This window comes from Hyla sarda, chromosome 4, assembly GCF_029499605.1.
Source record: "Hyla sarda isolate aHylSar1 chromosome 4, aHylSar1.hap1, whole genome shotgun sequence".
In the NCBI taxonomy this organism is placed as follows: domain Eukaryota; kingdom Metazoa; phylum Chordata; class Amphibia; order Anura; family Hylidae; genus Hyla; species Hyla sarda.
Window position 1 is genome coordinate 380580838 of NC_079192.1, and position 410788 is coordinate 380991625.

The 410788-nt window shown below is 45.9% G+C and overlaps 1 protein-coding gene, 1 long non-coding RNA gene and 1 other non-coding gene across 8 annotated transcripts; 1 reads left to right on the forward strand and 2 right to left on the reverse strand.

Moving 5' to 3' along the window:
- Positions 1 to 569: 569 nt before the first annotated feature.
- Positions 570 to 129773, reverse strand: TCOF1 (treacle ribosome biogenesis factor 1). Of its 6 annotated transcripts, none has more exons than XM_056516937.1 (29): positions 129538 to 129773; positions 125926 to 125981; positions 123608 to 123702; positions 123159 to 123226; positions 113470 to 113647; positions 111699 to 111763; positions 110057 to 110191; positions 98785 to 98895; positions 98059 to 98265; positions 95657 to 95803; positions 89948 to 90085; positions 84067 to 84225; positions 83834 to 83971; positions 83559 to 83735; positions 82754 to 82915; positions 81339 to 81485; positions 73815 to 73949; positions 70776 to 70973; positions 70218 to 70403; positions 69925 to 70119; positions 64841 to 65026; positions 57270 to 57419; positions 57113 to 57167; positions 55488 to 55561; positions 55231 to 55399; positions 39117 to 39512; positions 12794 to 12909; positions 7106 to 7259; positions 570 to 1097 (listed from the first exon to the last, which is right to left on the reverse strand). In XM_056516937.1, the coding sequence occupies exons 1-28, from the start codon at positions 129634 to 129636 to the stop codon at positions 7125 to 7127; spliced, it is 4077 nt and encodes a 1358-aa protein (XP_056372912.1). In that variant the 5' UTR covers positions 129637 to 129773; the 3' UTR covers positions 570 to 1097; positions 7106 to 7124. The 6 variants fall into 6 exon arrangements, with proteins under 6 accessions (XP_056372912.1, XP_056372911.1, XP_056372914.1 ...); XM_056516936.1 differs by having other exon boundaries at positions 81339 to 81482; positions 83834 to 83974; XM_056516939.1 differs by having other exon boundaries at positions 69925 to 70116; positions 83834 to 83974.
- Positions 121409 to 121565, reverse strand: LOC130268180 (small nucleolar RNA snR34). The gene has a single exon (XR_008843534.1). It is a non-coding gene; the product is annotated as a small nucleolar RNA snR34 (small nucleolar RNA).
- On the forward strand, positions 129232 to 246322 carry LOC130267346 (uncharacterized). The gene is made up of 3 exons (XR_008843151.1): positions 129232 to 129326; positions 129559 to 129745; positions 246183 to 246322. It is a non-coding gene; the product is annotated as an uncharacterized LOC130267346 (long non-coding RNA).
- Positions 246323 to 410788: the final 164466 nt, after the last annotated feature.

A 410788-nucleotide genomic window follows, 5' to 3' on the forward strand; every position in this document is an offset into this window, starting at 1 on the left:
ATTCCACCCTTAGGCCAGGTTCATATGGCAGAATTTCTGCACTGAATTCTGCATGAAAATTCTGCCTGAATTTCTAGCCAATTCACTTCAATGGAATTTCTGCTGTGTAAATAGGAAAGTGGAATCCCATTGAAGCCTATTGGCTATAAATCTATGCAGACTTTTCATGCAGAATTCAGTTCAGAAATGTTGCCATGTGACTGCGGCATTAGACATCTTATCCCCTATCCTTTGGATAGGTGGTAAAATGTTTGATTGCGGGGGTCCCGAGACAGAGACATGTCGTCACACCCCCTCTGTTCCCAGCACAGAATGTGGGTGCTGCACAGAGATCGCAGAGGGGTCCCAGCGGCCGGACCCCCACGATCATACATCTTATCCCCTATCCTTTGGCTAGGGAATAAGATGTCTAAGGGTGGAATACCCCTTTAACACAGTAAGCTGCTGTAGTGGTGTCTAAAGCCAGAAAATGTATTGATTCACTTCTATCTGATACAGAGATCCAATCCCCTGCTCATCAAAATTCTCCACTGAACAAACAGAAAGAAAAAAAAAAGTTGACTGTTAGGAAGCCATACAACACAATAAGATACCCACTTTTATTTCACTTCTATTGGAACCATAATCAGTACAAACTAGGGGCCAAGCTGGCCATGGCATGACCATTATCAATAAACCACAGGTTCCAAGCACAAACAGAAATAAAATAAAAATCACTGTTAATTCACTAATATAAAGCCTCTTAAAAGTATAAAAATATTTTACAAAAATTCACAAAAAAAAAAAAAAATATATATGTTCAGTTCACATCATGCAGGAGAACTACTTCCCAGCATCATTGTCATTGATCAGTTTCATAAATATGGGCATCAGGATACAGGTCACGTCACAGCCTGTAAAGTTCTATGTCCATGACAGCCCTGACCTGTACGGGCATTAACTTCTCTGTAGAAACCAGGGCAATACATCATACCTTACATAAAAGGTATAAAAAAATAATAAAATAAGCTTTTCTTCTTGTTACCCTAACATGAGGATGTAGACAAAATATACATATAAAACATAATGGCTTGTAAGTCCTTTCGTCAAATAATGTTCTGAAAGAGATGAAAAAAAGAGAATTAGATATTTCTATCCCATGAAGACATAACAGTACATGTATGTATTAGAGGACTTTTCAGTACACCCTCAGGCTAAGATTCTACTTTTTTTTTTATAATGTCAAGAAAAATCAATGAGAAATCGCCAAGTTCTTTTTCCACTCGACGTTTTTCAGTTCATTGGCGGTTTTGCCAAATCGTAGCATGTTGAGCCAAAAAAGTAATGGAGATCCCAATTTTAATAACATTTCATAGGGTACCATTAAAGAAAAAAAAAAAAAAAAAAGATACGGTAGTTATGGAAAAGGTTGTATTTAATTAAATTTATCTTTAACAACAACATTTTTATTAATTAAACAGGGATCAATTTGTGTGTGCGGGCAGGGCACTAAAAATTTAGCCGGCAATAATAAAAATGTAGTGTGTGTGTTTTTCACTTTTTCTTTATTTTATTTTTTAGGTATTACTACTACTCCCAGCATGGAACACTCTGTCCCATGATGGGAGTAGTAGTACATGTACTAATTGACAGATCGCCCAGGGTTCCCTTCTGACACCCGCTGTGATCCTCCTGTATAACGTATAGATGCGGCCGGCCGCTCTTCTATGGTCCCCTGCACTGACCTATATATACACCTATTCATATTTCCTGTAGAGCTGTGATTGGCCAGATGGTTCCAGCCAATCACAACTCTCTGTGGGAAATATGGATAGGTGTATATATATACACATCAATGCAGGGACCATAGAAGAGCGGCCGCCACATCTATTACATTATACCTCCTGGAGTGGCATTCGCTGTGTTCTTTCCTTAACTGCAGGTACTACAGCGCCCAACATGGAGCAGTGTGCGCTCCGTGTTGGGAGTAGTAGTACCTGCAGGTAAGAACAGATCACAGCAGGTATCACTCCTGACACCCACTCTATGGAGCGGCTCTATACAGCACTCGAATGCCTGCTCTGTACTCCGGCCAGTGATGTGAATAGAACATCACTCATTCATATTTCCCTCTGAGAGCTGTGATTGGCTGTAACCATCCGGCAATCACCACTCTGTGCGGAAAATATGAATGAATATGAATGAGTTATCATATCACTGGCCGGAGTACAGAGTAGAGATTTGAGCGCTGTATAGAGCCGCTCCACATCTCTGCTATAGACAAGACGATCACATCGGGCGATATGTCTATTAGTACAGTTACTACTACTCCCATCTGTTCCATGCTGGGTGTAGTAGTACTACCTAAAAAGTGTCAAAAAGGAGAAAAAAAGTGAACCACACTTTATTAAAAAAAAAATTTATTTAGTTGGAGAAAAATGTATTTAACAAATTTTATATTTTTTATATCACTACTGCATCTTTTTTTTTTGGTACCAAACAAATTTTGAGTACTAAAAAAAAAAAAAAAAAAAAGGGGGGCAAAAATGCAACTTCCACACAAATAAAAAAAAGCCAGAAAAAACGCCAGACTGAGGAAATTGCACTGGCGTTTTTTAAGGAGTTTCTTCTTGTGTTTGAAAAAACACAGGACAAAAAAACAAGTACAAACTTAGCCTAAGAGGTTCTTTGAGGACATGACTATACCACCACTAAACAGGGCAACAACCTATAAAATTTAAGTTTGTGGCCCCAATACTTAAACGCCATGTGAGCATGCCCGTACTTGTTACACAAAGATCGTGCCATAGATTTCACCAATTACTATGTTATTATTAAAATCCAAAAGGTAAATCAAAGAAGTATAAAAAAAAATTATATATGACAGTTCACACCATCAAAATGTGCAGTTTTCCCCACTGCATGATATTCTGCAATTTTAGCACAATATGATTGTGAATAGATTTTCTGCACCTTAACCAATCCACAGAATGAGCACAAGGCCGAAGCCTAAAATAAGCCCCGGACAGCTACACGACTGTCAGGGTCTGCTGACCCTCTACATAGTAATGCGGCAGGCATCAGGGCTCCCAACCATGCTTCTATGGACCTTGCTTTGTGCATGCGGTCATGATGGAACAAAAATAGGTCAAACTGTTCCTACAAAGTTGGTAGCATACAATTATCCATAATGTCTTGGTATGCTGAAACATTATAGGGGTACTACGCCCCTAGACATCTTCTCCCCTATCCAAAGGATAGGGGATGTCAGATCGCCGCGGTCCTGCTGCTGGGGACTCCGGGGATCGCCGCTGCGGCACCCCGCTATCATTACTGCACAGAGCGAGTTCGCTGTGCGTAATGACAGGAGATACAGGGGATGGAGCAGTGTGACGTCATTGCTCCGCCCCTCGTGACATCACCGCCTGCCCTCTTAATGCAAGTCTATGGCAGGGGACGTGACGACCGCCACGCCTCCTCCCATAGACTTGTATTGAGGGGGCGGGCTGTGACGTCACAAGGGGCCCATCTGACACTTAGCATTGTGCTTGGTGATGTAAGGCTTGTACATTCAGCTGCTCGGCCATGGAAACCCATACCATGAAGCACAGTACTAGTGCCAATAGCAGATGAGGTTTGGCACTGTGCCAGAATGATTTTTTTTTATAAAGATGCCCAGTCTGTCTCTTCGAAAAGAAACAAACCATTACCTATCTCCAGGGCTCCCCTGATTCCTTCAGTATGGCCACTAATACTAAGCTACCCTGTGCCATCATCTTACTGATGCCAGGGCTTAATGGGTCAACGAGCAGCTCAGTGAAATGCTGGCCTGGGTTTCCTGTCCGTGAATGTGAATAATTGATCAACTGGTGATCAATACATCACATTGCCACCCAGCTAAACACTTGCTAAAATGAGACAGCAGAGTGGCCAAATATGCTGAGCAGCACAGTGACACATTGGCCAACCCAGGAAACGGAAAGGAGGCCTTCACACCAAAACTGGAGGCATCGGGGAGGAGTAAAAGGCTTTTTTTTTTTTTTTTTTTAAATAAAAGACAGACTGGGCATCTTTTCTCTATAAAGTAAATCATATAGGGGGAGATTTATTAAAATCTGTCCAGAGGAAAAGTCCCTTAGTTGCCCATAGCAACCAATCAGATCTTTTCTTTAATTTTTGAATAAGCCTCTAAAAATAAGAGATCTGATTCATTGCTATGGGCAACTCAGCAACTTTTCCTCTTTTGATAAATCTCCTCCATAGGCAATAGATATAAATTGAGCACTCACCGCTTCAAGTCTGAATCCTTTTTGTGAATTATACATCTAGTATAAAAGGCATAGCAGGGAGATCAGGAAAGAGCAGAAAGTGTGGTCTGCCACATGTTCTGGCCTCCAGCATGGATTCAGAAGACTCAAAGCGGTGAGTGCTCCATCTATATCTATTGTCTATATGATTTGCTGTTACACCGCCTTTACTGTGGGATGAATGTTGAACACACCTAGGAGTCTTTTTACTGGCGTTACCTGAATTATCCAGCTTTAAACATTTCCTACCCGTCCACCTGTGAATATTGCGGTGCCTGAGTTTAGGGGCACGTACTCTATGTTCTTTATTTAAAATACAACCCTTCCGCAGGACATTTATGCACTATAAGTGACCTCTCTAACTTTACATGGCTTAAACTTTATGATCGAGCTGCTGTGATTCCTAATACTTCTCAATAATACCACTCAGATGATGGTAGAAAGTGGTGTCATATTAGGCTAAGTTTCTACTTTGTTTTTTGTCCTGCGTTTTTTTGGTTTGAATGAAAAAAAAAAAAAAAAAGCCAGTGCAATTTCCTGCGTTTGGCGTTTTTTCATTTGTGTGAAAATGTTTGGCCCCTTTGGCGCTTTTTCTTGGTACCCAAATTTTGTTGGGTACAAAAAAAAAAAAAAAAAAAAAAAAAAAAAAAAAAAAAAAAAAAAAAAGGAGGATGCAATAGTGCTGGAAAATTTTTTCACAAAATTTTAATTTTTCATAACAACATTTCAATTTCTAATAACATGCGTGTGGGTTTCACTTTTTTTTCTCTTTTTTGATATTTTATAGGTACTACTACTACTCCCAGCATGGAACAAACTGTTCCATGATGGGAGTAGTAGTATCTGTACTAATAGACATATCGCCCCGGGTGTCAGTACTGACACCCGCTGTGATCCTCCTGTATAATCTATTGATGCAGCCGCTCTTCTATGGTCCCCTGCACGGCCGTATATATACAAGTCTTCATATTTCCCACAGAGAGTTGTGATTGGCTGGAACCATCTGGCCAATCACAACTCTGCAGGAAATATGAATGTGTGTATATATACGTCAGTGCAGGGGACCATAGAAGAGCGGCCGGCCGCATCTATACATTATACAGGAGGATTGCAACGGAACTCGGGGCGATCTGTCAATTAGTACAGGATCTACTACTCCCATCATCAAACAGTGTGTGTTCCATGCTGGGAGTAGTAGTACCACCTTAAAAATAAAGAATAAAAAGTGAAAAACACATACACACTAAATTTTTATTATTGTTGGCTATATTTTTAGTGCCCTGCACGCCCACATAAATTGATCCCTGTTTAAAAAGTAAAAATTTTGTTATAAAAAAATAAAAAAGATACATTTAGTTATACAATTTTTTCCATCACTACTGTATCTTTTTGTTATTTTTTTAATGGTACCCTACGAAATTTTATTAAAAAAGGCATCACCATCACTTTTTTGGATCGCTAAAGTAAAAAAAAAATATATAAAAACCGCCTTGAAAAACGTTAAAACCCACATGGTGTTTTTCTTGGCTAGACTTCTATGGGAGAAAAAAGCCACGATTTCAGGGGAAAAAAAACCCCAGTGGCTCAACAAGCTGAGATTTTGCAAAACCGCCAAGAGCTGAAAAATGCCCAAAAAAGAGTGAAAAGACGCCAAAAGGATAAAAAAAAAAACGCCAAACTGAAAAACGCCAAGTGGAAAAAGAATTTTGCGATTCCTCATTGATTTAAAACTAACATATGGCCGCAGCGTTTTTTTGGCCGAAAAAACGCCATGCTGCAGAATTGGAGTTTTTCCGAAAAAAAGAAAAGAAAAATAGAACAAGTAGAAACTTCGCCTTATAGTACCATGCTGGACTTCAGTGATTTTATATTATATATAAAAAGTAGTGTTCTACACTCCACACCTACTCCGTTCCCCAGCAGCTTCCATTCCCAGCCACAGTGGTGTCCTGCCCCAGTTAATGATTGACTTAGTGGGAAAGTGCCTGTGGGGTCTACATGTCACCGGAACAAGGAAGTAGCACAGATGAGTAACAACAAGGAGTGTGAGAACAGGATCAGGGTAAGTATCACTTCAGGCCCTTTTACACGGCCGATATCCCTGTCTGACATTCCATGGGCAGGAACAAGCTGGCTCTAGGACTGCTCAGAAATGTGCCGTCTTTACCAATGGCAAATGTATTTGTGAAAGGATTCAGCCACGGAAATACTGCCTTGTGTATGGTGCAGAAGAACATTGAAAACAATGGGAGACTGCAGCAACAAAATGTCTGAGCAAATTTTTTTTTTGTCAGATTCTGCTCTGTGAATGAGCCCTTATTTATAAACTACCCCCAGTCATATAGGGTGGGTCCCAATACTCTTGTCTCTATAGTGCATGGATGCCCATAGCTGCTCACCAATATTGTAAACCAAAACTTACACCTTTTTACCTTTTCTGTAGCACTGAAAACACAATGGCCCTTATTTACTAAGAGTGGAGTCTATTTTTCTTTGTGGGTTTTAATTCCCTACAATAAATTTTCCACGGTATTTACCAAGGTTTCCCTACATTTTGCCTTTTTTTTTTTTTTTTTTTTAAACACATGCTCTGATCTGTCTGGTTTTCCTCAGCTTAAATCCAGTATATTTTCTGTAGAAACCTTAGTAAATATGTTTTTTTTTTTTTTTTGAGAAAGTCAGGTCCACGCCCACTTTTCCCGGCAACCACACCCCTTTTTCTGGTTTTCTGGCACAAATAGAATCTGGCGCACAACACAACAAAACAGGTCGGGTTTACAGTAGTAAATCAGGGCCAATATATTAAAGTCAGTACTTACCTCAGTTTATATGAGAACTTCAGACAGTCTTTTTGTCAACTTTTACCTTCTTCTGTAGAAAAAAAAGCCATTGCTTTATAAAGTTAGATTTTATTAACAGATTCACTCCAGCTTTCTGTCTATTCTTAACAGAGAAGCGGCACAATGCAGAGTTCTATAGAAAAAAACAAACAAACATGTCCTAGCAATGATATTTCAAGAGAAATACACTTACTAAAACCTCGTCAACTGGTTCTTTGTAATGGAAGGAACAGACGTTTTAGACATGCTGCAGAATTTCTGTTGCAGAAAATGAGCCAATGGCATAAGAGGATCCAACTTTTAGGGGAAATATTAGAGAAGGTGTTCTACTTCCCCCTTCCAGCTGGATCCACTTCTGCCTTCGGCTACAGAAAATCTGCACCAAATCTGCAATGTGTTTTCCTACCCTAACAGGGACCTTTGATGCAGTTTTTTCAGTATCATGCAGTGGATGAGTACTATACAGCAGATGGCACACAGGCAGATCATGCAGAGGATAAGACCCAAACACGCAGACGAAGCAGAGCAGTAGATTAGTACCACACATGCAAACCATGCAGTGGAGTACCACCATTAATGCAGACCATGCAGTGGAGTACCACCATTAATGCAGACCATGCAGTGGAGTACCACCATTAATGCAGACCATGCAGTGGAGTACCACCATTAATGCAGACCATGCAGTGGAGTACCACCATTAATGCAGACCATGCAGTGGAGTACCACCATTAATGCAGACCATGCAGTGGAGTACCACCATTAATGCAGACCATGCAGTGGAGTACCACCATTAATGCAGACCATGCAGTGGAGTACCACCATTAATGCAGACCATGCAGTGGAGTACCACCATTAATGCAGACCATGCAGTGGAGTACCACCATTAATGCAGACCATGCAGAAGAAGAGATTTTACAGAACTCAAAACTACATTGTGGAAGGTTATTGTGGATATTCTATAATAACTTCAACAGGAAAGACAAAACCAATAATAAAATCTGCACTAAAGCCAGATATTGATACTTCCCCCCCCCCCCCAAAAGATGTATTTTTTTTAATTTAAATTTTCAGTACATTATTAAAAAGGGTACTCTGCTGCTCAGTATTTGAAAAACTGTTCCGAACGCTGGGGGCGGCAGCTTGTGAAGTCATGGCCCGCCCCCTCAATGCAAGTCTATGGGAGGGGGCGTGGACCGCCCCCTACCATAGACTTTCATTGAGGGGGCGGCGCCATGATGTCACGAGCTTCCAGCGTTCGGAACAGTCAGCCATCTTGTCTGAGTGTTTTTTAACAGTATTGAAAGATAAGTATAGGCAGCTGACCACATTAAGTGAGAGAGTTTTGTAAGCATGCTCTGTGACCTGTAGAGAGGTCATTGTGGATTGAGGGGGTAGGCTGAGCTCTAAGCATATTTTGTAAAGCAGCTAGAATAAAAATGGCAAGACTTTAGTTTTCCATTCTACAGTCTGTATTATAGAATAATAAACAGGTGTCTCTGCTTACTTAACAACATATAAAAATAAAACTCTGGGCCCTGACATCACAATTTCTGACAGAAAGAGGATCGAAGCCAGGGACCAGAGTGGGACACCAGAAGCACCACTAGAGGCAAGTTTTTAGTTTTTTTATATGCTGTTAAGAAGGCAAAGTTCTAAACCCATCCGCCGGATAACCTCTTAAAGAGACTTTAGATTGAGGAAGCTTAGTGGAGAGCCAATAGCATTTACTGTCAGAATCTCTAATAGTAACAATGTGCTCCCTTATTGACAATGCTGTCTAATGTACATTTTGCTCGGTGGATGCAATCCTCAAAGTCATTCAAAAGGTCCATATTGCCATGACAGATGTGTGCAGGCAAGCAGAGTAATAAACTAAATGGGAGGACTACAGTGCCCAGAATAAATTATTTAGTTTAGAAAATATAAACAGCTTGGGGGGGCAACCTAATATCTATGTTTACATATGTCAAGGGGAAAACCATAGATCCCACCCCCCCTCCAATATCTATTCATACCCAGGACTGATTCAGGAGTTTATTTTAATCACCAGACTTGAAGTAAGGAAACCATTTTTACCCCTAAATTAAGGAAAATTGGCTTCTATCTCGTGGGATGTTTCTACTTCTTTTGGATCAACACTACAGGGCAATAGGCTGAACATTTAACTAGGTTGTCACATTAACCGTCAGAGCGGTGACAAGTTCATTTCAGTGTTCTCACTGCTGTTTATTTAGCCCCTTTATGGTGCACAGCTATTTCTTATTATCTACATTTCAAATGGCAAGTACAGAGCTGGGCGTTTACTAGTAGTACACAGAGGTTTTCTTTCTTTCTTTCTTTCCCTTACGTCTCTGGCCAATTATAGCACAGAACATACTCCTCTCTGCTACACCATGACCTAGTGTTGGTGAAAAGTGTCCTGAACAGGCCAGCACTACACTAAACTGATGATCTTCACAGTACACTACTATCACACTACATAACGCTTTGCTGGTACTGTTTAACACTTCAGATTTTCTGCATAAAAACCTGCAGCAGAAAGTCTTCAGCATATCTCTCCTTGTTTGAGCTATACATATGGAGTGTATTCGGGTGGGCGGAGCATTCCAATTTTGTAAATAGCCTGGGGCACATGGTACAGTTGACCCACCACTGCACTATAAAAGTTAGCCTATATACAGTGATCCCTCAACTTACAATGGCCTCAACATACAATAGTTTCAACATACAATGGTCTTTTCTGGACCATTGTAACTTGAAACCAGACTCAACATACAATGTTACAGACAGTTCAGATCTGCGAAATGTGTCAATGGCTGGAAGAACCGACCAATCAGAATGGGCATTCACTAGCAAAACACCTGTGTTACTGTCTGGTAGTGCCTCCTACAGTACAGGGAGGTACTACATGTTCTGTACTCTTTACCTGTGCCAGGGTTAGATGCTCCTTTGGACACCAGGAGAGGGCGGCTCCATTTTACTTTAGGACACTGTACTGTACAGGACCCTGAAGAAGCTCCTGTCCTCTATATAGACAGTGATTACAGCTCCCAGCAGATCTTTCTTACTTTTATATGGAAGGATTTGCTTTATCTATATTTGTTATCTACTTATTTTTCTTTAATCCTCACTTTTTCCTATTTTTTTTTAATAACATTTTGGGGCTTCAGAACCAATTACCAGGTTTCCATAGAGTTATGGTCTCAACATACGATTTCAACTTACAATGGTTGTCCTGGAACCAATGTATATTGTAACTTGAGGGACCACTGTATATCATTATGGCCAGTTCATAGACTGTAAATTTATGTATATTTTATATATATATTATATATATATATATATATATATTATATATATATATATATATATATATATATATATTTTTTTTTTTTTATATACATATTCTTTTACATATGCATTTATATTCTTATATTTCTATTGGCCAACTGGATTTCTTTAAAATTCAAAACGATTATTTTTCCAAAAAATTTTATTTTTATTTTCATTCTTTTAATTTTTTATCTTTATTTTTATATTTTACTTTTATTTTTATTCTTATTTTTATTTTTACTAATATACCAGTGTGGTTTCCTTTTATGTTTATCAATCTTATTTATACTTTTTATACTATACATATTTATATATTTCCGTGCATGTGCATGTCTATATATACACATTTCATATATAATAGAGATCTAACTTCATACACCGTTATTCTACCCTTCTGCATAATCAATAGAGGTGATCATATAGCTTCCAATTCAATATTAACTACACACTTTCTATATCTTTCCCTATTTCTTCCTATTTTTCTTTCCTTCATGAGATGATCCAGTACCTTGTTTTGCATATATCCTGAAACCCCCAGGTTTTCCAGGCACCAACACTATATATAACCGCATTAGACATATGACATTCAACTATATTTCTACTGAGGAAAATGCCCGAGGCATTGAAACGCGTCTAGAATCTAGCCATAGACTTGCATATACCTTAATTCATCTGAATCCATCTTCAATATAGCGCTATTGAACAATCTCCCTGCAACAGCTGGAAGTCCCTAGTTTCGGGACCACTCTGCACTACGCGCGCACAGCGCTCAGTTCACACGAGGCACGCCGCACCTACCCTCACCGCTGCCACTACATCGCCACTGCTGCTGCTGCTGCATTTCCATTTTCTGCCACCACTGCTGTCTCCCCGGACCAACTCACGATCCACGGCATACCTGAAAGGCCGGTGCCATCCGTGCCAGCCGAGGACCAAAGGAGAAGGAGATCCGCACAGACATCGGACATCGCCGGAGGTTGACAACTCCACACCAGCCCGTCCAGCCAGTTACCATAGACGGCGTCAGGAGCGGTGAGTGGTGCTGTGCATCAGACCTCGTATCCATTCAGTATACTAAGTGATCTGAAGTAATAACTTGAAGTAATAACTTGCTACATTGTACCACCAATGACTATTTGTAAGATTGGTACATCGGAACTCTGCTGAACTCTTACTACCTAGCTATTGGAATTACAAAGACTGTTACATTTTGAATTCGGAACTTTCCAGCTATTGAATAAATACAGAACTCTGCTATTTTTATAGCGCAATATTGACTATTCGATACATCACCCATTTAGATGCAAGTTTTCTCATTTTTATTAATGTAATTTTATTAATTTTTAATAGAATTTTTATTTTTATTGTCGCTGACTTCTATGTCCCATGCTAGGGCCCTGCAGGGACAGCGATTATCAGTGATTAATATATTTGTGAACATATATTTATTTATATCAGGATCACTCCTTTTTCCATCTCTTTCTCCCTTTTTTCTATTTACATCCAATATACCCTGAGGACTGGTTCACAGTTGATTCTTCAACTTTACTATTTAATTCAGTTCATAGACTGATTTGGATTTTAGAACGTTTTAAGCTATTTTTTTTGCTCTAATTTTACCTGCATTATGAAGGCATACGTACCCTCACTATATCAGCTGTTTGTTGGATTGTTCTGAAATCTTCCACAATCATTTTACCCTTCAAATAGCAGGAAATCTCAAAATACATGGTCAGATTAAAGCTTCTCAGGTAACCAATACTTCTGAACTAAGGGGAGATGAACATGTTGATTTCTGTGGGATTAAAGTGTCCCATCGAGGTTACTCCCACCTAAATGGTCCACGCAACTCCATACTGGATGGTCAGGTTGCTAAAGAAACTGTAATGACACCCAATATGTTTGGTGCACAGGTCCTATTTTAGTTTAAGATGATCGCAGGGAGTCCGACAGCTGGGACCCTCTACAATCACCCATATGGGGCCCTTACTCTGCCCTGGCTGAGCTCCTGTGTGTGTACAAGCTGACATGTGTGCAAAATGTCAAACAGGCCCCTTTATCTCTATAGGAGAGACGGAGACACCGAACACTGACCTGCTGGGTACATAAAGCGCTCTAGCATGTCCAGGGCACCGTACTGGAGATCGCAGGGTGGGGGGGGGGTGCTGGGTGGCAGTGGTTGGACCCCCCCTGCAATCACACATTTATTCCCTATACTGCAAATAGGGGATACATTTTTTACCACTGGACTTCTTTAATGGAACTCCAGTACTTACCTCATTCTAACCCAACCACCCAGGTTACTATATATTCACATGTATAGCACATACTTGCCTTTTTCTTGGGTTTTGACTGAAGACTGACTCCAGAATCTGTTGACTCTGCAACCGGAGTGACCAGACTTTGTGAGAGCTTCTTGCTTTTCTTTTTCTTTTCTTTGTCTTCCTTTTCTGTAGGGACAATAAGATATATTGTAACCTCACTGGTTTCATTTCGCCTGGTCTATACAAATAAAACTATGTATTAACAACTTGTTTTTCAATCTGCAGCTCTCCAGCTGTTACAAAACTATAACTCCCATCATGCTGGAAGTTGTAGTTTTGCAACAGCTGGAGAGTCAGATAGTGTTGAGAGTAGAGATGAGTGAACATACAGTAAATTCGATTCGTCACAAACTTCTCGGCTCGGTGGTTGCTGACTTTAGCCTGCATAATTGAGTTCAGCTTTCAGGTGCTCCGGTGGACTGGAAAAAGATGGATACAGTCCTAGGAGACTCTTTCCTGAAGTCAGCAACCACCGAGCCGAGAAGTTCGTAACAAATTGAATTTACTCTAAGTTTGCTCATCTCTAGTTGAGAGTGAATATTCGAAAAGCAAATTTTTACCGCGAATATCAGCACTTCGCAATTTCGCGAATATTAAGAATATAGCACTATATGTTCGTAATGACGAATATTCGTTTTTTTATTCACAGTACACATCACAACAATGATGTGTACTGTGTAAAAGTGTAAAAAAAAAAAAAAAAAAAAGTGATCATACCCTCCCTGCTTCTAGCTTGTGGTCCAAAGAAGGCTCCAATATTATTTACTGCGTGGGTCAGTTGTAACGAGAATATTCTGTATATGCGAATATGGAAATATCGGCACTTCCAGGGGATACTGATCCCTCCTTTCTTTTAAGTGAAAGATATAATCGCACATGCACACTATGCCAATTACATTACGAATTTTCATTTGGAAAAAAAAAAAGCAACAAACATGGAGAACATAGGACGAAATATCGCGAGTTCCAATATGGCCCCTGATGCTCATCACTAGTCACAGATTGCAAAACACTGCAGTACATCTTTTGCCTATTGATTACAGTGTGAAAATTGATATGCTCCATTTTACCTGTGGGGGGTGCTGCAAGTATTTTGAACACTGATACCCTATGGACTACGCTGACCACGTGGTGTTCTGCTGTTGGATCTCGCAGTGATCAGCTTATCTTCAGGGGACGGTCCAAGGCAGACAACTAATTTGACAAACTAATGTAAATGAAATATGGAAGAATTTCTCCTAAGCATGAGATAGCTGCTGTGAAAAAGGAGAAGGTAAAACCTGACTGACTGCTATAGAGAATCCAGCTTTCACTTTAGGCCACAGTAATAGGTGTCAGATTTAACAGTTTTTGGATTAGGCCAAATTGCATAACAATTCTCCATGGCAATCCCGCAACCTTTTTCACATGCAACAGAAAATACCCACACAGAATACTGCTAATGCTGTGCAAAAATAAAAAAATATAAATAAATCTTAAAGGGGTACTCCACTGCCACAGCATTCGGAAGATTTAGTTACAAACGCTGGGTGTGGGGTCGTGAGGTCATGGTCACGCCCCCTCAATGCAAGTCTATGGGAGGGGGCGTACGCCCCCTACCATAGACTTGCACTGAGGGAGCATGGCCATGACGTCACGACCCCGCAGCCAACATTCAGTGTTCGGAACTAAAAGGGGTACTCCACTGCCCCAGCTTTCAGAACATTAAGTGCAAAAGTAAGCAGCATGCTATTAATTTGCTGCAGATTCCACATAAAAAGCTAAGCATTAGCTCCATGCGACAACTATGGTGTTAAAGGGGTACTCCCGTGAAAAACTTTTTTTTAAATGAACTGGTGCCAGAAAGTTAAACAGATTTGTAAATTCCTTCTATTAAAAAATATTTACCCTTCCAGTACTTTTTAGGGGCTATATACTACAGAGGAAATGTTTTTATTTTTAGATTTCTCTGATGTCATGACCACAGTGCGCTCTGCTGACCTCTGCTGTCCATTTTAGGAACTGTCCAGAGCAGCATATGTTTGCTATGGGGATTTTTTCCTGCACTGGACAGTTCCTAAAATGGACAGATGTCAGCAGAGAGCCCCTAAAAAGTACTGGAAGGATTAAGATTTTTTTAATAGAAGTAATTTACAAATCTGTAACTTTCTGGCACCAGTTGATTTAAAAAAAAAGTTTTCCACAGGAGTACCCCTTTAACTAAAGTTGAGCGAACTTACAGTAAATGAGGCCAAATCTGAACCTGACTGCTTGGTTGTGGATTGCTTTAGTCTGTATAAATTACCGAATATTTCAAAGTGCTCTTGTGGCAGGTAAAGTGTCAGATCTCCTAGGACTGTATCCATCTTTTTCCAGGCACACGGATGACTTTGAAGGCAGGACTAATCTAATCAGAGCAATCAATGGTGGAGCAGTCGGGTTTGGTCGAATTTACTGTAAGTTTGCTCTAGTGTTAACCTTTGTGCAGATCCACAGCAGAATCCCAGCCAAAATTCTTCACACCAACCCAAGGTGAGAGACACCACACTGAATTATCACAAAGCTATACACATTTACCATGATCCCCATTTCTGGTGGTTAGGCAGCTCCCCAACTTACTGCCTGGAAAATCTTTCTAATAAAGTACAGTGACCCCCCCGACCTACGATGGTCCTGACATACGATAATTTCAATATGCGATGGCCTCTCACAACATACGATGCTTTTGTATGTCGGGGCCATCGCATAAACGGCTATCCGGCAGCGCAGACTGCTTCAGCTGCTGCCGGATAGCCGTTTACGGTGCCCCGTGTGGTCCACTGACGATCACTTACCTGTCCCCGGGGCTCCGTAGCGTACTCCTCGGGATCCCCTGCATCGCCGCGCACGCCGTACAGTCATCCAATTGGAGTGGCGTGCGTAGTGACGTGATGGCGGTGATGAGGAACGACGATCCCAGGCAACAGAGACGTTCCGGAGCGGCGGGGACACCCCAGGGACGCGGCGGCAGCGATGGACGGTGACATCCAGGGCAGCGGTGACAGGAGAGTACAACGTCCTATATTTAACATTGCACGGATTACCATCGTATGTTGAGGGACCACTGTATTAATTAAAAATGGGAGGCATTACATATGTTGGCGGTATATATAAAATATTGCATTATCTGGTAGGGGTGTGAATCGCCAAGAATTTGGCGATTCGATTCGAATCGCGATACCAGTGCGGCGATTCGATATATCGCGATATATCGCGATACCGTCTAGGTGACGATACATCGCGATATATCGCCCACCTGGGAGCATTCATAGATCCCAATAGACGCCGCTGTCAGCTTTGACAGCGGCGATCTAGTACTCCGGTGCTCACTTTTTTTTATGTTATCCCGTCCGGGCTGCAAAATAAAATAAAACGCACTTTATCTTACCTGCCAACGAGCCCGCGGAGCTCCGGTACAGGTGTCCGGTCCCCGGGCTGTATTCTTCTTACTTCCTGTTAGTCCGGCACGTCACATGGAGCTTCAGCCTATCACCAGCGGAGGCGGGACATCGCTGCGGCCAGTGATAGGCTGAAGCTCCATGTGACGTGCCGGACTAACAGGAAGTAAGAAGAATACAGCCCGGGGACCGAACACCTGTACCGGACTGTACCGGAGCTCCGCGGGCTCGTTGGCAGGTAAGAAAAGTGCGTTTTATTAAAAATTCCACATCCCTAAAAGAATCGATTCAAAAATATTTTGAATCGATTCTGTATCGGCAAATGAAAAATCGCGATTATCGCGAGAATCGATTTTTTCTTACATCCCTATTATCTGGTATATTCCACCGTATGCGGGTCCTGGCAGCAGATGTGTTTCAACCCTTGGGAATGCTGTGCTCTGGAGGCTTCTGCATCCCTTGTCCCACGTCCCCTATGTGGCCTTATCTTGGGTTGGGTTGTTGCATTATGTTCTACTCTGTGACTAGGTTTCTGTTGGTGGATCCAGCATTAGAATCTCTTTCCACTGCATTCAGGGTCATGGAAGCTTGTGCTTGGTGCTACGCTGTGTGAAGTCACTTCCGCAGTACAGAGGAACAGTTATTGGGTATGACCTGCCTAGAGCTGGTAGTACTTGTGAATATAAGCTATTGCTCCCCATTATTAACCATATATATGGACATTTATCAACGGGTTTAGTCAGGTTTTCTTTACCATAATTGTCGCAACTGCGACTACGCGATTTTTCGTGCGACATTTTGACTGGAAAGCGAGAAAAGCAAGTTTTCCAAAAATTAACTACGTAGTAATAATTTTAAAATGGAGTACGGGTAGTCAGGAATTTATTAACTGCGACAGTCGCAACTGCGCAAAAAAAAGTCGCAACAGGGTTAAAAATTGACTGAATTTACTCCAGCTCAAACATGGAGCAGAAAAAGCTACTACCAAAGTAAAAATGGAAAAATTGCTTACGTGAAAGAAAATTATCAAAAGGCTGAAACCAGTTGATAAATAAGTCACACATAAGCAAAAAAAAAGTAAGGAAAAAATTACTAAAAAAAAGGAATACATAAGAAAACATTGATAAATGGCCCTCAGTCTTTATGGAGCCTATAGTGAATACAAGCTATTGCTTTGTCAGCCATATAGATTATGTAGAGGCTGTAAAGCTTGTAGCTATTGCTCACTGTTCGCTATATGGCCTGCATACAGCCTGTAGGGCTCATGAATAAGTTATTGCTCTGTCGTCGGCCATATAGACTGCACGGAGCTTGTAGTGTTCATGGATACAAGCTATGGTCTGTACAGAGACCGTAATGATTGTAAACACAGGTTATTGCTTCCTATTGGAAGACCTTTAGACTACATAGAGCCTGTACGGCTGGCTTGGGAATCTATATATATATAAAACTCAATGTGTATGTGTGTGTGTGTGTGTGTGTGTATGTATATGTGTATGTGTGTGTGTATGTTCCAGCATCCCGCCCAAACGGTTAAAGATATTAACATTAAACTTGGCACACGTTACTTATATGTCAACAACAAACATAGGATAGGCAATTTAACCCTTACTGACACCCATTTGCCAGGGGGGGGGCGGTTTATGTTTAAAGTCCCATACAAGTCTATGGGATATATGTGTCACTGCATAACTTCCAAACGGCTGGAGATATTTTGATAATACTTGGTCACGTTACTTATATGTCCACTTAAAATATAGGATAGTTAATTTAACCCTTAACTACCCCCTTTGTGAGGGTTGGGGTTTTTGTTTAACCTCTTCAGGACATAGGGCGTATGGATACGCCCTGCATCCCGAGTCCTTAAGGACCGAGGGCGTATCCATACGCCCGTGGGAATTCCGGCCCCCACCGCTAGCCGGTTGGGGACCGGAGCCGGATGCCTGCTGAAATCGTTCAGCAGGCATCCCGGCATATCGCCCAGGGGGGTCATTATGCCCCCCCATGTCGGCGATCACCGCACATCGCTGGACAATTCAGTCCAGCGATCTGCGGCGATTCCGGGTCAATCGGGTCTCCAGTGACCCGATGACCCGGAATTACCGGCTGTTCGGGGCCGTCTCTGACGGCCCCGAACAGCCAGAGCCTGCAGGGGTGAGGTGGCACTGGTGCCACCTCACGATCGCCCTGATTCGTCGGCCGGATTACCGGCCGACCAATCAGGGCGCCTGCTGCGGGTGTCACTCCCGCACCCGCTCCGCCCCTCTTCCGGAGGACGTGAGCGGGTGCGGGACGTGCACCCCGGGTGCTGGGGACCCCGATCCCCGGCGCCCCTGTTGGGATCGGGGCCCCAGGAGCAGCTGCGGCGGCGGAGATGACGAGGGACTGACCTGCAGCGTCTGGATCGTTGCAGGTGAGTGACAGCCTCCTGCTGTTGCTTAGCAACAGCTCCCAGCATGCAAAAAGGGCATGCTGGGAGCTGTAGTTATGCAACAGCAGGAGGCAGACCACCACAACTCCCAGCATTCCCTTATGGGCATGCTGGGACTTATGGTTTTGCAACAGCTGGAGGCACATTCTTTCTATGGAAAAGTGTACCTTCAGCTGTTGTATAACTACAACTCCCAGCTTGCACAAACAGCTAAAGTGCATGCTGGGAGTTGTAGTGGTGCATCTGCTGGTTGCATAACTACAACTCCCAGCATGCCCGTTGGCTGTCGGTGACTGCTGAGAGTTGTAGTTTTGCAACAGCTGAAGGCACACTGGTTGTGAAACTCAGTTTTTTTTTTACCTAACTCAGTGTTTCACGACCGGTGTGCCTCCAGCTGTTGCAAACTACAACTCTCAGCAGTCACCGTACACCATGCACCGTACATGCTGGGAGTTGTAGTTTTGCAACAGCTGGAGGCACACTGGTTGTGAAACACTGAGTTAGGTCACAAACTCAGTGATACATAACCAGTGTGCCTACAGTTGTTGCAAAACTGCAACTCTCAGCAGTCACCGACAGCCAACGGGCATGCTGGGAGTTGTAGTTATGCAACAGCTGGATGTCCCCCCCCCCCCCCCCCCCCAATGTGAACGTACAGGGTACACTCACATGGGCGGAGGATTACAGTAAGTATCTGGCTGCAAATTTGAGCTGCCGCAAACTTTCTGCTGCAGCTCAAATTGCCAGCGAGAAACTACTGTGAACCCCCCGCCCGTGCGACTGTACCCTAAAAACACTACACTACCCTAACACAAAAAATAAAATAAAAAGTAAAAAACACTACATATACACATACCCCTACACAGCCCCCCTCCCCTCCCCAATAAAAATGAAAAACGTCTGGTACGCCACTGTTTCCAGAACGGAGCCTCCAGCTGTTGCAAAACAACTCCCAGTATTGTCGGACAGCCGTTGACTGTCCAGGCATGCTGGGAGTTTTGCAACAGCTGGAGGCACCCTGTTTGGGAATCACTGGTGTAGAATACCCCTATGTCCACCCCTATGCAATCACTAATTTAGGCCTCAAATGGGCATGGCGCTCTCACTTTGGAGCCCTGTCGTATTTCAAGGCAACAGTTTAGGGTCACATATGGGGTATCGCCGTACTCGGGAGAAATTGTGTTACAAATTTTGGGGGGTATTTTCTGCTTTTACCCTTTTTAAAAATGTAAAATTTTTGGGAAAACAAGCATTTTAGGTAAAAAAAAAATTTTTTTTTTACATATGCAAAAGTCGTGAAACACCTGTGGGGTATAAAGGTTCACTTAACCCCTTGTTACGTTCCCCGAGGGGTCTAGTTTCCAAAATGGTATGCCATGTGGGTTTTTTTTTGCTGTCCTGGCACCATAGGGGCTTCCTAAATGCGGCATGCCCCCAGAGCAAAATTTGCGTTCAAAAAGCCAAATGTGACTCCTTCTCTTCCGAGACCTGTAGTGCGCCAGCAGAGCACTTCTCACCCCCATATGGGGTGTTTTCTGAATCGGGAGAAATTGGGCTTCAAATTTTTAGGGGTATTTTCTGCTATTACCCTTTTTAAAAATAAATTTTTTTTGGGAAAACAAGCATTTTAGGTAAAATTTTTTTTTTTTTTTACATTTGCAAAAGTCGTGAAACACCTGTGGGGTATTAAGGTTCACTTTATCCCATGTTACATTCCCCGAGGGGTCTAGTTTCCAAAATGGTATGCCATGTGTTTTTTTTTTGCTGTTCTGGCACCATAAGGGCTTCCTAAAGGTAACATGCCCCCCAAAAACCATTTCAGAAAAACGTACTCTCCAAAATCCCCTTGTCGCTCCTTCCCTTCTGAGCCCTCTACTGCGCCCGCAGAACACTTTACATAGACATATGAGGTATGTCCTTACTCGAGAGAAATTGGGCTACAAATACAAGTAAAAATGTTGTCCTTTTACCCCTTGTAAAAATTCAAAAATTGGGTCTACAAGAACATGTGAGTGTAAAAAATGAAGATTGTGAATTTTCTCCTTCACTTTGCTGCTATTCGTGTGAAACACCTAAAGGGTTAAAACGCTGACTGAATGTCATTTTGAATACTTTGGGGGGTGTAGTTTTTATAATGGTGTCATTTATGGGGTATTTCTAATATGAAGACCCTTCAAATCCACTTCAAACCTGAACTGGTCCCTGAAAAATACTGAGTTTGAAAATTTTGTGAAAAATCGGAAAATTGCTGCTGACCGTTGAAGCCCTCTGGGGTCTTCCAAAAGTAAAAACACGTCAATTTTATGATGCAAACATAAAGTAGACATATTGTATATGTGAACCAAAAAAAAAAAATGTATTCGTAATATCCATTTTCCTTACAAGCAGAGAGCTTCAAAGTTAGAAAAATGCAAAATTTTCAAATTTTTCATCAAATTTACGGATTTTTCACCAAGAAAGGATGCAAGTATCGACAAAAATTTACCACTATGTTAAAGTAGAATATGTCACGAAAAAACAATCTCGGAATCAGAATGATAACTAAAAGCATTCCAGAGTTAATGTTTAAAGTGACAGTGGTCAGATGTGCAAAAAACGCTCCGGTCCTTAAGGCCAAAATGGGCTCCGTCCTGAAGGGGTTAAAGTCCCATGCAAATCAATGGGAAATGCATGTTCCCACATAACTTCCGTACGGCTGGTGATATTTCAATACCTGGTACACATATTACAGGGCGGGATAGGAGGACGGGATATGACAATATATGGAGGACGGGATATGACAATATATGGAGGACGGGATATGACAATATATGGAGGACGGGATATGACAATATATGGGGACGGGATATGACAATATATGGGGACGGGATATGAAGTCAAAAGCTTTCTCCTTTGTTTATTTTCCTCCCCAACAAGGATTAGGAAGGAAAAACCGGGCAACGCCGGGTACTCAGCTAGTATAAGCTATTGATGCCTGTTATCAGCCAGTTCATGTTATGCTGACAGTGTTGATGCCTTCCCTACGCTTACTGCTCTATGGTGATCTATGGTGCTGGTAAGTATGTGTACTTTGACTGCATTCTCTTCTGCTATTGTGGAGTTACTTCCATTATATTTAGAGCCCTGGGGCAGGGCTTCTTGTTTTTGTAGCGGGACTTTGCACAAAATGTATTCTGCTTTAGTGTTACCGCTACACCTTTTTCTCTGGTGGTTCTGTGGTTATAGGTCATCACTATGAGGTACTAATATTTGCTTCTTTTACAAAAGGTCATGCTCTTTAGGCAGAGCCTCTATGTAAAGGATAGATAGGTCTAAGAATAGGCATGTAACATGTCAGCATTCATGAACATTTGCTTGTCATAGTCCAGCACAAAATTACGAGAAGGTTTCCTTGGTCTTTAAAGGCCGCAAATCCAGACTTCTGAGCAGCACAAATCTTCAAAACACATAAGAAGCCTAAAATCTACATCTTTTGGCTTTAGTATTTGAAAGCTCAAGCAAAACACTCAGATTGTCAAAAGCATTTCTCCTATCACTGTTCATATGAAGCTCAAGTAGTTTACATATGTACAAAATCATCTGCCTGATGTCATTTATGTCCTAAGAGAAGACTTTAGTATTCACCACGACAGATGATCTTCTAGAACAGTGGTCTTCAACCTGCGGACCTCCATATGTTGCAAAACTACAACTCCCAGCATGCCCGGACAGCCAACGTCACTGTGCTGAGAAGTCATAGTTTTCTCCTGTGTGTTCTCCAGTTTAGGGGGAAGATCCGTCACCTAATGCCACATATCTACCTCAGGAACCCAAGGATCAGTTTTGTTGTCTAAGTGGTGCCCATCTTCCACAGTTCTGAGCTCTCCAGTCCCAAAGACCCTTATGAAGAGGCTGTTGGGGTAGTAGCAGCCCTGTCTCCAGTTCATTTGGTGCTGTTCTTGATGACTGGATGTTTACAAGGAGAAATTGTCCTTTAACGTACCGGTACGTCCTTGGTCCTGCTACCGTGATATAACGCGGGGTTACACGGTAATCCCGCATCATATCACGGCGGGCCCGGGGTCATAGTGAAGCCGGGACCCGCCTCTAATAGTGCGCAGCGCCGATCGCGGCGCCGCGCACTATTAACCCTATAGCCGCACGGCTAAAAGTGAAAGTAAAAGCTGCCTGTTAACTCAGTGGGCTGTTCGGGATAGCCGCGGCGAAATCACGGCATCCCGAACAGCTTACAGGACAGTGGGAGGGCCCCTACCTGCCTCCTCGCTGTCCGATCGCCGAATGACTGCTCAGTGCCTGAGATCCAGGCATGAGCAGTCAAGCGGCAGAATCATCGATCACTGGTTTCCTATGAGAAACCAATGATCAATGATAAAGATCAGTGTGTGCAGTGTTATAGGTCCCTATAGAAGCTATAACACTGCAAAAAAAAAGTGAAAAAAAAAAAAGTGAATGAATATCATTTAACCCCTCCCCTATTAAAAGTTTGAATCACCCCCCTTTTCCCATAAAAAAAAAAAAAGTGTAAATAAAAATAAACATATATGGTATCACCGCGTGCGGAAATGTTGGAATGATAAAAATATATCGTTAATTAAACCGCTCGGTCAATGGCTTGCGCGCAAAAAAATTCCAAAGTACAAAATAGTGCATTTTTGGTCACTTTTTATATCATTTAAAAATGAATAAAAAGCGATCAAGAAGTCCTATCAATCCAGAAGTACAACAAAATCAAACCTATATAAGTAGGGTATCATTTTAATCTTATGGACCTACAGAATATAGTTAAGGTGTCATTTTTACCAAAAAATGTATTACGTAGAAACGGAAGCCCCCAAAATGTACAAAACAGCGTTTTTTCTTCAATTTTGTCGCACAATGATTTTTTTTTTCCGTTTCACCGTTGATTTTTGGGCAAAATGACTGACGTCATTACAAAGTAGAATTGGTGGCGCAGAAAATAAGCAATCATATGGATTTTTAGGTGCAAAATTGAAAGAGTTATGATTTTTTAAAGGCAAGGAGCAAAAAACGAAAATATAAAAACGGAAAACTCTATTTTTTTTAGAGTACCCTTTTTAAGGTGTTTGAAGATAAACCATGAAGCTTTCCTCTTAACCCCTTAAGGACCGGGGGGGTCCTTAAGGGGTTAAGAGGAAAGCTTCATGGTTTATCTTCAAACACCTTAAAAAGGGTACTCTAAAAAAAATAAATGAAATTTTTTTTTTTCCACCAATCAGTTGGTGCCAAAAAGTTATAGATTTGTAAATGACTTCTATTTTAAAATGCTAATCCTTCCAGTACTTTATCAGCTGCTGTACACTTCAGAGGAAATTCCTTTCTTTTTGAATTTATTTCCTGTCTGACCACAGCGCTTTATGCTGACACCTCTGTCCATGTCAGGAACTGTCCAGAGCCGGAGTAAATCCCCATAGCAAACCTATCCTGCTCTGGACAGTTCCTGGCATGGACAGAGGTGTCAGCAGTGAGCACTGAGGTCAGACAAAAGAAATTAAATAAAAGAACCTCCTGTTGAGCATACAGCAGCTGATAAGTACTGGAAGGGTTAAAGGGGAACTCAGATAGTCAACTTTTGTGGTTCTGTTTACTTACGGTTTCTGTGTGATTGCACTTTGTTTATTTGTGCGTTTATTGCTCGTTTGGCCCTTCTTGTCCCCCAGTTTGCCATTGTCCATATCAATGGATTTCCTGTTCTTTGCCATTACGCGGACTACTTGTCCCAGTAGTCACTAGGGTAGATATTTTCAGCTTTACTTCCGGACGCGATATTCGTGAATGCCAACCACTTTTTTTTTTTTTTTAAACACATCCGATTCCCACCCTCCCCATTTCCCTGTTCCGCCTACCAAACTTGTTTGTTCGGCGTCTATCTGAGCCTCTGAACGTGTGGGAAGATAACATGCCGACAACAGGGGCAGGGGAAAAAAAGACTTGCGCCAATTCATGAACGTCAGCACTGACGATTTAACAACATGGTGTCGACACACAAACCGCGGTGGACAACTGTCATGCCGAACAAGCAAAACTACAGAACATCCGCCAGGAAAAAGAGATAAGCGAAACACACACACAAGCATGGGATATTTTTAACAGAAGAATGTTAGTGAATTACTTTAGCTGCATTGTGTCAGCCTAAGAAAACACATTTTTGAGTACCAGAGTTCCCCTTTAAGATTTTTAAACAGAAGTAATTTACAAGTCTGTATAACTTTCTGACACCAGATGATTTAACAAAAAATAAATAAATAAATAATTCCACCGGAGTACCCCTTTAACCTCTTAAGGACGCAGGGCGTATGGATACGCCCTGCATTCCGAGTCCTTAAGGACGCAGGGCGTATCCATACGCCCGTGGGAAATCCGGTCCCCACCGCTAGCCGGTTGGGGACCGGAGCCGGATGCCTGCTGAAATCATTCAGCAGGCATCCCGGCACATCGCCCAGGGGGGTCCTGAGACCCCCCCATGTCGGCGATCGGAGAAAATCGCATGTCAATTCAGACATGCGATTTTCTCCAATTCCGGGCTGATCGGGTCTCTGGTGACCCGATCACCCGGAAAATAGGGCTGATCGGAGTTGTCAGCAACAACCCCGATCAACCCAAAGGATTGGAGTGAGATCGCAAAGCTGCGATCTACTCCTATCCCCTGCCATTACTCAGAACGGAGTTCTGACCAATGGCAGCGCAGGACAGGGGGTTGCCATGGCAACCCCCCGTTCTGCCCGCCCCTGGATGTCAAGGGGCTCTGGAAAGAAGATGGAGGCCGTACCTGCAGGAGAAGATGCCTGGGGACCTGGGATATTCGCTGGAGCCTGCAGGATCCTGATCAGGTAGGGAATCCACAGTGGGGGGGGGGGGGGGATTGAAAGTGAAAGTAAATCGATCTTTACTGTGGCAACCACTAGGGGGGCCAAACTGCAACTCCCAGCATGCCCAGAGAGCCAAAGGCTGTCTGGGCATGCTGGGAGTTGTAGTTTTGCAACATCTGGAGGGTCACAGTTTGGAGACCACTGTTACAGGGGTGCCCAAACAGTAGCCCTCCAGATGTTGCCAAACTACAACTCTCAGCATGCCTCGACTGCCCAGGCATGCTGGGAGTTGTAGTTCTGTAACATCTGTCCCTTCAGATTTAGCAATTTTCATGACATTTTTGAAAATTGCTGCTCTACTTTGAAGCTCTCTAATTTTTTCAAAAAGCAAAAATATGTCCATTTTATGATGCCAACATAAAGGAGACATATTGTATTTGTGAATAAAAATAACATTTATTTGTAATATCCATTTTCCTTACAATTAGAGAGCTTCAAAGTTAGAAAAATGCAACATTTTCAAAATTTTCATGAAATTTTGGGATTTTTCACCAAAAAAGGATGCAAGTAGCGCCGAAAATTTACCACCAAAATAAAGTAGAATATGTCACGAAAAAACAATCTCAGAATCAGAATATTCGGTAAAAGCATTTTCGCGTTATTAATTTGTAAAGTGACGGTGGTCAGAATTGCGAAAAAGGGCTCAGTCCTTAAGGTGAAAAAGGGCTGTGTCCTTAAGGGGTTAATGATACCACCGAAATTAACACGACCATCCACTGCCAGGTCATTCACTGAGAACTACGGATTGAGTGTCTATTCTACCGTGTCTTGGGCAAAGAGCTACTTCAGAGATCTGCAGCATAACCACAGATCCTGGTCAGAATCTACTAGCTTCTTGTTAATAGAAAGGCTCTTATATTTGGGCATGATTGACTAGATCACCACAAAGGGAATACATTTACCTTTTTTTAAATTAATTTATTTTTTACACATTTTTTTAGGGTATACAAAGTGACCAAAAATATGCAATTCTGGGCCTATACGCCATTGCCCGTGCAGTTTACCGATTATGTTTTTATAGTTGGGACATTTAGGTACGCAGTGATACCACATGTTTATTTTGTTTACATTTTTTTTAAATGGGAAAAAGGGAGGCGATCCAGACTTTTATTAGGGAAGGGGTTAAATCCCATTTATTACTTTTTTCTTAATTTATATTTTTACATTTACACTAATTTTTTTGTCCCATAGGGTACTATTACATACAATCATTGGATTGCATACACTGAACAACGCTATGCAATGCTATGCCATAGCACTGATCAATGTTATCTGTGCTCTATTGTTCGAGTCTGCCATGGCTGACTGGAACATAGGAGCTCCGATCGAAAGGTGAGAAGGCAGGTAAGGACCACAGTGGTCCCTATCAGCACCGATGAGCAGCTGAGATTTTTTTTCTATTTTAGTTATTCGCCGCAATAAGGGATCGTGGTTGCTGGGACCATCCTGTTATAATGCATGCTAAGCTCCTGAGCTGTGCGTCCTTAAGAGTTAAAGGAAATCATTCCTATACAATCAATATATAAAAATAACCAAAAACATAAGTAATGCCACATGCAGAAATGTCTAAACTATAAAAATATACGGGGACATTTATCATTGTTGCTTTAGTAAGCAAATTATGTAGGCATTTTTCTTGCTTTGGTTTTTTCTTATGTGTGACACATTTATCATACTATCACAGGGGGTTGATAAATTTGGCTTGCATAAGCAAAAACCAATAAATCACTTTTGAATTCCCTTTTTTTTTTTTAGCACACACAAGCAAAAATCACTAAATGACTCCAGAACAGCACTTTGTAACCCCCACTTCCTCTCCTCTGTAAAAGAAAAAAAAAAAGTGTGAGAATATATAACATATAATATAATTAATAAAACATTTTCCTATTACCCCTTGTGAAAATGAAAAATTTGGGATAACACCAGTATTTTAGTGAAAAAAAATAAAAACATTTTTACAACAACATGCTGGTGTAGACCCCAACTTTTTCATGAGGGGTTAAAGGAGAAAAAGCTCCCCAAAATGTGTTAGCCAATTTCTCCTGAGTATGGAAATACCCCATAGGTAACCCTAAACTGTTGCCTTGAAATATGACAGGGCTCCGAAGTGAGAGAGCGCCATGTCCATTTGAGGACTAACTTAGGGATTTGAATAGGGACGGCCCCGGATGCAAAAATTACACTTGTCTCCAATACCAAAATTACGCTACGGCAGTGTTTCCCAAACAGCTGGTGGCTCCATTTTGGAAACCGTGTAGTGCAAGACATTTTTTATTTTTATTTGAGGGGGAGACTGAAGGGGTATGTGTATATGTAGTGGTTTTTTTTCCTTCCAGCTGTTGCAAAACTACAGCTACTAGCATGCCCTTTGGCTGACTGTGCATGCTGGGGGCTGTAGTTTTGCCACAGCTGGAGGCACATTGGTTGCAAACACAGAGTTTGTTACTTAACTCAGTGTATTGCAACCAGTGTGCCTCCAGCTGTTGCAAAACTACAACTCCCAGCATGTATGGTCTATCAGTGCATGTTGAAAGTAGTAGTTTGCAACAGCTGGAGGCACACTGGTTGTGAAATACTGAGTAGTGTACACTGTCTAACCAGTGTGCCTTCAGCTGTTGCAAAAACTACAACTCAGCATGCAGCGACAGCTGAAGGGCATGCTGGGACTTGTAGTTATGCAACAGCTGGAGGCATAATACTAACACTCGCAGCATGCCCTTTAGCTGTTCGTGCATGCTAGGGGTTGTAGTTATGCAACACCTGTAAGCAGACAGGTTGTAAAACACTGAGTTTGTTACTTAACTCAGTGTTTCCCAACCAGTGTGCCTCCGGTTGTTGCAAAACTACAACTCCCAGCATGCCCAGACAGTTGGGCATGCTTGGAGTTGAAGCCTTTGGCTGTCTGGGCATTCTGGGAGTTGTAGTTTGGCAACTCCTAGAAGGCAGCAGTGAAGATCACTTACCACTGATCTTCATTGCTGCCTCCACCGATGCCTCAGCCACCGCCTCCTTACTGCCGCCGGTCCCTCGCCGTTCCAGCACCCGCCACCATCTTCACCCTTCACCCCACTCTGCCCGGGCATCCAGGGCCGGGCAGAGCGGGGATCTCAACTTTAACACCCCCCCCCGAACTGCCATTGTCGGTTAGTCCTGACCGACCAATGGCAGAGGATAGGAGGCTCCTATCCTTTAGGATGATCGTGGCTGTCTCAGAGCACCGATCATTCCCTATTTTCCGGGCTATTGGGTCATCAGAGACCCAATCAGCTTGGAATCGCCGCAAATCGACGATCAATTCAGATTGCCGACATGGGGGGACTCAGGGCCTCCCCAGGGGTTTGCATGGGATGCCTGCTGAATGATTACAAGTACCAGGGAACAAGGGCATACCTGTACGCCCTTAGTCCCCAACAGGTTAAGGCAGAAAAAGAAAAAAAAAAAGAAAAAAAAAAAAAAAAAAAACACACATTGGCGGCCTTATATAGGTTTTATTTTGTTTTACTTTACAAACAAAATATAAAAATAAAATTATATTTTTTATATACATACACACACACATCCCTATATACACTTCTCATTCAGAGTTTTCTTTGTTTTTATGACTAAATATTGTAGATTCACACTGAAGGCATCAAAACTATGAATTAACACATGTGGAATTATAGACATAACAAAAAAGTGTGAAACAACTGAAAATATGTCATATTCTAGGTGGAAAGTGTCCAAGTGCAGTCACAAAAAACCATCAAGAGCTACAAAGAAACTGGCTCACATGCGGACCGCCCCAGGAAAGGAAGACCACCTCTGCTGCGGAGAATAAATTCATCCGAGTCACCAGCCTCAAATCGCAGGGTAACAGCAGCTCAGATTAGAGACCAGGTCAATGCTGCACAGAGTTCTAGCAGTAGACACATCTCTAGAACAACTGTTAAGAGGAGACTGTGTGAGGCCTTCATTGTAGAATATCTGCTAGGAAACCACTGCTAAGGACAGGCAACAAGCAGAAGAGACTTGTTTGGGCTACAGAACACAAGGAATGGACATTAGACCAGTGGAAATCTGTGCTTTGGTCTGACGAGTCCAAATTTGAGATCTTTGGTTCCAACCACTGCGTCTTTGTGCGACGCAGAAAAGGTGAACGGATGGACTCTACATGCCTGGTTCCCACTGTGAAGCATGGAGGAGGAGGTGTGATGGTGTGGGGGTGCTTTGCTGGTGACACTGTTGGGGATTTATTAAAAATTGAAGGCATACTGAACCAGCATGGATACCACAGCATCCTGCAGCGGCATGCTATTCCATCCAGTTTGCGTTTAGTTGGACCATCATTTATTTCTCAACAGGACAATGACCCCAAACACACCTCCAGGCTGTGTAAGGGCTATCTGACCAAGAAGGAGAGTGATGGGGTGCTACACCAGATGACCTGGCCTCCACAGTCACCAGACCTGAACCCAATGAAGGCAAAAGGGCCAACAAGTGCTAAGCATCTCTGGGAGCTCCTTCAAGACTGTTGGAAAACCATTTCAGGTGACTACCTCTTGAAGCTCATCAAGAGAATGAGTGTGCAAAGCAGTAATAAAAGCAAAAGGTGGCTAGAACCTAGAATGACATATTTTCAGTTTCACACTTTTTTGTTATGTATATAATTCCACATGTGTTAATTCATAGTTTTGATGCCTTCAGTGTGAATCTACAATTTTCATAGTCCTGAAAATAAAGAAAACTCTGAATGAGAAGGTGTCCAAACTTTTGGTCTGTACTGTGTGTGTGTGTGATATAGATATATAGATAGATAGATAATATATATATATATATATATATATATATATATATATATATATATATATTATCTATCTATATATCTATATCACACACACACACACACAGTACAGACCAAAAGTTTGGACACCTTCTCATTCAGAGTTTTCTTTATTTTCAGGACTATGAAAATTGTAGATTCACACTGAAGGCATCAAAACTATGAATTAACACATGTGGAATTATATACATAACAAAAAAGTGTGAAACTGAAAATATGTCATTCTAGGTTCTAGCCACCTTTTGCTTTTATTACTGCTTTGCACACTCATTCTCTTGATGAGCTTCAAGAGGTAGTCACCTGAAATGGTTTTCCAACAGTCTTGAAGGAGTTCCCAGAGATGCTTAGCACTTGTTGGCCCTTTTTGCCTTCACTCTGTGGTCCAGCTCACCCCAAACCATCTCAATTGGGTTCAGGTCCAGTGACTGTGGAGGCCAGGTCATCTGGCACAGCACCTCATCACTCTCCTTGGTCAGATAGCCCTTACACAGCCTGGAGGTGTGTTTGGGGTCTTTGTCCTGTTGAAAAATAAATGATGGTCCAACTAAACGCAAACCGGATGGAATAGCATGCCGATACAAGATGCTGTGGTATCCATGCTGGTTCAGTATGCCTTCAATTTTGAATAAATCCCCAACAGTGTCACCAGCAAAGCACCCCCACACCATCACACCACCTCCTCCACACCAGCACACCTGTGAAGTAAAACCATTTCAGGTGACTACCTCTTGTATCTCAACAAGAGAATGCCAAGAGTGTGCAAAGCAGTAATCAAAGCAACTGGCTACTTTGAAGAACCTAGAATATGACATTTTCAGTTTCACACTTTTTTGTTATGTATACAATTCTGAAATTATTCAGCAGGCATCCCGTGCCAATGCCCAGGGGGGTCCTGAGAATTCACGGTCATACGGGCCTCCAGTGACCCTGAAGGGATAGGAGTGAGGTGGCAGGGGTGCCACCTCTCCAATCCCTGCTACTGGTCGATCAGAAGCGAGCGACCACTAGCAGATTTCGCGACAGCGATGACTAGCAGTTGCCTAGCAAAATCTGGAGGGCTAACAGTTTGAGACCACTATACAGTGGTCGCTAAACTGTAGCCCTCCAGATGTTGCAAAACTACAACTCCCAGCATGCCCAGGACAGCAAACAGCATGCTGGGAGTTGTAGTTGCGTACCTCCAGCTGTTACATAACTACATCTCCCAGCATACCCTTCAGTTGAAGGCACAATGGTTAGAAAATACTGAGTTGAGTAACAGAACCTAACTGAAGGTTTTCCAACCAGTGTGCCTCCAGCTGTTGCAAAAGTACAACTCCCAGCATGTACAGTCTGTCAGTACATGCTGGGAGTTGTAGTTTGGCCCTATGCAATCCCTAACTTTGTCCTCAAATGTGCATGGCGCTCTCTAACTTCGGAGCCCTGTCTTATTTCAAGGAAGCACAACAAGAAAAATGGAGTCACTTTATAGAAATATACAAAATCCAAAGTTTATTAAATCACATATATAAAAACACATTGGAGGCATAACACACTCAATGGGGGATAGAAAACAAAAACACCAAGGTGTCACACTGTACCCGGTTCATTAAAAGTAGTAACATATGATAAATATTATATATTATATATACACACACATATACACAATAAAGAGCTACAAAAAAGAAAAAACAGCCCTATAGTAATTAGTACATACTTAGATAATGCACGGTCCCGGGGAACAGGATGACACCACCCCAACGCAGCGTTTCGGACAAGCCTTTGGCTTGTCCGAAACGCTGCGTTGGGGTGGTGTCATCCTGTTCCCCGGGACCGTGCATTATCTAAGTATGTACTAATTACTATAGGGCTGTTTTTCTTTTTTGTAGCTCTTTATTGTGTATATATATCATATGTTACTACTTTTAATGAACTGGGTACAGTGTGACACCTTGGTGTTTTTGTTTTCTATCCCCCATTGAGTGTGTTATGCCTCCAATGTGTTTTTATATATGTGATTTAATAAACTTTGGATTTTGTATATTTCTATAAAGTGACTCCATTTTTCTTGTTGTGCTATTATGTATGGGAGTTCATACTAGCTGTAGTGGTTTGGGTTTACTTCTGCACCTTGAGTGCATTACTATTAGTAATTGTATTAATATATATATATATATATATATATATATATTTTTTTTTTTTTTCAGTCAATATATTTTGACGCTTTATAGTAACCCTATCCTTTTTGTGTTTTTTGTATTCATGCTTATTTCAAGGAAGCAGTTTAGGGCCACATATGGGGTATTTCCGTACTAAGGAGAAAAAGCCCCCCAAAATTTGTAGTGCAATTTCTTCCTTTACCCCTTATGAAAAGGAAAAGTTGGGGGCTACACCAGCCTGTTAGTGTAAAAAAATTTTACACTAACATTCTGGTGTTGCCCCATACTTTTTTTTCCCCGTTTACCTCTTGTGAAAATAAAGACCCCCAAAATGTGTAACTCAATTTCTCCTTAGTACGGAAATACCCCATATGTGAGCCTATCGATTAATGGAATAATGGAGATGTATGGATCCTTTTCATGGATTATTGTATCATGTCATGAAGATTGGGATAATAAAGATACACTGAGGGTATCTAGTTTGGGCATAATTGGATTATGCACTATGGATAAGTGAGGAACTCCTGATTCTCTCGGAAATTATTAAAGATCTTCACTTAAGAGATATTGGAGACTAATGCATGTGGAAATTGGAACTCTGGCTTAAAAGCTGCTATTTCGGGACTGTTCATATAGAAATAATCATCACTTTTGAGAATATATGTATAGGATTTTGCTGAAATGTAATGACTGGTGTGTAATTCTATTCCCATACTCTTCTGGTGGATACTCTTTTGGATTCACATCCTTCTTGAGCACTAATTGATATGATGTAAATGTGGATATAATTGGTTACGTTTGGTGAAAGTTAAATAAAATGTGAATCTAGGCTTTACATAAGTGTCTTTGCTAAAGGAGGAGGTGCCTGTGGTCCAATGCAATGTTTGAGTGAACAGTTTGAATGAATATGGACCAGTGAAACCTGGGATGTAGGGTGTTCCAATAAATCAAATAGTATTAAGTATATTAAGTTGATGTGGATGTCTTGTGGCGATCCACACTATATGGTGATCTGACAGATCATTTAGGGATTATGTGTGTTATTTTATAGAGCAACTAAGGGTGATGAAGTTATTAATGCATGAAGAAGATTTATTAATAAACAAAGGGTGATTTAGTTTATGGTATTAGGATTATGAAGGTGAACTAATGATGAAAGGATTTTATATATGTGAGACTATAGGCTAACTAATTCTCTAGATCAATAAAGGGTGACATTTTCCTTCACTTTTATTTAGTAAATATATGATATTAGATAGGATGTCTGGTATGGTAACAAAATATGATATTGAGCACAACGTACAAATGATATGATACTAGGTATTATGGTAATGTGAATACTATATGGTCGATATATTTGATATTGTTTATGTGGAATATATGGCTGTTATATAGGGTACATAGAATTTTTCTATATTTTTCTTGTAATATACAGGATATATGCCAATTATATGCGGGGTAAATAAGGTTTCGTATATGCGCGAGGTATGGTTTCTTTTATAGTATAAGTAGAAGTTAAGATAAATTGTTTTGCTGTATAGGGTACGAGGTTTGTGCACATATGGGTTGTGAATTTGGTATTGAAGGACATAACTGAGGACGCAGGCGCACTGGGAGACTAATGTGCAGGCACTGGTATAAGAAAGTGTAACATAGCGCATGAGATATGAGAGCGCATGCGCTGATGAATGGTGATGGGTTCGGAGGAGCAGTATGTGTCGAATGAGAAAAGCGCATGTGTGCGGATGCAGAGACAGAAAGGCAGTGAATCTGTGTACACCCGGAAGGACAAGTGGGCGCCTGTTGGCATCCTAGCAAGCATGTGTGTATGTCTCCACAGACTAAGGCGATAGAGCTCGCCGAAACGCGTCACTTGTGATCCACGTTTGGTGTCCGTGTGTTCTTATACAATAAAACGGCTTCCTTGCTTTGGACCTGCAGTGCTGGACTTTCCTTTCTTGCCAAGTTTGCATTTGTACGTGGAGTCCACACGTTTCCGTGCACTGAGACGGGGAGTGGTGAGCTGGACACTGCGTGAGTGTGTGTTCTATGTCTCCACAGACCACCAGGTACCTCCTCCTCATGCTTATTTTAAATTGTGTGTATATAAGACAGGAACTGTGAAACATGGCACAACACCCCTGAGGAAGTTGCCGACAGGCAACGGAATGCGTGGGGTCTAGAGGGGCACCCCGTGAGGCTATTCTTCATCTGTTGTCCATAGCCTGCTTACTCAGTGTTATGGATATTAGCTGTATACAGGTTGTATTATTATGGTGTTTTTGCCTACAGGTATATTATATATATTTTATTTAAATGGGGAAAGTGGTTCTATGTAATTTATATTGTCTTCGTAATTGTTTGGTTACATATATTAGGCTATTTGGACTACTGCAATATTTATGTATTGATTAAGGGGAGGGGGGTGTCCTGGGAGTAGTTCCCTCCTATTTTAGGGGGGTTGCCCCCGTTGTGTACTGGCCTTTTTAGATTCTTTTGCTTGTTGTACTGTTTATGTGGAAATCTCAATAAAATTCTTTTCGTTGTATATGAATAATGGGTGTGCACTTAATAGAACATCATCTTTCTTGTGTTGTAGTGTCCAGACTGTCACATGTGCTCAATGGGAACCTGCTTTCATCTGTGAAGAGCACAGGGCGCCAGTATCAAATTTGCCAATCTTGGTGTCCTCTGGCAAATGCCAAACATCCTGCATGGTGTTGGGCTGTAAGCCCAACTCCCACCTGTGGACATCGGGCCCTCATAACACCCTCATGGAGTTGGTTTCTGACAATTTGAGTGCACATTTGTGGCCTGCTGGAGGTCATTTTGCTTTGCTCTGGCAGTGCTCCTCCTTGCACAAAGGCAGAGGTAGCGGTCCTGCTGCTGGGTGGTTGCCCTCCTACGGCCTCCTCCGCGTCTCCTGGTAGCGCCACTATGCTTTGGACACTACTCTGACAGACACAGCAAAATTTCTTGCCACAGCTCGCATTGATGTGCCATCCTGGATGAGCAGCACTACCTGTGCCACTTGTATGGGTTGTAGACTGTCTCATGCTAACACTAGAGTGAAAGCACCGCCAGCATTAAAAAGTGACCACAACATCAGCCAGGAAGCATAGGAACTGAGAATTGGTCTGTGGTCACCACCTGCAGAACCACTCCTTTATTGGGGGGGGGGGTGTCTTGCAAATTGCCTATAATTTCCAATTTTTGTGTGTTCCATTTGCACAACAGCATGTGAAATTGATTGTCAGTGTTGCTTCCTTAGTGGAAAGTGTGATTTCACAGAAGTGAAACTGACTTTGAGTTACATTGTGTTGTTTAAGTATTCCCTTTATTAATCTTTTTTGAGCAGTGTAGTTTAGCAACAGCTGGAGGCTCAGTGTTAGTTAAACCGCCCATAAACCAGTGTTTCCAAAAGGGAGGATACCATAAATGTACTAACCAATTTTTTGTGTATTTTCATCTTATAATTTCAGATCCGTGTATGGAGAGGACTTCTTTGGATTCGGTAGACTTTGTCGATGACCATTTTTAATTTTTTTTATATTAATAAAATGTTTAACGAGGGCTTATGGGGGAGTGTTTTTGGAATAAGTTTTTATTGTTGTGTTTTTTTTCTAATTCACGTTACAGGCTTAGTAGTGGAAGCGGTCTTAAAGACTGAATAGGGTTAGACCCAAAACAGCTAGCGCTAACTGGCAATTACTACCCCGGTACCCACCGCCACAGGGGTGTCGGGAAGAGCTGGTACAAACAGGCCTGAAGCATCAAAAATGGCGCTCCTGGGCCTAAGCGGTAACAGATTGACATTAATTAGGCTGGGGAGAACCAGTAACAATGGTCCTCGCTCACCCTGGTAACGTCAGGGTGTTGCTGCTTGGTTGGTATTTGGCCGAGAACGAAATTATGCTGAACCCCCACACCTATTTTGCATATTAAAAAACCCTGCATAGCGTTCCCCCTATTTTTAATTCTCAGCCAAATGCCAACCAAGCAGCAACAGCCTATCATTGCCAGGGTGGGTGAGAACCATTGGTTCTAGCCCTCCCCAGCCTAAATAACACCAGCCTGTTACCGACTAGGCCCAGGAGTTCCATTTTTGATGCTCCCAGCCTGTTGGTACCAGTTCTTCCCAGCAGCCCGGTAGCGGTGGGTACCGTGGTAATAATTGGTGGTTAGCTCTAGCTGTTTTTGTGGCTAACACTAAGCCCAGCTTAGTAAAAGGACTGTCTATCAGACAGCTTCCACTACTAAGCCTGTAAAGTAAATAAAAACACAACAACACTTTTTAAAAACTTTACTTCCAAAAAACACTCCCCCACAAGCCCTCGTTGACCATTTAATTCATTTTGAAACAAGAAAAAGAAAAAAATAATAAAAAGTCAGTCATCGACATAGTCCACCAATTCTGAAGAAGTCCTCTGCATACACTGATCTGAAATGAGAAGAGGAAAAAAAAAAAACGGAAAATTAATTAGTACATTTATGGTACCCTCCCTTATGAAAAATGCCCATAAACCAGCGTTTCCAAACAGGGAGCCTCCAGCTGTTGCTAAACCACAACTCCCATCAGGGTAGTTGCGGGCGGGTGTCTGGGTTGCTGAGCCGGCCGGCTCCCAGAAATACTATACTACACTGTAATTTCATATTTCCCAGGCGGTGGCGTGATTGGCCTGTTGGTATCTTGGCATCGCCCGGAAAATATGAACTATACTACAGTGTAGTTTAGTATTTCTGGGAGCCAGCCAGCTCCGCTGCCCCGGCCCCTCATTTCCCTGGCCCCCCTCTGCTCATGTTCCCCGCCTGTCCTAAGCGCACAGAGCCCCGCCCTCACTTCCTCTGCACAAAGACACACGCATAAGCTGCAGGGACAAGACAGTAATTTTTCCATGTTCAATGCCTTTCGATAATTGTACTGTCTTTAATCTTATTTACCCACATAAGACAGTTTTACTGTAAAGTGCACTGCGTAGAAACTAAAGACCCCAAAAGTTGCAACGTTTTAGTTTTCAATTCCCCCCCATAAATAATCTTTGTTGCACCATACATTTATGGTAAAATGAAAGGTGCCATTACAAAGTACAATTGGCCATGCAAAAAAAAAAAAAAAAAAAAAAAAAAAAAAAACAAGCCCCAATATGGATCTGTGGATTGAAAAATAAAATATATAGCTCTTAAATGGGCAGAGTCAGATTCTAAAACTTTTTATATGTTGTACATCTTGGCCAAACCTTATCCTTTCTAATATACTTCACAAGATTATGTTATTTCATTTTCATAAAAATCATGGCTTATACAGAACAAAAAAAACAAAAAAATAAATAAATAAAAACACTAGGGGGTCCCCAAACCATCCAGAACATAACGCTGTCTGGCTCTAGCATCATCTTTGTCCTAGCTGAAGCACACAATCTGGGATTTAAGTGAGGGACTAGCACTCCTCTGTGCTCACTCCTGTCCTATGAGACAGAGGAGGGGTTATAGAGCAGCCTGCAGTGATTGGATGAAGAGACCCTACACAGCAGACTCAGGGCAGATGTGAATGCATGGTGAGTGAGGCGGGCTCAGTGCTTGCCTCGGACATACCCCTTCCAGAGCAGTGTATGTCAGAATGAGTGAGCAGCATAACCGAGGGATTTGAGAGTCAAATCAATACAGAAGTTACATAAAAAAGGGAAATCACCTACTAAGCATATATAAAAGTCTTTTTTCCGTGACAGGTACGCTTTAAAAAGGTGAGGTGAAAAAAAAAAAAAGGCACAAAAAAAATTCCACAAAAACGAAGTCCATGGTGTGGTAAATTAAATCAAACAATCCATCATACAGCTAGAGTTGACATTATAAAGAGATGCCTAGCTAAACACAAACAGTATGAGAAATGTTATCAAGTGTAAATAGCATAACATGGTGAAGCAGCATTATACATAATCATGGTCCTAATTAATTACTTTCACTCCACATGTCAGAAGTTTAGGTCTCACTTCTAAGATCTATTGCGTTGGTGAGTTAAAAACCTATGAAGTGTGTGGCTGGCAATGCAATTTACTATGCAGCAACTCGCAATAGCAGCGGGTCTTAAAGGGGTACTCCAGCTCAAAGACATTTTATCCCCTATCCAAAGGATAGTGGATAAAAAGTCTGATCTCGAGGGTCCCGTGTAACGTCACGATACTCCGGCCCCGTAGTCGTGACCCTTCAGACATGGAGTGATCATCGCTCTGTGCGGCAGAAACAGGTGGGTGCTGCATAAGAGAATGAGGGGGTTCCCAGCAGTGGGACCCCCACTATCAGACATCTTCTCCCCTATCCTTTGGATAGGGGATAAGATGTCTTCGGGCCGGAGAACCCCTTTAAGTCTGAGACCTGGTACAAATGTAAACTTCTGACAAAAGTTCTTTAAATAACTGTTGCTTTTAGAATATACATCCCTTTATCCTAATGACCATATTTATCATGGACAAACTCCTCTGAGGTAGGCAGAGTGGGGGAGAGTCCAATGGGAAGCAAAGTCGTCTTAGTTGCAGAAACCTTGCCCCATCTTTCCTTAGGTCGTGCATAGAAAAAGAAAAAAAAAAAAAAAAAAAAAAACTGCTTTTTCTAAGCTTTCACAACTCCATTAATACATGCACTTACTTTTCTTTTCCTTGTCATGTTTCTTTTTCTCCTTTTTGGAGGATTTAGGATTAGCTGCCTCTCCTAATGCAGCTGCATTTGCTTCTCTCTCTTTCTTTTCCTTCTTAGCCTTTTTATCCTTCTTTTTGGAGTCTTCATCCTCAGAAGGACTCTTGCGCTTTTTGCTGCTCTTTTTTGCAGACAACTTGCTGAGGTCTGAGATAGCTGGGGATATTGTATTAAGGTTCTCGTCTCCTGTGAATGGACTATCAGGGACTAAAGTGGAGGGAGCAGGAGGTGGGGGACTCTTTTGTACCGTCTCCGCTGAAGCAGTCTTTTTAGAGTTTTTTTTTGTTTTTTTGGGACTCCTTCCTTCTAAGAGAGCTAAAATATTCTCTTCTTCGGACTCCAGCAGGCCTTGGAAAGATAAAAAAAAAAAGAAGAGCTTTAGGACACAATATGAAAACCAGTCCAAGTTCTGATGCTTAGATACCAAGAAGGGCACAAGGCTGTTCTGTACATGTACACTTCGGCTGCTGTGCATCTTTCAGTCAAACCTTCTGGCATAACTCCAATACTCCCCCGTCCAAAAACAAAAAGTTCTTGACCTCATCATAGTCTGGTTTCCGCACCCTAATCTCCACAGAAATAACCATAACCAAAGACTAAACATTCTCCTGATTGCCAAATCTAAAGGCAATTTTTCTCTACTGATTGTCCTCATACTCTCAGTATGACACTGTAGACCAGGACCTTCCCATCTGTAGTCACCGCTCCATCAGTCTTAAATGGGCAATGTCATTAACTTTTGTGTAAATAAAAATGTTGATATATTAGTTTAAAAAATTCTCTTTTCTATGTGCAATTCCAGTTTGAAAAGCCAGGTCACTAGGGGTCTCCCTACTTGTCCAGACAGCAGAAGTCCAAAAATGCAGTCTGGACTCCCTATAGCTCGCTCTCTGCCTGTATATGAAACAGAGAGTGAGCTCCGTGCACGGGCGCACGTGGCGTGCCCAATTTACATATCCCTGCCTTCCAACACACTGAAACCACAGCGTGCGTGCGCGACTCCGTGTAGTGCACGGGATAGAGAGGCGGCATCGATGAGAAGAGATGAAGGGCAGGCAGAAGTGAGCCACGGCAGGCTTCAGATGACGTTGCTCCTGCTGGGCCACACCCCCTTCCTCGCTCAAAGACATCCGAGAGTGAGCAGGCATATAGGTCTGCAAAAAGCAAGATTGGGGGCAGAACTTCTGGGAAGTAACTCGCTTTCTTTGCGTTATGCTAGACTCAGACTTTCACTTCCTATATTCAGTCCCTCTCACATCTTTGCCACATGCACTTAAAAACATCTCCAGAATCCACCCTTTTCTCACAGTTGTAACCGCTAAAACGCTTGTTGCTCGGATTCATTCTCATCTTGACTATTGTAACTCTTTACTAATATGCCTTCCCTTCTCTTAACCCTCCCCTCTCCAGACCATTCTTAATGCCACAGTAAAATACATCTTCCTCTCCAGCCTTTACACTGATGCCTCCCCCTGTATCAGTCACTACACTGGTTACAAATTCAGTCCAGAATACAGTACAAAATCCTCATCCTCACCAACAAAGCTCTCCACAGTGCTGCACCTCCCTACCTCTCCTCCCTCATCTCTGTCTACCATCCAACACGTTCTCTCCGCTCTGCTAAGGATCTAAAACTACAGTAACATCTTCTATAATCTGAACCTCACTGCTGTCTCTAAGACTTTGCTCCTGATGCACATTTCTCTAAAATACAGTTCCCTGGATCCCCAGATTTATACCCAACATTCAGTTTTTAACTGTGCCTAAAGACAACTCTTGCAGGCCTATAACATTCCCCAACTGGTCTCCGCTACTATCATTCGACAGTGTGTCTCTATTCTCTATGCACCTTAAAAGAGGTATTCCAGGCAAAACCTTGTTTTATATCTATCAACTGGCTCCAGAAAGTTAAACAGATTTGTAAATTACTTCTATTAAAAAATCTTAATCTTTCCAATAGTTATTCGCTTCTGAAGTTTTCTGTCTAACTGCTCAATGATGATGTCACGTCCCGGGAGCTGTGCATGATGGGAGAATATCCCCATAGGAACTGCACAGCTCCCGGGACATGAGTCATCAGAGAGCAGTTAGACAGAAAACAACAACTCAACTTCAGAAGCTTATAACTATTGGAAGGATTAAGATTTTTTAATAGAAGTAGTTTACATATCTGTTTAACTTTCCGGAGCCAGTCGATATATAAAAAAAAAAAATATTGGCCTGGAATATCCCTTTATACTCTTTGTTTGCTTGTGACTGGTTCAATCACCTTTATGTAACGTATCTTAGGCTGCTTTCACACTATGAAGTTCACCCGTTAATAATTATTTTTCAAACATACGCTTATTAACTCTTGTTAAACAACCCAATTAAAGTCAATGTTTTTTTTTTTCATTTACCTGTTATCACCCGTTACAGCCAGTCATGACTAACGGACGTTAGCCGGGAGAAATAACATGACATGCACTAATTTTTCGCCCGTCACAAAAAAATGGTAAATTAACGGACGTTATTTTTAACATTGAAGTCTATGGCCAATGGACTTTAGTAAATACACCCGTTAATGCCCGTTTTGGGGGGGAAGACATATAGCCTATGTATCTAGCTCCCCCTCCCCCCCCCCCTCCCCAGCAACGCATTAGATATGACCCCTGCCGGCGCATTAATAAATATATACCCCCTGCCGGCGCATTCAATATATACCCTCCCCCCAGCGCATAAAATTTATACCCCCCGCCGGCGCATTCAATTTATACCCCCACCAGCGCATTTATAATGTAGCCTCGCAGCGCTTCTATATACATATGCCACTGCAGCGCTATATGTGAATAGCATTCTAGCAGCAGCAGCCGCCGCCCGATGCTGCTGATAGAAATACTTTTCATACATAGCGCAGTGCCGGCATATGTATATAGAAGCGCTGTGGGGGGGGGGGGCAGATAATGCTATATATCTGTCCCCCAGTGCTTCTATATACATATATCCCTGCTGCGCTATTAATAAAAAGTATTTCTATTAGCAGCGCATAGTGCCGGCAGCCGTCTCCTGACACTATGGTCGCTGCTGATAGAAATACTTTTCATTAATAGTGCTGCAGGGGTATATGTATATAGAAACACTGTGGGGGCAGATAACGCTATATGTCTGCACCCCCCCCCCCCAGCGCTTCTATATACATATACCCCTGCAGCACTATGAATGAAAAGTATTTCTATTAGCAGCGCCGCATAGTGTCAGGAGCCGGCTGCCGGATAATAGAAATATTTTAATAATAGCGCAGCAGGGATATATGTATATAGAAGCACTGGGGGACAGACCGAGTTATCTGATGTTCGGCCATACATGAGGAATAACTGGTCTTAACGGATTAATATTTATTCAGCCGTTAGCACCCGTTATTTCATCCGTTATTAAACGTCCAATTTTTACACAGAAAACAGACTTTTAATAACTGGTGAACTTCAGAGTGTGAAAGCAGCCTTAGTTATAAAACATGGCTGGGCCATTGTATATTCAAGCACTTACTATATTTTGTCTCAATCCCATTCCTCCTAGACTATAAGCTCTTGCGAGCAGGGTCCTCACTTCCCTTATCTAGTTTTGTCCTTATTTTTACCTTCAAAACTTTAACATACTGCATACATCGTGGTGTTTTATAAAAATATTTTTATTAGGCCACCACCACCACCTAATACCTTTTCCCTGCAGCAGGAGTCATGAATGGAAGGTCACAGCTCCTACTGGTAAGGGGAGGGACCCAAAACAATGAACTAATTATTCTTGCACAGATTTTCTTGAAATTGACTAAAAGGTGCACTAGTGGGAGCACACTTTGCACCATGTAGTAGGCAAGATTTGGCACCAACAGCAAATTCTATTAAAAACACTAATAAAAAGGAAGGCTCATTCCCAAAACGATTAACACATAGACCAAGTCAGCCAGTGATACACCTACACCCAAGGTGAACAATAAATGTAACAATAAATAATGCAGAAAGTGGCGCTTAACTTGTTGGGGCGTGGCCTGGCGGTTGAGATGAGCGGTCGCACACTGTAGGTGCTCCCGCTCAGAACCTGCAATTTACCCATCCTGAACAGAATCCTGGAGTCCCGGACCCCACTAACTCACCTTAGGACCCGAGCTATGGCCCCTAAAGTGGACCCCAACAAGAATAAAGACCACAGGGCGGTAGATAAGCTGCAAGATATCACCCACACTGAAAAGCAATATGGTGCCGGGCAGGCTGGAGCGCGCGCTTCTACCTCAGGTACAGAAATACATGGCGCCTCCTCACTGGAATGGCGCACGGACGCGCCAGAGTTAATGCTACCAGGGGTGAGCGATACCCTCCTCCTTGACATACAGAAATGCAAGACCTCACTCACTGGGAAGATGGAGGAGATCAAGGTGGAAGTATGCCTCCTGCAGCAGGACATGCAGAACCTCCGCGACAGAGGGGCAGAGACAGAACACTGCATCTCCACACTTGAAGACTTTGTGGCCCACCTTCCTGCCTCTCTCCGCACAGTGCAGGACCAGCTGGAACTCGCCAGGCAGAAATATGACGATCTCGAGAACCGACTTTGTCGGAACAATATCCGGGTGATAGGCCTACCCGAACACGCTGAGGGCCAGAAACCCAGGACAGGGCTGGATTAAAGACCTCTTTCCGGAGGTATCATTTTCTAAGGCATTTGCGGTGGAGCGCGCTCACAGAGTACCCTCTAAACCACCGGTACCTGGGGCATCCCCGCACCCGTTGCTGGTGCGCCTCCTTAACTGCAACAATAGGGACTTGATCCTACATTCAGCTAGGAGATTACCTGAGATTATGGTCAACAGTAACAAGGTCTCCATTTTCCCAGATTTTTCATCAGATCTTTTTCTGTACACCCCAGGAAGATCTTCACTGCTGTCCTGGACTGCTGACCCCTTGGGTCAGTGCACCCCTATTTTGCCCGTGCTCTTAGCGATCCTGCTTCGGATGTGGGACTGTTATGCCCCCTGAGGGGCCAGGTACTGTGACCCTCTTCTGGAAGCCCCCACCGTTGCCCTGTAGTGCACCCCTCAGGAACCGTTTTTCCTAACATGGAGGACGCTGCCCCCCCACCCCCCTCTCCGTGAATCCCTTCCGCTGTACTCACTGACCCACTTTGATGCTTTACAGAATCCATCCCACCACACACTGCCCTGCAGCCGACCTGGATGTCCCCCCCCCCCCCCATCCTGTATCTCCATGCCTATTGTACCCCCCTGCGCCATGCTTCCCCACTCTTCTCCCCTTTTCCCCCCTGACATCTCCCCGTTGGTTGCTGGCCATTGCATGTCTTGGGGGACCCCTGGAGGACATTGTTGTCCACATACACTTTATAAAGGGGATTAAGGTGGGGTTGTGGGAGTGCCTTGGGGAGCTTTGCTCCTGTCTATACCCCAAAATGCTGCTGATCTCCATGTCTACCCTGCTAGTTGCTCCCTGCGTTTATTCCAGGGCTGTGGAGTCGGACAAAATTTTGGGTACCTGGAGTCGGCAAACAATGCACCGACTCAGACTAAATTTAGAATGGAACAAAAAATAAAGCAAGTTTAAATGTCCCAATTCACAAAAAGTTATAATTAATGACTTCTCTACTGTAAGAAAAAAGACCAATGCATGCAGTGCCTCACGTAACCGCAAAAGGAACATGTTAAGTGACCGTGAAGAAGCATGCTTTTCATGTGCTTCACTATATGGCACGCAATGCACAATTGGGAGCGGCAATACTTATACTTTCCATAGAGTTGTGTTCTGCTGTTACAGGGAACCCATGGGTAACCTAGCCTCTCACTGATAAGGGATTAAGTAAATATGTTTTTTGCAGGACTAGAGACACTTGTATAAGTGAAGGGAATGGAGGGTCAATAGTTCAAGGCTAAAGCTGTAAACCATTGGAAAACTGCTGCCATTCAGCTAAGGCTATAAAAACTTGTAAACTCCGATTGTTAGCTTAAACGTTAAACATGACTATGGGATTCTACTAGGGAAATCATGTTTTACAATAAATGCCCCTTCCTGGATCCTCCCACTGCCCTATCTTCAGCAGCAGATCAGCACACAAAAAGGAGAAGGCAGCAGCTTCTGCCCAACTACCTCTCTCTGCTAGAAGAGCTTAGAAGAACTTGGTGGGACAGCTTCTTGGATTCAACTGTAAGTGTTTATAAATACATTCGTTTATTAATACAGAGGAGTCGGAAGTACAAAAAACTGTGGAGTCGGAACCTTTTTCTACCAACTCCACAGCCCTGGTTTATTCCTCCCTTTCCCTCCACCCTCTTCCAACATTCTCCCCTTGTGGTGTGTTCCCCACTCTGGACTGATACTGCAAAAAAAAAAAAAAAAAACCTCTGCCGTCCCCCTTCTTTCTGTCTGCGGTACCACCCCCTCCCTCCCTCCTCCTCTCACTTTAGCGGCTCCTTATTCTTTTCATCATGCCTCCCCTCTCCCTCCACTCCCACTTCCCCTCCCTTTTCTCATCCCGTCTCCTTTCTCCTTCTCCCGGCCTCCTGTTTCACCCATGCCATTACTTGTCTCTTTCATTCTCCCCCTGACTTTCTGCTACCTCTGTTGATACTCATTGTGTTGGTCCTTTCTTTATGCTTATAGGCCCATGTCTCATTTGTACGACTATTGGGGCTCTCCAATTTTCCATGTAACTGCAGGTTCTCCCCACTAGATGGAGCTGAAGCTCTTCGGATGCTTCTTCAGCAGACTTACTGTTCTTTCTCTATCCATTTGTTTTGTCCCCCCAGTTGTTAGGGGGTTTTGTACTGTCTCATTTCCCGGTCTCATAGCCACCTGTCTACTCTATGTATCTGTTCTCGTTTGTCACTGTGTGTTGTTCGGATGGGCACTGACGTTTTTATATTTCGACTCCCACTATGGCAGATCTTAGAGTGATGTCCTGGAACATCAGAGGAGCCCATACCCCACATAAACGTGCTATGATATTTGCCCACATCAGAAGGTACCGCCCGCATATTGTTGCATTACAGGAAACACATCTTACGCCCGATAGGGCACACCATTTATTTAAGCCATGGGTTCAAAGGTCCCAGCACTCCTTCCATACATGATTCTCTATAAGGGTTACTGTTCGTATCAGTCAGTTGGTTAGAAGGGAGCAAATTGTGGTCCGCAATGCCGTTCTATCTTTATCCATGCATATGTCAATAATGTCTTGGTTGTATTTTTGCTCATTTATAACCCACCCCTGGCATCACTGGATATTTTACATAAAGTGGTCAACTTTTGCTGCTGGTTACCCATCTGCCCATATTTTATGTATGGGAGATTTTAACCCCTTAAGGACCAGGCCACTTTACACCTTAGGACCAGAGCGTTTTTTGAACATCTGACCACTGTCACTTTAAACATTAATAACTCTGGAATGCTGTTAGTTATCATTCTGATTCTGAGACTGTTTTTTCGTGACATATTCTACTTTAACATGGTGGTAAATTTTTGTGGTAACTTGCACTCTCCCTTGGTGAAAAATCCCAAAATTTGATGAAAAAATTTAATATTTTGCATTTTTCTAACTTTGAAGCTCTCTGCTTGTAAGGAAAATGGATATTCCCCAAAAATTTTTTTTGATTCACATTTACAATATGTCTACTTTATGATTTACTTTTGGAAGACACCAGAGGGCTTCAAAGTTCAGCAGCAATTTTCCACAAAATTTTCAAACTCACTATTTTTCCAGGGACCAGTTCAGGTTTGAAGTGGATTTGAAGGGTCTTCACATTAGAAATACCCCATAAAAGACCCCATTATAAAAATTGCACCCCCCAAAGTATTCAAAATGAAATTCGGTAAGTGTTTTAACCCTTTAGGTGTTTCACAGGAAGAGCAGCACAGTGAAGGAGAAAATTCACAATCTTCATTTTTTACACTCGCATGTTCTTGTAGACCCAATTTTTTTAATTTTTACAAGGGGTAAAATGAGAAAGTTTATACTTTCCTTTGTAGCCCAATTTCTCTAGAGTAAGCACATACCTCATATGTCTATGTAAAGTGTTCGGCGGGCGCAGTAGAGGGCTCAGAAGGGAAAGAGCGATAAGGGGATTTTGGAGAGTACGTTTTTCTGAAATGGTTTTTGGGGGGCATGTTGCATTTAGGAAGCCCCTGTGGTGACAGAACAGCAAAAAAAACAAAAACCCACATGGCATACTATTTTGGAAACTAGACCCCTTGAGGAACGTAACAAGGAATTAAGTGAGCCTTAATACCCCCACAGGTGTTTCACAACTTTTGCATATGTAAAAAAAAAAAAAAAAAAAAAAAAAAATTCTCACTAAAATGTGTTTCCCCCCAAATTTCAAATTTTTGCAAGGGTTAATAGCAGAAAATGCCCCCAAAATTTGTAACCCCATCTCTTCTGAGTATGGAGGTACCCCATAAGTTGACCTGAAGTGCACTACGGGTGAACTACAATGCTCAGAAGAGAAGGAGTCATATTTGGCTTTTTGAGAGCAAACTTTGGTGCCAGAACAGCAACCCCCCCCCCCCCCCACATGGCATACCATTTTGGAAACTAGACCCCTTGAGGAACGTAACAAGGCATAAAGTGAGCCTTTATACCCCACAGGGGTTCACGACTTTTGCATATGTAAAAAAAAAAAAAAAAAAAAAAAAAAAAAAAATGTTTACTAAAATGTGTGTTTACCCCAAAATTTTTTACATTTTTGCAAGGGTTAATAGCAGAAAATACCCCCCAAAATTTGTAACCCCATTTCTTCTGAGTATGGAAATACCCCATGTGTGGACGTCAAGTGCCCTGCGGTCGAACTACAATGCTCAGAAGAGGAGGAGCGCCATTGAGCTTTTGAAGAGGGAATTTGTTTGGAATGGTAGTCAAGGGCCATGTGCGTTTACAAAGCCCCCCGTGGTGCCAGAACAGTGGACCCCCCCACATGTGACCCCATTTTGGAAACTAAACCCCTCACAGAATTTAATAAGGGGTGCAGTGAGTATTTACACCCCACTGGCATTTGACAGATCTTTGGAACAGTGGGCTGAGCAAATGAAAAATAAAATCTGTCAGACACCTGTGAGGTGTAAATGCTCACTGTACCCCTTATTACATTACGTGAGGGGTGTAGTTTCCAAAATTGGGTCACATGTTGGGGGGTCCATTGTTCTGGAACCATGGGGGGCTTTGTAAACACACGTGGCCTTCAATTCCGGACACATTTTCTCTTCAAAATCCCAATGGCGCTCCCTCTCTTCTGAGCATTGTAGTTCGCCCGCCGAGCACTTTACATCCACATTTGGGGTATTTTCTTACTCAGAAGAAATGGGGTTACAAATTTTGGGGGGCTTTTTTCCTATTTTCCCTTGTGAAAATGAAAAATTTAGGGTAACACCAGCATTTTAGTGAAAATACATTTATTTTTTCTCATTTTCCCCATCCAACTTTAACGAAAATTTGTCAAACACCTGTGGGGTGTTAAGGCTCATTATACCCCTTGTTACATTCCGTGAGGGGTGTAGTTTCCAAAATGGGGTCACATGTCGGTATTTATTTTTTTGCGTTTATGTCAGAACCGCTGTAAAATTAGCCACCCCTGTACAAATCACCAATTTAGGCTTCAAATGTACATAGTGCGCTCTCACTCTTGAGCCTTGTTATTCGCCCGCAGATCATTGTGCGCCCACATCTGGGGTATTTCCGTACTCAGGAGAAATTGCGTTACAAATTTTGGGGGTCTTTTTATCCTTTTACCTCTTGTGAAAATAAAAAGTAAAAGGGCAACACCAGCATGTTAGTGTGAAAATTTTTTATTTTTTTTTTACACTTACAGGCTGGTGTAGACCCCAACTTTTCCTTTTCATAAGGGGTAAAAGGAGAAAAAGCCCCCCAAAATTTGTAGTGTAATTTCTCCTAAGTACGGAAATACCCCACATGTGGCCCTAAACCGTTTCCTTGAAATACGACAGGGCTCCGAAGAGAGCGCCATGCGCATTTGAGGACTAAATTAGGGATTGCATAGGGGTGGACATTGGGAATCACTGGCGTAGAATACCCCTAACAGGGTGCCTCCAGCTGTTGCTAAACTCCCAGCATGCCTGGACAGTCAGTGGCTGTCCAGAAGTGCTGGGAGGAGTTGTTTTGCAACAGCTGGAGGCTCCGTTTTGGAAACCCTGCCGTACAATACGTTTTTTTATTTTTATTGTGTGTGGGGGGGAGACAGTGTAAGGGGGTGTATATGTAGAATTTTACCCTTTATTATGTGTTTGTAGTGTAGTGTTTCAGGGTAAATTCGCACTGGCAGAAGTTTACAGCGAGTTCCCTGCTAGGAGATTGCGCTGCGGCGAATAATTTGCCACAGCTCATACTTGAAGCAGAAAACTTACTGTAAGCCTGCCCGTGTGAATGTACCCTGGGGGGGGGGGCAAACCTCCAGCTGTTTCAAAACTACAACTCCCAGCATGTACTGATCACCGAAGGGCATGCTGGGAGATGTAGTTATGCAACAGCTGGAGGGATCACAACTACAACGCCCAGCATGCTGGGATTTACAGTTCTGCAACATCTGGAGAGCTACAGTATATAGACCACAGCAAACTGTGGCCCTCCAGATGCTGCAAAACTACAAATCCCAGCATGCTAGGAGTTTTAGTTTTGCAAGATCTGAAGGGCTATAGTTCAGAGACTACCATATAGTGGTCTCAAGCTGTACTCCTCCAGCTGTTGCAAAACTACAACTCCCAGCATGCCCAAACAGCTGTCTGGCATGCTGGGAGTTGTAGTTTTGCAACATCTGGAGTGCTACAGTATAGAGGCCACTATATAGTGGTCTCGGACTGCAGCCCTCCAGATGTTGCTAGGCAACTTACCGACTTCCGTCAGATCCAGGGAGCCTGCTGCACGACATCGCCGCCCACCGATCTCCGACACCAATCGTCGCCCGCAGCCTCAGCAGATCGGTAAGTGGACTCCGGCGCCGGTCCTCTGTCATATCCCTGTCCTGCCCCGCCTATTGTGGGTGGGCAGGAGGGGAAAACGAAAGTTAACCCCCCCCCGCCCCCGATCTGCTATTGGTGGTCGCGTCTAGACCACCAATGGCAGGGATGGCAACCCTGCCACCTCACTCCTATCTCTTCAGGGGGACTGTGGGTGTCTTAAACACCCGCGATCCCCCTTATATTCCGGGTCACCATAGACCCGTAATCGCAAAAATCGCAAGTGTGAATTCACTTGCGATTTGCGCCGATCGCCGACATGGGGGGGGGGTCTGATGACCCCCCTGGGCATTTGCGCGGGGTGACTGCTGATTGATATCAATTCCCATGGACGTACGAGTACGTGCCTGGTCTTTAAGACCAAGGGTGCAGGGAAGTACTTATACGTGCTTGGTCCTTAAGGGGTTAACTTAGTTCCAAACCGGTCTATGGACAGTCATAGTACTAGAGGCATTCCCCAGTCCCTGCCGGCTGTGTTGGGGCCCACCCCTCTGTCAATTTTTAACAGAGGTGGGATGGACGGATATCTTTAGATCTAGGTACCCTGTGCTTAAGCCATACTCTTGCCATACACTGGGAAGGAACGCGTTGTCCAGAACTGACCTTGCTTGTGGTAACTTGCTCCTTTTGCCTCGGAGCTCATACTAGACTTCCGAGACCTGAGCTGTATCTGATCATTCCCCACTGGTGCTTGCTATCTCCATGGCCAATTCTGGCACTCTGCATAGGTGGAAGATACATCCATTCTGGCTTGACCAGATTGGACCTAATTACCGGATCCCAGATCAGCTTCAGATTTTCCTCCAGGCTAATTTACCCGGGGGTCCCCTGCGCTGGTGTGGGAAACGCTGAAGGCCTATCGGAGTGGCTGCTTGAGATGTAATATAGCTTATATTAAGAATTCTACATCTCTGAGGGAGGAAACATTTGCTCTGAGCAGTACAGAACTGGAGGCTTGCTATGTAGCGGACCCATCTGAGGCTAACAGGGTGGCATGGCTTAGAGAGCGGCGTCAATATATGTTGCACCTTCATGAGAAGGCCAACAGGAAATTATTCGTTACCAAACCGTTCTACTTTGAACATGGGAACCAATCTAGTAAATTGTTAGCCCATATTGTCCGGCAGAACTCTTCTCCTGCCCCAATACTTAAACTTAAAGCCTCGGATGGGTCTTTACCGATTGGCAATGAGGACATGGCTCTTATTTTCTCCTCTTTTTAAACTTGCCTTTACTCCTCACAGGTGCAGTACGATGAGTCCCAGCTGAACTTCTACCTGGACGGCATTACATTTCCATCACTTTCTTCAGAGGCTCTCTAGATGCTCCCATCACGTTGCAGGAGATCATAGATGCCATAGCTGATATGACCAAGGGTAAGTCTCCTGGCCCTGATGGCCTTCTGTTGAAGATTTACCTGAGGTTTTCAGATGTGCTTCTCCCTCCCTTATTGGCTATGTATCTGACAGCGTTTGCTGATGGCACCCTGCCGGACTCTCTGTATGAGGAGACCATAGTTGTCCTCTTGAAACCGGATAAAGATCCCTTGGAGTGTGGCTCCTCTAGGTAGATATCTCTACTAAATTTAGACTACAAAAATACATACCAAAATTCTGTCCAACCGGCTGAACCGTTGTATTCTTAAGATTAGTCACAATGATGAGACTGGCTTTATTCCTGGTAAATCCACCTCAGATAACATCCGCCGTGTTCAAACTGCCGTCAAGGTGGGAGAAGCTCTAGAGGGGGATTGGGCCTTAGCATCCTTACATGCAGCCAAGGCATTTGATTCGGGGGAATGGGGTTATCTTTTAGTGGTCCTCCATAGATTTGGCCCTAACTTCCGGAAGTGGGTCTCTATCCTCTATAGGCACCCCCGGGCTCAGGTTCTTGTGAACAGGATCTGTTCTCTACTGTTTGCCCTGAGTCAAGGCACGAGACAGGGGTGCCCCCGGTCCCCGCTCTTGTTTGCGGTGGCAGTAGAGCCTCTTGCTTGGCATGTCCGGCAGGACCCTGACTTCCGTGGTATGTCTATGGGCAGTAGGGAGGAACGCATAGGATTATATTCGGACGACATGATGCTCTCTCCAATCCCATCAACATGCTGCCCTATGTTAAAGATCTCATGGATAGATTTGGCTACTTTTCTGGTCTCTATTAATTGGTCCAAGTCGGTGGTGATGCCGCTTTTGAGAAGTAATTTTCCACCTGTCCTGTGTGGTCTCCCAGTTGTTGCAAAGTTCAAGTATCTAGGGGTGTATATCAATAGGGACCTACTACTAGATCTGAATACTAATATCCTTGCCCTTATCCCATACATCAAAACCCAAATTTCGAATCTGGGCGACATTGCCGCTCTCACTCAGTGGCCGTATCAATCTCATTAAACTTATCATCATACTGTTCCGATTCCTAAATATTTCTTTGACACACTCCACTCCCTCCTCTCCCCATTTATCTGGGGTCCAAATAGGCCCAAAATTCGTCTTACTACCGCGCTGCGCCCTAAACTAGAGGCTGTCTATCGTTACCAGATTTTTTCTTGTATTATTTGGCCGGCCAACTGAGATATCCGTTCATGGATTATGGATGACACAATGCCAGATGCTGAGCAAAATTTAGGCAGATTTGTTCCGCACCTGACTCTGAGTCTTCTACTGGAGAGCCCTACCCTAGGGGGGGTCACACCCTCTTGCCTCTCCACAAACTGGCTATCCGTGTTTGGCGGGCGGCTAAACTGGTCCATGGGTATACGGATATACCCTCAGATACTCCGCCGTGACAACCCGAATTTAACACACCTGGGTCAGGACCTGGACCAGATATTCTGACAGAGTGTAGGGGTGTGTTTCTTAGAACAGGTATACCGGGATAACATAATGTGCTCATTTGACCAACTGCAATCTAGTCATGCTTTACCCAGACACAGCTTCTTTAGATATTTACAATTACGTCACGCTCTAAATGCTAAATTCCTGGTGGGAGGTCAGCCTATCTCAGCGTTCCCGCTTATTGGGATTTTAGGTTTTGCAGTTGCTTTCATTAGAAAAATTTCAGTATTTCATACTGAAAAAGCCAGTCAAAAGACTGCCTCCCTGCCTCCTGGGATACATGCCAGCCTGGCTGTGTCCACTTGTTATCACCTACGTCATGGACCCACTTCATGATTGACAGGTCTGCAGATCTAAAGCTGCTGCGATCGGCTCCCTCACTGTCTGCGTTTACTTCAGTCTCCTGTGTGAGGAGAAGGGGGGAGGGGCAGGAGTACACTGCTGCCTGTGAGCAGATGATAAAAGAAGCTGGTGACTGTAAATAGAAAGTGTCTCTAAGTATATATGTGTGTGTGGATATATATGTGTGTGTAAATCTGTGTTGTCTAGGTAATGTGCATGTGTATGAATAAATGAAGTCCGTGTGTGTGTGCCTCCAGCTGTTGCAAAACTACAACTTCCGGCATGCCTGCACTGCCAAATGATGTGTAAGAATGCTGGGAATTGTAGTTTTGCAACAGTAGGAAGAACACAGCCTGCAGCAACACTGCTGTAAATCTGAGTTTTACCAATCATATTCCTCCAGCTCCCAACCAGGTTGCCTCCAGGTGTTGCAAAACTACCACTCCCAGCATGCCTAGACAGCCAAAGGCTGTCCAGGCATGTTAGGATTTGTAGTTTTGCAACATCTGGAGGCACCCTGGTTTGGGAAACACTGGTCTAGAGCATGTGAGGTTTGCTATGGGAATTTGCTCCTACTCTGGACAGTTCCTGAGACACAGGTGTAAGCAGAGAGCATTGTTGTCTGAAAAAAGAACAACTAAACTTCAGCAGCTGATAAGTACTGGAAGGATTAAGATTTTTAAATAGAAGTCATTTACAAATCTATTTCACTTTCAGGAGTCAGTTAATATGAAAAAAAAATAGTTTTTAACTGGAATACCTTTTTAAGGTCTAGATAGATCTAAAGATAAAAATATGTTCGAGTATAACTTAAAACTTTTAGTACAGTCCATGAAACAATGAAAAAAGTCAAAATACAACAGATTCTATTCATCACCACAATGCCAAAGATCTTGACACCAAACCAAAACCCATTTCACTATAACCTGCCTCTTGCAACAGAATAATCCACTAATTATTTACAAGCATGCTTAGCCAAGAGAACTGCCAATCTAAACACCAATTTTCCCTTTGGCCAACTTCACCTTGTAGAACATCCCAACCTGAAGCCATTTTGCAGCATTGATCTGTGGACGATGGTTATCAGTAAGATTCTAAGACTATGTTCAGACAGCGAAATATCCGCACTCCCAGGACTGTGGCGGAATTCTATGTTCTCAAAGCAAAGAATTCTACTCAAATTCAAAAGCCCCATTGACTTCAGCGGGATTCTGCTGCGGATAATCAGCTGTGTGAATGTGACAGCCAATTACTATGAAAGTCAATGGGCAGATAATTTCAGCGGAATTTCTGGCACAATTTTACAGTGAAGTTCTGCAGTCTCAAATTTTGGCTGCTTTTAGATAGCAAAAGAAAGCTTAATGCATACTATTTATACATTGAATTTAAAGGGGTACTCCGGTGCTTAGACATCTTATCCCCTATCCAAAGGATAGGGGATAAGATGCCTGATCGCGGGAGTCCCGCCGCTGGGTACCCCCGTGATCTTGCACGCGGAATCCAGTTTATAATCAGTCGCCGGAGCGTGTTCGTTCCGGGTCTGATTACCGACGACCACAGGGCCGAAGGAGTGTGACGTCACGCTCCACCCCTCAATGCAAGCCTATGGGAGGGGGTGTGATTGCTGTCACGCCCCCTCCCATAGGCTTGCATTGAGGGGCGGAGCGTGACGTCACACACCGTCGGCCCTGTGGTCGCTCCGGGGACTGATTACACATGGGGGCCGGGTGTAAAATCACGGGGGTCCCCAGCGGCGGGACTCCCATGATCAGGCATCTTATCCCCTATCCTTTGGAGGAATACCCCTTTAATACACTCTGCAGTAAACTCCTGCCCATTTCTTTTATGCAATAAGACGTTAGTAGATTCCTTTTATCCTATTTTACCAACCTCCTGGTGTGGCGGGAGTGGATGGAGTTGTCTTTGTTTTAGGTTGTGCTTGAACTTTGGATTTCTTTTTACTTGGCTTTGCAATGCTCTCGCTAGCTGGTGTAAGCTTGTCTTCCATTCGCTTTCGTTTTGTTGAAGATTTTACAGGTGTTTGGGCTTTGAGAAGACTCTACAATAATTGGTGGAGAAAGGTAGAAAATTACTAGGTGCACTGCACACTATAGAGATAAATGGAAGCAATGTATATCTTCACATACCTGAGATACTTCTGTCTCACTTGCACTTGTATCATCTGAAGAGTCTTTTTCAGGAGCAGCTGATTTACTTGGTACTAGAAGACAAAAATGTAACACCTTTTATTTGGGTAGTTAGGTCAAAAATATTGCTGATTTCTTTAGAACTCAGCTCAAAAAGCCCCTAAAAAGATATTTAAAAGTATGGAAATATTCTATCTGCGGTCACTCTCCGGCCATGTTCACATAGCTCATTTTCATAATGGGTCATGATTTTTTTTTTTCCATAAAATTCCATGTTTGCGTCGAAAAAAACCCACCAAGCCATTTTCAATTGTAAATCTATGGGAGGCAGTTTGCAGGCAGAATAGACACTGGTAAGTGAGGTTAACATTACATATGTCTGGTATCTTTTCCCTCTGGCGCTGTAGAAAATGTGATGGTGGGAAACTGATGCTAGAATTGATCCCATTTATTTGAATGGGACAGTTCACATGCATTTGGCATCTCAGTTTGGATGCCAGATGGTTCGACTTGCTGGAGTGGCATCGAACAGGGGGAACACATCTTGCTGCGTTCCCCCGTCCAGCATTCAGAAATAATGGACACCAGATGCTACACAACAGAGTTTTATTGGGTTTAATAGTATAGACCAATGTTTGCCAAACAATGTACCTTCATTTGTTGCAAAACTACTGTATATACTCGAGTATAAGCCGACCCGAATATAAGCCGAGGCCCCTAATTTCACCCCAAAAACCCAGGAAAAGTTATTGATTCGACTATAAGCCTAGGGCAGGAAATACATCATCCCCTCCGTCATCATCCAGACCTCCATCATTAAACACCCTCATCACCCTATCACCCCCCCCCCCTTCATCATTATCCTGTCATCACCGCCTGTCATCATCCCCGTCATCATCCTACACCCCCTTCATCATCACCAACGGTCATCACCCCCCCCCCCATCATCATCACCGCCTGTCATCATCCCCCCACCCCCCCCCATCATCATCACCGCCTGTCATCATCCCACACCCCCTTCATCACCACTGCCTATCATCCCACACCCCCTTCATCACCACCGCCTGTCATCATTCCCCATCGCCTGTCAATGTCTGAACAGTGGTCTTCAACCTGCGGACCTCCAGATGTTTCAAAACTACAACTCCCAGCATGCCTGGACAGCCGATGGCTGTCCGGGCATGCTGGGAGTTGTAGTTTTGAAACATCTGGAGGTCCGCAGGTTGAAGACCACTGCGGCCTTTGTTATCATCCAGCCAGGGGGGCCTTTGGCTGTCCAGGCATGCTGGGAGTTGTAGTTTTAAAACAGCTGGAGGCACACTGGTTAGGAAACACTGTATAAGCTGCCTCTAGTGGTGACTGCATGTAACTGCTTTTTTCCTCTTCCCGTTTTCTGTGATGTTCTGTTAGTACAGGAAACATTAAGAAGCAGAAAGCAGCAAGGACCAGCACCATTAGAATAGCAACAGGAGATGCTGTATTTATTTTCACTGCACCCTAGGGTATTTTTTTTTTTTTTTATTAAATAAACTCCCTGCCTAGAACACACTGCCCCTTTTTTTAACATTCTTCACAATATTTAAAACTAGGAAAAGTTCTGTGGATTATTAGTAACTATTACTTACCAGCTCTAGAGACGTTGCTATTAAATTTCCCATCAGTATTGTTTGCCACTTTCCCCTGCAGAATAAGTAAAACATAGAAGAAAATTTTAAAGGCTTCTGGTACAAGTACATACCTAGTACAATACTCTGAAATATTCTTCTATGCATTACAACGTACCTTAACAGTTTCTTCTTCGCTGTCTGAAGAGACATCCGAGCTCTCATCTGAAAGTGGCTTAGGAAAAACCGGGGTCTTGGCCGGGGACGCAGACTTTAACGTTGCAGCAGGTAAAGGTTTCCCTTGCTCTTTGTCAGCAGCTTTTGCCTTCTGATAGTAAAAATATACAGAGTACTAAGTAACTTTGTGATAAAAGGCAAATTTAATAAAAAAAAAAAAAAAAAAAAAAAAAAAAAAAACTGAACGTAAAGCAAACAAAGGAAAAAAAAAAATATATATATATTATATATATATATATATATATATATATATATATATATATATATATATATATATATATATATATATATATATATATATATATATATATATATATATATATATATATGATACGATTAACTGTTTTACAAGACCGAAGTATGAGGCAGCACTACTGAGATTCTAATCACTTTACATGTTGGTGTGTCTGGTGCAATGCAGCCATCAATAATTACTGTGACTTTACATCACCAAATATCAATGTTTTATGCGTTGGCACCAGTAGAAATGAAAACACACAGGGGGAGATTTATCAAAGGATTTAGACTGGTTTTTCCTGTCTAAATTTGTCTCACAGAAAGCCGCAGTCTAAATATGTGCGACTTTTCTGCGACTTTTGCTGTAGAGGATTTTTAGAACATGATGCATGCAAGTCTATTTTAGACGGAAATGCATTGGAAAATGCATTGGTGCTGAATTTATCAAGTGCAACTTTTGTGCGACAAGTCGCATCTGCCCAAAATACACTGAAATGTCAGACCATGTTGGAGCAGGTCTAAATGCAGTTTAAGCTGTAGACCCTGAAGTCTGAGCACAGAATTTATCAAGGGCTGTGAGACCTTTGATAAATTAGGAGCACAATAGACAGGAGACTACCACATACTCTGGTCTATAAGCATACCCAGAATAGACTAGATTAGGAAATGTCCCCCACAGTCTCCACAATAATACTGGTCTTGCAAATCCCGCACCATCGCGGCAGCCTCAACATAAGTCCGACTCAGTGACTCCCAGTTAGAGGCTGCTGCTCCTACCAGTTCTGTCTCCTCCCCCCCCACCATGCAGCCATTTTGTGAAGCCCACGCTCCGCCTGCCCTGGAGGATAGTCTGTTCATCTTGAAGACTATATCCATCATCTTCTGCCGTCGGGCCTGGTAGGTCAGAGGGGGCTCATGTGACTGGCACGCGCACACACTGCCACCAATGTTACTCACAATTCACACACACACACACACACACACACACACACACACACACAATGCGCTGCGCTGTGGCCCCGGCCAGGTATGCAAGTGACTGCATCTGTTGTTGATCCTCCCAGCCAGGGCCTCTGTCTCACAGCTATTCACATGGGGTAAATGCACTGCAGAGCATTGCACCCCAGTGCCTTCTACAGACACTGGGGTGCAATGCTCTGCAGTCTGGACATAGCCACCAAGTGCATAGCAGTGTGTGTACATTCCTATACAGGTGGGGGTATGTGAAGACTTGCACTTGCAAAGCATTGCACCCTAGGGTCTGTACATCCCTATGTTAGCAGGAGGGATTAGACAAACATTTTAGTGGGAGTGGGCGGGATTGGACACAAATGTTGCTGGAGCGGGCAGGAGTGGAGCAAACACTGTGCGCGGGGGATTAGTAAAAAAAAATCATCAGGAGCTGGTGGGAGTGGTTTGCCGGAAGCTGACCTCCGTACCCCGCGGCTGGCACACCCTCTCCATGTATCTCTATGGGGTACATGGAGGGGCGTGTCAGTTGGCACTCCGTTTGGGGTACAGCACTCCCCTCTTCCAGCCAACTGCTGGGAACCCGTGGGGGGTCTCAGCGTTCAGACCCCCTGCGATCTATAACCTTTCCCCTATCCTTTGCATAGGGGATAAGTTATATTTCACCAGACAACTCCTTTAACCCCTTAAGGACCAGGCCATTTTACACCTTAGGACCAGAGCGTTTTTTGCACATCTGACCACTGTCACTTTAAACATTAATAACTCTGGAATGCTTTTAGTTATCATTCTGATTCCGAGATTGTTTTATCGTGACATATTCTACTTTAACAGTGGTAAAATTTTGTGGCAACTTGCAAATTTTGCATTTTTCTAACTTTGAAGCTTGTAAGGAAAATGGATATTCAAAATAAAAAAAATTTTGGATCACATATACAATATGTCTACTTTATGTTTGCATCATAAAATTGATGAGTTTTTACTTTTGGAAGACACCAGAGGGCTTCAAAGTTCAGCAGCAATTTTCAAATTTTTCAAACTCACTATTTTTCAGTGACCAGTTCAGTTTTGAAGTGGATTTGAAGGGTCTTCATATTAGAAATACCCCATAAATGACCCCATTCTAAAAACTACACCCCCCAAAGTATTCAAAATGACATTCAGTAAGTGTTTTAACCCTTTAGGTGTTTCACAGGAATAGCAGCAAAGTGAAGGAGAAAATTCAAAATCTTCATTTTTTACACTCGCATGTTCTTGTAGACCCAATTTTTGTAAGGGGTAAAAGGAGAAAATGTTTACTGGTATTTGTAGCCCAATTTATCTTGAGTATGCACGTAAAGTGTTCGGCGGGTGCAGTAGAGGGCTCAGAAGCGAAGGAGCGACAAGGGGATTTTGGAGAGAACATTTTTCGGAAATGGTTTTTGGGGGGCATGTCCCCTTTAGGAAACCCCTAGGGTGCCAAAACAGCAAAAAAAAAAAAAAACACATGGCATACCATTTTGGAAACTAGACCCCTCGGGGAACGTAACAAGGAATTAAGTGAGCCTTAATACCCCACATGTCTTTCATGACTTCTGCAAATGTAAAATGTTTTTTTTTTTTTTTTAAATAAAATGCTTGTTTTGCCAAAAATTTTACATTTTTTACAAAGGGTTAAAGCAGAAAATACCCCCCCAAAATTTGAAGCCCAATTTCTCCCGATTCAGAAAACACCACCTATATGGGGGGTGAAAAGTGCTCTGCTGGCGCACTGCAGGTCTCAGAAGAGGAGTAGTCACATTTGACTTTTTGGAAGCAAATTTTGCTCTGGGGGCATGCCGCATTTAGGAAGCCCCCTATGGTGCCAGGACAGCAAAAAAAAAAAAACCACATGGCATTATATTTTGGAAACTAGACCCCTTGGGGAATGTAAGAAGGAGTAAAAATAACCTTAATATCCCACAGGGATTTCATGACTTTTGCATATGTAAAAAATATTTTTTTTCCACTAAAATGTGGGTTTCCCCAAAAATTTCACATTTTACAAGGGTTAATAGTAGAAAAGACCCCCCAAAATTTGTAACCCCATCTCTTCTGAGTATGGAGGCACCCCATAAGTGGACGTCAAGTGCACTGCAGGAGCGCCACAATGCTCAGAAGAGAAGGAATCACATTTTCAAACTTTGCTGGGGGGGGGGGGGGGGGGGCATGTCGCATTTAGGAAGCCCCTATGGTGCCAGGACAGCATGCCATACCATTTTGGAAACTAGACCCCTTGAGGAATGTAACAAGGGGTAAAGTAAGCCTTAATACCCCACAGGGGTTTCACCACTTTTGCATATGTAAAAAAAAAAAAAATTCTCTCACTAAAGTGTGTGTTTCCCCCCAAATTTTACATTTTTACAAGGGTTAATAGCAGAAAAGACACCCCAAAATTTGTAAATACATTTCTTTGGAGTAAGGACATACCTTATTTTTTGATTTAGGCTTGGCGGTTGCACAGCAGGTCTTGCTTGAGTGGGAGCACAGTCAGGGACCTTGAGCTTGATATGGAGCCAGGATGTGGGACCCCCCCTCAAGGAGCTCTAATAGGGGGGGAGCACTGAGCCCTAAAATAGGGGAACACTATGGGGGACAACGGGCCATAACTGGGGTAGACAGGTGGGGTACAGAGGCCCGTAATATGGGGTACAATGGTCCAGAAAATTATAACATAATATAACAGGATATGTTTCCAGAATGATCACCCAGAGCATAGCCAAAACTAAAAAACATATGCCCGCCCCAAACCCTATGCTCAGAGTCCTCATTCTGGGAATGTGATGTGTGTGGCAGTCCCTAACCTGTTGCCTCAAATGCGCACCCGCTCAGGTGGAGAGAGAGCGCTGCGCATTTGAGGCAACATAAGTCCCCGATGATAGTGACTCAGTGACCTATGACCCATTTTTCAAAAAACACCCACAGAGGTCTAATCAGGTTTTGTTTTTTTCTCAGTTTTTTGGGGGCAATTTAGTGATTTTATGGGGGTTAAATTTTGGAATGTACTCTGGACTTGGTACATTGGTCAAATTATGGAAAATTCAAATGAAAAGGGAAAATTTAGTGCTCCATGGAAGTGTGATACTCCCTGAAGCAGCCTATGCAGAGGCCCGGATTATCTGGGCAAGTGTCGCATTGATATGTGGTGTCCTTGCGCATCCCCTTCCTGAAAAACACACTGCATTTTTTCTGGGTTCGTCCCTTCTTTCCAGTGGGGGGGGGTGAGGGAAATCACACCTGGAAAATGCTGGCCGGGGACGATCCTGGCACCTATAACTCCAGACCCTTGGGAAGTCCGGCCTGATCTTTCCCGGTCGCTAAAGATCAGGAACCTTAGGACGACTTCTTGGTACTGGAGGAAGGTCCCTGTGTTGCCAGCGTACTGGGATAGTACAAAAGCGTTGTACATGGCAACCTGTACCATGTAGACCTCAACTTTTTTGTACCATGCCCGTGTTTTCCGCATGGCGTTTTATGGCTTGAGGACTTGATCTGAGAGATCAACTCCCCCCATATACCGATTGTAGTCCAGAATACAATCGGGTTTGAGGACCGGTCCCACGGTAACTCACACAGGGACAGGGGTGCTGCCATTCCCATGAATAGTGGCGAGTATAAGGACATCCCTCTTATCCTTATACTTCAACAACAGGTTATCATGGGTCAGGGCACGGGACTCACCCTTGGGAATAGGTGTCTTGACCAAATTTAGAGGGAGGCGCCTCTGGTTTTTCCGCACGGTCCCACAAGCGGACGTGGATCTGGCAGAAAGGGATTTGAACAGAGGGATGCTGGTATAAAAGTTATCCACGTATACGTGGGTGCACAAGGTCCCAAACGAGTTTCCCGCTAACACCCAGAGTGGGGGGACATTCTGGGGGTTCAATACGGGAATCTCGTCCCTCATATACTCTAAACTTGCAAGTGTACCCGGAGGTACTCTCGCAGAGTTTATAGAGCTCCACACCGCGCCCGCTTCGAGAGAATATACTGGCGGAAGATGAGTCTCCCATTAAAACTGATGAGACACTTCTCTACCGAGAGGTCCCTGAGCGGTACGTAGGCCTCCAAAAATTTGGCCCCAAAGTGATCGATGACCGGCCTCACTTTGTAAAGCCGGTCATGGGCGGGATCACCTTGGGGCGGACATGCCGCATTATCTGCATAATGCAGGCATTTCCGAATAGCCTCAAACCGCCTCCGTGCCATTGCCGTACTGTAAAGCGGGGTCTGATAGAGGACGTCCCCGCTCCAGTAATGATGAGCACTTTGTTTTTGACCAGGCCCATATGCAGCGAGAGGCCCCAAAATGTCCTCATTTCCGCTGCATCAATGGCGTACCATTCATTGGGCCTGGCCAAAAAGGAATCGGGGTGGTGGGCAATGAACTGCTGGGCATACAAGTTCGTTTGCTCCACCATTAGATTGACCAGGCCGTCACAAAAAAAACTTTAAAAAGTCCAGATCAGTGAAGCCAGCATGGTCAATCCGGATTCCTGAGTCGCCAACAAACTCAAGAATCCGTGGCTGATAATCCTCTGGGGGGCTCCAGACAGGGTCATTGGAAGGGTGCTCCGGTGCACTTGTCTGGGGGGGCCGGACTCCTATTATGAGCGGCATTGCCACTTGTACTAGTGTCGGCCACTGGGTCACTCATGTGTATGTGGTGCTTGGTGTACTACTTTATATAACAGTGCGTTATAATTGGGGGGGGGGGGGGAACCGCTGTGGCCAAAGAAAAAAAAAAAAAAGGTGGTGCACGCAGCTCCCTGAACCCCTAATAGGACCTGGGATAAAGGATCAGAACCTAAGAGGACCCTGGGGGACCTATTAGAGGGTCGGGGGGGGGGGGGGGGGGGTTATATAAAAAAAAAAAAAAAAAAAAAAAAGGGAGGTGGCGCACGCAGCTCCCTGAACCCCTAATAGGACCCTTGGGGACCTATTGGGGGGGGGGTACTTTTTTTTCCCACTTGTAACTTTATTACTCCTACCTGTCCCTATACACTGCTCTCCCTATTGTAACACTCCTGAGGGGGCTTCTCCTCACTGCGGCACCCGCTGACTGAACGCAGAGAGTGGGTACAACAGTGGGAAGGAGCCGTTAACCCCTCCTCTGCCGCTCTGCTATTGGCTGGACGATCGCCAGCCAATAGCAGCGTTGCTGGGGCGGTGACAGTACTGTCACCGCTCCCCAGCAACAGTAGGTGATTGGCGGTGTATTGTACACCGCCGATCACCATTTATTTCCAGGTCATCACTGACCCGAATGACCGGAATCACCGCATATCGCCCGCGCGATTTCACGGAAAATCTACGGAGATCGCCGACATGTGGGGGTCCCGGGACCCCCCACGGCGTTTGCCTGGGACGCCTGCTGAATGATTTCAGCAGGCGTCCGGTTTCGCAACCTGCCCGGCAGGATGCGAAATTCGCTGGGACGTATGAGTACGTCCCTGGTCCTTAAGACCCAGGGACGTACTCATACGTCCGTGGTCCTTAAGGGGTTAAGATTACATTTTTTATAGAAGTAATTACAAATCTAACTTTCTGCAACCAGTTGATTTGAATTTTTTTTTTCCATCGGAGTACCCCTTTAAGCACTGTCCAATTTAGCAGTGTAGTCCTGGTAGATCAGAAGATTAAACAAGTTCAATCTCCAAGCAGAATTAAAATCCTCCTTGGAAGTTTCGCTAGGGACATGTGAACTAGGCAAAAAACTCCGTCAAAATGAGAGAGGCTGCTGTAAGCGTATTTACAGTATACAATAGAGTAACCAATACAGTTACAATGGAGCCTACCTCCTGCACTCAGATCAAGTGGTGAACTGGGGACTGAAGAGCAGTTGATTGTTTCTTACAGCCATATCTAGAGATCAATAGAGGTCTCAGCGCAGAGACCCTGACCAGTTAAAACTTGACATGTTTGTGTGACAAATGCATTAACAAAATCAGTAATGCCAAGGGGTAGCCTTAATTTATCACCTTGCCCACAGCCACACCGTGTGGGGCTCTCTTCATACACACTAAGCACTTTACTTAATAGCTGTATAAATAGACAAATAAGGAGCTCCCCCTAGAGGTTGTTTAGGAATTAAGCAATTCTAACATGTAACCACTACTGTAGTACTGTGATTGAGGGGCTTCTGCCACTGCTTCAGCTTTTGGGGCACTACAGCTAAACACATTTTATTCCCCTAAGAACCAGGTTGAAATACAACAATGCAAAATGCAGCATTAGGTATGTCTAATATGTTCCACATTGTAAATGTTCTCCAGAATGAAAATCTACCTTAGGTGGAAGGTCATCCTCACTATCTGAAGACTCACTGGAACTTTCCCAATGCATCTCCTTCAATCCAGCAGGGGTTTTAGTCGGGCTTGTCACCTTTGTCGTGGGCTGAGATGAGCTCAGAGTCTTTATCCCCTTGTCAGACAGCTTTCCCCGTGGTGTTTTAGGGTTAGCTGGTGCTTCTTCCTTTAATAGTCCAAAGAAAATAAATAATGACTAAATAAATGGAATAGGAATTTTTTTTTTTATGTTCCAAAAAGCTTGAGAACTTTATTTTATTTAATTTTTTATTATTCATTATGCCCAGGCTGCCGGAGTTAAAAAAGGAAATTTTTTTGTACTCAGTAAAATCTCTCTCTCGTAGCCTTCAATGGTGGACACCTATACTGATGGGTATATGCTCTTGCCACTAGGAGGCGCTAGCACTAGGGAAGAAGAATAAAAATAAAATAAAATAAAAAATCGGCTCCTCCCTGGCAGGATATACCCGCCCATCTGGAAGTGAGGCAATTCGTTTTGTCACAAAACAGTAGGAGAAGCCAACAAAGAAATATGCTCAAAAGGACCCTAGAAAAGAATACCGGATACAAAAACCCAATAGCTGGCCCAAAAAATGAAGAAATGGGTGAGTGCGGTGTCCCCCCCCCAATGAAGGCTACAGGAAAAATTTTACGGCGAGTACAAAAAAAATCTCCTTTTCTCAGTCGCTCTTCATTGGGGGGTACACCTGATGGGACGTACCAAAGCAGTCCCCTAGGACCTAGGAATAGTGAAAGAGAATCAGTCCCGAGACCGAACCCACTCGTCTGTAATGCCTGCAGACGAGACTCCAGGCCAAAGAAAAGCGAGGCCTAGAAACAAAGCTCCCCGGAAGATCCCCCATCCATGGAGATGGACTGGGACACCAAAGGAAGGAACTGTCCTTTGCAGAGACTCTAAACCTACAGCCGGAACCATCCCAGAAGGAGGTAGGAAATCAACTCTAAGGAACACAGAACCAGACAGAGGGCTAGCCAGGCTGGGAAACAAAAATGGAAAATGGCACAACAAGAAGAACCCCATCCAGAGTCAACCGATTCAAGAGACCATAGCAGAAGAAGCCCAAGAGAGCAGTGTATGCCTGAGCAGAAGGAGAGCACAGAAGGTGGATGCCCAAACATCACCAGAGGGGGAAAAAAAAAAAAAAAAAAAAAAAAGGACAAACTGGCTCTAGAGAGGCCTGGTGCGGAAGAGCGAAGATCTGAACATCTGCAGAACCAAAACCCCTATCCAGGAGCCCACCACGAGCACCTGGGAGGTGACATAGCTCAACTGGTGTAATCCAGACAACCGAAACGCCCATCATCTCAGAGAACATGGACCCTGAAGGAGAAGATGGAAGGGAATAATGGCCAAGAAGGAGCAGAATGTCCAGAAAAGGGGCATCCCAACACCGGAGCGACAGACATGGGAGCTGGAGGTTCCTGAGTCACCTGGAAGACTGGCACAGAAGAATTAACAGGCAAGAAAGGAGTGGAAGACCCTGAAAAGTAGTATCCCGGAACACCTGAGCGGCTGACATGGGAATTGGAGGTGCCCAAGTCTCCTTGAAGACTTACACCGCAAAACGCTCCAGGTGACAAACATCCGTACCGAAAGACCGCCCCATATATTAGATTGTGGAGAAATCTGGGCAAGACTGCTACAAATGCCCAAGACCTCAATCATCACTAAGGCCCAAAGAACCAGGAGGGCCGGCCTAGAAAAGAAGGCATGCCACAGCATCCCAGGATAGTGTCCAAGACAAGGAGACCAAACGGTCCTGGGCCCCATTGGTCCAGAGCACTCCGAAGCAACAACCCGTCAGGACAATAACAAAGGGGGAACAAAAAGGGAACCCGGCTGGGACTCCCAGGCTCTGGGCACAGAAAGGTTACTCTAGAAAACTGTGGTGTCAGTGTAGCACAACTGACACTGTCAAAGGGAAGGTGGAACACACCCTACCAGGGAGATTGTGCCTAGGGGGGAGGAGAGCAATGGCAGGACCCAAACGAAAGACTGTGGTTAGACCAGCTGTCACCGAGCCACACATGATAGCAGAAACCCCTCCAACAGAGGGGAGCGCCAAGGCTGCCTTAGCAGCAGTAGATAACCAAGAAACAGGAAGAGAGCCAGGCTGCAATAGTGGGCAGTAAGCACACAGGCAGAGGCAGCGAAAAGCTCTTCTGAATGCTCTCAGCGAAAAACAAGGGCCCAGCCAGCTATCCCACCTATAAAAGTGGGAAGAGAGATGGCTCCATCTTGGTAGTAGAAAGCGACCAGCGAAATAGTCCCCCTAGTGGAGGGGAAAACAAGGGGTGGCCAGGCTGGTCGTGTGTAAGGCAACCGAGCAGGTGCCTGAGCCACCCTGCATAAGAATCCATGAAGATACTAGGGATCGACCAATATCGTTTTTTTAGGGCCGATACCGATAATCGGTGGAGGATAGGGCCGATAGCCGATAACTTATACCGATATTCCGGTATAAGTTATCGGCTATTTATCCCCCCGCGACGCCGCTGTAGATCATTGATTTAAAGCGGGCGCTTTAAATCAATGCACTGCAGTGGCTTTTGCGGTGCCATAGGCCGCCGCCGCCACCACCCGCTTCTCTCCCCCTACCTGTCAGTGTGGTCCGGACCATCTCTCTCTCTGGTGGCTGTCATGGTGGACGAAGAAGAAAAAAAACATTTAATATATGGTCCCCAGACTGGAAACCTAGCAAGATTAAACCGGTAAAAAGCAGACATTACAACAAAAGGCTGCAATAGCTGTCTGCCTCCACAAGGGGAAGCCAAACAAAGGACCAGAAAGTAGGGGCTGCAATCTATTGAATGGCCACAAGAGGGGGGTAAGAACATGGACTGAGAAACAAAATATTTTTATTTTTTGTAAATTAAAAGAGTGCAGGAAGCATTGCGCCGTGCAGGGACCCTGATGCCGGAACTTGCCGGACCCCGGGAGAGAAGGGCCGAGAACTGCAGACTGAGCGCTCCCGACCCATGCAGTGGGCCCAATCACTGCCGAGCAGGGAGCGTGTAGCGAGGAGATGCCGGAGCCATATGGCAGGCCCCGTGGTCCAGGTGCTCGGCCTCCCGTCGCCCTGGGAACAAGGTGAGGGAGAGGGGTGGAGCATGTGAGGCGCATAATGGTGCAGATGAAAGGAAAGTGAAAGTGCAGGCAGTGAAAAAGGTGGCTGGCAGAGGAGCAGTGCCGGCTGTCTATATATGTACAGCACCACTGTTCAGTGAGAGAATGAGCTGCCGCACCGCCCACTGAGCCCCCACACCCGAGCGCCCCAATAAAAACTGTCAGGAATATCCCCCCGACAACAACCCCCCAACAATCCTTAGGATTAACCTGTGTCAGGGTGTAAAAGCGGGAGGGGATGAGGATTGCTGCAGGCATGGTGTTGCCAGTAACGTGACCCGGAGGCCATGAGGTTGGCCAGGCACAGCCACGTGTAATGGCGGCTGAGGAGATGGCGCTGGGGAAAAGGGACCCCAGGATGTAGAAACCCTAGCAGAGTACAGAAGGGGATGCTAGACATACTCACCAACAGACTCCATCTTCTCGCACTCACACAGGCATCTTCAACCAGCTTATGGCCACGCTGCATCATACCAGGTTAAGATAGCGGGGGCGAGCAGGAGCAGTGGGGGACCCGGACACAGGGTACAACCTCCAGGCGCTGGCCATTGGCAAAAAAGGGGTTGACGGCCCATACGGTTAAGTTCCGTGCTTCTTTGTCGCATATGGGAGAATAGGTAGCGTCATGCTCCTGAACCCTCACCTGAAAAAGGGAGAAAAAAAAAAAAAACTTAACAGCCCTTACTAGAAAATTTAAAAAAGACCAGGTCTGGAGAGCACCAGACCTGTGTCTTGCCTCCTACTGACACTAGCTAAAACTGATTACCTCACTACCAGTGGGTGGGTATATCCTGCCAGGGAGGAGCCAACTTTTTTCCCCTAGTGTCAGCACCTCCTAGTGACAAGAGCATATACCCATCAGTATAGGTGTCCACCAATAACGAGCGACCGAGAAATAATAAGTTTTAATTTAAACTTTCCCATCGCCTACAATATCACTGTCCCATCCTCTGGTGTGGGGGTCTTCCTAGATTTTGGTGCCCAACACATCACACTGCGTTGAGCTTATCACCGTCCGCAGTAATGTAACTGCCTGGGCACCAGGAAGAAGGCCGAGCCTGTTACATGACACTGCCACTTAGCCCATCACAGGCTGAGGTGTGAGATCGATGGTATTGGCGAAAAGCTCAGCGCAGTGTGACATGTAAGGCACCAAAAGCCAGAAGAGGACCAGGGCAGGAGAAAAGGACCGCTATATTTGGAACACTGGAGGAACGGTGGAAGGCAAGTTAAAGCTTATTTTATATAGGCAGCATGAGACAGAGGCAACTGCCTAAAGGTACCTTCACACTGCCATTCACATTAGTCATTCACAACGGAAACTACTGGGTCCTGACAGACCCCATTCACTTGAATGCATGCACTACTTTTTCTCCGCTAAAATCCAGTCATTCTGACAGAGTTGCCGACGGAGCTCCAAATAGCAGAGTTCAATGGCAGTGTGAAAGTACCCTTATTCATTCATTAGGATTCGAAAATGCCAAAGAGAACGTCATCCAGTTTCATAGGCTGGAATTTCTAGCTGCACAGACATTGGCAACAAATCTGCTTCATGTGAATACACATCATTTATTTGTTCATTGCTAGGTTTACTGTTGCTTTAGATGCAAATCAAAAGACACCTAGGAGACCATGAGTTGCCATTCCTTGGTCGTACCATAGATACTTTTGCACATGTGGAGTTACTTTAGCAGGACCCACTTTATTCTTTGAGAGCAATAGGAGTTTTACCTTTACATGCAGATTTGATTTTTCCCACCCTAAATGATGCTATCGTATTGGCTAAGGTGCCTTTTCCTTTCTATGGCATAAGCAGGAGTTGGAGCTGAAGTTCCCACCTACAATTGTTATACCATATGTTAAGCCTGTAATCACAAAACCAATGATTCCAGATTCCACCATTCATACCCTCATACCTGTTTAGTTTCCTCCCCATCATGTACAGATTTGCTCTCTGAGACACGCGCTTGCACATTCTTTACAACCTTTGGACTCTTTGTAGGCAACACTGCTTTACCCTTGGCTGGACTGTCGAACAACGGTGTGGACGTCAAAATGGGAGTAGGCGTAGACACTTTGTGTTTCGCCAAAGCAATCACATCTTTTTTCTTCTAAAAATATAACCATGTTTGGGAAATCATCCTTGACAAACATTAAAATTTACAGCATATATCAGCTACTAATGTGACATTAAAGCAAAGCAAGATACCAGAGTTTTTACAGGCTCCTCTTCACTATCCGATGAGTCGCTGCTGTCCGAGCTCTCCACCGCTGCAGCCGGCTGTGTGACTGCGACAGCCTTGACAGGACTTTCTGCCTTGGTTTTTGCTGCACTTCCTGATTGCTGGGACAGTTTTGCTGCATTTTCACTAGACTTCACAGAACCCTTTGATGCCTACCATTAGAACAAGTTTGAACATTACCGAAAGGGAATATTTAGCACCTTTAGCACCATGTATTAAAAAAAATTAAATAATATTTTGCTTTTGTGTCTACAGCTCCCATATCTCCATGGTAAAAGACTGCAAACAAATCCTGCGTAGTCTGACCCCTGCCATTATACATCCTCCTTTGTTTCTAACTTCTAGTCAACCAACCAAGTGTATCTTCAAGAGAAGCAATAATTGAAGACTGTGGCACAGAATATTAAAGTTACCGTTCATTGTGATGTGTTCTGCAAAGACTGTCCTAAGAAAAATAAACTAGTAACTGAATGGTTAGCTAACAACATGAGATATTTTCTAACCCAAGAACACAAATACTGCACCTGGGCTGGTGAGAGATCCTCATCTGAAGAGTTGCTGGACTCTGAAATGTCAATTGAAGGCTTTGGGGCAGCTTTAATCTTGCCTGACGCTGGAGTAATCGACTTCTTTTTGGTGGGGCTCAGTAGTGCCGCTGATTGAGTTGCTGCAGTCTTAACTGATGCAATTGCTGCTACTTTTGTTTTCTGTGCTTGTACAGTCTAGAAAAAAAAGGGAAAGGTGGGGGGGGGAGGAACAGTTAAGTTTTTGAAAAATAAATAAATCACCTTTTTCTGGCATTTCAGCATTGACTGTCTATGCTCAGGATAGGCCACTATAACCAGATTGATGGGGATCAGTCACCAATCATAAAACAAGATCTCAGTTGGTACAAAAGTGTGCAACATTTCACACTTATGTCAGTCATAGGGGGGGGGGGGGGGGGGGGAATTGTCTGTCAGTCTAATTTATTAAAATCTAAGCTAGCATATATTGTAGCCAAAATCTTCACCAGCTTGGGGCATGAGATGGGGTACAGGCGCAGCAAAGTCCGATTCAACAGGCTGTAGACTCTTAATAAATCAGTCGTATCCAACAGCTGCCCAAACCTTACAAATAGGAGATTTTTTTGTACTCCCCATAAAATATTTTGCAGCCTTCATTAGGGGACAAACAGACCATGGGAATATACTCTTGCCACTAAGAGGCTCTGACACTAGGAAAAAATATAAAAGTCGGCTCCTCCCTGGCAGGATATACCCGCCCACTGAAAGTGAGGTAATCAGTTTTGTCACAAAGCAGTAGGAGAAGCCAACCAAGAGACAAGTCTGAAACACCCAAGAACTGGAAAAGGCTATCCGGACAAGAATGAAGAAATGGGTTGGTGCTGTGTCACCCAATGAAGGCTATGAAAAAGATTTTATGGGAAGTGCAAAAAAAAAAAAAAAAAAAAAAATTAAAAAAGAAAAAAAAAAAAAATCCTTTTCTCGGTCGCACTTCATTGGGGGACACAGAGACCATGGGACGTACCAAAGCAGTCCCTGGGGTGGGAAGAACACCACCAGAGGAGGGGAGTCAGTCCAGAGACCGAACCCCATCCGGCCGTAAGACACACGGATGAGGCTAAGAGGCTGGGCTAAGAGGCAACAGAGGCCTGGAACTGAGCGTTCGGCAGTTCTCACCGTTCATGAAGATGGACTATGATGCAAAGGAAGGGACAGTCCGTAGAATAGACTCTAAACCAGGGGTCCTCAAACTACGACCACATGCGGCCCGCCGAGGACATTTATCCGGCCCGCCGCTGCCTGGGACATCCGTGTCCCGAAAGAGGTTTTCAGGACACAGGGATGCGCTTTACTTTAAAAACGCAGGGGCCGCCGGGCAGGTGGCGCACGCAGGGACATCACCCATAGCAACGGAGTGCGGAGGAGCGGGGCAGCGATGAGGACATGCACTGGCCAGCTAGGTAAGTTTCCAGCGGCACATCAGCTTCGGTGCTCTGACCACCGCTCCTTCGGTACCGGGACTTACTGCTATCTCCGGACCGGAGGAGCAGTGGTTGGAGCACTGAAGTGGGGCAGAACACAGGCATACAGCCTCCAGCCATACACTGTATGGCTGGAGGCTGTATGTCTGTGGGGGGAACATTATACTGCACCTAATTGGGGGCGGACATTATACTGCACCTAATTAGGGGGGGGGGGACATTATACTGCACCTAATTAGGGGGGGGGGGGGGGACGACATTATACTGCACCTAATGTGGGGGGGGGGGGGACTGTGCTGCCAACCCTAATGTGGGGGGGGGGGAGGGGGACGACTGTGCTGCCAACCCTAATGTGGGGGGGGGGGAAACTGTGCTGCCAACCCTAATGTGGGGGGGGGGGGGGAACTGTGCTGCCAACCCTAATGTGGGGGGGGGGGGGGAACTGTGCTGCCAACCCTAATGTGGGGGGGGGGGGGGGAACTGTCCTGCCAACCCTAATGTGTGTGGGGGGGGGGGAGAAACTGTCCTGCCAACCCTAATGTGGGGGGGGGGGGAACTGTCCTTCTCCGGGGGTCCTCTTCTCCACTCCGGGCAGGCTCCGGCCTAGTAACGCAGCATAGACGCCGCTGCGCAGTGACGCCCGTGCGCAGCGACGCACCTGACGTCACGGCGTAGCGGCGTCTATGCAGCGTACTAGGCCGGAGCCTGCCCGGAGTGGAGAAGAGCACCCCCGGAGAAGGACAGCCCGGACCGGTTCACCATCCACCCGGAATGCCGCCGGACACTACAGGAAGGATGGATGGCCCGGACCACCCCCATTACGGGTAAGTTTAATTTTCTATTGACTCGGAGGGTGGGGGAGGGGCCCGACCGGTATAGCGGTATGGGCAAAAATCCATACCGTGAGAAAAAAATAAAAAAAAAACGGTATCCGGTTCATACCGGTATACCGCCAAGCACTACGGCGATCGCGGTGCGGCGGGGGCTTGGCTGTCTGTCGCGTTGCGAGCTGGGCATTATCGGCAAGGTAATTGCCGATACCGATAATGCCCAAAATCGTGATTATCGGCCGATAACATCGGCCATACCTGTAATCGGTCGATCCCTACTACAGTCAGCTATTTGAGGCGGGGACAATACAAATTTGAAGTTATGTATTGTTATTTGATGTTTCATGCCAGCTTTGGAGAAATTTATCTGGTTTGCATTGGCTTTCAATACCAATAAAAACGTGTTTATAGATTTTAAAAAGTTGAAATAAAAACCAAAAAACAATACTTCAAATGTAAGTTTCAGCCACCTTGATAAAAATGTTTGTGCGCCCTGGAGCGGAAAAAAATAAAAAAATAAAATGCAGCACTGTCAAAAGTTAACGACAAACTTCATAATTTTGTGCCTACAGCTCCTACATAGGCCTAACTGTTTTCATGGTAACAGAATAAAGACCACATGCTGTAGTCTGATCTGGCCTGTCTGAAGTATGTTACACAATGTAAACAGATTTTCTAAAGGAGTGGTGGGCACAAAGCTATAATGTAATTGAAAAAAAAAATTGTGTGTGTGAGACTTCACATACCACTTTTTCATCTGAATCCGAAGAGTCGCTGCTTTCAGAGTCGGCATCTGAATCTGGAACCAGTACAGTGGCTGCTGCAGGTGGTTTTACTGCCGGGGTGCCCAATGGAGCTGAAGCATTTACAGCAGGACTAGGCTATAAAGATAATAAAAAATATATATGTACTAAAACACAATACCCAGTGATAGAGGACCAACTGCTTTGAGCTCAGTTTACTATTACAAAGAGGCAAGAGAAAAGAGCCATGTCCTCCAAGCTCCACTTTTGCTTTTGTCAGAGGTAATTGTGGACCTCCACTGTTGCCCGTTTGCTACATATCTATGATATTTTAGGTCACTGAAAAGATACCCATGCTAGGAAAAAGATTTTTTAACCTACTGTAAAATCTCTCGAAGGATCCATTGGGGGACACAGACCGTGGGTGTATCTTGCTGTCTCTAGGAGGTGTGACACTATGGTAATAAAAAAAAAAAAAAAGTCAGCTCCTCCCAGCAGGATATACCCGCCTTCCGGCTCTGAGCTAATCAGTTTAAGTTCTAGAGCAATAGGAGGAGACCAATAGGTCAAGGAAAACCCAAAAACTGTCCGAGAACCCGAAGGAAAAACATAACTGAACACACCCTCGGACAGAGAACCAACGGGAAACAAACCCAAACAAAGGGCGGGAGCTGTGTCCCCCAATGGATCCTTTGAGAAAGATTTTACGGTAGGTGTTAAAAAATCTCCTTTTCTCTATCGGCTCCATTGGGGGCTCCAGAACGCGGGACGTACCAAAGCCGTCCCTTGGGTGGGCAGATAAGTAATCAGGCAGACGGCCGATCCACTGCCGTCTGCAACACTTTACGTCCCAGACTAGCATCAGCCGATGCAAAAGTATGAACTCTGTAGAACCTCGAGAAAGTGTGCAAAGACGACCAGGTAGCCGCCTTGCAAATCTGCGAGGCCGAGGCTCTATTCTGGAGAGCCCAGGATGCCCCGACAGAACGAGTTGAATGAGCCACAACCCTGAAAGGAGGAATCTTCCCCTTGCAGCGATAGGCTTCCGAAATGGCGGACCTAATCCACCTAGAATTAGTGGCCTTGGAAGCAGGTTGTCTCTTGCGACGACCTTCCATAAGGACAAAAAAGGAATAACACTGACGAAACGAAGAAGTGATGGAGAGAAGCCCTAACAGCCGGACTACATCCAGCTTGTGTAGCAAGCGCTCCCTAGGATGAGAGGGAGTAGGACAAAAAGGACGGGAGGACAATGTCCTCATTGAGATGAAAGGCAGAGACCACCTTGGGCAAAAAGGAACGATCTGGCCGGAAAACGACCTTGTCCTGATGGATCACCAGAAACGGAGAACAGCAGGAAAGAACTGCCAGTTCAGACACCCTCTGGATGGAGGTGATAGCCACAAGAAACGCCACTTTCCAAGAAAGGAGGCAGTGAGAAACCTCTCTAAGGGGTTCAAAGGGTGCACCCTGGAGGGCACTCAGAACCAAATTTAAGTCCCAAGGGGGAGAAGGAGACCAATAAGGAGGAACAGCGTGCGCCACTCCTTGCAGGAAAGTCCGGACATGAGAATTAGAGCCAGGGGCCGCTGGAAAAGAACAGTAAGGGCCAAAACCTGACCTTTAACCCCTTAAGGACACATGACGTACTGGAACGTCATGTGTCCACTCCCGATCTATAACGCGGGGCCACGGCCGGGACCCGTGGCTAATAGCGCGCGGCATTGATCGCTGTGCCGCGCGCTATTAACCCTTTAGACGCGGCGTTCAAAGTTGAACGCCGCGTCTAAAGTGAAACCGAAAGCATGCCGGCTAGCTCAGTGGGCTGTTCGGGATAGCCGCGGTGAAATCGCGGCATCCCGAACAGCTGACAGGACAGCGGGAGGGCCCCTACCTGCCTCCTCGCTGTCCGATCGCCGAATGACTGCTCAGTGCCTGAGATCCAGGCATGAGCAGTCATGCGGCAGAATCATCGATCACTGGTTTCTTATGAGAAACCAGTGATCAATGTAAAAGATCAGTGTGTGCAGTGTTATAGGTCCCTATGGGACCTATAACACTGCAAAAAAAAAGTGCAAAAAAAAAGTGAATAAACATCATTTAACCCCTTCCCTATTAAAAGTTTGAATCACCCCCCTTTTCCCATAAAAGAAAAAACAGTGTAAATAAAAATAAAAATAAACATAAATGGTATCGCCGCGTGCGGAAATGTCCGAATTATAAAAATATATCGTTAATTAAACCGCACGGTCAATGGCGTGCGCGCAAAAAAATTCCAAAGTCCAAAATAGTGCATTTTTGGTCACTTTTTATATCATGAAAAAATGAATAAAAAGCGATCAATAAGTCCTATCAATGCAAAAATGGTACCGTTAAAAACTTCAGATCACGGCGCAAAAAATGAGCCCTCATACCGCCCCATACACGGAAAAATAAAAAAGTTATAGGGGTCAGAAGATGACAATTTTAAACGTATTAATTTTCCTGCATGTAGTTATGATTTTTTCCAGAAGTCCGACAAAATCAAACCTATATAAGTAGGGTATCATTTTAATCGTATGGACCTACAGAATACATATCAGGTGTCATTTTTACCGAAAAATGTACTACGTAGAAACGGAAGCCCCCAAAAGTTACAAAACAGCGTTTTTTTTTAAAATTTTGTCGCACAATGATTTTTTTTCCCGCTTCACCATAGATTTTTGGGCAAAATGACTGACGTCATTACAAAGTAGAATTGGTGGCGCAAAAAATAAGCCATCATATGGATTTTTAGGTGTAAATTTGAAAGAGTTATGATTTTTTAAAGGCAAGGAGCAAAAAACGAAAATGCAAAAACGGAAAAACCTCCGGTCCTTAAGGGGTTAATGGAACCGAGAGACATTCCCAGTTCCAGCCCCGGCTGTAAAAAAGGAGATAAGACGGGGAACTGAGAAGGTCACCGGGGAGAAGTCCTGAGCTTCACACCAACTAAAATAAGGCTGCCAAGTACGGTGGTAAATTCTTGCGGTGGAGGGCTTACGAGCCTTGAGCATGGTGTGAATGACTTGTGAGGAGAATCCGCGGGCCCTCAAAACCGCCATCTCAACCGCCATGCCATCAAATGCAGAGACTGTAAATTAGGGTGGCAAAGAGGACCCCGAGAGAGTAGATCCGGGCGGAGCAGAAGGCGCAGAGGAACGTCGTCCAGGAGCCTGACTAAGTCGGCGTACCACGACCTTCGGGGCCAACCTGGAGCTACCAGAATGGCGGGAACGACCTCTGCCTTGAGCTTCCTCAGCACCCTGGGAAGGAGCGGAAGAGGAGGGAACAGATAAGGCAGGGCGAAGGAATCACTAGGGCATTCACGGCCAAGGCCTGAGGGTCCCGGGACTGACACAAACTGAAGAATTTTCCGATTGTGCCGGGACGCGAAGAGGTCCACGTCTGGAACGCCCCAGAGGTAACAGAGCTGCGTGAAGACCTCCGGATGAAGAGACCACTCGCCGGGGTCGGGAGAGGACCGACTGAGGAAGTCTTCTTCCCAATTGAGCACTCCTGGAATGTGGATCACCGAGATGGCCGGAACCTGGCTCTCCGCCCAGGAAAGAATTTTGGTCACCTCGGCCATGGCTGCCGAGCTGCGGGGGCCACCCTGTTGATTTATGTACGCCACGGCCGTGGCGTTGTCTGACTGAACGCGGACAGGAAAGGGACTGAAGACGGGATTCCAATAAGTTTATCGGAAGAAGGGTCTCCTGGGGAGACCAGACACCCTGGACCGTCCAATCCCTGACACGCCGCCACAGCCTAACAGGCTGGCATCCGTAGTAACCACTTGCCAATGAAGGGGAAGGAAGGACCGCCCCTGGATAAGAAGGGGCGAGCGGAGCCACCAGAGCAGAGACTGACGGACCCTGGGAGGTAGAATAATCTGGCGATGGAGGGACAGGGGTGACCTGTTCCATCGAGAGAGAATCGCCAGTTGGAGAGGGCGGTAATGGAACTGAGCAAAGGGCATGGCCTCCATAGCTGCCACCATCCGACCCAGGACTTCCATAAAAGTGCGGATGGAGACTGATACCTGAGTCCGCAGGGAGCGGACCCCCTCCCGGAGCGCCAGACATTTGTCCGGCGGAACATAAATTCGGGCAGAGGCCGTGTCGAATCGAAACCCCAGAAAGGTTAGAGACTGGGTAGGCCAGAGGACTGACTTGTCCCGATTGACCAGCCAGCCGAAACGAGTCAGAGTGTGGAGAGTGACGTCAAGATTCTCCCGAGTCTGGGTTTTGTTTGGAGCCTTGATGAGAAGGTTGTCCAGATAGGGTATCACCGAGATGCCTCTCGACCGTAAAAGGCCCATCACTGGCGCAAGGACCTTCGTAAAGACCCGAGGAGCCGTGGCTAGACCGAAGGGGAGAGCTACAAATTGAAAGTGCCCCTCTGGAACCACAAAGCGGAGGTATCGATGATGGCCCGAAAATATTGGCACATGGAGGTAGGCATCCTTGATGTCCACTGAGGATAGGAACTCCCCCTGTTCCAGGGACGCCACCACCAAGCGAAGAGATTCTATCCGGAAGCGGCGGATGAGAAGACGACGGTTGAGACGCTGGAGGTCTAGGATTGGTCGTACAGAACAGTCCTTCTTGGGGACCACAAAGATTTGAATAGAAACCCCCGAAAACGTTCCTCTAGGGGGACGGGAACAATCACCCCCTGAAGAAGCAGGGACTGGAGAGCCGCACGAAATAGCTTGGCCAGGGGAGGGACCGGGGGGCCCGGGATCGAAAAAAGCGATCTCTCGGGAGGGAGGCAAATTTGATTCGGTAACCGTTCGACACCACGTCTCTGACCCAAGAGTCCTGAATGTGTGAGGTCCAGATGTCTCGGAAACACAAAAGACGACCTCCCACCTGCAAAGAAACCGCGGGTTCAGGCCTTACTTCATGAGTCCGACTTCCATGACTACGAGCCCGGAACGAGGGAGCCTTCTAGCCCCTCAAGGGCGCCTGCCCGGACCCTTTGTAGGAGCCAGAGGCCCGAAAGGACCGAAAGGAAAAAGACTTCCTTTGGGAAGTACAGCGAGCCTTATTTTGAGGTAACAATGAACTCTTACCTCCTGTTGCCTCAGAGATATCTCAACAAGGCGTTTGCCAAAAAGACGGCAACCCGTAAAGGGAAGCTCAGTGAGAGACCTTTTAGAAGCGGCATCCGCATTCCAAGCTTTAAGCCACAGAGCGGCGGAGGGCTGCTAGGTGACCCACAGCAAAAGCAGAACAGCGGGCTGCCTGCATGGAAGCTGCGCACAGAAAGTCCCCAGCCTTAGCGCAATGGAAAGCCAGAGCAGATAAATCCTCTGGAGGGGATCCCGCTAAAATATCCTGATGGAGCTGTCGACACCACTCTGACAGGGCCTTGGACACCCTTGTCGAGGCGAAGATGGGAAGAGGAGAAGAGCCAGCTGCTTCAGTAGCGAACTTCGCTAAAGATTCTACCTTTTTGTCCGTGGGAGCCTTGAAGGCAGCGGCATCTGCCAGAGGCAGTGTAGTCGCCTTTGGGATCCGGGAGATTGGTGGGTCCACAGAGGGAGGGGAAGCCACCTTAGCGACAAAGTCCTTGTCAAATGGATAACGTTCTCTAATTTTCTTGACTCCCGGGAATCACTTGTCCGGATGCTTCCATGCGGATTCCAGAATGTCGTCTAAGTCAGCGTGAGAGCTGAACCTTTGAGGTGCTGGCTTAGTACGATGAAAGGATACTCCCGGAATGACATCCGAAGATCCTGGGTCCTCCAAGTGAAAGGCGTCTCTTATGGTTGTCACCAATGAGTTCACCATAGCAATTGAGTCCGAGCGGTCCTCTGGGTCAGATGCCGGTTCGGAAGCCTCATCCACTAGTTCACCAGGGGAATGTGAATGAGTAGAGGCAGTCCTGGTGGGGTGGGGGGGTGCGATCCAGACCGGGTACGCGGCTCTGGCGTGGCAGAGTGGCGACTCCGAGAACGTCCTCTGGGGGAGTGACCTTTGTGCCCAGATAGGGGGGGGACCCGCAAGGGTCTATCCATAGACTCGATGGAAGAGTCAGACGAGGCACCCCTAGCACGCTTGTGAGAGCGTGAAGTATAAGGTGACGAAGAGCGGGCCCTCTCAGAGGTCCTGCGCAGGGATGAACCCTTCAAAGCGGACACCATTTTGCGGGAGGCCTCAGCCACCAAACAGGAGACTTGGGTCAAGTCAGCCATATACTGGGTCAGGGAAGAAACCCAGGCTGGAGGAGCGGCTGAACCCACTGGGACCGAAGGGGCATCAGGGGGCACCAGAGGGTCTGGGGGAGCAGAGGAGCAGGCAGAGGAGCAGGCAGAGCAAGCGGGCTCAGTGGAGCCAGGCATCTTGGTATTGCAGTGCTTACAGGTATAGTAAGTCACTGAATTCCCAAGTTTCTGTTTATAGGGATGAACCGCCCTGGGTACGGACATAATGGGGTACAAAAAAGAGAAGACAGGCACTTTCTCACTCAGATCTGTGTCCCCTGTCAGCTGCAGTGAGGAGAACTTGCTCCGTGCAGCCAGCTAGACTGAAAAGGCCAGCCAATAGGGAGGGGCGTGCCTGAAACAAGGCACGTAGTAACTGACCCCTACACACAGAAAATCGTGCCCACAGCGCTGATTGGGCGCTGCTTCGTGCCCACGAGAGCTCCCCCAGCTAGCACAAAGCCTAGCTGTATATGCGCTCGGGGGAATGGCCAGAGCAGCCAGAGCGCCGGCAGAGGCTGAGAGCGCTCGAGCCGAAGAAGCGCCGCGAATGACAGCCGCATATAAGGCGCTGAGTAGTGGCCAAAACACACACACAAAATAAAGGATTTTATAACACATGTCTTATAAAAACATGCCCCCTTAGTGTAATTGCTCCCCCAGTATAGTGCAGCCCCTGTAAAACAAGCCCCAAAAAATGGGTGGGCCAAAACAGGGGGTCTCCAGAGGTTGCGAGGCTGTACCAGTGTAAAAAGAAGTTTCCTCAGTCAGAAGAACTTACCTAATGAAGTCTTCAGTGAAGTCTTCAGTCAGCTTATGGTCCCTGCATCACGCCTGGCTGCTATGCGCGAGCGAGGCGAGCAGAGACATAGGGGGACCCGGACCCAAGAGATACCACCCAGGCGCTGACTGTTGGCGAGAGGGGGTTAACAGCGCATATACGCCATGTCTGTGCCCCCTTACTCGCAATGGGGAAACAGTGAACCGCAGTTCCTGAGTCCCGACCTGAAAACAGAAAGAAAAGGGAATTTAAAAAACTAACATGTCCCTATACTAGGAAAATAGAAAAAACAGAAGACCTGGTCTGGGCAACCCAGACCAGTCCAACTCCTTCAGACACGAAGCTTAAACTTACTAGCTCAGAGCCTGAAGGCGGGTATATCCTGCTGGGAGGAGCTGACTTTTTGTTGCCATAGTGTCACACCTCCTAGAGACAGCAAGATACACCCACGGTCTGTGTCCCCCAATGGAGCAGATAGAGAAAACAGTTCAGTATGTTCCCAACTAAGAGTTACCTCATCATCACTATCGGAGTCCTCGCTGCTCTCTTCAACCACCTTCTTGGCAGGAGTTGTTGCTGCTGCTGGACTGGCCTGGGACACCGGGGTCGCATGTGTAGATTTAGTTATGGACTTTGCTGGATGTATTGGGGTTGTCACCTGCTGGCAAGTCAGAACAGATGATCATCAGTTGCACACCTGCTCATGTTAAAAGGGCATGTGTGGCCAACAAATGATCCAGCAATCACTCGTGTGGCCCTCTCACTGCATGAACGTTGAAGCTTTGTAATACAAAAGTTGATCTACAAGCCCCTGGTTGACAGTGCATTGCCCAGTATAATATGGCCTTAATACTGAAATCCCAGATCAGGAAATTAAACATAGCCCCAGAGGATGGGGAGGTCGTTTTCATAGAAAGTATCATGCACAGATCTTTCTTTAGAGATAGCAGTATGGGGTCTAGTGAGGCAAACAGAACATACCTTGGAGGTATATTTAACATTTAGCTTGGGCTCTATTCAGACTAAGTATATACACATACACATTTTAAATAGCTTTTCATGGCATATATGTTAAATGCCATAATATCCTATGCTGGATGGATCCTTCAAACAGTTGCCAAAGGCTATGTTCACACAGTATCTGGAGTATTGAAAATATGTTCATTTTATAAGCAATATGAACCCCGATTTTTTTTGGGTGTTTTATGCAAATCAGGTCTTTAAGCACACAGTTTTTGGGGTGTATTTTGATACATAAAATGGTATGAAACATGCATGGCATTTACCATCCATAGGCTTTTATGCCATCTGGTACCGAACAACGCATGACCTGGAGCTTATGGGTGACTATGCCACCGTTAGGCATCTCAATTCTTTGTGTACACACTAAAAGTAATGTGAGAAGGGCTCAAGTATTCAGCTACTGGTAAAGGCCCCATTACAAGAAGATTAAAAAGCCCGGCTGCAAACTATTGCTCAAAAGCTTTGTCTTATTATTCGACAACTTTTTGTTCAGATATATCGCCCTGATTTACTAAGAATGGAGTGTAGTTTTCTTTGTGTTTTTTTCCTTCAAACATATTTTTCCACAGTATTTACTAAGTGTTCCCTACATTTTCCTTTGGCACAAATTCTGGCGCAGACAGAATATCTGGCGCACAACGCAACAAAACGGGTCGGGTTTACTATAGTAACTCAGGGCTATATTTAGCTTACTGCAGCATCTCTTAACTTTGTTCTCCCTTGCAGCAAATGATCATTCAGCTGTGGGTTTTCCTTCTGATAACCGTAGATACAGGACAGCTGTCTTTCAGACTTCGGAATACACACACAGTTAATACCAGATTCATATAACATTGAGCAGCCACTGTGTTGATCAAAACTAGATAGTTGCAATATGGCAAATCCTGTGCTGTGAGGTATTAATACCTTAGCGTGTGACTCGTCACTATCTGAATCCTCCGTTTCTGAGCTGTCACGTGTGGGCAGTGGGGTTCTGGCTTTTTCACCAGCTGCATTTGCGTTCACAGGTTGTTTGGGTCTCGTGGACGGAGTATTCACACCCGACTTTGGAAGAGAACTTGCAATTTTCTGGTAAAAATAAGTAAAGAAATAGCTGTCCAAGGTGAAATGTATCACATACCTAAAAAGGATCTGATAGACCAGTGTTCCCAGCTGTTGCAAAACTACAACTCCCGAACATCCAACGCTTTGGCTGTACGTGCATGCTGGGAGTTGTAGTTTTGCAACAGCTGGAGGCACAAGGTTTTGGAAAACACTGTGCTAAACATGAGAAGGGCTGTCTTAAAGGTTCCCGAGACCTTCGACTAACATGTCAAGTGATGTGTAGGGTGATATTTATATATTCCAGTTGTATATATGACGGACTGTCCTAATGGAACAATTCCCTTAAAGGGGTACTAAAGGAGATTGGACACTTATCTCCAATCCTTTTGAAAGGGGATTCATTTTCCTAATCTCCTGCACCGTGCGGGGGTGGGGGGTGGAACAGCCAAAGAGCTGTACTCTTGTATCTCCGGCTCTCCCATTGAGATGCATAGATGGGATGTGTCGAGCACCTCTTTGTGCGGTGGTCAACACAGCTCTGGGCACAGGGAGAGCTGGGGTGCGCAGCAGTCGGACCCCGTGAACTGATACTTATCCCCTATCCTTTGGATAGGGGATAAACTTTCCTAAACTCCTTTAAAATGATAAAAATGGGCATTGTCAAAACCTTTTCCCCCTGATCCTCATCACTATCAGAGTCCTCTGTTTCTGAAGAGTCATCGGCGGTTGTTGGCGCTTTTTGCAAGGTTGCTGCCTTTTTAGCAGCTGCTGAGCTCGGCACGGATTGTTTCACAGGAGTGGATGGAGGTTTCGCACTGTATGCTGGAAGCTGACTGCTGGGTTTCTGGAAAACACAAAACATATGTTTTAGAGAGCTTGATACATTTCTATTTCATACAGAGCTGCACACATTAAGCAGCCATGAAAGTGTATAGCACATACCGTGGCCTCCGGCTCCTCATCACTGTCTGAGTCATCTGTTTCAGAGGTGTCATCTGCAGGTGCTGTTTGCAATGGAGTTGAAGTCTTTCCAATTGCGGAGGCTGTTTTCTTATCAGATGCTTGTGGCTGACTGCCAGTCTTCTAGTAAAACGCAAATGTTTATGGATAAATGGTTACCTTTAGTGATACTAAGCATTTCCCATTCAGACAGGGCCACACACTTATTTGCCTACCGTTAATGCCTTGGCACCCAGCTCTTCATCACTATCAGAGTCATCTGTTTCTGAAGAGTCATCTACTGGTATATTCTGTGGAGTTGCAGCCGCTTTCTCCTTAGCGCTTGAAGTTGGAGTTTTCACATTTGATGCCGGGAGAGGCTTGGCAGCTTTTTGCTGAAATAAATCACATATACCTAGATAAGAACGAGCTGGGATAGGATTGTGTATTGCTAAGACCTTAGTATCTGCCTCATTATATAAATGGAAATACTATTTTCTAACACGATAACGTCACTTTGAAATATTGACATGTCGGTGTGAAATGTCAAACACTCCTTATGCAGGCTCCATCGCTTTTCCACAGTGCGCTCCTGCCCTCACCCTTAGAGAGATAGCAGTGCTGAAGAGAAGTGATGGCCGACTGAACCCATTACCGGCTGAAACAGCACCCAGGTCTCAGCCGGTAATTGCCTGAACGGGCTGTCACTTCTTTACAACAAGAGCGCATCTCCGGGGCAGGAGCGCACTGTAATGAAGCGTGCTGCCCAGTCTTTCATCCATCCTACTCAGCTGGTAATCACGTCTTATGTGCATGGTCTGGAGCAGCTTTAATTTACCACTGTGAAGACACCAACAAATGGTACTGCACAGTGGAGTTGAAAAAGGAGATTTTTTAACACTTACCGTAAAATCTCTCTCTCAAAGGATCCATTGGGGAACACAGACCGTGGGTGTATCTTGCTGTCTCTAGGAGGTGTGACACTATAGTGATAAAAAAAAAAAGTCGGCTCCTTCCAGCAGGATACACCCGCCTTCAGGCTCTGAGCTAGTCAGTTTAAGTTCCAGAGCAATAGGAGGAGACCAATAGGTCAAGGAAAAACCCCAAACTGTCCGAGAACCAGAAGAAAAAACATAACTGAACACACCCTCGGACAGAGAACCAAGGAAAAACCCCAAAAAGGGCGGGAGCTGTGTCCCCCAATGAATCCTTCGAGAAAGAGATTTTACGGTAAGTGTTAAAAAAACTCCTTTTCTCTATCGGCTCCATTGGGGGACACAGACAGTGGGACGTACCAAAGCCGTCCCTTGGGTGGGCAGATAAGTAATCAGGCAGACGGCTGATCCACTGTCGCCTGCAAAACCTTACGCCCCAGGGTAGCATAAGCTGATGCGAAAGTATGAACCCGATAAAACCTTGAGAAAGTGTGCAAAGACGACCAGGTAGCAGTCTTGCAAATCTGCGAGGCCGAGGCTCTATTCTGGAGAGCCCAGGATGTCCCAACAGAACGTGTGGAATGAGCCACAACCCTGAAAGGAGGAATCTTCCCCTTACAGCGATAGGCTTCCGAAATGGCAGACCGAATCAACTTACAAATGGTGGCCTTGGAAGCAGGTTGTCCCTTGCAACGACCTTCCGTAAGGATGAAAAAGGAATCACACTGACGAAACGAAGAAGTGATGGAGAGATAAGACCGAACAGCCCGAACCACGTCCAGCTTGTGCAGTAAGCGCTCCCTAGGATGAGAAGGAGCCGGGCAAAATGACGGGAGGACAATATCCTCATTGAAATGAAAGGCCGAGACCACCTTAGGTAAAAAAGGTCTGACTGGAAAACAACCTTGTCCTGGTGGATCACCAGAAACGGAGAACGGCAGGAAAGAGCAGCCAATTCAGACACCCTCCGGATGGAGGTGATAGCCACCAGAAACGCCACTTTCCAAGAAAGGAGGCGGAGAGACACCTCTCTAAGGGGCTCAAAGGGTGCAACCTGGAGGGCACTCAGGACCAAATTCGATCTTCCGATTGTGCCGGAACATGAAGAGGTCCAAAATTGGATGCACAGAACCGTCCTTCTTGGGGACCACAAAAAGATTTGAATAGAAACCCCGAAAACGTTCCCCTGGAAGAACAGGAACGATAACCCCCTGGAGAAGCAGAGACTGGAGAGCCGCTCGAAACTGCTTCGCCAGAGGAGGAGACTGGGGGGCCCGGGATTGAAAAAAGCGATCCCTCGGAAGGAATGCAAATTCGATCCGGTAACCGTTGGACACCACGTCCCAGACCCAATAGTCTTGAATGTGAGAGGTGCAAATGTCTCGAAAAAGTAAGAGACGACCTCCCACCCGAGAAGAAACTGCGGGTGGGAGCCTCACTTCATGCAGAAGTGGGCTTGCGGTTGCCTGATTTGGGCGCAAAACGCCCGGACCGGTTGGAGTCCGACTTCCAAGACGGGCGAGCCCGGAACAAGGAAGCCTTCTTGTCCCGCGAGGGCGCCTGCCCGGATTCCTTGTTGGAGCTGGAGGTCTGAAAGGAAAAGGCCTTCCTTTGGGAAGTAGGGCGAGCCTTATTTTGAGGTAACAAGGAACTCTTACCTCCCGTTGCCTCGGAGATAATTTCATCAAGGCGTTTGTCAAAAAGACGGCCACCCGTAAAGGGAAGCTCGGTGAGAGATCTTTTGGAAGCGGCATCCGCATTCCAAGCCTTAAGCCACATAGAGCGGCGGAGAGCCGCTAGATGACCCACTGCATAGGCAGAACAACAGGCTGCCTGCATGGAAGCTGCGCACAGAAAATCCCTGGTTTTAGAGCATTGGAGAGCCAAAGCAGATAGCGGGATCCCCCCCGGAGGATCTAAGATATCCTGACGGAGCTTTTGGCACCACTCCGACCGGCCCTTGGACACCCATGTGGAGGCGAAGATGGGAAGAAGAGAAGAGCCAGCAGCTTCAGTGGCAAACTTCGCTAAGGTTTCCACCTTCTTGTCCGTGGGATCCTTGAAGGCAGCGGCATCTGCCAGAGGCAGTGTAGTCGCCTTATTGATCCGGGAAACTGGTGGGTCCACTGAGGGAGGAGAAACCACCTTAGTGACAAAGACCTTTTCAAATGGATAACGATCTTGAATTGTCTTGATTCCCGGGAACCTCTTGTCTGGATGCTTCCATGCGGTTTCCAGAATGTCGTCAAAGTCAGCGTGAGAGCTGAACTTCTGAGGTGCTGGCTTAGCATGATGAAATGATACTCCTGGATTGACATACGAAGATCCTGGGTCCTCTAACTGAAAGGTGTCTCTTAAGGCTGTAACCAAATAGTTAACCGTTGCAACGGAGTCCGGGCAGTCCTCTGAGTCAGATGCCGGCGCGGAAGCCTCGTCCACCAGGGGAATGAGAATGATTAGAGGCAGTCCTGGAGGGGGGCGACTGACAGAACGCGGCTCTGGCGTGGCAGAGCCGTGACTCCGAGAACGTCCTCTGGAGGAGGGACCCACGAGGGGAACACTCATTGGAAGAGTCAGACGAGGCGCCCCTAGGACGCTTGTGAGAGCGTGAAGTATGTGGAGACGAGGAGCGAGCCCTTCCAGAGGTCCTGCGCCGGGAAGACCCCTTCAAGGCAGACACCACTTCCCGGGAGGCCTCAGCTACCGAGCGGGAGACTTTGTTCAAGTCAGACATATACTGGGTCAGGGAAGAAACCCAGGCTGGGGGAGCGGCTGGATCCACCGGGACCAAAGGGGCATCAGGGGGTACCAGGGGGAGCTGTGGAGCAGGCAGGACAAGTGGGCTCAGCAGAGCCAGACATTTTGGTATTACAGTGCTTACAGACATAGTAAGTCACAAGTTCCAGGTCTCTGTTTAGAGAGAGGAACAGCTCTGTGTACGGACATAATGTGGGAAAAGGGAGATAGGAACTTTCTCACCCTAGTTTGTGTCCCCTGTCAGCTGCAGTGAGGAGACTCGCTCTGTGGGGAGAGAGAAAGAAAGAGAGAGAAAGAGAGAGAGAGAAAGAGAGAGAAAGAAAGAGAGAGAAAGAGAGAGAAAGAAAGAGAGAGAGAAAGAAAGAGAGAGAAAGAGAGAGAAAGAAAGAGAGAGAAAGAAAGAGAGAGAAAGAGAGAGAAAGAGAGAGAGAGAGAGAGAGAGAGAGAGAGAGAGAGAGAGAAACAGGCCAGCCAATAGGAAGAGAGGGGCGTGTCTGAGGCAAGGCACTAAGTAAATGACCCCTTCCTACTGAAAATTGCGCCCACGGCGCTGATTGGAGGCTGCTTAGCGCCTCTGAGCGCTCCCAGCCCTGTGGGCGGAGCTACAGACCGGCCAAAGAGAACTGTCATGGCACCCGCTCCTTGTCCTGAGTGCACCTGTCGGCCCGTTAGTGCGCTCAGGGGAATAGGGCGGGCGGCCAGCGCCGGCAGAGACTGCCGGTGAAAAGTAGTAAGCCGGCGCTGACGCGCCCGGCTCATAGCAGTGCCGCGGCTGTCAGCCGCTTATAAGGCGTTGCCGACAAAGTGAAAGTAAGCCGGCGCTGAGAGCGTCTGGCCCGGGACAGCGCCGCGGCTGACAGCCGTGTATAAGGCGCTGTTTAGAAGTAATATCAATCACACACACAAAGTGAAGTGGAGGAATAAGGCGCTGTGGGCGCGCACGCGCACACGCGCGCACACACACACACACACGTGAAGTGCCCCTATATGATGTCCCTTCAGGTGCCACTGCTCCCCTAAAAATAAAGTGCAGCCCCTGTAAGCTAGCCCCAAAAACTGAAGGTGGGCCAAAACAGGGGGGTCTCCAGCTGCTGCGAGTCTGTACCTGTGGAGAAAAAAAAGGGAGAAGTACTTACCTCAGTCAGAAGAACTCACCTACTGGAGTCTTCAGTGAAGTCTTCAGTCAGCATTAGTTACCTGCATCCCGCCTGGCTGCTATGCGCGAGCGAGGTGAGCAGGGAAATAGGGGGACCCGGACCCGTGAGGTACCACCCAAGCGCTGACCATTGGCGAGGGGGGGGGGGGGGTAACAGCGCATATACGCAATGTCTGTGCCCCCTCACTCGCAATGGGGAAACGGGGAACCACAATCCCTGAGTCCCCAGCTGAAAACAGAAAAGAAAAGGAATAAAAAACTAGCACGTCCCTAACTAGGAGAACAAAAAAAAATTAGAAGACCTGGTCTGGAGCCACCCAGACCACGTCCACCTCCTGACACTAAGCTTAAACTGACTAGCTCAGAGCCTGAAGGCGGGTGTATCCTGCTGGGAGGAGCTGACTTTTTTTATCACCATAGTGTCACACCTCCTAAAAACAGCAAGATATACCCACTGTCTGTGTCCCCCAATGGAGCGATAGAGAAAAACTTCTACCACTACTGCGATCTCTGCTCCGTACAATGCAAGGAGATTGTCGGCCACCGCACAAAGCTGCAGCCAACATGCCTCATCCATGCATCACTACAGGAGAGCTGGCGATACGGCACATGGAGGGGGCATGACTATACAGTCGCTCCTTGCAAGAGAAGAGCCGGTGTTCTGAACACAAATGTTCAAAACACCAGGACGTTTGGAAGAAGATCACGGGGTCCACGATCAGACACTTATTTCCCCATCATGTGGATAGGGGATAAGAGGTTATGTACCATAGTTGCTTTTTATGGGGTTATCAAGCTTTTTATTTATGCTGCTCCGGCTGCCGCAAGAAAAACAAACTTTAACTTACCTCCCGCCACGCTGATATCTGTCTACCGTCCTTCAGCCGTGGTCTTTGTCTGCATTTTAGGAACCAAACAAGTCAGACTGTGCTGAGGCACCAGGAAGAAGGCTAAGACCGTTACATTACACCCAGCTCAGCTTATCAGACGGGAGATCGCTGCGGCTGGCGATAAGCTCAGTGCAGTGCAGTCTGACGTGTCGGGCCCCAGAATGCAGAAAAAGACTGAGGCCCAAGGATAGGAGAGATATCGGCACACTGGGGGAGCAACAAAAGTAAGTAAAAAATTCTAAATTAAAAGTTCTGAATTTAAGCCCATAGACTTATACCGGCTAAGGTACCAATACAAATCCGTAGGCATATACCTCTGAAAAAAAGAAATGTCTAAGTACAGAAATGTGAATGAGCACTTAAGTAAACCCAATTTTACCTCTGGTGTCTTAGCCTCTGGCTCGCTATCAGAGGAGTCCGTGCTCTCAGAGTCTTCCGCTGTGGGTGGCACAACTGCGTTTGGCTTAGAAGCCACAGCCTTTACACCTTTCTTTGGTGATGCAGGTTTCTTCTGATTCTGCAGCAAAAAAATAAATAAAAATGAATAAGATTAATAATTCTGCTGACAGCATTAACCTGCACTCAATGTGTAGAGACAGGCAAGATACCCAAAGTAACTAGTACACAAATGCTTTGTGAGAGACATCTAAAACCTGTTAGTCATATTGTATCACAGCAACACACACGGCACTGTTACCTCTGGCTCCTTCTCACTATCTGAGGAGTCACTGGTTTCAGACACTTGTGCCTTGGCAGGACTCTGGGTTTTGGCTACCGAAGGATTGTTCTCAGACATAGTGGTAACGGCTGTATCTGCATTTGCACCGTTACCATCACTCATTGCTGGTTTGGCCAGTGACACAGTCACGACCTCAGTCAATGGTGGGTCTACTTGGTCTTTTGAAACTGCAACCTCCGGCACTGGCATTTTCTTCTCCAATAAGACAATGTGAAAATAATTAGTAAGCGTAAGCAAAATACGTAAAGGAGGAGACATCATTGATGCAAAGTGGAGGAGCTGCCAACAGCAAGAAGACTGCATGATTTATTTCAGCCTCTCAAAAATAAGATGGAATAAGATTTAATACTATGCATGACTGCTCCACTTTTACTTTGCATCAGTTTTGATAAATCTTCTCATGGTAAGAGGACTTACATGCTGCATAGTCTTTTACTGACTTTTGACATTTGTTCCAGAATTAATGATAATGCAATAAAATCCCATGTAGTCCTACCAATTCCTCCTCCAGTCTGCAGCTGCACTGGTCATTTGAAATCAATAGCATTCAAGTTTTTGGGGGATTTGCTTAGGACTAGCAAAAGCACATTCAAGTTCTGGCAAAAATATTTTATATGCTTATCGTAAAATGTCTCTCGGAGGATCCATTGGGGGACACAGAGACCGTGGGAAGTACCAAAGCAGTCCCCGGGTTGGGAAAAATACCCAAAAGAGAATCAGGCAGAAGACTGAGCCGCTGCCACCTGCAACACCTTGCGACCCAAAACGGCATCCGTGTACTTGATAGAACTTGGTGAATATATGCGAGGACAACCCGGTGGCCGCCTTGCAGACTTAAGGCCGAAGCCCTATGGCGTAGCGCCCAAGAAGCCCCAACGCAACGCGTGGAATGTGCAGTGAACCGAAAAGGTGGGACCTTCCCTTTACGCAGATACGATTCAGAGATGGCGGAACGGATCCACCACGAGATGGTCGCCTTGGAAGCCGGAAGACCCTTGCAAGGACCCTCCGGAATCACAAAGGCGGCGTCACCCTGACGGAAAAAGGAGGTGACGGAAAGAGATCCGGAACGCTCGAACCACATCCAGATCCAGACTCAGTTTGATGGAGCCGGATAAAATGAAGGGAGAACGATCTCATTCATGGAAAGGAGGAAACCACCTTGGGAAAGAAATAGGAAGGTGGCCGAAAGACATCCTTGTCCTAATGAAGGACCAAGAAGGGTGAGCGACAATAGAGCAGCCAGCTCGGAGACCCTCCCAATGGAGGTAATGGCAATGAGGAAAGCGACCTTCCAAAGAAAGAACGCTAAGTGAAGCATCCCGGAGAGGTTCAGACGGAGCCTCCCTAAAAGGCGCCAAGCACCAGGTTGAGATCCCAAGCAGGGTGGGAGACCGGTATGGCAGAGCCGCATGGGCCATACCCTGCAGGAAGGTGTGGATATGAGGGTTGGAAGCTAACTGCCGCTGAAAGAGAATAGAAAGAGCCGGCACTTGACCCTTAAACTATTAAGGACCAAGACCATTTTAACCTTAAGGACCAGGCCAATTTTATTTTTGCGTTTTCGTCTTTTCCTCCTCGCCTTCTAAAATCCATAACTTTTATATTTCCATCTACAGACCCATACAAGGGCTTGTTTTTTGCGTGACAAATTGTACTTTGTAATGAGACCTCATTTTACGATAAAATGTACTGCGAACCCCAAAAAAAAATTTTAGGGAAGAAATTTTTTATGAAAAACACAAAAAACATTTTGCTAATTTTGGGGGGTTTCATTTTCACACTGTACAATTTAAGGTAAAAATGACATGTGTTCTTTATTTTGTGGGTCAATACCATTAAAATGATACCCATGGCTGGATACTTTTATATTTTTGTACCGTAAAAAAAAAAAAAAAAAAAAAAAAAAAAAAAAAAACAGTACTAAATTAGTAATCTAAAATTGCCCTATTTTGACCACCTATAACTTTCATTTTTCCATATATAGGACGGTATGAGGGCTCATTTTTTGCGCCATCAGCTGTACTTTTTATCGATACCACATTTGCATATATAAAACTTTTAGATAATTTTTTACAAATTTTTTTGGAATAAAAATGACAAAAAAAGCTGCATTTTTTGACTTTTTTACGTTTACGCCTTTCACCGTACGGGATCATTAACATTATATTTTGATATTTCGGACAATTACGCAAATATGTTTTAAAAAAAAATTAAGCTTTTTTGGGATAAAATGGGAAAAACTGACAATTTTCATTTTATTGGGGAGGGGATTTTTCCTTTTTTTTTTTTTTTTTTTTTTTTTACCACACACACTTTTTATGTCTCCATAGGGGACCAGTAGTGGCAATCAAATGATTGCTATAGATATTCAGTGCTATGCACAGAGTATAGCATTAATCAGTATTATTGGTCATCTTCTGCTCTGCTCGATCTTAGACCCGAGGAGAAGACCCGAGGAGAAGACCCGAGGAGAAGACCCGAGGAGAAGACCCGAGGAGAAGAACGGAGGCAGGTGAGGGAACCTCCGCCCGCCATCACAGATTATCTGATCGCTGCGGCAGCGCTGCATGCGCATTGCTGCAGATGCCGTGATCTGTACTGATCACGGCATTGAGGGGTTAATGGTGGACATCCGCGCGATCTCGGATGTCGGCCATTAACGGCGGGTCACCGGCTGCAGATAGCAATCGGAACCTGCCGTGTATGACGTGAGCACCGGAAAGACTGAGCCTCACACTACCGGAAATAAGCCCGCCAAGTGTGGGCGTAAATCCTAGCGTAGGAAGGCTTCCGAGCCCGAAGCATGGTGCGAATCACCCTGTAAGTAAACCCCCCGAGCTCTCAAAACCGCAATTTCAACCGACACGCTGTCAAATGCAGAGACAGTAAATTGGGGCGGCAGAGAGGACGCTGGGAGAGCAGGTCGGGGCAAACTGGAAGACGCAGAGGTATGTCGGCGATCAGCCAAAATAAGTCGGCGTACCACGCGCGCCTGGGGCCACCAGAATGGCGGTAACAATCAGTCTTTATTTTCCTCAGAACCATGGGCAGAAGAGGCGGAAAGAGGTAAGGAAGACTGAGGGATGACAAGTGCGAACACTGCCAGAGCATCTCGTGACTTGGCGGCAAAGCAAGGAACCTGTCTGTTGTGGTGAGACGCGAAGATGTCAACGTCCGGGGTCCCCAAAGATCGCAGATCTGTGCAAATGCCCCCGGATGTAGAGATCACTCACGGGGGCTGCAGAGAAGCGGCTGAATGGAATGTGGATCGCGGAAAGAAGCGGCTGAATGGAATGTGGATCGCGGAGAGAGCGGGAACCAGAGTCTCTGCCAAGAGCAGAATCTTGAAGACCTCCTCCATTGCTGAGCCGCTGTGCGTGCCACCCTGGCAATTGATATATGCCACCGCCCTGGCATTGTCTGACTGGATTCTAACAGGACAACCATGTAGGAGAATCTCCCCATTGGTGAGGCAGAGGTAAGAAACTCCCCTTGATCCATGGACTCTACCAACGAGCGGAGGAACTCCATGCGAAAGTGGCGTAGCCGCAAGTGGCAGTTGAGCAACTTGAAGTCCAGAATGGGGCAAGCAGAGCCCCCTTTCTTGTAGATTCCAAACAGATTTGAGTAGAACCCCGAAAAACTCCCCTGGAGGAACTGGCACAATCACCCCCTGAGCAAGGAGGGTACTCAAAGCGACCTGAAAGGTAGATGCCAAAGAAGGGGAATGAGGACGACGGGATCAGACGGGATCTCCAGGCATTTTGGTCTTGCAGCCCACACATGGGAGGAGGTTCATTTCTTGGGTCGGACATGGAGCTAGTGAACAGGGAGAAAGCAAATAAAATGGAGCAATCTCACTTGGGTCCTGTGTACCGCAGACAGAGCTGAGACTGGAGCTAAAGAGGGAGGCAGCAGCTGAAGTCAGATGGCAGAGGATGGAAGGGGAGGTGTGAGCTGCACAGACCCAGGAAGTGACCTCCACACCAGGACAGACCCCATTGGAGGAGGAGAGGGTGGAGTACAGCAGATGAGCAGATCAGGCTGAGACAGCAGGACGAGCAGGGAACATAGGAGAACTCCAGACATGTGTCTGCATCCTACTGACACTAAGCTAAAACGGATTAGCTCAGTCAGTAAGCGGGGTATATCCTGCCAGGAGGGGCAAACTTTTTTTGTATGCTTAGTGTCAGCAAGATATATCCACGGTCTCTGCGTTCACGAATGGAGACGACCAAGAAAAATGAGTAGCACAGCTTAAAGATGAATAGGTCAGTAGTTTGGGTAGCTTCAATGCATAAATCATTCAGGTCTTGTCCATTGGTGTTAGACCTTTTGCTATACATTTCTAGACTGGCGAGCTAATGCCTCCACGTATCAGGAAGGGATTTATGTACTTTGCGGGTGTGGCAAGCTGGACTTTGGGGGGTATAGTACAGTATACAAAAAACATTTTTGTCTGGCTAATAAAACCAAGGATGAACCAAGAGAGACACAACAATAGTGTCTGACTGGCATAGGCTGGTTTGAGTGGCATTCGGGCCGCTCTGCCAGTGGGTCGTTCCCCCCCCCGTGGGCACTGGTGCCGCGGCGGTGATGGTCGCCGCCCAGTGCTACGCCATTTTATACTAGGGACGTTAGGGACCCACTCTAAATAGGTGGCCTTGACGTGGCGAGTGGGCTTGTACTTTTTGATCAAAAATGTATACTAAACCTGTTAGTTTTTGATATTATGCTGAGAAGCAATTAGATTATACAAGATTGTAGATGTGCGACCATGTCTGTTTCTTCTACCTGAATTAACAATAGTGTCCTTTACTAACATAGCATCCAACTCAGACATGCATTCTCTGTTCAGTTCTCTGCCTCTTCTGCACTGTTCTCCTGCTTCCCTTTTGATAGTTTATAGATGTCAAGGCCCCAGGGGCCTTATCTCAGACCTTTACACAAACCTACTCAACGCAAAGATGAAGGGAGACCCTCTACCAGTAGAATCTAGGTGGCATGAGCTTATTCCGGGTCTGACAAATGAGAAGAAAGGGCTTTGCCCTATTTTTTGTCTATGTTCCCCAGCTATTAACAATAGACTTATACAGCTCTACATGTTTCACCAATCCGGTCCGTTTGGTTAAGATGAGAAGGTGACCATTTGCGGAATGCCATACATGTAGGGCTCCAGGGTCTGACTATTTGCATATGATGTGGTCCTGTCCCACTATCCATGCCTTTTGGCCAACTGTTGTACAATTTCTGAGCAGTCTTGTTTTTCTTTTGACATATAAAACCCCTTGTGTTATACCTTACACTTTTTGTGCTTACTAATTGTTATTACCATCAATATCATACCTGTTTTACGGGTTCCTCCTCACTTTCTGTCTCGCTACTTGAGCTGTCGTCTGCCTTCGGCTGCAGAACACTAGGTACGGTTTTCACTTTTTGCTTTGATGCCTGAACACTACTTGGAGTTACAGGTTTGAGAGTTGATGGCACCAACTGCAAATAAATTAAGAATTAATATACAATCTGGCAAAATTAAAAAGACAAGCAATAGATGATAGAACAATTTGGAAGCCCAGTTGGTGGGACCCTTTCTTCTCCCAAAAAGAGTCCAACATCTTTCCCATGCATCAGAGCTCTTTAAGGAATGAGAGCTACAGAAATTCCTAAAGGGCCAGGGAGTTGTAGAAACTTGGAATTTTCAAAACCTACAACCGGATTTTTGTGTTTCCCACATGGAAAAAATCTTTTTTCTTGTGAAGTTCATTGAGGGACACTGACGAAAGGAGATTTTTTTTTACTACTCACCGTAAAAGCTCACTCGTAGCCTTCATCAGGGGACACAGAGAACATGGGTATATGCACTTGCCACTAGGAGGCACTGACACTAGGAAAAAGTCAGCTCCTCCCTGGCAGGATATACCCACCCACTGGAAGTGAGGTAATCAGTTTTGTCACAAAGCAGTAGGAGAAGCCAACCAAGAGAAAAGTCCTAAGGACCCAAGAAAGGAATCCCGGAGAAACACTCAAGAACCGGAAAAGGCTATCTGACCCAGAAAAGTTCCAGAAAAGGACCCAGCAGATATTAATCTGATAAAAAACGATAATACGGGCTAAAAACTGTAATAGCTATGAGCTGCCACAGAGGGAGCCACAAAACACAATACCATTAACAGCCGCTAGAGGGCATTTTTCAGTCAAAGAGAGCAGAGAAGACAATTTTTAAATTTATTTTTAAATGAACCTCGCGCAGGACGCAGGGCGCCCCACAAGGCATTAACCCTTGAGCCCAAGCCTGGACAAGGGAAGGAGAGGGGTGGAGCTAAACTTCATCAGAGAGGCGCAAAATTGCGCCAATCCTTGCCAGTCAGGACAGGAGAAGAGAGGAACTGTGGGTGTCCTGTGAAACTCCCTGGGAAAGGGGCCCACCCTCCAGGAAAGGTTCCGCAGGCTGTGACAAGCACGACCGGTGCCTAAGCAGTAAAGTCGCAGCACAGCTGCACTAAGCCAGCAGCTGGGTACAGCCAGCGGTGACTGTGCGCAGGGAGCCGACAACTAAACAGGAGCGGTGATGCAGTGTGCTGTGGGAGCGCTTGCCACTCAGATCTTTGGGGGGGAGGGTGACAGCAGTGCCCGGCTAGACAGGCTTCTGCTGAGCCTGAACAACTAGTGCAGCGCCCTAAGGCTGTAGGGCTCGCTGCGGGAGGAGGGGCGGAGCTAAGCTCCGTTCATGGGCTTTTCTTGTCTGGTGCTCCCAAGACAGCGCTGACAGGAGGGGGGGAGGGGGGGGGAGGTTAAGAGTCCTCCTTCAGTCTCCAGACTCCCTCTACGAGCACGGGGAGAAGGGGCAGAGCTACCTGTTGCCATTATGGGTCCCAAGCCAGAGAAGATCCGACCAGCTGAAGTAAAAATTAGCGGCCGGAGAAAGTACAGGGAGCCGCTGCAAAAGCTGGCAGCTTCCCTGAGACAAACGACTGCCATAGCTGTGAGTCCACTGGCAGGCAGCCGGGCGGAGGGGATGATATACTCACCCAGACGGCTTCAACCAGCTTATGGCCATGCTGCATCAATCCAGGCTAAGATAGCTGGGCGAGCAGGGCAGTGGGGGACCCAGACCCAGGGTACAACCAGGGCGAGAAGGGGTAAACAGTACATACTCTGCCTGTGCCCCTTTGTCGCAAATGGGGGAACAGGTAGCGCCATGCTCCTGAACCCCCACCTGCAAATGAGAAACAAAAAGGGAGAGAAAAAAAGCCAAACTAAACAGCCCTTACAAGAAAATAATTAAAAAAAAAAAAAAAAAAGGGTTTGGGGAGCTCCCAGACCTGTGCCTTGCCTCCTACTGACACTAGCTAAAACTGATTACCTCACTTCCAGTGGGTGGGAATATCCTGCAAGGGAGGAGCTGACTTTTTTCCCCTAGTGTCAGCACCTCCGGCAAGAGCATATACCCATGGTCTCTGTGTCCCCCAATGAAGAGCGACTAAGAAATGTGGGTTTACGCTGCTGCCACTAGGAGGCGGCACTAAGGGGGAGAAAAGTGTTAGCTCCTCTCGCACAGTCTATGGTCCACCTGCAGTTGTCAACCACGGTTTTAGGTCCGGTAGACCGGTTCACTCCGGTCGGCTCATTGAAATTAATTACATACCGGCCGCATACAACAGGGATACGGGAGCGCAAGATTTTAGCTCCCCCCTGCCGTATGCACTCGTATGGGGAAAAACGTGATGTGAACCCAGCCTAACAATTACCTCATCGTCACTGTCCGATTCATCGCTGCTCTCATCTACCACAGTCTTGACTGGCGTTTTCCCTACTGAAGAGCTGCCTTGGGATGCTGGGGCCACATCTGTAGCTTTGGTTATGGACTTCCCTTTTGCAGCTTTCGCTTGTGCTGCTGTAGTCTTGGCCGATGGTGTGGCGGCTTTTACCTTAGGAGTTGCTGGGGTTGGTGCCTTCTGTGAAGATCAAAATAGGCAAACAGGCGTATTACAGCATCATACAACTTCCTGTTGTACAGTCAGAAAAGTGCACCCAAAGAAGTCTGTGGGGCTCTACAGTGCCTCTGTGTGCATGATACTCAGGCTACAGCTACACAGCTAGTTTGGTCACACAAACATCACAATTCTGTATTGCAAGATCACAAGTTTGTAAATGATCAAATGGGAACAGTGCTAAAATAGACACACAATTTGCATGCATTTAATCTCCATGCAAATAAAACGACTGTGTATCACCAGCCTTACTGCATCGCATGTACAGTATGTATCCCATTCACTATACCTGTCCAGAGGAAAAGTTGCTGAGTTGTCCATTGCAACCAGATTGCTTCTTCAATTTTTGAAAAGGCCTCAGAAATGAAAGAAGCGATCTGATTGGTTGCTATGGGCAACTCAGCAACTTTTCCTCTGGACAGGTTTGATAAATCTCCCCCTACACATGTCCACAACCCAGAAAGTATGTGCATTGATTTTTACCTGTTTTACCGCCGGCTCCTCCTCACTCTCCGTTTCACTACTTTCTGAGCTATCTGCCTTGGGTTGTGTCAAAGCAGAAGGAGGTTTGGATTTTTCCTTAGATGCCACTGGCTACAATGAGAAATACAAAAAAAATATTAAGATAAAAATACAAACTGATATTCGTGATCTAGTATATATTTTTGGGGGAGATTGAACAAAGCGTGTGCAGAGGAATAGTGGAGCAGTTGCCTATAGCAACCAGATCCCAGCTTCTATTTTTAAAAGGTCTTTTAAAAAAAAAAAAATTTAAACAAACTTTTTTTTAAACTATTTTATAGATTTTAAAAATTTCCATAAAAAAGGAAAATAGAACAGATACAACAAAAAGACCTATCAAAAATATGTGCATACAAAAAAATTAATAATTAAGTATGTGTGACCATAAATATGATGACATATCTGAACACTGATAATATAAAATTCTTACCAGTATCTAACATTTAGTATTTACCATTATGTTCATGGCAAATAAAAAATCTCCTTAACACTTACCATAAAATCTCTCTCTCAAAGGATCCATTGGGGGACACAGACAGTGGTATATCTTGCTGTCTCTAGGAGGTGTGACACTGTGGTAATAAAAAAAAGTCAGCTCCTCCCAGCAGGATATACCAGCCTTCAGGCTCTGAGCTAGTCAGTTTAAGTTCCAGAGCAATAGGAGGAGACCAATAGGTCAAGGAAAACACATGAACTGTCCGAGAATCAGAAGAAAAGTTATAACTGAACACACCATCGGACAGAGAACCAAGAAAAAACCCAAAAAGGGGGCGGGAGCTGGGTCCCCCAATGGATCCTTCGAGAAAGATTTTACGGTAAGTGTTAAAAAATTTCCTTTTCTCTATCGGCTCCATTGGGGACACAGACCGTGGGACGTACCAAAGCCTTCCCTTGGGTGGGCAGATAAGTAATCAGGCAGACGGCTGATCCACTGCCGCCTGCAACACCTTATGCCCCAGGTTAGCATCAGCCGATGTGAAAGTATGAACCCGGTAAAACTTCGAGAAAGTGTGCAAAGACGACCAGGTAGCTGCCTTGCAAATCTGGGAGGCCGAGGCTCTATTCTGGAGAGCCCAGGATGCCCCAACAGAACGTGTGGAATGAGCCACAACCCTGAAAGGAGGAATCTTGCCCTTACAGCGATAGGCTTCCGCAATGGCGGACCGAATCCACCGAGAAATGGTGGCCTTGGAAGCAGGTTGTCCCTTGCGACGACCTTCCGTAAGGATGTCAAGGGAATCACACTGACGAAAAGAAGAAGTGATGGAGAGATAAAACCGAACAGCCCAAAACTACAACCAGCTTGTGTAGTAAACGCTCCTTAGGATGAGAAGGAGCCTGACAAAAGGACAGGAGGACAAAGTCCTCATTGAGATGAAAGACCGAGACCACCTTAGGCAAAAAGGAAGGAACTGGCCGGAAAACCACCTGTTATGTTGGATCGCCAGAAATGGAGAACGGCAGGAAAGAACTGCCAGTTCAGACACCCTCTGGATGGAGGTGATAGCAACAAGAAACGCCACTTTCCAAGAAATGAGGCCGAGAGACACCTCTCTAAGGGGCTCAAAGGGTTCACCCTGGAGGGCACTCAGAACCAAGTTCAAGTCCCAAGGGGGAGAAGGTGACCGATAAGGAGGAGCAGCGTGCGCCACTCCTTGCATGAAGGTCCGGACATGAGAATAGAAACCAGGGGCCGAAACCTGACCTTAAAGGGAACTGAGAGACAACCCCAGTTCCAAACCCGACTGAAAAAAAAAAAAAGGAGATAAGACGGGGAACCGAGAAGGTCACCGGGGAGAAGTCCTGAGCTTCTCACCAACGAAAATAAAAACCGCCAAGTACGGTGGTAAATTCGTGCGGAGGAGGGCTTACAAGTCTAGAGCATGGTGTGAATGACTTGGGAAGAGAACCCGCAGGCCCTCAAAACCGCGGTCTCAACCGCCACGCCAACCAATGCAGCGACTGTAAATTGGGGTGGCAAGAGGACCCTGAGAGAGTAGGACCGGGCGGAGCGGAAGGCGATGAGGAGCGCCGTCCAGGAGCCTGACTACGTCAGCGTACCACGACCTTCGGAGCCAATCTGGGGCTACCAGAAAGGCGAAGGACGTCCTCTGCCTTGAGCTTCCTCAGCACCCTAGGAAGGAGCGGAAGAGGAGGCAACAGATAAGGTAGGGCGAACCCTGCCCAAGGAATCACTAGGGCGTCCACGTCCAGACCGCGAAGACCTCCGGATGAAGAGACCACTTGCCAGGATCGGATGAAGACCGACTGAGGAAGTCCGCTTCCCAGTTGAACACTCCCGGAATGTGTGTCGATAATGTACGCCACGGCCGTGGCGTAGTCCGACTGAATGCGGACAGGACGAGACTGAAGACGGGACTCCCAATGAAGAAGACAAAGAAGAATCGCCCGTTATGCCAATATGTTTATCAGAAAAAAGGGGGTCTCCAGGGGAGACCAGAGTCCCTGGACTGTCCAATCCCTGAACATGCCGCCCCAGGCCGACAGGCTGACAACCGGTGTAAGAACCCACCAGAGAAGGGGAAGAAAGGACCGCCCTTGGAGAAGGGGGGATCGGAGCCACCAGAGCAAAGACTGACGGACCCTGCGAGGGAGAACAATCTGACGATCGAGGGACAGAGGAAACCTGTTCCATCGAGAGAGAATCGCCAGTTGAAGGGGGCAGTAATGAAGCTGGGCAAATGGTACGGCCTCCATTGTTGCCACCACCCGACCCAGGACGTCCATACTGTGCAGATGGAGACTGACACCTGGGTCCGAAGGGGGCGGACCCCCGACCAGAGCGCCAGATGTTTGTCCGGCGGAAGACAAATGCGGGCAGAGGCTGTCGAATCGAAGTCCCATGAAGGTTAGAGAATGGGTAGGACAGAAGACTGACTTGTCCCAGTTGACCATGCACCCGAAGCGAGTCAGAGAGTGGAGAGTGACGTCCAGATCCTCCAGAGTCTGGGCGCTGGTCGGAGCCTTGATGAGAGGGTCAGATAGGATATCACCGAGAATCCCCTCGACCAAACAGGCCCAACACTGGCGCAAGGATCTTTGTAAGGATCCAAGGAGCCGTGGCCAAACCAAAGGGGAGGGCCACGAATTGAAAGTGCCCCTCCGGGACCGCAAGCGGAGGTACCGATGATGGCCCGGAAATATTGGCACGTGGAGGTAGGCATCCTTGATGTCCACCGATGAAGGTAACTCCCCTTGTTACAGGGACGCCAAAACCGAACAGAGAGATTCCATTCTGAAGTGGTGGATGAGAATGTGACGGTTGGATTGGTACGAAAAACGCGATCACTCGTAAGGGAGGCAAATTCGATCCAGTAACCATTGGACACCACATCCCTGACCCCAGAGTCCTGAATGTGGGAAGTCCAGATGTCTCAGAAAACAAGAGACTACCTCCCACCCGAAAGAAAACACGGGTGGGGGCCTCACTTCAGCAGAAGAGGGCTTGCGGTTGCCCGATTTGTGCGCAAAACGGTCGGACCGGTTGGAGTCCGACTTGCAAGCCGGGCGTTCCCGGCAGGAGGGAGCCTTCTTGTCCCGCGAGGGCGCCTGCCCGGACCATTAGCTGGAACCAGAGGTCCGAAATGACCGAAAGGAAAAAGGACTTCCATTGGGAAGAAGGGCGAGCCTTATTTTGAGGTAAGAAGGTACTCTTACCTCTAGTTGCCACGGAGATAACCTCATCGAGGCGGTCGGCCAAAAGACGGTCACCCATAAAGGGAAGCTCAGAGAGACCTTTGGAAGCGGCATAGGCATTCCAAGCTTTAAGCCACATAAAGCCGCGGAGAGCCGCTAGGTGACCCACAGCCAAGGCAGAACAACGGGCTGACTACGTGGAAGCTGCGCACAGAAAGTCCCAAGCTTTAGAGCATTGGAGAGCCATAGCAGAGAGATCCTCTGGTGGGGGGATCCCGCTAAGATATCCTGGTGGGGAACGCCCACGTTTATCTGAAAACTCAATTGAAGAGTCAGACGAGGCACCCCTATTACGCTGCTTGTAAGAGCGTGAAGCATGAACGAAGAAACGCAGGGAAGACCACTTCAGGGTGGACACCACTACCCGGAAGGCCTCAGACACCGAACGGGAGACTAGGGGGTCTGGGGGAGCAGTGGAGCAGGCAGGTCAAGGGGGCTCTGCAGAGCCAGACATCTTGTATTACAGTGCTACAACATAATAAATTACTGATGTTCCAGGTTTCTGACTAGAGAGAGGAACAGCTCTGGGAGCGGACATAATGGTGGAAAGAGATGGAGAGAGGGACTAGCCTTCTCACCCTGGTCTGTGTCCCCTGTCAGCTGCAGTGAGAAATCACTCCGTGCTGCTAAGGAGACTGAAAAAGACCAGCCAATAGAAAGGGAGGGGCGTGCCCGAAGTAAGGCACCCCCCCCCCCCCCAACGTTGTGAAAAATCGCACCTACGGCGCTGATTGGGGGCTGCTTCGCACCCCTGGAAGCTCCCAGCCCAGTGGGCGGAGCTATGACCGGCCAAGAAGGACTGTAATGGCGCCCGCTCCTTGTCCCGAGCGCCATGTCCAGTCCGCATAGCGTTCGGGGGAACAGAGCGGGAGGCCTAAACGCCGGCTGACAAAAGTGAAAGTAAGCCGGCGCATAAGCGCCGTGGCTGTAAGCTGCGGATAAGGCGCTGAGGGAAAATGAAAGTAAGCCAGCGCTGGAAGCGCCCGGCCTAAACAGCGCAGCGGCAGACAGCCGCATATAAGGTGCTGAAGTATTGCAACACACACACACACACACTAAAATAAAGTGCCCCCAGAAGTAAAGTGCCCTGTAATATATGCCCGCTTAGCCACTGCCAACCCAATAAAAAGATGCAGCCCCTGTAAAATGCAGCCCCATAAAACCAAAAACAGGAGGTCTCCAGAGGTTGCAAGGTATGGACAATAAAAATAAAAAAAAGGGGGGGAGAAGTACTTGCCTCAGTCAGAAGAACTTACCTAATGGAGTCTTCAGCCAGCTTATGGTCCCCCACATCACGCCTAGCTGCTATGCGCGAGCGAGGAGAGCGGAGACATGGGGTGACCCGGACCCATGAGGTACCACCCAGGCGCTGACTGTTGGCGAGGGGGGGGGGGGTTAACAGCGCATATACGCAATGTCTGTGCCCCCTCACTCGCAATGGGGAAACAGTGAACCGCAGTTCCTGAGTCCTCACCTGAAAACGGAAAAGAAAGGGGATAGAAAACTAACACGTCCCTATACTAGGAAAATAAAAAACAGAAGACCTGGACTGGAGAATCCAGCCCATGTCCACCTCCTCAGACACCAAGCTTAAACTGACTAGCTCAGAGCCTGAAGGCAGGTATATTCTGCTGGGAGGAGCTGACTTTTTTTTTTATTACCATAGTATCACACCTCCTAGAGACAGCAAGATACACCACTGTGTGTCCCCCAATGGAGCAGATAGAGAAATGTAGATTCATAGGGTAAAAGATATTACATGGTCAAGTTAAGTATGTCAAAAAGGAGAGAAAAAAAAATTAAAGGAATAAGCAATAAAATAAAATAAAAAAAATTAAGAAAAGACAAACATAAGTAATTAGATTAAAGACTCATATGTCATATGCTTCCCATCTGCCAAATTTGATGAAATTTGGGTAAGGTGTTTTCAATTGTGGCGGAGAGATATTCCATTCTCCTTATCTCCCATATTCTATCTAGTAGAGCACTGAGTGGAGGGGGTGAAGTATTTTTACACCAGCATGCTATTACGCATTTAGCTGCTGTCAACATATGCAGAAGTACAGTGGGGATCAAAAGTTTTGGCACCCCAGGTAAAAAAATTTGTATTAATGTGCATAAATAAGCCAAGGAAAGATTGAAAACTCTCAAAAAGGCATCAAATTACAGATTAGACATTCTTATATGTCAAGTGTTAGATTTTATTTCCATCATTTACAGAGGGCTTCAAAGTTCAGCAGCAATTTTCCACAAAATTTTCAAACTCACTATTTTTCAGGGACCAGTTCAGGTTTGAAGTGGATTTGAAGGGTCTTCATATTAGAAATACCCCATAAATGACCCCATTATAAAAACTGCACCCCCCAAAGTATTCAAAATGATATGACATTCAGTCAGCATTTTAACCCTTTAAGTGTTTCACAGGAATAGCAGCAAAGTGAAGGAGAAAATTCACAATCTTCATTTTTTACATTTGCTTGTTCTTGTAGACCCAATTTTTTAATTTTTACAAGGGGTAAAAGGAGAAAATGTATACCTAAATTTGTAGCCCAATTTCTCTCGAGTAAGGACATACCTCATATGTCTATGTAAAGTGTTCGTGTGCGCAGTAGAGGGCTCAGAAGCTACAAGGGGATTTTGGAGAGTACGTTTTTCTGATATGTTTAATGTGGGGCATGTTCCATTTAGGAAGCCCCTATGGTGCCAAAGCAGCAGCAAAGAAAAAAAAAAAAAAAAACACATGCCATACCATTTTGGAAACTAGACCCCTTGAGGAACGTAACAAGGAATAAAGTGAGCCTTAATACCCCACAGGTGTTTCACGACTTTTGCATATGTAAAAAAAAAAAATTTTTTTCCACTAAAATGTGTTTCCCCCCCAAATATCACATTTTTGCAAGGGTTAATAGCAGAAAAGACCCCCTAAAATGTGTAACCCCATCTCTTCTGAGTATGGAGGTTCCCCATATAAATTGACCTGAAGTGCACTACGGGCGAACTACAATGCTCAGAAGAGAAGGAGTCCTATTTGGCTTTTTGAGAGCAAATTTTGCTCAGGGGCAAGTCGCATTTAGGAAGCCCCTATGGTGCCAGGACAGCAAAATAACCCCCACATGGCATACTATTCTAGACCCCTTGAGGAACGTAACAAGGAGTACAGTGAGCATTTACCCCCCACTGGTGTCTGTCAGATCTTTGGAACAGTGGGCTGTACAAAATTTTTAATTTGCACAGCCCACTGTTCCAAAGATCTTTCAGACACCAGTTGGGTGTAAATTCTCACTGCACCCCTCAATACATTCCGTGAGGGGTGTAGTTTCCGAAATTGGGTCACATGTGTTTTTTTTTTTTTTGCGTTTGTCAAAACCGCAGTAACAATCAGCCACCCCTGTGCGAATCACCTCAAATGTACATGGTGCACTCTCCCTTCTGGGCCTTGTTGTGCACCCCCAGAGCACTTTGCGCCCACATATGGGGTATCTCCGTACTCGGGAGAAATTGAGTTACAAATTTTGGGGGTCTTTTTCCCTTTTACCTCTTGTCGAAATGAAAAGTATAGGGCAACACCAGCATGTTAGTGTAAAATTTATTTTTTTACACTAACATGCTGGTGTAGACCCCAACTTCACCTTTTCATAAGGGTTGAAAGGAGAAAAAGCCCCCCAAAATTTGTTAGGCAATTTCTCCCGAGTACGGCAATACCCCATATGTGGCCCTAAACTGTTGCCTTGAAATACAACAGGGCTCCAAAGTGAGAGCGCCATGTGCATTTAAGGCCTGAATTAGGGATTTACATTGGGAATCACTGGCATAGAATACCCCTAACAGAGTGCCTCCAGCTGTTGCAAAACTCCCAGCATGCTTGGACAGTCAACGGCTGTCCGGCAATACTGGGATTATTTTTTTGCAACAACTGGAGGCTCAATTTTGGAAACAGTGGCGTACCAGACGTTTTTCATTTTTATTGGGGAGGGGGTAGGGGTATATGTAGTGTTTTTTACTTTTTATTTTGTGTTCGTGTAGTGTTTTCAGGGTACAGTCACACGGGCGGGGGATTACAGAGAGTTTCCCGCTGCAAGTTTGAGCTGCCGCGCAAAATTTGCTGCATCGCAAACTTGCAGCCTGATACTCACTGTCAGCCCCCTGCCCATGTGAATTTACCTGCCCAGCTGTTGCAAAACAACAACTCACAGCATGCACGGTCTATCAGTGCATGCTGGTAGATATAGCTTTGCAACAGCTGGAGGCACACTGGTTGGGAGACACAGTTAGGAAACAGACAATGTTTCCCCACCAGTGTGCCTCCAGTTGTTGCAAAACCACAACTCCCAGCATGCCCAGACAGCCGAAGGGCATATTGGGAGTAGTAGTTACGCAACAGCTGGAGGAGAACAGTTTGGGGACCACTGTGTAGTGGTGTCCAAGCTGTAGCCCTCCAGATGTTGCAAAACTACAACTCCAAGCATTCTCAGGCATGCTGGAAGTAGTAGTTCGGCAACATCTTTAGAGCCAGATGTTGTCGAACTACAACTCCCAGCATGCTTGGAGTTGTAGTTTTGCAACATCTGGAGGACTACAGTTTGCAGACCACTAATACAGTGGTTCCCAATCTGTGCCCTTCCAGATGTTGCAAAACTACAACTCCCAGTATGCCAAAACTGTCCAGACATGCTGGGATTTGTAGTTCTGCAACATCTGAAGGGCCAGATGTTACAGAACTACAACTCCCAGCTTGCCTGGACAGTAAGGGCATGCTGAGGATGTGTAGTTTTGCAATATCTGGAAGTGGTCTCTGGCACAGTGGTCTCCAAACTGTGGACCTCAAGATGTTGCAAAACTGCAACTCCTAGCATGCCCAGACGCCAAGGACTGTCTGGGCATGCTGGGAGTTGTAGTGTAAGGGGAGCAGATGGAGCAGTCCAGATAGCTTTACGGCGGTCTGGACTGCTGCAAAGGTCCCGCAACGCCGAAGATCCACTCGCCACCGCCGCCGGGTCTTCAGGGACGAGGTAAGTACCGGGGCCGGGCCCCAGCACTCCCCCGTCCCCCGCCGTGTCCTCCGATCTTCCTACCGTTCTCTCCGAACTTCCAGGGGCCGGGCAGGGCGGGAGGAAGTAACCGCGCCCCCCAACCCCCCCCCCCGCGATTGGTGGTTAGTTCTAACCGACGAATCGCAGGGGATAGGAGGAGGTGGCAGGCTTGCCACCTTGCTCCTATGCTTCAGCATGGTCCTGGCTGTCTGTGGCAACCAGGATCATGCAAAATTACCGGGCGGTCGGGTCCCAGAGACCCGATCAGCCTAGTAACGCCGCAGATGGCAGGGGCGATTTCCCTCGCGATTTGCAACCATCGCCGTCATGGGGGGCAGACATGGCCCCCCTCGGCGTTTGCCCTGGATGCCTGCTGAAGCATTTCAGCAGGCATCCGTTTCTGATCTCTGCCCGGCGTGCGGCAGGGACCAGAAAACACCAGGACGTGTGGGGACGTCCTTGAAGGGTTAAAATAAAAGTACTCGTACTTTGTATCGGCGAGAACTAAAATTAAAGTATCGGTACTCGTACTTGGTCTTAATAAAATGGTATCGGGACATCCCTACTAAGACCTCTTGTCGAGGTATAGTTTTTGCAAAGACTCAAAGGGTTTAAGGGAAGGTAAACTGTATAGTGGAAAAGAAGAGTCAGGAAGGTTATACTTGGTCTGAAGAATAGGAAAGGGTATTTTTATTAGTGTGCGTCTTATTGGGTCTACTATATCAATTAATTGGAATAGCTTAGTTTCTATCCAAGGGTTAATTATTTCACTGTTGCAACTTGGAGGGGAAGAAAGGGTTTGAAATTATTGGGAGTAGTAGCGATTTAGGCAATTTTAATCCATAAGTAATCATAGTAGTTTCCCAAATTTTAAGTTAAGGATGTGGTCTTCAGTATATTTCTAGGTTGTTTGGTTGTTTGCCACTCCCATAGCAAAGAATTTGGGACCGGTGTAATCCACTGTATCTCAATGTCAGACCACCTATAGTATGACTGAAATTTAGTCAAAGATGGAAGTCTACGTAAATGCATTGCCACATAGTATTTGTATAAATCTTGGAACGACAAACCTCCAAAATTTTTTGGCATTGTTAACACAGTAAATGGTATTATGCGACGGACATTTTTGCATATAAATTTGGGTATGTTCAATTGAAGGTTGATTAGAGCACTTTTAGGAATAGAAATGGGAAGCCTTTCTAGGATAAACAAGCAATCTTATTAGTTGCAATGGGCTAAAGCTCCCCTTTATATATGTGATAAAGCTCCCTTTACATGTTTTAGCTATACGGATATATTACAGGTAACCTTTTATAGCTGTACCTTTCTTGGTTTAATGGTGTGGACACCCTGCTAAATAGACACCTAACAAAAATGTCCCATGTCAAGCATGGGAAAACAAAAACAAAAAACTAAACCACAGGAATACGCAGAAAATCTCCAGAGGCAGCTTTCTAGACTGTACAGACCTTGTTATGCATAGGCTATGCTGTCTGCATCACACTTGGGCTTTAGAGTAATTACCTCATCATGCAGCATTTGTAGAAATGACAAATTTTTTTCACTTAATACTTCATCTATAATGTAGCACAGTGGTCTCCAAACAGGAGGACCTCCAAATTACGCATAACAAATCTAAGTATTTTGGAAGTTGTAGTTTAGCAACATTTGGAGGTTCTCAGTTTTAAAGAGCTGTTGTCATTTGTAAAAATTGACTAATGTTTTGAACAGTTGGGGTCTCTGTGCAGAGAGACCCCCCCCCCCCAATCCCTATACATAGCTGAAAGAGGAGTGCTGCAGTGCACTTTACTCCCTGGCCTGTGTGCTCGCTCCGACTCACTACAGAATACAGGCTTTAATATAGTTTATGGAGCCTGTCTCTTGCAGTGAGTCTGAGTGAGTACTGGGACAGGGGTAAAAGCATGCTGCCACATGTTTCTCCCAGCAATAGCTAGGGATTGGTGGGGGTCTCTAATGCTTTAAAAGGGGTAATCCAGCGTATGACATCACCAAACTCAGAAGCCATGCACACCAGAGCTCCATGACCAGTTTTTGAAAAGTTAGCTGCTGGACTACCCCTTTAACTGCTTAAATCTCCTTTTCTATGGCCAGGTAATTACTAGGAATTCCAACACTACTGAATATGAAATAAAAGCCAGTGCCTCTTATTCTAGAGTGCTGAACCTTTCTTGCAAATAACTTGTTTCTAGGTTCACATCCTTGCAATAGCTGGCCATTATATCTGTCTATATCACATACACTATATTCATACTGTGAATAATGCCAATAAGCAACATGTAATGCGTCACTCTTCCTGTAGAGGTGCTAAAGGAAAAACTAACACTTGAAGCCAAGTAACCCTGCACAGATAGAGGCTATAAGTTTATTTTTAGATATACAGGCAAGAGATGTCTGGTCCAAGGCAGACAACAGTTTAGGAAGACCACCTATTCCATCTCCTTGACTCTTTAGATATATACACTCACTTGTTCCTCAAGGTCCGTTTCATCACTGCTCTCACTTTCACTGGCGTCACTTTCAACCGCAGCTTTCCCATTGGAGGCTGAAGTGTTTTTTTTCACGGCAGAGGCAGGAGTTGTTTTAATAGGTACACTCTTGTTCTAAGACAAATCAGAAAACCATGTTATACTGCTAAGTGCTATTAACAGGCCACTTATATATAGTTCATAGACCTGGAGTTTATAGGGGAAACACACATACACACACACGTCACAATAATTCTTCTGTTGTTGAACGCTAATGAGTCTCAATTTTAATGGCAGACATGTGAAAAGGTTTGATTGATCAGGGATCTCCGTGCTCAAGGACTGGGAGAATTCAAGGGGTCATAAGATTGAGTGTGGTATCACAACTCTGTTCCACTGAACTGACCGCAGTCCTATTGTAACCACATCTCATGTCCTCAGGCTGTGTGTGGTGATTTTAGGAAGTTAGCCATTTCTCTCTTCTTGAATTACCCCTTTAATTTCCACAGATACTTTTAGCTTTCATCTTCCTAACAGGCTGCAAATTTTCATTGCGGTCCCCAAGGAGCAACTAAAAGAACTGTACCCAAGTCGAAAATGTCAATAGGGTTGAACCTGGTGTAAAATCCCAGAGCTGCAGTGTACACCAACAACAGCACATAGGCTGTAATCAAGTGCAGTTTCTCCTCCTAGACTGCAGGGGTCAGGCAAATATCAAAGTTTGGTTTTCATCAGGCTATTGGAGGCCATAGGAAGTACATGGAAAGACTGATTAATTCACAAATTCCTGGCTTTTTCAAAACACTGTACATAAGAGGTTAACCGAAATACAGTCGGTGACAGCCAATAGGAAAACTACTACTTAATTGAGTTTTCTAAATAGCCTGTGTGTGCGTTCACACTGAGGAATAAGGGGAGGAATCCTCGCGTAAAAATTCCGCACTGGAATTTATGCTTTTTCGTGTGAAATTTTCGCAAATTCCGCACGGAATATAGGAGGAAATGTTTTTTGCAGGACTACCACTACCAATTGGAATTTCCCTTTTTATTTTTTCTGTGCAAATTCTGTGCAGAAACATTTTCAAGCGGGAGAATTTTTACCATTGACTTCTGCTAGCGTATTCCGCAGGAAGAATGAACGTGTTCTTTATTGTTGCAGAATGGAATTCCGTGAGCAGAAATTATGCAGTGTGAACAGTGCAGAGTAAAATACATTGAAGTCAATAGCAAAGCAGCTGTCTTGCAACAGCTGGAGGCACCCTGGTTGGGAACCGCTGACTTAGGGTATGGTCACCTTCCTCAGTGGATCCAGGCTACTAAATAGGCACTTAAATAAAGCCTAGGAAAGCAATGTCCCTGGAGTCTGCAGAAAGAATTAACAGGGACATTCTTTAGGTGGAACTCTGATCCGCTGCGGAAACTTAGTAACTTACATTCCTTGTTATGTATTGAGCAGAAGCCTCCCATGGAAATTTCCATAGTGTGAACATACCCTTACTGTCAATACAGCTGATCGATAGGGGAGGACCTAGCAAGGGGGCACTTTGTAACCAATTTATTGTCAAGAAAGCCCTCATAAATAATTGATTGTCTAAAGTGAAGAACCTGTTCAACAAACTGTGCATTTACATTGGTGACTTACATGCTGTGCCGAGTCAGAAGTTTTGCTCCTTGTTTGTGGTGTTTGGGGAGCCTTTAAGGGGGTTTCTATAGGATGAGAAATATGAATGAAGATCCAAAACTAAATCATCGTCATTAACAAAACACTACTATCATTATATATGATTTTAAGAAACACTAGATTGTGTCTAAAGAAGTTGTACTTGTCTAGCTCATAAGTCACGTAGTTATTTTGGAGCTATTTTGAGGCTTAAAAATGAATACATTTCCTCCCCATTGACCTTTAATTATTTAAATGGGAAAAAAAAAACTTGACAAGATCACATACAGTTGCTTTTATGGCTTCTACAATTACAGCCATGCACTTAAGTGTTTTGGGCCATTTCATGTCGGTCTCTTTCTTTCTTTGCAAAGCAAAAGATAAATAAAAGAAAAAAGTTTCAAAAAGTAGCAAAAAAATTCTTGGAAATTTGGAGGCTCATTTTGCTTGTAAAACAAGTTTTTTTTTTTTTTTTTTTATATTCACAAACTAACAACCTCAGATCAAATACAGACACTAAAGAGCAAACATGGAGCATTTATTATGCTTTATAGATTGATTTAAAAAGTGGCCTCTGGAGTAAAGAGATGTCCACCATCCAGGTACGTACCTGAAAACACCTAGCGAGGACACTATATGGATAGAGGGATTAGAGTGCACTTTACCCCTACCAACCCACCCCTCTCACCCTACATTTTGAAGTGCCCACCTCTAATAGGGTTGCCCCAATCAATTTTGTGGTCCCTGATTTGTGATAAAGTGATGGAAAAAATAAACCCACAGAATTGATGAAATAAAAATAAAAATCTTGTAGTGGATATATCCAGAGAATAGTGCGCACACCAACCACACAGTGTGCACCCAGACATCCGCATGCCTAATGTGTAAGTGCAGAGTTGGTTCCAGGTTGTAGGTGGTTTAGTTCTTTTTGTTTTTTTATTTAATTTATCCCTGGAAGTTTATATTTTTTCCTCACAGGTCAGGGATTGCCACCGATTTTGGGGCCACTCTAAAGGGTAGGGTCAGAGGGGTGGGTTGGTAGGTATATAGTGCGCTCTTTAATCCCTCTATCCATTGCCCTTTTTTCATTTTCCTCTCTACTAGATGTCATGCACATACCTATATGGTGGATCTCTCTTCACTCCAGAGGCCACTTTTTAATATACAGTTTGGAGATATTTTATCAATTCATTTAACAAACATTTTAGCTTTAATGCATTATAAAAGTTTCATGCTCTCTGACATCTTCATTTGTTCAGAGGTTTTTTGTCGACGATTATTAATTTGGTTAACCTCTTGATCGACATTGGGTAGAATATGGACATCCTTGAAAAGTATTGTTTAGCCAAAACACTTGTGAACATAGCATTAAAAGATGAAGCCACAAGACGTACTATTAATAAGGATGCCGTCTTCCACCGTGAATGTCATAGTATATTCACAAGCTGCAGGTGTACTGCAATTTCTGTCACTGTTCCTTTCAATTGAAGGGGGCTTGCACAACTCTATGGGCATTCTGCATGCTTAACTTAACCCCATTTAAAATTTAGATGTACGTAATACAGTCTCTGCAACAAATACGCTGCACAAAAATATATACTCTCAAAGTGACAGTGGGAGATCAGGCCAGGTGAGTATAGTTCAGTTGCTTAGGCAATACATGACACCAGAAGCACAAACACAATGTTACTATTCCAACGTCTAAAATGACATACATTAAACATTTAGCAAAAATCAAACACTCCTCTCTTACCTTGTTTCAGACTAGATTTTAATGGAACGGTCTCCTTCTCACTGTCCGAGTCATCGCTGCTTTCTGCAGGAGTCTCAGGAATCACAGGCTTGTCTTTTACAGAAGTTGTTTCTTTCACCTTTGAAGCTGACTTTTTATCAGAATTCATTTTCTTAGGTGTGACAACTTCTGTTTTGATCTGGTCCAAAAAAGATGGGGAAAAAAATATTAAGGAAAAATCTATCATTGTTTTGCTTGTTGTTATTACAGAAAACAGCGACCGAAAGGAGCCATGAATACTTACCCAGGAGAAAAATAAAATATTGCAAAAAAAATTAAAATTATTAGTTACAGAAATTCTCCCAAACCCTCCACGACCTTGTTGAAGAAGAAATTCAGATGATGACCCCCTTCATAGAGATCCCTTTGGGCTAAACAGCAGGGCGTGAGTTGCTTATCCATGTGGACAAAATTGGTAGCACATACCACTTGCTCAAGATTTCGTGGGCTCAGTGAGCAATAAACAGAGGGTGTGCCCTGTGTCCCCCCACCCCTTCACAAAGATGAGTATATAATTTCCTTACCCTGTAATGGAGTAGTATCACTGCAGATAAGCAATACACAACATATGCACGGCAGAGCTCCCAGGACAGTAAGCACAGCCCAAAGTCCCAGTATCTGATCTCTTAGACGCAACTACAATAATTTCCTGTGCAGACAGAGGCACATTGACTTTTCTCATCTGAACAGCCCTGAGCAACAGAATAAAACCAGACACATTCTCTTCCGTCTGTCTGCATTTTAATAATGCAAGCGCAGTGAGGAGGAAAGTCATCGGATGGCCTGACAGGCTGCAGAGAGCTCAACTGGATCATACTGGATGGTTCTTGCAGAAAAGATAATATATCACATCATGATTCTGCTAAGACCAACAAATGGTCTATACAGTGGGGCAATAAAGTATCGTCAGCCACCAGTTGTGCAAGTTCTCCCACTTAAAAAGATGAGAGGCCTGTAATTTTCATCATAGATATACCTCAACTATGAGACATAATGAGAAAACCAATCCATAAAATAACATTGCCTGATTTTTAAAGAATTTGCAAATTATGGTGGAAAATAAGTATTTGGTCAACTACAAACAAGCAAGATTTCTGGCTCTAACAGACCTGTAACTTCTTTAACCCCTTAAGGACAATGGACGTACTCCTACGCCCCCGTTTTCGAGTCCTTAAGGACCAAGGACGTAGGAGTACGTCCTGTCCATTCCCGGCCCCCCGCCGCTAGCTGGAGGGGGAGCCGGTGCCCGATGCCTGCTGAAATTGTTCAGCAGGCATCGCGGCATATCACACAGGGGGGTCATGATGACCCCCCCATGTCGGCGATGGCCACAGATCGCTGAACAATTCAGCGATCTGCGGCAGATTCCAGGTCCGGGTCCATCGGGTCTCCAGTGACCCTGTATTACTGGCTGATCGGGGCCGTCTCTGAAGGCCCCGAACAGCCATAGCCAGCAGGGATGAGGTGGCACTGGTGCCACCTCACAATCCCCGATTCGTCGGTCGGTTTACCGGCCGACCAATCAGGGCACCTGCTGCGGGTGTCACTCCCGCAACCCGCTCCGCCCCTCTTCCGGAGGATGTGAGCAGGTGCGGGAAGACGACCCCGGGAGCTGGGGACCCCGATCCCCGGCATCAATGTTGGGATCGGGGCCCCAGGAGCGGCGGCGAGGGACTCACCTGCAGCGGAGCAGAAGTTGGAGGTGATTGACAGCCTCCTGCTGTTGCTTAGCAACAGCTCCCAGCATGCAAAAAGGGCATGCTGGGAGCTGTAGTTCTGCAACAGCAGGAGGCAGACCACCACAACTCCCAGCATGCCCTTAAGCAACAGCTGGAGGCACATTTTTTCTATGGAAAAGTGTACCTTCAGCTGTTGTATAACTACAACTCCCAGCTTGCACAATCAGCTAAAGTGCATGCTGGGAGTTGTAGTGGTGCATCTGCTGATTGCATAACTACAACTCACAGCATGCCCGTTGGCCGTCGGTGACTGCTGAGAGTTGTAGTTTTGCAACAGCTGAAGGCACACTGGTTGTGAAACACTGAGTTAAGTAGCAAACCAGTCTCCAGCTGTTGCATAACTACAATCCCCAGCCAAAGTAGTATGCCTCCAGCTGTTGCATAACTACAAGTCCCAGCATGCACTTCCGTTGTCCGTACATGCTGGGGGTTGTAGCTTTTGCAACAGCTGAAGGCACACTGGGTGCAAAACACAGTTTGTTACCAAACTGTTTCACAACCAGTGTGCCTCCAGCTGTTGCAAAACTACAACTACCAGCATGCACTGATAGACCGCACATGCTGGGAGTTGTAGTTTTGCAACAGCTGGATGTTTCTCCCCCCCCCCCCCCCCCCAATGTGAACGTACAGGGTACACTCACATGGGCGGAGGTTTACAGTAAGTATCCGGCTGAAAGTTTGAGCTGCGGCAAATTTTCTGCCGCAGCTCAAACTGCCAGCGAGAAACTACTGTGAACCCCTGCCCGTGCGACTGTACCCTAAAAACACTACACTAACACAAAATAAAATGAAAAGTAAAAAACACTACATATACATATACCCCCACACAGCCCCCCTCCCCAATAAAAATGACAAACGTCTGGTACGCCACTGTTTCCAAAACTGAGCCTCCAGCTGTTGCAAAGCAACTACTCCCAGTATTGCCAGATAGCCACTGACCGTCCAGGCATGCAGGGAGTTTTACAACAGCTGGAGGCACCCTGTTAGAGGTATTCTACGCCAGTGATTCCCAATGTCCACCCCTATGCAAATCCCTAATTTAGGCCTCAAATGCGCATGGTGCTCTCACTTTGGAGTAGGGATCGACCGATAGTTTTTTTTTTAGGGCCGATAGCCGATAACTTATACCGATATTCCGGTATAAGTTATCGGCTATTTATCCCCCCCCCCCCCCGTGACACCACTGCAGGTCATTGATTTAAAGCAGGCGCTTTAAATCAATGCACTGCAGTGGCTTTTGCGGTGCCATAGGCCGCTGCCGCCACCACCCGCTTCTCTCCCCCTACCTGTCAGGGTGGTCAGGGCCATCCATCCTTCCTGTAGTGTCCAGCGGCATTCCGGATGGAGGTGCGACGCGGTGCAGTGGAACGGGGGGGGTGGGCTTTCGCGGTGCGGCGGGTCGGGGCATTATCGGCTTATCGGCAAGGTAATTGCCGATACAGATAATGCCCAAAATCGTGATTATCGGCCGATAATATCAGCCATACCGATAATCGGTCGATCCCTACTTTGGAGCCCTGTTGTATTTCAAGGCAACAGTTAAGGGTCACATATGGGGCATCGCCGTACTCGGGAGAAATTGTGTTACAAATTTTGGGGGGGATTTTCTGCTATTACCCTTTTTAAAAAATGTAAAATTTTTGGGAAACCAAGCATTTTAGGTAAAAAAAAAATATATTTTTTTTTACATATGCAAAAGCCGTGAATCACCTGTGGGGTATTAAGGTTCACTTTACCCCTTATGTTCCCCGAGGTGTCTAGTTTGCAAAATGGTATGCCATGTGTTTTTTTTTTTTTTTTTGCTGTCTTGGCACCATAGGGGCTTCCTAAAGGTGACATGCCCCCCAAAAGCCATTTGTCGCTCCTTCCCTTCTGAGCCCTCTACTGCGCCCGCCGAACACTTTACATAGACATATGAGGTATGTCCTTACTCGAGAGAAATTGGGTTTCAACTACAAATAAAAATTCTCCTTTTTACCCCTTGCAAAAATTCAAAAATTGGGTCTACAAGAACATTCGAGTGTAAAAAATGAAGATTTAGAATTTTCTCCTTAACTTTGCTGCTATTCCTGTGAAACACCTAAAGGGTTAAAACACTTACTGAAAGTCATTTTGAATACTTTGGGGAGGTGCAGTTTTTATAATGGGGTCATTTGTGGGGTATTTCTAAGATGAAGACCCTTCAAATCAACTTCAAAACTGAACTGGTTACTGAAAAATAGCGAGTTTGAAAATTTTGTGAAAAATGTCAAAATTGCTGCTGAACTTTGAAGCCCTCTGGTGTCTTCCAAAAGTAAAAAAAAGTCAATTTTATGATGCAAACATAAAGTAGACATTGTATATGTGAACCAAAAATTTTTTTTTATTTTGAATATCCATTTTCCTTACAAGCAGAGTGCTTCAAAGTTAGAAAAATGCAAAATTTTCATTTTTTTCATCAAATTTGGGGATTTTTCACTAAGAAAGGATGCGAGTTACCATAAAATTTTACCCCTAACATAAAGTAGAATATGTCACGAAAAAACAACCTCGGAATCACAATGATAAGTAAAAGCATTCCAGAGTTATTAATGTTTAAAGTGACAGTGGTCAGATTTGCAAAAAACGCTCTGTTCCTTAAGGGGTTAAGAGTCTCCCTGTATTAATGGCACCTGTTTGAACTTGTTATCAGTATAAAAACCTGTCCACAGCCTCAAACAGTCACACTCCAAACTCCACTGTGGCCAAGACCAAAGAGCTGTCGAAGGACACCAAAAACTAAATTGTAGACCTGCACCAGGCTGGGAACACTGAATCTGCAATAGGCAGGCAGCTTGGTGTGAAGAAATTAACTGTGGGAGCAATTATTAGAAAATTGAAGACATAAAAAGACCACTGATAATCTCCCTCGATCTGGGGATCCACACAAGATCTCACCCCGTGGTGTCAAAATGATCACAAGAACGGTGAGCAAAAATCCCAGAACCACATGGGGGGAACCTAGCAAATGACCTGCAGAATGCTGGGACCAAAGTAACAAATAGTACCATCAATAACACTACGCCGCCAGGGACTCAAATCATGCAGCAGTGCCAGACGTCTCCCCCTGCTTAAAGGGGTTATGCAGGACAATATATTATATACATATATACACACACACACACACACACACACACACAGTATTTATCGGCGTATTTAGATCAGGCGCTTTAAATCAATGAACTGCAGCGGCTTTTGCAGGTCCAGAGACCTGCCGTCACTGCCCGATTCTCTGCCCCTGCCTATTCTGGGGTCCAGAGACTGCCGGCGCCGCTGCCGCATTGCCTCCCCCATCCCCGGTTTTTCTGACCCCGCAGAAGCCCCCAGGAAAACCAGGGGGAGAGAGGCCATCGCTGCCCGCTTCTCTCTCCCCCCCCCCCCCGCCTTTCCTGGGGTCTAGAGCACTGCTGCAGCCGCTTATCTCCCCCTGGCTATCGGCGCCGCTGCCCCACATCCCCGGTTTTATAATTACCTGTTGCCGGGGTCGGGTCAGCACTGCTTCTGGCTCTGGTGTGGCGTCTCCTGCGTCGCGGCTATGCGCTGCGCAACGATGAGTGACGTCACGTTGAAGACGTCACTCGTCATTGCGCCTCGCAATGACGAAGGAGATGCCACAGAGCCAGAAGCAGTGCGGTCCCGGCAACAGGTAATTAATTATAAAACCGGGGATGATATATTTATATTATATTTATATAATATATATACACACACCTACACACACAGGATACTTCAGGAGTCACGTCTGAAGATCCTGGGTCCTCTAAGTGAAAGGTGTCTCTTATGGCTGCAACCAATGAGTTCACCGTTTCAACTGTATCCGAGCGGTCCTCTGTGTCAGATGCCGATTCGGAAGCCTCATCCGCCAGTTCACCAGAGAATGTGAACGAGTGGAGGCAGCCCTGGAGGGTGGCGACCCTGATCTGGTACGCAGCTCTGGCAAGGCAGAGGGGAGACTCTGGGAATGTCCTCTGGAGGAGCGACGTTTGTGACCAGATGACACGGGGGAGGGGGCGGTACCCACGAGGGGGGCACCCACGTCTACTTGAAGAATCAATGGAAGAATCAGAAGAAACACCCCTAGTACGCTTGTGAGAGCGAGAGGCATATGGAGAAGAGGAGCGGGATCCTATAGAGGGCCACGCATGGCAGACCTCTGCAAGGCAGACACCACGTCACGGGAGGCCTCAGCCACCGAATGGGAGACTTAAGTGAAGTCATCCATATACTGGGATAGGGAAGAACCCAGGCTGGAGGGGAGGCCGAATCCACCGGGACTGCTAGAGCATCCTGGGGTGCCAGGGGGTCTGGGGAAGCAGTGGAGCAGGCAGAGCAAGTGGGTACAACAGAACCAGGCATTTTGGAATTACAGCTCTTACAGAAAAAATGGCAAACTAACGCTCCCAGTTGTCTGTAGAGGGAGGAACAGACATAATGAAAAAAGAACTCTCCGAATCTGTCCCTAGAGCAGCTGCTGTGAGGAGAACTCCGCTCTGTGTAGATAGAGAGGGAGAAAAAAAAAACAAAAAACAGCCAATAGCCAGAGAGGGGCGTGCCTGGAGCAGGGGCACTGTCTGATTGGCCCCCGTCACCTAATCGCGCTGACGACGCTGATTGGAGAGAGATTCGCGCCTCCAGTAAGCTGCGGCAGCCCTGTGGGTGGAGCTATAGCGCCCCGGCCGCCGAAGAAGAAAGTAATGGTGCCCGCTCCTTGCCCCGAGCGCACATGTCATATCACATATGCGCTCGTGGGGAAGTGAGCGGGCGAGACACATATTTCGCCGAAAGCGAAAGTAAATCGGCGCTTCATACGCCCGAACAGTATAAGCGTCGCGGCTGTCAGCCACATAGTAAGAAACACACACGCTTGCATAAGAATAAAATGAGCCATTCCCTTCAAATATGCCACTGCTCGCCCCAGAAATAAAGATAAAGCCCCTAGCACAGGCAAGCCCCATAAACCCTGAAAGATGGGCCAAAAACTGAGGGTCTCCAGGGGTAGCAAGTCAGCACCAAAGGGAGAAAGGGATATATACTCACCTCAGTCAGAAGAACTTACCTAATGGAGTCTTCTGTGAGGTCTTCAGTCAGTTTTCTGTCCCCTGCATCACACCGAGCTACCATGTGCGAGCGAGGCGAGCAGGGAATAGGGGGACCCGGACCCATGAGGTACAACCCTGGCGCTGACCGTTGGCGAGGGGGGGTGAACAGCGCATATACGGTATACGCAATGTCTGTGTCCCCTTACTCACAATGGGTAAATAGTGAGCTGCAGTTCCTGAGTCCCCACCTGAAAACATGAAAGAAAAAGGAATAAAAAAAAAAACTAACATCCCTAACTAGGAAAATAAAACAGAAGACCAGGTATGGAGAATTCCAGACCATGTCCACCTCCTTCAGACACTAAGCTAAAACTGATTGGCTCAGGGCCTGGAGGCGGGTATATCCTGCTGGTAGGAGCAGACTTTTTTTTTGCCATAGTGTCATACCTCCTAGAGACAGCAGCATACACCCATGGTCTGTGTCCCCCAATGGAGCCGATAGAGAAATACATTTTTTCACTAAAATGCTGGTGTTATCCCAAATGTTCCATTTTTAGAAAGGGTAATAGGAGAAAAAGCTCCCCAAAATTTGTAACACAATTTCTAGTATGGAAATACCCCATATGGTAATGTAAAGTGCTCTGCGGGCGAACTACAATGTTCAGAAGAGAAGGAGCGCCATTGGGCTATTGGAAAGAGAATTTGGTTGGAATAAAGTGTGTTTAACAAAGCCCCCCGTGCTACCAGAACACCCCCCCCCCCGTGACCCCATTTTGGAAATGACACCCCTCACAGAATTTTATAAGGGGTGCAGTTAGCATTTACACCCCACTGGCATATGACAGATTATTTGAACAGTGGGCTGTGCAAATGAAAAGTTTAATTTTTAATTTTCACGCACCACTGTTCCAAAAATCTGTCAGACACCAGTGGGGTGTTAAGGCTCACTGTACCCCTTATTACATTCTGTGAGTGGTGCAGTTTCCAAAATGGGGTCGCATGTGGGGGGGTTCCGCTGTTCTGGCACCATGGGGGCTTTGTAAACACACATGGCATACAATTCAAGCCAAATTCTCTCTCCAAAAGCGTTCCTTCTCTTCTGAGCCATGTAGTGTGCCCACAGAGCACTTTCCATCCACATATGGGGTATTTCCATACTAAGGAAAAATGGTGTTCCAAATTTTTTTTCCTTCCTATTACCCCTTGTAAAAAAACTTTGGGACAACACCAGCATTTTAGTGAAAAAATAAATTATTTTTCATTTTCACTTCCAACCTTAAACGAAAATTTGTCAAACACCTGTGGGGTGTTAAGGCTCACTATATCCCTTGTTACATTCCGTGAGGGGTGAAGTTTCCAAAATGGGGGTCACATTTTTTGCGTTTAGGTCAGAACCGCTGCAACAATCACCCCTGTGCAAATCACCAATTTAGACCTCAAATGTACATAGTGCGTTCATAATCCTGGTGTTTGCGATATGCCAGGATGACTGCTGATAGATATCAGCAGTCATCCCGTTCTGATCACCGCGTACGGAGACGATGATCAAGGAATGCAGCGCCGTAAATACACGGCGCTGTGCGCGAAGTGACACTTAGCAGCGCCATACATTTAAGGCACTCTTCGTTAAGGGGTTAAGCCAGTACATGTCTGGGCCCGTCTGAAGTTTGCTAGAGAGCATTTGGATGATCCAGAAGAGGCTTGGGAGAATGTCATATGGTCAGATGAAACCAGAGTAAAACTTTTTGGTAAAAACTCAACTCGTCGTGCTTGTAGGAGAAAGAATGCCGAGTTGCATCCAAAGAACACTATACCTACTGTGAAGCATGGGGGTGGAAACCTCATGCTTTGGGGACGACTGATCTGTGTAAAGGAAAGAATGATTGGGGCCATATATCGTGAGGTTTTGAGTGAAAACCTCCTTCCATCAGCAAGGGCATTTAAGATGAAATGTGGCTGAGTCTTTCAGCACGACAATGATCCCAAACACACCACCCAGACAATGAAGGAGTGGCTTTGTAAGAAGCATCTCAAGGTCCTGGAGTGGCCTAGCCAGTCTCCAGATCTCAACCTCAGAAAACCTTTGGAGGGAGTTGAAAGACCGTGTTGCCCAGCGACAACCCCAAAATATCACTGCTCTAGAGGATATCTGCATGGAGGAATGGGCCAAAATACCAGCAATAGTGTGTGAAAACCTTGTGAAGACTTACAGAAAACGTTTGACCTCTGTCATTGCCAACAAAAGGTATATAACAAAGTATTGAGATGAACTTATTATTGACCGAATACTTATTTTCCACCATAATTTGCAAATAAATTCTTTAAAAATCAGACAATGTGATTTTATGTATTTTTTTCTCATTATGTCTCTCATAGTGAAGGTATACCTATGATTAAAATGAAAGGCCTCTCCTCTTTAAGTGGGAGAACTTGCACAATTGGTGGCTGACAATTCTTTTTTTGCCGTACTGTATACATGAAATCGTTTCCAAATTTTTATCACGTACACACTGGACCGACACAAGAAGGATTCAAGATTCACTACTAATGCTCCAAAACAATGTAATGATTTTCAAGTACTTAAAAAGGGTCTCTGAATGCTGTTTTCAAGTTGCAGTGGTCGGCCACACGCCTCGTGACATCACAGCCACATCAATGCAAGTCTATTGGAGCGGGCATGACTACCGTCACGCCCCACCAATAGACTTGCATTGAGGGGGCATGACCGACCCCCGCAGCAAGCACACAGCGCTCGAAACTAAATGTTCTGAACGCTGGCCATTGGAGTACCCCTTTAAAAACTTTAGTATAAAATAAGGATAATATAAAAGAAAAAAAAAAAAATGAAGTTTACCTTGCTAGACGCCTTCTTGACTGACCCTTTTTTGCCCTGGGCCACCAGACTCCCTTTTTTTGGTGCAGCTAGGTAGAAAGGAATAATACAACAAAATTTGGAGGTCAACAAAATTAACAAACAATTCACCCAAATTATGATCACCAGAAATTGCCCACCCACTGCAGCACACAACGCTTTTAAGTTCTGAGAGATAAGCATACACCAGCAGAAAGCTTGAACATAGCTCAAGCCACTGAAATTTATGGAGCCCGCTGCTGTACGCCACAGTATACATTGGCATCCTGTTCTTGGCTGGATACTGATGAATACCTGTGGTGTCCGACACAAATGTGGTGTTGACTGAGCCTTACTAGCTGGGCTGGGCAAGTATCTTCATGAAGGTCTATAAACAGACAATGGACTATTTTCTTTAGCAATGATTCTCACATAGTATCTCCACTCCTTACCATCAACCTCATCATCAGAGGATTCAGAAGGGCTGTCAGGATCCTGCACCTTTGGTTTCTTGCTCTTGGATACATTGCTGTCCTTACTGGCTTCCCTGTGAGCAAGAACAGAATTACATTTAGACTATTATGCATGTACCTCTCTACAGCCTCTTTTGAACCAAGTATTTTTTTAAATACATTTTTCAAAATAAAAACAATGAAAACTCAGCCAAACGCTCAGACCCTGATTGATCAAAACAGTCTCTACGATATGTAAAAAGTTTTTTCCTAAATGACAGGGACACTTTAAGCTCCCAAGGCCATGTTCAAACTGGTGACAAGTGGCTCCTGATTGGAGTCTTTGTTGTTCTGACAAAGGAAAATTACTTATTGGTGTGGGTATCGAGACCCCCACTGACTGCAGTGTCCCAGCAGCTGTGAAGGGCTCGGGTTTGCTACTCTCACAGGGCTGAGCACAGCATTTGGGTTCATTATAAGTACAGACGCCACTAATATCGCCTCTCCAACTGAGGACATTTTACTTTGTATAAGCTCTTCATACAAGGGAGATTGCAATATATAAAAACAGAACACATTCAACGTGCAGGATTAGAAGCGGTGTTCAATCATTTAGTTTACATTGTATTTTGCAGCTACAAAACCTGCTTATCAAATATGCACGGGATACTGTACATGTGAATACACCCTAAGTGTGGGGTCACACGGAGTGCATCCGCAGCAGGAAATACTTTGCAGATACGCTCCATGCCAACAGCAGTCAGAAGAGCAAGCTCCCTGCTGCGGTTTTTTAGCTTTGTGTGTCTGCTCGTATCGGTGGATTTTCCTCTATAGACAGTGCCTGCTCGAAACGAACGCACAGAGTTACCCAGCTATACAAGGAGCTCGCTCTTGTGAAATATGCTGGTTATGTGCTCTGGTGTTGCCCTACCCATAGGGTGTATTCATAAATAGTCTTGTTTACAGAAGCACAATGATGTGGGTCGTGTAATGCAGCCTACATTTCCCATGAATCCTCTTGCTTTGGATGGGGAGCGTCCTTATTGCACCTGACCATTTCATCAGGCTGCTAGTGCTGGAGATCACCGAGGTGAACGAATTAGAGTCATAAGTGGATTGGTATCAGTTCACACTGCAGCTATGATGAGTTTTTTTTTTACTCAAAGTTAGTTGTTTAAAGAAATATTGCCATGAGGAGAAAGTGATTTGACCCATTATCACAATTGATGACTTTTATGAAGATTTGATATTTGTAGGCTTTAAGAGAAGAATTAGAAGTACTGCAGTAAGTTACCACAGGCAGTTCTGTCATGAATTACTGAAATTGTGAGAAACAAAATTGCAAATTGCTGTTACATGCGCCATTTTATTGAGATCTAGGACATTTGCGGAGAAACAGGTGGTAAATAGCCACAGCGCCACTAGCCACAACGTGTGCACACTCAGTTTTTGCAGTGATTTTCCAAAACCGTGGTACAAAAGTGTACATGTTCTTACCATATTTTGCACCTTTGCTGCAAAATTTACACTGCCGCAAACAAAAAAGCTAGAAACATAATGTGTGAACACAGCCTCAGGGGAGCTGTATAACTACTTTATATGCTGATCCCATAGAGATAGCAGCTAACAGAGGATCTGGTAGGTGATTATGTCATCCTGTAGTCCAGAGGAAGTAAGAGTCTGACCTCCTTTCAGAACCATTAGGGTATGTTCACACGTCAGTAAAATGTGCGGAATATCTGACCGTGGAAATTCCAGCTTGTGCACAGTGCGGCAGAATCCCATTGAAATCAATAGACTCTGGTGCAGCAAAAACGCCCGTGCTGAATATCCCAGCGTAATTCTGCATGGACATTCTGCCGTGTGAACATACTTTTAGGCATTGGAGGATTTATTTGGAGAGTCAGGAAAGTGATCCCTTGACCAATTTAGAGTTTTTATTCTAAATAAAAAAAAAAATATGTAAAAAAATTTATGCAGCTATGATTGAATAAAATAAATGGCAGACATTTTTTTTGCCTAGTGTCAGCAGCATAATACCCATGGTCTCTGTGTTCCCCAATGAGGCAACCGAGAAAAATGTCGCTTCATAACTAGTGATTGCTAGTGTGCATGATATAGGCAAAAATACAAAAAAAATACAAAACCTGGAGAACTTCTATAAGTTCCCACATTCTTCATTTTAATACATCTGGGTACTTGCACAGGTTTACACCAAATACTACGATAAGCAATGCTGCCAACATGGACTGAGGCCCTTTCCACAGCTTCTGTCTTTGAACTCCCCATATGGTCAGGAGAGAATGACCACGACTTACCTATTCCAGTGCCTGAAGAGATCTTTAAGGGACACCTTCGGTGCAGTAGTAAATTTCTGTAGAGAAAAAAAAAAAGTGTAAATATAAAAGTAATATTTAAGGAGAATTATTCCCACTGCATACATTTTAATACACTCTGGTGTAAGCCCATAATAAAAGCCAGACTGCAGTTTTCTGTTTTCCAATGACATTCCCAAACATTGTGCAAGCGGTGCTGCAGCTAGTCACTGGCCTCACCAATCAGGTGCAGTACACGCAGGAAGAGACCACCAAGGTCAGTGTTTGGCAGAAGCATCATGGGGGATGTCATAGAAGCACTTCCGTCATGGAATCCAAAGCGGAGGAGGGCTGAAGGGGGGAGTACAGTTTATCTGTACGGACATTCCCTGCCCCTGTGCAACTTGAAAAGACCAGAAAATCGCTTAAAAAGGGGTACTCCGGTGGAATTTTTTTTTTTTTAATTAACTGGTGCCAGAAAGTTAAAAAGATTTGTAAATTACTTCTATTAAAAAATCTTAATCCTTCCAGTACGTATTAGCTGCTGAATACTACAGAGGCGGTGCTCTTTCTTCAGGCGGAATTCCTCGCGGAACACATTGCAGTCTATGGGAGACTGCAGTGTCCGCGCGGTCCTAGCGCAGACTTATTCAGTCGGAACTCAGAATCTCCGGGCGGAAATTTTCTGCCCGGAGATTCCGTAGTCTGAACCTAGCCTTAAAGGCGTACTTCGGTGGAATTTTTTTTTTTTTCTTAAATCAACTGCTGCCAGAAAGTTAAACAGATTTGCAAATTAATTCTATAAAAAATTTTTTTTAATCCTTCCAGTACTTCTTAGCTGCTGAATATTACCCGGTCGCAACAGGGAACTCTCTCTGGTAACTGGCATTGGTGCATCCGCATGAAATATGCTGCGGATGCGCTACATGTGACCCTACCACATAAGCTACTCAGCAACTTTCTAGCGTTACAGATTTAATTTAACTAATGAATTAATGACGCTATCCAAAAGGAATTGTATGCAATCCTGTGGACTTTAGCTGTCACCAGTAGTTAAAAATCAGTGATTTATACCTGATTTCCCAACACTGATTCCCACCCTTTTGGGTACTAAGGTGCATGTACATGGGTGTATCCACAGGATATTCCACAAAAGGACTGTTAGATAGAGGTCCCATCTCTCTCTCAAGAGAGAAAGAAGGCCCCTCAGCTCTGGATGCCCATAACTACACAACTCCCATTAACATCTACAGGAGTTATGTCAGCTGCATAGAAACAGCCTGTTCGACTGCTTATGGCTTTCCACACTTTACCTGGCTGAGACAAGCGATCACAGCAGGTGTCAGGACTGAGCCCCAGTGCAATCTACAATGTCAAGACAATACTCCAAACCAAGCATTTTAGGAGGCTCCTTTAGGCTAGGTTCACACTACGGAATCTCCAGGCCAGAAAATTTCCGACTGGAGATTCCCAGTGCCGCCAGCGCCGATTGAGTCAGTCGGCGCTAGTACCTTGGACACTGCAGTCTCCAATAGACTGCAAAGTGTTTCGTGAGTATTTCCACCTGAAGAATGAGCAACGCCATTCTTCAGCTGGAAATTTTCAAGCAGATTTTCCATTCACAAAGTCCGAAGTGTGACTTTGTGAACGGACACCCATTCACTATACTATACACTTTAGTAAGCTTAATTTCTGCCTGCAATTTCAAAGCAGAATTGCAGGCGGAAATTCCTTAGTGTGAACCTAGCCTTAGTGGCTCTGTTTGCAGAAAAATCAGGGCTATTCAAAAATATACATAAGTTATCTGGCACGTCAGGAGTTGAGTCATCTCTATTTCGCCACTTTATTGAACCATTGGTTGTACACAAAAAAACAAGGTTTTAGTGGGGACCAAATTTGCATTGTAGGCCTAGAACTCCCAAAGAGGAAGTGTAAAAAATAAATAAATAAATGTTAATAAAAGTGAATGAACCCTTTTCCTATTAAAAGTTTAAAGGGGTTCTCCGGTGCTTAGACATCCCCGTTTTTAATCAGTCCCCGGAGCTCCGGGTCTGATTACGGACGACCACAAGGAAGTCGGCGTGTGACGTCACGCTCCGCCCCTCAATGCAAGCCCACAGGAGGGGGTATGACAGCTATCACGCCCCCCCCGTAGGCTTGCATTGAGGGGCGGAGCGTGACATCACATGCCGCCGGCCTTGTGGGCGTCCGTAATCAGACCCGGAGCGAACACGCTCCGGGGACTGCTTACAAACGGGGTGCCGCGTGCATGATCCCGGGGGTCCCCAGCGGCGGGACTCCCGTGATCAGGCATCTTATCCCCTATCCTTTGGATACGGGATAAGATGTCTAAGCACCGGAGAACCCCTTTCAATCACCCCCCCTTTCCCACAGCTGCACAGACTGAAAGCAGCTGCACAGACTGAAAGCTGCGGCACGGAGCCTAAGGTTTTCTATTCATCACAGCATTGTAATGATGTAAGGGGTGGAAGTGATCCCCAGCAGGCTTCAGTGACCTCATGCCTGCTGGGAAACTCCCACTTTCTTCTGCTGGGAGATTTCCCTGTGAGCAAGAAGAAAGGTAAGATACACAGCTTTTTAAAGCTGAGATTTTTGTAAGGGTGGGAGGGGTGTTAGAAGTAGTTAAAAAAAAAAGTTTTTAGTGACAGGAACTTTTTAAGGGAGGGACTTGACACATCTTAATCTTTTGGCAGCTATCTGCCGTCACCCTACCTAACCACTTTAACTAGAGAGGCCAGTGGAGTTGGTCCAGTCAGCAAGGTAAACTTTCCTCTTTGCCTGTATACTTCCCGTTCTGTCTTCTCTATTTCCCCCCCCCCCTCCTCCTACACGAATTTCTCCCTATTTGTCTACCGAGTTCCTTTCACCTTCCCTTTATTTAATATCCCCATGAAGCAATGGAGCGATAACCCAACTTTCTCTCCAGTCTGTGCAATGTTAGGACTATTGTTTACTTAAACAATTGTTTTTGACTGATAAATGTTCATCAGATGTACGTTTTATCCTACTTGTACATGCTGGAATATCTTTATATATGCTTAATCCTTCTTGGGGTCCTCTATTTAAAATTTACTGTAAAACCTTTAAAAATATTCATTGTTGGAAAAAATTCCCTCATTCTACCTACACCATAAAAAAAAAAAAAAAATGATATATATATGTGTGATATATATATATATACGCACACACCTCTAGATCCATTACCTAAACTTTATAATTTCATTAACCCAGTTAATTGACTGTTGCAAAACTACAACTCCCAGCATGCCCAGACAGCCGTTGGCTGTCTGGGCATGCTGGTAGTTGTAGTTTTGCAACATCTGAAGGGCAACAGCTTGAAGAATATTGCTATTAACCTAAAAGCTAGATGCACCCAGTGTCATGTGAGCAGAGTGTATATAACCATAGCATCGTGCTATACAAAACGTGACTAGTTTATATATGACAAGTGTGTGTGTATATATATATATATATATATATATATATATATATATATATATATATATAATGTGGATTGAAGGGGCTGCAGAGTTTATACTGCAAGGACCCTCTAGCGCATGCAGATCATTAGGCTCCAGATACACGTAGCGTTACCTCTCCGCTTTCTATCTGCAGCTCTCGGGCCGTCTTGGCGTATCCATTCTGCAGGAGATGCTGGTAAATGAGCGGCAGCAGACCCCTGACACGCACCATGATGACAACCCTCCGAGCAGCTCAGCTACTCTCCCACAGCCACCACGTGCTTCCTGTAACGCTACTTCCGGGTGCGTCTCTCCAGGAGAATTATGGGACGAGACCAAAGGTTTTAAATCAGTTTTTTTTTTTTTGGTCGGAACTTTATTTAAACGAACAAACCAAAATAAACCGGCAGAGCCTTGACGAAAAGGCACGCGCGTTGCCCATAGCAACCAGTGGGATCACAGGGTTATCCAAGAATTGAAAAAAAAAACTGTTAATTTCTTATAAGACAGCACCACCCCTGTCCTCAGGCTGTGTGTGGTATTACAGTTTGGCTCCATTTACTTAAATGGAACTGAGCTGCAATACCACAAACAGCCTTAACCCCTTAAAGGAGTAGTCCAGTGGTGACTCAGTGGTGAGCAACTTATCCCCTATCCTAAGGATAGGGGATAAGTTGCAGATCGCGGGGGGGTCCGACAGCTGGGGCCCCCTGCGATCTCCTGTACGGAGCCCCAACAGCCCGCGGGAAGGGGGCGTGTCGACCTCCGCACGAGGCGGCGGCCGACACGCCCCCCTCAATACAACTCTATGGCAGAGCTGAAGTGCTGCCTTCGGCAATCTCCGGCTCTGCCATAGAGATGTATTGAGGGGGCGTGTCGGCCGGCGCTTCGCGCGGGGGTCGACACCCCCTATCTGGGCCGAGAGCCGGGGCCCCGTACAGAGAGATCGCAGGGGGCCCCAGCGGTCGGACCCCCCGCGATCTCAAATTTATCCCCTATCCTTAGGATAGGGGATACGTTTTTCACCACTGGACTACCCCTTTAAGGACCAGGCCATTTTACACCTTAAGGACCAGAGCGTTTTTTGCAAATGTGACCACTGTCACTTTAAACATTAATAACTCTGGGATGCTTTTAGTTATCATTCTGATTCTGAGATAGTTTTTTCGTGACATATTCTACTTTAACTTAGTGGTAAAATTTAATGGTAACTTGCATCCTTTCTTGGTGAAAAATCCCCAAATTTGATGAAGAAAATGAAAATTTTGCATTTTTCTAACTTTGAAGCTCTCTGCTTGTAAGGAAAATGGATATTCAAAATAATTTTTTTTGGGTTCACATATACAATATGTCTACTTTATGTTTGCATCATAACATTTATGAGTTTTTACTTTTGGAAGACACCAGAGGGCTTCAAAGTTCAGCAGCAATTTTGAAATTTTTCACAAAATTTTCAAACTCACTATTTTTCAGGGACCAGTTCAGTTTTGAAGTGGATTTGAAGGGTCTTCATATTAGAAATACCCCATAAATGACCCCATTATAAAAACTGCACCCTCCAAAGTATTCAAAATGACATTTAACCCTTTAGGTGTTTCACAGGAATAGCAGCAAAGTGAAGGAGAAAATTCAAAATCTTCATTTTTTACACTCGCATGTTCTTGTAGACCCAATTTTTGAATTTTTGCAAGGGGTAAAAAGGAGAAAATTTTTACTTGTATTTGTAACCCAATTTCTCTCGAGTAAGCACATACCTCATATGTCTATGTTAATTGTTCAGCGGGTGCAGTAGAGGGCTCAGAAGGGAAGGAGTGACAAATGGTTTTTGGGGGGCATGTCACCTTTAGGAAGCCCCTATGGTGCCAGGACAGCAAAAAAAAAAAAAAAACACATGGCATACCATTTTGGAAACTAGACCCCTCAGGGAACGTAACAAGGGGTAAAGTGAACCTTAATACCCCACAGGTGATTCACGACTTTTGCATTTGTAAAAAAAATAAAAAACATTTTTACCTAAAATGCTTGGTTTCCCAAAAATATTACATTTTTAAAAAGGGTAATAGCAGAAAATACCCCCCAAAATTTGAAGCCTAATTTCTCCCAATTCAGAAAACACCCCATATGGGGGTGAAAAGTGCTCTGCTGGCGCACTACAGGTCTCAGAAGAGAAGGAGTCACATTTGGCTTTTTGAAAGCAAATTTTGCTCTGGGGGCATGCCGCATTTAGGAAGCCACTATGGTGCCAGAACAGCAAAAAAAAACCCACATGGCATATCATTTTGGAAACTAAACCCCTCGGGGAACGTAACAAGGGGTAAAGTGTACCTTAATACCCCACAGGTGTTTCATGACTTTTGTATATGTAAGGGAATTTTTTTTTTTTACCTAAAATGCTTGTTTTCCCAAAAATTTTACATTTTAAAAAAGGGTAATAGTAGAAAATACCCCCCAAAATTTGTAACACAATTTCTCCCGAGTACGGCGATACCCCATATGTGACCCTTAACTGTTGCCTTGAAATACGACAGGGCTCCAAAGTGAGAGCGCCATGCACATTTGAGGCCTAAATTAGGGACTTGCATAGGGGTGGACATAGGGGTATTCTACGCCAGTGATTCCCAAACAGGGTGCCTCCAGCTGTTGTAAAAGTCCCAGCATGCCTGGACAGTCAGTGGCTATCTGGCAATACTTGGAGTAGTTGTTTTGCAAAAGCTGGAGGCTCCGTTTTGGAAACAGTGGCGTAGCAGACGTTTTTCATTTTTATTGGGGAGGGGGGCTGTGTAGGAGTATGTGTATATGTAGTGTTTTTTACTTTTTATTTTATTTTGTGTTAGTGTAGTGTAGTGTTTTTAGGGTACAGTCACACGGGCGGGGGATTACAGTAGTTTCTCGCTGGCAGTTTGAGCTGCGTCAGAAAATTTGCCGCAGCTCAAACTTGCAGCCGGATACTTACTGTAATCCTCCGCCCATGTGAGTGTACCCTGTACGTTCACATTGAGGGGGGGGGGGACATCCAGCTGTTGAAAAACTACAACTCCCAGCATGTACGGTCTATCAGTGCATGCTGGGAGTTGTAGTTTTGCAACAGCTGGAGGCACGCTGGTTGTGAAACACCGAGTTTGGTAACAAACTCAGTGTTTTGCAACCAGTGTGCTTTCAGCTGCTGCAAAAGCTACAACCCCCAGCATGTACGGACAGCGGAAGGGCATGCTGGGTCTTGTAGTTATGCAACAGCCGGAGGCATACTACTTTGGCTGGGGATGCTGGGGATTGTAGTTATGCAACAGCTGGAGACACTCTGGTTTGCTACTTAACTCAGTGTGCCTTCAGCTGTTGCAAAACTACAACTCTCAGCAGTCACCGACAGCCAACGGGCATGCTGGGAGTTGTAGTTATGCAACCACCAGATGCACCACTACAACTCCCAGCATGCACTTTAGCTGATTGTGCAAGCTGGGAGTTGTAGTTATACAACAGCTGAAGGTATACTTTTCCATAGAAAAATGTGCCTCCAGCTGTTGCAAAACTATAAGTCCCAGCATGCCCATAAGGGAATGCTGGGAGTTGTGGTGGTCTGCCTCCTGCTGTTGCATAACTACAGCTCCCAGCATGCCCTTTTTGCATGCTGGGAGCTGTTGCTAAGCAACAGCAGGAGACTGTCACTTACCTCCTGCTGCTGCTCCACGCCGCCGCCGCGCAGGTCAGTCCCGCCGCCGCCGTCGCTCCTGGGGCCCCGATCCCAACAGGGACGCCGGGGATCGGGGTCTCCAGCACCCGGGGTCTTCTTCCCGCACCCGCTCACGTCCTCCGGAAGAGGGGCGGAGCGGGTTGCAGGAGTGACACCCGCAGCAGGCGCCCTGATTGGTCGGCCGGGAAACCGGCCGACGAATCAGGGCGATCGTGAGGTGGCAACAGTGCCACCTCACCCCTGCTGTCAATGGCTGTTCGGGCCGTCTCTGACGGCCCCAATCAGCCAGTAATTCCGGGTCACCGGGTCACTGGAGACCCGATTGACCCGGAATCCACCGCAGATCGCTGGACTGAATTGTCCAGCGATCTGCGGCAATCGCCGACATGGGGGGACATAATGACCCCCCTGGGCGATATGCCGGGATGCCTGCTGAACGATTTGAGCAGGCATCCGGCACCGGCTCCGCTCCAGCTAGCGGCTGGGGCCGGAAATGCGCAGGGCGTATCCGTACGCCCTGTGTCCTTAACCCCTTGAGGACAATGGATGTACTCCTACGCCCCCCGTTTCCGAGTCCTTAAGGACCGAGGACGTAGGAGTACGTCCTGTCCATTCCCGGCCCCCCGCCGCTAGCCGGAGGGGAGCCGGTGCCCGATGCCTGCTGAAATCGTTCGTCAGAGACGGCCCCGAACAGCCAGAGCCTGCAGGGGTGAGGTGGCACTGGTGCCACCTCACGATCGCCCGGATTCCCGGCCGACCAATCAGGGCGCCTGCTGCAGGTGTCACTCCCGCACCCGCTCCGCCCCTCTTCCGGAGGACGTGAGCGGGTGCGGGAAGACGACCCCGGGTGCTGGGGACCCCGATCCCCGGCGTTAATGTTGGGATCGGGGCCCCAGGAGCGACGGCGGCGGCGGCGGCGGGACTGACCTGCAGCGTCGATCAGCAGCAGCAGGAGGTGAGTGACAGCCTCCTGCTGTTGCTTAGCAACAGCTCCCAGCATGCAAAAAGGGCATGCTGGGAGCTGTAGTTATGCAACAGGAGGAGGCAGACCACCACAACTCCCAGCATTCCCTTATGGGCATGCTGGGACTTATGGTTTTGCAACAGCTGGAGGCACATTATTTCTATGGAAAAGTGTACCTTCAGCTGTTGTGTAACTACAACTCCCAGCTTGCACAAACAGCTAAAGTGCATGCTGGGAGTTGTAGTGGTGCATCTGCTGGTTGCATAACTACAACTCCCAGCATGCCCGTTGGCTGTCGGTGACTGCTGAGAGTTGTAGTTTTGCAACAGCTGAAGGCACACTGAGTTAAGTAGCAAACCAGTGTGTCTCCAGCTGTTGCATAACTACAATCCCCAGCATCCCCAGCCAAAGTAGTATGCCTCCCGCTGTTGCATAACTACAACACCCAGCATGCCCTTCCGCTGTCCGTACATGCTGGGGGTTGTAGCTTTTGCAACAGCTGAAGGCACACTGGTTGCAAAACACTGAGTTTGTTTCACAACCAGTGTGCCTCCAGCTGTTGCAAAACTACAACTCCCAGCATGCACTGATACCGTACATGCTGGGAGTTGTAGTTTTGCAACAGCTGGATGTCGTCCCCCCCCCCCCCCCAATATGAATGTACAGGGTACACTCACATGGGCGGAGCATTACAGTAAGTATCCGGCTGCAAGTTTGAGCTGCGGCAAATTTTCTGCTGCAGCTCAAACTGCCAGCGAGAAACTACTGTGAACCCCCGCCCATGCGACTGTACCCTAAAAACACTACACTAACACAAAATAAAATAAAAAGTCAAAAACACTACATATACACATACCCCTACACAGCCCCCCTCCCCAATAAAAATGAAAAACGTCTGGTACGCCACTGTTTCCAAAACGGGGCCTCCAGCTGTTGCAAAACTACAACTCCCAGCATGCACTTATAGACCCTACATGCTGGGAGTTGTAGTTTTGCAACAGCTGGATGTTCCCCCCCCCCAATGTGAACGTACAGGGTACACTCACATGGGCGGAGCATTACAGTAAGTATCCGGCTGCAAGTTTGAGCTGCGGCAAATTTTCTGCTGCAGCTCAAACTGCCAGCGAGAAACTACTGTGAACCCCCGCCCATGCGACTGTACCCTAAAAACACTACACTAACACAAAATAAAATAAAAAGTAAAAAACACTACATATACACATACCCCTACACAGCCCCCCTCCCCAATAAAAATGAAAAACGTCTGGTACGCCACTGTTTCCAAAACGGGGCCTCCAGCTGTTGCAAAACTACAACTCCCAGCATGCACTTATAGACCCTACATGCTGGGAGTTGTAGTTTTGCAACAGCTGGATGTTCCCCCCCCCCCAATGTGAACGTACAGGGTACACTCACATGGGCGGAGGATTACAGTAAGTATCCGGCTGCAAGTTTGAGCTGCGGCAAATTTTCTGCTGCAGCTCAAACTGCCAGCGAGAAACTACTGTGAACCCCCGCCCATGCGACTGTACCCTAAAAACACTACACTAACACAAAATAAAATAAAAAGTAAAAAACACTACATATACACATACCCCTACACAGCCCCCCTCCCCAATAAAAATGAAAAACGTCTGGTACGCCACTGTTTCCAAAACGGGGCCTCCAGCTGTTGCAAAACTACAACTCCCAGCATGCACTTATAGACCCTACATGCTGGGAGTTGTAGTTTTGCAACAGCTGGATGTCCCCCCCCCCCCCAATGTGAACGTACAGGGTACACTCACATGGGCGGAGGATTACAGTAAATATCCGGCTGCAAGTTTGAGCTGCGGCAAATTTTCTGCCGCAGCTCAAACTGCCAGCGAGAAACTACTGTGAACCCCCCGCCCGTGCGACTGTACCCTAAAAACACTACACTACACTAACACAAAATAAAATAAAAAGTAAAAAACACTACATATACACATTCCCCTACACAGCCCCCCTACCCAATAAAAATGAAAAATGTCTGGTACACCACTGTTTCCAAAACGGAGCCTCCAGCTGTTGCAAAACAACTACTCCCAGTATTACCAGACAGCCACTAACTGTCCAGGCATGCTGGGACTTTTACAACAGCTGGAGGCACCCTGTTTGGGAATCACTGGCGTAGAATACCCCTATGTCCACCCCTATGCAAGTCCCTAATTTAGGCCTCAAATGCGCATGGCGCTCTTACTTTGGAGCCCTGTCATATTTCAAGGCAACAGTTTAGGGCCACATATGGGGTATCCCCGTACTCGGGAGAAATTGTGTTACAAATTTTTGGGGGTATTTTCTGCTATTACCCTTTTTAAAAATGTTAAATTTTTGGGAAACCAAGCATTTTAGGTAAAAAATTATTATTTTTTTTTTACATATGCAAAAGTTGTGAATCACCTGTGGGGTATTAAGGTTCACATTACCCCTTGTTACGTTCCCCGAGGGGTCTAGTTTCCAAAATGGTATGCCATGTGTTTTTTTTTTGCGGTTCTGGCACCATAGGGGCTTCCTAAATGCGGCATGCCCCCAGAGCAAAATTTGCTTTCAAAAAGCCAAATGTGACTCCTTCTATTCTGAGACCTGTAGTGCGCCAGAAGAGCACTTTTCACCCCCATATGGGGTGTTTTCTGAATCGGGAGAAATTGGGCTTCAAATTTTTGGGGGTATTTTCTGCTATTACCCTTTTTAAAAATGTAAAAATTTTGGGAAACCAAGCATTTTAGGTAAAACATTTTATTTTTTTACATAGGCAAAAGTCGTGAAACACCTGTAGGGTATTAAGGTTCACTTTACCCCTTTTTACGTTCCCCGAGGGGTCTAGTTTCCAAAATGGTATGCCATGTGTTTTTTTTTTTTTTGCGGTTCTGGCACCATAGGGGCTTCCTAAATGCGGCATGCCCCCAGAGCAAAATTTGCTTTCAAAAAGCCAAATGTGACTCCTTCTCTTCTGAGACCTGTAGTGCGCCAGCAGAGCACTTTTCATCCCCATATGGGGTGTTTTCTGAATCGGGAGAAATTGGGCTTCAAATTTTGGGGGGGTATTTTCTGCTATTATCCTTTTTAAAAATGTAAAATTTTTGGGAAACCAAGCATTTTAGGTAAAAATTTTTTTTTTTTTACATATGCAAAAGTCGTGAAACACCTGTAGGGTATTAAGGTTCACTTTACCCCTTTTTACGTTCCCCGAGGGGTCTAGTTTCCAAAATGGTATGCCATGTGTTTTTTTTGCTGTCCTGGCACCATAGGGGCTTCCTAAAGGTGACATGCCCCCCAAAAACCATTTGTCGCTCCTTCCCTTCTGAGCCCTCTACTGCGCCCGCCGAACAATTAACATAGACATATGATGTATGTGCTTACTCGAGAGAAATTGGGTTTCAAATACAAGTAAAAATTTTCTCCTTTCTACCAATTGCAAAAAATCAAAAATTGGGTCTGCAAGAACATGCGAGTGTCAAAAATGAAGATTGTGAATTTTCTCCTTCACTTTTCTGCTATTCCTGTGAAACACCTAAAGGGTTAATACACTTATTTAATGTCATTTTGAATACTTTGGGGGGTGTAGTTTTTATAATGGGGTCATTTATGGGGTATTTCTAATATGAAGACCCTTCAAATCCACTTCAAACCTGAACTGGTCCATGAAAAATAGCGAGTTTGAAATTTTGTGAAAAATTTCCAAATTGCTGCTGAACTTTGAAGCCCTCTGGTGTCTTCCAAAAGTAAAAACTCATTAATTTTATGATGCAAACATAAAGTAGACATATTGTATATGTGAACCCAAAAATGTTTTATTTTGAATATCCATTTTCCTTACAAGCAGAGAGCTTCAAAGTTAGAAAAATGCTAAATTTTCATTTTCTTCATCAAATTTTGGGATTTTTCACCAAGAAAGGATGCAAGTTACCATAAAATTTTACCACTATGTTAAAGTAGAATATGTCACGAAAAAACATTCTCAGAATCAGAATGATAACTAAAAGCATTCCAGAGTTATTAATGTTTAAAGTGACAGTGGTCAGAATTGCAAAAAACGCTCCGGTCCTTAAGGTGTAAAATGGCCTGGTCCTTAAGGGGTTAAGGACTTGGAAACGGGGGCGTATGGATACGCCCTGTGTCCTTAAGGGGTTAAGAATGGTGTGGTGCTGTTTTTTGGTAGATATAAGCTCTGTTTTTGTAATCCTGGATAAGGTTACACTGCATTATCACCTCTGGTTAAACGTATCCATTGTAATCCCACTGAAAGCGGAATGCTACCGTATACAGTGATCCCTCAACATACAATGGTAATCCGTTCCAAATGAACCATCGTTTGTTGAAACCATCGTATGTTGAGGGATCCGTGCAATGTAAAGTTTAGGAAGCTGTACTCACCTGTCCCCGCCGCTCCGGACCCGTCAACGCTGCCCTGGATGTCGCCCTCCATCGCTGCCGCCGTGTCCCCGTGGTGTCCCCGCCACTCCGGACGTCTCTGCTTCCCCGGGATCCTCGCTCTCCGTCGCTGTCATCACGTGACTACGCACGCACGTCGCTCCTATTGGATGACGGGACGGCGTGCACGTGACGTGATGGAGAGAGGCTATCGCATGTTGAAATTATCGTATGTCGGGGCCATCGTAGGTCGGGGGGGTCACTGTATATGTATACTGTAACGCAAGATGTCATTTATTTTAATAGCCCACCTGAGTCACCGTTCTGGCTGTACGCCTATTTTTATTTTTTTTAAATGAACTCAAAAGTACTGACTATTAATTTAGTCCGCTGAAAATAGCGCATCTGAGCGGTGACTCTGATCAACCTTTAAAATTAATGGCGTCTGCTACTCTGCGTTACAGTATATGTTGGCATCCTGTTTCCGGCAGAATGCGAACAAGAGACAGCAATGCAGTGTGGACCTAGCCTAACCCCTCTAAGGCCAGGTTTACACTGCAGAATCTTTGGACAGAATTTACGCTAAAGATCTTGCAGATCTTTCGGCTCTGCCCCAGGGACCTCTGGCGGAAATTCTGTCCGGAGATTCCGCAGTGTGAACCCGGCCTAATAAATTTGTCCTGGTTTCATGATGTGAACAATTCCTCACGTGTTCTTCTTTATTAATACGGAGGGGGAATTGCATATAAAGTGGCTTTAAAAAAATTGCAAATAAAAAGCTATTCAGCTGATAGATGTATGCAAGGCTATGTCACCATTACATTTTCCCATTATGCTTGCAGCATAAGTCGGCAAAATGTCATTAAAGGTCCGTGGCGTGCACACAGTAAAAGGTCATCTTCTTACTGAAGTCTTTAATATATTATTTATATATAGATATATATTTATATATATATATATATATATATATATATATATATATATATATATACACACATGTGGTGTCCCGGTACCGTATTGCATCCAGTACCTAGTGTAGAGGTCCCCAAAGTCATGTGTGTATATATATATATATATATATATATATATATATATACACACATGTGGTATCCCGGTACCGTATTGCATCCAGTACCTAGTGTAGAGGTCCCCAAAGTCAGAGTAACTATGTTCGAGTATGGTTTAGAGATGAGTGAATTTACAGTAAATTCGATTTGTCACGAACTTCTCGGCTCGGCAGTTGATGACTTATCCTGCATAAATTAGTTCAGCTTTCAGGTGCTCCGGTGGGCTGGAAAAGGTGGATACATTCCTAGGAAAGAGTCTCCTAGGACTGTATCCACCTTTTCCAGCCAACGGGAGCACCTGAAAGCTGAACTAATTTATGCAGGATAAGCCATCAACTGCCAAGCCGAGAAGTTCGTGACGAATTGAATTTACTGTAAATTCGCTCATCTCTAGTAGGGTTCCTCAGGTGGGACAGCCCCTAGTCGCCTCTCTTTAAGTCTAACTTTGATGTTCATAAATGAATATATTAATAATTATATCTATATTGTATAGAAATGTATAGTACTTACCTTGTTCAGCGTCGCTGGACCTTCGGTCATGTGACCATGCTAGTAACCTCTATGGTATGTTGCAGGACCTTAGGAGGTCCTTGGGTCACATGTTACCCACAAATCTCTGTAAAGGTGATTGACATCAGTTTGGACCAATTAGCTTTAGTCCATCCCCTGCCCATATAAGGGTGCTGCGTCCAATTATCGCTCTCTTGGGTTGCTGCTCTCGTGGATGCCGGACTAACAGGATGGTGTGCTACGCAACTTTCAAAGACACGCTAGGCCTCAAAACCTACGGCCTCAGCAGAACCAAAAATCGTGAGTTTTACTCTAATTCCTGCTTATGCTAGCGTGACTACTGGACCGCAACTAATTGCCCTAAATCCAGTGGAACAGCGCAATAGACTTAAGACTTTTAAAGCTAAAGTCCCAACCATTGTCAATCTTGAAAAGGAAGCTGTTTTATTGATAAGAGAGTTATGTTAATGAAGTCTACAGAAAATCTTCGGTAAAGTTAACGCTGTTTACAGAAGCTTTCCGGTTGTGGACAATCCATTATTACTCACTACCTCAAACCTATTATCATCTACCTCCCTATCGTTCCTGGGAAGGGCGGAAAAGCTTAATTGAGGAGCCCACCCTGGCGTCACGAATAGCAAGGGTTAACAAGCACCCTTTAATACCCGCACAGCTACACTCCCCATACCCTACATCCCCCAAGCTATCACACACACACATACAGTGACAAAAAAATATAATGTACCAAGAAGGAATTGCATTAAATATTCTATATGTGAAATGAATGATGATCTTTGGAAATTATGACAATTTAAGAGCAAAAGGAGAGATTTTTTTGGAAAACTGTAACATTGAAGGAGACTCTAGTAACCTGTTGGGCACCTCTACCCTGTATACCAGACGAGATACAAGGGAGGCATCCAGGTTTCACATGTCATCCTGCACCACATTTGCCCTTAGATGTTGCAGCTGGGCCTGTAGATCCAGCACACTCATAAATTGCCGAAATTGGAGTCCCAGCTGGTCCCAATCTGGCAGAGATATTCTTTGGAAACCCTTGTTTGTGGGCGTCCATTATCCTACTAAACAATGCCAGTTGGAAGCCATGAGAGGCAACATATGTGGTCACAGGATCTCCTTTCAGTGTCCCTCCAATCACCACTAGGGTGACCGTCTGTTGTATGTGATGGCTGCCCGGATCATCACATCAGCAGTTGGGGAAATGTGTTGGTCCACAGCAAAGGCCGGATTGAAGCGCTCACCACGAGGCCTCCATCCCCTAATCTCACTGTCGTCAGATACAAAATAGAACCGGGATTTGTTGTTAAAGATGATATGGTTCCAGTCCATAGCAGTTCAAGTTTCTTGTTTATGTCACCAGCAATGGTGGCTGGCTATTAATGGCAGGAAATGTAATTGGCGCCATGACAGCGTATTTCTTTTTGCTAAGTACCTAGTAATGATCCAGAGACAGGCGTGTGCGATGTAGGTGCCACCAGTGTCTGGATGTGCACATTTGGAGCTGCTTGTGCGCACATAACACAAACCTCCATACTGGTTGCCTGCCTGGGTGCCCAAATTATGTCTGTCGTGTGTACGTGCCCTCACATTACCACTGCTTCCAACACCTCCTAACAGGTCAGAAGGCCTAGATGGTGGCCAATTTGTTGAAGTGATTATTCTGCTTCTCTGCATTGAATGATGCGCCTCCTCTCAAAGTCTGTAACATGGGCAAAATGTCTGTGAATGCCTCATAGTGGCATGTCAAGCAGTCAATTGTCTCTTGTCAAGAGGTACACTACCTAAAAGTAGCCTCTGAGACCCTTTCTTTAACCACATAACGACAATGGATGTTAATGTATGTCATGGTACCGTGGTACTTAGCTCACATGACATACATTTACGCTCTGTAATGACCGCAAGCACCGGACCAGTGGTCGCATCATGCACGGCAGGTCCAGGCAGCTATCAGCAGCCAGGGACCCGTCGGTAATGGCGTTCATCAGCGATCACGCTGATGTCCGCCATTATCCCCTCAGATGCCGTGATCAATACAGATCGCTGCAGTGCGGCACTTAAAATGGATGATCGGATCACCCGCCTCGCTGCCGCTGGTATCCGGTCATCCAGCTTGGCTGCCGGATGTCCCCCTCACCTGTCTCTGGCCGTCTCCTGGGGTCTTCTGCTCTGGACTGAGACGGAGCAGACCAGAGCAGAAGATCACCAATAATACTGATCAATGCTATGCCCTATGCATAGCACTGAACAGTATTAGCAATCAAATCACCCCCTGCCTTTTTTTTTATTTATTTTTTATTTTTCTACCATGATATTGCTCTGTATTTTCTGCTCAGTCAGATTCGCAGACTGGGAAGGGGCGTTCCCCAGCAGGTGTGACATCATCTGAAGCCATACAGGGGAGAACTTCCTCCCTTAGGGTACGTTCACATGTACAGGATCCTGATTTGATCCGCAAGATTTGTAACTGCCAAGAAGCTGTGTTCAGTCATTTAGTTTACAATGAAATCTGCAGCAGAAAATCCTGCGCATCAACGTACCCTTACTCTGCAACCAACAGCAAATGGCAGTACCCTTACTCTGCAACCAACAGCACATGGCAGTACCCTTACTCTGCAACCAACAGCAAATGGCAGTACCCTAACTCTGCAACCAACAGCAAATGGCAGTTAAGCCTGGGAGGAGCTATGATTGGATAAGGCTGCCCCCCCCTCCCCCTCAGCACTCCAGACTGCATTTTCTGATTTTAGACTTCTGCCAGGCCAGCAGGAGTCCAAAGTCTGTGCAATAGATGGGATATGTGCTCTGGACAAGTAGGGAGACACATAGTCGCAGCTTTTTTAAACACAAAGCATAGAAAACTTCATTTCTTTAAACTAAGTATATTAGAAAGATTTTTTTTTTTTACCATAAGGAGTGCAATAGCAAAAATTTGTTTTAATGAGAGTGCCCATTTAATATAATACTGCCAAACACTGTACACCCCAAATGTAATTCTGCCATACACTGCACCCTCTGAATATAATACTGCTACACACTGTGCCTCCTGAATACAATATTACCAAGCACTTCGCCCTTTACATACAATACTGTCACACACTGCACCCTCTGAATACAATACTGCTACATGCTGCACACCCTGCACACTGTGCCCCCTAAGAACAAATCCTCCATGCACCCTGCCCCCTGAATATGGTGAGAGCCCCTCCTCCCCTTCAGCACCAGACAGCTCCAACCCGGAATCAGCGTCACAAGCAAAACAGGGGGCAAGGCTACCACTAAGCCCCTCCCCCAGTAGTTCAGCAGCATCCTCCCGAATCCAAAGACAGATACCGCCCCGCCTCCAGCATGAGGGATGCAGCACAGTAAACCAGTGCAGCCCACTTTCTAGAGGCCTTCCCTGCCAAGCTCCGCACAGCCGGACGGGCCGCAGGTGACATACTCTCTCTCATCCGGCATGCGGATCACTGGCTCCAGCTGCAGAATCCGACCACCCCCGGCTCCAGCCACCGCAGTCACGTTGTCTCCCTCCGACACCGCAGCTCGCTGCCGCCCCGAGGGATTCCTCCCGGCCCCCCCCCCCCCCACCGCTCAGGCACAGAGTGGAAGGAGGAACCCGGAGGGTCCCGTGGCGGCAGCTCGAGCGCAGGATAACCTCCAGGCTAAGTCTCTTTGGGGCCTGGGACCGCCGCATGCTGGATCTCGTGGGCCGCGGCTCTCCAGACGGCCCTGCAACTCCGGAGACCCCAAGCAACTGTGCCTCCAACCAGCCCTCCCCTTTCGCCACCCCAATTCCCACCAGTTAACCCCTACCTCTGCGTTCATCCTCCCCCTGTCACGTGCCCCTCCGCTCCCATACTGTCAGCACCAGAGCTTCTTAGTGCGTAAAAGTTGCTAAAACCTGAAGCGTCAGATGGAGTGATGTAGAACATGCCACCAGTGGCCTCTGGAGGAGTGGAAATGTGTTCTGTGGAGTAATGGACCCCACTTCTTTATCTGCTAGTCTGATGGATGGGTTTGGTGGATACAGGAGAACAATATTGGCCTGACTGTATTGTGCCAACTATAAAGTTTGGTGTAGGAAGAATAACATCTAAAATCCCATGTTAAACTATTCTTATTGATTTTTTTGATTCGGGTGACTAAAATAATAGATGGTGGAGGGGCAGTAGACATTGCTAGTCTAGATTTTAGTAAGGCTTCTGACACTGTCCCACATAGAAGACTTATCAATAAATGCAGTCATTGAGCTTGGACTCATATTGTTGAGTGGATTAAACAGTGGCCGAGTAACAGACAACAGAGGGTTGTAGTTGATAGAGAATATTCTTGTTACCAGTGGGGTACCCCAGGGATCTTTACTGGGACCCATTTTGTTTAATCTCTTTATCAGTGATATTGTAGAAGGCCTCGATGGTAAGGTCTTGGTCTTTTTGCTGATGACACAAAGATTTGTAAAAGGATTGATGTTCCTGGAGAGATATGCAAAAATGTAAAAAATTATTTGGGTAGACTAGAGGAATGGTCAGAACTCTGGCAATTAAAGTTTAATGTGGATAAGTGCAAGATAATGCACCTGGGACATAAAAACCGAAGGGCAGAATATAGAGTCTGTCAAACAGACCTAACCTCAGTATCTGAGGAAAGGGATTTAGAGGTCATTATTAGTGTTGAGCGGCATAGGCCATATTCGAATTCGCGAATATTCGCGAATATATGGACGAATATTCATCATATATTCGCGAATATTCGAATATTCGTTATACCCTCGTTTTATTTTCGCGTATGCGAAAATGATCATATACGGAAATTCGCATATGCGAAAATTAGCATATGCTAATTTTTCGCATATGCTAATTTTCGCACGCCAGTCTCACACAGTAGTATTACAGCCTTCTTTACACCACACAACCTGGAAGCAGAGAGGGGTGATCACTGTGATGTGTACTGTGAAGAAAAAAAACAAAAAAAAAACGAATATTCGTAATTACGAATATATAGCGCTATATTCGCGAAATTCGCGAATATGCGATATTCGCGAATAATATTCGAATTGCGAATATTCGCGAGCAACACTAGTCATTATTACAGACCAGGAAAGGTTAAAGGACCTTAACATGTATAGCTTGGAAGAAAGAAGAGACAGAGGGGATATGATAGAGACTTTTAAATACATAAAGGGAATCAACACGGTAAAGGAGGAGAGGAGATTTAAAAGAGGAAAACTACCACAATATGACATAGTTTTATATTAGAGAAGCAAAGGTTTAAGAGTAATTTTAGAAATTATTACTTTACTGAGAGAGCAGTGGGTGCATGGAATAGCCTTCCTGCAGAAGTGGTCGCTGCAAATACAGTGAAGGAGTTTAAACATGCATGGGATAAGCATAAGGCTATCCTTCATATAGGATAGGGCCAGGGACTATTCATATGTATTCAGAATATTGGGCAGACTAGTTGGGCCAAATGGCTCTTATCTGCTGAAACATTCTATGTTTCTTTGTAATAATGCTTAGTGTTGCTCGTGAATATTCACAATGAAAATTTTATTCGCAAATATCGCATATTCGGTTTTTTTTTCACAGTACATATCAGAGTGATCACCCCTCTCTGCTTCCAGCTTGTGTGGTGTAAATTTTCATATGCTAATTTTCGCATATGGGAATTTTCGCTTATGTTAATTTTTGTATATGCAAATTTTCACATATGTTAGTTTTCGCATACGCGAATTTTCGCATATGGGAAAATAAAATGAGAATATTACGAATATGCAAATTTAGAGTATATATGACGAATATTCTTCCATATATTCGCGAATTCGAATATGGCCTATGCCGCTCAACACTAATAATGCTGTGGACTTGTTTTTCAGGAGTTGGCCTAGGTAACTTAGTTCCAATGAAGGAAAATCTTAACATTATGGACAATTGTACGCTTCCAAATTTGTGAGAACAGGTTGGGTTTGGTCCTTTCCACATCATGCTTTTCTAGGAACTTTGTTGTTGGGCACATAACTCCGGATCAGAACTTTTGGGGGTAAACCATATTGCCATGATTTAGCTCTAGTACAGTGAAACCTCTCCTGAAGACCAGCTCTATGAAGAGACCACTCTCTTTACCAGACCAGATTTTATGTGACGGATTTACACTTGACCATACATTATACAATGTGCCAATTTTCTATGAGAAGACCACCTGCTTAGAAGACCACTTTACTGTGTAATTGGTGGTCTTCTCAAAGATGTTACACAGGATGTTCTCTGTACTGCAATGTTCTGTATAGCTGCTGATCAATATGCTTAATCTGTGTTATACTGACATCTAGTGGTTAAACTGTAAAATAGCGGAGCAAGTAACTAAAATGGTATTATACTGTTTTACACACCCACTTGGGGTTAAAACAATTCCTAGCTTGGCCAACCAAGAGTGGCCAAAGAGGCTACATAAGTCAGTCTACCCCCTGCGGGGGGCAATTGTCGGAAAGCTGAGGAAGAACAAGTAAAACAAGTATTCTGCTGAGAGTATATCGGTAAAGCAGCCTGTGCCCCTTTGGAGAAGATTACCTATTGGGGCTGTGAATAACCCTAACCCCTTCGGCTACCTTTCTGTATAACTTATTTTTGGAATTTTTTCAACTGAAATAAAATTTAAAAAAAAAAGAAGAAAAAGAAGAAAAAATAAGCCACAAAAACTGACTCCTCATTTTGCACTCTCAAGTTGCAGTTTTTGTGGTGTTTTTTATTTTTTTATTTTTTTTTTAAATAAAAAAAATTGTGGGTTTTAGTCTTGGCATTTTTTTGTGTGTGTTTTTCCCTGCAATTTTTATTTATTTTTTATTACATAGTAACATAGTTCATACGGTTGAAAAAAAGACCAGAGTCCATCAAGTCAACCTATAACCCTAAGGCTAGGTTCACACTGCGGAATCTCCAGGCAGAAAATTTCCGCCCGGAGATTCCGAGTGCGGCCAGCGCCGATTGAATCAGGACCGGACCGTGCAGACACTGCAGTCTGCAATAGACTGCAATGTATTCCGGGAGTATTTCCGCCTGAAGAATGAGCAACGCCATTGTTCAGGCGGAAATTTCCAAGCGGATTTCCCGTTCACAAATTCCGCTTCACAAATCCCGAAGTGTGAATTTGTGAACGGAAACCCATTCACTACACTATGCATTTTAGCAAGTGGAATTTCTGCATGCAATTTTAAAGCGGAATTGCAGGCGGAAATTCCGTAGTGTGAACCTAGCCTTAGTCTAGGTTCACACTGTGGAATTTCTGGGCCTAATTTCTGCCGGAGATCGAGTTGGCAGCACTAGGACCGCGTGGACTACATTGCCGTCCCCATAGATGGCAATGCATTTCTGAGCAGATCTCCCAAAAGATCCAACCAGAAATGCATTGCAGTCTATGGGATCAGCAATGCAGTGTGCTCGGTCCTAGCGCCGCCTGCTCATTCTCCGGCAGAAATTCTGCCCAAAAATTCTGCAGTGTGAACCCAGCCTTATGAGTCCCTACTGAGTTGAGTCATTTGATTCATTTATCATGTGACTCAAGGATTTCTGCTAAAAACGACATTGTTAAGCCCACATTGCATTATTTTACTTCCCATAGATATCTATGGGAGAAGAAAATGGCAAGATTCCCTGAAAAAACAACAGTCTCAACATGCTTTGATTTTTTTAAAACTGTGACTTAGCCAAAAAAAAAAAAAAAAAAAACACCAAAGAAGCGTGAAAATGCTAAAGTTTCATAATTCTCTATTCATTTTTAACTAATCTGGATAAGTCGTTTAAAAAAAAATAGCATGTGGCGATTTTTAGGGTGTGTTTTCCCAGTGGAAACCTGGCCTCATTATATGGGTGAACAAACAGGATAAAAACTTTAGGGACCACTATATTTACTAATCCAGTGTTTCCCAACCAGGGTGCCTCCAGCTGTTGCAAATCTACAACTCCCAGTATGCCCGGACAGCCTTCGGCTGTCCGGGCATACTGGGAGCTGTAGTTTTGCAACAGCTGGAAGCACCCTGGTTGGGAAACACTGTACTAAGCAAATTTCAGGGTGTACCCAGGTCTAAATTAGAGCTTATTTCTATTAACCCTGTGTGGTTTGTCTATACTCGGCACTACTCTCACTACTCATACTTGATTCCCTGCATACCATAGCACCTTAGACCTACTACAGTCCACTTTAGGGACAGTGAGCATTTGTAGGAATCCCTTGTGCCCATGATCCCCGACGAGGCTGTAAAATTGCATTGCCCGGCCTGCCCACAGGTTTTCACTCAGAAAACTTCAAAGTGGCACTCCAATAGGCTGTCTAGCCGTATCCTGCCCCTATCGCTCATTAACGTATGGTTGAGGGAGCCTGGTGTAGAACTATTTGTCTGGCTTCACAGAGTCTTGATCTCAATCAACCCCATTGAAAACTCAAAACATTTGGGATAAACTAAAATGGAGATAAAATGGGTCCTTTTATCCAACATCAGTGTTTGACCTGACAAATGCTCTTCTGGATGAATGGAAAGTAATTCCTATGGACAAATTACTCAATCTTATAGAAAGTCTTCTTAGAAGAGCAGATTTACCCGTATGTGTCCAATCCTGAAATAGGCACTGTCAGAATCCAAAACTTTTTATATGTTGTACATCTTAGCAAAACATTACCCATTCTAATTTACTTTATATCATGGCTTATCGAAAAGACCACTAGGGGACCCCATACCATCCAGAACATAATCCTGTCTGACTGAAGCATTATCTTTGTCCCAGCTGAAGCACAGGCTAGGTGGTGAAGGCCCAGGATGTGAGGGAGGGACTAGCACTAATCTGTGCTCACTCCTGTCCTATCTGCAGAATGAAAACAGAGAGAAGGGGATTACAGAACAGCCGGTGTGAGGTGGTTTTTTGCGCCCCCGTAGATCCATGCGTCTGCTCCTCCCCCAGCTCTCCGAACATTTCCGAAGCTAGAACTGGGGGAGGGCAGAGCAAGGCGAAGGAGAAAGTTCACGCCCCCTCCCTCATCTCGGCTGGACGCAGATCTCTATGGCACGCCCCCTCCCTGAGGACATAGATCTCCCCGAGCTGAGGACGTACGTCTCCACGGCAGGTCCCCTCCCTCATCTCCCCCAGCAGATCTCCATGGCAGGTCCCCTCAAAGGGGGACATACTGCACGGGCTACAGGCTAAAGGGGGACAAAGGAGGACATACTGTACGGGCTAAAGACTGCACAAGCTAAAGGGAGACATACTGAGCTCTATGTGTAAAGGGGGACATACTGCACGGGCTAAAGGGGGACATTTAGCCCGTGCAGTATGTCCCCCTTTACACATAGAGCTCATTGGGAGCACTGCTCTACGTCCTCAGGGAGGGGAGATGTGGGAGGGGACCTGCCGTGGAGATTTACGTCCTCAGGGAGGGGGCGTGGCCATAGAGATCTGCGTCCAGCCGAGCAGCCGAGCTCAGGGAGATGAGAAAGGGGGCGTGAACCTCCTCCTTCCCCTTGCTCTGCCCTCGCCCAGTTCTAGCTTCGGAAGTGTTCGGAGAGCTGGGGGAGGAGCGGACGCATGGATCTACGGGGGCGCAAAAAAACACCTCACACCGGCAGTGATTAAGTGCAGAGATCCAGCACTGCACAGCAGACTCATGAAGAAAGTGAATGCATGTGAGTAAGGGCGGTCTCAGTGCTTACCTCGGACATGCCCCCTTACTGAGCAATGGGTGTCAGAATGAGTGAGCAGGAGAACAGAGGGATTTGTGAGACAAATACAGAAGCTAGATGCATAAAAAAAGACATGTTATTTTTTTTAAATCAACTGGTGACAGAAAGTTAAACAGATTTGTAAATTACTTCTTTTAAAAAATCTTAATCCTTCCCGTACTTATCAGCTGCTGTATGTTCCAGAGAAGGTTGAGTTGTTCTTTTCAGTCTGACCACAGTGCTCTCTGCTGACACCCCTGTCCATGTCAGGAACTGTCCAGAGTAGGAGTAAATCCCCATAGCAAACCTTTCCTGCTCTGGACAGTTCCTGACATGGACAGAGGTGGCAGCAGAGAGCACAGTGGCTACTAGGGGACCCCCTGCCTCCTTGGACACATACCAGTCCTGTAGTGTCCAATGGACACCATGAGTAATTGACAGGGCTGCAGGAAAGTCATGAGCTTCTGACAGGTATGCTTTAAACCGTCCAGTACTTATCAGCTGCTGTATGCTCCAAGAAGTTGTATAGTTCTTTCCGGTCCAACCACAGTGCTCTCTGCTGACAACTTTGTCAGTGTCAGGAACTGTCCGAAGCAGGAGAGGTTTGCTATGGGGATTTGCTCATGCTCTGGACAGTTCCTGATACAGACAGAGGTGGCAGCAGAGAGCACTGTGGTCAGACTGAAAAGAACTACACAAATTCCTCTGTTGTATACAGCAGCTGTTAAGTACTGAAAGGATTAAGATTTTTTATCTAGAAGTCATTTACAAATCTAAATAACGAAAATGGTATTTCAGTCCTCTAGGTTATATATATATATATATATATATATATATATATATATATATATATATATATACCGTATGTATAAACAATGATAGGAAAATATTCTCCTATAAGTGACAGGTATATGTGCAAGTAAACAGTATTGCGAACCAAGATCAAAAAGGATGGTTATAGTGCTATTCTCTGAAGGTATATGAGTAGATTACCATAAATAGGTGCCATATATATACATTTATTAATAAAAATATATCAGATTGTAAACTAGATGATGCAGTCACAGAGCCCTTGTAACTCACCTCCAGTGTATACAAATATATGTTATACAATAAAACAGTGCATGAAATAAAAAGTCTAAGAATGCTGCTTATCATAAGTATAGTTTTTTTGAGGCAGGCTGGGATCTGTAGTCCTCCCACCTCTAATGGAATTCTGCATTGGATATATCCTTGGTATTAACCCCTTAAGGACTGAGCGATTTCACGTTTTTGCATTTTCATTTTTTCCTCCTTGCCTTTAAAAAATCATAACCCTTTCAATTTTACATCTAAAAATCTGTATTATGGCTTATTTTTTTGTGCCACCAATTCTACTTTACAGTGACATTAGTCATTTTACCGAAAAATCCACGGCAAAACGGAAAAATAATTCATTGTGCGACAAACTTGAAGAAAAAATGCCATTTTATAAATTTTGGGGGCTTCCGTTTCTACGCAGTACATTTTTCGGTAAAAGTGACACCTTATCATTATTCTGTAGGTCCATACGGTTAAAATGATAACCTACTTGTATAAGTTTGATTGTGCATTACTTCAGAAAGAAATCATAAATACAAACAGGAAAATGTATAGGTTTAAAATTGTCATTTTCTGAGCCCTATAACTTTTTTATTTTTCTGTGTTCAGGGGGCTATGAGGGCTCATTTTTTGCGCCGTGATCTGAAGTTTTTGTTCTGATCAGACTTTTTGATCACTTTTTGTTCACTTTTTTGTGGTATAAAAAGGGATAAAAAATGCGCTATTTTGGATATTGGAATTTTTTTGCGCGTACGCCATTGAACGTGCGGTTTAAAAAGCGGTATATTTTTATAATTCGGACATTTCCGCACACGGTGATACCACATATGTGTATTTTTATTTTTATTTACACTGTTTTATTTTATTGCTAGGAAATGCCGGGTGATATAAACTATTAATTAAGAAGGGAATACCTGAAAGGGTTAACTTTTTTTTAACACTTTTTTTTTGCAAGCTGATAGGTGCCATAGAGACCTATCAGCTTGCAATGGCTGATTTCATTCACAGACTGCTGCCTTGCATGGCAACAATCAGTGAAATCGGTGATTGATTGCTCCAGCCTGTAACTCATGCTGGGAGTAATCAATCGGAGCCCAGACACCGCCGGAGAAGGTAAGAGACCTTCTTCTCTCCGGGTAGCTGATCGGGGCCTCGTGATGTTATCGCAATGACCCCAATCAGCCCGACTGAGCAGCTGGGAAGCATTTAGTTTCACTTTCGATGCGGCGCTCAGCTTTGAGCGCCGCATCGGAAGGGTTAATAGCGTGTGGCCGAACGATCGCAGCCGCGCGCTATTAGCCGCGGGTTCCGGCTGTGAATAGGCGCCGGGACCATCCCGCTATGATGCAGGGTCCCGCCGGGACCCCACGTTATAGACAGGGACCGCACTTAGGGCGTTTATAAACGTCAATTTGCGGGAAGGGGTTAAAGGGGTACTCCGGTGAAAACCTTTTTTCTTTTAAATCAACTGGTGGCAGAAAGTTAAACATATTTGTAAATTACTTCTATTGAAAAATCCTTCCTGTACTTATTAGCTGCTGAATACTACAGAGGAAATTCTTTTCTTTTTGGAATGCTCTCTGATGACATCACGAGCACTGTTCTCTCTGCTGACGTTATTATAATAATAATGATTTTTTTAGTGTTGTCCTTAGTGGGATTTGAACCCAATTCCCCTGCACTGCAAGGCAGCAGTGCTAACCACTGAGCCACCATGCTGCCCTTAGCATACATCTGCTATGCATGATTGCTAAAATGGACAGAGATGTCAGCAGAGAGCACTGTGTTCATGATGTCATCAGTGTTCCAAAAAGAAAGTAATTTCCTCTGTAGCATTCAGCAGCTAATAAGTACTGGAAGGATTAAAGGGGTATTCCAGGCAAAAACTTTTTTTTATATATCAACTGGCTCCGGAAAGTTAAACAGATTTGTAAATTACTTCTATTAAAAAATCTTAATCCTTTCAATAGTTATTAGCTTCTGAAGTTTTCTGTCTAACTGCTCAATGATGATGTCACGTCCCGGGAGCTGTGCATGATGGAACTGCACAGCTCCTGGGACGTGAGTCATCAGAAAGCAGTTAGACAGAAAAAAACAACTCAACTTCAGAAGCTAATAACTATTGGAAGGATTAAGATTTTTTAATCAAAGTAATTTACAAATCTGTTTAACTTTCCGGAGCCAGTTGATATATGAAAAAAAGTTTTGGCCTGGAATACCCCTTTAAGATTTTTTAATAGAAGTAATTTACAAATATGACAAAATTGCCCAGACCTTCTAAGTGAGTAAGTATAATTATAGGTATTTGAATAAATAATTCTCTGGATCGTGCTTCAATAATAATAATATGAACAATTTATTAAAATGAGATAAATAGACTATGATTAGTTACTTCTCACAGGGCCCATGTGAGAAGAACATATACAATAAAAACAACCCTTCAATAATAATTGTGCATAAAATGAAATATGAATAACAAGGATTATGACAATATCACTGGCATTATGACAATATCACTGGCATAGATTTAGTTTCTAATGTGCAGCTGGTGTTCGTCCGCTGGTATGCAGGCACCGACTGTACAAAACAAGCGAAATGTAGCTGAAGGTGCCTAAGTGATCGTTTGCCTCTTTAAATGTTCAGAATATAATGTATCCTTATAATAATTAGACAATCTGCAACAGTTTCAAATATATATTACCGATCCTTATTGTGGCAACCTGGGTAAGAGGCGTTGTCATAATCCTTGTTATTCATATTTCATTTTATGCACAATTATTATTGAAGGGTTGTTTTTATTGTATATGTTCTTCTCACATGGGCCCTGTGAGAAGTAACTAATCATAGTCTATTTATCTTATTTTAATAAATTGTTCATATTATTATTATTGAAGCACGATCCAGAGAATTATTTATTGAAATACCTGTGGCTGTCATGCCATGCTTCTCCTCTCCGTTGCGTAACTGCTCTGTGGTGGTTTAGCCGTCGTCTGCCACTCTGCTAGCTCATGCGTGCGGCACTAGCTACACAGCAGGTACGGGATGTTTTGTGGAATGTGGATGAATTGCGGACTGCGCCGCTTCCTTGGTGAGTAACGATCTGCGTTGCTTGGCTTGAATGGATGCGATGGATGTGGAGGATGAGCCAGGTGGGACAGCATCCTCGTGTAATCCTGGCGGGATACTGGTAATTCACACGGCAGATTTGAAAGGGCAGTTAAGATAAAGGTGATGACGATGATGAAAAGGTTTTATTATTATTATTAGTCTATAATAAATAGAATATCTGGACGCGTTTCAGGATAAAGATCCATTCTTCAGCAGATTAGATAATAATCAGGGGTCAAGTCCTGGGAAAAAAGTGTGGGAACTCACCCTAGATTTCCACTTAAAGGGGTACTAGATATCTTATACCCTATCCAAAGGATAGCGGATAAGATATGTAATCCCGGGGGTCCTGCCGCTGGGGACCCCCACGTTCTCCCTGCCGCACGTCGTTCGTTTAGAGCTTTGGGTGAAGCGTCAGAGGCTCATGACATCACGGCCCCCCAATGCAAGTCTATGGGAGGGGGCGTGACGGCTGTCACGCCCCCTCCCATAGACTTGCCTTGAGGGAACATTACTGTGACATCACAAGCCTCTGCCCTGCATCACCAGTCATCTGGCACGGAGCGAAGTTCGCTCCATGCACTGGATGTCTGGGGTGCCGCAACCGAGATCGCGGGTTCCCTAGCAGCGGGACCCCCGCGTACAGACATCTTATTCCCTATCCTTTGGATAGGGGATAACATGTCTAGGGGCAGAGTAACTCTTTAAGGGCTGGTCCTGCAGGACTCCTGCTAATAGAAACTGTGTTCCTGCTGTGGAAAAAGTGCAGGGACTCCGTTCCCATGAGTTCCTGCAGGACTTGAGCCCTGATAATAATATATAATTTATTTAGACTTTATACACTCCTGGGGTGTTGGAGCCCATTTCAGTAACCTGGGCTATATACAGAAAAAGTGACCGGCACCCAACCCACATTTTTCTCATTTGCACCAGCTGATTTAAAAAAATAATTTCCACTGGAGTACCCCTTTAAGTCCATATAGTATGCAGTATACAAAGCAGATGTATTTTCTGTTTTACTGCTTTGTGTTTTTCCATTAACCAGTAACTAAATGCCTGAAAAATGATTTGGTCTTTGTTGCGGCTTCTAGATCTAGATCAGAACATTTGATTGATTTGTGTTGTGTGAGAACCCCGCATCTCATTATCAGCCTAATGAATGTGCATCTGTGAAGCTATAAACCTGTTGCTACCTCATCCTTATAACGGTACAAGAATGGCACAAAGTGACGTCCAACATATTTTAATCAGCAGAATTTCTCTAATTAAGATGTGTGACTAATTGACAAATAATGGCTTTCTTACAGAGGAATGAGTTGGATGCGTCTTTAAATTGTACAATTAACATTTCAAAGACTTTATGTTTCCTGTGTTTTGAATGAAGACCGCATGCAATTCCATTTCTTAATTTGGCGCTCTAATTAATTTATTAATAGCATTTGAAATTCTTCTGATTTCACAGTGTTACAAATATACTGTGAAACTTTGCACAATATATTTAAAGGGGTACTCCGCTGCTCAGCGTTTGGAACAAACTGAGCAGCGGAGTACCCCTTTAATGATTCCTATTGTTCAGTTAAAGAGCCACACACTGCTTTACTTCTGGGGGCCCAGGAGGTCAGGGCCTGACATTGCATGCACCTGACTGTGAATGGAGTGAACCACGGAATTGATTAGTGGACTTGATGCAGTTGCAATGTTATTTTTGGCTTAAAGTATACCTGTCAAATCCCACACAAAAAAAAAGTTACTCTGTACCTAATCCTGACCATCTATATCAAATTTTTTATGTCTCTATTACCTTTATTTATTATAAATATTCCTCTTTTCATTAGCGGGGGCGTGTCCCACCTTGTTGTGGTGGGAGGGGATTGGTGTGTCGGCTCATGCAGCCTTGTCCATGAGTCATCTCTTTTCTATGACTCATGGACAAGCTGAGGCTGCTGCAGGACTGGTTAGTATCCCAGTAGCCATGGGGACCCCTAGTGGTGGAATTTTCAGGAGCTGTTAAATATAAAAAAAAAAAATTAACAACCATATTACAAAAGGTCTTTAATTTTCATCAGTAACAACATATAAAAAGTATTTGAATCTAACAGTGCCATGTAAAATGTACCTCTCTTATCAGTAAAAAAATAATGCTTATATATATATGCTTCTGTATTTGGCCTGTTCTGCTGCTTTCTCATTCTGACAGCTCAGAAAGCGGCGTGTCTGAGGCTAGCACTGAGCCCGCCCTTATTTATTATGCATTCACTTCCCCCCTGAGTCTGCTGTGCTGTGTATCTTCATCCAATCATTGCAGGCTGCTCTGTAACCCCCTCCTCTCTGTTTTCAGATAGGAGTCTAAACAGGTTTTGATAAATCTCCCCTATTGAACCTCCATTCCAGTCTCATGTCTTTTGCAGACCTCATCAGATTTTCTTCAGGAATTGCCCTGTATTTGTCTCAATCCATCTTTCCATCAGTTCTGACCAGTTTTCCTGTACCTGCTGAAGAGAATCTTCCCACAGTATGATGCCACCGCCACCATGTTTTACTGTAAGGATGGTGTGCTCAGGGTGATGGGCAGTATTGGATTCCCATCAAAAGTTTAATTTTGGCATCATCTGACCAGAGTGGTTTAGATAACTCTTTAAGGAAAATAATTGCCACCATAACTCCCTAGGAGTCTTAAAACTGGCCATATTAAAATATGGTATGGTATTATAAGCCAAGATTGAAAAAGGATATCTATCTATCTCATATCTATCTATGTATCTATCTATGTATCTATGGGGGAGATTTACCAAAACCTGTGCAGAAGAAAGTACCTGTGCTAATAGACAGATCCTGTAAAATCTATAGATGCGGGCGGCTTTCTCGCATCTAGATAGGACGATCGCATCGGGTGTCAGGAGTGACACCTGCTGTGATCTGCCCTTAACTTCAGGTACTACTGCTCCCAACATGGAGCACACTCTGCTCCATGCTGGGAGCTGTAGTACCTGCGTTCATAGACAGATCGCAGCAAGTTTCACTTCTGACAACTGATGTGATTGTCCTGTATAATGTATAGATGCGGGTGGCCGCTCTTCTCTGGTCCCCCTGTAGTACGAGTATATGCTGTATATATACCTATTATTCATATTTCCTGCAGAGAGCTGTGATTGGCTGGACCCATCTGGCCAATCACAGTTCTCTCCGGGAAATATTAATAAGTGATGTGAATTCTTTTCACATCACTAGCCAGCCGGAGTATAGTGCAGAGATGCGAGTGCAGGAAAAAGCCGCATCGAGTGTCAGGAGTGATACCCGCTGTGGTCTGTCTATTAGTACAGGTACTACAGCTCCCTTTAAAAAAATTGAGGAAAAAAAAAATGGTAAACACAGATACACACACTTTATTAAACACAATATTAAAATACATTACAAATAAAAAAATGTAAAAATTAGTTATAAAAAATATATTATTTTTACATTTAAATAGCCCCTTTCTGCATTTTTATTATTGTCGGCTACATTTTTAGGTCCCTGCCCACCCACATAAAGTGATCCCTGTTTAAAAATGAATTAACATTTTGTTGTAATAAAGATAAATTGTGTTAAGTACAATTTTTTCCATCACTACTGTATCTTTTTTAATATTTTTTTAATGGTACCCTACGAAATTTTATAAAAAAAAAAGGTATCTCTATCACTTTTTTGGATTGCTAATGTTCAAATTTTCTACATTATTGCCTCCTAAATGGACCATTCTAATAACAGATGCAACTGATGCAGAGGGATGACATTTAGTGGCATCCATTTGCACCAGTTTTTCATCCTTTAGCATCAGATGTCAGCAGACTCCCACAGCCAGGACTACTACTACTCCCATCATGGAACAGCTTTTTTTCCCATGATGGGAGTAGTAGTTCCCTGGCTGCGGGAGTCTGCCGGCGGCTGGGGAGGCTACATTAATGTTTGTACTACTATCCCCATCATGGAACGGAGTCTGTTCCATGTTGGTAGTAGTACTGGGGATAGGGATTTATCACACCGCTGTCTGCTCCTCATCTTCTTGGAGCAGGGCAGAAGTGGGACATGTCGGGAACCGGTGGCGGTGAATGAATGAAGCCAACATGTCTCGCATGTAGGCTTCATTTATTCATTCATTTGTCGATGCCGCCCGACATGTTCACGCTTCTGCCCTGCTCCTAGCGCAATCAGCGCACTGCCAGGACACATCTCTTCTCATCACTGCTACTCATCACTGTCGGGTACAGAAATGAGCAGCAGAGAATAGACATGTGCCAGCAGTGTGCTGATTGCACTAGGAGCAGGGCAGCAGCGGGGACATGTTGTCGGCAGTGAATGAATGAATGAAGCCTACATGCGGGACATGTCGGCTTCATTCATTCATTCACCGCCACCGGTTCACGACATGGCCCGCTGCTGCCCTGCTCCAAGAAGATGAGGAGCAGACAGTGGGAGGGGGAATAAGCACAATGGGGCCAATTAATTATTATAAACACACAAGGGCCAATAAATTAAAAGTAGTTTAAAAGAGCCCTGAATAGCTCCTCGGTGCCGGTAATTCAGGGCTCCCGGCGGGGGATTTAAAAATGAAAGTTTACACAGTATATACATCGCAGGGGAGCAGAGCATGCCGCTTGCTCCCCTGCTTTATAACTGCTGAACGTATCGGGTCTCAGAAGTGAGACCCGGTGCGATCAAACCCTATCCCCTGTACTACTACCCCCAACATGGAACAGACTCTGTTCCATGATGGGCATAGTAGTACAAACACTAATGTAGCCTCCCCAGCCACCATCAGACTCCCGCAGCCTGAGAACTACTACTCCCATCATGGAAGCAAGTCTGTTCTATGATGGGAGTAGTAGTAGTCCCGACTTCGGGAGTCTGCCGATGGCTGATGCTAATGGATGAAAAACTGATGCAAATGGATGCCACTAAATGCATACCTTTGCATCAGTTTGCATCCATTATTAGAATGGTCCATTTAGGAGGCAATAATGGAGAAAATATGAACTTTAGCGATCCAAAAAAGTGATGGAGATACCTTTTTTAATAAAATTTCGTAGGGTACCATTAAAAAAAACACATGAAAAAATATACAGTAGTGATGGAAAAAATTGTAATTAACGATATTTATCTTTATTATAACGAAATTTTAATACATTTTTAACCCCTTAAGGATGCAGGGTTTTTCCGTTTTTGCTTTTTCGTTTTTTCCTCATCACCTTCTAAAAATCATAACGCTTTCAATTTTGCACCAACAGACCCATATGAGAGCATACTTTTACGCCACCAATTGTACTTTTTAAGGTATCAATTATTTCACCACAAACTTTACGGCAAAACCAAAAAAAAGAATATTTGTGGGGCAAAATTGAAAAAAAAAATCCTCATTTTGTAACTTTTGGGGGCTTACGATTCTATGCAGTACACTTTTCTGTAAAAATGACACTATATCTTTATTCAGTAGGTCCATATGGTTACAAAGATATCTAATTTATATCGGTTTCATTTTATTTTACTACTTTAAAAAAAATTATAACTATATTCACCAAAATTAATATGTGTAAAATTGTTATCTTCTGACCCCTATAACTTTTTTATTTTTCCGTATACGGGGATTTATGAGGGCTCATTTTTCTTGCACCGTGATCTGAAATTTATCGGTATCATTTTTGTTTTGATGGGACTTTTTGATAAATATTTTTAGGGTATACAAAGTGACCAAAAATACGCAATTTTGGACTTTGGATTTTTTAAAATGTACTCCATTGATCGTGCAGTTTAATTAACATAATATTTTTATAGTTTGGACATTTACGCACGCGGCAATACCACATATGTTTATTTTATTTACTTTTTTTTATGGGATAAGGGGGGTGATTCAAACTTTTATTAGGGAAGGGGTTACATCACATTTATTAACTATTTTTTTACACTTTTTTTTTGTAATGTTACAGCCCCCATATGGGACTATAACATGCAATACCTTGATTGCAGACACTGTTCAATGCTATGCCAAAGCATTGCATTGATCAGTGTTATTGGTGCTCTGTTGCTCCAGCCCGGATCTCAGGCATGGAGCAGCAGAGCGACGATCCGATGGTGGGAGACAAGGTAAGAAGCCTCCCACTGTCCTCTCAGCTGTTCGGGACACCGTGATTTCACCGCTTGCGGCATCTAAAGGGTTAATTCTGGATATCAGCCCAATCAGTGATGTCCGTATTAGCCATGGGTCCTGGCTGCTGTTAGCAACCGGGACCTGCCGGGTATGAAGCGCGCTCAGCTCCTGAGCGCGCTTCACATAATGGGAGCCAGCCACAAGCATAAGTATATGCTCGTGGTCGTTAAGGGGTTAAACAGGGATCAATTTATGTGGGCAGGCAGGACACTAAAAATGTAGCCGACAATAATAAAAATGTAGTGTGTGTGTGTTTTCCTCTCTTTTATTTATTTTTAAATTTTTTAGGTTGTACTACTATTGCCAGCATGGAACACACTGTTTCATGATGGGAGTAGTAGTACCTGTACTAATTGACATATCACCTGGGTCACTTCTGACACCCGTTGGGATCCTCCTGTATAATGTATAGATGCGGACGGCCACTCTTCTATGGTCGCCTGCACTGCCGTATATCAGTGGTGTACCAAGGGGGGGCCCGCCCCGGGTGCCACTCTCAAGGGGGGTGCCAGGGGCGGACTGACCCGCCGCCACCGCTGCTGAGTTCCGGGACAATCCTCCCAGATCCCCAGCAGTAAGCGCTACATTCTCCTGTATGCACGATACACGTACATACAGGAGAAGGCGTCCCCTCTGTGTGAGCCGCATCTGCAGCTACACAGAGGAGACGTGACCTCCGCCCCACGCAGCACGCAGTACAGGCGCCGGTGACGTCACTTATCAGCGCCTGTACTGTGGAGGGGAGAAGACGCGGGCCCTGCAGCTGAGGAGATCACTGCTTTTTTGCTCTGCACATACCTACAGGGAAGGGGGGGGGGTTCTCTGCATTTGCCTATAGGGAAGGGGGGGAGAGGGGGGGCTCTGCATTTACCTATAGGGAAGGGGGGAAGGGGGTGTGCTCTGCATTTACCTATAGGGAAGGGGGGGAGAGGGGGGTGCTCTGCATATACCTATAAGGAAGGGGGGAGGGGGGTGCTCTGCATATACCTATAGGGAAGGGGGGAGAGGGGGGGTGCTCTGCATTTATCTATAGGGAAGGGTGGGAGAGGGGTGGGTGCTCTGCATTTACCTATAGGGGAGAGGGGGGGTGCTCTGCATTTACCTATAGGGAAGGGGGAATGGGGGGTGCTCTGCATATACCTTTAGGGAAGGGAGGAGAGGGGGGGGTGCTCTGCATATACCTAGGGCTGGGCGGTATGACCGTATATGTGTATCACGGTATTTTTTTTAACTTACGGCTGTTCCACGGTATATAACGGTATCCCCCCCCCCCCAAAATCATGTGACCTGCCAGCGCTGTTCTGCACCCCCCCCCCCGCACCTATCATGTGACCCGGGCGTGGTGTTCAGCTCCCCCCCCAAAAATCATGTGGGCCACCGGCGATGGAACTCACTGTACGCCAGTGGTCTCCAACCTGCAGACCTCCAGTTGTTGCAAAACTACAACTCCCAGCATGCCCGGACAGCCAACGGCTGTCCGGGCATGCTGGGAGTTGTAGTTTTGCAACAGCTGGAGGTCCGCAGGTTTGAGACCACTGCTGTAAGCTGTATACCAATACCCGGGCTGCAAAAGATACAGAAAATAAACACTTAACTCACCCACGTTGGCCGCAAGCTGGGGACGGGAATGCCGGACAGCCGTCAGCCTATCACCGGCCAGAGCGATGCCCCGCCCATGCCAGTGATAGGCTGAGCCCATTATCATGTAAGAAGCCGGCTTCATACATGACAGTGGGCTCAGCCTATCACTGGCCAGGGCGGGGCATCGCTCTGGCCAGTGATAGGCTGACGGCTGTCTGGCCTTCCCGTCCCCAGAGTGCGGCCGACATGGATGAGTTAAGTTTATTTTCTGTATCTTTTGCAGCTCGGGCATAGGTATACAGTGTACAGCTGTGGTCTCAAACCTGCGGACCTCCAGCTGTTGCAAAACTACAACTCCCAGCATGCCCGGACAGCCGTTGGCTGTCCTGGTATGCTGGGAGTTGTAGTTTTGCAACAACTGAAGGTCCGCAGGTTGGAGACCACTGGCGTACAGAGAGTTCCATCGCCGGCTGTCCGGGCATCCTGGGAGTTGTAGTTTTGCAACATCTGGAGGTCTGCAGGTTGGAGACCACTGGCGTACAGTATAGAGTTCCAGCGCCCGGCGGCCCCCAACAAAGAGGAGTAGAGCAGTGCTTGACATATGTGGGTAGTACCCAGCTGGGCTGATCATTAATTGGGGGGAGCAGAACAGTGCTGGCGGGTAACATAGGATTAGTTCCCCGATGTGGGGACAGTGCTGTGCTAGGCTGATAATACATTACCGAGGGGGAGGGGCCTAACCGGTATTGCGGTATGGGGGAAAATTCATATCGTGCAGCCCCAAAAATTAGGAATTCGGTATGAACCGGTATACCCCCTAGATATACCTATGGGAAACAGGGGGGGTTTAGCTCTGCATATACCTATGGGAAAGAGGGGGGGGGGGTTGCAGCTCTGCATATATCTATGTGGAAGAGGGGGTGGGGGGGTTAAGCTCTGCATATACCTATGGGAAAGAGGGTGTGTGTAGCGTAGCTCTGCATATACCTATGGAAAAGAGGGGGGGGGGTGTAGCGTAGCTCTGCATATACCTATGGGAAAGAGGGGGGGTGTAGCGTAGCTCTGCATATACCTATGGGAAAGAGAGGGGGGGTGTAACTCTGCATATACCTATGGGAAAGAGGGGGTTACCTGGCTACCTACCTACCTGCCCTTTTACTGTGCAGGACACCAAGGAGGGCATTATTACAGTTTGTGGGCCTATAGATGGAAAGATTGTGTAGAGGAGGGCACTGAATATATGCAGAGTCTGACATGTTTTTCCTGCAGATGTTAAGAGATCCACATGGTGGTCTTATCCGGACGGAGAAGAAAAGGAAAGAGGACGCCGCTGATCAGAAAAGACGTAATTGTGAGTCTCAAAATGTAACTGTAATCACTTATATGGTATACACATCCTGTGTACAGCTTATATCTACCGCCATATGGTCCTGTGTATAATCACTTATATTGTATACAGATCCTTCATAGTATACTGCTCTGTGTATGGTGGTTTTATTCAGTACAGTATGGCGGTATTATCCAGTTATTGTGTGGTGGTATATATTTACTCCTTGTATACCAGTATTATTGGTCATAGAAATTTACCTATGTTAAAGTGTTTCTTACATATATAAATTTTAGTTTATTGTGTGTTGGATTTGGGTGGAATAGGAGCGTGGCAGAAGACTGAGGAGCTGCAGAGCCTAGCAGGGGCCCTTGCCTTTTTTTTGGTCCGGGGCGCCGAGTGTTGTCAGTCTGCTCCTGGGGGGAGGGGAGGGAGGTGGTGTAATTAAGGGGGGGGGGGTGCGTGTGTGTGTGTGTGTGTGGGTGGGGGGGTGTGCCAAAAAAAGGGTCCGCCCCGGGTGCCAAATGCTCTAGGTACGCCCCTGCCGTATATATACACCTATTCATATTTCCCACAGAGAGCTGTGATTGGCCAGATGGTTCCAGCCCCTCAGAGCTCTCTGCAGGAAATATGAATAAATCGGGATTTTCCTAGCTACCGTGACGGAAAATCTAAGTTATATGAAGACAGGAGGCGAGTATCTTGCATTAAACCTTTCTTTTTAATGCCCATAGCAGAAAAATTACAGAGAATTTATTTCATTAACATTAGAATTTTTTTTATTAAAACTACAACTCCCAGCAGCCCTTGGAATCCCCTCCCCTGGGACGGAGACCCTATATAAGGGGCTGGCTGGACCTCCTCTTCCTCTTTCTTTTGTGCGAACTTCGGAACAGCGCATGGCATCTTGATACCCCGGATACACTCCGACGGCAAACGAATTCCATCTCCGGAACTAGACGTCAGGGCCAACTGGGCCCCCAGCAACTGTGTTTCAACTGGAACAAAACAGAACAGCTGTCACTCAGGGACTTCTCATATTCTGCTGCGTAGATGCAGGATCCGTTCTTCAATATCCTGAAACGAGAAAACACACCGTAACAGGGTGGGAAGGGAGGGAAGATACTCGCCTCCTATCTTCATATAACTTAGATTTTCCGTCACGGTAGCTAGGAAAATCCCGATTTATATATCAGACAGGAGGCTCATATCTTGCAAGTTTAAAGCTAAACAAGTTTAATCAGGAAATATGCGAACATACACGTTCATAGGACAGACACAGAAACATGTTCCTGCGGCCGAAAATAGAACTGCCTAAAGGTCGACTCAGACGACCAATCAGCAGCTAATAAAAGGTCCGAGAGTGAACCCCCTGACGTGACCACCTTAGTGGCCATCGCCCCTCTAGAAGAGTGGGCACCAAAAAGAGAAACGTCAATACCAGCCAAATCCATGGCTGCCCTCACCCACCTGGCTAAGGTAGCCGAGGTTACCGGAAGATGAGGCTTGACATAGGAAACTAATAACTGACTATAAGCAACAGACCGCAATTGTGCAGTCCGCTCCTCATACCGTTGCAGACATCGTACCACACAAAGGCGCGGATGGTCAGGAAAAAAGGGATAGAAGACTGTTTGAAGTCTCGTCTTAGTTCTGCAAACCACAGAAAACCGTACCCCATCAGGCGAAAATTGTCGCCTGGTAACATCCAATGCTTTTACATCCGATACCCTTTTTATGGATACTAAGCATAAAAGGGTTGTAAGTTTAAAAGATAAGTGTTTCAAGGACAGGACATCATTGTCCTCCCAAGCGGAAAAAAGTTCTAGTACACGGGAGACATCCCAAGTCGACTGGTATCTAGGACGAGGGGGACGTTTAAATTTTACTCCCCTTAAAAGCCTACATACCAGAGGATGTTTACCTACAGGTAACGCATCTACTGGACAATGATATGCCGATATGGCAGAACGATAGACATTTAGCGAACTATAGGATTTGCCAGACTCAAAAGAGTCCGCTAAATAATTCACTACGACTGAAACAGGTGCTTGAACGGCATCAATTTGCCGTTGATCACACCAACGAACCCACAGGGCCCAGGCAGATCGATATGCCGATCTAGTCCCTGGGGCCCAGGCCAAGGCGAGAAGGTCTCTGTTACGCCTAGCGCTCCGGGTCCCCGCTCCTCCCCGGAGCGCTCACGGCGTCTTTCTCCCTGCAGCGCCCCGGTCAGTCCCGCTGACCGGGAGCGCTGCACTGTCATGGCCGTTGGGGATGCGATTCGCACAGCGGGACGCGCCCGCTCGCGAGTCGCATCCCAGGTCACTTACCCGTCCCGGTTCCCTGCTGTCATGTGCTGGCGCGCGCGGCTCCGCTCTCTAGGGCGCGCGCGCGCCAGCTCTCTGAGACTTAAAGGGCCAGTGCACCAATGATTGGTGCCTGGCCCAATTAGCTTAATTAGCTCCCACCTGTGCACCTGTCTATATAACCTCACTTCCCCTTCCCTTCCTTGCCGGATCTTGTTGCCTTGTGCCAGTGAAAGCGTTTAGTGTGTCCAAAGCCTGTGTACCTGAACTTCTGCTACCCATCCTGACTACGAACCTTGCCGCCTGCCCCCGACCTTCTGCTACGTCTGACCTTGCCTCTGCCTAGTCCTTCTGTCCCACGCCTTCTCAGCAGTCAGCGAGGTAGAGCCGTTGCTAGTGGATACGACCTGGTTGCTACTGCCGCAGCAAGACCATCCCGCTTTGCGGCGGGCTCTGGTGAAAACCAGTAGCCTCTTAGAACCGGTCCACTAGCACGGTCCACGCCAATCCCTCGCTGACACAGAGGATCCACTACCTGGAAGCCGAATCGTGACAGTAGATCCGGCCATGGATCCCGCTGAGGTGCCGCTGCCAAGTCTCGCTGATCTTCCCACGGTGGTCGCTCAGCAATCGCAGCAGATTGCCCAACAAGGACAGCAGCTGTCGCAGTTGACCGCCATGTTACAGCAACTTCTGCCTCTGCTACAGCAGCAACCATCTCCTCCGCCAGCTCCTGCACCTCCTCCGCAGCGAGTGGCCGCTCCTAACCTCCGCTTGTCCCTGCCGGACAAATTTGATGGGGACTCTAAACTCTGCCGTGGATTTTTGTCTCAGTGTTCCCTGCATATGGAGATGTTGTCGGACTTGTTTCCTTCAGAACGGTCTAAGGTGGCGTTCGTAGTAAGCCTTCTTTCAGGAAAGGCCTTGTCTTGGGCCACACCGCTCTGGGACCGCAATGATCCTGCCACAGCCACAGTCCAGGCCTTCTTCGCTGAACTCCGGAGTGTCTTCGAGGAGCCAGCCCGAGCTTCTTCTGCCGAGACTGCCCTGTTGAACCTGGTCCAGGGTAATTCTTCAGTGGGCGAGTACGCCATCCAATTTCGTACTCTTGCCTCCGAGTTATCATGTAATAACGAGGCTCTCTGCGCGACCTTTAAAAAAGGCCTATCCAGTCGCATCAAGGATGTGCTGGCCGCACGAGAGATTCCTGCCAATCTGCAAGAACTCATCCATCTAGCTACCCGCATTGACATGCGTTTTTCTGAGCGACACCAAGAGCTCCGCCAGGAAAAAGACTTAGATCTCTGGGCACCTCTCCCACAGCATCCTTTGCAGTCTATGCCTGGGCCTCCCGCCGAGGAGGCCATGCAAGTGGATCGGTCTCGCCTGACCCAGGAAGAGAGGAATCGCCGTAGAGAAGAAAATCTCTGTCTGTACTGTGCCAGTACCGAGCATTTCTTGGTGGATTGCCCTATCCGTCCTCCACGCCTGGGAAACGCACGCACGCACCCAGCTCACGTGGGTGTGGCATCTCTTGGTTCTATGTCTTCTTCTCCACATCTCACGGTGCCCGTGCGGATTTCTCCTACAGCCAACTCCTCCCTCTCAGCCGTGGCCTGCTTGGACTCTGGTGCCTCCGGGAATTTTATTTTGGAGTCCTTTGTTAATAAATTCAGCATCCCGGTGACCCGTCTCGCCAAACCGCTCTACATTTCCGCGGTCAACGGAGCCAGATTGGACTGCACCGTGCGTTACCGCACAGAACCCCTCCTGATGTCTATCGGACCCCACCACGAAAGGATTGAGTTCTTCATTCTCCCCAACTGTACCTCTGAGGTCCTCCTCGGTCTGCCATGGCTCCGGCTTCATTCCCCCACCCTTGATTGGACCACCGGGGAGATAAAGAACTGGGACTCTGCCTGCCATAGGAAGTGCCTCTCCCCCCCTCCCAGTCCCGTCAGGCAAACCTCTGTGCCTCCTCATGGCCCCCGTCCTGGTGTCACACTGCCCCGTGCCAGGCCTCGCCCTCTGCCCTCCCTCCCCATTCCCACTCCTGCTGTACTGCCTGCCGTTGAGGAAACCCTCCATTCTTTCCCGGTGTCCTCATCCCAGGGGAGGCAGTTACCGGACAAAGAGAAGGGGAGACCTAAGGGGGGGGGTACTGTTACGCCTAGCGCTCCGGGTCCCCGCTCCTCCCCGGAGCGCTCACGGCGTCTTTCTCCCTGCAGCGCCCCGGTCAGTCCCGCTGACCGGGAGCGCTGCACTGTCATGGCCGTTGGGGATGCGATTCGCACAGCGGGACGCGCCCGCTCGCGAGTCGCATCCCAGGTCACTTACCCGTCCCGGTTCCCTGCTGTCATGTGCTGGCGCGCGCGGCTCCGCTCTCTAGGGCGCGCGCGCGCCAGCTCTCTGAGACTTAAAGGGCCAGTGCACCAATGATTGGTGCCTGGCCCAATTAGCTTAATTAGCTCCCACCTGTGCACCTGTCTATATAACCTCACTTCCCCTTCCCTTCCTTGCCGGATCTTGTTGCCTTGTGCCAGTGAAAGCGTTTAGTGTGTCCAAAGCCTGTGTACCTGAACTTCTGCTACCCATCCTGACTACGAACCTTGCCGCCTGCCCCCGACCTTCTGCTACGTCTGACCTTGCCTCTGCCTAGTCCTTCTGTCCCACGCCTTCTCAGCAGTCAGCGAGGTAGAGCCGTTGCTAGTGGATACGACCTGGTTGCTACTGCCGCAGCAAGACCATCCCGCTTTGCGGCGGGCTCTGGTGAAAACCAGTAGCCTCTTAGAACCGGTCCACTAGCACGGTCCACGCCAATCCCTCGCTGACACAGAGGATCCACTACCTGGAAGCCGAATCGTGACAGTCTCTAGCCGATTGTGAAAGGTCGCCACCGGCGTCAGGGATCCCGAAACCAACCACGCTAAGAGTGGAAGATTGCCGTCCAACATGAGAGGGTGACAACCCTTGATCGGGTTCGAGAGAAGTTGAGGTGAGTGGGGAATCAATCGCGGATAATCGATCGCCATCTCCAGCAGTAGGGGAAACCACGGTTGCGTTGGCCACCAAGGGGTGATCAGCACGACCGTTGCCCTCTGACTCGCTACTTGGAGAAGGGTTCTGGTAATCAAATTGAACGGAGGAAACGCATAATGCGTCCCCCGTGACCAAATCTGACTGAATGCGTCCACTGCTGACGCTTCCGGATCCGGCCTCCAGCTGTAAAAACGGGGTAATTGCCGGTTGAGACGAGAGGCAAAAAGGTCCGTATGTAATGGACCCCAAAGGTCTCGTAATGCCAGAAAAATCGGACGGTCCAGCGACCAGTCACTGGAATCTGTCAGGTAGCGCGAATTCCAATCCGCCACAGTATTGGATATCCCGGGGAGATATTCCGCCACTGGAAAGATATTCCGGGACAGACAAAAGTGCCAAAATTCGGACGCGATGTCCGCCAGCACTTTGGACCTCGTGCCCCCAAGGCGGTTGACATACTGAACTGCTGCCACGTTGTCCATACGCAAAAGCACACACTTGTTGGAAGTGTGAGAGAGAAAACTCCTGATAGCGAAGAATGCCGCCAGGAGTTCTAAAGCATTGATATGGAGGAGAGATTCCTCTACGGACCATCTCCCTCCGGTAGTGTCTAGCCCGCAACAAGCACCCCAACCTTGGCGACTCGCATCGGATTCTAGAATAACGTCCGGGCAGGAGTTGAAAATTGTTCTGCCGTTCCATTCGACGGCGTGGCGAAGCCACCACAACAGTTCCTTTACAGACTCCGGACAGAGGGGAACCTCGTCCGCATATTTGAGACCCTGGTGAAGATGGAGGGTCTTGAGTCTTTGTAGGGCTCGATAATGGAGTGGAGCCGGAAAAATTGCTTGAATAGAGGCCGACAACAGGCCGACTATGCGAGCAATCATACGCAAGGATACCTGACCCTTGCGTAACGTTGCCCTGATTTCTTTGCGGATCAGGGCTAATTTCGATTTTGGTAACAGCAGGATGGCTCTCTTGGTATCCACTAGGAAACCCAGGAATTCCATCTCTTGCGAGGGTATCAGCACCGATTTTTTGTGATTGATGAGGAAACCAAGTTCCTCTATCAACGAGATCGCCCACTGGCTGTGTAGCCAGGCCTGCGTTCTGGAACGTGCCATAATGAGTAAATCGTCCAGATAGATGATAAGGCGAACGCCTCTGCTCCGAAGAACAGCCATCACTGGTTTGAGCAGTTTGGTGAAACACCAAGGGGCAGAGGACAATCCGAACGGAAGGCAGGTGAACTGCCACATTCGGTCCCTCCACAGAAACCTTAGGAAAGGTTGGGAGGTATGGTGTATGGGAACGGTCAGATACGCGTCCTTCAGGTCGATTTTCACTAGCCAGTCCCCTGGCCAGAGAAGATCGCGTAATAGATGGATTCCCTCCATTTTGAAATGGCGGTAAACCACATGTTGGTTGAGGTTCCTCAGGTTGATCACTGGGCGATAGCCGCCATCTTTCTTCTTCACTAAGAAGATGACAAATCCGGGTGATAAGGGGTCTACCTCCAGCACCGCTCCTTTGGACAAAAGCTCTTGGAGCTCGTTGTCTATGAGCTCCATGTTTTGAGTAGAGAACCGAATGGGTTGAGGTACAACGTTCAGATCGGGAAGAGATTGGAACTCTATCCGGTATCCGGTTACCGTATTGAGGATCCACACATCTGCCGTAATCGTGGACCAGACGTGGGAAAAATACGTCAGTCTGCCCCCCACTACTGTGTGTGGAATTGAAAGTGGGAATGTACTCACCAGTCGGTGGCCGAGATCTAGGGAATCCGCGACCTCCGCGTCCCCTCCAGGGTCGTCCTCGAGGAGGGAAAAATGGCGCCGGTTGAGCCATGGGTAGGGCATATTGTTGTTGAGCAGGAGTAAACTGCTGGTTTGGTGGTCTTGTATAGGGCCTATATTGGTTAGTGCGGCCGGCAGATCGCCCTCTGCCTCTACCGGCCTTGCCAAAAACCTTGGTCGGTTGACCGGTCTTTTTCAATGAGGTTTGCGCCTTATCCAGGCTGGAGAAAAGGCTCACAAATTTATTGATGTTTTTAATAAGGTCTTCCCCAAAAAGGAGACCTTCAGCGGAAGGGCCTGGTTCATTCTCCGCTAAATGGCTCAGCTGGGGTTCCAGCTTCATGAGGATTGAGCGACGGCGCTCCACTGAACAGGTCGTGTTCGCGTTGCCCAGCATACAAACAGCACGTTGGGCCCATCCCCTGAGTTGCGATAGGTCAACCGGTTGGGCCGATGAGGCCGCTTGCTCCGACAGATTTAAAATCTTTGTGAGCGGACCTAGGACATCTAAGATGCGGTCTTGGATCGCCTTAAACGACCGCTCAATTCCTTTCTTGGAATATTTACCTGACCGCGTTAAATATTTGAGAAGCACCGGGTCTATTTCTGGGGTGACCGCAACTTTCTTGGCTATATATGGCCTGGGACATTCAGCACGCAATTTATTGCGATTCACTCGGTCCAAAGACCGTCTAGTCCAATACTCAATGTATTGCGCTACATGAGGTAGAGGCGCCCAATCACCTGAGCGTGGGTGCGTAATTTCATCAGGGTTGAACAATGGTTGGCCCTGAGAGTCTAATATGGCTTCATTTGGCACCTCAGTGCTGGCGACATGCTGGTCCGCCGTGAACCCCGCATCCTCATCATCATCAAAATCGGAGTCTGTGACCTCGGCATTATCAGACTCGCCGGAAGACTCATCAGATGTCTCAAATGAGTCCGGCTTAGCCCGCCTGGCGGACTTCTGCCCTTTTTTGTTCTCCTTGGGGCACAAGGGTCGAGAGAGGTCAGGGAGGTGCGGGGTGCGGCAGGCCGGGTCAGGTCCTGCCTGGGGCACATTATAAACTTCCCCTGCCGGGGAGTCGGATTGCACATTCAAGTGCTTACGTTTGTGAGACACCTTACCCCTAGCAGGGGCGTCTGCAGAAGTGGATGGTAAGAGTATATCAGTGCGTGCATTAGCAGCTAAAGCCGCTTGTATGGACTTGTTAATCATGTCCTGGATCTGGACTGTGGACATGAGGTGGGAGGCACCCAGTTCCACAGCCTCACTAGTCAGACCAGTGAGGCCAGACAATGGCATGGCGTTATTATCATTAGCCATAATAATCTGATAAGACAAGTAAGCTAGTCTATGGAAATGTCCAGAAAAAGACCACTGTACTAAGGGGCTGAAAGCACAGGATTCACACCTATTAAGGACAAACAGAATACCGCTATGGAGACCACACTAGACCAAGCTGTTGCTCCTCTCACCGCTCGCTGCAACACTGGCGATGGTGAGAGGAGGAGGGAACAGCAAGCAGAGCCCTCAGCCGTAGTATCGCGAGACTACGGCCGAGAGCGCTGTGATAGGACGCGCTGGGTCTCGAAGGCGTGTCGCAGGGAGCGCGTCACTAGGCCGCGCCCCTCCGACGTCAGCAAGCCCGCGAAGCGCGGCGCGCGCGGGAAGAAGGTAGAAGAAGGCGCTTCTGTGGTAAACTAAAATGGCGCCTGCAAGAACTAAACAGTGAGTATAAATACAGCCCGAGATAGGGAAAAAGGGAGGAAAAACCGAACCCGTTAGAAACGGATAACGGAGGATAGACGTAAGAGCAAGAAAATAATGAATAGTAAGAAATGGTAAGAAAAATAATAGAATAATAATAGAAATAAAATAGAAATAATAGAAATAATAAGAAAAGATATGTGAAAACAAGAAGTTCTCTCAAAGGGACGGGTGAACAGTTGTAAAAACTGCCACCTTAAGAATAAAATTAACACTATATGTAAAAAACATGAATAAGAAATATAGAAGACAATACTTATCTGCCATGAGCAGAAAGAAAGAGGAAGAGGAGGTCCAGCCAGCCCCTTATATAGGGTCTCCGTCCCAGGGGAGGGGATTCCAAGGGCTGCTGGGAGTTGTAGTTTTAATAAAAAAATTTCTAATGTTAATGAAATAAATTCTCTGTAATTTTTCTGCTATGGGCATTAAAAAGAAAGGTTTAATGCAAGATATGAGCCTCCTGTCTGATATATAATAGGTATACATACAGCGCATATACTCATACTACAGTGGGACATAAAAAGGAATAACTGGTCAGCACATCCTTATACACAGCTATTTTATGAAATAAGTATACAGGTGTATGCTGCTGATGCTGGACTACAAATACAAGCAAAAGGATAACAGCAGCACACTGCTAGCGCTTAGCTATATGGGAACTACTGCTGTACTGAAAAATAGAAGTTCTTAGCTTACCATTTTGCCAAATAGTGTGTGCATCCCACCACAATATACTTATTTCATACAATAGCTGTGTATTAGGATGTGCTGACCAATTATTCCTTTTTATGTTACACATGTGGGGGGATCGGCTGTCTCCATCTAGGATTGCGCACTCCACCCATTGCACTAGGTGAGGGATCTGCTAGATGTTACGCCGAGCGCTCCGGGTCCCCGCTCCTCCCCAGAGCGCTCGCTTCACTCCCTCCGCTGCAGCGCTCCGGTCACGTCCTCTGACCCGGGGCGCTGCGATCCCGCTGCCAGCCGGGATGCGATTCGCGATGCGGGTAGCGCCCGCTCGCGATGCGCACCCCGGCTCCCCTACCTGACTCGCTCCCCGTCTGTTCTGTCCCGGCGCGCGCGGCCCCGCTCCCTAGGGCGCGCGCGCGCCGGGTCTCTGCGATTTAAAGGGCCACTGCGCCGCTGATTGGCGCAGTGGTTCCAATTAGGGTTTTCACCTGTGCACTTCCCTATATTACCTCACTTCCCTTGCACTCCCTTGCCGGATCTTGTTGCCTTAGTGCCAGTGAAAGCGTTCCTTGTGTGTTCCTTGCCTGTGTTTCCAGACCTTCTGCCGTTGCCCCTGACTACGATCCTTGCTGCCTGCCCCGACCTTCTGCTACGTCCGACCTTGCTTCTGCCTACTCCCTTGTACCGCGCCTATCTTCAGCAGCCAGAGAGGTGAGCCGTTGCTAGTGGATACGACCTGGTCACTACCGCCGCAGCAAGACCATCCCGCTTTGCGGCGGGCTCTGGTGAAAACCAGTAGTGGCTTAGAACCGGTCCACTAGCACGGTCCACGCCAATCCCTCTCTGGCACAGAGGGTCCACTACCTGCCAGCCGGCATCGTGACAGTAGATCCGGCCATGGATCCCGCTGAAGTTCCTCTGCCAGTTGTCGCTGACCTCACCACGGTGGTCGCCCAGCAGTCACAACAGATAGCGCAACAAGGCCAACAGCTGTCTCAACTGACCGTTATGCTACAACAGTTGCTACCACAGCTTCAGCAGTCATCTCCTCCGCCAGCTCCTGCACCTCCTCCGCAGCGAGTGGCCGCTCCTGGGATACGCTTATCCTTGCCGGATAAATTTGATGGGGACTCTAAGTTTTGCCGTGGCTTTCTTTCCCAATGTTCCCTGCATCTGGAGATGATGTCGGACCTGTTTCCCACTGAAAGGTCTAAGGTGGCTTTCGTAGTCAGTCTTCTGTCCGGAAAAGCCCTGTCATGGGCCACACCGCTCTGGGACCGCAATGACCCCGTCACTGCCTCTGTACACTCCTTCTTCTCGGAAATCCGAAGTGTCTTTGAGGAACCTGCCCGAGCCTCTTCTGCTGAGACTGCCCTGTTGAACCTGGTCCAGGGTAATTCTTCCGTTGGCGAGTATGCCGTACAATTCCGTACACTTGCTTCAGAATTGTCCTGGAATAATGAGGCCCTCTGCGCGACCTTCAAAAAAGGCCTATCCAGCAACATTAAAGATGTTCTGGCCGCACGAGAAATTCCTGCTAATCTACATGAACTTATTCACCTAGCCACTCGCATTGACATGCGTTTTTCTGAAAGGCGTCAGGAACTCCGCCAAGATATGGACTCTGTTCGCACGAGGCGTTTCGTCTCCTCGGCTCCTCTCTCCTCTGGTCCCCTGCAATCTGTTCCTGTGCCTCCCGCCGTGGAGGCTATGCAGGTCGACCGGTCTCGCCTGACACCTCAAGAGAGGACACAACGCCGTATGGAGAACCTCTGCCTGTACTGTGCTAGTACCGAACACTTCCTGAGGGATTGTCCTATCCGTCCTCCCCGCCTGGAAAGACGTACGCTGACTCCGCACAAAAGTGAGACAGTCCTTGATGTCTACTCTGCTTCTCCACGTCTTACTGTGCCAGTGCGGATGTCTGCCTCTGCCTTCTCCTTCTCTACAGTGGCCTTCTTGGACTCTGGATCTGCAGGAAATTTTATTTTGGCCTCTCTCGTCAACAGGTTCAACATCCCGGTGACCAGTCTCGCCAGACCCCTCTACATCAATTGTGTAAATAATGAAAGATTGGACTGTACCATACGTTTCCGCACGGAGCCCCTTCTTATGAGCATCGGATCTCATCATGAGAGGATTGAACTTTTGGTCCTCCCCAATTGCACCTTGGAGATTCTCCTTGGACTTCCCTGGCTTCAACTTCATTCCCCAACCCTGGATTGGTCCACTGGGGAGATCAAGAGTTGGGGGTCCTCTTGTTCCAAGAACTGTCTAAAACCGGTTCCCAGTAACCCTTGCCGTAACTCTGTGGTTCCTCCAGTAACCGGTCTCCCTAAGGCCTATATGGACTTCGCGGATGTTTTCTGCAAAAAACAAGCTGAGACTCTACCTCCTCACAGGCCTTATGATTGCCCTATCGACCTCCTCCCGGGTACTACTCCACCCCGGGGCAGAATTTATCCTCTCTCTGCCCCAGAGACTCTTGCCATGTCCGAATACGTCCAGGAGAATCTAAAAAAGGGCTTTATCCGTAAATCCTCCTCTCCTGCCGGAGCCGGATTTTTCTTTGTGTCCAAAAAAGATGGCTCCCTACGTCCTTGCATTGACTACCGCGGTCTTAATAAAATCACGGTTAAGAACCGCTACCCCTTACCCCTCATCTCTGAACTCTTTGATCGCCTCCAAGGTGCCCACATCTTCACTAAATTGGACTTAAGAGGCGCCTATAACCTCATCCGCATCAGAGAGGGGGACGAGTGGAAAACGGCATTTAACACCAGAGATGGACACTTTGAGTATCTGGTCATGCCCTTTGGACTGTGCAATGCCCCTGCCGTCTTCCAAGACTTTGTCAATGAAATTTTTCGTGATCTGTTATACTCCTGTGTTGTTGTATATCTGGACGATATCCTAATTTTTTCTGCCAATCTAGAAGAACACCGCCAGCATGTCCGTATGGTTCTTCAGAGACTTCGTGACAACCAACTCTATGCCAAAATTGAGAAATGTCTGTTTGAATGCCAATCTCTTCCTTTTCTAGGATATTTGGTCTCTGGCCAGGGACTACAGATGGATCCAGACAAACTCTCTGCCGTCTTAGATTGGCCACGCCCCTCCGGACTCCGTGCTATCCAACGCTTTTTGGGGTTCGCCAATTATTACAGGCAATTTATTCCACATTTTTCTACCATTGTGGCTCCTATCGTGGCTTTAACCAAAAAAAATGCTGATCCCAAGTCCTGGCCTCCTCAAGCAGAAGACTCCTTTAAACGACTCAAGTCTGCCTTTTCTTCGGCTCCCGTGCTCTCCAGACCTGACCCTTCCAAACCCTTCCTATTGGAGGTTGATGCCTCCTCAGTGGGAGCTGGAGCTGTTCTTCTACAAAAAAATTCTTCCGGGCATGCTGTCACTTGTGGTTTTTTCTCTAGGACCTTCTCTCCAGCGGAGAGGAACTACTCCATCGGGGATCGAGAGCTTCTAGCCATTAAATTAGCACTTGAGGAATGGAGGCATCTGCTGGAGGGATCAAGATTTCCTGTTATTATCTACACCGACCACAAGAACCTCTCCTACCTCCAGTCTGCCCAACGGCTGAATCCTCGCCAGGCCCGGTGGTCTCTGTTCTTTGCCCGATTTAATTTTGAGATTCACTTTCGTCCTGCCGATAAGAACATTAGGGCCGATGCTCTCTCTCGTTCCTCGGATGCCTCAGAAGTTGATCTCCCTCCGCAACACATCATTCCACCTGACTGCCTGATCTCCACTTCTCCTGCCTCCATCAGGCAGACTCCTCCAGGAAAGACCTTTGTTTCTCCACGCCAACACCTCGGAATCCTCAAATGGGGTCACTCCTCCCATCTCGCAGGTCATGCGGGCATCAAGAAATCTGTGCAACTCATCTCCCGCTTCTATTGGTGGCCGACTCTGGAGACGGATGTTGGGGACTTTGTGCGAGCCTGCACTATCTGTGCCCGGGATAAGACTCCTCGCCAGAAGCCCGCTGGTTTTCTTCATCCTCTGCCTGTCCCCGAACAGCCTTGGTCTCTGATTGGTATGGATTTTATTACTGATTTACCCCCTTCCCGTGGCAACACCGTTATTTGGGTGGTCGTTGATCGATTCTCCAAAATGGCACATTTCATCCCTCTTCCTGGTCTTCCTTCTGCGCCTCAGTTGGCTAAACAATTTTTTGTACACATTTTTCGTCTTCACGGGTTGCCTACGCAGATTGTCTCGGATAGAGGGGTCCAATTCGTGTCTAAATTCTGGAGGGCTCTCTGTAAACAACTCAAGATTAAATTAAATTTTTCCTCTGCATATCATCCCCAGTCCAATGGACAAGTAGAAAGAATTAACCAGATCCTGGGTGATTATTTGCGACATTTTGTTTCCTCCCGCCAGGATGACTGGGCAGATCTCCTTCCATGGGCCGAATTCTCGTATAACTTCAGGGTCTCTGAATCTTCCTCCAAATCCCCATTTTTCGTGGTGTACGGCCGTCACCCTCTTCCCCCCCTCCCTACCCCCTTGCCCTCTGGTCTGCCCGCTGTGGATGAAATTTCTCGTGACCTTTCCATTATATGGAGAGAGACCCAAAATTCTCTCTTACAGGCTTCTTCACGCATGAAGAGGTTCGCGGATAAGAAAAGAAGAGCTCCCCCCGTTTTTTCCCCTGGAGACAAGGTATGGCTCTCCGCTAAATATGTCCGCTTCCGTGTCCCTAGCTACAAGTTGGGACCACGCTATCTTGGTCCTTTCAAAATTTTGTGTCAAATTAATCCTGTCTCTTATAAACTTCTTCTTCCTCCTTCTCTTCGTATCCCTAATGCCTTTCACGTCTCTCTTCTCAAACCACTCATCCTCAACCGTTTTTCTCCCAAATCTGTTCCTCCCACTCCTGTTTCCGGCTCCTCGGACGTCTTCTCGGTCAAGGAAATTTTGGCTGCCAAAAAGGTCAGAGGGAAAAATTTTTTTTTAGTAGACTGGGAGGGTTGTGGTCCTGAAGAGAGATCCTGGGAACCTGAGGACAACATCCTTGACAAAAGTCTGCTCCTCAGGTTCTCAGGCTCCAAGAAGAGGGGGAGACCCAAGGGGGGGGGTACTGTTACGCCGAGCGCTCCGGGTCCCCGCTCCTCCCCAGAGCGCTCGCTTCACTCCCTCCGCTGCAGCGCTCCGGTCACGTCCTCTGACCCGGGGCGCTGCGATCCCGCTGCCAGCCGGGATGCGATTCGCGATGCGGGTAGCGCCCGCTCGCGATGCGCACCCCGGCTCCCCTACCTGACTCGCTCCCCGTCTGTTCTGTCCCGGCGCGCGCGGCCCCGCTCCCTAGGGCGCGCGCGCGCCGGGTCTCTGCGATTTAAAGGGCCACTGCGCCGCTGATTGGCGCAGTGGTTCCAATTAGGGTTTTCACCTGTGCACTTCCCTATATTACCTCACTTCCCTTGCACTCCCTTGCCGGATCTTGTTGCCTTAGTGCCAGTGAAAGCGTTCCTTGTGTGTTCCTTGCCTGTGTTTCCAGACCTTCTGCCGTTGCCCCTGACTACGATCCTTGCTGCCTGCCCCGACCTTCTGCTACGTCCGACCTTGCTTCTGCCTACTCCCTTGTACCGCGCCTATCTTCAGCAGCCAGAGAGGTGAGCCGTTGCTAGTGGATACGACCTGGTCACTACCGCCGCAGCAAGACCATCCCGCTTTGCGGCGGGCTCTGGTGAAAACCAGTAGTGGCTTAGAACCGGTCCACTAGCACGGTCCACGCCAATCCCTCTCTGGCACAGAGGGTCCACTACCTGCCAGCCGGCATCGTGACACTAGACCTTACATGCCCAGATATTGAGGCTCAGTGCTAGCCTAGGAGAGGCATATTCATAGTGTAGGGTCTGTCCCAAAGAGGTCACCTTATCGTGGTGGGATGGTACACACTACAGTGATCCATCAACTTACAATGGCCTCACCATACAATAGTTTCAACATACAATGGTCTTTTCTGGACCATTGTAACTTGAAACCAGACTCAACATACAATGCTGCGGACAGTCCAGATCTGCAAAACGTGTCAATGGTTGGAAGAACGGACCGATCAGAATGGGTATTCACTGGTAAAACCCCTGTATTACTGAAGTACATGCACTTACTGATGTCTTGTAGTGCCCCCTACAGTGCAGGGAGGTATTACATGTTCTGTACTACTTTTTACCTGTGCCAGGTGGGGGCAGGTGGGGGCAGCTCCATTTTACTTTTTTTGGGACACAGTGTGTACTGTACAAGACTCGGAAGAAGCTCCTGTTCTCTACATAGACAGTGATTACAGCTCCCAGCAGATCTTTCTTACTTTTATATGTAAGGATTTGCTTTATCTGTATTAGTCATCTACTTATTTTTCTTTAATCCTCACTTTTTTTTTCCTATTTTTGGATGACATTTTGGGGGCTTCAGAACCAATTAACAGGTTTCCATAGAGTACTGGTCTCAACATACAATGGGTTCAACATACTATGGTCATCCTGGAACCAATTAATATTGAAACTTGGGGGACCACTGTATTTGGCAAAATGGTAAGCTAAGAACCTCTATTTTTTTACCATAGCAGTAAAAGTAAAACATGTCATAGTTCATTTATAGCTTGGTGCTAGCAGTGTGCTGCTGTTATCCTTTTGCTTGTAATTGTAGTTTAGCCGCAGCAGCATACACCTGTATACTTATTTCATACAATAGCTGTGTATTAGGATGTGCTTACCAATTATTCCTATCTATCTATCTATCTATCTATCTATCTATCATGCATTTTTATATTACAACGCCCCTTTGAATCCAGTAATCCTATAATATGTAATAACAGTAGAGACACTGATGATATTTCCATAGGCATTTAGCACTAAAATTCCCCATCCACCTCCACCGCAGGGATCAGTAATGTTTTGTTTCATTCTTTTCCAGCATTTCAGTTGGCATTTGGAGTGCAATAAAAGGCTTGTATCATAAAGCACTCTTTTTTTTATTTCCTGTGGAGACATTTTAAAAAAGGAAGAAAAAATAAAAAAAAAACACCTATATTTGAATTCATCAGCATTCTCGGAAGCTCTTTTTTGCAAATGATTATAAAAGCACATATTTTGTTTGTTGCCATGGAAACCAGCACTTTACCCTAAAATTCAAGCCTTTTTCTGACATGGAATGGGCGGGACAACTTGCATTTGATTGGAAATGAAGGCACCTAGCACAAAAGCTAAATGCTACTTAGTTCTCTATTAAGCTGAACTTTATTCAAGTAAAGTTAAAAATATCACGCAAATACAAAACATTTATCTGGGCAATCGAGTGCCCATAAGCAATCAATGCGGGTACAGTCGTCTTGCAAGCGCTGAGCCATTAACAGGTGACGTGTCAGCTCACCTGCGGTCCGGAGGCCGGATTCAGCCCTTTTTGATAATTATTTTGGGAAAGGTAAAATAGCGCCCCCATTACGTTAATTCTGTTAACCTTTTATCTGTCGCTGTTCTTGTCAGTAATCCTGACTCATGAGCAAATTACAGGTATTAGTTTTGCCATTGCCATGCCAAGAAAAGCTCCTATCTCACTATGGATTATCGGGATTATAACACCCCGTGTTGAGGATTTTCAGACCGGGATGTTGCTTAGGCAGCCGGCATTGATTTTGGTGACAAAATGAGAAAAGTCTTGCATGAATTTCCCGTGTACAAAGAGCAATGTGTTTATTGTTAATAGGCTGCTCAATGTGCACGGTGTGAGGTTCGATTTTTAACGCTTTCAGTGGTTTTTTCCACCCAATCCAATTATCTAAAACAAATATTCACATACTGATATAGATTTTTTTTTTTTAGAACAAGAACAAATGGCACATCGTGACAAAAACAAAACTGAGTATTGAAGGTCTTTTTCTCCACTTTTGCCCCTAGTAAAACAGGCTTTAGATGGGCAGCACCAAAGTTTTATAATTGGATAAAATATAAGGACAGTATATATCACAGGGGTTGCTATAGTTCATAAAGGGGTTGTATGTGGCTGCTATAGTTCACTTTTAGAGAGGAGGTCCAACTCTAGTTGTTTTTTTCCTACTATGTGAAGAAAACCTGTGCAGGACTTATCGCACCATCTTTAGCAGAGGGTTTGGAAACCGAGGTTTAAATGGGCAATGTCATTAAACATGATTTTTTATATTATGCCAAATAAATAACATTTGTAATTGGCTTCCATTTGAAAAAAAATAAATAAATAAAAACTTTTAGGTTAGTTTTTCTGCTGTATACTTCTGGCCACCAGGGGTCTCCCTTCTTGGCCAGAACACATTCTGTCTGGTCAAAATCTCAGATTTTGGTCTCCAGCTTGTAATGGCAGGAGACTAAACTCAGGAAGTGTTTCTCTGCACTGAGCCTGATTGACAGCTGCAAAGAGCTTCACTGAAAGCTACACAGACTAAAAGCTGCACAGACTGAAAGCTGCAAAGAGCCTCACTGAAAGATACAAAGACTGAAAGATGCTGCACAGAGCCTGAGGTTTTCTAATCATCACAGCACTGCAACGATGTGAGGGCGGAAGTGGTCTTCCAGCAGGCTTCAGTGATGTCATGCCTGCTGGGAAATGCCCACTTTCTCCTGCTGGGATATTGCAACAAGAACGGTACGATGCAGAGCTTTTTAAAGCTCTGAATTTTATTTTTTAAGGGTGGCAGGGGTGTTAGGAGTAGTAAGGGAACATAGCCTGAGTTAGTTTAGTTTTTTTTGGAGACAGGTACATAGCCTGAGTTAGTTTATTTTTTTTTGGAGACAGGTACTCTTTAAGGGAATCTGTCATCAGTATCACCCACACTAACCTGTTAGTACAAGCTTGTAGTGCGGGTGACACTGGTGCCAATGATATTTACCGCTCCTTGCTCTGTGCCTCTATTCTTTGGTAATCCCCGGTCTTCTGGATATGGTAATCTCAAGCTCCAGGTGCATGGTAAAGTCCGTCCAGAACCTCCTCCCCTGTGCTGAGTCTCCTCTGCTGCAGAATAGAGCTCCATTCTGCATCATAAGGCCTCTCCTTCACATGTGCAAATGCCGTGGCCACAGGCATTATGATGCAAAGTAGAGCTCCATTTTGCAGCAAAGGAGGCTCAGCACAGGGGAGGAGGCGTTACAATGAAGATGCCAGATGGAACGTCACCATGCACCTGAGACTTGGGAATGCTTTCCTGTGCACAAGCAGGATCATTAGCATACCTAGAAATCCTGCTAGACAATGCAATCTATGTACAATGGCGGTACAAAAGGTATAAATGTTCAGGTGGTTCAGCAATCATTTATAAAAAAAAAAAAAGCTAGAAAACGCAATTGTAATTTTTGTTTATAGACATGAGGCAGCCCAGATGGAACGCATGATGGGTCAGCAGTGGGGGACCGGCCTGTGGTATGGCTAACAGTCAGGACTGTCATCAGATATATCAGGGCCCCATTCTGCTGAACTTATCCCCCAGGCAGTGTAGGTTAAGGGGACTGAGCTAGCAGTAGGGGCCCCTTTTTGTGTGTGGTGTCGGATGAGGTAATGTGTAATTAACCTTATTGTGATGCCAGGGGGTGGTTGACCTATACACCACCAGAGGTAGGCCAGCTTCACCTGTGCCAGGCACGGGGCAAATAATCACTCAGATGCAAGGTTACAGTTGTGGTGTCCTGGTACCGTATTACATACCGTACCTTGGTAGGGGTCCCCAAAGTCAGAGTTCCTAGGAACCGTGGGGTCCTCAGGTCTAGTCCTCCCCTAGTCACCCCTTAAATAGTTAATATATTATTAGAGTAAATGTAAATAAATGTATATAAAAGGTGTACTTACCTTACGCTAGCGTCGCAGGACCTGCGGGTCACGTGACGATGTTCTAGTCTAGTGGTAGTTAAAAAGAACCTTTGGAGGTTCATGGGACATGTGATACCCACAATGCCTTGTAAAGCTGATTGACAGATGGTGTGGACCAATCCAAAAACGGCCAGCCCCTGCCCATATAAGGGAGCTGCAGCCAATGATCTCTCTCTTGTTCCTGTGCTGCAAAGCAAGCAGCATCTCTTGGGTTGCTGTCACTGAATGAGGTAGGACCTCTGCAACTTTTAACGACAATTACTTGGCCAAAGCCTTGCGGCCTCGGCTGAATTACACAGTGAGTTCTTCAAAATTCCCCGCTAATGTTGGCAAGGACCCTGGACCTAAACATAACCCTAAATCCAGCGGATCTGCGCATACTAAATCCCTACAAGCTAAAGAACTTACTAAAAGCCAACCTATTCATAGACTCTGTTACAAAGACTGTTCTTATGTTCGCATGTTACAGAAAACCTTCAGTAAAGTTTACGCAAGTTTTCAGCGAAGCTCTGGTTGTGGACAATACTTTATTCTGCAAACACCTATCGTCTTTGGGAAGGGTGGCGATAGGCCAAGTCATACAGCATTTAACCCTCACCCTTGCGTCACGACTGACAAGGGTTAATAACACCCTTTATAACCTGCACAGCAACATCCCAATCACCATTCACACCCACAAGGCACCACACAGTTAACTGGCTTGCTTTACTGAGGTTGGAAAGGTGGTACAATCCGTTACAGCTCAGATTAGTGTGAAGGAGTTACAGGGTGAACTTAGGGAAGCTTATCGACTTGCTGGGACTTATAGTTGATTGTGCTGTATATAATTGACTGTACTGGTATGCAGCCCATGCTATACTTTAGGGGCTTGGACTTGACTAACAGGACTGAAGTAATCCCTGAGACTGTAGGCTTACCGCAAGCTTTGGTAGTGGGGTTGACTGGTAGTAGATGCGTGGTTGCTGGACTAGGCCTCAGGCCTCCTTTCAGATCCACCTCACAGACAGACAACCCCGGACCGGACAGTATGGGAGGGGAGGGGGTCCATGACAGGGGACAGCTCTGGAGCGTCCGGGGTCAGGGAAAGTTCAGGGAGGGCAGATGGGGGACAAGGGGCGGAGAGTTAGGGGAAGTTATAAATAAAAGGGGCAGTGGGGACGGTGTCCACTGGCCGAGGAGACATCGAGGGAGAAAGTTGGGCTTACCATGGACGCTGCGCTGGAAGATCTGATGCGGAGGGTCCGGGACGAGGTAGTGGCGAGGGGCGCTGACTGGCTGGTGCCACAGCTGCAGGGTCTTCAGGCCGGGAGTGCTGCAGAGGGATCCAGGGCCCCCAGGTCCAGTGCCCGCCGATCCAGGCCCCCTTCTCGTCTGAGCCCGGAGATAATTCCACGCACCCGCCGCCGCCATGCGAGCCCCTTGCGGGACCCTCCCGCTACCCCTGCACCATCCGATCCCACTCCTGAGGGCAGGGGGGCGGGGAGGAATCCACCGGGCGTGCAGCGGGTGGCGGAGACGAGCGGCGCTGTCGCGGCTGCTGGGAGAGGAGGCCGCAACGCGAACCTGGAGGATACGGCTGTTCCTCGCTCTGATGTTCCGAGAGCGAGGGGGGCCCGGAGGTCGGGGAGGAGGCGCAGTGTTTCTCCAGTGGCCCGGAGGGGCGCACGAACCACGCGGCTGGCTGTTGGAGGGAGCCAGGAAGAGACTTCCGGTATCGCTGAGGCCCCCAGGAACTATGGGGGCCGGAGGTCTGGGCACCATGACGACGGGAGAGGCCAAGATACTACACGGGGGAGGTCGGGGAATGGTCTGGCCCTGGGCACGTCTGAGGTGAGCTCAGCTGAACTGAGCAGTGACGGGGAGGGGAGGGGCCAGGACTCCCCTGCCTTGAGTGCTACAAGAGAGAGACTTGCCTCTGTTGTCAGGAGAGTGGAGACAAGAGAAGTCGGGGCAGGAGGAAGACGCAGGCTGCCTGTGGCTGGGAGTGTGGTGGAGCCGCCTGCACCAGCTGGGGGCAGTGTTTCTGCTGATGGAGCGGATGTTCGTGGAGCTGCAACAGCGGGGTCTGCCCACCGCGTGCCGTCTGGATCTACGGGAGCTGCTGCATCGGGTGATGTTGGAGATTCGGGAGCTACAGCCGCTGGTCACCTGGGGCCGGAGAGGCTTGGTGAGTCTGCTTCATTGTTCAATGTGGGGGGGGGGGGAGGGGGGGGGTTTGTGGGAGGGGCTACAGTCTTTGCTGCGTGATGTTAGAAGCCTTTTGCAGGACAGGGCCGCGTCTAGCAGGGGGTCTCCGGTTGCTGTGTGGGAGGCAGGACAGGGTCCGCAGGGGTTGGTGGCGGCGGACAAGGCAGCTGGGGGGAGTGGGGGGTCTGCAGTGGTGACGGCTGCGGTTGGTACTGAGGTCGAGATAGGGAGGGGTGCGATAGTGGGGGCGCCCGAGGCGCCGGCGGCTAAGGCTGGGGATGAGGTGAGATTGGCTGATGCGGCTAGGGGGGAGGTTTATGTCTGTTTTGAAGGGCCGCTGGGGGCTCATTTGAAGGCGGAGGTCAGGGAGAAGATATGGAAGGATGAGTATGTGGAGATATTTTCTCTCTTGCCTCTGGAAAAATTTAATTTAGACAGGGTGAAGCCGGATGAGTCTAAGAAGGAAGAGGAGGAGCGTCGGCGGTATCGGTTGATACCCAGGACGTTTTCCAATTGGTTGCAGGCCTTCGCCATCCTAGCCAGTGTCGTTGGGGAGAGAGCGCCTGGGAATTGTTCAGGCCTTTTTTGTTACATGGATTCAGTGGGGGAGGCGTACAGGGTTTATGGGGGTACCGCTTGGTTGCGGTATGATGAACAGTTCCGGCAGCGGAAGGCGGTTAGGCCTTCTTTACGCTGGGATCATAAAGACATTGGGCTTTGGATGAGGTTGATGGCGGCACCGAAGGGTGTGGGCCAGTCCTTTCGGGACGGGGCCGGTGCGACCGGATCTGGGTCCGGTCGGCCGGCGGGGACGAGTAAAGGGTGCTGCTGGCAGTTTAATGAGGGGCAATGCCGATTCGGGGAGGGTTGCCGTTTTAAGCATGAATGCTCCGGTTGCGGAGGTGCTCACAGTTTGTCCAGATGTTTTAAAAAGGGGAAGAGAGGGGGATCGGAGATTGAGCACAAAGGGGGAAACACCGGTGAGGGTGGCAAGGATGGGGCCGTTTTTAGACAGGTACCCAAATAGGGGGGATGCGCGACTGTTGAGGGAGGGGTTTGAGTTAGGATTTCGTATACCGTGTGCCAATGTTAAACCGCAAGGGGTGGTTAGGAATTTGGTGTCGGCTCTGCGGCACCCGGAGGTGGTTAGGGAGAAGTTGTTGAAGGAGGTGGCGTTGGGCCGCATGGCGGGCCCATTTCCGGAGGTTCCTTTGCCGGAATTGCGGGTGTCCCCTTTGGGGCTCGTTCCGAAGAAGGAACCGAATAGATTCCGGCTTATTCACCACCTTTCACATCCGGTGGGGGGTTCGGTGAATGACGGGATTGATCCGGAGGTGTGCGCAGTGACGTATACCTCTTTTGATGCGGCGCTGGCTTGGGTCCGAAAATATGGGAGGGGGGCTCTCTTGGCTAAGACAGACATTGAGGCGGCGTTTCGCCTTTTGCCGGTGCACCCGGATAGTTTTGGGTTGTTGGGGTGTTGTTGGGAGGGGGAGTATTTTGTGGATAAATGTTTACCTATGGGGTGCTCGGTGTCGTGCGCACTGTTTGAGTGTTTTAGCAGGTTCCTGGAATGGGTAGTGCGGGCCGAGTCTCAAGTTGATTCGGTGCTACATTACCTCGACGATTTTTTGTTCGTGGGTCCGGGTGGTTCGGCGTTGTGTTCGGTGTTATTGCAGACTATGGAGAGGGTGGCGGCCGGCTTTGGGGTGCCCCTGGCGCCCGACAAGACGGAGGGGCCGTCCACTCAATTGAAGTTTTTGGGCTTGGTAATAGACACGGTGGCCATGGAATGCCGGCTGCCTGAAGATAAACTGAGTGAATTAAAGGAGGCGGTGGAGTTGGCGGCGGGGATGCGGAAGTTGCAACTTAGGGACTTGCAGTCGTTGTTGGGTAGGCTGAATTTTGCATGTCGCATTATGCCGATGGGGCGTGTCTTCTGCCGCAGGTTGGCGGCTGCGACCGCGGGGGTGACCAGGCCGCGGCATTATGTTCGCCTGACTGCGGATCTGCGAGCTGACTTGGCGGTGTGGGCGGAGTTTTTGGAGGTCTATAATGGTAGGTCGGTAATCATGGGGGGGCAAGTGTCTAATTGGGATCTGGAGTTGTTTACCGATGCGTCGGGGAGCCATGGGTTTGGAGCATATTGGCGGGGGGAATGGTGCGTTGGTGCATGGCCGGATGAGTGGAGGTCGGCAGGGCTGGTGCGGAACTTGGCTCTATTGGAATTGTTTCCTATTCTAGTGGCGGTTGAGATTTGGGGGGATAGGCTCCGGAACAAGAAGGTATGCTTTCGGTGCGATAATCTGGGGGTGGTGCAAGCTATTAATGCGCAGACGGCGAATTCGCCGCCGGTTGTGCGTTTGTTGCGGCAGCTGGTGTTGAGGGGGTTGCGTCTTAATGCGCAGTTTGTTGCCTTGCATGTTCCTGGGGTTCAGAACGAAATTGCTGACTCCCTTTCTCGTTTCCAGTGGGGTCGATTTCGGGCGTTGGCACCGGAAGCGGAGGTCGAAGGGATCGCATGTCCGGAGGAGCTGTGGAGAGTGGTTTAACGGCGGCTTTTGGGCTTGTCAGGCGGTCGGTCTGTGCGAGCACCTGGGCCGGCTATTGTAAGTGCTGGAAAGAGTGGGAAGAATTGGTGGCAGGTATGGGTGTGTTGCAGTCTGTGGGGGATTGGGAGGCAGCAGTCTTGTTTTTTGTGGGGAGGTTGTATGAGGACGGGGTGTCCGGGTCCGGACTTAGCCGGCGGCTGTCGGCGTTGGCGTTTTGGTTTCAGGTACGGGGAATGCAGGACGCTACTAAGGCGTTTTTGGTTAAAAAGGCGGCCAGGGGGTTTCGGAGGGGCTTGCAGGTTAGGGACTCCAGGAGGCCGGTGTCCTTTTCTTTGTTAGTGGAGTTAGGTGGTGTTTTGTCCCGGGTGTGTCTTTCGAATTTTGAGCTGGTTTTGTTTCGGCTTGCTTTTTCATTAGCGTTTTTTGGAGCGTTTCGGGTGTCAGAATTGGTGGCGCCGAGTAAGGTCTCGGTGGGAGGGTTGTTGGTGTCTGATGTGACTGATGACGGGGGTTATTTGACATGTGTGGTCCGGCGCTCCAAGACAGATCAGTTGGGTCGGGGTTTTGTGGTGAGATTGGCGCCGTTGGCTGGGTCGGGCATGTGCCCGGTGTCTTGTTTTAGGGCATACGTGGCTATCCGCCCGGCAATGGGGGGGCCATTGCTGATGCACGAAGGTGGTGAATTTTTATCTAGGTTTCAGTTTATTCGAGTTTTTCAGCAGGCATTGCAAAAACTGGGTAGGGGTAGTGGGGATTTTAGTTCCCATTCCTTCAGGATTGGGGCTGCTACAGAGGCTGCAAGGTGGGGGCTGGGACCAGATGCTATACGGCGGATAGGCCGGTGGGAATCTGATAGATTTCGTTTATATGTGCGTCCTCATTTGATGTAATTTCGGTGGGTTTGTTGCTGTAAGGGGTTTTTTGTTTGTTGTTTGTGTTTTTCAGGTGCTGCGCCGTGCCTAATCTGGATCCTGGGACACTCATATGTGGTGAGGGGTGCGGCGAGGGCCGCGGTGCGCCCGGATGGGCGGCAATTGGGTTTTTCCAGGGAAAAGGCACAGGTGAGGTGGTTGGGGCAAGGGGGGTTGTTGTGGGGGGGAGTTCTGCCGTTTTTACAGAAATATGTCGAACTGGATAGGGCCCCTGATGTGTTAGTCCTTCACGTGGGGGGCAACGACTTGGGGGGCAGGACGGCCAGGTCCTTGATGAGGGACATTAAGCTGGACCTGTTGAGAATCTGGTCGTCATTTCCGGGGATTTTTATCATATGGTCGGACATTGTGGCCAGGCTTAAATGGAGGCGGGCAAGGTCGGTGGCTAGCCTGAATAGGGCGCGGGCGAAAGTTAATAGAGTGGTCAGTCTTTTTGTGGCTAGGAACGGGGGCCTGGCGGTCAGGCACAGGGAACTGGAGGTTGCCTCTTCCGAGTTCTTGGGGCCTGATGGGGTCCATTTGAATCCCATTGGGACGGATCTTTGGGCGTGGGAAATACGAGACATGTTGGAGAGGGCGGTTCAGTTGTGGGGGAGCGGCCGCTTGTAAGGAGTCACAAGAGGCCGTTGGTGGCAGGAGCTAGAGGGGGACTTGGAGACAATTGGAGAGAGTTGGCACTGAATGGGATGGTGAGGCTGGGGGCGGTACCCAGCCTCGTGTGGTGAAACCCTGCGGGAGAGGCCCAAAGGGGCGGGGGTCTCTGAAGGCGGTGCCCTGGGGTTAAGGGAAGGGACGACCCAGGGCAAAGTAGGAGACCCGAGGAAAATTTGGGATGCCTCCAAGTCCTCTCTCTGGCTAGGTGGTAGAGTCGAGTTAAAGGATATTTGCACTAGTTTGTTTGTGGTCAGGTAATGTTACATGAGTATGTTTAATGTTATTTAAAGGTTAATTAATATTTGAGGATTAAGTTATGATGTTTTTGAATAAAATGGCCGCTGTGGCCTTTATACCAAAAAGTATGTGGTCCGTGTCTTTTATGGGGGGAGTAAGTAAGAAGAAGGGTCACAGCGCAGGTGGATGATACCCTAGTCAAGACAACCCCGGACCGGACAGTATGGGAGGGGAGGGGGTCCATGACAGGGGACAGCTCTGGAGCGTCCGGGGTCAGGGAAAGTTCAGGGAGGGCAGATGGGGGACAAGGGGCGGAGAGTTAGGGGAAGTTATAAATAAAAGGGGCAGTGGGGACGGTGTCCACTGGCCGAGGAGACATCGAGGGAGAAAGTTGCCCGCCCGCCCGCCCTGATGTTGTGTTCATCGGTGGGGTATATTTGAGATGTCGCAGCGGCAGGAGCTAGAGGGGGACTTGGAGACAATTGGAGAGAGTTGGCACTGAATGGGATGGTGAGGCTGGGGGCGGTACCCAGCCTCGTGTGGTGAAACCCTGCGGGAGAGGCCCAAAGGGGCGGGGGTCTCTGAAGGCGGTGCCCTGGGGTTAAGGGAAGGGACGACCCAGGGCAAAGTAGGAGACCCGAGGAAAATTTGGGATGCCTCCAAGTCCTCTCTCTGGCTAGGTGGTAGAGTCGAGTTAAAGGATATTTGCACTAGTTTGTTTGTGGTCAGGTAATGTTACATGAGTATGTTTAATGTTATTTAAAGGTTAATTAATATTTGAGGATTAAGTTATGATGTTTTTGAATAAAATGGCCGCTGTGGCCTTTATACCAAAAAGTATGTGGTCCGTGTCTTTTATGGGGGGAGTAAGTAAGAAGAAGGGTCACAGCGCAGGTGGATGATACCCTAGTCAAGACTTTACTTTTCACCAAACTGTAACACAGCAAAGAATTAGACTCAAGAGAGAGAACTGAACTCAGACCTCACTATATATGGGAGGAAATTAGAGAGATCCCATTGGCCGGATAAGTCACTTATTCACCACTGCATACTCCCCTTAACAACAAGGTCCTTAGCAACAAGAGATTTAGGGTAATAAGTGCATAGAAAATACAATACATTAACCCTTATGTAACAGTACATTATACAGTGCATTATAGAGAGTTCTGAGGAGCGTCTGCCACACAAAATTGGCAGGAGTACACAAGAACACGTGATTCTGTACTGGGTCACCAAATGTGTTTAATATGGCCTGGGCCCCTGATGAGAATACCGCCAGTACTGCCCTCATGGCAGTATTGTCACTTGTTTGCAGTAGTTGTCACTTGGTACAAGGGCTTTAGGGGACAATCCTGTGCTCCCCCAAATTCTTTACTAGGCAATGAAAAACCCGTACACAAGTGGATGTAGAAACAGTTCACCAGTCCAGGTCCACTCCTGTTCCTTTTTTAAATCAACTGGTGACAGAAAGTTAAACAGATTTGTAAATTAGTTCTATTTAAAAATCTTAATCCTTCCAGTACTTATCAGCTGATGTATGCTCCACAGGAAGCTCTTTTCTTTTTGAATTTCCTTTCTCTCTGCTGACACCTCTGTCCATGTCAGGAACTGTCCAGAGTTGGAGTAAATCCCCATAGCAAACCTATCCTGCTTTGGACAGTTCCTAAAATGAACAGGGGTGTCAGCAGAGAGCACTGTGGTCAGACAGAAAGGAAATTCAAAAAGAAAAGAACTTCCTGAGGAGCATATAGCAGCTGATAAGTACTATAAGGATTCATATTTTTAAATAGAAATAATTTACAAATCTGTTTAACTTTCTGGCCCCAGTTTTTCAGTGGAGTACCCCTTTAATCATAGTGTGTAGTGTGAACTGCAGTTTAGAATGTTAAATACATAAAAGGCAGGGTGAGTACTGATTTAAAAAAAAAAATATCCCATCCTGAGCATTTTTAATAATAGAATAAGAGGAATCGCCATGCAACCACATTAACAACTTTTAAAGCTGTGAGGTTTTAAACATTTTAAGTAAAGAGATTCTATAAGACATTGAAATTCCATATTTTGATTTTTATTTACCTTAGAGAATAGAGGTTATAGTTTTATAGATGAAAAGGGGACGACCGGGTCCGGGTGCGCAGTGTCCAGTGAGAGAGCGCCCGAGGCGCCCGGCCAGAGAGTCTACCAGGCTGTCTCCCCCCCCCCCCCCCCCCGTCTCTCATAGGAAAGAATGCTAATGTTTTATGAATATGGCTGAAGGGCCAATCGAGGGGAGCCCCTGTGAGAGAGGGGCTCGAGTGCTTTGTCCCTTTTCTTAAACTTACACTGGAAATCGGCCTGTGAAAGAACAATTCATGAATATTAATGGAGTCATCACCCCAGTGTATAAATGGTGATATGTACTCAAGTAGAAAACAGATATGGTGCACATCTACAATCTAGCACAATAAATGGTGATATGATGGACCCATAAACAACCTTTAAGGGGCCACCCCCTGGTGGGGAAAACCCTTTCTAGAAGCCCCCCTAAAAATATATATCTTTATTTTGCTACTGTTTAAAAATATAACCCTCCAAAAAAGAAATGTTAAAATTATCAGCGGTACTAGAGTTGTTGATCTGTTAGAATGTATGAATTCTCCCCTCTGGGGACTGTGTACTGACAAGGTTCACACCCTATTCTTTTGCGTTCCTGTCTGCGCACTGTATCTGTCAGTATTAAATCCCTATTTATTGATACCACTGTGCCGCTGGATAAAAACACAGAACTGATAACCTTCCTGACGTTTCGCTGACGAATCAGCTTTGTCAAGGGCTATGAGGCTAAACCAAGTGAGAGGCTGAGCATCCTGGGTTTGGACAGATTAATATGAACACTGGCCCTAACTGTCCAGAGTAGGAGAAAATCCCCATAGCAAACCTCTCCTGCTCTAGACAATTCCTAAAATGGACAGAGGTGTCAGCAGAGAGCACTGTGGTCAGGCAGAAAGGAAATTCAAAAAGAAAATAACTTCCTGTGGATCATAACAGCAGCTGATAAGTACTGGAAGGATTAAGATTTTTTTAATAGAAGTAATTTACAAATCTGTTTAACTTTCTGGCACCAGTTGATTTAAAAAAAAATTTCCAGTGCAGTACCCCTTTAAAGCTTTTTATAGGGGGCTCCTCTTTGGTGAGATAGTTAAAAAAAAAAAAAAAAAAAAGACAATGTAGTAAAAGGGAAGATGATTTGAGGAGGATAGTTGAGGAAGCAGAAAGAGACTTTATTCTGCATGACACAGATATTTGGACAAATTGAAACAAGGCCAGGGAGAGTTGGGAGCCTGGCAGAGGGAAAAAGCGCAGAATAGGATTTTTTTCTCAGGACATAAATATTTTTGTGAGGGGGGGGGGGTAAGCCCAACAGTTTGTTAGCAAACTTGATTAAATCTCAGACCACTAGGAAACCAATCGCCTCAATTCAGAAAAAGAATGGGGAAGTTACCCAGAAAGGGACAGAAATTGAAAGGGTCTTTTGTGATTATTTTATGAAGTTATACACCTCTGAGGACCAATCCTCCGACAGTGAGATAGCCAAGTTCTTTGATAAATATACCCTACCTAAATTTTCAGCGGAGAGACTGGATCGATTGAATTTGGACTTGTCATTACAAGAAGTTAGGGAGGTGATACTGGCCTCCCCCGAAAATCTGCATCGGGACCAGATCGGCTACCCTTTGGCATTCATAAAAAGTTTGTTGATGTACTGCCCCAAAAATATTTGAAGTCTTTAATGAATCCTGTAAAGGAGGAGTTCTCCCGAAATCAATCATGGAGGCATACATCTTTTTGATTCCCCCCAAAAAATAGAAATAAGGATACTCTATTAGTAAAATCCTACAGACCAATCTCTCTTTTAAATTCCCATATTAAGATCTTCTCCAAAATTCTTGCTAAAAGACTTGCAGGGGTGGTTGAAATGGTGGTAAAGGACGACCAGACGGGTTTTGTCCCCAGGAGGTCACTATTCACAAATATAGAGAGAACCTTTCTGAACATTGAGAGAGATGAGTGGGATCTCCACTCCATCCTATCGCTAGATGCTACCAAATCGTTTGACAGGGTAGAGTGGAGATACCTATGGGCAACACTGAGGGCCTTTGGGTTGGGGGAAAGATTCATTAAGTGGATCCAATTGTTATACTCAGCACCTAGGGATAGATTGATACTGGAAAATGGCCTGTCTGGCCCGTTTGAACTTAGGAGAGGTACACGTCAGGGGTGCCCCCTGTCTCCCCTGCTGCTTGCTCTGTATGCGGAGCTGCTGGCAACTTTGGTGTGGAAACTCCTGGGGGGGGGGGTCAGGGGGTTACACTTGAACGGAGTAGAAAACAGGATTGCTTTATACGTGGACGATATGCTACATTTTATACAGGATCCCGGTAGGGAAGTTCCGCTGATCATAAATTAATTTGCGGAATTTGGACATATATCAGGGCTAGAGATAAATTGGAGCAAGTCATCCATCCTTCCATTAGAGGGACAACTACTGGAAGGGGAAGTGCCCTTAAAGATCATAGAGAGGAATGAGGGATTGGAGTATCTGGGGATTAAAATTAGAACTGTCTCAAATAAATATGTTGAGTTTAATCTTAAACCAGTAGGGAATAAAATAAATAAAATTATGAGAGTTTGGGAAAAGATGTCCATCTCAATGTCTGATCAGATGGCTCTCATAAAAATTATCTTACCCCAAGTGCTGTTTTTTTCTAAATGCCTCTAATATGGATCACAGAAAATTGGTTTAATCTCTTTCATAGAATTCTGAATAAATTTATCTGGGGGAGGAAACGCCCCAGACTAAAATATAAGATTTGATGTACATTATTGGGGGAAGGAGAAGTCTCATTGCAGAATTTTAAGGTATACTTTTTGTCTAGAATAATTAAAAACATAGTTTAGGGATATAGCTCTAGTAGTAAAGCACAAGGTCTTTTGGTACTTAATAAAAAAAATTTGGTGGTGGAAGGTTTGGAAGCGAATCAAATAGATAACATTTAGAGATGAGCGAATCGAAGTTGACGAACCCGAATTCGTTACGAATTTCATGAAAAATTCTATTCGCAATGAATACGAATATCACCGCGATTCTATCGCGCGAATCGCTTCATTAAACTCCATTTTACAGCGTTCCAGGCAATTGGGGACCTAAGATGGCGGATCCACATGTGAATACATGGGGCAGGGGATTATGGGAGGGCGGGAAACAGCGGCGGGAATGAAGGTAGGCGGGCTGACCCTGAATCACATGTGAGATGCAGCCTATCAGTGTTCACTGACCCCTGTGATGTCACAGCCCCTATATAATCGGCGGCCATCTTGCCTCTCTTCATTTCATCTATGCACTCAGATGGAGAGGACGGGACTGTGTGTGTGAATAGCTCATACCACAGCGTTACACTGCAACTGCTACTCACATCAGCATTAGGGAAAGGCAGGAGTGCAGAGTGCTGTGCTGTTACACTGAGAAGGATCATTGATGGCTAAACCTCCTATTCACGTTATTGAGCATTGCAGCAGAGAGGGGCAGATAGCTGTCGGCTGCCTCATACAGATCTCCAAGCTGCCTGAACTTTCTGAAGCATCTTATCTCCTCATTGTTCAGCCCAATTGAGTTTATTTTTATTTGCTCCACAAAACTTCTGCTGCTCAGAATTGTGTGACAGAGTGCAATTTAGGGTTTAATCCCTGGATTTTTTTTTTGTGGTGCTGCACTGTTGGGTCCTGCTGCTGTTCAGAAATACGTGATTGTTCATTGGACTGTAGTGCATTTGCACCATTTTGTACCTGTTAATCTGTCAAGGGGCTGGCTACATATTGTGCAAGTCCAAACAATACTATTCACCGGCTGTTTTTTTTTTTTTTTTTATTTAAACATTTTTTTCTGCATATAGTTACCCATATATAACTGTCCTCATCAGTGCATACTGCGTAGGTACATGCAAGTATTGTACCATTTAGTACCTGTTAAGCTGTCAAGGTGCTCCATACCGTCAAAATCCAAACAATAGTATCCACCGGTTGGTGTATTACAAAAATACAGAGTTTTTTCTGCTAATAGTTAGGCGTATTACTTCCCTCATCAGAGCATACCGCATACGTACTGTTACGCCGAGCGCTCCGGGTCCCCGTTCCTCCCCGGAGCGCTCGCCTCATCCTCGTTGCTGCAGCGCCCCGGTCAGATCCACTGACCGGGTGCGCTGCGGTACCGCCTCCAGCCGGGATGCGATTCGCGATGCGGGTGGCGCCCGCTCGCGATGCGCACCCCGGTCCCCGTACCTGACTCGCTCTCCGTCGGTCCTGTCCCGGCGCGCGCGGCCCCGCTCCCTAGGGCGCGCGCGCGCCGGGTCTCTGCAATTTAAAGGGCCAGTGCACCAATGTTGGTGCCTGGCCCAATCTTCCCAATTACCAATTAGTGTGATCACCTGTGTACTTCCCTATATTACCTCACTTCCCCTGCACTCCCTTGCCGGATCTTGTTGCCTTAGTGCCTAGTGAAAGCGTTCCCTTGTCTGTTCCTAGCCCGTGTTCCTGACCTCCTGCCGTTGCCCCTGACTACGATCCTTGCTGCCTGCCTCGACCTTCTGCTACGTCCGACCTTGCTTCTGCCTACTCCCTTGTACCTCGCCTATCTTCAGTATCTTCAGCAGCCAGAGAGGTGAGCCGTTGCTAGTGGATACGACCTGGTCACTACCGCCGCAGCAAGACCATCCCGCTTTGCGGCGGGCTCTGGTGAAAACCAGTAGTGTCTTAGAACCGGTCCACTAGCACGGTCCTCGCTATCCCTCTCTGGCACAGAGGATCCACTACCTGCCAGCCGGCATCGTGACAGTAGATCCGGCCATGGATCCCGCTGAAGTTCCTCTGCCAGTTGTCGCTGACCTCCCTACGCTGGTCGCCCAGCAAGCTCGTCAGATCGCCCAGCAGTCGCAACAGATAGCGCAACGAGATCAACAGCTGGCATACTTGACCTCCGAGGCACTGCGTATTCAGTCACAGATACAGCAGCTGCAGCCGCAGATACAGCAACAGCTACAGCTGCAACTACCATCTCCTCCGCCGGCTCCTGCAACTCCTCCGCAGCAACCGGTCCTTCCTAACCCCTGCTTGTCCCTGCCGGACAAATTTGGCGTAAAGATCGCCCAACGAGATCAACAGCTGGCATACTTGATCTCTGAGACACAGCGTCTTCAGTCACAGTTACAGCAGCTGCTGCCGCAGATACAGCAACTTCAGTCACAGCAGCTGCTGCCGCAGATACAGCAACTTCAGTCACAGCTACAGCTGCAACAACCATCTCCTCCGCCGGCTCCTGCAACTCCTCCGCAGCAACCGGCCGTTCTTAACCCCTGCTTGTCCCTGCCGGACAAGTTTGATGGGGACCGCAATGATTCTGCCACAGCCACAGTCCAGTCCTTCTTCGCTGAGGTCCGTGGTGTCTTCGAGGAGCCTGCCCGAGCTTCTTCTGCCGAGATTGCCCTGCTGAACCTGGAACAGGGTGTTTCTTCCGTTGGCGAGTACGCCATTCAGTTCCGTGCTCTTGCTTACGAGTTGTCCTGGAATAGTGAGGTTCTCTGCGCGACCTTTAAAAAAGGCCTATCCAGCAACATTAAAGATGTTCTGGCCGCACGAGAGACTCCTGCTGACCTACATGAACTCATTCATCTTGCCACTCGCATTGACATGCGTTCTTCCGGATGGCGTCTGGAGCTCCGCCTGGATATGGACTTTGTTCGCACGAAGCGTTTTTTCTCCCCGGCTCCTCTCTCCTCTGGTCCTCTGCAATCCGTTCCTGTGCTTCCCGCCGCGGAGGCTATGCAAGTTGACCGGTCTCGCTTGACACCTCTAGAGAGGACACGACGCCGCATGGAGAATCTTTGCCTGTACTATGCCGGTACCGAACATTTCCTGAAGGATTGTCCTATCCGTCCTCCCCGCCTGGAAAGACGTACGCTGACTCCGCACAAAGGTGACACAGTTCTTGATGTCAACTCTGCTTCTCCACGCCTTACTGTGCCTGTGCGGATATCTGCCTCTACCTTCTCCTTCTCTACTTTGGTCTCCTTGGATTCCGGATCTGCAGGAAAATTTTTTTTGGCCTCTCCTATCAACAGGTTCTACGTCCCTGTGACCAGTCTCGCCAGACCCCTCTACATCTATTGTATTAACAATAAAAGATTGGACTGTCTCATGCGTTTCCGCACAGAACCCCTCCTAATGTGCATCGGACCTCATCACGGAAAAATTTACTTTTTTTTCCTCAGGTTCTTTGGCCCCAAGAAGAGGGGGAGACCCAAGGGGGGGGGGTACTGTTACGCCGAGCGCTCCGGGTCCCCGTTCCTCCCCGGAGCGCTCGCCTCATCCTCGTTGCTGCAGCGCCCCGGTCAGATCCACTGACCGGGTGCGCTGCGGTACCGCCTCCAGCCGGGATGCGATTCGCGATGCGGGTGGCGCCCGCTCGCGATGCGCACCCCGGTCCCCGTACCTGACTCGCTCTCCGTCGGTCCTGTCCCGGCGCGCGCGGCCCCGCTCCCTAGGGCGCGCGCGCGCCGGGTCTCTGCAATTTAAAGGGCCAGTGCACCAATGTTGGTGCCTGGCCCAATCTTCCCAATTACCAATTAGTGTGATCACCTGTGTACTTCCCTATATTACCTCACTTCCCCTGCACTCCCTTGCCGGATCTTGTTGCCTTAGTGCCTAGTGAAAGCGTTCCCTTGTCTGTTCCTAGCCCGTGTTCCTGACCTCCTGCCGTTGCCCCTGACTACGATCCTTGCTGCCTGCCTCGACCTTCTGCTACGTCCGACCTTGCTTCTGCCTACTCCCTTGTACCTCGCCTATCTTCAGTATCTTCAGCAGCCAGAGAGGTGAGCCGTTGCTAGTGGATACGACCTGGTCACTACCGCCGCAGCAAGACCATCCCGCTTTGCGGCGGGCTCTGGTGAAAACCAGTAGTGTCTTAGAACCGGTCCACTAGCACGGTCCTCGCTATCCCTCTCTGGCACAGAGGATCCACTACCTGCCAGCCGGCATCGTGACACGTACATCCAAGTATTGTACCATTTAGTAGCTGTCAAGGTGCTCCAAACCGTCAAAGTCCAAACAATAGTATCCACCGGCTGGTGTTTTACAAAAATACAGAGTTTTTTCTGCTAATAGGCCCTCATCAGTGCATACCGCATACGTACATCCAAGTATTGTACCAATTAGTACCTGTTAAGCTGTCAAGGTGCTCCATACCGTCAAAGTCCAAACAATAGTATCCACCGGCTGGTGTTTTACATAAATACAGAGTTTTTTCTGCTAATAGGCCCTTATCAGTGCATACCGCATACGTACATCCAAGTATTGTACCATTTAGTACCTGTTAAGCTATCAAGGTGCTCCAAACTGTCAAAGTCCAAACAATAGTATCCACTGGCTGGTGTTTTACAAAAATACAGAGTTTTTTCTGCTAATAGTTAGGCATATTACTGCCCTCATCAGTGCATACCGCATAGGTACATCCAAGTAGTGTACCATTTAGTAGCTGTCAAGGTGCTCCAAACCGTCAAAGTCCAAACAATAGTATCCACTGGCTGGTGTTTTACAAAAATACAGAGTTTTTTCTGCTAATAGTTAGGCATATCACTGCCCTCATCAGTGCATACCGCATACTTACATCCAAGTATTGTACCATTTAGTACCTGTTAAGCTGTCAAGGTGCTCCATACCGTCAAAGTCCAAACAATAGTATCCACCGGCTGGTGTTTTACAAAAATATCCCATTGTCCTCCCATTGCCTTTGTCCTATGCTGTTCCCTCTCCTAAAGAAGTATCTTATGCTGTGGGTTCAGCTCCACTATTTACTGAGGACGATCGAATAGAGGACAGTCAGCAGCTACTGGTCAGCCAAGAAGGGGAGGAGACATGTGCCCCTTGCTCCACTAGGCGGTCAAGTAGTGATGCGGAGAGTGACGTGGGAGGTGGTGTTGCAAGTGTTCAGAGTCCTGAAGCAGACACTGTTGGGGAACCTGAGGAGGACATCAGTGACGTGCACACAACTGTTAATGATGATGAAGCCGATCGCAATTTGGAGCCGGGTGCAGAAGGGGCTTCATCATCATCATCATCATCATCAGGAGAAGAGAGTTGCAGGTTGCCCTTGAGGCAGCAAGGCGGTAGCACGGTTGGCAGTCAGCGTGGTGGCAGTAGTGGAAATTCAGGAGCCAAACGTGCCCGTGTGAGACCACCTGCTTCGTGGCAGCCTACCTTTCCGGGAGGTAGTGGAACAGGGGTTCCTGGAGACGGCGCCAGTAGCAGTCAATTAGTGCGGACTGCAAGTGGGAAAATCAGCTACTCGGCGGTGTGGAAGTTTTTCATAAGGCATCCGGAGGAGGTTCATGTAGCCACATGCAAGATCTGACGGCAGAAGGTGAAGCGTGGCCAGGGTCCCAATGTCGGCACCATGGCCCTGCGTCAACACATGCTTCGCCACCATAAAGCGGCCTGGGAGAACCGTGGCTCCGATGTAGTGGTCCAGCCTGCTGCATCACCCAGTGGCCATCCGCTCCCTCCTTCATCCAGCCAAGGCTCCACCACCTCAGCCGAAGGGAGCTGTGTGTCAAACCCTCCTTCTGTCGCTCCTGCTTCTCCCGCTTTTAGTCAGCCATTCCACCAACAATCCATCGACGAAGCCATATCCAAGAGACAACAGTATGCGCCCACTCATCCAACAGCGCAGAAGTTGAATGTGCTCCTGTCCAAGTTGCTGGTGTTGCAGTCCCTCCCTTTTCAAGTGGTGGACTCTGCACCTTTCAGAGAATTGATGGCTTGTGCCGAGCCGAGGTGGAGAGTCCCAAGCCGTAATTTCTTTGCGAAGAAGGCAGTACCAGCCCTGCATAAATTTGTACAAGAGAAGGTGGGCCAGTCCTTGAGCCTGTCGGTGTGTTCAAAAGTGTCCGGCAGCGCCGACGTGTGGAGCTGTAACTACGGGCAGGGACAATACTTGTCTTTTACGGCTCACTGGGTAAATGTGGTTCCTGCACAGCCACAACAGCAAATTGGACCGGTCACACCGCTTCCTCCTCCATGCTCTCGCTCCCAGACAGTTGGTCCTGTTACAGTGTGCGACGCTGCCTCCTCATGCTCCACCGTGTCCTCGGCCTCCACTGCATGTCCAAATCTCGGTGGCCATTCATCGTACCATGTGTGTAAGGCACGGCGGTGTCAAGCTGTTCTTCACATGCTTTGCCTTGGCGAACGGAGTCACACAGGGGAGGAACTGCTAAAGTTCATTCGTAAAGAAATCCGAGTATGGCTTACTCCACGAAATCTGGAAATGGGAACCATGGTGACAGACAACGGGAAGAACATCGTGTCCCCGCTGCAACACGGAAGTGTGAAACATGCGCCCTGCATGGCACACGTGTTGAATCTGGTTGTCAAGCGCTTCATCAAGTCTTCACCCTATTTGCAAAACATCCTGAAAATGGCAAGGAAACTGTGCATGCACTTCAGCCACTCGTACACCGCCAAGCACACCTTCCTTGAGCTGCAGCGTCAGAACGGTATCCCACAACATAGTCTAATTTGTGACGTTGCCACACGTTGGAATTCTACCCTCCATATGTTGGACAGACTATACGAACAAAGAAAAGCCATCACCGATTTCTTGATGATCCAAGCAGATAGGAGTACTCCCCTGTGTAACTTCAATGTGAACCAGTGGCAGCTCATACATGACACCTGCCGTTTGCTGAGGCCCTTTGAGGAAGCCACATTATTTGTGAGTCGCCTGGATTACGCCATGAACGACGTAATTCCACTCCTACATTTCCTACAACAAATGATTGAAACCATGGCTGGTCACGGCAATGGAGACTTTGTGCCTACATCTCAAGGCTACATGAGCCCTGTGGGGGCTGAACTGGAGGAGGAGGATGATGAGGGGCAGGAGCAGCCAGAGGAGCTGGAGGGTTATAAGGAAGTTGAGACAGAGGACCCAGACACACACCGTGGCAGTATGCAGTGGAGATGGAGGCAGGTAGTCCCTCCGAGTCACTGGCGCAAATGGCACGATGCATGCTCAGTTGCTTGCGTAGTGACCCCCGAATTGTCAAAATTCATCAGCGGGATGACTTCTGGGTCTCCACCTTATTAGACCCTCGCTACCGTCCCAAAATGGGGGCCTTTTTTACACCCACTGAGAGGGAGGACAAACTGACCCACTACAGAGAGATTCTACGTATTCAGTTGACTGATGCCTATCGGCCACGTGGTCCATCCACTCGCAGGTCTGACTCGGGGGGCCCTCTGCGCTCACCTTCCACTGCCATGGCTGCTGGGGAGGGGAGGGGTGGCAGGAGCAGTACCAGCTCAATCAGCAGCAGCCTGAGTCTACAGTCGCTGATGAGTAGCTTTCTTCACCCGCATAGTGAAGCAACTCATCAGCAGCAGGTAGACATGGAGCAGGACCTGAACCAGCAGGTGGTGGCATACCTTGACATGGCCATGCCGACAACCATTGAAGATTCGCTGGACTTATGGGCAGCCAAACTTGATGGCCACAACTAGCAGTGTTTGCCCTGGAAAAGCTGTCCTGCCCGGCCAGTAGTGTGCCATCAGAGTGGGTGTTTAGTGCGGCCGGGGCCATAGTCACCCCAAGGGGAACTCGTCTGTCCACTAAAAATGTGGAGAGACTGACGTTTGTCAAGATGAATCAGGGATGAATCAGCCAGGATTTCCAGCCACCAATGACAGATGGGTCTGAGTAGATTGACCATGCTCCTACAACAAAATTTTCTCTATTATGGTTGGTTATGAAACCCTCTGGGGCAGACCTGGGCATTGTACGACCCACTTGCCACATACGGCCCTTTGATTGGCTCTGACCGGCCCGCGCTGACTGGGGGACAACTATGCTGCCTAATCTGGGGGACAACTATGCTCCTAATCTGGGGGACAACTATGCTCCTAATCTGGGGGACAACTATGCTCCTAATCTGGGGGACAACTATGCTCCTAATCTGGGGGACATCTATGCTGCCTAATCTGGGGGACAATTATGCTCCTAATCTGGGGGACAATTATGCTCCTAATCTGGGGGACATCTATGCTGCCTAATCTGGAAGACAATTATGCTCCTAATCTGGGGGACATCTATGCTGCCTAATCTGGCGGACATCTATGCTCCTAATCTTGGGGACATCTATGCTCCTAATCTGGGGGACAACTATGCTCCTAATATGGGGGAAGCTGATGCTTCTGGCCTTGGGCCTGTAATTTTTTTGAAGTTTAGCAGTAGCTAAATACATGCTTAATGCAAATGTAAACATTGATCTTTAAATGTAAGGGGTTATGAAACCCTCTTGGGTACTGCGAATGACTGCTACAGACTAATTCTGTGTCTTTCACAAACATCTTGCCTCCCTGGTGCCTCTCGCCTTAGGCCTTAAATTTTTGGATGTTTAGCAGTAGCTAAATACATGCTTAATGCAAATGTAAACATTGATCTTTAAATGTAAGGGGTTATGAAACCCTCTTGGGTACTGCGAATGACTGCTCCAGACTCATTCTGTGTCTTTCACAAACTACTTGCCTCCCTGATGCCTCTGGCCTTGGGCCTTACATTTTTGGATGTTTAGCAGTAGTTAAATACATGCTTAATGCAAATTTCAACAATGATCGTTAAATTCTCAGAACTTTTTGACCATTTACGTGGTGCCAAGGTCTTCTCCAAGCTGGACTTACGCGGTGCGTATAACCTCATTTGTATCCGCAAGGGAGATGAATGGAAAACGGCCTTCAATACTCTTGATGGACATTTTGAGTATCTTGTTATGCCTTTTGGTCTCTGCAATGCTCCAGCCGTTTTCCAGGAGTTCTTTAATGATATCTTCCGTGATCTTCTGTACACCTGTGTTGTCGTATACCTTGATGACATCCTGATCTTCTCTTCCAACTTAGAGGCGCATCATGCTCATGTTCGTCTGGTTCTTCAGCGACTACAGAATAATCATCTCTACACCAAATTGGAGAAACGCCTGTTCGAAAAGTCTAGTCTTCCGTTTCTTGGCTACATTGGCTCTCATCAGGGCCTGCAGATGGATCCAGATAAGTTATCTGCAGTTTTGGATTGGCCTCATCCCTCGGGCCTACGTGCAATTCAATGCTTTCTGGGATTCGCTAACTATTATCGTCAGTTTATCCCACATTTTTCATCCTTGGTTGCTCCTATTGTAGCTCTCACTAAAAAGGTATCCAATCCTAAGTCTTGGCCTCGAGAGGCTGAAGAGGCCTTCTCCTGTTTAAAGTCTGCGTTTGCCTCTGCTCCCGTGCTTACAAGACATGATCCGGAGAGGCCCTTTGCTTTGGAGGTTGATGCCGAATCTATTGGAGCGTGTGCCGTCCTCACACAGAAAAACGCCAAGGGCAAGAGTGTAACTTGTGGGTTCTTCTCCAAGACTTTCTCTCCTGCTGAGAGGAATTACTCCATTGGAGATCGTGAGCTCCTCGCTATTAAGCTAGCTTTGGAGGAATGGCGACATTTATTGGAAGGTTCTTCTCATCCGGTCAGCATCTACTCCAATCATAAGAATCTTCTATACCTTCAGTCTGCTCAGCGTTTGAATCCAGGCAAGATGGTCGCTGTTCTTTTCCCGATTCAACTTCTTCATTCACTTCCATCCTGCAGACAAGAACATCAGAGCTGATGCACTCCCGAGGTCCTCTGACGTCATTGGTTTGGACTCCACGCCTAGGCACATTATACCTCCTGACCATTTGATTCCTGCCGCTCCTGCCGAGATTCAGCAAGTTCCTCTGGGAAAATCCTTTGTGCCCACCAAATTGAGACACAAGGTCCTGAAGTGGGGTCATTCTTCCTTGACAGCAGGACATCCTGGAATACACAAGACCCTACTTCTTATTTCCCGGCACTACTGGTGGCCCCATCTTGAACGTGATGTTTCTGATTTTGTTCGGTCCTGTGTAACTTGTGCCCGTGACAAAACTCCTCGGCAAAGACCTGCAGGACTCTTACAGCCTTTACCCATTCCAGAGACTCCCTGGTCCCATATCGACATGGATTTCATCACCGTTCTGCCACCTTCTCATAATAACACTGTCATCTGGGTCGTGGTAGATTGGTTTTCCAAGATGGCTCATTTCATTCCTCTACCAGGTCTTCCTTCTGCTCCGCAGCTGGCAAAGTACTTCTTGCCGTATATCTTTCGTTTACATGGTCTTCCTCAGCATATCGTTTCAGATCGAGGTGTGCAGTTTGCTTTTAAGTTCTGGCTAGCGCTTTGTAACCGTCTGAACATCAATCTGGACTTCTCCTTGGCCTACCACCCTCAGTCCAACGGTCAGGTGGAAAGGGTCAATCAAATCCTTGAGACTTATCTTTGGCATTTTGTTTCAGCTCGCCAAGATGATTGGGTCGACCTCCTCCCCTGGGCTGAATTCTCGGGTCCAAGAGGTCGTCTCCCTTTTTTGTTGTCTACGGACTCCATCTCGGTCCTCCTCTTCCTCTCCCAGTCTCCTCCGGTGTGCCTGCTGTTGATGAGCTGGTCCGTGACTTCTCCACCATCTGGCAACAGACCCGACAGTCATTGTCCCAGGCTTCTTCACAAATGAAGGCGCAAGCGGATAAAGGTAGAAGACCTCCTCCGTCCTTCTCTCCTGGTGACAGGGTGTGGCTTTCATCCCAATACATCCACTTCAAGATCCCCTGTTACAAGCTCGGTCCCCACTACGTTGGTCCCTTCCAGATTCTACAAAAGATCAATCCTGTCTCCTACAAACTCCGTCTACCTGCTACGTTACGTATTCACAATTCCTTTCACGTCTCTCTCCTCAAGCCTCTTGTCGTAAACCGATTTTCTCAGAAGAATCCTTTCCCAACACCTGTCTCTGGCTCATCTGATGTCTATAAAGTTAAACAGATCCTTTCTGCAAAAACTGTGAGAGGTAAACAATTTTTTTTTGGTCGACTGGGAGGGTTACAGTCCTGAGGAGAAATCTTGGGAACCTGAGGAGAATATCCTGGACCATGACCTTCTCAGGAGTTTCCTCTTTCATAAAAGGAGGGGGAGACCAAAGGGGGGGGGGGGGGTACTGTTACGCTATGCGCTGCGGCCTCACACGTTGGCCGTGAGTGCATGGTCCCCTTACCTTCTGCTGCCGACGGGGCTGGGACTCGCATTGCGGGACGCACCCGCATGCGAGCCCCAGTCCGTCACTCTCCGGGTGTTTCCCCTGCCTCTGCTTCCACCTCTCTGCTCCGGCGCGCATGTCCCCGTCCCTTAGGGCATGCGCGCCGGAGCTTTAAGATTTAAAGGGCCAGTACGCTCATTAGTGTAACCACCTGTGTCTTGTTGATAAATCCCTCCACCCTCCTCGGATCTTTGTTGCCTTGTGCCTAGTGAAAGTGTTCCATAGTATTGCCTTGCCGTGTACCAGATCTCCTGCTCTTGTGACCTTGACCTTGCTTCTCTGCCGCCTGCCTTCTGAACTTCTGCTACGTCCCGACTACGCTACTGTGCAGCCTGCCCTGATCTACAGCTATCCTGACTACGAGTTGTCTCATCCCTTCTGTGCTTCGCATCTCCTCAGCCGCCTGTGTGGTCGAGCCGTGCCGGGGGTAGCGACCTGGATGTCACCTGCAGCTGCAAGCCCATCCTGCTTTGCGGCGGGCTCTGGTGAAGACCAGCGGCACCTTAGACTCCGCTCCCTGGCACAATTCAAGTCATCTGCCACACAGGTCCAGCGGATTCACATACACCGGAGTTCCTGTCTTCAGAAACATGAATGTTACACTGCTTACCTCTGCACACAGGATCTTTGGAACTCAGCCAGAGTAATCAGTGGATTTTTGGTCACTTCTCTTACCAAGGCTCTTCTCCCTCGATTACTTAGCTTGGGGGTCCTTTTTTTTCCAAACAACTTACATTTATGAATTATGTATGCCACTCTTGGAACCTCTTCAGTGCAGCAGAAAGGGCTTTGTCCCCTTCTTCAGATCTGTGCCTCTACACAATCCTGTCTCTAAGCTCTATAGGTAGTTCTTTTCGCTCTCTGGCTTGGCTTTTGCATTAATATGCTCTTGGCTGGGAGATCATTTATAGACAGGGATGTATCTTTCAAAATCAAGTCTAATCAACTGAATATATCACAGGTGACTCCAATAAACGTGCAGTAACATCTCAGATCCAGAGAAATGCCAGGTCCCCAGAGCAAAATTTTAGGTGTCTGAATACTGATGTTGATGTGAAATTTTTGTTTTTCCTTTTTAATAAATTTGTAAACATTTCTAAAATTCAGTTTTCACATTCTCATTATAGAGTATTGAATGGAGAGTGAGGTGGGAAAACTTAACTTTTGATTTTAGCCTCAGTATAACAAAATATGAAAAAGTAGAAGGATCAGAAAACTTTCCAAATGCATTCTAATAAAGAGCCATGTCTGCAGCAGGTAAATATGTCTGCAAGGGCCCATACTTAGCTTCCCATTGACTCTGCCTTGGCCAGCTAAAGTGGGGACCTAGGTATAGCCTGACTAACCCGAGCGTACATGTGTTTGAAAAAAGAGAGGGGAGGAAAAGTCACTGCTTGACACCTTTGGCAGCAGCTTATATGCCCAGGCAAAAAGACATATACATATTGGAGATAGCATATCTGCAAGACAATGAAAGGGGTGCCCCGTTACTTAGCAACTTATCGTCAATCCACAGGATAGGAGATAAGTATCTGATTGTGGGGTTCCAACGATTTAGACCTCCCGCAATTTCCTGCCCAGCTCCCCTGTTCCTCCCATGCATGGAGCGGCCATTGCACGCAGAGCTGTTTTGACCACTGATCCATCCATGCATCTCTATGGGAGAACCCGAGATTCATCATAGCCGTTGTGTGCATGGGGAGAGCCAGTGCATCGGGCAGGAAATTGAGGGGATCCCAGTGGTTGGACCCTCTGCGATCATACACTTATCCTCTGTCCTGTGGGTTATTAATGGGGTATTCCAAGATGTTTTTTTATTTGACTATGCTACAGGGGCTGTAAAGTTAGTGTAGTTCATTATATAGTGTCTGTACCTGTGTGTGACGGTTTTCTCACAATTCTTCTGTGATTTTCACCTCAATACTTATTTTTACCAGCATACAAAGTTACTGTTGTCTCAGATTTTTCACAGGTTGCAATGCGGCCAAGAACTGACTCACTAGTCAGCTGATGACAGGGAGCCTGTCTGCTTCAATGGGTGGAGCGATCGCTTGCTGGGAGAGAGATCAATATGCAACTAATGCAACAGCTGTAGGCGCCCTGATTGAAAACCACAGGTCTTTTGAATGGATGCAGCTCATTTATGTTTCAGTGAGTGGGGTGGCTGATGTGTGGGAGGGAGGAAAATGGAATTATGGGATTTGTAGTCAAGAAAAGGAAAACTGAAACAGGAAACACCAGTTCACAAAAAGCTAGCCCCAAGACAAGCACAGTTCCTTCCTAAGCATGTCCATTACTGTCTGGCAGTTACGTACTAAAATCCCCTTATGGTGGATAACCCCTTAAAGTACTGGAGTTTCCCCTTATGGGTGGGGATGGGAGGTGCTTTAGATGAGCCTACAATAGACATACAAACAATAGAATTGGGCCATAGAACAATGAAAAAGAGTGACCTGATTTATCGATTTACATTTTCTTTCAAAAAGGTGGCACAAGTGGTACCTACACAATACTAGACAGTTGGTTTTAATGTAATGGCTGATCAGTGTACATAGTTAAAGGGGTATTCCAGGCCAAAACTTTTTTTTTTATATATCAACTGGCTCCGGAAAGTTAAACAGATTTGTAAATTACTTCTATTAAAAAATCTTAATCCGTCCAATAGTTATTAGCTTCTGAAGTTGAGTTGTTGTTTTCTGTCTAACTGCTCTCTGATGACTCACGTCCCGGGAGCTTTGCACTTCCTATGGGGATATTCTCCCATCATGCACAGCTCCCGGGACGTGACATCATCATTGAGCAGTTAGACAGAAAACTTCAGAAGCTAATAACTATTGGAAGGATTAAGATTTTTTAATAGAAGTAATTTACAAATCTGTTTAACTTTCCGGAGCCCGCTGATATATATAAAAAAAGGTTTTGCCTGGAATACCCCTTTAATATGAAGTAAATATGTCTTTCCTAAAATAAATTCTAAATTTGTCTGATAAAGCAATGCTCCACATGTAATGCCCCCTCAGTTGTGCCTCACCGCCAGCTCTGCCAAGTATGCGGCAGTAATACACCCTAGAGATTTACTGGCCTATAATAAACATTTCTTATTGCCCGCACACCGTCATTTTATTTTAAATATCATTTTATTTATTTTGCGCAATCCGGCCAGCTCCGGCATTTATAAAGCGTTTATATTCTGGCCACACTCACTCAATGTCCTTTAGAAATCCTCTATTCATAAGTTGCGATGACTGTGCAGATTGTTGTAGGAGTCATAGACAGCAGTCATACATTTGCTGCTATCTTGAGCAGCACATTTTATTCTGGTGTGTTCACTTTGGCGAGGTTTATAATATAAATGACATTTTTTACAATATTAGCAGAGAGTATTTCAAAGGTTTTACAACCTTTATGACATAAGAGGCAGCTGATAGCTTTATTATTCTTATGATACCAAAAAATATCCGGTATAGAGGGAATATTACTCGGTCTGGCAAATAAAAATTCAGTCCAATCTGTAGGCAGAGATCTATGTAAATATCTGCTTATTCTGGGCTAAGTAGTAATGAAGGCGGTCTGTGTTTAAGTATGAATGTAGAGAACTGTCAGTCACTGAATAGGGCCACCCACTGGACTACTGAGCCTAAATAAGCAGAGATTTACTTACAACTTGTCCTAAACACTTTTCACAGAACTATATGTCAATTTGCTCAACTGCTCTATAACATGCCACCTGCAGATTGAACTGCATTTTAAACATGATAGAATCAATTTAAGATATGTCTGTCTATCTATCTATCTATCTATCTATCTAAATGTCCAAAGAACAGGACATCTGCCCATGTGTTTGAAGTAATAAGGTATAATAACATAGGTACTTAAATAGTTTACCGATTACATTACATAATTAATCAATCAATAAAGTACATATCATAATTTTTCATATTATACAATGTAGTGATAAAAACAAAACCACAAATAAAGTATTCAAAATAAAGTGCATGCATATGAAGAGGACCATAACCAATCCATAAAGAGTGCAGTGCTAATTAAAAACATTTGTTAATTAATGCTAGAATTAATAATACAATGGGGTGGACTCTCACCACTGTACTCGGCACTCACCTGTATGACAAGAAATCCACGTTGGCGTGGGTAAAAAATCATTGCGCAGGCGCAGAGCATAAGGCCCACGTCTGTGTCAGGAGGAAGTCGGATTGTGTTCACCAATAGGAAAAAAGCATATTGTAGCCATGGCAATGACTAACATGTATGAATCGCGCATGCGCTGTTGTTCTTTTTACCGTTCAGCATTCTCCATTTCTAAAGCGGGCAAAGGCATATAGTCAGGGAATCCACAGGCAGTTTGACTTATTCGTTACTGAAGCGTCTCCAAAAGTCCATCTCAGGTAGGTATCTATTCAATGGCTTCCATAGATGCCCAGAAGGTCACCATTCGGCCAATGCAAGCCCGATCGGGACGACAGATTCTGAAACAGCACCACCATCCCGTCAACTTGTAGGATCCTGTCTGGTTGACTCCCAGTGCGGGGGAGATTTCGCTGTCAGTGTATGTTCCGCATCTGTAGATCCTGACAGCTGTCTTGGAGTATAAAAAATAGCAAATAAATAAATAACTACAACAATCCGACTTGATCCTGATTTCAATCAAAGAAAATTCAATAAAGAACTGCATCTCAGCCTGTGGTGTGAAGATTCAAATACAAACAGATATGTAAATAACCAATATATATATATATATATATATATATATATGTAAAATAGTCTAGTGTACAAGATAAACTCACTTTTTTTTAAATAAAAATGTCTCACATCATGTGGGCAAATACTTCACACCAAACTAGCACCATGGGGAGCTTCATCTCTTGAACATTTTTGGATGTGTTTTGAATTTGACATTTAAACCTATCTATCTATCTATCTATCCTACCTATCTATCTATCTTCACTGCTCAAAAAAATAATGGGAAGACTAAAATAATGTGGTATGCCTTGGGGAGTGTATGGTAGTTGGGGTATTGTTTTGGTAAATGAGGGGTTAATGTTAACCCTATAGTTTGTGACACCAGGCTGAGGGCTAGTATGCTGAGGTAATTCTCCAGACTATTGCCGCCCTTCCCAGTAACGATAGGTGCATGTATAAAATGACTGAAGGTCCACAAGGTACTTGAACTTGGATAACTTTACTGAACGGCTTGCGGTACATCCAATGCACAATAACAGTCTCAAGAATACAGTCTCTATATAGTGCAATGACTGACAGTTGCTGCAGACCTTGACTTTAGATACAGTCTCTGAATTTAGGGTAATTTTGCAGATCCGTCTGGATTTAGGGGATAGATAAGGTCCGGTGATCTTGCAGAGTGCTTAGGGATTGATACACTCTCAATTTAGAATCGATCAGCCGTTGCCGCAAGGCTCGGGCCTAACTCACTGCGGGAGATAGCTGTATAGATCCTTCCTCGTCAGGAGCAAAGAGGAAGAGCAATGGCCGCTGCTCCCTTATATGGGCAGGGCCGTTTTTGCTGGTCCAATTAACTGTCACTCACCGTTACAAGGAGTGATGGGAGATATACGTCATAGGGGCCTCCAAAGGTCCTGAAGCACAAAACCATAGAGTTCACCTGACCACGTGACCCGCAAGTCCTGCTACGCTATGGACAGGTAATTAACTATTTATTTACATTTATGCAATCCTATAGACATAAATCCCAAATGGTTACTGAATAATTACTATCTGGATGAGAGTTGACTAGGGGTGAACTAAGCAATAAGGACCCCGACGTCCTATGGACTATGGCTAAGGGGACCTATATACAAAGGTACTGGATAGGATATGGTACCGGGACACCACAAACCCCCTTATTTAAGATAAGTCGACCTCGACACCTGTGACCAAGACAGAGGGACTAGGACTTTTGCTATACATCCTAAGTAAACATGGAACACATTTACACTCTCTGACACTCTTACTTAGTATCTGAACTAGACAATTAGAAATCTATCTAGACATTGGTACTATCTAGACATTAATGCTATCTAGACATTAACAAAGCTATCTATCCTTTAGTTTCTAGCTTCTTAGACATTGTATTAGCTCTCTACACATGTTTATGAGGCTAAACTGAACATTAGTACAGCTCTATATACGTTTAGTTTCAAGCTGTCTAGACATTTTTTTTATTATCTTACACATTTTATTCGCCAGCAATAAGTTACCTGTTAGTACACGAAAGGTATACTGGCTAGCCGGAAGCTAGGTCACAGTAAGGTTGGCTGCTAGGGTCTATCGGCTAAACACTACTAATCCCTAGAGCACTTTACATAACCTACCTAGGCTACTTTAAGAATTACGTGTTTACATCTGTATTTGCAAGAGTATCTACTGGCCAGGCAGAACATCTCACACACGCAAAGAAGGAGAAGAAGAAGTGTACCTAACAGTGGCAGGAATTGGGTATCAATATGCTACAATTCCTAAAGTGTTTTCTTGAGTGAGATATTTATTTTGGTGTATGTACTAGAGAAACTTGAGGTGGTACATCTAAGTCAGTAATCTAGAGTACTGAAAAGTGATTGGCAGAGCATTGAAGGGGGTTATCAAAGGTAATTTGCCCTGTGTAGTTCATTGAAACCGCCGCAACACCACCTCCGAGTCATCAGGAGTTCCTTCACTTAGGGATTCTTCAAGAACTTCAGTCCCCGAGGGACCAGCTGGAGGGTTGGAAACAGAAGCAATATCTTCAGTTGGACTGGGGGGTTCTCTGAAGACAGGTGGAGTAGTGGCATCAATATCTGGAGCAGTCACTGGAGCAGAACTGATGTTGGGTGTAGCAACCACTGGTGGTTGACAGGGAGTAACAACTACTGGCAACTGTTTGGGTGGAACAACCAGTGGCGGCTGGCAGGATGGAGGTGGGAACGGTATACCCCAATACATGGTAGGCTGCTGAGATGGGAACAAAGGAACATCCATAGTGGGATGAATTCCTTCTCCCGGCACATATTCTCTCTCTGGCCTTGTTGGAGGTGGAGTAGAAGTAAAAGCAGGAGCGGAAGGAGTAGGAGGAGATGGGTCAAGCACATCTTCTTTCAGGCACACTTTTATCCTATTCCTGTGGACCACCTGTGGCTCGAACCCGTCTTTCTGTATATCGTACTCGTCCGTCTCAGGGTAAGGGACTGCAGTAATGGTGTATAGCTCCATTTCCCACAAGGAGTCCAATTTATGGGTTCTATGAAATTTTCTGAGCCACACTTTATCTCCAAGCTGTAAGGGCTGAGCCAAAGCATGTCGATTGTAATCTTTCTGCTGGCATTCGTGAACTTCACCCATGTTCTTCTCAACAATGTCTTTGGCTTCCTCAATTCTTCGTTGATGCTCTGACACCCAACCTTGGGAAACCTGAGGAGATTTGTTGAAAGGTGCCTGTAGCCCAAAGGTTCGGTCCAAAAGGCATGTACCCCGTAGAGCAGTGGACAGTGTTGTTGTAAATCTCTTGTCGTTCAGGCAACAACTGGGGCCACTCTTCGTGCTTTGAAACAGAGGCAGCTCTAAGCATTTGGATGAACACTTGATTCATCCTCTCGCAGAGCCCATTCCCTTGGGGATGGTAGGTCATCGTCTGGAGCTTCTTGCAATCATGCAACCGGCAAAGTTCCTGAAACAGCTGGACTTCAAAGGCGGTTCCCCGATCCGTGAGGACCGATTCGGGACACCCCAGAGGTTGGATCCAGTGTCGATAGAAGAGCTGAGCAGCAGTCTTAGTGGTAAGATCCTTGACAGGGACCACGACCACCCACTTAGAATAATGATCCACCATGGTTAGAGCATGACAATAGCCAGATCAAGTGGGGGCCAGCTTCACATGATCCAAGGCAGCAATTTGATTCGTCCTTTCTGTACAGATGGGATGTAAAGGGGCCCTTGCGTCCCTCCGGGGGTTCTTTATCACGTTGCACAGGGAGCACTCAGCACACCATTTCTCGATGTCTCCCCGCATCCCAAGAGTTGAATCGCCTTCTGACGGTGATCTCTGTCTTATGTGAAGTGTCTTCCAGGTGGACAGGTCTTCAGGGACTTTGGGAGATTCAGGTCCGTCACCCACCTGGGCAGTTAGAGCACTCTGGCTCACGAACCTTTGGCAGAAGGGAGGCATTTCCACATCTTCCCACACATCCTCAGCAGGAAGTGCTTCTCCCGGGGCCATACGAGAAAGCACATCCGCATTAACATTGGTTTTTCCGCTACAATACTTGATATTGAAATCATAGTTGGCCAACCGAGAGGCCCAGCGCTGTTCCAGAGCTCCCAACTTAGCAGTGTTCAAATGGGCCAAGAGGTTGTTGTCAGAGTAGACCGTGAAGGAGGTAGCAGCCAAATAGTCCTTAAACTTCTCAGTAATGGCCCAGACCAGGGCCAGGAGTTCCAGCTTGAAGGAGCTATAGTTGGCATCATTCTTCTCAGCACCTCGGAGATGCCGGCTGGCATAGGCAATCACCCTCTCTCTGCCATCTTACACTTGAGATAAGACCGCCCCAAGACCTTCAAAGCTAGCGTCTGTGTACAAACGGAACGGCAGGCTGTAATCAGGATACACCAAAATGGGGGGTTCCGTGAGGAGGTACTTCAGGGCTCGAAGGGCATCTTCTTGTTCCTGAGCTCACTGTATGGGGAGCCTCCCATTATAATTATCCCGGGCAGTCCCTCTCAGTAATTAGGTTAAGGGTCCAGCAATTTGAGCAAAATGAGGGATGAAGCGCCGGTAATATCCAGCAATCCCAGGAAACTTCGGACGTCTCGCACCGTCCTGGGTGTGGGCCACTCCTTCACAGCACTCACTTTGTCTGGATCAGGCTGGACTCCCTGAGCACTAACGACTTGTCCCAGATAGTGTACTTGTGGCTTTAGCAAGTGACATTTGGAAGGTTTACCCTTGAGTCCATGTTGGATAAGGACTTGGAAAACTTCTTTCAGGTGATCCAGGTGTTCCTCATATGTCCGAGTATAGACGATGACGTCATCTAAATACAACAGAACACTCTGGAAGTTAAGGTGCTCCAAGCATCGCTCCATTAAGCGTTGGAAGGTAGCTGGTGCATTACACAGTCCAAAGGGTATACTTTTGAACTCGAAGAGACCCATAGGGGTCATAAATGCGGTCTTCTCTCTATCTATCTTCTGCCATTGGCACCTACCAGTAGCCGCTCGTCAGATCCAGTGTGGAAAAGTAGGCGGCCGACCCCAACGCAGTCAAGGATTCTTCGAAGCGAGGGAGAGGATAGGCATCCTTATGCGTTATGTTGTTCAACTTCCGGTAATCCACGCAAATGCAGATAGTCCCATCTTTTTTCTTCACCAGGACCAAGGGTGCAGACCAAGGACTCTGGCTTTCCTGGATGACATCGGCCTCCCTCATTTCCACGAGCATTTTCTTGATGGTCTGATACATCCCAGGAGCCACAGGGCGATGTCTCTCTTTAATGGGTGGATTGTCCCCAGTGAGAATCCTATGTTTGATCATGGTGGTCGTGCCAAAGTCTGTGGGGAACTTGCTGAAAGCTTCTTGATATTTCTCAGCCACCTGGATGACTCCTTCCACCTGTTCCTTGGGGGTATCTTCGCCTCCTATCTGTAGTTGGCTCCAACAAGGTTCCGCAGGATTCAGGTCAGGTCCTCGTTGAACCACTTGTGACTTCGAGACCACATCTCTGACATCTAAATGGTGTAGAGTAGCCACTGGGGTATACTTGGGTAGTTGGACTGCAACTTGAGAGAGGTTAATAAGTCTCACTGGAACCTTCCCATTACATACGGTTACCAGGCTTCTAGCGGCTCGCACCAAGGGCTGATCTTCTAGAAGGGGTTCCAAGAGCGCTTGGTAATCTTGATTTTTCACCCCGGGTCGGGCACGACACCAAATAACTGTCTCCGTCTGTGGCTGTAGACTAACGGCTCGGATATCTTGAATCTTTACTCGACAGATTTCTCCTTGATGATTCACAAACTTTTGTTCTGCTTGGAGGATTCTGAGGTGGTGTTGGGCAGCTTGCCGGCCTAGGGGTAACAGGTGAGGGAGAGATGCATGCAGTGCACAGACAATATCATCAAAACAGTGTCTCATAATATTCATGCCTAAAATGAAATCAGCTGCCCCCTCATCCCTAACATTTGTGACATTCACACCCTGCCTTCCCAACACATGTTTTCCCACCTGCACCGTGGGCTCCCAGTAACCATGCCTGGGTACTGGTTTCCCGTTCCCTGCAATTATTCTAAACTTTGCTTCCTGAAGGTCACACAACCTTTCTGGGCCCCAATACTTATAGAAAACCCCCTGCGGAATAGTGGATACCTGAGACCCCGTATCTATCAGAGCTTGTAACCGGATACCTTCAATCATCACCTGTACATAAGGACAAGAAGCTACATACATAGACAGTCCTTTCTTGTCACTGGTTGACTCTGGACCTTCAGTCTCTACTCCTGGGGTGCGGTCCTCGACCCCAAGGGATGCCCGTTTAAAGCCCAGCATTGGCTCTTCCAGTGTCCATTCTTGTTACAATAACTACAGACGGGTCTCTGACCCCCAGGTGGTCTCACAGGAGGGGTGCTAGGTGGACCAACAGGGCAAGGGTCAGCCTTCTTAGGTGGTGGTGTTGCAGATCTAGGAGGATTTGGCTGTACAGCCATCTCTTTAAAGGCCTTGGCTAACTGTTCAATGTCCTGTTTGCTGTCCAAGGGCTAGAAGAAGGTGTTGACGGGGCAGATTGAGAAGAGACCGGCGGCTGGGGCGAAGGCCCCGGAGATTCGGAAGCGGGAACACTAGTCTCTTCTGTCTGAGGTCCCGACTATATTACCTTAACCGCTAGTCTCTTAAAAGCTGAGAAGGCCATGTCGGGATTTTGCACGGCCAGCATCCTAAGTTGGGCCTTGTCCCATTTGTTCAGTGCCCCTTCTATAAAATGGTCCATCAGTACTCGATTGCCCTGATCGGACGTGATGCCGTCCAACTGCTGTACCGCCTCTAATGTGCTTTGTAAAGCTACTGCATATGCTCTGAGGGTCTCACGCGGCTTCTGATGTTGTTCATATAGTCTGAGGCGTACCTCTGAGGGAAAATAAGATTCAAACACTTGAGAGAGTCCTTCAAAAATCTGTCCCACTGTGGCTTTATCAGCCGCCAGCCAGGTACGCAATTCTTCCAAGGCGAGTCCCTGGAACTGTCCCAGAAGCAGCTGTATCTGTTGGTGAGGGGGCAATGCATAAAATCCGAAGAGGCTGTAAAACTTTTCTTTAAAGTCTCTCAAGGTAAAAAGGTCACCATTGTAGGTGGGGAGCACAGGATTCCCCAATAAGACAGGTGCAGCAACAGGGACTCCCAACACATAGGGAGAGACTCGAGGTGGATTTGCTGGGTCCTGCTCTGCCAGTGATGGAGGTCCTGCTGTAATCACAGGTAGAGTACGTCTTTGTGAAGTAGAAGGTGTTGGTGAAGGCGGCAACACCCTTCTAACTTGGGGTGGAGACCCCATTGGTGGGGCCACTGGAGCATCGCCCCCTTGCTGTTCGGATGGGGGCTGTGGTGCTGCAGGTTCTGACATTTCTGTATTTGGTATGCTGGCCCTTTAAATAGATCTCGAATTCCCAGGTCTCCAGAAGATACGCAGTTGTTCTCTGATCTGGAACTTGAGAGCGTAGATTTCAAATTTGAGGGCGATGACTTGAAACCCAACAGCTGTTAGTTGAAATTTGAGTGCGTTGATCGGTAGCTGAAGTGATTCTAGATAGAACTTCAATTCGGCAATCTGGTGTCTCAAAGTCCCGTACTGTTCCGGCTCTTTGCAGCTTCCAACCCTTTGTCGCACTCTGCGCCTTTTCCCGCGCTGAACTTCCTCTCTTTGTTGTTCTCCGGCACTAGACTCCAACAAAATGCCTGCCGCGGCACCGAGGGCTTCATTGTGTGGGGTCTCTGGATCATGTGCGCAGGGAGGACCTGCGCTAACTTCAGTACTTTCTTTCACAGCTTGTAGCTCCGCTGGGCTATTCGCCTCCCCCTTACTTTACATGCGCACTTCCTCCACACAGCACCCTTACTCCAAAGTATAAGTCACAGTACATGAATAAAGTTCTTTTTCTGGGGGGGAGTACACTTTCACAAGTGGCGACCGTAATAGGCACACACCCGAATCCTGTTCGTGCGACGCCAAAAAGGCTTTGTGGTATACCTTGGGGGGTGTATGGTATTTGGGGTATTGTTTCGGTAGATGAGGGGTTAATGTTAACCATATAGTTCGTGACGCCAGGCTGAGGGCTAGTATGCTGAGGTAATTCTCCGGACTATCGCCGCCCATCCCAGTAACGATAGGTGCATGTATAAAATGACTGAGGGTCCACAAGGTACTTGAACTTGGATAACTTTACTGAACGGCTTGCGGTACATCTAATGCACAATAACAGTCTCAAGAATACAGTCTCTATATAGTGCAATGACTGACAGTTGCTGCGGACCTTGACTTTAGATACAGTCTCTGAATTTAGGGTAATTTTGCAGATTCGTCCGGATTTAGGGGATAGATAAGGTCCGGTGATCTTGCAGAGTGCTTAGGGATTGGTACACTCTCAATTTAGAATTGATCAGCCGTTGCCACAAGGCTCGGGCCTAACTCACTGCGGGAGATAGCTGTATAGCTCCTTCCTCGTCAGGAGCGCAGGAGCAAAGAGGAAGAGCAATGGCCGCTGCTCCCTTATATGGGCAGGGGCAGGGCCGTTTTTACTGGTCCAATTAACTGTCACTCACCGTTACAAGGAGTGATATACGTCATAGGGGCCTCCAAAGGTCCTAAAGCACAAAATCATAGAGTTCACCTGACCACGTGACCCGCAGGTCCTGCTATGCTATGGACAGTAATTAACTATTTATTTACATTTATACAATCCTATAGACATAAATCCCAAATGGTTACTGGATAATTACTATCTGGATGAGAGGTGACTAGGGGTGAACTAAACAATAAGGACCCCGACGTCCTAGGGACTCTGGCTAAGAAGACCTATATACAAAGGTACCGGATAGGATACGGTATCGGGACACCACAATAACACATCCTAGATCTGAATGAATGAGCTAATTGTATGAAATACTTTCATCTTTACATAGTTGAATGTGCTGACAACAAAATCACACAAAGATTATCAATGGAAATCAAATTTATCAACACATGGAGGTCTGGATATGGAGAATCAAAGTGGAAAACCACACTACACTTTGATGTAATGTCCATAAAACAAGTCATAATGAGGCTCAGTAGTGTGTGTGGCCTCCAGGTGCCCATATGACCTCCCTACAACACCTGGGCATGCTCCTGATGAGGTGGTGGATGGTCTCCTGAGGGATGTCCCCGAGACCTGGACCAAAGCCAACTCCTGGACAGTCTGTGGTGCAACGTGGCGTTGGCAGATGGAGCCAGACATAATGTCCCAGATGTGCTCAATCGGATTCAGGTCTGGGGAACGGGCGGGCCAGTCCATAACATCAATTCTTTCCTCTTGCAGGAATTGCTGACACACTCCAGCCACATGAGGTCTAGTATTGTCTTGCATTAGGAGGAACTAAGGGCCAACCGCACCAGCATACGGTCTCACAAGGGGTCTGAGGATCCCATTTTGGTACCTAATGGCAGTCAAGCTACCTCTGGCAAGCACATGGAGGGCTGTGCGGCCCCCCCCCCCAAAAAAAAAACACCCCACACCATTACTGACCCACCACCAAACCGGTCATGCTGTGGGATGTTGCAGGCAGCAGAACGTTCTCCATGGCGTCTCCAGACTCTGTCATGCTCCTACTCTGGACAGTTCCTAAAATGGACAGAGGTGTCAGTAGAGATCACTGTGGTCAGTCAGAAAGGAAATTCAAAAAGAAAAGAACTTCCTGTGGATCATAACAGTAGTTGAAAAGTACTGGAAGGATTAATATTTTTTAATAGAAGTAATTTACACATCTGTTTACCTTTCTGGCACCAGTACATTTAAAAGAAAATGTTTTCTAGTGTAGAAGTACCTTCAGGAGAAGTGATAACAAACCTGACAAACAATAGCTTCTCTGACAGACCTTACTGATAACAGGACACTGTAGAGACTGTAGGAGAGAAACAAAACAACATTTTTAATAAAGCCCTATGGAGAAAATGTTTTTGTACAAAGCAAAAAAAAAAAAAAACTGTGCTGTTTTATCTTCCTCCTCCCTTTTATGCTTCTTTTTTATTTTCTATTTTACGCTAGAGGGATATTTTGATGAGTGGAGACGTTTGTTAACATTCTCAGAACCCTGCTGGCAGGGGAGGCAGAATTATAAGCTTACTCTAGGTAAGAAAGGTATCATGTTTTCAAGATATACACTTTTATTTTTTGAAGTGTCCTACTAATTTATATAGAAATAAATATAGCTGTAATGATATAGTATGTGTTACGCCGAGCGCTCCGGGTCCCCGCTCCTCCCCGGAGCGCTCGCTTCACTCTCCCCGCTGCAGCGCTCCGGTCACATCCTCTGACCCGGGGCGCTGCGATTCCGCTGCCAGCCGGGATGCGATTCGCGATGCGGGTAGCGCCCGCTCGCGATGCGCACCCCGGCTCCCGTACCTGACTCGCTCTCCGTCTGTTCTGTCCCGGCGCGCGCGGCCCCGCTCCCTAGGGCGCGCGCGCGCCGGGTCTCTGCGATTTAAAGGGCCACTGCGCCGCTGATTGGCGCAGTGGTTCCAATTAGTGTGTTCACCTGTGCACTTCCCTATATCACCTCACTTCCCCTGCACTCCCTTGCCGGATCTTGTTGCCATTGTGCCAGTGAAAGCGTTCCTTGTGTGTTCCTAGCCTGTGTTCCAGACCTTCTGCCGTTGCCCCTGACTACGATCCTTGCTGCCTGCCCCGACCTTCTGCTACGTCCGACCTTGCTTCTGCCTACTCCCTTGTACCGCGCCTATCTTCAGCAGCCAGAGAGGTGAGCCGTTGCTAGTGGATACGACCTGGTCACTACCGCCGCAGCAAGACCATCCCGCTTTGCGGCGGGCTCTGGTGAAAACCAGTAGTGGCTTAGAACCGGTCCACTAGCACGGTCCACGCCAATCCCTCTCTGGCACAGAGGATCCACTACCTGCCAGCCGGCATCGTGACAGTAGATCCGGCCATGGATCCCGCTGAAGTTCCTCTGCCAGTTGTCGCTGACCTCACCACGGTGGTCGCCCAGCAGTCACAACAGATAGCGCAACAAGGCCAACAGCTGTCTCAACTGACCGTTATGCTACAACAGTTACTACCACAGCTTCAGCAGTCATCTCCTCCGCCAGCTCCTGCACCTCCTCCGCAGCGAGTGGCCGCTCCTGGGCTACGCCTATCCTTGCCGGATAAATTTGATGGGGACTCTAAGTTTTGCCGTGGCTTTCTTTCCCAATGTTCCCTGCATCTGGAGATGATGTCGGACCTGTTTCCCACTGAAAGGTCTAAGGTGGCTTTCGTAGTCAGCCTTCTGTCCGGAAAAGCCCTGTCATGGGCCACACCGCTCTGGGACCGCAATGACCCCGTCACTGCCTCTGTACACTCCTTCTTCTCGGAAATCCGAAGTGTCTTTGAGGAACCTGCCCGAGCCTCTTCTGCTGAGACTGCCCTGTTGAACCTGGTCCAGGGTAATTCTTCCGTTGGCGAGTATGCCGTACAATTCCGTACTCTTGCTTCAGAATTGTCCTGGAATAATGAGGCCCTCTGCGCGACCTTCAAAAAAGGCCTATCCAGCAACATTAAAGATGTTCTGGCCGCACGAGAAATTCCTGCTAATCTACATGAACTTATTCACCTAGCCACTCGCATTGACATGCGTTTTTCCGAAAGGCGTCAGGAACTCCGCCAAGATATGGACTCTGTTCGCACGAGGCGTTTCTTCTCCTCGGCTCCTCTCTCCTCTGGTCCCCTGCAATCTGTTCCTGTGCCTCCCGCCGTGGAGGCTATGCAGGTCGACCGGTCTCGCCTGACACCTCAAGAGAGGACACGACGCCGTATGGAGACCCTCTGCCTGTACTGTGCTAGTACCGAACACTTCCTGAGGGATTGTCCTATCCGTCCTCCCCGCCTGGAAAGACGTACGCTGACTTCGCACAAAGGTGAGACAGTCCTTGATGTCTACTCTGCTTCTCCACGTCTTACTGTGCCTGTGCGGATGTCTGCCTCTGCCTTCTCCTTCTCTACTGTGGCCTTCCTGGACTCTGGATCTGCAGGAAATTTTATTTTGGCCTCTCTCGTCAACAGGTTCAACATCCCGGTGACCAGTCTCGCCAGACCCCTCTACATCAATTGTGTAAATAATGAAAGATTGGACTGTACCATACGTTTCCGCACGGAGCCCCTTCTTATGAGCATCGGATCTCATCACGAGAGGATTGAACTTTTGGTCCTCCCCAATTGCACCTCGGAAATTCTCCTTGGACTTCCCTGGCTTCAACTTCATTCCCCAACCCTGGATTGGTCCACTGGGGAGATCAAGAGTTGGGGGTCCTCTTGTTCCAAGAACTGTCTAAAACCGGTTCCCAGTAACCCTTGCCGTAACTCTGTGGTTCCTCCAGTAACCGGTCTCCCTAAGGCCTATATGGATTTCGCGGATGTTTTCTGCAAAAAACAAGCCGAGACTCTACCTCCTCACAGGCCTTATGATTGTCCTATCGACCTCCTCCCGGGCACTACTCCACCCCGGGGCAGAATTTATCCTCTCTCTGCCCCAGAGACTCTTGCCATGTCTGAATACGTCCAGGAGAATCTAAAAAAGGGCTTTATCCGTAAATCCTCCTCTCCTGCCGGAGCCGGATTTTTCTTTGTGTCCAAAAAAGATGGCTCCCTACGTCCTTGCATTGACTACCGCGGTTTTAATAAAATCACGGTTAAGAACCGCTACCCCTTACCCCTCATCTCTGAACTCTTTGATCGCCTCCAAGGTGCCCACATCTTTACTAAATTGGACTTAAGAGGCGCCTATAACCTCATCCGCATCAGAGAGGGGGATGAGTGGAAAACGGCATTTAACACTAGAGATGGACACTTTGAGTATCTGGTCATGCCCTTTGGCCTGTGCAACGCCCCTGCCGTCTTCCAAGACTTTGTCAATGAAATTTTTCGTGATCTGTTATACTCCTGTGTTGTTGTATATCTGGACGATATCCTAATTTTTTCTGCCAATCTAGAAGAACACCGCCAGCATGTCCGTATGGTTCTTCAGAGACTTCGTGACAATCAACTCTATGCCAAAATTGAGAAATGTCTGTTTGAATGCCAATCTCTTCCTTTTCTAGGATATTTGGTCTCTGGCCAGGGACTACAGATGGATCCAGACAAACTCTCTGCCGTCTTAGATTGGCCACGCCCCTCCGGACTCCGTGCTATCCAACGCTTTTTGGGGTTCGCCAATTATTACAGGCAATTTATTCCACATTTTTCTACCATTGTGGCTCCTATCGTGGCTTTAACCAAAAAAAATGCTGATCCCAAGTCCTGGCCTCCTCAAGCAGAAGACGCCTTTAAACGACTCAAGTCTGCCTTTTCTTCGGCTCCCGTCCTCTCCAGACCTGACCCTTCCAAACCCTTCCTATTGGAGGTTGATGCCTCCTCAGTGGGAGCTGGAGCTGTTCTTCTACAAAAAAATTCTTCCGGGCATGCTGTCACTTGTGGTTTTTTCTCTAGGACCTTCTCTCCAGCGGAGAGGAACTACTCCATCGGGGATCGAGAGCTTCTAGCCATTAAATTAGCACTTGAGGAATGGAGGCATCTGCTGGAGGGATCAAGTTTTCCTGTTATTATCTACACCGACCACAAGAACCTCTCCTACCTCCAGTCTGCCCAACGGCTGAATCCTCGCCAGGCCCGGTGGTCTCTGTTCTTTGCCCGATTTAATTTTGAGATTCACTTTCGTCCTGCCGATAAGAACATTAGGGCCGATGCTCTCTCTCGTTCCTCGGATGCCTCAGAAGTTGAACTCTCTCCGCAACACATCATTCCACCTGACTGCCTGATCTCCACTTCTCCTGCCTCCATCAGGCAGACTCCTCCAGGAAAGACCTTTGTTTCTCCACGCCAACGCCTCGGAATCCTCAAATGGGGTCACTCCTCCCATCTCGCAGGTCATGCGGGCATCAAGAAATCTGTGCAACTCATCTCCCGCTTCTATTGGTGGCCGACTCTGGAGACGGATGTTGTGGACTTTGTGCGAGCCTGCACTATCTGTGCCCGGGATAAGACTCCTCGCCAGAAGCCCGCTGGTTTTCTTCATCCTCTGCCTGTCCCCGAACAGCCTTGGTCTCTGATTGGTATGGATTTTATTACTGATTTACCCCCTTCCCGTGGCAACACTGTTATTTGGGTGGTCGTTGATCGATTCTCCAAAATGGCACATTTCATCCCTCTTCCTGGTCTTCCTTCTGCACCTCAGTTGGCTAAACAATTTTTTGTACACATTTTTCGTCTTCACGGGTTGCCTACGCAGATTGTCTCGGATAGAGGCGTCCAATTCGTGTCTAAATTCTGGAGGGCTCTCTGTAAACAACTCAAGATTAAATTAAATTTTTCTTCTGCATATCATCCCCAGTCCAATGGACAAGTAGAAAGAATTAACCAGATCTTGGGTGATTATTTGCGACATTTTGTTTCCTCCCGCCAGGATGACTGGGCAGATCTCCTCCCATGGGCCGAATTCTCGTATAACTTCAGGGTCTCTGAATCTTCCTCCAAATCCCCATTTTTCGTGGTGTACGGCCGTCACCCTCTTCCCCCCCTCCCTACTCCCTTGCCCTCTGGTCTGCCCGCTGTGGATGAAATTTCTCGTGACCTTTCCATCATATGGAGAGAGACCCAAAATTCTCTCTTACAGGCTTCATCACGCATGAAGAAGTTCGCGGATAAGAAAAGAAGAGCTCCTCCCGTTTTTTCCCCTGGAGACAAGGTATGGCTCTCCGCTAAATATGTCCGCTTCCGTGTCCCTAGCTACAAGTTGGGACCACGCTATCTTGGTCCTTTCAAAATTTTGTGTCAAATTAATCCTGTCTCTTATAAACTTCTTCTTCCTCCTTCTCTTCGTATCCCTAATGCCTTTCACGTCTCTCTTCTCAAACCACTCATCCTCAACCGTTTTTCTCCCAAATCTGTTCCTCCCACTCCTGTTTCCGGCTCCTCGGACATCTTCTCTGTCAAAGAGATCTTAGCTTCAAAAAAGGTCAGAGGGAAAACTTTTTTTTTAGTGGACTGGGAGGGTTGTGGTCCTGAAGAGAGATCCTGGGAACCTGAGGACAACATCCTAGACAAAAGTCTGCTCCTCAGGTTCTCAGGCTCTAAGAAGAGGGGGAGACCCAAGGGGGGGGGTACTGTTACGCCGAGCGCTCCGGGTCCCCGCTCCTCCCCGGAGCGCTCGCTTCACTCTCCCCGCTGCAGCGCTCCGGTCACATCCTCTGACCCGGGGCGCTGCGATTCCGCTGCCAGCCGGGATGCGATTCGCGATGCGGGTAGCGCCCGCTCGCGATGCGCACCCCGGCTCCCGTACCTGACTCGCTCTCCGTCTGTTCTGTCCCGGCGCGCGCGGCCCCGCTCCCTAGGGCGCGCGCGCGCCGGGTCTCTGCGATTTAAAGGGCCACTGCGCCGCTGATTGGCGCAGTGGTTCCAATTAGTGTGTTCACCTGTGCACTTCCCTATATCACCTCACTTCCCCTGCACTCCCTTGCCGGATCTTGTTGCCATTGTGCCAGTGAAAGCGTTCCTTGTGTGTTCCTAGCCTGTGTTCCAGACCTTCTGCCGTTGCCCCTGACTACGATCCTTGCTGCCTGCCCCGACCTTCTGCTACGTCCGACCTTGCTTCTGCCTACTCCCTTGTACCGCGCCTATCTTCAGCAGCCAGAGAGGTGAGCCGTTGCTAGTGGATACGACCTGGTCACTACCGCCGCAGCAAGACCATCCCGCTTTGCGGCGGGCTCTGGTGAAAACCAGTAGTGGCTTAGAACCGGTCCACTAGCACGGTCCACGCCAATCCCTCTCTGGCACAGAGGATCCACTACCTGCCAGCCGGCATCGTGACAGTATGTATTTATAGGAGTTATTGCAATTATTTTTAGGATAATATAGGTAATACATTTTTGGTAAATATAGAATATAATTATGCTCTTTATGTACCAATAAACACAAAGCATCTTTTTTTTTTACTTCTATTCATATACACTACATTCTGTACTCTGTGAAGTCTTAAAAGGCTGCTTCCACCTTATTTTGCTTCCACTTTTCTGAGAAACCTTTTAAGGTTTGATGCACAGGATTTTCTGCTGCTGATTTCAATGTAATCTAAATGACTGAGCACAGCTTCTAATCGGCAGTTACAAATCCTGTGCATCAAATCTGCGCAGGATCCTGTACATGTGAAAGTACCCTTAGGGTACATTGATATATACTTAATCTGCTGCAGATTTCACACTGCGGATTTGATGTTGTAGTTTTGATACATGTTTCATCAATATGCAGTGAGGTAGCATGGGTTGACAGCACCTGGGGCAAGACAAAGTATTGTATGCCCTTCAGCCTAAACTGTAAGTGGGGATGCATACAGTGGGTAAAGGCAGGATATTTTTAAGGGTTGGGGTTTTGAAATAATACCTCCACACCAGGATGAAATATTGACTGAATAATACCATCATACCTGTTTAGATTATTTCTCCATTAGGTAAAAGCCTCCACTAGATAATTCTCCCGATTAGATAGATGTCTCCAATAGGTAGTGAATTGCCCCAATTAGGTAGATACCCCACTAAGTAGTTAATCCCTCCCAAATTAGGTAGATTCCCCAGTAGGTAGGCGATCCCCTCATTAAGTAGAAGCCCCTAGTAGGTATAGCTATTCCCCCCCCCCCCCATCAAGATGCCTCTAGTAGTAAGATACCCCCAGTAGGTCCCAAACTAAGAAATAATAAAAATCATGCTCACCTTCCCTCCGCTCCTATGCTGAGGCCAGGCCCTCTTCTTCCTCCTTGTTCTAGTGCAAATTTGATTAAATTATCTCATCGCTCATGACCTAGACCAGAAGCCCAGACTGGAGTCCCTGTTCCTATACATACATTCTGTAGCACTCTAAGCAATTGGCGTGGTATGACACAGAATGTATGTACAGGAGCAGGGACTCCTGCTTACCACCATACTCCTTGCTCTGTCAAAATACTGAGTGGCGATGCGTATGGAATATGCACATAAAATTGACCTGCAGTAATTCAATAAACATTTAGACCAGTGTTTCCCAACCAGGGTAACTCCAGCTATTGCAAAACTACAACTCCTAGCAACTCCTTGATTTGGAAACTCTGTTTTAGACAGTGCTACTTTCAGTTGTTATTGGCTCATGGCCCCTGGGTAAAGGTGTTATTAACCCCTAATGTTCGTGACGCCAAAGTGGTTTTTGCGTACCGGAACCACACGAACGGTATCTCCGCTATTCCAATGACTAGGCAGTGAAAGGAGAGTCCACAACCAAGTTATGGTTTAACTGAGGTTTTACAGGGGTCAGATAGGTGTTATTATCTTCACAGCTAGGCCAGAATCCCAGAGAGTCGACCGGTAACACGGAAAGGGCCCCTCCAGCTTGCTGGGATGTGTAGTTATTGTAATAGACTTTAGTTCAGCCAAGCAGACTAAAATAGACTTGATCAGTGTCTTGACTTTAGTAGAGACAGGAGACATAGATGAGATTACTGACAATGTGACTGGTGTGCAGGCTTTTTGGCCTCGAGGTGTACTGGACACAGGATCTGTGATGTCTGTGCTTTGCTGTCCTCAGCAGAAAGAGAGAGAATTGTAATGGCCGCCCCCTTATATAGAGGGGGGCTGAGCCAAAACCCATTGGTCAAGCTGCAGGTCATAGGTTAAGCTGGTGCCCTCTGGGTAACATTGTGTGATAACATAACATGTGACATTTCACAAGTCCTTTAGACAACCTCTCACAGGATCTCACAGGTCCTTTATACTGATTATACATCAGGACACTGACTATAATCCTATGACAATAAATGACACTTATAATAACAGCAGGGGTGACACTGCAGGAGAACTCCCAAGCCACTGAGGGACTCAACCTGACAGGGCCTCAGGGTAGTGCAGGACCATGTCCTGTACTGGGACTTTGGAAACCCTGCTACTTAACACAAGTCGCCCTCGACGTAGGTTCTGTTCGAGTTGAGAGTCGAGGCGGCGCTGGGGCCGGATACAGTCCTGAGGCATTTTCTGCAAACAAACGTCCATTCCGGGCTGGTAAATTTCCTTTGGTAAAAACTGATAACAGAAGAGTCATACATGCTCTGATTTTTGGTGTTCAACCGAGAACAGGATTAATAATGACTAGGACCAATACATATAACTTTACTTTAAGGACCTTTGACTATGCATTTGATGACTTGACTATTCAAAACAGTGGATTAAAGGGGTTATCCAGGAAAAAACTTTTTTTTATATATCAACTGGCTCCAGATAGTAAGACAGATTTGTAAATTACTTCTAGTAAAAAATATTAATCCTTCCAGTACTTATGAGCTTCTGAAGTTAAGGTTGTTCTTTTCTGTCTGAGTCCTCTCTGATGACACCTGTCTCGGGAAACGCCCAGTTTAGTAGCAAATCCCCATAGCAAACTTCTTCTAAACTGGGTGTTTCCCGAGACAGGTGTCATCAGAGAGCACTTAGACAGAAAAGAACAACCTTAACTTCAGAAGCTCATAAGTACTGAAAGGATTAAGATTTTTTAATAGAAGTAATTTACAAATCTGATTTACTTTCTGGAGCCAGTTGATATATGTAAAAAAGTTTTTTCCTGGAATACCCCTTTAAACACAACGTGACATTTGGACTATGCTTGTAACATAATACTCATGACTAGACTTAATTCTTTATACTTAACATTTGCAGATTGGGTTGCCTGAGGTTTTCTGCTCAATGCCTTGGCTACTTGGGTCCCTTTGCCTTTAACCCCTTAACGACGCAGGACGTATATTTACGTCCTGCGCCGGCTCCCGCGATATGAAGCGGGATCGCACCGCGATCCCGCATCATATCGCGTCGGTCCCGAACAGCTGACCGGACACCGGGAAGGCCCTTACCTTCCTCCTCGGTGTCCGATCGGCGAATGACTGTTCCGTGCCTGAGATCCAGGCAGGAGCAGTCAAGCGCCAATAACACTGATCACAGGCGTGTTAATACACGCCTGTGATCTGTGTAAAAGATCTGTGTGTGCAGTGTTATAGGTCCCTATGGGACCTATAACACTGCAAAAAAAATGTAAAAAAAAAGTGTTAATAAATGTCATTTAACCCCTTCCCTAATAAAAGTTTGAATCACCCCCCTTTTCCCATAAAAAAAATAAAACAGTGTAAAAAAATAAATAAATAAACATATGTGGTATCGCCGGGTGCGTAAATGTCCGAACTATAAAAATATATCATTGATTATACCGTACGGTCAATGGCGTACGCGCAAAAAAATTCCAAAGTCCAAAAAAGCTTATTTTGGTCAAAAAGTCCGATCAAAACTAAAATCATACCGATAAAAACTTCAGATCACAGCGCAAAAAATGAGTCCTCATACCGCCCTGTACGTGGAAAAATAAAAAAGTTATAGGGGTCAGAAGATGACATTTTTAAACGTATACATTTTCCTGCATGTAGTTATGATTTTTTCCAGAAGTGCGACAAAATCAAACCTATATAAGTAGGGGATCATTTAAACCGTATGGACCTACAGAATAATGATAAGGTGTAATTTTTACCGAAATATGCACTGCGTAGAAACGGAAGCCCCCAAAAGTTACAAAATGGCGTTTTTTTTTCGATTTTGTCGCACAATGATTTTTTTTTCCGTTTCGCCGTGCATTTTTGGGTAAAATGACTAATGTCACTGCAAATTAGAATTGGCGACGCAAAAAATAAGCCATAATATGTATTTTTAGGTGGAAAATTTAAAGGGTTATGATTTTTAAAAGGTAAGGAGGAAAAAACGAAAGTGCAAAAATGGAAAAACCCTGAGTCCTTAAGGGGTTAAAACACTTCTCCCCAGAACACTATAGTAAGTTTATTCTAGACACTTTTATGCTAGACAACTGATATGGATAACATTTTGACATTTCTGTTACCTTATTTGGTGCATTACTTTAGTATCAGGAGTACTTTCTGGTCAGAAAAGTACCCTGCACATGAACATAATAATATAAGACATTAAAGACATTTGACATATGATATCAAGTAGATGGTGAAATTTTGAGTGCTACAGTACTACTGTATGTGACTTGTGGTGTACATTACTTATGTGTACATTAGTCTTTACATCTGGCTGGTATCTGCCCTTGAGTGGACCATTGGGACCTACGCAGCACCATCTCTTGGGACTCAGGAACAGCAACCTCTTCAGGAGCTCTTGACTCTGGACTTGCAACAGGTTCCCCCCTTTCAGCAGCCAAAGTAGGTTGTAACTCTGGACTAGCAGGATTTGGACTTGGGGGTTCTGACATGGATGAGGCAGGTGGTCTGGAGACTGGAATATATTTTTGCGCCAATGGTGACAGAACTTGAGCCGGTGTGGTGACTAAAGTTGGTTGCACGGGCCCACAGGTTGGTATGAAACCGAAGATTGCAGCTCGGCCAGGAGGGAACATGGGAACATCTATGGACGGGTGAATTGCTTCTCCGGGCACATACTCCCTTGCAGGTTTGACTGGTGGTGAGGGAGGCATCGGGAGCACAGGCAAATCCTCCTAGTGACACAACTTGATTTGATTGCGATGAACGACTTGCGGTTCGTATCCTGACTTCTGGATTGCATACACATCTGAGTCGGGATAGGGTACTGCGGACACCGTATAGGGCTCTGTTTCCCAGACAGAGTCCAACTTGTGGGTTCTCAGGAACTTCTGCAGCCAGACCTTTTCACCTATTTGGAGAGGTTTGGCAGAGGCATGACTGATGTAGTCTTGCTGCTGCCTCTGTTGAGCATCACCCATCTTTCTGTTGACAATCTCTTTTGCTTCCTGGATCCTCCTCTGGTGGTCGGAGACCCATTCCATAGAAGCTTGCGGAGAGTTATTGAATGGAGCTTGGAGTCGAAGCGTGCGACCTTTTGGTAGCTGACCATGTCGGGCCATCATCAAATAGAATGGGGTGTATCCAGTGGAACAGTGCACTGTGTTGTTATAAATCTCCAATAGTTTGGGTAATAACCAGGGCCACTCTTTGTGTCTGGACACAAATGCTGCTCGCTGCATGTGAATGAAGACTTCATTGATTCTCTCACATAGCCCGTTCTCTTGAGGGTGATAAGCAGTTGTCCGGAGTTTCTTGCAGGCATGAAATTGACACAGCTCCTGGAAGAGTTAGGTCTCGAAGGCTGTCCCTCGGCCAGTGAGGACAGACTCCGGATATCCTTGGATTTGCACACAATGGGCCTTTCACTCTGGATGGAATGGAGGGGTGTTCTGGCATCCTTGAATCTGTTCTTGGTGATGTTGCAGACGGCACACTCACTGCACCATTTTTCAATGTCGCTCCGCATCCCAATCCAGTAAAACTGTCGCCTGACAGTAGCTTCGGTCTTGTGGACTCCAAAGTGTCCCGACTAATCATGGTAGGATCATCTCCACATCTCTTTTTGGAACCAGGATCTGATGAAGCCACCTAAAACCGGATCCAAAGAGTTTCGTTAAAACAGTCCCTTATGTACGAACAGTCGCTTCCTCTGTCGCCACAGACGCTTCAACACGTAGTCGCTCTGAGCCCGTAGACAGGTTGGTACCTTTTTCATCAGCAGGTAGTCCAACAGATCCCCCATGACTCGACTTTCATCTTGCAGAGTCTTCCAGGTATATAGGTCTTCCTGGACCTTCTAAGACCTGGGTCCTTCCTCTCCAAGGGTGGTCGCAGTATTCTGACTCACAAATCTCTGGTAGAACGGGGGCATCTCCACGTCTTCCCACTCATCTTCAACAGGTGGTTCCTCATCGGGGGTCATTCGAGATAGTACATCGGCATTGACATTCGACTTGCCGCTTCTGTACTTGATAGTGAAGTCGTAATCTGCCAACCTTGAAGCCCAACGCTGCTCAATGGCACCCAGTTTGGCTATATTCAGGTGAGCCAATGGATTATTATTTCTATAGACAGTGAATGGTCTGGCAGCCAAGTAATCTTTGAACTTCTCAGTCACAGCCCATACAAGGGCAAGGAGTTCCAGCTTGAAAGAACTGTAATTGGCATTGTTCTTCTCAGCTCCTTGCAGATTTCGACTGGCATAGGCTATCACTCGCTCTTGTCCTTCCTGGACTTGGGATAGGACTGCCCCTAAACCCTCAAAGCTGGCATCAGTGTACAGCTGGAACGGCTGAGTGTAGTGTGGATACGTCAGGATGGGTCGTTCTGTCAACAGGTGTTTCAGGGCTTGGAATGCTGTCTCTTGCTCCTTGGTCCAGTCCACAGGTAGCTTCTCACTGTAATTCTCTTTTGCCGTACCCCGTAGTAGAGCTGTGAGGGGCTCCGCAATCTGGGTGAAGTGAGGGATGAAGTGGTGGTAGTAGCCGGCAAATTCTAGGAAGCTCCGGACATCTTTCACTGTGCATGGGGTAGGCCAGTTCTTGACAACCTACACTTTCTTGGGATTAGGCTGGACTCCCTCGGCACTAACAACATGACCCAGGTAGTGTACTTGAGGTTTAAGCAAATGGCACTTGGAAGACGTCCACCAGATGACCAAGGTGCCCCTGGTAGGACTTGGAGTACACAATTACATATTCGAGGTACAATAGGACACTCTGGAAGTTTAGAGGGCACAAGCATCGCTCCATCAACCGCTGGAAAGTTGCAGGGGCATTGCACAGCCCGAACGGCATACTCTTGAACTCAAACAGTCCCATGGGGGTCACGAAGGCTGTCTTCTCTTGGTCTTCCACAGCCATATGCACTTGCCAATACCCACTGTTAAGTCCAAGATGGAGAAGTACGCTGCCGACCCAAGGGTGGTGAGTGATTCCTCGATTCTTGGAAGAAGATAAGCGTCCTTATGGGTGATGTCATTCAGTTTCCTATAGTCCACACAGAAACGGAAGGTCCCATCTTTCTTTTTGACCAGGACAAGGGCCGCCACCAAGGGACTCTGACTTTCCTGAATGATGTCTGTGTCCTTCATGTCAACTAACATCTTCTTAACAGTTTGATACATGCCCGGTGCGACCGGACGGTGTCTCTCTTTGATAGGTGGGTTGTCGCCTGTCAAAATTCGATGCTGGATCATGGACGTATGTCCAAAGTCGGTAGGATGCTTAATGAATGCTTCGTGGTACCTCCTGGCAACATTGATAATCCTGTTGACTTGATCCTTCTGGGTTATCTCATCTCCCACTTAAAGTTGCACCCACCAGGGTTCGGGGAGACTTTCCACAGAACCTGGAGTCACTTGGGCTGCTCGTTGTTGAGCCACTTTGCGTTCTGATAAAAATATCACCTGGCTCTAGAAGATACAATTGAGCCACTGGAGTGTAGTTTGGTAGGATGGTAGCCACACTTGACAGATTGACTAGTCGGACTGGAACTTTCCCACCCATAACAGTGACTAGACTCCTTGCTGCTTGGACTGGTGGATGATCTTCCAACTGTATAGGCTCCAACAGGACTTCACAGTCTTTGTTTCTCACTCCGGGACATGCACGGCACTACATGACTGTCTCTGTGTTAGGTTGTAAGGTCACCGACCTGATGTCTTTAATCCGTACTTTTCAAACTTCTCCTTGTCGATTTGCAAACTTCTGCTCCGCTTGGAGAACCTTTAAGTGGTGCTGCGCAGCCCACTGGCCTGAGGGGGACATGTATGGGAGAGAGGCATGCAAAGAATCTACTATGTCAGTAAAGCAATGTTTCATGATATTCATCCCCAATATGAATTCTGCAGACCCCTTATCAGACACATCAGTTAAAATCACTCCCTATCCCTTAAGCACCTGTTTTCTCATTTGAATGGTGGGCTCCCAATATCCATGCCTGGGTATTGGTTTCCCATTACCTGCCACTACCTTGAAATCAACACTGTCAGGTTCACACAACAAATTACCATTCCAGTGCTTGTAAAACATGTCTTTAGATATAGTGGACACTTGTGACCCTGTATCTATTAGCGCCTCCAACGGGATACCTTCTACAATGACTTTTACATAGGGGCAGGGGGCAACATATAGTGAGAGTCCTGACTTAGTCCTGCTTTCCTGAGGGCCAGTCCGCGACCTCAGGGGAAATCCGTTTAAATCCCAACATTGTACCTTCCAATGTCCCAATTTGTTGCAATAGATACAAAAGGGCCTTTGAGTCCCTGGGGCCCTATTGGGCGGATTATGGCAGGGGTAATTTGATGAGGGGCAGGAGCAGATACAGGTCGGTTAGGTAGGGGCGGTTCACGGTTGGCCTGAGTAGCCTGACTGGCAAGTTCCTTCACAGTCTGAGTCAATTGTTCAATGTCATGTTTTACACTCAGAATTTCTGAGGCTGTGGAGGCTGGTAGTGTATTGGACACTGGGGCGGGAGTTGGTGGTGGAGGTGGTATGGGACCGGCTGCCACACCCAGGGGTTCTGTCATAGGGGTATAACTCTCCTCAGACTCAGTCTCGGGCTCTATAACCTGAATAGCCAGCCTTTTAAAAACAGAGGACAGATTGAGATTTTGTACCGCTAGCATCCTCAGCTGAACTTTGTCCCATTTGTTATGGGCCCCATCAATAAATCTGTCCATCAGTACTTTGTTACCCTGATTGGGAGTTATACTCTCAAATTTTTGGACAGTCTCTAGGGCATAAGCTCTCAGAGTCTCACCTGGCTTCTGCCGTCCCTCATACAACTGGAGGTGTACCTCTGACGGAGAATGTGATTAAAATACCTGGTATAACCCCTCGAACATCTGCTTTACCGTCGCCTCTCAGAGGCGAGACAGGTGCGGACTTTGTTAAGTGCTGATCCTTGTAGTTGTCCTGTTAGCAGCGGTACCTGTTGATTAGGAAGGAGAGAGTAAAAGACAAACAAGCTCTGAATATTCTCCTTGAAATCCCTCAGGTTGAAGGGGTCTCCGCTGTAGGTAGGAAGGACAGGATTTCCTAGAAATACTGATGCGGTTGCTGGGGCACCCACATGATTGACATGGACTGCAAGCGGGACCGGCAGGACCCCTACCACTGGTGTAGCAGATGTTCCCGCTGCTGGTGATAGAGGGGTAATCTCGTTGGGTCGATCTGGAGATCTGGGTGCTGACATGTGACCAATCTCTTTGAGTGTGCTGTCGCTTTAAGAAGACTTGAGTGCACTGTCACTTTAAGAAGTTTTGAGTGCGCTGTCACTTCAAGAAGATTTGAGTGTGCTGTCTCTTTAAGAAGAATTGAGTGTGCTGTCTCTTTAAGAAGAATTGAGTGCGTTGTCTCTTTAAGAAGAATTGGGTGTGCTGTCTCTTTAAGACTCCTGGCATTAGACAGTAGCGAGTACCTGCAGACTTTGTTGGGCACCAAGGGGTTAATGTTAGTTGCCACTGGTGCTGGAGACTTATTGCAGCAAGTCGTTGGTTTATGCAGAGTCTGTGCTGCAGCGGGTACTTGCCGGTATTCTGTAAAGCCGGACACAGCCGCTGGGACCTTCACTATGGCTGCGCCCAGGGAACTTCCTGTTTGGTCTGGGTGGCAAATTCTTCCCCTGTGCAACACAAGGCGGATTCTTAGTTCTTAGTTCAGCTACGAAGACTAGAATAGACTTGATCAGTGTCTTGACTTTAGTAGAGACAGCAGACATAGCTGAGATTACTTACTGACAATGTGGCTAGTGTGCAGGCTTTGTGGCCTCCAGGTGTACTGGACACAGGATCTGTGATGTCTGTGTTTTGTTATCCTCAGTAGTGTTGCTCGCGAATATTCGCAATTCGAATATTATTCGCGAATATCGCATATTCGCGAATTCGCGAATATAGCGCTATATATTCGTAATTACGAATATTATTATATTTTTTTCTTCTTCACAGTACACATCACAGTGATCATCCCTCTCTGCTTCCAGCTTGTGTGGTGTAAAGAAGGCTGTAATACTACTGTGTGAGACTGGCGTGCGAAAATTTGCGAAAATTCGCATATGCGAAAATTAGCATATGCTAATTTTCGCGTGAGTTAATTTTGTACATGTTAATATTCACATATGTTAATTTTCGCATACGCGAATTTGCGCATATGCGAAAATAAAACGAGAATATAACGAATATGCGAATATTCGCAAATATATGACGAATATACGTCCATATATTCGCGAATATTCGCGAAATCGAATATGGCCTATGCCGCTCAACACTAATCCTCAGCAGAAAGAAAGAGAATTGTAATGGCCGCCCCCTTATATAGAGGGGGGCTGAGCTAAAGCCCATTGGGCAAGCTGCGGGTCATAGGTTAAGCTGGTGCCCTCTGGGCAGAGGCGTAGCGTGGGGGGTGCAGGGGGGGCCGGTGCGCAACATCTGGGGGGGGGGGGGTGCTCGCACTCGCAGCTCTCTGCCCCTGCCTGGCTCACTCACTCTCTCTGCAGTGCTGGCTGTGCGAATCCGATCCGAGCCGCCGGGTCGCCACCCACTGTGGAGGCAGTGGCGGATCCGGGGGGGGGGGGGGGGTCAACGGGGCAATGCAATTGCCGCCCCGAGATTGTAGCCCCTCTTCCTGAACTATCGCATGGTGGAGCGGGAGCTGTCAACTGTCCTGCTCCACCACCCCTTTCTCACGCCCGTCACCTTGCTATTACACGCCGCGGCTGCTCCATTCCTGCAGTCAGTGAGAGCCAATCAGGGCAGGCCCGCGCAATGACATCACATCATCGAGCCGGCGCCCGGAGATCACGTCCCCGCGGCTCTCACTGACTGCAGGAATGGAGCAGCCGCAGCTTGGGAGAAAGGTGACTGGCATGAGAAAGGGGAGGGGGGAGCAAATTATAAGTGAGAGGGGCAAATGATGAGTAAGGGGCACATGTCAGGGGGGCATTATATGTGGGGGCACATGACAGGACCCCCCTGTCATGTGCCCCTCATATATATTACCCCATGTCCTGTGCCCCTCACATATAATGCCCCCCCTGACATGTGCCCTTCACATATAATGCCCCCTGTCCTGCCCCCTCAGGGGGCATTATATGTCAGGGGGGCATTATATGTGAGGGGCACATGTCAGGGGGCAATATATGTGGGGGCACATGACAGGGGGGCATTATATGTGAGGGGCACATGTCAGGGGGCAATATATGTGGGGGCACATGACAGGGGCCCCCTGTCCTGTGCCCATATAATGCACATATAATGCCCCCCTGACATTTGCCGCTTACTTATAATACCCAAAGTCATGTGCCATGGATCATCTCCAGGGTATGGTTCCATTTTGATGTTTCGTTTTTGGTCTTGATATTTTTTGTCGTTTACGATGGTTTTGAGACGACATATAATAGCGCGGCCCATGCTAGGTTACTACATTTGTAGATTTGTATTCATAGACCTGCTGAAAATGTGGAGAATGTGTAATGCATGTTCGCACTCAATAAAGTGTTTGAAAAGAAACTTGTATTTAGATGCATTTTACTTTTATTACATCAGTATTTTCATAACAAACAATACATGTGCTTAGGGGGTAAGGGTTTCTTTAACTAATCTAGTGGAAGAGACTCGAGTGCTAAAATCCACGGGTTAGGGGGCGCAAATTACTTGCCTTGCCCCGGGTGCGGACAACCCACGCTACACCACTGCCTCTGGGTAACATCATGTGATAACATAACATAACATGTGACATTCCACAGGTCCTGACTATAATCTTAGGACAATAAATGACACATAATAACAGCAGGGGAGACACTACAAGAGAGCACCCAGGTCACTGAGGGACTCAACCTGACAGGGCCTCAGGGTAGTACAGGACCATTTCCTGTACTGAGACATTACAATAACATGTAGAGGGGTGGGGTACCCCTTTAAGAAAGCATTAGATTTATCACAGAGGCCCGGAGATTCTGAGTGGGGCCAGCGCTGACTGAATCAGTCAGCGTTAGGACCGCGCGAACACTGCAGTCTCCAATAGACTGCAACGGGTTCCGCACGGATTTCCGCCTGAAGAAAGAGCAATTTCCAAGCGGATTTTCTGTTCACAAATTCCACTTCACAAATTCCGAAGTGTGAATTTGTGAACAGAAAATCATTCACTACACTATACATTTTAGCAAGCAGAATTTCCGCCTGCAATTTCAAAGTGGAATTGCAGGCGGAAATTCCGTAGTCTGAACCTAGCCTTAGGCTGTCTAGAGTACTCTAGTGTGTTCTTGGACTGTCTAGTGTAAATGCCCTATTACATGGTACAATCACTGGCTAAACAGGTGGATATCGCACTGTTTAATAGGGGCAAGCAATCAGCCAATGAACAAGCTTATTCTTGGGCTGATCGGCTGATGAATCCCCCATGTAATGTAGGGAAAGTGAAGCAGAGGGCTAATGACAGCAAAGGGCCGCACAAATGATGCGGATAGAGGATAAGTTCAGTTCCCCAGAATTAAAATAAAAATCACATTAAAAAAACACAGTGAAAGATAGACTTTTTAAGATTTCCAAATTTTAATTTATATATATATATATATATATATATATATATATATATATATATATATATGTGTGTTACCAATGACCCGAAATGCACACTAAGGGAGGTAAAATGCCACAAAAGGCATTATTTGTAGTACATTTTATATTTTACTGTGAACTTCCAGCTAACATCTGACCATTTGTAAGATAGAAAATAAAAAACTGGTAAAAAAAAAACCACAGAATATCGCCCCAAATGTGTGTTGTTCCAGAAAACCATATGTGAAATGAATCTTAAAGTAAAAAAAAAAAAAAAATACAAGTAAAAATAAAAGTACAGCCATGCTTGGTCACTAGGTGGCGCCTCATCTTTAGATGTTTGTATGATTATGATCTTTTAAAACTCAAAATCTGTGTGACATTTGAATTAACCTTAAAACAATGCACATATGTTGGAGAACTTATTTATTGGGGGTGAGAAATATCTGACAAATACATGCAAGGCTGAGGGAGTAGTAAGGTTTAACCACTGTCATGCTGTTAGTAAGTTTTTAACTGGTGAAATAACGTATGTTTTTTAAATATTTAATCAATATATAGGGATGCAGTGTATAATTCATTTATGGGGACACAGGGGGAGATTTATCAGTATTTGTCTGTGTGCAGCCCCTTCACAGCCTTTTTTTTTTTTGTTGCTGTGTTTTTGGCTTATGTGTGTCAAATTTATTAAAACAGCGCACAGACTTTGAAAAATTTAGCACAAATGAAAAATCACACCAAAACTTGCTGTAGGTTGTCACTTTTTTAAGGCAAGGCAGAAGTGGGATGAATTTGTGTTTTTTTTTTATTTTTTTAATGTTTTTACATTATCTTTGCACCTTTTTAAAAATACGCAGTTAAAGGGGTACTCCAGTGGAAAACTTTTTTTTTTTAAATCTCAATCCTTCCAGTACTTATTAGCTGCTGAATACTACAGAGGAAATGATTTTCTTTTTGGAACACAGAGCTCTCTGCTGAATCCCTAGCACAGAGCTCTCTGCTGACATCTCTGTCCATTTTAAGAACTGTCCAGAGTAGGAGAAAATCCCCTTAGCAAACATATGCTGCTCTGGACAGTTCCTAAAATGGTGTCAGCAGAGAGCACTGTGTTCCAAAATTAAAATAATTTCCTCTGTAGTATTCAGCAGCTAATAAGTATTGGAGGGATTATGATTTTTTAATAGAAGTAATTTACAAATCTGTTCAACTTTCTTGCACCAGTTGATTTAAAGAAAATAAGTTTTCCACCGGAGTACCCCTTTAATAATTCTCATCCACTGCATAGTCAAGAATGAAGGACTGCTTTTCACAGTCACTTTTGATATTATAGCCTACACGTATTATAGCCTACCACAAAAATCACCACTAATATAAAAAACAAAAGCAATCTTTATTATGCCAAGTATATATTACAAACAAAGGCAAGGAAAACCCAAAGAACCCCTAAAATACATGTACCCCAATCCACTGGTACACCCACAAGGCACTGGTACACTCCTGACCATGTGGATTAGTCCAATAAACGATCGTCGAGGGTTCACACTGGTCCCCAAATGGCTTCAGGCATCATGAGCACTCAAGTATTGTATATTATTTCTGATGGTAATTGCGCTGTGCACTTTGTTATTGATTTTTTGCCCTTGGTCTTATGAGCCATTACTTGGCTTGCTGTGGGCTGTATAATACATCTATAGATTGCCTTGTGGGTGTACCAGTAGATTGGGGAAAATGTTTTAAGGGGTTGTTGGGGTATTCCTTGTCTTTGTTTGTAATATATACTTGGCATAATAAAGATTAATTTTGTTTTCTATATTAGTGGTGAATGTTTTTGTGGTAGGTAAATTAGCCAAAGTTGTCTAATTTGAAATTGCGCAACATTTTTACGCAAAAACTAACAGCGCAAAACTTTTGCGCCAAATTTCAGCCAATAAAAAGACAGGTAGGCAATGATAAATCTCCCCTACAGTGTATAATTTATATGGGGACATAGTATATAATTATACAATTTGTAGGGCATAGTGTATTATAATGATTTTCAGGGGGCACAGTGTGTTTAGGTGTATATTGTAAAGACTTTCTGGGGTGGCACAGTTTCAGGGGCTACAGTATACAGCAGTATTATATATTTAGAGCGTACAGCAAATGGCAGTATTATGTTAAAGGGTTACTCCACTGCCCCAGCGTTCGGAACATTTTGTTCCGAATGCTGGGTGTGGGCTGCTGGGGCCCTGACGTCACGAGCCCCGCAGCCCTCACCCAGCGTTCGGGCCAAAATGTTCCAAACGCTGGAGCAGTTGAGTACCCCTTTAAGAGCATACAGTGTATGGCAGTGTTATATTTAGGGGGTACAGTGTGTTCCAGAGTTATATTCAGAGGATACAATGTGTGTCAGTGTAATATATAGAGGGTACAATGTGTGGCAGTATTATATTCAGAGGGTACAGTATCTGAAAGAGTGTGTATGGCAGGGTTGTATTCAGATAGCACAGAATGATGCAGGGTTATATTCAGAGGGTACAGTGTGTGGCAGTATTATATTCAGATGGCACATTGTGTGGCAGTGTTTTATTTAAAGGGTGCAGTGTGTGGTTGTATTATATTCAGAGGGTATAATGTGTCGCAGTATTATATTCCGAGGGCATAGTATATGGCAGTAATATATTCAGGTGGCACACATTTTGTTATGGTTATATCTAAAGGGTACAGTGACTGGCAGAGTTATATTTAGGGGGGCACCGTTTCTGTCAGGGTTTATATATAGGGGTACAGTGTGTAGCAGGGTCATATTTAAGGGTACAGCATCTGGTAGGGTTATATTCAGGAGCAAACTGTGTGGCAGTTTTATATTCAGAGGGTACAGGGTCAGGGTGTGGTATGGTTATATACAGAGGGTACAGTGATACAGTGAGTAACAGGATTATATTCAAAGGAAAGTGTAGGGCAGTATTATATTAAGAGGGCACAGAGTTTGTCAGGCTTATAAACAGAGGGCACAGTATCTCGCAGGATTATATATTCAGAGAGTACAGTCAGTGAAAGTATTATATTCTGGGGTACAGTGTGTGGCAGGGTTATATTCGGGGGGTATTTAGGGGTACAGTGTCAGGTATTCAGAGATGTCAGGAGATCTTTTAGATCTTCTAGGAACCATAGATAAATCCTTAAAAAATAATGTATTAATGTATTTTTTTAAATGCATTGACCTGGAGTTTATTGGATGCACAATTCACCTTTTATTAGAAATGCTCAAGGAAGGATTCTGACCCAGCACAACATTCCTCTAAACCCTCTTCCCTTGTTTACTTCTAAAGGCAACTTCAAAGCTGTTGGCAAGCCCTCCAACGTAGGTGTTTTTGAATTCAATATTTTTGTAACGGGTGGTCGTTTAATTGGACGCCTATACAGACTATGTTTCTGTGACCTTACCAAAACAGAACGTTGGATCTTAAATATTTTTGTAGTCCAGAAGTTTAGCAGGATATGTACTTTCAGGAACCCAGCATTGGAAGCATATGGTGAGTTGTACAGATGTTTGTGACCAGAGGCTCCCCAGAGGAATGACTATCAATGCTAATTTGGTTTGTTTATTTTCTTTTACAAACTCTTTTTCATCTGCATTGCCCATTTTGACAGCTGAACGTATCAGGTAAAATATTAATTAGACTCCAAAGGGAAAAGATGGAGGCTTTGCCAAAAAGCCCTTGCTCTGAGCTAGCTATGTAAGCATTTCCTTATTAAAACACTTGGATGTGCTATTCAGTGGATCAGGCCAACAGCAATACTAAAGAACAGCTTGTTGGAATTTACATGGGTTTCTGAAAATTCTAATTTATGAAGTACTGCAATCCTGCAGAAACATCAGAACGTGCATCCTCGTAATGAAAGCCTTGGCTTGCTATGAAGTGTGTTGTAAGAGTCGCTCGAAAAAATAATGTAGGATTGAGAAATGAATGTAGTCAGGGCCAGAGTAAGATTGGTGGAGGTTCTTGGCCAAAACTTGGGTGGGGGCCTCCTTCCCTTAAGCAGTGTCATATAATTCATACTTCATGCTGAATATTAGTATTGGATAGTAGACATTCATGTCTTTATACTGGGATTATCTTTTAAAGGGGATCTCCATTTTGCACAAGCCATGCATGTTAGACAGACAGATATCTTCTCAGAGTATGTCATTATGGTGGGACCTATATTGATGAGCTGTAATCTTCTTGTTAAGTAAGTGTTCAGTTTCCCTGTAGCTCCACCACAGGACAGAGGCCAAATCAAATCAATGACTAATCTGTTTATTGGAGAATAGGACAGGTCCTCCAGAGAAAGGCATTGTTTTAACCCCTTTAAAAACTGAAGTGTATCTGGAGGTAAAGGTCTCTGGCCAAATGCCCCTTTTGTCCTCTCTATACGTTAACCCTATGCTTCAAATTTATTTGTGTTTATAATGCCCTCGGCTCAGCACATTCCCCTGCTGCCATCGGACTATGCTTCCGCTCTGCTGCAGTTTTCTCTCTGGCCTCTAGGGCACCCATGCACCAGTTCTTGTAAATTGAAAGGGCCAGTGTGCATTTAACTTATTCTTCTCCTACCTAGGATAGCTCTATATCAGGCAGCTCCGCTCACTCCTTGTGGCCTGAGCACTGTTGTTCCTAGGGAAAGTATGCTATTCTGATTCTGCTATCCAGTGTATCTCCACCTGTGCCTGTTTTTTTGGACACTCATTCTGCATGACGTCTTCTGTACTGTACTATCTGTAGGGGAGAAAAATGGAGAGACCGATACTGGCGCCTGGTGTATTACCCTTGGAAACGGGAGCAGAAGTAGTGCAGAGCTGGACAGGAACCATAAAGATGGCTGCTCACCTTAGAAGAGATAATTCAGGCTTATCACCCCAGTGATAATGGGGTACTGCAAAAGTGGAGTCGCTGCCAGGCCTTCTGGGTAACAGGAAAACAGTAGCACTGTCCTGGAGAAAATTGCGGAGAAGCTTGAAGAATACCCTTGGTAGATAGCGCTGTGGCTCTTTCAGACAAACGGAGTGGGACCAGAGCTTAGTTTGAGGTCCACAGTGGAACCATTTTATTTGGTAAATAAAATAAAAAAACAAGTGATCTGTACTGTACTGTACTGACCTTCCCAATGCTAAACCCGATAGCTGACCTGAACCAGTGTCGCCCGACTTAACCATTTGTCTGTACTAGACTATGCCTCCGTCTCACCCCTAGTACTGTTTTGCGTCTTCAGCGTATAACCTGGCCACTTGCCTGTTTCAAGTGCCTTAAACCAGTTCTGTTTGGCCCCTTCTGGGACAGCAGCTACCACACTGGAAGCATACTCTTTGGAAGCATTTTGGTACCGTTTGGCTGCGAGAGTGGTACACAGGGTGAAAACTTTGGAGGTACTTAGACCCAAAGCCAAACAAATTGGTAGCACAGAAGGTCCACACCCACTACAATGTTATTTAGTCAATTTCTGGAAGCTTCTGGAAAACAGTTAAAAAAAAAAAAAAACAACTGGTGCCAGAAAGTAAAACAGATTTGTAAATTACTTCTATTTAATAATCTTAATCCTTCCAGAACTCATCAACTGCTGTTTACTCTAAAGGTAGTTCTTTTCTTTTTGAATTTCCTTTCTGTCTGACCACAGTGCTCTCTGCTGACACCTCTGTCCATTTTAGGAACTGTCCAGAGTAGGGGAAAATCCCCATAGCAAACCTATCCTGCTCCCGACAGTTCCTAAAATGGACAGAGGTGTCAGCAGAGAGCACTGTGGTCAGAAAGAAAATACATTTTAAAAGAAAAGAACTTCCTGTGGAGCATTCAGCAGCTGATAAGTACTGGAAGGATTAAGATTTTTTTTTTTTTTGTAAATTACAAATCTGTTTGAGATTGGAAGAGCATCTAATCTCCTGCAAAAGGAGGCAAATCAAACAAGCTGAGGGAAAATAGGGCCGGTTATAGCCAACATATACTTATACCATAACTCTCCCCTAGTAACATGTACCTGGAGTAGCATGATCATGCATAAGCTTATTCCCAACAAGAGAACAAAGTATTTGGATATGTGTAATACATAATAGTTCATTTGTAATAAAGCTCTGATCACATTTGTAACGTGTCCTCCAACTAAAGCCAAAGACTACACAGGTCCAGATCTGTTATAAAAGGCATACAGTCAGCCCCCCGGTGAACCCATTGACTTAGATGGGGTCTGTCCGGTTTCATCATGATGCCTTTTATTTTGACTGAAAATATGCAGTGCTATTCTGCCAGTCAAATCTGATATAATTTACAATGAGGGCTCAGAACAAAGCTTCTAGTGCAACTATGGACAATAGCCCAACAGAAGAACTACCATTTAAAAGGGACATAGAACCCATATATTGTATCCTCCAGAAGGTCTTCAAGGGTAGTCCAAAAGTGAGCCTGCAATAAAGGAAATTTTCAAAGTGTAGTTAGTGTATAATGGAAAGTCATATTTTGTATTTAAAAAATGTAAATGGACACTGTCAGATCCAAAAACTTTTTATATGTTGATACTGATGAAAATTAAAGACCTTTTGTAATATGGTTGTTTAAAAATGTTTGAATATTTAATAAAAAAAAATAAAAAAAAACAGCCCCTGAAAATCCCACTACTAGGGGTCCCCATACCTACTGGGATACTAACCAGTCCTGCAGCAGCATCAGGCCGGTCCATGAGTCATGGACAAGATATGAGTCATAGACAAGGCTGCATGAGCAGACACCCCAATCACCTCCCACCTCCACAAGGGAGGGATACACACCTTTCTCCTGAGAGGATTTCTAACACTGTGAGCTAATGAAAATTGGTATTTCTATAATAAATATAGGTGATAGAGGCATAAAAATTACAGGAACTTTTTTTATTGAGTTCACTATGACCACTTTCATAGTCCCACTGCTCTTACAGTAAAGAACCCCTGTCTGTGCTGGTGTAGAAACCTTCTTTCCTCCAGACGTAGGAGAAAAGAAGGTTTTGTGTCTACAGGTTTGTGCGGTTTTGTTCCAAACTATAAACAAGCCTTGTGTAGTCTGCTACTTCAGTTATATGTTACTGTACTTCCTCAACTGTAGAAGAAGGGATATATGGAAGAGAGTAACACTTGACTACAGGATCAGACTACACAGGGTTTGTTTGTAGTCTGGAACCTTAAAGGGGTACTCTGGTGATAACCTTTTTTCTTTTAAATCAACTGGTGGCAGAAAGTTAAACATATTTGTAAATTACTTCTATTAAAAAATCTTAAACCTTCCAGTACTTATTAGCTGCTGAATGCTACAGAGGAAATTCCTTTAATTTTGGAACACTGATAACATCACAAACACAGTGCTCTCTGCTGACATCTCTGTCCATTTTAGCAACCACGCATAGCAGATGTATGCATGGTGGCTTTGTGGTTAGTGTTGCTGCCTTGCAGTGCTGGGGACTTGGGTTCAAATCCCACCAAGGACAACAGTAGAAAAGTGTTATAATTATTATAATAAGGTCAGCAGAGAGAACTGTGGTCGTGATGTCATCAGAGAGCATTCCAAAAAGAAAATAATTTCCTCTGTAGTATTCAGCAAGCTAATAAGCTTTTTTTAATAGAAGTAATTTACAAATATGTTTAACTTTCTGCCACCAGTTGATTTAAAAGAAAAAAGGTTTTCACCGGAGTACCCCTTTAAAGACATTTGAAATTGAGAAATTACAATCTGCTATAACATGGAGGTTTGTTTTTTGTGGCTCTTCGTTGTGAAGCTATAAGTCCTATCAGGGCATGCTGGGAGTGGTAGTTTCACAATAACTAGAGAACCACAGGTGAAGAACACGGTTATACTGTATATTATGCTATAGGACACATATATTATCCCTTTTGGCTTATCATACTAAAGATGATCATTGCACTTTGGTGAGTCATATAAGGAAGCGATAATGCTATCCAATAATTTTCAATGTAGCCAGTTTCCTGCAGGGATACAGGCATTAATAAAGCCTGTCTACAATGTGCCAAAACCAAGACTGATAAATGCAAAAAAAAAAAGAACTGATTTATTGTCTTCTAGAAAATGAACAGTCCTGTTTCCAAGAAATACAAAGTCCTTTAATCTCATCTTTTCCCATGGTGCCTTGATATAACCTGTGTATATGTTAACATGTGTGTGTTTACAACTGTAATCTGCATGTGTATATATGATATATACTCAGGTCTCCTCTTTCCATTGTCCTTAGGTAACACTAATGGGCGATGAGCCAGATGAAATCCAGGACTCCATGCTCAGATTCCAAAGTTATTGAAAAGTAATCTATCAAAAAGTGATACAGTTTCTTTAATTTCTTCTTTTTTTTTTATTATAGTTCTTAGACTACCCTATTGAACAAATACAAAGAACTGAAGCTTCCTGTTTTCTGTTTTCAAATCAGCTTTGCTATGTAGAATGAGACAACACGAGCAGAGTCATCTCATTATTGTTACGTTATGCGCTCCGGCCGCACACGCTGGCCGTGAGCGCATGGTCCCGTTACTTGCTGCTGGCGGGGCTGGGACTCGCCTTGCGGGACGCGCCTGCATGCGAGCCCCAGTCCGTCACTCACCTGGTGCTTCTCCTGCCCCAGCCTCTGCCTCACTGCTCCAGCGCGCATGTCCCCGTCCCCTAGGGCACGCGCGCACCGGAACTTTAAGATTTACAGGGCCAGTGCGCTCATTAGTGTGATTCCCCTGTGGCTCATTTTTATATTCCTCCACCCTCCTCACTCCCCAGCCGGATATTTTTTGCCTTGAGCCTGAGAGAAAGCATTCCTGTTTCTGCCTCCTATGCCTCGCATCTCCTCAGCTGCCTGTGTGGTCAAGCCGTGCCAGGGGCGACCTGGGTGCTGCCTGCCTCAGCAAGTCCATCCCGCTTTACGGTGGGCTCTGGTGAAAACCAGCGGCACCTTAGACTCCGCACCCTGGTACGGTCCGAGTTATCTGCCACACAGTTCCAGCAGATCCACATCCACTGGGGTTCCTGTCTTCTGAAACATGAGTGTTACAGTAAGATCCGGCCATGGATCCCGCTGAGGTACCCCTGCCTGAAGTCGCGGATCTTCCCTCCGTTGTGGTACGTTAGTCACAGCAGTTGTCCCGACAGGTGCAGCAACTTTCTAAACTTTCAGCTATGATGCAACAGCTTTTGGCCTTGCAACAGCAGCAGGTACCGCAACCTGGCCCACTCCCACCACCAGCTCCTGCAGTGTCTTCTGGCTCCCAGCTACGCCTGCCTTTACCTTCCAAGTATGATGGTGATTCCAAGTCATGTAGAGGCTTCGTTACACAGTGCTCCATGCACTTGAAGCTCATGTCTGAACTGTTTCCGACAGAACGTGCAAAGGTGGCCTTTGTCATTAGCCTACTGTCCGGCAAAGCCCTGGCCTACACCCCTTTGGGACCGCGGTGATCCAGTAGCTTCAAACTTAACGGCTTTTCTGGCAGAATTTCGCTGTGTCTTTGAGGAACCCGCATGTGCCTATTCTGCTGAGTTGGCTTTGCTGAACCTATGTCAAGGGACTTCTTCCGTTAGTGACTATGCGATTCAATTCCACACTCTAGCCTCAGAACTAGCACGGAAGGATGAGGCCTTGTGTGCCACATTCAAAAAAGCACTAGCCAGCAGGATTAAAGATGCCCTTGCTGCACGTGATCCTCCTTCTTCTCTGACTGAACTTATCCACCTGGCCACACATATTGATGTGCGTTTTGCTGAGAGGCAGGAAGAATTGTGCTTAGAGATGGCACCTGCCCGAACACAGAGATATTCTTGCCTGGCACCCGTATTTCAACATCCACCTCTCCAGTTTCCTGCGCCTCTTGCCTAAGAGGCTATGCAAGTGGGTCGTTCCCGTCTTACGCAACAGCAGAGATCACGACGACGCAGTGAGAATTTGTGCTTATATTGTGCTATCCCGGAACACTTCCTAAAAAACTGTTCTGTTCATCCACAGTATCCGGGAAAACGCTTGCACCTAGGACACGTAGGAGAGGCGTCCCTAGGTGTGGATACCACCTCTCCTCACTTAACTATTTCAGTACAAGTCTTCGCTTCTGCCAAGTTTTTCTTCAGAGCTACAGCATTTTTGGATTCAGGATCAGCAGGTGACTTTATTGATGCTTCTTTGGTCCACAAGTATCCTCTTCCTGTCACTCGCCTTGCCGAGCCCTTGTTCATCTCCTCTGTTAATGGACAAAATCTGGACTGTATGGTTCACTTCTGTACTGAATCTCTTGTCATGCAAGTGGGAGTATTGCATAAAGAAAAGATTGAATTCTATGTTCTGCCACACTGTACTTCAAAGATTCTTCTTGGCCTTCCTTGGCTGCAACGCCATTCTCCACAACTGGATTGGAGAACTGGAGAGATTATTCGTTGGGGACAATCCTGTCAAAATCTTTGCTTTTAACCAGTTCTGCGTAATGTTGTTTCTTGTCTTCCTCCTTTACCTGGCCTGTCGCTACCTTACCAAGATTTCTCTGCAGTTTTCTGCAATAAACAGGCTGAGTCTCTGCCCCACATCGTCCTTACGATTGCCTTATTGATCTTCTGCCTGGTACCACTCCTCCTCGTGGAAGGATATACCCTCCATCGGTTCCTGAAACCAAAGCCATGGCTGAGTATATCCAGGAGAATCTCCAAAAGGGATTTATCCGTAAGTCCTCTTCTCCTGCTGGAGCTGGTTTCTTCTTTGTAGGGAAGAAGGATGGCTCACTCCGTCCATGCATTGACTACAGGGCACTTAACAAAATCACGGTCAAGAACCGTTACCCTTTACCTCTTATCTCACAACTTTTTGACCGTCTACATGGTGCCAAGGTCTTCTCCAAATTGGACTTACGTGGAGCGTATAACCTCATTCGTATCCGCAAGGGAGATGAGTGGAAAACGGCCTTCAATACTCGTGACAGGCATTTTGAGTATCTTGTAATGCCATTTGGTCTCTGCAATGCTCCAGCCGTTTTTCAAGAGTTTGTCAATGATATCTTCTGTGATCTTTTCTACACCTGTGTTGTCGTATACCTAGATGACATCCTGATCTTCTCTTCCAACTTAGAGGAGCATTGTACTTACGTTCGTCTGGTTCTTCAACGGCTATGGAAGAATCATTCCTACGCCAAACTGGAGAAATGCCTGTTTGAGAAATCTAGCCTTCCGTTTCTTGGCTACATTGTCTCTCACCAGGGCCTGCAGATGGATTCAGATAAATTGTCTGCAGTATTGGATTGGCCTCGTCCTTCGGGCCTACGTGCTATTCAACACTTTCTGGGGTTTGGAAGCTATTATCGTCAATTTATCCCACCTTTTTCATCCTTGGTTGCTCCAATTGTGGCTCTCACTAAGAAGGCATCTAATCCTAAATCTTGGCCTCAAGAGGCTGAGGAGGCCTTCTCTCATTTAAAGTCGTCATTTGCCTCTGCTCCCGTGCTTACAAGACCTGTACCGGAGAGGCCCTTTGCTTTGGAGGTTGATACCTCATCTATTGGAGCAGGTGCCGTTCTTACTCAGAAAAACGCCAAAGGCAAGAATGTAACTTGTGGGTTCTTCTCCAAGACCTTCTCTCCTGCTGAGAGGAATTACTCCATCGGAGATCGTGAACTCCTCGCTATCAAGCTAGCTTTGGAGGAATGGTGACATTTATTGGAGGTTCTACTCATCCGGTCAGCATCCACTCCGACTATAAAAATCTTCTATACCTTCAGTCTGCTCAGCGTATTAACCCCTGCGAGGCAAGGTGTCACTATTCTTTTCTATGTTCAACTTCTTCATTCACTTCCGTCCAGCAGACAAGAACATCAGGGCTGATGCTCTCTCCTGGTCCTCTGACGTAATTGGTTTGGACTTCACGCCTAGGCATATTATTCCTCCTGACCATTTGATTCCTGCAGCTCCTGACGAGATTTAGCAAGTTCCTCTGGGAAAATCCTTTGTGCCTGCCAGATTGAGACGCAAGGTCCTGAAATGGGGTCATTCTTCCTTGACAGCAGGACATCCTGGAATACGCAAGACTCTACTTCTTATCTCCTGGCATTACTGGTGGCCCCATCTTGAACGTGATGTTTCTGATTTTGTTCGTTCCTGTGAAACTTGTGCCTGCGACAAAACTCCCTGACAGAGACCTGCAGGATTCTTACAGCCTTTATCCATTCCAGAGACTCCCTGGTCCCATATCATCACCGATTTGCCACTATCTCATAAGAACACTGTCATCTGGGTCATTGTAGATCGGTTTTCCAAGATGGCTCATTTCATTCCTCTACCAGCTCTTCCTTCTGTCCCGCAGCTGGCAAAGTACTTCTTGTTGCATGTCTTTTGTTTACATGGTCTTCCTCAGAATATAATTGTCACGATGCCGGCTGGCAGGTAGTGGATCCTCTGTGCCAGAGAGGGATTGGCGTGGACCGTGCTAGTGGATCGGTTCTAAGTCACTACTGGTTTTCACCAGAGCCCGCCGCAAAGCGGGATGGTCTTGCTGCGGCGGTAGTGACCAGGTCGTATCCACTAGCAACGGCTCAACCTCTCTGGCTGCTGAAGATAGGTGCGGTACAAGGGAGTAGACAGAAGCAAGGTCGGACGTAGCAGAAGGTCGGGGCAGGCAGCAAGGATCGTAGTCAGGGGCAACGGCAGGAGGTCTGGAACACAGGCTAGGAACATACAAGGAACGCTTTCACTGGCACAATGGCAACAAGATCCGGCAGGGAAGTGCAGGGGAAGTGAGGTGATATAGGGAAGTGCACAGGTGAAGACACTAATTGGAATCACTGCGCCAATCAGCGGCGCAGTGGCCCTTTAAATCGCAAAGACCCGGCGCGCGCGCGCCCTAGGGAGCGGGGCCGCGCGCGCCGGGACAGGACCGAGGGAGAGCGAGTCAGGTACGGGAGCCGGGGTGCGCATCGCGAGCGGGCGCTACCCGCATCGTGAATCGCATCCCGGCTGGCAGCAGAATCGCAGCGCCCCGGGTCAGTGGATCTGACCGGAGCGCTGCAGCGGAGGGAGTGTAGCGAGCGCTCCGGGGAGGAGCGGGGACCCGGAGCGCTCGGCGTAACAGTACCCCCCCCCTTGGGTCTCCCCCTCTTTTTAGGGCCTGAGAACCTGAGGAGCAGACTTTTATCTAGGATGTTGTCCTCAGGTTCCCAGGATCTCTCTTCAGGACCACAACCCTCCCAGTCCACTAAAAAAAAAGTTTTCCCTCTGACCTTTTTAGAGGCTAAGATCTCTTTGACAGAGAAGATGTCCGAGGAGCCGGAAACAGGAGTGGGAGGAACAGATTTGGGAGAAAAACGGTTGAGGATGAGTGGTTTAAGAAGAGAGACGTGAAAGGCATTAGGGATACGAAGAGAAGGAGGAAGAAGAAGTTTGTAAGAGACAGGATTAATTTGACACAAAATTTTGAAAGGACCAAGATAGCGTGGTCCCAACTTGTAGCTAGGGACACGGAAGCGGACATATTTAGCGGAGAGCCATACCTTGTCTCCAGGGGAAAAAACGGGAGGAGCTCTTCTTTTCTTATCCGCGAACCTCTTCATGCGTGAAGAAGCCTGTAAGAGAGAATTTTGGGTCTCTCTCCATATAATGGAAAGGTCACGAGAAATTTCATCCACAGCGGGCAGACCAGAGGGCAAGGGGGTAGGGAGGGGGGGAAGAGGGTGACGGCCGTACACCACGAAAAATGGGGATTTGGAGGAAGATTCAGAGACTCTGAAGTTATACGAGAATTCGGCCCATGGAAGGAGATCTGCCCAGTCATCCTGGCGGGAGGAAACAAAATGTCGCAAATAATCACCCAAGACTTGGTTAATTCTTTCTACTTGTCCATTGGACTGGGGATGATATGCAGAAGAAAAATTTAATTTAATCTTGAGTTGTTTACAGAGAGCCCTCCAGAATTTAGACACAAATTGGACGCCTCTATCCGAGACGATCTGCGTAGGCAACCCGTGAAGACGAAAAATGTGTACAAAAAATTGTTTAGCCAACTGAGGCGCTGAAGGAAGACCAGGAAGAGGGATGAAATGTGCCATTTTGGAGAATCGATCAACGACCACCCAAATAACAGTGTTGCCACGGGAAGGGGGTAAATCAGTAATAAAATCCATACCAATCAGAGACCAAGGCTGTTCGGGGACAGGCAGGGGATGAAGAAAACCAGCGGGCTTCTGGCGAGGAGTCTTATCCCGGGCACAGATAGTGCAGGCTCGCACAAAGTCCACAACATCCGTCTCCAGAGTCGGCCACCAATAGAAGCGGGAGATGAGTTGCACAGATTTCTTGATGCCCCCATGACCAGCGAGATGGGAGGAGTGACCCCATTTGAGGATTCCGAGGCGTTGGCGTGGAGAAACAAAGGTCTTTCCTGGAGGAGTTTGCCTGATGGAGGCTGGAGAAGTGGAGATCAGGCAGTCAGGTGGAATGATGTGTTGCGGAGAGAGTTCAACTTCTGAGGCATCCGAGGAACGAGAGAGAGCATCGGCCCTAATGTTCTTATCGGCAGGACGAAAGTGAATCTCAAAATTAAATCGGGCAAAGAACAGAGACCACCGGGCCTGGCGAGGATTCAGCCGTTGGGCAGACTGGAGGTAGGAGAGGTTCTTGTGGTCGGTGTAAATAATAACTGGAAATCTTGATCCCTCCAGCAGATGCCTCCATTCCTCAAGTGCTAATTTAATGGCTAGAAGCTCTCGATCCCCGATGGAGTAGTTCCTCTCCGCCGGAGAGAAGGTCCTAGAAAAAAACCCACAAGTGACAGCATGCCCGGAAGAATTTTTTTGTAAAAGAACAGCTCCAGCTCCCACTGAGGAGGCATCAACCTCCAATAGGAAGGGTTTGGAAGGGTCAGGTCTGGAGAGCACGGGAGCCGAAGAAAAGGCAGACTTGAGTCGTTTAAAGGCGTCTTCCGCTTGAGGAGGCCACGACTTGGGATCGGCATTTTTTTTGGTTAAAGCCACGATAGGAGCCACAACGGTAGAAAAATGTGGAATAAATTGCCTGTAATAATTGGCGAACCCCAAAAAGCGTTGGATAGCACGGAGTCCGGAGGGGCGTGGCCAATCTAAGACGGCAGAGAGTTTGTCTGGATCCATTTGTAGTCCCTGGCCAGAGACCAAATATCCTAGAAAAGGAAGAGATTGGCATTCAAACAGACATTTCTCAATTTTGGCATAGAGTTGATTGTCACGAAGTCTCTGAAGAACCATACGGACATGCTGGCGGTGTTCTTCTAGATTGGCAGAAAAAATTAGGATATCGTCCAGATATACAACAACACAGGAGTATAACAGATCACGAAAAATTTCATTGACAAAGTCTTGGAAGACAGCAGGGGCGTTGCACAGGCCAAAGGGCATGACCAGATACTCAAAGTGTCCATCTCTGGTGTTAAACGCCGTTTTCCACTCATCCCCCTCTCTGATGCGGATGAGGTTATAGGCGCCTCTTAAGTCCAATTTAGTAAAGATGTGGGCACCTTGGAGGCGATCAAAGAGTTCAGAGATGAGGGGTAGGGGGTAGCGGTTCTTAACCGTGATTTTATTAAGACCGCGGTAGTCAATGCAAGGACGTAGGGAGCCATCTTTTTTGGACACAAAGAAAAATCCAGCTCCGGCAGGAGAGGAGGATTTACGGATAAAGCCCTTTTTTAAATTTTCCTGGACATACTCAGACATGGCAAGAGTCTCTGGGGCAGAGAGAGGATAAATTCTGCCCCGGGGTGGAGTAGTACCCGGGAGGAGGTCGATAGGGCAATCATAAGGCCTGTGAGGAGGTAGAGTCTCAGCTTGTTTTTTGCAGAAAACATCCGCGAAGTCCATATAGGCCTTAGGGAGACCGGTTACTGAGGGAACCACAGAGTCACGGCAAGGGTTACTGGGAACCGGTCTTAGACAGTCCTTGGAACAAGAGGGCCCCCAACTCTTGATCTCCCCAGTGGACCAATCCAGGGTTGGGGAATGAAGTTGAAGCCAGGGAAGTCCAAGGAGAATTTCCGAGGTGCAATTGGGGAGGACCAAAAGTTCAATCCTCTCGTGATGAGATCCGATGCTCATTAGAAGGGGCTCCGTGCGGAAGCGTATGGTACAGTCCAATCTTTCATTGTTTACACAATTGATGTAAAGGGGTCTGGCGAGACTGGTCACTGGGATGTTGAACCTGTTGACGAGAGAGGCCAAAATAAAATTTCCTGCAGATCCAGAGTCCAAGAAGGCCACGGTAGAGAAGGAGAAGGCAGAGGCAGACATCCGCACAGGCACACTAAGACGTGGAGAAGCAGAGTAGACATCAAGGACTGTCTCTCCTTTGTGCGGAGTCAGCGGACGTCTTTCCAGGCGGGGAGGACGGATAGGACAATCCCTCAGGAAGTGTTCGGTACTAGCACAGTACAGGCAGAGGTTCTCCATGCGGCGTCGTGTCCTCTCTTGAGGTGTCAGGCGAGACCGGTCGACCTGCATAGCCTCCACGGCGGGAGGCACAGGAACAGATTGCAGGGGACCAGAGGAGAGAGGAGCCGAGGAGAAGAAACGCCTCGTGCGAACAGAGTCCATATCTTGGCGGAGCTCCTGACGCCTTTCGGAAAAACGCATGTCAATGCGAGTGGCTAGGTGAATAAGTTCATGTAGATTAGCAGGAATTTCTCGTGCGGCCAGAACATCTTTAATGTTGCTGGATAGGCCTTTTTTAAAGGTCGCGCAGAGGGCCTCATTATTCCAGGACAATTCTGAAGCAAGAGTACGGAATTGTACGGCATACTCGCCAACGGAAGAATTACCCTGGACCAGGTTCAACAGGGCAGTCTCAGCAGAAGAGGCTCGGGCAGGTTCCTCAAAGACACTTCGGACTTCCGAGAAGAAGGAGTGTACAGAGGCAGTGACAGGATCATTGCGGTCCCAGAGCGGTGTGGCCCATGACAGGGCTTTTCCGGACAGAAGGCTGACTACGAAAGCCACCTTAGACCTTTCAGTGGGAAACAGGTCCGACATCATCTCCAGATGCAGGGAACATTGGGAAAGAAAGCCACGGCAAAACTTAGAGTCCCCATCAAATTTATCCGGCAAGGATAGGCGTAGCCCAGGAGCGGCCACTCGCTGCGGAGGAGGTGCAGGAGCTGGCGGAGGAGATGACTGCTGAAGCTGTGGTAGTAACTGTTGTAGCATAACGGTCAGTTGAGACAGCTGTTGGCCTTGTTGCGCTATCTGTTGTGACTGCTGGGCGACCACCGTGGTGAGGTCAGCGACAACTGGCAGAGGAACTTCAGCGGGATCCATGGCCGGATCTACTGTCACGATGCCGGCTGGCAGGTAGTGGATCCTCTGTGCCAGAGAGGGATTGGCGTGGACCGTGCTAGTGGATCGGTTCTAAGTCACTACTGGTTTTCACCAGAGCCCGCCGCAAAGCGGGATGGTCTTGCTGCGGCGGTAGTGACCAGGTCGTATCCACTAGCAACGGCTCAACCTCTCTGGCTGCTGAAGATAGGCGCGGTACAAGGGAGTAGACAGAAGCAAGGTCGGACGTAGCAGAAGGTCGGGGCAGGCAGCAAGGATCGTAGTCAGGGGCAACGGCAGGAGGTCTGGAACACAGGCTAGGAACATACAAGGAACGCTTTCACTGGCACAATGGCAACAAGATCCGGCAGGGAAGTGCAGGGGAAGTGAGGTGATATAGGGAAGTGCACAGGTGAAGACACTAATTGGAATCACTGCGCCAATCAGCGGCGCAGTGGCCCTTTAAATCGCAAAGACCCGGCGCGCGCGCGCCCTAGGGAGCGGGGCCGCGCGCGCCGGGACAGGACCGAGGGAGAGCGAGTCAGGTACGGGAGCCGGGGTGCGCATCGCGAGCGGGCGCTACCCGCATCGTGAATCGCATCCCGGCTGGCAGCAGAATCGCAGCGCCCCGGGTCAGTGGATCTGACCGGAGCGCTGCAGCGGAGAGAGTGTAGCGAGCGCTCCGGGGAGGAGCGGGGACCCGGAGCGCTCGGCGTAACAATAATTTTGGACCGAGGTGTGCAGTTTGTCTCTAAGTTCTGGCGAGCCCTTTGTAACAATTTGGACATTAATCTGGACTTCTCCTCAGCTTACCACCCTCAGTCCAACGGTCAGGGGGAGAAGGTTAATCAAATCCTAGAGACTTTTCTTCGGCATTTTGTTTCAGCTCGCCAAGACGATTGGGTCGACCTTCTTCCTTGGGCTGAATTCTCATATAATCATAAGGATTCCGAGTCTACGAGGTCATCTCCCTTTTTTGCTGTCTATGGACTCCATCCCCGTCCTTCTCTTCCTCTCCCAGTCTCCTCCGGTGTGCCTGGTGTTGATGAGCTGGTCCGTGACTTCTTTACCATCTGGCAACAGACCCGACAGTCGTAATCTCAGGCTTCTTCACGCATGAAGGCACAAGTGGAAAAAGGTAGAAGACCTACTCCGAACTTCTCCCCTGGTGACATGGTGTGGCTTTTATCCAAGTACATCCACTTCAAGATCTCCTGTTACAAGCTCGGTCCTCGCTACCTTGGTCCCTTCCAGATTCTACAAAAAATCAACCCTGTCTCCTACAAACTCAGTCTACCTGCTACGTTACGTATTCCTAATTCCTTCCATGTCTCTCTCCTCAAGCCTCTTGTAATAAACCAGTTTTCTCAGAAGAATCTTGTCCCCACACTTGTCTCTGGCAGTTCTGAGATATTCAAGGTTAAAGAGATTCTTGCTACAAAGACTATGAGAGGTAAACAATTTTTTTGGTCGACTGGGAGGGTTACGGTCCTGAGGAGAGATCTTGGGAGCCTGAGGAGAATATCCTGGACCGTGACCTTCTCAGAAGTTTTCTGAGTCGAAAAAGGAGGGGGAGACCAAAGGGGGGGGGGTACTGTTATATTATGCGCTCCGGCCGCACACGCTGGCCGTGAGTGCATGGTCCCGTTACCTGCTGCTGTCAGCGGGGCTGGTACTTGCATCGTGGGACGCGCCCTCATGCAAGTTGCAGTCCGTCACTCACCTGGTGCTTCTCCTGCCCCAGCATCTGCCTCATTGCTCTGGCGCATGTGTCCTGATCCCCTAGGGCGTGCGCATGCCGGAGCTTTAAGATTTAAAGGGCCAGTGCGCTCATTAGTGTGATTCAGCTGTGGCTCATTTATATATATTCCTCCACCCTCCTCACTCCCCTGCTGGATCTTTGTTGCCTTGAACCTGAGAGAAAGCATTCCTGTTTCTGCCTTGCCATGTATCTGATTCTTCGCTTTGTGACCCAATCTTGCTTCTCTGCCGCCTGCCTATTGAATAGTGTTGCTTGCAATTCGAATTTTAATCGCGAATATCGCATATTCGCAAATATTACGAATAAAGCACTATAGATTCGTAATTACGAATATTCATTTTTTTGCAAAATTTTATGCGAATATGCGAAAATGTATGCGCATATTTGCGAATATTGAGCCCTCCCTTCTTTAATGGTATAGGGAACTGTGACTAGTGCATTAACTCTGTGATTTTTTGCCCATTGAAACCAATAGGCCCATTGTGGTCTATGGGGATCTCATGGCGTGTAAAACAGTAAGCTAAGGAGGACTGTCTTGGCAGCACAGTGGATGGGAGACCACCACGGGAGCGAGTCCTGGGGTGGGACAGTGTTTTGGTTTAACTTTACTTTCCTGGAAAAGCAGCTGAGTTGCCCATAGCAACCAATCAGATCGCTTCTTTAATTTTTCACAAGGCCTCTGCAAAATGAAGGAAGCAATCTGATTGGTTGCTATGGGCAACTCAGAAACTTTTCCTGGTAATGTTTCTGAGTTGCCCATAGCAACCAATCAGATCGCTTCTTTCATTTTGCAGAGACCTTGTGAAAAATGAAAGAAGCAATATGATTGGTTGCTATGGGCAACTCAGCAGCGTTTCCAGGAAAGTAAAGTTAAACCAAAACACTGTAAAAATCTGTCCCACTCAGGGACTCGCTCCCGTGGTGGTGTCCCATCCACTGTGCTGCTGAGATGGTCCTGCTTAGCTTACTGTTTTACATGCGGTGAGATCCCCATAGACTACAATGCGCCTATTGGTTTCAATAGGCAAAAAATCACGGAGTTAATGCACTAATCAGAGTTCCCTATACCATTAAAGAAGGGAGGGCTCAATATTCGCGAATATGCGCATATGTGGAAAACCAGTGTAGAGGAAGAGTTGTGCAGTTGTCCATAGCAACCAATCAGATTGCTTCCTTCATTCTTGAAAAGGCCTCTGAAAAATGAAAGAAGCGATCTGATTGGTTGCTATGGGCAACTCAGAAACTTTTCCTCTGGACAGGTTTTGATAAATCTCCCTCTATGGGGGAGATTCATCAAAACCAGTGTAGCGGAAGAGTTGTGCAGTTGCCCATAGCAACCAATCAGATTGCTTCCTTCATTTTTGAAAAGGCCTCTCCTCTGAAAAATGAAGGAAGTAGTCTGCTTGCTATGGGCAAGTCAGAAACTTTTCCAGGACATCACTCTCCGCCCCTCAATGCAAGCCTACAGGAGGGGGCGTGATGGCGAACACGCTCCGGGGACTGATTACAAACGGGGTGCCGCATGCATGATCGCAGGCGTCCCCAGCTGCGGGACTCCCGCGATCAGGCATCTTATCCCCTATCCTTTGGATAGGGGATAAGATGTTTAAGCACCGGAGTACCCCTTTAAGCCACAACACTGTAAAACTCTGTCCCACCCCAGGACTCAAACCTGTGGCGGTCTCCCATCAACTGTGCTGCCGAGACGGTCCTGCTTAGTTTACTGTTTTACATGCCATGAGATTCCCATAGACCACAATGGGCCTATTGGTTTCTATGAGCAAAAAATCATGGAGTTAATGCACTAGTCACATTTCCCTATACCATTAAAGAAGGGAGGGCACAATATTCGCGAATATGCGCATATATTTTCGCATATGCACAAAAAACGAATATAACGAATATGCGAATTTCGCGAATATATGACGAATATTCGTCCATATATTTTGCAAAATATCGCGAATTCGAATATGGCATATGCTGCTCATCACTACTATTGAACTCCTGCCATGTCCTGACTATGCAACCGTGCCGCCTGGCCTGACCTGCTGCTATCCAGACTACGAGCTGCCTTATCCCTCCTGTGCTTCGCATCTCCTCAGCCGCCTGTGTGGCCGTGCCAGGGGTAGCGACCTGAGTGCCGCCTGCCGCAGCAAGTCCATCCCACTTTGTGGCGGGCTCTGGTGAAAACCAGCGGCACCTTAGACTCCGCTCCCTGGTATGGTCCGAGTCATCTGCCACACTGGTCCAGCGGATCCAATTCCACCGGAGTTCCTGTCTTCTGAAACGTGAGTGTTACAATTATCATTGGAGTGCAGGTAAGTTAACATCAGCTCAGTCTAACTGCAGAAGGCCTAGATAGGACAGGATAGCATCAGAGAGCACTGTGGTCAGACTGGAAATAACTACACAACTTTCTCTGTAGCATACAGCTGATAAGAACAGAAGGTTTAAGATTTTTAAATAAAAGGCATTTTCAAATCTATTTAGCTTTCTGGTACCAGTTCATTTGAAAAAAAAAATTTCCCCTCCGGAGTACCACTTTAAGCCTTGGCTTTCTCACTTATCCACTACTACCTATCGGACGAGGTACACAGACTCACATTTATATATGACACATTCCTTGTAAGCAGCTGAAGGATGTACCATAGTAGTAATATATTTATGTTTCTATGAATTGACTGTGGATGAATTACAGCCAGGAAGATAGGACGAAGATCCCAATTCACTTGTGGTTTTGTATATAGCCAAGGGAAATTTTGGCATAAAATTCAGACTATGAGGAAACCGCAACATGGCCAAAAGTATAGGTTTTTGTTTCCACATTTGTGGTGGTGTAGTGATTACTGCACTTACTTATGAACCATATAATTTATAGGCTTCTATTCATTTCCGTGGCTTTTTATGTTTTATTTGGCTAAAAGAAAGCGCGGCTGCATGTCGAAAATGGCTGCTGTCATTTGCTGCCGGTTACCATGGTGACTAAGGACGGCATTGTCTGAAGTCCATAAATTTCGGCTGGAAAAATGTAAAGTTTCAAAACCACTTAATGTGTAAAAGGAAAAAATGTTCTCTGCTGTCACCACTTTATCCTGGGGTGATAATTTGGAGGCGCTTACAATTGGAAATTGACTTTAACAAGCATACATAACTATAAACCCCGCTGTTATGTTGTTTATAATAAGACAATGCATCTCCCATGCTGCATCTCCATTCGGCAGCATCATGTGTATAATGGGATCCATGTTGTCTGTAGAGTTGTCGCTAAACCAGTTAAAAAACTTAAAAAGTGTTATTTTATTTGCTTCCTTCGCTGTGTGTATATGTGAAAGATGCAGCAGAGTTGAGTTTGACATACAATTTGACTACTTCAAAAATTGCATTACTAAATTAAATCTGTCTTCGGTGTCATCTGCTCTAACCTGTCGGTGCAGACGGGTAGCATAAGGTGCACTGATAACGACGATACTTACCTGGTCCTGTTCCGTGCTGTGATTCTCCGGCTATCTTAATCTTCTGCTCCGGACCCGACTTGGCTTTGTGATGTCACTGCTGCTGTTCTCTGCTGGGTCCTGCTGCTTGCAAACAGCAGCAGTGATGTACAAGTTGGGGCCAGAGCAGAAGTTACCAAAGAGAATAGCCGGAGAACCACAGCACAGAATGTGACCAGGTAAGTATTGATGTCATCATTGTCACCTACACTATCTGTCTCTTCCAACAGGTAAGTGCAGGTGACATTGATGTCAGATTTCATTTAAAAGTGAAAAAATATTTTAAGGTACCGTCTCCTAAGAAGGCAGATATTTAGGCTAAGGAACCTAAAGGACTGACTTATACAGGGTGATTCAAAATGGATAGTGCAAAAATAGCCTTGTGAATCATTCCACCAACAGCATAACCCCAATTTATTAACATAAAAAGTTACACTGTCTATCCCAGTTCCATCTTAACACTAAAAATTTTTCCATTGGTGACACTGCAGATGTCTAGGCGGTAGTCCAGCTCTGTCCCGACATGTCAGCACATTCTCGGATATGGACTCCACTGCTTCAGCATTGTCTCAGGTTGTTCAGATCCTGTGGCCTGGGGGGGGGGGGGGGGGCAGATATACTGAGTCCTTGATTTAACCCTACAGAAAGTCACAGGGTGTAGATCTGGCAATCATGGAGGCCAGAGCGACAGTGGTGAATCATTGTTTTCAGTGCAGCCAATTAATTGTTCTGGTAGAGTTTTATGTTCCTCTATTTGTGACATAAAATTGTAAGATACGCCATATCATGGTTTGTTGCACCTGTACTAGTCAACCTGGTCAACTTTCTAGGGCTATGCTCATACAAGACTCAATGTCAGGATCCGGACTGGTATGCGGGGTGGACACGGTGGATCCTCTGTGTCAGTGAGGCGATGGCGTGGGCCGTACCAGGGGAAGGGAATCTAAGGGGTTACTGGTTTTCACCAGAGCCTGACGCAAAGCGGGATGGACTTGCTGCGGCAGGTAACCCCCAGGTTGTTCCACCCAATAGCGACTCAACCTCACTGACAGCTGAGACAGGCGCGAGACACAAGGACAAGGCAAAGGCAAGGTCGGACGTAGCAGAAGGTCAGGTCAGGCGGCAACGGTTCGTAGTCAGGGGCAACGGCAAAGGTCTGGATACACAGGCAATAGACACGGGAACGCTTTCACTGGCACAAAGGCAACAAGATCCGGCAAGGACAGGAAGGGGAAGTGGGTTTATATGTGTAGGGAGTGATTGTGAACTGATTGGACCAGTGCAATTATTGGTGCACTGGCCCTTTAAATCTGAGAGACCCAGCGCGCGCGCGCCCTAGAGAGCGGGACCGCGCGCCGGGACTGAGCAGGAGGACAGGGCAGGTGAACAGAACGGGATGCGACCCGCGGGCAGGCACGTCCTGCCGCGTGGATCGCATCCCCGCTGGGGGACACAGAGCAGCGCTCCTGTTCAGTGAGTCTGACCGGGGTGCTGCAAGCAGAGGCCGAATGCCGCGAACGCTCTGGGGGAGGAGCGGGATCCGGAGTGCTCGGCGTGACAGTACCCCCCCCTTGGGTCTCCCCCTCTTTTTGAAACCAAGGAATTTGTGGATGAGCTCCTTGTCCAAAATATTGGCCTCAGGCTCCGAGGACCTCGTTCAGGACCACAATTCTCCCAGTCAATTAAAAAAAAATCTTTTACCTCGGACAATTTTAGAAGCGAGGATCTCCTTCACAGAGAATACATCGGAGGAGCCAGAGACAGGAGTAGGAACAGTGACCTTGGGAGAAAAATGGTTAAACAACAGGCTTGAGCAAAGAAACATAGAAAGAATTAGGGATACGGAGAGAGGAGGGAAGATGAAGTTGATAAGAGACAGGGTTAATCTGTTTTTTGACTTTGAATGGGCCTAAAAATCGAGGGCCCAACTTGTAACTGGGTACCCGGAAACGTATATACTTCGCAGAAAGCCATACCTTGTCACCGGGGGTAAAAAACAGGAGGGACCCTTCTCTTCTTGTCAGTGTGTCTCTTCATAAGGGAAGACGCCATTAGAAGAGACTTTCGAGTGTCACGTCAAATAGAGGAAAAATTTTGAGTCAGTTCATCCACGGCAGGAACTCCAGAAGGAGTGGGAATGGGGAGGGGGGGAAGAGGGTGACGGCCATACACCACAAAAAATGGAGACTTGGAAGAGGAGTCAGAGTTTTAAAAATTGTAGGAAAATTCGGCCCAAGGTAGAAGGTCGACCCAATCATCTTGACGGGATGAAACAAAATGTTGCAGGTAGTCACCAAGTATCTGGTTCACTCTTTCCACTTGACCGTTGGATTGAGGGTGGTAAGCAGAAGAGAAATTTAATTTGATTTTTAATTGACTGCAGAGTGCCCTCCAGAATTTAGAAACAGATTGAACGCCTCTGTCAGAGACGATGTGCGTGGGAAGCCCGTGGAGACGAAAAAAAATGTTTCGCCAATTGTGGTGCGGAAGAAAGACTTGGCAGAGGGACAGAATTGGCCATTTTAGAAAAACGATCAACGACCACCCAAATGACTGTATTGCCGTAAGAAGATGGAAGGTCAGTGATGAAATCCATAGCAATATGGGACCATGGCTGTTCGGGCACTGGCAGAGGAAGGAGAAGACCTGCAGGCTTCTGGCGAGGAGTTTTATCACGGGCACAAACAGTACAAGCCCGAACAAAGTCAGTCACATCCTTTTCCAGGGAAGACCACCAATATAGTCGGGAAATTAACTGAATTGATTTTTTGATTCCAGTGTGGCCCGCAAAAAGAGAGGAGTGACCCCATTTGAGGATCTTGAGGCGAAGACGTGGAGGGACAAAAGTCTTTCCAGGAGGAATTTGCACCAGAGAGGCTGGGGCAGAGGAGATAAGGCACTCAGGGGGTATAATGTGCTGTAGGGGGGCTTCAGAGTTGGAGGCATCGGTGGAACATGATAGAGCATCTGCCCTGACATTCTTGTCAGCAGGACGGAAATGTATCTCAAAATTGAAGCGGGCAAAAAACAATGACCATCTAGCCTGGCGAGGATTTAGCCGCTGGGCAGACTGGAGGTAAGATACATTTTTATGGTCCGTGTAGATGATGATGGGGCAAATGGATCCTTCCTAGAGATGTCTCCACTCCTCAAGTGCCAACTTAATTGCCAAAAGTTCACAGTCTCCAATGGAATAGTTCTTTTCTGCAGGAGAGAAGGTTTTGGAGAAAAAAACGCAAGTGATGTTTTTTCCAGAAGCGTTTTTTTTGAAAAAGAATGGCTCCAGCTCCAACCGAGGAGGCGTCAACTTCAAGGAAAAAAGGCTTCGTAGGATCAGGCCTGGACAGGACCGGAGCAGAGGCGAAGGCGGTCTTGAGTCGGTTAAAAGCTTCATCCGCTTGGGGAGGCCAAGATCTTGGATTCGCGTTTTTCTTAGTCAGTGCCACAATAGGAGCAACGATGGTGGAGAAGTGGGGAATGAACTGACGATAATAATTAGCGAAGCCAAGAAAGCGTTGGATAGCACGGAGTCCAGAGGGGCGTGGCCAATCCAATACCGCAGAGAGTTTGTCAGGATCCATTTGAAGACCCTGACCCGAGACTAAGTATCCCAGGAAAGAAAGGCTGCTGCGTTCAAACAGACATTTTTCAAATTTGGCGTACAGATGATTTTCACGAAGACGTTGAAGCACTTGACGGACATGGAGACGATGTTCCTGTAGGTTGGAGGAAAAGATTAGAAAGTCCCGGAAAATTTCATTAACAAAATCTTGAAAGACTGCAGGCAGGGGCATTGCAAAGTCCAAATGGCATGACGAGATATTCAAAGGGACCATCTCTAGTGTTAAATGCGGTTTTCCACTCTTTGACCTGACACGGAGGACGAATAGGACAGTCCTTGAGGAAATGTTCGGTACTAGCACAGTACAGGCACAAGTTTTCGTTCCTGCGTTTCAATAGAGCCATCTCGGCTGAGGAAGCCCGGGCTGGCTCCTCAAAGACACTGCATACTTCGGAGATGGACTGAATAGTAGCAGTGGCAGGATCGTTGCGGTCCCAAAGCGGTGTGGCCCAGGACAAGGCCTTTCCAGACAGCAGGCTGACCATGAACGCCACCTTAGACCGTTCTGTGGGAAACTGGTCCGACATCATCTCCAGGTGTAGGGAGCACTGGGACAGGAACCCACGGCACAGCTTAGAGTCCCCATCAAACTTATCAGGTAGGGACAGGCGGAGTCTAGAAGCAGCCACTCGGTGTGGAGGAGAAGCAGAAGCTGGCGGAGGAGATGGTTGCTACTGCGGAGGCAGAAGCTGCTGTAGCATGGCAGTCAACTGAGTCATCTGTTGTCCTTGTTGGGCGATCTGCTGAGATTGCTGGATGACCACGGAGGTTAGGTCAGCGATACTGGTCTGCGGCACCTCAGCGGGATCCATGGCCGGATCTACTCTCAGGATCCGGACTGGTATGCGGGGGGACACGGGTAGTGAATCCTCTGTTTCAGTGAGGCAATGACGTGGGCCGTACCAGGGGAACGGAATCTAAGAGGTTACTGGTTTTCACCAGAGCCCGCCGCAAAGCGGGATGGACTTGCTGCGGCAGGTAACCCCCAGGTCGTTCCACCCGATAGCGACTCAACCTCACTGACAGCTGAGACAGACGCGGGACACAAGGACAAGGCAAAGGCAAGGTCGGACGTACCAGAAGGTCAGGGCAGGCGGCAATGGTTCATAGTCAGGGGCAACGGCAAAGGTCTGGATACACAGACAATAGACACACGGGAACGCTTTCACTGGCACAAAGGCAACAAGATCCGGTAAGGACAGGAAGGGGAAAGGGGTTTATATGTGTAGGGAGTGATTGTGAACTGATTGGACCAGGCACCAATTATTGGTGCACTGGCCCTTTAAATCAGAGAGACCCGGCACGCACGCCCTAGAGAGCGGGACCGTGCTCGCCAGGACTGAGCAGGAGGAAGGGGCAGGTGAACGGAACGGGATGCGACCAGAGAGCAAGCACGTCCTGCCGCGTGGATCGCATCCCCGCCGGGGGACACAGAGCAGCGCTCCCGGTCAGCGAGTCTGACCGGGGCGCTGCAAGCAGAGGCCGAACGCAGCGTGACACTCAAGTCATGTTGACTGTCTTTTCCAAAGTCTTTTGGTGGCCCAGACTTTTCCCATGACATAAACACAAATCGGATCACCCAACGTAAGATGTAGTTTCTATGCAGAGCACATTTACCAAATTGATTATAATGGTTTTTGCTGTACTGTCACAACAGTCCCTGATCTTGCAAATGTCAACATACAAAAAACGTTTTCTTGCTCTCTTGTCCCCATCTTATGTCACACTACATAACAACATCCCTTTTAAATCACCCTATATATACAGACACCTGACCATCACACTCATAGGACCTTGTTGAACATTTTTTTTCAAAGCCATGGAGTTGGAATTTGGAGTGTGTCCCATCTTTGCAGTAAAATCAGCTTCTACTCATCTGGGCTTTCTATAAGATTTTGGAGGTGTCTGTGATAAAGAGCAGATAGTCCGGTACTGCGGCTGCACAGTCCGGCACTGCAAAGTGCTATGCAATGAATGAACAGGTGTGAGAAGTCTTCACCAGCTGAGCTATTCGTGGTTTTCTGGCAACCATCAACAGGTAACTTTGAAAGGTATTATGAGAAAATAAGATAGCCAGCACTCACATTTCTTCAGCTTCTTCTTTTATTGATAATGTATACTATAAAGGAAGAAGCTGAAGAAATATGGTGAGTGCCAGCTATCTTATTTTCTCATAATACCTTTCATTTCTGGGGTCAGACACTGGGGTCAGACCTGGCTCCCTGGCTCCATTCTAATGCATCCCAAAGGTGTTTGATGGGGTTGAGGTCAGAGCTCTGTGTGGCCAGTTCACACCCGATTCCCCCAAGCATGCCTTTATGGACCTTGCTTTGTGCACTAGGGCACAATCATGCAAGAGTAGAAAAGAGCCAAACCCAAAATGTTCCCACAAAGTGGAAGGCACCAGTTGCAAAAAATTTATTGGTGTGCTGAAGCATTGGCATACAACCCCTTACCATTAGCTCTTATTTATAACTGTTTAGCTCTTATTTATAACTGTATGCACCCTGTATTCCAGTAGGTAGCGCTTTTGGACTGAATCTTTAAGATTTTTTTTTCACTTCTCCTGTGCCTAGTGGCAGCGTGCTTCCCCACTTAAGCCAATGCTTTGCATTGTGTATGGTGACCTAAGACTTGAATGCAACTTCTCAACCTCCTGATGCACAGTCCTTGTGCTGATGTTGTCAGGGATGGCCTGAGGTGTGGCATTAAAATATGAGTGACCGCTGCTGCATATGCTGAGGGCCGGCGCAAGGGATTCACACAGGACAGGATGTTGGTATAATACCTCCTTTCTCAACATACTCACTAAGGAGCTGCCCCGAAGATGTTCTGTTTATTTCAGGAAGTACATTTGGTTTTTACATTTCACAAAGGAGGAGGTTTAGTTATGACGGCAAAATCAACATGTTACATTTTGATTGGTTATTTGAGCTTTATCTTTTTATATATTAGCATATTTTATAATGGTAAAAAACCCGGATCCGTATCTTCCTCAAATATTTTGTCTTCTAACGTCTCATGTTCCAAGGTTTCAATCTTAGTCACGAGCAGATAGCAAGATCAGGAACATGGGGGGAGATTTATCAAAACCTGTGCAGAGGAAGAGTGGTGCAGTTGCCCATAGCAACCAATCAGATTGCTTCTTTCTAAAGAGGCCTGTGGAAAATGAAAGAAGCAATCTGATTGGTTGCTATGGGCAACTGCACCACTCTTCCTCTGCAGACCGCTGTCTGACCGCTGGAATTGCCTGAGATCTGCCCAGCTCTACTCATGCACGGAGCGACCTCCGCCCCCTCCGTGTATCTCTATGGGAGAGCCGGAGATACACGAGTGCTGTATTTTGGGCTCTCTCATAGAGATACATAGAGGGGGCATGTTGACCACTGCTGCTCTAACCCCCCTGTGATCAGACACTTATCCCCTACTATGATAGTGTGATGTTTATAATTACTGATCTCTTCAGTACGACCCATACAACTACCAATGTTTGCTTATGAAAATAACATGATTGCATACTTGAACTGAATAATAAGGAAAGGTGTTAGTGCTGGGCGGTATGACCAAAAATTTATATCACGGTATTTTTCAAAATTATGGTGTTTTCATGGTATTTAATGGTATTTTGGGGGTCCTCAGTATAGTGTTAGGTGGTCGGGTGTCCTCACCATGGTACCCGGGATCTCGCTCAGGCCGCCCGGTAAAACTCATCCATGTCTCCGCAGTTCTGCTCGAGTTTCCCAGTGGTCGGGGGTCCTCACCATGGTACCCGGGGTCTCGGTCAGGCTGCCCGGTAACTCTCCTCCATGTCTCCGAAGTTCTGCTCGAGTTTCCCGCTCCCGCCCAAAAGTCACATGCCTGCCGGGAGTTGTAGTCCCCTCCCAGCTCCTCACAGTCAGTTCAGTGCGGCTCAGACTACACAGAGTCTGTGCGGCCGGACGTTTCTCTACGCCATCACGCATTGGAGTTGGTTGCTATAGAAATGGTATAGCGGTATGTGAAAAATTAATATAGTAAAGAAAAAATACACCGGTATTCAGTATGAACCACGGTATACCACCCAGCACTAAGAGGTGTCCACATACTGTTGGCTATGCAGTATAATTGCAATAAAAGACTTTTTTTTGGGAGCTTCCCTTAAAATTTCAGGAGGTTGTGATAACCATGTCAGTAAAGATAAACTAGTTTTACATGTTAACAAAAAAAATACATGTGATATAGTATGTTTTAAGTCATCAAACTTAGCTTCACTACACTTAATAAGCGTAGCTCTGCTGCATCTTTAAACATGTCTAGCATAGGAACCCAATTATCAACCCACAGTGCTAAAATAGCATTACTATGAAAATGGCTGCTTCTATTTATGAATACATTACTTAAGTTTCAGGTTCCAACATTTCATGCTTTGACATTTGCATGTAATGAGGCATACAGCGATCGGCCAGAATATTAAAACCATTGACAGGTGACGTGAATAACAATGATCATCTTACTACAATGGCACCTGTCAAGGGGTGGGATATATTAGGCAGCAAGTGAACAGTCAGTTCTTGGAGTTAACGTGTTGGAAGCAGGACAAATTGGCAAGAGTGAACAGAACATATGTGGCAATGACCAAACTGAGATGCTGTTACTGCATCTCCAGCATGACAGGTCTTGTAGGATGCCAAATATCTAAAAAAAAAAAAGCAGGCAGAGCTCCTCATAGGGCAATATTGCCAATAAGAGATGACACACATAAAACAGGGTGACCTAGGTGAACAGTGGTAAACCGCTCAACTGGGTAAGTTGTGTTAAAGGGGTATTCCAGGCAAAACCTTTTTTTATATATATATCAACTGGCTCCGGAAAGTTAAACAGATTTGTAAATGACCTATTAAAAAATCTTAATCCTTCCAATAGTTATTAGCTTCTGAAGTTTTCTGTCTAACTGCTCAATGATGATGTCACGTCCCGGGAGCTGTGCATGATAGGAGAATATCCCCATAGGAACTGCACAGCTTCCGAGACGTAAGTCATCAGAGGGCAGTTAGACAGAAAACAACAACTCAACTTCAGAAGCTAATAACTATTGGAAGGATTAAGATTTTTTAATAGAAGTAATTTACAAATCTGTTTAACTTTCCGGAGTCAGTTGATATATAAAAAAGTTTTGGCCTGGAATGCTCCTTTAAAGACACAACGGAAGGTCTTGTAAAGTGTCTCAGTATGCAGTGGTTAGTACCTACTAAAAGCGATCAAATGAAGAACATCTAATATTCAAAGGACAGGGCCTACAGGTGCCAAGGGCTCCATCATGCAGAGAAAAAGCCAGTCCTTCTAGTCTGATCCCAGAGAGGGGCTACTGTGCCAGAAATCGCTGAAAAAAGGTTAATGGTTATAATAGAGAAGGTGCCAAAGCATACAATGCATCGTAGTTATGTATGATACTGCGTAGCTGCACACTGGTCAGAGTATCATGTTGACCCGTGTCCATTGCTGAGAGCACCTACAATGGGCATGTGGGCATCAGAATGGAAACAGGGAGCAATGGAAAAAGTTGGCCTGGCCTGGTCCGGTTTGTGTGTGTTACTTACTTGCGCTAGGGTCATCGGTGTAGCGGTTGGGCAGAAAGATGTCTGTCTGCTGCATTCAGGGTAGATCCAAAAGGGAAAAGACTAATGCACAAAGAGTTCAGAGAGGAGAGAGAGATTAGAGACAGGTCAATAAAGAATGGAGAAAGACACCAAAGATGAGAGTGGTTAAATATTTCAGTTAGGGAATGACCGCTAAGAGAATCTGTAAAAGATGAGGGAATAAGGTCAATGGTGCAGGTAGTTGGGTGAAAGGAAGAGAGGAGTCTTCTCTGTTATTCTTCCTGTGTTAGGCTCCAGTCACATCACATTTTCGCGCGAATTGCTTCATTAAACTCCATTTAGTGCGGTCCAGGCTCCAGGGCATCTAAAACGGCGGATCCACATGTGAGAACAATGGGCAAGGAACTCTGGGAAGGCGGGAACAAGGGTAGGCGGGTGTTTTACTCCTATACTTCTTTACCATTTTTTCCATTTTTACTGCCCTCATAAGTGCATACCACATACCTATGTCTAAGTAGTGTGCTATTTTGTACCTTTTAATCTGTCAAGGGCCTAAATACTGTGAAAGGACAGGCAACAATACTCACCGGCTGTTGTTGTACTCATATACTTTTTTAAGCGTACTGTAGCACATTTTTCTGCCCTCATAAGTGCATACCACATACCTACATCTAAGTACTGTACTATTTTGTACCTGTTAACCTGTCAAGGGCGTAGATACTGTTAAAGGACAGCCAAAATTACACAACCGCTGCTGTTCTAGACAAATACTGTTTTAATCGTAGTGAAGCGTATTGTACTCCACTCATATCCGCACTAAGTTTGACAGGCAGAGAAGTGCCAGGATGTGCACAGAGGAGTGGCAGGGGCCTAAATTCATTAGGTGCAGGCAGACGTTGTAGCAGACTAGGGGCGAGTGGCCGCTGGAGTCGCAGCGAGAAGCCTGCTCTCCCGGTATTAGCTACCAGTTGTGTCTCGACCAGCAACCTATCTGCCATCATCGATAGGTTAATACGGTCATCCACTTCATCAAAAGTGACATCTGATACCCCCAGTCAACAGTTGGTGGGTTCCTCAGACACAACCCTCAGTTGGCATGGTCCGGGAGCAGTCCCTATCCTCCCATTGCCTCTGTCCTATGCTGTTCCCACCCCTAAAGAGGTATCTTATGCTGTGGGTTCAGCTCCACTATTCAGTGAGGATGATCTAATAGGGGACAGTCAGCAGCTACTGCCCAGCCAAGAAGTGGAGGAGACATCCGCCGCTTCCTCCGCTAGACGGGCAAGTAGTGATGAGGAGAGTGACGTAGGAGGTGGTGTTGCCAGCGTTCAGGGTCCTGAAGCAGACACTGTTAAGAAACCTGAGGAGGACATCAGTTATGTGCAGACACTTGTTGATGATGATGAAGCCGATCGCGATTGGGAGCTGGGTGCAGAAGGGGCTTTATCATCATCAGGAGAAGAGGGTTGCAGGTTGCCCGTAAGGCAGCAGCTGAGCTAGCAAGGTGGTAGAATGGTTGGCAGTCAGCATGATGGCAGAAGTGGAAATTCTGGAGCCAAATGTGCCCAGGGGAGATCATCTGCTTCACAGCAGCCTACCTTTCCAGGAGGTAGTGGAACAGGGGTTCTTGGAGATGCCGGCAGTAGCAGTCCATTAGTGCAGACTGTTGGTGGGAAAATCAGCTACTCTGCAGTGTGGCAGTTTTTTCATCAAGCATCCGGAGGAGGTTAACATAGAGAGCTTTGTGTCATACCCTCCTTCTGTCGCTCCAGATGCTCCTGCTCCTTCTACTTTTAGTCAGTCATTCCGCCAGCAATCCATCGACAAAGCCATGTCCAAGAGACAACAGTATGCGCCCACTCATTTAACGGTGCAGAAGATGAATGTGCTCCTGTCCAAGTTGCTGGTGTTGCAGTCCCTCCCTTTTCAAGTGATGGACTCTGCACCTTTCAGAGAACTAATTGCTTGTGCTGAGCCGAGGCGGAGAGTGCCAAGCCGTCATTTCTTTGCAAAGAAGGCAGTAACAGCCCTGCACAATTTTGTGTAAGAGAAGGGTGGGCCAGTCCTTGAGCCTTTCGGTGTGTACCAAAGTGAACGGTAGTACCGACGTCTGGAGCTGTAACTATGGTCAGGGACAATACATGTCCTTTACGGCCCACTGGGAGAATGTGGTTCCTGCACAGCTACAACACCAACTTGGATAGGTCACGCCGCTTCCTCCTCCACGATCTCAGGCCATTGGTCCTGTGACAGTTTGTGACTCCTCATCTCAGTGCCCCTTTAGCATCCCATGTGTGCAGGGCACGGCAGTGTCACACTGTTCTTCACATGGTTTGCCGTGGCGAACGGAGTCACACTGGGGAGGAACTGCTAAGTCATTTGTAAAGAAATCGGAGCATGGCTTACTCCACTTAAACTGAAAATGGGAACCATGGTGACTGACAACAGGAAGGAAATATTGTCTGCAACAAGGAAGGCTGAGCCAAGCTCACCTGCATGGCACACGTGTTCAATCTGGTTGTCAAGCGGTTCCTGAGGTGTTTCCCCCATTTGCAAGACATCCCCATTTGCCATCGTCCATCCTTTCGCAGGTCTGACTCGGGGGGGCCCTCTGTGCTCACCTTCCACTGCCATGGCTGCTGGGGAGGGGTGGGGTGGCAGGAGCAGTACCAGCTCCATCAGCAGCAGCCTGAGTCTAAAGTCGCTGATGAGTAGCTTTCTTCACCTGCATAGTGAAGCAACTCATCAGCAGCAGGTAGACATGGAGCAGGACCTGAACTAGCAGGTGGTGGCATACTTTGACATGCCCATGCCAACACACCTTGAAGATCCGCTGGACTTCTGGAAAGCCAAACTTGATTTTTGGCCGCAACTAGCAGAGTTTGCCTTGGAAAAGCTTCCCTGTCTGGCCAGTAGTGTGCCATCAGAGCAGGTGCTTAGTGCAGCAATAACTCATCTATCCACGAAAAATTTGGAGAGACTGACCTTTGTGAAGATGAATCAGGCACGGATCAGCCAGGATTTCCACCCACCAATGCCTGATGCATCAGGGTAGATTGACCATGCTGCCACACCAACACTTCACAAATATATATAGTACCAAACAGATTTATGGCATTGCTCCTCAGTTACAAACATTCCTCCGCATGAGACCTTTTTTCACCCACCTTCATCACCCGGTACTTGTATTGTCACCCACCGCACCACTCTGTCACTAGGTCACTTTCAGGACTCCTGATACTGCTGCTGCCACCTCCAGGCTGTCTCATTCTGCCACCATATGGTTTCCACATGCTTCCGCCAACTCCAGGCTGTGCCATTCAGCCACTATATGTTCTACTTATGCTGCCGCCAACTCCAGGCTGTGCCCGTCAGCCACTATATGTTCTACTCATGCTGCGGCCAACTCCAGGCTGCATCATTCAGTCACTATATGTCTCCTCATCTGCCGCCAACTCCAGGCTGTGCCATTCAGCCACTATATGTTCTACTCATGCTGCCACCAACTCCAGGCTGTGCCATTCAGCCACTATATGGTCTCCTCATCTCCCGTCCACTCCAGGCTGTGCCATTCAGCCAATATATGTTCTTCTCATGCTGCCGCCAACTCCAGGCTGTGCCATTCAGCCACTATATGGTCTCCTCATCTGCCATCAACTTCAGGCTGTGCCATTCAGCCATTATATGTTCTACTCATGCTGCCGCCAACTCCAGGCTGTGCCATTTAGCCACTATATGGTCTCCTCATCTGCTGTCAACTCCAGGCTGTGCCATTCAGCCACTATATGTTTTACTCATGCTGCCACCAACTCCAAGCTGTGCCATTCAGCCAATATATGTTCTACTCATTCTGCTGCCATTTTCAGGCTGTGCCATTCAGCCACTATATGGTCTCCTCATCTGCCGCCAACTCCAGGCTTTGCCATTCAGCCACTATATGTTCTACTCATGCTCCCGCCAACTCCAGGTTGTGCTATTCAGCAACTATATGTTCTACTCATGCTGCCACCAACTCCAGGCTGTGCTATTCAGCAACTATATGTTCTACTCATGCTGCCGCCAACTCCAGGCTGTGCCATTCAGCCACTATATGGTTTACTGATGCTGCTGGACCTGGGACATTACCTACAAATTTTTATGGTAGCACTAGCTACCATAAATCTTCAATCTAAATTGAAAATTCATCTTTTTAATCTTAGGGATTATGAAGCCCTAGTGTCTCCTCTTGCTGCCGCCAATTCCAGGCTGTGTCATTCTGCCAGATTATGGTTTCCTCATGCTGCTGCCACCTCTAGGCTCTGTCATTGTGCCGTCATGTGACTCCTTGTTAGTTTGGGTTTTGTGGTCATACAGTATTTGTTCAAAGTAAACACCGGGACATTAAACTTGAGAATCTAATATAAATCTTAAATTTAAATAAAAAAAATATCGATGTAATCTTTTCAAGACTACATGGTCGGCCCTATGGTCGGCGACATCATATTACCTGTGGAATTATCTCAAGAATCCAATGAAACAGCTTGGAGCGATAACAAGGAACCATAACTGATTAAATTAAACATTTGCACTTTTGGGGGTGCTGAGAGGCAGGGGCTTGAACAGGTGGTATCTCGCCTGGCGGAGGACCGCCAGCTCGATTTGAAGATACAAGTACAAGCTTTTTCACTGCAGCCACTTGTAGCTTTATGCTCACTGTACCCCTTATTACATTACATGAGGGGTGTATTTTCCAAAATGGGGTCACATGTGGGGGGGGGGTCCATTGTTCTGGCACTATGGGGGCTTTGTAAACACATGTGGCCTTCAATTCCGGACAAATTTTCTCTTCAAAATCCAAATGGCGCTCTTCCCTTCTGAGCATTGTAGTTTGCCCGCAGAACACTTTACATCCACATATGGGGTATTTTCTTACTCGGAATAAATGGGGTTACAAATTTTGGGGGACTTTTTTCCTATATTCCCTTGTGAAAAGGAAAAATTTAGGGTAACACCAGCATTTTAGTGGAAAAAAAAATTATTTTCATTTTCCCATCCAAATTTAATGAAAATTCGTCAAACACCTGTGGGGTGTTAAGGCTCACTATACTCCTTGTTACATTCTGTGAGGGGTGTAGTTTCCAAAATGGGGTCACATGTGGGTATTTATTTTTTTACGTTTATGTCAGAACCGCTGTAAAATCAGCCACCCCTGTGCAAATCACCAATTTAGGCCTCAAATGTACATGGTGCGCTCTCACTCCTGAGCCTTGTTGTGTGCCCGCAGAGCATTTTACGCCCATATATGGGGTATTTCCGTACTCAGGAGAAATTGCGTTACAAATTTTGGAGGTCTTTTTTTCCTTTTACTGCTTGTGAAAATAAAGAGTATGGGGCAACACCAGCAGGTTAGTGTAAAAAAAAATATTTTTTTACACTAACAGGCTGGTGTAGCCCCCAACTTTTCCTTTTCATAAGGGTAAAAGGAGAAAAAGCCCCCCAAAATTTGTAGTGCAATTTCTCCTGAGTACGGAAATACCCCATATGTGGGCCTAAACTGTATCCTTGAAATACGACAGGGCTCCGAAGTGAGAGAGCGCCATGCGCATTTAAAGACTAAGTTAGGGATTACATAGGGGTGGACATAGGGGTATTCTACACCAGTGATTCCCAAACAGGGTGCCTCCAGCTGTTGCTAAACTCCCAGCATGCCTGGACAGTCAGTGGCTGTCCAGAAATGCTGGGAGTTGTTGTTTTGCAACAGCTGGAGGCTCCGTTTGGACACACTGCCGTATGATACGTTTTTCATTTTTATTGGGGGGAACAGTGTAAGGGGATGTATATGTAGTGTTTTACCCTTTATTATGTGAAGTGTAGTGTAGTGCTGTTAGGGTACATTCGCACTGGCGTGTTACAGTGAGTTTCCCGCTAGGAGTTTGCGCTAAGGCAAAAAATTAGCTGCAGCCCAAATTTGGAGCAGGGAACTTACTGTGAACCTGTCTGTGTGAATGTACCCTGTACATTCACATGGAGGTGGGGGAAAAACTCCAGCTGTTTCAAAACTACTACTCCCAGCATGTACTGACAGACGTGCATGCTGGGAGTTGTACTTTTGCAACAGCTGGAGGCACACTGGTTGGAAAACCTTCAGTTAGGTTCTGTTACCTAACTCAGTATTTTCCAACCAGTGTGCCTCCAGCTGTTGCAAAACTACAACTCCCAGCATGTACAAGGACATGCTGGGAGATGTAGTTATGCAACAGCTGGAGGTACGCAACTACAACTCCCAGCATGCCGAGATAGCCGTTTGCTGTTTGGGCATGCTGGGATTTGCAGTTTTGCAACATCTGGAGGGCTACAGTTTATAGACCACTGCACAGTGATCTCAAAACTGCGGCCCTCCAGATGTTGCAAAACTACATATTCCAGCATGCCCAAACAGCTGTCTGGGCATGCTGGGAGTTGTAGTTTTGCAACATCTGGAGGGCTACAGTATAGAGACCACTGTACAGTGGTCTCAGACTGTAGCCCTCCAGATGTTGCTAGGCAACTCACTGGCTTCCATACGATCCAGGGAGCCATCCTCTTCGGCTGCACGGCATCGCTGCCCGTTGATCACCGTCGCCCGCTGCCTCCGGATGGGTAAGTGGATCTTCTGTCGTCGGTCCACTTCGGTTTCCCCGTTCTGCCCTGCCTATTGTGGGTGGACAGGACGGGGAAAACAAAAGTTAACCCCCCCCGCCCCAATCTGCTATTGTTCGTCGCTTCTGACGACCAATAGCAGGGATAGGAGGGGTGGCACCCCTGCCACCTCACTCCTATCCCTTCAGGGGGATCCTAGGTGTCTTAGACAACCGCGATCCCCCTTATATTCTGGGTCACCGGGTCACCATAGACCCGTATGACCCCGAATAGTTGCAAATCGCAAGTGATTTCACTTGCGATTTGCGCCGATCGCTGACATGGGGGGGGGGGGGGTCTGATGACCCCCCTGGGCATTTGCGCGGGCAGCCTGCTGATCGATATCAGCAGGCACCCTGGTCTGGTCCCCGCCCGGCGTGCAGCGGGGACTGAAATTCTCACGGGCGTACAGGTATGCCCTGGGTCCTTAAATACCAGGGACCGAAGGCATACCTGTATGCCCTGGGTCCTTATGTGGTTAAGAAGCAATGATGACATCACTCCCTGTGTTGTAGCTTCTAAGCACTCTCTGCTCGGGCTTATCTCAGCACAATCATCATGTCTTACAGCTGCAGGCATAGAACTTTAGCTTGGGAGCTGTCAGACACAGAAGAAAATGACCAGACTCTGTCCCCAGCCCATCCACCAGCAATCCTGGAAGTGTGAGCAGACAGCAGCATCAGAGAAAGAGAGATAATTACCCAGATGAGAATACCCCTTCAAGTCCTTTTAGGACACTTTTATAAATGCAATGCCCTCCCCTGACCTTTGAGGTCCCTTTTCCTCTATACCTGCTGCACAGGTGATATTTCTGTCCCTGTATGATATTGCTAATACTGGAAGGGAAATTTTGTAGTAGAAATCCTGCAGTAAGTAGATTGATGAATGTTCCTTTGAATTTTTCTTCAACATTGTTTAAATGCTTCACTATGAAACACAATGAGTGTGAAAATTGTGGTTGTTCATCAGCACCATTTTTATGGTTCACACCAATGCTCTGTTCACACTTTCATTCTTTCCTATTAGGCATCCATGTGTTTTGTACCATATTGGCCCACAAAAGTAGAAGATTCTGAGAGCCTCTTCCTTACTTATTGTTACGTTATGCGCTCCGGCCGCACACGCTGGCCGTGAGCGCATGGTTCCATTACCTGCTGCTGCTGGTGGGGCTGGGACTCGCATTGCGGGACGCGCCTGCATGGAGCCCCAGTCCGTCACTCACCTGGTGCTTCTCCTGCCCCGGCCTCTGCCCCTCTGCTCGGCGTGCATGTTCCCATCCCCTAGGGCGCACGCGCCGGAGCTTTAAGATTTAAAGGGCCAGTGCGCTCATTTGTGTAATTCACCTGTTGCTCATTGATAAATTCCTCCACCCTCCTCACTTCCCTGACGGATCTTTGTTGCCTTGAGCCTGAGAGAAAGCATTCCTGTTATTGCCTGGCTGTGTATCTGATCCTTTGCTCCGTGCCTTACCTTGCTCCTTGCAGCCTGCCTACTGACAATTTGCTACGTTCCTGACTATGCTACTGTGCCGCCTGCCCTGACCTTCTGCTATCCTGACTGTGAGCTGTCTTATCCCTCCTGTGCCTCGCATCTCTTCAGCCACCTGTGTGGTCGAGCTGTGCCAGGGGTAGCGACCTGGGTGCCGCCTGCGGCAGCAAGTCCATCCCGCTTTGCGGCAGGCTCTGGTGAAAACCAGCGGCACCTTAGACTCTGCTCCATGGTACGTTCCGAGTCATCTGGCCCACAGGTCCAGCGGATCCACATGCACCGGGGTTCCTGTCTTCTGAAGCTTGAGTGTTACAGTAAGATCCGGCCATGGATACCGCTGAGGTACCCCTGCCTGAAGTTGCGGATCTTCCCTACGTTGAGGTATGTCAGTCGCAGCAGTTACCCCCACAGGCACAGCAACTTTCTCAACTTCTTCAAGCAGGGAGGTACTGCAACCTGGCCCACTCCCACCAGCGGTTCCTGCAGTGTCTTCTGGCTCCCAGCTACGTCTTCCATTACCTTCCAAGTATGATGGGTATTCCAAGTCATGCAGAGGCTTCGTTACACAGTGCTTTATTCACTTGGAGCTCATGTCTGAACAGTTTCCGACGGAATGTGCTAAGGTGGCCTTTGTCATTAGTCTACTGTTCGGAAAAGCCCTGGCCTGGGATACACCCCTTTGGGACCGTGGAAATCCGGTATCCTCCAATTTGTCGGCCTTCTTGGTAGAATTTAGCAGTGTCTTTGAGGAACCCGCACGTGCCTCTGCTGAGACGGCTTTGCTGAACCTCTGTCGAGGGAATTCTTCTGTTGGTGACTACGCGGTTCAATTCCGCACTCTTGCCTCAGAACTTGCATGGAATGATGAGGCCTTGTGTGCCACATTCAAAAAAGGACTGTCAGGCAGCATTAAAAATGCCCTTGAAGCACGTCATCCTCCATCCTCTTTGACTGAACTTATCCACTTGGCCACACGCATTCATGTGCATTTTGCTGAGGGACAGCCGGAACTGCGCTTAAAGAGGGAACCTGCCCGAACAAGAAGATATCCTCATCCAGCACCCATGTTTCAACGTCCACCTCTTCTGTTTCCTGTGCCTCTTGCCGAAGAGACTATGCAAGTGGATTGTTCGCGTCTTATGCAACAGGAGAGGTCATGACGACGTAGTGAGAATTTGTGCTTGTGAATGAGGTGTGAATGCAGCCTTATTTGGCTTGCCAAGCCCTTGTTCATCTCCTTTATTAATGAACAAAATCTGGACTGTATGGTTCACTTCCGTACTGAATCTCTTGTCATGCAAGTGAGAGTATTGCACAAAGAAAAGATTGAATTCTATGTTCTGCCACACTGTACTTCAGAGATTCTTCTTGGCCTTCCTTGGCTGCAACGCCATTCTGGAGAACTGGAGAGATTATTCGTTGGGGACAATCCTGTCAAAATCTTTGCCTTCAATCAGTTCATTCTAAAATAGTTTTTAATGATCCTCCTTTACCTGGCCTGCCACCACCTTACCAAGATTTCTCTGACAATTTCTGCAATAAACAGGCTGAGTCTCTGCCTCCACATCATCCTTACGACAGCCCTTTTGATCTTCTGCCTGGTACCACTCCTCCTCATGGAAGGATATACCCTCTATCGGTTCCTGAGACCAAAGCCATGGCTGAGTATATTCATAAAAGGGATTTATCCGTAAGTCCTCTTCTCCTGCTGGAGCTGGTTTCTTCTTTGTTGGAAAGAAGGATGGCTCACTCCGTCCATGCATTGCCCACAGGGGACTTAACAAAAAGTAAAGAACCTTTACCCTCTACCTCTTATCTCAGAACCGACTACATTGTGCCAAGGTCTTCTCCAATTTGGACTTACGTGGAGCGTATAACCTCATTCGTATCTGCAAGGAAGATAATTGGAAAACGGCCTTCAATGCTCGTGACGGACATTTTGAGTATCTTGTAATGACTTTTCGTCTCTGCAATGCTCCAGCCATTTTTCAAGAGTTTGTCAATGATATCTTCGGTGATCTTCTCTACACCTGTGTAGTTGTATACCTTGAAGAATCATGATCTTCTCTTCCAACTTAGAAAAACATCATACTCATGTTTGTCTGGTTCTACAGCGGCTATGGAAGAATCATCTCTACGCCAAACTGGAGAAATGCCTGTTTGAGAAATCTAGTCTTCCGTTTCTTGGCTATGTTGTCTCTCATCAGGGCCTGCAGATGGATTCAGATAAATTGTCTGCAGTATTGGATCCGCCTCGTCCTTCTGGCCTACGTGCTATTCAAAGTTTTTTGGGATTCACTAACTATTATCGTGAATTCATCCCACATTTTTCATCCTTTGTTGCTCCAATTGTGGCTCTCACTAAGAAGGCATCTAATCCTAAGTCTTTTCCTCAAGAGGCTGAAGAGGCCTTCTGCCGTTTAAAGACTGCATTTGTGTCTGCTCCCGTGCTTACAAGACCTGATCCGGAGAGGTCTTTGCTTTGGAGGTTGATTCCTCATCTATTAGAACGGGTGCCGTTCTTACTCAGAAAAACGCCAAGGGCAAGACTGTTACTTGTGGGTTCTTCTCCATTGGAGATCATGAATTCCTTGCTATCAACCTAGCTTTGGAGTAATGGCGACATTTATTGGAAGGTTCTTCTCATCCGGTCAGCATCTACTCCGACCATAAGAATCTTCTATACCTTCAGTCTGCTCCTCGTTTGAACCCCAGACAGGCAAGGAGGTCACTGTTTTTTTCTAGGTTCAACTTCTTTATTCACTTCCGTCCAGCAGACAAGAACATCAGGGCTGATGCTCTCTCCAGGTCCTCTGACGTCATTGGTTTGGAATCCACGCCTCGGCATATTATTCCTTCTGACCGTTTGATTCCTGCCGATTCAGCAGGTTCCTCCGGGAAAATCCTTTGTGCCCGCCCCAGATTGAGACGCAAGGTCCTGAAATGGGGTCATTCTTCCTTGACAGCAGGACATCCTGGAATGCTCAAGACTCTACTTCTTATTTCCCGGCACTACTGGTGGCCACATCTTGAACGTGATGTTTCTGATTTTGTTTGTTCCTGTGAAACTTGTGCCCATGACAAAACTCCATCTACAAACACCTGCAGGACTCTTACTACCTTTACCCATTCCAGAGACTCCCTGGTCCCATAGCGCCATGGATTTCTTCACCAATTTGCCTCCATCTCATAATAACACTGTCATCTGGGTATTGTAGATCGGTTTTCCAAGATGGCTCATTTCATTCCTCTACCAGGTCTTCCTTCTGCCCCACAGCTGGCGAAGTTCTTCTTGTTGTATGTCTTTCATTTACATGATCTTCCTCAGCATATCGTTTCGGATCGAGGTGTGCAGTTTGTCTCTAAGTTCTGGCGAGCCCTTTGTGACCGTCTGGACATCAATCCAGATGGACATCAATCTCCTCGGCCTACCACCCTCAGTCCAATGGTCAGGGGGAGAGGGTTAATCAAATCCTAGAGACTTATCTTCGGCATTTTGTTTCAGCTCTCCAAGACGATTGGGTCGACCTTCTCCCCTGGGCTGAATTTTCAATTTTTTTTTTGTTGTCTACGGACTCCATCTTCGTCCTCCTCTTCCTCTCCCAGTTTCCTCCAGTGTGCCTGATGTTGATTAGCTGGTCCGTGACTTCTCTACTTTGGTCCCTTCCAGATTCTACAAAAAATCAACCCTGTCTCCTACAAACTCTGTCTACCTGCTACGTCACGTATTCCCAATTCCTTCCACATATCTCTCCTTAAGCCTCTTGTCATAAACCGGTTTTCTCAGAAGAATCTTGTCCCCATAGATTCTTATGCCCCCTTCCATTGCCCCCATAGATTCTTATGCCCCCTTACATTGCCCCCATAAATTCTTATGCCCTTACATTGCCCCCATAGATTATGCCCCCTTACATTGCCCCATAAATTATGTCCCCTTACATTTCCCCCATAGATCATTATGCTCCATACATTGCCCCATAGATTATCCCCCCTTGCGCTCCATAGAATAGAATATATATTTTAAAAAAAGCACCACTCACCTCTCCTTCATTCCCCCGCAACTTCTGTTGTTCATCTTCTGTCTCAGCCCCCTGTGTGGACAACATCATTAGGAGCTACTGCTGCACAGGAAGCCTGGACCAGAGTGACAGGATGGAGCCGCTGGCTCCTTAATGTCACGTGAGCTGCCGTGGTGCACGTTCAACACTGTGTGCGTCTTAAAGGCTTAAGTGTTGAAAGTTGCGGCCTCACGGGAATTCGGAACAGGTGTCCCGAGTTCCCTGACTGCCTTCTCTTCACCTGAGGGCTCAGTCGCAGGGGGTGCGACGGGGCCTTCAGTTGAAGGGTCCGGTCACTCCACTGCAGGAACCGTGCCATACTGTCAGGGCGCAGCCATAGGGCTCCAGGCCCCTTACTGGGGTACCGGCTGTACCCCCCGTGATGGCGCCCCTGAATGTGTATATACACATAGTCTGTTGTGTTATATCTGCATATATATGAGGATACCTGTGGGTATAAACAGAAAATGTTGATCTGAGGGTTGCAGAAAACTTACTAGTGAAAAAATAATTATCAGGTTTTTATACCCAAAGCAGCATTTTCACATAGTCTTGACATAAGTAGACAATGCAAAGCAGCTTATAACATGGTTTCCATCTAATCATTGCATAGGGCATAAAGTGCAAGTGCAGAAATTAAAGGGGTATTCCAGGGAATTTTTTTTTTCATATATCAACTAGCTCAAGAAAGTTAAACAGATTTGTAAATTACTTCTATTAAATATCTTATCTTTCTAATAATTATCAGCTGCTGAAGTTGAGTTGTTCTTTTCTGTCTGGCAACAGTGCTCTCTGCTGACATCTCTGCTTGTCTCGGGAACTGCACAGAGCAGAATAGGTTTGCTATGGGGATTTGCTTCTACTCTGGGCAGTTCCTGAGACAGGTGTCATTAGAGAGCACTTAGACAGAAAAGAACAACTCAACTTCAGCAGCTCATAAGTACTGAAAGGATTAAGATTTTTTAATAGAAGTAATTTACAAATCATTTTAAGTTTTGTCTGCTCCTAAAGCATCACCTTTGCCATATCAATTTGATTGTGACCGGATAACAATATAAAGGACTTATAGCTTCAGAAACCATATATGCCTACTGAGGAAAGGGCCGTTCTGATAAACCAGTGCCCTGAAACGCGTCTAGGTTTCACAAAAAGTTTTTTACCGCATCACCGATATTCATTGAGCACGCACTTACTTGAGGACTACGTACCAACTTAAAATTGCAGCCAAAGATCTTCGCAAAGCCAGCCGTGCTATGCTGGTCCAGCTTCCAGACAATCTTGCCGATTGCCTGTGACGTCACACGCCATAGGACACCACGAGGTCTGCATCCAGAGGCCGCCTAATACCATCTAACAGTGAGCATCTTGGGAGCAGCATCAATTCCAACTTGGTCTGGGGCAAGCAGACCGCTGCGGTAACGAACGCCAGAGTTGTCTACCATCCAAGCATTGCGGACCTCACCATCTGTCCATAGGCGACTACTGCTGAGGATATCAGGCTGGTAACTATACTCTCACTATACCATCTTTCATTTGCTACATCGGAGCCCTATTTTATCTACGGGACATTACATTACCGTCTGGACTATCAGATACCGGATTATCAAAAAATCCACCAATTTAACTTTTTATAGCAGTGCAAGCTATCAGTGTATATATTATTATGATATAACATATACTCTTATTATATTACCTCTGCACAAGGGCCCTGTGCTATGAGGTTTATTTCCACTTATTGTATTTTAATAAAATGTTATATTATTTTGTATCATATAATTGAAGCACAGTCTTAATTTATATCAATTCAGTTTTGTCATTCATGTATCAGGTATCTGATACTAGTCTTAAGGGGTTGGTTTATGTATAAATATATTTTCCAAATTACCCAACACTCGGTGTAGGTGTATAACCTCCATACCTCGACTAGTTAATTGGGAGCTGCACATCCCCTTTATTTTTGTATCTAATTTGCTGAGATGCAGGCTTCATCAATCGACAGCCGATAACACTGATCAATGCAAAGCTATGCCTTTGCAGTGAACAGTGCTGGCAATCAGTGTGTGCAGTGCTATAGGTCCCTATGGGAGCTATAACACTGCAAAAACAAAAGTGTAAAAAAAAAAGTTAATAAATGTGATTTAACCCTTTCTCTAATAAAAGTTCAAATCATCCCCCTTTTCCCATAAAAAAAACACCATGTAAATAAAAATAAATATAAACATATGTGGTATCGGCGTGTGCGTAAATGTCCGAACAATAAAAATATATCATTAATTGAACCGGACGGTCAATGGTGTACGAGCAAAAAAATTACAAAGTCCAAAATAACGTATTTTTGGTCGCTTTTTATATCATGAAAAAATGAAGAAAAAGCGATCAAAAAGTCAGATCAATACAAAAATGGTACCACTAAAAACATCAGATCACGGCGCAAAAAACTAGCCCTCATATTGCCCCATACATAGGAAAATTTAAAAGTTATAGGGGTCAGAAGATGACAATTTTAAATGTATACATTTCCGTGCATGTAGTTTGATTTTGTCGTACCTCTGGAAAAAAGATATAACAGATATAAGTAGGGTATCATTTTAATCATATGGACAGAATAAATATCAGGTGTCATTTTTACTGAAAAATGTACTGCATAGAAACGGAAGCCCCCAAAAGTTACAAAATGGCGTTTTTTTTCTTATATTTCATCGCACAATGATTTTTTTTCCATTTCGCTGTAGATTTTTGGGTAAAATCACTGATGTCACTGCAAAGTAGAATTGATGGCGCAAAAAATAAGCCATCATATGGATTTTTAGGTGCAAAATTGAAAGGGTTATGATTTTTAAAAGGTGAGGAGGAGAAAATGAAAAAAAGAAAAGGAAAAAAAGTGCAAAAACCGAAAAGCCCTCAGTCCTTAAGGGGTTAAGCTGAATCCTATAGGAACAGATAATTTATAGTGCAAATACAGCAAGACCTGGATAATATAAATACAAAGTATCCCAGTAGACAATTTAGGTAGCAGCAAGCGTATGATATAAAAAATTGTCAGGATTTACAATGTGCGCTGTGGTGCGTTCTGGAACAAACTATTATCCTTTTTATCATACCCTTGTGCTACCAAAATAGTTTACTGTGCTTCCTCTTAAGTTTTCTGCATCCCTCAGATCACAATGTGCTGTTAATGCCCACGTCTCTGTATTTATATGCAGGCATAAAACAGCAGACTGTATGTGTGTGTATACACATGCATCGCAGGGTTTGTTATTTATGCATATTTAATTGATCTTTTGTGCAATGCACTTTATGGTCTGTATTGTGATTTTGGGAAAAATAGGAAAAAAAAGCTATACTTACCTAGCCCTGGTCCCCTGCAGCTCCTATTTGGCTCTGTCCGGCCCCCCAATCTTTATCCTGCCTCCGAGATGAGCAATTGGTGCAGGACATGCCGGCTCATCCAGTCACTGGCAGCAGCGGTGTCCTGTCTTGGCCAATCATTGGCTGGTCAAGAGCTTGTCTCGGAAGCAGGAAGAAGGCCTGGGAACCGGATGGAGCCAAATAGGAGCTGTGGAGGACCAGGGGGGACCTGAGATAGGTAAGTATGGCTTTTTCCCTTCCTAGCAGCATTATTTTTAGTGTTGAGCACGAATATTCGAATAGCGAATTTTTTCTCGAATATCGGCACTTCGTGATTTTGCGAATATTTAGAATATTGTGAATTATATTCATTATGATGAATATTAGTTTTTTTCCGTTTTTTTCATAGTACACATCACATTGATGTGTACTGTGTAAATAAAACGTAATCATCCCTCCCTGCTTCCAGCTTGTGGTCCAAAGAAGGCGAATATGCAAATGCTAATTTTATGTGAAAATTATTTGAATATCGGCACTTCCGGAGGACACTGATCCCTCCCTTCTTTTAGCTTGTGGGCCAATGAGAAAGATGCAAATACAGTTGTCAGAGGTTAGCAACATTCCTAGCAACCAATAGGAAAGTAGTTAGTTGAAAGATATAATTGTGCATGCGCATTTTGCTAATTTTATATGAATTTCGTATGGAAAAAAGTGAACAAATATGCAAAATTCGCGAACATAGGACGAATATTCGTCCAAATATTTTCGAAATATTGCAAATTCGAATATGGCTTATGCCGCTTTTTTTTTTATAAAATAGAGGAATACTCCTTAAAGTGGCCATATACATTCAGAAGCTGTCAACCAAATGTTCATTCATCCAACAGCTATTATTCCAGATTTCTCCATATACATGAATGTTTAGGATGGCCAAACATTCATATATTCTCAGTGGAGATCGGAAGGGCAAAACATTGCTAGACAAAACAATAGGGTTGGGCAGTTGAAATCCAATATACCTGACCCTTCACTCCCCAGACAACAAGCGTCTGGAAAGATTTGGGAGGCCCATACACTTTAGATGACCAATGGCAGGCTCTGACAAGTTTTGACTCAAGTGTATGCAGCCTTTAGACAAGAGGGTGGTGCCATAGTGTCTTCATATTATATTACTGTTTTCTTGAAATTTGGTTTTTGTATGCATTTTTTCACTGCTGTGAAATATTTTTTTTTATTTTAATGAATTTTACTTACTTTTGAATTTAAAATGAATTTGAATTGAAATGTTATTTGCATAAAAACTTAACCTCATATTATATAAGTGAAATTTAATGGCAAGTACGATTGTTATTCTGTGTAGCTGGATTGATTCATTAACATATATTCATGCTTCAATGCATTCTGCATTACAGTGGGTTGCAGTAATATACACAGAATGTGGGATGTAATTATCATGTATAATATTGTATGTGCCTGTGTCATAATTGGGTGCAGCTCTCAACAAGGGAGGAAAGCTTGTAAAGGTTGTTAAAGGGGTACTCCGGCGCTAAGACATCTTATCCCCTATCCAAAGGATAGGGGATAAGATGCCTGATCGCGGGGGTCCCACCGCTGGGGACCCTCGTGATCTTTCACGCAACACCCCGTTACCATCAGCCCACGGAGCATGTTCGCTCTGGGACTGATGACTGCCGATCACAGGGCCGGAGTATTGTGACGTCACGGCTTAGCTGTGTGGGTATCAAAGGGTGCTTGTTAACCCTTGCTATTCGTGATGCCAGGGTGCGGGCTCCTCAATAAAGCTTTTCCTTATGCCGCCCTTCCCAGGAACGATGGGGAGGTAGATGATAATAGGTTTGAGGTAGTGAGTAATAATGGATTGTCCACAACCTGAAAGCTTCTGTAAACAGCGTTAACTTTACTAAAGATTTTCTGTACACTTCATTAACATAACAGTCTCTTACCAATACAACCGCTTCCTTTTGGAGATTGACAATGTTTGGGACTTTAGCTTTAAAAGCCTTTAGTCTATTGCGCTGTTCCAATGGATTTAGGGGAATAAATTGCGGTCCAGTAGTCACGCTAGCATAAGCAGGAATTAGAGTAAAACTCACGATTTTTGGTTCTGCTGTGGCCGTAGGTTTTGAGGCCTAGCATGTCTTTGAAAGTTGCGTAGCACACCGTCCTGTTAGTCCGGCATCCACGAGAGCAGCAACCCAAGAGAGCAATAATTGGGTGCAGCTCCCTTATATGGGCAGGGGCTGAACTAACGCTAATTGGTCCAAACGGATGTCAATCACCTTTACAGAGATTTGTGGGTAACATGTGACCCAAGGACCTCCTAAGGTCCTGCAACATACCATAGAGGTTACTTGCATGGTCACATGACCGAAGCTCCTGCGACGCCGAACAAGGTAAGTACTATACATTTCTATACAACATAGATATAATTATCAATATATACATTTATGAGCATTAAAGTTAGACTAAAGGAGAGGCGACTAGGGGCTGTCCCACCTGAGGAACCCTACCTGAACGTAGTTACTCTGACTTTGGGGACCTCTACACTAGGTACTGGATTCAATAAGGTACCGGGACACCACGCATACATATTACAAAAGGTCTTACATTTTTATCAGTAACAACATATAAAAAGTTTTTGGATCTGACAGTGCCCATTTAAATTCTATTCTGCTCTTTGAGAGTGGAACGAACCATGGAAACATTCCTCCAACATCAGATCAAACACCCACTTCATCAGGCCGCTTCCGGGCTAAAGAAGTGTGCAGTGACACAGGAAATGGCTGTTACCATAAGGTACAAATCCCACTGATCGTTTGTCTGTCTCCCCTGCTGCACTGTATTACATCTGTACTTGTTGAATAAAGAAGAAATGAATGCTAAAAATTAGTGAGTGCTATCGTTCTCTATTTATGGATTGGTATTTATGTTATAGTTATGTAATTTCTAATTGAGTCAATAGATGTAAATGCCTCACTCATGATCTTCATGATTTAACAGGATTAGGGAGGAGAGGAGCTTCAAAGAATTATCTGGCACATCCATGCATTATCTTAACAGTAACGGGCACCCTGTAATGCTTAATTTCCCCTGACGGGGTGCTACAGGATCTTTGAACACTTACCTCCAGGATCCCTAGCAGTAATTAGATGACCTCTGGGGGTCCTTGCAGCAGAAAACAGTGTAATCAGCTTATTCTTTTGAGGGATCTTCTAACAAAAAGGAATTTTCAAAGGGACAACCTTCAATATGGGGGGGGGGGGGGGGTTTAGCCTAAATCATAAAATAACTGTAATGTCCATTTTGGTGTTTTTACATTTTTCTGTTTTGGGGTCTGTTCAGACACTGGGTATGTGTTTGGACAGTTTTCTGTGCTATTCTCCCTTGCTAGGGAATAGTTAATGCTCTCAGCCTATGACAGCATGGGTGTGGTTTTAAAACCCGACCTCTGCTTGTACTCTGGACTGGCTATTAGTTCTTACTCTGACTATTACTGTTTTAGTCTGTGTGTTAATATCTGAGTTTTAACCATGGTTTGATTCCTGTCATGATATACATTTTAGTCTGCTTGGTTTTAGGATTATTTATGTCAGTTCTGCTTTATCTTAGTCTGTGTTCACACTGTGAGTCTTGCTTGTACCCATGCTCAGTATTTAGTCTCTGGAGTCTGTTCAGACTCATCTGGTTCTCAATATCCAAAAGGCGAGATTGGAGACACTTGTTACAAAAATAAAATATATAATTTTATTGATATACATTAAAATTAATATTAAAATACAGTATTTAATTCAGGGGAATACAAAATTTCCACTAAGTGGAGAGAACATAGGCGTCACTCCAGAACATACTCACATCAATGGAAGTTGAGCATATAACAGGTAAGTATCCACATGTATATGTACTCTATAAATCATAGGGACCGTGGATTCCTCCCATAAATGGTACAAAGCAAACTCACATGAGGAATACATACATACCCAATAGTAAAGTGCAATAAACATGGAAATCTGCTGAAGCGAGGCCACCACAACGCACATTTCGGGATGTCCTTTGTCCTGGGGGAAGGACATATCGAAACATGCGTTGGGGTGGCGTCACTCCAGCAGATTTCCATGTTTATTGCACTTTACTATTGGGTATGTATGTATGTATTCCTCATGTAAGTTTGCTTTGTACCATTTATGGGAGGAATCCATGGTCCCTATGATTTATAGAGTACATATACATGTGGGTATTTACCTGTTATATGCTGAATTTTCATTGATGTGAGTCTGTTCTGGTGCGACGCCTATATTCTGTCTACTTAGCGGAGATTTTGTATTCTCCTGAATTAAATACTGTATTTTAACATTAATTTTAATGTTTATCAATAAAATTATATATTTTATTTTTGTAACAAGTGTCTCCAATCTCGTCTTTTGGATATAGTTTTGTGTAGGAGTACACAACAGGTTTCATGCTATTATGCACATGCTGATAATGTTTGGTATATAGCTATTTTTTTGCTGTTGTAGTCATCTGGTTCTCAGTAATGTGTTCCGTGTATTATATTTCAGTTTCCTTCTAGGCCGGTATCCTGATCACACGGTGGACTGTGCCTGTTGGCTAGGAGTCTATTTGGCTTTGGTATTGATGTCCCTCCATGTTTGGAGTGGGGAGTTTAATGTGTTCTTTGTTTAGTGTCCATTGTGAACAGTGTTCTATGTTCCCTGACCTGTTTAGAGTTTGACATTCAATTTATCTGTTCTTTCCCTGCATCTCCTGGTTTCTGCTGTATATTTATTCCATATTGTCAGGATTCGGCAGGCTGGAGGTGGATCCTCTGTGTCAGAGAGGGATTGGCGTGGACCGTGCCGGCAGGCCTGACCGGGGCACTGCGAACAGGAGAACGCTGCGAGCACTCTCCCCCTCTTTTTTGAACCTGAAAATTGGAGAATAAGGTCCTTGTCGAGAATGTTATCCTTGGGTTCCCATGACCTCTCCTCAGGGCTGCAATTCTCTAGAATCAATCTACAAGAATTTTTTTTTTTACCTCTGACCATCTTGGTTGCGAGAATTTCTTTAACCGAGAAGACATCTGAGGACCCGGAGACAGGAGTAGGAGCAACAACCTTGGGAGAGAAGCGGTTAAGGATAAGCGGTTTAAGGAGAGAGACATGAAAAGCATTGGGAATACGGAGAGAAGGGGGAAGAAGGAGTTTGTAGGAGACAGGATTGATTTGGCACTTGATTTTAAAGGGTCCAAGATAACGTGGTCCCAGATTATAACTAGGGACACGAAAGCGGATATACTTGGCGGAGAGCCACACTTTGTCTCCAGGAGCAAAGACAGGAGGAGTTCTTCTTTTTTTGTCGGCATGTTTCTTCATCCGGGATGAGGCCTGCATGAGGGATTTTTGAGTCTCTTTCCAGATGGTGGAGAAGTCCCGGGTAACCTCATCAACAGCGGGCAAACCAGAAGGCGTGGGAGTGGGGAGGGGGGGAAGAGGGTGACGGCTGTACACCACAAAGAACGGGGATTTAGCGGAGGACTCAGAGACTTTGAAATTGTACGAGAATTCGGCCCATGGTAGAAGATCGGCCCAATCATCCTGGCGGGAGGAAACAAAATGTCGCAAATAGTCACCAAGAACCTGGTTAACTCTCTCCACTTGCCCATTGGATTGGGGATGATAGGAAGACCAGAAGTTTAATTTGATTTTAAGCTGATTACAGAGGGCCCTCCGGAATTTCGACACAAATTGAACGCCTCTATCCGAGATGATATGCGTGGGAAGCCCGTGAAGGCGAAAAATGTGCACAAAAAATTGTTTCGCCAACTGTGGCGCAGAAGGAAGACCTGGAAGTGGAATAAAATGTGCCATCTTGGAGAAACGATCAACGACCACCCAAATGACTGTGTTGCCATGGGATAACGGCAGGTCTGTTATAAAGTCCATAGCAATTTGAGACCATGGTAGCTCAGGAACAGGCAGAGGATGAAGGAGGCCGACAGGCTTCTGACGAGGAGTTTTGTCCCGGGCACAGACTGTACAAGCCCGAACAAAATCAGCAACATCTGCTTCCAGGTAGGCCACCAATAAAAACGAGAGATGAGCTGGATGGACGTTTTGACGCCAGCATGGCCGGCGAGATGTGAGGAGTGTCCCCACCTGAGGATCCTGAGGCGCTGGCGTGGAGGGATGATGGTTTTTCCAGGAGGAGTTTGTCTGATGGAAGCTGGGGAAGCGGAGATCAGACACTCAGGAGGAATAATGTGTTGCAGGGGGGCTTCCATTTCAGAGGCATCCGAGGAGCGAGAGAGGGCATCAGCCCTGATGTTCTTGTCAGCAGGGCGAAAATGAATCTCAAAGTTAAAACGGGCAAAAAACAACAACCACCTAGCCTGTCGTGGGTTCAGCCGTTGGGCAGACTGAAGATAAGAGAGATTCTTGTGATCAGTGTATATAATAATTGGGTATTTGGACCCCTCCAGCAGGTGCCTCCATTCCTCGAGGGCCAGTTTTATGGCCAGTAGTTCTCGATCACCAATGGAGTAATTTTTCTCAGACGGAGAGAAGGTCCTAGAAAAGAAACCACAAGTAACGTTATGTCCAGAAGAGTTTTTTTGTAGGAGTACAGCTCCGGCTCCCACCGAGGAGGCGTCTACCTCTAATGAAAAGGGTTTAGATGGATCAGGTCTGGAGAGTACTGGAGCAGAAGAAAAGGCAGTTTTGAGACGGTTGAACGCCTCGTCCGCTTGAGGAGGCCAGGACTTAGGGTTGGCGTTTTTCTTGGTAAGGGCCACAATTGGGGCCACAATGGTGGAAAAATGTGGAATAAATTGTCTGTAGTAATTGGCAAACCCCAAGAAACGTTGGATAGCTCGGAGTCCGGAGGGGCGTGGCCAATCCAACAAGGCCGACAGTTTGTCCGGGTCCATTTGAAGTCCCTGGCCAGAGACTAAATATCCTAGGAAGGGAAGAGATTGGCATTCAAAGAGACATTTCTCCATCTTGGCATATAACTGATTGTCTCGGAGTCTCTGAAGAACCAGGCGGACATGACGGCGGTGTTCTTCGAGGTTAGAAGAGAAAATCAAAATGTCGTCCAAGTAGACCACAACACAGGTATATAATAAATCACGAAAAATGTCATTTACAAAGTCCTGGAAGACGGCAGGGGCGTTGCAAAGCCCAAAGGGCATAACCAGATATTCAAAGTGTTCGTCTCTGGTGTTAAATGCGGTCTTCCACTCGTCCCCTTCCCTGATGCGGATGAGATTATATGCACCTCTTAAATCCAATTTGGTAAAGATGTTGGCGCCACGTAGGCGGTCAAAGAGTTCCGAGATAAGAGGCAGGGGATAGTGGTTTTTTATAGTGATTTTATTAAGACCGCGGTTATCAATGTATGGTCGTAAGGAACCGTCTTTTTTGGAGACAAAGAAGAACCCTGCTCCGGCAGGGGAGGAAGACTTGCGGATATATCCCCTTTTAAAATTTTCTTGGATGTACTCCATCATGGCTTGTGTTTCAGGAGCAGACAGGGGATAGATTCGGCCCCGGGGTGGAGTAGTACCAGGGAGGAGATCAATAGGATAGTCATAAGGCCTGTGAGGAGGCAAAGTCTCTGCTTGTTTTTTGCAAAAAACATCGGCATAGTCCAGATAGGCCTTGGGGAGACCTGGTATCGGAGGAGCTATAGGGTTTTGACTGGCAGGCTTGGAGCAGACATAAGGCATTTTTAGTATCAAGAAGTACCCCAGTTCTTGATTTCCCTGGTGGTCCAGTCAAGGGTAGGGGAATGGCGTTGAAGCCAAGGTAGTCCGAGAAGAATTTCAGAAGTGCAGTTAGAAAGTACCAGAAATTCAATCTTTTCGTGATGGGGTCCAATGCACATTAAGAGGGGCTCTGTGCGGTAACGCACAGTACAGTCCAATCTTTCACCATTAACTGAGGCGATGTAGAGAGGTCTGGCGAGACTGGTCACTGGGATGTTGAACCTGTTAACGAAAGAGGCCAAAATAAAATTTCCTGCAGATCCAGAATCCAAGAAGGCCTCAGCTGAGAAGGAGGAGTTAGAAGAAGAAATCCGCACAGGCACAGTAAGACGTGGAGAAGCAGAGTTCACACCTAGGGCTGTCTCACCTTTGTGCGGAATCGGAGTGCGTCTTTCCTGACGTGGAGGACGGAGAGGACAATCCTTCAAGAAGTGTTCAGTACTGGCACAGTACAGGCATAGGTTCTCATTGCGGCGGCGTGTCCTCTCTTGTGGTGTCAGGTGAGACCGGTCTACTTGCATAGCCTCCCCGGCGGAAGGCACAGGAACAGATTGCAGCGGACCAGAGAAGAGAGGAGACGGGGAGAGAAACCGCCTAGTGCGAACAAAGTCCATATCCTGGCGGAGCTCCTGGCGTCTTTTGGAAAAACGCATGTCAATGCGGGTGGCCAAATGAATAAGTTCATGCAGGTTGGCAGGGAATTCTCGTGCGGCCAGCACATCTTTGATGTTACTGGACAGGCCTTTTTTGAAGGTCGCGCAGAGGGCCTCGTTATTCCAAGATAATTCGGAGGCGAGAGTACGGAATTGGATGGCGTACTCGCCTACTGAAGAATTACCCTGGACCAGGTTCAGCAGGGCAGTCTCAGCAGAAGAGGCTCGGGCTGGTTCCTCGAAGACACTTCGAATCTCTGCGAAGAAACAGTGTACGGAGGCAGTGACAGGATCATTGCGGTGCCAGAGCGGTGTGGCCCATGACAGGGCCTTCACAGACAGATGACTAACCACGAAAGCCGCCTTTGACCGTTCAGTTGGAAATTGGTCCGACATCATCTCCAAATGCAGGGAACATTGCGAGAGAAAACCACGGCAAAGTCTAGAGTCCCCATCAAACTTGTCCGGCAATGATAAACGGAGGCTGGATGCGGCCACTCGCTGCGGATGAGGTGCAGGAGCTGGCGGAGGAGATGGTTGCTGAATCTGTGGTAGAAGCTGCTGTAGCATAACAGTCAGTTGAGACAGCTGATGGTCTTGTTGCGCTATCTGTTGCGACTGCTGGGCGACCACCGTGGTAAGGTCAGCGACAACTGGCAGCGGGCCTTCAGCGGGATCCATGGCCGGATCTACTGTCAGGATTCGGCAGGCTGGAGGTGGATCCTCTGTGTCAGAGAGGGATTGGCGTGGACCGTGCCGGCGGACCGGTTCTAAGTTGCTACTGGTTTTCACCAGAGCCCGCCGCAAAGCAGGATGGTCTTGCAGCGGCGGTAGCAACCAGGTCGTATCCACCGGCAACGACTCAACCTCTCTGACAGCTGAGATAGGCGAGGTACAAGGGATTAGGCAGGAGCAAGGTCGGACGTAGCAGAAGGTCAGGGCAGGCAGCAAGGATCGTAGTCAGGGGCAACAGCAAGAGGTCTGGAACACTGGCTTGGGATACACAAGGAACGCTTTCACTGGCACAATGGCAACAAGATCCGGCAAGGAAGTGAGGTAATATAGGGAAGTGCACAGGTGAACACACTAATTAAAACCATGCGCCAATCAGTGGCGCACTGGCCCTTTAAATCGCAGAGAGCCGGCGCGCACGCGCCCTAGGGAGCGGGGCCGCGCGTGCCGGGACAGCACAGACGGGGAACGAGTCTGGTAAGCGGGTCGGGATGCGCACCGCGAGCGGGCACGTCCCGCATCGCGAATCGCATCCCGGCTAGGGACATTATCGCAGCGCTCCCCATCAGCGGGTCTGACCGGGGCGCTGCAAACAGGAGAACGCTGCGAGCGGGGAGGAGCGGGGACCCGGAGCGCTCGGCATAACACATATCTAGTTCTGTTCATTTATTCATACCTGCCGTTTATCTTGATTCCGGTTTCTGAACCGTATGTTATTACGCTATATTCTGCCCTGTTTGTATATTTATATCCTGCTTGGTTTATCTGGTTCTGTAATTGTTTTCCCGTTATGTTTCTGACCTACCCCCGACTATGTACTGTATTATTTGTGTACTTTTACGCCCATTGCACTTCACCAAGTTAATGAATGGGTGACCATATGCTTCATGGAGTTCTTCAGACTGGAAGCTGCATTTTTCACAGTCTCTCCCTTTGGCTTATATAAAGGTCTTGAGTGTAAACCCTCTCTACAGTCTCCATGGGGGAGATTTATCAAATCTCCTGTAGAGGAATATTGGTCCAGTTTTCCATAGCAACCAATCAGATTACTTCTTTCATTTTTAAAAATGCCTTTCAAAAATGAAATAAGCAATCTGATTGGCTGCTATGGGCAACTGCATCACTCTTCCTCTAGACAGGTTTTGATAAATCTCCCCAATATGTTTTTTCCAGTTTCAGCATCAATTTTAACTAGCTCCAACAGAAATAGAAAATGGCTCAACCAATCAATATGGCTGCACATCCTGTCATCAATGGTTGCATTCTAATATTGGGCATTTAATCTTTTTAATTTGCACTGTGCCAATTGTGACCCTCATAGCGATCATCTGACGTATGGTATTAAGACCCCATGTGCCCGATTGCTGCTAAAATACACAGCAGTAATGACAATTGAATTTCTTTTCTCTAAGAGAAGAAATGTAAGGGCTCTTATTCTTGATAAACTGAAAACATGAAGTGGGTGTGATAATAATTGTATTTTAAATTAGCAGTACAATGAATACCAATGCATAGCAACGGTGTAACCATGGCGGGGACTTAGCACTGCCTGCCTTGTTACTGTGCAGAGCCATTGCCTGTTTGATGGCACATTATCAGCTCTCCAGCTCAGCCCCTCAGATTTATTCTGGACCTGAATAGGATTTAGGAGACCTCTGAGCCAGTGCATTACTTTAAGAGGCAAGTGTTCTCTTAGGGTTCCTAAGAGTTCTATTGTTAAGGATATGAACCCAAACACAAACACAACCATATTGGTTGTCAGATAGTAAACAACTTCTGTTTTTGCTCTCACTTAAACTGAGACACACATAGATTTAAGAACTCTGAAGTAAGGATTTGGGTGAACATCACCAGGCCATGGAACTAGGAAGACAACATTTTATTGTAAAGCACCAGGGATGTTCAGGTTTGTGACCGTGTCGAATAGTCGAGGACAGACACATGCAGTAAAATGAAGTATTCAAAGATATATTCACAGGAGAGTAGTCCTGTCTGATCATTACAGTCTTAACAGGTCATCACATCTGCTAACCACAGTGGTAACACAGGAACAGTCCATACTTGTCCAACATACTGTTTGCCAACTTACATTTCTACAGTCCCTAAGTCCAGAGGACAGACTCCCTGATATAGGCACAGTATAGAGGCTTTTAGCCTGTCTAGTTCACTTTTACTCTGCAGCTGTTCATTCTCCATGATGATCATCAGATGCATGTCACTCAGGCTGCCCTGCTCACCCATATATGTTCTAGACCACCAAGAACCACTGTTGTCCTGTCTCCTTTCTCCCGCATCTCCAATCACCACAACACTTTTTGCTAGATTCAGAGCTGATTTTCTGAACATATCTCAATGGCTAGCTCCGCAGCAATCTCCCTGGCAACTTCTCTTAGGCCTATCTGGTGGGGAGGGAAACTACCCCACCCCCCACGATTTTATTGCCCCACAATGCAGGTTACCACTGTCTGTAAAGATAGCAATGAAAGAACTAAGCACTGATAGTTCCCGATACTTAGAACCACATAGCTTCGGGGAAGTGGTACACAGAAACGGGTTTCTACTCTCTCTTATTGCAGATAACATGACTGCAAGGTAACTGTGTATTTTTTATAACAGGGCTGCCCTGCAGAAATAATCCCATCCAATGAAGCCTTATTTCCATTTAATTTACCATCCTAGACCACCAGGGACTTTGCAATTACCACTTTTACTGCCCCTATAACCCCTTTACTGTCCTAGACCTTCAGAAATCTGCCCGTTAACCCTTTCCTGCCTAAGACCAACAAGCATCTGCCTACTAATCCCTTCTCTGCTAAAGAACACCAGGGATGTGTCCATTTTTATCTTCTCTGTCTTAGACCACCATAGATCTGCTTATTAACTCTTTCCCTATCTGAGAACACCAGGCATGTGCTTGATTAATTCCTTGTTGCCCGAAAAACTGTTTTCCAAGAGGGTCAGTCTTCCTGTCTAATGAGTATAACAAATGATTTTGAAATAAATTAGGGTACCTGAGTTAAAAAATAATAATTTTGAACTTTCTGAGAAACAAGTCAGAAGTTTTCAGAGTCTGAGTGTTCTGTGTCTATGTTAGCGAGACGGCCCTACAGACTTGTACTGGGAGTCCATCCAGGTCACGTGACACAGAGTCGGGAGAGAAGGCTAGCATCGGGAGCCTGTCCAGGACCCAGAAAATTCAGTAAAGAACTGCGCATTGGGAGTTTCTCCAGGTCACATGACACAGATCCGGGAGAGAACACACTTTGTGCAAACTTTTCCCGGCTCATTTTAGCAATTGCTCAGGGTATGAACATGCAGACCCACACCGATCAAAACTTTTGGCGTGTCCCTAGAACATGGCAAGGCAATTTTTTCTTGGAGAGGCTCCTATATACCTGGCCGCCTGGGACCCGAGCAACCCAAATAACACCTATACCCACGGTGTCAGAAAATAAGTTAAATAGTAAAGAAATTGAGGCTCATGGTCGTGAATATTGGAATAAATGGTTTATTAAATAAATATAGGGTACAAATGTGTTTGTGTTCAGTGACTCACAGAGCCCTTGTGGGTCAACAGAAACACTAGATAACGGTAATATAATATAACATTAATACAATACTTAGTACAGTGCTTGTGACAATATTGGCTGTGCAGTGATAGTTTGTATATATTAGCATCTTGCAACTTAGTGCTATAGTAATTCTCTGTCCCAGTTCTCTATGCAGAGAACACGCTGTTAGAGACTTGGCCGTCTCACAATTGAACAGCGGTGATCGTGGGCATTGGTACTACAGACTGCAGAGCTTCTTATATAAACATTAGTATGATTTGTACCTTCCATGCAGATATCGGTTGCAGGTTGAGTCCCAGCTCTCAATGCAGAGAGCGGGCTGCTAGAGACTCGCCCATCTCAGGTCGGCAGCGGCGATGGTGGGCTCAATTCCTGCAGCGGTTCTGCTGTGGGGAGCAGTTGGAAAGGCCCGTAGCATCCTCGTGATGGGATAGCACACACTATTATACGCTGATTGACAGGTGCAGCAGAATTCCATACAGCGCTGTATCCTATTTAGGAAGCTTGATAATGTGGCACTTCGATATGTGGTAGGTTATGGCTGGATGCATTTCAGGTCCTCCATATGACCTTTCTTCAGCAGCTAAACAAGATATTAATATATACAAACTTTCAATGCACAGCCAATATTGTCACAAGTGCTGTATCCTATACATCTCCCAATTGGATAAGTATTGTATTATTGTTATATTATATTACAGTTATCTAGTGTTTCTGTTGACCCACAAGGGCCCTGTGAGTCACAGAACACAAACACATTTGTACCCTATATTTATTTAATAAACCATTTATTCCAATATTCACGACCCTGAGCCCCAATTTCTTTACTATGTCCCTAGAACATGTCAAATGTTTTTGGAAAGTTGAGAGTCACTTTAAAGGGGTACTCCGGTGCTTACACATCTTATCCCCTATCCAAAGGATAGGGAATAAGATGTCTGATCGCTGGAGTCCCGCAGCTGGGGACGCCCGTGATCATGCACGCGGCACCCCGTTTGTAATCAGTGCCCGGAGCGTGTTCGCTCCGGGACTGATTACGCTCGACCGCAGAGTCGGCGGCGTGTGACGTCACCCCCCCCCCCCCCGTGTGACGTCACGCTTCGCCCTCAATGCAAGGCTACGGGAGGGGGCGTGATAGCTATCACGCCCATCCTGTAGCCTTGCATTGAGGGGCGGAGCGTGATGTCACGCGGGGGGCGTGACGTCACACGCCATCGACTCTGCGGTCGAGCGTAATCAGTACCGGAGCGAACACGCTCCGGGCACTGATTACAAACGGGGTGCTGCGTGCATGATCGCGGGCGTCCCCAGCTGCGGGACTCCCGCGATCAGACATCTTATCCCCTATCCTTTGGATAGGGGATAAGATGTGTAAGCACCGGAGAACCCCTTTAAAGGGGTACTCCGCCCCTAGAAATCTTATCCCCTATCCAAAGGATAGGGGATAAGATTTCTGATCGCAGGGGACCCCGCAATCTCCCTGATGCACCTGGTGTTCGTTTAGAGCTTTGGGTGCAGCGCTGATGTCACGGGCACGCCCCGTTTGTGATGTTACGGGCACATCCCGCTTGTGAAGTCATGGCCACGCACCTTAATGCAAGTCTATATGCATTGAGGGGGAATGGCCGTGACGTCACGAGCAGGGCGTGCCCGTAACCTCCCAAGCCTCCACCCCGCATCGCCAGTCATCCGGGGGTGCCACAGCCAAGATCGTGTCGGGTCCCCAGCGGCGGGACCCCCGGGATAAGATGTCTAGGGCCTGAGTGCCCCTTTAACCTTAAAAAAAGCCATTTCAATATCCCTACGCAAAATGTCAGGATAATCATAATGGAACGGATAGTAGAAAAACCCACCGCCACTAAAAACATCTGTATTTTACCCTACCCTGGAGACATTCCATACTGCTATTCCACAAATTTTAATGGTTTGTGCTAACAGGAAATTAAGGAAAGAAGGAACCTCACTCTGAATGAAAAGAAAACATTGTAGGAACCCACACAATACACTGAAATACAATAAAAACAACAGATAAGGGGGTAGCCTTGTTTCCTCCTCAGGGAAGTTTATAGTCTAGAAGCACATGGATTCTAGCAGATGTAGAATTTTACACACCACTATCCAGAGACCAAACAATGGGATTTATTTCTGAGTGATAAGGTCTGTTAGAGAAAGGAGCATCCTCAGATGTCTTAAGCAAGCAAGAAAAAAGCTACATTTGAATCAACAGAGCAGTAACATTTTTTTTTTACTAGACCCAAGTTCCTGCAAAAATCGGTTCAAACCCCCAGAGCAGAGAGTAAACTCCTTAACATCATATCTTTTACACTACACTATAACATATACTTCAACATCTGCAGAAATGTTATCAGGTTGAAATCTTACTTGAAAGACACAACAGACTTCATCTGATCAATAATAAGTATCCCACGGGAGGATCATTATGCATTCCTAACCACAGACGTTACGGCATTGTGATGTGATATCGATCACTGGAAATGAGCGAATCGAAGCTGACAAATCCGAATTCGTTAAGAATTTCATGAAAAATTTGATTCGCAATGAATGCGAGTATGGCCACGATTCTATCACGCTTCTTTAAACTCCATTTAGTGTGGCCCAGGCTCCAGGGCATCTAAAATGGCGGATCCACATGTGAGGACATGGGGCAAGGAACGCTGGGAAGGCGGGAAGGGAAGTCGGCGTGATGACCCTGAATCACATGCAGGATGCAGCCTATCAGCAGCCAGTCACCCCTGTGATATCACAACCCTATATAATCGGCAGCCATATTCCGGCCAGTCACTTCATTCATTACACAGCATATATATAGGATAGACAGCCTGTGTGTGTTACACAGAAAAGCATTTTCCAGCAGCGTTTCACCTCCTAGTCACATCAGCGTTCTGGTGGACAGAGAGCAGTGTTTTTTTTCCACTAAAAAGGATTTTCCTGCAGCCATTAACTTCCCAGTCACTTTTTACAGCATTGTATTACAGAGAGGGGCATAGACAAGCTGCCTCAACTTCATAAACCATAGCAGAGGAGGCTGGAATAATTTTTCAGCGCAATTCGGTGTCTTTGTTCCACAACAAACCATCTGCTGGTTATACTAGTCTGTAGACGATATAATACCCAGCAGTCCATTCCTAATAGTCTTTGACAACCGGCTGGTGTTTTACTCCAATACATTTTTGAAACATATTGTAGCGCATTTTTCTGCCCTCATAAGTGCATACCACATACCTACATCTAAGTAGTGTACTATTTTGTACCTGTTAATCTGTCAAGGGCCTAGATACTGTGAAAGTCCAGGCAAAAGTAATCACTGGCTTGTGTTGTACTCCAATATGTTTTTTAATAGTACTGTAGCACATTTTTCTACCCTCATAAGTGCATACCACATACGTACATCTAAGTAGTGTACTATTTTGTACCTGTTAATCTGTCAAGGGCCTAGATACTGTGAAAGGACAGCCAAAAGTACACACCTGCTGCTGTTCTAGACAAATACTGTTTTAATCGTAGTGAAGCATATTGTACTCCCCTCATTTTCACAATAAGTATGTCAGGCAGAGTAGTGCCAGGACGTGCACAGAGGAGTGGCAGAGGCCTAAATTCATCAGGCGCAGGCAGAGGTCACAGCAGAGTAGGGGCGTGTGGCAGCTGGAGTCGCAGCAAGAGGTCTGAGCTCTCCGTGTCAGCAAGCAGTCGTGTCTCGACCATTAACCCAGCAGCCGTGATTGATCGGTTCATTCTGTCATCCACTTCATCCCAAGTGACATACAGCACCCGCAGTCAACGGTCGGTGGGTTTCTCAGACTCAACCCTCAGTTGGCATGGCCCTCATGCTGCTGCTTCCACCTCCAGGCTCTGTCATTGTGCTGCTCTATGGTCTCCTCATGCTAATGCTACCACCTCCAGGCTCTGTCATTGTGCCACCATATGTTCTCCTCATGCTGATGCTGCCACCTCCAGGCTCTCTCATTCTGTTTCTTGGTCTCCTCATGCTGATGCTACCGCCTCCATGCTCTGTCATAGTGCCACCATATGGTCTCCTCATGCTGATTCTACCACCGCCAGGCACTGTCATTGTGCCGCTATTTTGTCTCCTCATGCTGATGCTGCCACCTCCAGCCTCTCTAATTGTGCTGCTCTATGGTCTCCTCATGCTAATGCTGCCAGCTTCAGGCTCTATATTTATGCTGCTCAATGGGCTCCTCATGCTGATGGTACCACCTCCAGGCTCTCTCATTGTGCTGCCATGGATACTGCAAAACATAGTTATGGTGCTGGTCCCCAGTTTCAGAAATTCCTCTGCAGTAGTCCACAAGTAAGTATTGAGGATATGCATTACGTAAGACTTAACTTTTCTTAGGATAAAAAAGATGGACCCCAAATTTTTTTTAAATCTAACAAAAGGAAAGGTGTGCAAAAAACACCATGTGCCACCAATACCAACAAGTATTTATGCGATGCAAAGACCTCTAAAAGGTTTGGGTAAAAACTTCCCCTGTAAGGCCCTACTCTCGCACTATTAATTCCCTTCTTTGCAGGTGTTACTCATCCTGAAAAGGGCAGCCCCACACAGGAACCTCTCCCTATTTCCAACTAAAAACCATGGGATATTGCAGTGTTTTTAGGTGGAAATAGGGAGAGGTTCCTGTGTGGGGCAGCCCTTTTTAGGACGAATAGTCATAAGGGAATTAATAGTGCGAGAGTAGGGCTTTACAGGGGAAGTTTTTACCTACACCTGTTACAATTGACCATACGTTGTTCCCTTCCACCTTTTAGAAGTCTTTGCATCGCATAAATATTTGGTGGTATTGGTGGCACATGGTGTTTTTTGCACACCTTTCCTTTTGTTAGATTTAAAAAAAAAAAATGGGTCCATATATTTTATCCTAAGAAAAGTTACGTTTTACATAATGCATTTCCTCAATACTTACTTGTGCACTACAATACTTTGACAAAAAAGACCGTTTTCTTCTGCCTACCTGCCTCAGCTACTATTCTGATCCTTCCACTCGCCTGATGTCACACATCTGATGTCAAGTTCTCCTTCTTTCACCCACCTTCGTCACCGGGTACTGGTATTGCCACCCACTGCACCACTCTGTCACCGGGTCACTTTTAGGACTCCTGATGCTGCTGCTGCCACATCCAGGCTGTCTCATTCAGCCACTATATGGTCTCCATGCTTCAGCCACCTCCAGGCTGTGCCATTCAGCCACTTTATGGTCTCCTCATGCTTCAGCCAACTCCAGGCTGTGCCATGCAGCCACTATATGGTCTCCTCATGCTTCACCACCTCCTGGTTGTGTCATTCAGCAACTATATGGTCTCCTCATGCTGCCACAAACTCCAGGCTGTGCCATTCAGCCACTATATGTTCTACTCATGTTGCTGCCAACTCCAGGCTGTGCCATTCAGCCACTATATGGTCTCCTCATGCTTCACCACCTCCAGACTGTGCCATTCAGCCACTATATGGTCTCCTCATGCTTCAGCCAACTCCAGGCTGTGCCATTCAGTCACTATATGGTCTCCTCATTCTGCCACAAACCCCAGGCTGTGCCATTCAGCCACTATATGGTCTCCTCATGCTTCACCACCTCCAGGCTGTGCCATTCAGCCACTATATGGTCTCCTCATGCTGCACCACCTCCAGGCTGTGCCATTCAGCCACTATATGGTATCCTCATGCTTCAGCCACCTCCAGGCTGTGCCATTCAGACACTATATGGTATCCTCATGCTGCCACAAACCCCAGGCTGTGCCATTCAGCCACTATATGGTCTCCTCATGCTTCACCACCTCCAGGCTGTGCCATTCAGCCACTATATGGTCTCCTCATGCTTCACCACCTCCAGGCTGTGCCATTCAGCCACTATATGGTCTCCTCATGCTTCAGCCACCTCCAGGCTGTGCCATTCAGACACTATATGGTATCCTCATGCTGCCACAAACTCCAGGCTGTGCCACCCAGCCTCTATATGGTTTACTGATGCTGCTGGACCTGGGACATTACCTAAACATATTTTATGGTAGCACTAGCTACCATAAATCTTCTATTTCAATTTTAAAATTCATCTTTTAATCTTAGGGATTGTGAAGCCCTATTGTTTACTCATGCTGCCACCACCTCCGGGTTCTGTCATTGTGCCGCCATGTGACATGTAACTCCTTGTTAGATTTGGTCCTTTGTAACCACACATCGGGGCCCGGGACATTAAAACTTGGAGTGTAATCTTAAATTTCAATTTCAAAATCTTCAATTTCAATTTTAAAATTCATCTTTTAATCCTAGGGATTGTGAAGCCCTATTGTCTACTCATGCTGCCACCAGCTCCAGGCTGTGCCATTCATCCACTGTATGGTTTACTGATGCTGCTGGACCTGGGACATTACCTAAACATATTTTATGGTAGCACTAGCTACCATAAATCTTCTATTTCAATTTTAAAATTCATCTTTTAATCTTAGGGATTGTGAAGCCCTATTGTTTACTCATGCTGCCACCACCTCCGGGTTCTGTCATTGTGCCGCCATGTGACATGTGACTCCTTGTTAGATTTGGTCCTTTGTAACCACACATCGGGGCCCGGGACATTAAAACTTGGAGTGTAATCTTAAATTTCAATTTCAAAATCTTCAATTTCAATTTTAAAATTCATCTTTTAATCCTAGGGATTGTGAAGCCCTATTGTCTACTCATGCTGCCACCAGCTCCAGGCTGTGCCATTCATCCACTGTATGATTTACTGATGCTGCTGGGCCTGGGACATTAACTTAAAATATTTTATGGTAGCACTAGCTGCCCTAAATCTTCAATTTCAGTTTTTAAATTAATATTTTAATCTTAGGGATTGGGAAGCCCTATTGTCTTCTCACGCTGCCGCCAGCTCCAGGCTGTGTCATTATGCCATCATATGGTCTCTTTCTGTTGTTGGCACCTTAAATTAAACTTTAAAATTTTAATATATCTAAATTCTTCATTTTAAAATTTCAAAAATATCTTTAATCTTCTCTATTGTGAGGCCCTATGGTCTTTTCAGGCTAATGCCACAATCTTAGGGATTGTGAAGCCCTATTGTCTCCTCATGCTGCTGCCACCTCTAGGCTATGTCATTGTGCCGCCATGTGACTCCTTGTTAGATTGGGATTTGTGGTCATACAGTATTAGTTCTAAGTAAACACCGGGACATCAAACTTGGGAATCTAATATAAATCTTAAATTTAAAAAAATCAATGTAATCTTTTCTAGACTGTGGCGCTATGGTCGTCTACGTCATATTATCTGTGGAATTATGGCAAGAATCCAATGGAACAGCTTGGAGCAATAACAATGAACCATAACTGATTAAATGAAACATTGGCACATTCATAGTCAGGGGGTCGCTGAGAGGCAGGGGCTGGAACAGGTAGTATCTTGCCTGGCAGAGGACCGCCAGCTCAATGTTCACCAGAATGGGTACTCAGAAATTTTTTAATAAATTCTAATAAAATAAAATAAAAATTACAAAAAAAATCTCTTTATTCTCTTCAATTTTGACACCATATAGTCTTCCTGCTGCCACATTGATGTTCTCCAGCAGTGATTCTAATAGAAATGCCTGTAATCTGCATGTCATACTGAATAACAGTATTATTTCACTAACACAGCACACTCCCTATGCATGTTAGGACAACGCAAAGTGCTCTACACCCCTATTGAGGCTCTCTGTAGGCCAGAAATAGTCATTTTTAATAGTGATTTGCTGCAAATAAATTTGGTGCAAAACTAATTTTTTTTTTTTTATTTGGCGAATCGGCTGAAATGAATTTTTCAAAAGTTCACTCATCTCTATCGATCACCATTGGGAATCTCGGCAGTAGCTCATCTTAGAGAACGATCATCTCATGCCCATTGGAAAGTATAGCATTTATTTTAGAACTATATTTGACAATACAAAAGCATCAGCGATGAAATTTGCCAAAAGTTTTGAGTAGTTTGCAAAGATTCCATCGATAAAATAGTTTAGTTTGGAGTGCAGTAAATTAATTTAGTAAAATTTTGTTAAATTTTTTTTTTCAAGTAAAGTTTTATTAAGTTTTCAACAAAACAAAAGCAATAGGCACTTTTCGCAAAGCATGAAGGTAATATAGAGGACAGCATCAGTAAATTGAGGATTTCACAATTTTGAAAGTAATAAGATCCTAAGTGGGTAAATAAACATCATATATACTAGTCGAATGTCCAGATATCTCGTGGAAAGATTGGTGGACAAGGAGACATTGGGCGCAGTCTCCTCAAAGTCTGCTGTCAGAATTTCTGGTGCCTGGAACTAAAAAATCTAAAATCAAGACTGAAGCTGGTAAAGGATAAAGTAGGAAAGAGAAAGGGGGTACAAGTGAGAAGGAGGGTGTAACAAGAAAGGTGGGGGGGGGAGGACTGACAAAGGAGAGGGGGAGAGAAGATGAACTTACCTCACACCGAGACCACATTCAGGTGCCCGAGACACGAAGCAGAGGGGGCAGGGGGCCGGTACGTGTAGTTCAGGGAGTGTCAATAGTCTGAAGCAATCAGACGTAACGTGAAGGTCAGAACACGGATATTAGGTGGCCAAATGTAAGGACGCATAGTATGTGGAGGCAAGGAAATAGGTCCAGGGACTCCAAATTTCATTGTATCTGGATATTTTCGAAGGTGAGCTAGCTAGTAGCTATTCCATCCTATGAAAATGGCCAACCTCTTGAAGCCAGGATGAGACAGTGGGTGGGGTGACAGACCTCCACAGATGGGGTATTACTATTCTGGCCGCCAGGAGGAGGAAAGAGATCAATCTAGACCTAAAACGTGGGATCCAAGTCGGGAGGATTGATAGGAGCAAGGTTTCAGGTGAGTTTGGTACGTCAATAGATGTAATTCGCAAGATGGTGTCTCTAACATGTCTCCAAAAGGTGGTGAGTAAGGGGCATGAGTACCAGATATGGAGCATCGAGCCACTGACGGCGCTGCACCTCCAGCACGAAGCAGAGACCCCGGGATAGAATTTGGCCAGGAGTGTCGGGACTCTGTACCATCTTGTCAAAATTTTATATCTTGTTTCCTGGGCCTTGCATGAGATGGAGGTGCGGTGACATCGGGTCAAAGCAGTCGTCCAGTCTGAGTCTGAGATGAAGCGGCCCAGTTCATGTTCCCATCCATGTCTATGTGTGTATAGCGTGAGTACGAGGGGGTAAAGCACACTAATAGCGCGAGGCGTCGCCTCCTGTAGAGCACAAAGGCATTCAAATGTGGTAAGCGGTCTATGTAGTCGTAGGTTCTGCACCCTAGTGACATAGAAGTGGCGAAGTTGTAAGTACTGAAAAGTGTGTAGGGGAGTCGGTGGGGATCCTTGTAGAAGATCTGAGAGTGAATGCAAGGACGACGAGATCAGCACGTCTCTGAAGGTCACTCCAGAGCTCCTGGGGAAGTTTAGGAATGAATGGGAAGAGGAGGTAAGCGGGAAGGCAGGGTTGCCAAAGAGAGGTGTCAGTGACCCATCAAGCGGAAAGATAGTGGTGTTTGTTAGGCAGGTTTTACGGGCTCTAGCTATGGAGGACAGAACGGGTGGGAGGTCACGGGGCTCCGTAGAACTGGCCAAAGAACAGCGGGGGAGCCACATCATAGTTCGAGGATCTATGTTAGAGATTGCCATTTCAAGATGGATCCATTGCTTGCCACTGTAGTGATGAAAACAGTCAAGGACCCTATGACGGATCACGGCTAGATAATAGGCCAGGAAATCTGGAAGAGCTAGGCCCCCGTTATTCTTAGCCTGGATCAGGACATAGCATGCTAGTCTCGGTCTTTTATACGCCCAGACAAATCTAGCCTGGAGCACAGCGACCTCTCTGAAGAAGGCATGGGGTAGATGAACCGGGAGACAGGAGAAGAGGTATAGAAGTCTCGGGAGGATGTTCATCTTTAATATTTTTATCCTGCCCAGTCAGGAGAAGTCTCTGCGCTCCCATCTAGACAAGTCCTGTTTCAAGGAAAGGAGGCGGGTGGAAAATTCACTTTATATGTGTTTGACAAGCGAGCAGGGACAAAGATGCCTAGATATTTGATTTAGACTGCCATTTAAAGGGGTAAGAGTTCTGTAGGTGAAGGACCTCAAAGGAGGGCAGGGTAATATTAAGGGCCTCACACTTTGAGGGGTTTAATTTAAAGTTGCTATATTCCGAATAGCGACAAATCGTGTGAAGAAGAGATGGGAGGGAGGTAATAGGTGATGATAAGTAGAGAAGAATGTCATCAGTGAACGCCGAACTTTTATAATGTGTAGAGGAAACAGAGAGACCCCTGATGTCCACATTTTGGTGAATAGCAGTGAGTAGATGCTCCATGCATAGGACATAGAGGAGCGGGGAAAGGGAACATCCCTGTCTCGTCCCATTACAAATCGTGAACGGGTCCGATAATTGGCCATTTATGCGTAGGTGGGCACGGGGATGGGAGTACAGGGCCATTATACGTGCTAGCATAGCGGGCCTATTCCAATTTGTTTGAGGGTTTCTAATAGGAAGCCCCAATCCACCCGGTCAAAGGCTTTTTTTGCATCGAGAGATAACAAAAACAGAGTGATTTCGCGGGTTTGGGCATAATAAATAGCGGAGAAGGCACGGAGAGTATTATCTCTAGCCTCTCTGCCTCGTATGAAATCAACTTGATCCGGGTGGATTAGGGCTGGCATAAGGGAGGCCAATCGGTTAGAGATTAATGTGGCAAATAATTTAGTGTCGACGTTGATTAAAGAGATGGGTCTGTAGCTGGGGCATAAGAGGGGATCTTTACCTTCTTTTGGAATAACTGTGATATAAGCGGTTAGGAAGGATTGAGAAGGGGGATGCGCGTTGGATATAAAATTGAAAGCAGCGAGCAGGGAGGGAGATAGTTCAGGTCTGAGGAACTTAAAATTTTTTGATGTGAATCCATCGGGGACCGGGCTTTTGACAGCAAGCATCGAGGAAATCGCTTCCTCAAGTTCCTCAGAGGTGAAGGGGGCCTCCAGGGCTTGAGTCGAGGCCGAGGAGATATGGGGGAGGGCTGTGTCTGATATGTACTGTTGAAGAGAGGGGGGTAGAGGGGGAAGAGGACAACAAGGCGGAGGGTTTTGGGAGGTTGTATAGAGAGGCATAGTACTGTCTAAAGGCTTCAAGCATGTTCGGGGTAAGTGAGGTGGGCGCACCGTTTGGTTGTTCGATGGAGGAAATAAATAAGAAGGATTTTTTTTTCACGAAGGACATTGGCGAGCAATCGTCCAGATTTATTCCCCACTCGTAAAATCGCTTACCAGTTAACTGTAGGTAGTATTTAAGTGTTACATTTAACAGGGCTAAGAGTTTGGAACGTATCTTCACTAGTTCCCTATAAACCATGTCTTGTTGCGTTCTTTTGTGAAGTGTTTCTAAAGTGTTCTGCTGATTAAGGAGGGAAATCAGTTTAGTTGAGTTTTCTCTTTTAATATGAGCCCCGTGTCTCATGAGGACACCTCGAAGTACGCACTTCAAGGATTCCCACTAGACCAAAGGAGAAGATGAATCATGAAGGTAATCCTTTTGGAAGTTGTCTATCGAGTCTTTTAGGTCTCGGAGTCAGAGAACGTCTAACAGAAGAGATTCATTAAGCTTCCATGTGTATTTGATTTGGAAAGTGCAGGGAGCTGGAATGTGCAGGTGACCGGGGCATGGTCAGAGAGGGTTACTACTCCTATCTTTGAGTCTCGTATGGAGGGTAGGGCATGATGGGAGCATAGAATATAGTCAATACGACTGTATGTCTGGTTAGGGTGCGAATATAAAGTATAGTCATGTTCCTGGGGCTGTAGGATTCGCCATACATCACTAAGTTGAAGGGAGTGTAGTTTCCTTTTGAGGGCACGCAGCTGACAGTGGGATATTGTCACGATGCCGGCTGGCAGGTAGTGGACCCTCTGTGCCAGAGAGGGATAGGCGTGGACCGTGCTAGTGGACCGGTTCTAAGCCACTACTGGTTTTCACCAGAGCCCGCCGCAAAGCGGGATGGTCTTGCTGCGGCGGTAGTGACCAGGTCGTATCCACTAGCAACGGCTCACCTCTCTGGCTGCTGAAGATAGGCGCGGTACAAGGGAGTAGGCAGAAGCAAGGTCGGACGTAGCAGAAGGTCGGGGCAGGCAGCAAGGATCGTAGTCAGGGGCAACGGCAGAAGGTCTGGAAACACAGGCAAGGAACACACAAGGAACGCTTTCACTGGCACTAAGGCAACAAGATCCGGCAAGGGAGTGCAAGGGAAGTGAGGTAATATAGGGAAGTGCACAGGTGAAAACCCTAATTGGAACCACTGCGCCAATCAGCGGCGCAGTGGCCCTTTAAATCGCAGAGACCCGGCGCGCGCGCGCCCTAGGGAGCGGGGCCGCGCGCGCCGGGACAGAACAGACGGGGAGCGAGTCAGGTAGGGGAGCCGGGGTGCGCATCGCGAGCGGGCGCTACCCGCATCGCGAATCGCATCCCGGCTGGCAGCAGGATCGCAGCGCCCCGGGTCAGAGGACGTGACCGGAGCGCTGCAGCGGAGGGAGTGAAGCGAGCGCTCCGGGGAGGAGCGGGGACCCGGAGCGCTCGGCGTAACAGTACCCCCCCCCTTGGGTCTCCCCCTCTTCTTGGAGCCTGAGAACCTGAGGAGCAGACTTTTGTCAAGGATGTTGTCCTCAGGTTCCCAGGATCTCTCTTCAGGACCACAACCCTCCCAGTCTACTAAAAAAAAATTTTTCCCTCTGACCTTTTTGGCAGCCAAAATTTCCTTGACCGAGAAGACGTCCGAGGAGCCGGAAACAGGAGTGGGAGGAACAGATTTGGGAGAAAAACGGTTGAGGATGAGTGGTTTGAGAAGAGAGACGTGAAAGGCATTAGGGATACGAAGAGAAGGAGGAAGAAGAAGTTTATAAGAGACAGGATTAATTTGACACAAAATTTTGAAAGGACCAAGATAGCGTGGTCCCAACTTGTAGCTAGGGACACGGAAGCGGACATATTTAGCGGAGAGCCATACCTTGTCTCCAGGGGAAAAAACGGGGGGAGCTCTTCTTTTCTTATCCGCGAACCTCTTCATGCGTGAAGAAGCCTGTAAGAGAGAATTTTGGGTCTCTCTCCATATAATGGAAAGGTCACGAGAAATTTCATCCACAGCGGGCAGACCAGAGGGCAAGGGGGTAGGGAGGGGGGGAAGAGGGTGACGGCCGTACACCACGAAAAATGGGGATTTGGAGGAAGATTCAGAGACCCTGAAGTTATACGAAAATTCGGCCCATGGAAGGAGATCTGCCCAGTCATCCTGGCGGGAGGAAACAAAATGTCGCAAATAATCACCCAGGATCTGGTTAATTCTTTCTACTTGTCCATTGGACTGGGGATGATATGCAGAGGAAAAATTTAATTTAATCTTGAGTTGTTTACAGAGAGCCCTCCAGAATTTAGACACGAATTGGACCCCTCTATCCGAGACAATCTGCGTAGGCAACCCGTGAAGACGAAAAATGTGTACAAAAAATTGTTTAGCCAACTGAGGCGCAGAAGGAAGACCAGGAAGAGGGATGAAATGTGCCATTTTGGAGAATCGATCAACGACCACCCAAATAACGGTGTTGCCACGGGAAGGGGGTAAATCAGTAATAAAATCCATACCAATCAGAGACCAAGGCTGTTCGGGGACAGGCAGAGGATGAAGAAAACCAGCGGGCTTCTGGCGAGGAGTCTTATCCCGGGCACAGATAGTGCAGGCTCGCACAAAGTCCCCAACATCCGTCTCCAGAGTCGGCCACCAATAGAAGCGGGAGATGAGTTGCACAGATTTCTTGATGCCCGCATGACCTGCGAGATGGGAGGAGTGACCCCATTTGAGGATTCCGAGGCGTTGGCGTGGAGAAACAAAGGTCTTTCCTGGAGGAGTCTGCCTGATGGAGGCAGGAGAAGTGGAGATCAGGCAGTCAGGTGGAATGATGTGTTGCGGAGGGAGATCAACTTCTGAGGCATCCGAGGAACGAGAGAGAGCATCGGCCCTAATGTTCTTATCGGCAGGACGAAAGTGAATCTCAAAATTAAATCGGGCAAAGAACAGAGACCACCGGGCCTGGCGAGGATTCAGCCGTTGGGCCGACTGGAGGTAGGAGAGGTTCTTGTGGTCGGTGTAGATAATAACAGGAAATCTTGATCCCTCCAGCAGATGCCTCCATTCCTCAAGTGCTAATTTAATGGCTAGAAGCTCTCGATCCCCGATGGAGTAGTTCCTCTCCGCTGGAGAGAAGGTCCTAGAGAAAAAACCACAAGTGACAGCATGCCCGGAAGGATTTTTTTGTAGAAGAACAGCTCCAGCTCCTACTGAGGAGGCATCAACCTCCAATAGGAAGGGTTTGGAAGGGTCAGGTCTGGAGAGCACGGGAGCCGAAGAAAAGGCAGACTTGAGTCGTTTAAAGGAGTCTTCTGCTTGAGGAGGCCAGGACTTGGGATCAGCATTTTTCTTGGTTAAAGCCACGATAGGAGCCACAATGGTAGAAAAATGTGGAATAAATTGCCTGTAATAATTGGCGAACCCCAAAAAGCGTTGGATAGCACGGAGTCCGGAGGGGCGTGGCCAATTTAAGACGGCAGAGAGTTTGTCTGGATCCATCTGTAGTCCCTGGCCAGAGACCAAATATCCTAGAAAAGGAAGAGATTGGCATTCAAACAGACATTTCTCAATTTTGGCATAGAGTTGGTTGTCACGAAGTCTCTGAAGAACCATACGGACATGCTGGCGGTGTTCTTCTAGATTGGCAGAAAAAATTAGGATATCGTCCAGATATACCACAACACAGGAGTATAACAGATCACGAAAAATTTCATTGACAAAGTCTTGGAAGACGGCAGGGGCATTGCACAGTCCAAAGGGCATGACCAGATACTCAAAGTGTCCATCTCTGGTGTTAAATGCCGTTTTCCACTCGTCCCCCTCTCTGATGCGGATGAGGTTATAGGCGCCTCTTAAGTCCAATTTAGTGAAGATGTGGGCACCTTGGAGGCGATCAAAGAGTTCAGAGATGAGGGGTAAGGGGTAGCGGTTCTTAACCGTGATTTTATTAAGACCGCGGTAGTCAATGCAAGGACGTAGGGAGCCATCTTTTTTGGACACAAAGAAAAATCCGGCTCCGGCAGGAGAGGAGGATTTACGGATAAAGCCCTTTTTTAGATTCTCCTGGACGTATTCGGACATGGCAAGAGTCTCTGGGGCAGAGAGAGGATAAATTCTGCCCCGGGGTGGAGTAGTACCCGGGAGGAGGTCGATAGGGCAATCATAAGGCCTGTGAGGAGGTAGAGTCTCAGCTTGTTTTTTGCAGAAAACATCCGCGAAGTCCATATAGGCCTTAGGGAGACCGGTTACTGGAGGAACCACAGAGTTACGGCAAGGGTTACTGGGAACCGGTTTTAGACAGTTCTTGGAACAAGAGGACCCCCAACTCTTGATCTCCCCAGTGGACCAATCCAGGGTTGGGGAATGAAGTTGAAGCCAGGGAAGTCCAAGGAGAATCTCCGAGGTGCAATTGGGGAGGACCAAAAGTTCAATCCTCTCATGATGAGATCCGATGCTCATAAGAAGGGGCTCCGTGCGGAAACGTATGGTACAGTCCAATCTTTCATTATTTACACAATTGATGTAGAGGGGTCTGGCGAGACTGGTCACTGGGATGTTGAACCTGTTGACGAGAGAGGCCAAAATAAAATTTCCTGCAGATCCAGAGTCCAAGAAGGCCACTGTAGAGAAGGAGAAGGCAGAGGCAGACATCCGCACAGGCACAGTAAGACGTGGAGAAGCAGAGTAGACATCAAGGACTGTCTCACCTTTGTGCGGAGTCAGCGTACGTCTTTCCAGGCGGGGAGGACGGATAGGACAATCCCTCAGGAAGTGTTCGGTACTAGCACAGTACAGGCAGAGGTTCTCCATACGGCGTCGTGTCCTCTCTTGAGGTGTCAGGCGAGACCGGTCGACCTGCATAGCCTCCACGGCGGGAGGCACAGGAACAGATTGCAGGGGACCAGAGGAGAGAGGAGCCGAGGAGACGAAACGCCTCGTGCGAACAGAGTCCATATCTTGGCGGAGTTCCTGACGCCTTTCAGAAAAACGCATGTCAATGCGAGTGGCTAGGTGAATAAGTTCATGTAGATTAGCAGGAATTTCTCGTGCGGCCAGAACATCTTTAATGTTGCTGGATAGGCCTTTTTTGAAGGTCGCGCAGAGGGCCTCATTATTCCAGGACAATTCTGAAGCAAGTGTACGGAATTGTACGGCATACTCGCCAACGGAAGAATTACCCTGGACCAGGTTCAACAGGGCAGTCTCAGCAGAAGAGGCTCGGGCAGGTTCCTCAAAGACACTTCGGATTTCCGAGAAGAAGGAGTGTACAGAGGCAGTGACGGGGTCATTGCGGTCCCAGAGCGGTGTGGCCCATGACAGGGCTTTTCCGGACAGAAGACTGACTACGAAAGCCACCTTAGACCTTTCAGTGGGAAACAGGTCCGACATCATCTCCAGATGCAGGGAACATTGGGAAAGAAAGCCACGGCAAAACTTAGAGTCCCCATCAAATTTATCCGGCAAGGATAAGCGTATCCCAGGAGCGGCCACTCGCTGCGGAGGAGGTGCAGGAGCTGGCGGAGGAGATGACTGCTGAAGCTGTGGTAGCAACTGTTGTAGCATAACGGTCAGTTGAGACAGCTGTTGGCCTTGTTGCGCTATCTGTTGTGACTGCTGGGCGACCACCGTGGTGAGGTCAGCGACAACTGGCAGAGGAACTTCAGCGGGATCCATGGCCGGATCTACTGTCACGATGCCGGCTGGCAGGTAGTGGACCCTCTGTGCCAGAGAGGGATAGGCGTGGACCGTGCTAGTGGACCGGTTCTAAGCCACTACTGGTTTTCACCAGAGCCCGCCGCAAAGCGGGATGGTCTTGCTGCGGCGGTAGTGACCAGGTCGTATCCACTAGCAACGGCTCACCTCTCTGGCTGCTGAAGATAGGCGCGGTACAAGGGAGTAGGCAGAAGCAAGGTCGGACGTAGCAGAAGGTCGGGGCAGGCAGCAAGGATCGTAGTCAGGGGCAACGGCAGAAGGTCTGGAAACACAGGCAAGGAACACACAAGGAACGCTTTCACTGGCACTAAGGCAACAAGATCCGGCAAGGGAGTGCAAGGGAAGTGAGGTAATATAGGGAAGTGCACAGGTGAAAACCCTAATTGGAACCACTGCGCCAATCAGCGGCGCAGTGGCCCTTTAAATCGCAGAGACCCGGCGCGCGCGCGCCCTAGGGAGCGGGGCCGCGCGCGCCGGGACAGAACAGACGGGGAGCGAGTCAGGTAGGGGAGCCGGGGTGCGCATCGCGAGCGGGCGCTACCCGCATCGCGAATCGCATCCCGGCTGGCAGCAGGATCGCAGCGCCCCGGGTCAGAGGACGTGACCGGAGCGCTGCAGCGGAGGGAGTGAAGCGAGCGCTCCGGGGAGGAGCGGGGACCCGGAGCGCTCGGCGTAACAGTTATGCAGGAGAAACCAGAGGAAGTGTCTAGTTGGGGGGAGAGAGCTAAGTTGGTCCCATTGGTCCAAATTGTTAGAGCTAAGTTAAAGTCACCACAGAAAAAAATGGGACCAGACGCAATATCCGCCAACTTGTCTAGAACCCTCAGAAGGAAAGCTACTTGGTGCCTGTTCTGAGCATACACAGCGGCCACAGTGAACACCTGACCTCACAATTAGCGAAGACATTTCTTGCTTCAGGGTCTAGGGAGGCAGAAGTTATCTTAACCGTGAGGGATCTATGAAACTCAATTGAGACTCCCTTCGTCCTGACCTCGGGGTTTACACTATGTAACCAGGTAGTATAGTATTGATTATTTAGTTTGGGCAAGTGATCTGCTTTGAAGTGGGTCTCCTGGACGGCCAGAATATGGACGTGTTGCTTATGGTTAGAGTATAGAATTTGGGATAATTTTTCAGGGGTATTAAAACCCTTAACATTAATGGTAGCTAAAGGGATGTTTGCTGCCATGTTGGTTTTTTAGTGTAATGTGTCCACTTACCATCCGTGTCTCGATGCACCGCTGTAGTCTCCGTGCGAGGCCTGGTGAGGAGAAGGCAGTCAGTCCTAAAGGAGGGAGAAGAGCAAGGAAAAGACTGGTTAGGCAAGAGTAAAGGAAGGAAGAGTATCCATAAGGGAATGGGTGCACAGGGTCTAAGAGCAGAGGTCAGAAGGACCTCAGACATGGTCAGAACCAGTCCGACCGTCAGGCTAAGGCGCGGTCGTAGAAGATGCACTCCATCAGAGGCGCAGTGGGTCTCGCGACCAGGGCCTAATGGGCAACTAGAGATGCATCTCAATGTGATGCATCACGGACTTTAACAGGGGGTGAAAGGCTAATGTGAACACAAGACTAGGGAATACAATGTAATGGGAGGCATGAACAACAGACATGCTAACATGAAGTGTGGGGGAGAAGGTATACTAGCACAGGGAAAGCAATATGAAAATGGCAAGCTAGGCATAAACACAAGTATCGAGATATGGAATCAACAGTCCAGGGTATGTCTGGGTAGCAGGGAACTCAGACCTGATAGCCACGGCAGTGGCGTTCCTGAGGAAGAGAAAGCAGTATACTTATCATGGAAATAAGGTCAAGTCTTTACAACAGAGAAGCATGTTCAGGTCTTGCGCTTGCTTCTTGGAGGGAGCGGCGCCACAGGAGCGCCCAATGATCGTCCATCCAGAGTTATACTCACACCAAGAGCTCTTGTTCTGAGGGGGGGTGTTGGAAGGAATAGTCGGTCCCAGTCCGGTAAGGGGACAGAAGGTGGTTTAAAGGTTTTTAGGAATCGAGAAAGATCGTCCAGGCCTCGGACTATGGCAGAAGTGGAGCCGTGTCTAGCAGTCAGTGAGAACGGGAAGCCCCAATGGCATGTGATTTGGGCATTCAGGAGAAGTTGCAGTAGAGGTTTCAGAGCCGCTCTTAACTTTATGGTACGGAGAGATAGATCTGGGTAGAGTTGTATGGGTGATCCGTTGAAGGAGAGACTGGGGAGATTGCATGCTCTTCGCATTATATCGTCCTTAACTAAAAAATGATGGACCCTGCAGATCACATCCCGGGTTTTTTAGGGTCAGGGTCTTTGGCTTTGAGTGCCCGGTGTGCTCTGTCAAGTTCCAGGGGAGTATCTTGAGGTTTCTGGAGAATTTCATTAAAGATGCGCTGGAGAGTAGCTGGAATGTCTTGTGGAGGAACAGATTCAGGCAGGCCCTTTATCCTGATATTATTTTGTCTGTTCGTATTGTCTAAGTCGTCAAGATGTGCAATATCAGCGGATTGTTGCATGGAAAGGCGATGGCTGGCCTCTTGTAGGTCATGGAGTTGTGTAGACACAGAGTTGCGAAATTCCTCAAGGTGATGAACTCTGTCTGATAGGCACAAAATTTCAGCCTTAATGGGTTTGAGATCTTGGCGCCAGGCAGATTTTAATTCAGTGGCAAGAACTTGCATATCCGATTTTGTCGGTAGGAGAGGGCCTGTAATTCTGGGAGATTTTTCAACATGTTGACCACCACTTCAGGGGACGGGAGAGCAGGGTCACAGTGAGGTAGAGATTGTTGAGGTATATCAGCAGCAGGGCGTCTCTTAGGGGTTTGTAGGGATTGAGAGTGGTCATGTAACACATCAGGATTATCATCAGAAGAAGAGCAATCTGCAGGCTATGAGGAGGCAGTTTGAGTGGAGTCTTAAATAATTTCTTATTGTCAGGGGGGGTTGCCCCCCAATATTCTGGGGCTTTACCCTCCGTGGAGGAGTCTTGGTCAGATGGTGAGGAGCTGGAATGCATATTGTCAGACCAGTCTGTAACATCTAATGCAGGATGGCCAGGTACAGGATCAGAGGGGGGGTCCCAAGAAGCACAGGAGGCGGCATCCCGAAGGGTAGGGGGATATGGCCCAGGATGAGAGCCTTGCTGTCTTTGGGGTGTTTGAAGTGTACTGATGGTCGTCTCATTGGACGCAGGTTGTGGCTGCAGGGCACTTGCGGTGCGGTGGGACTGCTGAGTGTCAGGGAGCTGAGCAGGATCATATGATGGCGGCTGTTGTGCACGGCCGCGTCCTGTAGGGGGTATCCCCTGGGCTTCAGCTGGGGCAGGGTATTCCAGTGTGGATAGGTTTGGGGCTCCCTTCACATTAGTGGTGTATGTGGAGAGTGGGGCAGCAGGAGTAGGATGATTTGTGATGGCCGGTGCATGCAGGGAGGGGGACACGTGCTGCTGGTGCAGAGGAGCTGCACGGCCATGACCGGCATCTCCCTTAGCATGCGGGATGGGGGATGTGCGACTCACCACCCTGTTGGCCCCGTCTAGCTGGGGTGACTGCATTGGAGAAGTAATTTGGTCCAGTCCGGGGAGCTCCGAGATGTCAGGAGAGATTGTGTGCGCTGCTGCTGTGCTGTTCGCTGAGATGACAGGCGTTGACAGTGCAGGAGAGGGAGGCCGCGCGTCCGGCCGCCGAGCTGAAAGAATCCCGTAATCTGCTCCAAAAGGTGGCAGGCAGCTTGGGCAGACTTCTTTCGGCTTCTCCCCCGTGATTTGCCTCCCCTTACAGATAAAAGAAGCCTTTAAGATGCGGCCCAGGCAGGAGCTCCGAGTGCGTGCGACTCATCACAAGCACGGCGAGCCAAGCCCCCTCTTAATTTTTTAAACCAGAAGCAATCCAATGGGGAGCTATGTTTACAACATACCATATCTCGTAATACCATTGAGTTTTTGAATTTAGCGGTATTCCACATTGAAGACAAGAGGGCATGAACTAAAATATTTTTAAACCAACCAGATTATTCTGATCCAAGCTGTTTTACCTCTTTCATGTTTTAGTCAATAGCGACTGCAACACATAGACACATGGATTCTTAGAAACAGCATGGGTTCATGCAATGGTGTTGTTCAGTGGATATTTAAAGGGGTATTCCTGCCATAGACATCTTATCCCCTATCCAAAAGATAAGGGATATGATGTCTGATCACGGGGGGCCCACCGCTAGGACCCCCCGCGATCTCCATGCGGCACCTGCTGCTCCAGTCTGTGTTTTCGGGACTGGAGACGTGACGTCACACCACGCCTCCTCCATTCATGTCTATGGGAGGGGGCATGACGGCGAGTGGGAAGAAATGTACGGTAAGGAGCTTCCCTCCCTGGCTCCAGAGATCTCATTTCAGACTAATAATGGGGCCACAGGATCACTATGAGATGGGGAGTGAAGTGTGCTATACCTATGAAAGGAAACAGAGGCACCACCACAACCAATATCTTCAAAACTGTATTCTGATTCTTAGTCCATAGGGTACAGAGAGATGCAAATGGTGTCAACAGGCAATGGGCATTTTGCATTGGTATACGCTTCTAAGTCGGTATATAGGGGGAAAAAGAACCCTATGTTACCCATTCGACCCCCACACCCTGGGATGCATGAGGCTGTTATGGCAGCCGAGGTCTCAGTGAACAACAAAAGATCTGCTAATGGCAGTGTGTATGATCACAGTTACAGCATAATACACTGCAATACAAAAGTATTGCAGTGCATTATTATAAGCAAATAAATGCCCTATATTCTCTAAGATGAAGGGAAACTAAGACGAAGTAAAAAAAAAAAAAACTTTTTGTAGAATAAAAACACTTTTGTTTATGTGTGTACTCGCCAGGGTTACCATCCATTAATTTCCTGCACGGTAAATAACAATAAGGTCAGTAAACATTTTTTAAGTCTATGATTTTTTTTTTCATTGAAGCTGGAGAAGCTTTTGCAGGTTATTAATCCTCATTGTATTATAGTTCACAATTAATGCAGCTAATGTGTTCATATCTGTATTATGTGCCCTAGACATATATTACTTACAATATTTATGATTCATTATGATTTTCCAATATGTCTGTAAAAAAATGTTGGCTGTCAGTGATATTTAGAAAAAAATTCGGTTGGCAACTCTGCTAAGAGCTATAACTATATTTCAGTCAATGGAGCAGCAAAACAGCCTTGTTTAGTGTAGGACAAACTGCAGTTTTTATTTTGGGGTGCATACAACTTTTTAAACCCTCATTTTTTTTGTTGGGGGGGGGGGGGTAAGAATGCAGCAACACAAAAAATGTTGTTTTCTTTTATTGTGCAAAAGGGAAACTGTCATCAATTTCACGCACACTTACCTGTTGGTAAAAGTATGTAGTGCGGGTGATACTTATGATAACGATACTTACCTACCCCCTATTTGTTGTCACGTTTGTCTGTTATCTGCATTGATTGGACAGAAGGCTTTGACGGAGCTTCAGGAGCATCCTACGGTCTCTGCTCCAGCTTCTTCACTCACCGCAGTTGCGAGCAGGCTTGGGTAAGGCAGCAACGGTAACGTCAAGGCACTCCTAAAGCACCTCCCCCGCATCACAGAGTGATGAATCGGGGGTTGGTAAGTATCGTTATCATCAGTGTTATCCACACTACACAGCTATAACAACAGGTTAGAGTGGGTGAAACTGATAGTTTCCCTTTAAAGGGGTAATCCGGTGCTCAGTGTTTAGAACAACATTTTCTGAATGCTTAGAGCCGGCGCCGGGAGCTTGTGACATCATAGCCACGCCCTCTCATGATGTCACGACCCACCCCCTCAATGCGAGTCTATGGGGCATTGAGGGGGCAGGACATGACATCATGAGGGGCGGGGCTATGACATCATGAGCTCCCGGCGCCGGCTTTAAGCGTTCAGAACTGAGCAGCATAGTACCCCTTTAAATAAAACCATAGTGGCCTATGGCCGCACAACTGGAGTGTGGTTGTGCCTGCACAGTGGGAACAGAGGACCCAATAAGGGCCAGTAATGAAATGATGAGTCTGGTATGGGGTCTGAATTAATTTGGGGGTCGTGCCTGATTTCTGAACTCATTTGAAGGTTTGGGGTCTGAATTAATTTTAGCTTCTGGCTTTGAGTCTGAATAGTTAAAGTGTCTGGGGTAATCTAGGGGTCAGAACTAATTTGGGGTCTGGTCTTGGGTTCTTTTTATGGTGCTGACTTGAGTCTGATTTTACTTAGTGGTCTAAATTAATTTTGGGGTCTATACTGGGGGTCTGAGTTTAATTTGGGGCCTGATGTATACATGTTTTTAGGAGTCTATTAACATTTGATGTGAAAATGAGCAACTTTCTTACACCAAACTGACTTTCTTACACCAAATGAGTGGGCACAATACCCCTTTAAGCTATGCACATTTTTTATGAAACAGTTTGATCACCCATTGTGCATTGGAATGTGACCTGCAATAGTCAAAGGATGGAGAGCTGGTATATAAAGTATATATTTAAAGAGTTGCAACCTTTTACATGTTGCCCAAACACGTCTAAAGTTTAGATCGCACCGGGTCTCAGTCCTGATCGCTGTGATTGTGAGTTATAAGCCAGTAAAGTGAGCAGAAGTGAGATCCACTCCCTGCTCGGCCAGCAAATCCGACATTTTACTCCATAGGTTTATGTAGTTTGGATTTGATTGACAGCCAGGGAGTGTGCTGCTGTGCAGCTCACCCGGTTGTAACTCGCGATTGCAGCAAGTCTCGGGATTGAGACCCTGAGTGATCTAAACGTTTGACATGTCTAAACAATTTATCAAAAGTTGTTCTAAATGACAGTGACACTTTAAAATATCAATTCGATTTGTAAAGAAAGCCTTTGTATGCACCAAAACTAAATTCTGCACAGGGAGTTTAATTTAAAGTTAGCTCTTACCCCTGCAACCAAGCCCCAAATAAAATGTGAATAAAATTATTTTAAGAAAACAGAGCAAAGGATGCGACTAGTCAGCAGTAAATCTGAATTGTTTGTAGCTTGGAAAATGATGTTAACATGAATCACTTCTATGTGGGTAGCCTGGACTCCAGCAAATCATCAATTTCTTATTATCTATTTGACTAATGATGACGGCTCCATAATTACTTTGTAAACAGAATAATAAAACTAAACATACAAACGGAATAAATAAATATTATTTTATTGGGGAAAGAAACAATTAATGTAGACAAGAGCATGGCTATCATTGAAAATATTTGACCTCATAAAGGCAAACCCCCCTCGACCACTGATCTCCTTCTTAATCTCAAGTGTATAATCTTTATGCTGCAGCTCAGACCTTTATGCACCACTCACGGTTCAGTAGACAGGAACACTGGAGGTAGTATATCTGCTTGACCTGTGTGGGCTGTACCAGGGAGCGGAGTTTAAGGGGCCATTGGTTTTCACCAGAGCCCGCCGCAAAGCGGGATGGACTTGCTGTGGCAGCCGGCACCCAAGTCACTACCCCTGGCACGACTTGAACACACAGGTGGCTGAGGAGATTTTAGGTACAGATGGGAAACAGCAACTCGTCTGGATAGCAGAAGGTCAGGGCTGGCAGCATAGCTGCATAGTTAGGAACGAAGCAGGAGGTCAGTAGGCAGGCAGCACAGGAGCAAGGTCAGGAACGTAAAAGGAGGTCAGTAACAGGGCAAGGCAAAACACAGTAACGCTTTCTCAGTGGCACAAGGCAACAAAGATCCAGCAGGGATGTGGGGGAGGAGCAGGAACTCATAGAGGAGGCACAGGTGTTGCACATAATTATGGGCGTACTGGCCCTTTAAATCTTAAAGCTCTGGCGTGCACACCCTAGGAGACGGGGACACATATGCAGAGCTCAGAGGCAGAAGAGGAGGCAGCAGGGGAACAATGTGAGTGACGGGCTGGGATTCGCGGGCTGAGAGCGCAAACCATAACAGTAACCCCCCCCCCCCCGCTTTGGTCTCCCCCTCCTTTTGCTGTTCAGAAATTTCCTGAGAAGGTCACGGTAGTGGATATTCTCCTCCGGCTCCCAAGATCTTTCCTCAGGACCATAACCTTCCCAGTCAACCAAGAAGAATTGTTTACCACTCATGGTCTTAGTGGCAAGAACCTCTTTGACCTTAAAGACATAAGAAGAGCCGGAGACTGGGGTGGGGACAAGATTCTAATTCTAACCTAATATGGGGGAACTATACTGCACCTAATGTGGGGAACTATACTGCACCTAATGTGGGGAGCTGTACTGCACCTAATGTGGGGGAACTATACTGCACCTAATGTGGGGGAACTTTACTGCACCTAATGTGGGGGAACTGTTCTGCCCCTAATGTGGGGGAACTGTACTGCACCTAATGTGGAGGAACTGTACTGCACCTAACGTGGGGGAACTGTACTGCACCTAATGTGGGGGAACTATACTGCCAACCCTAATGTGGGGGAACTAAAACCTAATGTGGGGGGATCTATACTGCCAACCTAATGTGGGGGGAACTATTCTGTGTACTTAAAGGGGTAGTCCACTAATAAGATATATAAGTGTGCATAGGAATTTGTTCATGTTTTTTTTTTTTATCTATAGTCCGGCCCTCCAACAGTCTGAGGGACCGTGAACTGGCCCCCCGTTTAAAAAGTGTGAGGACCCCTGGTCTAATGTATGCAGCCTGAACACAGATTTCTTCAAACCCTAAACTCTAATCTACTCAGCTTTTCCATATTTCAAACCCTACACTCTTAGGTATTCAGCATGGACACCGATTTCTTCAAACCCTACAGTCTTATGTATTCAGCCTGGACACATAATTCTTCAAACCCTACAGTCTAATCTACTCAGCTTTTTCTGGTTTCTGCAAATCCTACACTCTAATCTACTCAGCTTTTCCTGATTTCTGCAAACCCTACACTCTTATCTACTCAGCTTTTCCTGATTTCTGCAAACCCTACACTCTAATCTACTCAACGTTTCCAGATTTCTGCAAATCCTACACTCTAATCTACTCAGATTTTCCAGATTTCTGCAAATCCTACACTCTCATGTACTCATCTTTTCCTGATTTCTGCAAATCCCACACTCTAATCTACTCAGCTTTTCCAGATTTCTGAAATATGGAAAAGATGAGTATATTAGAGTGTAGGGTCTGAGTCTGATTAAGGGGGACTGGTGAAGGGGGGATGGTCTGATTAAGGGGTGAAGGGGGAGATGGTCTGATTATGAGTGACAGGGGACTGAGTAATAAGAACATGGGACTGGTGAAGTGGGGGGGGGGGTCTGAGTCTGCTTAAGGGGGACTGGTGAAGGGGGAGGGCCTGATTAAGGCGGTCTGCATCTGATTAAGGGGGGGCAGGGGACTGGTTAAAGGGGACATGGGACTGATTAAGGGGACATGGGACTGATTAAGGGGGCAGGGGACTGATTAAGGGGGACAGGGGACTGATTAAAGGGACAGGGGACTGATTAAGGGGGACAGGGACAGAAAAAATATTTGTTTCCTCTTTTTGTATGTTTATGAAGTAATGGGGGGGGGGGGGGCGCCACAAGGTTAGCTCGCACAGGGCGCCTGAACACCTAAGGCCGGCCCTGACGGCCAGCACTGGCAGACGGAGTGCAAACCGTAACACTTTACTATATATTTAGCCAGGTAGGTGAACCAGTTGGGGTCTGGTCTTATGTGAACTCTAGAGCTCCAAATTGGGAACCAGTTTTGCACATCATTACTAGGGATGAGCGAATCAAATTTGACGATTCCAAATTTGAATATCAATTGCGCAAATCGCTTCGTTAAACTGCATTTAGTGCTGTCCAGGCTCCAGGGCATCTAAAATGGTGGATCCACATGTGAGGACATGGGGCAAAGAATCCTGGGAAGGCGGGAACAAGGGTAGGCGGGATGACCCTGAATCACATGCAGCATGCAGCCTATGAGCAGCCAGTCACCCCTGTGATGTCACAGCCCTATATAATCGGCAGCCATCTTGCGGCCAGTCACTTCAGCCTTTTATTACAGAGAGAGGGAAAGGACAGAGAGCAGTGTGTGTTGCACAGGAAAACATTTTTACAGCAGCGATTCACCTCCCAGTCATACCAGCGTTTTATTGCAGAGAGAGAGGGACAGAGAGCTGTTACAGTGAGCGTTCCGGTCCTCTCCTCTGGACCGGAGCGCTCGCTGCCTCTGTCCCAGTCTGCGGCTTCCCTGCGCATCCCGGTCAGACACGCTGACCGGGAGCGCAGGGTTTCTGCCATCGGGCATGCGGTTAGTGTGGCGGCCGGTCCCCACACACACACCGCATCCCGTGCTCACTTACCCGCGGTCCTGTCCCCTTGCGCTGCCTCTTCCTCCCGGCGCGCGCGGCCCCGGTCCTTAGGGCGCGCGCGCGCCGGCTTCATTAAATTTTAAGGGCCAGCGCACCATTCATTGGTGCCTGGCCCTTACTGTCTTATAAAAGTCTCCAGCCCCTTCCTGCCCTCGCCAGATCTTTGTGCCTCGTGCCTCTGAGAAAGCGTTCCATTATTAAAGTGTTCCCTGCCCGTTGCCGACCCTTAGCCGTGACAACCGCCTCCGAACCTGTGCTGCCTGCCTTGACTTGTTGTTAGTGACTACCGCTTCTGAACCTGTGCTGCCTGCCCTGACCTTTGCTACGTCTGACTACGCTTCTGTCCGTTCCTCCTGTACCGCGCCTATCTCAGCAACCAGAGGGGTTGAGTCGCTATCTGGTGGAACGACCTGGGGGCTACCTGCCGCAGCAAGACCATCCCGCATTGCGGTGAACTCTGGTGAAGACCAGTAGCTCCTTAGATTACGTTCCCTGGGTACGGCCCACGCCATCACTCCTCTGGTCCAGTGGATCCACCTCCAGCCACCTGTCCGGACCGTTACAAGAGCAGTGTGTTGCACAGAAAAGCTTTTTTACAGCAGCGATTCACCTCAATCCCAAATCCAGCCTGAAAGCACTGATAGGGAAGGGAGTGAGATTGAGAGAGAAAGTGCAATTTTGGGTGTAGTACACAGCGACTGTGTGCTGCAGCACTGGTGTGTACAACAATTGAAAAGCTAATAGTAGCAAGCCAGTAAGGGTGAGCAGAGCACTAAAAGCATATTGTACTCTATTAAGTGTAACCTGTGCATATATCAAACCATTTTGTTCCTGTTAAAGTCTTAAGGGCCTAGATGCTGTGAAAGGCCAGCCAAAAGTACACACCTGCTGGTGTTGTAGACAAATACTGTTTTAAGCGTACTGGAGCGCATTGTCCTCCCCTCATAAGGGCATACCACATATGTACATCTAAGTGGTGTACCATTTTGTTCCTGTTAAAGTCTTAAGGGCCTGGATACTGTGAAAGGCCAGCCAAAAGTACACATCTGCTGGTGTTGTAGACAAATACTGTTTTAAGCGTAGTGGAGCGTATTGTACTCCCCTCATATACGCACTAAGTATGTCAGGCAGAGAAGTGCCGGGACCTGCACAGAGGAGTGGCAGAGGCCTAAATTCATCAGGCAGAGGTTGCAGCCGACTAGGGGCAAGTAGCAGCAGGAGTCGCAGTGAGAGGCCTGAGCTACCGGTATCAGCTAACGGTCATGTCTCGACCAGCAACCTGCCAAATCTGCCATCATCGATTGGCTAACACGGTCATCCACTTAATCACAAGTGACATCTGACATCCCCGGTCAACAGTCGGTGGGTTCCTCAGACACAACCCTCAGTTGGCATGGCCCGGGAGCAGTCCCTGTCCTCCCATTGCTTCTGTTGTTCCCTCCCCCACAGAAGTATCTTATGCTGTTGGTTGAGCTCCACTATTTAGTGAGGACGATATACTAGAGGACAGTCAGCAGCTACTGCCCAGCCAAGAAGTGGAGGAGACATCCGTCGCTTCCTCCGCTAGGCAGCCAAGTAGTGATGAGGAGAGTGGCGTGGGAGGTGGTTCAGCCACGGCCCTGCATCAACATGTGCAGCATCACCATAAAGCAGCCTGGGAGACCAGTGGCTCCGATGTTGTGGTCCAGCCTGCAGCATCACCCAGTGGTACACCACTCCCTGTTTCAGCCAGCCAAGGCTCCACCACCTCAGCCGAAGGGAGCTGTGTATCATACCCATGTTCTGTCACTCCCGATGCTCCGGCTTCTCCTACTTCGAGTCAGTCATTCTGCCAGCAATCCATCGGCAAAGCCATGTCCAAGAGACAAGTTTCTGGTGCTGCAGTCCTCCCTTTTCAAGTGGTGGATTCTGCACCTTTCAGAGAACTGATGGCTTGTGCCGAGCCGAGGTGGAGATACCCAAGCCGTCATTTCTTTGCGAAGAAGGCAGTAGCAGCCCTGCACAATTTTGTGGAAGAGGAGGTGGGCCAGTCCTTGAGCCTGTCGGACTGTACCAAAGTGCACGGAAGCGCCAACTTGTAGAGCTGTAAATATGGTCATGGACAATACATGTCCTTTACGGTCCACTGGGCTTCTGCCACCACGCTCTCAAGCTGTTGGTCCTGTCACAGTGTGTGACTACTCATCCTCCACCGTGTCCTCAGCCTCCACTGCACGGACAAGTCTCAGTGCCCCACCAGCATACCATGTGTGCAGGGCACGGCGGTGTCACACTTTTCTTCACATGGTTTGTCTTGGCAAATGGAGTCACACAGGGGAAGAACTGCTAAAAGTCATTCATCATGAAATCCAATCATGGCTTACTCCATGAAAACTGGAAATGGGAACCATGGTGACCGACAACGGGAAGAACATCTTGTCTGCGCAGTGACAAGAAAGCCTGAGAAATGCGCCCTGTTTGGCACATGTGTTCAATCTGGTTGTCATGTGATTCCTGAAGTGTTCCCCCCATCTGAAAGACATCCTAACAATGGGAAGGAAACTTTGCATACACTTCAGTCACTCGTACACTGCAAAGCACATCCTCCTTGAGTTGCAGCGTCAGAACGGTATCCCCCAACATACCGTAGTCTGATTTGCAACATTTCCACACAAAGAGAAAAGCCATCCCTGATTTCTTGGTGATCCAAACGGATAGGGGGACTCCCCTGTGTAATTTCAATGTCAACTAGTGGCAGCTCATACGTGACACCTGCCGTTTGCTCAGGCCCTTTGAGGGAGCCACAATATTAGTCAGTCGCCAGGATTACGGCATGAATGACATCATTCCACTGCTTCATTTACTATAACACATGCTGGAAACGATGGCTGGTCAGGGCACTGGTGAAGTGGCGCCTACATCTCACTGCCACATGAGCCCTGTGGGGGCAGGACTGGAGGAGGAGGAGGGGGAGGGGCACAATGGAGCACAGTTTAGGTTTCGCAGTTGAGGGGCCTTTTTTACACCCACTGAGAGGGAGGACAAACTGACCTACAGAGCCATCGTACGTAGTCAGTTGGCCAATGCCTATCTGCGCCATCGTCCATCCTCTTGTAGGTCTCACTCGGGGGGGGGGGGGGCCTCTGCGCTCACATTCCACTACCATGGCTACAGTCGCTGATGAGTAGCTTTCTTCATTCGCATAGTGAAGCAACTCATCAGCAGCAGGTAGACATGGAGCAGGGCCTGAACCAGCAGGTTGTCAGAATACCTTGACATGACCTTCCACCTAACCTTGAAGATCTGCTGGACTTCTGGGCAGCCAAACTTGATTTGTCAATACTTGGTGGTGTAGGTGGCACATGGTGTTTTTTGCACACCTTTCCTTTTGTTTGATTTAAAAAAAAATCTATGAAGGTCCATATATTTTATCCTAAGCATATTATTTAAGTTTTACATAATGCATATCCTCAATACTTACTTGTACACACTAATACTTTTACAAAAGATACAGTTTTCTTCTGCCTACTGCCTCAGCTACTATTCTGATCCTGTCACCCGCCTTATGCCACACATCTGATGCCAAGTTCAAATTTTTTCGCCTACCTTTGTCACTGTGTACTGGTATTGTCACCCACTGCACCACTCTGTCACCGGGTCACTTTCAGGACTTCTGATGCTGCTGCCACCTCCAGGCTGTCTCATTCAGCCACTATATGTTCTCCTCATGCTGATGCCCGCTCCAGGCTGTCTCATCCTGCCACCATATGTTCTCCTCATGCTTCCGCCACCTCCAGGCAGTGTCATTCAGCCACTATATGTTCTCCTCATGCTGCCGCCAACTCCAGGCTGTGTCATTAAGCCACTATATGGTCTCCTCATGCTGCCGCCAACTCCAGGCTGTGTCATTCAACCACTATATGGTCTCCTCATGCTGCCGCTAACTCCAGGCTGTTCATTCAGCTACTATATGGTCTCCTCATGCTGCCGCCACCTCCATGCTGTGTTATTATGGCACTATATGGTCCCCTCATACTGCCGCCACCTCCATGCTGGGACATTCAGCCACTATATGTTCTCCTTATGCTGCCGCCACATCCACGCAGTGTCATTCAGCCACTATATGGTTCCCACTTCCACGCTGGGTCATTCAGCCACTATATGGTCTCCTTATTCTGCCTCCACCTCCACACTGTGTCATTCGGGCACTATATATTCTCCTCATGCTGCCGCTAACTCCGTGCTGGGTCATTCAGCCACTATATGGTCTCCTCATGCTGCCGCCAACTCCAGGCTGTGTCATTCAGACACTATACGGTCTCCTCATGCTGACGCCAACTCCAGGCTTTGTCATTCAGCCACTATATGTTCTTATGCTGCCGCCACCTACACGCAGTGTCATTCAGCCACTATATGGTTCCCACTTCCACACTGGGTCATTCAGCCCCTATATGGTCTCCTCATTCTGCCTCCACCTCCACGCTGGGTCATTCAGCCACTATATGTTCTCCTCATGCTGCACCCACCTCCACACTGTGTCATTCAGCTACTATATGGTCTACTCATACTGATGCCAACTCCAGGCTCTGTCATTGTGCCGCTCTGCAACAGTGATTGTAATAGCGATGCCTCTGATCTACAGTATTATTTCACTAACCCTGCACACACCCTATGCATGTTACAGCAAGGCAAAGTGTTATACACCACTATTGAGGCTCTCTGTAGGCCAGAAATAGCCATTTTTAATAGCAATTCACTGCAATAAATTTGGTCCGAAACAATTTTTGGGAGAAAATTTTGCAAATCGTACGAATCAAATTTTTCTAAAATTCGCTCATCTCTAATTATTACCTATTAAAGGAATACTTTGGGATAAGAAAACTTATCCCCTAGGGGATAAGTTTAAGATCATGGGGGGTCCGACCGCTGCCCCCCCCCCCGCGATCTCCCATACGGGGCCCCGCTAGTCAGTGGCCCTATCACCACATGATGCAGCAAACAACACGACCCCTCAATACATATCTATGGGAGAGCTGGAGTGCTGCAGTTAGGTTATGCGCTCCGGTCGCACACGCTGGCCGAGAGCGCATGGTCCCCTTACCTGTTGTAGCCCCAGTCTGTCACTCTCCAGGTGTTTCTCCTGCCTCCGCCTCCGCTTCTCTGCTCCGGTGCATGCGTCCCCGTCCCCTAGGGCGTGCGCATGCCGGAGCTTTAAGATTTAAAGGGCCAGTACACTCATTAGTGTAATCCACCTGTGGCTCATTTATAAATTCCTCCACCCTCCTCAGTTTCCTGCCGGATCTTTGTTGCCTTGAGCCTGAGGAAAAGCATTCCTCTGTATTGCCTTGCCGGGTATCAGATTTCTTGCTTTGTGACTCGACCTTGCTCCTGTGCCGCCTGCCTACTGACCTCCTGCTATGTCTAGACTATGCTACTGTGCCGCCTGCCCTGACCTTCTGCTATCCAGACTACGAGCTGCCTTATCCCACCTGTGCCTCACATCTCCTTAGATGCCTGTGTGGTGGAGCCGTGCCAGGGGTAAGCGACCTGGGTGTCGCCTGCAGCAGCAAGTCCATCCTGCTTTGCGGCAGGCTCTGTTGAAAACCAGCGGCACCTTAGACTCTGCTCCCTGGTACGGTCCGAGTCATCTGCCACACAGGTCCAGTGGATCCACATCCTCCGGAGTTCCTGTCTTCAGAAACTTGAGTGTTACAGCTGCATTCGGCAGCCTACGCCTCTACCATAGAAATGTATTGAGGAGGCGTGTCGGCTGCCACATCATGTGGTGGTCGAAACACGCTATTTCGGCAAAGACCCAAGGGCCCCATATGGGAGATCACGGGGGGCTCCAGCGGTCGGACCCCCCACGATCTGAAAATTATCCCCTTTTCTTAGTTTAGGGGATACGTTTTATTATACTGGAGTACTACTTTAACCTCTTAAGGACACAGGGCGTATCCATATGCCCCCATTTCCTGAAGTCCTTAAGGACACAGGGCGTATGGATACACCCTGCGCATTCCCTGCCCCCGCCGCTAGCTGGAGGGGAGCAGGTGCCGGATGCCTGCTGAAATCGTTAAGCAGGCACACCGGCACATCGCCCAGGGGGGTCCTGAGACCCCCCATGTCGGCGATTGGAGAAAATCGCATGTCAATTCAGACATGCGATTTTCTCCAATTCCGGGCTGATTGGGTCTCTGGTGACCCGATCACCTGGAAAATAGGGCTGATCGGAGTTGTCAGCAACAGCCCCGATCAGCTTAAGGGATAGGAGTGAGGTCGCAGAGCTGCGATCTCCTCCTATCCCCTGCCATTAGTCAGAACGGAGTTCTGACCAATGGCAGCGCAGGACAGGGATTGCCATGGCAACCCCCGTTCTGCCCGCCCCTGGATGTCGAGGGGATCTGGGAAGAAGATGGAGGCCATACCTGCAGGAGAAGATGCCTGGGGACCCGGGATCTTTGCTGGAGCCTGCTGGATACTTACTCAGGTAGGGAATCGACGGTGGGGGGGGGGGGGGGGGGGTGGCGTAATTGAAAGTGAAAGTAAAATGATCTTTACTGTGGCAACCACTAGGAAGGCCAAACTGCAACTCCCAGCATGCCCAGACAGCCAAAGGCTGTCTGGGCATGCTGGGAGTTGTGGTTTTGCAACATCTGGAGGGTCACAGTTTGGAGACCACTGTTACAGTGGTGCCCAAACGGTAGCCCTCCAGATGTTGCCAAACTGCAACTCTCAGCATGCCCGGACTGCCCAGGCATGCCGGGAGTTGTAGTTCTGTAACATCTGTCCCTTCAGATTTAGCAATTTTCATGAAATTTTTGAAAATTGCTGCTCTACTTTGAAGCCCTCAAATTTTTTCAAAAAGCAAAAATATGTCCATTTTATGATGCTAACATAAAGTAGACATATTGTATTTGTGAAGAAAAATAAAATGTATTGTGAATATCCATTTTCCTTACAAGTAGAGAGCTTCAAAGTTAGAAAAATGCTACATTTTCAACATTTTCATGAAATTTTGGGACTTTTCACCAAAAAAGGATGCAAGTAACGCCGAAAATTTACCACCAAAATAAAGTAGAATATGTCACGAAAAAACATTCCCAGAATCAGAATATTCGGTAAAAGCATTTTCGCGTTATTAATTCGTAAAGTGTCGGTGGTCAAAATTGCGAAAAAGGGCTCAGTCCTTAAGGGGAAAAAGGGCTGCGTCCTTAAAGGGTACCTCTCATCAAATAATCTTTTGATATATTTTAGATTAATGAATGTTGAATAACTTTCCAATAGCATGTTAATGAAAAATATGCTTCTTTCTATTGAATTTTTCCCTACCAGACCTGGCAGCAAGCATTTCTGACTCATGCTGGAGTCCTAAACACTCAGAGCTGCCAGCCTGCTTTGTTCACAGCCAAACAGGCTGTGAACAAAGCAGGCTGGCAGCTCTGAGTGTTCTCCTTTGTGAACAAAGCAGTCTGGCAGCACGTAGTGTTTAGGACTCCAGCATGAGTCTGAAATGCTTGCTGCCAGGACTGGTAGGGAGACCCCTAGTGGTCATTTCTTCAAAGTGTAAAATTAAATAGAAAGAAGCATATTTTTAAATAACATGCAATTGTGAAGTTATTCTGCATACATTAATCTATAATATATCAAACGTTTTTTTGATGAGAGGTACCCTTTAAGGGGTTAAATAGGCAACTTTGGTTATATAAGTCAAACTTTAAAGCATCTCGTGCTGCAACTAGAATGCAGCAGGTGAATTTGCACTCCTTATTCATCTAGGCTTTTCTAAGTCATAGTTTGGGGAAATTAATCTTACTATGTAAAGGAGTTGTCCAGTCTAGAAAGCCCATTTCCATATATTCTATTATGGAATTCTGATTAAATGATTGAGGGTCCTCCATCCAGAACCGGGAGCGGTTACAAAGAGTCTCCCTTATTTTGGAAGACCTGTCCTGTCTGCTGTTTTTCAGACAGCTTACTGATTTGTATGAGCTTTGTGTGATGCCTAATCTCCACTGTGGTGGCACTGTAGGACCATTGAACACTAGTTGACAGATTATCCCAAAAAATAATATCTGATTTTGTTGGGGTTCCATTTTGTGATTAGCTTATTGCCAGGTTACTTGCCACATACTTGATGATCCGCCCTAAACGGTGGGCCCCGCATTTGGCGACGGCTTCTACTCCAAGTAAGGTGCAGGGTGATGCAATGTGAAAAAACAGGAAATAAACAGTACAGTAGTCACTGAGAAGGTCAGGACACAATGGGTTAAACAGTTACAGACCAAGGAATAATACCAAAACATAAGGAATAAACAAAACAGACAGATAAAAAGATTTCAGACAGAACATAGATAGCAGCAAGGTACAGAATAAGAAATCAAAAGAGAAGTTAGGTCACAAGCCATTAACAAGGAAGAACCTCAATCACAGGCGTGTACAAGACAGACTGAGGTTGAAATAGCTAACCTTAGAAGGTGTGGATGCCAAGTCCAGTGTTACGCCGAGCGCTCCGGGTCCCTGCTCCTCCCCGGAGCGCTCGCGGCGTTCTCTTCTCTGCAGCGCCCCGGTCAGACCCGCTGAATGGGAACGCTGCACTGTCACTGCCGGCTGGGATGCGATCCACGTAGCGGGACGTGCTCACCCGCGGGTCGCATCCCAATCCACTCACCTGTCCCGTTCCCCGGCTGTCACGTCCGGGCGCGCGTGCGCCGGCTCTCTGAGATTTAAAGGGCCAGTGCACCATTAATTGGTGCCTGGCCCAATCAGTGTCAATCACTTCCCATTCCTATATAAACCCACTTCCCCTTCCTGTCCTCGCCGGATCTTGTTGCTTTAGTGCCCTGAAAAAGCGTTTTAGAGTGTTCCCAAGCCTGTGTACCCAGACCTTCTGCTGTTGCCCCTGACTACGACTCTTGCTGCCTGCCCTGACCTTCTGCTACGTCCGACCTTGCTCTTGCCTTGTCCCTGTGTACCGCGCCTGTCTCAGCTGTCAGTTGGGTTGAGTCGCTATCGGGTGGAACGACCTGGGGGTTACCTGCCGCTGCAAGTCCATCCCGCTTTGCGGCGGGCTCTGGTGAAAACCAGTAACCCCTTAGATTCCGTTCCCCTGGTACAGCCCACGCCATCACCTCACTGACACAGAGGATCCACCTCCAGTGTCCTCGCTGCATACCAGTCCGGATCCTGACAGTAGATCCGGCCATGGATCCCGCTGAGGTCCCGCTGCCTAGTGTCGCTGACCCAACCACTGTGGTTGCAGATCGCGCAACAAGGACAGCAGCTGACTCAACTGACCGTTATGCTGCAACAGCTTCTGCCGCAACTACAGCAATCATCTCCTCCGCCAGCTCCTGCATCTCCTCCTCGCACAGCTTCCGCCTGTCTCTACTGGACAAGTTTGATGGGGACTCTAAACAGTGCCGTGGATTCCTGTCCCAGTGTTCCCTACACCTGGAGAGGATGTCGGACCAATTCCCTACTGAACAGTCTAAAGTGGCTTTCGTGGTCAGTCTCCTGTCTGGAAAGGCCTTGTCATGGGCCACACTGCTTTGGGACCGCAACGATCCCGCCACCGCTACTATCCAGTCCTTCTTCTCAGAAGTAAGTAGAGTTTTTGAGGAGCCAGCCCGGGCCTCCTCAGCCGAGACTGCTTTGCTGAACCTCGTCCAAGGGAGTTCTTCTGTGGGTGAATACGCCATCCAGTTCCGTACCCTCGCCTCTGAGCTATCCTGGAATAATGAGGCCCTCTACGCAACCTTCAAGAAAGGCTTATCCAGTAACATCAAAGATATCCTGGCCGCACGAGAAATTCCTGCAAATCTGTCTGAACTAATCCATTTGGCCACCCGCATTGACATGCGTTTCTCGGAAAGACGCCAGGAACTTCGACAGGAAAAGGATCTTGTTCGCACCAGGCGGTTTTTCTCCTCGGCTCCTCTCTTCCAACGTCCTTTGCAATCTGTTCCTGTGCCTTCCACCGAGGAGGCTATGCAAGTGGATCGGTCTCGCCTGACCCTACAAGAGAGGACTCGCCGCCGTAATGAGAATTTGAGCCTGTACTGTGCAAGTACCCAACACTTCCTAAAAGACTGTCCTATCCGCCCTCCGCATCAGGAGAAACGCACGTACCTACTTCACAAGGGTGAAACGACTCTTGGTGTGAATTCTGCCTCTCCACATCTGACTGTACCTGTGCGGATTTCTCCTTCCGCCAACTCCTCCTTCTCAGCAGTGGCCTTCTTGGACTTAGGTTCTGCAGGAAACTTTATCTTGGCCTCTTTCGTTAATAGGTTCAGTATTCCAGTAACCCATCTCGTCAAGCCGCTCTTTATCTCTTCTGTTAACGGAGAGAAATTGGACTGCACTGTGCGTTACAGCACTAAACCCCTGCCCATGAGCATTGGACTTCACCATGAAAGAATTGAATTTTTCGTTCTGCCTAACTGCACCTCTGAAGTTCTTCTCGGCCTGCCGTGGCTCCAACGTCATGCTCCTACCCTCGACTGGACCACCGGGGAGATCAAAAGCTGGGGTCCTTCTTGTCACAAGCGATGCCTCACAGCTGCTCCCACTTGTCAAACCCCTGAGGCTTCACCTTTACCGGGCCTTCCCAAGGCTTACCAGGACTTTTCAGATGTTTTCTGCTAAGAGCAAGCAGAGATCTTACCTCTTCATAGACCTTATGATTGTCCCATTGACCTCTTTCCTGGTACCACTCCGCCCCGTGGCAGGATTTACCCTCTGTCAGCCCCAGAGACTCAAGCCATGTCGGAGTATATCAAGGAGAACCTAAAGAGAGGTTTTATTCGGAAATCCTCATCCCCTGCTGGAGCGGGGTTCTTCTTTGTTTCTAAAAAGGATGGATCCTTACGTCCATGTATTGACTACCGCGGTTTAAATAAAATTACCATCAAAAACCGCTATCCCCTACCTTTGATCTCCGAACTCTTTGACCGTCTATGCGGAGCAAGTATCTTCACCAAACTGGACTTAAGGGGCGCGTATAATCTTATTTGCATCCATAAAGGTGATGAGTGGAAGACCGCTTTCAATACCAGACATGGACATTTTGAATATCTAGTTATGCCCTTTGGGCTCTGCAATTCTCCTGCAGTCTTCCAGGACTTTGTTAATGAGATCTTTCGGGACTCATTGTACACCTGTGTTGTGGTTTACTTGGATGACATCTTGATTTTTTCCTCTAACTTAGAGGAACACCTTTGTCATGTCCGTCAAGTGCTCCAAAGACTCAGTGAAAACCACCTGTACGCTAAATTCGAAAAATGTCTCTTTGAATGCAACAGTCTTCCTTTCCTAGGTTACCTAGTCTCAGGCCAAGGGCTTCAAATGGATCCAGATAAACTGTCGGCTGTTTTGGATTGGCCACGCCCTTCTGGACTCCGCGCTATCCAACGCTTCCTGGGATTCGCCAACTATTACCGACAGTTTATTCCCCACTTCTCCACCATTGTGGCCCCTATTGTGGCTCTGATCAGGAAGAATGCTAATCCTAAGTTGTGGCCTCCACAAGCAGATGAGGCCTTCAATTGCCTCAAAGCTGCCTTCGCCTCTGCACCAGTTCTGTCCAGACCTCATCCGTTTAAACCATTCTTCCTGGAAGTAGACGCTTCCTCAGTCAGAGCCGGAGCCATACTTCTGCAAAAAACGCTACCGGACGTAACATTACTTGGGGTTTTTTCTCAAAGACTTTCTCCCCGGCAGAAAAGAACTACTCTATTGGAGATCGTGAACTTCTGGCCATAAAGTTAGCACTCGAGGAGTGGAGACATCTATTGGAGGGTTCCAAACACCCCATTGTCATTTACACTGACCACAAGAATCTGTCTTACCTCCAGTCCGCTCAACGTCTGAATCCTCGCCAGGCTAGGTGGTCGTTGTTTTTTGCCCACTTCAACTTCGAGATACACTTCCGTTCCGCTGACAAGAATGTCAGAGCTGACTCCCTTTCTCGTTCCTCTGATGCCTCCGAGTCTGAAGCCCCTCTGCAGCATATCATTCCGCCTGAGTGCCTGGTCTCCTCTGTTCCAGCCTCACTGGGGCAAACCCCCCCCTGGAAAGACTTTCGTTCCCCCACGCCTTCGCCTCAAGATCCTCAAATGGGGGCATTCTTCTCACCTGGCTGGTCATTCTGGCATTAAAAAGTCCATTCAGCTCGTCTCCCGTCTGTATTGGTGGCCTACACTAGAGGGTGACGTTACTGATTTTGTTCGGGCCTGTACAGTTTGTGCCCGGGGTAAAACCCCTCGCCAGAAGCCTGTCGGACTCTTCCTTCCTTTGCCCGTCTCTGAGCAACCATGGTCCCAAATTGCCATGGATTTCATTACTGATCTTCCCGTATCCCATGGCAACACCGTCATCTGGGTGGTCGTTGATCGTTTTTCCAAGATGGCACACTTCATTCCGCTTCCAGGCCTTCCTTCTGCGCCACAGTTGGCGAAGCAATTTTTTCTGCACATTTTTCGTATTCACGGGCTTCCCACGCATATCGTCTTGGATAGAGGCGTTCAATTTGTGTCAAAATTTTGGAGAGCTCTCTGTAATCAATTAAAGATCAAATTAAATTTCTCGTCCTCCTATCACCCCCAATCCAAGTGGAAAGAGTCAACCAGATTCTTGGTGACTACTTGCGACATTTTGTCTCCTCTCGCCAAGATGATTGGGTCAACCTTCTGCCCTGGGCTGAATTCTCGTACAATTTCAAAAATTCTGAATCCTCCGCCAAATCCCCATTCTTTGTGGTGTATGGCCGTCACCCTCTGCCCCCCCTCCCCATTCCCACTTCTTCTGGAGTTCCTGCTGTGGATGAAGTAACCCGGGACTTCTCCGTTATCTGGAAGGAGACTCAAAAACCGCTCCTACTGGCCTCGTCTCGTATGAAGAGACATGCAGATAAAAAGAGAAGAACTCTTCCTGTCTTCGCTCCTGGTGACAAAGTGTGCTCTCTGCCAAATATATCCGGTTTCGTGATCCTAGCTACAAGCTGGGTCCACGTTACCTTGGACCATTTAAAGTTAAAAGTCAAATCAACTCTGTCTCCTACAAGCTTCATCTTCCTCCTTCTCTTCGTATTCCTAACTCCTTTCATGTTTCCCTTCTCAAACCTCTTGTTCTTAACAGCTTTTCCCCCAAGGTCACCAATCCTGATCCTGTCTCTGGCTCCTCTGATGTCTTCGCAGTAAAAGAAATCCTCGCCTACAAGTTTGTCAGAGGTAAAAAAAAAAAAATTCTTGTTGACTGGGAGAATTGTGGCCCCGAAGAGAGGTCTTGGGAACCCGAGGACAATATCCTCGACGAGGATCTCATCCATAGGTTCCTGGGCTCCAAAAAGAGGGGGAGACCAAAGGGGGGGGGGGTACTGTTACGCTGAGCGCTCCGGTTCTCTTCTCTGCAGCTCCCCGGTCAGCTTCGCTGAACAGGAACGCTGCACTGTCACTGCCGGCTGGGATGCGATCCACGTAGCGGGACGTGCCCGCCCGCGGGTCGCATCCCAATCCACTAACCTGTCCCGTTCCCCGGCTGTCACGTCCCGGCTCACGCGGCCCCGCTCTCTAGGGCGCGCGCGCCGGCTCTCTGAGATTTAAAGGGCCAGTGCACCATTAATTGGTGCCTGGCCCAATCAGTGTCAATCACTTCCCATTCCTATATAAACCCACTTCCCCTTCCTGTCCTCGCCGGATCTTGTTGCCTTAGTGCCCTGAGAAAGCGCTTTAGTGTGTTCCCAAGCCTGTGTACCCAGACCTTCTGCTGTTGCCCCTGACTACGACTCTTGCTGCCTGCCCTGACCTTCTGCTACGTCCGACCTTGCTCTTGCCTTGTCCCTGTGTACCGCGCCTGTCTCAGCTGTCAGTGGGGTTGAGTCGCTATCGGGTGGAACGACCTGGGGGTTACCTGCCGCTGCAAGTCCATCCCGCTTTGCGGCGGGCTCTGGTGAAAACCAGTAACCCCTTAGATTCCGTTCCCCTGGTACAGCCCACGCCATCACCTCACTGACACAGAGGATCCACCTCCAGTGTCCTCGCTGCATACCAGTCCGGATCCTGACACCAGATGCCAGTGGCTTGATGTCCATGCCTCCTGATTAGCCTTGGCATCATCATAGAAATGAGTGATGCCGCAGTCAAACGCAGGAGGGGTTAAAATTGCTGTCAGAAGCAGAGGTAGACACACCTGTTACATTACTTTTCTAATATATGTTGTTCAAATTGTACAATCCCTTTAAGAAATAGTAGACACAAATTTACATTACTGGGGTTATATGCTTCTATATGTTTGTTTCTCTAAGTGTTCTGCGCATGTGTGTATATAGCAAAGCTAATTATCTAAACATGGAACAAGCATGCTTTATGCTAGTGTGGGACATTTGGTCTTATCTTCTTTCAGTCAGTGAAATTCTGTACTGTAATTAGTACAACAACAGGAATTGATCTGTGGACCCCAATACCTATAGTATTACCAGCCCATTGAATACATTGTTGTCTGCAGTAACAAATTTTTAGTCCAATTGTCTACCCCCCCCATCCTTCCACCAATGCCACCTTAAATGACTGCCTACTCATTGTCCTTGTCTTTCTTGAGGTGACCAATGCAAAGAGTCCACATTTTTCACATTTCACCTGAAAAATCTGAGTAGATTTGACCAATCAGATTCAGTCTGATATAAGCATGTTGAGCTCATTCAGATAGGGCTGGATTACAGAGTCAGAAGGAAAAAGGATTGGGCCTCTATCTATGCGGTGCTGCATCCAGACTTACATTTGCATCAGTATTTCAGTTTTTTCCTATGTATAAATGCCCATCAATGGGTTTACTTGTTACGATAACTCCATTAGGATACAGGAGTGATAAAGTACTGAGCACTCTGCCATTCCCTTGCATTCAGTGCCCCCATCTACTTCTGTGTTTTTCTCCAGCCATCTGTTCCTAATTTGTCTCTGCAATGACATACAATCCCTCCAGCTCTGTTCAGAACAATTTGGCTATGCTTTACAATTCCATACCCAGCACAGTTCATAGCTTTTCCTTTTTTTTTTTTTTTTATTTCTATGCACTTTTTTTTTCCACCCGTCCCCCCCACTGCCACCTTTTTAATAGCTATTTTACTGCAGCTACAGGTAATTTGCTGGCAGATGACATAACAAACCAAGGAGCTAAGAGAAGAAAGAAAGTCATTATACATCCAAAGAAGTTTGGAATTGCTCGCACTTAAACGTCTTAAGGAGAAATATGTCAATGTGGCCATATCTGAAGGATTTAAAGAGTATAGCAAACCATGCGTGAAAGCAATGTTCTCAAAATTGTCAACAATTATAACTTCTATTACTATAAATATGCTGAAGGGGGCGCTGTAGATGGCCGGGCACCTTACCTCTGTAACCACCAAGAACATCAATAACAATTGTATAACGTAGTATGTTAGTATAACTTTATTGTGTGACACTGGTACTAAGGTACTGTACAGTATATATTGTTTTTGGTATATTGTAGTGGTGTCAGTGTCTAGCATTGTTATTTATTTGAAATTGTAATGTAGTCAATGTATTGCACTGTAAGCCTATGTTCACATGAATAAAGGAGTTTACATTAGTGGTATATGTTGACATACTGTCAAAATGGTCTGACAACGTATACTGCGGTGTACAAGCGCCTCATTGATGTCAATGGATTGAACATAGTCTAGTTGTGACTCAGTTTGGTATGTTTCTGAGTGTATACGCTACTGTATATGTTGGCATACTGTCAGGATCTGGGCTGGTAGCAGGTAGCGGAGGGTGGTGGATACGCTGTGCCAGAGTGGTGAGGATGTGGGCCGTACCAGGGGAACGGAGTCTAAGGAGTTACTGGTTTTCACCAGAGCCCGCCGCAAAGCGGGATGGACTTGCTGCGGCAGGTAACCCCCAGGTCGTTCCTCCCAGTAGCAACTCAGCCTCTCTGGCTGCTGAGATAAGGCAAGGTACACGAGGATCAGGCAAAGGTGTAGTCGGACGAAGCAAATGGTCAGGGCAGGCAGCAACGGTTCACAGGCGGTAGTCAGTAGCAATGGGTACGGCAACATGCAGGGAACACAGGAACAAAGAACGCTTTCTCTCAGGAACAAGGCAACAAAGATCCGTCAGGAGGCTGTGGGAGGAGATGGTACTTATAGGCAGTGCACAGGTGAGGCCTAATTAAATCCAAGCAGCACTGCCTCTCACAAACCTTAACCCTTAATTAACCACATTGGACCAGGCACCAATCACCGGTGCACTGGCCCTTTAGATCTAAGAGTCCCGGGCCCAAGAGAGCGGGGGCGCACACACTGAGGCGTTACACATACCATCAGAATGGTATAGCGACATATACTATATGGTATACCGACATCCCATTTTTGTCAATGGATTAAACCTAGTCTGGTTTTGACTAAGATTGAAGTGTATATGCCTATCACATTTATCTTGGGTTAAGGCATAATGCCAAAGAGTGAAGTGACATGGAAGGCGGGCATCCTGAGCTAACAGTACAGTATGAGAGTGTGTAGCAGAAAATGCTAGAAAGTATGATTTACAGTCACTCCATAAAATATTCTGTCCCTTGGGGACTCTACAATCTTCCACCTGAGGCAAGATACTCATCTCGCCACATGACAATTATGGCCCTGCTAAGGGATAAAAGGGTATTCTTGGCAAAAACATTTTATCCCCTATCCAAAGGATAGGGGATAAGATGCCTGATCGCAGAGGGCCCGCTGCTGGGACCCCCCCCCCCCCGCAATTTCCCTGCAGCACCCGCATTCTATGCGGGGCTGCGTCTCCAGTTTCGGAAACCTCCTTCGCCACGCCCCCTCCATTCATGTCTATGGGAGGGGGCGTGATGGCCATCACGCCCCCTCCCATAGACATGAATAGAGGGGGCGTGGCATTACATCACGTCTCCAGTCCCAGAAACCCGTAGGTTTCCGAAAATGTAGACGCAGCCCCCGCATAGAATGCGGGTGCTGCAGGGAGATCGCGGGCAGTCTCAGCAGCGGGCCTCCCACGATCAGACATCTTATCCCCTATCCTTTGGATAGGGAAATAACATATTTTTGCCCGGAATATCCCTTTAATCTAATAAAATCATGCATATTTTTTATAAATCTTTTGAAATGAATGGTATGCATTGGAAAGTCTGGTTGTGTGCTGCCATATGGCACCTTTGCCTTATTGAAGAGGTACTTTGCCCTAGATGCAATGCTAATATGGAACACTGGGCTGATCTGACAAAAATATTGTATGGCACTAAAAGTCTCATTATATATAGTTATAGTATAGTTACCAACATTTATAAGCCACAAATCAAATGTTGAAACTTGCCAGAAATCCTTCAAATTGGACACATTTGGGTGGGGTTTACATAAAGTTTTATTGCAGTCTGGTTTGGGGGATTATTATTTCAAAATTGGGACCATTGGAAAGCATGGACTAATATGGGCGCCGCATACTGACTCAGTACAACTTAGAGCTTTTACAGAGCGGTTTTACTATTGTGTGCATGAAGCCTTTCATACCCAAATTTTATTACTATGCCAATGGAAAAAAAACATTATGTACTCTCTAATAAAAAGTGGTAATGAGTAACATGTTTTAACAATTCTAAGTCCCTTTTCATGCACAAGCAAAGTGGAAGAAGTGACCACAATGGTGATTTTTATTCAAATCATTCCTGAAAAGTGACATAGTACCTATTCTAAGGAGACTGTAAAATGCAAGGAATTTTTCTTTTCTCAATCCAGACACAAGCAGGTCCATGAGGTTGTTTTCCTGGAGCAATAGGTGGGTAATAAAATTCAATGACAGGATGGTGAAAGTTTTCCTGAATGTAAAAACAGATGGTCAGTTGATATTCCCCTGTGGCAATAAATGAGAAAGCTGGACTGTCTACATTGCTTGCCCTGCACAGTATTATAAGCTAAGGTATATATTACATAGGAACATTTATCCTTTCTAGAAAACACAGAAACCTAATAATATGAGCAAAGTGGAAAAAAACAACATGAAAAAAAACACTTCTTTATGGCCCATTTTCTGTACCCTGCAGGTGGTGGCATAAAATTAGCGGCATATTATTTTATGTCTCACTTATTTTTGTCTTTTTTCCAGTTTATTACAATGAAGGAAGATGGATATGTATATGCATATGAATTGTATTCATGTATTTCTTGTAATTGGTGTTAGGGTTGCTGCACGTGGTGGATCCTCTGGGCCTGTGTGGACGATGGCGTGAGCCGTGCCAAGGTGCAGAGTCTAAGGTGCCGCTGGTTTTCACTAGAGCCCGCTGCAAAGCGGGATGGTCTTGCTGCGGCAGGCAGCACCAAGGCGCAGATGTTACAATTGGGTTACATTACTTTTTTCTTAGGGAGCACAATTAGATTTTAGGTCTCCAGAGCCCTCGCTATTTCAAGTACCAAGGGGCCTCCTCCACTACCACCAAATTCCCTCTCATAGCCACCTTTTTTTTTTCACATGTGGCCACTATAAGGGTCTTAATTTCTGGAAACCGATAATTTTTGGACAAATGGTACAGAACAAGCAACGACCTCAAAAGCTTAAAGGGGTATTCCGGGCCAAAACTTTTTTTTATATATCAACTGTCTCCGGAAAGTTAAACAGATTTTTTAAATTACTTCTATTAAAAAAGTTTAATCCTTCCAATAGTTATTAGCTTCTGAAGTTGAGTTGTTGTTTTCTGTCTAACTGCTCTCTGATGACTCACATCCCGGGAGCTGTGCAGTTCCTATGGGGATATTCTCCCATCATGCTCCGGGGACGTGACATCATCATTGAGCAGTTAGACAGAAAACTTCAGAAGCTAATAACTATTGGAAGGATTAAGATTTTTTAATAGAAGTAATTTACAAATCTGTTTAACTTGATATATATATATATATATATATATATATATATATATAAAGGTTTTGCCTGGAATACCCCTTTAATGGTTGTACACATACTGTGGTGCTTCACTGCAATGTTACTATAACGTTCAATTTCAGATCAATAATGCTTTACCAATAGACAAAGTGCCTAATTCACACCACTCCAAATGGTTTTAACTACCAACTACAGTATAAAACTGGGAGCAACTACTGTAACAACAGGAGAAGATTCGTCAAACGTGGGTCCCCCGACTAAAGATTCCTGTAACAATATCTTTTCTTACCATCTTGATTTTGCCCATATATTCACAGCCCAAACACCAGGTTACACTCAGGATGCCCACCTTCCATGGCTAGATATCGACCGATGCCAGCAATCTTTATTTAATTTTTTTAATTACCTGAGCGCTGGCCCTTTAAAAATCAGGTCAGGGGCATAATGGGGGGCCAGGGGCTGATGGGAGTAGACATGCCCCGCACACGTACGCACGCACGTCTGCTCCAAGCACCTGATGCGTCCCTGCCTTTGACCCTGTGATATTGATACCAGGCAGTGGCAGGTGCATCCGCCCGCCCCACATCGCTGCAGTGATCTCCAGGAAAGTGAGGAGGCTTGGGACGGACTGCTGGAGGGGGGTGCTGAGGGTGATAAATTCATGAGGAGACAGTGGATGGCGGATGGGGGACAGGGGGGGTGTTGTGTGGTTATCGGGGGTTAGATTGATTGATGAGGAGACTGAGAATGGTGTGTGGGTGTGTGTTGGGGGGGGGGGGGTTATTCATTGATGAGGAGACCAAGGATGGGGTGTGGGGGGTTATTCATTGATGAGGAGACTGGGGATGGGGTGCAGGTGGGGGAGGAAGGATGATTGATGAAGAGACCGAGAATGGGGTGCAGGGGGGGGATTGATGAGGAGACAGAGGGCGGGGGGGCTGATTGATTGATGAGGAGACCGAGTATGGGGTGTGTGTGTCTGTGTGTGGGGGTTATTCATTGATGAGCCGGGGGGGGGGGGATGTGATGGATTGATGAGGAGACCATGGATGTGGGGAGTGGTGGGGGTACCTAACAATGAGGGAACTGAGAATGGGGTGCAGGGGGGATTGAATGATGAGGAGACTGAAGATGGGGTGTGGGGGGGGTTGGACTGGGTGGCGGTGTATGAGGTGATGGGGCAACTGAGGATGGGGTACGGGGGGGGGGGAGCTGGATGGCGCTGTATGAGGTAATGAGGAGGAGACTGAGAATGGGGTGCCAGGGAGGTCGTGGGTGGCGGTGTATATGAGGTAAGACTTGGGTAAAGACAGGGGTCTTGGGGGGGGGGGGGGGAAGGGGGACAGAGAAGCCTGGAGGAGGGTAGATGGGTCTGAAGGAGGACAGTGCAGGAGTGAGATTCAGCTGGACTAAGAAGAAGCACTGTGTTTCAGTATTATTATTATGGGAACAGTGTGTGGCAGTGTTATATTTGGAATATACAGTTTGTGGCAATATTTTACTCAGGGGTAACAGTGTGTAGCAGTATTATGTTCAGGTGGTACAGTGTATGACAATAGTATATTTAGAGGGCACAGTGAGTGGTAGTATTATATTCAGGGAGTACAGTGGTTGGCAGTATTTTATTCAGGGGGCACAGTTTCTGGAAGTATTATATTCAGAAGACACAGTATTTGGCAGGAATATAATGATTATTGTCTTTATATAGAGGATGAGGATCTTCTGACAAGCTGAGGAATCAATGATGTCCGGGCATCAGACTCTGCAGAGAAGATGGAGCTGGAAGAACCTGGAAATGAAAGAAAAGGAGACTAAAGGGGGGCGCCTTGTGCGTTACCACAAAAAATAGATGGATATAAGAGAGACGAGCACCGTCCTTAGGCTGTATTCGCCCTTAGGTAGTGGCCGCTTATCATGAGCGAATAGGAAATTTGCATGTAGACCCAACAAGTGGGTTGCCAAGATGTGGTGAGCCAGCTGCTGAGCCTGGGTCCCAGGAGAAGGAGTGAACCAATCCCAACAGGAATGATGCAGAGAAGAAAAAACGACCCTTGACATGGCGCTGCTGATGTGATGAAAATCAATTTCCAAGCCAGAGATATTTTCAAAACACTGGTATGGTTAATTTGGAGTATAAAATAATAAAAGTACAGAGATGATGCGTTTCGGGGGAGCCACCCCCTTCCTCAGATCAGTCTCTGATCTGAGGAAGGGGGTGGCCCCCCAAAACTCGTACTCTGTACTCCAAATAAACCATTCCAGTGTTTTGAAAATATCTCTGGCTTGGAAATTGCTTTTCATCTGAGCTGGAAGAAGACCTGGTGTCTGGACAAGATGAGAAAGAAAAGACAACAAAGAAGATGTCACTCGGGTCACTGATATCACTGCGTGTTCTGTCTGACCCACTCTGTGGCTCTCCAGCTGTTGCAAAACAACAACTTCCATAATGCCTGAGAATCTCCAGACACAATGGGAGTTGTAGCTTTATAACAGCTGGAGAGCTTCTTGAACCAAGGTAATTTGTGGGGGTCTAAGCAGTGGGACACCCACCATAAAAATGGGCTGCTTATTTTAAAATGCTGAGCCTATTTTTGGACCCAGTCCGGCTCTGCCTTTAAGTCATTATTATCTTTGTGCAGTCGAGGCCGAGTAAGGGGTTCGTCAGGGATTGCGGAAGCGGGTCCTCAAGGGGCCCAGGACAATTTTTTGCATTGGGGCCCTGTAATTTCTAACTACGCCCCTGACTGTACATATACCTAATAAACATTTTTTATTTTACCTATACCCTAAATCCATTAGTCTGTAACTACATCGCCCCTCCTGTGCCACCACATGCATCCACATCTTAAGGGATTCCCTGGATTCTCTTTTCCATATCTGCCTGCTCTAACCCCACTATTCCTACTCAGATTTCCGTTACGGATGCTGGCTGACACAAGGATACACAGGAGAAAGATATTTAGCATATCTAACTGCTTTTTACCGTGTTGTGCCTGTAGCTTAATACTGTAAGGTGAGCGTACATCTATCTTTACCAACGGAAGAATAACGTTAAACCATATAGAAGAGGTCAGGTGGTCCTAGGAAACCAGCAGATGACAACCCAATTTGGAGCAAACATGGGATCTAGTCACGTGACACTAGAGTTTATTTCTTGTGGGGTGACTAAGACATAATCTATTACATCAAACTTATTACAGAGTACCTGTCATAATCTTGTTTAATTTCATAATCCTCCCAGTTCACTGTCCCCATTATGATAAACCACCTCCTGCCTTTATTTTTTTTTTATAATTTTTTAGTTTTCTACTTTGATATTGCTCTGTATTGTCTGCTCAGTCCCATCTTAGTCAGATTCACAGACTAAGATGGGGCGTTCCCCAGCAGGCGTTATATCATCAAAAGCCATAGAGGGGAGAACTTCCACTCTCACTCTGCTACACACAGCCCAGAGCAGTTCAGTGTGAGATGAGCTATGATTGGCTAAGGCTGCACACCGCCCCCCCTCAGCATTTCCTAATTTTGGACTTCTGCCAGGCCAGCAGGAGTACAAAGTCTGTGCAAGAGATGGAGGGAAATGTACTCTGAATTATTACCTCTTCTGGGAACAATTCAAATGCTCTTTCCAGGTATTTGCTGTATTTTATGTACATGTTCTTCTTTGCTACCAAAAAAAGCGGAAAATAAACTAATAATATTGTAAGGGTTTATTTGTGTAGTTCTAACATACCTCAAAGAAGAGGTTGTCCAGTGAAAAACATCTTATCCCCTATCCACAGGATAAGGGCCTGATCGCCGGGGGTCCAACAGCTTGGACAGCACTCGGGTATCTCCAGCACTTCCATGGAGATTGTAATGCTGCTGGATATGGATCCTCTAACCTGTGTGGCTGATGAAACGGACCGTATCGAGGAGCGAAGTCTAAGGTCTAAGGTGCCGCTGCGTCTAAGGTCTAAGGTAGCTGAGCAAGGCGAGGTACCAGAGGATAAGGCAGTAGCGTAGTCAACGAAGCAGAAGGTCAAGGCAGGCGGCAAAGGTGCAAACACTAATTATGGGCGCACTGGCCCTTTAAATTTCAGAGCTCCTGCGCGCACGCGCCCTAGGAGATGGGGATGCGCGCGCCAGAGCTGAGACACACAGGCAGCGGAGCGAGGTGAGTGACGGCAGGGATTCGCATGCGGACGTGTATCCCAGCGCCGCCGGCAAACGGGGACACAGGGACATTGTTCTCGCAGCCGGAGCATAGAGCATAGGCTTGCGCAGCCTATTGCATTAGGGTGTGCACCCTAAAGCACAAACTCACGCCACGCACGTGCATATATATATATGTATATATATACGCACACATACACACAGTTAGTATAGTTCCCCCACATTAGGTGCAGTATAGTTCCCCCACATTAGGTGGAGTATAAGTCCCACCACATTAGGTGCAGTATAGTTCCCCCACATTAGGTGCAGTATAAGTCCCACCACATTAGGTGTGCAGTATAAGTCCCCGCACATTAGGTTGGCAGTACAGTTCCCCCACATTGGGTTGGCAGTACAGTTCCCCCACATTAGGTTGGCAGTACAGTTCCCCCACATTAGGTTGGCAGTACAGTTCCCCCACATTAGGTTGGCAGTACAGTTCCCCCACATTAGGTTGGCAGTACAGTTCCCCCACATTAGGTGCCACCTAATGTGGGGGAACTGTACTGCACCTAATGTGGGGGAACTGTACTGCACCTAATGTGGGGGAACTGTACTGCACCTAATGAGGGGGAACTGTACTGCACCTAATGTGGGGGAACTGTAGTGCACCTAATGTGGGGGAACTGTACTGCCCCAGTACAGTTCCCCTACATTAAGTGCAGTACAGTTCCCCCACATTAGGTGTAGTATAGTTCCCCACATTAGGTGCAGTACAGTTCCCCTACATTAGGTGCAGTATAGTTCCCCCACATTAGGTGCAGTATAGTTCCCCACATTAGGTGCAGTATAGTTTCCCCACATTAGGTGCAGTATAGCTCCCCACATTAGGTGCAGTATAGTTCCCCACATTAGGTGCAGTATATCTTTCCACATTAGGTGCAGTATAGTTCCCTACATTAGGTTGGCAGTATAGTTCCCCACATTAGGTGCAATATATCTTTCCACATTAGGTGCAGTACAGTTCCCCCACATTAAGTGCAGTATAGTTCCCCACATTAGGTGCAGTATAGTTCCCCACATTAGGTGCAATATAGTTCCCCACATAAGGTGCAGTATAGTTCCCCCACATTAGGTGCAGTATAGTTCCCCCACATTAGGTGCAGTATATCTTTCAACATTAGGTGCACTACAGTTCCCCCATATTAGGTGCAGTATAGTTCCCCACATTAGGTGCAGTATAGTTCCCCCACATTTGGTGCAGTATAGTTCCCCCACATTTGGTGCAGTATAGTTCCCCCACATTAGGTGCAGTATAGCTCCCCACATTAGGTGCAGTATGGTTCCCCCACATTAGGTGCAGTATAGTTTCCCCCACATTAGGTGCAGTATAGCTCCCCACATTAGGTGCAGTATAGTCCCCCCACATTAGGTGCAGTATAGTTTCCCCCACATTAGGTGCAGTATAGTTTCCCCCACATTAGGTGCAGTATAGTTTCCCACATTAGGTGCAGTATAGTTCCCCCACATTAGGTGCAGTATAGTTTCCCCCACATTAGGTGCAGTATAGTTTCCCCCACATTAGGTGCAGTATAGCTCCCCACATTAGGTGCAGTATAGTTCCCCCACATTAGGTGCAGTATAGTTTCCCCCACATTAGGTGCAGTATAGTTTCCCCCACATTAGGTGCAGTATAGTTCCCCCACATTAGGTGCAGTATAGTTCCCCCACATTAGGTGCAGTATAGCTCCCCACATTAGGTGCAGTATAGTTCCCCCACATTAGGTGCAGTATAGTTCCCCCACATTAGGTGCAGTATAGTTTCCCCCACATTAGGTGCAGTATAGTTTCCCCCACATTAGGTGCAGTATAGTTTCCCACATTAGGTGCAGTATAGTTCCCCCACATTAGGTGCAGTATAGTTTCCCCCACATTAGGTGCAGTATAGTTTCCCCCACATTAGGTGCAGTATAGTTCCCCACATTAGGTTCAGTATAGTTCCCCCACATTAGGTGCAATATAGTTCCCCCACATTAGGTGCAGTATAGTTCCCCCACATTAGGTGCAGTATAGTTCCCCCACATTAGGTGCAGTATAGTTCCCCCACATTAGGTGCAGTATAGCTCCCCACATTAGGTGCAGTATAGTTCCCCCACATTAGGTGCAGTATAGTTTCCCCCACATTAGGTGCAGTATAGTTTCCCCCACATTAGGTGCAGTATAGTTCCCCCACATTAGGTGCAGTATAGTTCCCCCACATTAGGTGCAGTATAGCTCCCCACATTAGGTGGAGTATAGTCCCCCACATTAGGTGCAGTATAGCTCCCCACATTAGGTGGAGTATAGTTCCCCACATTAGGTGCAGTATAGTTCTCCCCACATTAGGTGCAGTATAGTTCCCCCACATTAGGCAGTATAGTTCCCCACATTAGGTGCAGTATAGTTCCCCACATTAGGTGCAGTATAGTTCCCCACATTAGGTGCAGTATAGTTCCCCACATTAGGTGCAGTACAGTTTCCCCACAGACATACAGCCTTCAGCCATATGCAATGTATGGCTGGAGGCTGTATGTCTGTGTACTGCCCCACTTCAGTGTTCCGACCACCGGTCCTCCGGTCTGGGGTCACGATCTACTGCTATGGCCTATAGACCATAGCAGTAGGTCCCGGGACTGGAGGAGCGGTGGTCGGAACACTGAAGAAGACGTGCTGCCAGCTCGTGTTGGTCAATGACGTCCCTGCGTGCGCTACTTCCCGGCGGCCCCTGTGTTTTTAAAGTTAAAACGGGGGCCGCTGTAGAGAGGTAACCGGGACATCCTTGTCTCCCAAAAAGATCTTTCGGGACACAGGGATGTCCCGAATGTGACGGGGGGGGGGGGGGGGGGTCCTCTGCGGGCTGCTCAGTGGTGGCCTCGGATGCCCCCTGGGCTTGATTAGGGTGTGCCGGCACACCCCGTGCGCACGCCTATGGCATAGAGTGAAACAGAGATGAATGGAGTGCTTGTCATTTGCAGCACACACACGTTCTCTGAGAGCCTGGGCCCCATTCAGGAGATCGAAGGAGGTTCAAGTCATTGGACCCCCTATGATTAGACACTTATCCAAAGAATAAGATATGTTTCACTGGACAACCCCTTTATCTTGCATAATATTGAGTAAAGTCCCATAGTTATTTACTTAGCTTTTGTGTGGTATCTTTATCCATACAATCTTTAAATCCACTGTAAAACACTAATCTAGTCTCCTTTTATAGACTGTTAGCTTGGTCTGGCCACCCATGCTCGCTTTTATTTCTACTGGACAGTCAGGCACATTTGGAAAATGATCTCATTGTTTGGTTTGCTTCCCATGTTGCTGTTCCACCCAAGAATTTATTATGTAGATTTTTTCAATGTGTATAACTTGGAAAAAGGCATATAAACAATATCAAGATGATATCATTAAGACATTGGAGCCACTAAAGACAGTTATGGGTGGGGAGGTATTTTGTTACATATGATGATTTTTTTTATACGGATTCATATTTCAATGCTCTCTGTATTCCATTTACAAGCAAATAATGATCTAATATGGATAAGTTGGAGAGGTCACAAATAAAGGGGTCATGCAAGTTCCTCTTGAGATGGTTCAATAACACGTTGCAGAATCAGGTAACTATCATAGTTTTTGGCTCTTACATGAATCAAGATAGCATAATTGTCTAGAACTGTATGAATCATGTCATGTTTTGTAGTTCCAGATTTCTCACTCCATTTTCTAAGGGCATTTAAAACAGATTAAGGGTGCTAAAAAAAACAAAAAACTAAAATAAGCCATACTCACCCATCTTGATCTCAGTTGTTCCCATGACTTCCAGTCTACCTTCTGTGACATGTCAACCTTAGTAATGACCCACCTCAGCCTGTGTTTGGCTGAGCAGCCAGTTCTGTAGAGTTGACATTTGACAGAATCCAGGAGGCAATGTTGAGCAGTGCAGATCGGGGACTGTAAGTATGTAGGAATCTGAACAGGTAAGTATGTGGTGCCCACAAGGAGAATAAGTGGTGTAGGTCAGCTAAGGGTAATAGACGTGATAGGGTGGCCTTGTTAACCTGGCAAGTTCACTTGAGAGTCCATGCAGAGGGAAGGGTGCACAATTCAGGAAGTTCTTGACTCGTGGTGAGGTGTGTGCAATTGAAATAGTCCTGGCACACATGTAACTTGCAATCTAGCATGAGCATATGTTTACGCAGCGGAATGTCAGTATGGAATTCCAAAAGAAAATTCTGACATTTTAATGGGATTTTGCTGCACTGTTCACATAGTGGAATTTCGATCCCGGTGTCCGCAAAAGAATAGACATATCTATTCTTTCTGGATATTTGGCTCGGAAATGCATTACCGTCTATGAGACAACACATTTCCAAGCGGTCCTAGCACCAACTGGATTATTCAAATGTGTGGAATGTTTTGGAAGCAGTTATACTGACTTATTTTCTTTAATATGTTTTATGAACTTTTAGTGTTGCTAGTTAGGTAGATACAGTCAAATTCAGTTATACTCTGTCGTGGAGGGTCTACACAGTTAGTTTACTGTGGTGAAAATAGTTAAAGACTTTACTCATGGTTTCTGGCATGATACCCTATTGCAGGGCATACACTGAAGTAATCAGTGACAGCCACACAGCAAAAAAACTACTGATGGAGGCCCGCAAAGAGATTCATGTAAGCAGAAAGGTTCTTTGGACTAGTCAGGAAACAGAAGAGTTAATGATAATGCAGCTGTTCCTGTTTAGGAGAACAATAATTTTTATTATGTGAATCATAGGGCTCAGATGTTTATTTCATATTAACAAATTAGTATATATCAGGGGGTGTGGCCAAATTCTTGATCACATTCATGTGGAATTCTCTGGAAAGCCAAAGCATTAATAAAAATGATAACATGAAGCCTCATAATGGTGACAGCAATATGACCCCTTAAAGGGGTACTCTGGCCCTGAGACATGTTATCCCCTATCCAAAGGATAGGGGATAAGATGTCTCACCGCAGGGGTCCCGCCGCTGGGGACCCCCGCAATCTTGTATTCGCCACCCACCGGTTTGAGCTGCATGCCGCGGTGCCAGCTCACAAACAGCCGGGTGGCGAACATGGGGTCGGAGTATCGTGACGTCACGACTCCGCCCCCATGTGACGTCACCCCCGCTATGCAAGCCTATGGGAGGGGGCGTGACGCCCATCACGCCCCCTCCCATAGACTTGCATAGCGGGGGGTGACGTCACACGGGGGCGGAGTCATGATGTCACGATACTCCGGCCCCGTGTTCGCCACTCAGCTGTTTGTGAGCTGGCACCGTGGCATGCAGCTCAAACCGGTGGTGAGACATCTTATCCCCTATCCTTTGGATAGGGGATAACATGTCTCAGGGCCAGAGTACCCCTTTAACAAGCATAGAGAGAAGATCCCCATAATAGTGACAGGGATAATACATGGGAGTATTTCTTTTCAGACTTGTATTTTCCGCTGCTAGTTTGAAAGGGGACAGGGTATCCGCGGACTATCCGCAGCAAATTTTCAGCAGCAGAGTCTCTGTTGTGGAAAATCCCCTGCAGATCCCATGGAAGTATATAGGGTCTGTGGCAGATTTTCAACAGCTGAGATTCCACTTGCGTAAATCTGATGCGGTTAGCCCGAGGAGACCCTGTCCCTTTTCAAACTTGCAGCAGAAAATAAGAGTCTGAAAAGAAATACGCCCATGTGAACATACCCTTAGCGTGTACTGGAGACAATCTTGGGTAAAAAACTCTTGCTATCAGTGTAATGGGGTCCTGTAGATGTCACTATTTTGGGGGTCCTATAGATGTTACTATTATGGAGGTCCTATCCCTGTTACTATTATGTGGATCTTCTCGCTATGCTTGTTAAGGGTTCATATTGCTGTCACCATTATGGGGCTTCATGTTATCATTTTTATTAAAGGGGTACTCCACTGGAAAACTTTTTTTTTTTTAAATCAACTGGTGCCAAAAAGTTAAACAGATTTGTAAATTACTTCTATTTAAAAATCATAATCCTTTTAGTACTTATCAGCTGCTGTATGGTCCACAGGAAGTTCTTTTCTTTTTGAATTTCCTTTCTGTCTGACCACAGTACTCTCTGCTGACACCTCTGTCCATTTTAGGAAATGTCCAGAGCAGGAGCAAATTGCCTTAGCAAACCTATCCTGCTCTGGACAGTTCCTGACATGGACAGAGGTGTCAGCAGAGAGTACTGTGTTCAGACAGAAAGGAAATTCAAAAAGAAAAGAACTTCCTCTGTATTGTAAAGCAGCTGGTAAGTACCAGAAGGATTAATATTTTTTAATAGAAGTAATATACATATCTGTAACTTTCTGTCATCAGTTGATTTTAATTTTTTTTTTCCAGTTTAATACTTTGGCTTTCCAGAGAATTCCACATGAATGTGATCAAGAATTTGGTCCCACTCCCCGGATATATACTAATTTGTTAAAATGAAATAGACATCTGCGGCCTATTATTCATCTTATTAATATTATTGTTCTCCTAAACAGGAGCAGCTGTAAAAGTTGGTTGCTTTGTGTCTAAAACTCAGACATCATTTTTCACTGCTAATCCTTTCTGAAACTCACAGGCAACAACCACGTCCAACTCTCATGCGTTCTAGTCTGGGCGATGAGTCGCGAAGATGAATAGCTTGTACTCACCATAAAAATGTAGTGAGTTTTGGGTTAGGTGAGGTCAAAGTCCTTGTCTAAAGCAGTGTCCTACAGCTGGTTCCATCCCGTGTTAATTGATGTTAAGAAATCCCCGGCTCCATTTATAGTTAGTTATCCCAATGTGAAGTAATGCTTTGCAGTAAGCTATGTGGATGTGTCATGATGATTTCCATGTTGGATACAACCAGAGAAGCCCTTTCTTTCTTGTCTGCATTGTTCCGGCTGCCAAAACACACTGCAGCTTGGAGATGTGCATTGCCAGCAGCTGGGAAGAGTTGTACACTTAGACTGTAGGAAGGAAGCCTTCCTGGTAACAGATGTAGACTGTATGCGTTCAGCATATTTTATCTGTAAGACCCTCAATAAGCGAATCGCGTAAACACCAGATTTGCTCTTTAGAGGTTCTCTCGTCTGACTGCCAATAGGAAATGGGGGGGGGGGTGTAGGGTAAGCAAGAAACCCGGTGAATGGTTAACCCACCCAGTTCTGGAGACACTTAGAATTGCCTAATAACTGTTTTGTCAGGGCGTCTCCATAAGGTTTCAATTAACTCTAATGTCTATAATTTCTTTTAAAGAGATCTCAGAGTACAATGAAATACATGGAAATGACATAATGGGACCGCGGCCTTTCAGGTTCATATGAGAGTAGCCCGCTAGGACTGCAAAGTCATGTGTTTTCTTGGAAGACACCGTGGTGTCTAATAGAGTGGAAACGGTCAAAGAACTTAATTTGACAAGACACGCATTATGTGTTTAGTTTAATTACTTATGATGGGGCTGTCATAGAAGGGGTTGAATATACACAAGGTAATGCTAAACTTATGTGGTTCATGAATACTGTCCAGATCTCGTGTATGCCAGGAAATTGTCACTAATATTAAATAAAATATTAGTCCTATTTATTCACGAAGACAACCCCTGTCAAACTGTTTGGTTATGGGCTTGGTAGGCCACTTTCTGAGCCTCTTCTGATCTTCTGGACATGTAGGACTCAGATTGTTCAGGCATTAACTGGATGACTTTCCATTTCCATATGTGACTTTCTCCTGCAAGGGGAGCCGATAAGGTTAGAAAAGCTGGACCCTCGGTTGTCTTCTTAAAACAACCACATTAACAACTTAAAGGGGTACTCCGCCCCTAGACCACGGGGGTCCCGCCGCTGAAGCACTCCAGACACCAAGTTGCGGCACCCTGAACTTCAGTCCGTTCCATGCCCCCTCAATGCGAGTCTCCTTGAGGGGGCATGGAGACTCCTTGCAAGTCTCCATGCCCCCTCAATACAAGTCTATGGGAGAGGGCGTGACAGCCATCACCCCCTCTCATAGACTTGCATTGAGGTGGCGTGTCTGTGACATCATGAGCGGGGCGTGACCGTGACTTCATAAGCGGGGTGCAGCCTTGACATCACGAGCCTTGGGCACTGAACTCGACGCTCTGAACGAACGCCGTGTGCAGCACGGAGATTGCGGGGGTACCCAGTGGCAGGCCCCCCACGATCAGACATCTTATCCCCTATCCTTTGGATAGGGGATAAGGTGTCTAGGGGCAGAGTACCCTTTTAAAGGTGTTTATCCAAGATGAAATGTTAATCCTATCCACAGGATAGGGGATGACTAGATGATTGATGGTGTCCGACTGCTGGAACCACAAATCATGAGAATGAAGGTCATTTGTCCCCTGGGTTAATGGCAGCACACATGTTCGGCCATTTCTCCATTCATTCTCTTTTGGCGCTTCCAGACACTGCTGAGAAATAAACTTGCCAATATTCAAAAGTTTAGCTGTCAACTATTTGGAGGCCTTGGTAAGTAAATATGGCACCCCTAAACCACCCTCATATTTACAAATATATACATATTAACTATATTTGACTGTACCCGCATAGATATGATGGATTGTGCTTTTTCTGTATCTCTGCAGTTAGGTAATGAGTATTCAGTCCTCAGTGGTAAAATATTCAATGTTACTAAAATGGTCTGTAAAAAGCAACTTGTCCTAGTTTTCTCCTGTGAATATTCTCCGGAGAAAAAGGAAAAAAGTTTAATAAATCATTGCTGTTATATAAAATATTATGACTTTTATATGAGAACTATTTATACTCTGTAGATAAATTTAGACCCACAGGACTCTGGTGTTTATTCTACAGTCAGGGATACAAACAGTACTTGGCCAATGGCTGAAGCAGGTATGGAGACTGGGTTGAGTTTTATTTATATGATATTGACCTTGAAACAACAGTGATGTACCTTGAAATACCAGATGGCGGAAGGAATATTAAACAGAAATATTTAGTAATATACAGATGTAACAACCGCCAATGATGAATGTTCGGCATGCTACACAATTAAAGGGATGCTCTGGGGAAGTTAAGAAAAATAAAAATGCCCCAAAGCCACCACAATACCTGTTCTGTGTCCCCTGTAGTTATCCATGTGATCTTGCCAGCTCCTGTGGCCCCTGTTGTCTCCTGTATGCTATTTTTACTTGCTTGCAGGCAAGACTACAAGTCCCAGCAGTCAGTACAGCTCTGTGTAATGGCTGCCAGCCAATCGCTCTTACTATCCGTGTGCATGCTGTGTTGTTGTCAGCAGCACACTGTACGTGTCTTTTCTTTTAAACTATCCTTCCCCTCGGCAATAAATTATGCTATGCTCTTAATGGCAGCAGTCAGTGATAAGATCTACAGCAGGAAAAGAGCAGCGTTATGTGCTGAGGAGACTGGGCTGCCGGCAAGATCCTCACACAGAGTGAGGGGAGGTGTGGCTGTCAAAAACCAGAAATCACATGGTATTTGTCTTCCAGGATGGTGGGAGCTAGTCTCATCGAGGGGTTTGCGGAAAGACAAGGAGGATCTGAGAATGACGTCTTTCTCTTACTCCCTACATGTAAGTGACAGCTGAAAGAGTGAAACTGCTCCATATAGCTAATGAATGATATTTAGACAAATAAATAGGTTGGTGAGAGGGAAAGGATAGGCCATGGGTTTAGTTCCCCGGAGTACCCCTTTAACATAGCACACCATGGCGGTCTATGCTATTTATACAGTGTGCCCAGTCTAATTCTAAGGCCGGGTTCACACTATGGAATGTTCGCTCGGAAAAATTCTGCTCACGTATGCACCGTCACCATTGGAGGCAATGCATATCCAAGCGGTTCTGCTGAAAGTTAAACAAGGTTGCAAAATTACAACTCCAAGCATGCCCGAACTGCTAAAGCTGTCTGGGAATGCTGGGAGTTGTAATTTTGCTACAGCTGGAGGCACACTGGTTGTGAAAAGCCTGGTTGACCCGGACGTTTACAAGTTACGGAATATTCTGCATGGACATTCCGTTGCAGCAGAGTTCCATTACATTTCAATGGGATTCTGCTGCACTAATCGGAAATTCAGTTTCCGGTGTCCAGAGAAAGAATAGATTTGTCTATTCTTTCTGCGGAGTCCTCTAGGAAATGTATTGCCATCTATGAGACCGCGCATTTCTGAGTGATCCTAGAGCCCGCCGGTTAGTCATATGTACAGAGTGTCCACACTTGTTTCCCGTGCAGACATTACGCACATTTTCTGACTGTGTGAATATAGCCAAACACTAACATATGGAATAGCTTCTTAACTAAGCAATCACATGAAGACACATGTATTATTCTCTATTTCTTTAGCCTCTGCACAGTTGCTCCTCTGGTTATCTGTATTTACTGATGTAGGAAGAATTATCTGCATTAGGCTGTGCAGGTTTTTAATTGCAAGTATTGCACACAAACCCAGGAATAGATCTGAAAATAGAAGCGACGATCTTTCCTTTATACATGTACTGTATGATCTGTTCATAACTTTTCATTCAATTAAAAACCTGAGAGTGTGAACACACCTTTATATGAGCTTTGTAACGGGCAACAAGTGTGGACCCGCTATGCTACCGAATCGGGTTGGCTTTGGACCTGGGAGAGGAGTCTTAGTACCCTTTAATTTTTTTTTTTTTTTTTATAAATCAACTGGTGCCAGAATGTTAAACAGATTTGTAAATTACTTCTATTTAAAAATCTTAATCCTTCCAGTACTTCAGCTGCTGTATGCTCCAGAGGAAGTTTGTTTCTTTTTAAATTTCCTTTCTGTCTGTCTACAGTGCTCTCTGCTGACACCTCTGTGCATGTCAGGAACTGTCACGAGCAGGATAGGTTTGCTATGGGTATTTGTTCCTCTTGACAGTTCCTGAGACAGACAGAGGTGTCAGCAGAGAGCACTGTGGTCAGACAGAAAGGAAATTTAAAAAGAAACAAACTTCCTCTGAAGCATACAGCAGCTGAAGTACTGGAAGGATTAAGATTTTTAAATAGAAGTAATTTACAAATCTGTTTAACGTTCTGGCACCAGTTGATTTAAAAAAAAAAAAAAACCTTTAAGTTTTCACCCACTATCCCATTCCATGGTGCAGAAGCTGGACTTATGCTCCTACAGGGTACCAAGTCGCTCTATGAGCATGGTCCCAATATGGGTAGCAGCTGGTCCAATGGACCAGATGGTACCAGTATATGGCATAAGTCAATTTAGCAGTCCATGTTGTGAACAGGAAAATAAAACCCAAGATTGAGTCAGAAACATAGATTTAAACTTGCCAGATGGTCAAGGCAGGTGGCACAGGTTCAGGTCAGGTCAGCTCAGCAATATGGGTCAGAACAGTACAGGAGGGGTCAGGCAGAATTAGAAACCCGGAAATGGGAACAAGTCAGAATTCACCAGAATTCACAGCATATCACAAACAAAATAGCACACCTTCACTAGGAAAACTAGGAACCAACAAAGCTCAGGCACAGGATCAAGGTTGGATCCCCCTTTTATAGAAGATATCTGACTATGATAGTTTGAGAAGACGGTGTTTGCTAGCCCTTAAGGGTCTTTTCACATGGGCGGAATTTCCACCTGAAATGAAAGCCCAACACACTTCTATGCGATTCCGCACTCCCGTTGACACTTTGGAAATCCTGCTTGCGGAATAGCGGGATTTCCGAGTCTGAAATTCCGTTCGTGTGAATAGACCCTTAGCAGTTTGAAGAGCATGTGGCTTGCCTCTATAAGGCATAACAGGAAGTGCAGGAGTAGCCGACAAGTGGGTCAGAGGGGAGTGATGGAGGAAAATGCATTGTAAGGGGCCACCTGCTGAGCTCACAGGAGGCGCTGAAGCAGTTGAGCGGACAGTGCAGAAAAACCAGCTGGAGTGGGGAGTAACGGGGTGCTGGTAGGAGGGACCCACTGGTGTTACAAGCTTAGTTACATCTTTAGGGTAGGGTCACACGTGCCAATTTTTTTTGTGTATTTTCTGCAGCTGATTTGGATACCCATTTGATGTTAATGAGTAGAAAAATAAGCAACAGCAAATTTGTAGCAAAATACACAGCAAAATACGGCACGTATGTGCAGGATTTGAAGCTGCAGATTTTATACTACAGATTTCAATGTAATCTAAATGGTTGAAGGCAGCATCAAATTTGCAGCTTCATATCCTGCGCATCAAATATGTGCAGGATTCTGTATGTGTGAACACATGCAGACTGTTTCCAATAATAACCAGCATAAATATGGATGCAGTTCTTGGATACAATACAGGCTGTAACTCAGAATTAGTACACAATGGCCCTGATTTACTAAGGGTGAAGTGTTTATTCTGGAGTGATTTCAAAATGGTTTAGACTTGTTTGTTTAAAAATGTTTTCATGAATCAAAAGTATTAATGTGTTATAATTTTTCAAACATTACAACAATTATCCTTGTTTATCAGTTTGGGTGTTAAATTGATTTAAATCTAATATTGCAAATGTGTTAAAAAGAAAAATATATATATATATACATTTATTCATAAGTGTTGAACTGTACAAAATGTTTTCAGGTTAGAAGACAAGTTACTTTAACACACCACAATGCTAAACAGTCCCTTCAGTAAACAATCATTCCATTTTTTGATTTTCTCTCGGTTATCCTGTGAGCCAAACTCACGCTTTTTTTGGAGTGATTTTTTGTCGAGAACACGCCCATTTTTTGTTTAACCACGCCCATTTCAGAGTAAAAAAAAAAGCACTCCGAGTGTTTTCAAAAGTGTAGGTTGTGCGGCGTAAAATTTGGGTGCAGAAATAGTCGCACGGATGGTGCAACAAAAATTTGGCGCAACAACCGAGAAAAAAAAGTTGTTTGGACTTTAGTAAATCAGGGCCAATAAGTCAAGAAATGTATATACAGAAAAATATAATATATTAGTTTCTGGCTCTGATCAGTGTACCACCTGTCACCTTAAAATATTTATGACATGTCATAGAGACATGCCAAAAGTTTTGATTGGTCAGGGATTGAGTGTTTAGACCCCAACCAATAACCGAGACAATTGTATTGACTTACATTGTAAATTTGTCTCGCTTAGCATGCCCTTCTGTAAACTCATTCTAGTGATCTGACAGGGTCCAGCGATCGGTCAGGGACCAGCCACTCTGACCGATCAAAACTTTTACATGCCTCTACAACATGTCTAAAGTAAAACATTTCTTAAAGTGACAGTGCCCATTTAAAAAAAAATTAAAAAATTAAAAAAATAAACAATCAAGGCGATACATTCTCTTTAACAGGATATCCAAATGTTGTGTGAACCAAGCTTTAGACTTACAAGGCTTCTGCTCTTGTACCAGTCTCTGCCATCATAGAGTATTGGTACTTACCAATTGTGAGGAATATCCTGCCTCTAATTGTAGAGCTGCAAGAAAAAGGTTAAAGAAAAACATGGCCAAACACTTAAACCCATTCATGCTTATTTTTCTTGATGCAATTGTGGCAAAAAAAAAAAAAAAAAAAAACCACGGATTTAGAAAGCGCTATCTTTAGACCGCTGCAAGTTTGTATTAGAGGAGCACAATAGAAAGGTTACTGAAAAGGAACAAAAGAAATAGGCGTCAAGTTGAGAGCAATAGATCTGCAATCAGAGCATTGCAGGTGGGAGAGGTAATAAAGGAAAATGTCAGCAATTATTGGAATACTTTGCTTTCTGAATGTTCAGGTTCAGATTTAATACGGGAAGGGTTAACGCTGAGTGCTCGGCCATCACTGTGAAGGTATGAGGCTGCAGGGTTTAAAGAGGCAAGTCCTGCAACCACAAGACTAAAAGAGGATTATAAACCCGCCAACCCCCCCTTCCCTGCATCCACAGTCATCAGAAAATAAATTTAAATCCAAAATATATCTGTGATCCAATATGAAAGGCCTCTTTTTGGTAATTACAAAATAACATAGGCTGGCATGAACTTGTTTTTGGATATAGAGTTCCTGTCTTTGATAGATGGAGGCTGCAGATGTGGTTCTTAAGGAGGGCAGGTGTGTTTACCTTTCTTCTCAGATGGGGCTTTTAGGGAATAAACAGGAAGATCAGGTGATCAGTACCTCATGTTCAACCCTGGTCAAAGTCGGAGAGAAAGATAGAATGGGTGCCTTGTTTCGAGAAACCCACTTTGCTGGGATGTTAAACATGCCTCTGTTGTCTAATTCTGACTCAAGAACAACCTGACCCCAGAGAGAGGGTGCGGGGAAGGGAGGTGGGGGGGGGGGGGACTGCAATATTTAACTTGTTATACACATAACCCTGTTCCTGGAAGAGGTATACAGTCATGGTTAAAACATTCAATGGCAAAGTTTATGAAGTGTCATCGCACAGGTAGTGCCAACTTACTGTGACCCATGCCGCTGTGCCAACCACTACTGAGACAAACCACCAGTGCCAGGTAGAAAAATCACATATTATGGGTTTATTTAGTAAAACTTTTGTGTAATTTCTGCTTCATTTTGCAGACTAAACATTTGATGGGAAAAACTTTATAATGCAGTTTTCTTCCTTAAATTCAATGAGTAATGGAAGCAGCACTCTGTGGTTCAGACAGCATGAACTTAATGGTAGGTTCCCTTTAAGAGCTCAATTAGATTATTGTATTTGTGTTCCCCAATCCATCACCATAAAGTTTTTCCATCACAAGGGAGCGGAGTCGTGACTTCATGATATTCCGGCCCCGTAGTCGTGATGATTCAGACAAGGAGCGAATATCTCTCTGTGCAGTTCCCACAGGTGGGTATCTGCATGAGAGATTGTGGGGGTCCCCAGTGGCGGGACCCCCACGATCAGACATCTTATCACCTATCCTTTGGATAGGGGATAAGATGTCTTAGGGCCAAAGTACCCCTTTAAGTTAAAAAAAAAATCTCTAAAAGGAAATTCTGAGCTTCTAAGGGGTCTCCTGTTTAGGATCCTCATCTATTTAGTATTTAGGTGACTGGTTACAAAAAGTGTTTTTTTTTCTCTTGAAGACCCATTCTGTCCAGCATTACACAGGACAGGCAACCAGCTACCAATGGGCGTCCAGCCCCCTGATATATAAGGGGCTGTAGTCTCCACACTAGCTCTTAGTTCCTGCTCTATTCCTGAACACTAAAGGAAGAACAAGTCCTGCACAAGTTCAGTCCAGTACAGCTAGGCCAAAGCCTACAAGTCTGCAGCCACATCAAATCTGTTAGTTTCTTCTATGTCTACATGTCAAGTCTCTACTGTCCCTACCATAATCATAACAGTAGTACAGTGGCCTGCATCATCATTATTACCACTTCAAGTCCAAGCAAGCCTGAGAGGTTCCCTGTGTCCCGGTCACCTCTGTGGAAGTTGGCTATCTGTAAGAACTGTTATACTGCCTTCTTCAGTAAAGTTCCATATCCTGGCATCACGAACACTAGGGGTAAACAACATCTTGCCCCAGGGGTTAATACCATTTGATCCCACCACTCAGTCTGCTACAACCGTGGTCCCGCCATACACCGGTGGTGCACCACATCCACAGATAATAGCTGATCACGGTGGGGGTCCCAGCATGGGAGCAACCTGTAATTAGTTTATTGTCAAAGTGCCCATTTGACAAGTAGGAACTACCAAAAGCGGAGAACCCCTTTAAGGATCACCCTCTCTAGAGGAGCTGCATTGTTTTCAGAAAAAGAGTCATAGTAGCATGGAGCAGGAAACTAGCACCAAATCCCTATGTGGTGGGTGGCCCAAGAGTAAAGGGGTAATTTTAGTCTTTGCTATGAGGTCCCCCTCAGTATGACTGTGTAACTTTTGTGCAGTGTTTTTGGGTTCGTTCCCAGTTCTTCCATATGTGCATTTTACCAGTGCAATGTTGTTAAACTGAAACTTCTATAACAAAGTTTTCTCTTTCCTAAAATGAAATCACACAGTAAGATGTGTGAGAAAATGTAGGGCATACAGAGTACACCTGCGTTAGTCCTGTGCACATGAAACAAGAACAAACAAAAGTCATTTCACATGATAGACAGCTAACTGCTAGAATAACAGATCCTTTTAAGCGTAAAGTGAATGTGTCACCTACGTTTTTTTTTTTTACTCATTATAGCCAGATAGTAGAACTTTAGTTTCTAACCTGTTTCTATTTTCTAATTGCAATTTTATTTTTTCATTTTTAGTACATATGTATTATGGGGGGGGGGGGGGGGGGGCAGTTATCTTGCTCAAGCTGTTTAAGCCCCATGGACATAGACACAGTAGTCTGACCTGTACGTATTTACATGAATGGAAGATTTTTATGGACATGCTCTGTGACTTATACAGAGGTAATACCACATGGAGGGGGAGGCTGAGCTATGAATATCACCTATACTAGAAAAAGGTAGAAATAACGTCACCTAAAAATCTTAAAAAATATCATTTAAATCACAAACTCCAAAGTTATTTTCTGATGACGCATTCTCTTTAATGCAAGGTACAGCTACAGTATATGTAAGGACTAACATTTAGTTGCAACTGCAGGTAGCCACCTCCTGCATTCCAGCAATGCCTCCAGTATCCTGTTCCGGGCCCCGCGGCGTTCCTCTTTCTGAGCCGCAACATGATGTGTCCAGTGTGCGACACAGCCTCTCAGCAAATTGCTGGCCACAGCGATGTCCCGCCTAGGCCAGCAATTCGCTGAGCAGCAGTGTGACACACTGGGCCCAGGTACTTCCTGGGCCTGACATTCGCGCTGCGGCTCAATAAGTGGAACGCTGCGGGGTGTGGAACAGGACACTGGAGGCATTGCTGGAGATGAGTAAAGGTTTGTTTTACTATATACTACAGAACGGGTATACTTTCAAAACCCCTGCCGCTGGCCAACCTCTTTAACACCATGACTGTATGAATGGAAGTGGATGTTCCTGTCCAGACTAGGAGTGACTTAAACAGTGAACCCCTGCGTTATAGCGCTATTCACTTAGAGGTTATCCCACTAAAAGTTACCTCTATTCATCTGATACCCTGATTGGTGTAGGCCTGACCACTGGGACCCCCGATCACGTGAATGGAGGTCAACTCTCCCCTGAGTGAATAAATTGGCAGTGTGCATGCTCATTCAATGTCCCATTCAATGTTTGTAACTAGAAGTCCCATTGAAAATGACTAGAGCGGTGGCCAAGCACATGTGCTGCTGCTTCAGTCACTTGGAAGACAAGAGATCTCTGTTCTCTTCAACGGTGCGAGTTCCAGCAGGTGGATTCCCACTGATCAGCTAGCTATGCACTTTTCTGCATGATCTTGATTTAACCCCTTTAGGGTATATTCACAGGGCGGAATATCCATCTTAAAATTTTCCGGGCAGACATTCCGCAAACAGCGAGCGCTGGCAGAATATGCTGGCACTAGGACGACTCGGAAATGTGCCGTCTCCATAGACATGAATGGAGGGGGCGTGGTGTGACATCACTAGGGGGTGTGGGCGTGACATCACGTCCCCGTCTTCAAGGCAGGGCCCAGCACAGAACACTGGGTGCAGCAGGTAGATCGCGGGGGTCCCCAGCGGCGGGACCCCTGCGATCATACATCTTATCCCCTATCCTTTGGATTGGGGATAAGATGTATAAACCCAGAATACCCCTTTAACAATTATGTCAACATCTGTAGGTGCCTTGATCCAACTAATACATTTGCATCACTGACTGTTTGATATGGGCTGTTAAGTATTTGCTGAATACACAACGTCGCTTAGAACAGCCCTATTTGTCAATATACTCCTAGGTTAAATGCCATTTAAAAAGCCCAGTCTCACTGTCCCCAGAATTTATGTGTCATCCCAGTTTTTTTTAGGATCAGGAAAGGTGGCACAGGAGCCAACATGACTCTGCAAGTCGTCTGCCTTCCATCCTGAGAGTGAAGTGGGATCTGTGTTTTTCTTTACGCTGAATTCGAAATTAAAGTCAACATTGCTGGTCAGTTGCAAGTGCCAGTATTTGCTTAGTGTAATCCGGTACTGCTGATCATTACGTTTTAAGACACGGGGACATCAATTATTCTAAAGGCCAGCGCATATTTCCGGCTTCAGGGAGGGGACCTACCAAATTGCTGTAGAGTCCTGGCCAAACAGATTGCACATCTTTACTGTAAGAGCGGCTGAATTATTGCTGTCTCTGTGATGTTCCTTCAAAATCAAATTGAATATGACAATGATGGGGTTGAAAGGTATATTAAACTGAAAATTATTATTTTTTTCACAGAGGATATAAATTTTATAAAGTAATCAGAGCTGGCATGAAGCAGCCACAGGGGAGGGAGATGGCTCCGAGATGGCATATCTGTCAGCCCTATGCAGAAGGGAAGGGGAGCATTGTGTAGCTCTGCAAAATGGAATTGGCTTTGAGACTAATGAGTCAGGTAGTAAGATCTCCTTTTTAATGGACTGAAGCAGCATTCATATGACAGCTGTTCTGTCCTCCCTTTAACATGTCATCCCTGTTTCGAACCAGTATGGGCCTCAGTAGTAGTGTTGAGCGGCATAGGCTATATTCGAATTCGCAATATTTCGCGAATATATGGACGAATATTCGTCATATATTTGCTAAATTCGCATATTCTTAATATTCGCGTTTATTTTCGCATATACGAAAATTTGTGTATGTGAAAATTAACATATATTACTTACAAGCCCAAAAGGCTAATACTAATCAACAAAACCTACAAAAATTAGCCCACAAATATTCAAAATTTCATCCTTATTATTGTATACAAACAGGTAGAAAAACACCCATAAAATAACCCACCCTTAAAAAACTCCCCAACAAAAAGCTGAGCAGGATACCACTGGGATATATACAAAGATCACAATACTACCAATAATACAGTCCTGCAGTATCGGTTTAGTCAGCACACAGTAGAACAATATCTCAAGTCAAAACTTTACCTAATTGTGACATGCTGACGGCTCCTCGGTGGTTATCCTGCAACCTCGACACGTGTTTCGGATGATTCCTTTCTCAAGAGGCGCTACATGAGGTCGGAACTACTAGCTCTTTATAATGCTCGCCCTCCAATGGCGCATGTAGCTGAACCGGACGCCGGCCGACTTCCGGGTGGCGTCACCGGCGGATGCGCGTCATAGCTTGAAGCACACCCGCCCGTACTGACTGCCCTCTGAAAGAGCGCCACGAATCCGCGCATGTGCTCCGGGCGTAATCACCCTCTATGTTGAGTAACCACCAGGGGAGCCGCATCACATATCCCAATAAGGGAAAAAGGTTACAACACATTATCAATTGGTTGTACTATATTGAAAAATGTATATATAAGATAGAAAATATTAGATCATATATCAAATAGTAGGAATACCATAATGTTGGATCCTAAAATCAAAACAAATCTTTTCAAAGTAATTATAGAATGACCCTCATTGTTTACTAGAACAAGATTACTCCAAATTAAGGAATAAGAAACAACAATAAAATCATTAGGATCTATAATCCATACTAGTATCTATATCAATCATATAATCTATTCCTATCTCTCACATCCATGTATCCTTGTCCATAGGGAGCCCCCTACAGACTAGTATGGAGACCTACATATAAATTCCCACAGCATACACCCAACCATCACATATCCAATGATAATTAGTCTGATCTTAACACCCATTTCATACATACCAATAGATACCAATAATTAATATCAATTCATAAAGATAATGGTGAAAATCAATAGTGTGTAAAAAGTAAGATAAGATAAAATTACTAACGTAATGTGAATATATATATATATATATATATATATATCTATGTATACACATGCGTACATATGTATACACATGCATACACACGTACACACATACACATACCCTGCACCATCATACCCAGTGGTATAAGATAATTAATCATGCTAATGATAACCCCAGAAGAGAGCCAAGGCTCAGTTAGCCAACCTAGTGATAATACCGCCCCATATTGAATGTGCTTATAATAATTGTGTGAAAATAATAATAACATTTGTGACAACTGTGAGTCTAAATGAAATTATGTATATAATTGAAACCCTCCCCCCCCTCTCCTTGTTACCTCCCCACCCAAAAACCACGCTGGCACCCCACACACCACACACACACACACACACACACACATATCATCCCCCCCTCCTCCCCCCCTTTTTTTTTTACCCCACCTAACCCCACACACATACACACATACAACCCATTCTGTGCTATCGTGCAAAACCACAGTGACCCACCACCCACATGTGCATCCTCACTCACAACCCCAATATAACCTATGTATGCCCATGCTCACATTGTAAGAATTCCCAAAACCGGACATTACTACATAATTTACTATCTAGGACCCAAATGGTCCTCAGGGAAAAATTCCTGTTTTATTATTATTATTATATATAAGTCCCAAGTTTTGAGTATCCAAATTCCTTGCTGCCGGATTATCGTGTAGGTCCACATCCTTCCAAAATTGTTCCTCCACATGGGTACAAGATGGTTCTTGCAAAGATGCCAATTGTCTCACTCCTCTTTAGGTGTCCCCATATACGTCACTTCATCACAAAGAGCATAATAGTACCTCAATAAAAGAAACAATCATTAAAAGCAAGTCCCAAATTACAAGAAGGGAGAGAAACTCAAATATTCCTTTAACCCTTTAGGGGTCATGGTATCCAACGTCACAATCCATTTTGTTTCCTTACGTAGAAGGGCCCTTGTGGCATCACCTCTTCTATTACCCATATAAATCCTATCAATACCCTTAACCTTCAATAATCTCCAATTGGATTGGTGCATGATCTTAAAATGTCTGGCTAGAGGTTTCCCACGTAATCCACTCTCGTCTATCCAATCATCACGTGCGGAATTTTTGATGTCCCTGATGTGCTCCATCACGCGCGCTCTCATTTCCCGCGTGGTCATACCCACATAGATTTTATTACATGGGCAGCACGCGTGATAGACCACACCAGAGACACCACAATTGATGGTATGAACGATCTTATATTCCTTCGTCCCGTTAGAGTTGACAAATTTCTGGGTCCTTTCCATAACAGAACAGGCTCCACATCGCAAATTAACATATGCGAAAATTAGCATGTACAAAAATTTGCATAAGTGGAAATTCGCATTTGCGAAAATTCGCACGCCAGTCTCACACAGTAGTATTAGAGCCTTCTTTACACCACACAAGCTGCAAGCAGAGAGGGGTGATCACTGTGATGTGTACTGTGAAAAAAAAAAATTAATAAAGAACGTATATTCGTAATTACGAATATATAGTGCTATATTCGCGACCATTCACGAATTCACGAAAAAAATTTGCATTGCGAGTATTCGCGAGCAACACTACTCAGTAGCCCATTCTGTTATACAATACAACCATATCTTTAAAAATCCCTGTTTTTAACTGTGCTCACACCTGCATTGGAGGCTACGTTGAGTTACCCTATCCCAGGTTCCATAAAAAATACAGCACAAAATAAAATAAGATATCACAAAAAATAGCACAACATGCTGTAATAATTTGTCTGATAAATTGCCAGATACATGATGGAAACATGACGGACCCCATTAAAACGAATCAGAAGGCAATGTTTTTTCATTGTTCTGCTCCAATGTCCATTTAGAACGACAGAAAAGTTATAGTAAACCCAGCCTTAGTTAAGCAATGCATACTTCTGGCTGATCATGTAACTCTTTGGTGCCACTGGCTGGTCATCTAAAGCTTATGTGCCAAAGCCGTAGACATCTAATTGGATGCTAAACTAATGGACATTTGTGAATTTAGCTCAAAGGCTAGGAACTGGGGCATAAAAGCAAAGGACTCAAGGGACTGTGACACTAAACCACTAGAAAACTGGAACTAGGCTCACAAAATCACTAAACACTAGGTACTGGGACATAAAAACCACTGGACACATGCTAAACCAAGAACACGAACACTACTCAACTAGCCACAAGGGACTAGTGCAGTAAACTACTGGACACCAGTTCCAAAGTTTGCAGCCTCAAAAAAGGACATTTTGTGTGTGAGTAACACATTTGATGACTGTTTTTTTTTTTTTTTTTTTTTTGGGTGGCTGGTAGTAAGCCACCTATATAGACAGTAAAGATTATTATATAGTTAACAGCAGGAATTTATTTTGTATTTTGTGCCTGAGTGTAAAGGCTGTATATTGTTTGTTGAAAATAAATATAGGAGAAGCCTTGTTTAAACTTTTCTTCTGTGTCCTTGTCCCTGACTGTGGAACTAATGTCCTACACCACATAACCCTTCCATAGCAAGATACCTAAATAACAATTCTGATCAGTACCTCTTTACACTACAAAATAATATACTGTTCTATGCCACCATTATATGCTCCCATATAGCCCTAAAATACAAGATTAAAGAACAACTCCTCCTCCAATATAAAAACATTGCAATAAAATGACAAAAAAAATATTGCTACAAGATTCACAGTGGTCACAAACCTGAGGCACCTCCTTTATCCCCAAGACCAGCCATATGTACAAATATCAATGTGTTCTACCAAAATAGTTACTTAACCCCTTAAGGACTCACCTTAAAGGAAAACTGTCAGATATTTTCTCCCGCACTATCCACAGTACTGTTGGATCGTGCGGGAGACGCTGATTAAAAGAGCCCTTCCTTGCCCGGATCCGCCCGGCCGTTTGCCTGCAATTGTACTTTTATTCTATGTGTATATCTTGCTGTAACTGGCACGGGCGGGGCTTCTGCAGCTAACTGGCACTGACACATAGAATAAAAGTACAATTGCGGGCGAACGACCGGGTGGATCCAGGCAAGGTATGGCTCGTTTTAATCAGCATCTCCTGCACTATCCACCAGTACTGTGGATAGTGCGAGAGAAAATATCTGACAGTTTTCCTTTAAGGACGCAGACAATTTTATTTTTGCGTTTCAGTTTTTTCCTCCTCACCTTCTAAAATTCATAACTCTTTTATATTTCCATTCCCAGACCCATATGAGGACTTGTTTTTTGTGTGACCAGTTGTACTTTGTAATGACATCACTCATTTTACCCTAAAATGTACGGTAAACCCCCAAAATAATTTTTTGTGTAAGGAGATTTATATGAAAATCCTAATTTAGCAAATTTGGGTTTTTTTGTTTTTGCGCTGTACACTTTATGGTAAAAAATACATGTTTTCTTTATTCTCTGGGTAAATATGATTAAAATGATACCCATGGTTACATACATTTCTATTATTGTACTGCTTTTAAAAAAAATCTAACTTTTTTTTTTACAAAATTAGTATGTTTAAAATTGCCTTATTTTGACCACCTCTAATTATCTTATTTTTCCATATTCAGTGATGTGTGAGGGCTCATTTTTTGCGCCATGATCTGTAGTTTGTTTTGGTACCAAATTAGTGTATATGTGACTTTTTGATTGCTTTTTATAAAATTTTTAACAGTTTGATGTGACAAAAAAGCTGAAATTTTCGATTTTTTTATTTTTTACGTTTACGCCGTTCACCGTAGAGGTTTATTAACATTATATTTTTATAGTTCGGACATTTACGCACACAACGATACCAAATATGTTTATTATTTATGCTTTTATGTATTAATATGGGGGAAAAAGGTGATTTTAAACTTTATTGGGGGAGGGGATGTTTCAATTTTTTTTTAACTTTTTGGAAGACTTTTTTTTACTTTTAGTTTACACTTTTTAAGTCCCCATAGGGGACAATTTATAGCAATCATTAGATTGCTAATACTGTTCAGTGCTATGCAGAGGGCATAGCACTGATCAGTATTTTCGGTGATCTTCTGATCTGGTCTGCTGGAGGCAGGTGAGGGGACCTCCGTCCGCCATCTTGGCTGATCTGATCCTCTCGGAAGTGCCGCGGGCGATCAGATAAGCCATTATAAGTGCTGCACTGCACCTGAGGGGTTGATGGCAGACATCAGCGCGATCACTGATGTCCGCCATTACCGGCGGGTCCGCGTCTGCTGTCAGCCGCCGGGACCCGCCGGGAATGAAGCTTCTGCAGCTCCTGCGCTCGTATCACAGCCACGCAGTAAATGTACGGCACTGTGTGCTAAGAGTTGCTATTCAGCGCCGTACATTTAAGGGGTTAATAATTGCTCCATCAAAATAAAACTGGTATCAAAATCTCATATCTAAATATTCTACCCCACAAAGTAGCCGGTTCATAGTAATAACTTGCAGATCAGATTCATGTGACAAAAATATCCAATCCTGGGGTGAGGCAGTGCCACGCTGACCACGGGGTCATGGCCTTACAATCAGGCACGTTCATTATGTTTAGAGCCTTTTTCAGCTGTTGTGAAGGAACAGCATGTTCTGTTTAATAAATCTAATTTAAGGTAGAAATGTCTGTTTTTATATAGACTACTAGTGCCAAAGCAGTGGGTCACTCAAACTCAAAATACTTGGAATTGCAGAAGAGTTGCTGAGGAATTTCCATCCTGCAGAGGTACAGATAATGAAAAACGCATTGGCATTTATCTGTTTAAGAAATGTTACTGATAGACTAAGGAGGTTTAGTGAATAAAAGTTTCAGTATAAGATTAGAAAACCATGGCAGCTATCTTCCAGAAACAGTGCCACTCTTGCCCATAGTTTGCTTCCAGTATTTTAGCTTAACAGGTCTTTTCACATTTACTGTATCCTGCACATATTTGATGTGCGGGATTTGATGCTGCATTCAATCGTTTAGTATACATTGAACTTTGCAGTATAAAATCTACAGCTTCAAATCCTGCACATCAAATATGTGAAGGTTACTGTATGTGTTAATGCACCCTAAATGGAACTCGTCCTTAGTTTCATGCTACCTGAACCACGGGCAGCATAAAACCAGTCCAGTCTCCCTTATTACTATGATATACCCTTAAAGGGGTACTCCGGCACTAAGACATCTTATCCCCTATCCAAAGGGGACCCGCCGCTGGGGACCCCCGTGATCTTGCAAGCAGCACCCTCCCATAGGCTTGCATTCAGGGGGCAGAGTGTGATGTCACACGGGGGCGGGGTCGTGACGTCAAAATGCTCCGGCCCCCGTGATCGCCAGTAATCAGACCCGGAGCGAACGTGCTACGGGATTGATTCCAACGGGGTGCTGCGTGCAAGATCACGGGGGTCCCCAGTGGCAGGACCCCTGTGATCAGGCATCTTATCCCCTATCCTTTGGATAGGGGATAAGATGTCTTAGCGCTGGAGTACCCCTTTAAACACTACAGAGGATAGACTATAGAGGATCAAACTATGGGGATTAGCGCTAGCTGTTTTTGTGGCTAACGCTAAGCCCCAGATTAGCGATTGACTCCCACTACGAAGCCTGTAAAGTAAATGTAAAGTAAATAAAAATAAAAAAAACACAATGGCCCTGATTTATCAATCAGCCCAAAACCCTAATTGACAGTTTTTTTCCACAACAACCAATCACAGCTCATCTTTCACTTTACAAGAGCTTGTTAAGATATAAAACCCGAGCTGTGATTTGCTGCTGTGGGAAAAACTAGACAATTTGGGTTTCAGGCTGATCGATAAATCTCCCCCAGTATGTCAGAAAAAATTACTAAGAGAACAACGTGATGGTGGCGACGGAGAGAGAAGATGCCGGGGAAGCAGAGGCCTTGCCGGAGCGTCGGGGACACCCCGCGGGCTGCGGTGACAGCGATGGAGGGCGACATCCCGGGCAGCGGTGACGGTCCGGAGCGGTGGGGACAGGTGAGTACAACTTCCTCTACCAGTGGTCTTCAACCTGCGGACCTCCAGATGTTGCAAAACTACTCACTCCCAGTGACAGTTGTGGAGGGTGACATCCAGGGCAGCGGTGACGAGCGGTGACGGTCCGGAGCGGTGGGGACAGGTGAAAGAAAATGTCCAGCACTGTGAGCACGATGCAAGATGATTTATTGTGGAATAAAACAGCAACAGGGATCAAGGAGTGACGCGTTTCAGTGACCTTAGTCGCCTTAATCGGCGGGGACAAGTGAGTACAACTTCATCTGCCAGTGGTCTTCAACCTGCGGACCTCCAGATGTTGCAAAACTACAACTCCCAGCATGCCCGGACAGCCAACACTGTCCGGGCATGCTGGGTGTTGTAGTTTTGCAACATCTGGAGGTCCGCAGGTTGTAGACCACTGTCCTATACTTTACATTGCACGGATCCCTCAACATACGATGGTTTCAACAAACGATGGTACGTTTGGAACGGATTACCATCGTATGTTGAGGGACCCCTGTATTGGCCATGCATATACCTAGTTAAATGATAAACTTCCGATTGCCTGCAGCAATTTCCAGAAGGAAGAATTGGAACTTACTGTAAAATGCTTCTTCACTGAACTCAGTAATAAAACAGTTTGAGATAAATGGAGCTCTGATCTCTGTAACAGTGTATTATGACATGAATCATAAGAGAATGGGGGGTGAGCTAGATATGACATGGGGTTAGAAGGTTGATATTCCATTAAGTGACTAATACAATTGATGTCATGAAATGAACTAGGCATCTGGCGGACAACTTTTAATTCCAGCCAGCAGATAAAGGGTGCTTATGGTGGTGCAGGGAGGCCATTGCTGATTTTTAGAAATATTTCATACCAGTTGACATATATGGTAACAAGTAGAAATTCTAAGCAAGCATAAGCTCTGCAGAAACACGTCAGGTCCACTTGGCTGTGGAATATGTTTTTCCAGACAGTAACTTGTCCTGAAGAATTAGGAAGATTAAGCATTAGAAAAACAACCTGGTGTTCCTGGAACACGTCCCTACAATTGTGTCACTTGAATTAGACCACTCATTTAGTAACATAGAACAGTTTATATAGTCGTCCCACCAGTGAATAAAGTTTGACCCTTATGCATCCAGCTGCAGAGATGTGCATCTTAAAGGGGTACTCCTGTGGAAACCTTTTTTTTTTTTTTTATTAAATGAACTGGTGCCAGAAAGTGAAACAGATTTGTAAATTACTTCTATTAAAAAAATATTTACCCTTCCAGTACTTTTTAGCAGCTGTATGCTACAGAGGAAATTCTTTTCTTTTTGAATTTCTTTTTTGAATTGTCCACAGTGCTCTCTGCTGACACCTCTGTTGGTGTCAGGAACTGTCCAGAGCACCACAGGTTTGCTATTTTCTCCTGCTCTGGACAGTTCCTGATACGGACATCAGGTATCTGCAGAAAGCACTGTGGACAAGACAAAAAAGAAATTAAAAAGGAAACACATTTCCTCTGTAGCATACAGCTGCTAAAAAGTACTGAAAGGGTAAACATTTTTTTAATAGAAGTCATTTACAAATCGGTTTAAATTTCTGCCACCAGTTGATTTAAAAAAAATGAAGGCATGAAGAAGCTTTGCATGCGCAGTGAAACGCGTCGCATGGTTCTATAGTAAAGTTTTAAACATTAACTGTTGGCTCCAGTGTCTGAAGTCCTGTACAGCGCCGATAAATTCCTGATCACTGCCAAAGTCATTTTATGTAATTATAAGACATAAAAACTTTAGGTTGCTCAAACAGTTAGTTTAGTCTCCTTCCAGCCTGGCAGGAGACCAAACTCAGGAAGTGTGTGTGGGGCATGGCGAGGCACAGCTCTTGCAGGTTTCAGTGACGTTGCGTCTGTTGGGGAACTCCCAGGTATGATACAGAGCTTCTTGAAGCTTGGATTTTTTTTTAAGGGCAGAAGAGGTGTTAGGAGTATTGCGGGAATATAATCTGAGTTATTTTCGAAAATTTGATTTGATGACATGTACTCTTTAACCTTGTTTGATATTTGGACAGATATTGTTTGATATTTAACAGTATGTTTACCTCTATGTACTACTACCATTTTTGTACATCCATCCACCTATCATTTCCCATATTATTTTCCACATACAATTTTTTTTCTGGACCATTGTAACTTGAAACCAAACTTAACATACAATGTTACAGACAGTCCATATCTGCGAAACGTGTCAATGGCCGGAATAACCGACCAATCAGAATGTGCATTTCACTGGCACAACACCTGTATTACTCAAGGGCATGCACTGACTGGTGTCTGGTAGCGCCTCCCTACAGTACAAGGAAGTACTACATGTCCTATACTATTCTTTACTTGTACCACGGTTAGCTGCTCCTTTGGACACCAGGTGAGGGTGGCTCCATTTAACTTTTTTAGGACATTGTGTGTACTGTACGGGACTCTGAGGAAGCTCCTGTCCTCTACATAGACAGTGATTTACAGTTTCCAGCAGCATTTTCTTACTTTTATGAAAGGACTATCTTTATCTGTATTAGTTATCTACTTATTTTCTTTAATCCTCACTTTTTTCCTATTTTTGATGACAGTTCTGGTCTCAACATACAATGGTTTCAACATATAATGGTCGTCCTGGAACCAATTAATATTGTAACTTGAAGGACCACTGTACTGTGCTTCATGGGATCCTTTCCCCAGTACCCATCCTTTTCTATCTATACCCTGGTTTTATATACTTTTATGTATGCTCTGTAAATTAATAAAGCTATTATGCCATTTTAACATACAGTCTTTTTAGTAGTTTTTTATGTAGGTTACATAATTGTAGCTTTTCACAGCTCTGACAAGTTGATAGATATTCCAAATGAGGGACTGCCCTATATTAACTTTTTTAAATGCCCTTAATGAGACTTTTCTGAGGCTAAGTTTCCACTTGTTTTTTTTCTCTGGAAAACAGCCACTGCAGTTTTTGAGCCAAAGCCAGAAGTGGATTCAAAAGGAATAGGACATATAAAGGAAGGACTTACACTTCTCCTTCCTTATGGATCCACTTCTGACTTTGGCTCAAAAACTGCAGTGGCAGTATTCCAAAAACTGCCAGAAAAAAAACCAAGTGGAAACTTAGCCTTAAAGGAGTACTCCGGTGCACACTTTTTTCGTGTTATCCCGTCCGGGTTGCAAAATAAAAGAAAACACACTTTATCTTACCTGCCAACGAGCCCCCGGAGCTCCAGGTGTTCGGTTCCCGGGCTTTATTCTTCTTACTTCCGGTTAGCCCGGCACGTCACACGGAGCTTGAGCCTATCACTGGCCGCAGCGATGTCCCGCCTCGGCCAATGATAGGCTGAAGCGCCGTGTGACGTGCCGGGCTAACCGGAAGTAAGAAGAATAAAGCCCGGGAACCGAACACCTGTACCGGAGCTCCGGGGGCTCGTTGGCAGGTAAGATAAAGTGTGTTTTCTTTTATTTTGCAGCCCGGACGGGATAACATGAAAAAAGTGTGCACCGGAGTACTCCTTTAATCAGACATCCCCCCTGCATAAAACACATCCTTCTGTATCTATCACTAATGTTTAGGGTCATGATCAGAGGACAGGAGCCTATTGCTGTAACCTTATCCTGGCCTTCAGTCAGGCTTGATCTGGCTCGGGTGGACAGCACTTTCGTATACCTCTTTGAATGACCTTGTTTTTGTAAAATATAATCTAATTTCTGGTAATATGAACTGTGTTTTTTTCTTAATGCCTGGGATATACTGAGCTGTTCAGTGTGTAAACAGCAATAACTCTGCGTGTGAATGGATTTGATCTAAGGGTTATGAGCAATAACTATGAAGGAGCAGGATTTATTTAGTCCAAAAGCAATATCATGTTGAAGGGTGGGAGATGAGAGTGAGCAGAGCTGACCAACAGCTTCCAGTAAAAACAGCCGTATCAAAGGAAAAGCCGCCACTGAAAGAACAGGATTCCAGCCCAGTGCAAGGAAACTTAAATATGTTGACACAGCTATTAGCGCTATTTGGTTTAACCCTTTGCTCCTGGGAAAAGCATCCTAAATATGTAAAATTTTGGCTCACCGCTTTCCATCCCGCGCTCCAACAGCTGAAGCTACCTATCCACTAGAAAGACCTCCGATACATTAAGGTCCTGTCTTTTAAGTTTTGGGGGTTCGATGTTGATAAACAGCGGGGGTATTAACCAAAAGGAAAAATAAAACATTCCTTTATGTGTTTGGAAGAGGGACTATGTATTTATTTTACTTCAATTAATTGAGAGTCAGCGTTTGTTGGAGACATTTTTCGAGCTCTGCATTGCCAGGAGACTGAAGGCAAACAAAAACACCCTCCTGCCGCATTTTATCTTCAAAAGGAGCTTTTATCTCCGGGATAATTGGACATGTCATGTTTGCAGATCGTAATATTTGTCAAGATTACACGGAAATGCAGATACCTAAGTGATTATGAATTAGACATGAGCATCCCGAAGAGGCGGGATACAGTCAACATGATGGCTGCCTACAATTACATTAGCTTCAAACATAGATTTAAAGACGACCTGTGTCTTCTTCCAAATCCTTTAGCTGCCATCATCCATATCTAGCTGTCACTCCAGTAATTCCTACACTATTAGTCTTTCCCCAATTCTCACTCCCAATTTTCACTCACTATCAGTGCTTTTAACTGTGGCTCCCAATATGCTAGTAAGGGCCAAGACTGTCAACCAGGTGGCTAAAACTGATCAGTGTTTAGTGGGGATCGCCAGATTATCGGTATGGCCGATATTATCGGCCGATAATCAGATTTTGGGCATTATTGTTAACGGCAATTACCTTGCCGATAAGCCGATAATGCCCTGCCCCCCGCATCGCCCCCACCGCACCGCAACCCCCCCCGACTCGCAGCATCACACCGCAACCGCCCCCCCGACCCACCACACCGCGTCGCACCCCCCACCGTAGTGCTGGGCGGTATACCGGTATGGATTTTTGCCCGTACCGCTATACTGGTCGGGCCCCTCCCCCACACTCCGAGTCAATAAAAAAAATTAAACTTACCCGTAATGGGGGTGGTCCGGGCCATCCATCCTTCCTGTAGTGTCCGGCGGCATTCCGGATGGAGGGTGAACTGATCCGGGCTATCCTTCTCCGGGGTTCATCTTCTCCACTCCGGGCAGGCTCCGGCCTAGTACGCTGCATAGACGCCACTAAGCCGTGACGTCAGGTGCGTCGCTGCGCAGCGGCGTCTATGCTGCGTTACTAGGCCGGAGCCTGCCCGGAGTGGAGAAGATGACCCCCGGAGAAGAAGGACAGCCTGGACTGGTTCACCCTCCACCCGGAATGCCGCCGGACACTACAGGAAGGATGGATGGCCCGGACCACCCTGACTATGGCACCGCGAAAGCCACTGCAGTGCATTGATTTAAAGCGCCCGCTTTAAATCAATGATCTGCAGCGGTGTCGCGGGGGGATAAATAGCCGATAACTTATACCGGAATATCGGTATAAGTTATCGGTATCGGCCCTAAAAAAATTATTTCGGTCGATCCCTAGTGTTTAGTGAGGAGAGCGCTCAGCCCCCTGTTATATTTTTGTTCATACATTGGTGACTGATCCCTTGACTATAGACATCGTTGCACTGTATGGAATTTAAAGAGGGTGGTAACCACTTCTAAGCGCCAATGAGGCATGAACCTGAACCCTGTCCCCAATGTGAATGAGTGATGGTGCATATTGGCAATGAAACTTAGCTCAGAGTCTTACCATCTAATTTTTTTTTTATTTATTTATAGCTTATAGTGCTTTTTTAATTATCTCCAGACAATTTCATTTTTTTTCCGTTTTTTACTCCTTGCATTCTAAGAGGCATACATATTTTTTCCATCTTCACACTCATATAAGGCCTTGTTTTTTGCGTGAACTTTTGTACTTTGCAATGACACCTTTTTATTTAACCATAAAATGTGCAATGAAACCCAAATACTATTGTGTGGGAAAATTTATATATTAAATAAAAGACCTCAATTTTTAAAGTTTTAGTGTTATCTTTTTTGCGCAGTGCTCTTAAGGGTAAAAAAAACGAGAAAGTATTACTTTCCTGAGAGAGTAGTGGATGCATGGAATAGCCTTCCTTCAGAAGTGGTCGCTGCAAATACAGTGAAGGAGTTTAAACATGCATGTGATAGGCATAAGGCCTAATATCCTTCATATAAGATAGGGATAGGTATAAGGCTATCCTTCATATAAGATAGGGCCAGGGACTATTGATAGGATTCAGATTATTGGGCAGACTAGATGGGCCAAATGGTTCTTATCTGCCAACACATTCTATGTTTCTACTATTATTGTACTGCTTAAAAAAAAAAAAAAAAACTAAAAACCTCAAACTTTTTCAACAAAATAACTTTGTTTAAGATTGCCCTATTCTGACCCCCTATAATTTAGTAATTTTCTCCCATACAGGGATGTGTGAGGGCTATTTCTTGCAACATTATCATTTTTTTTTTGTACCATTTTTGTTTTGATGGATCTTTTTCAGTGTTTTTTTTTATAATTTTTTTTCTGACGTGCTATATGACCAAAAATCAGTATTTCTGGTGTATGGAATTGTTTTTATGTTTACGCCATACGTTTAATACAGGATTATGAACATGATATTTTATAGATTGAAGATTTACACACACGTGGCAATGCCACATATCTAGCGCTTTTTTATTTTATTTTTTTTATGGGAAAATAAAATCATTTTTATTTTTATTGGGGAATGGGTTATATATTTTTAACAATGTATTTATAAAAAAAGAAATTTTTACACTTTTTAAGCCCCCATAAGGGAATTTTATTAGCAATCATAAGATTACTATGTACTGTTCAGTACTATGTAATATCATAGTACTGATCAGTACTATCAGCGATATTCTTGTATAGCCTGACTTTCCAGGGAGGGAGGTAAGAGAATAAGACCACCAGAACCTCCGGCTTTGATGCATTTATCACGGCATCTATAGGGTTAATGGCAGACATCAGCAGGATTGCTGATGTCTGCCATTATCGGTGAGGCCCTGCTGCTGGTAGCAGCTGGAGCTTATCTGCTCTAGTGGGTGCTGCTCCTGTGCTCGCTACATAGCCGCTCCATAAATGTACAGAGCTGTGCGCGCAGTTACTCGCTGCAGCACCGTACATTTACTGTGCATGTCCTTAACCCCTTAAGGACTCAGCGTTTTTTCGTTTTTGCATTTTCGTTTTTTCCTCCTTACCTTTAAAAAATCATAACTCTTTCAATTTTGCACCTAAAAATCCATATGAGGGCTTATTTTTTGCGCTACCAATTCTACTTTGTAATGAAATCAGTCATTTTACCCAAAAATCTATGGCGAAACGGAAAAAAAAATCATTGTGAGACAAAATTGAAAAAAAAAAAAAAACGCCATTTTGTTAATTTTGGGGGCTTCCGTTTCTACACAGCAAATTTTTCGGTAAAAATGACACCTTTTCTTTATTTTGTAGGTCCATACGATTAAAATGATACCCTACTTATATAGGTTTCATTTTGTCGTACTTCTGGAAAAAATCATAACTACATGCAGGAAAATTTATACTTTTAAAATTGTCATCTTTTGACCCCTATAACTTTTTATTTTTCTGTGTATGGGGCGGTATGAGGGCTCATTTTTTACGCCGTGATCTTAAGTTTTTAGCGGTACCATTTTTGCATTTTTTATGGGAAAAGGGGGGTGATTCAAACTTTTAATAGGGGAGGGGTTAAATGATCTTTATTCACTTTTTTTCTCACTTTTTTTCTCACTTTTTTTTTGCAGTGTTATAGCTCCCATAGGGACCTATAACACTGCACACTCTGATCTTTCACATTGATCACTGGTTTCTCATAGGAAACCAGTGATCGATGATTCTGCAGCTTGACTGCTAATGCCTGGATCTCAGGCACTGAGCAGTCATTCAGCGATCGGACAGCGAGGAGGCAGGTAGGGACCCTCCGGCTGTCCACTAAGCTGTTCGGGATGCCGCGATTTCACCGCGGCTATCCCGAACAGCTCCCTGAGCTAACCAGCATGCTTTCACTTTCACTTTAGACGTGGCCTTCAACTTTGAACACCATGTCTATAGGGTTAATAGCACGCGGCAGCGCTATCAATGCCGTGCGCTATTAGCCACAGGTCCCGGCCGTGGCCCCGCGTTATAGATCGGGAGCGGACTCATGACGTACCGGTACTTCATGAGTCCTTAAGGGGTTGAAGGGGTACTCAGGTGGAAAATATATATTTTTTCCCAATCAACTGTTGGCAGAAAATTAAACAGATTTGTAAATTACTTCTATTTAAAAATCCTAATCCTTCCAGTACTTATCAGCTGCTGTATGGTCCAGAGAAAGTTACATAGTTCTTTTCTGTCTGACCACAAGGCTCTCTGCTGACACCTCTGTCTTTGTCAGAACCTGTCCAGAGCAGGAGAGGTTTGCTATGGGGATTTGCTCCTACTGTATTGTTTCTTTAATTGTTATACCATGTGATTGTTACCCAGGAGGCACTAGTGACCATGTGACCCCCCCAAGTGACCTATGGGCTCCTTGCACAGCCCCTCTATATAGAGATGTCGCGAATTGTTCGCCGGCGAACGGTTCCCGGCGAACTTTGTTTGCTCGCCTGGCGAACATATGGGAAGTTCGATCCGCCCCCTATTCATCAACATTGCGGTAAACTTTGACCCAGTGTGTCACAGTCAGCAGACACATTACAGCCAATCACTAGCAGACCCTCCTTTCCAGACCCTCCTACCTCCTGCACGGATGCCATTTTACTTTCATTTGGCATGCTGTAGGCTTAGAGAGAGGAGGGAAAGTGAAGCTGCTCTTGCTGTAATAGGGAAAGCGATAGCGAGGTGGTTCATTCAGGGTCCACTACACTCCTAAACCACTAATATAACATCTGCTTTAAGGACAGCACCCAAAAAAGCCCTTTTTAGGGCTCAAATATCAGTCCGTGTGTCTTGCAACAGCTGGAGGCACCCTGGTTGGGAGGGAACCACAGGTTAAAAGGGGTACTCCGGTTGAAAACTTGATTTCTTTCAAGCAGCTACAGTATTAGAAGGGCTCAAAGATCAGTCCGTGTGTTTTGCAACAGCTGGAGGCACCCTGGTTTGGTAACCACTGTTTAAAAGGGGTACTCCGCTGGCAAACTTTTTTTCAGTCCAGCAACTACAGTATTAAAAGCGCTCAAACATCAGTCCGTGTGTTTTGCAACAACTGGAGGCACCCTGGTTGGCTAACCACTGTTTAACCCCTTAAGGACGCAGGACGTAAATGTACGTCCTGGTGAGGTGGTACTTAACGCACCACGACGTACATTTACGTCCTAAGCATAACCGTGGGCATCGGAGCGATGCCCGTGTCATGAGCGGCTGATCCCGGCTGCTGATCGCAGCCAGGGACCCGCCGGCAATGTCCGCCATTAACCCCTCAGGTGCCGGGATCAATACAGATCCCGGCATCTGCGGCAGTTCGCGGCAGATCCGATCATTCATAACGCCGCACGGAGGTCCCCTCTCCTTCCTCCGTGCAGCTCCCGGCGTCTCCTGCTCTGGTCTGTGATCGAGCAGACCAGAGCAGGAGATGACCGATAATACTGATCTGTTCTGTGTCCTATACATAGAACAGATCAGTATTAGCAATCATGGTATTGCTATGAATAGTCCCCTATGGGGACTATTCAAGTGTAAAAAAAAATGTAAAAAAATGTAAAAGTAAAAGTAAAAAAAAAGTGAAAAATCCTCTCCCCCAATAAAAAAGTAAAACGTCCGTTTTTTCCTATTTTACCCCCAAAAAGCGTAAAAAACTTTTTTTTATAGACATATTTGGTATCGCCGCGTGCGTAAATGTCCGAACTATTAAAATAAAATGTTAATGATCCCGTACGGTGAACGGCGTGAACGAAAAAAAAAAAAAAAAGTCCCAAATTCCTACTTTTTTAATACATTTTATTAAAAAAAAATTATAAAAAATGTATTAAAAGTTTTTTATATGCAAATGTGGTATAAAAAAAAAGTACAGATCATGGCGCAAAAAATGAGCCCCCATACCGCCACTTATACGGAAAAATAAAAAAGTTAGAGGTCATCAAAATAAAGGGATTATAAACGTACTAATTTGGTTAAAAAGTTTGTGATTTTTTTGAAGCACAACAATAATATAAAAGTATATAATAATGGGTATCATTTTAATCGTATTGACCCTCAGAATAAAGAACACATGTCATTTTTACCATAAATTGTACGGCGTGAAAACAAAACCTTCCAAAATTAGCAAAATTGCGTTTTTCGTTTTAATTTCCCCACAAAAATAGTGTTTTTTGGTTGCGCCATACATTTTATGATATAATGAGTGATGTCATTACAAAGGACAACTGGTCGCGCAAAAAACAAGCCCTCATACTAGTCTTTGGATGAAAATATAAAAGAGTTATGATTTTTAGAAGGCGAGGAGGAAAAAATGAAAACGTAAAAATTAAATTGTCTGAGTCCTTAAGGCCAAAATGGGCTGAGTCCTTAAGGGGTTAAAAGGGGTACTCCGCTGGCAAACTTTTTTTCAGTCCAGCAACTACAGTATCAAAAGGGCTCAAACATCAGTCCGTGTGTTTTTCAACAGCTGGGGGCACCCTGGTGGGTAACCTCTGGTTAAGGGGTACTCCGATGGCAAACTTTTTTTTCAGTCCAGCAATAACAGTATTAAAAGGGCTCAAACATCAGTCCGTGTGTTTTGCAACAGCTGAAGGCACCCTGGTTGGGTAACCACTGTTTAAAAGGGGTACTCCGCTGGCAAACTTTTTTTCTTTCCAGTAACTAGTGCAAATCATCTTTGGGGTGACCTTAGTGTAAATTTGAAAAAAAAAAAAAACCTTTTTTGGCTGTAAAAATCAGTCACTTCACTTCACACTTGGGAGTCTCTTGGCTAGCCATTGTACTAACCATTACACCATGGAACGCTTGTTGCGTGTGATTTTTTAAGCTACATTTAAAAATAAAAAAAATAAAAAATACAGAGAAGGGTAAAACTCTGCTTCTTTATTTCATTAAAAATTCTATTTAGAAAATAATTTCTTTTGGTGGTCCACCGTCCTGCATTATGTGCTGCCTAATATGGGGGAATCTATGTGCTGCCTAAAGGGGGGCTCTATGTGCTGCCTAAAGGGGGGATCTAACTATGTGCTGCCTAAAGGGAGGCTCTAACTATGTGCTGCCTAAAGGGGAGGGGGGGGCTCTAACTATGTGCTGCCTAATATGGGGGAATCTAACTATGTGATGCCTAAAGGGGGGCTCTAACTATGTGCTGCCTAAAGCTGGGGGCGCTAACTATGTGCTGTCTAATATGGGGGAATCTATGTGCTGCCTAACATGGGGGAATATATGTGCTGCCTAAAGGGGGGATCTAACTATGTGATGCCTAAAGGGGGGATCTAACTATGTGCTGCCTAAAGGGAGGCTCTAACTATGTGCTGCCTAACATGGGGGAATCTATGTGCTGCCTAAAGGGAAGCTCTAACTATGTGCTGCCTAAAGGGGGGGCTCTAACTATGTGCTGCCTAATATGGGGGAATCTATGTGCTGCCTAAAGGGGGGGATCTAACTATGTGATGCCTAAAGGGGGGCTCTAACTATGTGCTGCCTAAACGGGGCTAAAGCACGTTATTCCAAACAATTTAGGAATTTTAGGTGATTTATGCCCTTTATGGATTAAAACCAGACTCTGCATCAACTATGTAATTTTCCATGGGAGTTTTGCCATGGATCCCCCTCTGGCACGCCACAGTCCAGGTATTAGTCCCCTTGAAACAACTTTTCCATCACTATTGTGGCCAGAAAGAGTCCCTGTTGGTTTTAAAATCCGCCTGCCCATTGAAATCAATGGCGGTTCGCCCGGTTCGCAAACTTTTGCGGAAGTTTTTATGTTCGCGACATCCCTACCCCTATATAACCAAGGGAGGGGCTGCAATCTCTCTCTTAGTTCCTGAGGTCCAGTGCAGTCAAGTCGTCTCAGTGTGTGTGTCCGGAGCATTGGAAGCCTCAAGCCTAAAGGCAGCCACCTGTCAATTGCAAGTAAGCCAAAGTCATCTAATTGTCAGTCATCAAGTCAGTCAAGTCAAGTCTACTGTTTAGTCACCGTGGCCTGCACCAAAGTCTGTCTAACTACTGCAAGTCCTAGCAAGCCTGCGATGTCCCCCTGTGTCCCCCCCGGGTCACCTCCTTGGGATATTGGCTGTACTGCATAGACTGTATCACTTATTTGCCCTCAGTAAAGCTACCGTTTGTCCGTAACTTGGCATCGGTGTCTTCATTGCCCCCATAACTAGCCCAGGACCAGTGGAATTACCTTCGGGTGGTCAAGGCTAAACCACGCCCTGGTGTCACGACAAGAATGGGTTAATAACATCTGCCCCTTGGGTTATAACATCTACCCTGCACCTCACACCCCGACACCACAGATAGTATTGTGAATAGTATTTTATTAGGGAAGACAGTAGTGCCCTCTATGAATGTAACAAAGAGCTCATCTAGGATGAAAGAGGTACTAAACTCTTAATTTTAATCAGCAGAGTGTCAAGGAGGCGGAGCTGAGTTGCTTAAACTCCACAGCCTGGCATACCTCCTTACTTAATCTGACTACCCAATCCCTACTTGACTTAGAGCTAGCACTGCTCAGATATGTGCCATCTCTATAGACGGCAATGCATATCCAAGCGGATTACACCGAAAAAAAAAAATTTGGGGGACAGAATTTGAATTTCTGTAACGGAATTTTTCATCACAGAGATTCAGCAGCATGCACAGTGCAGCAGAAACTCATTGAAGCTGCTGGCTCGGAATTTCCAAACTAAACTTCTCCGTATTGTGAATGTAGCCTAGGTGGCTTGCCCAGTACCTTTTAAAGCAGTGGTTTCCAAACTGTGGCCCTTCAGCTGTTGCAAAACTACAACTCCCACCATGCCTGGACAGCCGACGGCTGTCCAGGCATACTGGGAGTTGTAGTTTTGAAACATCTGATGGGCCACAGTTTGGAGATCACTGTTCTAAATACTGGTATCCCATTCTCTCCCAACATCATAAGACCAAGCTACATCCTACAAACATGCTGAACATAAGACAGTAGTTGATATTTTGGCCACTATATGCAAGTTTTGTGATGTTGGGGGAGAAGTTTTACTTTTATTTAATAATTCTTTATGTAATTCAGTATATTTTTTATGAATTATTAAAGCTCATGTAACATTGGCAGCAGTGCATACATGACTAACTTCACTGAAAGAAAAAAAGCTTTCTGCTAGAGAAAGGGCACATTTAGTGGAGCTCGGAAATCTACAAATTAAACAGGTCTGCGGAATGGTAGGAGAACTTGCAAATGTGATAAGTGTGCTGGGAATATAATGTATTGTTCTGTGTGATTAGATCTGCAGAGATATTCCACTTAGATGTTCCTGACATATCTCTCCCCCCCCCCCCCCCCCCCATCCCCCAGCTTGGCTGGTACTGACTTCTTTATCCCTTATAGAACATACACATAGGACATTATTCATAAACTTCATAAACTCTCTTGTTCTTTGAACTCTAAGAGTAAATTCACGCAAATCAGGAAAAACCCACACTCCCCTGAGCTCACTCCTGTCCTGTCTATCAGACCCCTGTCGGAAAAACAGAGAGGAAGGGGTTACAGAGCAGCCTACAGTGATTCGATGAAGAGACCCAGCACAGCACAGCAGACTCAGGGAGGAAGTGAATGCATGGTGAGGGAGGGTTCAGTGCTTTCCTCGTACATACCCCTTCCTGAGCAGTGGATGTCAGAATGAGTGAGCAGCAGAACGGAGGCATTTGTGAGTCAAATACAGAAGCTAGACACATAAAAAGAATTGTCTGTATGGCTTAGTAGCTAACATATATAAATGTTTTGTTCTGTGATCTTAAAGGTATGCTTTAACTTGAGGTGGGGGGTTAAAATCTGTTGCTGGGAACGAAAAAGATCAGATCAGATAACAAAAAAGCAGAATACAGTACAGTTATAAAGCAATAAAACAACTTAAAGGGGTATTTCAGAAAAAACACTTTTTTTTATATATCAACTGGCTCCTGAAATGTAAACAGATTTGTAAATTATTTCTATTAAAAAATCTTAATCCTTCCAATAATTATCAGCTACTGAAGTTAAGTTGTTCTTTTCTGGCTGGCAACAGTGCTCTCTGCTGACATCTCTGCTTGTCTGCGGAACTGCAAAGAGTAGAAGAGGTTTGCTATGGGAATTTGCTTCTACTCTGGACAAGACAGGTGTCACCAGAGAGCACTTAGACAGAAAAGAACAACTCAACTTCAGCAGCTCATAAGTACTGAAAGGATTAAGATTTTTTTAATAGAAGTAATTTACAAATCTGTTTAACTTTCTGGAGACAGTTAATATATATAAAAAAGTTTTTTTCCCTGGATAACCCCTTTAATTCACACTTATTTAGACTTAGATGCACCATCTCATCAGTGCACTATGCCTGGATATTACTTTATCATGAAATCTGTACTCATAGATTCATCAGGCCTGCATCCAAATAATGTGCCCAATCATTAACAATAATATCTATCATGGCATACTTCTGAATAATAGTCATGCACTTAATAATAGCACTATCACACATACGGTACCAATATAACCAATCATTTCACTGTACTGTGACCATTTGGGTCACATACCAGCACTGTGGACCAGTGGTTCTCAACCTGGGGTACAAGTACCCCCGGGGGTACTTAGCTGTTCTCCAGGAGCTACTTGAAAAAAAAATCAGTAATGGAAGCCACAGGCTCTGCTGGTTACTGGTCTGGACCAAAAAAATGGTAGGCTGATGTCACTGCACCAAGGAGCGGAGCAGGAGGACAGCAAAGGGGAAGCACGGGCACTGGCCTGCTGTGGGCAGTAACTACCATCAGCTTTGTTGCTCCACTGCCCCTGCAGACCGGGGACCTACTGCTATGAGCCACATCAATAGGTTCCCAGACAAGAGGAGCAGTGGAGCACCAAAGTGGGACAGTATGGTGGCCTACAACTCTATATGGGGGCAGTTTGTGGGCCTACAGCTATATTTGGGGGCACAGAGGGTGCCTAACAACTTTATGGGGATGCCAAGCGGGTACTATTACTGTGTGTGACAATAAACCTGGGGAGTTGGTTGGCTGGTTCTGTGGAGAAGTTTTGTATGGGAGAAATCTTAATGGCGGTCTAGGCCAGATAGTGAAGAAAAGAAAAGTAAACAACTTCGGTTAGAGAAGACATCACCTGTAAATCAGGGGACAGGGGAGATAGGGAGAGGAACAGGGGGCCTGTTATAGAGGAAAGTAAAGCATATGAATTATACTATAATCATTCCAAAATGTCTCTAATATGGGGGTAAATTTTTTTGGGAATGGGCTGTCAAAGGATACTCAGGCAAAAAAGGTTGAGAACCATGCTGCTTATATAAGAGATTACAGTGCAATTACATCCCACTATAGACTTTGTTTAAGTGATTGCAATGCAGTTACATCCCGCTGTAGACCCTATATACAGTGGGGCAAAAAAGTATTTAGACAGCCACCAATTGTGCAAGTTCTCCCACTTAAAAAGATGAGAGGGGCCTGTAATTTTCATCATAGTTATATCTCAACTATGAAAGACATAATGAGAAAAAAAAATCCATCAAATCACATTGTCTGATTTTTAAAGAATTTATTTGCTAATTGTATTTGGTCACCTACATGCAAGCAAGATTTCTGTCTCTCCCAGAGCTGTAACTTCTTCCTTAAGAGTCTCCTCTGTCCTCCACTCATTACCTATATTAATGGCACCTGTTTGAAATTGTTATCAGTATAAAAGACACCTGTTCACAACCTCAAACAGTCACACTCCAAACTCCACTATGGCCAAGAGCTGCAGAAGGACACCAGAAACAAAATTGTAGATCTGCACCAGGCTGGGAAGACTGAATCTGCAATAGGCAAGCAGCTTGGTGTGAAGAAATTAACTGTGGGAGCAATTATTAGAAAAATGGAAGACATTCAAGACCACTGGTAATTTCCCTCTATTTGGGGCTCCACGCAAGATCTCATCCTGTGGTGTCAAAATTATCAAAAGAATGGTGAACAAAAATCCCAGAACCACACGATGGGACCTAGTGAGTGACTTGCAGAGAGCTGGGACCAAAGTAAGGCTGGGTTTACACCACGTTTTTCAAATACGGTAACCGTATACGGTTTTCCGCAAAAAAACGTATACGACCGTATCCGAAACCGTATGCATAGAGAATGCACTGTAAACCGTATTCCAAATGTTGTGTACGGTTGCATCCGTTTTGCCTCGGATACGGTTTTGCCGATTTTTCAACCGTTTCAACCGGTTGGAAAACCGTATGCGAACCGTATGCGGTTCTTTTAACATTGTTGTCTATGAGAACCGTACACAGAATTTCAGAATACGGTTGCACACAGTTTTTCTAATCCGTTTTTGGAGTTGACACATGCGCAGATTGGAATTTCAATAGAACAATAATAACTTTATTAAATTGCTGGAAAACGAATTCCAACAAAATAGCAAAACCATTGGCAAAAACTGATGCAAACGGATAGAACCGTAGGGGAAAAACCGTATACGTTTTAATTTGGAGTCATACGGTTGTATAAGGTTGCATACGGTTTTTGCCATGCGTTTTTTAGCGGAAAACTGCATACGGTAACCGTATTTGAAAAACGTGGTGTGAACCCAGCCTAACAAAGGCTACCATCAGTAACACACTACGCCACAAGGGACTCAAATCATGCAGTGCCAGACATGTCCCCCTGCTTAAGCCAGTACATGTCCAGGCCCATCTGAAGTTTGCTAGAGAGCATTTGGATGAGAATTGGGAGAATGTCATATGGTCAGATGAAACCAAAGTAGAACTTTTTGGTAAAAACTCAGCTCGTCGTGTTTAAAGGAGAAAGAATGCTCAGTTTCATCCAAAGAACAATATACCTACTATAAAGCATGGGGGTGGAAACATCATGCTTTGGGACTTTTGAGTGAAAACCTCCTTCCATCAGCAAGGGCATTGAAGATGAAACGTGGTTGGATCTTTCAGCATGACAATGATCCCAAACAAACCACCCGGGCAACTAAGGAGTGGCTTCATAAGAAGCATTTCAAGGTCCTGGAGTGGTCTAGCCAGTCTCCAGATCTCAAACCCATAGAAAACCTTTGTAGGGAGTTGAAAGTCTGTGTTGCCAAGCAACAGCCCCAAAATATCACTGCTCTAGAGGAGATCTGCATGGAGGACAAAATACTAACAACATTGTGTGAAAACCTTGTGAAGACTTACAGAAAACGTTTGACCTCTTTCATTGCCAACAAAGGGTACCGTATATACTCGAGTATAAGCCGACCCGAATATAAGCCGAAGCCCCTAATTTCCCCCCAAAACCCAGCAAAAGTTATTGACTCGACTATAAGCCTAGGGTGGGAAATACATCATCCCCCCATGTAATCATCCAGACCCCCGTCATCATCCCCCCCCCTTCATCATCACCGCCTGTCAATCCCTTCATCAGTGGTCTTCAACCTGCGGACCTCCAGTTGCAAAACTACAACTCCCAGCATGCCCGGATAGCCATCCGCTGTCCGGGCATGCTGGCTGTTGTAGTTTTGAAACCTCTGGAGGTCCGCAGGGTGAAGACCACTGCGGCCTTTGTCATCATCCAGCCCCCCCCCCCTTTGTTTTGTACTCGCCTCCCCTTGGTCAGAAGTTAGGGGGAGCTGGTCCGGACCATCGATGCTGCAGGGCTCGTCCGGTGGGGAGGATTAGTCGTTGCGGGCTGTCTATTTTCACTGGGGGGCCTCTTCTCCGTGCTTCGGGCCCGGCCCCGGACTAGTGACATTGCCTTGACGACGACGCACAGGGACGTTCAGGGGAGGTGAGTACAAAACAAAAGGGGGGGGGGGCTGGATGATGACGAAGGCTGCAGTGGTCTTCAACCTATGGACCTCCAGAGGTTTCAAAACTACAACAGCCAGCATGCCCGGACAGCCAATGGCATGCTGGGAGTTGTAGTTTTGCAACATCTGGAGGTCCGCAGGTTGAAGACCACTGATGAAGGGATTGACAGGCGGAGAGTTCTCTCGAATATGAGTCGAGGGGGGCGTTTTCAGCACGAAAAATCATGGTGAAAAACTTGGCTTATACTCGAGTATATACAGTATATAACAAAGTATTGAGATGAACTTTTGTTATTGACCAAATACTTATTTTCCACCATTATTTGCAAATGAATTCTTTAAATTGATTGTGATTTGATTTTAAGGATTTTTTTTCTCATTATCTCTCATAGTTGAGGTATAACTATGATGAAAATTACAGGCCTCTCTCCTCTTTTTAATACGAGAACTTGCACAATTGGTGGCTGACTAAATATTTTTTCGCCCCCCTGTACTATAATTGATTACAGTGCTGTCCCATCCAGTGACTTTAAAAAAAAAATCTTCTTGGAGTCACTTTTACTTATCCTCTTCATCTTAGCCAGACCGCCATCAACACTTCTCCCGGCCACGATTTGTCTCTACAGTGTTTGGTGCCCATATTATAATAGCCTAACACTAAAAGAATGGCTGCTTACTGCCTCCCATAGTTGTAGTGCCCCATTGTGCCGTACATAATACTAGTGTACCCTTACCTTTTCATCCACAGTAATTGTGCACCCACCCAGAGTAATAATGTTCCCCCAGTATTTGCGCAAACTTAGTGCCTCCAGACAGTAAGAGTGTAATTTAATAAGTTGTAATGCCCCTTTAGTTCCCCCACTTATTTATAACACCTCATAGTGCCCCCACTCGGTAATAATGCCCCTTTAGTGCCCCCACATAGTTATAATTCCTCTAAGTGCCCCCACTTAGTAATAATTTCCCTTTGTTCCACATACTCAGGAACAAGCCCCCTGTCAGAACCTATAGGGTTCTTACAGGTTCTTTGTTTGTTTTTGTTGCCGGGTTAAGCTTAGCTGTCTGGCTGGTCAGCTGACCTTTTGATGAGAGCACCTGCTGGGTTGCCTATTTCTTCTGCCAGTTTGCTTTCATTCAGTGCCGGCGAAAGAGTCCAACTCCTGTAGCTAGCGATTTACTCTTGTTAGGATTCGGCTAGCTGGATGTGGATCCTCCGTGTCAGAGAGGGATTGGCGTGGACCGTGCCGGCGGACCGGTTCTAAGTTGCTACTGGTTTTCACCAGAGCCCGCCGCAAAGCTGGATGGTCTTGCTGCGGCGGTAGCAACCAGGTCGTATCCACCGGCAACGGCTCAACCTCGCTGACTGCTGAGAAGGAGTGGGACAGAAGGACTAGGCAGAGGCAAGGTCAGATGTAGCAGAAGGTCGGGGCAGGCAGCAAGGTTCGTAGTCAATAGCAACGGCAAGAGGTCAGGAACACTGGAAATGGCAAACACAGTGATAGCTTTCTCAAGGCACAATGGCAACAAGATCTGGCAAGGAAGTGCAGGGGAAGTGAGGTTATATGGACAGGGAGCAGGTGGAAGCTAATCAGACTGATTGGGCCAGGCAGCAATCATTGGTGCACTGGCCCTTTAAATCTTAGAGAGCTGGCGCGTTGCCGCCCTAAGGAGCGGAGCCACACGCGCCAGGACGTGACAGCCAGGGACTGGGACAGGTGAGAGACTTGGGATGCGATTCGCGAGCGGGCGCGTCCCGCTATGCGAATCGCATCCCCGCCGGTAGTGTCAGTGCAGCGCTCCCGGTCAGCAGGTCTGACCGGGGCGTTGCAGAGAGAGGAACGCCGCGAGCGCTCCGGGGAGGAGCAGGGACCCGGAGCGCTCTGCGTAACAACTCTGTTTATTCTTGTTTACTCAGTATCTGTGACTTTTGGCTTTCCTTCTTGACTTCTCTCTGGTATTAGCGATTTTGTACTTTGACAACTCCTGGTTTTGACGTGGATAGTGGACATTGACTTATTGTGTGTGAGTGTGTTAGTTTTGTTTTTTGTTAGTCTGTCTACTCCCTACTGTACCCTGACCTGTGTTTGAATTTTTGCAGTTTATTATTTTGACAGTGACTCCCCATACATTGTCTAGGGAGGCACTGTCACTGTGGTTACGAACCCATTGCCTAGGGCAGGTATGTGAGTAGGCAGGGATAGGGGAAGTGAGCGAGAATAGTGTGCACTCCTTCCCTGCCCATACATTACGTTTCGCAGGCCCACATACCTGCATTTGCTATAATGGAAGCAATGACAGCTTTAGCAGAGCAAATGCAGGGATTAACACATTTAGGACAGTCCCTTGCTGGAAGGGTTCAGGCTCAGGAAACAGCTAACGTTCAGCCAGTGGTCTGTCCTCCAGCTGTTTGGAGTGAACCAAAAATTAATCTTCCTGACCGCTTTTCTGGTGACCAAAAGAAATTTGTTGTGTTCAGGGAGAGTTATAAGCTGTATTTTCGCCTAAAACCACAATCAACTAGCACAGAGGTTCAGAGAGTAGGACTTGTAATGTCTTTGCTGCAAGGGGATCCCCAGGAGTGGGCATTCTCTTTACCTCCCTCAGTTCTGTGGATGCTTTATTTTCTGCTTTGGGTCTTCTTTACAATGAACCTGACCATGCAGCCTTTGCAGAGTCTCGGCTGGTTAATCTTAAGCAGGGGCGAAGAACGACTGAGGAGTACTTTGCTGATTTACGGAAATGGTGTACAGCATCTGGCTGGAATGATCCGGCCCTTAGATGTCAGTTCAGACTAGGATTTTCTGACGTTATTAAAGATCTCCTGGTGAGCTATCCATAACCCGACTCCTTAGACATCGGATCCAGGACTGCCCGAAACGCTAGCGCCTAAGTGACAATCGGGGAGGTCATTTGGGGCACACAGGTATCTCCGAAATTGTCTTCCAAACTTTTGCTGCCAGTTCAAATATTTTTTCTTAAAAAAATTGTATTTGGTAAAGCATTTGTTGATTCAGGTTCTGCTGATAATTTTTTAAATCTGAATTTTATTAAGTCTTTTAATTTACCCTTAAAATTGTTGGAAAGTCTCATCCCCATTGCTTGAGTGGATTATACACCCTTGTCAGGGGATTGTGTCTATTCTTTCACTCCAGAGGTGGGATTACTGGTGGGTTCTCCGCATTTTGAAAAAAATCACATTTTTGGTTCTAGAAAATTTGTCGGTAAATGTGATTTTGGGATTACCATGGTTAAGAAAACATAATCCTGTCTTTAGTTGGAACGCATCAAGTGGGGTCCCGAATGTATAAATAAATGCAACTCTCAGTGTTGCCCAAAGTAATCTACCCAAATCTATTTCTGATTTTTGTGATGTTTTTTCTGAGGAGGCCTCCTCTGCTTTGCCAGCAATTCTATACATATATGTCAACTGTTCACACTTGGGCGGGTGTCCTGAGTTTTGTAAGTGAGGGCTCCCAACTCACTGGAAATCCAAGTAGCAAAAGTGAAAAACGCCACCAACAACTTTGTTACTTTATAAATAGCTTTTAGTGAAAATCTTGAAAAAATTCACAATATTTTAGGCAAAATCTTTGCAAGAAGTAGATATTACAAAATTACAATTCACCCAAAGTGCACCTTCTACGGACGCGCTCAACACTCTTCAAGCTGTAGGAAGTCTTCACCCCATATCCGGGCTTCCTTTAGCACATGGACCTTCCTCTCACGAAGGGGAACAGACTGGAGCCTGTGTCAACACCTTACAAAGTTTCGGAGACCACGCCCCCTTTCTCAAGTATCAGAGCGTCCGTAGAAGGTGCACTTTGGGTGAATTGTAATTTTGTAATATCTACTTCTTGCAAAGATTTTGCCTAAAATATTGTGAATTTTTTCAAGATTTTCACTAAAAGCTATTTATAAAGTAACAAAGTTGTTGGTGGCGTTTTTCACTTTTGCTACTCCTCTGCTTTGCCCCCACACTGAGATTATGACTGTGCTATTTAACTTGTACCTGATGCCAAGTATCCTAAGGGCTAAATTATAATTTGTCCGGTCCTGAAAGAAGCTATGAAGGATTATATTCAGTCAAGTTTGCAAAAGGGTCATATTCGTTCTTCTGTGTCTCCTATGGGAGCAGGTTTTTCTTTGTGGCAAAGTAGAATGGAGGGCTAAGGCCTTGTATTGATTATCGGGGTCTGAACAAGATTACTGTTAAAAATCAATATCCATTGCCTCTCATTCCAGATCTGTTTAATCAAATACAGGGGACATGTTGGTTCTCTAAACTGGACCTTCGAGGGGCTTATAACTTAATCAGAATAAAAGAGGGTGATGAATGGAAAAACTGCATTCAATACCCCTGAAGGTCATTTAGAGTATCTGGTTATGCCTTTTGGTCTCAGTAATGCCCCAGCAGCTTTTCAGAATTTGGTCAATGATATTTTTTGTGAATTTTTGGGAAAATTTCTAGTTGTTTATCTAGATGATATTCTGATTTTCTCTCGTGATTGGTCATCTCATGTTGAACATGTACGTTCTCTCCTTCAGGTACACCATCAAAACAAATTATTTGTTAAACAGGAGAAGTGTGTCTTTGGTGTCAAAGAGGCACAATTTTTGGGGTACATCTTAACTCCAGGACATTTTTAAATGGATCCTGAGGCTAAGTTTCCACTTGGTTTACTTTCTGGCAGTTTTTGGAAAACTGCCACTGCAGTTTTCGGGCCAAAGTCAGAAGTGGATCCATAAGGGAGGAGAAGTGTAAGTCCTTCCTTTATATATCCTATTCCTTTTGAATACACTTCTGGCTTTGGCTCAAAAACTGCAGTGTCAGTTTTCCAAAAACTGCCAGAAAAAAAACCAAGTGGAAACCTAACCTTAGAAGGTTAAGGCCCTACTTCTTTAGAAGTTAAATGTTTCTATGGTCGCAACACCATATTTGATTCGTAAGGGTGCGTTCCCACAGGGCGTATACGCAGCGTATTTGACACTGCGCAAAATTTATGGCAGCAGCGGGAAATACGCTGCGTATCCCTTGCTTACTATACACACAGGGCTTTCCGGCGGCAGCCCTATGTGTGTAGTGAGTTTTGGAGGCGGAGCCATATGCCGGCGTGTCTGTGACGCGCGGCTCCGCCTCCAAAACTCACTACACACATAGGGCTGCCGCTGGAAAGCCCTGTGTGTATAGAGAGCGAGGAATACGCAGCGTATTTCCCGCTGCTGCCATAAATTTTGCGCAGTGTCAAATACGCTGCGTATACGCCCTGTGGGAACGCACCCTAAAGGTGCAGATCTGGTTAACTGGTCTCTGGAGGTGGAGGCAGCTTTTGGACATCTGAAGGGATGTTTCATCTCTGCTCTGATATTAGTCCAACCAGATCAGACCAAACCCTTTGTTGTTGAAGTTGATGCTTCTGAAGTTGGTGCTGGAGCAGTTTTGTCACAGGGAACTGCTTCTTTGACTAAGTTATGTCCTTTTGCCTTTTTCTCTCGCAAATTTTCTGCAGCTGAACAAAACTATGATGTAGGAAACTGAGAACCTTTGGCATTCAAATGGGCTTTTGAGGAGTGGAGACATTTTTTTGCAGGGGAAGTTCATCAGGTTACAGTAATAACTGACCAAAAATTTTTTACCTTCCTTGAATCTGCCAAACGTCTCAATCCTCGTCAATCCTGACAGGCCTTGTTTTTTGCTCGGTTTAATTTTGTTATTACTTAGTTAGTACGCTGCTTCTCAGCCTATAGATTCTAATCCAGTGACTATTCTACCAGAAGGTGTGGTTATTTCTGCAGTGTCCTTTGATTTAACTTCTGAGATATTGAATAATCAAGGCTTGGTTCCTCCAGAGATTCCTAGAGGCAAGATCTTTGTACCTAGTCAGTTTTGCCTCCGTATTATTAAAGAGTGTCATTGTTCCCCGTTAGCAGGTCATCCTGGAATTCGGGGTCCAAAGAAATAGCTTCAAAGGAAGTTCTGGTGGCCAACTCTCAACAGGGATGTGGAAGCTTTTGTTGATTCTTGTGAAATTTGTGCTTGAGCATAAACTCCTTGGACACGTCCTGCAGGAGAGTTGTGTCCATTGTCCATTCCCAAAAGGCCCTGGACTCATATTTCTATGGATTTTGTGACCGATCTACCTCCATCTGAGGGAAAAACTGTTCTGTGGGGGGTGGTGGACAGGTTCAGTAAACAGTGTCATCTCATTCCTTTGAAAAATCTCCCTTCGGCCAAAGTTCTTGCTGATTTATTTTTAAAGGGGTACTCCACTGGAAAGCATTTTTTGTAAATCAACTGGTGCCAGAAAGTTAAACAGATTTGTAAATGACTTCTATTAAAAAATCCCAATCCTTCCAGTACTTATCAGCTGCTGTATAATCCACAGGAAGTTCTTTTCTTTTTCGAATTTCCTTTCTGTCTGACCACAGTGCTCTCTGCTGACACCTCTGTCAATTTTAGGAACTGTCCAGAGTAGTAGAAAATCCCCATAGCAAACCTCTCTTACTCTGGACAGTTCCTGACATAGACAGAGGTGTCAGCAGAGAGCACTTGTGGTCAGGCAGAAAGGAAATTTAAAAAGAAAAGAACTTCCTGTGGAGCATACAGCAGCTGATAAGTACTGGAAGGATTGGGATTTTTTAATAAAGGTAATTTACAAATCTGTTAAAAGTAAAGGTCAAAGATATCTGGTTTAAAATAATTAGTATTTATTAATATAGAATGAAAATGGATTAAATAGGGAATGTACAGGGCCCTTGTACTCCCCTAATTAATTTAATACACAATAATAAAATATAATAATCCCAATATAAAAATAACAACTAAAAATAACAACTATAAAATTAATATGCGATTTGAGCCTGTGTTATCAATATGGTGATCTATTAATCCTGTGGAACAACACAGTGCAAATGTTCATTCAATTGTTCCTGTTCCCAGAGAACTTAAATATAAAGCAGATACAATGTAGCAGCTACAGATAACAGTTAGTCAATTGATGCAGTGGTACTGTATCTGTCCAGACAGTGGCAACTCGATCCCACCGATACAGTGATGTAGCGCTTTGTGAATCAATCTTTAAGTATCTCTGTATATACCGCACATCAAAATATCAAATCAGCCAGTTTGCAATAAGCTCCATACAATGCTCACCACTCCGGGATGCCACGGATCTCCCTTCGGTGTAGTCCTGTGGGCCGGCTGTATAGCGTCTTTCGCCCGGTGACTTGCCTCAGTCAGGGATCGTACTGCTGGAGTCTCAGCCAACTCCTAAGAGTGCAGCACTTGGTGGTGGGCACCGTTTAGGGGGACTGCAGCGCTGTCAAGCAGAGTCCCTTGGTCGGACAAGCTGGGAATGATGGCGGTCAGCAAGCATCAAGTCCTTATTGTGGATAGCCCGATTGGCTTTTCACTAGTAGTTAATGTAACGGCTGGATGCGGTAAGCAGAGTGGATAACCCGGCGGCGTTCCTCGTGCACAGGTCGCGCGCTCGGGAGATAGCGCACTGTAATAAATGCCTTGGATCTGTCGGATGATCACTAGTACTGTCAGAAAAGTATTCTATATTGTCAGACTCAATATCGCATATTTAAAATCGCTGCGATTTGATCTGGATATTGAATACTTGACAAAAAGCTTTGGGCAGGCTCCATATTTAAAAGGATTCTGAGATAGGGTCTGGACAGATATTTATGATAGAGGACTACGGTGTGACACTATGGAATAATAAGTGAATTATGGATTAACATATTTAATATGGACGACCTCTGGTTATGAATGTATATATTGATTTGTATATATGAAAGGTGGTTTATCAGTTCCCCTTAAACGTGGTATTGTAAATGATTTTTAAATAAATGTTATTGACAGTTAATTTCTGTACAGCGATTTCCTCCCATGCACTTGATCATACATAGGGTAATAGTTGGGACTGGGGAGAGTTAAGAGACATGTTGATAGGGCCATCGTATATGTATATAAATATGTATGTGATATATTCACAATTGATGAATTTGTATTTATCGGTGGTTGGCTTTGGGACTACTCTTGTGACAGTATTGATTTTAGTACAAAGTATTGTAGGCACTATAATTATGAATTGTGGTTATTTATTCACTTTTATTTATTTATTATTAATTACTATTATGGATTTGATTTCACATAGCAAGTACAGATATAATAATATTATTTATATATATATATATATATATATATATATATATATATATATATATTATTTTTTTTTTTTTTTTTGTAATTTGATGGATTTTTCAATCTATTTATCTAATGATTTATAAATTTGGGGGTATGTATTATTCCCCCTAAAAGGGTGGCTTATTTTTGTCATTACCTATGCATATTGTGTACATTGTGTACACAGTCAGAATTGTTTATGTATTATTTGTACATTGCAGACGGGATAGTGTGGAGGGGGAGTTCATGGTCCCTCTCCCATGTTGTGTGCTCTAGTTTATAGAGTTTTTTAACTGATTTTAGCCTTTGCTCTTTTCTATTTGTTATGATATAATTAATAAAGTATAATATTTTTCATATTGGTGTGCGCTTCTTGCAGTAGTTACTGCTGTTGGTTTAGCCCTTGGCATCTGGGCATGCTGGGAGTTGCAGTTTTGCAACATCTGGAGGTCCACAGTTTGGAGACCACTGTGCCCTTCCAGATGTTGCAAAACTACACATCCTCAGCATGCCCTTACTGTCCAGGCATGCTGGGAGTTGTAGTTCTGTAACATCTGGCCCTTCAGATGTTGCAGAACTACAACTCCCAGCATGCCTGGACAGTTTTGGCATACTGGGAGTTGTAGTTTTGCAACATCTGGAAGGGCACAGATTGGGAACCACTGTATTAGTGGTCTGCAAACTGTAGTCCTCCAGATGTTGCAAAACTACAACTCCAAGCATGCTGGGAGTTGTAGTTCGGCAACATCTGGCTCTAAAGATGTTGCCGAACTACTACTTCCAGCATGCCTGAGAATGCTGAGAGTTGTGGTTTTGCAACAACTGGAGGCACACTGGTTGGGAAACATTGTCTGTTTCCTTACTCAGTGTTTCCCAACCCGTGTGCCTCCAGCTGTCGCAAAACTATTACTACCAGCATGCACTGATAAACTGTGCATGCTGGGAGTTGTAGTTTTGCAACAGCTGGAGGTCCCCCCCCTGTGAATGTACAGGGTACATTCACATGGGCAGGGGGCTTACAGTGAGTATCAGGCTGCAAGTTTGCGATGCAGCAAATTTTGCGCGGCAGCTCAAACTCGCAGCGGGAAACTCGCTGTAATCCCCCGCCCGTGTGACTGTACCCTAAAAACACTACACTACACTACACTACCACAAAATAAAATAAAAAGTAAAAAAAACACTACATATACACATACCCCTACACAGCCCCCCTCCCCTCCCCAATAAAAATGAAAAACGTCTGGTACGCCAATATTTCCAAAATGGAGCCTCCAGCTGTTGCAAAACAACAACTCCCAGTATTGCCAGACAGCCGTTGACTGTCCAAGCATGCTGGAAGTTTTGCAACAGCTGGAGGCACCCTGTTTGGGAATCACTAGCGTAGAATACCCCTATGTCCACCCCTATGCAAATCCCTAAATCAGGCCTCAAATGCGCATGGCGCTCTCACTTTGGAGCCCTGTCGTATTTCAGCGCAACAGTTTAGGGCCACATATGGGGTATCGCCGTACTCGGGAGAAATTGCCTAACAAATTTTGGGGGGCTTTTTCTCCTTTATGCCCTTATGAAAAGGTGAAGTTGGGGTCTACAACAGCATGTTAGTGTAAAAAAATACATTTTTTACACTAACACGCTGGTGTTGCCTTATACTGTTCATTTTGACAAGAGGTAAAAGGGAAAAAAGCCCCCCAAAATTTGTAATGCAACTTCTCCCGACTACGGAGATACCCCATAAGTGGGCGCAAAGTGCTCTGGGGGCGCACAACAAGGCCCAGAAGGGAGAGTGCACCATGTACATTTGAGGTGATTTGCACAGGGGTGGCTGATTGTTACAGCGGTTTTGACAAACGCAAAAAAAAAAAAAACACATGTGACCCCATTTTGGAAACTTCACCCCTCACGGAATGTAATGAGGGGTGCAGTGAGAATTTACACCCCACTGGTGTCTGACAGATCTTTGGAAGAGTGGGCTGTGCAAATTAAACATTTTGTACAGCCCACTGTTCCAAAGATCTGACAGACACCAGTGGGGGGTAAATGCTCACTGTACCCCTTGTTACGTTCCTCAAGGGGTCTAGTTTCCAAAATGGTATGCCATGTGGGGGTTATTTTGCTGTCCTGGCACCATAGGGGCTTCCTAAATGTGACATGCCCCCCGAGCAAAATTTGCTCTCAAAAAGGCAAATATGACTCCTTCTCTTCTGAGCATTGTAGTTCGCCCGTAGTGCACTTCAGGTCCACTTATGGGGTAGCTTCATACTCAGAAGAGATGGGGTTACAAATTTTGGGGGGTATTTTCTGCTATTAACCCTTGCAAAAATGTGAAATTTGGGGGGAAACACACATTTTAGTGAAAAAAAAAAAATTTTTTACATATGCAAAAGTCGTGAAACACCTGTGGGGTATTAAGCCTCACTTTATTCCTTGTTACGTTCCTCAAGGGGTCTAGTTTCCATAATGGTATGCCATGTGAGGGTTTTTTGCTGTTGTGTGACCATAGGGGCTTCCTAAATGCGACATGCCCCCCGACCAAAATTTGCTCTCCAAAGCCAAATATGACTCCTTCTCTTCTAAGCATTGTAATTCGCCCGTAGTGCACTTCAGGTCCACTTATGGGATACCTTCATACTCAGAAGAGATGCGTTACACATTTTGGGGGGTATTTTCTGCTATTAACCCTTGCAAAAATGTGAAATTTGGGGGGAAACACACATTTTAGTGAAAAAATATATATATTTTTTTACATATGCAAAAGTCGTGAAACACCTGTGGGGTATTAAGGTTCACTTTACCCCTTGTTACGTTCCCCAAGGGGTCTAGTTTCTAAAATGGTATGCCATGTGGGGATTTTTTGCTGTTCTGGTACCATAGGGGCTTCCTAAATGCAACATGCCCCCCAAAAACCATTTCAGAAAAACATACTCTCCAAAATCCCCTTGTCGCTCCTTCCCTTCTGAGCCCTCTAATGCGCCCGCCGAACACTTTACATGGACATATGAGGTATGTGCATACTCGAGAGAAATTGGGCTACAAATATAACTATACATTTTCTCCTTCTACCCCTTGTAAAAATTTAAAAATTGGGTCTAAAAGAACATGCGAGTGTAAAAAATGAAGATTGTGAATTTTCTCCTTCACTTTGCTGCTATTCCTGTGAAACACCTAAATGGTTAAAAAGCTGACTGAATGTCATTTTGAATACTTTGGGGGGGGTGCAGTTTTTATAATGGGGTCATTTGTGTGGTATTTTTAATATGAAGACCCTTCAAATCCATTTCAAACCTGAACTGGTCCCTGAAAAATAGTGAGTTTGAAAATTTTGTGAAAAATTGGAAAATTGCTGCTGAACTTTGAAGCCCTCTGGTGTCTTCCAAAGTAAAATCACGTTAATTTTATGATGCAAACATAAAGTGGACATATTGTATTTGTGAATAATTTTTTTTTATTTGGAATATCCATTTTCTTTACAAGCAGAGAGCTTCAAAGTTAGAAAAATGCAAAATTTTCAATTTTTTCATCAAATTTTGGAATTTTTCACTAAGAAACGATGCAAGTATCGACAAAATTTTAAAGTAGAATATGTCACGAAAAAACAATCTCGGAATCAGAATGATAGGTAAAAGCATCCCAGAGTTATAAATATTTAAAGTGACAGTGGTCAGATGTTCAAAAAACGCTCCGGTCCTAAGGTGTAAAATGGCCTGGTCCTTAAGGGGTTAAGACATGTTGTTAGGTACCATGGGGTTCCGGAAAAATATTGTGTCTGATCGAGGGGTACAATTTGTTTCAAAATTTTGGCAAGCTTTTCGTAAACAGTTGGGTGTTGAGTTGTCTTTTTCATTGGCTTTTCATCCTCAATCGAATGGTCAAACAGAAAGAATGAATCAAAGTGTTTAACAGTACCTTAGATGTTATGTAGCAGATAGACAGGATGAATGGGTATCTTTTCTGTCTCTTGCTGAGTTTGCCTTGAATAATCAAGAAAATTCTTCTACTGGTATGTCACCATTCTTTTGTGTTTATGGATTTCGTCCGCGGTTTTCTTCCTGTACCAATACTGATAATGATAACTCTGAAGTAAAGACTACCATGAGTAAACTGTGCACAGTTTGGGCCCAGGTTCAGAAGAACCTGAGAAATGCCCAAGAAGTACAAAGGAAGTCTGCCAACAAGAGACATACTTGTGGCATAAAATTTAAAGTTGGTGATAAAATGGGGTTATCTACAAAAAATGTACGTCTCAAGGTTCCATGTAAAAAGTTGGCTTCTATGTTCATTGGACCTTATGAGGTAATTGAAGATATTAATCCAGTTATTTAAATATTATATTTACCTTCTTCATTTAAGGTTCAAAATGTGTTCCACTGCTCTTTGTTAAAATTGTATGTTCCTACTCAGTCTCCAGTCCCGGTGCCACCTCCGCCAGTTGAGATGGACAGAGAAGTGGAGTGTGAGGTCTCCAAAATACTAGACAGTGGTAGGGTACAAAATTCTGTCCAGTATTTGGTTCACTGGAAAGGTTATGGTCCGGAGGAGAGGTCGTGGGTTCCAGCCTCTTCTATTCATGCTTCCACTTTGGTAAAACGGTTCCACGATTCTCATCCAGACAAACCTAAACTTGAATTTAAAGGTCCAGTGGCCCCTATTAAAAGGGGAGGTACTGTCAAAACCTATAGGGTTAAAAGCTTCTGACAGGTTCTTTGTTTGGTTTTTGTTGCCAGGTTACGCATAGCTGTCTGGCTGGTCAGCTGACCTTTTAATGAGAGCACCTGCTAGGGGACCTATTTAACCTGGCAGTTTGCTCTCATTCAGTGCCTGCGAAAGAGTCCAACTCCTGTAGCTAGCGATTTACTCTGTTTATTCTTGTTTACCTGGTATCTGTGACTTTTGATTTTGTACTTTGACAACACCTGGTTTTGATGTGGATAGTGGACATTGACTTATTGTGTGTGTGTTAGTTTTGCGTCTGTTAGTCTGTCTGCTCCCTACTGTACCCTGATCTGTGTCTGAACTATTGTAGTATATTATTTTGACAGTGACTCCCATCACTTTTCTAGGGAGGGACTGTCACCGTTGCCTAGGCCGGGTACGTAAGTAGGCAGGGACAGGGGGAGTGGGCGAGAATAGTGTGCATTCCTTCCCTGCCCATATGTGACACCCTCTAAGTTATCATTTCTGAAAATAAGCTTGTTGACTGTTCTTGTGACAAACAGAGTTATTCAGCCACAAAACAGAGTGTAATTCAGAATAAAGGGTAAATTATTTGCCCTCCATGTATCCTTAAATATGAAGAAAACTATTTTTTTTGCAAATATAAGGTATGCGATCTATATACATACATAACTACATACATCCTGTTGCTTAATGTTTGCTCTCAAATATTAAGCAACTCATAAAAGCAAAACAAATATAAAAAATAAACTGTACTTAGGTTATTCAAGGAGACAAAGAGCTCAATGTATCTAGTATGCTTTACATAGAGGACAATCCATCACAAACTTCAGTAGGGTATAATCCTTACTTTAAACGAAGACAGACGATGAGGCAGACGAGAGCGAATACAAAACTCCTTTCAATACAGTTCATTGAGTGACTTGCTGGCATTATGTGAACGCAGTGTGATGCTCTCTCTCTACATTTAATGGAACTCATTGAATTAGGGTGGGTTCACGCTACGTTTGTAATGTACGGATGCTGGATCTGGTTGGGAGGGGCGAAAACCGCCCGCTCCTGTATCCCCGCCAAACGCTGACTCCGGTCGGCTCATTTTTGCCCCGTATACAGTTTTCTGACCGGACCTAAAACCGTGGTTTTCGTCCCTCCCAACCGGATCCAGCACCCGTACACTACAAATGTAGTGTGAACCCACCCTTATATGGAATTGAATGTGTTACCAAGACTCTTTGTATTAGCACATCTGTCACCAGCTGTGCCCACTCAATGGTCAACAAACCTATGTTTTACTGTGAAATTAAAATTCATAGGGTCTCATAGCAAATCAGGGATGGTCTTCCGCCACCTTGTTGTGAGTAATCTGTAATGGAGCAATGCAAAAAGTAGCAAAAAATAGTGATGCATGTAGTTAGAAGGTGTAGGGCACACAAAGGTGTGGGGGGGACTTTGATCACCAATCTAACTCATCATCCAATTGGTAATGTTCTGCGTGTCTGGCACGTGTGAACATACCTAAAGGATACCAATATATTATAATACATAATTAACCAAGTTCATTGGAACCTGTATATGTAATTATAACTCTACACTGACTCCTCTTCTCCATGTGAACACACCCATAGGATACCAATATCTTATAATACATATATAACCAATTTCCTTGGAACCTGTATTTGTAATTATAACTCTACACTGAATTTACGCCTGTATCACGCTAAATCATCACCCTAAGGCATCATGCACATGGATGAAGTAATGTGCATAGAGCCAGTAGAGTGGCACATGGTGTCTCTACAACTCCCTATTACTGAGCTATAAGCATTCCCTGTCTCTGTACCGCAACATATTATGGATAGTCCTTACTAAAGGCAGCAATGCTAGCTAGAGAAGTTTTGGAATATATCTGATGGAGAATTCCATTTAGAAAAATCCTCTACATAAATTCTGAAGTACATGGAGGTATAGTAGAGCGTCACAGACTTCTCAAAGGTTGTAGTTAAGTGTAATGTGAACAGGTGCATGATTTCTTAGTGTACATGCATTTGGTATGACCTTGTCCACAAAGTCTGCATGGTGGCCCATGCAGTACAGTGTATGTACGGTTGTGTGCTTCTGTATGGTGTGTGATGGCCCAGCACAGCTTCTTCAGCTGCTGCCCATTAGAGTAGTTGGGTGGCTGAGGAATAATAAAGTGCTATATGCTTATGCAAAGCGTATTTTCTGCATTAAATGTATTTTCTGTCTTATGTCACAATTGTAAAGCATACACTTAGGTCTACAGCATGCAGAGAGGTAAAGGGGCACTCTGGTGGAAGACAATTTTTCATATCAACTGGCTCCAGAAAGTTAAACAGATTTGTAAATGACTTCTATTTAAACATCTTAATCCTACCAGTACTTATCAGCTGCTGAAGTAGAGTTATTTTCTGTCTGACAACAGTGCTCTCTGCTGACACCTCTGTCTGTCTCGGGAACTGTTCAGGGTAGGAGAGGTTTGCTATGGGGATTTGCTCCTACTCCGGACAGTTCCTGAGACAGAGGTGTCAGCAGAGAGCACTGTGCTCAGACAGAAAAGAACCACTCAACTTCAGTAGCTGATAAGTACTGGTAGGTTTAAATTTTTATTAATAGAAGTTCTCTCTATTTAATTTACTTTCTATTTAATTTTCTGGAGCCAGTTGATATGAAAAAGATTTCACCGGAGTACCCCTTTAATAGTTTTACATATATTGCATTTAGTTCATAGTTAGATGAGGCCTGGGACAGTGACTAAATCTTTGAATTCCAAGTTATATCACCACGCTGTACTACCTTAAGCTACATTCTTGTATATGTATTGTACTGGTTCAAGTTCAAGTTGTTTTACGGAACCCTGGCTTCAGAGGTCTCATTCCTGGGTTTTGTATAAGGGAACAATTTAGTTGGAAAAAAGGTTATTTGTGGGATCACAGAGCACTATTTGGGTTAACACTACTCAGCTATGTGACCCCTATATCAAAGATGACTACTTTTATCATAGCCTGACACGTTACCCCTGGTCAGCACAGGTGCATTACCATTGTGTTCAACTAGAGGCAATGCTGTAGGGCAGTTGTCTCCAACCTGCAGACCTCCAGATGGTGCAAAACTACAACTCCCAGCATGCCCGGACAGCCGTTGGCTGTCCGGGCATGCTGGGACATGTAGTTTTGCAACATCTGGAGGTCTGCAGGTTGGAGACCACTGCTATAGGGCATCCAATGCTGCATGGTGGGATATTTTTATTAATGATTCTTACAAAATCCATAAGATCAAAACAGCCACTATTATGGACATTTATCAACAGGTTTAGTCAGGTTTTCTTTACTATAATTGTCGCAAAATTGTCGCAACTGCGACTACACGATTTTTCGTGCGACATTTTGACTGGAAAGCGAGAAAAGCAACTTTTCCAAAAATTAACTACGTAGTAATAATTTTAAAATGAACTACGGGTAGTCAGGTATTTATTAACTGCGACAGTCGCAACTGCGCAAAAAAAAGTCGCAACAGGGTTAAAAATTGACTAAATTTACTCCAGCTCAAACATGGAGCAGAAAAAGCTACAACCAAAGTAAAAAAGGAAAAATTGCTTACTTGAAAGAAAATTATCAACAGGCTGAAACCAGTTGATAAATAAGTCACACATAAGCAAAAAAAAAGTAAGGAAAAAATTACTAAAAAAAAGAATACATAAGCAAACATTGATAAATGTCCCTCTATATGACTTAAGCTAGGTTCAGACTACGGAATCTCCGGCAGAAAATTTCCGCCCGGAGATTCCGAGTGCGGCCAGCGCTGACTGAATCAGTCGGCGCTAGGACCGCACGGACACTGCAGTCTCCAATAGACTGCAATGTGTTCCGCGTGGATTTCCGCCTGAAGAAAGAGCACCAAGCGGATTTTCCGTTCACAAATTCTGCTTCACAAATTCCGAAGTGTGAATTTGGGAACGGAAACCCATTCACTACACACTACGTTTTAGCAAGTGGAATTTCCGCCTGCAATTTCAAAGCGGAATGGCAGGCGGAAATTCCGTAGTGTGAACCTAGCCTTATTTGTGCAACACAGATCAGTAATAAAGCCATAAACAGGAGGCCTAAAGGTGACTTACGTAGACATCATGGGGGGAGATTTACCAAAACCTGTCCAGAGGAAAAGTTGCCCAGTTGCCCTTAGCAACCAATCAGATCGCTTCTTTCATTTTTCACAGGCCTCTTTGAAAATGAAAGGAGCAATCTGATTGGTTGCTATGGGCAACTGGGCAACTTTTCCTCTGGACACGTTTTGATAAATCTCCCCACATGGTTTTCATTTCCACAGATTTTTAGTTTAAGTTTTTTTTCACAATGCACAACATAAAATGTTTGTTCTTCAATAAACAAAAATTGTAGATGTTCAGAACAATAGTGATGACAATTTGCACAGATCCAGTTGTAGCAGATGACATACAGCTCTGGTTTTGCGTAATAATAAAGTATCTATGTGAGGAAGGAGAAGGGAGTACTTGTGGGCTGTTATGGGGTTTCGGCCGGGGGTTGGGGGAAGAGTAATTATAGACTTCGCTTAACACAGGCTGTTTTGTGGTGCCGGCTGAGGTTTGCTCAAATAAACCCCTCTAGTAATAATGAGCCATTGATGCCTGAGCAAAAAGGATTTATTGAAGCAATGTGCCAAGAAAGGGTTAAACACTCACAAGCTGCTATAGATGTGGCCCATATGGTAATGTAAGCAGCTGTACTGCCATGTGTTTGACTGACTCTTATACACCCTTTTAGTGCCAGGGACCCTGCAATTTATCACATCAAAAAGATGTAATAGATAAATGTATTTTATGTAATCACAAGCAAGGGTTATGGTATATGGATAGATAGATAAATAAATAGCGATAGATAGATAAATAAATAGCAACTCAAGTACACGGAGAAAAAGATAGCCGGCACTGATAGCACTTCGGCCTTTCCGCACACCTGCACAGTCACACGGTAGTGTTTGGAACGACAGATCCTTATTCTGTTAGGCTAGGTTTCCACTTGTTTTTTTTTCTGGCAGTTTTTGGATATCTGCCACTGCAGTTTTTGAGACAAAGCCAGAAGTGTATTCAAAAGGAATGGGAAATATAAAGGAATGACTTATACTTCTCCTCCCTTATGGATCCACTTCTGACTGTCTCAAAAACTGTAGTGGCAGATATCCAAAAACTGCCAGAAAAAAAACCAAGTGGAAACCTAGCCTTACACAGCGGTGCTCTACCATTCAGAGTATAGACAGTTCATTGAAATGCACAACAGAAGAAGTCAGGTGGCACTGACGGTATGTTAAGCAGAATCTTCTTTAGGCTGCATTCACATCTCGTTTTTGCAATACGGTTGCTGTATCCGGTTTCATTGAAAAAAACGTATCAAACCGTATTGCAAACCGTATATATAGACATCTCGTTGTAAACCGTATGCCAACCGTAGCATGAGGTTGTGTACGTTTTGCATCATTTAGGGGTTTATACGGTTTTTAACGGTACACCAAACTGTAGTCTACTACGGTTTTGTGTCCCGTTCAAAAACCGTATCCAACCTGTATACGGTTATTTTAAAATGGAGTTCTATGGTAACTGTATTGAACCGTATGTGCGTACGGTTTCATCCGGTTTGCACAATACTGTTTTTTTTTTTAAATTCAATAAAAAAAGAAGAACTTTATTTAAAATGTTGACAAACATAAAACCATATCCGTTCTTTTCAAGGAAAACGTATATTAAGACGTATGCAAACGGACTTCCGTTTTCAAACCGTATACGGTTTAAAAACATGAGGAGGCATATACGGTTGCATACATTTCGGTCCGGTTTGGAGACATACGTTTTTTGTACAGAAATGGGATACGGGACCCGTATTGCAAAAACGAGATGTGAATGCAGCCTTATTCAGTACGGTGCGTAAAAACAAACAGCGGGGCGCTGGACATGCAGTACA

Excerpts from the sequence above, each read along its gene's own strand:
- TCOF1 (XM_056516935.1), bottom strand. The coding sequence starts at position 129,636 with ATGGTGCGTGTCAGGGGTCTGCTGCCGCTCATTTACCAGCATCTCCTG. Across the intron at positions 123,227-123,607 it reads CTCTGATGATGAGGTTGATG|CTGCACCAAAAAAAGGGAGT; the intron begins GTAAGGAGTGGA and ends CTTTCTACCTAG. Across the intron at positions 12,910-39,116 it reads ACATGACAAGGAAAAGAAAA|AAAAGGAAGACAAAGAAAAG; the intron begins GTAAGTGCATGT and ends TTGTCCCTACAG.